The sequence below is a fragment of the Podarcis cretensis genome (assembly GCF_951804945.1).
Source record: "Podarcis cretensis genome assembly, chromosome: 11".
NCBI classification, from domain to species: domain Eukaryota; kingdom Metazoa; phylum Chordata; class Lepidosauria; order Squamata; family Lacertidae; genus Podarcis; species Podarcis cretensis.
In genome coordinates this window covers 7295663-7803257 of record NC_137180.1, presented here as the reverse complement: position 1 = coordinate 7803257, position 507595 = coordinate 7295663, and the positions used below count along the sequence as shown (strand labels likewise).

Here is a 507595-nt window from a genome sequence, read left to right as displayed (position 1 = left end):
AGCTTCGAGAACACTATCCAACCATCTCGTCCTCTGTCGTCCCCTTCTCCTTGTGCCCTCCATCTTTCCCAACATCAGGGTCTTTTCCAGGGAGTCTTCTCTTCTCATGAGGTGGCCAAATATTGGAGCCTTAGCTTCAGGATCTGTCCTTCCAGTGAGCACTCAGGGCTGATTTCCTTCAGAATGGATAGGTTTGATCTTCTTGCAGTCCATGGGACTCTCAAGAGTCTCCTCCAGACCATAATTCAAAAGCATCAATTCTTCGGCGATCAGCCTTCTTTATGGTCCAGCTTTCACTTCCATACATCACTACTGGGAAAACCATAGCTTTAACTATATGGACCTTTTGGCAAGGTGATGTCTCTACTTTTTTAAAAAAAACTTTTTACTAAAAAGTAAAAAAAAAGTAGTGTATATATGGCATCGTGTATATGAGGAGGGCACTGAAAGGGCAAAGTGAAGAGACCCTGTGATGTATCAGCATACTGCATATTTAGTTGCTGATATATCGCGATGCTGAAAACCAGATGTCGCCCAGCCCTACTCCCTACATATAGGTGTTTGTTTTAAGAACCTAACACTGCCATATGGCAGCCACATCACTTACAAACATGTTGACTAGTTTGTTACTGGGAGAAGTTTCAATGCTAGCTTGTTCATGGGAGTTGCAACTGCTGCAGAGCAATAGTTCTACCTCCTAGGCAAGTTTCCTTTGCAATGAGTAGGGGGTTGGGCTCAATGACCTCTATGGGACCTCCTAAATATATTATTTAAAGTTGTTGAGTAATGAACATGACAGAAGCTGTACATAGCCTGGAAGTGAGAGGCGTCAAACTTTGTCATGTTACTGATGGTCTGGAAAATGGGAAACAAAGCAATTAATACACTATTGCAACTTAACCATCAAGTTCCAGAGTTATCATTAATAATCTGTTAATGATCAAAAGTTATTTTATAGATGTTTCATTATGTATTTTTTTACACTTGAAGAACCAGGGAGAATCTTCCTTTAAGGTATTACTGCCCAATCTAACAATCTGCTTTGTGATGCAGATATGTAAAGGAGCCGGTGCAAAGAGCAAAGACAATAAAAAGGGTAAATAAATCAACACCTGAATCCCAGACTAGCACAGAATAGTTAAATAAAGCCATCTGTCATGCTGCAATGGCTAATGGGTCAAATCTCAGAACGAATGGTGTCTTGAATTGGCCACGACATGGCAGCAGCCTCATGTAGCAGCCTATGCAGAACCACCTTCGCTCTCTTAAGTCAATGTTGCAATGTTGCGCTTTGTGATTGCACCCATGCTCAGCCAAATCCTATGTGGTTTGGTGTATTTATGGCCTTTGAGACACCCCAAACCGCATAAGAATGGTCTGATATCAAAACATCTGGAATGTCGTTGCAGTGGCTGATACAGCAACGACTTGGATGATGGACTCAAGGGCATCCTGATCAAATTTGCAGATGACACCAAACTGGGAGGGGTGGCTAACACCCCAGAGGACAGGATCACACTTCAAAACGACCTTGACAGATTAGAGAACTGGGCCTAAACAAACAAGATGAATTTTAACAGGGAGAAATGTAAAGTATTGCACTTGGGCAAAAAAAATGAGAGGCACAAATACAAGGTAGGTGACACCTGGCTTGAGAGCAGTACATGTGAAAAGGATCTAGGAGTCTTGGTTGACCACAAACTTGACATGAGCCAACAGTGTGACGTGGCAGCTTAAAAAGCCAATGCAATTCTGGGCTGCATCAATAGGAGTATAGCATCTAGATCAAGGGAAGTAATAGTGCCCCTGTATTCTGCTCTGGTCAGACCTCACCTGGAGTACTGTGTCCAGTTCTGGGAACCACAGTTCAAGAAGGACACTGACAAACTGGAACGTGTCCAGAGGAGGGCAACCAAAATGGTCAAAGGCCTGGAAACGATGCCTTATGAGGAACGGCTAAGGGAGCTGGGCATGTTTAGCCTGGAGAAGAGGAGGTTAAGGGGTGATATGATAGCCATGTTCAAAGATATAAAAGGATGTCACATAGAGGAGGGAGAAAGGTTGTTTTCTGCTGCTCCAGAGAAGCGGACACGGAGCAATGGTTCCAAACTACAAGAAAGAAGATTCCACCTAAACATTAGGAAGAACTTCCTGACAGTAAGAGCTGTTTGACAGTGGAATTTGCTGCCAAGGAGTGTGGTGGAGTCTCCTTCTTTGGAGGTCTTTAAGCAGAGGCTTGACAACCAAATGTCAGGAGTGCTCTGATGGTGTTTCCTGCTTGGTAGGGGGTTGGACTCGATGGCCCTTGTGGTCTCTTCCAACTCTATGATTCTATGATTCTAGGTTACAACAGCAGCACCCTGTAGAGGCTTCTTCCACTCAGATGGGAGAAATGGGGGGGGGGGTCATGGCCAAGCTAGAAGAGAAGGGGTCAGTAATGGATCAATTGCACTGGGTGCACCAGCGCCACCATAAAACATTGACTTGAAACTGTGAGCTCCAAATCTTTAAAAGTGCATCTGATTAAGCTGTGTCTAGTCTTGTTTGCTTTAAGTCAGGGGTCAGCAACCTAAGGCCCATGGGCCAAAAGCGGCCCATGGGGGTCATTTAAGTGGCCCATGGACCCCCGCCACCTGCTCGGTCAGCTCCCATGCGCCGCGCTAAACCGGCACAGAGCAGAGCAGGGACCGAGCAGAGCAGGGTTAGCAAGCAGGAAAGGGGGGTAGAATGAGAAAAAGTGTGGCTCTCTGGGTCATGATTGTGACTCACCCTATCATGGGATGAGAAATCTCCAACCCCGCAGGTTGCAGACCAAACCTGGCCCACCAGGGGTTCAAATTTGGCCTGTGGGACTGGTTTTGTGAAACCACACCCACCTGCCCCACACATGACAACACAGGTGATGTCAAGTGGTGGGGCAGGTAGAGATGTAACTGCTGCATGGATAGGAAGCTGATGCTTGCAGACATTATACGTTGGACCTCCAGGTCAGATTCCCCTTAGTGCTCACAATCCTGTTCAAAATTAGACACACAAAGAATAATGGTGGCAACTACAGTCATTCCATTTAGCATCAGCACACACAATGTAAAAACAGAGCACACAGAAACCATATTTGAATGCATATTTTAATACGTTGAGCATGTAATTTTTGGAAATAATGTTGCAGTGGTGTTTTTAAAAATGTTGGTTAAAAGTCTGTTTTAGCCTTTACTGTATCCAAATAATACAAATTTCTATCTTCCACTGAAAAATAACATCTATTAGGATACTTAATTTTCATTTCCGACAATGAAAGGAAACAATCCACTGAGATGCCTTTAAAGGATGCTCCTTTTGCATCCATCTCTTTAAGGGCAACCCTTAAAAAAAATAACTGGGAGGTAATACATCAGTTGAAAGAAAATGTTTAAAATGGGGGCAACGTCATGTAGAATTCAGTCATGTGTATAATATTCTGCTAAAACCTGGAAAGTGTAATTCCACAGGGAACGGCTGACATACAAGTGCTATTTCCGTGCTCCTCTATTTAAATATTTTAGGATGCAATTCTGATCTAAGCTCTGGGATGTGCTCACAAAATCCTTCCTCTTTATATTCCGGCTTGCATTGTTTTTGCATGTAATCAGTGTCCGCATTAATAAAGCATTGAAAGGGGAGGGAGAGTTTCTAAGAGCTGCTACCCGAAGCACATTTTGCCCATCCTAGTCTGGGTATTAATCCTTATATTGCCCAAACGGCACCATCTGGGCACAAGAGGGAGGTATCAGAAGGCTTGGGGAAACTCCAAAGGTTGCAGAAATACAAAAGGAAAAAATAAATGAGGGGAGGAGGAACAGCCCAATGATGGCTTGGCATACCCAATGTGCACAGGATGCTGACTGGCTGTCAGGCGGGAGGGTGGGGTAGAATCTGGAAGTGTGGGAATGGAATGAAGTTTCTAGGAAAGAGCAATTTGGACTGTGCCCTCCTCTTTTGAGATGTGTATTGCTGTTTTGTTTTTAATATTCGGTTGGAAGCCGCCCAGAGTGGCTAGGGAAACCCAGCCAGATGGGTGGGGTATAAATATATTATTATTATTATTATTATTATTATTATTATTATTATTATTATGATGTGGCTGGCGCCAACACTACAACACAACTGGTATTTTGGAGTCAGCTTAAAACCTTTCTTTTCCATCAAGCTTTCAGTGACATGGGAGTTTTGTGTGTCTATAGAAAAAAAGAGGGAGATGTAATATTTACGAAATTTTTATATTGTCAGTGTTTCATTGATGATGCATTGCTCTCTTGTTTTAGTTATTTTGGTAGCTTGCCCTCTGATAACTTGTTTGATGAAGGGTAGATAAGAATGGAAAGAACACGCCTGACACGTTTCCTTCTCATCTGGTTCCCAATACCAGTCCTCCCCCCACCCCACCCCTACTTTGAAAGGAGCACCGCTCCTTAGGCATCTATTACCAGGATAAGGAACCCATGGTCCTTCTGATTATGTTGTCTCCAACTCCCATCAGCCCCAGCCAGCATGCCTACTGGTCAGGGATGATGGGAACTGCCCATACATACATAAACAATGTTATTTTTATGCTGCCTCCAGCAATCACCTGCAGTGCGGTTGCCCCTTGCCAGAGGGAGTTTTGCTATCGTAAATCTACCCCTCCCAAGGGAACAGTGGAGCAATACCCTTTAGGTCATGGGTAGGCAACCTAAGGCCCGGGGGCCACATGCGGCCCAATCGCCTTCTAAATCCGGCCTGCGGACAGTCTGGGAATCAGTGTGTTTTGACATGAGTAGAATGTGTGCTTTTATTTAAAATGCACCTCTGGGTTATTTGTGGGGCATAGGAATTTGTTCATTTTTTCCCCTTCCAAATTTTGTCTGGCCCCCAACAAGGTCTGAGGGACAGTGGACCGGCCCCCTGCTGAAAAAGTTTGCTGATCCCTGCTTTAGGTCATGGGTAGGCAACCTAAGGCCTGGGGGCCGAATCCGGCCCAATCACCTTCTAAATCTGGCCCGCAGACAATCTGGGAATCAGTGTGTTTTTACATGAGTAGAATGTGTCCTTTTATTTAAAATGCATCTCTAGGTGATTTGTGGGGCCTGCCTGGTGTTTTTACGTGAGTAGAATGTGTCCTTTTATTTAAAATGCATCTCTGGGTTATTTGTGGGGCATAGGAATTTGTTCATTCCCCCCCCCCCCAAAAAAATAGTCTGGTCCACTGTCCCTCAGTCCGGCCCCCCCAAGGTCAGAGGGACAGTGGACCAGCCCCCTGCTGAAAAAGTTTGCTGGCCCCTGCTTTAGGCGCACCCTTGAAATAACTATTCTAAAGGTGCCATGTTTAATGTTACTAAAGTTAAGTGAGCATCTGGGGGACGGAATCATGATTTTGGGGAGAAATCACCACTGGAAGGATACTTTCTGGCAACCACTCTAGCAGTTGGTGTTGTGCATTTCCAAGGGACAGTGCAGTTTTGCCAAGTTGGTTAAGAAGCTTCAGTGCCTCTGGGGCAAAGGCAACCAGCGAAGTTTTGTATGTGCATGCTTGCTAGGTGCGGATGTTTAAAGTTCACCTCCCAACCTTCTGTTTGTTCTGGCTGCCTACTGTTCCTTCGCCCGCTGCAGCTCGTGGAATGAAAATGGTTTGGTTTTTTTTTATTTCTGAGGGTGCTTCCAGGTTGTCACAATATTGTGGGAAGGATTCAAGTTAATACCAGATATTTACCTTTGTGCAGTTCAAATGGATTGAAGTGCTCTGTCACCCTAGCACACCAAATCTATTAAAAATGCAATGGAGGCAGTGAGAGATTTTACTTTCTTGGGCTCCATGATCACTGCAGATGGTGACAGCAGTCACGAAATTAAAAGACACCTGCTTCTTGGGAGGAAAGCAATGACAAACCTAGACAGCATCTTAAATAGCAGAGACATCACCTTGCCGACAAAGGCCCATATAGTTAAAGCCTTGGTTTTCCCAGTAGTGATGCATGGAAGTGAGAGCTGGACCATAAAGAAGGCTGATCGCAGAAGAATGAAGAATTGATGCTTTTGAATTATGGTGCTGGAGGAGACTCTTGAGAGTCCCATGGACTGCAAGAAGATCAAACCTCTCCATTCTTAAGGAAATCAGCCCTGAGTGCTCACTGGAAGGACAGATCCTGAAGCTGGGGCTCCAATATTTGGCCACCTCATGAGAAGAGAAGACTCCCTGGAAAAGACCCTGATGCTGGGAAAGGTGGAGGGCACAAGGAGAAGGGGACAACAGAGGACGAGATGGTGGGACAGTGTTCTTGAAGCTACAAACATGAGTCTGACCAAACTGCGGGAGGCAGTGGAAGACAGGAGTGCCTGGCGTGCTCTGGTCCATGGGGTCACAAAGAGTCGGACACGACTAAACGACAACAACAACAACAAGCTTTGCAAACCAGGATGAATGAACAGGCTGTGGAGGAGCCCTAAAAATTCAGGTGCAAGGCCTGCTATACATCTGTTTGGTGTCCATCAGCTTGATGCAGCACATCTGTAAGCACTTAAGTTCCAGTCCTGTAATGGTTCCTTGCATTGTAATGGTTACATGTGTCCGTGTACAAGGCATTTGTATTATCACATTGGCAGATTTTTAACCCCATGGTCTGATCCTCTGTCATAGGCTTTTTGCACCTTAACCAGACCTGTCTTCTGTGGAAAGTTTTCATCTAAGCCTTTAGGTGAAAATGTTTAATGCAATCTTGCTAAAAGGCACCTGAGCATGTGAAGAACCAGATACTTTTTCTGTCAGCCTTGAGATGTCATTCCTGTTTTGGTACTGACGTACCAAAGGAGCAAGTATCATCCGAGTAATTGTAGAATATAATTTCAGACTCACTTGGGATACAGAGATCCAGGCTAGGTATCTCTAGAGATAAGAATCAAAATTGAAAAGTGCAATACCTCAGGGATCATCTAATCCCTGACATAGCGATGCCGCTGTCAAGACTTCTACTCTGCATCTAACAAGATGAAGGGAATATTAGATGTTTCTTCTCCCTTCAGAATAAAAACTATCAAATAAAATCAATTTATAAACTAAGATCAATGTATTCCTAGCCAATACAGTGGTACCTCTGGTTAAGTACTTGATTCGTTTGGAGGTCCGTTCTTAACCTGAAACTGTTCTTAACCTGAGGTACCACTTTAGCTAATGGGGCCTCCCGCTGCCGCCATGCGATTTCTGTTCTCATCCTGAAGCAAATTTCTTAAACCGAGGTACTATTTCTGGGTTAGTGGAGGCTGTAACCAGAGGTGTTTGTAACCCGAGGTACCACTGTATAGGCAAATAACAGAAAAAGAAAACAAAGGGCCTTTCACTGGCTGAACAAATCTGGTATGCTAAGGTTATGTTAAACAGGTCTGCAATCCTAATCATCTAGCTTAGATTTTATCAGACTTTGTTCTTGCATAAAAACAAAACAAAACATTAGGAGCCTTTCTGTCATTTTGGAACAATAGGCTTCCCATGGAAGGCATGGTTTGAAATTGTGCCAGCCATCCCATTTCATGTTTATTTTATATGCATCCCTGAGGGCTAATGTTCTCTGCTGTATCATGCAACTTTTAGTGGGCAGCAGTGTGTTAATAACGTTTGGGATCACTTATAAACCTATATATTTCGTGTTTTGCAAACCACTAACGGCCCTTCCTTCTTTCGTATGACTATTGCATTTGTGCATTTTCTCGAGAAGCCGTTTCTCTTTTTTTTCCATTTCCTTTAATAAAATGCTCCCTCTGTGCGCCCTAATGTGTACCTTGATTCCCCCCCCCCCGCTATTGAGCGCTGCAGGGCCCCCCAGAAAGGCTCGCGTTGTTTGGCTCCACCGGCTGCCGTCTGGCCCTTCTCCGGAGGAGCCTTTGTTCGCGGGCCCGTCTTCCCCAGACAGGAAGCGGGCGGCGGGCGGCGGGCGCAGGTGCTGCAGGACGGAGCCGGTTCTTCCTCCTCCTCCTCCTCCCGGCGCGCAACCTGCCCGGCCACCCTCGGCCGCTCTCCCCGCCGCTTCCTTGCCGCCTGCTGCACTTCCTGCTCTGCCCGCAGTGCCGCCTTGCAGCAGCTGCAGCAGCGCCAGCTCCTCCGGCTCGCTCGCTCGCTCGCCTCTGCGCTTCCCCACCGCCGCCTCCTCTCCCTCCGCGGCGGCGGCTGAAGGAAGGCGGGCAGGCTTGCCAAGGCGCCGGCAAGGAGAAGCCTTCCCCGGGGCAGCTTCCTCGCCTTCTCCCCGGGGCCAGGGAGCGGCGCTCGCCCTGCTGCTGCTGCTCCTCGGAAGGTGAGCCCCCCAACGCGGCGCTGGCATCCGTGCCGCGCCTCCTCCAGCGGCCCTCTCCGCCTTGCCTCTCCCCTCAGACCCGGCCTTCCAGGAAGGGGCAGCGCCGGGGAAAAGGCCCTCTTCTTCCCCTGAGGAATGAAAGCGGGCAGTGGCGTAGCGTGGGTTGTCAGCACCCGGGGCAAGGCAAGTAATTGGCGCCCCCTAACCCGTGGATTGGCGCCCCTAACCCGTGGATTTGCGCCCCCTAACCCCAGTGGCGTAGCGTGGGGGGTGCAGGGGGGGCCGGCCACACTGGGCGCAACATCTGGGGGCAGTGGCGTAGCGTGGGTTGTCAGCACCCGGGGCAAGGCAAGTAATTGGCGCCCCCTAACCCGTGGATTGGCGCCCCCTAACCCTAACCCCCAGATGTTGCGCCCGGTGCGGCCGGCCCCCCCTGCACCCCTCACGCTACGCCACTGTGTCATGGCACCCTGGGGTGCCTTGAATGATGGTGAGGGGTGCCACGGGCAACACTGGCCTCTGTCCCTCCTTCCTTCCCTCCCTCCTCCTCAGATGCCCTCTTCTGTCTCTGCCTCCCAATGGCGCCTCTGGGAAGCACCTCTCTTTGGGGCAGGGTTGGGGGGCAGTTCAGAGACCAGGGGTGGCAGCAGTGACTGCCCAGAGGACTCCCAAGGAGAGGGGAGAGGAGAGGGAGCCGAGGGAACAAGCCCCACGGAAGGTGGTTTGAAAAAGGGTGAGAGGTTGCAGGCAAAGTGTGACCTAACTGGGCTCCTGAGCACCACAAGCAGTGCTTTTTTTTCCTGTGGGGACGCAGGGGTACGCATACCCCTAAACATTTTGTGAATCTTTGTACTTTTGTCCATTTACAGTGGTACCTCGCAGTGGCGTAGCATGGGTTGTCAGCACCCGGGGCAAGGCAAGTAATTTGCGCCCCCTAACCCGTGGATTGGCGCCCCCTAACCCGTGGATTGGCGCCCCCTAACCCGTGGATTGGCGCCCCCTAACCCTAACCCCCAGATGTTGCGCCCGGTGCGGCCGGCCCCCCCTGCACCCCCCACGCTACGCCACTGAAAGCGGGGCAGGAGGCGTCTCCGTGCAGGCCGGCGCTTCGAGGCGCATGGCGCACGCCCAGCTCTTTCTCTCTCTCTCTCTTGCGCGCGCGGTTCCGCCAGCCAAGGGGCGCGGAGGAGCGCCGCGGGTCTTCCTCGGGGCGCACCGAAGTCCCCGCGCGAAGAGGGCGCGCGCGCTTGCCCTGCCGGCGGGGTCCCCTGGGCGCGCGGCCGCCTCTCCCTGCGCCCCCCCCCAGACCTTTCCATTTGGAGCGAGGGGATGTGGTTGCGCGCCGAAGTCTCCCCGCCTTCTTCTGGTCTGAAGGGGGCTCTGTCTTTATCGGGGGCTCCGATGGCGCTTTAAAGCGAGGTCAACCCCCCTCCTCCCAAATCGAGGCGTCCCAAGCAGACCCCCCCTCTCCCACCAGACGAGAGAACGGTGGGGATGGGCGCAGTCGGAATGCGCGCCCTTCCTTTCCTCGTGGAGCCTCACCTGCGCTTTGGCAATGTCTCCCGAAGGCTTTCCTGCCCATCTAAAAGTCGAAAAGAAGCGCAGTCCAGCAGGATTCTTGGCTCCTCACCCCTTAAAAAAACTTTTGGCTTGAGAAGGTTGCAATCTGATATTTCTAGGGAGTGAAGTAGCTCATGGTGGTTGGAAAATTAAACCTGCTCAGTCGTGGTTGCTCTTAAGAAGAGACCACTGTTGATGTTGGCACCTCTGAAAGGGGCATGGAAAGAAGGAGGATGTAGGTTGTGGGATCTCATTATTTGCACTGGTTGAAAAAGTCATCCCATAAATACAGAATGATTCCCAGTTCTGGTTTATGTTTGAGATACTTCAAATTGCCACAAATCAAGTTACGCTGAAGTCATTAGCTGATTTTTAAGAGGACCTATGGAATGTCTTGAGATTAAGACCCTACGGTTAAATAATTTACTCTGTGATTCAGATAGTATATACTGAGTGTTTCAGGTTGTGACATTTATTAATATGTCTTTGTGCTTTTGTGGAGGAGTCGAAAATGTTGAATTGCTGCATGGTATCTTTGAATCCCTGCGGGGGGGTGCGCTCCCGCTGCTCGGTCCCAGCGCCTGCCAACCTAGCAGTTCGAAAGCACCTCCGGGTGCAAGTAGATAAATAGGGACCGCTTACCAGCGGGAAGGTAAACGGCGTTTCCGTGTGCGGCTCTGGCTTGCCAGAGCAGCGATGTCACGCTGGCCACGTGACCCGGAAGTGTCTCCGGACAGCGCTGGCCCCTGGCCTCTTAAGTGAGATGGGCGCACAACCCCAGAGTCTGTCAAGACTGGCCCGTACGGGCAGGGGTACCTTTACCTTTACCTTTATCTTTGAAGTACTTCCTCTTTGATGTTCAGATTTTCATATCTACTGTAGTATCTAATTTCTGTTAAAGCACAGAGCCTAGGGCTTGCCGGTGGTTCAAATCTCCTGATGGGATGAGCTCCCATTGCTCGATCCCAGCTTCTGCCAACCTAGCAGTTTGAAAGCATGAAGTGCAAGTAGATAAATAGGTACCACTCTGGCGGGAAGGTAAATGGCGTTTCCGTGCACTGCTCTGGTTCACCAGAAGCGGCTCAGTCATGCTGGCCACATGACCCGGAATCTGTACGCCAATTCCCTCGGCCAGTAAAGCGAGATGAGCCCCACAACCCCAGAGTCATCCGCGACTGGACCTAACAGTCAGGTGTTCCTTTACCTAATCTTTAACAAAAACACAAACTTCTGATTGCTCAGTTGGGCTATATGTACAGCAGTTATGCAGACAGAAAAAAATCTAAACTAGTTTACTCAAAATTACCCCCCCCCTTTAGCTTCTAAAAGTTTAACATCACTTTGTCAATACAAGTAGGCTAGTTTTAACTTGAATTGCTGCTGTTAGTTATTCTTTTGGGAATAAAATACTTGTGTTGCAAACACAAAGTGTTGGTGGTTATTTTGTATGCATTGCTTAATCCCTCTCTTTTTGTCCCCATAATACATAGATTAGTCTTAGTACTTTTAAGGAATTGAAATGCAGTACACTAAAGAGGATGCTAATGTTAGCTTTAAAACATACCACTTGAGAAGACATGCAATTTCTTAAGAATTCAGCATTATTTTGTACATGGAAAATATAAGAATTCAGAAACAAACATTTCTCATGATGAAGACCAGTTACCCTCATCATGTGGGCTGCAGTCAACCAACTTTATACGGCCCTTTAGGTGTATTCAAAAAACAATGCCAAATAAATACATTTTCTAAGCAAGTATCAGTAGTGACACCCGAGGGGGAGTTATTTATTGGGGAGTTGCATTATTCTATAGGTGGATTACACTGCGCGTGATTATGATAATGAGTGATGCTTTATTTTATTTCTGCTGTTAGACGGTGTGCAAATTATGACACAACAATCCAAAAATCACGTCACTGTGGATCAGGTTTAAATTATTTACAGAGTAATTTCATTGCATATTTATGGAGGGAGGGGAAACCTAGAAGGCAGGGCAATAGCCACTTCTATTGCCCTGCCATATTGCTGCAGGCAGTATGGGAAGGGTGTATGAGAAGCTTTTACTTCTTCCCTTCTGTTGACGATGCACGCAAGGGAATAAGATTGCCCAACCAATGAAGCTCTTTCTCTGACAGTGGAAAAGCACTAACGTGGCATCCTGAAATCATTCAGCCGACTTTATACTGAGCATAGGATTGTCCCCTTAGAATTAAACCTCATGCAGACTCTGACTTCAGTTCTTTACACGTTGACTGTGAAAAAATAGAATTACTGTAGTGTAATTTTTTATGCTTTGATGGGAAAATATAGTTCATTACAGTGAGCATTTTTAAATCAGTTGGAATACATATGAAGGCTTGGATATTAACTTCTTCTTTGGCGATCACTCGCAGCCGAGTAAGATTTTCTTCCATGAACACTGTTTTAACAGAGCCGTAAGTGACTGTGGAGGCCAGTTCTGGATCCACACGTCCTTCCACAGTGGGGACATAGGTTTCCCAAGCGTGCCTTCCTCTTAGCACGTTTCTCCCTTTCGTCCTGAGTTCAAGCGTCTTCAAAGCCCACGACACCTTCGGTAAAGGCTGTTCTCCAATTGAAGCGCTCGCAGGCCAGTGTTTCCCAGTTGTCCGTGTTTATGCTACACATTTTTAGATATTAACATAATGTTGGATATTTACATGTTACAGGCCACCCCAATCTCTGCTGAACAAGAGTTTCCGGGGGTCTTGGCATTTAACTAGGGTTTGTGTTCCTTTGGAAAGAGGCACAGAAGAGACTAGCGTCTTTTTCAGATATATGGTTTATTTTACACAAATTTACATCTAAAGCCTTCCGTGGAGAATATGCATGCAGAACATTATGCCCTTAGAGTGTCTCTTGTTGCTCCCCTAATAGCTTCAGCAAGCTTGGATCCAAAGCAGCAGTCATCCACCCCCCTGCCCCCCCCCCCCCCGGTCTCTAAGTGGAGCCTCCAGCCGGTGCCTTTCAGTATCCCCCATCTCTCTTAACCTCAGTTTCAAAAGCCTACTGCAAAAAACCCACTTTTACCCATGATGACATCACACCCACTGTTACCATGGCAACTTTTCCCTGTGGGCCTTCTGCCTATGGGGCTAATGGCAGGCCATCATCAGCACCATGGTTTCTTCAAGGACCCACCATCACCAGGTGGCCTCATGAGGAAGTTATTCCCAGCCCTTGAAAACAAACATACCGGTACTTTTTTTGAGTTTGCTCAATTTCTGACCCTTCCCTGAATGTAGAATTTATGGGACTCTGAAAAGACTTCAGGGGATATTGGTGGCTTCAAACTTATCTCTCTCTCTGTGTGTGTGTGCTTGTTTTGCGTTGTGCATAGATTGGCACTGGATATGTAAAATACATGCCTCTAAAATGTACTGTACTCCGTGTTATGAAAACATAACTTTGCCTGGGTTTGCCTGTGGTCTGTGGGAAAAGTGGGGGGAACATTGTGGGAGAGTTTGTAGAACAGCATGCATGCTCTCTCTCTCTCTCTCACAGACACACTCATGCACACACATGCTCAACCATATGGAGAGTTTGGTGAGGGTGTTTAAACTTCTCAACTACTTTTCTAAGTTGTCAAGATTAGACTCTTTTCTGATGTTTTGCTTATAAAAGCAACAAGTGAACATAATGGAATGTTATTGATAAAGCAACCATCCATACCAGGCAGGATCTTTGATAATACAGCAAAAGACAAATGCTTTTTTAAAAAAAGTTATTTGGTAAAGAATAACCAATTTCAGTATGAATTACCACCAGATTCTTGTTTTGGACAGAGAACTATGTAATTGCGGTTGTAAAGCAGTACTGTAGTACTAGAAGGGTTACTCATTAACATTCCATTTACATTTCAAAAAGGAAGCTTGACTGTTAAAGCAAATAGTGTGAAAATGCTCCTTTTAGCAACCCTTGACACACACCTGGTTTAAAGTTTTGTATCTTTGGATCACAAATAGAAGGCTTTTGGGTTAAACAAGCAAGCAAAAAGCAGCAAAGCTTCAAAGTAGTTACTGAAAATTTGAAATGTACCATTAAATGGTACAGTGGCCAACACATTTTGGTAAAGACCTTCAGGTTGCACTGAAGAACAACTATATACCTGTAAATAAACAAACCATAATACAGATTATATATATAGATATTATATACATCATTCACTAATTATAATTTATAATTTAACAAGTTATGTTAAAAAGTATACTCCCTTCTTACGCATCACTTTGTGGAGGCATGTCCCCAGAAGGTTGCTTATAAATACCTTGAAGAAATTATTAACTGTTTTTATATTGTTTTGTTAGGTCCTTTTAGTGTTTTAGTTTTTGTAAGCTGCTCTGAGCCAGTCAGTGTCAACACTGAACTACATGGACTTGATATAAGGAGCTTCCCATGTTTCTAATCTTAAAATTCCAGTGAGTACACTGTTACTTGTTTTAGCGGCTAAAATTTAACATATCTGACCTGGACAAATCCTGCCGCCTCCTATTTGAATACAATAAGTACTGCACAGTGTTTTGGATGAGTCCCAAACCAGAAAACATGTGTGCAAACCTTAAATTTCCCAGTGCAGCAAGGTTTTTCTTTACTGTTCCTCCAGTTGTCCTCTCCTGTCATTTGAACCCCTTTCCCTGCCTGTTGATTTGAGCAGGACTCAAGGCTAGAAATAGTAGCTTTCAAAATAGTTGGAAGACTATGCAGCAGACAGAAGTGAGCCAGACCAGTGTGACCAGGGCAGAAATAGGGAGTAGAAGCCATCATTTTTGCCTCTTGCCTTGAGGAATATACTTCTGTTTTCAGAGTTGTGAACTGGCAACAACATTGCATCCTGCTCCATACAAACATATTTTGTTTTGGTTTGTTTTGGTTTATATACCTCCCTTCGTCATAAGGTCTTGGGGCAGTTCACAGAATTGTTGGACACCATTGTCTGGGCCAGGGGTCCACAAACTTTTTAAAGCAGGGGGCCGGTCCATTGTCCCTCAGACCTTGTGCGGGGCCAGACTATATGGGGGGGGGGTGAACGAATTCCTATGCCCCACAAATAACCCAGGAGGTGCCTTTAAAATAAAAGGGCACATTCTACTCATGTAAAAACACACTGATTCCTGGACTGTCCATGGGCCAGATTGAGAAGGCGATTGGGCCGGATCCGGCCCCCAGACCTTAGTTTGCCTACCCATGGTCTGGGCTGTACATTTTTGTAATGCTCTTTCTTTTGTTAAGGAAGTTTCCTCTGTTTTTATTTGTTTTTATTTGTGTATATTTTAGAAATGTTTTGGTGTAAGGCTGTACAGAGAATATTTAATGATAGGTGGCTATATACATTCAATCAATCAATCAATCAATCAATCAATCAATAAAACAGTAGCCTGCTGTGTTTGGGTTAAAACAGAAATTTCTGCCATGTGTTCCACAGATCCCACAGAGATTTATCCACTCTTGACTTGAGTCTCTGTTTAGTGATTCAGCATGTACGTACCGGTCCTGCCTCTTTTCCTCCCATATGGAAACTGTGCCTCTAAGGAAAGACTTTCTGGTTTTCCTGATAACTGAAGCAAGTCATCTGCAAGCAATGTCTACCAGCCGTATGCTGTCAGAATTATACTTTCAGATAATTCATCTGATAAATAGCATTTATTTGTGGCATCACTGCTTTCAAGTATGATTTGCAGCATGCAGTAGACAAGAGTAGAATTGATTTGCAGCATTTTTATTGTTGTTGGGCTTAACTTCAAGTCAGACAGGGTGATGTGGAATATTTGCCTTCTGCCCTGCGCTGTTGGTTCAGTACAAATCATAAGGGGAGAAAAGGATGTGTTCCTTATTAAAAAACACTTTGTTTGGAAGACTTCCAGAACTGGCTTTGATGAAGCTCAGAAGCATTCAGTATCTCTTCATTCTTTTACTTTTTATATTTGACATAGTATTACCAAGATCCTAAAGGTAAAGGTACCCCTGACTGTTAGGTCCAGTTGTGACCCACTCTGGGGTTGCGCACTCATCTCGCTCTATAGGCCGAGGGAGCCGGTGTTTGTCCGCAGACAGCTTCCGGGTCATGTGGCCAGCATGACTAAGCCGCTTCTGGCAAACCAGAGCAGCACACGGAAACTCTGTTTACCTTCCCGCCAGAGTGGTACCTATTTATCTACTTGCACTTTGACGTGCTTTCGAACTGCTAGGTTGGCAGGAGCTGGGACCGAGCAATGGGAGCTCACCCTGTGGCGGGGATTCGAACCGCCGACCTTCTGATCGGCAAGCCCTAGGCTCTGTGGTTTAGACCACAGCGCCACCCGCATCCCTAGTTGAACATAAAGATTGCCTTGGAACATTGGAGAGGATAGTGATGATTAGCATCTACCTTGGCATGTTGCTCAAGGACCAGCCTATCCTCAGTCACACAATATCATCACCAGGGAAGGGGAGGAACACGTCATGGTGAAATTGTCTCTTCATTGTATTCCATGGCATCCCTTATCTGGCTTTGCATTGATTGATGTCCTTGCTGAAATGAGCTGTATGAGAAAGCAAAAGCATTCAATCCTATTAGGTCTTTCCTGTATGTCTTAAGTGGAACCAGTAATAGGATATGATGCTAAGCAAATATAATGCTGTGAGCGAGCCTGCCATTTCCTCTGGGCAGCTACTTGTTCATTATTGCTACGTTGCTCTGCTATTAAAGTTATGTAGGGCCTGTGGTGCTGGAGGAGACTCTTGAGGGTCCCATGGACTGCAAGAAGATCAAACCTCTCCATTCCGAAGGAAATCAGCCCTGAGTGCTCACTGGAAGGACAGATTCTGAAGCTGAGGCTCCAATACTTTGGCCACCTCATGAGAAGAGAAGACTCCCTGGAAAAGACCCTGATGTTGGGAAAGATGGAGGGCACAAGGAGAAGGGGACGACAGAGGACGGGATGGTTGGACAGTGTTCTTGAAGCTACCAGCATGGGTCTGACCAAACTGCGGGAGGCAGCAGAAGACAGGAGTGCCTGGCGTGCTCTGGTCCATGGGGTCATGAAGAGTTGGACACGACTAAACAACTAAACAACAACAACAACAAGTACCTTGGGCAATTTAGGGCTGGCTGACCTGTGGCCCTCCAGATGTTGTGGGACTCCCAACTCCCATCAGCCCCAGTCAGCATGGCCAGCGGTCAGTGATGATGGGAGCTGCCACAAATTAGCCGTCCTTGGCTTTAGAGATTACATTTATCATCCTGGGTCTGTGCTTGGAAGGCTGACTTTGGAACCCTGGTGTAATTTGCATTCTCTAATCTTCCTGCCTTCCAGAAGCTGATCAGCTGCATTCTGTACCACTGAACAGTTTTCAAGGGCAGCCTTAATAATTGCTGATGCAAGATTTAGACCAATTTAAAAACCAAGAGATATGTGATCTGAACCAGGGGGGAAATCTTTGCCACAGCAGCGATAGAAGGGGCACTATGCTGTTGCCTCACAGGCACCTCTCTGTGAAGACCCACCCAATGTGGAATGGATAAAAAAGGGTCTGGCTGACTGGTAAAGATAGCATATTGAATATTAATACTGCTTATTTAGTTGAACATTACAGGTTGCCAGATTCCTGATTTCAGTTCTTTCATATAAAAGACTTCATGGAATGCTGCATGACTACTAAAAATCTAGTAAACTCTATGCACCATCTTTATCTTCAAGGCCATAATACGGTACATCTGAATAGTGTGATGGAGATTATGCGTTGAAATATTTTAGTTGATATTTTAGATTGTAAAATGCTATTTTTATCTATTGATCTGTTTTACCTTGTGGGCTTATAGCTGAATAAAGTATTATCTATCTATCTATCTATCTATCTATCTATCATCTATCTATCTATCTATCTATCTATCTATCTATCATCTATCTATCTATCTATCTATCTATCATCTATCTATCATCTATCTTATTTAGTTCAAGCTTAGTTAATTTCATTGAGGCTTGTACTAATTCAGCTCTCTATATTTGCTATCTCCCATTATATATCATGTTTTAATAGTGTGTTTAACACAAAGCAATCAACTGAACACATTATTAAATTGTTATTCTTTAGTATAATCTATTGGTTGTGTTGTGTTTTGAGATATCTTATTTTAGAGAGAAGCCAGGCAATAAATGAACACAATTGTTCCTACATTTTCTATAATGTTTGTGCTGAGGATTATAGTAATGGGTGACAGTAAGAACTTTTGTTAAACCTAAACTTTCATTCGCCACCGCTGCTCCCAGGGCATAGCAGGTTTTGTTGAAATGGAGGTTTGCTCATGTTGCCAGGTGGTTGTTGAGAATGAGGCCTAATTGGCAAGGAAATATTTCTCTGAAGTGGATGCAAACGCAAGCATAGCACATGCAGAAAGAGACAATTGCTTTTTTTAATGAATGTTGTAACAACGTGTTGTGTGAATGAAGGAGCAGAATAGTTAGTTTCTCCTTCCCTCGCCTCCAGATAATAAGTGTACAAACTTTGGTTTTTGAACATCTCGGCTGACAAACGTTTTGGAAGCTGAATGCTGAAAACCCAGAAGTGAATGCTTCCGTTTTCGAACGCGCCTTGGAAGTCGAATGGCTTCCAAGGCACATTTCTCTTTTTTTAAAAATAAAATATTATTTTTTTAAATTAAATTTTCCATTTTAACAATCCAATCAAATCACATTAAACAATCTTCCTGTTGTTAACCTTCCTTCTTTCATGGCCTCTGAGTTGTTTCCACAGGCGAGTTGAAGTAAGCAATGGTGTGTTTCTGTGTGAATTTTGTGTGCTTGACTCTCCTATTGTTGCAGTATCTCCTCACACGCTAGTGTTTATGCCGAATCAATCCAAAAGTCATTTCGCTGCTGGCAGATGCCATCTTCTCCCAGTTCTGATGAAATCAAATCTAGGCATTTGCTCATTAATTTTCCCACACCGGTTGCATCAAACATTAGCCTTTCCAGGGGAGATTTGCCAAATCGGACTTAAAGTGCAGATATAATAATAAATTAAGAGCTCACCTTCCAAGGCACGTTTCTCAATTTCCCCACTGAACTTGCTGACAGCCCTTTGATCCTCGGTTTCCGAATGTTTCGGAAGTCGAAAGGACTTCTGTAACGGATTACAGTAGAACCTCGGGTTGCGAACGTGATCCGTGCGGGAGGCACGTTCGTGACCCACAGCGTTTGCAACCCACAGCACCACATCTGCGCACGTGCATGACACAATTTGGTGCTTCTGCGCATGCGCAAAGCGCGTTTTAGCGCTTCTGCGCATGCGCGATTGCCGAAACCCGAAGTAAGCTGTTCCGGTACTTCCAGGTTTGGCGTGTCTGAACCCAAAAACGCACAACCCGCAGCAATCGCAAGCCGAGGTGTGACTGTACGCTCAAAAACTGAAGTTCCACTGTACAAGTTAGATAATTCTGTGTAAAATTCAGAACGGATATGACATGACCTACCCAACTTTGCTCTCTGAGTGTTCCAGCTGAGGCGGCTCTCCCCTTCCCTAACAGCTGCCATAGGGCTACTCAGGGAGATACAACTGAAGATGATCAAATATAAGTATATCAGTTTCAGTAACTAAGACCTTTTCTGCCTCATTCATTCATTCTACCAACTTTATCTTGAAATGATCTCAAGGTTTCATGAACAGTTAAAAAAATAATTATTGACTGATGTTAATAGGAGATACTACGTAAAACAAATGGTAGAAACTTTTTAAAGACTATTTCGTTTGTTTACAGATTATATTTGAGCTTTGTTCATCCATCTTTGTAGAACAAGAGAACTGGAATTTATAAGATTTAAGTGTTGAAATCAACAGGATTTACTTCTGAGCTTGTAACTGGGCTGTCAGTGTCTCTGGAGTGACTTGGATGCAACTGCAAGTTCAGCAAAGGGAAATGTAAATATGCCTTTCCCCCCTTTCAATCAACAGATATTAGTATCTTCACTTTGAGATGGTGGGACTAGGAAATAGCCGTCGCGGGATGAAGTCTCCACCCCTCCTAGTGGCGGCGCTTGTGGCTTGTATAATAGTTCTGGGATTCAATTACTGGATTGCAAGTTCCCGCAGTATTGATTTGCAGGTATTACTCTTCTATTGGTTTTCCACATTGATGGAATCAGCAAAGATGTTTTCCTTTGTTCAGAATTGCAGTGAATTATTGAAGTTTAAAAAGCACTTCAGGGTTTCCAAATCATCATACCTGACAGGAATTTGGATGCTGGCCAGGAGAGCAAATACTGAGAGAAAAGCGAAGTGCCTGGGAAAAGATTGTGATGATAGTAGTTAAATACTGAATCCTGCTCAACCAGGAAATTGTGGAGCTTTATGCTACCCTAGCTGCCTGCTATATCAATGTAAAAAACTCCTTCTGTTTCTCTCATGCCTATGGATACACATATATGAACACAGACCCAGAGACAAAGTTGGGACTGGCTGTTTTGAATTAGTGTGTGGAACAATCACCCAGCTCCCCAATGCCTCTGCCCCTCAGTCCATTTTCTGCCTTACTCCCTACTTAAGAGAAAATAGCTTCTTCTGTGTTCCTTCTCTCTGTTCTCAGTGTTTTTGCCACATTTCCTGTTAACTACACACAACCCTGTCTGTCCCCAACCCAAGGAACAAGAATCTTTCCTCACATCAGCACTGATTATCAATATTCCTAGTGATTTTTTCCCCTTACCATCCATCCTATCCCATGTTCTAGAAGCATTTAGCATGGGCTCACAGGTGACTGGTAGTTGTGCGGTGTCCAATTTTGTTTTCTGCAAGCATAGATCGGGAAGTTAAAATTTTGATTACACACATTTACAGCAAAGATTGCCAACATTCTCTTCTGAATTTTTGTATTTGCTGCCTCTTAGAACCGCATAATGGAGCTAGAAGGAAGAGTCCGCCGGGTGGCTGTAGAACGAGGTGCTGTAGAAATAAAAAAAAATGAATTTCAAGGAGAGCTGCAGAAGCAGAGGGAACAGATTGACAGAATTCAGAGCCTGCATAACTTCCAGATGGAAAACACTAACAAAATACACATGGATGAGAAGGTAAGAGGTTTTTATTTATCATTGTCACTCTGCTCTGGGCCTCTCTATGCAGCTCCTCCTTTGTCCTAATGCTGCTAAGTCTGTCTTTGCAAAATAGACTGTAGATTTATCCAGTATTATTTTAGGGTCAAAAAAATCCCAGTACTGCCTCTTTACTACTATAATGGAAAGGGCCTCGCAATTGTAGCTGTCCGTGAAAGGGAAGGTGCCTTAAAACTGTATAAATACTATTTAATATAAAATTATTATTTATTGAATAAAGAATACTCTTCCAAATGAGTCCAGGGTGGCAAACACAACATTCAAAACAATGAGGTTAAAAATAAAAAGGCATTTTAAAGAGAGTTTATTATTACTTACACACCTTGTGCTGGAAGCAGCTTCTTGAGGGGGAAAAAAACGTAAGAGGAAAACTGAAGTGGGGTGTTGTGAAGATGGTATGACAACCTGTGAGACTAACAAACAGCTCCTTCCACATTGCGAGGGATGTGAAATGTCATGCTTGGTGGGATCATTTCCATCTACTGGCAGATTGGATTAACAGTCTGAACGTTAATTACTAGCCATTTCTCCACGGTGGAAGAATTGTAGCACACTGTCCTTTCAGTGGTTGAGTCATAGCTGTGACTTCATCCTAGAAAAACCTCAGCATCTAGAAAGATCCTAAAAAGGTACATGCAAATGTACATATTTTAGCAGAGAGTCTGCTGTGGAAGTGCCCTTGTGAGGTTTTTGGTAGGTTTCTTGGGCTGCATACCAATGTACCTGCAAACACAACCTGGTGTGCTTTTTCTCCACTGCAGAGGGATGGGGTATTTGCCCAAAATTGGATGGAAGGATTGGCCAATTCCTTTGTACTGTACCATAAATTCAGGAGGTCCTCCAGCGCTCTAGAGCAGTGGCTACCAATTAGCTAAGTACTGCAGACCTCCCCTTTTTCAAAAGCCAAGCTTTTGTTATGTGAAAGCTGCCACTGTGCCACGGACCTCCTGGGTGGGTTACGTGGGAGCCCTGGGGTCCACAGACCACCACCTGGGAGCCAAGGGTCCTTGGCGTCTACATCAGGGAGAAGAGGAAGAGAAAGACTGGACTGCAAGTTGCCTTCTGCCCTTGCAACCAATGGATACAACTCAATGGCCTTGATTCACAGGCAGCACTAAGCCAAACCATGCCAGTGTGTGAAGCCACAGGCGCTCATAGTAAAAACAGCAGCCATTTTGTTCCTTGCTTGGTGATCCTGCTACTGCTGCACTGCCTGGAGCTGAGCCAATCTGTATTGCTGCAGGCAAAACATGAGCTGTAGGCCAAGGTTTGTACTGCTTGTAGTTTGGGGGAGTCTAAACATGAGCCAGGCTTGGGCAAACCATGGCTTATCCATCTGATACCTATAATTCTGTATTTGCACAGTTGCCCAGCACAGCCTTCATCATAATAAACTGACACATGTATACTACAGATACACAATGAAGTAGTTTGTATGCTCTGAATTGATTATTTTTATGTAGCTGTTCTTTCTCCAGGAAATTACTACCAGCAGTGTTATACCATCTGCCTCCCAGCTGGAGCAAGACATTTTTGCAAAACTAGCTCCAGTTCAACTTTGTGATCAGATATCTAAGCTCTAGCTGTAATAAATGAATCGGCTCTCTTTTTTACACAAACAAGGGCTTGCTGTATTATTTTAAGAATGAGATTTAAAGGAGAGCAAAAACAAAAGACCTTCTGTGTTTGCTGATCTCTCCCTCTCCTGTTGCCTGCATTAACTTTGTGCAGGGTTAGCTCCAAGGCATTTGCCAGATCTTATGCCCACATAATTAAGCGGAGTTTCCTAGCTAGTTTGAATTTGAGCTCCATGCGGCTCCACAGGATTTTGTTAAAGCAGCAGCAAATGGTACCAGCCACCTCAGTGGTCTCTCTCTTTGTGAGGAGAGTTTACACACACAGTTTTAACTTGTAGGCTAAATTGAGGTAGCTTGATAAGGAAAGAGCTTCATGCTTGGGGATGAATTAAAAGTGCAGTATACCGATTTGCGTATTGTTGCTGGATGCTTTGATCCTGAGAATCACAGCTGAAACTGTTATAATTATTCATGTATATCATGGGTAGGCAAACTAAGGTCCACGGGCCGGATCAGGCCCAGTTGCCTTCTGGATCGCCAGCGCACACGTTCTTTCCCTCTCCCTCCCTCTCCCTCACACGGCAGTGGCTGTGCTTCCTCCCTCCCTCCTCCTGGCTTCTCCCTGCCCTGCCTAGAGGAGGAGGAAGGGGGCTGGGCTTTGTTGGTGCCAGCAACAGCAGTGCTTGAGCGGCCGCCATTTTAAGCAGCCCCTCTCTGGAGCCCTTTTGCGCGCCGCTCATCGTCCCTCCACCACCGCCAGCCCCTGTTGCTCACAAGACACAGGAAAGCAGCCACCGGGGCTCCTGGTGCTATTGCATCATTTCCTCCCCCCCAAAAAATATAGTCCAGCCCCCACAAGGTCTGAGGGACAGTGGACCGGCCCCCTGCTGAAAATGTTTGCTGACCCCTGATGTATATTCTACCTGTCCTTGTGCTAATCCCGCCCCCCCCAAGATGATTCTTTATGCCACTTGGGGATAATTTTTTTGTTTAGGTAGCATCCCAGTGGAGTCTTCTTGTTGGCCCCATGGCCAATCTGAGATCTTTGCTCTTTTGATTTTCCTGCCTGGTGAACATAGGCAACGAATATATAGGGCTGGGATAATGTAGAAATGGAAACCATTGTTTTTCAAGCACTCAAACAATTCCTTCTTTCTTTCTTTCTTTCTTTCTTTCTTTCTTTCTTTATTTCAGGCAATGCTGATGAATAACATTACAACAAATGAAAGACTGATCCAGAATTTGAAAGGTAAATCTCAGCAAAGCACTATCTGCACAGCAATTAAGTTGGCTTATTTTTATACCTTCGCCCATTGTATGTCTACTGATACATTTCCCCCAAAGCTGGAATAGTAGGAAAGTATGGGGGCGGCTGTAGCTGTTTCAGAATATAACCCCCCACCCACTTTAAACAGAGACAGTATAAAACTGTGGGACCTAGAAACTTACTACTTGAAGACAGAGCCTTGGGTCAACCTAGGAAATCCTTTTTTTATTTTCTTAAAAGCAGCCACAAAGGGACTCTTTTATTAGATCAAGATTGTCATTCTGGGGGAGGGTTTTGGTTTTTTAAAACCTTTCTCAATGCTGTTTTTCTTACTAATATTGCCATGGTGCCCCTGCCAGCTGCAGTTTGATCAACTGGGGATAGTTTTGGGAAAATGGAATAATCATCAATTAAATGCAATGGTAGAAATGTTAGCTCCCTCTTTCCTCCCCCTATCCCCAGTGCGATAGTCTCATTTCATTTTTTAAAAAATAAATTTTTATTAAATTTTACACAAATATCTCCAATTAACAACTCCCAATTAACATATTTTTCTCTTTTGAACTTGCCTCAGCTTCTCTGACAATCATCCGTATTTAAGTTTATTATCTACGCATTCCCAAAATTAATAGCGCCTTTTAAAATACCTTTACAGACATATTTGCATTCTTGCAATATTCCTTATTCTTTCACAAAGCTTCTTTAAAACCCACTAGTGTTGTTTGTTCATCACATACACTCTTCAAATACTCAGAAAATTTTCCCCAGTCCTCAATGAACTTGTGATCTCGTTGGTATCTTATTTTTCCAGTTAGTTTGTCCAGTTCTGCATAGTCCATTAACTTCATTCTCCATTCCTCAAGAGTCGGTAGTTCTTCCTGCTTCCATTTTTGGGCCATTAATATTCTCGCTGCAGTTGTTGCATACTGAAAGAGTTTATGATCCTTTCTATTTATTTCGTTTCTTGTTATTCCTAAAAGAAAGGCTTCTGGTTTCTTTACAAAATTATATTTCAACATCTTCTTTAATTCGTTATATATCATCTCCCAGAACCCCCTCACTTTCTTGCATTCCCACCACATGTGAAAAAATGTTCCTTCTTTCTCTTTACATTTCCAACACTTATTACAAGTTTTAAACATTTTTGCTAATTTAACTGGTGTAATATACCATCTGTATACCATTTTCATAACATTTTCCTTTATGGTGGTGCATGCTGTAAACTTCAAATTATCATTCCATACTTTAGCCCAATCTTCAAAACATATATTATAACCAAAATCTCTGGCCCAGTGAATCATTACCGACTTAACTTCCTCGTCCATCGTATACCATTCCAATAACATTTGGTACATTTTAGAAATTATCTTACAATCATTATTCACTATTTCTGTTTGAAATTTGGAATCTTTTTCTATATAACCCTTCTCTTTCAACTCTTTTTTAAACATATCATTTATCTGATAGTAGTGCAACCAATCAAATACATACTCTTTTACTTGTTCATATGGCTTCATTTTCCATTTCTCTCCTTCTTTGACTACCAATTCTCCATAAGTAATCCAATTCCCTCTCATATTAGTTTTCTTAACACTCATAACCTCTAGTGGGGACAACCAGTGTGGAATTCCTGATTCCAATAAATGTTTATATCTATCCCATACTTCAATTAACGATCTTCGGAAGATATGGTTTTCAAAAGCTTTATGACTCTTCTTCTTCTCCAACCATAGATACGTGTGCCACCCAAATCTGTTATCAAATCCTTCCAAATCCAGCAATTTTGTATTCTTTAATTTTATCCATTCTTTTAACCAACAGAGACATGATGCTTCATAGTAAAGTTTCAAGTCTGGCAGGGCAAAGCCTCCTCTTTCTTTTGCATCTGTTAGTAACTTATATTGAATTCTGGGCTTTTTGCCCTGCCAGCTATATCTTGAAATCACTCTTTGCCACTCTTTAAAAATCATTGTCCCCTTAAGTATCGGAATCATCTGAAATAAAAATAACATCTTTGGGAGTACACACATCTTAATTGTTGAGATTCTGCCCCAAAAGGATAATTTCAACCTTCCCCACACCTCCAAATCTTTCTTAATTCCATTCCATACCGATATATAATTGTTCTGAAACAAATCAGTATTTTTGGGGGTTGGCCATATTCCCAAATATTTTACTTTTTTCGCTACTTCAATACCTATTTGTTGTTGCATTACTTCTACCATAGTTTGATCCATATTTTTAACTATAACTTTTGTTTTTTTCCTATTTAATATAAATCCTGCCACATTACCAAATTGTTCAATTTCTTCTAACACTTCGTTTGCACTTTTCATTGGATCCTCCATCATTATTACCAAGTCATCTGCAAAGGCTTTCACTTTATATTCATTCTGACCAACTCTCACCCCTTTTATTTTCTCATTTTTCCTAATTGAATTCAGAAAGACTTCCAGGACCAATATAAACAACAGTGGTGAGAGTGGACAACCCTGTCTTGTACCTTTCGATATTTTCAACTCTTCCGTAATTACATTGTTCACAATCAATTTTGCTCTTTGTTCCGTATAAATTGCCTTTATTCCATTAAAGAAATCATTCCCTATCTCCATATATTCTAAGTTTTTAAACATAAAGTCCCATGATATATTATCGAATGCCTTTTTGGCATCCACAAACATCAAAATTGCTTGTTTCTCATTCCTGGCTGTCAGATATTCGAAAATATTGATTACATTCCTAACATTGTCTTTCATCTGCCTGCCTGGAAGGAAACCTGCTTGATCTTCGTGAATGATTTCTTGTAATACTTTTTTCATTCTTTTCGCCATTATTCCTGCAAAAAATTTATAGTCTGTATTCAACAATGAAATTGGCCTATAATTCTTTACTTGTGTTAAATCCGCAACTTGCTTCTTGCTAGTCTCATTTCAAATTTGGCTACTTATGGCTGTGTTTTCAAAAATTTAAAGAGAGCTAGAGATGGCTGTCCAACATCTCATCTAATTATGCACTTAATATAGTTCTAATGTAGTTAATGATATGAACTGTGATGAGAGCTAAATAAATAAACCTTATTTAACCAGACATCAAGGGATAAATAACTGTATCCAGGGAGGAGAACCTTCATCTTAAAAAAAACACCAATTTGTGAGGGACTTAAAGGTTGTTGTAGGAGATAAGGTCCACAAATCTCAAGGGAAAAGAGCCAGGTGGAATAGGAATGGAAGGCATAGGCTACTGGATTTCAGGCTAGAATCATACAAGACTATAAAGATTAACTCAGAGTTATATGGAGGAAAATACGGTTAATACTCTTCTTTTAAAAACGTGCATTTTCAATATTCTCCCAGTATTTTTTTGGTGCAAAAGCAAACAAAATAACCCAGTCCTTTTTTCTTTTTTTGGAGGGAGGGGGAGCTTTGAAAAAAGTATGGGAGGGAAAAGTGGATCTGCACTCAGGTGAACAGAAAATTCTTTCTGCAGATGGAAGTTGGGATGATAGCTTCATGGTCCCTTGCAATAATGCTTCTAAGGCTGCAATCCTTATCGATTCATGTATAGGGTGATGATCAGTTGTGCCCGTTCACCAGCAGAATAGGCTTCTGCTAGCACACCAGAACTTCTGTTACCCCCCCCCCTGCTACTGTCCCCAAACCTGCTCCAGATTTTGGGGGCCGGAAAGGAAGGAGAGGTCGCTGGAAGCAAATGGAAGTCTGCTTGTGCAGTATGGATTTCACAGACACTAGGCGGTAAACTCCGTTGAATGTAGTGGAATTTGCTAAACATGCATATGTTTGAGCTACACAGGTCACATAGACCGAAAAGACTGAAGCAGCGTTTTAATCTAACTACTATGAATAATTGGTGAAATAAATAAGAATGTTCTTTCCTACTCATCGTTCATTATTTTCTCCTTCTGTTTGTTTTTAATAAAATTTAATTTTTACTCAGAAAACTTGAGAGGTCTGCAGAAGGAATGTGGAAGGCTCCAACTCGACATTTACAGGTTTAAGAAAAACCAGACAAACCTTCAGAAAAAAATTACGTACGACATGTAAGTATGTGATGATTGGCCAGCTTCTGTATAAGCAAAATGGCCACAAGCCAAGTTATTCAAGCACTAGCTTTTGATACATATTTAGATTTTAAACAATATGTTTCCTCCATTGAAGTCAATGGAATTAAATAATATAAAAATCAGGCTTGCTGTTTTAATAATTTTGCTTCACTGGCTCACAAATCCAATAATTTAATTATAATACTGTACCTGTGAACAAACCAAAACGGCAAAAGTTGGGTACGATTTCGCATTTAAATAGAGGATGTTTCTAACTTGCCTTACCTACATCCCTCCTCAGTTCTACTGGCTCCTGGGTCTACCAGAAAAGTATACAGTGGTGCCCCGCAAGACGAACGCCTCGGAAGACGAAAAACTCGCTAGACGAAGGAGTTTTTCGTTTTCTTAGCCGCTTCGCAAGACGCATCTCCCTATGGGCTTGCTTCGCAAAACGAAGCTTGCCCCGCAAGCTCTGGGGATAGCAGGGAAGCGCAGCGCGTCTTCCCCGCTGTCCCCGGACCTCTTTTGAAGCAAGGGGCGGCGGGGAGAAGATCGCTTCTCCCCGTTGCCAGCCCTGCAATCTCCGGGGACAGAGCTCTCTCCCCGGACCCCTTTTGAACCAAGGGGCGGCAACGGGGAGAAGCGATTCTCCCCGCTGCCCCTTCCCTTGCTTTAAAACAGGTCCGGGGACAGAGGGGAAGGTGCGCGCCTTCCCCTCTGTCCCCGGAGATTGCGGGGCAGGCAACGGGGAGAAGCAATCTTCTCCCCACCGCCCCTTGCTTTAAACAGGTCTGGGGACAGAGGGGAAGGTGCTCGGCGCTTCCCCTCTGTCCCCGGACGGTCTCCATAGGAACACATTGATTGATTTTCAATGCATTCCTATGGGAAACCGTGCTTCGCAAGACGAAAAACTCGCAAGAAGAAAAAACTTGCGGAATGAATTAATTTCGTCTTGCGAGGCACCACTGTATCTGCTAATGTAGCTGGATTGTCATCATGGCAACAACAATTGGCCTGCAGTTGGCTGAGTGGTGCAGAGAGCTGGTTGTCTCAGGAGATTGGCAGAAATGTCTGCCAGGGTCGGACAGGAACAAGTGCGACTTTGAGATTTTTGTGACCTTTTTTAATTGCTTGAACACCTTTTAATTGCTTGAACTAAGCCCTAGTTGCTAATGGACCAGCTTGTTGTAACTTTAATCAGGGAGTAGGAGAAGTGAAAAGCAGAAACGATGCAACCAACTAAAACACTCAAATTCAGCAATTGGCAATACATTGCTGGTAGTCCTGTTTCAAAGATAGCCTCTCGGTTAACAATATACACTAGTAGATGGGAGGTTTCTCAGGACCACGAGGCCCTAATTCTGCACTTACTGTGCAAAGCTATAAATCTGCCACTGGGCCTGCACAATTTGTGACTGTACAAGCCCCACGAGGGACTCATTAAACCTCTAATTCATGATCTCTTTAGGACTACAAAAACAAGGAGGTTGTCAATCAGGCAGAAGGCAAGAGTATGTGTCTGACAGGCTGTGTTTGACTTTGTGGGTTTCAAGTTGTGCAGATTTTTCGTGTTTTAAAGAACACATTTTACAAACAACATTCTGTTGCTTGGTTCTAGGTCTCAGTGTATCAGTCAGATGAAGGAACTGAAAGAACAATGTGAAGAAAGGATAGAAGCAACCTGCAAGAAAGGCAGTCAGATACCAGAAGACATGAAGAATAGTTCGAAAATATTAGAGAGAAATGATCAAGTAAGTTTTTAAAATTTGTTTTAGAGGGGTATTTATACACAAATTGTAGGTGAACCAGGCTGGCTGAACTGATTCAGGCCATTATCCAGACCTCTATGTGGGGCTGAACAACTACAATTGTTGATGGCCCAAAGTAGGAAGAAGGTAAACTACAATGATGCTTCCCTTCCCATCTCCATTTTTTGAATGCATGTTCCTTCCTGTCAGAGCTGCCTCCAGGTCCCAGCTCACAGAGGACCAACGCTAGGCTGTAGTTATGTACAAAAGTCTTTATTGAGATTCAGTTTCCATTTTAAAGCCGCAGCGTGCAGCTCTATGTCTCGACCTTAGACCGGCGAAGTCCCGTCTGAGTTTCCTCCCCTTCCACACCAGTTTAAGACTCTCGCCTTGCTCCACCTCTTCCTAAGTTCCTTTCTCCTCTGGGCCCTCCTGCCCGCTAGGGTCTCATCTTTCCTGGACTCCTCTGACGCTGACCCTGACGATTCTTGCCCCTCCTTCCGGCGGGCTTTAGGACCTGGTTCCCTATCCGGGCTACCTTCTGTGCCGCTCGCCTGTACCTTTGAACTTGGCGCGCGCGGCCAGCCTGCAACTTTCCTCTTGACCGTTAACTCGCTCTCCGATGGAGGCGTGGTCAACCCTGACTCATCTTCTCTCGCTGGTGGTGCATATGTGGGCTCTGACACCTGGAACTCCTCCCCCCCACTGCGCTCTGGTGGGGAAGCTGGTCCTGATTTCCAACTGCTGCTCTGGCAGTCCCCGCTGGCCCCTTGCTTCTGGGGTGTCCCCCTTGGCTCGCCCCTTGCCCTGCCCATCGGCGCCCCCTTCTGTGAATCTTCCGATTCGCTGGAGAGGCTCATGGAATCTCTCGGGCTGCTGTCATCTTCTCCTACGCTGCCCTCGGATTGCTCCCCCTCGCTCTCCATCTCTTCTCCTCCCTGCGCTCCCGCTGAGTCCCTGACACTTCCATTTGTTGCTGCCTTGACCTTTTGGAATCCCAGTGTGCTCATTCAACTTTAGAAGTGCCAAACTTTGGCATGCTTATCTAACTCCCCAGTCCGGTGACTGGAATTATGTTACAGCAGCAACTTAAAAGAATCAACATTGTTTCAGTTAAATTATTTATGTTCTTGAACTTAAACAAGGAACTTTCAGTTCAACACCTGTTGTTTGAAGATTTCTGATACCTTCTTCCTTCAAAACCTTTGACCCTCTTTTTTTTTTTTTGTAAATAGTATAGCTCCATTCTATGCCAACAGGTAAACTTCCTCTTCCTTAACTGCGATTTATTTGTGGACATGAAATCATTTGTCACCATAGTTGACAGGGAGTGGCACATAAAAGTTGTACTTAGTACATTTTCATAAAGTTGTGAAGGTTTGAGGAAATGATTAACCGTAAAAAGTGAGTTTTTATAATGAATTTAAAAATAAAGTTGCTCAGAAGTATCCAAACAGCTTTCAAAGTTTGTTCCTGTGAGTCGTCACATTGTGTGAAAGCCAAAATTACCTTCCCTCCATCTCTCTACGCCAACTATATGAGAGAACTCTTGACTGGATCACCTGAAATAATAATCTTTTGAAAGCTGGCATGGGAAGCTAGCTCTATGGGTCCCCCCCACTAAGGTTATGGGGAGACTGACTCTCCTCATACAGTAGCCTTGATTAAAATTGTCACCCCCCTGCATGAACCTTTCTTAAGAGCAGACAATTATGTGGAGAGATCCAGTCACAAATCCGGCTAGATCCTGTCACAATGTGGTAAAGCTGAAAACTACCTAAGTCTCTTCTGATTTCAGTAGGAGAGAAAAGTGTTTAACTTGCCCCTAGAAATTAATGGGACCTGCTCCCCAGGTCATAAGCATGCGGTGAAATATATGCATGTAGCTATTGTCAAATGTAACTTCTTCCAAACATAGCAGGCTGCATTATCTTGTGGCTTGTGAAGCAGCCACAAGAAGGGAAAACAGCCGTCTGTTTTACTGTCATTCAGTTTCTAGCAAGGACTTTAATTTTGCTGTGAAACCACTTAAAGTAAAAATTCTAATAGTAGATTATTCATTTGCGTTGAAGAATTGTATGAATCAAGTAGGGCTGTTTTTTTGTTTTTGTTTTTGTTTTAGATAAATATTCAAGAGCCAACAGAGTTCGGGCAGCGTGACCTGACAAAACAGGGAAATGAACTTCAAGGAAAACATTACATCTCTGATGATTCTTTGAAACTAGAAATCTTAAAGCCAGCGCCACCCAGCATAAAAAATGTGGCAGAACTGGATTATCAAAGAGAAAAAGGTAAGAGTGTTGTAGCAAAGATTACTATTAATTTTCAATCTCTTCATTAGGTGTTAGCATCTAAAACAAATAGTCCAAAACACAGAACGACTTTGCATGAATAAGATTTGTTTCCCAGTACCATGTTGTGACTTTGGCCAGAGTTGAAACAGTGATTCTGTCACTTTCAGGCTCTCAGGCTTACTATCTTCACTGTAGTCATGTTGTGAGCTTAGCAATGCTAGAAATACAGGTATGTGAGTGTTCAGTTCTTGAAGCAATGCTTTCATTGCCTGTGCAAGGGAATGTGCTTTCGGTTTTCGTTGGGCTCCCGCTCACCCCACCAATGAATGAAATATGGTCACAGCTAATGATAGGGATCTTGGACAGTGCATTCTGGTGCTGGGTTAAAACCATTTTCCAGGCGTTTGATTAGTGGCCTCATTTTACTTCTGCTCTTTGCTGCTAGGTTTTAAAAGGGATTTTCCCATCTGCAATCCAAACCAAAGACCCTATTGTTTGCAAGGCATTGCTGCGCTGGTATTTTTTCACACACTCAGTCGCTGCTCACATGACATTTGGAAACACAACAGTGTTTCTCCCTTATTTATAATGCCATTCCATGCTACGTGGCATTGCAAAAGTCAGCTAGAAGCAGGAAAGGTCTAAAGTCACATTTGCTGTACTGTATCTTTATCATGTAGGGACACTGGTGGCACTGTGGGTTAAACCACAGAGCCTTGGGCTTGCCGACCAGAAGGTTGGCGGTTCGAATCCCTGCAATGGGGTGAGCTCCCGTTGTTTGGTCCCAGCTCCTGCCAACCTAGCAGTTCGAAAGCACATCAAAGTGCAAGTAGATAAATAGGTACCGCTCCGGTGGGAAGATAAACAGCGCTTCTGTGCGCTATTCTGGTTCGCCAAAAGTGGCTTAGTCATGCTGGCCACAAGACCCGGAAGCTGTCTGCAGACAAACGCTAGCTCGCTCGGCCAGTAAAGCGAGATGAGTGCCGCAACCCCAGAGACGTTCACGACTGGACTTAACTGTCAGGGGTCCCTTTACCTTTACCATGTAGTGTGGAAGTGGCTATTGCTTGATAGGTCACTGTGGAACAAGGGTCTCCCAACATTTTTGGACCCCTGTGCACATTTTGAATTCGGAGAGACTGCTGTGAGCACCAGCCACAAAATGGCTGAGGAATGTGGCATAACACAAACCACCCCGACAACATGATTATATATCCACACACACACACACACACACACACACAGTGAGTTGCTGGCTAATCAACAAGGATCATTCCTCAATATTAGGAAAAATATACAACACTAACTCACTGTACAGAAATAGTTTCAGAAGGCACCTGCACATCTTTCCTCCTAACTTTATTTCTTGGAGGACTAGAGATGATTATTTAAATGAAAGCTCAGACTTTAGGACACCTGCCCTGCTGCACCAATGAAAGCCTTTGCAGTGCTGCCTTGGTCCCCGCTGGTTCAGATGGTTAATGGAGAATAATTGTCTTTCTGGTAGCTTGCAGAGAGGGAAAGGTGACTGTACCCCCAAAACGGCTGTATAGGAGCCACTACCACAATCACAAACATTCTCTCCCTCATACAAAGTTAAGGCCTGGGGGAAAGGGCTTTCAAGTTAAGTGCAGTGGCACATTGAGAAGTAGCATCCAGTTAATAAAACTTCTTCATTCCTAAATGTACATAGTTGCATGTGTGTGTGCAGGTGTATATACAATACCATTGACCAAACCTACCGCTGGTATGTGGCCATCAGTTCGAAAAAGGTTAACCACCTCTGTTGTAAACCAACTGGCCTAAGCAAGACTATGCTTGTTGACGGTTGTTATGGTGAAAAATGTGCCAGATCCTAAGCTACAGGGCACTGCTGCTTTCCTGACACTGCATGGAACATTCCACTCCTCTCTCGTTGATCAATCTGTTGCTCATGTATCTCTGCATACCGTTTGGACATTGACACATCCTGTCCCAAGTTGTCCTCTGAAGATGGAACTTTGTTCCAAACCCAAATGAGATTCTGGATCCTGGGGATTCCCCCCCCCCCCCGCTTTTGATGCATCTCCTTGATTAATACCCCCCACCCAACTTTCTCTTGCCTTGAGGATGGTAGTAAAATCTGGTTACAGCAGGTAAATAGACTCAAGTGAGTCATACCTGTACTGCGTCATTGTGTAAAGTTAAAGGTAAAGGTACCCCTGCCCGTACGGGCCAGTCTTGACAGACTCTGGGGTTGTGCGCCCATCTCACTTAAGAGGCCAGGGGCCAGCGCTGTCCGGAGACACTTCCGGGTCACGTGGCCAGTGTGACATCGCTGCTCTGGCGAGCCAGAGCCGCACACGGAAACGCCGTTTACCTTCCCGCTGGTAAGCGGTCCCTATTTATCTACTTGCACCCGGAGGTGCTTTCGAACTGCTAGGTTGGCAGGCGCTGGGACCGAGCAGCGGGAGCGCACCCCGCCGCAGGGATTCGAACCGCCGACCTTTCGATCGGCAAGCCCTAGGCGCTGAGGCTTTAACCCACAGCGCCACCTGCGTCCCTTGCGTCATTGTGTATTTTGTGCTATTTGTGAGATGAATGTTGAACATCTAGCTTGTGAGAGAAGCTTATAAAAATTTGCACCCATTTTGCTGATCTTAAGAGAAATATCCAGCTTGCCCAGAAAACTCTGCTATCTGTTCACTTGCTTTGTATTTACTGATTTTCCATCTTTATTCAGAGTCCTTTTTAAGGGATTGTAGGTGTGGACAATGGGAGATTGTACTGAGTGAAAAAGTCGCATCTCATTCGCCATCATGCTGATTCGTAGACCCCTGCCCAGTAAACCTGAAGTAATACAAAATACACCTGGTGAAAGTTTCTCTTTGTCAACTATTACTATCTAAACTCTGAAAGTGGAACAGCCCATTGGAAGTACCTTGGGACGCAGGTGTCGCTGTGGGTTAAACGACAGAGCCTAGTACTTGCCGATCAGGTCGGCGGTTCGAATCCCCGCGACAGAGTGAGCTCCCGTTTCTCAGTCCCTGCTCCTGCCAACCTAGCAGTTCGAAAGTACATCAAAGTGCAAGTAGAGAAATAGGTACTGCTCCGACGGGAAGGTAAACGGCGTTTCCGTGCGCTGCTCTGGTTCGCCAGAAGCGGCTTAGTCATGCTGGCCACATGCTGGCTGTACGCTGGCTCCCTCGGCCAATAAAGCAAGATGAGCGCCGCAACCCCAGTCGGCCACGACTGGACCTAATGGTCAGGGGTCCCTTTACCTTTATCATGTACCTTGCCAACACCTCTTCCTCCATTTTATACTTGATTTGACTGTGCTGGATACCAGGGCCTAATGAATGAAGAATGTTTTGGCATGGAGGATCTCAAGTCAGTGTAAAGGTTAGGTCAGGTTGCATGCCTTGCAGATCTTTCCTAGCCATATACTTTCTCAGTCCATGAATATGCATTAAAAGAGAAGCTCAGTATAGTCTCCAGAACTGGAACAATGTGTTCAGTAAGTGTCTTGTATGACAAGCTCCTTTAACCAACCAAAAGACTGCATGGACTTCTGGTTTCAATAGGTGGTGTGCCCATTCTATGAAACAAGTTAGGCAAGGAAAAGCAGCTTAAGTTTTAAATACTTACATTTTCATACCAATCCCATTCTTGCACTGTGTTCTTATTGTGCTTTTACAATTGTTTACAAAAGGAACTGCTTTTGCTGTCAACGAAAAGGAACCCAAAGAAGAGGAACACTCTGTTGAACAGGACAACCTACAAATAGTTGCTAAGCTTAACGCAGATAATAATGGTCTGCCCCCAGAACCGGGAATGGAACAGAAGTCGTATGAAGAAGTTAAAAATGTACTTGAAGTAGCAGCAGAAAAGCAGGCAGGCAAATTGGCAGAAGCTATGCGCCAGCAAAATGCCAATCAAGCAAAAGCGGACGATGAAGAAGTTGAACGAGAGCACCTTTTAAATGATGAGCTGCAGCAGGATGAACAGGGGACCAGAAAGACTGGTTAGTATAAAGGCTTGGCTGCTGTCCAGGAAAAACATATTTGAGGGTATAAATAAACAAACAGCAAAGGAAAAATATAACCAGCTGTAGTTTGACATCTATCACTCCTGAAAAACTCTGTTTTGGGTGTAGCACTTGGTGTCAAACTTCCATTCCTGTTTATAATTAATAGTTATGTTTACTTGTTTTTCTCCCCACAATATTCGAAGTATATTATTTGTCTATCTACCACTGGAAGCAAAATGGTGGAGTGTCTTTAGTTCCAAAACCATGTTTAGAAGTGAGCTTGTTTTACTTTGAACATACTACTTTCCCTCTTTGTGTTAGAGGTTATCACAGGGCAGGAGTGACTAACCTCATTTGGGCTGCCGGGCCAGGGGTTAGAGGCCAAAAGTGTGGGTGTGTGGCCAGTTTATTAAAGACAGATTTGGGGTGGGGTGGGGAGGTCTCAAACATATTGGACCTGTAGGAATGGTATTTTTTCCCCAGTGGAGGAAGCCTTGAGGGCCTCACAACATAGGAAGTCAAAATTATTTTTTAAATATATCATTTTGTGAGGAGGATGTCAATTTTCTTGGGTGTGCTGGATGCTGACCATTCCTGCAGTAGGGCAGTATGCTGCACATCCAAAACTCATTCTACTGCATTGACAAGGCATAGCAGGTTTCTAAAATAAATTATCCTAATTCCAAACCCTAAGGGAGGACATGCCACCCAGCCTCTTGCTAATTGTTAAAAGATCCTTACCTATTGGTAAGAAGAGATCATACAGCAGACCACTTGAAGGAATAAAGAGGTGACTATAAGAATGTTTGATCTAGCATGCCACCAATGCAAATATTGCCTGTATCTCAAAGAAATGATCAGGTTGCAAGAGTTTACCAGGGTATAAAAGTGTTGAGACGAATGAGCATTATCAGGTATTACAATATTTAAATAAAACCATTAGTAATCTCGCCTACCTACTGAAAATGTAACGTGCCTATGCTGGTTGGTTGATTGATTGATTGACTGATTGATTGTTATGAGCCAAGAAAGCCCAGTGTTAATATTTGAAATACTGAATGCTCTACAGTAAAAGACAACTTTTATATTCAATAAGATTCATAAAAAGAATTATTCTGACTTGTCTTTGCAGGTGAATTTGGAATCAAAACAGTAAACCAGGATAACGTAGTGGACTACAATTTAGAAATGAACGAAGCGGAATCTGAAACAGATAAGCAAGCTGCTCTTGTTGACAACCAAAGTAACTTTAATGGTAAGTGGCACATTTTCTGTTCTGAAGGTCATAGTTCTCAAAGATATTCTAGAATACCTTAAAACTATTTTGCATAGTGATCAGTCAGATTTGTCATTAGTTCAGTGACATTTAAAACATTTTCAAACTGGGTATTTAGCGAACTTTGTCCTAATTTAGCAACATGGGACGTCACCCTGACAGCTGCCACTATGTTGTGAAAAACTGTCAGTTGAAAATATGTAAATTTTGCACGATGACCAACATACAGGCATAATGCTTATGTTTAAGTATTCTGTGATTAAATATCTAAGTAACCGAACTCTATGTATTTAGAATTTCATAAAATTTCTTCTTTTCAGTCCAGAAACTTGAAGATCCCAACATGCAAAACCATTTATTTAAGCTTGGCGAAGAACATCAACAGAAGCTGTGAATAATGAGTCGTTGCAGGAAACAACTACAGACACTGAGACAAGGCTTGAAACCTTCAAGGCTTGAAATGTTAGACTGAAGCAGATCAATTAGGGTTTATTTAAATAATTTCTGACCTTATTAACTTGTCTCCTGGTGTAATGTTCTTACTATTCCTATGAAGTGTGCCATGAAAACATTTCAGGAGGAAGCCTTTTTTTAAAAAAAATTGAATCTATACCTGTTCTTCTGGTTCTCCTTGAACTGTGACAGAAAAAGCCCCCAAATACAAGTTGTCTAGCTACCAAAACTGGAATTTCTTAAACTTTGGCTTTAGAAATGCCATCGTTTTCTCTAGCTATCAAAGAAAGACAGTTCTTCCCAATTATTACTGGATTTTGTACTTGTTTTCCGTAGCAATTTCCTCCAGAGAGAAGATATCCTAGGGTTATACTCTATAAACCAGTTTTAAACACTGAAATATTTGCCCATAGTAGTAGCCAAGAGCATGATTTATGATCATATTGCAACTTGAAAACATGGAGAAGATGAATCTACAAGCCTCAGATAATATCAACTATTTCTTATGAAGTATCTTAATGTAAAACAAAGCTCAGTACTCTAATCTTATCACATGAATAGGAAAGAGCATGGTACTGAAGTGGACTCAGTATAGGGTCATAGAACTTTATACCTGTTGAAATTCATCCTTGACCGTAGTGGTGACCCTTAAAAATAACAGGCACATAGTAAATGTGGTACAAGTTTGTTGCTCCATAATCTTTTTTCATGTTTATCAACTAATGGTTATATCCAGTTGGTGCCCTTGCACAAGCACTTTTGAGGCAGGGGGTGGATACCCCCACCCAAATCCTATCCCCTCCTCCAGCTATTGAAAATCTCTGGAGAATCCCGTAACCTTCCATAACTGTCTGGGGGATGCTTGGTGGTAATAACAAAAATGGCCTTCTTTTGCAATTACCTTCCACTTGTGGCATAAGCGCAAGGCTAACCAATTAGATATTCCATTACATATCTGATTTTGATTACTTCAATAAAACAGCCTAGTCTTTGTGAAATGAAAACCTATTTCGATCAATGGTGAATCAAATTAAAGAGTAAAAAAACCCAAATAGCCTGGTTGATGGTGTCTTATTCAAGGGGAATACAAAATGTACTATACAGCGTGTCTAGATTTTAGGTCTCCTATTTAAGCTATGAAGAAGGAAACACGTATTCTACAGAACATTCCATGAAACTAGCTGGCTCTTTATTTGCATAGACATATCCTTACCTTTAATGCTGCTGTTTAGCTGATACTTCAAACTTTTAAACAAAAAAAATCCCAAACCCTCAACTGTATTATGCTTCAAAAACTAAAATATGAAAACAGTGCACAGAACATTTAGCTAACCAAATAAAAGTGGTCCAAATCATTTTAAGTCTTTCAATTTACGGAAATAACTTGGTATAGGGCAGCCTTTAAAACAAGTGGAGAGGAAGGTGCAACCATGTATGTCTAAAGGCTTGCCAAATAATGTCAAGTCCTGAATGCAAACTCTCAGCAATTAAATCCAAAGACATCTGTCTAGAATACTCAACCAGTGGCCAGAAATTTCACCCCCTTCTTTTGAAGATTTTGCACTCTAAAAGGATATGCCTTCCAAATTATTTCTTAGCAAAACTCCCAATACATTTTTGTGTGTGTGTGTAAGTTGAGAACATTTCATATGTGGTCTAATGAAAACATGCAGCACATCCGCAGAGCCTACCAGTGTTCCTTCAGAGGAGAGTTCTGCTTTTTAGTCATCAAAATATAACCGCTCCCTTACTGCAGTGTACTTTTGAAGTGGGCAAGTGTGTTCTGAAATGCTTACAAATATTCAAAAGCCATTCATAAAAATGATTTATGGGTAAAACCGAAGTAAAACCAAAACATACAATGCTTTAACAATGAAGTTGTTAAAATCAGGTCCAATGGTAAAACATTACACAAACCACTTTAAAACAGCAGTTGTCACTCAGGCTGTGTGGAAGCCAAAATCAAGCTACTCCCAAAAAAACAGTACTTTTGTCCAAGTGAATCATGTCCCTTTTGAGCACAGTATAAAAGAGCCTACCAAAGCAGCTCTGTTGTACATATTATAGGTTGTTTGTTCTCCTAATCCTTTGCCTCAAATAAGCTTCACTACTGGGAAGTATCTGTGAGGGGAGAAGTCAAATTCTGGCGGAACCTAGAAGAAAAAGCATTGAGAGATACTTTAAAGCATGTCCAAATGACTCCTTAATTAAGCAATTCGTATTCCAAGAGTGAGAAAACCCTGAAGATGGAACAGCAAAAAGGTGAGACAAAGCACTCTTTACCATCTCTTCCAGACACAAACCATACAGAACTTACGCAAAAATTAGATACACTGCCAAGTGCACTATATCGGACTAGGGATGGATGGGCCAGTCTTTATCCATTTCATGTGCCTTTGGAATACATCCTGTTTGTGTGCAGATTTTTTCTGATTTTTTGGGGGGGTTAGGGTTTGCTTTGGGGGTCTTCAAAGTACTTGCTATACAAGGGATGACTTTATTTCCCCCCATTTCATAGGCACAAACTGCCTGGAGTGACTAAAGCGCAGCTCCTGCCACACATTTTGAAAATGGGGTTGAAACTGGCTCTGGGAATAGCAGCTTATGATAAACCCACTGAGCTGTCCATAGCTGTCAACTTTTCCCTTTTCTTGTGAAGAATCCTATTCAGAATAAGGGAATTTCCCTTTTTTAAAAAAAGGAAACGTTGACAGCTATGGAGCTGTCATTTTCACACATACAATGATCCTGGGAGGCTTTCAAGGACAATGCTTTTAAAAAGCCATTCTTTCCTCTATACAAGTCTCTGAGAGGAATGACACTTGCCACTCCAATGACAGCTTTATTTTCACCCTGAGTGGTGGGAGCTATGTTTTTTAGCTGTGTCAGGCAGCTAATAACTTTTAAAAGAACAAAAAGCACTGACATCAGCCCTCAAACACTTCATACAAATACGGTGTGAGGATTCCTACAGAGAACTACATTCCAATCTGCACACTCGTCTGGGAAGTGGAGATCGGGTGTGTTAACTTAGGAAACCCAAAAAACTGGTGGGTTGAAGTTATGTACTAATCAGGACATGGAGTTCAATGGGGCTTATTCTCAAGTTAAGTTGGTAAAGGGCTGCAGCCCAACCAAGACTTTTAAGGTATTACAACATAGCACAACGTCCTTTAGAATAAATGTATTAAATATTACACTATTAAGTTGTTATAGCAACATGCCCCATCAACATAGTTTGTTATCTGCCATTTTAACTCAAACTATGCACCAATTCTCGAGTATGCCATTAAAAATATACTATTTAATCATGGCCCGTTAGCATGTGACATATTTAAAATACATCTACCCCTTCTGATAGTCCAATGCTACGTTTCAAAAGCAGTGATATTAATTTAGCAACAATTTGCTTACTTTAGAATCCTTTTTGTGACCTCCTGCCAGCAGCTTCATGACCACAATATTGGGCTTAGCAACTTTAAGAATTCTGTTGACCTAAACAGAAATATTAACTTTGATATAGTTCACAGGCAGAAAAAAAACACCTGAATTCACAATAAAATGGTAATTGCAGTGTTTACTCTATTCGTTTTTTGTATTATTTTAAAAGGAGCAAAATTTTACGCAAACACCAACACTCTGCTTTCAAGTTACCGTACTTTTCGCTCTATAAGAAGCACCAGACCATAAGACGCACCCAGTTTTTGGAAGAGGAAAACAAGAAAAAAAAAAATTCTGAATCCCAGAAGCCAGGACAGCCAGTGGGATCGCAGCGCAGCGATCCCGCTGGCTGTCCTGGCTTCTTGTTTAGCTGTGCGCAGCCTCCCCGGCCGGGAGAGGCTGCGCGCGGCTAAGCCAGGACTGTAACTGAAGTAATGTTAAATGCTCACTGTTTAAAAAACGCCTGAATCAAGTGCCAACAATTTAAACAGCCAATTCTTAGTAATATGTTAGAAAGGATCTCACCTCATGGTCTGGGTTAGGGATATTTTCCAGGATCATTTTAGCTTGCTGAAAGTGTTTGCTAGCAGCCATGTAGAGATCAGAGGACTGAGGTGGAGGACTGTATTTGTTTAGGTCAGACATTTCCTAAATATCAGAAAAATAAGTATCCTTTAAGAACAGCCAAAATCCCCCAGATAGATCCTTCTTTTCAATGGGGCTACACTTTAGAGGCACAGAGGTGACAGCACAATGAAGCAAAATAGTTTCTACACATTTACTCCCTAGTTCTTCCTTGCATAATTTTGTAATTGGATAAAAGGTGATCTATTAAATAATTTTAAAAGATTTAATGCTTTGCAACTAATGAACACTTGGGAAATGGCTTTTTATTTCGTGTGCTTTGGTTTTAAATATGGCATGCTCTCCAAGGTAGGCAGGCAAATAAAGAAGGAACCTTGGGATGTGCCTTGCTTAGTGAACAGAGTGTTGCCTGCCTCCATTACAATGGAGGGAAACCCATCAAACTGGTACAGATCCAAAAGGAAGGGGAAAGAAACCATATAATATACACAGGTCCTGTAATGTTCTTGTGGCTCACCTTGAACTGCAAATAGTGTACGGGTGGTGGCGTGATGACACTGTTGAAAGGGGCAAACCTGTGCTCATACCGAACTTGCTCACTATCGAGCTCAAACTTCGGCTTTCTCACTTTGCCATCCATATCAAAAGCAATCATAGTCTTCAGGAGAAATAGGGAGACAAGGAAGAGAAACGCACAGAATGAGAAATCTGCTTATTGGGTTAATAACTTAATTCGTTCTGGAGGTCTGTTCTTGACCTGAAACTGTTCTTAACCTGAAGCACCACTTTAGCTAATGGGGCCTCCTGCTGCTGCCGCGCCGCCGCAGCACAATTTCTGTTCTTAACCTGAAGCAAAGTTCTTAACCCGAGGTAATATTTCTGGATTAGCAGAGTCTGTAACCTGAAGCGTACGTAACCTGAAGCATATGTAACCTGAGGTACCACTGTATCAGCAACAGAAGCACTGGCGCACATACAGACACAAGTGACTCCAGAAAGATGCCAGAGGAAAATGAAATGTAGCTGCAACACAATGAAACGTGACACATATGGTTTCCACTCACTGGACTCTTGAAAGGGGTGTTACAACTGAAAAGTATTTACTAATCTGCCAAACTGATTCCAGTAGCCTCACACCTTAGAGACAAATTATGCCAGTATAAAGGAGAGGAACTTGCGATACAAGTTGTACGGAACAAATCTGCGGGTGCTAGTTCTGCTTCGTCACCACAAAACAAAACAAAAAGAATGCCAACATTTCCTTAGGTACTATCTGGCATATAAAATGCATCCCACCTTAATTGAGGGCAAGCACAGATTCTTTGGATCATAATCTTTGTTTTTAACACCACAACACGCTGACTATAGTTTTATCCACACACTAACTCATTTGGAAAAGTGTCACGGAATGCAGACATAACACTGCTCATTCTTAAACTATAGGATCACATGCTCTCTTCCTCCCAGCACCAGAAATTCCCCTGCCAAGCCCAACCCATAGCTAGCTTTTGAGCTGGAAGAATGATACTAACTAGTCTGGGATCCAATTTAGCCAACAACTGAAATTGTTTCATAGTTAAATTATGTTTGCATTGTTCCTACACAAAGCATTACTTAGGAAAACATGCAGTCATTTAGGAGTGTTCGAGTACAGTTTTCTTGCCTTAATTCTGAAAAGTATCCAAATTTCATTTTTTTTTAAAAAAGTTATCTTTACAATCACAATTCACAATACATCACTCACCTTATACATTCCAGCACACATGTTTTGATAGGCTTGGCTCATGGTGATCTCTCTGCTCAGAGGACGAGCTGCAAATTCCGTATACAGAAATATTTACCATGTAATGTTGATTTCACCAGAATTAAAAAATGCAGAATGTAAACAACTATGGCAGTTTTTGCAAGTGACAGACCTACTACCCTGCAAAACCCAAAATTAACTACAAGATTCATGTAGCCATAACAAAAATCATGCTTCAACTTCTCAGGGGCAGAAGAACTTGGGGAGGGGGAAATCACTGTTGCTGTAAAAAAGGTAAAGGTAAAGGTACCCCTGCCCGTACAGGCCAGTCTTGACAGACTCTGGGGTTGTGCGCCCATCTCACTTAAGAGGCCAGGGGCCAGCGCTGTCCGGAGACACTTCCGGGTCACGTGGCCAGCGTGACAAAGCTGCATCTGGCGAGCCAGAGCTGCACACGGAAACGCTGTTTACCTTCCCGCTGGTAAGCGGTCCCTATTTATCTACTTGCACCCGGAGGTGCTTTCGAACTGCTAGGTTGGCAGGCGCTGGGACCGAGCAGCAGGAGCGCACCCCGCCGCAGGGATTCGAACCTGCCGACCTTTCGATCGGCAAGCCCTAGGCGCTGAGGCTTTAACCCACAGCGCCACCTGCATCCCTATACTGTTGCTGTATAAAGAACTAAAATAGGATGATAAATAGCTGAATTAGGAGTTTTATTACTCAACAATAAAAGTGAAGTGCCAATGTCCAGCCAATTAGTAAGGTTTCAATCACCGGGGATGTCAGATGATTAACAGATGGACTCCCCCACACACTTTCCAAATCTGACCTGGGGGTGGGGTAGTAGGGGAAATAGGATCTGGCCTACTGGCGAGATCTAGTTCCGTAATCCCTAGACTACAGAGGATGAAACACTTTATTCAGTGGTTACCAATTTTGGAAAGTAAATAGTTATATTCAATTTCATCATTCAGTCACACGTAACAGTCTTATGAATCTACATTTTAAAATGGTCAACAACAAACATTAGATTCATACTATATGAAGATAAGGGAAATACCTATTGAAAAACAACCACCTTATTTAGATGGCTGAACACAGGAAAAACATCAATTTCAAATGTTCTAACAGAAACATAAGATGTGATAAAAACCAGCTTGCAAGGTATTTGAAAAGCAGCTATACCTTTTTTCTTTTTCTTGGTTTTTTTATTACTCCGGCCTTTCTGCTGCTCTTCCATTATTCTTTCTTCTGCCATTTGAGAGCTATCAGCACGACTGAGTGTTGACATTAGCCACGCATAGAGAAATTCAGAGAGATACCTACAGCAGAAAACAGTACTAAATTTAGGCGAATCTTGGTTACGTTTCTGGGATGAGCAAGACCTCATTCTTGAGTAGCTGAAGAGCACCCACTATAAATGCTTTAAATACAAAAACAGGTTTTCAGTATAAGCAGCACACCAGGCCTTGGCAATATGGTGACAGATTGTTGAAAACTAGTTTTGAATCCACATTGTGATAAAGCAGTTCAAAATATTTGCCCTGACAATAAACTGCTTGAAGCCAGAAAATGCTCTTGACTGTTAACTGGTCCAGCTCTCCTCTGCCTCCTGCAGGGGGCAGCAAACCACAAAGGAGGCAGAGAGCAGGATCTTTCCTCTAGCTACTACACTACTAGCTCACCTGAGGCACAGAAAGGCTTCCATGCCTCAGCTGAGCAGTTTAAAAATGTCCCTCTGGCTTGCACACAAGTCGGAGAGGTATTGGGGCTTGGCTGGGCGATGTATCTTGGCTACTTCTTCCTACCGTAAGGTGGGGAGGAAGAAGCTGATGAGATACATTTCAAACATCGTGATACATCAGCGTATTGTTGTAGTTACCTGACGATATATCACAATGTTGAAAACCAGATATTGCCCAGCCCTACAACAAACATCCTTGCAATCTATAGTAAATTCTCGCAAATCCTGTGCAGTATAAATAGCAGTTCAAAGAATGCACTTACGCTGCACTGCCTATTCTGCTACAGAATGCATTGTATTTTCAAAGAAAAAAGAAAAACAAAGAAGAAGAAAAAAGGTCTTTGACCTTTTTTTGTTTCTCTTTTTTTCTTATTTGTATGGTATTTTTTTTTAATGTGATACATTGTTTTGTTTTTTGTTTAATTTGGTGTTTTCTGTTTTATTTGTAACCTTCAAAACCTAAATATTATTTAAAAAAAACAAAACAGAATGCATTGTATTTTATTGACAACAGTATCTCCTTCCTGCTCCCAAGTACCATATTTTTCGCTCGGATAACGTAAACTTCGGGTAGCGAAAGCAGCAAACCTGGAAGTGTTTTGCCGCGCATGCATGCACAGAAGCGGTCCCTCCGGTTGCGGAAACCTCGGGATCTGACCGGAGCTCCAGAATGGATCCCATCCACAATCGGATGTACCACTGTACTTCTTTACACAGCGCATAGGCTATGGGATTCCCTATGACAAGATGTAGCAATGGCTACCAACTTGGAAAGTTTAAAAAGGGGACTAGGACAATGCATAGCACTTAAGACCATCAAATGTGTGTGCGTCCTATGGAATGAATGCAGGCTCCTTGGCTTCAGCGATAGCAACACAAAGCCTCCGAAGCACAGAGGGAGCGCTCCGTCCGCGCTCCAGAGGCTTCACGTTGCTTTTGCTGAAGCCTGGAGAGTGAGAGGCGTCAGTGTGCACTGACCCCTCTCGCTCTCCAGGCTTCACGGATAGCCGCCTGAAGCCTTCGGAGCACAGCGCTGTGTTCTGGAGGCTTCAGGTTCCTTTCGCTGAAGCCAGGTGTGTCTTGCTCTCCCGCCTTCAGCAAAAGAAACCTGAAGCCTGAGGAGCGCAGCGGGAACTTGTGCTGCGCTTGGAAGGCTTCAGGGATAGCCGTGCGCAGCCCCTCTGGCAGGGAGAGGTTGCGCGCGGATAAAGAGGAAACCAAAATAGTGAGCGGGATCCATCCCGCTCGCTGTCTTGGCTTGTGCCATAGCCACACGCAACCCCTCCGGCAGGGAGAGGTTGCGCGCAGCCTGTATGCTGATCTTTGGGGCTGGGGGGGGGGGGAAATATATTTTTTTCTTGATTTCCCCCTCTAAAAACTAGGTGCGCCCTATGGTCCGGTGCAGAGTGAAAAATACGGTAATTTGTTCCTCTTACCAATATATGTAGTAGTATTCATGCATACTGTAGAGTTCCAGTTCAAACCCACTCAGAAGATACTGTATCATGATGCGAAGGTTATGGTAAAGGACCCAGGTGCCCAAGCAGGCCAAGTGTTGCCTTTGGGGTTCTTGTTTCAGCAGCATACTGTGAAGCGCTGCGTCCACTTTTTCTGCCTAACAAGTTGAAAGAAGTGGCGTTATGCTCAAGTATCACGTCTGTAAATTGCCAAACAATATTGACAAGAGTCATGATTATGCCTGCAGTCACATTCCAGATAAGCTAGATGACAAGAATGTCATATACTTGAAACAGCAAAATTGAAGAAGTGTTCAAAGGAGTAGTAGGTCATGCTCAAAATATTCTAATTTGTATTAAATTAAGCACTCTGTTTCCCAGAGGATGTCAAACCCCAGAAATTTGCTTCTTGGGCACATTAATTTTTGTGTGTAACGTAGACATTTCTTAACCACTATAATCAACATTTCCCCACTGTGGAATGCTTTTCCTTTCACTAATCCCAGTGCATATTCTCTACTTTAATACACCTGTGTACTGTGTTATGCCACATCATTTTAAGGAGATAAAGCACTTGTCAATAAAACATACAGTAGTATGGCCATGTGTAAAGAAAAAAATATTTCCCCCCCAAAGTTAAAGGTAAATATTCCTGGACAATGAAATTTGGATTAAATTTAAATGCTTTTTGAAACAGCAAGGAGAGTGCAGCAAAGCAAGCCTGCAGATCGGGTCTTGGAGGCACGAGGAAGGAATAGCAGCAGCAATTAGCTTGGCCATTAGAAACTCTGTCCAAGGTTCTAATGCTGACTGCACAGCTTACACATTTGACAGTTACAAGAGCTGTTGTGGGGGAAGGATAGAAAACACAAAGCACTGTTCATGATCTTATGCTCTGTACAGTATTGTGTCTCCCTTTGAATTACCTCATCTTGCAAAGTAGCAAATTCCTCAAGAATATGGCCAAGTTTATCTCTCTGACGAGCCCTATTGTGCCCATGAATCTGAATCAAACTACAGAATGGCTGGGGAAAAAAGAAAGTCTGGTGAATTTTTAGACTTGTACTTCATTTTCACACCCTAGACTTTATTTGCATTACACATCATAAGGCTGTTCCTTAAGTTATCTAGAGGTAGCCTGACACTTTGTTGAGCCCATCTTGGCCCTTTTGAAACACCACCAAAGGAAACCTGGCGGAGTTCTTGGCTCAATTGCAGTGCTGACTTAAGGCAGTCAGGGCGCTATTTATCTGAGTCTATGTGCTGGTTGGACAACACAGAGCCAAACACATCCTGCATATTGTTAAAACAAACAGGTATAGAAAGATGCCACTCATTTCAAAGACGATGCTTTAGATGCCACTGGATACACTTGGTACAACTTCTGCATGTGTCTAGCAAAGAAACCACAGGGATAAAAAGTAGGATTTGGCGGAAACTTTTTCTTTTTCTCTGATAGGTCCATGATTAGCTGTTGGGAGGTTCAGCAAAGACAGTATGAGATGAGGGGATCAGTGATTCAGAGTCTGAACATGGCTTGGGCAGAGAGGTCTGCCAGGCTGGAGAGAGGTACCTGCAACAGATATTGCTACTAGTGACATCTTGATTAAGGTGGGTGCCAGTTTCTTATCTCCCGCTGCCTGATATTTAACTTCACTGTTTCAGCAGAATGATGCAGTAACAAAATAAAAGCTTGCTACCAGTGCCTTATTATGGTAAAAGCTGGAGGCTCAACATTTGGGTTAGGATTGCTCTTCAGCATGCAGACTATGGAAACCTCTGCTTAGATCTCTCCAAGCCTTTTAAAACGTTAACATTCTATCCATCATCGAACACGGACAAAGCTTGCTTCTAAAGGTTGATCTCACCCCAATAGCTCTTTCTTCTAATCCTCGGTGGGGCAGGAATAGCAAGGGTCCCAGTGCCCTTAGCAGGCATTAAGGGACGGTCTGTAAAGAGGGAGAAGGAGCCTTCAGAAGGATGAGGAGTCAGACCTCTTTCTTTTCTATTTATTGGGGGTGGAGGAAGAGTAGGCGATAATGTTCTGAACATTTCCTAAGTATTTTAAGGTCTCCATCACAGAGATCTCTGCACCCTTAAGAGTTCTGCTTCATAGACACTATATTTTCCCATAGAACCTTGCATTTTTTGGGGGTGTGTGTGTGCTAAAGCCTGATCAGGTGCCTGAGGACCCAATGAGATGCTGCTTGTAGGGGAAGCACCCGACTGAGGTAGGTCTGTTTTACACAAAAACAAGCTGAGGTGACTTAGAATGCCCATCCAAACTATCTCTGTACTTTATCTTCTGCTGCCTCAACTGCTTCATCCAAGCTTGCAAAGTGTAAGTAACTTCAATCCCTACAGGCAGATAAACTGAAGGAACTCGAGGAAGAGGAGAGTAATCTGTGCTGGGGGCAGGCGACACTTGCTACTCAATAACAGCTACAGTAAAATCCAGAATTTCTCCATTTACTTCTGCCATGGGGACAAAAACCAAAACTTACTGAAACCATAACTTCAGGCTGGGCTTCCTCCTTTCCCAAGGAGTTATATTATAGATCATGGTCCTCACGCAGACGTTTTTCTCCCTCTGCCATAATATCAACCCCCAGTGTCACAGAAGGGATTCAGGAATGACCAGGGAAGTACAGTAGTATCTTGGCTTACGTTACCCTCGGATAACGTAAACTTCGGGTTGCGAAAGCGGCAAACCTGGAAGTGTGCGTGCATGCGCAGAAGTGGTTCCTCCGATTGCAGAAACCTCAGGATCTGACCGGAGCTCCAGAATGGATCCCACCCGCAATCGGAGGTACCACTGTACTTCTTTACACAGCGCATAGGCTATGGCAGTGTTTCCCAACCTTGGGCCTCCAGCTGTTTTTGGACTACAATTCCCATCATCCCTTGCCACTGGTCTTGCTAGTCAGGGATGATGGGAGTTGTAGTTCAAAAACAGCTGGAGGCCCAAGGTTGGGAAACACTGGGCTATGGGATTCCCTATGACAAGATGTAGCAACGGCTACCAACTTGGAAAGTTTAAAAAGGGGACTAGGACAATGCATGGCACTTAAGGCCATCAGAAGCTACTGGTCATGGTAGTCGTGTACTACCTCTCGGAGCAGAAGCAGGCTGCACCCAAATGCCAATGGCTGGGGAATGCAAGCAAAAGAGGAGTACTGCCCTCCTGTTTGTGGGCTCTTCATAAGAATCTGGTTGGCCACTGTAGGAACAGAATGATGGACTAGAATATCAGTGTTTCCCAACACTGTGCCTCCAGCTGTTTTTGAACTACAACTCCCATCATCCCTGACTAGCAAGACCAGTGGCAAGGGATGATGGGAATTGTACTCCAAAAACAGCTGGAGGCACAAGGTTGGGAAACATTGGACTAGATGAACATTTGGTCCAACAGTCCTCTTTTTACATGAAAATATACCATCTTTTATACTTAATGTGCATAAGTGTTTAAATATTCTGTAATGCCATCAATACTCACTCGAACACAGTGCGTGACAAAGGAGTCAATGTAGTCCTTAGCCTGGTGGTTATTATATAGACAACATCTAAGAGAGAAGGGACAAAATTGTTCTAAGTGAAAATCCTGCAGTGTTGTAAAATCAAGGGGTTGGCTAACCATCCTGAATATGGCTGTGCCATATTGATCTCAGAACTGTTTCTAAGGGGATGTGTAAACCAAAAGCATTGAAAACTAGTGAGAGATTGTGTTCATTAGGGACTCCGTTCTTATGAAGTAGCTGATAGTATAAAAGGCTGCATGATCCTGAATGGGAAAATAATCAAACTTATTTTAGGTTCTAAGTGTCCCTTGCAGATTTACATCTAACATTTTTGTGTTCCTCTTTAAAAGTTTGGCATCACATGGGAACAACTGCAGTCATGCTGGACTGTCTGATGAGGAAGATAAATATCACCTCCTTTTGGCCTACTTACAGACATTCAAGGAGAGGCAAATGATTTGCCATTATTCACATACAAAGTTACAATGCAGTAGAAGGTAGCATCTAAGTCCCATTCTGGTATCACAGCCTGCAAATAATTGCCTTTTATAGATCCCAAAGCATGAACAATTTTCATTTAACTGAATCTAGTCAGATGCTGTAAGATTTTGTTAAATAATGAGACATGAGGTAAACATGCATATAATAATATCAAAACTAGATTTTGTTACTCACTTAGGTGAAAGTACTGGAGGACTGACAAAAGATCGCAGGGCATCTTTCACCATATCTTGCATGAGATGAGTACCAAATACCTTTTTGTTATCCACAAGAAAAGTAGTCTGCAACAAACAGTAAGTTTGTTACTTTACACAGTGACTTCACATACCTAAAACGTATTTTCTGTATACGTCATTTTCTACTTGCCTGTAACAATGATCTTGAAAGAACGCAAGGTGACTGTTCACTAAATTCACAGAAAAAATCCTAATTTAAAAACAGAATTTGAGAAAAATTATGATTAGCATAACACAAAGATTTACACCTTGAAGAAATAAAATTCAGCTTTGCAGTGAACATATGAATCCATTAGAAAGGACTCTCTATAATAACCTCCTAAATGACTATAATTTGATTTGTTTGTCTACTCCTTGACCACTTTGCTGATGTAGATACCATTAAAATGTTGAAAGGGAGAGGGCATTGGTTCTCTAAGACAGTGTTTCCCAACCTTGTGCCTCCAGCTGTTTTTGAACTACAACTCCCATCATCCCTGACTAGCAAGACCAGTGGCAAGGGATGTTGGGAATTGTAGTCTAAAAACAGCTGGAGGCACAAGGTTGGGAAACACTGCTCTAAGACATAGTGAGAGAGTTGGGTGAGTTTTACTATCTCCATTCGGTATGGAGAAATTTTTGGCAGATAGAATGAAAAGAAAAAGAAAAACTTCCCTGAGTTCTGCATTAACTATAGGGTTGTAGCCAGCAGTGGCATGAAGTGGAAGCACTTCTGCCTGTGCAAGACTGGACACCCAGTTTGTTGGAGGAACTGGACATAGAGAAGGGGCTTAATTTCCTTCATGAGCACAAATCACCCCATGTAATGAGATAAGCCAACAGGTGCAAGGTCAGCCAAGCCAGTTGCTATGACAATGGCCCAGTGCCAGAGTCAGCTCATTGTGTCTGGGCTCTTGTGCTGTCCTACTGTGTCAGGGTCAACCATGAGAAGTGAGGTGGAGTCTGTGTTAAATCTTTAATTGCTGGAGCAACATAAATACTTTGAACTTGTATATATTTGTATCTGCAAATACCTGAAGGAGCATCTTCACCCCCATCGTTCAGCCCAGACACTGAGGTCCAGCTCTGAGGGCCTTCTGGTGGTTCCCTCATTGTGAGAAGTGAGGTTACAGGGAACCAGACAGAGGGCCTTCTCGGTAGTGGCACCCGCCCTGTGGAACGCCCTCCCATCAGATGTCAAGGAAATAAGCAGCTAGCCTAGTCTCCCAGGCCCTAGTCCAGCGCTAGCTACCCCACCACAGACGATGTTGGATTCCAGCTCACATCAGCCTTCGCCAGCATGGCCAATGGCCAGAGATGATGGGAACTGAGGGCCCAACAGCAGCTAGAGAATAAAGGAAATAAGCAGCTAGCCTATTTTTAAAAGACATCTGAAGGCAGCCCTGTTTAGGGAAGTTTTTAATATTTAATGCTGTATTGTTTTAACACTCGATTGGGAGCTGCCCAGAGTGGCTGGGGAGACTCAGCCAGATGGATGGGGTATAAATATTATTATTAATTATTATTATTATCATCATTATCATTATCATTATCATTATCATTATCATTATCATCATCATCATCATCATCATCACCACCACCACTACTCCTACTAGCTGTGTGAATATACAGTGGACGCTCAGGTTGCGAACGTGATCCATGCGGGATGCATGAATGGATTGCGCTTCGGCGCAATTTAGCACTTCTGCACATGCGCGACCACCAAAACCTGAAAGTAACCCATTCCGGTACTTCCGGGTTTCGGTGGTCTGTAACCTGAAAAAACACAACCTGAAGCGTCTTTAATCCGAGGTATGACTGTATTAGTGTTCAAAACTATATTACTGAAGCCTTATCTTCTGCAGCTGTAAACTATTTTGGACCTTAAGCTACTTCTGTATGATGACTGGCACTGAGGGCAACTTCCATTGCATGGACATCTCACCTCAGATTCCCAACATCGTTGTCACAGATCCTCCCTACATACTGCAGCCGCACTCCCTGAACCCCTTGAAAAGCTGCTGCTGAGGTTTGTGGGGGGATTTGTATAACAAATATAACGAGGTGGACTGCCGTGGGTGGTGGGGATATCAGCAAAAACTTGCCTTTTGTGAGAAGAAATGTTTATGTCTGCCTCCACCGAATACACCCCAGTTTTCACACCAAGATTCTTTCCCTAGTTTTCACCTAAATTTTATATTCTAAGTTTCCTCTATGTTTATTCCATATGTGAAACAACAAAAAGTAAAATCAAAGAAAAATTATGCAGTCCCAGCAGCTATTCAAGTAACATTCTCTTATGTCCCTATGAACAAAAAGCTAACAGTTGATACTTACCAGTATGCAGTGCAAATTAGTTAAATTGACAACTTCACAAACAGTTTTTATTCGGTCTATAAGTTTTGAAAAATAGTTGACCATTTCTTCCCTTTTAATAATTTTGGCATATCGAGGAAAAGTTGGAGGAAGCAATCTCTGATTAACAAGGGGTTCAAAACCCATCATAATAGGATGATCTATTAAAAAAAAGAAAGACAAATGTTCAATTACTATTCTTAATCCCAACTAAGTGCTGTATCATGCACTAGTTACTTCATCTGGGGGGGAAATTAGGGTGGGGGGAAAACAAGGCATTCAAAATATTAAGCAATTTCATCTTGTCAATTAAGCAATTTAAAATGAATATTAGAAAAATAATATGCTCAAGGTAATTTAGACTTGTTAGTGGCATTGTAATTGCTATTATGCATTATGATTATTTGTACTGTTGTATTTAGACAGATTCTTTTTTTGCAAACTGCTTTGAGCAGTAGTGTACCTGCAAAAAACCCAGTATATAAATAAGTGACTATGATTTATGACTCTGCATTTTTCTTCTCAGAAGGGAAACCATTTTATGTGTATTAATGTATACTTTACTTTGTGCGGATGACGCTCAGAGCTACATGCAATGTGACTGGATTTTGGCCATGAGGTTTTAAGAGGGCCATAGCCCACTATGACTCACCAGTCGGGTGTTCTGAGAAACAACCTTGTACCGATTCATACATATCAAATCACAGCTAGTGAACTGTTATCAATGAGAGCCAGATGATTGCTTTTTCACAGCACCTATGCAAATCTCTAAATCACCTATGCCATCAAGCATGGTATAGCATCATTCAATAACATCCAGAGGGCAAATGAGGTAAAAGATTGTTGCCAAGTTGGCCTACACCCACGAAAGCTCTGCCACACCCCACCTGTGTGCAGAGGGCAAGCATCTGGTGTGGGGCAGTTTAAAACCTGGTTCAGCAGATGGGGTGTTTGTACCGCAAATCAGTGGTGCCTGAAAAGCCCCTTTCAAACTGCTTTCAAAATAGTGCTTTGAAAGGAGTTTCTGAAGAAAAGCAATATAGATCACCTGACATCCTTGCGCCAACAGGTGATTGATTGAGGGACAGCTCTGGCACACTTGGCCCACAAGAGGTGGGAGAGATAACAATCTGACCCACTGGGCTAAAAAGCTTCCACAACCTTGCACTAGAATAACCTCCCTAATGACATGTGAACTAGCTCCTTCTTCTTCTTGAAATAGCTCCAATGCCCATTTATTTAGAGTGGCTTTTGGAGATTTACAAGATGGGAAGCTGCCTGAATGATTCCTAATCCACAGAATTTTGCAACCTTTTACATTCTGTGGACAAGAGTTCTGCATCTGTGAACAAGACTGCATTAGCTGAACAACCACATATTATGAAGAATGTTCAATAAAAATATCTTATGTCTAGAATAACTAGGAGGTAAAGTAATAGATCAAGACAAAAGATCAACCTAGATGTGCGTAGCAACAGGTCACTGAGTGGTTTTATACCTTAAGAGAGAACAAAGGCAGAGAACACATCTGAAGATAACTGCTTACCTCCTTTGGTTGTGTCATTCTGAGCCTGAATGCCATGGTGTAATGAATTGTGAATAGCAGAAAGCAAGTCAGCTGCCTGAGTCATCAACTTCTGAGCTTCTGCAACTGCACTAGTCTTTAAAAGGAAATTTAAAAATCTCTGTGAATGACACTAATAATAATAATAATTTTTTATTTATACCCCGCCCTCCCCAGCCAAGGCCGGGCTCAGAGCAGCTTACAAACAATAATAAAAACAAGAAGAATGATTACAACTTAAAAACAAAAATAAAATACAACATTAAAATAATGGAACATTAAAATATTAAAATGTAGCCTCATCTCAGGAGGAGAAGGAAAAGAAAAGAAAAAAAAGAGAGAGAGAGAGAGGGAGGGAATCAAATTGGCTCCAAGCCAAAGGCCAGGCGGAACAACTCTGTCTTACAGGCCCTGCGGAAAGAAATCAGATCCTGCAGGGCCCTGGTCTGATGAGGCAGAGCGTTCCACCAGGCCGGAGCCAGAGTTGAAAAGGCCCTGGCTCTGGTTGAAGCCAATCTAACTTCCTTAGGGCCCGGGATCACTAGGGTGTTGCTATTTATGGACCTTGAGGCTCTCCGTGGGGCATACCGGGAGAGGCGGTCCCGTAGGTACGAGGGTCCTAGGCCGTGAAGGGCTTTGAAGGTCAAAAGCAGCACCTTAAATCTGACCCTGTACTCCACCGGGAGCCAGTGCAGCTTGAAAAGCACTGGGTAAATATGCTCCCATGGCAGAGACCCCGTGAGGAGCCTCGCTGCAGCATTCTGTACCCGCTGGAGTTTCTGGGACAGCTTCAAGGGCAGCCCCGCGTAGAGCGAATTACAGTAGTCAAGCCTGGAGATGACCGTCGCATGGATCACTGTGGCCAATAAATCACTAGGCAATAAAATAACACCAGTATTTCAAGAGCAACGGATAAATGTCTACCATATGGTCCAGTAACAAAGCAATAAAATTATGCAACAAAAATGTTATATATAAGTGTAAACGTTTATCTCTAAAGCTATGCTTCTGTTTTATACATGCTGTAATTGATAGCTATGAGCCATGCAATCAGTAGAAAGCAATCCTACAGGCTTCATTAGAGTGGCATAAAACGGCTACTGGGACAGATGTAGGCCAGATCCTGTCCATTATCCTGCCCCTCAGATGCTCATAAGCAGGACATGAAGACAGCAGCCTCCTGCCCAGCACAACCATTCTTTGGCCCCAGCATCTTTATTCAACCATAGGGGGCCACTGAAAAGCGAGGTTTCACATACCCAACTGCCTTTAACACTTGAAGCAGCAATACTCTGTAGCAATCATACCTCCTTTTTGGTAAAAGCTATTAATACAGTCAGTAATACTCGGGTGAACTTCACTCTGCTGAATACTGCAAAGCACTGTTGATGCTATAGGGAGGAAAAAAAATCAATCCCAAAATTAATGATTTCCAAATTTCCAGAAAAATAACGTTTAGACGAAATGCTACAAGCACATTTACTACTCATATATACAAAAGTTGTTTTCCAATAACTATAGTTTTGCTGGGACTTTATTACTGATAAGATTAAATTATTGCATTTTATGTGATTAATGTATATTTAGATACTAGATAATCTGGTGCATACTTCAAGCCCATTAAAAAAATAATAATAAACAACCACGTGATTTGTCTTTTTGCATAATTCCTTGTAGTTTCTTGAGAAATATTTTATTTTAGAGCATATTCTAGGTCACTAGAAGTTGCTCAAGTAACCTTTTTACAATCTGTAATAGCATGCAACCATCCTTACTTCAAGTTCTACTTCTGGATCTCTCTCTTCCCCTTGCCGACTTCGAGTGCTCTACAATAACACACATTAGAAACAATTTAATTAGATATTAAGTGAAGTACAAATTTCACTTTTCAGATTCTGCTGATTCTATCTATACACACTGCTTAGAAATTTTGGATTAAGTAGTTTATAAAGAAATGGGAGTGCCTGATCACCTCATCTGTCTCCTGAGAAATCTCTATGTGGGACAAGAAGCTACAGTTAGAACTGGATATGGAACAACTGACTGGTTCAAAATTGGGAAAGGAGTACGACAAGGCTGTATATTGTCTCCCTGCTTATTTAACTTATATGCAGAATTCATCATGCGAAAGACTGGGCTGGGTGAATCCCAAGACGGAATTAAGATCGCCGGAAGAAATATCAACAACCTCAGATATGCAGATGACACAACCTTGATGGCAGAAAGTGAGGAGGAATTAAAGAACCTTTTAATGAGGGTGAAAGAGGAGAGCGCAAAATATGGTCTGAAGCTCAACATCAAAAAAACGAAGATCATGGCCACTGGGCCCATCACCTCCTGGCAAATAGAAGGGGAAGAAATGGAGGCAGTGAGAGATTTTACTTTCTTGGGCTCCATGATCACTGCAGATGGTGACAGCAGTCACGAAATTAAAAGAGGCCTGCTCCTTGGGAGAAAGGCGATGGCAAACCTAGACAGCATCTTAAAAAGCAGAGACATCACCTTGTCAACAAAGGTCCATATAGTTAAAGCCATGGTTTTCCCGGTAGTGATGTATGGAAGTGAGAGCTGGACCATCAAGAAGGCTGATTGCCAAAGAATTGATGCTTTTGAATTATGGTGCTGGAGGAGACTCTTGAGAGTCCCATGGACTGCAAGAAGATCAAACGCATCCAATCTTAAGGAAATTAGCCCTGAGTGCTCACTGGAAGGACAGATCGTGAAGCTGAGGCTCCAATACTTTGGCCACCTCATGAGAAGAGAAGACTCCCTGGAAAAGACCCTGATGTTGGGAAAGATTGAGGGCACAAGGAGAAGGGGACGACAGAGGACGAGATGGTGGGACAGTGTTCTTGAAGCTACAAACATGAGTCTGACCAAACTGCGGGAGGCAGTGGAAGACAGGAGTGTCTGGCGTGCTCTGGTCCATGGGGTCACGAAGAGTCGGACACGACTAAACAACTAAACAACAACAACAGTTTATAAAGTCTTCCATAATAATAATAATAACAATAACAATAACAATAACAATAACAATAATAATAATAAATTTTTATTTATATCCCGCCCTCCACAGCCGAAACCGGGCTCAGGGCGGCTAACAACACTGAAGTAGTGCAACATTATAAAAACATTATAAAAATTAATTAAAATCAAAATTGATGGCAACCATAAACTAAAGTTTTGTAAAGATTGCCAAAGGAGGGAGTCAGGCTGCGCCCTGACCAAAGGCCTGGCGGAACAGCTCTGTCTTGCAGGCCCTGCGGAAAGATGTCAAGTCCTGCAGGGCCATAGTCTCTTGTGACAGAGCATTCCACCAGGTTGGAGCCGCAGCCGAAAAAGCCCTGGCTCTAGTTGAGGCCAGCCTAACCTCTCTGTGGCCTGGGACCTTCAAGATGTTTTTATTTGAAGACCATAAGTTCCTCTGTGGGGCATACCAGGAGAGGCGGTCCCGTAGGTACGAGGGTCCTAGGCCGTATAGGGCTTTGAAGGTTAAAACCAGCACCTTAAACCTGATCCTATACTCCACCAGGAGCCAGTGCAGCTGGTATAGCACCGGATGAATGTGATCTCGCAGCGAAGACCCCGTAAGGAGTCTCGCTGCAGCATTCTGCACCCGCTGGAGTTTTTGGGTCAGTCTCAAGGGCAGCCCCACGTAGAGCGAGTTACAATAATCCAGTCTGGAGGTGACCGTCGCATGGATCACAGTGGCTAGGTCAGGGCGAGAGAGGTAAGGAGCCAACTGCTTAGCTTGGCGGAGATGAAAAAATGCCGCCTTTGTAATAGCTGCAATCTGCGCCTCCATGGAGAGGGAGGTATCGAAGATTACACCCAAACTCTTAACGGACGGTGCTGGCACTAATTGCACCCCCGCAAGAGATGGGAGTTGCCCCCTCAATCCCATATCGTCCCGTCCCAGCCAGAGGACCTCTGTCTTCGAAGGATTTAACTTCAACCGGCTCCCACGTAACCATCCAGCCACAGCTTCCAAGCATCTGATCAGTGTGTCTGGGGCCGAGTCAGGATGGCCACCCATCAACAGATAGAGTTGGGTGTCATCAGCATACTGATGGCAGACCAGCCCAAAGCTCCGGACAAGCTGGGCGAGGGGGCGCATAAAGATGTTAAAAAGCATCGGGGAGAGAATCGCACCCTGAGGCACTCCACACACCAAGGAGTGACGCGATGACAATTCCTCCCCAAGCGCCACCCTCTGTCCCCGACCAGAGAGAAACGAGCGCAGCCATTGAAGGACTGTGCTCTGGATCCCCACGTCGGCAAGGCGGTGGTCCAGGAGTTCGTGATCGACCATGTCGAAGGCTGCTGACAGATCTAGAAGAATCAGCAGCCCCGACCCGCCTCAATCCAGCTGTCTACGAAGATCATCTGTTAGGGCAACCAGAGCCGTCTCGGTCCCATGACCAGCACGGAAGCCGGACTGGAATGGATCCAGAGCCGATGTTTCATCCAGAAACCTACCAAGCTGTTCAGCAACTGCTCTCTCAATCACCTTACCCAGGAATGGAAGATTGGAAACCGGGCGGTAATTGGATAGATCTAAGGGATCTAATGATGTTTTCTTTAAGAGCGGGCGCACCACTGCCTCCTTCAGTCCCCCTGGGAATGTCCCGTGCCAAGGGACAAATTGATGATATCCCAGGAGATCCATAAAGATCAGGCAGGCTTTCTCCCGGGTAGACATATATCTACCAATGTAAGGAATATAATTGACATTATAGAAATGTTGACAGTGAACATTAATACAAAGGCAGTTTTAATTTTTGTGGACGCGGAGAAAGCCTTTGACAATATATCTTGGAAATTTATGAAAAAGAATCTCCATGGGATGGGAGTAGGCCAAAGGTTTGAAAATGGTATAAGTGCAATTTATTCTGAGCAAAAGCCAAAGTTAATTGTAAATAATGTGGTCATGAATGAATTACCTATAGAAAAAGGGACACATCAGGGGTGCCCAATATCCCCATTACTTTTTATATCGGTCCTGGAGGTTCTGTTAAATATGATTAGGGGGGACCAGCTGGTAAAAGGGATTCAGGTCGGAGCCAGACATTACAAATTGAAGGCCTTTGCAGATGACTTAGTATTGACCTTGCAAGAGCCAGACACTAGTACCAAAAGAGCTCTAGAATTAATTCAAGTATTCGGCCAGGTCGCAGGATTTAAGTTGAACAAACAAAAAACCAAGGTACTGGAAAAAAACTTAACAAATGTTGAAAGAGAGAGATTCCAAGAGGAAACTGGGTTAGTGGTGGCAAAGAGTGTAAAATACCTGGGGATTAACATGACATCTAAGAATGTAAACTTATTTAAGGATAACTATGATAAGTGCTGGACTGAGATAAAGAAAGATTTAGAAATATGGTCAAACCTGAAGCTTTCCTTGTTAGGTCGAATCGCAGTAATTAAAATGAATGTATTGCCTAGAATGTTATTTTTGTTTCAGACATTACAAATTGTTGATAAACTGGACTGTTTCAAGAAGTGGCAGAAAGATATATCTAAATTTGTCTGGCAGGGCAAAAAGCCCAGAATTAAGTTTAAGATACTTACCGATTCTAAAGAAAGAGGGGGGTTTGCCCTGCCGGACTTAAGACTCTACTATGAATCGGCAGCTTTCTGCTGGTTAAAAGATTGGCTACTTCTTGAAAATGCAGACATTCTAGATTTGGAAGGATTTGATAACAACTTCGGTTGGCATGCATATATTTGGTATGACAAGGTTAAAATGTATAAAGGTTTTAAAAATCACATTGTCAGGAAAGCACTATACAATGTTTGGATACGGTACAAAGATTTATTGGAAAATAAAACTCCCAGGTGGCTTTCACCTATGGAGGCCAAGGAGGTAAAGAAACTCAATATGAGAACTAATTGGCCGAAATATTCTGAAATTTTAGAACAAGAAGGTGGTGAACTTAAATTATAAAGTTATGAGAAAATAAAGTCCAAGGTACGAGATTGGCTCCATTATTTTCAAATAATGGAGGCCTACAAACAAGACAGGAAAATTGGTTTCCAGGTGGAGAAATCGAAACTAGAAACAGAACTGTTAGAACCCAATACTAAGAATTTATCAAGAATGTATAACTTGCTGTTGAAGTGGAATACAATAGATGAGACAGTGAAGTCAGCTATGGTTAAATGGGCACAGGACATAGGTCATGACATTATGTTTGCTGACTGGGAGCAGTTATGGACCACAGGTATTAAATTCACGGCATGTAATGCCTTACAAGAAAACATTATGAAAATGATTTACAGGTGGTACATGACCCCAGTCAAGCTTGCGAAGATTTATCATCTGCCCAATAACAAATGTTGGAAATGTAAAGAGACTGAAGGTACCTTTTTCCACCTTTGGTGGACCTGCCCAAAGATTAAGGCCTTCTGGGAAATGATTTATAATGAGATTAAGAAAGTGCTTAAGTGCACCTTTAACAAGAAACCAGAGGCATTTCTCTTGGGTATGGTCGGCCAGTTGGTGCCGAAGAAGGATAAGAATTTCTTTTTGTACGCTACTACGGCAGCAAGGATTCTTCTAGCAAAGTATTGGAAGACACAAGAGTTACCCACGCTGGAGGAATGGCAGGCGAAAGTGATCGACTTTATGGGACTGGCAGAAATGACCGGCAGAATCCGCGACCAAGAGAAAGAGACTGTGGAAGAAGACTGGAAGAAGTTTAAGATGTATCTTAAGAACTATTATAAAATTGAGGAGTGCTAAAATGCTGAGGGAAAGGAAGACGTAGAATTGCAGCGGCAAACTGTGTTTAATTTTAGGGTGGAATTGAAAAGGAGAATGAATTTATATTTAACTGGCTAAGAAGGGTTGCTGAATAATGGTTTAAAATTAAGGATGCAAAAAGGGGAAGGTATGGGGAAGTCCGGGAAAAGAGGGTTATGGAAATAAGGTAAAGAAAATATGATTTTTTGTGTTTGTTTTTTTGTTGTTTTTGTGTATGTTAAAAATTTGGAAATTAATAAAAATTTTATTTAAAAAAAACAAAAAAAACAAAAACAAATTGATGATATCCCCAGGAGGGCCTGCACCTCGTCTGGACATGCTCTAATCAGCCAAGACGGGCACGGGTCGAGAGGACAGGTGGTGGGCTTTCCAGCTCGGAGGAGTCTGTCCACATTGGCTGGGGATATCCGGTCGAAGTGGTCCAATACTGGACCCGAGGACAGTCGAGGGGCCTCCAGTTCCTTTATTGTATCCAAATTGGCAGGGAGGTCATGGCGGAGCAACAGGACCTTCTCCGCAAAAAAGCTCGCAAATGCCTCACAGCTATGTGTCAAATTATTATTTAAATTTGGCTGTCCTTCGAGGGACGTTAAAGACCAAATTATACTAAATAATTGCGCCGGGCGAGAGCTAGCGGATGCAATGGAGGCTGAAAAGTAGGACTTCTTAGCGGCCTTCACTGCCATCTCGTAGGTTTTCATAAAAACCCTATAAGATGTTCTTGAAGCTCCGTCACGGGCACCCCGCCATACTCGCTCTAGCCGTCTGAGGTCCCGCTTCATTTTCCGAAGCTCCTCGGTAAACCAGGGAGCCAGGTTTCTGCGGGGTCGCAGAGGGCACTTAGGTGCGATCTCATTGATGGTTGCCAGGAGATGGGTATTCCAGCCCTCAACAAGCTCAGTCAATGAGTCGCCAGGGGGAGAAAGGTCCCGCAAGGCTTGATGGAATCTATCAGGGTCCATCAGCCTCTGTGGGCGAGTCCAAATCGGCTCGCCACCTAAGCAGGGTAGGGGTGGAGCGTCAATCCTGGCTTTCAGAGCGTAGTGATCAGACCATGGCACCTTCATCGAAGGAAACATGATCACATCTATACCGACGCCAAAGATCAGATCCAGCGTGTGGCCTGCTCGATGTGTGGGGCCTGAAACAAACTGGGAGAGCCCTAGTGTCGCCATGGAAGACACCAGGTCCAGAGCCTGTGAGGAGGGAGTGGCATCAGCATGGATGTTGAAGTCCCCCAATACCAATAGGTTAGGGAACTCCAAGGCCCAGCCGGCCACTGCCTCCAATAGGCCTGACAGGGTGGCTGCTGGTGCGCTAGGTGGCCGGTACACCAGCCAGACAGCCAAGCTCACCTCGGAGCCCCACACTAGGCCAACACATTCAAGGCCGGGGATCAATGGCGATGGTAGAGCCCTGAAGGAACAATCTTCCCGGATTAATAATGCCACCCCTCCCCCCCTGGCCCACAGTCCGCGACTGGTGGAGGACGGAGAAACCCAGGGGCGCCATCTCTCGTAAAGTAACAGTATCCCCTTCGCGCACCCAGGTCTCCGTCACACAAGCCAGGTCGACCCCCTGCGAGATGAAAAAAATCTCGCAGGGTGGCCGTTTTGTTGCCTATAGACCTGGCATTGCACAACACCAGTGATGGAGGTGAGTAATCCTTGCTTACCCTACCCTCGTCTCTCGGGATGGGGCACAGATTGGAAGGGGTACGAGCATGTCCGTATCTCGATCCCCTTCGCCTATGACATCTGCCCCCACCGCCATACCTCCCTCGCCCCTCCACGGTAGGAATCCCAAGCCTCATACTCGCCTCCATTTACAGAATATAAAAGCAAACAAGCAAACAGAAAACAATTACACCAAAACAAAACCAATCCCCACCCCGCTCAAACAACCATCCCACCCCAACCCAAAATAAAACAAAACAAAATAAAAATACATGGATAAAAACCACCGTTTATGGTGGTACAACAAAGTAAAAAGTAAAAACACTTTTAAAACACTTTAAAATATATAAGAACCTGTCCCTCCCTAGTAATCTGTTTAGATGAGAGAACTCTATGTCCTCATTCACTAAGACAAGTCATAAGATAAAGATTGGTTTAGACAACACAATAAGCAAAACAATGGCTTAGATCAGCAAAACAGCCATGAAGGAGCGAAGCCACCATGATCTCCTTCCCAGGTGCTCGTACATGTGAACTTGGCCTATATTTATAAATACTGCCTAGTGTCAGAACCTAAGACACGTTTTGTTATGACAGAATTTATGAAGAGCCACCAGATTGTTACATCATATTGCAGATCTACTAAGAGTCAGCAACCAAAGCTTGAAGTTTGTGATTCTGTGTTTTATATTAGCTGCATTGGTTGTACTCTTTACCACTTTGGGGCTATATTTAGCTTACATTAAATGTGCTACAAATTTCTATATAAAATTAAAAATTGAGGGGGGGGAATGAAAGAAATATACCTTAACTCGCCGTTGCATGTCATCCTCAACATCCTTCAACATACCTGGAAAAATGTAATTCAGTTTAGAAGCATAAATGCCACTTGGCAGACTCCTTTGTGTATCTAAGTAAATATTTCCATGCTACATGTAAGTCATTCTAACAAAATCAGGGAGGGGGTACCTGTGTCCCTCCAGATGTTGAAGCACAACTTTGATCACCCCCCACTATTAAGAATGATGGCTAGAGTTGCAACCTAACAACATCTGGAAGGTCATAGGTTCCTTAGCCCTTAAAATCTTTTCAGAACCCTAAAATCTATTATTTTGATTTGCCTTCACTAATTTAATGACAGCATTCTTATTCTGAAGGTATTGTATTTCAAATAATCCAAACCAAGATCGGACATAATGGCAAGCTTGGCTTTGATAAGACATTTGGAGGACCATTTCAATACAGCTAATTTCTTGACTGTACAGTCTGTGCATAATGACTGAGCATTAGTACTTGTGTCAAAGTTCAATGGAGCTCAATGGAACTGGATCCTAGGTAACTGTTCATAGGACTAGAATTTTATCCTTTAAAACCTATGAAGCACAACTTTCTTCCCAGAAAAAGGACCGAATTGTTTCAGCTCTTACCTGTAACGCGAAGATCTGTCACACTATTCGCCATTTTAAATCCATACGTCATAGACTGAAAATCTTCCTAAACACAAATAAGATAAATTAAGTGCTATAATCAAGGTGTATCTTCCAACAACAACAGCTTCCTTCACAACCTTATGCACAAAGCACTGAAAATCCGGCTCTAGTTTTAGGTGGAAGCTATGCCTACAGATAATTTCAGTAGATTGCTTTAAAAAATGCAAGATGTGTAAAATGAAATATAAAATGTTAAAATCATCATTCCATCAAAGTACTAGGGAACAAAAATAGCTATTCTAGGCTGTATATAATTTCCTGGAATAATAATATAAAAGATGTATAGGCAGTCTAGTGTCATTCCAGATGTTCTGGACTACAGACTCCAGCATGGCTAATGGTCAGGGATGCTGGAGCTTGGAGTCCATAACATCTGGAAGGCATCATGTTGCCTATCATTGACATAGTGTTACAAAACACTGCTGCCCAGGAAGCTGTTTCCCACACAATTTTTAATGATAATTTCATTGTTTATTCTTTTTGTAAACCACAATGAGATTTAAAAAACCAATTGAAAGGTATATATTTTTTTATGAAATAAAGAATTATTAAATAAAGAACTAGTTATGATTTTAAAACCAGAAGCTACAATTGGAAGACAGCAGCAAACTAAAAAAAGTTGTACAAGGCAAGTTGTATTTACTAATAATGGGTAGGAGAAATCATCAGCTGAACAATGACTTACCTCTTCAAATACTGCAGCTTTGTTTACTTTTTCTCTAGCAATATCACAGATTTTGAGGATCCCCAGAGCAAATGCCTTCATGGCAGGATCTTCTATAAAGTCTGGATTATGAATATAAAGGCAAGTGAATACTGTCTGTGCCAAAGAATGGCCTTCCAACCATGTAATCTGAAAAAGAAATCAAGCTTACAGAATGAAAAGGGCAGGAGACCAATTTTGTTACTCAATTCATATTTTTTTCACTAAAGAGTAACTGAATATTTAACTTCAATTCCACGATCCAAGAGAGGTGGGAAAATGTTCATTTGAATATTGCCTACTCCATTCTACAGACCGCATGAAAAAACAAAGATGCTCTGATTTATGTCATTAATGTGTTTTACATCCATTATACTTTAGTGAACAAATATTGGGCACCAAATAGGTTCTATAAAGTAGTAAGGCTCATGGACACAATCTGGAAACCTAGGCAAAGTCATAGAAGGTAGGGAGTAGAAACTTCATGCACAAATGTACTTTGAGTGGCAACATAAGAGATGCTACCAGCAAATGGCATTAATTCTTAAGGACTTCAGGCCCAATGACCTTCCAACTTGCTCTACCACATTTTCACCAGGTATAAAACTTCACAATAAGCTGGGACTTAAAGCAGAAGCCCCGTCAGAGCTGCTATCAGAAAACTGCAATCCAAAGGAAGTCAGATACAGTGGTGCCTCGCAAGACGAAATTAATTCGTTCCGCGAGTCTCTTCGTCTTGCGGTTTTTTCGTCTTGCGAAGCACCCCTATTAGCGGCTTAGCGGCTTAGCGCTATTAGCGGCTTAGAAAAAGGGGGGAAAGGGAAAAAATCGCAAGAACTCGCAAGACGTTTTCATCTTGCGAAGCAAGCCCATAGGGAAATTTGTCTTGCGAAGCACCTCAAAAGACGGAAAACCCTTTCGTCTAGCGAGTTTTTCGTCTTGCGGGGCACCACTGTACAATGACCTTCCACTTGCTCTTTCACATATGAAACATATAAAACAGCACACTAAGCTTGGCCCAACAATGGAAGCACTACCATGTCCTACAGGAAAGCATCTAGACCAGTGTTTCCCAACCTTTGGCCTCTAGCTGTTTTTGGACTACAACTCCCATCAACCCTAGCTAGCAAGACCCAGTGGTCAGGGATGATGGGAATTGTAGTCCATAAACAGCTGGAGACCAAAGGTTGGGAAACACTGATCTAGATATCAGTCAGGATCTGTGCAGGGGATGTTTATTCAGGACTAGTGCAGCTGCAAGATTGTCACTACTCTTATCAGGGCACTTGTATGTAGGAGGCTGTGGCATGGCAGACAGACCAGGGCCAAATAGGTCAGATCTCCAAACACAGCCTTATTCACTCCAAGAGCATCAGTAAGGGCTGCAATCTACCTAGCCTTGGAATTCACCTTCCCTCCAAAGGATGCACTAGCATAGTGGGTGATGCATGGCTGGTTTTCCTGGATTTTACCCAATGTTAGTTTACATTCATAAATTTATTTCTGCAAAGGAAACAAAATCTGGGAGGATGAAATGTAATACTGTACATTTTTCATTTTGTCAGAAGTTTGATTATGCAAACTGAGCCATGTTTTTAAAATTATTTGTTCAGAGGAAATATACCATAGCTCTAATCTGGACCCTAAGTGCGCTCCTATACATGTTTACTCAGAAGTAATCCCACCCACATTAATAGAAATCTAGTAGTTGTGTTTAGAACTGCATCTCCAGAAACTCCATAGAGTTAAAATTGATAAGCTGTTCTTAACTAGTAACTTGACTGGGAACTTCTATCAAAACACTCCTGGAGTACTGTTACTCATACTAATCAAACATAAAAACATAATATTCTTACCAAGCAGCAAAAACAAGTGTCCATGATCCCTATCAACTCAGGTAATGATAAATCTTTAATTTTAATTGTACCATCCTAAAAAAGAGAGAGTGCGCACATGAATTTCCATCATTGGCAAATTAAATTCATCAGCCTACTGAATAAAAGCACCTGTATGGGGGCAGGGAGGCAAAAGTGATGTGCACAAATGGAAGTGAGACTCTAGAAGCAGTGTGCAGCTTTCTGCTGAGTTTGTAGTGCTGTATGATAGAACAAGAGTCATGTATGGAACTCCATACAGTCCTCTCTGCCTTCTCCCTTTGAACCTCTCCTCCATGCATAGTTTTATTGTAACGGTTGTATGTTTTAATACATCATCAACACACACACACACACACAGAGAGTTGATGTTTAATTGTTTTTAAATTATTGCTTCCCATCCCCTATGTTTTACACTGTATCTATTTTAGTACTAAGCTGACTTTAGACCCTGTTGAAGAAAAAGGCGGGATATAATAGTGGAACAGAGCTGTTCTACACTCACGTAGATCTGAAATTACACACTGCTTTAAATTTGAAGTTTAGCATATTAGAGTTCATTAAATGATGATAATCATTTTCATGAATCACCAAGCAGCTGACAAAAACTCAAAGTGTGCCAACCTTGATAGCTTGTTCAAAGTTAAGAACTTTTCGATTAACTTGGTTTCCAATCATACCAGCATCCATCTTGGGATCCATCATTTCAATAGCAGACATTGCTTCAAAAAGACCAAAACTAAGGAGAGCAACACAAACAGAAAAGAAAACCTAAGCTGGAACTAATCAATTCATATATAAAGCAAAAGTTGTTTCAAAGCATAACTGCCAAATACTGTGAAATAAAATCAAAGAGTTTATGCAATGTATTCATATCATGCAACTCGTGAGGAGTTACCTTAAATTAAGTGAATAGTAAGATGCCCTAGTAAGATGCAGAACGTATATATTAAGTCTTTAAAAACATTTTAAAGGAAGGAATTGGGAGATTCAACACACTGAAAAGCAAAATACCAGCTAAATGCAGAATTAATGAAGCAGTAAGATTATTCATTACTATGGATATACCTTAGCAGTTCAATCTTATTCATGACTACACAGAAGTAAGTCTCACTGTGACACTGGCAAGTGTGCTTCCCTGATACAGGGATTAGGAATTTGTTGCTCAACAGATGTTGTCAGACTCCAGCTCCCAACAACCCCAAGAGTACAGCAAATGGTCAGAGATGATGGAAACCGTAGTCTAGCAATATCTGGAGGGCCACAGAGGTTTCTTATCACTGATGTAAAGGAATTAGCATTCTCAGGGAGGAGACTGCATCTGTGTCTACAGATGTCAGAGTTTACATTGAAATCAAATCTGCTAATGGATTTAGGCATTCCATGCATGCGTAAAATACATATATGATGGACTGAGATTACTGTGAATGTCATATCCACAGTGGAAAAAAATAGAGTGAACAAATTTAACAAATATAGAGCATGAGTTTAATTGTTTTCCATAATCTGAATGATTATAATCTTCATCTACTTTTACAAGGCTTTTACAAATGTATGTTACGTGCCCAAGCTTTCTAAGGTTTCAAAGCTTTAAGAAATTGAAGACTTAACTAAGCAGCAGAATTAACAATTATGAAAGAGGCCAGTTAAAACAGTTCCAGAGATTAATATTCTACCTATAGTTATTTCTGACTAAGCATGTTTGTGGCTGAGGCATAAGAATCTGGTTTATCTAGGAACCGTATACCCCAGTCCTAAACAGCTTTTTTTCCTGAGCAGGTTATTAGCTGCAAGTATGACTATACCATATTTATGGTAAAACCTCAGCGCCTAGAACTTGCCGATCGCGTGGTCGGCGGTTCGAATCCCCGCGGCAGAGTGAGCTCCCGTCGTTCGGTCCCAGCTCCTGCCCACCTAGCAGTTCGAAAGCACCCTTAAGTGCAAGTAGATAAATAGGTACCGCTTTATAGCGGGAAGGTAAACGGTGTTTCCATGTGCTGGTTTGCCACAGCAGCTTCGTCACGCTGGCCACGTGACCCAGAAGTGTCTGCGGACAGCGCTGGCTCCCGGCCTCTAGAGTGAGATGAGCGCACAACCCTAGAGTCTGGCAAGACTGGCCCGTACGGGCAGGGGTACCTTTACCTTTACCTTTAAGTCCTCCCAAGCTCAACAAGTAAGTGTGCATAATGCTGAAGCTGTAGGTTGCTTTAAACAGTTTTCAGATTGATAGCATAAAACAATGTTAATTAATGTTCTTTAACTAGCTAACAGATTTGTCAAGAGCACATGATTAAGAGTAAGCACCACAAAAATCAGTAGATGACACTTCTATGTGTTTGTTTCAGACTAAGATGTGAGAAAAACATGAGAACTTGTTTTTAATGGTTCACTCACAGTTTGTCATGAAGCAACTCGCCCAACTTCAATTCTACAAGGAAATTAAAAAAGAACAACTCAAAATCTTTACATAACTACTCACAAAAACTATTATATATAATAAAGAAAAATAAACTGGATTGGTTTTGACATAATGCTCAGCTGCAGTTTAGTATTAAAACATCAAGCTTAACTTTCCCCAACCTTGGCTCAAACATTCTCCATACTTTGTGAGCAACATGAGGCTTACATTTATATACTGCCCTTTACCAAAGCTTGTTGCATAATCTGAATTTACATGGTTGATCTTCATATGGTTAGTGGAAAACCAAGTTCAAAGCATGAGTTTCAATCCTGGCTTATTTTCACTAAGCATAGTTTAGGATTTGGAAGATATACTATCCTGCAGTTAATCTAAAAGAGAAGTAGAATCTTCTGATTGTTTCCTTAAACAATTGTTTAAGGAATTTCCTTAAACAATCAGAAGCTGGCAAAAACCAGCTGTTGCCACTAATTAAAGTGGATTGTTGGCACATAAGGTGGGAGAGTGATGGAGGGAATGGGAAGGGAAGGGTCCAAGGATTAAGAATTTCTGGGAGATGATCTATAACGAAATGAAAAAGGTACTTAAATATACCTTTCAGAAGAAACCAGAGGCCTTTCTCCTGGGCATGGTCAGCCAACTGGTGTTAAAGAAGGATAGAACTTTCTTTATGTATGCCACAACAGCAGCAAGAATACTTACTGCAAAGTATTGGAAGCCACAAGATTTACCCACCCGGGAAGAATGGCAGATGAAGGTGATGGACTATATGGAACTGGCGGAAATGACTGGCAGAATCCGAGACCAAGGAGAAGAGTTGGTGGAAGAAGATTGGAAGAAATTTAAAGTTTACTTACAGAAACATTGTAAAATTAAGGAATGTTAGAAGGATGTTGAATGAAGTTTTGTGGTCTTAGCAGAAATGATATAAAGGATTAAGTAAAAATGGATAGTTAATTGATGAAAGAAGAGAGTGTAAAATTATAGTATGTTAAGATAAATTATTAGGATAAAAACAAAGATGGAAAGGATTTGCTGAAATATCTAATTGAACTAGAATACAAAAAAGGGAGGTGTGAGGAGGTCAGGGAAACAAGCAAACGAAAAATGAGTTGTGGGAAGGTTTGATCTGTCTTTTTTCTTTTTTTTTCTTCTTGGTTGTTTGTCTTTTTTGTAATCTTTAAAATTGGAATAAATATTATTTTTTTAAAAAAATGGGAAGGGAAGGGTCCAAGTCAAGTCCACAACTCTCCATAACTCTCTTCTAAGTTTCCGCCTGGCATGCCTCCCCATCAAAGCAGCGTCAGGCAGCAGAGTTCATGTGACACAGACTCCACCTTTTTTTTAATATTACAACGACAATATCTTTCAGTTACAGAGACTGTATCATATCTGCCCTCTAGACGTTTTCAGGGCATAGCATCGACTTGTGCAAAGAGAAAAACTTTTTTTTGGGGGGGGGGGGCGTTATTTACCTCTACAGCAGTCCTCAAAGTCTTGGGTGATATCTATCCAGCTCGTGTTACTCTTTTCCATCTTCTCAGGTATATTGAGCTCCCATCCCGAATCATCATCTTCTACTGAAGCCTTCATAACCATGATCTTAACCTGCAAGGATTTTTTTTTGGGGGGGGGGCGCGGACACAGAAAAAAAAGAAAAGGGAGTATTCAAACCTGGTCCTGCGGAACCGGGGAGAGGAGTGGAAGGGCTTTACTTGAAAAGGGGCCTAACTGGTGACTGGGGGCGGCCGCCGAGACCACATAACACCGGTCTTGAAAGACCTACATTGGCTCCCAGTACGTTTCCGAGCACAATTCAAAGTGTTGGTGCTGACCTTTAAAGCCCTAAACGGCCTCGGTCCAGTATACCTGAAGGAGCGTCTCCACCCCCATCGTTCTGCCCGGACACTGAGGTCCAGCGCCAAGGGCCTTCTGGCAGTTCCCTCATTGCAAGAAGTGAGGTTACAGGGAACCAGGCAGAGGGCCTTCTCGGTAGTGGCGCCCGCCCTGTGGAACGCCCTCCCAGCAGATGTCAAAGCGATAAATAACTACCTGACATTCAGAAGACATCTTAAGGCAGCTCTGTTCAGGGAAGTTTTTAATATGTGACATTTTAGAGTATTTTTGGTTTTTATGGAAGCCGCCCAGAGTGGCTGGGGAAACCCAGCCAGATGGGCGGGGTACAAATAATAAATAATAATAATAATAATAATTATTATTATTATTATTTGTCCTGTCACTGCGGTTTTCTAGGAGGTTTTAAGACTATCATGGGGGGGGGGGGGGCGAGAGCCAGTTTTAAAACCTGGCCGTCTGTCTCAGTCCTGAGGCGGGGCCTCTTCCCACCTGCTCCGCCGGGCGGCGGAATGAGGCTCCCCGGCCCCGAAACGGCCACTTCCCTGTCCCGCCTCGGACCGTAACGGCTGAAAAGGGAAAGCGGGGGGGGGGGTGGGCGGCCGACCTTCTCCCCTCCCTCCCCCTCCCCCCCCCCGCGGCTGCCTCACCTGAGTCGCTCGCCTCGCGCAGCGCAGCCGAAGGAACCCGCTCTCCCCTCCCACTCTCAGGCGCGGACCAGAAAGAGAACGCCAAAGCGCCGGCCGCGCCTGCTGCGCACGCGCAGGACCAGAACCTTACCCTCCTCATCATGCGCGCGCACCTGCCCCCCCCCCCGCCCATTCCCCGCAACGGATGCAGATGTCGCGCCCGTACTTCCTTTTCGCCATAGAGATAAGAAAGCAGAAACTCTTCCCAGAGACTGGGAGCGGACTTCCGGGTCGCTTCCTTCGCGGGGGGTGGGGGGCGGGGGGCAGCCGCTCCTGGAAAAGCGGTTGGAGGAAAAGCTGGGCTGCGCGTGTTCGTGCGAAGGGGCTCGGGGGGGGGGGTGTCCCGCGCACCCCAACCGAAGGGCAATGCAGGGCGGGCTCCCCTCAGGGCTCGCCCCGGGCTTGTTCCTGGCGCTCTGGCAGGTGAGTGTCGTGCGCGAGAATGGCGTCTGACTCCTGAGGCGGGGAGTCTCGAGGGCCGCGTTTGCTCGGGGGCGACCTTCATGGAGGGCGGACCAGGGCGATGGATTAAGTGCGGTCCTATGGCCGGGGGGGCAGGAAGCTGAGGAAGGTTGGGTGTGAGGTAAAACCTGATGGCAGAGATACCCCGCTCCTCCTAACGGTGCAGCCGAGGCTCCAGCTCTCTCGGTTTTTTTTTTAAAAAAACAATATATTTATTAAGTTTTCCATTTTATAATATTAAATACATCCTTATGAAACTTTTTCGTTATTTGCTCATACGAGCTAAGACTTCCCTCTGCCTCATAATTCTGCCTCATAATTCCAGATTCTGCCTCATAATTCCAGATTCAGGTAGGTAGCCGTGTTGGTCTGACGCAGTAGAATATGAATATGAATATATATATATGTGTGTGTGTATATATATATGTATATTCATATTCATATTCTACTGCGTCAGACCAACACGGCATGAATATATATATATATATATATATGTGTGTGTATATATATATGTGACGCAGGTGGCGCTGTGGGTTAAAGCCTTAACCCCCAGGGCTTGCCGATCGAAAGGTCGGCGGTTCGAATCCCTGCGGCGGGGTGCGCTCCTGCTGCTCGGTCCCAGCGCCTGCCAACCTAGCAGTTCGAAAGCACCTCCGGGTGCAAGTAGATAAATAGGGACCGCTTACCAGCGGGAAGGTAAACGGCGTTTCCGTGTGCGGCTCTGGCTCGCCAGAGCAGCGATGTCACGCTGGCCACGTGACCCGGAAGTGTCTCCGGACAGCGCTGGCCCCTGGCCTCTTAAGTGAGATGGGCGCACAACCCCAGAGTCTGTCAAGACTGGCCCGTATGGGCAGGGGTACCTTTACCTTTATATATATATGTATGTGTGTGTGTGTGTGTGTGTGTGTCCCCGTGTCCAGTAGCACCTTAGAGACCAGCTAAGTTTGTTCTTGGTATGAGCTTTCGTGTGCATGCACACTTCTACAGTCAAAACAAAATAAAAAAAATTCCTTCCAGTAGCACCTTAAAGACCAGCTAAGTTAGTTCTTGGTATGAGCTTTCGTGTGCATGCACACTTCTTCAGATACACTGAAACAGAAGTCACCAGACCCTTCTATATAGTGAGAAGGTGGGGAGGGGTATTACTCAGAAGGGTGGTGGGATTGGGTGATTGGCAGATAGCTGTGATGAGCCTGTTGACCTATTGCAGTCGTTAAGAGTCGTCAACAGGATTTGTACCTTTTCCAGTTTGTTTCCCTGCTTCATTTTATCACATATTTTAAATAAATGTTAAACGGTAATAAACCCCAGCTAAAAACCTTGCAACCTTTGCTGTCACCTGCTTATCTTTGTCTGCCAAGAGAAAAGACACTGTGGCAGTGGTTGGGCGACCCGGAATGGACAATAAAAGAGGGGTGATAATAACCTCATTCCTCAAGTCTTTATAAAGAGTGCAAGTCAGAAGGGCACGCGCCACCGATTCGGTACTGCCATCTCCACAGGGACATAAGCGTTTTTCGTGTGGAATCTGTTGGAATCGCCCCTCAAGAACAGCCGAGGGCAATACATTCAATCTTGCGAGAGTAAAAGTGCGTCTATATTTTAGAATTCCTAGGTTATGCAGATAGGGTGATCCTCTCTGACCAGTGGCTAAGCTGGCTGGGGAAGATGAGAGTTGTAGTCCAACATCTGTGCACCAGAGGTTCCATGAGCTCTCTAGGGTTTGGGGCAGGGGACATTTCCAGCCCTATTTGGAGGTGCTGGGAATTGAACCTGGAAGCTTCTGCATGCAAAACTAATGCTCTAGCGTCGTGGTATGCTGGTTCCCAGATGTGTTAGTTTATTGTTGTTCTTTTCAACCGTTGTGGCCATATCAACTACTGGTTTAAAAAAATACACGCTAATACGATTTTAAAAACCACCCATCAACCAAAATATATGTTTACATTGACATATACCCATAATAATAATAATAATAATATACAAAAGGTTAAAAAAGAAAATACCGTATTTTTCGCCGGCCCATAGGACGCACCAAGTTTTTTTTTGGGGGGGGGGGAATAAAGAAAAAAAAAATTATTTCCCCCCCAGGTGCTTGTGGGGCCGGCAGCAGGGAGAAGCGCTCTTCTCCCCGCCGCCCACCTGCAGACCAGGTCCGGGGACAGCGGGAAGACGTGCTGCGCCTCCCAGCTGTCCCCGGAGCTTGCGGGGCTGGCGGCGGGGAGAAGCACGTGTCTCCCCGCCGTCAGCCTCCAAACCACATTGGGAGACAGTGGGATGGCGGCGTTCCGCCTCCCCGCTGTCCCCCGACCTTGTGGGGCTGGCGCTGCGGCTCTCATGAAGCCTGGAGAGCGAGAGGGGTTGGTGCACACCGACCCCTCTCGCTCTCCAGGCTTCAGCGAAAGCCTGCATTCGCCCCATAGGAAGCACACACATTTCCCCTTCATTTTTGGAGGGGAAAAATGCGTCCTATAGGGCGAAAAATACGGTAATTGAAATATTAAAAAATAAAGGAACTTAGACAGTATGGTTGTTCTCATCCTTAGTTAAATCTACCTCTGCATTTTCAAAGGCTTGGTAGTCTTCATTGGCGTCTCTAACTAAGGCATAGGCAAACTCTGCCCTCTGCATGTTTTGGGACTACAACTCCCATCATCTTTGAGCACTGGTCCCTGACCACTGGGCTTTAAAAAGTATATTTATCTGGTATTGTTCCCTCTAATTCAGATGTCCAGGTATGAGTTCCATTGCCTGGTACTACACATATCCAAGAGGGAAGTATTGGCAGTCTTGGGGGAACCCCAAGGTATGTGGTGCATCCCAAATACATAAAATATTAAATACCCTCAAGGGGAAAATTGCCAAATCATCCCACTAATAACTGAGCATGCTCAGTGACTACATCCGGAGCAATACCTGGAACACTGCATTGGAGAGGAAATCGAACAAAATAGCCTGGATGATGAAGAAGAAACACTTCACACTGCAACATATTTATTTTCATAATTTATACCCCACGCCTGAGACATAAATTTATGTTTCCAGGGCAGCTAACGGCATAGTAAGAAATAAAAATGTAAGAATCATAAATAATAATAAGAACACACAAACTAATACAGTAGATTTAAACAAAGCAACTACAGCCCATTCAAAGAGACAGTAAAATCAAATGTTTGAGTTAAAATGCTTACAGTAGCAGTTCTGTTTATTTTTGCTGCATATCTCATTTGATCATGTAAAAAGGCAAAGTTAAACTTGATACAGAGCTACAAATACATACGGTAACCTCATTTAGAACACACAAAGCATAAGGAGTTGCAAGCACACACTTCTGTTGCACTTTGCACAGGCTTCTTGTTTGTCAAGAAATATTCTAGGCTGCTGCTCATCCAAAGGGTCATACATATAGACCCAAGTCCCAAACAGGGTGAAGTGGCCACCTCAGACGGCATCCTCAAGGGGTGCCACCCTCGTTCCACCACCCAGATGGACTGGCAGCAAAGCTCTGCAGAACGCCTCCCCTCCTGCCAAGTAGACGAAAAGGGAGGTGTTCAGCCACCGAGCAGTGCCATGGAGTTTTGCAATGGTAGAATATCACAAGGTGGTTAGGTAGTGCTGCTGAATGCGAGCATATGGCAATCACTTCTGAAAGATCTGCGCTGGTTGTATTTAAGGTTTTGCTGATGCTGTTTAAAGTCCTAAACAACTTGGGGCCAGGCTACCTGCTACCTGAGAGAGCACCTTCTCCTGTATGAACCTGCCTGACCACTGAGGTCTGTAAATGAAGCCCTCCTGGTTATACCGCAGTCTGTACATGTTCATCTTCTGGTAAATAGCAGGAGGGCTTTCTCTGCCATGCCAGCCACTCCATGGAATCACTTCTCCTGAAATTAGGCAAGCTCTGATGGTAATGTGCTTCTGACACTTGTTGAAGACCTACTCATTTACTCAGCCTTTCGGCCCCATTAAGTGGTTTACTGCAATTTAGTTACTTGTGAATTCTGATGTACATTTTATCGTATTGGTTTTCGATGTACATTTTATCGTATTGGTTTTCATGTACTTTTATTTTAGTCGGCCATGTCTCTATTTTTTTGATCGTGGGCGGCATATAAATGGTATTAATAAATTGCAATGTGGAATGTCATTTTTAACGTACCATGATAACAAGAAATATGTTTCCAAAAATCGAGTGATGAATAACAATACAGTTAATTATGTGTAGAACTCTTAACTGTAGAAAGTATGAAGAACAACTATGCATACTCTGTGGATTAGGAAATTATGAGGAATGTGTATAAAGGCTCCAAGAAAAATGTACAAGCGTGGGAAAGACGATAACCTGCTACAGTCTATAATTAGTATGTTCATTTTAATTCCCAAAGGCTAGATTATTTCTATTTGTTATTTAAAGATTGCCATTTTTCCTATTCAGGAAGCATTCAGAATCAAAGTCAAACCATTCCAGAGTAACCTTTTGGTTGGGATACTCTCTGGAATTCTTCTTAACCTAAAATAAATCTAGAGCCTGTTTTGCTGCTATACAGACATTCAAGTCAAATTTGTAAGCCACCATAACACAATATGAGAAGCCCCTAACAGAAATCAGCAGTTTGTAAATGCACATCATATAGTAAAGATGACACGAATAGCAATTAAAACCAGTAATCACATTAATATCACTGGGCATAGATGGCAGGGGATTGTGTCTGGGCAGGGAATCCCACAATTGGGGTCAGGGCCAGACAGACCATGCAAGCAGGGGGAAGCCTGCTTCAGGTAGCCAGGCCCTCAGATAGATTCAGAGAGGCCTGAGCTACTTCCAGCTTTTGAGGTTCTTAGCCATAATAAAAAAAAAAAAATGATGGTGCATTTAAACATAGTAAGGTACCGCCTTTCAAAAAGAAAAAAAGAGGAGTTGTTTGTTTATAGGAACAGCTGGTCTAAGTGAGTTCATTGCTCACTTCCTGATTATGTGCCAACAGATCAGATAGTGCTTTTTTGTTATTTGTTATCAATTTAACTAATAGTTTAATATGTTCAAATCTAACTCTTACCAAATCCTATCTCTCTCTTGAATCTGCAGCTCTAAGCTGAGAGTGTGTGTCACCTTTTGGTTCAATGCACATAAAAACAAGCTGTGAAGCTTATCAAATGTCAAAAACTAATAAGCATCTAAATTTAAAGCCTTCTTTGAGCTTGAAGCCCACCCTGGTCCTGCCTCTGATTGACTCTTCCGGCAGCACCATGAGGCAGGGAGAATAAATGAAGGCAGAAATCGGTATATGGATGGTGCAACAAAACTAAATCTTAGCCCTAGCAGGAGGGATGATAGATAGCTTGGGGACCAAGACGACGATGCAGAACCATGCAGCATAAATGCCACAGTTGAGCATCTGTCCCTGAGCAACTTCCGAAATATACCAGTTAGATATGAAAAGAACCACCAGGCCTGGTGCACCCAACTCCCGTTCCAGACAGAAAAGCATAAGAAAGGATGCACTCAGTCTCGGAACGTGCCATCCACTGAAGTTGCCAAAGTCATTTCAAAACCAGTTTGGAAGCCAGATGGAAATGAGACCAGATACGGTAATCTGTATCCTCCAGACAGAAGTTGCACCAAAAGGGTTTACTGAAGGCAAGGATCAAAGAACTAGCCCCAATAAGGAAGACAATTAAAACTCAGTATGTGAATGTACAAATCACTTCATCTTTGCCTTACTTGAATAGCCATTACCTTACTTGCTAATGCTATGTGCCAGTAAATAACACCTGACAGTGTGATCCTGTACAAGACTACTTAAGAGTTCAAGGGGGCTTACATTCTGGCAAGCAGGTATGGAATTGTACAGGACTTCCAACAAAGGAAACGGAGTCACCTAGTGACAAGCAATTGTTGAGATGGATGGAGAAAGGATTGGACTTTAGAAAACAAAAATTGTTTTGTTAAGCTATCAACTGAAATCTAGAGCCACTGTAGACCCCAATACTAAATACATTTATTTGGAAGAAAAGCCTATAGATAGAGTATGAGTTTAGGAATGGGTGGTATGATTCTGTACATATAGAGGATAAATAAAGCCAACTGCAGGATTGTGGTTCACAAACATTTCTTCTGTTACATGCTGTGCTATGTGTTTTGATCCGCTTTCATTATTGGAATACTAGATTTGGAATGTGTACTGCCACAATTATCACTATATAGGCGGTTCAACATTTCCAGTTGTCATCATCAAAATAAAGGCCACAATCCAATAGAGTCAAGTACACTTAAAACCATTAATTTCAACAGGCTTAAGTGCTCTTAATGCTCTCTTGGATAGTCACCAAACTTTTGCTCATTCTGTTTATGTATGCACAGAAAGAGACCAATTTAGTTTGACGTATGTGAATAGTGATTCATTTTATTAATGTCTCCTGAAACAATATAAAACAGATGACCTCTTGAATTATGACATTTATCCAAGAGTACATCTACAAGTGAAACTACACTGATACTTTTCATATTTGCCTGCAATCATTTATAAAGAAATAGCAGAAAGTTGCCCTTAAATGATGTTATTTCTTTTGCAGTAAAATTCTCAGTCATGTTACATACCCAATGAACATTTTGATATGAGTATGATTATGATGCGTTATACATTTTAATGGTGTTTGGTTTGACTAGGAATGGACAACCTTGACAGCATATGCACTCATATAGTTGTGCCTTTCCATTTTTTTTCAATGTTCTGAAAGGAGATAAGTCATATATGAATATTATTCCTTTCCCATATTGCCTTGTACCTTTTGCTGTGGGCTGCTACCAGCTTGAATATACAGTAGACAATACCACATTTAGAGGGTTTTTATTGACCTTGAAGAAATGCAAGAGTGTAGAGAGTAATTTGTAGCATTGCATATTTAGCATTATTGGACAGTTGGAGCAGACCCACTCTCCAAGTGGTATACATTTTAAATTACATTTTTCTGCAGCCCTGATAACCTGAACACCGTATTTTTTAAAAATACTGTATATAATCTTGAACTAACGTTTTTGGGTACCTTGCTACAAAGACAGTAGACTGTGATTCTAAATACAATTATTAGTGAGTTGGTATTTAAGTATAGGATTGTACAAGTTCTAACTGAAAAATGTTCTAACCTCCCATCTCCCCTTAAAGTTATGTTATTAAAATGCACTTTGCAACCTGTGCACTGAGATCTAATCTCCATCTTTATGAACATTTTCATTCTCAACAGCTAAATTATTGCATTAGTAATTTTCCTTGGAGTACTGTTGTTTCTAAGGGGCTATTATATATAACTGATTCTCTAGCAGAAGTCCCTTGAAAAAGGGAAATCTTGCATATTTTCTTCTTCTAATGGACTATATTAGCTGCTAAACCAAGGATATATGCCTATCAAAGATGTTCCATTCCTTGAAAACCAACTTAAGCTGGGAAACTGAAAAACATTGTCTTAAATGCCCTAGAAATGGAGTAGCGAAACTTTTCTTAAAGTGTTTAATGAGTTGATGGCATTACATATGTTACATCAGGATGGCTGATATTGGGTTCTCTAGCTGCTGTTGGACCCTCAGTTCCCATCATCTCTGGCCATTGGCCATGCTGGCGAAGGCTGATGTGAGCTGGAATCCAGCATCATCTGTGGTGGGGTAGCTAGCGCTGGACTAGGGCCTGGGAGACCAGGATTCAAGTCCTCATTATGCAGTGTAGTTCATTGGTGACCTTGGGCCGTTTGTGAGAATAAAATGGGGGAGCAAAGAGAACCATGTAACCATTGAGCTCCTTGGAGGAAAGGTGGGGTATAAATGTAACAGAAGTAAATAACAATATTAGAAGGGCCACTCCTGCTTTGCATAAAGGAGACTACCGAGGGCTCTGTTAGCAGTGCACTTAACGCCCCTTAAAATGTCCCTGTCAACACACTGCTTATTAATGGTGCGACATGTTTTGTCTGCAGAACAGAAGCAAAACAGGTCGGGGCACCGGCCATTTCCCTGGGTAACTTTATAGAGCCCCAAAACACCTTCAGGCAGGCAGGCAGCCTCTTTCTGAAGCTTGGGCTTCTCTCTGCTGTTGTGCTGGAGGCTTCAAGTCACACGCAATTCTGTTCCAGGGCTCCTTGCCCTGATGAAAATTCTGGGTGGCAAACATATAATAATAATAATAATAATAATAATAATAATAATAATAATAATAATTTATTATTTATACCCCGCCCATCTGGCTGAGTTTCCCCAGCCACTCTGGGCGGCTCCCAATCAAGTATTAAAAACAATACAGCGTTAAATGTTAAAAACTTCCCTGAACAGGGCTGCCTTCAGATGTCTTTTAAAGATAGGATAGCTACTTATTTCCTTCACATCTGAGGGGTGTTCCACAGAGTGGGCGCCACTACCGAGAAGGCCCTCTGTCTGGTTCCCTGTAACCTTACTTCTTGCAGTGTGGGAACTGCCAGAAGGCCCTCGGCGCTGGATCTCAGTGTCCGGGCTGAACGATGGGGGTGGAGACGCTCCTTCAGGTATACAGGACCGAGGCCATTTAGGGCTTTAAAGGTCAGCACCAACACTTTGAATTGTGCTCGGAAACGTACTGGGAGCCAATGCAGATCTCTCAGAACAGGTGTTATGTGGTCCCGGCGGCCACTCCCAGTCACCAAGTCTAGCTGCCGCATTCTGGATTAATTGCAGTTTCCGGGTCACCTTCAAAGGTAGCCCCACGTAGAGCGTGTTGCAGTAGTCCAAGCGGGCGATAACTAGAGCATGCACCACTCTGGTGAGACAGTCCACGGGCAGGTAGGGTCTTAGCCTGCGTACCAGATGGAGCTGGTAGACAGCTGCCCTGGACACAGAATTAACCTGTGCCTCCATGGACAGCTGTGAATCCAAAATGACTCCCAGGCTGCGCATGAAAACTGCCTTCCAAAGAGAAGCGGGTTTGTCAAAGTAATAATAATAAATAAATAAGAATAAAAATGTGCACCCTACCATTGAGACCATTCCATTGTAACTATCCAAGCTCCCAAAATTTCAACACCTCTTGCAATGGTTTGACCCCTTTCCGTATTTAACAGTACAAATTCTACAAACACCTTCTATATCTCCTCAAAATAATTTCTCTTGCATATTCCCTGTCTTCCCTTAACGGCACATGTTAATTTATCGTTAATAGCTATATCCCACACCGCTTTATACCATTCTTCCATTTTATATTCCCCTTGCCCCTTCCACTTCCTAGCTATAATATTTCGTGCAGCTGTCAATAAATTGGTGAGGAAGTCCTTCATAGCCTGTGACTCTTCCATAAATTGATAATAATTCAACCTCTGGATTTTGGGTCAGCTTTAACCCAGTGATTTCTGTTATCTCCTTAAACACCCTTTGCCATTTTTAAAAAATAAAATCTTCTGCATATCCAAATTAACTTAACTTGCTCATTTATTCATCTACTTTAAATATATACGCTTCTAAAACTGCAGATTATTACAATAATCCTACCAATGTTCTTATCTGTTTACAATTTATCTGTAAATATTCAATAAATCATTTTCATTCTTTTATAAAAAGTTTGTTATCTTGATTTCACCATTTCTGCACATTCCATTAGTTTTTGTATCCGTTCTTCCTTTGCTGGGACTTCTGCTTCTTTCCATTTTGGGGTTAGTAACATTCTTGCCGCTGTAGTAGCATACATGAATACGTTTCTATACAATTTAGGTACTGTAGTTCTGTCCTTATAATTCCCAAAAGAAAAGCTTCTGGGTTTTTTCACAAACATTATTTTAAACATCCTTTTCAATTCATGATATATCTTTTCCAAGTAAGCTTTAACCTTACTACAAGACCACCACATATGATAAAAAGAACTTTTTCTTTACGTTTCCCACACTTATTTGATTTAGATTTATACATTTTTGCCAATTTACTCGGTGTTAGAGACCACTGATATATCATTTTCATATAATTTTCTCTTAGACTACAGCATGCTGTAAATTTTATATCCATATTCAGGGTGGGTTTTGTTTAAATCAAATTGATTTAAATCACTAGTCAGTAATACTTGATTTAAATCATTTTTTTACAGAAAAACTCATTCTTGCTGGTATAATCTTAATATTAACCAGATGAATAATAAATTTTCAGAGTAGTTTCTACACTTATATCAAAAATTACTGATTTGGTTATATTAGAAATACATAGATAATTATGAAATTACTGTGAGGTTTATAAGTTAACTTTATATTTGGACAACTTTTCTGCTGTACTTTATTGGAAGGAGAAAAATAACCATTTCCTTAATAACAATTTATTTAACTAAAACATTAACATTCTAGCATATGCATCCATGTTTGTTAACTGATGTGGTTAAGCGATTAGCATACATGACAAACTTAAAACAAATCCTTTTTTCCTGATGAGTAGCCTTTGGGCTATAATGTAACTTAAATAGAAAACTATCTTTAGAAAGATTTTTCCTCCAAAAGCATTTTATTTTAAAAATCCAATTTAATTCAAAAAAATCATTTTTTTAATCATTGATTTTTATCCACCCTGTCTATATTCTACAATCATTCCCATGCTTCCTTGTCTATATTTGCCCAAAACACTGTAGGTATTTACACCCTCACCACATGTGAATCCAAGTCCTAATTATTATTATTATTATTATTATTATTATTATTATTTATACCCCGCCCATCTGGCTGGGCCTCCCCGGCCATTATTTTCTATTTACATTATTTCTTCACAAATAACGCCCTCCCACCAGATGTCAAAGAGAAAAACAACTACAGTACCAGACATCTGAAGGCAGCCCTGTTTAGGGAAGCTTTTAACGTTTAACAGATTTTAATTTTAATTATTTTAATATTTTGATGGAAGCTGCCCAGAGTGGCTGGGGAATAAGCAATAATAAATATTATTATGGTTATTCTTATTTATAACTGAAGGGCAACCTGGGTGCCCCCTCAGCTTTTGGCTCCCGGGGAGTGGCGGCCACAGCTGCCCGCCCTGAGGGCGACGCGGTCGCGAGCGCGCCAGAGAACTCAAGGGCGCAGAGAGCGCGCGGCGGCGGCGGCGGTCGTGCACGCGCGCGCGGGCGAGGTGGGGACGGAGAGCGCGGTGACGTCTCCAGGTTCCTTCGCCGGCGCCTGAGCTGTGGGCGGGGCCCGAGGTCCCCCCCCTCACCCCCTCCTCCTCCTCCTGCGAGCGGCGTTCTGCGGCTGCGCTGTCCGGAGCCGGCCCGCCGCGGCTCACCTGCCGCGCTCCGTGGCCCGCCGGAGAAGAGCCCGGGCGCCGAAGAGGAGCGCCGCCCTTGGCGAACAGGAGGTGAGGGAAAGAGCGAGAGCCTGCCTGGCGGGCGGAGGTCGCGGCCACCCCTCTGAGGAGATGCGGGGCGGCTGCCTTGTTGGTCCCCGCAGCTGCTTCTCCTTAAAACCTCCTTTTGACGAAAGGCTTCGCGGTCATCCAAGTTGGTCCTTCCTCCTTTTCCCAAAGCTGCTGCCTCCCCCCCCCCGGTAGCTTTGAAATCGCCCCCCGTTTCAATGCGGCACTCCTGTTTAGTAAACAAACTTTGATTTATTGTTAGCGGCCTCATCAGCTGTTGTTTTTAATGGTTTTTTTTTTTTAAATATTTTAAATATTTAATGCTGTATTGTTTTTAACACTGTGGCTGGGGAAACTCAGCCAGATGGGCGGGGTATAAATAATAAATTATTATGATGCTCGGCCCCTATGCTTTTCCATTCCACGAGAAGCTCTGGGGGTGGTTTGTGCTGGCAATAAGAAGATCATAATGCACTGGCATTTAAAAAAGGGATCAGATCAGTAAGGCACAGGTGGGTCGAGCCACTTGCAGTGTGTAGTGCAAATTTTTTTTAATCTTAATCTTAATCTTAAACTTTTCTTATGAATTGGCTAATATTTGTCCTTGTGAGTTGTGAACTGTGTTATACTTGTTGTTGTTTAGTCGTTTAGTCATGTCCGACTCTTCGTGACCCCATGGACCAGAGCACGCCAGACACTCCTGTCTTCCACTGCCCCCCGCAGCTTGGTCAGACTCATGCTGGTAACCTCGAAAACACTATCCAACCATCTCGTCCTCTGTCGCCCCCTTCTCCTTGTGCCCTCCATCTTTCCCAACATCAGGGTCTTCTCCAGGGAGTCTTCTCTTCTCATGAGGTGGCCAAAGTACTGGAGCCTCAGCTTCACAATCTGTCCTTCCAGTGAGCACTCAGGGCTGATTTCCTTCAGAATGGAGAGGTTTGATCTTCTTGCAGTCCATGGGACTCTCAAGAGTCTCCTCCAGCACCATAATTCAAAAGCATCAATTCTTCGGCGATCAGCCTGCTTGATGGTCCAGCTCTCACTTCCATACATCACTACTGGGAAAACCATAGCTTTAACTATACGGACCTTTGTTGGCAAGGTGATGTCTCTACTTCTCAAGATGCTGTCTAGGCCTGTCATTGCCCTTCTCCCAAGAAGCAGGCGTCTTTTAATTTCGTGGCTGCTGTCACCATCTTGTGGCTTGTACGAGTCCGCTGTTTTATTTGATTTGTTTTGTTGTGTTGTGTTTCATGATGGGCGTAAAGCCGAATAAACATTTGATTGATTGTGGGCACCTGTGTAGTGGGAATTCCCATAGAACAAAATGGAACCCTCTTCTTGCCCTTACTTCTTGTATACCCCTGTTAACCAGGCCTGTGTGGTTCTCCCATTCTCCCCAGCCACTTCTCCCGCTCCACCTGATGCAGGTTGTGTGTATTCTGGAGAATGAGAAGCTTGGGCCGAGGATGTGGGAAGTGTGTACAAGCTTTTCATTCCCCTAGTGTAAATAGGTAAAGGGACCCCTGACCATTAGGTCCAGTCGTGACCGACTCTGGGGTTGCAGTGCTCATCTCGCTTTATTGGCCAAGGGAGCCGGCGTACAGCTTCCGGGTCATGTGCCCAGCATGACTAAGCCGCTTCTGGCAAACCAGAGGAGCGCACGGAAACGCCATTTACCTTCCCGCCCGAGCGGTACCTATTTATCTACTTGCACTTTGACGTGCTTTCAAACTGCTAGGTTGGCAGGAGTCCCCTAGTGTAGCTGGCCATTACAGTGGTGCCCCGCAAGACGAACGCCTCGCAAGACGGAAAACCCACTAGACAAAAGGGTTTTCCGTTTTGGAGGTGCTTCGCAAAACGAATTTCCCTATGGGCTTGCTTCGCAAGACATTCCTGCGGGTTTCCCCCCCCTTTTCCTAAGCCGCTAAGCCACTTATCAGCTGATCTGCTAAAAGCCGCTAAACCGCTAATAGCGCTAATCCGCTAAGCTGTCAATGGGCTTGCTTCGCAAGACGAGAAAACCGCTATACGAAGAGCCTCACGGAACGGATTAATTTCGTCTTGCGAGGCACCACTGTATCTCTGTGTTCCTAGGCAAGGGAGGAAACAAAAGTGGCTCTAGTGAACCATAGGAGAAACCTCTGATTGCAGATTGTGCCTTCACTATGAATCAATCAAGCCCCTGATATACAGCGAGAGCAAAAGCCAGGTCTCATCATGCTATTTTCCAAAGGTCCTGAAACAGGATGGTTCATAAGGTCTTCGTGATCTAGCCCAGTAGGTTTCGCAGTTGAGAATTTATACAAATGAGGTGTCACTGTTGGAAAAGCTTCACTTTGAATCAGTGCTTGCCCTTCTGGGCTTCAGCTGGAGAACTTAGGCACCCCCAAACTCAGCCCTCCAGATATTTTGGGACTACAACTCCCATCATCCCTAGATAACAGGACCAGTGGTCAGGGATGGTGGGAGTTGTAGTCCCAAAACATCTGGAGGGCCGAGTTTGGGGATGCTTGATCTTAGTGCTTGTATGGGAGAAGGCACTTCTGAGGTATTCTGGAGACAAAATAATTTAAAGCAGAATAATAAGATTGGTTGTCGTAATCATTTTACCCGTAATGGTGTTGAGTTCAAGATTTGAGATTCTTGGTAAAATGACTAATCAAATGATATGGGGTGGAGTGACTCAAAGATCCAGGAAGCCCATGGTTTGCACAGAGATTCAGTGTGGCTGAAGGTCTGCATTTTGAGCAGTTACAAACCTGAGTGACTTTGGAAGATTGATTTGGAAGACTGATGCTGTCTTTGAGCAACTATAAGCCATATTTGTGTGACCTTCAAAACTTTCTCATAACAAGTTTGGATTTTAGCACACACATTCGAAATGAATTTATGTAGCAAAACTGCAATGTAAAATGTTTAAAGTGGAATTGATTAATGTTCTCTAAAGTATTTATAAACAATAACTCACTGCTTGCTTGTATTTTATTTTGCCAGTCTTGAAATTACATTGCAAGTGCAACTAAAATTAGGTCAGATACTATTAAAATGGTTAAACTCATAAAGTTGCTGTTCACAGAAGCCACTTATATCCATTGGAGATTTCCCTGAACTGAAGGGAGAGGAACGAGATTTCTAATAATTTCCCCTTTCTACTACAGTCTGATGTAGCACCATCTATACTTTTCCCAAAGGGCCCGTCAACAACTATCTGGAACAGAGTTTGGTGTTCATGGAGGCCTCTGCTGGACCCAAGAGCCTTCTATGAATGGAAGAACATTGTTAGATACAGCTCATAGTAAAGTCAAAGCAGTGCAGTCTATCTGTCAAATCACATGGGCTTCCTGTGCAGCTCATTGCTTGTGTAGGAGACAAAACTAGGTCCAAGGTACACCAAAAAATGTAGTTTCTTGGGCCCACTGTGTTTTGAATGGGGGAAACATGGGAAAATGGCGTTCCACGTTTTTTACCACAAAGTAATTTTGAGGAGCAGGAAGGAAAAAAAATGAAGCTTCCTCTTATCTCCTTCATTATTTCTTACTGCGAGCGTTTGGGATTTGGAAGCACTGCAAAAGGACACCAACAAACTAGGCCGATGCCCTTTAGCATCACTTGTTGGCAACCACCCAAGACGGTTTGCATTGCTAACAAAGCTCTTAAGCTCTTGGCTAAGCCCATCCCCTTGTCCCAACAGAGGGAAAGCGTCAAGTCTGCAGTTTGCAATAGGCAGTTTTGTTTATCTGTAGTTACGGGTTTAATTTTACAAGCATTGAAATGAACTGATTATGGAATTCTGATTATTTTAGTTTCCATCAACTCGCCGTAGCCAAAATGTATTTGTTCAGCATTTTAAAAATTATTCTGTCAAAATCAACTAGAGAGATAGTGGGACTGTGTTCTCTGAGATATTACGCCACCTTGTTTTTCTTCATTATTCTGAATTTCCCTTATAGTGTTTTTTACATGTCAGCTGCAGATCTTTCAAAAAGTTACAGGGAAAACACAAGTCAGAGTCTTACTGTGCTTCATTTGGTTATCACTAAGACAGCTTGCTCACTCCACCCTAGTATATGGATGTGTCTGTCTGAGATAACGGTTCTTGATCTATGTAAAGGTCTCCAGGAAGGTATCTACTGTTTTCATAGATATCCTTGCCTCACTTGGTTTGCAGAAAGAAGCAAGCTGTCATTTTGCATCTGTGAGCACACTAGAAGTCAAAAGCTGCTTTTTTATTTCTCCATGTTGCTGTGAGACTGATGCACTGAGTGGCTGTAAGAAGATAATTCATGTTATATTTGGCCAGAGATTTAGCTGATTTATCCCTTTATATTATCATATGAGCGATGATTTCTTACAGCAGCTATGTAGAAATGATTTTTTGTGGCTCCATCTCATTCTGCTGAAATGTTTGATCCTTACTGTATGGTTAAAGCCCTTTAATTTCATGGGTGCTTCTCATGCAGTGGTTACCCAGTGAGAATTAATGCTTGATTCTCTGTTTGCTGTTGAACAGCAGCAGCTTGGAATATAATGTCATAGAAAAATGACTCCCATGCTACAGATACAACATACAAAAGGTCTCTGAGAATTGGTGAGTGTTGATATTTGTATATAACAAATGTTGTAGGACCTGTTTAGGCAGAAAACAGACATTCTGGACTATGCAAAATTGAGAAAGAAGGAAGGAACTGTAAGCAGTGTCACAAGACACCATATAACAGTATAACATCAATCTTCATGAAAGACACTGGCTATCTATTGCTGCTAGGCCCAATTCATAGTGTTAACTTTAACAACGAAAGCCCTAAATGACTTAAGGCCCAAATACTTGATGGCACTCCTCAAATCAGGCAGGTAAGGCCCTATGATTGTGGGCCCTTTGATTGATTATTTAATTTCTATACTGCTTAATATATTAAAAATTGTAGAAGAAATTGACACAACAACAGAAACTTAAAATATTGCAGAAGCACACAGTTGCATAGACTTTAATTCAGGCTTTCTCAACCTCAGCCCTCCAGATGTTTAGAGCCTACAGTTCCCATCATCCCTGACCACTGGTCCCGCTAGCTAGGGATCATGGGAGTTGTAGGCCAAAAACATTAATTCTATTTATCTATCTAAATCAATAGCAATTCATTTTCCTTCTGACACACCCTCACAGCCTCCAGGTTCTCACCCAGAGTCCAAACAAACTCTCAGCTCACCCACAAAAGTCTCACCCCAGTGCCTCACTTAAGACTTGCTTTTTCTGGGCAGGCCCAAGGTGGATGGTACTTTCTCAGACTGCCCACAGCTGTGTCCCATTTAGCTGCACTGTGCACATCCACTTCCAGGTACAGCAGTTTGTTGAGTTTTCTAAGGCAAAACTATGGGGGCATAGGAAGTTGGTTTATATCTAATCAAACTATTGGTTCATATAGCTAAGTATTGTCTACACTGACTGATAGTGACTGTCCAGGATTTCAGACAAGGTAATTTCCCAGCCCTACTCGGAGATGCTGGGGATTGAATGTGGGAACTGCTTAATTGTTTTGTAGTATTTTTCCGTATATTAGCTATACTGCAGAATTTTGATTATATCTGTTGAGTGGGTGTTTTTGTATTTTAAAGTTTTACTTTGTAGTAAATTCAGGTGAGTGTTGTATCTCCAGTTTTCACCTTCGGTTTTAAATTTTATTCGTCCTATGTGGAAGTGTCAATACTATACATTCACAAAACAGTTGGTCTATTTGGGGAAAGGTTTATGATTTAGAAAAGTGAAACGCTCATGAAAACAAAGTCCACCACAGCCAACCACAAATGAACAACCACACCCTAGGCCAACCCCACCTCTCTCACCACCAAAGGAACACAAGTGAACAGCAGAGAACCTGCACAAGCAACATTGACACCAAACCCTACATATATTAAGTAAAATAGAAACATCGCCACCTGACCCCTACCACCCATCTTCCCCCCTCCACCTCTTTCCCCCTTTTCTTCCTAATGTTTCAACAAATGAAACTGATTTGTAAAAATGTTACATTGGGGGGGGGGGGGGAATGCGTGAGAGAGACAATGCACACACTTGTAAATCAAGAAAATCTTTAAGAAAAGAAAAGTGAAATGCACTTTAAGGTATTTGATACTATGAAAAGCAAAGCAGTAGTTTATATGGAGCATGAATTGGTTTTATAATACAACAGCCAAAATCAAAATATAGCTGGAAAGGGTGGCTAGCCAAAGATGTTACCAAACAGTGCCATGTAGGGATCTAGCATTTCTTAGCGAGCAACCTTTGTTTTTTTCCAATTTTTTTTTATTGATTTCCCACATTTATCTCAAAATGACACAACAAAACACACACACACAAAAAGAAAAACACATCACAATACAACCTTTAGAGCTTAAGCACTTCTTCCTCCCCCTGCACATCTGACTGCAAAGGAGCTTCCTGGTTGATTAAACCACATTTTCTGTTTTTGGTTGGTCATGGCAAACATGTGGTTTCATAAACCAGGAAGTTTCCTCTGAAGCCAAGTGTGAGGAAAGAGGAAACATTTGAGTTCACAGCTCATTTATTTTTCAAGAAACCATACATCTGAGTCAGGCAATGTCTGATATCAACTGACTTCCCTGTCATGAATCTTTCGTATGGGGCAGTGGAACACAGTGGAACACAGGGCATAGGAACACACAGACTGTTTGTTTTTGGCCAGGATATGATCCTCAGAGGGCACTGAGTTGCTTTCAGAGTGATTTATCTGACTGTGAGGATCAAGAATCAGAGTAAATAAGGGACATTCTGCTCTGGTCAGACCTCACCTGGAGTACTGTGTCCAGTTCTGGGCACCACAGTTCAAGAAGGACACTGACAAACTGGAACGTGTCCAGAGGAGGGCAACCAAAATGGTCAAAGGCCTGGAAACGATGCCTTATGAGGAACGGCTAAGGGAGCTGGGCATGTTTAGCCTGGAGAAGAGGAGGTTAAGGGGTGATATGATAGCCATGTTCAAATATATAAAAGGATGTCACATAGAGGAGGGAGAAAGGTTGTTTTCTGCTGCTCCAGAGAAGCGGACACGGAGCAATGGTTCCAAACTACAAGAAAGAAGATTCCACCTAAACATTAGGAAGAACTTCCTGACAGTAAGAGCTGTTTGACAGTGGAATTTGCTGCCAAGGAGTGTGGTGGAGTCTCCTTCTTTGGAGGTCTTTAAGCAGAGGCTTGACAACCATATGTCAGGAGTGCTCTGATGGTGCTTCCTGCTTGGCAGGGGGTTGGACTCAATGGCCCTTGTGGTCTCTTCCAATTCTATGATTCTATGACATTCTCTGCAGGACCTGGGAGAGTTCCTCCTGCAAAAGAACGGGCTTTTTAGCCAGTAGATACAGAGCATGCAAATTGCACAATATTTGGTTCCCATGCATTTCTGAAACTCACCAGGCCTTGGTTGCCTTGAGGAAGAATTGTGTTATGTCAGTACGACATAATATTTTTGTGGATTTTGTCTTTAGTTTATAAACTCCAGTTTTGCTGATTTAAGTAAGCTAAGAACTTTTTGGAGTAGAACTGAGGACTAAATGAGATGAGTAACTGATAACAACTCCCTGATACACAACTGTTGAAATAATGTTTCTCCAGTAAAAAGGGGGGCTTATCCATTAAAAAGGTTAGCTGGAACACATGGATGGCACCTTCTTAGTTCCAATTTGTTATGAAAATCTTGATTTTCCAGTAATGGTAAATGCAAGCAAATGACAACTTGGTGTCTGTTATGAAATCATTTAAAGAATAATGACAGTTTAGAGACCCCATTATAAGTAAATCTTTGGTGAATAGAAATTACAGAGGTGATTATGAAGCAAAGCATATTATTCCAGCAAAGTAAATTATTATATTACTTAGTAATATAGTTGAGACCATACTAGCATCTATTAACAAAAAAACAAACAAAAAGCTGCTCACAAAGATGGAAAATTCAGTATTCTGCTAAACATTTTCCTTTTAAAGCAGGTATGCATTCAGTAATAAAAAATGGATTTGTTTAGCTGAAAACAACGACTAGAATTTGAAAAAGCTTTTGGTACTAATAGCTTCTTATATATAATTGCTGATACCTTGTTTTGATTGGGTAATGTTAATATCAAGTGGCTTCTATGAAGGCTGGTCAGAAAATATTACATGTGGCATTTCCCAAATGGAAAGTACTAATTTTCTTTAGGATTTTGTACGGAGCTGCAGTTTTTTTAATTTACCATTTTGGGCCAGAAATGAGTGAAAAACGTCAGCATGGCAAAACCTCCCTATTGCCAAGAGGTACAATAGTCTCCTATTACTCTCCCCAGCAATATTTTCCACTGATTGCTTATCCATGTCTTTTTCCAAAGTCTCTGCCATCTTTGTCACTGCTACACCCTCTTTAGCAGACACCTTTGCTTTTTGCTTAACCAATGGCTACAGCTACATTTTTCCCCTGACATTTTTGTTCTCAGGCCCTTATAAGGCTGTATTTGCTGGCTATCTTGGTTTCTGCAGATGGTGTTATTTCTGCTGTGTTTTCTCAAACATTATCCTGTTTCTCACACTAGAATTTGAGTGTACTTACACACTCTTCTTTTTTTTTTCATTTTTGCCGATCATTAGAGATGTTGCTGTGGAAGAACTAAGCTTTCCAGATTGATATGAAGAACTTTACATGATGAATAAAATAAAAATGGCATCAGAAAAAAGGTAAGGGGATTGGGGGGAGATGCAGATGTTGTTTAATCTTACTTGCAGGATATTTTTTTTCAACAGCTGGGTTTGTATTCCTTGAAGATAGCTTATAAATGAACACAAAGCCATCAGATGATTAAGAAAAAGATTTTCCGTAATAGTTGGCGGCCTGTAATTATAAATTTTATTTAGTTTTTATTGTGTACAATAAAATTGTACATATAATTGTCACTTTGATATTTTAATGAACTATACAAGTACTTATATGCTATCCATGTAATTTTACGATAACCCATTGTTTTTTGTTTGAGCAAAACAAACCATGATCCCTGGTTTGGAGTAGGTACTAAGAGATTACGATGCAATCCATCAGTGGCTACAGATTCAAAGGGATCACAGTGGAAACTACGTCAGCGTTTGCGATAAACCTGTAACTAGCGTTCACCATGTTATGTGAACTGGGAGATTGGATTGGATCCAAGGGTTGCACGAGCAGATGGTTGCTCTTTTCATGTCCTTCCTTTCTCTACTGCTTTACATACTTCACTTCTGGTTAGAAATTAGTGATGGCATCCTGTAAACTGACACTTACTGTGATCTTGCATGTGGGCTTATCACTGTTGAGCTTATCAGTGGTTTGTGTTAGTAGTGAACATATGCTTAGAAGTTGCAGTTAGTCATGATTTCACTTGTATATAATAAACGCAATGGAAATTGATGCACCTCTGTTGGCATAGACTTCTGGGTGTGCAATGGAACTTGCTCTTCTGTCTGCTCAAGCTCCCTGCACACCCTCAAAATCAGCTCCAGATGGTTCAGATGTGCAGTGGGAGGAGAGGAAATGAAAGCTACTAGCCAGCTGCTAGAAAGGAGAGTCCTCTGGTTCTCAGGTCCTACTTGTGTCTGATTGGCCACTATGAGAATAGGGTGCTGGACCAAATGTTGGCCTGATCCAACAAGTTTTTCTTTTCTTATGTAAGAATGTAAGTGGGGCTTACATTATGCCAGTGGGACCAAGCACATGGAGCATTGGATACATGTGCTTAAAATAATCTGAACTGCTCTACATATAAGTTATATAATACGTCATTCATTGAAGTGCCAGTTATTTTGGAATTGGTTCCTTTTGGGGCCATTCTTCACCCCATATATTTTTTAAGGAAACTTGTGTGCAAATAAATGTAAACATTTCTTATGCTTATTCCAGAATCATGTGATTGAATCCAATAAAACTCTCTGAGCGTGTGTAAACTTAGAGGAATTGTAGCCTTATGACACAACATGGTTTCCATGGTAACTTCCTACGATGCAATTGTGTCTGGGTTGGACTCTAGAATAAGGTCACTATGTAAGAAATGGTTAAGCTGTAGGTTGCACTTAGTTTGTAGCTTGGTCAAAGGCATTATTAGAGGAAATAATGCAAACATGAGGCGCAGCGCTCGGATCCATATCAGAGTCAGGATGTTTAGACCACTTGGGAAGTGGGTAGGATCTGACAACTCCTCTCATCCTTGGCCTGTAGGAACTAATCCCCGGTGAGTGGAAAAGCCTGTGGAATGATGATAATACCAAGGGAAACATTCTTACTATTTATTTAACGTTTATTTATACTTACTATTTACTTAACATCTATTTTTGCTTCCAGCTGCTCAGTTTATTTTCATATCAGCCTTGAGAGTAGTTGGGATCTCCATAACAATTTATTTTAAGACTAGTCCTAACAGGGTATCTGTTTCCAGTTACTTAAGTTTTGCTGGTGCTCTAAGTATCCTAAAAGTAATTCTCTAGAAAATTCCTATTTCTTATACTATTAGCTGTTGGTCCTAAAACAAACTTCCATACATCACACAGAAGAGATTAATCTTTCTGAAAGATGTAATAAGAGAGAATGTTACTTCCTCTAAACTTTTAAAATATTTTGTCTTTAAATGTACAAAGCTGCACCCCGTTTTCAGAATAGGTTGCCTGTTTAAAACACCTCAACTCCACTCTCAGATTAATAACAACAACAACAACAATAATAATAATAAGAAGAAGTATTTATATATAGTTTGGAGGGGTTTTTTGTTTTTGTTTTTTTTCTCCAAAACACATCTACTTTTATATGGATGTCATCCTTCCAGATTGGTGGGCGGCTTTAATTGTGCAAGTGGCACATACAATTTTGTAATCAGGATTATGCCAGTTGTGCGAAGTTGCCAATTTTGACGTGATGTAATAGAGCTTGGAGGGACGCAGGTGGCGCTGTGGGTTAAAGCCTCAGCGCCTAGGACTTGCCGATCGAAAGGTCGGCGGTTCGAATCCCTGCGGCGGGGTGCGCTCCCGCTGCTCGGTCCCAGCGCCTGCCAACCTAGCAGTTCGAAAGCACCTCCGGGTGCGAGTAGATAAATAGGGACCGCTTACCAGCGGGAAGGTAAACGGCGTTTCCGTGTGCGGCTCTGGCTCTGGCTCTGGCCAGAGCAGCGATGTCACGCTGGCCACGTGACCCGGAAGTGTCTCCGGACAGCGCTGGCCCCTGGCCTCTTAAGTGAGATGGGCGCACAACCCCAGAGTCTGTCAAGACTGGCCCGTACGGGCAGGGGTACCTTTACCTTTAATAGAGCTTGGAACCTTGAGATAGCTTTTACCTGCTACACTGACCCTTGGTTATTTGAATGTGTGCCAGTGTATCAGTTTCTGTGTTGCTGCATGTTTTACTGCAGTATCTATGCAGGAGCAGTGGTACCTCATGTTGCGTAACCTCCAGGTTATGCAGGAAACCCGGAAGTGGGTTTGCCACTTGTGTGTGCGCAGAAGCAGTCCTTCGGTTACGAAATTTTCGGGATACAGCTGGGCCTCCAAAACAGATCCCATTTGTAACCGCAGGTACCTCTGTTTGTGGCTGCCTCTTACTAGAATAGTTTTGTGAATTTTAGATGAAGCTTGTTTATACCCCAACCTCCACCAAGTTCCTGGGGCATCTTACAAGTATTTGATTGAAATACAGCCATATGTCAGCAGGGATAGCTAGCACAGTACCCTCCAGATGTTGGTGGGCTCTGACTCCCTCTATCCCTGGCCATTGGCAACTCTTGCTGGGTTTGGCGAGAGTTGGAGTCCAACATCATCTGGAAGGCACCACATTGACAATGTCTGTCTTAGAGCAACTTGGTGGTAAATACAGAATCATTTTCTAACTGCAGTTGAACTGTTTTCAAGCTGCTGAGCGAAGAATAGTAATTTATCATATCTTTGGTAAACCAGCAGTGGCAGTATTTATTAAACTAGTGCCATATACTTCTGGTTTTATTGCAGCTAACCATATTTCATTGTAACGTGTATAACAAATTGTCACTTGCTGTGTAAGCTAGCTGCATGGTAAGCTGACAAGCAGAATGGCTTATGGTGCCAGTTAAATGCCACAGGAGCATTTTGTCATTCTAGAAAGGCAATGGCAAAGGAAAGTTACATAACGATATCACTCCAAAAATAATGTGTGTACTTTTACCAGTGGAGTCACATTTTGTACGTCATTAATGGCTTAAAGATTGTGTTACACTGTAGATGCTTAGAAGTAAGTTGAGGTGTGTGTGTAAAAGTGTGTAAGAGATCCATGGCTGTTCTGAGCCCTGATGATGACTCAGTGGACCAGGAGTATTGCCATTTGAGCATTCCAGTAAATAAAATAATCTGTTTTCAGATAATAGGTCTAGAATTCATGACAACCTCATACTAACTCAATTGCTTAAAAATACCATTCTGGGCTGAAACTGATCTGTGAACATTGCAATGATTATCTCAGTCTATGCAAAATCAACACTTCTTTCAAACCAACCAACCTAAAGTGCTATTTGTAACTAGTCCAGTGCAGCCCTGTCTCCATGGATGATTTTGTGTATCTTCTTGCTCTAAAGCAAGGATGGGAAGCCTGTGGTCCTCTATATTCACTCATTCCCAAGGAGTGAATATTGGCTAGGGCTGGTGAGAGTTGGGAGTCAGCAACAACTGGAGGGGGCAGCATGTGAGCCACCCCTGCCTTAAAGGCTACTGGTAAAAACACAGAGACATACGCCTAGCCTGACAAGGCAAAATGAATTTTGTCCTGAACTGGGGTGAGAGGAAGAGGTGAACACAGAGGTATTCTCACCTCCTGGATTTCAGATCGGGTAAAGCAAGATGTTAAGTGATATTGTTAGCATCAGATACTTGAGTCTGCCCCTGATGTGAAATCCAGTTGGCCTATTTTAGTTTGAGAGTTTCAAAAGACAGCTGCCTCTGGATCCATGACAGAGAGTAGAATTACTTTCCTTTAAAATGAAAACATTTTACGTTATAAATATCCTTAATTAAATGTATTATAGAATGAAAAACATTGCTTAATCACATTCCCGCAGCTCAGTGTGGAAGCCAATGTAAATCACTAGGCTGCCTGATAAAGCTAAAATTTATTTGAATAAACTTCCACTTTTTTGCAGTTTATATTTCTTCTCTTGGGCTATGTTAAGGCTACATAATGGATTAATTAATGGACCTTTTGATACTAATCAGATCTGAAATTCTGCCAAGATGGGAAATTCTTGTTGTCTCAACTAGAGATGGTGTGAAAGTCTATCTGAGGCTGGCTTGGAATAGAAACCAAGGTGTTAATAGGACCTGAATCCAAACTGGAAACAAGTGTTCAAATGTCTACCCTTCCTCTACAGAGCTTTCAGGAATTCTTAGAAGATGAAGTTTCATGCCATCACCACCACTCCCTCCCCTGCTTTTCGAAAGCAGCAGCAATGTCAAAAGGCAAAAGGGAGGATTTTTCTCTCCTGTTTTCCCATCAGAAATTCTGGGTGTAAAGGATTCTAGGATGGTAGCCCTGGCTAAGAGTGTGATGTCACAATGGATAACTGGGACTTGTGGTTTCTTTTCAGTTGCTGGAACCTTTAAAGCATGGGTCACCCAACTTTTTTGGACCAATGGATGCATCACAAATTTTGAGAGGGTGTTGTGGGTGCCAGTCAAAAATTGGCTGCCAGGTGGGTGTAGCATAACACCAAATGGCTGTGATAGGGTGGCATGGCATAACAGAAAATTAGAGAGAACAGTAATTGCTACTCTCCTGTCCCAACAACATCATGGTTATCAGTAGAAGTCGGCTTTGGCCCCGATTGTGAACGGGCTTAACTTGTTCAATTTCTGAGAAACCAGAGGCCTTTCTCCTGGGCATAGTCAGCCAATTGGTGCCAAAGAAGGATAGAACTTTCTTTATGTATGCCACAGCAGCAGCAAGAATACTTATTGCAAAGCATTGGAAGACACAAGATCTACCCACCTTGGAAGAATGGCAGATGCAAGTAATGGACTATATGGAAATGGCGGAAATGACTAGCAGAATCCGAGACCAGGGAGAAGAGTCGGTGGAAGAAGATTGGAGGAAATTTAAAATCTACTTACAGAAACATTGTAAAATTTTTGAATGTTGATGACATTGAAATGAAATGAAGGGGTTCTAGTAATAAAGTAAAGATTATGTAAGAATTGGACTGATGTTAGAAGAAGGTTCGAAATTAATGAATTTGCTGAATAAATTTTTAAGTGGAATACAAAAAAGGGAGGCGCGAGGAAGTCAGGAAAATAAGTTAACCAAAGAGGAGAAGATAAAAAAGAGGGATTTTTGTTTTTCTGTTTTCTTTTGTTCTTATGTTAATTGTTTCTAATTTTTGTATTTTTGTGTTTTTGTATTTTTTCTTGTGCTTTCTCTACTGTTTGTTTTACAACTTTTCTATTGTTAAAATTTAATAAAATATCATTAAAAAAAAAAAAAACTTGTTCAATTTCTGCTTCTCATACAGCCCTTAAAGGCACAAGGACCCTGTTTTTCCACAGTGTCAACCTTAAACGAAGACCAAGGCTACATTCTTACCTGAGAGTAATTAACTAATTATTAATTTTTGGATCATCACCCTAATGTTAAGCGTTCCTAAAATGCCACTCTGAAAAATGCCTGTCATATTAAAAGTGACAGTATCAAATAATAATAATAATGATGATGATGATGATAATAATAATAATTTTATTTGCTCCAGTCTAACAAACAATTCTCGGATTCTGAGTTTGCTGTCGCAACTGGAAAAGATCAACACAGAATGTTTGGTGGAAGCTGACACTACCAGATATGTTACATCAAAAATTCTCCACCTGGCTCAGAGTCAAGGTAAATATTTGTACATTGAAATCAGCTTTTAAATTTATATGCACTTTACTCTTGAAAATATTCTGTATATAATATATGTATGTCATCCCATATGTCATGGTACATTGTTATGTTCTGATTGTAAATTGTAGTCAGTATGCTTGCACACATAGAACAAAACACTTTTTTTCTTGCTTAGAAGATGTAGTCACTTAGCTCAGGCTGGATGTAGACACATCAAAGAAGCGTTTCAGTTTAAAACGTAAATTTAAACTGGGAAAACAAGTAGAGAAAAATGGGACTCCACATCACCATCTGGTGGCACAATGTTATATCACATATATAACGCTTGCCTTTTCTTTACCAGTCTAGCTGAGTTCTCAGTATTTAAAAAGTTCCCTTTTTATAATGAGGTTCATTCCTAATAAGGGGACGCGGGTGGCGCTGTGGGTAAAACCTCAGCGCCTAGGACTTGCCAATCGTCAGGTCGGTGGTTCGAATCCCCGCGGCGGGCGGTGCGCTCCTGTTGCTCGGTCCCAGCGCCTGCCAACCTAGCAGTTCGAAAGCACCTCCGGGTGCAAGTAGATAAATAGGGACCGCTTACTAGCGGGAAGGTAAACGGTGTTTCCGTGTGCTGTGCTGGCTCGCCAGATGCAGCTTTGTCACGCTGGCCACGTGACCCGGAAGTGTCTGCGGACAGCGCTGGCCCCCAGCCTCTTAAGTGAGATGGGCGCACAACCCTAGAGTCGGACACGACTGGCCCGTACGGGCAGGGGTACCTTTACCTTTAACTCATTCCTAATATTAGTCTTTTTTTACTTTAATTTCTGTTGATGCAGATAGGTAGGAATTATTACATTGTTAAAAGGAATAATTTCAAGTATCTGGTATTTTTGCAATGTAGATTGTTATTTATTAATTAAAGTAATCACCATTGGGGATTAAAAACATTTTTTTACTATTGAACTTTATGCTTTTCAGCAGCTACTATCTGGTTGCCCACATTTGAAATTAATTTCCTGGTTTATCAAGTGCTCACATGTATTTAACTTTCAGAAAAAATCAGGAAGGAAATGACTGCAAAAGGTTCAACTGGAATAGAAGTTATTCTATCAACTTTAGAGGTACTATTTTTATTTTAAAAACTAATTTATGGTAAAATAGTGGGTCGGTATGACTTAAGTTTCTTGCACAGTTTGAATTTCTAAAGTTTGCTTCTCAGTCAGAGTAGTCACTCTGTTCACTGGATTTTCATGTTTGGGATAGAGTAAGAAGTTTGTTACTTTCCTTTAAAGTAGATGTTAGAGATTTTAGCTATAGCAAATTATTTTTAAATTAAGGATTCAAAACTTAACACAAAGTTGATGGTGTCCCAAAGTAGTGACATTTAAAAGAATTGATACTTTTGGTTAATTGGCCAGTGCCACTGTTAAGATATGATTTGAAAACCTAGTGTAGGGCATTGATGTCAGAGATAGAGTTGTCATTTTTTATATCTAAAACAGGCATAGGCAAACTCTGGCCCTCCAGATGTTTGGGACTACAATTCCCATCATCCATAACTAACAGGACCAGTGGTAAAGGATGATGGGAATTGTAGTTCCAAACATCTGGAAGCCTGGAGTTTGCCTATGCCTGATCTAAAATATTACTGAATGTTCATGGTCCTGATTCTGGAATTTTTGTACTTTTTTAAGCTTTAAGTCAAAGCAAGGGAATGTGTGACCCTCCAGATGTTGTTAGACTTTAGCTGCCATAATGCCTGACCATTGACCACAATGGTGGAGCAGATAGGAGTTGTGAGGGCACTAGGATCCGCATCCCAGTGCTTTAAGAATGAATGTTTGTATATATGTATCATGAAAGGTATAATATGATAAGTAAGAAATACTCTGTTCATTTCAGAATACCCGAGATCTTCAGACTACACTAAATATCTTGAACATCCTAAATGAGCTGGTGTCAGCAGGTGTGTTTTTATATTGAATTGCAAATTTGTAACATCTGTCTAGGCTTGTAGTGTGTTTTATCTAATAAATGTGAATTGTTATAGTCTTAGATAGTTTAGAAACACTTACATAGCTAAGGTTTTCTGCCATAAAGAGAATAAATACTTCATGTGGCCTTTTATATTTGACCGGCCTTATACATGTGACCTTATACTTGTGACTATATTATTAAAAAGTAAGAGTTGGTAGTAAAATCTGAATACCTTAGCATTGCTGCTAATGGCTCATGTTCTATTTCTAGGCAGTAGCAGAAGGACAAGTGTTCTTGTTTCTAGAGGAGGGACACAGATTTTACTGCAATTGCTTGTGAATGTCAGCAAAGAATCCCCTCCAAATGAAGAATTAATGGTGCTGCTTCATTCTCTTCTTGCAAAAATTGGCCCAAAAGGTAAGTCAAACCTAACTAAAATCCTCTTGCATATGTTGTCTTTGTGGAACTGCAGTTGCATGGCTTTCCCAGGCTCAGAACCCCTGCAAAAACAGAACTCATTCTGCTACTGGCACTGTTCAGTAAAAGCCGTGACTGCTTCTTCTGCAGGTCTGTTCTAAGGATTAGCAGATAGTGACATTCCCATAAGCCACTTGTTTTTCACTTTGATTGTGTTCAGGACTGGACACACAATGCAAACTGGGCTTATTTCCCTCCCCACAAAACTGCACCCTGCCATTGGAAGAACAGTGGTAGATCTGAGTGGGGAGGCGCCAACATCTCGCTCTCCTTCCAGTGGCTACTGCAGGTGTGATACCGTTTGTATGCAGCGAGATTGTGTAATGGAAGGGGGGAAATGGATAGCAAGGTGGGAAAATAAACTGAAGGTACTCTAATTTAACAACATGGCTATGAAGGAGGCTTTCAAATTCATATGGGGAACAGTTTTGGCAAGCTAAAGCTAAACTGGGGGCCACTTGAGGCACCTGAATTAGTAAATTGGTTCTTGTATCATTTGCACAGATTAGCTGTAGGTTGTGCAGGTCTCTTTTCCCAAAAAGTCCATGGCCAGGAATTGAATCTTGGGCCTCTGCTTAGCTTGGACTGTTCTACTGAGCAATAGCCCTATGTAGGGCCTTCTTGGTACCAAACTATGTTACTGAGATCAACCCATGCACGGGGCTGGAAGGGAAACAAATCAAGTGAATATTGTTCAGAGACTAACATGAACTTCTCTTCCACCTTCTGTGGTTAATTCATTGTCCTGTGCTGTGTGATTTGTGGGTTTTGTCACGGCAGTCTCCCTGTTTTGGTTGCCAGTTTGTTTCTTGGTTCAGTTCAGTCATTCACATCAATGTTTAAAGCCCTGTATAACGTAGACACCCAAATATCTGAAAGATGAGCCCCTAATGGGGCTCGTGTAGTAGTTCCACCCCCCAAAAAATTGCAGGGAATGGTGGCCGGGGAGAAGTATATATCTGTGGTAGACCCTAAATTGTGGACCCTCCCTCTCCACTGAGGTGTGTCTACCACCTTCATTATTCAACTTCTGCTATGTGCTGAAGATGCATTTACTAAGGTCATTGTAACCTACCCTGGATCTTATGGTGGAAAGGCAGGAAATTTTATAAATAAGAAAATAAGTACTGCCGTTTTTTAATCTAAAAAGCTGTGGCCAGCTAACCCCCACCCCAAATTATAGTTTTCATGGGTTCTAATATTGCTGCTGTTCCTTTTGAATTTCCAGATAAAAAATTTGGAGTAAAAGCCAGAGTTAATGGTGCTTTAAATATAACTCTTAACCTAGTGAAACAGAACTTGCAGAATCAAAGGTTAATATTACCTTGTCTCCAAGTTTTACGAGTCTACTCAACTAATTGTAAGTACCGCGACATTCTTCTCTCAGTGTATCTCAGTTTACAAAGATGTTTAATATGAAAGATCAAAGGACCTTCATCTCCCATTTACATTTGTGCTGAAAGCTAGTAGGCATTCTATTTTCTTATAAAAATCTGTATGTTGGCTTTCTAACTCCTGAGCATGGAATGTTGCTGAGTGGGTATGTAGATCTAGCAGTTTTAGTGGTAGAGAAAGAAAGATTTTGCCAGCCTTAAAGTTCAGTTCTGCACATGTGTACTTTTGCCCCATTGAATTCAGTTTTATATACAGCCTCCATCTTAGTTAAATGTTGAATTGCTAACATTAACCATACTTAATGATAACCTGGATTCCCTTGAAGATTTGCCAGCAAACTTGCACTAGTGTTAGCCATTATTAATTTACTGCCAACGTACCACTCAAGAGTGGTTAAGGACAAGGGGAATTCAGTAACAGGAGGAGAGGGGCTTAGAATTAAGATTCTTTTGGCCCAGTGCCTTAATCACAATTAAGCAAGAATTGTGTCTTAGCATAGTAAAATTTCCAGAAATGCTGAAGCTGTGAAAAAAAGTTTTTCTCTAAAGGAAAAAAAAAACAATTTTGGGGGGAAATGGAAGTATATTCAATGCTTATTTTCATATAGGCCTAAATGGGGTGATACTACATTTAACAACGTAAGATGCCTCTGTGAGGAGGCATTAGTGAAAGTGTGCTTCTGTGAGTGTTTGCAAGAGGTCCCGCCATCAAGAAACAGGGTGAGGCTGGAGGTGCACTGCCTCTCTCATCATACAACGATGAAGCAGAAGTGCTGAGAAGGAAGTGTGGGCCTGGGGGCAAAAGACAGGGTGAGGATGTAGGAGGAGGTGGGGCTGCAGGAAAAGCCTTATAGGCTCTGACGCTTGCTATAGGAGCATATTTGGGCATGGGCTAAGTAGGATCGTGTTAACCTCAATTCCTAAAAGCCAGGTGGAAGGCTGCTGGGGTGAATACAGGAGGATCGTAATGAGGGAAGGCGGTGTAGTGATTTCTATGCTAACTGCAGCGATAAGCCTCAAGGAAGTGGGGAACCTAAGCACAGGAAGATAGGAGATGCCTATAGGAGGGTCCCATGTTGAAGTGGAGGGACGCGAGTGGCGCTATGGTCTAAACCACAGAGCCTAGGGCTTGCAGATTGGAAGGTCAGCGGTTCAAATCCCCGCAACGGGGTGAGCTCCTGTTGCTCAGTCCCTGCTCCTGCCAACCTAGCAGTTCGAAAGCATGTCCAAGTGCAAGTAGATAAATAGGTACTGCTCTGGTGGGAAGGTAAACGGCGTTTCCATGCACTGCTCTGGTTCGCCAGAAGCGGGTTAGTGATGCTTGCCACATGACCCTGAAGCTGTCTGCGGACAAATGCCAGCTCCCTTGGCTTATAGAGTGAGATGCGCATGCAACCCCAGAATCATCCGCGACTGGACCTAAGAATCAGGGGTCCTTTTACCTTTACCTATGTTGAAGTGGGCTGAAGAGTTCTGAAAACAAATGACTTAACCATGTCTTCTCTGAAGCAAGAGTGGCTTGGTGTTCTGAAGAACTTCAAGGGGACAGAGCAGCCCTAAGTTACTTATAACTTAGCATAGAGCATTGCTCTGTAACATAAATATGCCAAATGCAGTCTTGTGCATGCTTACTCAAAAGCAAGTCCTACTCTGGAGCATGCTCCTAAGTAAGCAGACATAGAATTGCATCCTCAAAAATGTAAATGCCTTAGTTTTATGCAAGTTGCAGATACCTGATGCTGGAGAGCCAATCTTGTACGTCAAAATTAGCTTGTGATGTCATTTTAAAAAAACCGTGCCTACCTACCAACCAGCTGACATCACTCCTATGGGTGATGGATGGGGGGGGGCAGACCTATTAATTTAAATAGGTCTACTCTGAGCATGAATAACATGGGACGCAGCAGCTTACCTTTTTAATGCACTCATTCCAAAAGGGGGAAAAAATTCATAGGAAGTTACTTTCAGTTCCCCAAAATTGCCAATTTTTATGTTGGGAAAATGTCCTTAGAAATAATGGAAGAAACCTGTCCCCACTCCCTCTGCCCAAAAAATCCAGTTTTTTCCCTGGGGTTAAAATCTCCAGAGTCCAGTTATATTTGTAACAGCCCTAAAAGTAAATGTTGCTTACCAGTTCTGAACACATTCTTAGGCTGTGCAGGTCTTTTAAGGATGCATGGGAAAACCTCTCCGATCATAGAAATGTTGAGAGTAGGTAGTGAACAAATGCACTGAAGTAGTGTAGTTTGCCAACTCTTGTGCCGTACAGTGGTACCTTGATTCTCAAACTTAATCCGTTCCAGAAGTCTGTTCCAAAACCAATGCATTCTAAAACCAAGGCGCGCTTTCCCATAGAAAGTAATGCAAAATGGATTAATCCATTCCAGACTTTTAAAAACAACCATTGGTCCATAAAATGAAAGCAATAATCAATGTACTGTACTATAGAATAAATAAGACAGTATTGTAGTAGATAAAAATTAAAATTATTGTTTTTTCTTACCTGCACTGATGATAGTCATTGTTTGGATGGGGGGCTTTTATCCATTTCCACAGTCACAGAATCAGTCAATCAGTCAGTAGCTGAACTGGGTTCCACACAGTCACAAAAACAAATTAATCAAAAAAGCCTCAAAAAACAAAACAAAAACACACACAAAATAAATAGCAAAAACAAAAGCGCCAAACTTAAACCATTCTGGAGGTCCATTTGACTTCCGAAATGTTCAAAAACCAGGCACAGATTCTGATAGGTGCAGGTGCTCTGGAAACAATAGCCAACAGGCGCATATCTGCAAAACGTAGTTAACATTCCAGTGTAATAGCAGGTGTTCCTCATTAGAGTTTATACATATAATTAGCATTTAGGTATCCTGAAACTTCACTAGGCATGCGCATACAGAATTTCAAGTTGAATGCTTAGTTTTGGGATTTTTATGCTAAGTTGGTGAAATATAAATAGGTAAGATGGTGTTTTGGTTATATTTGCATTGGTTATATTTGCCTTGCTTCAAGTGTAAGCATTTATATCTATAACTTTGCACTTTGGTTTAACTTTTTTAATAAAATTTCAGCTGTAAATGCTGTATCCTTGGGCAGGAATGGACTCGTGGAATTGATATTTAAGATAATTGGTCCTTTTAGCAAAAAGAACACCAGTCTTATGAAGTGAGTAGAAAATCTGAATTTTTTTTTTTAATATTGTGGACCGTATTTATTTTAATACTTCTGCTGTTTTGTGCTGCTGTTTTGTTAACTTTGACATTTGTTCGTTTTCTAGTTTTGTTTTGCAACTTTAATGTAAATTGCACCCGATTTAATTGTGATACTTTTTGTAACCCACCCTGGGGTCATTTGGTGAAGAGTGGGATGTAAGTACAACCAGTAGATAAATAAAACCCAGCAGATGTGGTGGGGAGCAGATGGTGATTTGTGTGAGTAAGTTGAAGTCATTTTGCTAAACAAGTCTTTGAAAACAATTGAATTGATTCATCTCTGTTTTCAAGTATTTGTCCTTGAGACTTAATATACTGAAATAGCCTATCTACTGCTTTCATAGGCCACAATCCAGAGAACCATGTGACTTGTTCTGTGTGCCCTACAGGGGTTTGGGTTTTCTCCCCCCACAAGCTCCTTCTAGCAAGAACCAGCACCTGATACATTCACAGAACTAAGGAAGAATGAATTGACGATAACATAAATGCACCAGACAATCTATTTTTAACATCTGAATTCTTAATTACGTACCCAAAAGACATGCAGCCTGATCATTTGCACATATATTTTGAATTAAGGCCCACAGATTTCCATGAGATTACCTAAGTTCTTTCAAAACGGGTAGAGAACTTTTAACCCACAGGTGGCCCTCCCCATCCTGTCTGTGGCCTCCTCTCCTCTGCCCTGTCATCCCATGTGCTAACTAAGCTTTAAAAAACTTCCGCTGTGCTGAATTTTTTTTGGGGGGGGGCAAGGAGGGGAGGCGTGGCAGCTGGGAAAACATGGTGAGTATAAATGCGCTCTGTGCCCTATTTTTGTGCATATTAGCCAATCAACTCACACTACCCCAAAGATACTTGCTGTTGCAGGTAGACCAAACTTGTGGAATATAAAACAAATTAAAATGGCTTTGAATTAATATTCATTTTCAACACATTATCATGTTTAGGATTGCAGTCACATGCAGAGTTAGGATGCTTATCAATGATCAGGAATGTTACCTAAATCTAATAGTGTGTCTGTTTTTTGTTTGTTTGTTTATATTTAAATTCACAGAGTTGCTTTAGACACCCTTGCTGCATTGCTAAAATCAAGTAAGTGTGTGCCTTAATATTTCAGAAGATATGGAATGTGAGCAGATTAAAATAAGTTTTGCTGGCAATCACCCTGTGTTTACACAGGTAAAACTGAAAATAAACATTTTAAAGATTGCAGCTTAGTAGCCAGTATTGTGCATTGAAAGACTCAGCAATTCCGTGATTATTATATCAGTGAGCTGTTCTGATGAGGGAATAGAACAAAATATGCAGAAAATGCATACATCTGTTGGGCACACTTTGGATTAATCTCTGTTTTGCAGTACTCATCATGCTATTTGGAATTGCTTCCAATATCTATTTTTTATTATTATTGAGGGTTATTAAAAATTGCAGTTTGTTTCCTAAACTTTCTCCAGTTTGTTCAGAAATGTATACATTCACCCTGGCTTTCCATTTTAATTTTCCAACACTGTGAGTTAGGTTGGGATGAAAGAACGTTAGATGGTGCTAAGGCACCCAGCGAGTTTAATAGCCTAAATGGGAATTTGATTCAAGTGTCCCCAGTCTAGTACTCTGATAGCTACCCCACACTGACTTCTGTATGTAATAACTGTTCATGGCTATAGCTTGGTATGGGCGGATAAGTCTATTTCTTGTCTGTGCCAATTTTGCATATGTTCATATGTCCATTCCATCCTGTTCTCACATCAATCAGCAAAGATTTTTTTAAAAGCATATGTAGGGGAGGAAATATTTAAGTGCATATTTTATTACAAGATAATCTCAGTGTATGCATTTCTAAATGTATTTTATCCTAAAAGACATTTTTTTTAAAAAAAGATTTACATTTTTTGGTACATTTTGGCATGTTGTTACTGCTTATAGTTTCTTGAGGTCTCTTGATTTTTTTCCCCTTCCAAGAAACAAATGCAAGGAAAGCCGTAGACAGAGGTTATGTCCAAATGCTTTTGACAATTTACGTCGACTGGCATCGGCATGATAGTCGGCATAGACACATGTTGATCCGCAAGGGCATATTGCAGTCTATAAAGAGCATTACGAACATCAAGTTGGGAAGGAAAGCATTCATTGATGTCAATGGGATGAAAATTCTGTACAACACTTCACAAGTAAGTGTTTAAAAAGCTTATATTACTATGAATGCGCAGCGAAGCATATTTATATGTACCATTAAGATGGTAATACAAAGTTGCCTGTGTGCATGTCCCAATACATGGGTAAAATCGTAAAAGTTGTATTATTGCTATTCTTCACCAACTGAAAAATCATCATACTTCACAGGAAATGCATTCAATCTCATCCACTACTTTTGACATTATAAATTTAAATTAATCTGTACTTGACAGTTCATTACCCAATCACCTCATCTCTTAACAATTGAGATCCCTGTCCTGTATTAATCTGTTTAGTCCTCTATGAATCTTTATTATCACTATCAAGGAATCATGCTCAAAAAAAGAGGGGTGGTGGATTTTAAGAAAGGGAAGAAGTACACATAGAGAAGGTACACTAAAAAAATCTTTAAAAGCTATTTTTAAAGAATTGTATCTTAGAAAGAGTTAGTGCGGAACTTCAGATAGTTTTTGAGGGAGACTCAGATTGAGATTTAAACCAATTGGAGACAAAAAACCGATTTCAATGTATTGTACCTTAAAAGTCGAACGGAATCTGTTCTGGAAGTCCATTTGACTTCCAAAGCGTGGCTTCTGATTGGCTGCAGAAAGGTCCTGTGGCCAATTGGAAGCCACAGAAGCCCCATTGGATGTTTGGCTTCCAAAAGAATGTTCGAAAACTGGAACACTCACTTCCAGGTTTTGATCTTTTGGGAGTCAATTTGTTCAGGAGCCAAGGCATTTGAGATCCAAGGTACGACTACTTAAAAGCAGTATGATAGCATCAATGTCTGCAGTGTTCTTGGTGCTAAGGCTGAACCAGCCCACCTCCATCTACTGCAAATGCAGCAGCAAAATGAAATGCAAAAATCTGCTGAATGTTATGCCAGTTCTTCCCTCAATCTTCTTGGGAGCAGATTCTACACCTGTGCTGCTATTGATTTGTTCCAAACTGAATTATGACGTTCTAGTTTTTACAGTTATGCAAGGCCATTTGTCTTGAAATTGGATTGTGTACATTATTGGGTACTTGACCTACTTGAAGTTGGTTAATGTACGTAATCAGGAATTTGATCATAGACTTTTTGCAGAAGCATTTGAACCAAGACTGAACATATGTCCTTTGCAACATTTTGCAGTATGTTGGTAAACTGCAGTCATTCTTGAACATCCCACTTGGGATGTTATGCTCTAGTGGAAAAACTTCCTTGCTGCTTGAACTTTGATTTTAATTCCATTAACAGTTGTGCTTCAGTGATTCCAGCATCTCTACCTTGCATCAGGAGGAAATGAGATTTACCTTGTTCTTTCCCAACTTCCTTGGGCTATGGCGCCCTTTGAACTTGAGCAGTAGTTCATGAATGTTGTTGATTTCACTACAGTTATGCTACAATTTTTACTGATAACTCCAAGCCCCACAGTTATGTGGCAGTTAGCAGTTTCCAGTTAGCAGTTATGTGTCACTGAAATTTGGGTTGGTAGTTCCTATTCTTTGGAGCTCTATCCCTGTATGTGTTGCATAGGCACCAAATTTATATATTTTTCCAACACTTACTGAAAACTTTTTTTTCCCTCAGGCTTTGATTAGACTGCATTTTATCTCCATTCTAAGTTTACTCTATTATATACTTAAGTTTGTGATTTGTATCTGTAACTGTCTTTTATTACAATTGTCTATGTGAACTGCTTAGATCAGGCATGGCTAAACCTGGTCCTCCAGATGTTTTGTGACTACAACTCCCATCATCCCTAGCTAACAGGACCAGTGGTCAGGGATGATGGGAACTGTAGTCCCAAAACATCTGGAGGGCCAAGCTTGGCCATGCCTGGCTTAGATCATTTGAAGGTATGTGTATATTAATAATGACAATACATAATCAAGACAAATATTCCATCATAAAATGAAGAGATTTCTTCTTTTTTTAAAAAAAATGATATTTATTAAAGTTTCCATTAAAACACATAAACACACAAACATACACAAACAAAATACAAGTATAATTTCAATCCCTTTTTTTTAAACCTTATTTCCCCGACCTCCTCACACCTCCCCCTTCTGTATTATAATTTCAGTATTATCCGCTCAACAAGTTCTTATCTTATTTCTACACCTTAACTTAATAATTTGTTTTGATCGTGCTATTATTTTCCTTTTCTTCTTTCTTCCGTTCCTCAATTTATTTTTAAAAACCTTATAACTATTTGATTTTAAAAGCCCAATTTTAACTTAATCTTAAACCTTTTTCCTAAAGTCGACCCAAGTTTCCCTTCCACGATTTTCCCACATTCCATAAAATTGCAAAAAAAATATATAAAAAAGAACTTAACAAATTATATTTTAACACCCTTTGGATTCTCAAATCCCACCCTCCCTTTCCCGGTTTTGATCCCCAAACCAATGTCCATCAGTCCATCTATTCTCAACCTGGATCCCAAACTTCCGAGGCTTTTAGACCTCTCTCAGCTTCTCTCTGCCGGTTTTTTTGACAGTCCTTTATATTCAACACCAGCTCTCAGGGAAGCTCTATCCCCATAATGTCCATTTTTCTTCCAAGTAGGCCTCTGAAAATGAAGAGATTTCTTCAAGAGTTCCTATTCCTAGCATTTTACCACAGTAGAACTATAGTGCACAAACAGTGAAATTAGTTGACATGCAGTGCTTTGTTTTATAATGCTTGTTTATTGTACTAGGAATGCCTTGCGGTAAGGACGCTTGATCCACTGGTCAACACATCCAGTCTAATCATGAGAAAATGTTATCCTAAAAACCGTCTTCCACTGCCAACCATTAAAAGTGCTTTCCATTTCCAACTACCTGTCATCCCTGTTAATGGTCCAGTGTATCAGCTGTATAGTTTGCCTCCTGAAGGTATGCTTAATTTTGAAACATCATGGTCTTGTGTATATCTGCTTTCCTATGAGAATTAGGGAAAAACATAGACACAGAAGCTTACAATTATCTGGTTGTTCTAGCAGCCTACTATTGAAGTCATAACACTACACAGTTCAATGCAGAATGTCGTTATTTTTTTTTAAAAAAACCAACAACCTTATATCCCCCTTTTAAAGAAAAGATTATATATTTAGATGATTGAAATTTATGCCTCATAAATAGGAGACCAAAATGTGACGCCTCAGTTTTCATTTTGATTAAGTAAAATCAAAAACACAAAGATAAATTCTGCAACCAAGTTTGTTGCCTTTTGAAATCTTTAGAATGTATAACAAGCCTGACAGATCCAAAAGAATGAGTCTGAAAATGTGTGCTGTATATCCTGAATTCATTTTATTAATCCAGCATTCAAAACATTAAAATTATAATTTGCTTGTGTATCTCAGAAGTGAAAGTACTTTCACACTTCATCCACTTAAGGTTTGAAGTTGACAATGAATGGGTGCACTAGGGAGTATGGTCTAGTGTACAGCCATGTGTACGGTCTTCTTGAAGTGTATCTAAAATAAAAAGTTGTGCTGCCATTCATGAATTGAAGACATACACTTTGGTAGAAATGGTGGGCATGGAATGGGTTAAGCCCACAGGCTATTTTTCTCACAAATACAACTTTTTCTGAATCTGCATTGCATGCATGCATGCACACATACATAATTTTCTTTGCATGCCACCTTTCCCTAGTTCAAACTATGTTCAAGGTGGCTTATAACCTGAAAAACATTTACATAATTACAAATATAACAAATGCAGTCCTAAACAATAAATAAAACATATCAAAATGTACACAACCAAATTGAACAATTTTCACTAAACATAAAGATACCAAAAAAATAAATAAGTAACAACAACCACCACCGCCTGCAACACACTCCCTGAAGCATTACGCCAGCCCAAGAGTCTGGTTAGCAGCCTCAGCTTTTGTAGCTGGAGTCAGTCCGGGCCCCTCCCTCCCAGGCCAGGTGGGAAAAGGCCTGCAAGGCAGGGAGCAGGTCTTCCAGGACTCACAACCAGTGCAGGTTTTGGAGCATGCTTTTGTCAAGATAAATGTAATTCCACCCTTAAAAGGCCTTGCTCTAAAACTGCCGAATTTGTTCATATTTAAATAATCCTGTATAGGAACAGTTACATAAGCCATCATTCTATTCTGTACTCCCCTGGGCTTCTACTTGAGGTGCCTTATTCAAGGATGCTGGAGTGCCTCAGAAGGACAAAAACTACCAGATTTCTTTCTACTCTCTGGATGATACAGAGAACAACTTTTGATAGCTTGCATAGCCTTAGCTGTTCTGTTCTACCTTACATTGTTCATGTCCTCTTATGTGTAACAGATTTGTTTCTGTAACATTGAGAATCTGTGTAATTACATATGCAGCATGTGGTCTCATTTAATTTCATAAGTAGTATTAGGTTTCAGTTGGAGAGTGAAAAGTTTCACATGCATCATTTCTTTTCTGGGATGTACATGTTGTAGAAAACGTACATCTGCCCTACTTATAGAGCATTTTATATCACAGTGGATGACGTAGTAGATGAAAGTGATGACAATGATGACGCCGAAACAGAGTCTGAGATTGAAAATGATAATGAAGATGACATAGATTTTAAGGTTAGTGGAACTGAGGGCATACTACTCAGATATTGTGCAATTATTTTCATCAGCTTTCAGAAAAATTGCTTGTGTGTGCATCAAATCATAAATATGCTTGTTTTTCAAATCATAAATATGCTTGTGAATTAATTGTAAAAACAGTTGGGGAAGGGACAGGTGTTGCATTGTCTTGTTTCAAGCAAAGCATTTTGAAAATGCGCGTCGAGCCATTTGTCTGAACTCTCAATGTGTAGATAGGGGGTAGTGATATATACATGGAAGCCACAACCCAACATCATTGTGCATATTAGCCCCCCGTCTCCAACCATCCCCATACTGTGTGACAAAGGAAGCTTCTCTTCTCTTCATTTGATCATTATCTGTGTATATTTTTCCTCACAATACATCACGACACTTCCAACAAATCAGGGCATTAACCAGTATGTTAGCATCTTGTTGTAAAATCATTTCAATGGGTTGAACGGAGGACGATTCCTTCTTTTGGGATCCATTCCAGTATCAGCTTGCCAGTCAATAAGAGCTTTTGTGTATTTTCTCTTGAGGTGCAAAAGAACCTTATTTGCAGCATGAAGAAAATACTAGACATTCTCAGTAACCTTAAACTGGAAATTGTATCATGTATCCCTTATTACGTTGTCGTCTTTATGAGGATATACGTTTGACTTTTATTACACCTGTTTTGCAAAAGTCTAGGAAAGAATCGGAATACCATAGTTTAAAACTACTGCTAGAGGACAAGAATCCCAAGACTACATTAAATGTAGCTAAATTCTGTGCGTCTGCAATCAATCGCAGGAAGCAAGTGGTAGCCCATAATGACCAAACCCCTAAATGTTAATTACAGGGGGCACGCTAACAATTAATTTTTAATTTTTATATTTAAATCCTTGTTATATTCATATTGTCTCTTGTATTTTTGATATTTTTTATGATCTGTGATATTGTGTGTGTTGACGCTGGTCTGTGACCGTATTAATAAATTCATTCATTCATGTATCCCACAAATCTTTTAGTCATGCAAGTTCACTTCCTCCCCTACAGAATGATGACATAGAGACTGATATCAACAAACTGAAACCAAAACAGGAACTGGGGCGATCAGTGGAAGATCTGAAAATGTATGAACAGTTCTTCCCAGAACTTATAGAGGACTTTCAGGTATAGACATTGATATCTTTAAAGAATAATAATAATAAAAGCATAGTTTAGGAGTCTTGCTAAGATGCGTTTTATTTGGCTGCTACTTCTATTGAAATACAAATCAGCATTCAAAGCTTGCAGAGTTGCTATTCAAACAACTGAACTGAAGAAAGAAAATGAATTGCCACAGTAAGTACAAGCAGAAACCATTTTAGGCGTGTCCAGTTGACGCAAGATTGCTGACATGCAGGTCCTTTGGTACCCAGAAGAAGGCAGAATGGGGTGTGCTTATTCACGCTCCACCGATGCTTGCAGGGGCCAAGAACAGAACCCCCACATGAATTGGTTGCCACCTGTAAATAAACCTGCACATTTCTGTAAGTTAAAGTGGAGATCTTAAGGCAGGGATAGTCCGTGTGATGCCCTCCAGATCTTGATTGACTCCAACTCCCCATCAGCCCCACGTAGCAGGGCCAGTGGTCAGGGATGGTGGGAGCTGGAGTCAGAAACATCTGGAGGGAACAGCATCTGCCTTTGCCCGTAAGCTGTTAGAATGCCTCTTTTGACACTTCCTTAGCATACCCCTCCTTTTTCTTCATAACATTGCTCACTTTCTACTCATCTGATTTCAGATGAGAAAAACACCTAATTAGACCTCCCTTTTTCTTTTGCTGCTACCCTTTCATCTTCCCTACGTGACTCCTTGAATGAATGGCCTTCACTTAATGGAATGCACTGTAACCAAGATTTCTAATAACCCTTTTCCAGCTAATTGTTTCTTCTCAGCACTCCTCCTTCAGCTATCTGCTGCTTTTGTTAATTTGTTAATTATGTCTTTGGTTTCTGTGACACTTTTTCTTCCTGCTTCTCTCGATGTCTTTCTGAGTGCTGTCCCTTTCTGATGATTTCCCCTACTTTAACGATCTTTTGACCTTATTTTTCCATTTTGTTCCTATGGCTTCACCAAGCACCTATATATTGCTGACTCTTTCTTTTTCTCTCCACTTCTTTTTCATCCCCTGTCCTATTTCACATCTTACTGGAAGCGGCTCCTGAGTGAATTTTTAAATCTAAAGATAACAAACTGATCTTGCCAATGGTGGGGCTCTTCATGTCCTGCCAAAGTCCAGCATACCCTTTGCTGTCAGACTCAGAGATATTCTCTTTCCCTGAGTGTAGCCTGTTGTCAGGATCTACTCTTTTACTTCTCAGAAATGAGCCCGGCCTTGGCTGGGGAGGGCGGGGTATAAATTATTATTATTATTATGATTAGTAGTTGTAGTAGTAGTAGTATATGTAAGATAAGATATTTGCTATTTGTACCTATTGCTAAATTGTTCCTTATGCTTGTAAAGTGATTCCTTTTCCATTTCTGCATTAGTGTGTAAGCTCTTTAGAAATACATCTCTAGTCTCATTTTTTTCACATTCTGGTTGTTCTTGCAAACAAGTTCACCTGCGTTTGGCTCCTCTTTTTTTATTCTGCTTCTAGGTTTTCTGCTGCTGTTACCTGGAAGTTTCTCCCTTCTGATTCATTCTTCCACTTTTGAAAACTTAAGACTGTAAGGTCTCTGGGCAGGAGTTTTGGTGTTATTTATGCATTGTTAAATTAAGTGTCTAAATAATGATTTTCCCTTCTCTTTTTCCTTTCTCTCCTTAATGTTAAGGAGTGTGACTTAGTTTCCAAGGAACCAAAGCCTTTTTCACCCAATGTAACCCTAGAAGGGCCTATTGTTGTCCCTACCGCTGGAGAGGAGCCATCTCCAGCAAACCCTGCAACAGAAATTCCTGTGAAGGAGGGCCCTCCTCTACAAACAGAGGACTGTAACAAAAGACCCATCTTTTTGGGTCTGGTAAACCGTGATAGCAACACGGACAATAGCTTACAGAATCAAAGCGATCGCAAGAAATTGTTTTCATCATGCCAGTGCCTAAACCATGAAATAGTTAGAGACTTTGACAGAATTTCGTTGCAAAATGCTTCCAAAAATGAGCACTCTTATAGTACAAGGGCCATGACCAAAAAAGAGTGTAAAACTAGCCTCAGTGAAGTTGCCTGTAATAAACCTTTTCAACACGCTTCATCCTGCGGAAGTGTGTTGTTTGAAGGACGGTCTGTCCAGCTGGGGAAGCTGTGCTGTTCTGGAGCGGAGCCTGAAGAGGAGGAAATTTCCTGTTCCATTTCTCTGGGAGAGCAAGTGATGCTCGAGGTGCCTGATAAGCTACAACTCCACGACCCAGAACTTTATATTGAGGTAGTGAAAAATACGAAGTCTGTTCCTGAATATTCAGAAGTGGCTTATCCTGATTATTTCGGACACTTTCCACCTCCGTTTAAAGAGCCTATTCTTGAAAGGCCTTACGGTGTGCAGAGGTGAGTTTCCAATTTCTCTTAACATGTTTCAAGGATCATCTAAAGCTACGATTTACAGTGGTACCTCTGGATGCAAACGGGATCCGTTCCGGAGCCCCGTTCACATCCTGAGCAGAACGCAACCCGCGTCTGCATGTGTCGTGATTCGCTGCTTCTGCACATGCGCGTGACGTCGTCTTGAGCGTCTGCGCATGTGCGAGCGGCGAAACCCGGAAGTAACCCATTCCGTTACTTCTGGGTCGCTGTGGAACACAACCTGAAAACGTTCAACCTGAAGCATATTTAACACGAGGAATGACTGTACTGTGAACAGTAAAATTAAATAAAATATTGTTGGGTTTAATGCAGAGGATTTTTTTGTGGATGGAAGAGACTTTGAGCCAGTGCAGAGGAGGCCATTTCCCCCTATATCCCCCCCACAATTCGAACTATATCCCCCACAATGCGAACCTCCCTGAAACTGTCTTTGGGGATTTAGAAGGGCTACAGAGGAAGCAAAGAACTGATAACACCCTGTTCCATGAATGGGAACTCCCTTTGTGACTATTGCTCTTAGCTAATGCGGGAGAATGTTTGGACACAGAATTTTGTTTTCTCTTAAGCTCCCTCCCCCCTTAACAATAATGAAGCCCACTGAGAACTTGAAATAAATATTCTGAAGTATATATATAAAGGAGGAGATAGATGTATACAGTAGCAAACTGAGCTGAGCTGGGAAGCCCCCTGTCTAGCTCTCATTCTGCCATGAACCTCAGTAATCTGTCAGTTTCCTTATTTGCAGTGTTTGATTATAACAACAACCTGTTTCACAGGGAGGTGGTATAACTTACTGGGTTATATAAATTGCCCTGAACATGCTAAAGTATGATGTTAATGCTAAGATCTGTTGTTGTAAAAAAGAAAAAAAAGGAGTTGGACTTCACAGGTGTTTCATAATCTCAAACTTTATTCCCTTTCTTCCACAAGGAAGAAGAGAATGGCTGGCAGTCACATGCGAACTCTGATGTATGTGAAAGAAATATTGGATATTTCTCCTTCATAACATCGGGGTCTCTTGAACTCCTTTTTGGCAATAGTTGGCAGTGAATGGGTGTGTGCAGTTTCCTTGAACCTTATTCCAAATTGATAGGGCAGAAAAATCAATTTTTTAAAAAAAAAAATGATCTTGTTTTCTCTCTCCTCTTTCAAAATCTTCCTTTCTTTTCCATTACATCAAAAACACATGGGATTGCTCTAATCCACAGTGTGAATTGCTACTAAAGCTTGTGGTGTGGTGCTACGTAGAATCTACAGTCATTCCAGAGTCCCAGCATGGTGTGCAGATAAGTAGAGCAACTGATGCTGGTCATTTGTTGACAAAACACTCAGAAAGACTTTGGGGAACCAAAAGACCCTGCTTTCATTTGTTCATAGGGCACCAGATGTAAATGTTCTGATGTCCTCATCTTTAAACATTTTTGTGCTGTCATTCTTGGTCCTGTGTTTAAGGTTAGAATTTGACTACAACAAGGATTACAAGTGTTTGCCTTACAAATTAGATCAGGTTTCATTTGCTACCGGAAGGGCCAGAGCTAGAAAATGCGATGGAGATGCCCTCTGCACCTCAGTTTTGGTTCAACATTACTCTTTCTTGTTGCATATGTCTTGTGCAGTTACAAATGCAGTGACAACACTTTCGTAACGGTGCCAGAGGATTTCATGTTAACATTGTGCGAGTTACAGATAAATGTAGCAACGTTCATAGTTAAAGATTTGGTTTGCCTTGCACTGTACATTCAGTGAGTGAAAGATTCAAAGGTGTAATAGAAGTGTTAACGCTTCTGTTTGTTAGTTAGTCATGGCTCCAAAGAATCAAAGTTCCAAAATAATAAATAAGTGTAATTACAACTTGACCACTGAGAGATATTCAGTGTCTAGCTTAATACTATTTTTCAGGTCTTGGCAATACCCCCAAATCAGATAATGTTGGTCTCTGGTATTGAGAAAAAATAGGTAAGATAATTTCAAAAAAATTGAATTGACTAGCGTCACAAGTAGACTTTGAAAGCATGTTCAAAACTATTCCATTAAAAGACGTGTTTTTCCTACTTTCCTTCTGAAACGATTTTAATATAATGACTGTGTTTACAGAATGCTGAACTATGGTTTGTTCAACAAGCCAAGGGCCATCTTGCAGAGAAGCAAACAAATTAAGCTTTTTTAAAAAAACAAAAAACCACACACACACACACACACACAAAAAGTTGCCATTACCATCTACCTTTGTAACCTGGAATGTACCTGAGGTGGAGTTGCCAAACAGACCATAGCTGTTGTGTTCAGACATAGTGCCAAGCCATAGTTAAAGCAAACTGTACTTCATAAGCCAGTCACCACCCATGGTTTCACATTGTGGTTTGTTGCCGGAAAATAAACCATGGTTAGTCTGCTAAGCTGGGTTCAGACATTCATAAATTACACTTTGGCTAAACAAACCTTGACTTAGTGTTAGGTGCGAGCTGGGCCACTTAACAATATGCAGGAAATATTAAGGCATAATAAAATAAACAGGACAGAAAACTTAGAATATGTATGTCAATGATTTTGTTTAGTTGTAAAGGAACAAATATTCAAAGATAATTTTAATATATAAGAACTGAATCAAACAAAACATTATTTCCAGAGTAATTCCAAACATCATATTATATTATTCATTACATTACATTATATTATACATTATTATTATTATTATTACATTACATTATTCCTGTAATCCTAAATATCAATTTTGTCTTAAGAAACAAGTTTGTATGAGCCTAGTTAGGCTTGATGGAGAAAATAAGACTAATTTCCGTAGCAATGGATCTTTAAAAAATGTCAGTAGTCAGGTGGGTCCTTAACGGTGACATTAAAAAAACTAAATTGTGGCAGGTGTGTCTAGGTTTTACTTGCTAACGATTCTAAACTTACCTTCTTGACATTGTATAAACATTACTTTTGACAAGAGTAGAAGAGTGAAGCTGTGAATTAGATGTTAGTTATTAGTTTAGCTACTCATTTCTATATTTTGGTGCCTGTGCTTAATATGTCTTCTGAATGATAGTTTACAGTAGGTTTTCATTTTGTTCACACTGTCAGCTTACTACACAATAACTCCATTCTGTTTTGGCACAATTTCTACATCCCATATCAAGGCCAGTCGCGATATATTTTCAGACACAGAATGGCAATTGAGAAATATTTTTCAATGTCAAAATCTACCTTTGTTTTTATTATTGTATGTGCTTTTCACTCTTTACTATTCAGCTATTGAATAAAGCTAATTTCCAGGGTGTTCAGCTTTTCTGAGCAGGTATTTCCAACTGCATAGGCTTTCTGTGCCATGAGGCATAAGAAGATTTCTTTCTGACATAGACAACACATTTGTGTAGGGAATTTTGTGTCTCCTGTGCACATGGTTACAGACATGCTTGTACATCTGGTTCAAGAGTTCTTACAGCATCTATACATGGCAGAATAAAAGCACCAGATATAAAGCTCCACAGAGTGGGAGCATAGAATTATTTTCGCAGAAATGATAGTTGTGTCACATGGGTAATCTTGCATTAAATGTACGTTTTATTTATAACCTCATGTTTAAGCAGAGGTTTTTGTAGGTGAGAAGCTCGCACACTAACCCAATCACTGCACAGGACTCTTTGAAACTTTATTTACTGCAGCTGTAATTGCATGAATTGCTAATATAACTTAATTGTTCTCAAAGCTTAATTAGTTTTAAACTAATAATACTAATTGATATAATAATTGATATCTGATATTATGCACTTTGGAAGGAAAAGGAATCCAACATTTGATCTTGAATCTTTGATGTCTTCTGTATAGGTTGATTCTCTCCATAAGGAAAATAATTGGGATGTGTCCCCCAGATAGATAATCACATTCTATGCAAAATTAGATACCTCATCTCATGGTCTTTCCTTACCGTATGATGTATTTTTAATAACTGGCGTTGTACCTTTTTCATTATGAAACATGAGCTAAGGGCTCTCTCTATTTTATAGGACCAAAATTGCCCAAGATATTGAAAGGCTGATTCATCCTAATGATATCATAGACAGAGTTGTGTATGACCTTGATAATCCCAGGTAGGTTTCACAGGTAAAGTTCCTGTTTTAACTTTCTCTTTGGTCTGGTTTTCCTTTCGTTTTAAATTAATTTATACATACAGAAAATAAGTAAGAAAATGCAGCTGATCAGAAAGTGAGGTTATGGTAGCCAGTTGCTTTCCTAGACTATTCATATAGTTGTAAAAGTTCTGGGAGTTGATTCCTGCTCCAATGAGATGCAGTTATAGCTTAAAATATCAGTTGTAATTGTTTGTATTTAAACAACAATTAAAATAACATATAAAGCTCACTTTATTAATTGGTAAAATAGGTTGATTTGATTCACTATTATATTTACTTCAAGTGGTTTCAAATTTTGCAGCTTCATGTTAACCATTACAGTGGTACCTCAGGATGTGAATGGGATCCGTTCCGGAGCCCCGTTCGCATCCCGAACAGAACGTAAGACGCGATGGCGTGTGCACGGGTCGCATTTCGCCGCTTCCACTCATGTGCATGATTTCATTTTGACCATCAGCGCATGAGGCGAAACCAGGAAGTAACGCGCTCTGTTACTTCCGGGTCGTCGCGGACTGCAACCCGAAAGCGCTCAACCTGAAGCGTATTTATCCCGAGGTATGACTGCATGTGACTCCTTATCTTCTGAGGAACCTCTCTGTGCCTGCAGTGAAACACTTGTGTGTTGCAGAGTATTCTGGGAAAGTAACTCACCATTGGTCCATGAAATATGAATTGAAAATACTTCCCTAACACCTGCCTATGAATGCACACTGCAGGTGAAGATTGGCATTAGTGAGCAAACTTCTAAAAGTGTGCTTTCTCTACCTCTTACTAGTCTTCTCTTCGACAAACTCCATAAAAGCTTCCAAGTTATTCTACCTTGGAAACTTGAAAAACACCACTTTTAGCCAGTAGAGCAGCAAACGGAATCAATTAAATAACTTAACGTGTGCCGATTTAACTGCACGCTTAGATATTCATTATGCCAAATATTCCCATATTCTTGTTTATATGGAATGTGGTATTCCATTATTTTTTGTCAAGTTAAGAAACGTCTTTAAAGAAATATGGGTGATTCCAATGTCACATGAATGGATGTGACAGGATTTCCCTTTGCGTCCCCCCCCCATAGCTATGCATGTCCCCTCCTGCAGTCTGCTGCAGAGGTCCCCAACATCTGTGTGAGCAGAGGTCATTGCATCAGCAGGTTGACTCCACTGAATGTCACTCCAAGAGAAACAAAGATTACTCTGATATTTAAACATCTTCTTAAACATTTTCGTTGGGTTTAAGTAAATCCCCGAGTTAATTGGATATTTTATTTCTGCAAATAGCAGGTACCGTATTTTTTGCTCTATAGGACACACTTTTTCCCCTCCAAAAATGAAGGGGAAATGTGTGTGCGTCCTATGGAGCGAATGCAGGCTTTTGCTGAAGCCTGGAGAGCGAGATGGGTCAGTGCAAGCCTTCGGAGTGCGGCGGGATAACAGCCTGAAGCCTGAAGCCTGGGGAGCACAGCGCTGCGCACCCCGGGCTTTGGGCAGCTATCCGCAAGCCTTGGGAGCCCGGCAGGGCTTGCAGATAGCAGCAAACTCCGGGAGCAAAGGCGAGGTTGCGCGCAACCTCGCCCCCACTCCCGGACCCGTTCTGGGGGCTGGGGTCGGGGGAACCTCGGGCTTCCCCTGCCCAAGGCCCGCGGCTAAAAAGGAAGCCAAGACAGTGAACGGGATCCATCCCGCTTGCTGTCTTGCCTTCTGGCAAAGCCGCGTGCAGCCTCTCGTGGCTGGAGAGGTTGTGCGTGGCTAAAGAGGAAGCCAAGACAGCCAGCGGGATTTTTTTTTCTTTATTCCCCCCCCCCCAAAAAAAAAACCCTAGGTGCGCCCTATGGTCCAGTGCGCCCTATAGAGCGTAAAATACGGTATCTGTTTGAGGTTTTTGCAAAACTCTTTGTAAATTCAGTGGGAATAAGATTGGAGAAATGTTCTTCTCTGGTGAACACACATCATGGTGGGTTGTGCTACCTTATTGTGTAAGAAGACCAGAAATGTTGGGGAAAGTAAAATGTATGGCAGCCATTCCCAGCCTCAGATGTTTTGGACTACAAGTTCCATGTGGCCGTGTCAGCACAGACATATACTGCCTGGGACTGATAGGAGTTGTAGTCCAAAACATCTGGAAGGCACAAGGCTGGGAAAGACTGCTCTATGACAACTGAGCATTACATAGATACTTCAGTTGATGTTCTTTACCCTAGAATAATCCTCCTGATGAGTAACATCAAAACTCCTGTAGGCTGTGCCTTATTGGTTGAATCAGATTCAAAAGAAACCAGGAATACGAAGCCCTGAATAATTAAAGTCATATAACTAAAAGTGATATTTGTAGCCATCGTAAGGAGGAACTGTTATTATTTATTTTCCATCGCCCACTTCATTATATGCATCCAGCTATATTTATAGTATAGTATAAAATTGGAATGATAAATATATATGTAACTTTCATTTCCCTGTGATTTTATTTCTTTAAGCTGTCCAGTGCCAGATGAAGGAGACGTCCTGAAATTTAACTCCAAATTTGAATCGGGAAATTTACGCAAAGTTATTCAGATCAGAAAGTAAGATGTTGTCATTTGTTTTGCTTTGTTTTTGATTTTGAAGCTGTTCTTCATTTTAAGACTTGTTTCTGTTCATCTTTAGAAATGAGTATGATCTCATTCTGAACTCTGACATAAACAGCAATCATTATCATCAGTGGTTTTACTTCGAAGCCAGCGGAATGCGAGCAGGTGTTGCCTACCGATTTAATATAATCAACTGTGAAAAGACAAATAGTCAGTTTAATTATGGTAAGACCTGTTTTTCTTCTCTTATTCAAAAGAAGTGCCTAGGAAGAATGTGGATTTATTCAGATGTACGAAACCTTCACAGTGCTTTCCCCCCAGTGATAAAGAAATATATATATTGAAGGGTTAGATTGTTACGCAGTTTTATGAACTCTCAGCAATCAAAATGACACTCAAACTTAGTTGATTATTTATCTTGGCATATTCAGAATGCAGAATGATAACTTTTTAATATATTAGATGGTATTTTCCTTGATTAAAAAATTAAGTTTTCTTTTAACTCTATGCTCTCTAGACCATGGGTAGGGAAACTTAAGGCCCAGGGGCCGGATCCAGCCCAATCACCTAAATCCGACCCGCGGATGGTCTGGGAATCGATGTGTTTTACATGAGTTGAATGTGTCCTTTTATTTAAAATGCATCTCTGGGTTATTTGTGGGGCATAGGAATTCATTCATCCCCCGCCCAAAAAAATATAGTCCGGCCCCCCACAAGGTCTGAGGGACAGTGGACCGGCCCCCTGCTGAAAAAGTTTGCTGAGCCCTGCTCTAGACGGGTATATTTCTTCACTGAATACATGCAACCATGTTGAATCACGTAATATATTTTGCTTGAAGGTATGCAGCCCCTTATGTACTCTGTTCAAGATGCACTAAATGGCAGACCCTGGTGGACTCGTGTAGGAACTGATATTTGTTACTACAAGTAAGTATAACTGTAAATGGAGGAAATAAAACATTGAATTAAATGGGCTGAAAAACTAACTTAGCTATATTCGTAATTAACACTGTTTTAAAAACTAATAATGTTAGGGTATAGTGAACTGGCTAGATTAACAGAGGCAATTAGAGATCACACTAGACAAGAGTTTGAAAAAGCATGGGGAAAATGCAGAGAATACTTCACAAAACAGTGCCCTAAAATACATACCTGGACTTGTTTCGATTATTGTCTGCAGGAGACTTTGTGGATATTTAAGTTATAATTAGAAAAATCTTAATAATTATTCATAAAGGAAGCAGTTTGTAAGAAGTAAATAAGGAGGCCAGATACAGGATAAAGGAAGTCTTTTATTTGGTTGCTTGTATTGTTGTATGTTATGCTCACTGTATGTTAGGTTCATGTTTAATGTCGGTGGATTTGTGTATTGGGGATGGGAGGTTTGTGTTATGTTGTAAATAAAATTCTAATAAAAAATTAAAAATAAAAACTAATAAAAGGAGAATTCAAATTTCAGCCTTTGTTAATTTGTACTAAAGGTACTGTAATAGTTGAGTGAGTGATGCATCTCTGCTCTGCAGATTATTTACCATAAATTGTAGCATGCACTGCATCTTTAAGCTAATTCTAACGTGTTGTTTCTAGGAATCACTTTTCAAGAAGTTCCATTGCAGCTGGTGGCCAGAAGGGAAAATCCTACTACACAATTACCTTCACTGTCAGTTTCCAGCATAAGGATGATGTTTGTTACTTTGCTTACCATTACCCATATACTTACTCAGCTTTAATGGTGAGTTAATTTGAGCTTAGGTAGAGGCATAATTTGTTTATGCACATTTTTACTTTAACGATTTCAAGTATTTTAGCTACAGTGGTGCCTCGCAAGACGAAATTAATCCATTCCGTGAGGCTCTTCTAGCGGTTTTTTCGTCTTGCAAAGCAAGCCCATTGAGAGTTTAGCAGATTAGCGCTATTAGCGGTTTAGCGGCTTTTAGCGGATCAGCTGATAAGCGGCTTAGCGGCTTAGGAAAAGGGGGGGGGAGGGGAAAAAACCCGCAGGAACTCGCAAGACATTTTGTCTTGCGAAGCAAGCCCATAGGGAAATTCGTTTTGCGAAGCGCCTCCAAAACGGAAAACCCTTTCGTCTAGCGGTTTTTCCGTCTTGCGAGGCGTTCGTCTTGCGGGGCACCACTGTACATGGTTTGATAGTGATCACAAAAATAGCTAGATGCAAAAGCTCTTTCTGTTTGAAAACACCTGAAATGTTCATACGTAAAGTTTAGGAAAGTAAAAAAATTTTTTTTACTAGTAAAGCTCCTGTAAACTAATGCGGTAAAAAGTTTACCATTAATTCTGAATAACCAGGACTTTGCAGATGTAGAGCACAACGTTGGCTCTAGTTGATTTGTTTCAGCTGTAGGCCATAGCAATGCAGATTAGAGACTGGGTTTGACAAAATGATGTTGGTACAAAAATAAGAAATGTAAACTTTAATGCGTTCAGTTTGCAAGAGGTTACGGTCCATAAATGTAGGAATACATATAACACTTTACAGATGTCAAGTGCCCCCCCCCCCAAAAAAAATGTATGGTGGCCTCTGATAACAGAGGAAGCAGTTTTCTGTCGGGCGGGGGGTGGTCTTCAGAAAAACTCTGTTTTGAAATAAAACTGCATTGTTTTACAAATATACTGGTGGAGAACAGTTCTAGAACTGCTGGTGGTGTTTGCTGTCTTTTAAGCACAGGAAAAGCTAAACCTGTAGTTATGGTAAAATATGAAACAAACCCTGGCTGTAGGCTTACAGTCTACTTCTTTTTGTCATGAAGATGCATCTCAAAAAACTGGACTCCACACACAATCCTCAGCAGATATATTTTCGACAAGACGTTTTGTGTGAGACTCTCTCTGGAAACAGCTGTCCCATAGTAACTATAACAGCCATGCCGGAGTCAGATTACTATGAACATATCTGTCAGTTCAGTAAGTACAACGTTTTTCTCTTTCTCACTGAGAATTTATATATATATTTGTTTTCCTGAATGCAGGCTGCTTTGTAAAAGATACGTGAATTGCATATAGATGTTCTGGAAAGCGTAATTTGTGGGCCTAATTAAACATGCCAGGTGGCCACACCTACCTGTTCAACTCTTTATGCCATATGTATATTCTACTTTAATGAATTCAAGTGCTTTAATTACATGCATTTCATGTTCTAGTTCATATGTGTCAATTCGTAATAAGCAAGCTGCTGTGACTTGTGATTGTATCATGCTATTTTGCTTGTGCGGTTTTTTTTGTGTTTTTTTAGGAAACCGTCCTTATATTTTCTTATGTGCTCGTGTTCATCCTGGAGAGACTAACGCAAGCTGGGTTATGAAGGGAACTTTGGAATATCTCATGAGTAATACTCCTGCTGCCCAAAGTTTACGAGAATCCTATATTTTTAAAATTGTACCAATGCTTAATCCTGATGGGGTCATTAATGGAAAGTAAGTTTTTAAGTGTATTCAGCAGCAAAGATAATGCTTCTTAGGCACTTCCAAACCATGTTTAGGCCATGGCCTTCTGTCCTTTTGCCTCAATATTCAATGAACAGCGCAATGAAAACGTCAGCCCAGTATACAGCAGCTGTGAACTCCATGTTAGGGATCAGTAAAAAGCGATAAAAAATAATATCAGAATAACTTTATACAAATCCATGGTGTGCCCACACTTGGAATATAGTGTACAGTTCTGGCTGTCGCACCTCAAAAAGGATATTGTAGAGCTAGAAAAAGTCAGAAAAGGGCAACCAAAATTATCAGGGGCTGGAGCAACTGGCTTATAAGGAAAGATTACAGCATTTGGGGTTACTTGCCTTTTTTCTAAACTAAATGAGAACATGATTGATGTGTGTAAAATTATCCATGGTGTGGAAAAAGTATACAGTGGTACCTCTGGATGCGAACGGGATCCATTCCGGAGCCCTGTTCACACCCTGAAGACAACACAATGTGCGCGGGTCACGATTCGCCGCTTCTGCGCATTCGTGTGATGTCATTTTGAGTGTCTGTGCATGCGCGAGCGGCGAAACCTGGAAGTAACGCGTTATTGGAACGCGTTACTTCCGGGTCACCCAAAAACGCTCAACTTTAACCCGAGGTATGACTGTATAGGCTTTTTCCTGTCGTAACACTAGAACCCAGCGTCTTCCAGTGAAGCTGAAATGTGGGTGACGGGGTGCCCACTTGAATAAAGTATTGGGGGACCCAAGGTAAGCCCTGCCCCACATAATTATTCACATGATGTGGCACACAAACACCGTTTGAATGGTCATGCCCATCAGCTTGGGGGGCAGTGCCCTCAAAAAAAAACTTTTGGGGGAGGAAAGGCACCTCGGCCTCTAAGGGTTTGCTCTTATGGTGGGAGATTTAGGACAGACAAAAGTAAGCACTTTTTCATGCAGCACATAGCTAAACTGTGGAATTTACTGTCACAAAATGTAATAGTTCCCACCAGTTTAGACAAATGCTGGATACAAGCAGGCTAGCTTTCTAATATCATGATTCATTTTCACTGAACTGGTTTTTAAAAAATCAAACAGTTAAAGCAAGACTTTAAAGACTTTTTTGTCTTAATAAAATAACACAAAATATCCACAAAAGTTGTCTCACAAACTTACTTGGAGGGGGAAACATTTTTGCTTGGGACAGTAAGAACTTACTGAGATTGTCTTTCTCCTGTAGTCATCGCTGTTCTTTAAGCGGGGAGGACTTGAACAGACAATGGCAAAACCCCAACCTAGATCTGCACCCCACCATTTATCATGCCAAAGGCCTGCTGCAGTATTTGGCTACTATAAAACGTTTGCCCCTGGTAAGTGTTCGTATCCGTGTGCTCACCCAGTTCGTTCCACTGAAGTAAAAGCATTGTAAGTAAAAGTCATTCTGGCACTGCATGAAAATGCCCCTTCCTCTCCCAAAATATATGAAATCTGTGAGGGAACTCTTTTGACAGATGTTTGTCCTCAGAAACTTCTACAGTTCTACCTCCGCAGATCCCATGCTCTGCTTTTAAATGTGGTCAGTATTATTAGCAGCCACAGACAGATGAGACTCTTCATGTGGTTTTCTGTAGGTGTGGTTTTCAGGAGTGACTAATTGTTTTGTTGGTCCAACGGCCATATTGACGCTTTGCCACCACCCCCACAGGCCTTATGTCAGTAGTGTGTGCGGCCAATGTGTGTGCATGCACACATGCACATACGTAGACATGCAGGTGCACAGTACTGTTTGCTACGCATAGGTCGTTCATAAAGGTAAGGGACCGCTGACAGTTAAGTGTAGTCATGAACAACTCTGGGGTTACGGCGCTCATCTCGCTTTACTGGCCGAGGGAGCCGACATTTTTCCGCCAACAGTTTTTCCAGGTCATGTGGCCTATTTATCTGCTTGCACTTTGACGTGCTTTCGAACTGCTAGGTTGGCAGGAGCAGGGACCGAGGAACGGGAGCTCACCCCGTCATGGGGATTCGAACCAATGACCTTCCGATCGACAAGCCCTAGGCTCAGTGGTTTAGACCACAGCGCCACCCGCATCCCAACATAGGTCATTCTAGGCAACATAAAAAGCAGTACTTATCCCTACTCCAGCATTGGATATGTGTGGAAATGTTGCATTTCCCTCTGAAAAAGCTAGCAGGTTTTATCCCAAATCTTAGTTCTGTGGTGTTTCATGCTAAGATCAAAGGTCTCTCTTTAGAGAAAATCTTTGAAGAGCAGGCAGAGGAAATTAGACTTCAGGATCCCAGGATGTTTGTATGTGAATGGAGGCAGAATGTTGGTGAAAAGGGAAAGACATGAATGCTTCTGTTACATTTAGTTGGGCCTAATTTTCGTTCTTCCTTTTTTACATAGTTGAACCATCTGAGAGAAGAGGTTTTGGACTATTTCTCAGGATTTGTTACTTGATTTCATTGTTATGTAAAGTGACTTTTAACAATACTTAATTCCATTTCATTCATTTCTTTTTTATGTTATGTTTCCTTCTCTCTTTCTAAAATCAAAGTTCTAAGCCCAAACTTCACGCTTTTGTCCTCGTTCATATGCAACAGTCCTGATTTGATAAAACATTGTGTGCTCCTTCTTGGCCCCTTCTTTGCACAACCAAACTGGGAATCTGTGACTAAGAGTTCCCGATCAAAAGCAGGATCTGATTCTGGTTTCATATCCTCATTTGGAGGGAACATTTTAATAACGATTTCCCAGTTCAAGCATCATAAGAAACTGGTTAAAGAAACAGATAGATTCACTGAAGCTGCTTATGTGAGGGAAGGCAGGAGCATACAGTTAGCTCCTGAGCCAATAAACCATAGTTTATTAGCCTGGGATCATTACTTCAGAACGTGGCCTTTGACTCCGTGAAGAAATGGGATTCATTACAGAGTAATAAAAGACAGCACAGAAATTGAACAAACAGTATATAATTGATGAGCTGGAATATTTGTGAAAATATCTCTGTCCCCAGTTAATTGATATTGTTATAATTTGGCTATTATTGGGGGAATATTTGAAAACTAATAAAATATCATTACAAAAAAAGACAATATCTCTGCCCCACTACAGATACAAGAAAGTTTCATCTTTTATAACTTTTGAAAACTTTATTTCTCATAGGTTTTTTGTGATTATCATGGTCATTCTCGCAAGAAAAACGTATTTATGTATGGCTGCAGCATCAAGGAAACCATGTGGCACACTAATCTTAGTGCTGCTTCTTGTGATGTGGTTGAAGACCTTGGCTATAGGGTGAGTTGTTGCTTTAAAAATCCAAACAAGGCCACAATGACCGCTCCCCACTTAAAACGGGGGGCGCCCTTTGCGTGGATGCGTGCAGCCCTGGATCTGGAGTGGCCCCATCAGCATAGGCTTTGCCTTCCCTCAGGTGGGATACCTGGAGGTCCCCGCCTACCCCAGTGAGTTGTCCAATCCCACCTGGGGTAAGCGTTGCCAGGGAAACCAGGCCAGGTAGGGGAGGGATTACCTGTCCACACAATAGAGGGTGGATCTTAACTGGTAATCCTCACTTGGCTCCAGAGCTTCTCCCACCCTACCCACCCTCAGTTAATGTCCTCTTTTGCAGGTTAACTTTTCTTCATAGGTTTTGCAGGTTAACCTGTCTCCACAGGTATGCGGGCGCTGCTACGATAAGGTCGCTGTTAAAGGGCCGGAAAGGAATTTCCCTGCATTGGCAGGTTTCGCCTTTCCCGTAGCAAAACGTCACAACTTTGGCGGTATCAGGCCTTGGGCGGAATCCTTTAGTCCATCTTCCTCTTTGCGGCGGCGATACCAGGGTTCCCCGTTAAAGGGGTTTTTGAAGGGAGGCTTTGGCCATACGCCGAAAGGTCGTCATTGCTCTCCCCTGCGGCGGCATAACGGGGGCGGCTATCTCTGCTTGAACATATGTTCTCCAGAGCCGGCCCATCCCCCCCACACACACTGGATAACCCTGATGCTCCCTAGGTCCCCGGCTGGGGACTGGGGAGGGAGAACGCCCAATGCCTGAGCCAAGGTCTACCCACATTTGAAATTTAATAAAGTTGTGGCCAATTTAATCCCATAGCACGTTGTCTAGAGTCGTTATTCCACGTGACGGGGGGGGGGACCACTCGGGATCTGGGGACTCCGCCTGTCCACGCAATAGATTCATAAATTCTATTTCTATTTATTTTGTCTAATCCTCAAGTGATAACACTGTCAGTGGTATGCCAGTAGTATTTTGCCCAGAGGAGATCCATTGAAATTGAAAGACCTAAGTTAATCATATCCACAAATTCCAGTGGGTCCACTCAATGAGCTTTGAACATGAATACAACCCACTGTTTTGGAAAATTTAACTATCTGGTTTTTAATTAATGAAGTGAACATAAAACAGCTTCCTTAAAAAAACAGTAAAATTTCATGTAAGAAACTATTAAAACATTGGGGATAGATAGATAAATCTTCTATATATTGTTGATATGCATCATATGTAAATATATTTTAATTAATTTTCACTGTCTGTTCATTCTACGGCTATAGCCTGAAACCCCAATAATATATTATTAATGTACTAAGGAGAATGCTGTATTGTGATGACAGCAGAATTATAAAGGATAAATAATAGAAGTATATTTATTTTATTTATTTTTAAATAATTTTTATTGCTTTTCCAATAAAACTGCCAATCAACATTTCTGAATCATAATCAAATTAAAAATAATAAACTAAAATAAAAAAACAACCAAATTGTAATCCAAAATGTAATTATTAATTTTTCCGGGCTCCCCATAGTCTGGACCTCGGAAGCATATCTCCAAATCTTCATTCCTACCTCTTCTCGTTGTTTTCATATTTTCCGCCTTAAGAATAGAAGTATATTTATAATACAATTGGAGAAGAATTGGCAAACCAGATCCTCAACAGTTTGGGCAAGTTTCATGAGGCTAGAAGCTCCTTCCCCTCCGTTCTACATCTGGTATCACTGCAGTGGGATATAAAATCACAGCCTCCACATGCTGGGTTGTATCTCATACTGCTGTTTCTCTTACATAGTGGACTTCCATTTGGTTGTAGAAACTGTGTAAATAAGGAATGCCCTGCTTTTTTAAAAAATAGCTGGGTGGTAGTCTCATGAGTGGCCACTACATCACAAAAGTTCCTCTCATTTTTTGTGTAGTTTTCCCTGACTCTGGCTACTTTTAGGCACACAGTGAGAACTTTTTTTATTCTGCCAAGTCTTCGTGGTGTAATAATTTTTCTGCTAACTATCTTGCTGTTTTATTATGGTCATTTTCTGTGTATTGGTATTTTAAGTGGAGCTTTTTGCTGCTATTGTATTTTGTGTTGTTATAATTATATATTTGTTAACTGCCCTGGCTTCACTTTTGGGGGAATAAATCAGTTGAAATAAATTATTGGAATGCATCCTTCTTCTATCCTTAATTTTTTATTTATTTGCATCTAAATAATATGTAGCCTGAAATCCACAGGAATTCAGTTCCGGTTATATACTTTTTCACATATTGAAAGTGGACCAAGTAATGCGCCTTTTAATATTCGGTGGTTTCTTGACATTGTACCTGCTAAACTTTTTAACAGTTTCAGACTGCTGTTAAATACTTCCTTCCTCTAGACCCTTCCAAAGATTCTGAGTCAGACAGCACCAGCATTCTGTATGAGCAGCTGCAGTTTTGTGGTAGAAAAGTCCAAGGAATCTACAGCACGTGTTGTTGTTTGGAGAGAAATAGGCGTTCAGAGGAGTTACACCATGGAAAGCACATTATGTGGATGTGACCAGGGGAAGTACAAGGTAAAAAATAAATCTGAATTGTAAAAATGGCATCTGAATATTTAATGAGTCTGAAAAAGTAATCTTGTGCATTGCCTGGATTCTCTTTAGAGGAACACTTTGAAATATGTATTATCTAAGGGCCAAACCACACATTAGGGTAAACAAACATTTTTTTTTTTAATGGTTCAGCCTGGCCACTTTCTTTAAAAAGGGAGGTGAAAGGGAAAAATCTGTCAGGTCTCAATCTGGGACATGCCACTGATCTGGATTGTGTCCCTGCAAAGGTTTCCTGCCAAAAACTGCCCCTAACCATGCCTGTAATTTGTCCCTGAATGTGCTTTGCAGTAAGCAATACCTTTGGGGGTTAATAGCAGAGGAGATTTTAAAGCAAATAATAGGCCAGAAGCATGTTCAGAATAAAAGGGACATGGGTGGCGCTGCAGGTTAAACCACAGAGCCTAGGACTTGCCGATCAGAAGGTCGGCGGTTCACCCCGCGACGGGGTGAGCTCCCGTTCCTCGGTCCCTGCTCCTGCCAACCTAGCAGTTCGAAAGCACGTCAAAGTGCAAGTAGATAAATAGGTACCGCTCTGGCGGGAAGGTAAATGGCATTTCCGTGTGCTGCTCTGGTTCGCCAGAAGCGGCTTAGTCATGCCGGCTCCCTTGGCCAATAAAGCGAGATGAGCACTGCAACCCCAGAGTCGGCCATGACTGGACCTAATGGTCAGGGGTCCCTTTACCTTTATGTTCAGAATGGTGTCCCGCAAATGCTTTTCCTTCAAAATAAAGTGGCCAGTTTAGCCTACTTTTTGAATAGCATGTTTATCATAGCTTGTATTCTGGACTCCAAACACATCTTATAAAGATATAAACTTTGGGGATCATCCGGTTTTGCATTTGTTGCTTTAATACTTTAATTAGCTGGTCTTGCATCTCTTCATAAGACAAACTGTGCCAGGAGTTATTTTTAGCAATAGCATCAGACATAATTAAACTAACCACTCAGTGAATATGTTGTTCTCTAATTAGGGCTTACAGATTGGGACACGTGAACTCGAAGAGATGGGAGCCAAGTTCTGTTCTGGTTTATTGCGTTTGAAAAGGTTGACATCACCACTAGAATACAACCTGCCATCTACACTCTTTGACATTGAAAATGAATTGATTGAATCCAATTGTAAAGTGACAAGGTAGTACGAGCTTAAAATGTTGTTGTGCTAAATGTTTATTTGTTTCAGAATACTTAAATTCCACTTACGAAGTTGTTTTCAAGAGATTCTTACAATAAAACAATACATTCAAATCTGGTAACAGGAAGAGGAATAGCATGGTGACCCTGTGGTGCCAGGTTTACGCAGCTAACATTTCCTTCTTTCATCCTTGCCCTTCCTGGTGTTGCCCCTCTGCCTCCGCCTATGAGACTGCAGACATCACTGATGATGTTAGAGACAAGGGATAGTGGATGGAGCAGCTGGGTCTCATTCAGTCCATGATGGAGGCAAGTCTTCTCTTGCCAGGCAACAGTTCTCAGTGATGTCCTATGAAATAGTTGAAGGCGGGGAATTTAAAATGAAATAACTATAGCAGAAGGCAGATTTTAGTGCAAATTTGGGGGGGGGGGGTGTCTGTAACATAGATGGAGAAAGAAAAGCATTGCTCCCAAGACTAGTTTTTCTATGTGTGCATGTGAAGAACACTCTGCATCCGCAACCTGGGTTGCTGAATCTGAATCAGGACCTCTGTGTAAAGAACACAATTTCAGACAGACATTTTGTAGTATGTACCTTACTATGGCTTTCTCAGCTCTTTAATCATTTTAACACCTAAAATGAAAGGACCAGCTTCCTTTCAGAGGTAAGTTTCAAATTATCTTTGTTGGATAGGTTTTGAGGTTGATTTTTGGTAGAGTCTAGTGGCACATTTCACTGCTAGAATTGATAGCGGGCACAGATTCTCATGGCCCGGGAAATGGTGAGATTTCCCTTTTGTCTTCAGACATGTGATGACGCTTGCCTTTTCCCACTGTCTGTGGTTTCACTCACCTACTTCAATTGCTTTAAAGCTTTTTGCTGTGCTGTCAAAGTGAAGTGATGCACTGTTTTCATTTCTGTTGTCTTTGTGTGATGCACTTTAATAGGTTTTATATGAAAGTTGAGGGACGCGGGTGGCGCTGTGGGTAAAACCTCAGCACCTAGGACTTGCCGATCGCATGGTCGGCAGTTTGAATCCCCGCGGCGGGGTGAGCTCCCGTCATTCGGTCCCAGCTCCTGCCCACCTAGCAGTTCGAAAGCACCCTTAAGTGCAAGTAGATAAATAGGGACCGCTTTATAGCGGGAAGGTAAACGGTGTTCCGTGTGCTGCGCTGGCTCGCCAGATGCAGCTTGTCACGCTGGCCACGTGACCCGGAAGTGTCTGCGGACAGCGCTGGCTCCCGGCCTCTAGAGTGAGATGAGCGCACAACCCTAGAGTCTGTCAAGACTGGCCCGTACGGGCAGGGGTACCTTTACCTTATATGAAAGCTGACCTGACTTGCTCTGCAAAAATGTTTTGTAAAGGGGGGGGGGACCCTTCTGTCACATGGGAAGGGTAAAGCTTTAGTGAAGACACTTGTCTTGTAGAAAACGTCCTCCTGATTGAATCTCCAAAACCTGTTTCCTTAGGAAACCACATTGATACCCATTGCTTATTTTTCTTTCTTTTTTTATAATATTTATTAAATTTTAGTTTAACAATACAATACATAGATATTAACACAGTCTTTTCCAGTATCCACATTTCACATTCATCTTTGGACTTCCTCACGACCCTTGTTCCTGCTTTCTAAACTCATAGATTTTACCAGCAAATTATTAACTTAGTTTGATTCATATAATATAAATTTCCAATATTTAATATCTCAAATTTTGGGATTTAACATACTCTTATTGAAGCTTAATCATAAAATATTACTTATCCACAATTTATCTTTTCATCTTCCAATTAAATTTAAATTTATGTTCTTTATAACTAGTTTGTTGGAGCCATGTTTTTGCTAATCTTGCATCTTTCTTAACATTCATACAATTTGCAATATTTTTGTAGATAGTCCTTGAATTTCTTCCAGTCCTCCTCCACCAGTTCTTCTCCCAGGTCTCGGATTCTGCCAGTCATCTCGGCCAGTTCCATATAGTCTATCAGTTGCATCTGCCATTCTTCCAGTGTGGGTAATTCTTGAGTTTTCCAGCTTTTAGCGATGAGTATCCTTGCTGCTGTTGTAGCATACATAAAAAAGGTTCGATCCTTCTTTTGCACACTCTGACCAACAATGCCCAAGAGAAAGGCCTCTGGTTTCTTAAGGAAGGTATACTTAAATACCTTTTTCAGTTCATTATAAATCATTTCCCAGAAAACCTTCACTCTAGGGCAAGTCCACCAGAGGTGAAAGAATGTTCCTTCAGCTTCTTTACACTTCCAACATTTATTATCAGACACATGGTATATCTTTGCAAGCTTGACTGGAGTCATGTACCACCTGTATATCATTTTCATAATGTTTTCTTTCAAGGCATTACATGCCGTAAATCTCAGACCTGTGGTCCATAACTTTTCCCAGTCAGCAAACATGATGTTATACCCTATGTCCTGTGCCCATTTATCATGGCTGATTTGACCGTTTAATCCTGTGTATTCCATTTTAACAGCAAGTTATACATTCTTGAAAGTATCTTAGAGCTGGGTTCTAGCAGTTCTGTTTCTAACTTTGATTTTTCCACCTGGAATCCTATCTTTTTATCCAACTTAAAAACTTCTTTAATCTGAGCATAATGTAGCCAATCTCGCACTTTATCTTTAATTTTCTCCATACTCTGCAACCTCCAGTTATCTCCATCTTTTTCTATTATTTCCCAATATTTCGGCCATTTGGCCTCCATATTGAGTTTTTTCAGGGCCTTAGCCTCCATTGGTCCATTGCTTATTTTTCTTTACTTGACTGCATTTTAATAAAAACACATTGAAATCTCAGTAATCTTGGAATAACTTTTGTTATAAACACTAGCCTCAGTTATGTTGCTGTAGAAATTACTTTTCTATTTTTAGTTTGTTTTTTCGTTCTGTGGCTCTGACAAACTAGTTGGTGCAGTTCGGCATGCTGTGAAAGGGACAGTTATCCAATGTATAAAAATGCCCTATTCTGATGTCTGCCTAAAAATGTGTTGATGGAGGAGCGGGGAGGCATGACTTGCCCCCACATCCCCATCACTGCTGGCTGCAGCCTTGGGTTCTTCGCATCTCCAGCTGGATGTGCTTGGGATCCTTCCTGCAATTGGGAGCCCTGATCACACAGATCTCTCAGTTCCCAGGAGGCTTCAAGAGAATGTGCAAGAATCCTCCTTCAGACCTTTCAGTGCGCAATGTCAGAGGCTTTGTAAGACGTTGTTGTTGCTGCTGCCAGTTTTGGGGGAGAATGATAATGCATCTCCTATATAACATTTGGCACTCAGTGATAGAATGAATGGCTATAGTTATCATGTTATTGGTCCAGAGCGTCTTGGTCACATTTTAGAAAAACTAATTAGTTAAATATGTTTATCCTGGGAAGCTGCTTCACTTGAGCAAAATAGACGATAAGCCTCCTCTCCTGGTGTTCTTGCTGCAGCCCCACTACGTATGTCCTGGAAGAAGATGAACCTCGCTTTCTTGAAGAAGTGGATTATAGTGCAGAGAGCAATGATGAGCCAGATGTTGAGTTGGCCAATAATGCTGGTGACTATGAGCCCAGTCTCCAAGAAGAAGGACATTCTGACTCTGAAATTACAAGGACGCATTTGCCTTGAGACATCCTTGGAGCACAAAGAAGAAATTAAATACTCTGGATTGATTATGGAAAATGGACACGGAGGGGTATTTAATCCTGAGATTTTGCTCGAGCAAATTAACTGCAGTCAGTCCAGTTCAAAAACAATAAATGTCTCTGGCTTTTAAATGAGTTGACACTTGTTTTATTTAAAGAATTTAGTTCTTATCCTGAGCACTGAGCTTTATCACTTGATTGCCTGTTAAATATTGTTGCATGGCTATTTGTGTTCATCCCTATAATTACCAAAAAAATTAAGTAAGAGGTTATTGGTGTTTCAGAAGGCAGCAGCTACACTTTATTCCTTATGATGCTGACTTCTGAGGTGGTTTCTGAAACTCACATAAACAGAGCTTTGTTGGTTTTGTGTGTGTTTGTGCGGACATTTCCCCCTCCATATTTTGCTGTTTGTGTTTAACACAGTGCAGAGCTCACTCTGCAGTAGTTTGTTTTGCACTTAACTGAGAAAGAAAACGGATGTACTGAGTGATGTATATCTTGAGCCTTAAATAAAATGTGATTACATGATTTTACTATCTGAATATCTAATTCAGAAAATATTTGTGTTTTGCACAGTAATTCCTTTTGCCAGGCAAAGGCTTTGATAGTCTTTGTAAAAACACATCCATCTATGTTTGTACTATACCACGTCATACAACAAGTAGGAGCTCATACGGTTGCAAGCTTCTCCATATAAAAACAGTTACTGAGCATAGGAAATCACCATGGAAAGCAGGCAGGAGTCTGTTCTTCATGGCATAGCATTCTATGTGCAGCAATTTGGTGTGTGTTTTTTAATGGAGGAGCTTTCTGTCGTGTGCCTCTCCCCCACTTGTAGATTGAAGTGGTATAGTCCAGACATACAGTTGCCATCTCACCTGCTTTTTATGAGAACTAAGCCTTCCAGGAGTTATATATTTTATATATGCATTCATAACCTTCCTCCTGAAGTAAGTATGAAACTTTGGGGAAACCTGTTTCATTAGTAAGTATAAACTTTAATTGTATGTATGACAGATACCAATAACATGGTTGTATTCAATTAAATCATCCCACTCATGAAAAGACTTCCCCTCCCTCTCTTCTCCCTGTGCCCCCCCCCCCAAATATGTGGGTTTGGAAGAACCCACAGAACAGATTTAGAGGGCACACGGGGAAGGGGGGATGGTATGCTGTGAAAGAGGAGGTCCTTGTACAAATGGGGCAATGTTGCTGGATACATGCCTTAGTCCTGCCCCCCATTTAACATGCCCATAGCTAAAATAAATTGTGTGCGCCCTGGATGCATCACTTGTACCTCTCAGTTCTGCACATGTACTCCTAGAGGGATAGTCGTGTCCATTTGGAATGGAGTTTCCAGATGCATATTTGTTGTACCACTAGAATTCAGCGTGATTCAGAGAAAATTAAAATGAGAATTGAGAATGTTTAAATGTGGTACCTAAATATTCAGATGCCCTAGATCAGGGGTCAGCAACCTTTTTCAGCTGTGGGCCGGTCCACCATCCCTCAGACCATGTGGTGGGCCGGACTGTATGGGGGAGGGATAAACGAATTCCTATGCCCCACAAATAACTCAGAGATGCATTTTAAATAAAAGGACACATTCTACTCATGTAAAAACACGCTGATTCCCTGCAGGCTGGATTGAGAAGGCGACTGGGGTTGCTTATTCCTGCCCTAGATGCTCAAATTTTCATTTTGTCTTGGGTATACCCAAGTATAGCTGCTGTTTCTCTCCCACCCTACCCCGCATCTTACTTTCTTGAGATTGTAGATCAAATCAGATGCAAAATTGGCACCAAGACATGAATACTGAGACGGCAGAACTCCATGTGTTACTTCCCTGTTGCATCTTCCTAGATAAAACACACCTGTTCACCCTCACAAACACCTATCTCTGGTTTGGGGGGCATTAGAAATGGAGCTGGTTTGCAGTTTTGTTTTGTTTTGTTTTTTTAAACCAGCTGCTTGTTGGTCAAGAGGAACTGGTTTAATTTTGCAAATGGTCCTTCACTTACTAAGGAAATGTCTGGAAAGAAATAACATAATCAAAGCATTCTTTCGCGCGTGTTTGTCAAATGATCTTTTTTAAAAAAACGCTTGGAAATGTTTCACATTGTAAGGTAAAATGAATAAATTTATGAAATGCTTTGAACCGAAATATCAAGAACCAAGAATTAGTATTGTAGTTCCAAACCAGTTTAAAAATTATTAAGGGCCCAACCTGCCACTTTTGCTACACTTTGCAGCATTGCAGGATTCTGTGCCAATACTGTTTCCTGGGACCCAGGTATACAGAAATACTCTCCTAGTGGTGATATTACAATTCAGGCTGGGAGGATGGGGCATGCAATGACTCCTCCTGGCAGCAGTAACATCCTGGCAACCAGGCTCCAGGATTCCCTTCTCCTCAACAGATGTTTGAGGAGCTAACACTCAACCAGTATCTGTTGCTCTGTGGTTCAGTAAAACTGTGGATCAGAACCTTGATCCATCCCTTTTGTGACTTACAGAAGTGGTGGGGAATATATTGCCATAAACATAAATGAGAATTAATTGATTCTGTACCTATTTGCTGTTTGCATTGGCCAGTGTGATGTAGTGGTTAAGAGCAGTAGTCTCGTAATCTGGTGAACCGGGTTCGATTCCCTGCTCCTCCACATGCAGCTGCTGGGTGACCTTGGGCCAGTCACACTTCTCTGAAGTCTCTCAGCCCCACTCATCTCACAGAGTGTTTGTTGTGGGGGAGGAAGGGAAAGGAGAATGTTGGCCGCTTTGAGACTCCTTCGGGTAGTGATAAAGCGGGGTATCAAATCCAAACTACTACTACTACTCTTCTTCTTCTTCTTCTTCTTCTTCTTCTTCTTCTTCTTCTTCTTCTTCTTCTTCTTCTTCTTCCAAACAAACGTCTTGTGAACATGGGGTTTTATAAATTACGTTGGCATAACAAGCAGTACTTCATTTCTTTTCCCCATCTCCTTAATCTATGAGGATTTAACAATCTTGCAGGCAATCTGTGAATGTTCTGGAATAAATCCCTGTGTTTTTAAAAGCCTTTTAACCTAATTTTGATTTTACAAAGTGATTTTTGATGCAAGCTTGAAATGGTGCAAGTATATAGACTTGGGTTGTACTTCCCTATTAACTTTTGAGGACTTCCTGAATTTAAGAGAGAAAATTGTGTATCTTTCCAGTAATACATTTTAATGAATGCTGGAATCTTCCTTTTAAAGTATTGTACCTCTCAGGCAAAGGTTGCCATTTGTGCCAATTTTCAGGTGTTAGTATCATGTGAAATACTACACTTCTCTTAGCTGACGAAAGGCAGCAAATACTCAAATTAGGCTGTCAAAACAAAAACATTTGTAGAAAAGTCAGGAAGCCCAGGTTTTAAAATAATTATTCAATGTAATGCTGTAATAATAAATTGTGGCAATATTATTGTGCATGCCCCTGCAGATATATTATTTATCAAGTAAGTGTATAATAATAAAAAAAAATACTATCACCTGGTTTCAGTACTTTTTTTTTTTTGGTGGAGAGTGTAAAGAATCTTTAAAGTGCGAAAGTCTTGGCATGTTTTAAAAGACATTGTACAGATTACTAGTGTTGCTACTAAGACATTTTTGTGATTCTGTTAAACTCGAAGAGCAATGAATCTGATACGTTTCAAATTCTGCTTCATGTCAACATGAATATACAGTAGATTTCTTGTCAATGCATGTGTTTAAAATGCATATCCTATAAGCAGGCACAACTCTACATAAGTGGTCTACTGCTATATAGATGTGGTAACTGTTCCCTCTTCTATGGATCTCTGCATATACCATGCAGAGAGAAAATAAGCCCAAATACCCATGCATTTCCAAAATTTAAAGGCAGCTTCATTTCCATTGCCTGTTGGGGTTTTTTTTTTCATTGCTTGTAGCATTTTAGACATTATTCCATTAATATATGAAATACTGATCTCTTCAGCTTGATAAATCTATTTCAAAATTAATACATGGGTAAAACCTTTGGACTATACTCACTGAATTGGATACAAATATATAAATAACCAGTGAAAATGAACAAATAATCAAAAATGCCTTTGGTGGGCAACGGAAAAGAAACAAAAGCTTTTTTGTACAAATACATGAAATAGATGTGCTCCATTGTACTTTGTGTTGAAACATTACAGACATTTCTTCTCCTTAATGAGTTAGTTATGCTCATCTTTAATGCAAAAAAAAAAAAATTAAAATCTCCTTTCCTCTCTATTTTCATTTGTCCTGCATTTTGTGTATTGGTTTCACTTGAAAATGGGCCTTTGCTTGATACTTTAAACAGATATATATTTGAAGTTAACCACCAGTACTTAAAGTTTTACTTTACTGACTATTCAATAACAGTAAAAATTTGGGGAAGGACATTGTGAATTAAACACCCAAAGATGAATTTTCTTTGTTTTCACAATCCTTTTGTCATTAGAGCTCTGAAACTGATGCAAAAGAATTGCAGAAGCCAAAGGTTAGATAGAGATAGTGAGGAAATCTATTAATGTAAGAAATAAAAGCTGTCCCTCTGGCCTCCCACAAAGCACTTTCCCCCCTCTAGAGTCTAGTGGAATAGCCATTCACTGCTGGCTCCACAATGTGCATTTTTGGTTTTAGATCAGATTTTTCTCAGGCTCTCACTCGTCTCATTATGGTATTTGCCTGCCTAAGGCTACAATCCTATATGCATTTACGTGGGAATATGTCTCATGGGATATACTGCACTGTAAGCTAGTATTTTCTTCATTCCAATATATCATGTAAGGTCATGGCCACTCTTGGCCTATCCATGACCACTTTTGCACAGAACATGCGAGGGAGCGGGGAGAAAGAAAACTCTCCACAAAATCATCTTTAATAGCTCTGTGGTCAATCACGAGACCAAGTCTCTAAAGAGTCAGAACATTGTTTTTCGTAGAATGAAGACGATCATTTTGGGATCAGTTGGGATAATTTCTCACATGCTGCTATAGTTCTGGTGGTAGTTGTAGTCCCAGGCATTCAGCAGCAGTGTATGTGTTTCGTACACTCCCTGTGTGTTGCCTCAAAGAACCTTTCCTGAACCCAGATCTGCTTGTGAGAGAATCTTGTTTTATATTCTAAATTTATAATTATTAAAGGATATGCGAAGTCTGGTGCTGGGCAAGAGGGATCAAAAAAGGAAATGTTCTTATTAGTTGTTGTTAATATTTTATTTTATTTTATTTATCAGTAGTTATCAGTAGTTTCCCTTGAGGCATCCTGAAACCTTACGCCAAAGGATAAACGGACATAAATCCGACATCAGGAATCACAAGACAGAGAAACCAGTAGGAGAACACTTCAATCTCCCAGGACATTCTATACAAGATCTCAAAGTAGCTGTTCTATTACAAAGGAATTTCAGAAATAGACTGGAAAGAGAAGCTGCTGAATTACAACTTATCACCAAACTTAAAACCATGGAGAGACCTGGTCTTAACAAAGACATTGGATTCTTATCTCATTATACATGACAAAGCCATTTTTCACCTTCTCACCCCTTGCTTTTTCCTGTAAGACCTATTGCAGTCGTTAAGAGTCGTCAACAGGCTCATCACAGCTATCTGCCAATCACCCATTCCCACCACCCTTCTGAGTAATACCCCTCCCCACCTTCTCACTATATAGAAGGGTCTGGTGACTTCTGTTTCAGTGTATCTGAAGAAGTGTGCATGCACACGAAAGCTCATACCTAGAACTAACTTAGTTGGTCTTTAAGGTGCTACTGGAAGGAATTTTTTTTCTTTTATTTTGTTTTGACTATGGCAGACCAACACGGCTACCTACCTGTAGTTAAAGTGATGATTGCATATATAAAAACAATTTTAAAAAGCAATTATAAATATAAAAACAGTTCTTGAATGTGATGATTGCATATGTTTGTGTGTGTGTGTGTATCAGCCCATGCCTGAAAACTATGGCCAGAAAAGCCACCTCGATTGGACTGTCATCATCCCTTTTGTAACAACTGGGCTACGATACCGTCCTTGTATCCCTGAGGCAAAGGCTTTGGGATATCTCACATAGCAACCTGCGATCCAGATCCGTTGTAATCTGTGGCCCGACTGCAGCTGGAATCCAATACGGGCACGACTTTCAGTTAGCCTCATATTTTAGGATTTTGCCCATACCCAGCTACTGGTGTTTATTTACCAAAGGTAGATTAAATGTACGGTACTTCCACCGGAAGTTCTAAATGGTAAACTGAGAGGCATCCCCTATCAGAATATAGGCTCTGTCTATGTTCTTGGGACGTCGATTGCATGAAGCATAACCTACTGCATTGTGGGCAGTATGAGCAAGCAAGGGATCAACTGATCAAACCCTTACTGGCAAATTTGCCGGGAAAATCTGAAGCCTCCCGTATTAAATACCTTCTGGAGGATAGGTCAAATGATATTACACTGACGGTGTCAAAGTTTCTTTCGGCGGTCGCAAGAAACAAAAGACCATCATGCTCTAGACATAACAAAATGACTACCTCAGTCTCTTCCGCCTGTTGTTTGGTTGTCTTAACTGTATCTTGTTTTGAAACTGTTTTGTGGGTCTATGGACCGCAATAAAGATATTTGATTTGATATTTATTTTTATATATATATAACAATTTTAAAAAGCAATTGTAAATATAAAAACCAGTTCTTGAATGACAGAGCACTGTTCAAAGAAAACAGTAACCTTTCACTGTTTTTTGTGTGGTTCTTTTTCTCAGGCTACAGGGCTGCTTGTGTGGTAAGACAGGATGACACACATGTTTTACGCTCATCTGAAAAAGAAAAAGCCTTTTAAAACGGCTTCAAATCTAGGGCTCGTGGAGAGGGATGTTCTTTTGCTATCAGAGATACCACAGGCCCTGTCAAATAGCTTCCAATAATAGTAGCATTGCTTGAGTCGCTGAGTGAGACAAGGTTTGGGTTATGACAGGATATAGCCGACGAGTTTGCATGTGACAGAATTGTCCCTCACTCCTAATGCACATGGTTGCGAGACAAAATTGGTTCTAAATCTCTAGAAAATGTAACCTGAAAAAAGAGACATTGAACCTACTTTTGCAAATCGTTAATAAAAATATGTTTTAAAAAATAAAATCTCTGAAGTGTACTATGACTTTAACCTGACGACTTTTCTGCAGTTATGTACTGATGTGTCTCCTGCTCTAGGTGGCACTATCCTCCCGTCTGTTGCTTCACATCAGGAAGATTCTGCTTTTATGAGGAAAACAGTGTAGCAGACAGTTCTAATGAAATGGAGATCCACGTTATTCAGGTTGCCAAATCCCTATGCCTAATTATGAGAGAAGTCATAACTCCCAAATACTCTCTGCCCGGCAGCAGTTTAGATGCATCCTTAAAGGTAGCTGAGCTGACTGCACGATCCTGTACATGCCTACTCAGAAGCAAGTCCCACTGACTTCAGTGGGGCTTACTCCCAGGTAAGGTGGTACAGGACTTCAGGCTCGTTTGGGGCATTCATGTCATCCTTTCATTTAGAAAATTATAATGTGATTCAGTTCAAAGATTAACAATACGTAGACTACGAACTGGAATATTTTCTCAGTAGGCATTCCTCTATCATGATAGCAACCTTGCTCATCTGTATCATACAACCCAAAAACCAAACTGTAAGGTTTTGATTACTTGTAACTCTGATACCATGGGACGCAGGTGGCGCTGTGGATTAAACCACAGAGCCTAGGACTTGCCGATCAGAAGGTTAGCGGTTCGAATCCCCGCGACGGGGTGAGCTCCCGTTGCTCGGTCCCTGCTCCTGCCAACCTAGCAGTTTGAAAGCACGTCAAAGTGCAAGTAGATAAATAGGTAAGGTAAACGGCGGGAAGGTAAACAGCATTTCCGTGTGCTGCTCTGGTTCGCCAGAAGTGGCTTAGTCATGCTGGCCATATGACCCAGAAGCTGTACGCTGGCTGCCTCGGCCAATAAAGGGAGATGACGCCGCAACCCCAGAGTCGGTCACGACTGGACCTAATGGTCAGGGGTCCCTTTACCTTTACCTTTAACTGATACCTGGAATGAAAACTGACACCGCAGGACATGTTCTGCTCAGTAAGTGAGTTCAGTAAGTCTATATAACCGATACAACAACAAATCTAGGATTCAGCTGAAGTGTTGCAGCGGTATATCGTCATACAGCACAAATTTCCTTCAGCAATGAGAATTCCACAGGATTTAGCTAGAAAGCATTGGAGACTTTCTGTTTGCATCTGTTTGCTTCCAAATATGCAAGCAGAACAGGCTCCTAACGCAAGCAGTGCTACCCTTACTTGCAAAATGGAACCCCACGTCCCTCCCCAATTTCCAGAGCTGCTCCCGATCCAGCAAGACCCACAGCTGTCCACTGTTTGGCTGCTACATGTGGACAAAGTTGGACTGGGATCGCTGTCTTTTTCTGGGGTGGGGGGCACTTTCTGAGCTGCCGTGTTTTCCATGTGTTGGATGCACTAAACAGGTATGCTTCCTTTACACTTTTTTGGGGGACACCAATGTAAGACATGTCTCTATTCCGAGACATTTTAATTCATGTAATGCCTACTGAATGCTTTTAACCTGCCACGTCGTATGATGATCAACGCTCTGGTTTTATTGTACATTTTAGTGTTTTCTATGACATATATTTATTTATATGCTCATTGTTCACCGCCCTGGAATCTGCTGGATGAAGAGAGGCGTGCAACTGTTTTCAATAGAACGCCAAAACAAATGTTCTGTGCCTTACGAACAGCTTTGAACATGTGTCTGCTGACTGCTGATGGTTCAGAAAAGGAAGATCCCAGTGGGACATTGTCTGGGGCAGAGGAGACATTTTGGATCCTAAAGAATTCCTTGTTCTTCTTTCTGTGGTTCTTTCCCTTTTTGCTGCTGCCAGCTCAGCTTCCTACTTTTGTGGTTATGTTGCCACAGTCCTTCCTAAAATTAGATTGGACTGCCTGAGCCTTAGACTAATGCTGTACACACTTTCTGAAAAATACGTCTCCTTGAATACATCTCAGAGGGCTTACCTCTGAGCAAACATGCTTACGAGTGAGTTGTAAATGACCTGGAGACATGATCCAAATAGGCATGAGAAAATGGACACACCTCTGTTGACCTCACAAATGATGAAGGAGCTCATCAAATGCTACCTAATTAAGCCCCACTGGAAGCCAAGCTATTCAGTAACAGCATTCCTTCTTCTTTGGCGATCACCCGTAGCCGAGTAAGATTGTCTTCCGTAAACACGGTTTTAACAATGAGTCCTTAAGTGACTGTGGAGGCCAGTTCTGGATCCACACGTCCTTCCACAGTGGGGACATTGGTTTCCGGTTGGGAGTTGATCACAGTGTGGATTTGCCAAGCGTGCCTTCCTCCTAGCGCGTTTCTTCCTTGCGTTCTGAGGTCGAGTGTCTTCAAAGCCCATGACACCTTTGGTAAAGGCTGTTCTCCAACTAGAGAGCCAGTGTGGTGTAGTGGTTAAGAGTGGTGGACTCATAATCTGGTGAACTGGGTTTGATTCCCTGCTCTTCCACATGCAGCTGCTGGGTGACCTTGGGCCAGTCACACTTCTTTGGAGTCTCTCAGCCTCACTCACCTCACAGAGTGTTTGTTATGGGGGAGGAAGGGAAAGGAGAATGTCAGCCGCTTTGAGACTCCTTCGGGTAGTGATAAAGTGGGATATCAAATCCAAACTCCTCATATCCAGACTCCTCCAGTGTTTCCCAGTTGTCAGTGTTTATACTACATTTTTTAAGCTTTGCCTTGAGACAGTCTTTAAACCTCTTTCGTTGACCACCAGCATCACGCTTTCCATTTTTAAGTTCGGAATAGAGTAGTTGCTTTGGAAGACGATCATCAGGCATCCGCAAAACATGACCAGTCCAACAAAGTTGATGTTGAAGAATCATTGCTTCAACACTGGTGATCTTTGCTTCTTCCACTACACTGATATTAGTTCGCCTGTCTTCCCAAGTGATGTGTAAAATTTTTCGGAGACACCGTATAGCCCAACCCACACTATCATGGCTATCTTGCTGTGGAAGGGGAGAGAGAGGTTCAATACTGATAAAAGATGAGTTGATTTGGGAGCATGCTTTAAAGCCTAATCCTTAATTCCATGTACCTTTATCTGCGGTAAAATATTTCACACAGGGCCCAGTTTAGGCTGGATGTGGCGGCAACTTTTTGGGAACCTTTAAAGGGCAGCAAATTGTCAATTATTTACAGTATTCCATTAATTGTTACTAGGAAAAATTCAAGTTTTATCACGTATAATCAGTTGACTCAGGAAAAATTAGTAGGACAATTATGAGTGGAATCTTATACAGGAAAATAAGCCCCACCCAGGGCTGCCCAAAATATATTTTTTATTTGAAAAAGGGGCAGAGGAAAAAAAGAGAGAGAAGGATATTTAGGAAGGCAGAAAGAAGTTATAGAAAATTTAGAAGGTAGGAGAAGTGACAGAAGCAGCAGCGTCCTTCTCACCCCTTTAAAACTATAGCTTGGACACTGCCAGGGGGCCACCATATTCCCCTCCACCCCCATAATGCCTCACTTGGAACAGCACATGGAGTGGAAGCATGATAGCCTTCTGGGTTGCTGATAGCAGGGCTGACACCTGTCCCTGATGACAGAGAAATAATGTCTGACACGAGAACAAGCAGGGGCAGGTCTCCCCCACATGTCTGAGTAAGCACTCGAGCACCGAAAATGTCTCTTCCCCCTCTTCCACAAGGCCTATGATAGCTGTGTCTCGCACTGAATGCAACTGCCATATAGAAAGGATTCTATGAATTGAAAAAAAATAGACGTTACAATATATACAGTGGTACCTCCCATTGCGGACTGGATCCATTTCAGTGCTCAGGTTGGATCCTGAGGTTTCCGCAACCAGAGATGCCTGTTCTGTGCATGCGTGCGGCGCAATAGAGCACTTCTGCACATGCACAAGCGGTGAAACCCAGAAAAATACTTCCAGGTTTGCCACTTTCGCAACCCAAAGTTTATGTTACCCGAGGGTAATGTAAGCCGAGGTTCTACTGTACAGTGGTACCTCGGGTTACATACGCTTCAGGTTACATATGCTTCAGGTTACAGACTCCGCTAACCCAGAAATAGTACCTTGGGTTAAGAACTTTGCTTCAGGATGAGAACAGAAACTGCTCTGGCGGTGCAGCAGCAGGAGGAGGCCCCATTAGCTAAAGTGGTGCTTCAGGTTAAGAACAGTTTCAGGTTAAGAACGGACCTCCAGAATGCATTAAGTACTTAACTCGAGGTACCACTGTATATGAGAATGTTTTATTCCCTTGAAGAAAGCACTGGAGACTGCTGTTCAACCTCACTTTCATGACCTATGAATGGGGTTGTGGGATCAGGTGGTAATTTCAGCTCAACAATAGACTCCCATCACATCCCAGAAAAACCAGGAGAACATAACATCTTATATTTCAAAAAGTGAAGGCCTTTTTAAGGCGAGCTTGCGCTCATGTTTATAACATGTGACATTCTCCTTCAAGTTTGACAATGTCTTGTAATCTGGGAGAGAGACATCCAGTTCTTGTATGTGGTTGGGAGAGGAACACTCATCATTCAATGAAGCAAATGTGAATGCGTATGAGACCGCCAGATGCAAGTCATTATCATCCCCACAATTTTGCTGCTTGGACAACACAAGAGGCAGCCTGCAAACACAGGGCTTTTTTCTTTTGGTGGTTTTACGTAGGGTGTCGTGCATTATTTTTAAAAACCCAGCTGAAATTATATGGCAAGTGAAAAAAGACTTTGGATGAGGAACATTTTTTAAAGGGGGTAGAACAAAACATGGCAACCTTCAGCTGTGTCCTAGTTGCTGTGGTTTCTATGGTTACTTCAGATGCATTGCTTTCTGCCGCTAGTTAAAAATCAGCTTCAGAATTTGATGGGTTTAGATGACTCCACCAGGGATCCACTGGCTGAGTCGAGAAAACTGATAAAGGAGGGAATAGCATGGAAGGAGGTTATCAGTCTACACTGGCTGTCCTATAGCAAATTCCTCCCTCGCTCAATGGACTGTCAGGTAGCAGATTTACCAGTGAGGTGAAGCAATTGGCTCCCTATTCTGAGATTTGCCAAAACGTAATGGTGGATTTCTTCAGAGGTGAAGCAATGTTAGCAATTGATTTCTTTAATGCTAAAACTTTGCAAATTAATATCCCTCTTGATCCAGAAATGCATTTGTTAACCTACTTGAAAGGTACAGTCCCTAGGGATAATGAAGATGGAAAAAAATATTCTTTTAATATGGTCTGCAACACAAAAGTAGCATAGCTTTTGAATGCTAAATACGAGAAGCAAAAATAAATCCCTTGCATTAGGGCAGCGGTGGTGTACCTCAAGGCTGTGGGGCCAAATGCAGCCCGCTAGTCCTTTTTATCTGGCCCTCAGGAACCTCCCCAGACTATTGGATGTGTGGCTGGAGGGAGTTGTGGTCCAAACATCTGGAGGGCAACATGTTGGCCACCCCAAAAAACTTCAATGTACCCCCTGAAAACATTCTTGTGGGGTAATGTGGCTTTTGGCCTAGAAAAAAAGACTCCACGCTGGATTAAAGTGTCAAGTTAGGACTGTGGAAACTGATTTAAATTCCCACTCCAACATGAAGTTCACTGAGTGACTCAAGGTTGTTGTGATGAGGATAAGAAGGGAGGGAGAACAATGCATGTCTCCTCAAGTCCGTGGAGGAAGGGCAAAATATAACTGTAACATATAAATATGGAAGTGAGAGCTGGACCATATGGAAGTGAGAGCTGGACCATAAAGAAGGCTGATCGCCGAAGAATTGATGCTTTTGAATTATGGTGCTGGAGGAGACTCTTGAGAGTCCCATGGACTGCAAGAAGATCAAACCTCTCCATTCTGAAGGAAATCAGTCCTGAGTGCTCACTGGAAGGACAGATCGTGAAGCTGAGGCTCCAATACTTTGGCCACCTCATGAGAAGAGAAGACTCCCTGGAAAAGACCCTGATGTTGGGAAAGATGGAGGGCACAAGGAGAAGGGGACGACAGAGGATGAGATGCTTGGACAGTGTTCTCGAAGCCACTAACATGAGTTTGACCAAACTGCGGGAGGCAGTGGAAGACAGGAGTGCCTGGCGTGCTCTGGTCCATGGGGTCACGAAGAGTCGGACATGACTAAACAACTAACAAACAACAACAACAACATACAAATACCCCCCACTGTACAAAATATGTCAAAATACATGGGAATGGGATACAGGGGAGATGGGAAAATGGGAATGAAATGCAAAAGTACAGTCTGCGACAGTCCTTTGTGAACTTTAAGATAAACAAAGAGACCGGTCACAACAGCAGTAATTGCTGATCACACAACCCATCCTAATTCTGCTATGTTAATTAACACCCCTTGCGGGGCATGAAACAATTGACTCCATTCAAGCCTAATCAAATAGAATCAGCCCTCTTGAGTAATTCAGCAATTTCAAGCTAGAGAATGGCAACTTCGATGTCAGCAACAGAGTGTCTTGTGAGATTGCAATGTTCTCCCGCCGGTATCTGAATGCTGCTATTTCTAATGTCATGTTGACGCCTGGTTATTCCTCTTTTTGCAGAGCAACAAGCAGGGCTGCACAAAGATCTGATCAAGGGCAGCCAATCAATACTCAGATTTTACAGGCAAGGAGCGTTGAGGCAAGCAATTAACACTAGGCCAGCCATGGCAGAAAGATGTTGTTGTTGTTTTTGAAACTTGCTACTATTGAGTAGGGACACAGGTGGCGCTGTGGGTTAAAGCCTCAGCGCCTAGGACTTGCCGATCGAAAGGTCGGCGGTTCGAATCCCTGCGGCGGGGTGCGCTCCCGCTGCTCGGTCCCAGCGCCTGCCAACCTAGCAGTTCGAAAGCACCTCTGGGTGCAAGTAGATAAATAGGGACCGCTTACCAGCGGGAAGATAAACGGCGTTTCCGTGTGCGGCTCTGGCTCGCCAGAGCAGCGATGTCACGCTGGCCACGTGACCCGGAAGTGTCTCCGGACAGCGCTGGCCCCTGGCCTCTTAAGTGAGATGGGCGCACAACCCCAGAGTCTGTCAAGACTGGCCCGTACGGGCAGGGGTACCTTTACCTTTACCTTTTACTATTGAGTAATTTGGAATCAGAAGGACTTTGATCAAATTCAACATTGTTCTCCCCCTGTATGCTGACCCCAGATCCAATTTTGGTGGTGTTGGATAGAAGAAACGAGGGGAAAGCCCTGCTGCACAAGTCCTTGCACAAGGTTTGCACTTGGACACAGGAGTGAAATTGGGTCCTGTTCTCATTTTAATTCAAACCTACCTAATTTGCACTTTCCAAAACAATACATAAGCAAGGGCACAACTTTTATTCAAACTATTATTCAAAATTCACACACTTCTGAATTTTGTGATACATTTCTCCAACAAATGGACACGAAAATTCATATAGTGGGGGAAAGTGTGTGCAAAAGTACATATAGTGAGAAAATAACATACAAAATTGCATTGTATTAAGAAATGTTACTTGCAACATGTGGATATTAGACAAAATTGTGTCTGAACTTTTTGGATTTGAGAAAATGAGCACCAAAACTTTGATGTATTTTCATGAAGTGTGTGGGTTCTTTTTATTATTATTATTATTATTATTATTATTATTATTATTAATAATAATATCACAAACTGATGTAGAAATGTGGCATATTTGAGATTGAAAGAAACCAAAACAGAAAGATTAATCCCTCCCCATTAAGGGAGCATAGAATAATAGCTCCATGTCCCATTGCTAGTTGTTTCTTATCTCCTTATCTCTCCTAGCTGCCTGACAATAATATGTAACCAGGGATCACCAATATGTTTGATCCAGTGGGCGCATATATTTTGAGTGCTGTGAATGCCAATCACAATATGGCTGCCGCTGTGGCATGACAGAGCAAAAGATTACTGCTGTGGGGCCATGGCATAACACAAAATGGCTGACACATCTAAAAAAAGTAGAAAATGGTGGGCATGCCTTCCATAAGCCTGCTCCCACACGTATGAAGAGGGGAAGCCATCAGTATTTGCCCCTGAAGTTCTTCCTCACAAAGAGAAGCTCTTTTCACCTCTCCTCTGTTCAGAAGAGATAGGAAGGTCTCCAATGCTGGTATCCAGTGAAATTTGGCATGTTTAACAGTTCGTGTGTTCAGTGCAAGAAGAGCAAACAGTCTCTCATGCTTTGTGGCTTTTTGAAGAGATTTTTAGTGAAACCATTAACAGGTGTCATCGGACAGGCAACCGTGGTGACATGCTGTCTACCCTATTGTACCAGTTACAGATAGGTAGCCGTGTTGGTCTGCCATAGTCAAAACAAAAAATTCCTTCCAGTAGCACCTTAAAGACCAACTAAGTTAGTTCTAGGTATGAGCTTTCGTGTGCATGTATATCTGAAGAAGTGTATCTGAAGAAGTGTGCATGCACACTTGTATATCTGAAGAAGTGTATCTGAAGAAGTTTGCATGCACACGAAAGCTCATACCTAGAACTAACTTAGTTGGTCTTTAAGGTGCTACTGGAAGGAATTTTTTGTTTTACCCTATTGTACATCACTATCTTGCAGTCAGTCAGGAGCTGCAGAATTTTACCTCACATTTGAACTTTGGCCCGCTTCATGTATGGTGTAGAAGGCCTTATAAACACAGACACAGAAATGGGTTAAGGCTTCCTCTGTCCTAGGCAGCCCTCTAATACAAGGGAGGGAGGAACTGCCTTGGAACTCCTTAATTTTGCCCTATTGTGAGAGTATAAGCTTTTAAGGCTGGCATGTTCCGTAATGTTTTTCTTGACATTATTCATCCAGGGAAAAAGATGACCTGGACAAGAGCAGTTCCCATTACCATTCATTACTTAATCCTGGACATCTGGGAGCATTAGAAGCCAATTTCAATAAGAAAATAAACATTGCTGGCATTATTTCCCCTGGTTTTAGGAAAGTATGTGTAGCAAATTCCTGTCTTCCCAAGGTCATTCTCATTGTTTAGTTGCTGCTGCTCCCCACCACAAACTAGTCTAGGGCCTTCCCGGAGTTCAAAGATGTGAGTGTGACTCCTTTACAAGATGGCTGTATCCTGCCAGATACATATTATAACTAAGGGAATATTTGCATGGAGGTTTCTGGATGAGTTCATGCGTCTGTCTAATGGACTTTTCATGGCTGCGTAACACACAGATGCCATTACAGCGCTTCCTCTCCTCCCAATGTCTGCCAACTTTTCAACCTGCTACTGTATATGTATTTGAGTCTTCAGTATTTTTCCTTTTACAGACTCCCATGCATCTTGGACTACCTTCTCTGAGGATTTCTGACCATGGTCTCTCACCCAGTAGCTCCTTAAGCTTTTTGAAATTGGCCTTCTTGCATGAAGGGGTTAAGACCACAGAATTGTATTCCTAGACTCAGTTGGGTAACACCCCTTGCCTGGAAGGAAGGAGTTTAAGATTGCTCCCTACTAGCTCAGACTGCGTGCATAGAGCTATTTCACTATATTTTGCACCCCTAGATTTCTGCCTGAGTTTAGTTGCTGCTGCATGGAATAATGTGTGAGTCTGACCTTTGGAATTTGTAAGTACAGCATTTGGATTTACTAAATGGTGTGGTCTGTTCATCGTGAGAGAGGTTGAAACAGGGGAAGCACTGTAAGCAGACTAAACAGAATATTTAAAAGGTCTAACAGCCTATTATTCCTCACGCTTCACTGTGGACATGATTCTGTGATTTTAATACTTTGCTGAGGACTCTCTCTTGCCCCATGCTTGGATCCTAGGGATCTTCCTAGCTTCCAAATGCCTACTGTATATCACTATATTATGCAGTACGACTCAGTCAGGAAACAGGAGCAAGCAAAGTGCATTGCACCACACTGTCTGAAACTCATGTTGTGCAAGAGTTGCTTCCTGTCAAATGTGGTATTGTGATTTTATAGTTTGGCAAATTGCTGGCAAGTTAGTCCAAAGTCAAAGAATGTTATTGGAAAAGCAACATTTGTCTGACCAAATGCATATGTCAGGGCCACTGGAATTCAATGCCATTAATATCCCTGCTTGCATCACTTTTTCCAAAACCAAGACATATGCATTCTTTTAATCTGTTACCCATCTTCTCTCATACTTGGCCGCTACCAACTTTGTTTTCTGTTTGGTGTGCGGCTGAGGTTTGCTGCTGTCATCTGTAACACAGAACTCAGGCTTTCTGATGGCAGAATATGAAGATCTTCTTGTACTTGCTAAATTCCAGTTTGATTTGCTAGCTGATGTTGACAGCAGACCTTTATCCTTTATTCCATAACTTCTAAATGTACCAGGGAAAGCCACACAGAACCACTTTTAGACTGATCCACACATTCTACTCACAAAGACAGTCCCAAAGGGAAATATTTTGGATTGATTGGCCCTGTCTGACCCTCTCAGCTTCAACTCTGAGTACTTCCAAGCTTGAAGTAGCACTTTTGTTGTTGTTGTTTAGTCGTTTAGTCGTGTCCGACTCTTCGTGACCCCATGGACCAGAGAACGCCAGGCACTCCTGTCCTCCACTGCCCCCCGCAGCTTGGTCAGACTCATGCTGGTAACCTCGAAAACACTATCCAACCATCTCGTCCTCTGTCGTCCCCTTCTCCTTGTGCCCTCCATCTTTCCCAACATCAGGGTCTTCTCCAGGGAGTCTTCTCTTCTCATGAGGTGGCCAAAGTACTGGAGCCTCAGCTTCACAATCTGTCCTTCCAGTGAGCACTCAGGGCTGATTTCCTTCAGAATGGAGAGGTTTGATCTTCTTGCAGTCCATGGGACTCTCAAGAGTCTCCTCCAGCACCATAATTCAAAAGCATCAATTCTTCGGCGATCAGCCTTCTTTATGGTCCAGCTCTCACTTCCATACATCACTACTGGGAAAACCATAGCTTTAACTATACGGACCTTTGTTGGCAAGGTGATGTCTCTACTTCTCAAGATGCTGTCTAGGCCTGTCATTGCCCTTCTCCCAAGAAGCAGGCGTCTTTTAATTTCGTGGCTGCTGTCACCATCTGCAGTGATCATGGAGCCCAAGAAAGTAAAATCTCTCACTGCCTCCATTTCTTCCCCTTCTATTTGCCAGGAGGTGATGGGACCAGTAGCCATGATCTTCGTTTTTTTGATGTTGAGCTTCAGACCATATTTTGCACTCTCCTCTTTCACCCTCAATAAAAGGTTCTTTAATTCCTCCTCACTTTCTGCCATCAAGGTTGTGTCATCTGCATATCTGAGGTTGTTGATATTTCTTCCGGCAATCTTAATTCCGGCTAGGGATTCATCCAGCCCAGCCTTTCGCATGATGAATTCTGCATATAAGTTAAATAAGCAGGGAGACAAAATGCAGCCTTGTCGTACTCCTTTCCCAATTTTGAACCAGTCAGTTGTTCCATATCCAGTTCTAACTGTAGCTTCTTGTCCCACATAGAGATTTCTCAGGAGACAGATGAGGTGATCAGGCACTCCCATTTCTTTAAGAACTTGCCATGGTTTGCCATGGTTGGCACAGTCAAAGGCTTTTGCATAGTCAATGAAGCAGAAGTAAATGTCTTTCTGGAACTCTCTAGCTTTCTCCATAATCCAGCGCATGTTTGCAATTTGGTCTCTGGTTCCTCTGCCTCTTCTAAATCCAGCTTGCACTTCTGGGAGTTCTCGGTCCACATACTGCTTGAGCCTTCCTTGTAGAATTTTAAGCATAACCTTGCTAGCGTGAGAAATTAGTGCAATTGTGCGATAGTTGGAGCATTCTTTGGCACTGCCCTTCTTTGGGATTGGGATGTAGACTGATCTTCTCCAATCTTCTGGCCACTGCTGAGTTTTCCAAACTTGCTGGCATATTGAGTGTAGCACCTTAACAGCATCATCTTTTAAAATTTTAAATAGTTCAGCTGGAATACCATCACTTCCACTGGCCTTGTTATTTGCAGTGCTTTCTAAGGCCCATTTGACTTCACTCTCCAGGATGTAGCACTACATGTGCACAAAACTACATTTTAGCCTTTTGAGGTTTTCTTGCGGGGAGTATCCCAATGCAGAAGCAGCAAAGATGTGAATGAGAAGTTTAAAGGGAGGGGGGAAGATGAAAAGGTGCCACAATATGCAGGGGGGAAAGTAGGTTCCTTGGTTGAAGCAGGCAATTCAGAGTGGGTTTTCGGGGGGTTTTTAGTGGAAAGGAGTTAAAGTGAACACATGTCCCAATTTACATAGTTGTTGGTGTGAAGGCATCCTCTGTTTGAAGTGCTATTGGGCTAAGACCATAAAGAACCATAGGAAGAGAGAGCAGGGACCTTGTAAGCTGCCCATTAGCAGCAGATTAATCAGGCACATGGTCACCCGCTCTAAGTTTGTGATGAGATGTGCTGCATTTCTATTTAAATTCTCACAATCATTTCAAAACGTGTGTGCATGTGCTGTATAATATATGCAAATTTTATATGAAATGCTGGCATCGTTTGGCTATGTGTTTGTCAAACATGCAGGCAATGCAGAGCTGGCGGCAAGGAAGGAAGGCAAGATGGCTTCAGAAGGAGGCGCAGCTGGAGGAGGATGCGCTCAGGTTTGAAGGAAAATAGTGGCAGCAGCAGCAGCTTCTGCTGCAGCGTCTGAGGCTGCAGAGAAAGGCTATCCTCTCTCAGCTTGCTGATCTCCAGGATCAGGGCCTTGCAGAGCCAGGCAGAGGTCCAGGCCAGGTAGATAATGTGCCCCCCCTTTCTACCCTGGGGATAACCAAAGTCTTATAAATAAGTATATAAACGCTGGGGAAGCTGCCAGCCATGGCCCTCACCGCTGCCTTTGCACCTCCACGTTCGCCCCAGTGCATCCCCTGTGATTGTGATTGTTATGTACTGAAGTTCTCACCCTGGGCCAGCAGGGGGATACTGTAGATAGTTCAGGTCCACATATGCAAATAAGGGATCGAAAGTGACGTTCAGTGATTGGATAGTTACAGAAAATGGTTACCGTTGCGTTCTAGTGGAGCTCTATATAAGCAGGCTGGCTGTACCCTTCAGCTCAACGCAGTTCTGCTCTGGCCTGTGAATAAACAAGAGCTGTTTGAAAAATCGCTGTGTTGTCTGATATGTTCACCCACAACTTAACAGTGAATATGCTGACCAAGGCCCCCTTTGGAATTGGAGGCCCGGACCAAGTGGCCCATATGCCCCCCCCCCACGCCGTCTGGGCCTGTCCAGGATATCTCATGAAGCTCCATGCACCAGGCTCACTCACGGCTGAGGGGGAAAGAGTGCCTCTGAGCATGAGCAAAGCGCTTCTCTCTCTCTCCCCCCCCCCCGTGTCGCCTGACACAACAGCCAGGCTTTCCGGCTCTTTCAATTCTCCTTTTAGAAACTAGCACGAACCCACTGTATCGTCAAGGCTGAGGGGATATATTCCCCCTCCGAAAAATATTTCTAGCTATTTGAGATAGGGTTCAGCCCTGAAAGCTGAGGAATTATAATTATTAGATAATTAATTTTTTGTACAGGTATTTCTTTTCCTCCAAATAATAAACTTCCAGCTTTTTACTGGATCCTGTCAAGGGCTTTGATTTTTGGCCAGGAGCACAGCAGTGTACAGCCTGGATCCCCATGAAAACCATGTCTCCTTCGAAGACAGAGGTCCTTTGGCTAAGACGGGACGATATGGGATTGGGGGGGCAACTCCCATCTCTTGCGGTGGTGCAATTAGTGCCAGCACCGTCCGTTAAGAGTTTGGGTGTAATCTTCGATACCTCCCTCTCTATGGAGGCGCAGATTACAGCTATAACAAAGGCGGCATTTTTTCATCTCCGCCAAGCTAAGCAGTTGGCCCCTTATCTCTCTCGCCCTGACCTAGCCACTGTGATCCATGCGACGGTCACCTCCAGACTGGATTATTGTAACTCGCTCTACGTGGGGCTGCCCTTGAGACTGACCCAGAAACTCCAGCAGGTGCAGAATGCTGTGGCGAGACTCTTTACAGGGTCCTCGCCGTGGGATCACATTCACCCGGTCCTAGACCAGCTGCACTGGCTCCTGGTGGAGTACAGGATCAGGTTTAGGGTGCTAGTTTTAACCTTTAAAGCCCTATGCAGCCTAGGACCCTCGTACCTACAGGATCGCCTCTCCTGGTATGTCCCACAGAGGAACTTACACTCTTCAAATAAAAACATCCTGAAGGTCCCAGGCCACAGAGAGGTTAGGCTGGCCTCAACCAGAGCCAGGGCTTTTTCGGCCATGGCCCCGAACTGGTGGAACTCTCTGCCACAAGAGACTAGGGCCCTGCAGGACCTGACATCTTTCTGCAGGGCCTGCAAGACGGAGCTGTTCCACCAGGCCTTTGGCCAAGGCACAGTCTGACCCCCTCCTTTGGTAATCCTCACAGAACTTTAGCCTAATGGTTGCCATCAATTTGATTTGAATTAATTTTATAGTGAAATGATTTTAGAATGTTGTACTATTTTATTGTTGTTAGCCGCCCTGAGCCCGGCTTCGGCTGGGGAGGGTGGGATATAAATAAAATTTATTATTTTTATTATTATTATTATGGATAATAAAACATGATTATTATTTTTTAAAAAATGTCCCCGGATTCATTGGAAAAAATCTGGTAACCATAGATTAGAAGGATCTTGCATGTAACTTCCTTCCTTCCCCACAAATTCATAACAATACAATTTAGGCCATTCCTCCTATAGCTTTCAACAAATTCCTTTTTATTTAAGGAAACCCTGACCTTTCCATAAAATTAGGATTTATAAGAGAAATAAATCTCTCAATTGTTCTCAAGGGGCACAGCTGCTTTAAAGTGTAATCATGGGAACTGAAACAGGTTTCCTCCTGCAATAACATTTATATTGGTTTTCCTGACATCTTACACATTATATAAAACGAGCTTTTTAGAAGCAATTTCCATTAAAAGCAAAACAGAATAGCCAAGTACTCCGGTTGCTAAAACAGGGCTTTGGAACAAGTTTCCCCAAGTTCTTTAAAGCTTGAATCACCGCTATGCACCCAAGTGCAGATTTTTAGCTTGTTTTTTTTAAGATCTACGGTAATTTATCTGTCTGTCACCTTCATCATGGTCTTACTGAGGAAATTTGACTAATAAATTATATAAATAAATCATGTGAGCCATATTTTCTCATTTGCTAAGCCTGGCCACAGCCAAAAATATGCACAGCATTTCACATTTTCATCTTGTGACCTGTGGATGAAATCTCTTCTTCGTGAAGTTGACTAGGCAGGAAAACACAGTGCAACTGCCTGCTGCACAATTGGCCTATCAGATGAGCCATTGACCAATAGATCAGTGTGCCAGAAAGAACAAATGAAACTGCGGGATCATTCCTTCAGACAATCTAATAGTTGACATTCATCTTAATTTGCTTTACACAAACTTCACAAGGATGTTAGAGTATATCCAGTTTTATAGTGCATTCATCCCAGTTTGTTTGCAGAGTGGTTATACAGCAACAACCATTCATTCTGATATGCTCTTGGGATGTTTATATGTCTTTCCACTCATCATCTGTTCATCTCACATATTTCCCTGTCAGTTTTCTAGCTGCAGATAAATAGGGTTGGGGTTTTTTTTTTTTTTTAGTTTTTAAAATTTCCAGTATGCATTTGACTTCCTCCCACAAAATACTGACAGCCAGAAGGTAATGGTTCAATGTTAGTCTTTTAAATGGGAGCTGCCCAAAGTCATGGCCCATTACATAAGTGGGAATCCTTGCTGACAGGTTGCTTGTGCCTGCATTGGAAACAAGTCTCTGTGTTTTCCCCATCCACTCACCTGCCGCTTTGTTGTTCATCTCACTTAAGGTTCTGAAATATACTCGGAGTCAAGTGTGAATATCATGCTCTTTATTCAGCTCATAGTAGCAATAAATGAAACTTTCCCCAAAACGTCTAGCTATATATACATTATTTACACAATGGGCCCCATGTGATTGGCTAATTCCGGGCTGCTCCTGTAGGCCAATCAGGTTGCGGATACACCTCCTCCAGAAGCCTGATTAGCTGCTCCTGCAGGCCAATCAGGTCGCTGATTCACTTTCACCTGGAGCTGGATTGGGTGGCTCCCCCAGACCAATCAGACTGCTGCATTCTGGATCCTATTGTTCTAGGATTCAGCTCAGTACATAACAGGTTCTCTCCAGGATGGGGTGAGAATGAAAATGAATGTAGTGTGCCTCCCTGTCTCCCTGCTGAATTGATCTTGAAAGTGAGAAGGGGAGGTTGAGATGGCTGCTATGCAGCCTCTGCCTGAAGAAGTCACTGAAAACTCAAAAGGTGCTTGGGACTTGCCGATCAGAAGGTCAGTGGTTCGAATCCCTGCGACGGGGTGAGCTCCCGTTGCTTGGTCCCTGCTCCTGCCAACCTAGCAGTTCGAAAGCACATCAAAGTGCAAGTAGATAAATAGGTACCACTCTGGCAGGGAGGTAAACGGCGTTTCCGTGCCAATAAAGCGAGATGAGCGCCGCATCCCCAGAGTCGGTCATGACTGGACCTAATGGTCAGGGGTCCCTTTACCTTGTAACACTGGTAATAAATTGGGCCCTTCGGTTAATATACTGACTTGCCATCACAGTTCTTCAGCAATTGTAGTATTGTAGCGGCTGCATTGTAGCTGCAACCCTACCTAAATACTGATCATCATTTTCTCTTAGTGTCCATTCTTCAGAGCGTGTTTTCTCATTTCTGGTCAATGGGTTAAAAGCTGTCTTGGCTCCTTCCTAGAGAACTTGATTTTCTGAATAAGACGAACGCACAACCATGTACGGTACTTGCAGCTACATGGAACTACTACACAGGAAGAAAAGACACAGCAAGAATCTTTACAGCACAACAGGTTTGCTTAGAGGGCCTCAGGTAGGGAAGAAAGATACGATGAGCAACATAAAAGAACAAGTGGCCAGTAATGGGAACATCTGTAAAAAAAATCTCTGTTCTGTGCCAGACAAATCACAATATAGTTATTGTACACCTAAGAGTATTTCTGGCAGAGTCTTGTAACAGACCTTAACACAATGGGCTCCTTGGGAGGAGAACAGCCCATCTAATTGGATATCTGATCCAACAGATGAATATTCACAGAGGTGACTCATACCTGCTATTCTCATGCATATCCTTCTTTATAGCTCCTTTATGGCTTGATTTTGTGGCCTGTTGCATTGGCAACAAAGCCTGTATACCCAGGAATTATAGTCATTTGCTAATCCAAGACCTAGGGCAGTTCTCCAGTTCCCACTCAGTGCATATAATTCATGCGGGGGACTTTGCCTCCTGCTCCCATTCCAGTGTTCACATGCCAAAGACATCCATGTCAAATAGAATGTGGGAAGGGGGTACCCATGGGTGTACAAGTGTATATATTCAAGCTGTGCGCACCATCCAGAACCCTGCATGATCAGGATTCCTGAGGGCACAGGTGGTCGGTGTGTGCAGATACTTCTTTCTGATATTCTGCCCATCACATGGATGTCAGGGCTGAGACTTCTCCCGTACCAAGGGTGAAGTTGACAGGCATGGTTCTCCTTTTCCCTCACCATGTTGGGTATATCTCTGGGGTGAGCGACACAAGCAAGCCCAGTGTGTGGCTTTGAACCAGTGGCAGAAGCAGAGATAACCCTCTCCAGTATGTGGCATAAATGCTAATGTGAATAATGTACTCCAACCAGTTGAGTGGTGTCATAAGGTCGCTTGTGTAGGCCACGTCCACACCATGCATGGTTGGTTAAAAGTGCTGGAAACCGTAGCTCTCCAAGAGGTTTCCTAACAACTCTCAGCACCCTTAACAAATTACAGTTCCCAGTATTCTTGGTGGGGAAGCCAGGACTGTTGAAGTGGAGTAAGAATGCTTTTAAAGGTATCATAGAATTGTGGAGTGGGAAAAGACCCCAAGGACCATCTAGTTCAACCCCCTGCAATGCAGGAATCTCAATGAAAGCATCCAAGACAGATGGCCACCCAACTTCTGCCTAAAAACCTCCAAGGAAGGAGAGCCCACCATCTCTGGAGGGAGTCTGTTCCACTGTTGAACAGCTCTCACCATCAGAAAGTTCTTCCTCATATTTACAGTATTTTTCGCCCCATAGGACGCACTGCCCCATAAGACGAACCTAGGTTTTTTTGGGTGGAAATAAAGAAAAAAATTATTCCCCCTCCCCCCAGGCACGGGGCTGGCGCAGGGGAAGCCCGAGCTTCCCCTGACCACAGCCTCCAGAACATGCCTGCAAGCCTTGCGAGCCGGCAGGATTCCCGCCAGGCGCGCGAGGCTTGCGGACACCTGCCCGAAGCACGGGGCGTCCTCCGGAGGGCGCCCCAGGCTTCGAGCTGCAGGCTGCCACCCCAAGCCTTGCGCGCCTGGCGGGACCTCCTGCTGGGCGCGTGAGGCTTGCGGACACGTGCCCGAAGCACCAGGCGTCCTCCGGAGGGCGCCCCGTGCTCCGGGCTGCAGGCTGCTGCCCGCAAGCCTTGCGAGCCCGTGGGAACTCCCCCAGGATCGCAAGGCTTGCGGATAGCTTCCTGAAGCCTGGAGAGCGAGAGTGGTCGGTGCGCACCAATGCTTCTCACTCTCCAGGCTTCAGCGAAAGCCTGCACTCGCCCCATAGGACGCACACACATTTCCCCTTCATTTTTGGAGGGGGGAAAGTGCGTCCTATAGAGCGAAAAATACGGTAGTTGGAATCTCCTTTCTTGGGCAAGACCCATACACACAATCCCACTAGGAAAACCCTTAATGCCTTCTGGTTTGAAATGTGTTGGTGGTATGGGCACAAGACGTTGGACATAATATTATGATGGCTGACTGGGAACAGTTATGGACCACAGGTATGAAATTCACGGCATGTAATGCCTTAAGAGAAAATATAATGAAAATGATATACAGGTGGTACATGACACCAGTCAAGCTTGCAAAAATCTATCATTTGCCCGATAATAAATGTTGGAAATTTAAAGAGACCAAAGGTACATTCTTTCACCTTTGGTGGACGTGCCCAAGGATTAAGACCTTCTGGGAGATGATCTATAATGAAATGAAAAAGGTATTTAAATATACCTTTCTGAAGAAACCAGAGGCCTTTCTCCTGGGCATGGTCGGCCAATTGGTGCCAAAGAAGGACAGAACTTTTTTATGTATGCTACAACAGCAGCAAGAATACTTATTGCAAAGTATTGGAAGACACAAGATTTACCCACCCAGGAAGAATGGCAGATGAAGGTGATGGACTATATGGAACTGGCGGAAATGACTGGCAGAATCCGAGACCAGGGAGAAGAGTCGGTGGAGGAAGATTGGAGGAAATTTAAAGACTATTTACAAAAACATTGTAAAATTAATATTTGTTAGAAGGATGTTGGAATAATATTATATGATTTTAGCAGGAATGATATAAAGGATTTGGGAATAACTGACTGTTAATTGGTGAAAGGAGGAAAAGTAAAGCTACATTATATTAAGACAATTTACAGGACAAAAATTTTAAAAGAGGCAAAGGATTTGCTGAAATAGATAATCGACTTAGAATACAAAAAAGGGAGGTGTGAGGAAGTCAAGGAAATAAGTTAATGAAATAATAGTAATGAGGAGATCTGATGTATTTTTCTTTGTGTTTTTGTTTTTGTTTAATGGGTTTTATTCTTCTGTTGTTGTTTTTTCCATTTTTTTATATTGCGATGTGTTGTTTTGTTTTTGTTTAATGTGGTATGTGGTATGTTTACTTTTTCTTTCTGTAATGGTTGAAACTTTAATAAATATTATTTGGGAAAAAAAATGAAATGTGTTGGTGGCAGCGGGCAGAGCCAGAGTGTGGTGAAATTTGGGTTCCAGTAGCTCTGATATCAGACCTTCCAAGGTCACTTCACAGCCCAGTAATACTTCTTTGGTGTCCTTAGGGATATTCCTAATTAAAGTTATTTCCAGCATAGAAACAGTACAGTGATCACCGGAGGATCTGTCTACAGTCAGCTTCTAGTTTTAGTGCTTAAGAATTAATACAAGCAACACCCCATTTATCCGTGTATACACGCATCACGCCAAACCCGGAAGTGACCCGTCATAAAAGATGTCACTAAAAGGGCAGAACAGGGGCAGGGCATTTGCAGGTTTTTTCAATTACATGCATAAAATATGCCACTAAATGTGATATAACACTGTGACACCAGGTGGCGCTGTGGAGTCCTGTATTTCCCAGCTGGATTTCCCTGTATGAGTTTACAACACGTTTAACTGAAACGCTTTTTTGATGTGTCTAGATCCAGCCACAGTGCGGTTTAAAAGATACAATAAAGATAAAGCCAGTTAAAGCTAACCATAAAATCAGATAAATTACTTAAAATGCCTTCTGAAATAAAAAGGTCTTCAATTGGCATAGGAAGTTCAAGGTGGGGAGAATCTAATCTGGAAGGGAGTTCATTATTGGGCCCCCAATATTGAACAACTCCTGCTATGGCCATGGCAGACCACTAATAGTGACTCCCCTGGAGACCACAGTGACTGATTCCTTATATATTTTCCATTTTCCCTTTAATTGGATGGAGAAATGAAATTTGTATACAGATATTTCTGCTTTAGATTCCTTTTAATTAATTAGGTACCAAAAAAACTACTGGTTATATTTTCTTTTCCTATAACTTCATGTATAAACATTTCAATAGTTTAACAATAGTTCTAACATTGCAAACCTTGACTTCCTCCTCTTTCTGCAGTTCCTTAAATTCTTTTATTCATCTATTTTGATTATATATTCTTTTGAAACTGCAGGTTATTACAATAATCCTGCCAATGTCTTTATCTGCTTACAATTTGTTTGTAGATAGTCAATAAACCATTTCCATTGTTTTATAAAAAGCTTGTCGTTACTGGTTATATTTTCACCCTGAATATTCTTCCCACAAGTTTATTGGCCCAGCCAGTCCTTCCCCCATATTAGTACTGCCCTCTTGGCTCATGGGCTCACTTCACAGTTCTGCCACTTTTATCAGCTATGGCTTTACAAAGACGTGCTGAACTCTCTCTACCCCCTCCCTGCCCCATGGCTTATCTACATGCTATATTTAGAGTGTACCTCACAACAATGAAGAAGAGCATGGTGTTCTCCATCCATGATACTCATATTAATTCTGACTTTTAAAGACATTATTGCTATCCGATTTATCAACATAGGAATATTTAGATTCCTCTAAAATGCTGAAGGCTATTGAGCAGTTGTTTGTTCTTTTAATGGCTGGGCATCATTTAAGCAGCTCCAGTGTCAACAAAAAGATAAAAGTTTTAGTGTGCTTCGTTTGGGCATCTCCGTCACTTTGGCTGTGCCCATATTTGTGCATACATTGTGCACATATTGGTCACTGTCATGCACCCATGTGTGCTTTCAATTTCATGCTTCCAAAATCTGCCAGTGCACCTTATTCTTCTTTTAAAAATACAAGTTTTCTTATATACCTGATTTGCACAAAAGAGCACTAAAAATAAAAGAAAATGTGTATCGCTCCATGACAGGCAAGGATTTGGAGTCATTCCTGTAAAAGGCTGCAATTCTCCTTTTCCTTTTCAATACTTACTTTTGTGCAAGAGCACTTCTGTGTCAAGGAGTTTTTCAAAATAAAAAATAAAAATGCCTGCAGCAGACATGCCTTCAGCAACAACTTGTGGGAAAGGGCAGGCCGCATGCTTTCCTTTGGACTGATGGAAGCAGGGTGTGTGGTGATAGACGACACTCAGTAAAACAGGTTTTTAAAATCCTGCCCACACAACGTGCTTCAGAGCATCCACAGTTAGTTTAGACATGATTTTATATTGCATTTTCTTCCTTGTCAGATTATCCATGGATCAGAAAAATCTGAATTTATTGGAGGAGAAATTCATGCTGCCACTTGGATGAGGAGACTGTTGTGTGGAACCTACAAAAATAAAAATAGAGACACAAGGAATCTCAAATCCACATTAAACTCCAGTATGGATGAGCCCTTTGTCTCTCTTCATGACCACTGCCTCACACTTCATCCCTCATTATTTAATTTTCCTGTTAGTATTTGCACCATGATTTATATCCTTTTTCATTTCTTTCCCACCTTTTCTCCATCATGTAAACATGTAGTAGATCTTTGGTAGTCACCCATTCAGGCACTGTCCAAACCTAGACTTGCTTGGCTTCAGCTAGGTGCTGCTCACATGTGATCCCAGGGCAATCAATGATCACCCTGAGATCTCTGCACCAAGAATTGCTATTTCCCAGCCCAATCCCAATTTCTTTTAGTGGTAGCTACATAGGATTGTTTCCTATAAATATTTCTCAGTATTCTTTTAAAAATAAATCCACACACTGGGACAGCTATATAATGAGATAAGGTAAAGGTGAAGGACCCATGACAGTTAAGTCCAGTTGCAAACAACTCTGGAGTTGTGGCACTCATCTCGCTTTACTGGCTGAGGGAGCCGGCATTTGTCGGCAGGCAGTTTTTCCGGGTCATGTGGCCAGCATGACTAAGCCGCTTCTGGCGAACCAGAGCAGTACACGGAAACACCATTTACCTTCCTGCCGGAGCGGTACCTATTTATCTACTTGCACTTTGACATGCTTTCGAACTGCTAGGTTGGCAGGAGCTGGGACTGAGCAATGGGAGCTCACCCCGTCACAGGGATTTGAACTGTCGACCTTCTGATTGGCAAGCCCAAGAGGCTCAGTGGTTTAGACCACAGCGCCACCAGCGTCCCAACATATAATGAGATATAGCATGCAATTAAACAAATTAAGCATTAGAAACCCTGAATCTGGCATTTCTGCAGAAGGAACCATCATATATATTCCAGAGCCATCATTAGTGAAAGGCACAAAGAGTGATGGAATGACCATACTCCTTGTATGCAATATTATAATGAATGGGTTAATGAATCCAAATTGCACAGAACTGAATCCAAATTTATAACTCCATCTGAAGGGTGTGGGGGGGTCATGGAAAGAGGGGAGGGAGTCAGACCTCACCTGGAGTACTGTGTCCTGTTCTGGGCATCACAGTTCAAGAAGGACACTGACAAACTGGAACGTGTCCAGAGGAGGGCAACCAAAATGGTCAAAGGCCTGGAAACGATGCCTTATGAGGAACGGCTAAGGGAGCTGGGCATGTTTAGCCTGGAGAAGAGGAGGTTAAGGGGTGATATGATAGCCATGTTCAAATATATAAAAGGATGTCACATAGAGGAGGGAGAAAGGTTGTTTTCTGCTGCTCCAGAGAAGCGGACACGGAGCAATGGATCCAAACTACAAGAAAGAAGATTCCACCTAAACATTAGGAAGAACTTCCTGACAGTAAGAGCTGTTTGACAGTGGAATTTGCTGCTAAGGAATGTGGTGGAGTCTCCTTCTTTGGAGGTCTTTAAGCAGAGGCTTGACAACCATATGTCAGGAGTGCTCTGATGGTGTTTCCTGCTTGGCCGGGGGTTGGACTCGATGGCCCTTGTGGTCTCTTCCAACTCTATGATTCTATGATTCTATGAGTGTGTTAGATGTTCACACCTTGTTTGCTTGGAAACATCCTGCTCTTCCACAAAGCACATTTCAGTTGGTAAACAAGCATTAGAATTCTCAGCAGATCTTCATAGCTTGCAGGAACAAAACCTCTCCCTGCAGCACCAGCAGCCGTCTTCCAGCAGATGGGAGTTAATAATCACATTTCTCCTGTGGGTTTTGTCCTGTTCAACTGAAAAGCAGGACAGCCCTTACTTTCACCAAACCTCCCCTGAGCCAAAGCCCAAAGTGCAAGCCTTGGATGGGGGCACTAAAATGCAAAGCACCTATCGTGGCACTAAGGCTGTGATAGATGCGATAGATAGATATCTGCCAAATGCTTAAAAGCTAATCAATGAAAGACCCTCTCCCCAAATGCCTCCCTGTGGTTATTTATTTACTCACGCGACCCTTTTTTTGGCAGGATTTTAAAAACAATCCTGTTGTTTGATCCCACAGCCTCTGTAATTACAGATGACTTTAACTCTGAGGTCTCTCCTGCCTCTGTCTCCTCTGCTGTGCCTGCTGGTATTCACTGTGTGTGGCTTCACTACAGAGCCTCCTTTGATGTCTGAAAAGGATGTCCTAAGAAAGACACATGGGAATTCAGCTTGAAAAGACCAGTGATGCGCAATGGATGTGGCGTATCTTTAAGGTTCAGTAAACTCCTGCGAGCACACTTTGTCCCTTCTCCAAAATTGAAGGGACTGTTCTTTGTCATTCTCTGGCATTTGCTGAAGATAAGGAATTTGGTAACTTCACTTGCATGGAGAGCTCATTGGAGACTGTGATACAGTGCACAGCATCCACTGCCCTCTAGTGTTTTTCTAAGCCACATTTTCTGTCACTAACAGTTGTTGCTGTTTTTTAAGCCTCATCTGTACTGTCTCAAATTTTACCGTGTAGGTAAAATGAAATTTTCCTACATTTTGGGAGTAGAAATTACCCGCCTTTTCTACTGGTTGGGTGACATATCAGTTTTTCTGAAGCTAAAATCTGCCTTTCAGCTAATCAGTAGCAATTTGAAAAGGTTTTTTTAAACCGATTACATTCTGCTGTGCTATGTAATGTGTGTTTGCCATATCACAGTATTGGGGTTATCCCATTTCCCCCTTAACTTCTCCTCTGTGCCATTGCTGAATCCTGCCACTGGGTGCCTGCAAACATGAAGCAAGGTAGCAGACAGGGAGAAACATAATGCTATGAGTTTGTGGGTGCTAGACCACTATAATCTCTGGATCAAGCAAAGGTTAGAAATTAATCAATGCTTGGAGTGTTAAGACTGGGTGTAAGACACCTGTGCATTAAGCCAGACCTGTGCATATTAAACTTTGTGCTAGACAATCTCTTAGAATCAACAAAATATTAATAGCTAATTAAGCAAGGCTAACTTCCTCATGGGACATGGGTGGCGCTGTGGTCTAAACCACTGAGCCTAGGGATTGCTGATCAGAATATTGGCAGTTTGAATCCCCGTGACGGGGTGAGCTCCCATTGCTCGGTCCCACTCCTGCCAACCTAGCAGTTCAAAAGCACGTCCAAGTGCAAGTAGATAAATAGGTACCACTCTGGCGGGAAGGTAAATGACATTTCCATGCGCTGCTCTGGTTATGCCAGAAGCAGCTTAGTCATGCTGGCCACATGACCCAGAAGCTGTCTGTGGACAAATACCAGCTCCCTTGGCCAATAAAGTGAGATGAGCGCCGCAACCCCAGAGTCGTCCACGACTGGACTTAACGGTCAGGGGTCCCTTTACCTTTTAACTTCATCATGGTGTGATAGCCTGGGAGATGAGCCATTAAACTTTGCATGTGATGGCAAATGGAGGGGGGCTGGCTTTCACTCTACAGAAAAAGGCAAGGCTTAGGGGTGAGAATTTAGAAGCAATGAGAGCTAGAAGCTTAGAGAGTTAGCAAGTTGGATAGTGATCATAGGGTACAATGGCTGGTGTCTGTTTGAATCTAAGGCTGTGGCATGGAACCTCTCCATCATAGGCTCAGGTTGTATATATATGCAAATAAACCATAAATCATAAAGATACCACAGTCTCTGCTGTGCCTCATTATCAAAAGGAAACCCAGACCCCAGGTAAACGAGCCTGGAACCCCTGAAATCTCACTCCGCTCACAGACTGGGTGTATGTGTAACAATATTGACCTAGGATGATGTCCCTTTGCACTCAGTGAGCCTTACTTCTGAGTAGGAGTGCCTGAGACTGAGTTGTCAGTAATGCTGCAGGCCAGAAAAAAAGGGATAGAAGAGAATGTCAGTGGGTTTTATGGTTTGCTTGTGAAGGGTGGGGCTTTTTAAATAAGCAACATGACTAGATCTGAAATACAAATAGGCAGCATGTGCGGTCCAGATACAATGGAATGCAAGAACAGCGAACAACTCGAATAGGTACAGAACCACAGAGGGCTACAATACACAAAACGGATTTGAAAAATGTGGATTTTTGAGAGCAGTGCAGAAGAGCCCTTACTGAGATGGATGGGAAAAGGTCCCACATTCACAGAGTTATTTATGAGGAAAAATTCCCCAGTATTCAGAAGTACCTCACATGGGAATCTGCCTCAGACTAAGTCAGATTATTTGTCCATCAAACTTGGTGTTGTCAAGTCAGGCTTGCAGCAGCCGTCTCAAGCAAAGACTTTTCCACTTCTCTGTTGCCAGATCCTTTTAAAATATGGTGCAAGGGACTCAACCTGGAACCTTCTATATGCAAAGCAGATGATCCAACACTCTGCTCAATTGCCTATGTTCATTCATCTTACTAAACTGAAGTACTGCTACTACTAATAAATTTCTACTGCTTCTAGGCAATAATCATAACAATAATTCAGCACAATTGGTTGCAGAAGCTCTTACAGTGATCTAGTCAAACGTGTACATACATCTCTGTCCTCAACACAACCCATGTACATTGAGCCTTACGGTCCCTAGGCAAAGATAGGTCGCTGTCCTCAAATAACTTACACTCTAAAAATAGACAGTGGGGACACAATATAGGAAATGAAGATACTAAGACTGTGGGCAAATGGAGCTGAATAGAGAAACTTAAAAACTGCAGCAAACAATTACAAATACAAAAAAAAAAAAATCATGAAGCATTCAGCAAGATGTCGAGCTCTCCACCTGCAGGATTTCCATGTGATCTGGGTTCAATATTGTGTGGGGAAACTATATACATAGTGCTGTATGATTGAAGGCTTCCTGCTCAGATGCCCTTGCTCAATGAGTGGAAACCAAGGCAGGCTGCCACATGATGTTGGGGATGGACCTGCAGCACTGTCCCCTGGCCTCTTCTGGGTATAAAACAGATTATGCAATAAGGGAACTTTTGTCTGTTCCCATTCTAAAGACATCTAAACTTGTGGACATCACCACTTCTTTCGTTAGCAAATTCCATAAATTTGTATTATGCAAAGAAGTCCTTCCTCTATCTTTTCTGAACCTAATCAATGTCATGGAGTATCTCCGTGACTTAGTATTGTGAGAGAGGAATAAGGGAGATATGGTTGCTGCAATGCTTGGGTCTTTCTTTGAAGGTAAGATGTGCCAACACTTAATCATTTGGGTTTCCCTCTCTCCATGTTTTCTAGCTTCTTATGTCCTTTTTGAGATGGGGCAATCAGAACTGCACACAATATTCCCATGGAATGTCACCAATATCAAAAAGAAAACGGAACTAACTGGTTAGCTTGGGGGATCTCTGCACCTTCACCTCTACCCTCTTCAATTTGGCATTGTATCTCTTGTTCCACGGGACTACAATGGAATAAATGATTTATGGTCATTTATCTCTCTAAAATATGTGAAGGTACAATCATCCTCTTCCCAAAGTAGCATGCATGCTCCCAGGTTGTTAATGAAAATTAAAAATGAGTGAAGGTTGATGGATTAGTAGTGAAGCACCTACTTTGCAGGCTCAATTCCTTGCTTCCCCAGTTTTAAGACTAGGGTCAGGTACCAGGTGATGGAAAATACTTTTCTCCGTCTAAGTCCCTGGAGAATATCATTTGGGGATAGATGGACCTGGTAGAAGGCTGCTTTCTATGTTCCTATGAGGCTCAGCTTGACCAATTAGAGTGCCCCTCCTACAGTTTCAAACTGCATTCAGTGAACATCAGGAATCCACCTTGACAGATTTAAAGAAATATACTGGAACTCCAATTTGTTTGCTATGGAAATAAAAAGGTAGTTTAGGTTCCAGAAACTGATTTCAGGAGGGGAAATGTTGCCTCCTAAATTTTCATTTTCTAGATGCCAAACTTCAGATTTTACTCACAAAATTTCATGCTTGTAAAACCACAACTGCATAACTGCAGAATTTTCACCTCTGAATGCAGATTTTAGCATCAAGCTGGCTGACAATCTGGGCGCTTTTGCTCTGCAATTATACATCTGCTAACAAGACAAATGACACAGAGGTCCTCTTTTGCAAATAAGTGTTATTTCTTTCCAAGGATCCTGCTGTGTAATTATTTCACATTCATTATATATCTCAATAAAGAATCATTATCAGTAAACGTCAAGCCTTCTAGATTCTATATATTGTCTGTCTGTCCTTTGTTCATTAATGTGACAAAGTCCCCTTCCTATCGCCACTCTTCATGCCAAATCTTGTGAGTAGTTGCGTATGCCATAATAGTATTTGGGAGTATAAAGACAGTGGGTCAGAGGCAAATAAGCTAGATGCTCTTGGGTCCCATTTAAATCAGTTTGAAAAGTTAGTCATGATTTCAGTCTCACTGATTTTAAGGGGAGCTAACTAGCACACTTCAATTTCTGCTCCATTTCTACTCAGAAGCTGAATTCAATGGGGTTTACTATGAGGCAAATTGGGTTAGATTTGCAGCCTTAGTCAGGATCCAACCCAGTATTTAAGTGTCTTCTAACACTTAATACTAGGATGTTCAAATCAAATCAAAGTTTATTAAACGGTCACAGACCAGATTAACTCGTACAGCTAGTCAGCAAAAGATAACACCAGAAGAACAAAGGACAATTTCAATACAGATTAGGTCATAACAACAATTTAAAATTAGACAGCATAAATAAAATTAAATATTTGCCTTCACCTGCATATTGACATTGGAAAGCTCTTGTTTCCTGCGCCTAATAGCAGCTACACAGAATTTGGCAACATTGATCGTAATTTCAGGGACCTTATCTTCCACCAAGGCTCTCATACATAGGAGTTCTGGTTTATTTTTAAGCTTTTGTAGAACTGGGGCAATAAAGGTCAGACGTAAGTCCTCGTAATAACTACAGTGCAGCAATACATGCAGACTTGTTTCCACTTCCGATGAGCCACATGGGCAAACACGTGACTCATATGGTTTGCCCTCATATCTGCCTAACAACAGGGCAGAGGGCAGAACGTTGAATCTGGCCAGGGTAAAGGAGTGTCTGTACTTAGGTATTTGTAAATCAGCCAGATAATTTGCGGGTGAGAACCCTCTCCCAAAGTCTCTAATTGTGGCATGTTTATCCATTTTGCCCATATGACATTGCAGCTCTATGTCCCTAATGCGTTGGAGCACTTGACTTCTGGCACTCTCATATCCTGCCGCTATTAAGATCTGCGGGGAGAATCCCAAGCTTCTTATCTTTTCAAACAGGGAAGCTTTCCAGGTAGAATGAAAGGTGTCTAAGAGTGTTAAGGGAGCCAAACCGGCCGGGGAAAAAATAAGTTTTAACCAGTAGTGTATCTTTAGAATCCACAGCCGTGCGTTAACGGGTGGTTGTCCAACTTCTAAGCGGACAGCTATATTAGATACACAAGGGGGGATCCCCAATAAACACCGATAGAATTTTGTTTGAAATGCCTCCATAGGCGCAAAATTTTTAAAACTGCAGACCTGGGATCCATAAGTGAGTTGTGGGAGTATTTTTGCAGCAAAAACCTGGGAGGCCGCCGGAACGTATTTTCCCCCTTTCCCATGAAAGAATCTTGTAAGGGCTTTACTGGCCCTTCCTGCGTTGGCAATGGCGTTTTTCATCTGTTGGTGCCACGAGACCCTTTCCTGAAAAGTTATTCCCAGGTATTTGAAAGTTGCTACCTGGTCAATAGGTTGACCATTAATTCTCCATTTGTGTTTCCTTCTTTTTTTTGAGAACACCATAATTTTAGATTTGCTGTAATTTATTGATAGTTGTTCCGCTTGACAATAGTCAGCAAGTGATCTCAAAAGCTTCCTCAAGCCAACACAGGAAAAGGAGAGTAGGACTGCGTCGTCCGCATACAGAAGCACCGGGAGGGGCACGCCTGCCAATTTGGGAGGGTGGGCATTTTCTTTCGCCATATTTACTGCTAGAGAGTTGATATAAAAATTAAATAGCGTTGGCGCGAGGACACATCCTTGTTTAACCCCATAGTGCGTTTGAATTTCTTTAGTTAGATGGCCTGACCGATCGCATCTTACCCTCACCCTGGTGTTTTCGTATAGACCACGGATAAGGCGTAATAAGCGTTTATCTATGTTTGTAGCGCCAAGCTTTTCCCAGAGTCTGTCCCTTGGTATTAGATCAAAAGCCGATTTAAAATCGACAAAAGCTGCATATAAAGACCCCCCTTTTCTAGAGTATTTGTCTGCCAGGTGTTGAAGGACAAGGGCCTGGTCTATAGTTGAACGCTTTGCTCTAAAACCAGCTTGAGCTTCTGATAGAATATGCTCTCTTTCCATCCACTCCACCAATTTATCACATAAATGAGCAGCGTACAGTTTGCTAATAACGCTTAATAGACTGATTGGTCTATAGTTAGCTGGCTCAGTTCTGTTTCCTTTCTTAAATATTGGAATGATGATGGCTAAACCCCAGTCCTCGGGGATAATAGCCGCTTGATTTATACTAGTGAACAAGGCGGCTAGCACAGGGGCCCACCATTCAACATTTGCCTTAAGAATTTCTGGTGGGATATTGTCAGCACCCGGGGCTTTCCCTGATTTAAGAGATTGAATAAGGCCAGTAATTTCTTCTGTGGTTACAGGGGGCCATTCCTTGCCAAATTCACTTGAAGCAGGAAGCAGAACTGGGGCCAGTTGATTTGATGAATATAATGAGTGGAAATAGGCCTCCCATGCTCCAGCGGGTATAGAGTATTCGATTTCAATCGGGGAGTCTCTCCAGCTTTTTGCAATTGTTTTCCAAAACGTGGCAGAATCTTTCTTTTGGGAGGCCTCCACTAGGCACTGCCATTCCTTCCTTTGTGCCTGGAGCTTTTTCTTGTTAATCAAAGCTTTATAACTGCGTTTTAACTCAAACCAGTCTAATGGTAGCGAAGGTAGGTTGGCTGATCTATAGTTCCTGTACTTATCCAGCAGGAGGCGTTTCATAGCCATGCATTCTTGGTCAAACCAAGGTTTGGATTTATTAGAGTGTAGAGATTGCCGTGGCGGTTTTTTGTTGCTCAGATAAGGTTGTAGGGACGAAATCAGTTCCTGGAACATGTCTAATCTAGCCTCAGGAGTTGGGGAATTAACGAGGTTCTCCTTTCTAGCAAGAAAAGTATCTGAGTGAAGTCTTTCCGATATTTCATCACTCAATTTGCTGGACCATTTAATACGTGAGTATCTTAGCTCCATGTTTTCGAAACATGGGGCTACAAGTTTATCAGAGCAAAATAAATCTTTTCTTATATCCAGTATTAAACAGAGCGGTAGATGGTCGCTGTCAACCCTCTCCACCACTTTGTATTCCCGTGCTCTGCTCAAGAGGTTAGATGACACCAGGACGTAATCGATAGTGGAGGCTCCCATGTTGGATATAAATGTAAATTCCCCACTGGGTTCTCTGTCGACACGACCATTTAATACAGTCAGATCCAGATTGTTGGAGAAACGTAGAAGACATAGGCCTGCATAGTTGCAGCCCTTGTCTTTTGAGAGCCTAGGGGGAATAAAATGGGCTTCTTCAGAAATGGGAGGTACGTCATGGAAATGGGCATATAACGCCTCGTCTGATTGGCCAATTCTGGCATTTAAATCCCCAGCCAACAGCACTGCCGCTGCAGGAGTTTGATTCATTAGCTCATCGACATATGATTCTAGCCTATGCCAGATGTTTTTGATAAGCTGCTTGCCTCTTTGGGGAGGGGCATATATATTGATCAATAGAAGTGTGCAATATCTGCATTTCATTAATAATGCCATGGCCACACTACTCAGAGGCTCCAGCTCGATGAAAGATGCTCTCAGCCTTGTGGATATTAGAATGCCTAGCCCACCCTTAACTCGTCCCCCTTTGTTGCTTGGTGAACCTGCGAGCGAAAATGAGGCAAAACCATTTACATCTAAATCCCCTGTTAGCCATGTCTCTTGCAGGAAAACTATATCATGATCTTGAATAAAATTGACAAATGATTGGTCAGTTGCCTTGTTGAGCCAACCAGCAATGTTCCATGATAAAAATTTAAGATTAGCTTTATCACAGTCGAGTCTTTGTCAATTATTAGCTAACGTACTTTTAGGGTTTGTCGCTTTGTGTATCGGTCGCCTATCGTCTTTGTATGGCGGGCTATCCAGCCGCTCTATGATTTCAATAGGTGGATGCAAAGTGCTCACGTTTGTGAACACCAGATCTTTATTATGCATAAATTCCTTCTGTGGATATTCTGTTGCGGCCTGATTTTGGCCCAATTCTGTATCATCTAGGTATCTCATTTTGTCCCATACGTCTGGTGGGGTCACCTTAGGGATATTTCTCCTTCGGGGGGGTGATGGAGTGCTCTCCTTGGAGGGTGGCACATTCTCTCTTGGTGGAAAGTTAATCTCCGCTTTAATCTGAAGGTTACATGTTGTGGTCTTTTTTTGGTCCCCCTTAATAACCTCGTTGCCTGAGGCTCTCTCGGCCAGCTTATCTCTTAGCTTGTCTAGTCTTCCCAAGATGTCAGTTTGAATTAATGGTGGGAACATCCAGAATTGGTCAATTAGGATATTTTCTTCCATAGTAAAGGAATCCTCACCTTTGCTCACAAGGCATTGCGGATTCTGTTTGTCAGGCCAGAATTTTGAGAGTTGTTTCCCCTTTCTAGGATTTGCCTGCTTAGTTTTCAAAAGGGGGCCCAAAGGAGCCTTATTTTCAAAGAGCCTAAGTATAGTTATCCGGGCTTTTAAAAAGGCAGGTCTTGACCTAAAAATAAACTTGGCCAGATTCTGGTCCCTAAAAGTGGTCAGTGCTCTCACTGAGTGACCATCATAATGTAGATATTCCACTGAGGTGATATCATTAGACTTAACCATTCCTGGCAGTATGTCATTTAGGCTAGATACAAAGTTCATTATTCGCTGTTTCCCTGTAAGGAAGCCCTTAGGCTTCGGAAAGTTCGTGAGTACCAATTTTGAGGGGTTTAGGATCAAATTCCAATCTCTTTCCTGACTAGAGGCTTGCCAGGTCTGAAGGGGGGTATCATCTCTACTAAACGCTTCCTCTTCCCCGCTGTTCGATTTGCTAAATGTTTTATTGCCTTCATAGGTAGAGGCCTCTACTTCCGCAGCATCAGGTTTGTTAAATAGTTGGTTATCCAGGGACTGAATTATTACTTCTGCCTTCTCACTTGCTACTGGAGTCAGCCTTGGCAAGTCCTCCGTAGCTGGTTGCTGTGTAACTATCTTTGTTTCTCTCTTTTTACCCTTCTTTTTACTGCCTCGTGTGGTCGATTTATTTGGGGCCGAGGGAAGAAGTTTAAACAGTTTCTGCCAATGTATATTTCGATTACTGCGGGTATACTTGGCTTTCCTTGTTGTTTTGATATTTTTACTTTTCTTCACTTTTACCCCTGGGTTATGTCTTTGCAGATTCTTATTTATTACTGGTTTGTTCGTCCCCACTAGCTCAACTGTTTTATGTTCTTGGGGCATATCACTTAATTTTGTCTCTTTTAATTGAGGTGTCAAGTTTTCTACTAACGTCAGCAGTAGCCCATTTGTTATTGTTAGATAGTTTTTTATGTTGGCTAGATCAGTACTTATTGCTAAGGAATAATCCAAAGGGTGGCCGTCACTCAATTCTGTTTGAGAGTATTTTGAAATAGGTATCTGGTTTTGATGGGTTGATGTAATTTCTTCCGTGGGCAACTGTTCCTTAGTAATAGAGGTATTTCCTTCCTGGAGTTCCTCGGCTAAAGCTAGTTCTTTCGCTAGGCTGTATGGGGAGTTAATATTTCCAGTATCTTGATATATCTCTTTAAAATAGGACGTCCAGTCAAGAACAGTTAGAGAGGGGGGTATTACTTCATCAAGAATTGACTCTTTTTGTGGACTCTTGCCCTCCTCCATCTTAGGAAAGTAATTTGTGATTTTGCTTTGTCTTCGTCTTTTACCAGGGCCCGGGGGGCTAATTGCCGAGTCAGGCAGTATACCCAACTCCTTATATGTTCTTCTAGTGAAAACCATGGTAAAAGTTGTCTTGATATAGAGAGAGGGCAGTTTACCCCAGGTGCGAGTGTCTTAAATTGGGGGGCAAGTGGGGATATCAATCTATATTCCCACCTGCTCTCTGCAGGAGCTTCCTGATGTGCTCATCAACAGCTGCAGTCTATTTCTCTGTTTTGAGTTCTCTGCTTTTAGATCTTGGTGATTGTCCTAAGCCTATAGTTTCACCTCAATCATGCGACCAGCGCTGTTTCGCAAATGCTGCAACCTAGTCGGAATATGATAATAAAACAATGCTGCGAAAGGGGCAGCAATAATAAAACAGCTAAGAACTACATTAGAATTAAAATTGCCTTATTTAGGCAATTTATGTGCCGCTGGAAAAGGATAATAGCGGAGTTTGGCTATAGCTCATGTACAGCTATGATAACCTTGTATTTCGGGCCCTAGCTTAGTCTTTAGAGGCCATCTCCCACCGCCCTATACTGAACGAAGGATATCCAAGAGCCCCAGAAGGGAAACTTTCTGTGGGCTGGTTCACTGATTCCTTCTAAGCAGTCTTTCAGAGTCTTTCTAAGCAGTCTTTCAGAGGCCTACCACATAAGGCAGGGAACAGAACGATATCTTGCTGAAGCCGGTTTTCCAAACCTCCAGAGGATCCTGTCCGATACACTGTTGTAGAGGTATTTTGTAAATTAAAAACTTCCTATAAAAAAAACCTCAGGATGCCTTCACCAGGGGTCTCTGAGAGTATAAATGCTGGTCTCCTCAGAACAGTTTGTTAAAATGAAGAGTCTTTCCAGCTAATGCACTTCCTCTTCAGCTGCGAAGCAGGAATGCTGTCCCCAGCTAGTTCGCACAGCCCCCCAGCTGGGCGGGGGTCAATCAATCAGTTCAGTTAACCCCCGAATCTCCAAGCTTTATCTTTCTCTGTGTTCAGCAAAGCTGGGAGACTATGGGCCAGTCTCAAAGCAGGGCTCACAGTCGTGTCTCTCCTTACCCTCTCCTCCAGGCACCGTTGGTCAGGTAAGCAATTCAGTTTTGTCTTTAGACCTCTTCTCTCTCTGCTCTCAGTTCAGGCAGCAGCGTTCTCTCCTCTCTGACAACCTTGACCGGGCAGCTGATAAGGAGGGAGGGAGCAGGCTAGGACAAGCTGAAGACAAGCTGGGGCAGGCTGAAACTTGCAGAGCCAGCAGGAATTATAAAAGTACTCAGAGTCTTTAAAATGTTTTCCTTTTGTTAGAAATTGGCATCCGGAGGACAATTAAGATAAGGTTTTAAAAGAATAAAAGTGAGCGCCGGAGAGCGTGACTTGCCTCGGCGCCATCTTGGCTCCCTTCCCTCATACTAGGATGTTGGTAGAGCATGAGACTCCTAATTTCAGGGTCGTGGGTTTGAGCCCCATGGTGGGCAAAAGATTCCTCTACAGTTCTATGATTCTATGTTTATGTTTATAAAATTCTAACTTTATGGCTGAACAAAACACAAGATGGATCATATTATTTAGCAGTAAAGTATTTCTTTGTGTGTGGCCTTGGACTGCTGGATTTTGTCAGTACAGAAGCTTGAAGAGATGTGAAAAACCAATTTCCTAAGCCTTTCAGATTTCAGGAAATCGCTTGGCTTTATGCAGCAAGTATGATCATACTTCATTACAGCTGAATACATTTAAAAAACTCAAAACACTGAACCGTGTAAATCTAGGACATACTAATTGAACCAGCATTAAATCCAGTGGTATGAGGAGACAGACCTCTTCCTAGCATGAACTAAGGAGCAATTCTTGGATTGCTTTTATTGGCGTTGAGATGACTTCACATTACTCTTAAGCACAGCCTGAGAGCTGTAATTTGAATATGGAGTTTCTGAATGTGTGGATATTTCCATTCATTTAAATGTGTGACACAGCTTTGTGGTGTGTATGCCCCATTGTGTACACCAGAGGTAGGCAACCTAAGGCCCGGGGGCCAGATGAGGCCCAATCGCCTTCTCAATCCAACTTGTGGACGGTCCAGGAATCAGCGTGTTTTTACATGAGCAGAATGTGTCCTTTTATTTAAAATGCATCTCTGGGTTATTTGTGGGGCATAGGGATTCGTTCATATTTTTTTCCAAAATATAGTCCAGCCCACCACGTGGTCTGGGGGACGGTGGACCGGGCCACACCTGAAAAAGGTTGCTGACCCCTGGTGTAAACAGATGCACCTTCACCATTGAAATATATGGAAAAATGCTTTGGGGGAAGTGGAAAAGGACATATGGCATTGCTATCCTCAAGTCTGCATGGGATCAGTTCAGGGCAGTTGTGTGAATGAATGCTGAATGTACACACAGAGAGAGAGAGAGAGAGAGAGAGAGAGAGAGAGAACAGAACAGAACAGAACAGAACTGGTGCCTAGTCTAGCTTCTTTGGAGGCTTCTATGCACTCAGCTAGATATCAGCAGTGCTTTTTTCTGGGGGGACACTGGGGTACGCATACCCCTAAACACTTTGTGAATCTAATGGGAGATGAAACTAAATTTCTTTAAAAATATTAGTTTCTTCTCTAGCACAGTGAATCGCCAGTTCCGTTGCTACCCTCGATGGTGGCCTCATTTCCTGTCATGGTGTTTCCTGAGTCTCAGACAGAAGCGGGCGTTTAATGTGTGAAATAGGAGTTGGAATCTAGCACTGTGATAGGTCAGTTTTGTTGTTACGACCTCTGATGGCGGCTTCATTTCCTTTCCCGGTGTATTGCATGTTCTTTGTACTTTTGTCCATTTACTGTATTTATTTTCCCTGATTTGAACTATAAACTGGTGATTTTCTTGAGTCAAAATGAGATTACCCCTAAACTTTTTTTTTAAAAAAGAAAAAAAGCACTGGACATCAGAGTCTTCTTTAGGCACAGAAGGGAATAGGTGAGCACAGCACTGGCCATTATGATAAGTAGATACTCTGAATCTTCAAAATCCATGATGGGGATCCTATGGCCCTCCATATGTTCTTGGATTACAAGCTCCAATCATCCCTGCTCATTAGTCATTGTGGCTGGAGCTGAAAGGAATCAGAGTACAGCAACATCAAATGAGCCACAGGTTCCGCATCCCTTAGATTGGCCAAGCCTGGCTTCAATACAAGGGCCCAGCCTTCTGGTCTTGCTTGGTCCTTTCGCCTGCCAGGGTGATCAATTACACGTCACAAAAAAGAGGACAACAGATGTCGCAGATTTGCATAAGCACTGCATATGTTAATATGTGTAGATGTCAAGTTGGAAATAATAGCTGTAAATCTAAATGGAAATACAATGCATCTCACCATAGTAGCTAGAGTAGGACCCTCGTAGAGACACATGCCTAACTGGCATGTTCTCTCCCTCCTTCAAAAGCTTTCTTCAGCCCAAACATCAGCAACTGATGCCAACAGACACTGGAACGCTTAGCAATCCGCAGAGTCTTCGCAGTTTGCGTAACAGACCTCAGCAACTCAGCATTTTGGCTAATCTACTTTATTTACATATAAACACACACAGAGCACTGCACCATGGCTCCCTCTCTCTCTAGCATCAGACAGCAAAGAGAAAAAAACGAAACAAAGGACAATAGTCCCACTTCACGTAACACAGTAACACAAACATCCTGTCTCCGTCACTTCCCACTCTGTAGAGTCAAAACATACACCGTCATGTGAAAGACAACAATCCCATGACTGCAATCACAGAGCAGGAATTCTAACAGGAAGACTGCGCCCTGGTGACCTCAGTGTCTTATTCAGTCAGCTGTCCTGGAGCTAACTCTTGCTGGACAACTTCAAGGGCCCTGCTCTCTCTATTAATGCATTTTTTAATCTTTAAACCAGACTTGGACTGGACAGCTTTTCAGTAGATGATTGTCTGCTGGTTAGTTGCAGCTAACCGCAATGGAGCTGGGGTAGTACAGGACAGCAGTGAGGTTGGGTTGCATGTGGGTACCCATGGGAGCAACTGATTGGCCAATCCCTGTTTTGTGGAAGCATGAGAGCCAATGAACATTTAACAGAGATAAAAACCACATAACAGTTCAATGCCCTGACTGTTAAACCCGTATGACAGAACAAGATTGTGGGAAGAAGGTGTAACTTAGTGGTGGAGCCAGGGGTGCCATCTTGAATAAAATATTGGGGGGAGGCAGATAAGTTCCATCCCACATAATTGATCACAAGATTTGGCGCGTGTGTTCGTGCACACACCCACACACACCGTTTGAATGGCTGGCCCCCTCAAATGTTTTATTGGGGGACCCAAAGGGACCTTGGCCCCTAAGAGTTGGCACAATTTTAACATGCAGAAGATCTCAGTTTCAGCCCTGGGCATTTACAGGTAGGGCTAAGAAAGATCCTTGTCTGAACCCTGGAGAGCTATTAACAGTTGCCAATCATAGCAGACAATCGTAGTAGATTGCCCATTGGTCTGTGCCATTAAAAGGTCGCTTTGTACATTCATAATAATTGGTCAAAATGCATATTGTTGTGGAAATTCCTAGAGTGAAAATTCTGCAGCCTAAAAAGGATGACAAAGGAAAAAATGCTTGCAACTATAAAGTAGAGAAAAGTAAATTTGGTGTGTGTGTGTGTTATCCCTATATACGAGGCATGGTGCCAAGACAGCGGTAAAAAAAATATGCTTCATCTCTTTTACATGGTACAAAACGCTGTAGAAGGAAGAAAACATGGGATTCATTTACTATTTTTAATATCCATGAAATGTATTCTGTTTCTAAAGAGCACCAGTGGGTGTAGAGATGGATCTGAAGTTGATGCGCATACACTAAAAATTCCAGATGATAAACAGCAGAACAAAGAATGCAATCTGCAGGAATTATATAGAGCAAAACAGGGTATTATTAATTGTGGTAATTTTGCCTTTCAAAGGAGAGCTGGAAGCTAGTGGAAACAAAAATATACTCTCTGCAGCTTTATTAAAGGATTTCATAAACAAAATCTCATTAGACGGGAACCCTGCTGCAGTTCATCATTCTGTTAATATCCAGCAGAAACAGGCGGTTTGGCCTAGTATCCAAGAAGATTGTGACTAGGGAAATCTTCCCTGTTTGGAATGGGGTGGCCACTTATATTTCCTCACCAAAGTAGGACAAAATAGGACATCGTTTTGTATCAGCTTTGCACAGCGTGATTTTTCTAGAAAAAGAGGTGCCGGAACTCTTAGGATTCTTCCTCTTTAAACTGGACTTGGAGCAGACAGCACTCCAAATAGAGGACTTCCCTTTCTAAAGGAGCCAGCTTACTTTGGAAGGACATTCCCCTGCTTAGCTGAAGGGTCATAGCTGAGGAGCAGAGGATCTGCTTCGCATCCAGAAGGTCCCACTTCCAATCCCTGCCTAAACCCCCAGAGAGCTGATGCTAGTTAGTGTGGACCGTACTGAGCTACCGTATTTTTCGCTCTATAAGACGCACCAGACCACAAGATGCACCTAGTTTTTGGAGGAGGAAAACAATAAAAAAAAATATTCTGAATCTCAGAAGTCAGAACAGCAAGAGGGATCACTGCACAGTGAAAGCAACAATCCCTCTTGCTGTTCTGGCTTCTGGGATAGCTGTGCAGCCTGCATTCGCTCCATAAGACGCACACACATTTCCCCTTACTTTTTAGGAGGGAAAAAGTGAGTCTTATAGAGCAAAAAATACGGTAGATCAGAGGTCAGCACCCTAAGGCCCATGGGCCAGAAGCAGCCCATGAGGGTCGCTTAACTGGCCCATGAACCACCCCTGAACAGAGCTGCCCGCTTGGCAAGTTCCCGAGTGCTGCATGAAAACCGACGCAGAGCAGTGTGGTGACTCTCTTCCGTGGCTCCAGAAATCACTTCTGCGCATGCCCAGACACCAGAAATCGCGTCTGCGCATGTCCGTGGCACCGGAAATTGCTTCTGCGCATGCCCAGATGCCGAAAATTGCTTCTGCGCAGGCGGTTTTCAGTGTCTGGACATGCGCAGAAGCTATTTTCGGTGCCGTGGACATGCACAGATGCAATTTTCGGCATCACATTGCACTGGTCCAGCCCATAGAGGATCTCCACAGGAGTGATCCGGCCCATGCCCAGTAAGCCTTGCTGACCCCTGAGCTAGATGGACCAATGGTCGGACTCAGCATAAAGCGATTTCCTGTTACCTTTAAGCAACGTGTAGGGCCTGAGCCAGTGTGGTGTAGTGGTTAAGAGCGGTGGACTCGTAATCTGGTGAACCGGGTTCACTTCTCCGCTCTTCCACCTGCAGCTGCTGGGTGACCTTGGGCTAGTCACACTTCTCTGAAGTCTCTCAGCCCCACTCACCTCACAGAGTGTTTGTTGTGGGGGAGGAAGGGGAAGGAGAATGTTAGCCGCTTTGAGACTCCTTAGGTTAGTGATAAAGCGGGATATCAAATCCAAACTCTCTCTCTCTCTGCTTTTTAAAGACACTCACACTGACAGTTCACTTGAGGACTTGGTTGGTTTGATTCATAAGGGATAACTAGGGTCATTTCTAGTAGACTGTAGGGAAAATAACTGCCTGGCAGCTAAAAAACACAGCTTTAAAAAAATGTTCTGTTCATTTTTAATTAAAAAGGCATGGGAGGAGTGTGTTTTGGGAACCATGTGGGATGGTGGGGATGGGTGTGAGATGATCGCCCCCCACCCTGCCCAGACTATATTAGATCAAAAACTGAAATACAGCTCCAGTCCTGCCAAGAGCACCTCACAGGGATTTTCCATGGCAGAGTCTTTTTCCTGTGTGTGAGGCAATCTCTTTGAGCAAGTGAAATGCCTTTATTGGGCCTGGGAAATTGTCTTAAAGTAATCTATACTGTTAAGATGTGCTAATGTTCCACATCCTTCCTTGCTGAACATGTCGTATTTTATATAAAAAGGCACTGGGTCATATTTACATGGGACCTTAATCTTATTACCCTTAAAACAGAAAAGTGGCTTTATACTTGTGTACAATTTGATAAGTGAGAGAAAACAGTCTTCCTGATTTCATATAATGATGCCTTGTTTATAATCTTTCGGCCTTTTATTTCTCATTTATCTTTCTCCCTTTCTTTTCTGGCAATTTGTTTTGCATGTTTTTCTGGTTTCCCTCTCCGTCTTCCACAGCTCACATTTAATTACTGGAGTCGAATCCAGTTTATGTCTTTGCCAGCACAGTTTGCTTTTGTTTTCATTTCCCACATCATTACATCACAACTTGCTTGCGCTTTCTTGTGGCTGTTTTAACTTTACGCAGATGTAAAAGGAAAAGCTGTTTCAGAATTATCACGTTAAAAGATTTTGAAATCAAATCCATTCTCATCAATTGGATCGGTGACAGAAGAAAATAGAAGTTAATTACACCCAGAGCAATTTGTAATAAATCATAATGACTTGTATGGAAAGCATGAGTGGATTTCTGAATGGAGTCACGAACCCAGGTTCTGCTCCCAGCTTTTGCAGTTGTTTTGAGAGCTAACTACCAACACCTTGCACTCCAAAACAGAGCCATGGCACATCTTTAAATCAACCAGTTAGGATAATATGTTGTTCTTTAGAGGGTGGTAGATGCCCCCTGAATTAAATCAGATGTCTATCTGCCTAAGCTGTAATATTTTATTGACAAGATGCAAATCCCAATTTTAAACAAATATTCAACCTTTCCTTTTTAGGGAGGGTGATTGTGCAACTTCATTCATTTCTGGATGACACAACTTCCCCAAAACTCTTTTCAGTCTAGGTCCTGATGTAGTTATGGGACTGAGATAGATGGCCCTGATGAATAATCTGACTCTCCTCAGGGCTGATGGGGAAACGTTTCCCTGTTGATATGGTTAAACCTCTCCGTAGCTTTTGACATTGTAGAACTGTGGTGGTTAACCTCTGACCCGCAGGCCTGAGTGAGCCCAAGTAGCAAATTTCCCTTCAAGATCTCACTGATTTTTGGCAGCAACAGCAAAAAGAAGGTGTGTGTGTGTGTGTGTGTGTGTGTGTGTGTGTAAAGCAGACAAAGCACCGGGGTACACTGAGAAGTTTAAATCTTCCCACCTAGCCCTGCACTCTGATGGAGATGCAAATCACCCCTTCCCTGGTTGTCAGATTACTTATTTGATGAATGGGGTTACAAGCTGGCTTCTGCATGGATCAGATTGGGGGTGGGTGGGTTTGCATGCAAGAATGTAGGGTGGCCGTACCCACTGGTGGCCACTCTTACAACTCCCATGTGGACCCTGGAGGCCAACAAAAAGATCAGCCAATCTCTATTGTAGAAAATAACCTTCATTTAGACTGACTTCAACACCTGATTACCCCAATTGGGCCTGATGCCCCATATGCTTCTATCATTTCTATATATTTTTTTTAAAGGTAAAGCGTTAGTTCTGCAAAAAGTTAGTTCTGCAAAAGAAGGATTGACACATAATGGCTTCTCACCAGTGTTGTTTAAGATCTATATGACATTATTGTGAGAGAGCATCTGGATCTTGGGACTTGGGTCTCATCAATAATACAGTGGTACTTCAGGTTACGGGACGTGGGTGGCGCTGTGAGTTAAACCACAGAGTCTAGGACTTGCCGATCAGAAGGTCAGCAGTTTGAATCCCCGCGACAGGGTGAGCTCCCATTGCTTGGTCCCTGCTCTTGTCAACCTAGCAGTTCGAAAGCACGTCAAAGTGCAAGTAGATAAATAGGTACCACTCTGGCAGGAAGGTAAACGGCATTTCCATGTGCTGCTCTGGTTCACCAGAAGCGGCTTAGTCATGCTGGCCACATGACCCGGAAGTTGTACGCCGGCTCCCTCGGCCGATAAAGCGAGATGAGCGCGGCAACCCCAGAGCCGTCCGTGACTGGACCTAATGGTCAGGGGTCCCTTTACCCTTTACCTCGGCTTACAGATGCTTCAGGTTACAGACGCTTCAGGTTACAGACTCCGCTAACCCAGAAATAGTACCTCAGGTTAAGAACTTTGCTTCAGGATGAGAACAGAAATCACACGGTGGCAGCAGCAGCGGGAGGCCCCATTAGCTAAAGGTGTACAGTGGTGCCTCGCAAGACGAAATTAATCCGTTCCATGAGGCTCTTCGTCTAGCGGTTTTTTCGTCTTGCGAAGCAAGCCCATTGACAGCTTAGCAGATTAGCGGTTTAGCGGCTTTTAGCGGATCAGCGGCTTATCAGTGGATCAGCTGATAAGCGGCTTAGCGCTTAGGAAAAGGTGAAGCAAGCCCATAGGGAAATTCGTTTTGCGAAGCGCCTCCAAAACGGAAAACCCTTTCGTCTAGCGGGTTTTCCGTCTTGCGAGGCGTTTGTCTTGCGGGGCACCACTGTACCTCAGGTTAAGAACAGTTTCAGGTTAAGAATGGACCTCCAGAACAAATTAAGTTCTTAACCTGAGGTACCACTGTATAGGCGAATTTGCCCTAAATCAGAGTTTGGAAGTCCTGACAAGTGAATGAAGCTGAACAAATTGGAGTTGAACGAAGGCATAATGACTACAATTCTAGTAAGCAACCTCAATGTTACCTAGGGAGTTCTAATGCTTGCTTTTGAAGTTGGAAAGGCACTCAGACTAAACTAATGTTGGCGCATTGATGTTTTCTTAAAATTTTAAATTTCCTAAAATTAAAATGTTTTCCTAAAATTCCTTTCCTTCTGGAGAAACAGGTTATGACAGCATCCAAAAGTTTATCACCAGTGTCTGCTACAGAGGTTCTGGTTCTTTTGAGGGTCCTTATCCAAGTGTTTGTAACCTTGAGGATTGATTTTATAAAACCGTATGTGGGGCTGAAACTGAAATTGACAGAATCGCACATCCCTAGTGGTCAGGCATTCTGGGTGGGCAGAGCAGGAGGTGAGGATGTTCCCCCATATCTCCCCAAGGCTACTGAATTGCACGTTTCCTAAACAGAGGAAAACTGTTTCTCACTACAGAATTGCTAAATCACCTTCAAGCAAGCAAATGGCTCTACATATATAAGCTCACCTCTTGCCTAGCTTTGACAGAGAACTAAAAAACACCCAGCCCACATGGCCAAAAATATATATTTGAAATGTTTATACTGGCACTTCTACCATAGCTAGATCTTCCCCACCTTTTGCTGTGATTCTCTCCTTTAATAACCTCCCTCCCTCCCTCCCTTCCTTCCTTCCTTCCTTCCTTCCTTCCTTCCTTCCTCTCACACCCCTATTCTCTGGCCACCTTCTTTCCCCTGGAAGTGCCTTTTCTTGCACCCCCGCAACTCAACTGGAAGCGTCACCCACTTTACCTTATTTTTGTCTCTTGAGGTGTGGGCAGGTCTACCTGCCCCTAGCTTTAGATAGCTCAGCACAGCATCACTAAGTAATCACTTTTGTTATCCAATCTTTTTAAAGCTGTTTTAAAAGAGAGAGAGAGAAGGGGGGGGGGGGAAGAGAGGGAGGACGGAGGGGAAGAAAAACATACACACTCTGAATCCTGAATAGCTGTGTTTCTATCATCTGTTGTCATGACACAGATGACGTGGGAGCATTCCTCAGCAACAAGGCTCGATTGTGAGATGGGTTTAATTTTGGTTCAGAATTCTAATAGGAAAGGATGTCAAAAATATATCTGGGTGGGAGAGAAGAAGGTGGGCCCCTGGCTCAGTGAACAAAGGAAACAGAAGTAGCTGGTTAATTGCCAGATTTTGCCAGTGAATAATTACATATTCATTAGTCCGTTGGTTCCTTCTATGCTTAGTGAGCGAGTGGAGAGATTTATGATACTCTCCCGGTTTTCCTCCTTCTAGTTTCTTAGCTGGAGAAGCTTCTTATGGATCACACTGTGCAATGAAAGGAGGGGGACAGAGACATTTTGTCTGTATTCCCATTCAGGTGTCTGGCCGCATGAAGAAATAACATTTGTGTGGACACAGTGAATGCAGATGTTCCCATCCTAGAAAGGGAAAGCAATATATTCTCACCCAGCGCACCAAAGGGGGCTGATCACTTTCCCACCCCCAGGATTAATACCTCTTTTGTAGAGAATGGCCCGTTTCCTTTTAGAAGGCATGAAGCTTTTTGAACAATCAGCACTTTGGCTCATTTCCAGCAACGCTTTTTCCAGAATGGGTTGCGTGGACCCCTGTATTGATTTATATTTTATAATTTAGATTTGTATCCCGCCCGTGTATATGTATGGTGCTAAGAGAGCTAACAACAATAAAAATAAATATGGAATTTAAAAAACAGTAAGCCCTGTTGTTACATCTCCCTCTCTTTGCAGCCAGTGAGTGCTGTTGTTTTTTAAATTCCGGTAAGTTGTAGCATTCCAAAAGGGTAGGATGAGGTTGGAAAGATGATGATGTAATGTTGCTATGGCTGGCCACAGATAAACATAAGAAGAGGCCCTCCTTGACCAGACCAAAGGCCCAACTAGCGCAGTATTCTGACCACACAGTGACCAACCAGAAGCCTCTGGAAAGGCTGCAAGCAGGACATGAACGCAAACCAATAGCACCCTGAAGTGCTCAGGCACCTCAGCAATTAGCTCTGGTCTGTCAAGTAAGGTATGAAAGACATGCACACAGCAGCCCAATTGCAGAGGGATAGCATAGGCTGTAAGGTCCGTATAGTAAAAGCTATGGTTTTCCCAGTAGTGATGTATGGAAGCGAGAGCTGGACCATAAAGAAGGCTGATCGCCGAAGAATTGATGCTTTTGAACTATGGTGCTGGAGGAGACTCTTGAGAGTCCCACGGACTGCAAAAAGATCAAACCTCTCCATTCTTAAGGAAATTAGCCCTGAGTGCTCACTGGAAGGACAGATCCTGAAGCTGAGGCTCCAATACTTTGGCCGCCTCATGAGAAGAGAAGACTCCCTGGAAAAGACCCTGATGTTGGGAAAGATGGAGGGCACAAGGAGAAGGGGACGACAGAGGATGAGATGGTTGGACAGTGTTCTCGAAGCTACCAGCATGAGTTTGACCAAACTGCGGGAGGCAGTGGAAGACAGGAGTGCCTGGCGTGCTCTGGTCCAGGGGGTCACGAAGAGTCGGACACAACTAAACGACTAAACAACAACAACAACAAGCATAGGCTGTAGATGATGGACTTGGGTAGGTTTTAGATTCAGTCCTAAAGCTCAGTTAGAGCTCAAGATCTGCATGGAAAAGGTACTGGGTTGAATTCCTGGCATGCCCAGTTAAAGAATCTCAGGGGGTTGGGAAAGTTCTGCTGCAGACATGCACTAAGAGCCAGGTGGATGTGAAAGTAACATTTCTTCTAGAGGCTTTCAACATGGCTGATGAGCTGCATTGTCTTCAGAATGTAAATACTTAAGTACGTTCATAAACCACTTTCTAGCACATGTTTGAACACAGTTCATTGAGGGAAAGTTTCTAGTTTACTGGGCAGTGTTGTTTCGTAACAGGACTCCGCAAAACATGTTCTTTTGTTTAAAACATACTATTGCTTGAGTAAATAATGTACCACAAGCCATTTTCATAGAGCGTGCAAAAAACCTGTGCACTTAATTGCACAAATAAAAAGCTTTTGAAATGAGTGCTTTGAAGCTTGCTTCTACTAGCCATGGTTTAATAACCTGTCATAGATATATTCTCTCAGTAAGAATGAGAATGGTGGGCAGACAAAAATAAGAGATTTCAACGTCAACAAAATGCTCTTAAGTAATAATAATAAATCAATTCTCCTTCTCCTCTGTATTATACCCAACCCAATTCATTAAAATACAGAGCATAAAACTGATAAACATCATAAAACAGCAACCCAGAAGCAGAAGAAGCTATTTCTTAAATCAGGCATCTCCTTAGGCCTAAAGGGAGAAATTCATCTCAACCTGATATATAAAAACATTATGTGCAAACAGGTGTATCTAGCAGAGACTGGTAACCTATTGACTTGGGAGGGCTGCAGTTTTCAACTTTGCTGTTTTCTTCACAATAGGACTTGTGCAGCACTCATTTAGGAAAGTATGCCATTAGCACAGGGGTCAGCAACCTTTTTCAGCCGTGGGCCGGTCCACCGTCCTTCAGAACATGTGGTGGGCCGGACTATATTTTGAAGGGGGGAAAAGAACAAATTCCTATGCCCCACAAATAACCGAGAGATGCTTTTTAAATAAAAGGACACATTCTACTCCTGTAAAAACACGCTGATTCCCGGACCATCTGCGGGCCGCATTTAGAAGGCGTTTGGGCCGGATCCAGCCCATGGGTCTTAGGTTGCCTACCCCTGCATTAGCACATGCACAGAGTCCCACTGTATCCTCCTCTCTAAAACCTTTCCAGCAACTATGGGATTTGGTGGTACTGTGCTTTCTTGAGTGCCTTTTCAGAAAAGCCTCTGGGGCTCCATATGTTCAATGAATGTCCATAGGGCAGATAGCGACATTGTGGCAGCAGGCTTCTCCTCATTGCTGTGTGTGTTCTCATACATGTCTGGAACATGCTTATGCACGCACAAGCATAAACACAGAAGCGCCTCTTGTGGCGTTTGCCCTCCTATGTGTGTGGCATCATACTGGGCTCATAGGGAAAGGGTTCACTAATTGTAAAATGACTAACCAATGGGAACCCAAGGGGGCAGAGTTAACTGTGTATAAGATTTAAGCACAGATAGAATTTGTTAAGAAAGGTTAGAGTTAGAGTGGTTGAGGAGACAGTCTGGAGTTAGACGAGAGAGGGAAGATAAGTCTGTGGGTTGGGCTAGTCTGGTGTGAGAGAATTTGTTAAGAGGAATCAGTCAAACAGTTGAGATAATCAGTCAGAAGGTATTAGGAAGGTATAGGCTGGTAAAGAAACTACAGCGGTGCCCCGCAGGACGAACGCCTCGCAAGACGGAAAACCCGCTAGACGAAAGGGTTTTCCGTTTTGGAGGCGCTTTGCAAAATGAATTTCCCTATGGGCTTGCTTCGCAAGACGAAAATGTCTTGCGAGTTCCTGCGGGGTTTCCCCCCTTCCCCCCCCCCTTTTCCTAAGCCCTAAGCCGCTTATCAGCTGATCCGCTAAAAGCCGCTAAACCACTAATAGCACTAATCCGCTAAGCTGTCAATGGGCTTGCTTCGCAAGACGAAAAAACCGCTATACGAAGAGCCTCACGGAATGGATTAATTTCGTCTTGCGAGGCACCACTGTAAAGTTAAGATACTGCCAGGAATATTATCGGAGAAACCATAAACGTGTTAATGTTTGTAAAATAAACTTGTTTTTTGTGGTTCACTTTTAACAACTGACTGGATTCAGTATTTTACCAGAGAGTAACTGGTTGGTGGCAGCGGGGAAGCGATCACAGTGGTGGCACAGGGATCAATAGACCGTTAAACACCCAGGGACCCTGTGTGATTGCCACACCTCTCTTTTGTCAGACATATATATTTATAATTGTGTGTGTGATCCCACTGCATCCACACAACCATATGTGAGGTAAGAGTTAGCCCCCAAAATGGGAATTTCTTCCACAAGCTGACCTAATGAGCTCCCACAGCTAAATAAGAATTTAGAATCACAGTTTCAATGTGAAGCTGCATAAAAGCGGGATATAAACGGAAACAAACAAGACAATCACCACTGAGGCAGATGGTGTTGCTTTGCATGCTGACGGCCCCTTAATCAAAGGAGTGAAGGCACAGATGCTTCAGGAAGGAGGGGGCTGGAATGCCAGCTCAGGGTAAGTTGCCATTGGTAACAACGTCGTAAGTATGCAATCCTAAGCAGAGTTAAATGACAAGGAGTCCAATGAAATAAACAGCACTTGCTTGCGTACACACATGCATTTAAAGCACATTCGACCCTAAAGGTAAAGGTACCCCTGCCCGTACGGGCCAGTCTTGACAGACTCTGGGGTTGGTGCGCCCATCTCACTCAAGAGGCCGGGGGCCAGCGCTGTCCGGAGACACTTCCGGGTCACGTGGCCAGCGTGACAAAGCTGCATCTGGCGAGCCAGCGCAGCACACGGAAACGCCGTTTACCTTCCCGCTGGTAAGCGGTCCCTATTTATCTACTTGCACCCGGGGGTGCTTTCGAACTGCTAGGTTGGCAGGCGCTGGGACCGAGCAGCGGGAGCGCACCCCGCCGCGGGGATTCGAACCGCCGACCTTCCGATCGGCAAGCCCTAGGCACTGAGGCTTTTACCCACAGCGCCACCCGCGTCCCTACATTCGACCCTAGCCCCCAGGAATCATGGGAACTGTAGTGTGTTAAGGGTGCTATGTGTGGGGTAAACAGCAGTTCCCAGGATTCTTCTGGGCATGTGTGCTTTAAACGTATGCTGTGTATTCAAGTATGCATAGAATTGAAGTGTCCGTCTTTTAAAAAGCTGTCTTCTTGTTGCTTTCTGCAAATTCAGGAATGTAGTATTTACTGTCGGAAGGGTATGGGAAGTGTTCCATTGCAGCTTTCACGTGACATGACTCTCAAATCCATTGTTTAAATATTTTTTAAAAGGACACACGTGGTCAAACAAATTCTTCTAATGGTATCACATTTGGTAAAAGGCATTGACAGCTTACCGGTCATTTCTGCATAAACATACACGAAGCTCCTGGTTAAAACTGGCCATTCACTGGAGAATGAAGCAACTGGACTTGGAAAGTTCATCATTAACAAGCATGGATTTCTTCCTTTTGGGTCATTCCTGAAAACTAAAACCATCCAGTGAGCCAGAGGGCAGGATCACCTGTTACTTTTGCTTCTGGAAACAGCCTCCACTTAGTAAGTTATCACACCATGTAATACCTCTTCATTTTTTCTGCTTGTATATTTGGCTGTGGGGGGACTTGAACATAGCAACCCAAAAACTCATAGCATGCTGATTGTTACCCACATGGAATTTTCTTCTTAAGAAACACCTGCCTGTTGCTTCACGGTTCTGGCTAAAAGTGTGAGATGTACAGTGGTACCTTGGGTTAAGTACTTAATTCATTCCGGAGGTCTGTTCTTAACCTGAAACTGTTCTTAACCTGAAGCACCACTTTAGCTAATGGGGCCTCCTGCTGCTGCCACGCTGCCAGAGCACGATTTCTGTTCTCATCCTGAAGCAAAGTTCTTAACCCGAAGTACTATTTCTGGGTTGGCGGAGTCTGTAACCTGAAGCGTATGTAACCTGAAGCGTCTGTAACCCGAGGTACCACTGTACATAACTGAAGTGACAAATGCTGAAATCATAGGGCAGTTTATTCCGTTCTCCTGATGTTTCCCTAACTGTTAATTTCCGCATTATATTTGAGCTTTCACATGACTTAAAGGCTTAGCTCTCATTTCCCTGTTATTTGCTTCCAGAAAAAAGCAAATAATGCAGACATGAGAGCTAAACTTGAGCTATATTCTGCTTTAGTTCTGGAACTGACTTTTAGGTTAACTTGAGGGAAAGTAGTGAGCTTCTCTCTGCCTGTGCTTCAGATCAGATGCAGACTGTTTCAAGTATTGGTGTTTTGTTTTGTTTTTTTAAAAAGGCCACAGAGGAAATAATCATACCATGTAAATTTGAGCATAAGTGTATTTAGGAAAGAATTGTTAGTAAGATAATGTCATTCAGTAAGGTTAATGATAATGTCATTATATGACAGCGTATTTCCAATAGGGCCCATTATAACTAAGTCTGAAAGTTATCCTAAGTACATTTAACTGCAATAATTGCCCATTCATCTCCTGTCTACTCCTGCCTCCTCTGTCCTCTGTTGTTTCCCCTGTATTGAATTTTACATTGTAAGCACTTCAGGGCAGGGACCTACTCTCTTGTTTTCTGTGACTTGTCATGCACAATGATGATATTATAATGATATATTATAATATATTATTATTATTATAATAATAATAGCAGCAGCACATCAAAAATAATGATAGAAAGAAAGATGAAAGAAAATGGAGTTGGCAAGAAGAAGAAGAAGAAGAAGAAGAGGAGGAGGAGGAGGAGGAAGAGTTTGGATTTGATATCCTGCTTTATGACTACCCGAAGGAGTCTCAAAGCGGCTAACATTCTCCTTTCCCTTCCTCCCCCACAACAAACACTCTGTGAGGTGAGTGGGGCTGAGAGACTTCAGAGAAGTGTGACTGGCCCAAGGTTACCCAGCAGCTGCATGTGGAGGAGCAGGGAATCGAGCCCGGTTCCCCAGATTACGAGTCCACTGTTCTTAACCACTACACCACACTGCACAGAAAGTGAAGCATTAGGAGAGAAGGGGTGTGTGCAATCTGGTTCTGTATTTATACTAGGAAAAGAGTCAATATCATGACCCAGCTGGAGTCTGCAGGATGGAACAGGCAACACAGGAAGGAAAGCATGGCCAAAAAACAATGACAGCCATCCCTTGTATTACCCATTAAAATATCATAGAATCAAAAAACTGTAGAGTTGGAAGGGACCCCAGGGGTCATCTAGTCCAAACCCCTGCAATGCAGGAATCTCAGCTAAAGCATCCATGACAGATGGCCATCCAACCTCTGCTCAAAAACCTCCAAGGAAGGAGAACCCACCATCTCTGGAGGGAGTCTGTTCCACTGTTGAACAGCTCTTACCATCAGAAAGTTCTTCTTGATGTTGAATAAGAACCTCCTTTCTTGCAACTGGAAGCCACTGGTTTGAGTCCTACCCTCCAGAGCAGGAGAAAAGCATCCTCCCTCATCCATGTGACAGCCCTTAAGATATTTGAAGATGGCTATCATATCTCCTCTCTGTCTCCTCTTTTCCAGGCTAAACATACCCAGCTCCTTCAACCGTTCCTCATCAGGCTTAGTTTCCAGACCCTTGATCATCTTGGTTGCCCTCCTCTGCACACATTCCAGCTTGTCAACATCCTTCTTAAATTGTGGTGCCCAAAATTCGACACAGTATTCCAAGTGTGGTTTGACTAAGGCAGAATAGAGTGGTATTATTATTTCCTTTGATCTGGACACTATACTTCTGTTGATGTAGCCTAGAATAACATTAGCCTTTTTTTGCTGCTGCATCGCACTGTTGACTCACATTAAGCTTGTGGTCATGCAATATTCCATTCTGGCTACTTAGATCAGTTAATCACTTGGTGGCACTGCTCTATAGCTATACTGGCATCTCAGCTTGCTCACGTACAAGCAGACACAGAGTTTTGCTTTGTTGTGCAGAAATGTAGGGCCAGCACAGTGAAGCTGTGCTACATTTGCTGTAATCCAGGTGGAGGCATACGTAAGTGGAAGCTGTCTTCTGCAGATGTGTCCCCAGTTGTACAGGGCAAAGTATGAAGTACATTTAGGTAGAGATGGGTCGCTCACAGATTAAGGGTTATAACTTATCTGCCAGAGACTATCAAATAAGCTTGCAGCGTGATTATTTTCTGATCTCCACTCCCATTATTGGCTGTGTTACTTATAGGGCCTAATATAATATCAGATTGTACCATAGTGACCATCACAATTCATTTTCAGAATATGGGAAGTGAAAGATCTCCACACTAGAAACCAAATACATCACTGCTACATGAGCTACACTTTCAACAAACAATCAAAACAGAAATCAAGGATCTCCTGCCATTTGATGACTTGTCTACTGTCACCAGAGCACCTCTGTGGGACAGAATGAAGGCATTTCTGGGAGGCCAAATCATATATTATGATGCCCATTGGAAAAATAGTACAGGCTAAGCAGGCGCTAGCTTAGAGCAGCAGCAGCAGCAGCAGCAGCAGCAGTAGTAGTAATAATAATAATAATAATAATTTATTTATACCCCACCTATCTGGCTGGGTTTCCTCAGCCACTCTGGGTGGCTTCCAACTGAATATTAAAAACCATACAGCATCAGACATTAAAAACTACCCTAAACAGGGCCGCCTTCAGTTGACTTTTTATAGTAAAATAGTTGTTTATTGCCTTGACATTGCTGGGAGGGCGTTCCACAGGGCAGGTGCCACTACTAAGAAGGCCCTCTGCCTGGTTCCCTGTAACCTCACTTCTCGCAGCGAGGGAACCACCAGAAGGCCCTTGGCCCTGGATGAATGGGGTGGAGAGAACTGGATTGTGTACTATTGTCTTGGAGATCAGAATGTCTGTTCAAATATATAAATGCATCGACCTGCTTAATACTTAGATAATACACATTAGGTATATGATATGGTTGAACCCCTGGTTCAAACAGGGGGGGAAACTGCATAGATTTCTCATCAGATCTAGGCACTTCTTTTCTGGGGAGGGATAGCAAGATAGCTTTACTGACCTAGAAAAAGGCAAAGCAGTGGCAGCTATTCTGTGTGGCATAGCTACATGAAAGCTGGAAAGTCTACTGAAGTTCATGCATGTTAACCCTAGCCCACAGAGGGTCTACATCTTAAGGTGTGAAATAACTTCAGATGTCTTCTAAATGTCAGGTAGTTGTTTATCTCTTTGACATCTGATGGGAGAGTGTTCCACAGGGTGGGTGCCACTACCGAGAAGGCCCTCTGCCTGGTTCCCTGTAACTTGGCTTCTTGCAGTGAGGGAACCACCAGAAGGCCCTCAGCGCTGGACCTCAGTGTCCAGGCAGAACAACAGGGGTGGAGACTCTCCTTCAGGAATACTGGACCGAGGCCGTTTAGGGCTTTAAAGGTCAACACCAACACTTTGAATTGTGCTCGGAAACGTACAATGACAATGCTTTGAGGTTTTTTAGGATTAAACAGGACAGTATAAAAAGCTTGTTAGATAGATAGATAGATAGATAGATATAGATAGATAGATAGATAGATAGATAGATAGATAGATAGATGGATAGATAGATAGTCCTGGAAGCAATTGTGTAGTGATAAATGCCCAGTCTTGTCATATGCTATGTGTGTTGAAGAAAACTGTGAGAGAAATCACAGTATTTACAGTAAGTATGCTTTGAAGAGCCATTTGATTCCACCAGTTCATTATGTAAATGGAACCAAGTCTCCCCCATTCACATTTTGTCCTCAAACAAGAACACATCCTGGAGATGTAACTGAGGGTGAACAGGTTTCACATCGCGCTGCCTTTGTCAATCAGCCTGTGGTTCGCTGTGCCTGTTTATTATAATTGAATTGGTGGTTCGAACTCCTTGAACTTTGTATTCCATTAAAAACTGCACTGGGGCCGTGCAGGCAAAGAGGACACCTTCTGAAAAGGAGCCCTGCTGGAAGGGTTGCGAGAGGGGGAGGAAGGGAGATCACGAAACAAAAGGCTTTTAACTTGTGCTGTACATGATAAGGATAGACTTCCTTCAAAGAGCACTGGGGCTTTCAAAAATCACAGGAGTGCAGAGAGGTCACCCATAGATATTTGAATTATTAACACGTGTTTAAACATTAAAGAAAGATGTATTGATAGAATATCAATGTGATTAATTATTTACATACTGAAAGTGAAGCATGGAAAGGAAATTAACTGTTCATTGCTCCTTGGTAGGGGAAGGCCTTCCAAAATGCCTCATAAAAGGATTTGTTAGTGCTAATAAGCTTGTTAATAGCTTCTTCAGGGCATGGCCACAAAGGCATGGAAGATGGGGCGCTCTCGGTAAAGGGGTGGCAACCTTTTCGTATTGGACCAATGGCTCTCATCAGTGCAGGGCTTATGAAGGTTTTTCAATGTCACAGAACCTTTATTGGGCCGAAAGAGGACACAGCCAAACATCAGCGGCAAGTAGGAGGAGGATTCTGAAGCCGCCATTTTAACTCCCCACAGTGCTCTTCTGTAGTGTTGCTGTGGGCTGCTGAGGGAAATGCAAATGGTGTCCCCAACATTGACTCGTTTAAAAAAACATATATCCAACCTACTTTGTTAAAACACAAGGTGGCTAACATGTCAAAAAACCAAAAACAATATTTCAAATATAAAGCAATCCCCAAGTTAAACAAAACCAATGGGAACCTCAGCCCTGCTTCACACATACCTTGAGTTTGTTTTGCCTGGTATAGAATGTGTCATTGAACTCTCAATGGAGAACAAAGAGGGGTGTGTAAGTGTATGTGGAAACTAGCCTAGTTTAAAATTTATATTTATTGCTCAGCCTGCTTTTGCCTCTAGCCTCCCTAGTCACTAGTGGGAGATAGTCCCCCACCACTGTGCTAATCCTATTTCTACCCTGACATGTCTACCTGCAGCATAACAGTAGCATGATGTCAACAGCTCTGAAAGATCATTGTTAGGAATGATGTATTGGTATAGCAATTACCCTGCTTTACCCTGAACACAAGGCTCTTTCTGTGTTTTGGACGAAGCAACAAAGCAGGAGATGCCTTCTACGTTGCATTATAAACTAGGTCGACCTGTTCCCTATGCCTTCATGGTAAGGACATATGAGGCTGAATGGAAGGTACTAGTGGCTCCAGGCACTTTTATCCCTCTCATCAGGGCTCTTCTGAAGGTTACTAATTCTTAGTACTTAGATTGCACTTTGCATCTTCAAAGCACTTTACAAGCATTATCCTTGGAGCACCCATGGGAGACAGGCCTAAGTATGTTATTATTAAGTAGACTCTTGGCCTTCTAGCAGAATAGGTCTCTGAGGAGGCTGGCCTCTTGCTTCTCTTACATGCTGCAATCTGACCTTAACATGCATTAAATAAAAAAGCTTTTGCCCCTCTGTTTGCAATTCAAGCGCATTAGGATTTGTAAACCACCATCACTAAGTACATAGACAACAGTTTTGCTTTGGTTAGGGGCTAGAGCTAAAACAACGAACATTCATTCATTTGAAAGTGCCACCCTTATTATTCCCAATATGCTATTTGACTCTTTCTTCCTCCTTTGATCGCTCATTTCTTTGGAGGGCTAAAGTGACAATACTGTTTTAAGGCCTAAAAATACACACATGCACCAGCGTCAAGGGATGGTATCACAGCTTCTTCTTCTTTTTCTCTGGCGATCACTCATAGCTGAGTAAGATTGTCTTCCGTGAACACAGTCTTATCAGTGAGTCCATAAGTGACTGTGGAGGTCAGTTCTGGATCCACACACCCTTCCATAGTCAGGATATAGGTTTTTGGGTGGGAGTTGATCACGGTGAAGGTTTGCCAAACATGCCTTCCTCTTAGCATGTTTCTCCCTTTCGTGCTGAATTCGAACAGCTTCAAAATCCATGACACTTTTGGTAAAGGTGCACTTGTAGGTCACTGTCTCCCAATTGTCGGTTATACTAGATTTTTAAAATTTGTTTAGAGCAAGGGTCAGCAAACATTTTCAGCAGGGGGCCGGTTCACTGTCCTTCAGACCTGGGGGGGGGGGCGGACTATATTTTGAAGAAGAAAAAAAAGAACGAATTCCTATGCCCCACAAATAACCCAGAGATGCATTTTAAATAAAAGCACACATTCTACCCATGTCAAAACATGCTGATTCCCAGACTGTCCGCGGGGCAGATTTAGAAGGCGATTGAGCCAGATCCGGCCCCTGGGCCTTAGTTTGCCTACCCATGGCCTAGAGAGAGTCTTTAAACCTCTTTTGTTGGCCGCACATGGAGAAAGACTGGTCACTGAAGGAATGAGGATACAGAACTCCTAGTTTTTATTTTAAAGTCTGATCCTATGTCACTGTGGATCTTTGGATTAGACATGGGATCCTGTCCCAACCCAAACATCTCTCTCTTAGATTCCTGCCTTTATAGAAACAGATGCCAAGTAATATGGTTGGCACACTATGGGCTCTGGAGCACACCGGACAGGAATACAACAAGGTATACTCACTCACCACACCTGTTGCTCTTTGTTCCCTTCCCATGTAGCTCAGAAGTATTTTCACTTCCGTCTTGTCTTTCCACCACCACCTGACATAGTCCTAAATGTGTGAAGCAGCTCCAAGTCTGGTAGTGGCAGCTTTCCTCATTTATCTAATAAGCTGGCTATGAATGTGTGATGGAGATAAAGGAGCACAAAGTATGTGTCTCTAAAACTGAGCTTCCTTCTGAGACCATGAGCAGGCCCGAGAATTAGGTTCAATGTACAAAGACAAATTTAATTAACCGGTTCCCTTCATACAAGAATTGGGAACTTTTGCTTTAGCAGAGCCTCCCTCGCCCTAAAAGATGTTAACAGGGATGATGCATGTGCCCAGCTCTGAGCAATGACTGAAAAATATGGTAGCATTTTATTATAGGCTAATTGAAATAGACGGGGGACTGTGAAATCCCACAATGCAATGGCAGGCCATCTAAAGAGCTATGCCAAGAATTATCATACCACATGAGGACTGGGTACAAAGGTTACTGCTCATAGTAATTTGTCAGCTCATGTGGAAGTGCTTGCGAAGTGTTTCCATAAGAGAAGCATCAAAGGTTGTCATAGCACAGGCTGATCCGAAGCTGGAGGTTAGGCTAGTTCATGTCAAAGGGTGGACCACCAAACCCTCTATTCCTGAAAAGGGAATATTGTATAACACCACTAATGGCAGCTCCCTCTGAAATTTGCATCCTCAGATTTTAAAAGCTGCTCAAGGGAGACTCCCACGAGGGTCTGCCTTTAATTTTTTACAGCCATTATAAGGCTGTTAGTATAGCCATGTGAAACAGACACTTTGCATCTTAGAGTGAGGGAAAACAGAATGACAGCTGTTCTGCCCATGACTTTCAATTCTATTCTGTGCAATATGGCTGGTTATGATTATCGCTTATTATTTACCATTTAATCTCATCATTTCAGCAACAAACCAAAGAAGTATAACATGGCTTCAGTGGGGGGTAAGTGAACGAGAAATGGTCTTTCGGGACTTTGGAAACTTTCTGTGGTCACAACAACCATATTTAAGCTTATGTTTTCCAATAAATCTTATTACTTTCTCCTCCTGCCACTTCTGCTACCATATGAAAGCCATCTAGCTGACCACTGATTTACTAAATGGAAATATGAACTCACTTAGCCTTCACACCACATAAACACCAAAATGAGATTTCTACAATTCCAGCATTTATCACAAAAGACTCCTTAGGCGGCTGCAAGTCATTTAGACTTCAATCTGTGTTTTCATCTCATGTTAAAGTATTCAAAGGCCAGGAAGGAAGATGGTTATGCTTGTATTTCTTGGTGAGAAAATGCCTAGAAGCAAAGGGGATTTCTGTTTGGTTAAATGTGAAATGACCGGGAACCTGGCCCAGGCCCTCTGACACATGTAACCATTTAAAGACTGAGTGAGCAACTTGTTCAATACTAGAAAAATAGATCAGTTTGGTCACCATTTTTATATTCTATCTCCACAGCACTTCTAGGTGAGTTTAGGGGTCATTGTAAATTTATTTGGCTCTTAATTTATTGTTCATTGCGTAAAGACACTTTTGCAGTGAGAGACTAACAAGTCTACTGCTACTGCTACTGCTACTACTACTAATAATAATAATGTGGGAGGCAGCAGTTACTATAATAACCATTATGCATGGTGAATATGTGTGTCCTGGGCTATTGATGGTGATAATATTAGATTTATTTCAGTCTTTTTTAAAAATGAACATTGCAAAATAAGCCGATATTTCAGTCTATTGAACTAAATAGGATTTCTTTATAAACAACTATGCCACTGGGATCTTAGAAATAATATGTAGAAGGCATTGCAACTATACAGGGAGGGAAGCAAATTTCATTTGGTCTGTGTATTTAAGTGAACAGGCAAAACTCTTGCTTCCCTGGAGTTATTCTTCAGATTTCACACTTCTGTGAAGGGGAGAAGGGGACAACAGAGGATGAGATGGTTGGACAATGTTCTTGAAGCTACCAACATGAGTTTGACCAAACTGCAGGAGGCAGTGGAAGACAGGAGTGCCTGGTGTGCTCTGGTCCATGGGGTCATGAAGAGTCGGACACGACTAAATGACTAAACAAGAGCAACTGAAGTTTCCAGTACTGGCTTTGGAAATCTGTAAAGGTAAAGGTATAGGTAAAGGTACCCCTGACCGTTAGGTCCAGTCACAGACGACTCTGGGGTTGCGCGCTCATCTCACTCTATAGGCCGAGGGAGCCTGCAGACAGCTTTCGGGTCTTGTGGCCAGCATGACTAAACCGCTTCTGGCAAACCAGAGCAGCGCACGGAAATGCTGTTTACCTTCCCGCCAGAGCGGTACCTGTTTATCTACTTGCACTTGAGGTGCTTTTGAACTGCTAGGTTGGCAGGAGCTGGGACCGAACAACGGGAGCTCACCCCGTCACATGGATTCGAACTGCCGACCTTCTGATTGGCAAGCCCTAGGCTCTGTGGTTTAACCCACAGCGCCACCCACGTCCCTTTTGGAAATCTGTACTTTGGTATAAAATCAATATTTTGTGATAATTTTCATACAGATTTTTTTAAAAAATAAACAACAGTTCATAGTTTAATGTGGAAACAGGATGGAATAGACATTGAACCAATGCATGCAAAAGTGACGGGGACGCAGGTGGCGCTGTGGGTTAAAGCCTCAGCGCCTAGGACTTGCCGATCGAAAGGTCGGCGGTTCGAATCCCCGCGGCGGGGTGCGCTCCCGCTGCTCGGTCCCAGCGCCTGCCAACCTAGCAGTTCGAAAGCACCTCCGGGTGCAAGTAGATAAATAGGGACCGCTTACCAGCGGGAAGGTAAACGGCGTTTCCGTGTGCGGCTCTGGCTCGCCAGAGCAGCGATGTCACGCTGGCCACGTGACCCGGAAGTGTCTCCGGACAGCGCTGGCCCCTGGCCTCTTAAGTGAGATGGGTGCACAACCCCAGAGTCTGTCAAGACTGGCCCGTACGGGCAGGGGTACCTTTACCTTTACCTTTATGCAAAAGTGACATGAAGTGGAATCAGATTCGTCTGTCCATCCTTACAACTACCATAATGACACTAAACAGGGAGCACCAAAGCTGTCTCAACCTGTGGACCAAATGCCCACGGTGCAATATTCTCGGCCTATGCCAATCAACTATGGCATTCTTCTGTCACCATGTGCTTATTTACGTGTGTACAGGCTGAGCAGCATTATGGGAAGAGATGCAAAAACAAGTACAGTGGTACCTTGGGTTAAGAACTTAATTCGTTCTGGAGGTCTATTCTTAACCTGAAACTGTTCTTAACCTGAAGCACCACTTTAGCTAATGGGGCCTTCTGCTGCCTGCTGCGCCACCACTGCATGATTTCTGTTCTCATCTTGAAGCAAAGTTCTTAACCTGAGGTACTATTTCTGGGTTAGCGGAGTCTGTAACCTGAAGCGTATGTAACCCGAGGTACCACTGTATACAGGTAGCAGCAAATTCAAACTTGTCACAAGCCTTACTGGTTGGGGTGGGGAGCGATGCTCATCAGGAATACAACTTGCAAAAAGCAAGGTTTAACTGAGGGGTCGGCAACGTAAGGCCCATCGGCTGAAAGTGGCCCACAGAGGCCGTTTAATTGGCCCGTGAGCTGCGCTAAACCAGCACAGCGCAGTGCAGGGACTCTCTTCCACAGCTCCGGAAATCACCTCTGCACATGCCCAGATGCCAGAAATCGCTTCTGTGCAGGCATGGTTTTCGGTGTCTGGGCATGTGCATAAGCGATTTCTGGCACCGTGGACATGCGCAGATGTGATTTCCAGTGTTGCGCTGTGCCGGCCCGGCCCACAGAGGATCTCCACAGGAGTGATCCGGCCCATGCCTGGTAAGCCTTGCCGACCCCTGGTTTAACTTCTCCCCCACCATGAAAACAATGAAACCCCTCCCCTGGCACACATGTACTGCATTTAGGCTTTGGGAAAAGATCTCATTGGCACCAAGCCTAACTGCAGCACAACAGGAATTTTCACTCATTTGGGCAGCCTCTTCCGCTGTGCTGTGTTCCCAACATTACCTGTCTTTTCTTTTTTTAAAAAAAAGTAAAAACATAGTTGGCATTATGTGTAGCTAAGCCTTTAGTCTATTTTTTTCTAAGTACAAATCAGCATCTGCTACCATAACTTCTCTTACCCCAAACTTGCTGCAGGTAGAACCCAAGCTGGAATTATTTCCAGAAGGCTAGCCACTCCCTAGTTATTCTGTTGCAGCAAAAACAACACCCAGCTTTGCTGCACATTAAAGACTAGGGTTGCTGTTTATTTCCATTCCTTCTGGTTCAGAAAAGCTCTGCCAGATGGCACAATGAGGATGCAATGGAGGCAGCAAAGTATGCTCAATGATGTTAGTGCTCACCAGTGTTTGACTGGAGTTTACCTCCACTCATGTTCAAGCTGTTTCCCAGCTTGTTTCTTCACCCTAAGGTCTCACTCTACCAGGGACGGAAGTGGGCTCCACAAAGTGGCGATTGTGTCAATGGCTTGAGCCATCCAGATGTTCCACAAGTTGGCCAGGGCTTCGACAGGAGTACGTCATAAATAATAATAATAATAATAATAATATAATAATTTATTATTTATACCCCGCCCATCTGGCTGGGTTTCCCCAGCCACTCTGGGCGGCTTCCAACAAAACACTAAAATACAATAACTTATTAAACATTAAAAGCTTTCCTAAACAGGGTTGCCTTCAGATGTCTTCTAAAAGTCTGGTAGTTGTTTTTCTCTTTGACATCTGATTGGAGGGCGTTCCACAAGGTGGGCGCCACTACCGAGAAGGCCCTCTGTCTGGTTCCCTGTAACTTGGCTTCTCGCAGCGAGGGAACCGCCAGAAGGCCCTCGGCACTGGACCTCAGTGTCCGGGCAGATTGGATCCATCAGCCTCCGAGTGTGGAGCAGAAACTTCGAATGCAGGGAGTGCAGTAGACATGGGCATGGAAGAAGGGAAATGTGAAAACTGGAATACAAAAGTAGTGTCTTCTGCAGTACAACTGTCTCATATGCAAGGTATTTTAAAAAGCAGCAATGCTCTGCTAGTTGCCATCAATAATAACTACAGGAAGGATTTGCATAAAAGCCTAACCCAATTCACATTGTGCTTTTTTACAGCATATTGTGGCATGAACTTAAACAGAGCCCTCACAAGAGTAATTGTTCTCAATTAACACGGACTGGGAAAGTATCACACATCTTTTTCAAGGGTGCCATCATCTATTACTATATTCCGTGAGAGTGCGACAGTAATTTGCTCACCTTCTTTTCTCTGCAAACATCTCTTTTTAGGTGAGAAGTTAAATATTTATAAGGTTTCACTAGAGATTAGTCCCTTTCTTTTGGAGATTCCTCCCCCCCCACCGCCTGTAGGAAACACACATCTGTCTACTGCCTGTAAAAGGCATTTGCCCAATTAGTGCACAACAATTAAAAAAGGTCTATTCTAAACTCTTAATTGATATTTGGGGGATTCTCTAATATGGATTGCTCAGTCTGTGAGTTGCCATATGAAGCCTCGCCTATTTGCAGGATGTCATTCCTAAGGACACTGGGTTATTTCCTCACTGCTACAGGCCAGAAACTGGTATAAAAATGGCTGCCAAAGATTCATGTGGTTAGTAGGCTGCCTCCACAATGGGCATTTATTGTGGAATAGCCGTGCTTCATTCACTCACTTTTAAACAGGGCATCTGCACGACATCATAATCAAAACCAGTGGCAATGTTGGGGCAGGACTTTGAGGCGGGAGCTCAGGATCCCACCCAGCAGAAGGAGAAGATAGTCCCTCAAACAAAGGAGGAATAAATGACCACATCTTGAAGTGAGGCAGCAGACATTACCAGCTCAGGAGGAGGTTCCCCGTAAGACCACTAAGTCCAGATTCCAAAATTACTTAAATACAATGCTGGTCAAAACACCCTCCTCCCATGTTTTATTCCCTCCACTCAGAAAATTTGACTTTATGGACAATTTGACAGAAGTGAACTACTGCACAACCCCCCCCCCCAGCTGTTTTATGAGGATTTGACTAGTTATAACCTGCATTTCCTTCCTCTGTGGAAATTGGCTCTTCACTTTAACTGAAATATACTCAGAATTGAGTGTGAATTTCATGCTCTTTATTCAGCTCATAGTAGCAATGAATGAAACTTTCCTCAAAATGTCTAGCTATATATACATTATTTACACAATGGACCCTGCGTGATTGGCTAATTCTGGGCCGCTCCTGTAGGCCAATCAGATTGCTGATTCACCTCCTCCAGAAGCCTGATTGGCTGCTCCTGCAGGCCAATCAGATTGCTGATTCACTTCATCCATGATTCATGATTAGGAGTGCATTCCCTTACATCATGGTCCCCACCTCATATAATTGAAATGGCATTACAGTGGTACCTTGGGTTAAGTACTTAATTCGTTCTGGAGGTCTGTTCTTAACCTGAAACTGTTCTTAACCTGAAGCACCACTTTAGCTAATGGGGCCTCCTGCTGCCGCCGCGCCGCAGTAGCACGATTTCTGTTCTCATCCTGAAGCAAAGTTCTTAACCCGAGGTATTATTTCTGGGTTAGCGGAGTCTGTAACCTGAAGCGTATGTAACCTGAAGCGTATGTAACCCGAGGTACCACTGTATTTCAACATTTGAGGCTTGGGAATGAAGAACAGCCCACCTGGCTACAGAACAGATTCTAAAAGCAGAGGCTGGGATTCTTCTTCTAGATTAAAGCAGAACAGCATTGCTTGGTGCTGCTAAACCACCCACATCTGGAAGCAGCTCTACTCTTTGCAGAGAAAGCGGTAAAGAAAGGAAAAGGGTGAAGATGTGGGGAGTTCATTCCAAAGCTACGGAAGCAAGATAACAGCATCCTCTGGAGCTATTTTAAGAAAGCAGACATGCATTAAGAGTTAAATATCTGCACAGTTTGACAGTCATTCTGTAGCCTAGCAATATGTGTCCCCTTTAATGGTGCCAAGAATCTAGATTTCCTTCCTGTTCTATTGATTCTGTATAAAGCCACCGGGCAGTTGGAAAGCTACACTGAAGCGGAAAGTGAGAGTACTCTGTGCCCGGGAGGCTGGGGGGGGGGGGCTCTGAACACCCTGTAATTCCCCACTTAATGGTTCCCATATCTGGCCATTACATAGGGAATGTGAGAGGCTTGAAAGGCATGCAGATTGGGGTTGTGCAATAGGCTGCCCTGTCACAATTGCTTGCTTTTTTAATTCATTCATTAATTCGTCAAATTGCTGCTACAGTTTTGCATCCTGTTCCCAGAGAATGTAGTTCCCTGTTTCATAAAAACCTGTTAAGAAGTTTCTCTAATGCTCTCAAGAGAAAGCAAAGTTCTCAAAAATGTTGCCGTGTTTCACCGTTCAGATGGGGGCTGCCCTAGTGAGCTATTAGGGCTAGATCAATCATTATCCTAAGTAGGCCAGAGAGCCCAGCCCCAGCTAAAAATAGGGTCCCTTCATTATCCCTCTGGCTGGCTATCACATATGAGATTATAACCCACAATTTCCAGGAAAAAGCCTACTGACACATGTATTTTTCTGTTATAAGTGCATCTAATTCCTTTGTGTCACAGTCTCTTTGTGACTGTTTTGGCAGAGTAACTTCTGGGCTGTTACAGACTCTTTGCCAACCCGCTCAACTATGAAAACGACCCTGTTCCAAAAACCCTCTTCTTAAGACATCTTTATACATTGATTTGGTGTTAATTAAAATTGTTAATCTCTACCCCACTCCGGGAACAAATAACCTCACAAATGCTCAGTGCAGCTGTTTGTTCTCAATTATCCCCTTTCTTACAAATCAGATTTTTGGAGATCTGGCTGTTCTACAGAACATGCCATAAATGATATGCACGATGCTGAATGCACAAAGTGATCAATCTCGGCTGCAAATAACTCTGCTGAATTTAGCTGTGCCCTCAGTTTTCATCGATATACTCCCCATTTATTAGTGATGTCTCATAATATCATGTTAAGTAGTCATAACATGTACCCCATGGAGTGGCCAAGATGGTGGACGTATTAGACCTCCATGAGGCAGGCGGTGAGGACTTGGCCATGGATGAGGATGGTGATGAAAGCATCCACAAACTGAAGGAAAAAGCGAAGAAGAGGAACGGTTTGGGTCAGAGAAGGGTTCCAGAGCCCAAGTCTGTGAGGATTACCACAGCGTGGAGCAAGATGGGGATGAGCCGGGTCCCCAGAGATCGGTGGAAGGCCGGATTCTCTTCTTCACGGGTGTCCATGAGGAGGCCACCAAAGAGGACATTCATGACAAGTTTGCAGAGTTCAGGGAAATCAAGAACCTCCACCTGAATCTTGACTGGCGGACAGGTTACCGAAGGGCTACACCCTGGTAGAATATGAAACGTACAAAGAAGCCCAGGAAGCCCTGGAGGGACTGAATGGACAAGACCTTATGGGGCAGCCAATCAGCATGGATTGGTGTTTTGTCAAGGGACCTCCAAGAGGGAAGTGGAGGGGTGGCCGTAGAAGGAGGAGCAGGAGTCCTGACAGAAGGAGGCGCTAAAGGTGGGGAGGGAGGTTCTCCTTTTTGCGATGCCTGTGGTGTTAAATCCTGGCAAACCAGAAGGAAATGCCCATCTGCACTAAGACCATATGCTTATATCTTTTTCTCCCCCCCCCGGATGATTTTGTATTTACACAGTTTGATTATTTCTTAATTACTCTCAATCTGATGTCTCAGTTTACATGAGGTTTCTTGTTATTGGTGTCCTTGGACATACGTCCTCCTGTGTCTTGGTACAAATCATTGTGCTTTTTAGTCTTTGAGAAGGGACTGTCTGAAAGCAATGTTCAGAATAAAAAAGATTATGGACTTTTTAATATATATAAAAATAAAAAAAATAACATGCACCCCATTGGCAGAAGTGGGGGGTTGGCACGCTTGAACCTAACTGTGGCATAAAGCTAGGCTCCACATGGCTCCACAGTTCATGCACCCGCTGCATTATCATACCAGAATGGGGGCTCTCCTGATTTTGGACTTGCAACTCCCTTCAGCTCCAGCCAGCATGGCTAGTGATCAGGTATTGTAGGGCTTGTAGCAGGGGCAGACTTTGGTAATCTTTCATTACATAGCACCCTATTCATGGGCAAAATTTGGCACCCCAAATGTATCTTCTCAGTTATTGGTCTCTATTTTGCGCCCCCCCTGGTCTTGATGTCCTGTGTGGGGAAACCACTCGCAACACCCCCATTGTTCTGCTTGGACGCTGATGTCCAGCTCCGAGGGCCTTCTGGCGGTTCCCTCACTGCGAGAAGCAAAGCTACAGGGAACCAGGCAGAGGGCCTTCTTGGTAGTGGCACCCCACCCTGTGGAATGCCCTCCCATCGGATGTCAAAGAGATAAACAACTATGTGACTTTCAGAAGACATCTGAAGGCAGCCCTGTTCAGGGAAGTTTTTAATGTGTGACATTTTAATGTATTTTTTATCTTTGTTGGAAGCCACCCAGAGTGGCTGGGGAAACCCAGCCAGATGGGCAGGATACAAATAAATTATTATTATTATTATTATTATTATTATTATTATTATTATTATATCAGGCCACTGGTTCCCTGTCCCTGTACTAGCGGCACAAGCAATTCCAAGATGGAGAACTCCATGTGGACTTGAGGTAGCAAGTGATGCCAATACTTTGGATCAAATCTATTTTTGTTTGTTTGTATTCTATATTTTCTCTTGCACAAGGCTCACAAAGTGGCTTGCAGAACACGCAAACCTTCATACAAAGGCAAAAAAAATCCAACCTTTGAAATGATTAAGAAATCAAATATACATTTCACACTAAATCTGCAATAGAATGTTATAATGAATAAACTAGCAGTGAGGAAAAATCAGCCTAAATCTTCACATCAGCTAAAGGCCTATTTTTGTCACCCTTGAAGAAAAGGTTTGACATCAATGTATCAAGGAATTTAAAAGTCACAGAACATTTCCAATCTCTCTCTCTCTCTCTCTCTCTCTCTCTCTCTCTCTCTCTCTCTGAGAAGGGTCTGAAATGTATAATTCCCCTTGTGGTCTAGAACTCCCTAAGACCTTTCTAAAACTTGAGAAGGAACGCCTGTTTTCTTGTGATAAATGAGAGGGCATATGTGTACCACAAATGTAGTCCTATTTAAAGTGACGGCGTGTTTCTCATCACAACCTCCAAGGAACACAGGGAGCCGGAGATTTCACGAGGGTCCTCAGAATTCTCTCATAGAGGTCCATAACCCTGTCTCAGAATGACATCTCCTAGTTTTCCTCAGAGGATAGAGCCACAAAGTGATGTGTTTCAGTTTGCAGGGAAGTCATGCCCTACATGGGCAAACTTTACTTCCAGACAGAAATACATACTCCAGGGAGCCAATACAGATCAAATGTGAATCCTTGGAGCACATCTACACTAGGAAACAAAAAGAGGTTTGTACACAGGTTTGTTCCCATGGCTGCAGTACAGTACTCTGGGAGCAGCTCTGTCAACCAAGCAGAGTGACAGGCTTTCCCTCTCAAATGGTGGTGGATCACTAGATTCGGTTTTGCTTTAAGCGTCTGCTGTAACTTTGAAAAGTGTCAACTTGCATTCTAAAGTTTTGGAGGAGGTATGGTGGGAGTTCAGGCCTCATTACAATACCTATGAACTTAAAAGAGTTTCCCAGTCTGCTTTAATTCCTTTTGTTTGGGAGCATTCACGGTGCAGACATTTGAAAGCCTTATGACCATGCAATAAGTTCTGTTTAAATATTTGCTGTCCATTGTGTGCTGCAAAACCCTCCAAGTATCCCTACTTTCCAGGGACAGTCCCAGATTTACAGAAGCCATCTTGATTTCTGATTTAATCCCGCAACATTCCAGTTTTCCTTGGGACATTCCTATTTTCACCATAGAAATATTGGAGGATATGGTAGGAGGTCTGTATTTTCATCAGAGAAATGTTGGAGAGTATGCAGTTATGTGACCCCCTAAGCCATGGAAATAACTAACTATACAACCTTTAGAAGACATCTGAAGGCAGCCCTGTATAGTTTTATTATGTTTTAATGTACGTTGGAAGCCACCCAGAGTGGCTGGGGCAATCCAGTCAGATGGGTGGGGTATAAATAATAAATCTATGGAATAGGACATCCCTATTTTCATCAGAGAAATGTTGGAGGGTATGATGCTGTCAAGTGTAACCACCCAAACTGCAATAACTTGTTATAATTTGTACAGTTGCATTTATGTTGAGATGGAGCATGACTCCATCTAGACCCAGCGTGGCGAACTGGATCCAGACAGTAGGATGTCCTCCATCCCCTGTGGGCCAAATGTAAAAGCTGGATGAGGCCACCCATTTGTCCTCGCCTGACATCACAATGATATCAGGTGACTATTTTTTGCCAATGAAAATGATCATCAGGGCTTGTAGGGCATGAAGATGATCATCAGATGATCATCAGGGCTTGCAGAGAAGATGGAGCTATGCAGTCCCTGACAATCAGCTGATACAGTGGTGCCCCGCAAGACGAATGCCTCGCAAGACGGAAAACCCGCTAGAGGAAAGGGCTTTCCGTTTTGGAGGTGCTTCGCAAAACGAATTTCCTATGGGCTTGCTTTGCAAGACGAAAATGTCTTGCGAGTTCCTGCGGGTTTTTCCCCCTTCCCCCCCTTTTTCTAAGCCGCTAAGCCGCTTATCAGCTGATCCGCTAAGCCGCTAAGCCGCTAAGCCGCTTAACAGCTGATCCACTAAGCCGCTTATCAGCTGATCCGCTAAGCCGCTTAACAGCTGATCCGCTAAGCCGTTTATCAGCTGATCCGCTAAGCCGCTAAGCCGCTTATCAGCTGATCCGCTAAGCCGCTAAGCCGCTTATCAGCTGATCCGCTAAGCCGCTAATAGCGCTAATCCGCTAAGCCGCTAATGGGCTTGCTTCGCAAGATGAAAAATCCGCAAGACGAAGAGACTCGCGGAACGGATTCTTTTCGTCTTGTGAGGCACCACTGTAACTGGAATTTGCATAGCTCCATGTGTAGGGCTTTGCAAGCTCTCATCATTCTTGTCCACTGTTGCAAAGGGCTTTGCAGGTGCTGTTGATCAGCCGATCAGCCGGAAACCCCCTTTGGCCTGATGTCAGGTGTAGGGCAGGTGGGTGTGGCTTGGCCCCAAAGGTCTCACAGGTTTATTGAGGAGGCCTAGCAGGCCCAATTAACTGAGCTTTTGCAAAAAGAAACTAGGCAAAATTAACAAGACATTTAAGTGAATGGATTCGTGAATGCAGTGGGGGGAAATTGCAAAGAGAAGTAGAATAAAGAAGGTGGAAAATGTATGTAAAATATCATCCAAGCAACCGCTCTCCAACTTTCAGAGAACATATTCAAGTCGAGAAGTGTGGGGAGAACACTTAAATTTTACACGGCGCCTCTTTACATAATTAAATGACTTACATCATTGTTCCATTAACTTTCTCAGCATCTTGAGCAGGAAAGGAGGCCAGTATATTATCCCCCAACCCTATTTCTAGCATTGAGACATGAAGAGAAAATGACTTGCACATGACCACCCAAGAAGCATATGAATAATCTACTACATAGATCTCAGTCCTTTCTTGTCTCCCTCTCCCCCCAGCCCAACAATCACCCATGCAGTTCAGCTTCGGAAGAATTCTTTTCTTCATTTTACAGCCGGCGTTTCTAGAGTGAGAGCCAATGTATGAGAAGGAAAACCCTCAAATGGTTTTCCAGCAAACTGAATCCAGAAGAACAAAGCAGATCCGCATGAAGGACATAAAACTGTGTTTTTGGTTTCATCCAGAAAAAAAGTGGGCGTAGTCAATTTGTAAAAGGGTAAAGGATGCCTAAGCCATGATGGCAAGACCCATAATAAATCAGTTTCAGAAAAGAATCCACTTGTATGTTCTCTTGCCCAAGCCAAGTGAGATAATTGGAAGCAATGCAGGAATACAATCTTGAACCTGCTCTTTTCCTTTCCTTTTCCATACGACTTCTACACAGGGAGCTTATAGGAATACTGTATTTTTCACTCCATAAAATGCACCTAGTTTTTAGAGGAGGAAAACAAGAAAAAAAAATATTCTGAATGAAACAGTGGATGTATGATTTTTGTGGTTCATGCTGTGGCCACAGACGTGTGATTTGACAGTGAGTTTGGGGTAGCCCAATGCAAAAATCCTGAGAATCCATGTGGATCCGTGCTTTGTAACCAAATTTTTGTGCCATTGCGGCCCCACGCAACTGTGGGTGCATGATTTTTTTGGTGCAGGCTGTAGCCATGGACATGCTATGTGATCTGATGGTGAATTTGGGGTGACCCAATGCAAAAATCCTGAGGATCCAAGGCCTTTTACCTCCCCCCTCCAGGCAGCCTACTTTATCTCTAGCTCCTTTATCTCCCTCCTCGATCGCTTGCCGTTCAGCTGTTTCCTTTCAACACTCCCTTCCCTCTTGTTTGCCTTAGTGTCTTTTCCTTAGCTGGAGCAGTTTTTTGCTCCTCCTTTTCTTCTAATTTCTGTCCTCATTGCTTTAGTCTTCCTGTCTCCTCTCCTTGCAAGTTTGTTGTCTTTACCCCCCCTCCAGGCAGCCTCCTTTACTACTAGCGTCCCTTATCTCCCTCCCTGATCGCTTGCTGATCAGCGGCTTTGTTTCAACACCCACTTCCCTCTTTCCAAAAAAAGAACATGATCTGCTTTTTGCCCCTGGGCTATTTGGCTCCAGGGACCACACATTTGCTCCATAAGACGCACAGACATTTCCCCTTACTTTTTAGGAAGAAAAAAGTGTGTCTTATGGAGCGAAAAATACGGTACCTTTCAAAGGATCTTTGAGTTCTTCCTGGAAAGCAAAGTGTGAGAGGTCAAATCTCTCTTTGCTGCTCCACCTGTGAATGCTGTATTATAAAACCCATAAGAAAGAAACTGTAGGAGGCTGTACATTCCCGAGCCTGAAATTCAGTTCCTGAAATTCTAGGCAAGCTATTGATTTGCTGCAAATGGACGTGTTTTGTTAGGAAGCAAACGTGAAGGAGGAAGGCACGTGAAAGGAGAGTGGTATTCCGAGGCGCAGCAGTGGTGCAGAACACGCCCCAGCTTTGCCTGTCCATTTCCTCCCTCTGAAGCCATGCTCGGTCTTCTGTTTCAAAAGCAGTTACTGCATTATTGATTTCCTAAATACATTTTTTAAAAGCATTTAAAATTGGGCAATTAGTTACTGATTAATGCAGAATGTCAAAACAAGAACAATTGATTCGGCCAATTGATCAATTGATTCATAATTTCCTTGATAGCGCTGGGTGCCTTTCGTTGTTGTTGCTGCTGCCATTACCCTGGTCCTCACCTAGGGGCTGGGGAGGAGGGATGGGAGAAAGACTGCAGAGAAAGATTTACAGGCCTCCAAGGATTATGTTGGGTATGAAAGCCATTTCCAGTAATTGCTTGTTTATTAAAAGTAACCCGCTCTAAGAAAAAGCTTGTAATAGAGGAAACAGCAATAAGGAATAAAACATAATGGAGACCAAGTGTTGGGTTTAGTAGTTTTGCTATTAACCAGGCTAATAATGGAACCACAAACCACAAACCTAGAAAAGTCAATGTGAATAAGGGGAAAAGATTTTGAGGAATCGAGAATAAAGGGACTCTTCAACCTTTCCATGCTACTGCTCTCCATATTCTTCCGGCTATAGCTGTCACCAGTCCCAGCCAGTATGACCAGTGGTCAGGGATGATGGGAGTTGCATTCCAAAACATTGGGAGGACACCGGACTGAGGAAGCCTATTGTAGTTCTTGTTTATTTAAATAATTTTATGCAACTGTCTTTTAACAACAGGGATGAAGATTAGCATTATGAGGGAGACATTCCTGATATGCAAGAGGTCTGGAAATGCCAAAAGAGGTCAAAGGTCATCTTAAAGATAAGTTCAGCTCTGCCAAGGTAACGTATTAGCAGGCAATCAAGAAGAGGTGCTGGTTGCTATGGTTCAGTTCATACAGGTTGCAATATAAAATAAAGCCCAATGTTCCTTAGAAGAATAAGCACAGGTACCACAGTCATACCTCGGGTTACAAACGCTTCGAGTTGTGCCATTTCGGGTTGCGCACTGTGCCAAACCTGGAAGTATCGGAACGCATTACTTCCGGGTTTTGGTGCTTGCGCATGCGCAGAAGTGCCGAATCGTGACTCGCAGCGCTGCGGGTTGCGAACGTGCTTCCCGCACGGATCACGTTTGCAACCCAAGCATCCACTGTACTACTACTAATTTACTATTTATACAGCGCCCATGTGGCTGGGTTTCCCAACAGAGTAGTAAAAACACGACAAAATATCAAACATTAAAAACTTCCCTATACAGGACTGCCTTCACATGTCTTCTAAAAGTCAGATAGTTGTTTATTTATTTGACATCTGATGGGAGGACGTTCCACAGGGCGGGCGCCACCACCGAGAAGGCCCCCTGCCTGGTTGCTAAAAGGCTGACCACTTATGCAACACCGAAAAAGAGAACCTGAGGACACGAGCACACAGATTTTCATAATATATCCTAATTTATACGTATTGATGCACAGTTAAGAGATCTTCCCCCTTTTTTTTTAAATTAATAAACTTTAACATTACCCTGCACAAAAGCCCTTGCATGGATCTGCCTGCAATTTGGCAAACTTAATCCACTCTAGAGGGGCTTCTTGGACTGCAAATTTCATTTGTGAAAAGGGGGAGAAGTTATAGGTGTTTTAGATTTTCCATTATAATAAATTGTGGGTGGGTGTGGGGAGGGAACAGTGTTCCAGATTTAATAGATCTGATTGGGACCCAATAATAAGTCAAATCAGGTCAGATCTAAGAAAGACCAGGTTGCTTCCCAATGTTATAGATCTGAAGGCAAATCTTGTGACCTGTGGATATTCCCAGTTTATACCTAAAGTCTCATTCCAAAATTATTGTAAAAATGCTTAGCCTTTGTGAAAAAAAAACACTGAAAAAGAAGGCTAGATAACTAGTACATTGTATTCTTGCTCAAAACATTCCACAATACAGAAAAGCAAGCCAGGATGTTAGCATCACAGGAGGTATTTCAAATCATGTTAAATATATTGCTGTGGTTTTCACAGCTGGTAAAAGCAGGAAGCCCATCAAAAGCCATCCTGTTAACTTTCTATTTTCTTTCAGTTCAGACAGAAATCTGATACATTATTCAATTTTAATACGCCAATTCCGACACAGATGATAGAGTACATTCCCAGCACCTTTGCAAGATATTCTTGCTAGGCCTGACATCAGAAGGAGAAGATGCTCTCCTTTGTGTGGTTACTTGGGTGTAAGGACTATTGAACGGGGTGCACTGGGGACTTACTTCTGAGTAACACTGCAGAAGTTAGAGAATCCTTCTAGCTTAATTTCAGTGGAGCTTTTATTGTAATGAATGTTAGTATTTATATTTATATGCTGCATTTATATACTTCCATTCTGTTAAAGTTTAAATTTACAATTTAAAATGTTACAAGAAAAATTAAGTTACAGTCAACCAAAGCAGCAGCATTCATTGCTGGCCTCTTCAAGTAGCTCTGTCAAGTTAGCTTTTGCCCATTGGTGCTGCTACTGTAATTCTGTTTTATTGTCGTTCTATTTTCTTTTTTATGGGAGCTAATTCTATTGTTAATTGGTGGGTAAAGGGACCCCTGATCATTAGGTCCAGTCGTGACTGACTCTGGGGTTGTGGCGCTCATCTCGCTTTATTGGCCGAGGGAGCCGGCGTACAGCTTCCGGGTCATGTGGCCAGCATGACTAAGCCGCTTCTGGCGAACCAGAGCAGCACACGGAAACACCGTTTACCTTCCCGCCAAAGCAGTACCTATTTATCTACTTGCACTTCGTGTTTTCAAACAGCTAGGTTGGCAGGAGCAGGGACCAAGCAACGGGAGCTCACCCCGTTGCGGGGATTCGAACCACCGACCTTCTGATTGGCAAGTCCTAGGCTCTGTGGTTTAACCCAGTGTTTCCCAACCTTGGGCCTCCAGCTGTTTTTGAACTACAACTCCCATCATCCCTAACAAGCAAGACTAGTGGCCAGGGATGATGGGAATTGTAGTCCAAAAACAGCTGGAGAACCAAGGTTGGGAAACACTGGTTTAACCCACAACACCACTCGCGTCCAGTTGGTGGGTAGGGGGCCCTATATTTTAAACAAACAAATTATTTAATAAGTGATTTACTGATTGAATTATAAAAGTGATGAGGGAACCTTTTTGGCCTGGTGGGCTAAGACTCTCTCTGCCCCACCTTGTCAGGCCAACTTTGACAAGTACTCAAAACGACCCATTTGTTAGTCACCTGATGTCTTTAATCCCGCTCTCCTGTTAAAGTCCCTTCTGCAATGTTCCCCTGAGGCATCTAATCATAAGCTTGCATTTTTATTAAAGCTTATATGTTTAATCAGGGCTTGTATTTTAAAAATGAGCTTAAAATGTTTTATGCCAGGCAGAAGACCAGCTGCCTAAAAAACCTTGGCAAAATGTTTTTACTCCTAGACAAGGGCCCCCCCCGATTTATAGCAGAAAACAATTCTCAAAGTCGTAAAAAGGGAATTACAGGCTGACAGCCAAGGTTACACTGACCCTACAAATTAAGAGTGGATAAATAGTAAAATGAGCCATATCTTCTTCCTAAGGTTAAAAAAGGTCAAGAGCAGTGAAAAAGCAACTGGTCTGGCTGGCAGAAACAGAACATTTTTGGGAAGTCTTTTCTAAAGCTGTTTCTTTCTTAAACTAAGATCCTTTTAAGATTTCTTTTCCTTTTAAAAGGTTATTTATGTATTAAATATATTAGTTTAAATATAATTATGCAAAGGATTTAAGAAATGCTAGATTCTTATTTCATATAGTTGGAAGAGATCACAGGGGCCATCAGGCACCAGCCCCCCCTTGTCAGACAGGAGACGCCATCGAGCACTCCTGATATATGGTTGTCAGGCCTTTTGTTTAGAAACCTTCAAATGAAGGAGATCTCTCAATGTTGATGTGAACTCAAAATCCTTGACATATGCTTAAGATAAAAATTCAAGATTAATCATCTGTTTTGGAAGGCAATAGGGCAAGGAGGGCAAGAGGTGAGCTGGTAATTAAGATTCCTTGTTGAGACACATGTAAGATATATTACTACTTATTTGTCATTTATAGATAGAAGAATATATAGCTTTTTATTTCCCATAAAAGGGCGAGAGGAAATGGGTGTATCTTTTGTGATTGGTTCTAGCAAATAGCCAATAGGAATTTCAACCAGGCTGATTGGACAGAGGCAGCCACAGGAGGAGCAAGGGGGCTGGATTAAGGAAATATAAGTGCTGGCCAGAATGGCAGGAGGCCAGGCCAGAGCTTGGTAACCATATACCACTGTGCCTCATATTTATTTGTCTGACAAATAAATTACTATTTTAATTTCTCTATTGCTGCGTTGAATATTTCATTCCAGCTAAGCGTTAACCACAAGCAGGGTGCTACACCCCAAGTGCCTGACCGCCAGCCTGGATGCTGTTGGATGCTAAAGAACTGCAGTTTTCCCAGCTCTGTGCTCAGCGAAGCTACTTTCTGCAAGGGATCAGCTGTGTGATCAAGTTCTTCCTGGACAGCTCAGACACACAGCTGCCCCACACAATGTCACATTTGGGTGGGGACAGATGTGTGGGGTTTGGAAATATATCCTTGTGCGTCAAATTGGCACCCATGCCACCTGGCCAAATTTGGCCCATGGTTAGAGCTTCCCTACCTCCGATTTGTCAGAATATTTCTAAGCCACCAACACATAAGAAGATCAAGGCGGTGTACAATAAAATCATTAAAACATCACCAAACTATTCTATAATATCATAAATTACAGAACAAATGATCAATACTGAATCAATTAATTCTCCAAGAATTGTTGCTGAAACAAATAGATTTCCAGCAGGTCCCTGTTAATTAGATAATTGTGCTCATTGCATATCAAGATCAGGAATGAGTTAATTTCTGCAGTGTGGCACTTTGATTAAATCTGCAGGTGTTTTGAATCTTAAAGCTGATAACTGGCTACTCTCTACTTTTCATTCATTCATTCATTCGAAGTACTTCAGTGGTCTGGTTACTCATTCAGTGCAGTAAGCAGCTTGTTGATTGATGCCATTGTTGGCCTCTGAAGTTAAGGACAAATACATTGAGGATCATTTAAGTCTTTTGGGTTGTGTATGTATTTTGTCACCTGGTTATCATTGCAACTGAATGATAAATCAGAGGCAACCATCATCATTTCAATGAGATAACAGGACATGGTAATTTTCAGTACTGAAAACTTGCATCTTCCTGAGTAATTTAGATACAGCTGCAGATTTTTTAAGCTGAATTGCTCTAGCAGATGGAAGGAGCCTGAATATTCAAGGAGGACAGTGGCATTTCAATACAAGGTGATTGCTCAGGAAGTTTCCCATGCTGCTTGCAGCATACAGATCTCCCTGCGCTTGTTTACAACACAATGATCACAAACAAAAGTCAACTATGCACCTGCTCATGCGGCTCATGAGAGTAAGAACATAAAAGATATTGAAGAGCAATTTAAAAATTGAGTGGAAAAGGGAAGAGCAGAATGTTTTCTTTCATGTGTTCTGAGAGCTTTCAGATCACTGTGAGAAGTAGATATTTGTCTGTTATGGATGTGGAAATACTACATTTCTGTAGCTCCAAGTATATCAAATGCAATTTTAGCACTGAAAAGATGGAATTAGAGATTCAGAGCAAAAGATTATCATTCTTGCTGTCTTGTTACATTTCAGTTTAATCCAAATAATGCAACCATAATCTTAATGGAAAAAGTCAGCCTCTGAGATTTACAGATTGGCATGGTGAAAATGTTTGGAACCATATTCCTTTCCTTTCCTTTTTTTTTACAGATTCCATGTGGTAGAAAAAGTATTTGATAACTGTAAAACTGTGACTGTGTTCCTCAAACCCACTTTATGGCATATCAGATGCTGTTCTCTCTCTCTCTCTCTCTCTCTCTCCCTCTCTCTTTTGTAGTTTTGCCCAGAATACACTTTTAATGCACATTAAAAAATGCTCATCTTGCAAATTGTTTTGCAATCCAAATATACAATAGCTTGGAAAACAAATAGTTTAGAAAAGGAATGCCAATGTAAAAAGACTACTTAAACCTATAACAGCAGAGTTTCTGCCTGGCTCATCTTTACTGTTTTTTTGTTACTGCTTCATCAATATCTGTAATCTGTTCCTTCAACTGGCTCCACTCTTCTGGATTTAGAGAGATACCTTTTCTGCCAGGGGTCATTCCACCTTCTTGATCCATCCAGTATTCTCTAACATCAATTAGGACTTCACTTTTAAAATCGCAAACACTGACGTATCTCATTTTACCAATCTGAAACATATTCTCCTCTCTGTTACTACTTTGTTTGCGGGCACACGCGCTAAACCCTTTGTGTGGTGCCTACCTCTTTTCCCAAATGATAACACAAGAGACCAGAGTATGGGTTCAAATTGGCCACAACTTTATTGAGCTTCAGAAGTGGGGAACTTGGCACAGGCCTTGGCAGGTAACCCTCTCAGCCCGCCTGGCTGAGGATATGCAGGCAGATGAGGTCCAGTGAGAGGGGACTGCAAAGCGCAAACTTACACAGCATGCCCTTCCACTGACCTCCTCCGGGGAGTTTGACCTACATGCCGCCGCTCTAGGGCCAGGGACTCCCGATTTTGCCCTTTAACGGGCCCTGCAAGCGCCACCGCATGGGGAGGGAGCATGAATGCATCCCCCCCAACTTGATGTTAGACTAAAGGATACCTTGCTAAGACCTAAAACCTCCTGGGCTGGCAGGCAGCGGCGGGGGGCAATGCCGCCCCCCCGCCACTGAGAAAAGGGACTAGTCAGGCTCGCACGGCCCTCCTGGTGCCCCCCCGCCGTGAAAGCAAGCAGGCCCAGCCTTGCTGGAGCCCCGCGCTGCCCGCCTGGGTAGGAAGGGCCACCGGGCAGGCGGCAGTGGGGAGAAATGCCCCCCCGCCGCCGCCCAAATGCAAGCAGCCCACGGCTGCGGCCCAGCTGGGGCCCACACCACCGCTGGCCATCGCAAAAGGCTGGACAGGGGCTGTGCTGCCAGGGAAAAACTCCCAAAACGCCACAACGTGCCTAACCAAGCACGCTAAAATATACAGTGGTGCCTCGCAAGACGAAAAGAATCCGTTCCGCAAGTCTCTTCGTCTAGCGGTTTTTCCGCCTTGCGAAGCAAGCCCATTGATGGCTTAGCGGATTAGCGCTATTAGCGGTTTAGCGGCTTTTAGCGGCTTAGTGGCTTAGAAAAAGGGGGGGGAGGGGAAAAAAACCCGCAGGAACTCGCAAGACATTTTCATCTTGCGAAGCAAGCCTATAGGAAATTGGTTTTGCGAAGCGCCTCCAAAACGGAAAACTCTTTCGTCTAGGGAGTTTTCCGTCTTGCGAGGCATTTGTCTTGTGGGGCACCGCTGTAGTCTAGCCTGGCAGAGGGGCAAATCCCCCCCCCCAGGCAAAAGTAAAGAAGGCCGGTTACTTACCTCAGTCCAGCCGCCTGGATACACTCCTGATCCTGATCTTGATCCTAGAATGAAGAATGGCAAAAGAGGCTTGAGCCCAGGAGTCAGCCTCTTTTCTTTTTGGCCTTGGGCCCACCCCCAGCCGGCCGTCCATTGTCCTCCCTGGCCGAGGGCAGGTCAAAGGCCAGCTCAAGCAGGTGGGAGGCACCCGGCCAGGTGAGCCTCGCTCGGTGCCGCAAACCCTGCCCACCTGTGGGGAAGGGAGGGCGGATATTGTAGGAGGCAGCACCTTTTAGCAGTCTTCTGTTTCTTTACAGGATTTTTGGGCACTGCTTGTGTTTTCCTTTTTGCCTTTTCGTCAGTTTCACTGTCTGAATCACTGGCAGGTGAGCTTGAAGACACATGTTCTTTTGATGTCAGCATTGTTCCACTCAGCACCCACTGCTCTCCAGATGCTGGTCTCTTAGAGGGCCAAAATAGGGATCGCCTAACCGAGGGCTTGCCGATCGAAAGGTCGGCGGTTCGAATCCCTGCGGCGGGGTGCGCTCCCGCTGCTCGGTCCCAGCGCCTGCCAACCTAGCAGTTCGAAAGCACCTCCGGGTGCAAGTAGATAAATAGGGACCGCTTACCAGCGGGAAGGTAAACGGCGTTTCCGTGTGCGGCTCTGGCTCTGGCTCTGGCCAGAGCAGCGATGTCACGCTGGCCACGTGACCCGGAAGTGTCTCCGGACAGCGCTGGCCCCTGGCCTCTTAAGTGAGATGGGTGCACAACCCTAGAGTCTGTCAAGACTGGCCCGTACGGGCAGGGGTACCTTTACCTTTACCTTTAACCTCCTGTAGCCCAGAGACTCTTTGGCACTGATCCAGAGGACTTCTGTTTTTTTGTTTTTTTAATAATATTTATTAAAGTTTCAAAAACGTTACAGAAATGAAAGAGAAAAAGAAAAGAAGAAAAAAATACAAAATACAGAAAAATAAAGACAATTAAAAACATTTCAATCTTTCCATGTCTTGTCTTTCATTTACTTGTTTCTCTGACCTCCTCACACCTCCCTTTTTTGTATTCTAATTCAATTAGCAGTTTCAGCAAATCCTTACCTATTAATTAACCCAGCAAATCCTTTCCATCTTTCAACATATTCTGTTATTCAATTTGCGTTACTTTATTTAACCTTATCTTACCATAAAATACCTTAAAGCTTAAAACTTAATGCTTATTTATACATAACTCCTTATATCATTTCTACTAAAGCCAGACAGTTTCATTCCAACATTTTCCCTAATATTCATTAATTTTACACTAGTTCCCAAAATAAAAAAATTTCTTTATAGACTCTTCCAATTTTCTTTTTTTTTTTTAAGTACTTTTTATTCAAGTTTTGAAAGTACACATGTCTATACAAATATACGCTATACAGATCATCATATCACCCAACTTACAAGCATACATGTAGATATACAAAAAAGAAAGAAAAAAAAAAAAAGGAAAAAAAAAACGGAAAAAAAAAACCTTTGGACTTTAGTTAGTCCTGAACTTCCCTCCACCCTATTGGTAAGTATCAAATAGTCCTACATTCACATCTTTTCTCTTAAATTTAAATATTAGTTATTCTCTGTTAGAGTTAATCGAAGCCCACCAGTGTCTTCTACAATTTATTTTCAGTATATTTCCAGTATTTACTCCAATTTTTATGAAATATTTGCTCATCTTGGTCTCGTATTCTAGCCGTTAGTCTAGCAAGTTCGGCGTATTCCACCATTTTAACTTGCCAGTCACTTATATTAGGTATAATTTCCGTTTTCCAGTTTTGTGCCAGCATGATTCTTGCGGCTGTGGTGGCGTAGAGGAATATATTCTTATCTTCTTTTTTAATCTCTTTACCCAGCATTCCTAGCAGAAAGGCTTCAGGTTTTTTGGGAAAGGTATATTTAAGAATTTTTTTAAGTTCATTATATATTAGTTCCCAAAATTTTTTCACTTTGTTACATAGCCACCACATGTGGTAGAAATCGCCTTCTGCTTCCCCACATTTCCAACATCGTTTGTTCTTTAACCTATAAATCTTAGCTAATTTCACCGGTGTATGATACCACCTATATATCATCTTCCACATATTTTCCCTCAATGCCATACACGCCGTAAACTTTATATTATTATTCCATAATTCTAACCACCTTTCAAAATCGATGTTATAGCCCACGTCTATCGCCCACTTTGTCATTGCCTCCTTCACCTCCTCATCTTTAGTGTACCACTACAGTAGTATGTCATATATCCTGGACAGTGCTTTACTCTTTCCCTGTATTACCTCCACATTAAACCTAGATTTTTTATCTTCAAATCCTAATTTCTTTTTATCTTCAGTTAGCAGACCATTCACCTGGTAATATTGTAACCAACTTGTAAAAAGAGATTTTATCTCCTCATAAGGTCTAAGTTTCAAACCGTGTTCCGATTTAGTTATAAGTTCTTCATAAGTGGCATTCTTCTCTTCCATATTAGTTTTCTTAATAGTCAACACCTCTATTGGAGAGATCCACCAAGGGGTTTTCCTTTCCAAGAGATTTTTGTTCCTCTCCCATACCTGGAATATTGGACCCCTAAAAATATGGTTTAGGAAGCCCCTATGTGCCTTCACCTTTCCGTACCACAGGTACGAGTGCCACCCGAACCTATTATCGAAGCCCTCCAGATCTAATAATTCTCTATTTTCCAATCTTATCCAATCTTTTAGCCACAATAAACATGCCGCTTCATAGTATAAACTCAAATCTGGTAGGGAAAAGCCCCCTCTTTCCTTTTTATCTACTAATATTTTCATTTTAATTCGTGGTCTTTTTCCCTGCCAGATGTATTTCGCCAAGGTTCTCTGCCATTCTTGGCATTGCTTTAGACCTTTGAGCACCGGGATAGTTTGAAATAGAAACAACATTCTGGGTAGAACATTCATTTTTACAACTGCTATCCTTCCTAAGAAGGATAGTCTCATTCTGTCCCAAATTTCCAAATCTCTCTTAATATTTTTCCAGGTGACCTCGTAATTATCTTTAAATAGGTTAATATTTTTAGCCGTAATCCATACCCCAAGGTATTTTACCTTTTTTACCGTCATTATTCCCACCCTTTGCTCTAGTTCTACCGTTTCTTCCTTGGTTAGATTTTTGACCAACATCTTAGTTTTATTCTTATTAACCTTAAGTCCTGATACGGTGCCAAATTCTTCAAATTTTTGTAGAGCTTCTTTTACACTATGCTTTGGGTCTTGAAGAGTTAGTACAATATCATCGGCGAAGGCTTTGATTTTATATTCATTCAATCCTACCTTAATTCCTTTAACTTCTGTTGTTTCCCTCAGTCTTTTATTAAATATTTCCAGTACTGTTATAAATAGTAGGGGAGATAAAGGACAGCCTTGTCTAGTTCCTTTGTGTATCTCAAAAAATTCTGATGTTGTATTATTTATTACAAGTTTTGCCTTTTGTTCGTAGTAAATAGCTTCTATACCTTTTCTAAATCTTTCTCCCATCCCCATCGCTGTCAGACTTTTCTTCAGGAAGTCCCATGAAACATTATCAAATGCCTTTTCGGCATCTATGAATACCAGGGCGCCCTGAACATCTATTCTGGTATCTAGGTATTCAATAATGTCTATTACGTTTCTTACGTTATCCCTCAGTTGTCTCCCTGGAAGGAAGCCCGTTTGATCTTTGTGAATTCTGTTGTTCAAGACCTTTTTTAATCTTTCTGCCATCACATCTGCGAACAGCTTATAATCGTTATTTAATAACGAAATCGGTCTGTAGTTCTTTACTTCTAAAGCATCTACATCTTTTTTAGGGATTAATGTAATATATGCTTCCTTCCAGGAGTTGGGGATTTTCCCCTCTTTTAGAATATTGTTCATCACTTCACACAATATTGGGGATATTTGTTCATTTAATGTTTTGTAATATTTGGCTGGTAGGCCATCCGGCCCCGGTGCTTTCCCGATTTTCATCTTTTTTATGGCCTTTTTAATCTCTTCTTGTGTAATCATCTGGTCTAAGAGCTCTTTTTCTTCCTTTGCAATTTGTGGTAGATGTTGTTTTTGGAGAAAGTTATTTATTTCGTCGTCCGTTTCCTTTCCTCTTTTATATAAATTCTTGTAGTAGTTCTGGAATATCTTTTTTATTTCTTTTGGTTGCTCTACGATTCTATCTCCATCCTTTATCTTACAGATCGTATTTTGTTTCCTCCTCTCTCTTATTTGCCACGCCAAGTATTTCCCTATCTTATTAGCTGATTCAAAGTTTCTCTGTTTCATCATTTTTATTTTCCACTCAATCTCTTGATTAATTATCATAGAGAATTTAGTTTGCAATATCTTTATGTTATGCTTTATGTTCTCTTCATCAGGATTAATAGTTAATTTTCTTTCGTTTTCCATAATCTGTATTAGAATTTGCTCTTTATTTTTCTCTCTTTCTTTTCTTAAATGGCAGTTTTTCTGAATCAGGAAGCCCCTCATGACTGCCTTTCCCGCATCCCATACTGTCTCTACCGCTGTTTCCCCATTCAAGTTCCACTTAAAATATTCCTCAATGGTTTCCTTAGCCTTAGTTACTACCCTCTGATCATTGAATAAAGATTCGTTCATTCTCCATCTGCCTGGTCTATTATCTTTACCTTTTATTTCCATAAAGACTGAATTATGATCGGATATAGTTTGGGCGGAAATTTCCGCCTTACTTAGATTCTGAGTTAGTTCTTTAGATACCCAAATACTATCTATTCTCCCCCAACTCTGCTTTGGGTTTGAAAAAAAGGTATATTGCTTTGTCGTGGGGTTTTTAAATCTCCAAGCATCTATCAAACCTAGATTGTTAATCAGGTCAAAAAATGACCTGGGTAGTTTACCTTCTTTCGAATCTTGTTTTTTTGTTGATTTATCCAAGTTTGGTGAAACCACCCCGTTGAAATCTCCCATTAGTATTATTTTTTGGTCCATCCATTCCGTTAACTTATTGCCTAATTCAAGGAAGAAATCTGATTTTTTATCATTTGGAGCATATATTCCTACCACAATTATTTTTTCTCCTTGAAACACCATCTGTACTACTATCACCCTCCCTTGATCATCTTTATACAGTAATTGTGGATCAAATTTTTCCTTTATATATAGAACCACGCCTCTCTTCTTAACCTTGTCAGAAGTCACAAAATCAAGTCCTAGTTTCTTATTACTTAAAATTCTCTTATGCTTATTGGTTACATGAGTCTCCTGTAGACAGATTAAGTCAAGATTCCTTTTCCCTAATATATGTACAATCTGATTCCTTTTATTTTTATTGTTCATGCCATTCACATTCCAAGTCAACGCTTTTAATGCCATTATTATACGTTATAAATAGGTTATCAAATCTGAATAAGAGTTACTATTTATCTTCTTTCTCTACTTCTTCCCTTTCTTCTGTTACTTCTCTTAATTTTATCTCTCTTTCTTCTTCTTCACTTTGTTCATCCTCTCCCCCCTCCCCCATTTTCCCCAGGTCCTTCTCGTATCTCCTTGCAAATTTTTGAAGTTCTGAGATAGTGGACAGTTTAAACTTTTTTTCTTTGAAATAGAATGAAATACCTTCCGGAAACTCCCATCTATACAAGATCCCATTTTTCTTCAGTTGATTTGTTAATTTTTTATATGGGTCCCTCCTTCGAAGAAATCTTGAAGGAATCTCTTTGTAAATAATAATTGGGTTTTCTTCAATATATAACCTTTTGACATAGTTCTGTTTCAAAATTTCGTTTCTTATCTCCAATGAGTTAAACATGGCTATTACATCTCCTGGCAATTTTTTCCCTCTGGCCTTGGCCGATTTTGTTCTTATTCGAAATATGTTTACCAAGCAATGGTTTATCTCTTCTTCTTTTCTATCTAGCCATATTGCCAGCTCTTTCACCACTTTAACTCTAATATTCTCATTTAAATCCTCTGGTATTCCTCTAAGTTTTAGGTTAGATTGATTTTGACGCATCTGCGTCATAGCCATGTTGTCCAACAACTCTTCCTGTGTTGCTCCTATTTCTTTAACTTCTAATCTAATCCTGTCCATCTCTTTCCTACTGTCTTTCGTGTCCTTTTGAACCCTTTTCACTGAATCCTCCAAAACCTTAGCTTTTACCGAGAGATCCTTAACTTTCCCTTTCAGTTCCCCTACCACTTCCTCCAATTTTTTGTCTAGAGTATCTTGTACCTCCATCAATTTTCTCTCAATATACTGTTCATTATTTTTAAATTCTTTTCTTATTTCGGCCATCAAGCTGTCATAATCTCTAATATCTCTTGCCTCCTTCCCCTCTTCTTGTTTTGAAGGCCTCCTTTCCGCTGGTGTTGCCACCCCCTTCTTAGAACCGTTCGGCATTTGTATATTTAAGTTTAGTTCTTCCTAGTATACTGTATAATGTAATATACTATGTGGGTAAGATATAGAGGTAACAAGGTTAACAAGGTTAACGTCTCTCAGATATTGCAACAAGAGTCCAAAATTGACTAAATTGGTACAGCACAAAAATTAACCCTTAATTAAGATCAGATATTAAAAATACAGTTTTAACTGTACCTAAATTCAGACACGTATTTAAATCCTCAGAGTCTTATAATTAAATGTAGTAAACACCTGAACCTCCAGAAACACTTCCAGATTCAGGGGGTTCTCAAACTCATGAGCAAGGTCCTGCGAAAACGTATTCTTTAACTTTGCATCCCGGGGTGTATGTCTCTTTAAATCCCGAAGAATCAAGAGAATCACAGCTGTCTCTAAAACTCAAGAACGTATCCGGTTGGGGATGAAGAAGGCGGGTCCCCTTTAACTCACTCAATATGGCAGTCCTTTCACAGTCTCACCATCTTTAAGCAAACTTTAAACAAACTTTAAACACAGTCTCACAGTCCCTGTCTTTAAACACAGAGCGCTGCTAAGGCACCTATATTCCACACTCCGTTTAAGTCCCAATTCTCCCCAATCCTGAGGTTTAAAAGCAAAAGTCCTCCACCGAAACCCGTGCTGGTTAAAGCGCTCTCCGTCCCGATGAAACAGAAAAGTCTTTTTCCCCTCTCCCTAGTCGATATAGTAGTTCAACTGTTACCTTGCCTCTGACACTTTATACTTTGTGTCTGAGGTCTTTCCACCACACACTCACTGGCAGCTTGTTTCCTCTTTTCCTCTTTTGTTTCCTCTCTGCCAGCGTCTCGCTATACTTTCTTTTCACCTTACCGCCAGGAATGGACTCCTCCTCCTTTTCACCAATTATTTCTTCTCCGCTGGGTTCTTATCAAAACGTTCCTTTAATCTTATCTAAGTAATTTCCAGTATTTCTTTATCCCCACTGCTTTTTCCACAGTGATTTATAGCTACTTCCCAGCTTCTCCGCTGTTGTTGGAGGTCCGCCGCTTTCCCTCGGAGTTTGAGGCTTCACAGCATGGAGTCTGTTGCCTCCCCTTTACACTGCAGCTCCAGCCTTGTTAAACGCCGGCAACACAGGCGAGCACAGGCAGCGTCGCAGGGTACCTTGTCCCGCAGGATTCCCTCCTGTGGTTTCAGGGTTCACGTAGCCTTCGCGACCCCTCTAAATCTCCATGCTGTTCGAGACTCCCCCAGAGGAGTTATCTCACACTCCTTTTCAGCGGCCGCGGCGTCCCGGAAGTCTTCAGACTCTTCCAATTTTCATCCAACGTCCCTTCTTCCTGGTCTCGGGTTATGTCAGTCCTTACTGTCCATTCCATCTAGTCCATCAACCTGGTAGTCTTATGTCCGAGGCTCTTAAATCTCTTCCATGCCCCTTCTGCAGATCTTCTTCTTCTTGTTTATACTCATTGAGGAGTAGGTCTCTGGGGGATTTCAACCCATAATTATCTCCATCTCCCCTCATCAGACCGGCCCATTCCCCACAGTCCCACTCCCCACAGTCATCCATACAATCCAAAAAATATTTAACAGCATATGTCAAAGTCCCTCCAAAGTTAAGAGCCTCCTCAGCTCCAGACTCCCTCTGGCCCATTCCAAATTCAATCTTCCAAAACAGCGGCTTATACTCCTGCAGGGCCTCGGATCTCTCCATTTGTATTGCTTGAGGTACAATCACAACCTCCTCCATTATCATCTGCCCTTGCATTTGCCCAGTCGAACCAGTTTCCTGAGTTGATCTCTGTATGATTTCTGTGTCAGTATTCCATGTTTGTCCACATACCCTGACTACAACAGTCATCAAATCCAACTTCTCATTCATCAAATCCATCTTCTCATGCAACTGCTCCAACAAGGCGCTCGTCTTGCAAAAAGCAGTACCAAGACTTCTTCCAAACACATTTTTATTCAAGGTCGCAGTCTGTTTCCACGATCTTAATCTCGCAGCTGTGAAGTTCCCAAATAAACTGCAGCAACAATTTGACAAGCTCCGTCTAGAGGAGACAATTTCTATTTGTGTCCGTCTTTTTAAAACATATCCAACAAAAGAAAGTTACTTTCAATTTTCAAATATTTTGTTTCTTTAGAATGCAAAAGGCAACATTGGAATCAGTTTGTTTCTCTTTTTTGGCTATCTGTCAAAATGCTCCATTCACAGTCAATGGACGTCTCCAACGATTTCTGTCTCTGACCCCCGTTCCCAGGTTTGAGACGGTGGAAACTTATTTTTCTTTACTCCCTCTCCTGCAGGCTTAAACAGTCAGATTTCCCCCCCTTTTCTCCTGCTTCTAAGGGGGTTTTAGTAGTTATAAATGAAGGAAATTTCGACCTTTACAAAACAATTTTCCAGGTTATTAGCTTACAAGATTTTTGCTTCAGTCTGTTTACAAAAAGCGGAAGGCGGACTTCCTGTTTTGAACCTTCCCGCTTCAATGCCAAATTAGGATGCTTCTTGATCCAATTTTCTGTTTCTACTCACGGGTACTTGTTTAGAGTCCAATTATCGACAGGAAAAAGTCAGCGCTCTCCGGCAATGGCTATGCGGCTTCCCTCCGTGAAAGTAGCAATCAGTTCGCAGCACCGCACCGCTCACCCTACTTCGCTCCAGAGCCCCAAAATGGGGTTCCCCATGAGTAGGGGAGGCGCTCCTGGTGCTCTGCCGAACCCCACGTTCCCAGGCTTCCTCCACCTGGGATTTCTAGTGGGTCCCCACGTTCGCCGCGGCGGGAAGACCCAGTTTCCACAGAGCCAGTTCCTCCGGTTGGAGGAACTCCGCCATTCGCCAATGGCGCTAACCCGGAAGTCTTGATCCAGAGGACTTCTATATCCAGAGAGAGACCTCACCAGGCTTGTCTCCAGAGATTGCCCTGGAATAATGCACAGGGTCTGTCCCCGACTAATTCATAGCACACAAAAAACCCTTCCAAGTTAGAGGGGGAGGCTGAACCTTCACTCAGCCTGAGAGAACAGATTTCAGAAAGCCCAGGCTGAGGTGGCCATTTGACAAGGAAGCCGATACCTGGGATCAAAAAGGAACAGAGGGGTTTGTTAGTAAATGGCTCCTTGAGAGAAGACTTCTGAGGCAGGAATGATCACTTCCTTCTGATGAAAACAAGCAAGCAAGCAAGCATGCAGTAATACTCCTTGAGAAAATATATCTTCTCTGTTCCAAACAGAATTCTGCGAGAGTGCTAGAAGAATTGGTCTTAACCAAGACTTTTAGAGCATACAATTATCTTTTCCACCTCTGACTCTTCTTTCTGCAAGTCCCTGTGCATTCAGTCCAAAAGAAATACGAGTACAACAAAAACTGTACATCGAGTGTACATGACCGAATATGTTGGCGGCTGTTATTGCTAAGATTACAAGTTGTATACAGTAGAAATGGAAAGAATACCAAAGCAGAAACAAAAGGACAGGGGAACGATTACTAATTATCCAAGCAAAGAAATGAGAGTAAAAACCCATGTCAGATTGATTCTTTTCTCCTTGGCCAAGGTCTGATACCTTTATAGCTGCTTCCTGCTTTCAGAGTAACTGTATATGCAAGCCTTTGACAAAGATCACCTTCCTGGCCCAAGCAAAATCCAATCGCCTTTTCTTTTGAAGAAGGCATATTTAAAGATAATGCTCAGTGAGCGTGCTGTAAAAAAGTGTGCCAACTTCCTGACCAAATGCAGATATTTCCCATGATATATATAGACTGTGGATAGTAAAGTCACAGGGCAGACCCACAGACAAGGAAGAAAATAAACAGCTGGTGAAAGTGTAAGGCTGAATTGCATTGTGGGTTTAATGTGACTTGGCTTAAGGCAAGGCATACAAATTGTAATAATAATAATAATAATAATAATAATAATTTATTATTTATACCCCACCCATCTGGCTGGGCTTCCCCAGCCACTCTGGGCAGCTTCCAACAAAATATTAAAATACAGTAATCCATCAAACATTAAAAGCTTCCCTAAACAGGGCTGCCTTCAGATGTCTTCTAAAAGTCTGGTGGGACGCAGGTGGCGCTGTGGGTTAAAGCCTCAGCGCCTAGGACTTGCCGATCGAAAGGTCGGCGGTTCGAATCCCTGCGGCGGGGTGCGCTCCCGCTGCTCGGTCCCAGCGCCTGCCAACCTAGCAGTTCGAAAGCACCTCCGGGTGCAAGTAGATAAATAGGGACCGCTTACCAGCGGGAAGGTAAACGGCGTTTCCGTGTGCGGCTCTGGCTCGCCAGAGCAGCAATGTCATGCTGGCCACGTGACCCGGAAGTGTCTCCGGACAGCGCTGGCCCCTGGCCTCTTAAGTGAGATGGGCGCACAACCCCAGAGTCTGTCAAGACTGGCCCGTACGGGCAGGGGTACCTTTACCTTTACCTTTAAAAGTCTGGTAGTTGTTGTTCTCTTTGACATCTGGTGGGAGGGCGTATAAATGAACGAATGAATAAAAAGCCTTCATTAAGGCCATCTCTATGTTTCCTTAAGCTAGCGCTGAAATGGATCCTCAGCGATGGTCATCAAACTGTATCATTACCTGCTTTTGTTGTCTCTTCCCAGAAATGGGCAGCAGAAAGGGCAAGGAGTAGGGAGTCCTTGGTAGTCTCTGTAGAATTACTTTTGTGATTTTCTGGTTACTTTATTCTGTTCTTCTTGATTTTATATGGAATTGATTTTAAATGGAAATATTTTTAATAAACAAACTTAACAAGCAGGTAGCTAGAATTGAAATCCTGTGCATGCTACCCAAAAGAGCTCCATGGGACTTAGTCCCAGGGAGGCATGTATAGAATTGTAGCATGTAGAATGAGTGAAGAGCTCTGAGCTTTAGTGATGTCAGTTTTCGAGTAATACAGATCTTGGAACGTTGAGTCCGCTTTCATGACCTCTGGGACCACACATTGTAATTCTCCCTTCTGTGCACATGTGTTTGACATTCTGCCCCAACATGATGTCTGAACTGAACCTTTGAGCAACTGTTTATCTAATAAATAAACATTTCCATGAGTGAAGCAGAGATAATGGCACCCTGGCCATCTCTGGCTTCACAACTGGGCAAGGAAATCGGAACTATTATACTGATTTTGGATTTTTCTCCATTATTCCCTTTCAGTACTTCTCTTTCAACAAAATCCAGGTTACCCATATGTTTTCAGACTGCGTATGTTTCCCCCCCTTGCACGTCAGCTTTTCTCTATTTTATTTGAGCCTGTAACAGCGGACCTTCAAGTCCATCCAACTAGTCTGTCACATTTCACTCGCGCTGTTCATCACATGAGCATGTGGACAAAATGTATCTCTGGCAATGCATAGAAAGAATGGCAATAAAGTTGCCAGATTGTTATGTTGTGTTGGGTTTGCCTGTTTCTTACTTTGGGATCCGATTACCGTCTTTGATCTCCTTTTATTAATATTTTCTTGGATATAAAAATGGAATCTGCAAATAACCTCACAGCTGGGAAGATGATGATACTCTCTCAAGAGGAGACATTTGGAGACTTTTCAGTAATTATTGTTATATCAAAATATCAAGGTACAAATTCTTCCTTTGTAGGATGGATGAATCTGTCAATTTTCATTTCTCCCTATTTCTTTTCCCCCAGTCTTTGGTTCAGTTCACCTCATTTTGCATTAGTTGGCCTTTTTTTTAAAGTCCACATTAAAATTTATACATCTTTTCATGTACATGTCTCCTAGTATACATTTTTTTTGCAAGCATTTCCCCCTAATATAATGCATTTTTATATTTTTGCCATCTTTTGTTGGCATCCGTCTGTCTCAAGAGACAGTGGAAGAGTGTGCCTTTCCTTTAGTGCACGCATTTTCATATGTGTTTTTTTGCACTTGGAAAACTGCGTCACCAAATTCAAAGAAGTGTGGATTTCAAATTATAGATGTGCTTCAGTTCATATATTGGCTTGTGGAAGTGCAAATTATGTGAGCTTGCTTGCAAAAGTGAACCAAACAAATATCCCCATCTCTACTCCCTTATTACTTCTCCTCCTTTCATTTGCCCTTCACTGCCACATTTTTCATTGTAAGATTCTTGGGGCAGGAGCATTTCTGTCAGTGGTCACACCTGAAAATTCAACTGAGGTTTTAATGTTGACCTACTTAACCAATACATATTAGCCCTGGGAGGGCCAATGTTTTCAGCTCAGATCTTCCCATACATAATTGTTTGGGGGTTGCACCATGATGTCATCATGGAGAAGTCCTGTATTCCCTGGATGACATTGTTTGTTGTCAATATTGGGATGGGGGGGGGAATACCTGCTGAAATTGAAATGACATCTCATGCTGTGCCTAGCGATGAGCAGAAGCATCTGAACTCAGCAGGCCCTGCTTGAAATGACAGGACACTCCAAAAGGCTCTGAGATAACTGAGAGACCTCTGGATTATCCTCTTTCACAGAAACTGTGCTGAGGGGATGAGCACTAACTTTCAAACACAATGTCAGGGCAGGGCTGGGAAACTCTAGGCTTCGGGCCAAATGAAGCCCTCTGGGCCTCTCTATCTAGACTTCAGGTGTCTCCTTTGATGATAATAATAATAATAATAATAATAATAATAATAATAATAATAATAATTTATTATTTGTACCCCGCCCATCTGGCTGGGTTTCCCCAGCCACTCTGGGCGGCTTCCAACAAAGATGAAAAATACACTAAAATGTCACATATTAAAAACTTCCCTGAACAGCGCTGCCTTCAGATGTCTTCTGAATGTCAGGTAGTTGTTTATCGCTTTGACATCTGATGGGAGGGCGTTCCACAGGGCGGGCGCCACTACCGAGAAGGCCCTCTGCCTGGTTCCCTGTAACTTGGCCTCTCGCAGTGAGGGAACCACCAGAAGGCCCTCGGAGCTGGACCTCAGTGTCCGGGCAGAACGATGGAGGAGGAGATGCTCCTTCAGATATACTGGACCGAGGCCATTTAGGGCTTTAAAGGTCAGCATCAACACTTTGAATTGTGCTTGGAAACGTACTGGGAGCCAATGTAGGTCTTTCAAGACTGGTGTTATATGGTCTCGGCGGCCGCTCCCAGTCACCAGTCTAGCTGCCGCATTCTGGATTAGTTGTAGATCACGCCTCCTTCCCACGTGCCTCTTGCTTGCCTGCCTGGATAGAGTCCTGACCTTTGTGTAACTGGGCTGCAGCCTACAGGACTCACATATGTTGCTGCACCCACCCCAGAAGGCTCTTCATGAGGAACGGTGGATCTTGGGGAGAAAATGGTCCCCCCCCCACTGTTTTAAGGGGAAAGAAGAACTAGGAATAAGATGGTAGGACAATGCCATAGGCAGAGAGGCATTCTTGCTGGTGCTCTTGACGTTGTTGGTTTGTTTAAAGGACCACTTAAAAGGTCCATGAATGGCACAAAGGGAGAACAGTCAGCCTCTAACGTATTTTGAAAAGGGAAATAGTACACAGGAGTGGGAAGGCAAGGCCAAAAATGGTCTGGGCAGGAAAAGGAACTTGCCTTGCTTGCCCCAGTGATGCCACAAGCAGAAGCTAATAGGGGTTAAAAAGGTAAAGCGTAAAGGGACCCCTGACCATTAGGTCCAACTCTGGGGTTGCAGTGCTCATCTCACTTTATTGGCTGAGGGAGCCGGCGTACAGCTTCCAGGTCATGTGGCCAGCATGACTAAGCCGCTTCTGGTGAACCAGAGCAGCGCATGGAAACACCATTTACCTTCCCGCCAGAGTGGTACCTATTTATCTACTTGCACTTTGATGTGCTTTCGAACTGCTAGGTGGGCAGGAGCAGGGACCGAGCAACGGAAGCTCACCCCGTCGCCGGGATTTGAACTGCTGACCTTCTGATCGGCAAGTCCTAGGCTCCGTGCTTTAACCCACAGCACCACCCGCGTCCCATAATAGGGGTTAGTGGTACTCAAAATGCACTCAGCACTTACACCTGCAGAGGGGCTGAGGAGCTAATTCTGTCCTATTTCTGTACTGCTGGTGCTCAGCCATAGGTCTGTTCAGTCCCATTTTGTGTGGAATCTTTGAAAGAACGTGTGGGAAATTTGCACTTAAATTGTATGCATTCTTTCAATCATAGAATTGTAGGTTTGGAAGAGTTGGAAAGGACCATGAAGGTCATCGACTCCACCTCCTGCATTGCAGGAATCTGTTGCCCAGCGTGGGGGTTGAAAGAGATTAAGAGTCTCATGCTTTACCAACTGAGCTATCCCAGCTATATTCTGTCCACATTCTTAACGTAAAATATGCACTTTTCAATGCATGTCCATAAAAGGCACACATTGCACACATCTTTTGTGTAAAAAGCATATTCCTGTGAACGCTTTCCCTCTACTGAAACTGAATTTCAAAACCTAGAAAAGCACGTCTTTCGAATGTGTCTTTCTTTCCACTCTGCAAGAAGGCTCAAGAAAGTTGGATTGGATCAGTGTGCTGCAAAATGCAGACCAAGCTAATTTCTCCTCCATCCTGAAAGTTGTTTCAGTTGGTGGGATGTGTGTGTTGACGTGGGATCACATTTATTAGCAAGCGGATGCTAATAAGGAAAAGGATAAATAAATTCCAAGTGCTAATGCTGTCCATTGGAGGAAAGTCACCTAGATTCCCTCTTCCTAGGGAATTGTGCACCTATGCAAACACTACAGAGAGAGAGAAAGAGAGAGAGACCCACAAGTAGTTCTTTTTAGTTATATTCCAATTTTAAATATACCATATTGCATACAACAGCAATTTCCTTATAAGGTAAATGTCATCGTATCGGAATTCTGATGGCAAAAAGTAATTTTTCAGCATATTGCATTCTCTTAAGCAAATGTTTAAGAAAATGTCCATTATAGATTTTTCTTTTGAGACGGGGACTCAGCCACTCATTCTATACAGTGTTTCCGAGGAGATCAGATTACCCCTCTTGATAGCACTAAAGCAACTTACAGAATGTGATACCCTTGCTAGATGCATCCCATCTTACACTCTTAAAACCTTAACAGCTATCATCCTGTGATGCTTTCTTCAGTAAAAGATGAAGTATTGCTACGAAGGGTACAGAGGCAAAATGTTTCCCAAGATAGATATACCTTTGATTTGTGACAGTCTTCTACGGCTTATTTTTTTATGAAGCTGCTTCTAGATGTTTAGTATTTAGTACCTTCTTCCTATCAACCTTTCCTGTCAAAGAGCCTCTTTCAGGGCTGATGATGATTAAAGACCCCTCAAGTGTGACCTGATTTAATCGGGATATCCCAAATTTACAGAAGCTACCCTGGCTTCTGATCACGATCTGGAATGCCCCAGTTTTCTTGGAGGCCATTCTAGGCATCATGGCATCTCCCAGAGTCTAATGGCCTACCAGGGGTCAGCAACCTTTTTGAGCCATGGGCTGGTCTACCGTCCCTCAGAGGATGTGGTGGGCCGGACTATATTTTGGGCAAAAAAATATGAACGAATTCCTATGCCCCACAAATAACCCAGAGATGCATTTTAAATCAAAAGACACATTCTACTCATGTAAAAACACACTGATTCCTGGACCATCTGCGGGCCGGATTTAGAAGGCGATTGGGCCAGATCCGGCCGCCGGGCCTACCCCTGGGCCTAGGACTACTTTCCTGAGGCTGCTTTAGTTAATAAATATTATTACTGATACCCTGCCCAACTGACTGGGTTGCCACAGCCACTCTGAGGGGCTTCCAACATAATAAAAACACAGCAACATCAACCATTAAAAACTATTAAGTTGTGGGTGAACATATCAGACGACACAGCGATTCTTCAAACAGCTCTTGTTTATTCACAGGCCAGGACAGAACTGAACTGAAGGGTTCAGCCAGCCTGCTTATATAGAGCTCCACTAGAATGCAACAGTAACCATTTTCTGTAACTATCCAATCACTGAACGTCACTTTCGATCCCTTATTTGCATATGTGGACCTGAACTATCTACAGTATCCCCCTGCTGGCCCAGGGTGAGAACTTCAGTACATAACAAAGACTACAAGCTAGACATAGGCCTATGGATTACCAGCCTTCGTTCCTTGATTTTATGCATGGCAGAGAGTGTTAACTGCTTGCTGGGAAGTGGGGAAGATTGACACTGGGATCCACTGCCCCTGTGGATCCTGCTACCTGAGCTGGTTGCCTCACCGTGCCTCTTGAGCGGGCTGGCTCTGGGCACCAGATTGCCTCATCGGGTGTTTGCACCGCACTGACCTTGTTGCTGCCTCAACCCTTCCCCCTCTCCATGCCTTTTTGCAGCAGCAAATCAGCCAGTGTGAGCTCAGGTGAGCAGCAAAGCCCCATCTGCTACTGCATGGGAAGCGGCCTTAACCTGCATAGCTCACTATTGCAAACACTGACTGGCAGTGGCTCTCAGACCCTGGAGACAGTGGGAACTGAATCCAATGCCTTCGCCATACAAAATGGATGCTGGACCTCTGAGCGATGTGAGAAGTCAGCCTTCTTTTGAGGCTGGTGTTAAAGGGTCGAAGTGGCTTTCCATCAAGCCAGGAGTGCGGCGAGTTGCTTACAGAGGAACCTAGGGAAAACATGTCTTATGTCTTAAGTCAGCTCACAAAGAGGATAAACAGGAGCTATATATCCATGGCCTCTTAAATTGGATGCTTTAGACTGAAAGAGCATAGTCCAGATAACCAGGGTGGAACAGCAGAGCAGGATTATCATTATTCCCACTTGGGGACTTTCCTAGTCAAAGAGAATAAGCAGAAATTCAAGAGGTTGCAGTCTTCAAAACATTTAACTCCAGAACTGTCCACAGGGAGTTCCATGGATCCAGGAGTCTCCCTGCTTCAATCATTTGCTCACCACAAATGAGGGCAACCAAAACAGCGCCAGAGAGTGGGGAACCAGCATCCCCATCCCCACTGCTCCACTTCTGGTGTGTTTTCAGAAACTTGGTGGTAGGCCTCCAATGAGCTACAGGTATCCAAAAATCTGGTAACACAATACATTTATAAAGTGGATTAAATTTCTTGTTTTGATACAACTAGAATATCTCTCTCCCTCCAGCTCCCAATTTGTGTCTATTTTTGTCTACCAAATGTTGTCGTGCTTTGAAACTATTGTTTAATTTAAACCTGCTAAATCATTTCCAAACTGGTGTACAATCTGTTTTAATTGAGTGCTTCATGAAAGGAACGCTGTTTGGGTAAACAAAAAGCCCACTTTTGAACAAACAAGACTAATCCATAAATCATTTTTGTGTGTGCATCAGATTCAATTTGAAATAATTTAAACACAACTTTCTGATTTGTATTCCCTCTTAAACGAGACTGAAATTCAAATTGATGACGTTTTCCATTTATAAAATATTATAGTAACTTGCTGTATTGGATGAAGTGATACTCTTCAAACATTAGTGTTGACATGATGCTATTGCGCCCATTCTCCGCACTCAGTATCATTGGGCCATTGCTAAGGCTACAACAGGGTTCACTGATTTTTATTTTAAGTTTTATACTGCTTACATGCCAGAATAGATTATATGTGGTTTACAAGTATGGCATCAATTATTAAAAAATAAAACCACACATAATTAAAATATACAACAATTCCGTACAACGTTAAAATAAACACCCATAATTAAAAAGGTCCGTATAGTTAAAGCTATGGTTTTCCCAGTAGTGATGAAAGGAAGTGAGAGCTGGACCATAAAGAAGTTTGATCACCGAAGAATTGGTGCTTTTGAATTATGGTGCTGGAGGAGACTCTTGAGAGTCCCATGGACTGCAAGAAGATCAAATCTCTTCATTCTTAAGGAAATCAGCCCTGAGTGCTCACTGGAAGGACAGATCGTGAAGCTGAGGCTCCAATACTTTGGCCACCTCATGAGAAGAGAAGACTCCCTGGAAAAGACCCTGATGTTGGGAAAGATTGAGGGCATGAGGAGAAGGGGATGACGGAGGACGAGATGGTTGGACAGTGTTCTCGAAGCTACCAGCATGACTCTTTGAGGACTTGGAACAGATTTAGACCCGCCTTCCCCAGGTCTAAAGAGTGACAACTAAAGACTTCTATGGATGTTTGTCTCCAGCTTAGCATTCGGCAGGTCATTAAAACCAACTGCCTCACACCCTTTGACAAGGGAAAAGTTGTTATAGCAATGATACACAAAGCCTGTCATTCTGGGCTTGACTAATTTCCTCCTGTGACCCTAGGTGGCTCTTTTCTGCCTGCAGGTCTGACCTTATGATATGGCTGCAGGACTTTTGATACAGCGGTTTGCCAGGCAGCTGCCCCTTGAGGTTTGGCCGAATGAGTAATGAGACCCACTTCCTTTTTGAAAAGATGCAGATCCTTTTCTAAACAGAACAGCCCCTTGGGAAATTCTAAAAATGTGGAAAGAAGGAAAGATATTACCTCTAAGGCCCCGAAAGCTTAGTACCAGTATTTTTATGGGACTGTCAATGCATGGAAGAAAAGGAAGATTTAAGACAAAGGTACCCTGCCATGAGGCACTTACAGTCTGAATTTAGGCAGTGAGAGAGACAACCAAAAAATGGGAGAAAAAAAGTGAGGTGATAGCAGGAGAAGTGAATATGGGCAGATGTAGTTGCACTTAAACTCTTCCTCGCTGGGATAAGGAAGGAGTGGGGAACCTGTGGCCTTCTAGATGTTTTGGGCTACAAGTCCCTCCAGTCTCAGCCAAGCTGGCCAGTGGACAGGGGCAGAGGGAGTTGTGTGTCGAGGTCCCCAAGCCACCCCAAATAAAACATAATTTTTGTTTAAGGTTTTTGGCATAATTTTGGTCACAACTTTATTAAAATACAGAAAATGTGAGTGGTTGCTTAGGCATTGGTGGACAGACTGACATTTGCACGCCCACGAAGTCGGAAAGGGAAAACATTTTGGGGAGAGAGACGGGACTGGGTATCATGCCCTCACCTCTCCCAAATGCTCCCAGGGGCTCTTGCATGGTCCTAGCCCCTTGGACAAATGCATGGCGAGCCCCTGGACTCCTTTAACGGAATACCCTTGCAGCAGCAGCATTGGAGGGGCAGGCACAGCCAATCCATACCCCTCCACCAACCAATTCATTAAACCAATGCCTAACCGCAACCTTACAAGTTGGGACGATTTGCTATGCAGTAGGCAAAAACCAAATGGCACCAACCAATCAGCCAAATGGACAAAATTCTTACTGGGCCCCTGCCCCAAAAGCAGATAACCCCATGACAGGCATAGCAAGGTCAAGCAAACAACTCTCAAAATAGGGAGGGTGAGCGGGTGATCCAATGTGCGCAGCGAAAAGAGGAAGCTCAGCGCTGTGCGCATGGCTTTTATCAGCTTTGGCTGTCAATCACGAAATGGCAACATATAAATCTCCCCAGCAACAAGAAGAACCAATTGCAAATGGTGACCAACTCTCTTATTTTCCGCCCAGCAACAGTGGGGTGTCTTGCTAGCCCCCACTGCAACACGTGCTCTCCATGAAGGAGAACACGCTTTGTAGCTGGAGGGTCACAGTTTCCCTCTGGATAATGACTGGAGGTCAAGCTACAGGTTGAGGCAAACAACATACTCCAATTTCAGAACTAATATTAGAATTTCTCACTGTTAAACTGGATGTGAGGAGTGGAATACAGAAAAGCGAAAGAACAAGAAAGTATTCTCTCAGCCCTGAAGTACTGGGAAGGTGTAAGATGTCTCTGTGTGAGGGAGGGTGGGAGCAAATGATACACAACTCTAAAAGTATCCTTCTGTACAAGAGCTGCTTGGGAACATATGTGGAAAAAGCCTATTGCGCTCATGTCCAGCTTGTGGCCTTCCCATGGGCGCTGTACAAATACACTTTCAGGCTGATGTAGCAGGGCTTCCATTCTGCTTTATTAAAAGCACCACCACTCCGTGCAACCTCTTGGCGCAGTGGCATCAAAAACATGCTGAAGAGATGACAGGATCCAATGATCAGAGGGCATGTGAGACCAAGCTCAAAGTTTTCATAGGGCCTCGTAGGTGAAAGAAGACATTTTGTAAGGTGACATTCGGAAAATGTCAGGAGAGAAACAGTGGCTTATTTATACTGGACCAATCTCCTTTGAAATAGACTTTTATGCTTCACAGAGCGATCCCTTTAAATGTACCATCTGGAGTAAGAACTTCCGAATACTTTCCTGCTTTTTCGTAATATTCATTAAGTAAGAACAAAGTGGCACTGTAAGATGTTCTTGACAGGGCTTTAGAAAAAGGCTTCGTGGCAAACAGGGAAAAAAGCCACACATTCTAAAATATAATGTGCTTTCCCCCTTTTTTTCTGTCTGATGCAATGGACTCATCATTTGCATTAATATTCAATATCACTCTCTTAGTTTTAGTCTCTTAGCAATGGAATGTTGCTAGGACCATAATCTGTGCACTCAGAACACTTGAAGAATTAATTAGGAAATGTGTATCTTATTTTGTGTGTGTGTGTTAACAGCTGGGTGTTCTGTATCAATGTACTTATTTGCTGAAGTTCCAGCAGAAGGCAAAGCCACAATGAAAATCAGAGGAATGAAAGCCAGCTAGAACATTCTGTGCCAGGGCAAGAATATGCACATCAGTTGATGTGCCTGGTTCTCTTCTAAAAAAATATTATTATGTCATCAAAATTGCTACTTAAGAGACTCAGCAAACAAACACTCCTAAGTGAGCTAATATGATTTATGGTAGTAAGAAATAAAAACTCCATTTGCTAAGCTAACACATGACTGAAGGAAATATACTGAAGAGTCCTCCAGGTTCTGACGCTGATGTTTTCTGAATGTAAGTGGAACAATAGGAGAGTAAAAGGAGATTGCCAAGAATTAAAAGCTTCTTTTACAACTCTTCACACTTGTTTGTTTGCTTTTTTGCCTAAAAGATAGTAAGACGGAAGGGGAAGGGGAAGGAGGATGAAAGACAGATGAAAGGCAACAGCTCAGTGATGGAGTGGCTAAATCTGTAACAGAAGACTGCATCTTCCATTTGCCTACAGACACAGCCTCTGTGTCTGCCTCCAGTTTGCACAGTGATGCAGTGGAGCTTGAAAATGGGAGGGATGTACAGTGGTACCTCGGGTTACAGACGCTTCAGGTTATAGACTCCGCTAACCCAGAAATAGTACCTTGGGTTAAGAACTTTGCTTCAGGATGAGAACAGAAATCATGCGGCGTGGTGGCAGTGGGAGGCCCCATTGGCTAAAGTGGTACCTCAGGTTAAGAACAGTTTCAGGTTAAGAACAGACCTCCAGAACGAATTAAGTACTTAACCCGAGGTACCACTGTACACATTAGATTTCATGGGTCCACTACCAGATCCATTTGGAAACTGGTTGGAGCCTGGACTGAACTGATCCGTTTTGGTCCACTGCAACCACTGGACCATTCCAGGATGCTCTGCTCAAAGCTCCAGAGGTGAGGTGGTGGTGTTAAGCTCCAGGCATTGTTAATAGCAATGCACCCACAGTCCAAGGCTGGCTAACTTGTGGCTCTTTATATGCCATTGTACTCCATCTCCCATCAGTGTCAGACAGTGTGGTCAGGGGTGAGGGGAGTTGCAGCCCCATGGATCCTAACAACCCTAGATATTGCCCTACATGTTCACAATAGCACCTAGGATTGATGGCTCTGTTTACTGTTTACGGACTACTCAAAGCAGGCAGCGTTTCAGAAGCAAAAAAGGGATAAAAGACTCCGTCTCCTGCCTCAACTGAGGCCTTTCCCTCAAGTGCTATCAAAGGCTCAGTTTGGGGCTGGCTGAGCATTTTGTTGCTATATAATGGGAGGGTGGGAAGGTTGGGAAATCTGTTTTCTCCTGAAACGTCCTGATATAGTGCACGAAAAAGAATGTTTTCACCTCATGGTATGTATCCCCACCCAACCAAAAGTTTGATAATGTTACAAAAGTTGGGTGTCTCCCCCTCTCTCTGCTGAGCGGTGGCTAGAGGTTCCAGCGGGTTCCAGGCACTCAACCAGGGTCTGTGGTCCTTTGGAGAACCAAGATACGGGGGAGACTGTTGTAGCTTTAGGAAATATGGTTTATTGACCTATTTACACTCAGTCTGCATGGAGGGAGTCCAGATCTTACAGCATGGTCATTTCGAGAGGGGCTTATGTCCCCCACAGGAGTACAGCCCTGGAGCCTAACAAGGCATCTCTCCCAGCTTGCCCAAGATGGATCCCAGTGTTGTTGTTGTTGTTTCTTCTTCTTCTTCTTCTTCTTCTTCTTCTTCTTCTTCTTCTTCTTCTTCGCCGCCCAGAATGGCTGGGGAAACCCAGCCAGATGGTCAGGGTATAAATAAATTATTATTATTATTATTATTATTATTATTATTATTATTATTATTATTATTATTTCTCCTCCTCCTCTTCCTCCTCCTCCTCCATCCCAGCAACCTTTGCTGGAGACTCTCTTTTCCTGTCACCTCACACCCACTTCCCTTGGCAACCTTCCAAACCCCCAGTCCCTGTTCACACCTCAGGGAAGCAGGGAGGACAGTTCTCTTGCATTGCCAATGGCTCTCAGTGGCCCTGTATTGTTTCCTAATGGCCATAGCTTGGCCAGGTCATTTTGCATAGGCTAGCCCAGGAATTCCTCTGCAGCTTGTATTTCTCCCTTCACATCCCAAATAATCAACACCCCACCATTTATTAATTTCTATCCCCCGCCCAAATTTATAACAAATGCAACTTATAACTCATATTTTGATAGAAAATATATTTAGAACTTTCTGTTTTAATTGGAAGTATTTAAAAATGCATGTTTAAATAGGGATTTTTCTGTGAATAACAATTTTTTTAAAAAAATAAATAATTGCAGATTACTGAGGAAACGGCACACAGTGGAAATATGAGAGAACCCATGTCAAAGTGACGTGGAGCAGAAAAATAGGTTGATTTTTCATCCTTAATCAAATTACCAAGAGAACCTATTGAGCTGGGTTTGACTCTCTCAGGATCTGGACAAAGTTCTGAGTGCAAACCTAGATTCTAGGAAAAATAAGAGTTCCCCAAAGAAGAATTTAGCCATGCAACAAAAACCCCTGCTTGTTTGTGAAGGGGAGCTGAGGTATATGAGGGTAGCCCAGAGATCATAAAGCTTCTTTGTGTTGTAACCAAAATCTGCCCTTCTTCCCTTATGGGGTATTCAAGAGCCCGTACAGAGTCCTTAAGTGGGTTTCCTATCGGTAGGAGAAAATAACAGAGGCCAACCAGAGAATATTGAGAAGCAAAGCAGCTAGTAACTCTGATCTTTATTAACTCTTGCAACAGGGTGCTCCCCTACATGCAGGAGAGAGGAGGACCCAGAACAAAGGTGTGCCTGCCCTTATATAGATATTTTAAATTCCCTGCCCTGGAGCTCAAGACCACCCCTCCATACATCATACATACATCACAGAAGGGGTGTAACCCAAGACCACCCCCTACAAACATCATACTTACATCACAGAAAAGGTGGTCTACAACAGAAATTTGAATGATGTTGTTTTTCCTGTCTGCTAGATTATCTGATAATGCCTTATCTGATTGCCTTTCCTGGTAGTCTGGCCATTCCTTTGAGATGGTGATTACCCAATTCCTGAGACAATGGGAAGGTTCCCTCACAGCCTTCCTCCTTGCAGAGAAAACATTTGGTCAGTCTAGGAGTCAAAATGGTTTCAGGACGGTCTTCCTGTGCTGCTTAAGACATGTGGTCCACATATCTATGTACGTTCTTGGTTGGTACATTTATGAGCATTTATTATATATATATATATATAAGACCTTAATTTTTTTATTACATATGTGCTTATCATTTTAAATGATGTTGTGGATCAGATATAGCCTTGGGAATGTTTTCTACTTATGCCTGGCCTGAATAAATCCTTTTATTCATCAACATATGCAGAACTACCCTTGACATCTTGCGTTCTGCCAAGCTGGCGCAATTAGCTCTGAGCAAGTAACATTCCTTTCTCCAGTCTCTAAGAGTTACGAAGGGAGGGTGCCAACACTCTTGAATGCACTTAAACCATGGGGTTTGTCTTAACTCACACATGCTTTCGTAATAATGGATCTCGAGTGGGACAGGCGCCATGTGGGGATAATTAGATAATATTTGATGGAATAAGATTTCAGCATTGTTCCTCTGAATCAGCAGGATTGGCATTTCAATGTCTGCGCTCCAGTTTGGGACAAAAGTGGGGAGGAAATCAGAACATGAGCGAGCTGTGTTTTTAAAAATGCATTTTAAATATATTCTGTTCTACCTCTAAGGAGCTTAGGGTGGTGTACTTACTTTACTCCTGCAACAATCCTGTGTGCTAGATTGGCCTGTGTGTGTGTGTGTGTGTGTGTGAGAGAGAGAGAGAGAGAGAGAGAGAGAGGGAGAGAGAGAGGGAGAGAGAGGTGTCAAAGAAACCTGCCAAGCTTCATAAACAAGTGGGGTTTGAGCCACAGTCATCCTAGGCTAAAAAGGTAAAGGTCCATTAGGTCCAGTCGTGACCGACTCTGGGGTTGCGGCGCTCATCTCACTTTATTGGCCAAGGGAGCCGGCGTACAGCTTCCGGGTCATGTGGCCGGCATGACTAAGCTGCTTCTGGCGAACCAGAGCAGCGCACAGAAATGCTGTTTACCTTCCCGCTGGAGCGGTACCTATTTATCTACTTGCACTTTGACGTGCTTTCGAACTGCTAAGTTGGCAGGAGCAGGGACCGAGCAACAGGAGCTCACCCCGTCATGGGGATTCGAACCGCCGACCTTCTGATCAGCAAGTCCTAGGCTCTGTGGTTTAACCCACAGTGCCACCAGTGTCCCGTCATCCTAGGCTAAGGCCAGCACTAACCACAATCCCACATTACTTTATATGGAGTTTGAAGGGCACTAACCTTGGGCAGAGAACCTCTGCACCAGCCCCTCTAGAACGAATAGATATAAATTACTCAAGATCACAGTAAGTTGCTCAGCAAATTATACCCATAATCAAGCATGTCTAAAAAGCAACAAACTGTGCCTTTCTGGCTGTTAATAATCCCTTTCTAAACTCTCCTTTTGAAAATAAAAACCAAAGCAAAGTTCCACCAGCTTTGCATTTTTTGTAGGGCTTCCAACTTCAAGCACTTCCACTAACCCAGAAAATGGTCCATATGTGGCAGAGATGTGCCTTACAGTGAATGGGAGGGAATGTTGAAAGGAATGTGCCAAGGGCTGCTGCTTGTGAGAGCAATTGGTCCTGGACTAGACAGTCAAGTGACTTAGTCCACTATATCATACCCCTTCATGCATATACAGTGGTACCTCTGGTTAAGAACTTAATTCATTCCGGAGGTCCATTCTTAACGTGAAACTGTTCTTAACCTGAGGTACCACTTTAGCTAATGGGGCCTCCCGCTGCAGCCACATGATTTCTGTTCTCATCCTGAGGCAAAGTTCTTAACCCAAGGTACTATTTCTGGCTTAGCGGAGTCTGTAACCTGAAGCATCTCTAACCCGAGGTACCACTGTAGGTCAAACAGAGCTCAATTTTATAGGCTGTGGGCACTCTATTCCTTTAAAGCACATTCAAAACACAATCTTTCACTCAAAGAATTCTAGGCACTGTTGTTTTCACCTCACAAAGTTGTAATTCTCAGCACCCTTAACAAACTGCAGTACCCAGAATTCTTTGAGGGAATGAATGTGCTTCAAATGTGCTTTAAAGGCATAGTGTGTACACAGCCACACTGTCCTGAAAACTGCTATGGGGATACTTACCTGGCAGGGGAGACACCTTGATCATGAAGGAGGTTTTCCCAGAGTGAGGCTCATCCACTGCACTGCGGGTGTGCTGACCCCTGTGATTTCCCCAAATGCGGGGGGAGGGGGGACTGCTATGGGGAAAAAAGGAAATGTTCTGCCCCACTTTGAGACATTCAAAGGTGGAAGACTCTAAATATGCACAGGCACATTTCAATGCATATGGGTCATGTGCAAGTCCCACCATCTTGCCCCCTGGCTATGCTGGTTGGGGCTAATGGGAGTTGGAGTCCAACAACTGCTAGAGGGCACCACGTTGGATACCCCTGGTGCAGACACTGTGTGGACACGCAGGTAATATGATCCTGCCACTATGCTGTCACCCTCTGTGCTGTGCATGTCAACTGAATGTGTGGAGTCCTTCCTGAACATCTGAAAATGGCTCCTGACTTATGGTGATGATTTATAAATATTCATTCTCCTTTTGAGTCCCATAAACAGTTGCCCTTATGCAAAATCGCACATGCGCCGTACTGTTGACATGGTCCCACTCAAGATGGCCACATTCATTTTCCATAGATGGAGATGCACCACTGAACATGCACAAACACCTGTGCCAATTGTCAGCTAAAGATAAATATGCTTCAGTCAATACTGAATTCTGATCCTTCTTTTCCTGGCTCATAGAGGAATTTTTTTCTAGTCGACATGATGCCATTATTTATGTTCAATTGTAACCTGTTAATCATATAATGTTTTTGACTGATAATCGCTTCTTAGAAGACTTCTAATTATGTTCATATTAGCCTTTCTGATCATGAAGGTATATTGGGGATAAATTGCAGACCTCCTCATTATTCTTCATGAAAGCTAGGCCAATAACTGCCCTAGTATCATTGATAACGGATTCCTCTCTGTTCTATTATCATCAAAGGAGCAGTCTGAATACTATTTATCTGTCAAAATTGGAGTTGTTAACCTTGATGTTTCAGCTTGTAAAGAGGGGAGATAAATGTCTCCTTCAACAGCCACTTGAAACCTCCTGCTGTAATTTATTACAAAATTGCCACCCCAATAAAAATGTTAAATACTAAAGGAACATTCTGTAAAACAAAAACAAAACAAAACAAAAAACCTGGATCCAATCCAGAAAAGGTAAGTGCCAGAGTCAATGAGACTGGAGCACACTAGCACCTTGCATTCTTGGTATCAATGGGGCAAATTTTCCTCTGCATTGTTCCATTTCTATCTATCTCTATCTATCTATATCTATCTATCTATCTATCTATCTATCTATCTATCTATCCATCTATCTATCATCTATCATCTATCTATCTATCTATCTATCTATCTATCTATCTATCTATCATCTATCTATCTATCTATCATCTATCTATCTATCATCTATCTATATCATCTATCTATCATCTATCTATCTATCATCTATCTATCTATCATCTATCTATCATCTATCTATCTATCTATCTATCTATCTATCTATCATCTATCTATCTATCTATCTATCTATCTATCTATCTATCTATCATCTATCTATCTATCATCTATCTATCTATCTATCATCATCATCTATCTATCATCTATCTATCATCTATCTATCTATCATCTATCTATCTATCTATCTATCATCTATCTATCTATCTATATCTATCCTCTATCTATCTATCTATCTATCTATCTATCTATCTATCTATCATCTATCATCTATCTATCTATCTATCTATCTATCTATCTATCTATCTATCATCTATCTATCTATCGATCTATCATCTATCTATCTATCATCTATCTATCTATCTATCTATCTATCTATCTATCTATCTATCTATATCTATCTATCTATCTATCTATCATCTATCTATCTATCTATCTATCTATCTATCTATCTATCTATCATCTATCATCTATCTATCTATCTATCTATCTATCTATCTATCTATCATCTATCTATCTATCATCTATCTATCTATCTATCTATCATCTATCTATCTATCATCTATCTATCTATCTAATCTATCATCTATCTATCATCTGTCTATCTATATCTATCTATCATCTATCTATCATCTATCTATCTATCTATCTATCTATCTATCTATCTATCTATCATCTATCTATCTATCTATCTATCTATCTATCTATCTATCATCTATCTATCTTTCTATCATCTATCTATCTCTTTTGCTCCCTCTCCAAGCTAACAAGATCCCCATCAAATAATAGCATGACCCTACAATCTGATTCTCATTGGGAGAAAAGCAATGACAAACCTAGACAGCATCTTAAAAAGTAGAGACCTTGCCAACAAAGGTCCATATAGTAAAAGCTATGGTTTTCCCAGTAGTGATGTATGGAAGTGAGAGCTGGACCATAAAGAAGGCTGATCACCGAAGAATTGATGCTTTTGAATTATGGTGCTGGAGGAGACTCTTGAGAGTCCCATGGACTGCAAGAAGATCAAACCTATCCATTCTGAAGGAAATCAGCCCTGAGTGCTCACTGGAAGGACAGATCCTGAAGCTGAGGCTCCAGTACTTTGGCCACCTCATGAGAAGAGAAGACTCCCTGGAAAAGACCCTGATGTTGGGAAAGATGGAGGGCACAAGGAGAAGGGGACGACAGAGGACAAGATGGTTGGACAGTGTTCTCGAAGCTACCAGCATGAGTTTGACCAAACTGCGGGAGGCAGAGGAAGACAGAAGTGCCTGGCATGCTCTGGTCCATGGGGTCACAAAGTGTCGGACACGACTAAACGACTAAACAACAACAACAACCTGATTTAGAAGACAAGAAAATGGGTTGTCCCACCATGACTCAGATCAATTGCACGGATGTAGAAACACAGGACAGTGCTACTACACCAGTTGGACTGCACTGTGCAAAACAGTTTCATGGGACAGAGCGGGAGTGGCAGCACAATGCTATGGCACCCCTCACACTGCTGCAAGGCTGCAACTGCAGTGAAGAGCAGCGTACTGCCTCGTGATCCACACTTTGGCGCAGGCATAGTGGCCTTCAAGGGTAAAAACAAAGCTATCCAGCTTGGCAGTCGGATAGCTCTAAGACCAGATGAAGGGAGGGGACAGTCACCTCCATTCAAGCCAGCCCCACCACAAATGGAAATGCACAAATGGAAGTGCAGGCCCCTTTCTGCCCAGAGCTTTTTGCTGGAGCCAAGAAGGAGAGAAACTGTCTCTTTCTACCTGCGGCAACTCTGAGGCTCTGCAGAGAAGACCAGCTGGTTGGTCTTTCAGGATCTTTTCCAGGTCCTTTCCAGGATCATTTAAGACTCTGAAAGGACCAGGAGCTGAATCTTAATTTGTGGCCATCCTTCTTTTCATTTTGAGTGTATTGTCTGATATTACCCCTCCATGCATGAGGCCTTGGGCATAATTCATGAACTGTTATGGAAGAGTGTTTCTTCTCTCCCCCCCCCCCCGTGTGTGTAATAAGCATTTGGCATTGTATATTAAAGGAGGGAGGCATGAGCTATTAATCCATGAGGAACCACTTATATGAAACGTAGTTACTGGCTAAATTCCAGGAGTGCAGGGACATTGGGTTGAGAATGAAACTATTTACCACTTAGGTCCAATTCTTCCCTTCCCTTCAAAGGAAATTAGTCTGACTCAATTAACACTTAACAAATGTTGATTCCAAAGGATTAGAGAAGTGTCTAATACACAGTTTAGGAAGTTGCCTGGCTGAATTAGCTTTTTACACATGCTAATTCCAGAGGATTAAAAGCATTTTACACATACGGTATCTTAATACACATGGGTCTTGAGTGCATTCTAATACTTGGAAGTCTAACACACAGTTCTTAACACACAATTTGTAACATCTATTGGACCCAGAAATCTACCACCTACCAGCTCATAACAATACAAATTAGCAAAAACAAATTCCATACAGATCCCTGACCTGTTTAGTCCTCTTTTACAGTGATGACATCTCCCCTTTTTGCTTATGCGTAAATGGCCATCGAATGAGATCACATCCATATAACTACTGGTTGGCACATAGAGACCATTTGATGGGTTGCCCATGTAACGACGTTTTGTAAAGCACTTCAGATACCAAAAGGCTTTATAGAAATTGGCAAAGGTAAAGGTAAAGGTACCCCTGACCATAAGGTCCAGTCGCGGACGACTCTGGATTGCGCGCTCATCTCGCTCTATAGGCCGAGTGAGCTAGCACTAATTAAATACACATAGGTTTTGGTGACCCTGTCATCCAGACAGCTGCCTGAGAGAAGAACTCTGTGGCAGCAGCTGCCATGGACATTGGCACCACCTCTGCTCCTGGATCTGATCTGGATGGAAGAATGAGGGAGAGACAACCAGAAATACTGCTGACATCAGCTGTGATTTCAAGAACTATAACTTTAAGAACTCGTGCTTGATCTTGATCTTCCTTGCTCTCTTCAATTCCCTTTTCCTTGTGTGTCATGCCCTTTTAGATTGTGAGTCCGAAAGAACGGTTGTGTTAAAACTGATTTTTGTAAGCTGCTCTAGGAGCATTTTTGACTAAGAAGTGAGGTATAAATGCATCACTGTTGTTGTTGTTGTTGTTCATTGTGTGTTATGTTGAGGCAACACTGACAGTGTTCCTGTGGCCATGAAATAAAACCAAGGGAAATACCATTTTTATTATATTTAATATTAGACAAGAACCATAACAGTTTGATTTTTTTAACATAAAAAATATTTCTTTCTTTCTTTCTGCTCTCACAAAGTATTGATCCAATTGCACATGTTGGAAAATTAAGGCCAAATTAATAAAACTATCATATCTAGTAAATAGCTACTTTATCAATATTTTAGAATACCATGGAGTTATTCACTGGTGATCTCAGTTGGAGGAGGAAAATAGCACTTTTTGTAGTTTAACAACCTTCTGTATAAGGATGACTTCAAAGAGTTTGCAGAGCAGCAGGGCCGACTCCTTTGCTCCTCAGATTTAGGCTCTGGAAATGACATGTGCCTTAACTCTGTTACTGTATTTACTTTTGCAAGACGCTTCGAATGGGTACGGTGGAGTTCCACATTTTTTACAACCTATTGGCTCCTTCAAGGTGATTCACTAGCAAATTGTTCAAATGACTGGAAAGGGCACAGCTACTCTCAGCTGAAGAGCATTGCCATTTTGAAAGGTTGGGTTTTCCTGCTAATCCACATTTTGTATTTAGACAGGAAGGAAGTAGCTCTGGCAGCGTTGATAAAATATGGGACATATTTTGGGATCATATTATTGCCACGGGCATGACGCAGTTCTAGGGTTCTGTTTCTATTAAACTAGAGCAACACAGGGTTTTTAAAGGACACAAACAAGACTTTTAACATAAAATGAAACCCCTGTGCTTTAACTAAAAGCAATCCAGAGCACTTTAGGGCTCTGCAGGAAACATTTTGGACAGCCTCAATTTTTGCATAGCCCATGGACATAGGAAAAGAGGGAGAAACAAAGGAAATGTAGTGCAGAGAAGCTCAGAATGAGGGGGTTTAGATACTTTGTAGTGGCAGGTGGCGCTGTGGGTTAAAGCCTCAGCGCCTAGGACTTGCCGATCGAAAGATCGGCGGTTCGAATCCCTGCGGCGGGGTGCGCTCCCGCTGCTCAGTCCCAGCGCCTGCCAACCTAGCAGTTCGAAAGCACCTCCGGGTGCAAGTAGATAAATAGGGACCGCTTACCAGCGGGAAGGTAAACGGCGTTTCCGTGTGCGGCTCTGGCTCGCCAGAGCAGCGATGTCACACTGGCCACGTGACCCGGAAGTGTCTCCGGACAGCGCTGGCCCCTGGCCTCTTAAGTGAGATGGGCGCACAACCCCAGAGTCTGTCAAGACTGGCCCCTACGGGCAGGGGTACCTTTACCTTTACCTTTAGTGGCCTCAATCTGATTCTGGGTTTCACCTCGATTCACCTTGCTTTTCAGCCCTCCACTCGGCCCATGCATGCAACTATTACTTGTTGCATTTGTTGTACCCTACATTTTCCCCAAGGTGGTTCACGTGGTACGTAAAGGTAAAGGGACCCCCTGACCATTAGGTCCAGTTGTGGCCGACTCTGGGGTTGTAGCACTCATCTCGCTTTATTGGCTGAGGGAGCCGGTGTACAGCTTCCGTGTCATGCGGCCAGCATGACTAAGCCGCTTCTGGCGAACCAGAGCAGCGCACGGAAACGCCGTTTACCTTCCCGTCGGAGTGGTACCTATTTATCTACTTGCACTTTGATGTGCTTTTGAACTGCTAGGTGGGCAGCAGCAGGGACCGAGCAACGGGAGCTCACCCCGTTGCAGGGATTCGAACCGCCGACCTTCTGATTGGCAAGTCCTAGTCTCTGTGGTTTAACCCACAGCACCACCCGCGTCCTGGTTCACATGGTAGTTGTGAGAATAAACTGCCATTACTACATAACTAGCCTTTGAATTCGGGTTAAACTGAGAGATTCTTCTGTAAGCTTCATGCGGATGAGGAGGGCTGGACCAACATGTAGACTTAGTTATACTTTGGCAACAGCAGTCTGTTTGAAGACCGCTAGCTGAGGCAGACAGACATGCAGCAATTCCAGCCCAAACACGGACAGTGGTTCACTCAATTGTACATCTGTGACAAGGATGGCTTCTTCTTTTTAATTCCATACCCCTAATTGCCACTGAACTGTTAGCCGCTAATGCTGCTAATTGCTATTTGTAGTTGTTTTGTTCTTTTTAAGTGGAAATATCAATCGAAAGTTAAATAATAGCAAAGAAAGAGGAGTTCTGTTCAGCAAGGGCGTCAGTCGCCATGTGGCGATGGATGTTCATGACAATGGCTATATATCTCCGTCCAGAATTAAAGTGGCATATAAATGGTTTAAACAAACAAATAAATAAAATTTGCCAGGTAAAATTATTTAATAAACTTTCTGAGAATTTGGAGAGCGTGTGGCAATTCGGAATGGTTGCTGCTGAAGATTTGGGGTGGGACCGTCCTACCTCATCAAAAGAGAATAGAACTTAATCAAGTTAAGAGATTTCCCAACTTTCCCCTGAATAAACTCCAAAGACCAGCCCCAATGGGGAGTTTTCCTATTACTTGTGAAAGGGGCTAGAAAGGATGTTGGCTTGTGAGCAAATAGGTTAGTGATTTTTAATGACAGCTGAGAGAGGTATGGAGTCCTATGGTATACCTACACCTTTATTTTGTGGGCTCTGTTCAAATAGGTTTTTGAAACAATACTTTTAAAAAAAAACCTGTTTACCAGAGGGAAAAGTAGAAGAAGTGAGCGCACTACAAGCAGTGATTTCTATTTCAAGCTGCCATTGACTCTGGGGGGGGGGGGAGGAGGAGGAAAGCGATTGTCTGTCTCCATTCTTAATAGGCCCTCCCATCACGAAAGCTTGATCTATATTTATTACAAGTGGCCCTGTTCTGTCTTTTGAGAACATGGCCATGTTTATTATAATGCTATAAAAATGGCACTTTTAATAGCGGCTTCAAAGAAACTATTTCCTCTTCTGTGCTTTTCCTCCTCCTTTTTGTCCCAGACAAATGCTAGCCAAAATCTCCCTTCAAAAATGATGTCTTTTTCTCCCCCACGCTGTACCATATGGTTGATTGAGACCAGTTTTCTCTGGCCTACTTGCCTCTCGTTCTGGAGCCGATTTATCCAAGAGACTAAAATAGGGCTAACTTTGCTGGCAAGAAAAGAAAGCTCCAGCTAAAATGAAAATTGTGGTGTCTAGAAACCAAGGGCTTCTCACAAATGTTCAGATCAGATTGAAGTGCATTATTCATTTCTGTATTTGATATAATTCTCCTCACCACATAAAAAGATATATTGCCTCTTAGACAAAGGTGGATATACCTTTTTGTTTTGTTCTGTTCTGTAACGGAGCAACCTTGGAACAACAGCCAAAACTAGGTTAATCCAGAAAGCTTCAAGATTGTGGCATGTGCAATAACCCAAATGTAATCTGAAAATGACAAGTATCTGGTCAGTGATTTTAAAAAGTCTAGCTTTGCCAATACCTAACGTTTAACATATGAAAGCTAGAAGCTTTGGTCTGTGCAATAACACACTAAAGACCCAGAGATGTGGGAACCACAGTAGTTTTAAAACATTTACTTCATAAGGCAGGGTAGGGCATATTCCATATGTAGCAGGAAGGTGAGATATAAATCTCTTAAATAAGTAAATACTCCTTTCATCTTTTGCTTTTCAAGCAAAGTAATGTTTGATCCTGGCCCAAGACGTTTTGCTATCTGCAGCTAGGAATGGATGGATATGTCTGTTTCAGTTCCTCTTAGTTTCCCATTTTCCAAGTCAGTCATTTATATTCCTGCAGTGTCTAAATGGTAACGAAGTCTGCCAGCCTCACCTCGGGAACCCTTATACCAAGTTTGGCAATGATATCTCAAGAGACGGCTGAACCTATGCCAAAAAATAGGTGAAATCATGCAAGTCATGTTTTGTTCTGCCATCTTGATTCAAAATGGCGATCGGCATTCAAAAGTTAATCAAGAACCCTGCCCCCACCTCAGAAACCCTTGTGCCAAGTTTTGTGAAAGAAGAGGATGAAAATCTATGCCACAGAAATGGGTGAAATCATGCCAAAGTCACATTTTGGTCCCCCATCAAGAATAAAAATGGCAAAATGTGTTCTCCCTCATGGAGAGCACAGGTTGCGGGCGGGGCTGACGAGACACCTCACTGTTGCTAGGCAAATGGTTGGCCAGCCTTTAAGCAGGGGTGGGCTGTTACTGGGGAAATCTAGATGTTGCCATTGTTGATTGACAGCCCTATTTGTTAAATACAATGCTTGCAGCGAGGAACTTCCTCTTTTGCTGCTTACTTCGGATCACCTGCCCTCCCTTCCCTAATTTTAGGCTGTTTGCTTGACCTTGCTATGCCCGTCATGGGGTCGTCTGCTTTGGGGCAGGGGCTCGGTAGGAATTTTGTCCATTTGGCTGATTAGTGTGTGCCACTTGGTTTTTGCCTACTGCATAGCAAGTCGTCACAACTTGTAAGGTTTGCGGTTAGGCATTGGTCTTGGAATTGGTTGGTGGAGGGGTATGGATTCGGCTGTGCCTGCCCCTCCAAAATGCTGCTGCTGCTTCAAGGGTTTTCCGTTAAAGGAACCCAGGGGCTCCCCATGCTTTTGTCCGAAACCCCCTGGCAAGGGGCTAGGGCCATGCAAGCCCCTGGGAGCATGCTGGGGAGAGGTGAGGCATGGTTCCCAGTCCCGTCTCTCTCCCCAGGTGACTTACCCTTGCTGACTTCGCAGGGGGTGCGAATGTCAGAGATGTCCCCGTGCGGGGTCAGTTAGTGCTACCAATGCCTAAGCAACCACCCACATTGCTGTAATTTGAATAAAGTTGTGGCCAAAATTATGCCAAAAACCTTAAACAAAAATTAAGTGTCAAGTGTGTTTTTCTTTGGGGGTGGTGTCTTGGGGACCTCGACGCGCAACCAGCATCCAAATATTGACAACAACCTCCACCCTCACCTCAGGAACTGCCATTCCAAATTTGGCAAGGATATCTCTGAATGCATAGAGAGCAAACAGACAAACCACTTTCCAAAACATTATATTGTCTTATAATATAATCATATTATATAGTATCAAAAGCCTTTCTATGTCTTACACAAAACATAAACATTGATTCTCCGTCCCTTTAAGGGATTTTCTTGGCACCCTTTCAAAGCAACAGAGGGATGTGAAGTCTATCAACCATTGTTCCATCAAGAAGCAAAAGTTATAAAGGACTCTGTATTCTTCTAGCCAGTTTCTTCTTGCAATAACATCATCCCATAATGAGAATGGTAGAAAATAAGTAGAAATAAAACCCTTAGGATCTGCTCTTTTGGTTACCTTATTCATCTGTAAGAAGGAAAGACAAACTCTCTCAGACTGGATACTCAGAAAAGCACACATGCATGCAAAGAAAATAAACCCCAAAAGCACATTTGGTTGTCATCTGCTGTACAAATATTTTGATAAACGTTACAGGAAAACACTACTGCTGAATTATGTCAGAAAGTCCCTTGAAAAGAAGCTCATGCCCTGTCGGGCATTTTGAGATGTATTTATTTCTATTATAAAGCTGGCAAAGCTGTTCAAATAATGTCAGAGTTGTAATAGCACCAGATTATGAGGAGGTTTGACAATGGAATGTCAATGGAAAAGGCCCTGGGCAGAATGAAGCAGCAGTCACTTGGCAGTTATGCAGAATGGACAGCAATGGGCTGTGAATGAAACTCTCACTCACTCAAGAGGTGCTCCTTCCATCCCAGCCTTGTGTTTTGGGGGCAATCAGACCCCTCCAGTGAGAAGTATCCCTCTCTCCCCGCCCCACAATGGCCCACTCATTTTCTCTTGAGTAAAGGAGGAAATGAAAAGCTTTTGTGTGAAATTTCATCTGGCAGCCTTGGTTAGCTTATACAAATAGTCCCCTTCTCTAAATACAAGCAGATACTGGGAAAATCTGAAACAATGCCCTTTTCCCCATGTAACATTTAAACAGAAAAAAAGGCATACATATACAGTGAGATCCAGCGGTTTGGCCATATATTTTCTAGTCTTCACATGCCATTATAAATTCAGAAAGAAGAATATGAACAGGGCCATCCTTAGCATATGCCCCACTGGGGTGCAAAGATCCCCCCAGCGCCCCCAAATTATATTAATTTCGCATGGATGGTGCCATTGTGAATGACAAGCGCCGCCTCGGCACGGCTCGTCTTTAGTAAATGAGCACACAAAGTCGAAAGTCCTTTAGTGAAACAGTAGGTATACATTTTGGTAATACCTAGGTATATATGTATTTTGTTTTTCTAGCTTGATCAAAATTATTTATTATTTCATAACAGGTAGATAGTTAAGAGCATGGGTAGGCAAACTAAGGCCCAGAGGGATGGATCCAGCCCAATTGCCTTCTAAATCCGGCCTGCAGATGGTCTGGTAATCAGCATGTTTTTACATGAGTAGAATGTGCCCTTTTATTTAAAATGCATCTCTGGGTTATTTGTGGGGGCTGCCTGGTGTTTTTACATGAGTAGAATGTGTGCTTTTATTTAACATGCATCTCCGGGTTATTTGTGGGGCACAGGAATTCGTTCATTTCTCCAAAAAAACATAGTCTGGCCCCACACAAGGTCTGAGGGACAGTGGACCGGCCCCCTGCTGAAAAAGTTTGCTGACCCCTGGTTAAGAGCCTAGGCGACTTCAGCAGTGAGTGCCTGGTGCGCCCCCGAATTCAGCGCCCGGGTGCCCCACACCCCTTGCATCCCCGGGTAAAGACGGCCCTGAATATGAATGCCTTGGGGATCCTACCTCCATTCCTTCCTTGGACTGAGCATAGACATTAGAGTACCCTTCCCCAGCCACAGTGGACTATTAATTCCCAACATCCCTGACCACTGAGCTGGCTGGCTGGGACCCATAGGAAAGGGTGTGCAATGCTACAAAGTAAAAAATAGTAATGTTCTTCTAATATTAAAATACTCTCGTAACAGTGATGGATTTTAGCTTTCAGACTCTCTAATGTAAGAGGAGATAAGTGTATGCTCCTAAATCTATCTCTTGGGGAATTAGATGCAATTCAGCTTTTTCTCCACGGTTGCTGGAGTAGAACACCATTGCTATGCCCTGTTGGCTTCCTTCAGACACAACATGTTTGCTGTTGCTAATGTCCTACAGGAAAAATGGCATTCTCTTTCACAGCTAATATCATTTGAGAGTGGAAAAGTATACTTGTTGATGTTCTTCCAGATGTATACTTTCTTTTTTCTATGAATCATGGATTCCACTTTGCTTCACAGACAGCGGAGGAAATTCTCATGTTTCCTTACTTCTTGGAAGACAATATTTACATCATGTCAACATCTCCTTGAACATCATGTTTTGTGAAATCCACTTTTCATTCCTGAAAGTACTGTTGGTGGTGGGTAGATTCTGTGTGCATTTTTTTAAAAGCATCAGGCAAAATAATTCCAGATAACAGAGCAAAGAAACTAAATCTGAATTTAAACCAAACAATGGCCTATTATGATACAAAAATCCAATACAGCTGAGAACACAGGTGTTTGGAACACGGATCTCAAAGGTGGTTTCATGTGAAGCACGCTTACTGGCGCTATTACTACCACATGAAGCAAAAAATTTCATTTCACTGCACAGATTCAGCCTCTTTTTAGAACATAAATTTGGAGCATCTGGGCAGCTGAAACACACACACACACACACACACACACACACACACACACACACAGAGCCAACATGGAACTGTCAGCCTTTAAAACTTACTAAAAATGTATAATAAATAACGACTTTTTCTCTCAGCGCCAAATGACACTGCATCCCTTGATGCTGAAAACTGTTTATTGTTAAATACGTATGGAAATGGGAAGAGAAGAGAAGCAAAATTTATCACAAGAATAAGACGACTTTAAATCTGTGTTTCCCAATGTACTCCGGGGGGGGGGGGGGGGGTTGCAAAAGGGATTCCAAGGGTCCAGACCAGAATTTTTCATTTTTCCTTCATCATAGGTTTTATTTTACCTGGGGGAAAAAATTCAAAAATAAAAAGTTCGGAAGCTATGCCCTTACAACTTGAGTCAGAAGTCACACAGTGCTGTTCCCTATGCAGCCCTTATAGCTGGTCTTACCAATGGTTCCAATCTTTTATCCTGTATAAACGGTCTGGATTCCCACTTTATATTTATCTTGAAAGGAAAGCTTTGGGTGGTCCAATACTGGGATGAGAGGAGACTTAATTGAGCCTATGGTGGAACTCCAGCACAGTCGTACCTTGGAAGTCAAACGCCTTGCAAGTCGAATGTTTTCACTCCCGAATGCCACAAACCTGGAAGTGATTGTTCTGGTTTGCGAACATTTTTTGGAACCCGAACGTCTGTCACAACTTCCACAGCTTCTGATTGGTTGCAGGAGCTTCCTGCAGCCAATCAGAAGCTGTGCCTTGGTTTCCAAACCGTTTTGGAAGTCGAATGGACTTCCGGAACAGATTCCGTTCGACTTCCAAGGTACAACTGCACTTCCAAACCCATAAGGTCGCACATAGAAAGAGACTACTAAACTTATGCTCCTCTTCCCTTTTGTTGTACAGCTATTTAAAAGCTGCTACCACTTTAGATCCACTGATCTAGAATAGTGACATGGAGGGTCTGAAAAAAGTGCAGGAACTTTGGCAGGTTCAACAGCTGCCATTCTGCCAAGCCATGGTGCTGATAAGCTTTTTCTCTAGCTTCGGACCAAACTGGCATACTTTTCCAATTTTTATTTTTTTATTATCAGAAAGCAGACTGCACATGAGACTTCAGCTGCATTTTTACAGAGACCACATTTTAAACCAGAGATCTAATGATGTTATAGGATTGGAACATAGACTGGCTTTTTGCATGGAAAAGACGAGAAGACACTGAGCTGGATTAAGGCTGGTGGCGAAGATTCAAGGCAGTTACATCATTTTCAAAGCCTCCTAACTTGCTTAACTCCCCCCCTCCCCCCGCAGCTGTACTCTGGAGAAAGAGGGGTTTCTCGACACAAATGTGTTGCTAACCTTTCTTGTCTGGAAAAGCACCCCCTGCTATGCCCTCATCCACACAGGGGTTGGCAGCGCATCCCATTTGACCGCTTGAGGTGAAACAAGAAGTGCCCCCTCTGCCGCTGGCAGAGAAGATTGCACCGATTTCCGGTGAGATTTGGCTGAAATTGTGCAGTATCTCATGCACTCCGCAAGAACTCACATGATTTCAGTGAGATCCTGTGAGAAACTGGCATGATCTCACCTAAAATTGGCATTGATACCAGCAGCAGGGCAGGCAGGGTGCCCATGGGGGCTTCTGCCACCTGAGGCGGCAGCCTCACCCGACCTAATGCCTGTGCCAACTCTGCATTCCCAACACAAATTTGAAGCACATTTAAATCATTTGGTTTCCTCCTGGGAACTGTAGCTTGCTGGGAATTGAAGCTCTGTTGGGGTAAACAATAGTTCCCATGATTTTCGGAGGGAAGTCACATGCTTTGACCATTGCCTCAGAAGAGTGAGGAACATTCTCAGGGATGACTCACACCCTGGCCAGCACCTTTTTAATCTCCTGCCCTTAGGCAGTAGAAATACAGTGGTGCCCCGCAAGACGAATGCCTCGCAAGACGGAAAACCCGCTAGACGAAAGGGTTTTCCGTTTTGGAGGTGCTTCGCAAAACGAATTTCCTATGGGCTTGCTTCGCAAGACGAAAATGTCTTGCGAGTTCCTGCGGGGTTTTTTTCCTTCCCCCCCTTTTTCTAAGCCGCTAAGCTGCTTATCTGCTTATCCGCTAAGCTGATAAGCCGCTAAAAGCCGCTAAAAGCCGCTAATAGCGCTAAACCGCTAAGCCGTCAATGGGCTTGCTTCGCAAGACGAAAAAACCGCTAGACGAAGAGACTCGTGGAACGGATTAATTTCGTCTTGCGAGACACCACTGTAGAAGCATGATAAACCACACCAAGTTAAAAACAGTTTCTACCATGGGCCGTGAGGCTGCTGAATGGAAGACAGCAACATTGCAGCTGATGTTCGGCATTGGTGGTCATACAACAGCACACAGAGTGTAACAAGGACTGAGAGACTGGGGGAGGGGGCTCGTTTAATCTCATTGTAAACAAATGGTACACTGACAATAAGGTATTTTCTATTTTCTATTTAAATGCAAAGTGTGGATGTGACCATTATATATCTTCCTGCTAAACCAGACAATAGTTTTGCTACAGAAACTGTGTCTTTAAATGCCAATTGCTGGCCCACCTTGGAAGAATGGCAGATGAAAGTGATGGACTATATGGAGTTGGCGGAGATGACTGGCAGAATCCGAGACCTGGGAGAGGAGCTGGTGGAAGAGGACTGGAAGAAATTTAAAGAATATCTACAGAAACAGTGTAAAATTTATGAATGCTAAAATGATGTTGGATTAAAAATTAAGTGGCATTAGTGATAAAGTTAGAAAGAGTATGCAAAAATGAATTGATGGATGAAGATATTTGAGTTGTGATATGTTAAGATACAAAGTTAAAGATGATAAATTGAAAGAGGGCAAGGATTTGCTGATTTGATTATGTAAATGGGAATACAAAAAGGGGAGGTGCGAAGAGGTCAAGGAAACAAGGTAATGAGCTTTAGAGTTAAAAAAGGAAAGATGGATTTTTCCTTTTTTCCTTTCTTTTTTTATCTACTTTTTGTTTTTTGTATCTTGTATTTTTCTGTTTCTTTTTTCTCTTTTTTTGCTGTATTTTGTTATGATTTTGTAAAATCTCAATAAATATTATTAAAAAAAATAAAAATAAATGCCAGTTGCTGGGTGTGGGTGGGTTACACAAATTTCCACAATGGTGTGTCTAGAATATGGATAACACTGAAAAGGAATACTAGAGTTGGAAGGGACCCCAGGGGTCATCTAGTCTAACCTCCTGCAATACAGGAACCTCAACTAAAACATCCATGACAGATGACCATCCATCCTCTGCTTAAAAACCTCCAAGGAAGGAGAGTCCACAACTTCCCAAAGGAGTCCATTCCACTGTTGAACAGCTCTTACCGTCAGAAAGTTCTTCCTGCTCCTTTCTTGCTACTTGAACCCATTGGTATGAGTCCTACCCTCCAGAACAGGAAAAAACAAGCTTGCTCCATCTTCCATGTGGCAGCCCTTAAGATACAGTGGTGCCTTGCAAGACGAAAAGAATCCGTTCCGCGAGTCTCTTCGTCTAGTGGTTTTTCCGTCTTGCGAAGCAAGCCCATTGACGGCTTAGCGGATTAGCACTATTAGTGGTTTAGCGGCTTTTAGCGGCTTAGCGGCTTAGCGGATAAGCAGATAAGCGGCTTAGAAAAAGGGGGGGGGGAAACCCCGCAGGAACTCGCAAGACATTTTCGTCTTGCGAAGCAAGCCCATAGGAAATTCGTTTTGCGAAGCACCTCCAAAACGGAAAACTCTTTCGTCTAGCGAGTTTTCCGTCTTGCGAGGCATTCGTCTTGCGGGGCACCACTGTATTTGAAGATGGCTGTCATATCACCTCTCAGTTTCGTCTTTTTCAGGCTAAATATACCCAGCTCCTTCAACCATTTCTCATTAGGCTTGGTTTCCAGACCCTTGATAATCTTGGTTGTCCTCCTCTGTACACACTCCAGCTTATCAACAGCCTTCTTGGACTGTGTTGCCCAGAATTGGACACAGTATTCCAGGTGTGGTCTGACCAAGGCAGAATCAAGTGGCACCATTACTTCCCTTGATCTGGACACTATACTTCTGTTGATGCAGCACGGAATACCACTAGGTCCCTCGTCCCCCCCGCTGCATCACACTGTTGACTCATGTTAAGCTTGTGTTCCAGTAAGACCCTTAGATCCTTTTAACATGTACTACTAGTAAGCCAGGTGTCCACCATATTATATTTGTGCATCTGCTTCTTTCTGCCTAAGTGCAGAACCTTACATTTGCCCCCATTGAAATTCATTTTGTTAGTTTGGGCCCATGTCTCCAATTCGTTCAGGTCATATTGAATCCCGATTCTGTCTTCTGTGTCATTAGCTACCCTTCCCAGTTTGGTGCCATCTGCAAATGAGATGAACATCTCCTCAATTCCTTCATCCGAGTTGTATATAAAGACATGGAACAGCTATGGGCCTAGGACAGAACCCTACGGCACCCCACTTGTCACTTTTCCCCAGGATGACGAGGAACCATTAATGAGTACTCTTTGGGTTCAGTCAGTCAACCAGCCACTAATCCACCTAACAGTTACCTCATTCAATCCACATTTTACCAGCTTCCTCAAAATAATATCATGAGGGACTTTGTCAACATACTGAAATCAAGATACACTATGTCCACAGCATCCCCCTGATCCACTAAGCTTGTAACTTCATCAAAAAAGGAGACGAGATTCGTCTGGCATCTTGTTTTTGAGAAACCCATGCTGGGTCTTGGTAGTCACAGCGTCCTTTTCTAAGTGCTCACAGACTGACTCTTGAATTATTTGTTCTGGGACGTTTCCAGTTCTAGGAATACATGTTACATGCCTCTTTTTCTAAATGTTACAGGAAGATTCATTGGGGGAGAGGGAGCTTGCCTTTCAAAAGGAGTTCCTTCTAATTAGAGGGAATTCTGCCATTAGACACCCGCCAAAAAGCTTTTGCCTAAGACTAGTCTTGCAGAAATCCCCAATCCAATTTTGAGCATCTTTTCCTACATAAAACTAGGAGCCATCCACTGAAGCTGAATGTTGAAAGATTTGGGACAGGCAAAAGACACAGTGCATAATTAAATTATGGAACTTGCTGCCACAAGAAGTAAATGGCTACCAACTTGGGTGGCTTTAAATTAGACCAATTCATGGTGGATGAAGCTATCAGTGGCAATGAGGCATGATGGTGATGTCCTGTCTCTTCTGCCAGAGAAAATAAGACTGTGAACTCCAGTAACTGAGAAGCAATTACAGCAGATTCTTACATCCTTTAAGCACATACAAAATTGTTTTTTTTCCCTAGTCACATTTCACAGATTCAGTCTTTCACATTTTGGAGGATTAGATTTGCATCAGTAAATCAGGAAGCAAATTTAAGACTGCAATCTGAAAATTCAAATGTACACCCAATAATTCATTAAGCTGGTAGTAGTTGATTCTGTTTTACAGAATTACAGAAGCATCTATTTCAATCAAACCAGTTAGGATGCACCACTGATTTAGCAATAATTAGACTCTCTTAACTAAAACATGGAGGGAAAGGTGAAATCCTGCTTCAGCCATACATAGTAATCGACCTTAAAGATACATGGAAGGATTCCCCACCAAAAAGAAATTATATCTAATCCAGATTTTACAGACCTCAGTAATTCTTCCACATCATCCTAATTATTCCTTAGCAAGTAAAGGAATTTTTAAAAGAGCTTCAGATGACTTTCACTTCTTCCTAGATGCCATGTAGAAAAGGAAAATGAAGAATGCCAATTTTAGTGGGTTGTCAGTGCTGTTAAAATACACATAACATCTCAAGGGAAGCCTGTTCTGTTATTCTATCTGTACCAGATAACGGTACAGTTTTATTGGTGCAGTTTGAATATGCTGCATGTTTTTTTATTTAATAGTAGAGCCTTCTGGTGCATGAATTTCCTGAAAAACAACAGTAATATACACTTGGCAATATTTTACCTGTTTTATCCGCGCACGAAACTTAATAAAGTCTGAAATTCAGAGTGAATTTTAGATGGGAAAAATGATGCATTGTGGAACACTTTCAAGCTGAAGTTATGAGCTCTGTGGAACTGAACTGAATTCACAAAAAGCCCATAAGAGAAGAAGGTGCATGCAATGGTTTAAACAAAGGGCAAAAGGAAAATGGCAACCAAAATTCTGCTGCTGATGGAAACAACAGCCGTGGCAAACACCCCGGTGTCACAGATTACAATTCTGCTGGAAACTGGCTATTGTAAAGTATTGGGCTATTGTTCATCTCAGCTTTGTTTTCTGCTTCCCCCAAAACTCATGATGTCCTGCGTAGTGGTTACAGCAGGGTTAGCCAACATGGGTCCCCGCCAGGTGTGACAACTCCCATCACCATGACTATTGTCCATGTTGACTGGAGTTGACTGGAGTTTGGGTCAAACAACATTTGGAGGGGACCACATTGGCTGCCAAGTAGAGAGTTAGCATCCTAAAGTTCAAACCCTCACTCAAACATGAAGCACAGTGGGTGGCCTTGGCGCAGTCTCCCTGTCTCTCACACAGCCTGAGTCACGTGAGGAGAAAATGGGGAGCTGCTCTGAACTCCTTGGAGTAATAAAACCATTTTGCCATTCCAGTTTTATCAAGCCATTCATGTTCTTCCTTTCAAGTAGTTTTGAGAACTTCACCTTCATACATTGACCAAGGACAAAAGTTTCAAGAAAACTGAAGGTGGATTTACTAGGTGGACTTGACCCTTCCACAAGATCACGACTGGATCAACCTAGTAAGCAAATAGAATGCAATAATATACATTTCACCCAAACTGGTGCAAAACATATCTTGAGATGAAGCCTGGGTGGGTATTTCTTCTAAAAAGAAGACCCCACAAAGACAAACCAATTAAAATTAAGCATGTTTCAATCTCTTCCAAGGAAAGATGGGCTCCCATGTGTCTGTGCATTCCATACTGTCTTCCTTGATGAAATCATATTTACAATATAATCTTACAAGGAAAACAACTTTAAGGAAATTCATTATGAACTGTGAGAACTATTCATTTTAATGATAATAACTTGCCTACACAGTCTTTAGATGTGATAAAAGCCATGGGATTAGGCTAAATATTGTCATGGTAACAGTAAGAAAAAGAAATACTTTTAAAAGGGTTTCCCATAAGCGAGAACAGCTCACATTCAGTAAGTAGCCTTCAATAGAAGTTGACATCTGTTACTCATTTGTTGTTTCTTGGTTTCAAGAAAGGCAGGGATAATTGGAAATAGTCAAGTGTTCTGGGAACGCATTGAGTGAAAGGGCTCTTAGAGCTTCTTAAATACTGGTCTGTTTATCCCTAAAAACATTACGTATGTACCTTCTTTGCCCATTTACACAATGGACAGTCTAGTTGCTTACTGTTCTTGCATTGCTGCTTTTCTATTTGATCAAAGCGGACCTGTCCCTTAAATAAAACAAAGAGCAGATCTACTGATCTAGCTGAGGAAATACCACCCGTTTTGAAAACCCAAAGACGAGAGGAAGAGAGAATGGAGGATATGATAGAGGGAAATGCTTGCTTCCATCTGACTTTTTACATAACATGTGGTTTACCTCATACTTCCCTTGCTTAGATGGCAAAAAAACACCAATGGTTGTTTGACAAAAGGGCCATAGCTCACTGGTAGAGCATCCGTTTTGCATGCAGAAGGTCCCAGGTTCTATCCCTGCCGTCCCCAATGAGGGCTGAGACAGTTTCCTGCCTCAGATCCCAGAGAGCACCAGTGCAGATGATGCTGAACTAGAAGGACCAATGATCTGACTCAGTATAAGGCAGTTTCCTATGTTCCTCCTAAGTCCAGCCAGAAGAAGCTTTCCCCCCAAATCTATAGCTTGCTGTTGTTTAGTTGTTTAGTCGTGTTCGACTCTTCGTGACCCCATGGACCAGAGCACACCAGGCACTCCTGTCTTCCACTGCCTCCCGCAGTTTGGTCAGACTCATGTTTGTAGCTTCGAGAACACTGTCCAACCATCTCGTCCTCTGTCGTCCCCTTCTCCTTGTGCCCTCCATCTTTCCCAACACCAGAGTCTTTTCCAGGGAGTCTTCTCTTCTCATGAGGTGGCCAAAGTATTGGAGCCTCAGCTCTGGGATCTGTTCTTCCAGTGAGCACTCAGGGCTGATTTCCTTAAGAATGGATAGGTTTGATCTTCTTGCAGTCCATGGGACTCTCAAGAGTCTCCTCCAACGCCATAATTCAAAAGCATCAATTCTTCGGTGATCAGCCTTCTTTATGGTCCAGCTCTCACTTCCATACATCACCACTGGGAAAACCATAGCTTTCACTATACGGACCTTTGTTGGCAATGTGATGTCTATACTTTTTAAGATGCTGTCTAGCACATCACCATAAATTGGTAAGACATCTCAAAATGGTGGTGTGGTCAACTCTGCAGCGCAGGCACACTGCCAGATTGGCTCCACCAGTGCACCTGTCCAGCTCTGACCTCCTGCCGCCATGCTTTCCCACTTTCCCTTCCAGGTAGTGATAGTGATAGTGATTCCACTGCCATCAGGCCAGGTGTGCAGCGGATCCTTCCATGTCCAGATGAGAACAGCTGAAGGTGAGAGAGCTGTTTGTGATGTGGCTACCTTCCCCAACCCCAGCTAAACACACACAAAAACAGCTTGCGAAGGGAATTTATGTGTGGTTTATGTGTCAGAGAGATTCAAGGATTGATATGATGACGACTTTCTTAGGGCCACCATATAACCTCCAACACTTTGTAGCCAAAATCCAGGACACCATCTTCCCAGACAACATCTTTCCCTTTTTTAAAAACCATGAGAGCATAGCAGTCATTTTGGCAATTTCGCACCGCAGTCCCGTCCCCCCAAGTGCTTTTTTCAGGGGGGAATCACACAGTGAAATCATGCCAGATCACAGCAACCCAAATAGCCACTGTTCTCTTGAGATAAAAAACAGGATGTCTTGGTTTTTCTGGGACACCACCAGTCTGGTAATTTACCTTTGGCATGATGACTTTTGGATGCCCCTTTAGGTTGCACTAGAAGAACTCAGGGGTGAATCGACGGTGTCAGGTTAATACTTATATTAAGGTTAGAAATGAAGCAGTTGAAAAAAGAGGAAAGAAAGATGGTATGATAAACAAGATTCCTCATTTTGATTATGCAAGATGCATATAAGCCTGCATAAAAAGTAGACAATTATATTCAGACTCTGTAATACATTATTTATATTGCAGCAGAAGAGTTGGCCAGCATCTGTCTGCCTAGTCCTAAAAGGCACTGGACAAAAAACAAGAACAACAACTTGTTGAGCGGCAAATGTGTGGTGCCAAAGAGCTGTCCGTAGAGGAGGATTTTCCAGGCTTGTAAAATTAGCCACAACTTTGGTAGCAAACTTTTGGAAAACAAACAAAAGTCTTTTAAAAACAAGAAACACAAGAAAGGCCCCCTCTCCTGAGCCAATCACACTCAATTAGCTAAACAATCAACCAGCAAAAGGCGTCAATCATGCTACAAAACTCTGCAGCTGTCCATTCATTATTCATCATTGTGTATGCTTTCTGCATACCATATGGGAGACTCAGATATCAGAGATCAATAAATATAATGCATGCCAGGATAAGCAGTATAGCTAAGAAGGTCTTTTGGATGCTGCTGGAACCAACAAGCACATGTGACTGATAAAAAATATTCCCTCCCCCCTTCTAAAAATGACCAGGCCAAATAAATAAAAACTCTAGCAGATCATGGGGGACTCTCCATTCCAATCCAATATATTTACTTATTAGAATGCTTAAAAACCACGCTACCTGAGAAGCAACACTCTACACCCATAGTAGGATTTAACAGGGACTGCAAAATGTTGGGTTGCTCTGCGTCTCATTTCTAATTTTTGCTGTGTTCACCTTTTTTTAAACAACAACAACGTCACTTTGGTTTTAGAATGGTTTCAATTTGCAGAGGACCCCCTGTTTGGAGGGTTGATGGGTCCAAGTCCATTTAAAGATGAAGAACCAGAAGACGACGGAGCAGGGGCCTCAAAGTTACCAACTGAGTAGGTTCACATCTCATGAGGTCAGTCTTCTATATTATAGTGTGTTGTAAGGTACGGTATTTCTGTTTACGTGATAATACTTCTTTCTAAATTTGTGCCTAAATATATAAAGCAGCGCACACACATTTCATGCAAATATCTATCCTCTTTTGCCCACCCCCTTTGTTTCAGGTCATTTAGGGTTTGTCCACCACTTTGAGCTTGAGAAAAGTGTTTTATACACATTTTAAGTAAATAATCATAAACAGCCTATCAGTGAGATTAAAACTATTTTCAGGTCCTCGGCATGGGGGTTGTGGTGGGGGAGAGGGACACTGCCATGCCTGGAGATATAGAAACAGAGGCAAGTCCATTACCATGACGCAGGGGAAAATAGAGGGTAAATGGTAAATTGGATTTGAGGGTGTTTATGCAATCTCATTCCCTTGTATCTTAAATTGTCATTTATGTTGATTTCTGTGTATTCTAAGCTACTTCTGTATATCCTAATAGAACAGTTCTTTGTGGGACTCTATTTGGAATGTGCATATTTTGTGAGATTTTTTGAAGCAAAATATGTCTGAAGCTCATGATTACAAAATCTAAGATCATGGCCACTGGTCCCATCACCTCCTGGCAAATAGAAGGGGAAGAAATGGAGGCAGTGAGAGATTTTACTTTCTTGGGCTCCATGATCACTGCAGATGGTGACAGCAGTCATGAAATTAAAAGACACCTGCTTCTTGGGAGAAAAGTGATGACAAACCTAGACAGCATCTTAAAAAGCAGAGACATTACCTTGCCAACAAAGGCCCGTATAGTTAAAGCTATGCTTTTCCCAGTAGTGATGTATGGAATTGAGAGCTGGACCGCAAAGAAGGCTGATAGTTGAGGAATTGATGCTTTTGAATTCTGGTGCTGGAGGAGACTCTTGAGAGTCCCATGGACTGCAAGAAGATCAAACCTATCCATTCTTAAGGAAATCAGCCCTGAGTGCTCACTGGAAGGACAGATCCTGAAGCTGAGGCTCCAATACTTTGGCCACCTCATGAGAAGAGAAGACTCACTGGAAAAGACCCTGATGTTGGGAAAGATGGAGGGCACAAGGAGAAGGGGATGACAGAGGACGAGGTGGTTGGACAGTGTTCTCGAAGCTACGAACATGAGTTTGACCAAACTGCAGGAGGCAGTGGAAGACAGGAGTGCCTGGCATGCTCTGGTCCATGGGGTCACAAAGAGTTGACACGACTAAATGACTAAACAACAACAATGTGGAATTTGTGTATTTTTTGAGATTTTTTGGAGCTTATCAGTTCCCTTGGTAGTACAGACTAAGCAGTGCTTTGAATAGTAAGCTGTCAGCTGAGGCCATCTAGGTGAGAGTCCATACACTGGAGAGAGGGAGAGAGAGAGCGCGCGCACAGAGTGTGCTCCTGCTCTAAGAACTACAAGTCCCAGAATTCTTACTATTACCTGTGCAGAGAGGCAGGAGGAGCCAGCAGGGCCTGGTAGCAGGAGTGTGGGAAATTGGGAATAATAATTAGGGAAATTGAAAAGGCTGAGGGTAATGCCTCTGGTCTCCAGGAATACATAAAACTGACACTAGATCCCAATGACAGAAAATGGTGCCAAAATACATGCATGTCATACCACCATGTCTGGCTATAATCACAAAGCAGTCCGCAGAATCAAGGACCATAAGCAAAGGTAACACAAAGAAGGTAAAGGGCACCAATCAGGGTTTTTTTTAAAAAAAAATATCAAGGATTTTCTTCTCACTTTTGCTAACTTGACAAAACTTGTGTGTGCATATATTGAGTGTTACAAGTTTGTACTGGGTCTCAGAAAAACAGTGCTTGAGCTCTTCCCTTTCCCCTGCAGTCTGGTTTTTAGCTCTTTCCTCAACATGGCTTCAGCTGTTCTGAAAGTGCTCCATGCACACTTCATTGAGTTTGGACAGACATGCAAATCTTCAAAGGTGGCGGCAGTAGCAGGGGAATTTACTGCTAAGGTATCCCCCCCCCCAAACAACAACAACAACATATATTAACTAGAGGTTGCTACATACTGTTTCTCCTGCCACAGAGTTAGCTTCTGCACAATCTGTTACTATCTTTTCCCTTTATTTAGTGCACTGAAGTTTTAGGATGTTTTTGCTAGAAGCAGATATCCAAAGAAAAGTAGACATAGAAACTTGCATTTGGTAAACATTTTGTTTTCTAGCCCTGAAATGCTGAAGAAGAAGAAAACCCCATACACAGTGCCTCGTTTTATTTATATGTGCCAGTGATTGCAATTTGGCACCCATCTCAAAGCCTAATCAACGGCCTCACTCGTTTCCCCCCTTCCAAACTGTTAAAAATCTCAGTTTAAAAATGGTTGTTGGCATTGCCTTTAAGGCACGTCTGTACTCTGTTAAAGTGCAATACATTATCATTTAACAATTTTTCGTTCCTTTAGCTGCAGCGGGAGGCAGGAGGGCAGCAGCAGCAGAGCCGTATTTGCCAGGACAAGGTTGAGGTGGGACAAAGTGGTGGTGAGGTCAGGGGAGCTCAGGAGTGGTGATGTTCTTTCGGTGCTGTTGTTACCAACTCTAGACCTTGCCATCACTGCACACACCCCATGACTGCTAATGTGCCGCTGCCTCTCCACATTGCCCCCCTCCGCAATGCCACTGCTAGATTCCATGCTATTGAAATAAGCATTTCAAAGTGACTGAAGGGGTCAGAGCAGGGGTCAGCAAACTTTTTCAGCAGTGTCCCTCAGACCTTGGGGGGGGGGGGGGCCCAGACTATATTTTTTTTGGGGGGGGGATGAACAAATTCCTTTGCCCCACAAATAACCCACAGATGCATTTTAAATAAAAGGACACATTCTACTCATGTAAAAACACGCTGATTCCCGGACCGTCCGCGGGCCGGATTTAGAAGGTGATTGGGCCGGATCTGGCCCCCAGGCCTTAGTTTGCCTACCCATGGGTCTGACAGTTGAACTGACCAATTTGCAGCTTTTTTACCCACCTTGAACTGAAGTGTTTTGATTTGTCAATATTTTGGGAGAGGCAAATCTTGGGGCGGGGGGGGGGGGTTGAATCAGAGCCAGTTTGTTTCTGGAATGGTCTGCTCTGAAGGACATTTTATTTTTTATTTTTTTTAAAATAATATTTATTCAAAATTTTAAAGGTTACAAAAAGAAAAAAGAGAAAAGAGAAAAATAAAAAAGACAGAAAAAATACAATCATTTAAAAAAGAAAAAGAACAAATCGAACCTTTACATAGCTTTCTTCCTTTACTTATTTCCTTGACCTCCTCACACCTCCCATTTTTGTATTCTAATTCAAATTGTTATTTCAGCAAATCCTTCCAACCTTGTTTTTATCTTTGTTTTAATATACTGTAATTTTACGCTCTCTCTTTCATCAATTCATTTTTACTTAATCCTTTATATCTTTTCTGCCCAAACCACATAATTTTCTTTTTCCAACATCTTTCTAACAATCCTTAATTTTACAATATTTTTGAAGATAAACTTTAATTTTTTTCCAATCTTCTTCCACCAACTCTTCTCCTTGGTCCCGGATTCTGCCAGTCATCTCAACCAGTTCCATATATTCCATCACCTTCATCTGCCATTCTTCCCGGGTGGGTAGATCTTGTAATTTCCAATACTTTGCAATAAGTATTCTTGCTGCTGTAGTGGTGTACATAAAAAAAGTTCCATCCTCCCTTCGCACCAATTGGCCGACCATGCCCAAGAGAAAGGCCTCTGGTTTCTTCTGGAAGGTATATTTAAATACCTTTTGCATTTCATTATAGATCATCTCCCAGAAGGTCTTAATCTTTGGGCACGTCCACCAAAGGTGAAAGAATGTGCCCTCAATCTCTTTACATTTCCAACATTTATTATCGGGCAAATGATAAATTTTTGCAAGCTTGACTGGTGTTAAGTACCACCTGTAAATCATTTTCATTATATTCTCTCTTAAGGCATTACATGCCGTAAACTTCACACCTGTGGTCCATAACTTTTCCCAGTCAGCCATCATAATGTTATGTCCAACATCTTGTGCCCATTTAATCATAACAGATTTAACCATTTCATCTTGTGTGTTCCATTTCAACAGCAAGTTATACATTCTTGATAAATTCTTAGTTTTAGGATCTAACAATTCTGTTTCCAATTTTGATTTTTCCACCTGAAAGCCAATTTTCTTGTCCAAGTTATAAACCTCCCTTATTTGATAATAATGAAGCCAATCTCGTACTTTATTTTTTAATCTGTCAAAGCTCTGCAGTTTTAATCTATCTCCTTCTTGTTCCAAAATTTCCCAATATTTCGGCCAATTTGCCTCCATATTGAGTTTTTTCAGAGCCTTAGCCTCCATTGGTGACAGCCACCTTGGCGTCTGCTCTGAAGGACATTTTAAAGAACCCTTTCTCCTTGAATTATTAGGTCAATTTCAGAGGGTTGTTAGAATTTTTTTTTGTCAGTTTGGTCAAACTGATTTTTGCACATTCTTCATGAAATAATAAAAGTTTTGCACACCTTTCAGATGTCACATACGGTCATACCTCGGGTTGAAGTAGCTTCAGGTTAAGCATTTTCTTGTTGCACTCCGTGGCGACCCGGAAGTAACGGACCGCGTTACTTCTGGGTTTCGCTGCTCGCGCATGCGCAGATGCTCAAAATGACGTCACTCGCACGTGCGGAAGTGGCGAATCGCGACCAGCGCACACGCAGACACGGGGACTCGGGTTGCATTCGCTTCAGGATGCGAACGGGGCTCCGGAACAGATCCCATTCGCATCCAGAGGTACCACTGTATAACATTTGCAGGAGAAGTACTGAAAGGTAGGGGGCTCACTTAAACACCAGCAGAAAGTCACTCACTGATTTCCCTCCACATCATCCCCCCCCCAGCTATTTTTCCCAACCCTGCCCCAGCAGAAGATTGCAATAATAGTGACTGGAGGACAGGGGTTACAGAGAAAAATGGGGTTGCAGTGGGTATCAGGATGAGTTGAGCACCACCCCTCCTGGCTGTCATTTCTCCTTTGCAAACTCTCCTCTGGGGGAATTGAGAATCCTTTATTTGCCACCGAATGGCCAGTTCTGCTCACAGTGGCAGCTAGATAGACAGTACTATAGAAAGGTCAAACACTGGAGTTTCCCTTCACATTGTCCCTGTGCTTCATGCAGCCTCGCATTTCATGCAACTCCCTTCCGACAGCTTGACACCTCGCCATAGGAAGCCTTGCTGTATAGCAAAAAGCTGATCTCGGCACTGTGCCACGTTTGGAAACCTTAGCTCTTGGGCTTCTATCCATCTTCTATAGTCTGAAGAAAACGGAGATGAGGATTGGTTCCGATAAAACTGAGCGGCTGAATGGAAAATAAGAGGGGTTTTTTAAAACTCAATTGTTCTTTGGCAAAACTCTCATTATATAACCAAAGGGCAGATGTTGTTGTGAGGTCTAAAGCCAAAACAGGCCTTGCCAAGGATGGAGGGAGCCCAATTGTTCAGTTGAGAAAAGGCATGGAACATTTAGTGGCCAAGTGGGATGTAGAGGCAGAAGAGAATAAGCCACAGGCATTATTTCTTCTCCCCTGCAGTTTGCCTGCTTCACTGCAGGCAGCAGAAAGGCAGCTGCTATCTGGCTCTGCAGGTCCTTAAAATAACCCCTGAAGGTTTCACCTTACCTGATAGCACTTGAAGAAAGACAGGAGCATGTGGATTTATTTGCAGTGCCCGTTATTGCAATTCAGTGTCATTTATTTTGAACGGCTGCCTTTCAGTTGGAGAAGATTTGAATGTGCAAGCACATTCATCTTTGTTGGCGGAGTCTTGAACACCAGTCATCATTTCTTGCTAGGTCTGTACACGACATTCATGTGCAGCTAGAGAAAGCTGAATTCCTACAGAAGCGCATGGATGCCTGGGCCCTAGGATCAAGAATATGATGAATAAGTGGAAATTTCCTGAAGATTTTGGAGGAAGCACTCTGGCTCTATGGCAGGCAAGCTTTCCAAAAATTACCTGAGCTCTTTTGGGAGAATGAAAATTTTCAGGGGAACTTCAGCAGTTTCCATCAAGATAGTTCAAGGGCTTTTTCTACTCATCCCTTGTAAAAGAAGATCTAGAGAAGGAATGGAGAACCATTTTTGGTTTGTGGGCTACATTTCTTCCTGGGCAATCTTCTGCGGACAGCATACCACTGGGAGGCGCAGGGTCAGAGAAAAAAGTAGTGTTGGGATGCGTCCGGGGAGACGGGGGCATTTGACAGGCCCCTAGCTGGCTCCTGCCACCGGCCAGCAGCTGGGCGAACTCCGGTTCTCAGAACAGCATCAATCCGCGACTCTAAAGAACTTTTAACTGAGTTAAGATTTAAAAAGGATGCGTACAAAAAATGGAAAAGGGGGGAAACCACCAAAGAGGAATTCAAACAAATAGCCAGCACGTGTAGATACAAAGTCAGAAAAGCTAAAGCACAGAATGAACTCAGGCTTGCTAGAGAGGTTAAAAGCAACAAAAAAGGCTTTTATGGGTATGTTCGTAGCAAAAGGAAGAACAAAGAAACAGTGGGGTCACTCAGAGGAGAAGATGGTGAAATGCAAACAGGGGACACAGAAAGGGCTGAACTCCTCAATGCCTTCTTTGCCTCAGTCTTCTCCGATAAAGAAAACAATGCCCGACCTGAAGAATTTGGAGCAAATGATTCAGCAGAGGAAACACAGCCCAGAATAACTAAGGAGACAGTACAAGAATACTTGGCTAGTTTAGATGTATTCAAGTCTCCAGGGCCAGATGAACTGCATCCAAGAGTATTAAAAGAACTGGCAGATGTGATCTCAGAACCACTGGCAGTCATCTTTGAGAATTCCTGGAGAACAGGCGAAGTCCCGGCAGACTGGAGGAAGGCAAATGTTGTCCCTATTTTCAAAAAGGGGAAAAGAGAGGACCCAAATAATTACCGCCCAGTCAGTCTGACATCAATACCAGGGAAGATTCTGGAGCAGATCATTAAGCAAGCAGTCTGTGAGCACCTAGAAAGGAATACTGTGATCACCAATATTCAGCATGGATTTCTGAAAAATAAGTCATGTCAGACTAACCTGATCTCGAGCCTCAGAGACCTTTAGAGACTGAGCATGCTCCAAACAGCAGAGTGAACTCTTCACAACGGAAGTGGCAGGCGGAGGCATATGTACAATTCAGCATCAGGACAAAAGGAAAACATGCCTGCTTCCCTTCATGTCCAAGCAAAACAGCAGCATAGGCAAAATCTATATACAACGGAAGTTCCCAGCAGACTGTGCTGGAAGTAAACAGACATGTGACACACAACAACTCCACATGCATGTTCTAAAGGTGGGATGGAACTATATCCTAACAAATAGGTGGAGTGATGAATGTAACTTTTCTCTTTGTACAGTAGGCTAATTTTTACACATGCTCACCCAGCCCTCCATAACTTTTACTCAGGCAAACAAGAGGCAGTACTCAAGAGCACAAAACAAGGTCAGTGAAGGGCATGACTTTGGCAAAGAGGATGTGACTGGGGGAGAAGTTTCCTTGCGTTCTCCAAGCTAATTCATGAAGAGGAAAGCAGCTATCCTTCAACATTCACACCCCTGAGTTTTATGATGCAGTTTTACAGTGAAAATGTATACAAAAAAAGTGTATATTTGAGGAAAGCACACACACACACGTCTGTATAACTGAGAATAACATACAAAATTTCATTTTGTTAGGGAACATTGCTTACAAAAATGTATATATCAAGTATAATTGGATGTAAAACTGCATGGGCAAAATGAGTAAGAATTTTTGTGCTGACTTTCCCCCCTTAAATTGATGTAGAAATGAGGCGAAATGAATTTAAGATTGGGCAAATGAGAAACCAAGGCTGCATTCAGATGGTGTGTGTGTGTGTGTTTTTAACGCAAAGCTTTACTGGGTATAATGCTAGGACTTCTGCCCTGATTTCTAGCCTTCCTTTTACACTGCCATACCTTGTTATGCTACGGAACTGTAGCTTTTTGATCAATATACCACAATGTCACACTGAATTTTAAATGATGATAAAGAACTGTATACATCACCCCAAATTTTGTCAGTGCAAATCTTCTGTGATTTTCCAAGTTATCATGGTTGCAAATTGATTATTTCTATAAACATTTAACATGGAAATGTGTGCTTAACTTTCACCAGATTCCACTAGATTTTCAGAAGTGGCTTTTACGTCATGTGAGAGTTCACATAAAATGTGAAAATGGACAGATAAAGAAACGTGAAGATGGAGTAGAGTGCCCTCTGAATGCAACCTGAGAGAAATTGAAATTGACAGATCTATCCATCCCTGCTATAAATTAAACTCAATTTCTCAGCAGGAGCTGTGATAGCTGTGTAGTCACTGACCTTAGATAAATACTTGCCTCTGGTGTTCCTTCCTCATAAGGATATTTATCTCATGCTGCTAGGGTTGCAGAAGAGGGTGTGATGCTTTACAATGTTTCTTGAGTCACAAGCTTTACGGTGACATACAAAAGAATAAAAGGAGAATTTCCTTTTCTTAGTGATGATCATTTCTAAAACTGGCAGGAACAAATTAAAAGGATGTGGTGGCTAAGCAGTACTTCAAAATCCAGGAACATGGTTTCTCTGTGTTACCTTGGTGATGGTGCCATATGCAGGCACTACCAGCCAGGTACAATCATACCTCGGGTTGACATAGCTTCAAGTTAATTATTTTCGGGTTTCGCTCCGTGGTGACCCAGAAGTAACAGAGCATGTTACTTCTGGGTTTCGCCGCTCGCGCATGTGCAGACGCTCAAAATGACGTCACACGCATGCGTGGAAGTGGCTAAATGTGACCCGCGCACGCACAGAGGCACAGTCGCATCTTACGTTTACTTCAGGATGTGAACGGGGTTCCGGAATGGATCCCGTTCGTATCCAGAGGTACCACTGTAATACTTAGAAGCCATGGGCTCCTCCAGACATCCTTTTTATTGTGCATTCATGCTGATTTGTACTCATGAAAGGATTAGGACAATTATGCATTATCTTGCTTTCAATTCTATTTCGTGCCTGCAAAATTTTCATAGCAGACATACCACTTTGTTTCTAGTCTATTCATGTCCTGTAGCTTTGTGCTGAAATCCTGTATCTTTTCATACCACAAATGTTCCAGCGGCTTGTGAAACATAGACCACTTATAAACGCCATCTCCAACTCCTCGAAAGATTCCATCAATGGTGTCTCCAAAAATTTTTACACATCACTTAGGAAGACAGATGAACTAATATCAGTATACTGAAAGAAGCAAAGATCACCAGTGGCAAAGCAATGATTCTTCAACATCAACTTCGTTGGACTGGTCATGTTGTGCGGATGCCTGATGATTGTCTTCCAAAGCAACTGCTCTATTCCAAACTTAAAAATGGAAAGCGTAATGCTGGTGGTCAACAAAAGAGGTTTAAAGACTTTCTCAAGGCAAATCTAAAAAAAATGTAGTATAAACACTGACAACTGGGAAATACTGGCCTGCGAGTGCTCCAGTTGGAGAACAGCCTTTACCAAAGGTGTCATGGACTTTGAAGACACTCGAACTCAGGATGCAAGGGAGAAATGTGCTAAGAGGAAGGCATGCATGGCAAATCCACACCGTGATCAACTCCCGACTGGAAACCAACGTCCCCACTGTGGAAGGACGTGTGGATCCAGAATTGGCCTCCACAGTCACTTACGGACTCACTGTTAAACCGTGTTTATGGAAGACAATCTTACTCGGCTACGAGTGATTGCCAAAGAAGAAGAAGACAGGCAATAATGCAGTAGCACTGTGGAACACCCAATAAAATGGAACGGTGTCTGTACAGCCCAGTATAAATCCACCAGAATCCGCCTGCAAAAAACAACAACAAACAACAATTTGACATTTTATCTTAGCCAACAGGCTGAGAAGCAATCTAAATAGACTATGATTTGTGGTGTGGCATCCAATTTGCACATACTTATTTTTGATTCAGATTTGTCATGGCCAATGGCAAGTACAATAAAGTTATTTGGATTGGATTGCGAAAAAAACCCCCACCAGTATGAAGGGTCCCTATGTCGATCTGAAGGCTCAACTTTGCAAAGCTGAGCAGTTGTGAATCTGGTCAGTCTGTGGGTGGAAGACTGCCTAGGAATGCTACAGATAGTACATTGGAAGGAAGGTGGGATATAGAAGTCATAAAATAAATACATGCGTGTCAATCATGATTGTGATGAAAATCCAGCATCCTCAGTTGCGGTAAACACTTCTCCTGGCTTCCAGCCCTTTACCCTCAGAAGCGTAAAGAATGTAAAAGCTTTTGTTTCCTTGAAGTTAAGCCCTGCTATTGTGGTTATACACCAGACTTATAAGCTGAACCCTTTTAACATTTCATCACTCCCAATTGGCTGGGTTTTTTTGCTCTCTGTGGTTTGCTATCTGAAAGTCTTCAAGAAGATTAATTGTCTTATTGCTAATGATTACAGTACAAGATCAGGAAAGGCTCAAAGCCAAAGGCTTTAACGTTTTCTCTCTTTCTTTGAATGGTAAAGAAAGGGACGAGAGACAGACAGACAGACAGACAGACACAGAGAAAGGTGGGGTAGGTTTCTTAATACACTTTATGTTGCTCTTGATACAGCTTTATTACAGCTTCTGCTTCTGCTATCTGTTGACTTGCTATAATCTCCTGAATCCTTCTCAGTCTGTAGAAACCAAGAAAACAGCTGGTCTAACAGTTGAATTCACACATTACTTTTTCTACAGGTCTTGCAGAAGCCACGTGTCCATGAACATTTCTAGAAAAAAAGACAAAAATTCAAGTGCACACAATTCTAACAGTCATATCCCTGTTCAGATATGTACTTTGGAGTACATAGATTTGTCCGTGGGTGAGATCCATTACGTCACTGATCTTTTGCTATATATGTTGCAGTGTTGCTCCCCCCTCCTTTTTTTCTTGGGTCTTATAAACAAGAATAATGTTATACAGACAAGTATACTAAGTTTTCTCATGTCATTTGTATATCACAAAAATAGCATAATAAATGTGGGAAAATATCTACAACAGATGTTTCATTATTAGTGGTCAGTGTATAAGTTCTTGGTTCATGAATTGGTTTAAACAATTAGGAAGAAGGAAAAAAGGGGGAGGGGGAATGACGAGTGGGGTGTGGGTGTGGGTTATGCTTCTATTATTCTACTTAGTGTGTGTGTGAGGGGGGTTGTGTCAGCATTATTTGTGTGTGTTCTCTTGCTATTCACTTGTATTTCCTTGGTGGTGAGAGAGGTTGGGTGTGGCTTAAGATGTGGTTGGTTGACTGTAGTGAGAATTGTTTTTGTATGTGAGTGGGGTGTGAGTGTTTATTTTTGAATCAGGTTAGCTAGACTGATTAACACGCTGATCCTTGTTGTTGTCTTGTCAGGCTACGTATGTGATAAAGGGGAGCCAAACCGGGTTGAAGGTGTCTTCTTCTATTTGTCCCCGTATCAGTTTCAGTTTATTGGTTAGTTTTTCTAATGCAGCACCTAGCCAGTGTGGTGTAGAGGTTAAGAGCGGTGGACTCGTAATCTGGTGAACCGGGTTCGCTTCCCCGCTCCTCCACCTGCAGCTGCTGGGTGACCTTGGGCCAGTCACACTTCTCTGAAGTCTCTCAGCCTCACCTCACTGAGGGTTTGTTGTGGGGAGAAAGGGAAAGGAGAATGTTAGCCACTTTGAGACTCCTTCGGGTAGTGATAAAGCGGGATATCAAATCCAAACTCCTCCTCCTCCTCCTCCTCCTCCTCCTCCTTCTTCTCCATCCTGTACCTGCTATGATGCAACGAGGAAGGATTCTGTTTTACACAAGCCTGAGAGTGCTGTATAACTTTCTAATGCAAGTCAAAAGGAAACCCTTGTTAGGGCATCCAGTTGGTGCAATGCTGGGCCAGTCATAAGAACTGTGAACCTTTCCCTCAGGCTTTAGGATGTGGCATGAGCTGGTGATAGCCTCATCAATGATTTGCCCCTTTCTAGCCTCTCCAAAGCCCCTAATACAGTATCAGAAACTTCTCAAACTTCTCTGAAGCGTCAACGTGGAAATCTTCTTGGCTGTGAATCCTAGGGGATCTGCTCCCTGCCTTTTTCCACCTGGCCTGGGATGGTGGGTCTCTGACTGACTCCAGCTACAAAAGCTGAGGCTCCTAAAGAGGCCAGAGACCGCTTTGTCTGTCTCTTAGTGCAGATCCAGGTCATTGAGCCTGTGCTTCCACAGCTGCCCCCTTGCCACGAACCACCCTTGGCAGGATTGGCAGCAACAGCAGCAGATATGTTCTCTGCTTATGATAATATATTATTCTCTTGTTAATTATGCTGTTTAAATGTGCATTTTATATTTGACTTCCTTTAGTGGTGGTTTCTTTTGAAGTGTTTAATTTTATTTTATTTTGCTAAATTTGTTGTGTTAAATATGCATTCTGTAGTTGATCTCCTTTGCAATTGTGGCACGCCACCCCAATCTCCAAGCTCTGTGAGATTCCAGGGATCCCAGGCACTTACACAAAATCTGTGTTTCTTTTGGGAATGAGACACAGCAGAGACTGTGGTGTCTTTATCATTTATGGTATACACAAACACACACACACACACAGACAACCTGAGCCTATGATGGAGGGACTCACAGCATTAACACCCCAAAAGGGTCTTGTTTCTCCCATCTCTTTAGAATCTCCTTGGATTCAAATAGAAATCAAACATTGCTCTCTCTCCCTGCCTTTTTACTGATTTGCATCTAGATTAAAGGTAAAGGGACCCCTGACCATTAGGTCCAGTCATGACCAACTCTGGGGTTGCGACACTCATTTCACTGTATTGGCCAAGGGAGTTGGCATACAGCTTCCGGGTCATGTGGCCAGCATGACTAAGCCGCTTCTGGCGAACCAGAGCAGTGCACGTTTACCTTCCCGCCGGAGCAGTACGTATTTATCTACTTGCACTTTGACGTGCTTTCAAACTGCTAGGTTGGCAGGAGGTGGGACCGAGCAACCGGAGCTCATCCCATTGTGGGGATTCGAACCACCGACCTTCTGACCAGCAAGTCCTAGGCTCTGTGGTTTCACCCACAGTGCCACCCGCATCTCTGCTTCTAGCTTACATCACAGAATTCTCAGCTCTCACCTTTGTCTAACTATCAGTCAGTTAGTGGGGAGCACCCATTTGCCCCATTTGTGGCCTCACACAGATCCATTTCCTTTGTTCCCCTTAATGGCCCACCACCCAGGTGATTATCAGGAAGCTAGCCTTTCTTAGATTTTAACCTTTGCTGGATCCAGGGGTTATAAGGGCCTCGGCATACAGCCTATTCCCCCCAAACTCATAGCATAATGTTTTATTTTGAAATCTTTAAGATAATATTTTAGTTTCCTGTTAATTATGTTGCTTTGAATGTATACTTTAAATCTGACTTTTTTCAGTAATGATTTATTCTGGATTGTTTTATTTTATGGTTTAACCGCTTTTAGATTTTCTTTTCTTAAAAATATAAAGCGGTATAGAAAATGAAATGAATACTAATAATATGAATGCTGACTCCTTTTGTGAAGTGGGCTTTAAGTATGAAATGCTTAAATGTTAAAAATCATGTTAAACAACAACAGCAATTGTAATGACAGCTGCTTTATCCTGAGGGAAGCAATTCTAGGGGAAGCTGTAAGAACAAAAGCAACCTTGGAGCAATCATTGTTGGTATGTCAACGCTGCTCAGAGCTCAGAGCAGGGGTGGCTAACCTGGGGTCCTCCAGATGTTGCTGTTGGACTTCAGGTCCATGCTGGCCGGGACTGATGGGAATTGGAGTCCAACAACATTTGAAAGGTCACAGGTTAGACTCCTCTGGTTTAGCACAACATTAATTTATTTCATACTTCATTCTACGTCCACTTGTTTCCAGCATAAAATGAGCAAGGATATACCCAAGGGATACCCACATACATAATACGAAAGAAATAGTAAGCAGATCTTTGGAGAAAGGAGGTTTTGTAGAAAGCTGAACTAGAGATGCAGAAAGTACAACAACCAACAGGAAACAAGAAGGACTAGTATGTCCAATATCTTTTTCTGAGAATATGTAACCCCAGTGTGATGCTCCCTTGCAATAGTACAGAGGTACCTCTGGTTGCGAACGGGATCCGTTCCGGAGGCCCGTTTGCAACATGAAAAGCCCGCAACCTGAAGCGCCGTAGCTGCGCAGGTGTGCGGTGTGATTTGGTGCTTGTGCGCATGCGCGAAGCACAGTTTAGCACTTCTGCATATGCGCGAGTGGCGAAACCCAGAAGTAACCCTTTCTGATACTTCCAGGTCGCCACGGGACGCAACCTGAAAAAACGTAACATGAAGCAAACGTAACATGAGGTATGACTGTATATGGTTATTCACTCTTATTTTAAAAATACTGTTTAAGATATAACCATACAAAATTCTGCCCTTAGAAATTATCATCTTTATTGTGTGTGTGTGTGTGTGTGTGTGTGTGTGTGGCCCATAGCAGGAGTGTGTTTATAAAAGTTTCCACAGAAGAATGTCGGGAAAGTGTGGTCACTAAACCATTTAAGCCCACTGACTGGTTTTCCCTTAATAGGGATAAACAGTACAGGAAATTTTACTACTAAGTATCTTGGATACATATGAAGGATTTATGCATGGCCACTTTGATAGCACTTCATTAATTCGGAAGGTGGGAATGACTAATGCCAAGTCACTATTGGAAAACTGGTCGTATTCTGTAAGTGTTAGAAACTAATATGGAGGAGAGTATGTGCTGTTTGCTCTGAAGATTGCAATGTCTCTGCCTTTACGGTGGTGACACATTTTTACTTGGGTGACAGCCCAGTTTATTACCTGATTTCAGTGGAATTTACTTCCATGCATTGTGCTCATTATTGGGGTGTTGCTGTGCCATTTTCACCACCACTCCTAGGCTGGCTCTAGACACATCAAAGAAGCGTTTCAATTTAAAGCGTTGTAAATTTAAACAGGGAAAACAGGTAGAGAAACACGGGACTCCATGTCGCCATCTGGTGGCAGAATGTTACACTGCACATACAATGCGTATAAATCACTTTTTCTTTATCAGTCTAGCCGAGTCCCTAGGCAACGTTACTTGAATTTAGCCTAACAGCTGCATCAAAGCACTCACTCCTCTACTGTGTCATTGACTGTCATTCACCTGACCATTGGCTATAGTTGCATCTTGGCCAAAAATATATGTCAAAGGTTTTACATGGCAAGTCATTTTTAAATCTCTGTACTATTTTATTTTATTTTTAAAGAAACCTTTTGGCACAAAAAGTAGTGCAGGACGTTCCATATAATCTTTACATTTGTTAATCAAATGTATAGAAAACTATTTTAAGTATATATTTGAAGTGGCATACAGAAAGGCTTCAATCCAACACATTGGATTCAATGAGCTTAAGTATTCCTACCTTTGTGCTGGATTTATATTTATTAAGTTGTTATATAAATCCTGGTTTAAAGTAAGCCGTAAGAACGAGCAGCAGGAATTCATAAATGAAAATAACTCTTTGTAACTATAAATGGGGTTGTGTTTTTTTCAAACTCAGCAGGGTTTGTTTACTATGGCCTATTGTTACTGAGGACGAGCTGTCCATACATTTATGCTCATGCAGTAGTGTGTGTGTGTGTTGTCACACACTTTTCTGTGCGAGAAGCCCCTGTGTAAACATAGGGTGGTCCCCAAAGCGAATTGGATGTTAGTCTTTAAGATACTGCAACACTTACTTTGTGATCCCTTATTTCACATGTTGCTTCTTGGGTAGGGTTACCAGACGTCCCCGGTTCCTGGGAACAGTCCCTGGATTTGCAAATCTGTCCCCGGACTAATTCCGTCTCCAGAATATGCCCAGATTTGCAAATCTGTCCCCGGGAAACGTGACAGCGGTAACCTCAGCAGCCCAGAGCCAGCCTGGTAGCGCAGTTGGCTCTGGCTGGCTTCAGGAGCTGCTCACTGTCATGGCACCCACCATTTTTCCTCGTTGAAAGTTCCCATATGATGTGTTTTGTGCGCAACACATCATATGGGGACTTCTGGCGAGTAAAAATGGTGGGCGCCACGGCAGTGAGCAGTGAGCAGCTCCTGAAGCCAGCCAGAGCCAACTGCGCTACCAGACTGGCCCCGGGCTGCTGATTGCCACTGCCGCTGCCACTGCTGAAGGGGAACCGGAGACGTCCGGCGGTACAGATCTCCTGCCCCCTTCCCCTTTGTTTTGACTGATTGGGGGAGTCTCGGGAGTTGCGGCTGGCCAGCCGTTGCCCAGTTTTTTAAAAACTCTGTGCATTTATGTTTCACAGTGTGAGAAAGAAGGGCTTTGCACCTTGCCTGGCAGAGAAACCAAACACCTTGCGCCCCTCCTGGGCAACGCCCGCCCGCAACTCCCGAGTCTCCCCTGATCTGTCAAAACAAAGGGGGAAGGGGGCAGATCATTGGGGAAGGCTCAGGATATGCATGTGTGCTTGGGCCCAGGGTCTTTTGCCTCTCCATCCCCACTACTGACACCCTGTTGCTACTCAGCTTAAAAAAAAAAAAAAAGGTGTCCCCGGATTCATTGAAAAAAATCTGGTAACCATATTCTTGGGGGAAGGGGTAAAGGTAAAGGTAAAGGTAAAGGGACCCCTGACCATTAGGTCCAGTCACGGACGACTCTGGGGTTGCGGCGCTCATCTTGCTTTATTGGCCGAGGGAGCTGGTGCACAGCTTCCGGGTCATGTGACCAGCATGACTAAACCACTTCTGGCGAACCAGAGCAGCGCACGGAAACGCTGTTTACCTTCCCATCAGAGAGGTACCTATTGATCTACTTGCACTTTGACGTGTTTTTAAACTGCTAGGTTGGCAGGAGCAGGGACCGAGAAACGGGAGCTCACCCTGTCACAGGGATTCGAACCGCCGACCTTCTGATCGGCAAGTCCTAGGCTCTGTAGTTTAACCCACAGTGCCACCCGCATCCCAGGGGAAGGGGTATGTGTGTCCTATTTTGGGAACTGCACCAGGGTTCCTAACCACTTTCATCCAGACTTGAGTTCGGGGCACATGCAGGTGGTCAGGACTGAACAAGTTGCCAGAGGCTGAGAATTTCACTAAGCAAAGCTTCCCTGGCCATAGATCTTTAGCAAGCCAAAGCTGGTGGCATCCCCCCTTCTCTGCTTTCTATGCATCATTTCAAAGGTACAGCAGCCTTCTCTGTGCTGATTCCTCCAAGGAACCTTTCCCCCTTCCCTTCTTGCCCAAGTTCACGCAATCCTGCACAGACCTGGTGTGCTAGTTTAAAAGATGCCATCTCTACTACAGGCAGGCCAACAAAGGCAGACATTCATCAAGCTTGTTAGGAATTAGCAGTCTCTTTTCATTCAAATTTAATCGGCCGGCAAGTTCAACTTGCATTTGTGAGGGGTGAGGCATTGGAAGATGGTTTTATGGTTGCAAATAATAATAATAATAATAATAATGATTTGAGAGCTGGAGCCAAGAGGACCTCATCAGACAGGAAGAGAATGGTCTCCTTGGTAATATTTAGAATACTTTCAAATCCAAGTGCTTTGAATTAGAGCTTTCCCAGCACTTGAATGGCACTGTTAGCTCTCTAATGTATTGGGAATTACAGCTAAACATAATCATCAGAGTAGCTAGGAGAAGGAAATTACCAGATGAGGCCTTGTAATTCTATACCTCTGGTTAAGATTGCTTAATTTCATTTTTATCTTTTTCTCCTTCTTTTAAAAAAAAACCCACACACATTAATTTCATTCAGTGGTGAATGCTGTTGCATTCCCATGTAGAAATATGTGACAGACACCACTCAGAAAGACAGAACAGTCATATTCAAAATTCTAAATGGATTTTAATATTTGGTGCCCAAACGAATCACTGTTTATTTCTCAGTATATTTAGGATCTGTCCTACTGTCCTGAAGGCATCTAAGGAAACATGCACCTCTTGCAACTCAAGACATTTCGACCATAAGCAATAAAAAATGAGGGAGAAGGTCTTTTCTGTGGTGGTCGTACCATAGCTCTAGAATTTCCTTCTACCAAACCTGCGCCAAGTCACTTTGCTGAAAGTTTCCAAAAGACCTTGAACTTCTTGTTTACAATTGGACTTTCATGAATGACATTTTATTAGCTGGATAGTAGCTCTGTTTGTTTGTATTATTTGTTTATTGGAGTTTTTCACATTTTTACAATAGCATAATTCAGTCTCTTCCTCTCCTTGATTTCTCTCTCTCCATGGACCACTTACTCTCACTGTTGAATTATATCTTTCTCTGGCTCATCATCATTATTATTTTAAAAGGATTAGTTGTTTGATTTTAATTTTAACATTTTGTGCTACTGTCTTTTTTTCTATTGCTCTATGTTCGTAACCCATTCAAGTGATGGGTGTTGTCCCCCCCCCCAAAAAAAAACACACTCCATATGGAAGTGAGAGCTGGACCATAAAGAAGGCTGATCGCCGAAGAATTGATGCTTTTGAATTATGGTGCTGGAGGAGACTCTTGAGAGTCCCATGGACTGCAAGAAGATCAAACCTCTCCATTCTGAAGGAAATCAGCCCTGAGTGCTCACTGGAAGGACAGATTGTGAAGCTGAGGCTCCAGTACTTTGGCCACCTCATGAGAAGAGAAGACTCCCTGGAGAAGACCCTGATGTTGGGAAAGATGGAGGACACAAGGAGAAGGAGGCGACAGAGGACGAGATGGTTGGATAGTGTTTTCGAGGTTACCAGCATGAGTCTGACCAAGCTGCGGGGGGCAGTGGAGGACAGGAGTGCCTGGCGTTCTCTGGTCCATGGGGTCACGAAGAGTCGGACACGACTAAACGACTAAACAACAACAACAACTCCATAAATTCCACTCACCTGGACCATGGGCAGCAGTTGCAGCACATGACTTGCCTCCATCTCCAGCCTCCTTTTTTCCACTTCCAATGGTCGGCATGAAGTGGCGTGGCCTCTCCTGCTGGCCAGGGAGAGGGGGAATTAGAATTTAGCCCACCTGTGAAATTGACCAATCATGGGTGGGCTCCGGAGGCTGACATAGTGGCGGTGAAGATAGACGGAGACTCTTGAAGGGTCTGTTCTGGTCTGCTTCCCAGGCATAAATTAGGCCCACTTCCTTGCCCTTCACTGCAGTCAGATTTCAAATCTCCCTCCCTCCCATTATTTCAGAGGATTTTCACCATACAGAGTTGGTTCCATGTGAAGACCTTGCTATGGAAGTTTTCAGTTGCCACATTCAGGGCCAGGAAGAAATTTTGTCTCCAGACAAATTGGCTGGTCTGGGAGTTTTTGCCTGCCTTACAGCAACTGTCCCAACTTTGGCGGATAAGGCATTGGGCAAAATCCTTAAGTCATGAACTGTGTGTGTGTGTGTGTGTTGTATGGGGGACTCACCTGCTGCTGAAGGCCTGAAGGACCTTGCCTGCCTCTTTCCATCTGGGCAGAGAGGGCTCCATTTTTGTTTATCAAATTGCTTTTATTTTTTATCTATGTCATTTTAAATTGTAATTGCTATTAATGCTGTATTCTTAGTTTTAGATTTTATGATTTATGTGGAAATTGTTTTCTATTTGGTTGTGTACTTTTTGATGTGTTTTATTTATTGCTTATGACTTTTCTTACGTTGGTAATTATGTAAATCTTGTCATGTTGTAAGCCGCCTTGAGCATTGTTTTAACTATGGAAAGGCAGCATACAAATAAAATGATGATGATGATGATGATGATGATGATGTATTCCCCCCCTTAAAAAAAGGGATCCTAGGGGAGGTGCTTCTGTCCATATGCTCAGTCGGTGGCAAGGGGCCATAGCACTCCCCAAAGCGGTGATTCTGATGGGCTGCTCCTATTTGATGTACGCCATAGGTAAAGGTAAAGGGACCCCTGACCATTAGGTCCAGTTGTGACCGGCTCTGGGGTTGCGGCACTCATCTCGCTTTATTGGCTGAGGGAGCCAGCGTACAGCTTCCAGGTCATGTGGCCAGCATGACTAAGCCGCTTCTGGCGAACCAGAGCAGCGCATGGAAACACCGTTTACCTTCCCGCTGCAGCGGTACCTATTTATCTACTTGCACTTTGACGTGCTTTCGAACTGCTAGGTTGGCAGGAGCAGGGACTGAGCAATGGGAGCTCACCCAGTCGCAGGGTTTCGAACCACTGATCTTCTGATCGGCAAGTCCTAGGCTCTGTGGTTTAAAACCCACAGCGCCACCCGTGTCCCTTGATGCACGCCATAGGGCAGTCCTATCCCAGGATCAAACCCCTGGTTAGCAGTCAGCAGGCAGACTGTCTGATTCTGGAAAACACCCGGTGCCTGAGTCAAAACTCACTTGCATCTGTATTCAATAAGGTTGTGGCCTATTTCAATCCAAGAAGTTGTCCTGAGATTCCATTCCTTCATCTCTCACCCCTGGTTGCTGACTTCCTGCGCCTGGGCATGCAAATTTACAGCACTGTGTGCAAGAAGGGGAGGGGGAGACACGGAAAACAATACACTTATTAAATTCATCTGAAGATAACATTTAGTCTGTTTAGCTCATTCATCTGTTTAGCTCTTGGGGCGTGGGTGCTGTATAGTCAGTGTAAGAACTTGAGGTTCAGTTTTCACCACTTTTGTGGATAGATGCTTAGAACCCTTAATAGCTATCTGCAGGCAGAAACAAATTTAAATGGATAGGGCTAAATCTCACGGAAAGGTTCAATATCTTCATTTGGATATACAGTGTTAAAGATGAAATGAGACAAAAGTGGTCTTTATTACATTTTTTGTGGTGACTTTTTTTTTTTAACTCAAATAACCTGCTATAGGTTCTTCTGAGGAACATCCCCTTGTGGTCTAAAAAAACTGTCCCAGGAAGTTCTCAGTACTAGGTTCTGTGGTAAGGCAATCCGGCATGTTTGAGACAAAGCTTCTACCAATGATTTTTGTAAGATTTAAACAATTATGTGAGGAGAATTATGATTAGGAGAAAAGCGCTTAATTTCAAAACAGTTTGAACACTTAACCATAAAATAATGTAGGAAAACACACCCACCTACACCTAATCTGAACTGTTTCCCTACCCTGGAGTCTGGATCCACTGCAATCCTCTAGCTATTTTCTTCTGATTTTAGCTCTGTTTTCTTTGCGTGTTGAGGTCCCCAGGTCCACCCCAATAACTCACACATCACACGGAAATTTTTGTTTAAGATTTTTGGCATAATTTTGGCCACAACTTTATTAAAATACAAATTTGTGAGTGGTTGCGTAGGCATTGGTTGCGACTATCTGCCCCCACCATGGGGGACAAACTGACATTCCGCACGATGCGAAAGTCAAAATGGGGGAATACACTTGGGGGTTACGCGGAGCAGGGAACCTGCCCTCACCCCAAACGCAACCAGGAGCTCATTGCTATGGCCCGAGCCCCCTTGTCAGAGTGGACAAGCAATAGTTAGCCCCCAATTCCTTTAACGGAATCCCTTGTAGCAGCAGCATTAGAGGGGAGGCACAGCCAATCCAACCAAACCATAAACCAATGCCTAACCGCGAACCTTACAAGTTGTGACGATTTGCTACGCAGTAGGCAAAAACCAAATGGCCCCAGCCAATCAGCCAGATGGACAAAATTCCTACCAGGCCCCCGCTCCAAAGCAGACGACCCCATGACAGGCATAGCAAGGTCAAAGCGAACAACCCTATTCTAGGGAGGCAGGGACGGGCAATCCAATTTGCGGGGGCGAAAAGAGGAAGCCCTAGCCTCGTGCAAGGAGTTTTACTATTTCTGGCTGTCAATCAATAAATGGCAACATTAACTTCTTCCCAACAACAAGGGAAGCCCCAATCACATCAGTGGCCAACGATCAATTAGCCCGCCCCCCAACTTTGGAGTGTCCTGGCGGCCCCCACCGCAACACGTGCTCTCCATGAAGGAGAACACGCTTTGCAGCGAGCTAACTCACTCCCTTTGTCCATTTTACATCTATACATGTTTTCTTCTCCAGCCAACCTTTGGCCAATCAGAAGGACAGGAGAGCCCTATTTAGGTTTCTTTTCCCTATTATTGATTCCTCCCCCCACCAACTTAAGTCTTCGGTTTTTATTTCCTCCTTAAGGTTTAGATAATAATAATAATATTTATACCCCTCCCATCTGGCTGGGTTTCCCCAGCCACTCTGGGCTGCTTACAGCATATCTAAAAACATAATAAAAACATCAAGCGTTAAAAACCTCATTTGACTCTCCAGGGATAACTAAAGAAAAAGAAAAAAGCAACAGTTGTTCAGCCCCAAAACAAAACACAAAATGAAATATTTTCGTTCTTTCACAGGGTTCCAGAATGTAGCTTTAAAACAATTATCCTCTCCATCCAGTAGAATGCAGTATGAGCACCCTGCTTTTCCTTGGTCTAGTTAGCGAGTTAGAGGGAGAGGGTTGTGTTTTGCAGAAGTATAGTATACTGAGCCCCCACCCAGCCCAGTTTATCATATCACAAGCCTGCCCCTCCTGAGACATGTTTTGCCTTTTCTGCATTCTGTGATTCATTGCAATTGATAGGACCATGCATGCAAATTTGCTCTCTCTCTCTGAGTGTGTATGCAATATAATTAGTTGGGTTATGTCTCACATTATACTTTTAAAATTAGTATCAATATAATCATTAGTGACTTAGCTTACTAAATTATATGATTTCCTCATTGTCACTGGATTCCAACTTAGATATGGATAATGGGCACTACTGTGTAATGAAGAAATAAATCACGCAGAATTAAATTAAAAGACATGCCTCCCCCCCCCCCAATAACAGCCTCTCATTCTGCTTAAACATCACATGGACAACAACCCTGGCCAATCAGTGATCACATTGTGAGCAGGCTGCACGGTGCTATACAGCCAATCAAATATGACTACTTGATGACCTCAAAAAGGGCAGGTGAAGTCAGTTGAGAGTGAGAGCAAGTCAATGTGATGCAAATAGGTGGATATTTCTTAAGGTGTGTCAAGGAAAGGGATGACCATCTTTCTACACTGTTTAAAATATTTACAAAAAAAAAAAACTTGTGAGAACCAGCTTAATATTTGTGTTTACAATTCAATGCATCACTGTCACATCAAAGTAAGCATAGCAGATCTACTGGCTGTAAAGAAGCTAAATTGCACAATCTCCTAGCATACACTGATTTATTTTTTTAGGGCTTGCTGTTTGTTCATTTATTTGTTCTGTTTTTCCTAATGTACTGACTGTGGAAAAGACATCTGGAATTCTAGATCCCCCTCTCAACAACTAACTTACGAAAATCCAACCTTTGCCTTAAAAACAACTGTTTGAAAAGGTGAAAAATGCTGAGGTTACCATGTTCTTTATACTTCCTCAAGACAGCTTCAGTCCTATTTCTGACCTGGAGATATTCTTTACTACAAAATGGAGGAGAAAGAGTTTCAGTCTTCTCTCTGCACAAATGAGCACCTAGCAGAGTGCAAAATGATGTGTTTTAAGCAAGGCATTAGTCTATTTATTGCACAGATATTGATGTGTATTGGATTTGGTCTATTTTTGAGACAGTGCCATGGTAACTAGTCTCGCTTGACAAAGGCCTTATGTCAGAGCCAAATTAAAGTACGTAGAGGCTGAACTTCAGGTAGCCCGTGAGATCAAGGCTTCTAGCACAATAGAGCACTCAGCAGCAACAGAAAAACAAGCTGCTGTGCCTTTTTATTTTCTGAAAATAACGCTCATTGGAGACTGCAGAATTAATTGTCAAAGTACCCAGGGCAGTCATGCCTTCTCATTCTAATGATGCCATCATTTCTGCCTGCATTTACAACAAATCAGAATGGGTAATGTCAGGGAAGGAGGCACAGTTTCAGGCCACAAGCAAGGGGGCAGTTGAAAGTTTTAGGCTGTAATGCTGGACACACTTACATAGATGAAAATAAATCCCATTGAGCATAATGGGACTTAATTCTGAGTATACAAGCGTATAATTAGGCATTTAGATATAAAGGAACGTTTTACAGAACAGACCATAGATTTGAAAATTAAAAACTCTAACCATTGCTGTGAATGGCACCTCCAGTAATCAAAGTTGGGAGACTCCTATATATATTTTAGCCTTGTACTGTTCATTTGCTGTTGTTTGTACATTAGACACTATTGGGGCTGTTTTACACCATACAATCATAGCTGGAAAGCAATTGGTTAGAGCGTGGTGCTGATAATGCCAAAGTCACTGGCTGGGCCCCCTGCATATTCCTGCATTGCAGGCAGTGGCGTAGCGTGGGTTATCAGCACCCGGGGCAAGGCAAGTAATTTGCACCCCCTAACCCATGGATTTGTGCCCCCTAACCCGTGGATTTCCCTAACCCCCAGATGTTGCGCCCGGTGCGGCCGGCCCCCCCCTGCACCCCCCATGCTACGCCACTGATTGCAGGGGTTGGTCTAGATTACTCTCGGGGTCCCTTCCTCTACAGTTCTAGAGTTTAATTTCCATTCCCCTGCATGCACACCAGCAGGCTTTCAAACAATTGAAGGTAAAGCCAATCGAAGCCAAAGTCAGCCAAGACACATGGAACTACCCAGTGGCGTAGCGTGGGTTATCAGCACCCGGGGCAAGGCAAGTAATTTGCGCCCCCTAACGGATGGATTTGCGCCCCCTAACCCGTGGATTTGCGCCCCCTAACCCGTGGATTTCCCTAACCCCCAGATGTTGCGCCCGGTGCGGCCGGCCCCCCCTGCACCCCCCACGCTACGCCACTGGAACTACCTAGACTTCTGTAGCAACATGTTTGCTTTCTTGGTTGATAAGTGAAAATGTAGGCGCAAGGCCCAGGTATGGGACTCAGGACAGCAACTTTCATTGGTTGGTTGCCAACCAGAGATCAAGACCGCCTTGAAGCCCAATGCCTGGTGTGTGATGCTGGGCTGTGGTTGCTTAATTGTGAGAAATGTAACCTCTGCATACACTTGGAGCTTCATGGTTACTTCACCTACTCAAGGATCTAATTTCTGAGAACATGTTTGGGGCTAGTCAACTTGGTCTTTTCCAGATGTTCTTGGGCTCTAACTCCCGTCAGTCCCAGCCTACATGGCCAGTGGTGATGGGAGCTGTAGTCAGGATGTCTGAAGGCTACCCACGCTTTAGTGAGTCCCATTTTCTGCTGACTCCCACAGGAATTTGGATAAAGGATTAAACCCACCTTCAACTCAAAATTGCCCCAAGTACATCTTAGGACTCACCTGCTTCTTCAAATATATATTCATTTACTGTGTTTATATCCCACTTTCTTCTCCAAAGAGCCCAAGGTGGCATACATGGCATACATGGTTCTCCACTTCCTCCTTTAATTCCCACAAGAACCCTGTGAGGTAGGTTAGGCTGAGAAGCAGTGACAGGCCCAAGGTCACCCAGTGAGCTTCAAGGCTGAGTGGGCATTTAAACCCTGGTCTCCCAGGTCCTAGTCTGACACTCTGACACGACACCACACTGGCTCTCTTGCCCAAGAAAAATTATGTTGACCTCAGTGGGACTTAATCTGAAGGCATGTGAAAGACTATAGCCATAATCTCCCTATGCATCACCTAAAGCAGATATTACAAGTCCTTCTGTAATTCAAGGTTATCATTATCATCATACAATTTTTAGTACATATACAGAAACATGCCATCATATTTAGGACTGTCATTAGGCACCATCATCTCTTGTTTCATGATTTACATCTGTGTGAGGAATAATTCTTTGAATGTGGTGTGTTGATTACAAGCTATAATTTTGTCAGCCTCAGATTAGCTTTGGGGGGAGAATATGGACCTACCAGCACATTTCCAAAATATATCTTCCTCATATTTGAGAGAAAAGAAAATACAGCGGCCACACCAAAGACTATGAATACAATCTTACCAGTGTTTTGAATCAACGTGACTGCATTTAAACAAATCTCATTGTGGAGCTATAAAGAAATTATTAGGGCTCTTAGAATGAGGGAACATTCTGTTCGGTTGTCAGTCTTGATTCACTTTCTCTGCAACCTTTACTGAGAAGACAAATCAATAAAGATTTGAAGTTGCTCAGCCATTAAGTCATGTAAATGCATCATGCATTTAATAGTTAATCGTGCAGGGTCTGGGTGGGTGGTTTAGCATCTGCAGAAGCTGGTTCAGACTAGACATGATACCCTATCCATGTCCACTCAAAGTATCTACTAATAGAAGCCATTGGCACTTGCTCCCAGGAAACGGAGTATAGGACTGCAGCCTAAGAAACACGGCACATGCGACTGCATCTTTCCCTCAAACAATTAAAAGCAAGTTTGACACAGACACCCCTGGATTTTCATTAGGACTGCAGCAGGAGAAGCAGACAACCTTTTTCTCCTTAGCTCCTTTTTCTCCTTAGTCTCCTGACAAAAATTCCTTCCCCCAATCTGGTGTCTACTGTTAGCTCTGAGGCAAGGTTTCTATGGGCATGAATGGCAGCCAGTAGGAGGGTAATTTTAACTGGGACCACACAGTGGGGAGGCAAGAATTAAACTCTCCCTCCCCATATTCTGCAGGTCCACACCGTGAAAATCACCTCCATGCTTTCAAGAACAAGTGAAGTGCTTAATGTCCTATTTAGTTTGCTTCAAAGCTTTACATGTATGGAACCACAGTTAAATGGGTGTGAGGTGATCATCGCTTAAGCATATGTATCACTAGGCCTATAAAAGTTTTGAAGAAACGAAGTAGACTTCTGTCCGTTACTTGAAGACAAAATATATGGGCCAGATGCTTTCTAAGAGTTTGCCCTGACCCATTGCATGGTGTGGCAGTTTTTGGGGGGCTCACAGTTGGGGGAAGATGGGTTAAACTACCTTCTCATGTGTTGTGGTGGTCCCAATTACCCCCCTCCCCCGCTGGCCTAGGTGCTTAGTATTACATTTTAAAATCCCCTGATATGGTTGCTAACCACAGGATGGATGTAACATGTACTTTGTCCTTCTGCTCTCATGGTTAGGGGAGCAATTTTGCCTTCCACAGGTTGCTTAGAGGGGCTTGTTCTCCTGACTGAAAGGCTGACTGGAAAGAGAAAATCTGTGTCATGTGGATATCCTAATTTGTTGTTCATCAGCCTCTACTTCCAGGTTATGAGTGCCTGAAATGTTGATTATAGGATTTGTGGGTATCAGTGGAGATCTGTTAAATAGGGTAACGTCAGTGACGAACATTGCATTCGATGAATAAAGAGCTCTATTTTAGAAATGGCAATCAAATACAACAAAGGCGAAGTGCGCAAATGCCTTACATACAGAGCACTGCTCAGCAACCAGGTCTCTGGGTTTAATTTTTTTACCTACTCTGTTGCTAGGAGACGGGACCGCTGTGTTCCTACCAGTTCCACACTTGCTTGAGGATCTAGTAATTGGCGTGTGTGTGTGTGTGTGTGTGTGCATGCGCACCAGTTCCCAAAATATCACAGAAATATATTTAATGAAAGGACTGCAGCAGGGTAAGGCGGATGCTGGTAAAACCTGAAAAGGCCAAAGATTACTTGGAAGGAATGAGCAAAGTTCAATAGCATTCAGGAATGAAGCAGGGACACAGTGGGGTTCGACCGGCAACCTAGATAAACAGACATAAAGTGGATCTTAAGTCAAGCTGCCTGCTCCAGCCGGGATTGGGCAAGTGTGTAGGTCCGGGAGGCACTGATGTGATCTATCTGTCAGTGGAAGACTCCTGCAAGTCTGTTGCAGAATAGAGGATGACATGCTCAGTCTGTATGTAAACAGCGAGAGAAGCTCACCAAATAGCCCTGTCCATTGGCACAGACATCTTCAGGGAGGAAACTTTAGTGTCCAGCCGCACGGCTGACATTTCCCTCCTTAGGGATATTTGCACTGCATAAGCAGACATCATAGGACATAGGTGGCACTGTGGGTTAAACCACAGAGCCTAGGACTTGCCGATCAGAAGGTCGGCGGTTCGAATCCCCATGACAGGGTGAGCTCCCGTTGTTCAGTCCCTGCTCCTGCCAACCCAGCAGTTCAAAAGCACGTCAAAGTGCAAATAGATAAATAGGTAAGGTAAACGGCGTTTCCGTGCCCTGCTCTGGTTCGCCAGAAGCAGCTTAGTCATGTCGGCCACATGACCCAGAAGCTGTACGCCGGCTCCCTTGGCCAATAAAGTGAGATGAGTGCCGCAACCCCAGAGTCGGCCACGACTGGACCTAATGGTCAGGGGTCCCTATACCCTTTTAAGCAGACACCAGGGTTGGGGCTACTTGGATTGTATGACATTGGGGTAGGGCTGGGGGTGGGGGCAAGGTTACTACTCCCCTACTCACATGTTGAGAGAGACTGCATGTGCTAGTCTTCTGAAAAGGACTGCACTGCTCACATTCATGCAGGGGCAAAACTAGGTTTCATTTCACCAGGGTCAAAGATCTAGTTTGCACACCCCCTATGTGCTTTTGCGTGTACACACACACACACACACACACAGAGGTTGGGAGCTTCAGTGACACCCCTCTGGAGGCTTCACCTGGGGCAAGATACCTGGCTAGCCTCGCTGTAGCTACAACCCTGCATTTATGTAATTTAGTTTCAAAATCATAACTATTATAAAACATGAAGGCAGAGGCTGTATAAAGTGATGGAGTGTGCACTCATGCTGGTGTGTGCACATGCAGAGCAGAGATTGGGAACAGTGATGTAGAAACATTTCCCTGTTCGCTGCTTCTTCCTTCTCCCCACTCAGCCATGGATGAGCTAGACTTCATCCGCTATTGTATTCCCACAACCTAAGACTGGCTGAAATATTAGCAGGCAGCTGGTGGCAGAGAAATGAGCGATAGTTCCAGCTATTTCTGCAAAGCAGGCCTCTTTGCCAGAGTTACAAAAATACTGAGCCGGCTAAATGTTCCAGGCATTGCACTTGTTTTTCATTAATCTTGTGAATATTTACCTATCTATTTATTTGCAAAACTGACCCTATTGCGAATGTAATATGTTTTCAATATTTTTAATTCTGGATTTTAAATTGTGTAACCCACCCTGAGACCTGCTGGTGAAGGTTGAGTAATAACGATGCTGCTGATAGTAATAAGATTAAAAAAACATATTTCTGAAAGAAGATGCATACTGCCACAGGTATGAAGTTTACAGCATGCAGTGCCTTAAGAGAGAATATAATGAAAATGATCTACAGGTGGAACATGACACCAGTCAAGCTTGCAAAAATCTATCATCTCCCCGATAATAAATGTTGGAAATGTAAAGAGACCGAAGGTACATTCTTTCACCTTTGGTGGATGTGCCCAAGGATTAAGACTTTCTGGGAGATGATTTATAATGAAATGAAAAAGGTATTTAAATATACCTTTCAGAAGAAACCAGAGGCCTTTCTCCTGGGCATGGTCAGCCAATTGGTGCCAAAGAGGGATAGAACTTTATGTATGCAACAACAGCAGCAAGAATACTCATCACGAAGTATTGGAAGACACAAGATTTACCTACCTGGGAAGAATGGCAGATGAAAGTGATGGACTATATGGAATTGGCGGAAATGACTGGCAGAATCCGAGACCAAGGTGAAGAGTCGGTGGAAGAAGATTGGAAAAAATTTAAAGTCTATTTACAGAAACATTGTAAAATTAAGGAATGTTAAAAGGTTGTTGGAATGAAGTAATGTGGTCTTAGCAGAAATGATATAAGGATTAGGTTAAAATTGACTTTTTAATTTGTGAAAGACGTGAATATCAGTATATCAAGATAAATTATTAGGATAAAAACAAAGTTGGAAGGATTTGCTGAAACATCTAATTGAACTAGAATACAAAAAAGGGAGGTGTGAGGAGGTCAAGGAAATAAGCAGATGAAAAATAAGTTATGGGAAGGTTTGTTTTGTTTTTTGTTTGTATTTTTCTGTGCTGTTTTTCTTTCTTTTTTTCTATTTTTTTGTCTGTTTGTATTTAGTGTGAATTTGGTGTTTTCTTTTGTAACCTTTAAAATTGGAATAAATATTATTTAAAAAAAAAAAGAAAGAAAGAAGAAGCATACTGTTTTATAGATCCTGTGCTGGCATCATATTAGGAGAAGCATTCCCTTGTGTGCAAGAGAAAAGGGAGACAAGCTTTTTTTTTTTTTTTGCAGGAATGTGTTTTAAAATGTTCAGTGCCACTTGCTTGACAGTTCTGAGCAAACAGAACTTTGTGCCTCGTTTGTTGTCTCAGACTGGGTGGAAGGGCAGCAGGTGGAAAGGGAGGCAGGGTTTTGTTATTGCTGTCAAAACGAAAACTCAATAAATAACAAAGATGGCGCTTGCCATCTGCAGCTCTACAAATTATGCAAAATCATTGGTGAGCAGCGTATTTCCTATCGATTATTTGTTTAATGGGTTAATCTAACCAGCTAACCCATTACATATTCTTACGTACACATCCTTCTCTTTCCAAAGTCTTTGCAATACAGTGGTACCTCAGGTTACATATGCTTCAGGTTACAGACTCCGCTAACGCAGAAATAGTGCTTCAGGTTAAGAACTTTGCTTCAGGATGAGAAAAGAAATTGTGTGGCGGCGGCAGCAGCGGGAGGCCCCATTAGCTAAAGTGGTGCTTCAGGTTAAGAATAGTTTCAGGTTAAGTATGGACCTCCGGAACAAATTAAGTACTAAACCTGAGGTACCACTGTATACATATCCCTTCAACACATATAGTACATGTAAACTATGCTTCATAATGATAGACATTTTGCTAGTATATAGATAATTATAAGTTTAGAGGTCTTACTGAAATATTGCCTTCTCCCACATATATCTACCTGAACCTTGAGATCCTTTTCAGACACAGCTGCCCCAAGGCATTTTGCCGCCTGAGGCAAAGGACAAGATGGCATCCCCATCCCCATTCCACATACAGGGTTGGCTGTTGGATCCCACTTCAGCACTGGCAATGAGATAGCACCACACCTAGTTATTTTCCAGGGTGCAGGGCAGGCCATCTGCCACAGACAGCTCTGTTCACCAATCCTCATAGTTACTAGGCTGCCTCACTTAGCCTAACGGAAGGGCCGGCCCTGTTTTCAGAGTCCTGCTCCAGGCACCTCTGCCAAGGGAAGTGAAATTCTCCCATACCTTTTGCGATCTGTGATTCTAAAGTGATACAGTATAAACCCTCTGTTTACATGGCATGTATTTTTAGCCATGCTGTGAAACTGGTTTCGAAGTGTGTGTGTGTGTGTGCTGTGGGATGGGTGGCAGCGGTTGAGCTTTTGGGCGGCTTCCATAACATCAGTTCCGCCATGGCTGATGACCTAGACTTCAAGACCAGCAATGCCAGAGGCCTCTGCTACCTTCTCCATGCAGTGTTTCTTAGATGATTTATTGCTCAGATAAGCCCTGCTGTCCAGCCCACTTCGGCTGCGCAGCTCTGCTGGACTTCAAAGGCCACATTCCAAAGGCTCTGAGCAAAAATAACGCAGAGTTTTTACGCAGCAGCAAGAGAAAACTGCAAAAAACTTCTTCAGAGCTTTCCTCAGTGTGCTAAAATAAAGTCCACTCAGGATATTAGCAGCTAGAAGCAGTTTATTTACAGCAGACTATCCATTATCTATCACAGCGAACAGCATCGTGAAAACACGTCCTCTCTCCTCAAAAGCGAAAGTAGAGGAAAAAAACAAAGACTGGAGACTCTCGGACATGACGTAGAATCTCCCCCCTCCCAACAGTGGGCAGTGCGTACACTCTGAGCTGTTTTAACCCTGTAAGCTCAGGTTATCCTCACACCTCCTCTCGCGCTGCACCACTGTGGGGGGAGTAAGTACAGAACTTACCCCCAACTCCAAACCACCACAAAACTCCCCATGACGCTGGAAGCTTAAAGGTTTGGTGAATCCATCGGCCAGGTTACTGTGACTGGCACAATACTTCAGCCGAATCAAACCTGACTGAACACTCTGACACACATTTTGGAAACGTATGTCCAGATGCTTGGTTCTGGCCTTAAATTGCGCAGATTCAGCCAATTTCAAACAAGGTTGATTGTCTTCCCAAACCGTGATGGGCAAGCTACAATCCCCATAGATCTCTTGCACCAAGCATCTATAGAACTCTAGTTCCCGGCACAAATCTGACAATGCACTGAATTCAGCCTCAGTAGAAGACAGCGCAATGAGACTTTGCTTCCGGGACTTCCACCCAACTAGTGACTTCCCAAACTTTACCACCAACCCAGACACAGACTTGCGGTCCTGCGAATTTGCCCAGTCACTGTCCGCATAGCATGTGAGCTTCGCCTCACCTTCAGCTGGCAGCTTAAGACAGAAGTCTTTGGTATGCTGCAGGTAGCGCAGTACCCGCTTGATACCGTGCCAAGCACTCACACTGGGCTTTGACGCTTCCCTACTTAGCAGATTGGTAGCAAAGGCAATGTCTGGTCTGCTCCATTGGGACAGATACAACAGACTACCTAGAGCTGACTGAAAGAGCTCAGCATTCTCAAACTCGGCACTTTCTGCTTGCTGGCTATCTTTCACGAAGTTCGTCTCCATGGGTGTCCGAACTCCTGCACAATTGGACATTCTGAACTTCTCAAGCAACTGTTCAATCTTGCCTTTCTGACTGAGCAAGAAGCTACCATCCTCAGTTCTCGCTATCTGCACGCCTAGGTAGATCTTTACTGCACCCAGGTTCTTGAGCTGAAACCGCTTCCCAAGCTCTTTGGCAAACTTCTGCACCTGCTTGTCTGTCTTTCCAATATGGATGATGTCATCAACAAAAAATAACACCAGTTCCTATGAGTCTCCTGATCCTCTAAGGAACAAGCAACTGTCAGCAAGACTCTTCCTGAAACCTAGCTTCTCCAAAGCTTCATTCAGGCACAAGTTCCAATTCCTGGCCGACTGTTTCAGGCCGTAAATTGACTTGTGAAGTTTCCACACAGTACCTCGCTCATTTCCCTCAAACCCTGGAGGAGGAAGCATGTACAAATCCTCCTGGAGGTCTGAGTTCAAGTAAGCAACGTCCACATCAAAATGATGCACCAGCAACCCTCTTTGTGCAGCTATGGCCAAAAGCAAACGTAGAGATTCACTCCTACAGGTGGGAGCATACGTTTCCGTGTAATGCAACCCCCTGCGCTGCGTGAATCCTCTCGCCACTAATCTGGCCTTATACTGCGGTTCTCCTGTCGCTGTAGGCTTAAGACGGTAAACCCAGCGGCTACCCACGGCTTTTTCGCCCATCGGCAACTTCGTGAGGGAGAACACACCTAAAGACTCCATTGAGTTCATCTCCTTCTGCATCGCCTCATGCCATTTCCTGGCTTCTTCCTGAGGCAGTTTCTGAACATCTTCAAAACTCTCGGGTTCACACTGTGCCATTCCAACCCACACGCTAGTGACAGCAAACCTTTCGGGAGGCTTCCCCTTGGTCGTCCGAGCAGAACGGCGCAGCACCACTTCAGGAACCTCCTCTGACCCACTGGGGCCAGCCAGAACGTCCCTGGCATCAGAGAGCTCCCCCTCTGACTTACTGCGCCTTCTGGATTTCTCAGCCGAACCTGTGGGGGAAGATGGAGCACTGCGTTGCTCAATCTTCACAGCCTTGGGAGAAGTTCTCCCCTCTGCCTGCACTGGGTCTGAACTCTGAGCCTCGGCTGCAGGTTCAACCTCTTCCTCACCTTCATCGGCAGAGTCAAACAGACTCTCTGACAGGATGTCAGGGTTCCCATGTATCCTAGCCCAACCACTCTGCTCACAGAATTCAGCACTGTTGCTGAGCAGAATCCTGGACTGATCCCCTGACGGATAAGCAAACCTCCACCCCTTGGTCCCTGGCTCATACCCACAGAAAATCATCTTTTGGGACCTGGGTTCACCTTTCTTGCGTTTGGCCTTTGGTATGAGGACCCAAGACTCACAACCAAAAACACGAAAGTAATGCAGTTTCGGTTGCTTTCCGTGCAACAAGAAGTACGGGGTGTCACCTACCACTGAATTGAACGACCTGTTCAGAACAAAGTTGGCCGTTCGCCAAGCCTCCCCCCAAAAACGCTGTGGGAGCCCGGCATCAAACAAAAGAGCTGCGGACATCTCCCCTAGAGTCCTGTTCCGTCTTTCCGCAATCCCATTCTGTTGGGGAGAGTGCGGAGAGGTCAATCTGTGTTGAATCCCCTTTTTGCGGAAGAAACTTTGCAGTGCAGACCCGGTGAACTCCCCACCGCGATCGCTCTGAAAGCTTTGCACCCGTGTGGAAAACTGCAGTTCCACAGCCGCAATCCAATCTTTGATTAGTGGTGCAGCCTCACTTTTGTGTTGGATCGTGAAGGTCCAAGAGTTCCGAGTATGGTCATCAATCAGAACCAGCGCATATTTGGCTCCGCCCAAACTGGTCACAGACATGGGACCTGACAAATCTGCATGAATTAATTGAAAAGCCCTAGTGGTCACCCTTTCAGACCTTGGGTATGTGCACGTTTTTACCTTTGCAGACTTGCACGCTCTGCAATCTAGAAACTTAGCACAAGGTTTCATTTTGCACCCTTGCGTACACTCTGGGATCTTCTTCACTGACCCCCAGGACACGTGAGCCATGCGTCGGTGCCATAAGTGAGCACACGCATCATGAACTGGAACGTTGGCACACTGTGCTTGAGCCACCTCCGTGTCACCTGTACCTGCAAAAAAAGCATTTATCACAAACAACCTGTCTTTACATTCAACACTGACTAGGTGCTGTCCATTCTTAGAAATAGAACACTTATTGTTCTCAAAACACACTTTGTAGTTTTCAGCAAGAAGGGCGCTGACAGACAGCAACGCGCAAGACAGTCCTGGAACAACAAAAGCCTGGATTGAATCCTGTAAGAAAGAACAAAACAGTGAGCCAGTCTGCGTGAGTGCGTGTTTAGTCCCATCTGCTAAACACACAGTCTTCCCAGAAGTCACAGAGGTGCAGTTCTCCAGGAATCCTGCAGATGGCACTAAGTGATGCGAAGCTCCACTGTCTATAACAAAAGTCAGCACAGCATCCTGTTGACAACTCTTGACAGCAGCCATAGAGGCTGCCAAATGTTTACATTCAGTGTCTCTGCCAGCTGCCTTCGGCTTGCCTTTCCCACGCTTTGAAGAAGAGCTCTTTATCTGGTTGCTACGGGAGACGGCCTTCGGCTGTTCCTGTGCCTCGACTGGACAGTCTCTCACCAGATGGGAGGGGGAGCCACAGCGATAACAGCGGCGACGCGTAGCAACAGCTCTCACAGCTCCCTCTTCAGCCATTCCTTTGTTCCCAGCACCCCCACCTTTGGGTGCACAGCCTGGGCCTGCACGCTCCCCAGCACTCTGGTTGTAGGCCTCAACATCACATGGCCCCTCGGAGACAAAGCAGCTACTCCCAGCTGTAACTTCAGGAACATGGCCAGCAGTCCCCTCTGGGCTCTCCGCTTCCTCCCTGTTCTCGGCTTTCTTAAGGCCCTGGTCTCTTGCTGAGCTTGCACACAGACTCCTCAGCAACTGCCAAGCGGCCTGAGCCGACTCAACGCCCTCCAAGTGGGGCAACAGCGAAGCATCTACGCTGGCTTTCAACATGCAGAGCTCCCTTTGCATTCTCTGCTGTCTATCCTCCAGCAAAGCAGCCTCAAAGCCTGCTGCATCATCTTCAGAAGCAAGTGGCATGGGTGGGGCCGGCTCCTTCTGGGCTATACTCCAGAGCCCTGTGGCCAGAAACCACCCCCTTACTCTTCTTGACCAGACCTCCCAATTTTGCTGATTTAATCTCTCATCAAAGGGGACGTTGAAACTCTCCTGGAGTTCTGCCATCTCCTCCCCCGGTCCCCCCTTGGGGCTGTGGAGTACTCACGCGTACTAAACCGGCTCCGAGGATAGGCGTCCCTTTGCAGCACACAGCTTGCAGCCAGCCTCCCTGCTTTCTCCCAGGCAGAGCTGGTCTTTTTCTTCCGGCAGCAAAAACAGCAGCGTCTCACTTTTTTACAGCCTTTGTAAGCACACAGCATTCCAAACAGGCTCTCCACCGGACATCAAAGCAGCTTCCTCTAATTGCAATTACCGTCCATAACCTCTTAGATGATTTATTGCTCAGATAAGCCCTGCTGTCCAGCCCACTTCGGCTGCGCAGCTCTGCTGGACTTCAAAGGCCACATTCCAAAGGCTCTGAGCAAAAATAACGCAGAGTTTTTACGCAGCAGCAAGAGAAAACTGCAAAAAACTTCTTCAGAGCTTTCCTCAGTGTGCTAAAATAAAGTCCACTCAGGATATTAGCAGCTAGAAGCAGTTTATTTACAGCAGACTATCCATTATCTATCACAGCGAACAGCATCGTGAAAACACGTCCTCTCTCCTCAAAAGCGAAAGTAGAGGAAAAAAACAAAGACTGGAGACTCTCGGACATGACGTAGAATCTCCCCCCTCCCAACAGTGGGCAGTGCGTACACTCTGAGCTGTTTTAACCCTGTAAGCTCAGGTTATCCTCACAGTGTTTTGCTCAAATTTTGCAAGATTGTGGAGGTGTCCACTTCCAAGACCAGCAAGCACGGTCATGTCAAAATGCTCCTCATTGGCATAGGCATATTCATTGGGGGAAATATGAAGATATCTGCCTTTCTAACCACAACATGGACATGCCCAACATTAAGATTTAGAATGGGTACCTCTCCTTGTTCCAGGATAGCGGGAGTCTGAGAGAATCTACACCTTCCTGAGGAAGACCTGGGCAAGGAGATTGAACAAAATGACCGCTCCCCGCCTAAAACGGGGGGGGGGGCGCCCTTTGCGTGGACGCGCACAGCCCCTAGATCTGGAGCGACTCCAACAGCATAGGCTTGGCTTTGCCTTCCCTCAGGTGGGATACCTGGAGGTCTACCTCAGTCAGTTGTCCAATCCCACCTGGGGGAAGCGTTGCCAAGGAGACCAGGCCAGGTAGGGGAGGGATTACCTGCCCACACAATAGAGGGAGGATCTTACCTGGGAATCCTCACTTGGCTCCAGAGCTTCTCCCACCCTACCCACCCTCAGTTAATGTCTTATTTTGCAGGTTAACTTTTCTTCACAGGTATGCGGGCGCTGCTACGTTAAGGTCGCTGTTAAAGGGCCGGAAAGGAATTTCCCTGCATTGGCAGGTTTCGCCTTTCCTGTAGCAGAACGTCACAACTTTGGCGGTATCAGGCTTTGGGCGGAATCCTTTAGTCCATCTTCCTCTTTGTGGCGGCGATACCAGGGTTGCCCGTTAAAGGGGTTTCTGAAGGGAGGCTTTGACCGTTCGCCGAAAGGTCATCATTGCTCTCCCCTGCGGCCGCGGCGTAATGGGGGCGGCTATCTCTGCTTGAACATATGTTCTCCAGAGCTGGCCCATCCCCCCCCCCCAGGGGATAACCCTGATGCTCCCTAGGTCCCCGGCTGGGGACTGGAGAGGGAGAACGCCCAATGCCTGAGCCAAGGTCTACCCACATTTGAAATTTAATAAAGTTGTGGCCAATTTAATCCCATAGCACGTTGTCTTGAGTCGTTATTCCACATGACGGGGGGGGGGGGGACCGTGCGGGATCTGGGGACTCTGCCTGTCCACGCAAATATGATGGGTGAAGAAATCCTGATCGCCGTCCTTTCTGCAATTGCTGTCAAGCTATGTAAAGGAACTGCAGGGCAGCAGTTTCAACTGATTATGAACCAGAGAGGATTACAACCCGCAGATTGTCAGATTTGGCTTCAAACCCCAAATCTCTCTCCCTCTCTCTTTTCTTTTCCCTTCCTTTAAAAAACAAAACAAAAAAAAAACCCCCTCTCTTCCTTTTGAAGTAAACAAAAGAAAAGAAACTTTTTGTGGTCATTGTAAAACAGGACAGCTGGACGCTTAATTGTATTCCTTTTGATATTATTTCACTTGTTTTGGTGCCCCTCTCACCTTCGTCCTCCTAATCCCCCTCCCCTTTCTTGGTTGCTCGTAACACTACAGCTGTTTTCTCCTCGCAAGAGAAGTTGAGAATTTGCACTTAAAAAGGAAAAAAAAGGAATAATATTAAAAGTGCTAGAAGGAGGGGAAATTGTAGGAGACTCATGTTGATTCTTTCTCTCTTAAGTTTTAATGCTTTCTGTGTAGAGGTGAAGGTGTTGAGGAGGGAGGTGCGTCTTTTCCCAGAACAACAAACTGAGCAAAAAAATACATTTAAAATTCCCGTTGCGAATTGTGAAGAGTTGCACTCTTAACCCTGCCAAATGTGTTTGTCTTGTGTTTTCTGTTGAGGCAACCTGGGAAGGGGAGGCCTGGCTCTGTCTGCCATCGGATGCTCCCCACCCCCTCCACATAATTAATAATAATAATAATAATAATAATATTTTATTTATATCCCGCCCTCCCCAGCCAAAGCCGGGCTCAGAGCGGCTAACAACAATAAAAGTAACACAGCATTCTAAAATCAATTCAAAATCAAATTAATGAGAGCCAGTGTGGTGTAGTGGTTAAGAGCACTGGACTCGTAATCTGGTGAACCGGGTTCGATTCCCTGCTCCTCCACATGCAGCTGCTGGGTGACCTTGGGCCAGTCACACTTCTCTGAAGTCTCTCAGCCACACTCACCTCACAGTTGATGAGCTTGCTTAAAATTCCCTTCTTTAATCCCTTCCTCCCCAGATTTGGAAGTGGGGGGCAGGGGGTGTTCCTCCCACAGGCACAGAGCACTCCCCCTCAAAGTGGGAGGAGACACCTGCTTGCAGCTGCTTAGTAAATGAGACACTTATTTTGCCCCTTGCCTTCATTCCACCAGGACTCTGGTCCCTGTCAATCATGTTCAATTACCTTCCTTGCCCCCCACTCCCTGGCAACCAGTGCTGTAGCTGCCTCCTAAGCCCCTTCTGTCCTTGGAGCAAGCTAGAAATTCTCTTGCATGTTGCTCTCCACCTCCAGCCCTTTCCCCCAGGCTGTGTAACTGCACATCCCCCTGTCAGAGCTGTTCGAGGTAGGGGTATTCTGGGGTAGGTAACAAACTACCCCCCACCGCCCGTTTCCTTGGTTCATATTTATTCCCCTCTGCTGTGGCCTCCTCCCCCTCCCCCCTGTTAATCCAACACATTTGTTAATCAACATTAATAAACAAGCTTAATATGAATACAGTGGTACTTTGGGTTACATACGCTTCAGGTTACAGACTCCACTAACCCAGAAATATTACCTCGGGTTAAGAACTTTGCTTCAGGATGAGAACAGAAATTGTGCGGCGGCAGTGGGAGGCCCCATTAGCTAAAGGTTACCTCAGGTTAAGAACAGTTTCAGGTTAAGAATGGACATCCAGAATGAATTAAGTTCTTAACCCGAGGCACCACTGTATATAAAATTAAAGAAACTGGTTTCCTCTTCATTTCTATTGGCATTTTTTAAATGCTGCAGTTGTGTTACGCTATTGTATTTCACTGGTTTTTGTTTGCAAGCTGCCTTGAGGACAATACATTTGTTTAAAGGCTGTAAATATAAATAAAACTCGGAAGCCTATGAATAAAAGTCTGAAAGCATAAATCTACGTGTATGTGCATATGCTGTGGGCTGACGCACACCTTCCCACATAGTTTACGCAGAAACCATATCAGACAAAATATAATGAAAGCTCTGGTCATCTGTTTAGTAGGAGGTAGACTGAATACATGAGGCAATAGGGGCACGGCTCCACCAACCTTAGTCTTGATTCCTCCAAACCAACCTACTTTCTTACAACCAATCCAGAGGGTGCTTACAACCAAGGCCTGTCTGCTTCCTCTTCCTTCATTTTGCCCTTGTAGGACTCAGCAGAAAAGAGGATGGACATAAAAGCAGAAAAGTTGTCCCGTGTCATTGGCTCTTGCTCTACTGGCTCTCCTGCTCTCCTGTTGGCCTCCTTGCCTTCTGCCCTTCCACTCCCAATAGACATCAGCCATCACTGGTGGGATGCTGGTGCAGAGAGCTAGACTGAGTCGCCCATGCTTCCTTTACAAGTATTTTTCGCTCCATAAGACGCACCTGACCGTAAGATGCACCTAGTTTTTAGACAGTGGCATAGCGTGGGGGGTGCAGGGGGGCCGGCCACACCGGGCGCAACACCTGGGGGTTAGGGTTAGGGGGTGCAAATCCACGGGTTAGGGGGTGCAAATTACTTGCCTTGCCCCGGGTGCTGACAACCCACGCTACGCCACTGTTTTTAGAGGAGGAAAACAAGAAAAGAAATATTCTGAACAAAACAGTGGATGTATGATTTTTGTGGTTCATGCTGTGGCCACAGACATGTGATCTGATGGTGAATTTGGGGTGATGCAAGAATCCTGAGGATCCATGTGGATCCGTGCTTTGTAACCATGTTTTTGCACCATTGCAGCCCCATGCAACAGTGGGTGCGTGATTTTTTTTGGTGCAGACTGTAGCCATGGACATGCTACATGATCTGATGGTGAATTTGGGGTGACCCAATGTAAAAATCCTGAGGATCCATGGGCTTTTACCTCCCCCCTCCCAGGCAGCCTTTGCTAGCATCCCTTATCTCTCTTCCGATCCCACCAATCAGCTGTTTCCTTTCAACACTCCCTTCCCTCTTGTTTGCCTTAGTGTCTTTTCCTTAGCTGGAGCAGTTTTTTGCTCCTCCTTTTCATCTAATTTCTCTCCTTATTGCTTTACTCTTCCTGTTTCCCCCCTTTGCAAGTTTGCTGTCTTTACCTCCCCCTTCCTAGGCAGCCTCCTTTATCTCTAGCGTCCCTTATCTCTCTCCCCGATGGACAAATGATCAGCGGCTTTGTTTCAACACCCACTTCCCTCTTTCTAAAATAAAAATAAAAATGCATGATCTGCTTTTCGCCTCTGGGCAATTTGGCTCCAGGGACCACGCATTCACTCCATAAGACGCACAGACATTTCCCCTAACATTTTAGGAAGAATATGTGAGAAAGCCTGGTGTGGTTTGTTTTTAAAGGAAGATGCAGGACATGAAATTAAAAAGAAAGATACTAGCGCAGTAACATGTGGCGACATGAGAGAAATTTGGCCTGCCATTTCTGTCAAAATTTGGATTGCACAAAGATCCACCTTGCTGATCCGCACTGTAAGAATTCTACAGAACAGTATGTGGAATTTCTTGTATACAAGGCATGGCAACATTTAAGCAGGAGCCATTTCAGATGATTGGTGAGTAATTGCCTCCTTCAGCCGCATATTATTAGCATTTGCACATAGAATTCAACATTCTGCCTCATGTGCTACAGTCTCCCTCAGCTTCAGCTTGTAACTCTTCAATATGGGGTACATCCACACCGCAGCTGAAAATTCACATTTTCCGTTTTGTCTGCTGAAGCACTCCCCTGGTTCCACAACTCTCCATTTTATTCACTGTTTCCATATGTCATAGTACAAGAAGGCCAGGTTCTGCCTATTTGTGTTTCAGATCTAGAGTCAAGTTGCTCATTTAAAAATACCCACCCATGGACCCTTTGTAAGGAGCCCAAACGCATGAGCTCTGCGGGTGTCTCTCCCCGCCATGTTAGATTGCTACTGCGCACCAACTAAACTTCATTTCCACATCTAGCTAACTGCATTTCACCAATCAACATCACACTAAACTAGGTGCCCTTAGAACTACCACTGATCTTAGCATCCCGCCAGCGTTCCTTAGTCTCAGGCACTGCAGCTCAGAAGTAGTCCCCATTATGTGCAAAGTGGCCCGCAGCACAGAAGAGTTAAGATATAAGGTGGAAATGGGATAACCCAAGAAACATGATATGGCAAACACGCACTGCCAGGCAGTGTAATCAGTTCTGTAACCTTAAAAGGTAAAGGTAAAGGACCCCTGACAGTTAAATCCAGTTGCAGACGACTCTGGGGTTGCGGTGCTCATCTCACTTTACTGGCCGAGGGAGCCGGCGTTTGTCCGCAGACAGTTTTTCCAGATCATGTGACCAGCATGACTAATCCGCTTCTGGAGAAACCAGAGCAGGGCACAGAAATGTTGTTTACCTTCCCGCCAGAGCGGTACCTATTTATCTACTTGCATTTTGATGTGCTTTTGAACTGCTAGGTTGGCAGGAGCTGGGACCGAGCAACGGGAGCTCACCCCGTCGCGGGGATTCAAACCGCTGACCTTCTGATCGGCAAGTCCAAGAGGCTTAGTGGTTTAGACCACAGCGCCACCCGCGTCCTCTGTAACCTTACCACCACGTAATCAGTTCTGAAACCTCACCACCTTACTGCCAGTTAGTAGAGAGTCAGATTTTAGCCCTGCAAAAATCAAGCATATTCACTAACCAGCAGAAACGTCATATGGTTTATCAAAAAAAGCTTATGAGAAAACAAGGTGGTTTCTGAGATGGTATGGACGTGCTCTTGGTATGCTTAGAACATGCATAAGCTATTTGAAGTCACACACCTAACAGGGACATTCACAGGAATTCTTTTTTAGAGGGGTAGGGAAGTAAAACAGTGAAAAGGGAGAGAATAGTTTCTCACACAAAAAGAGAATAATAGTGTTTCCTATCTCAGGTTCTACAAATGCTAGATACTCTGTTTTTCAAATGAATCTGGGGTTGTGGTCATTGGTGGGAGGCAAATGCCCCACCTATAGATGCTCATGACACTTACCTAGCCAGGGATTGTTGTATTTGCACTGAAAGAGTGAGTAACCATATGGTCCCACAGCATTTGCGCTACCCAGAGGCATCTAATGCAGGTTTGTGAATCTCTTACTCCTCAGAAAAGGAGGAATTGCTGAAATCAGACCTTATTAGGTAAAACGGTACATGTGCTGGGCCACTTCTTCACTTCAGTTGTTAATCTTCATTACAAGCCCCTACATCTCAAGGTTGCTTCTGCAGACAAGACAATCCAGCAATGTGGTTTTTGTATATATATATATATATATATATAGACAGTCAATGGAAGGAAACAGGACACAACAGCTCGTTGCAATTCTATGCCTTCTTAAGTAATAGTCACTGTGTTATTAATTGTTTTTCTTTAGGATGACATTGTTTATTGTTGGACATCATTTTCATTAAATACACTTTAGTACAAGAGACTTTCCATGTCAGGCTGAGAGAAGCTGGTCACATGATTCACAAACAAAACTTTGAACATTGCTACTCGGGCATCACTTCAAATTCAGCCAAGATGCAATAGGTCTTTATTTTAAAAGCAATGAGTTTTGATAACAAACTGCAAAACAAGAACCACTAAGTATCGGCACGGAGACATCACAATCAAAGAAAAAAAATATGAAAAGGGATAAAGAGGGCTCCAAACACCAGGTCACAGTTTGAGTGAAAATATAGATATTTATATCAACATCTAGATCTTGCTCTTCCTCTTCCTCCCACCAGAAAAGGAAAAAGGCAGAAAAAGGTCTAGAAAATATATCTATACACATATATGTACATATACTATAAGTGGCCTGTAGCACTGGGATGAATAATTTCTAAATTAAATTGATCTGTGATGCAATTAAACCCAGTGTGGGTTTAATTTACAAAACATTCTCAGCTGTTTTATTCAACATTTGGTATTTTTTTAGTTACACAAAGACACCTAAAAGCTGTATGTAGGTCTCTGAAAATGTTTGATTTCTGCTTTCTTCCATCTTCCTGTCAAACAGCCTTGTTACGAAGAGCTCCAGCTCAGAGTTTTACTCCACTTGACACTCATAAATCTTCTCCCAGAAAATGAACAAGCCCCCCCGCCCCCCACCCCGACCTGGCTTTGAATGCATAGACAGTAAAAAATGACATATAACCATCAATTTCCAATTCTTCTCCTGAGACATATGTTAAAAAGATGGCAAAATAGTCACTTGGTTGCTTGCGTGAAATTCACAGTGTTTTCCCTGCAACATATATAGATTATTAATTTTTTTTTGCTTCATATTTGCAACGAATGTATAAAAATGAAATCAAAACAAGCGTTAACCTAAGGCTCTATGAGGATCGCTCGAATCAGAGCAGCAGTATCTCAGCCCTGATAAGAAAAATACATCTTTGTGTGCTATTAAACCTTCACATTTAGTGACAAGCCACAATGCGCTGCCCCCCCCGGCGCACTCTCTGTTCCCATGGCAACGCTTTCAATGTGCTCCCAGGGACAACGGCCACCTCAAGAAGACAGTCTTCTTAGTCAACCGCTGGCTTCCTTGGGAAGTTGCTTCTCCTGTAAAAGCCCACGCCACTCTCCAAAGAGTAAAGAGAGAAATCAGGAGACAGCAGGGTTCTTGTTGTTGTTGTTTAGGATTGTGAGGCTTGGCACCTTGTAATTTTTTAGGATTATGAGGGAACGTGTGGTTGGGTGTTTCTGCCTGAGGCAACAAATGGCTACATGGCCTGGGTGGGGTTGGAGTGAAGAGGCGATGCTGCAGACCTTGTGATTCCCACTGACTGCTGTTTTTGAGTGGCTATAGACATATAAATGATGATTTACGTGTCAGAGTAAACAAACCCCATTCAGGACCCTGTCCCTTTCAAAGCCCACTTGCCCCCAAAGCTAGCTGAAGAAACGGAGGGTGGAAAAGAGACTACAAAAAAAAAAATCCTTCTGTGGTTCTGCTCAGGCAAAACAGCCTTCGTTGTTTCAGTTGTGCCCTTGCAATTATATCAAAAAGTGAAGCCTAGACATGAGAGATGTCTACAAAGCCCCTTGGCTAAATTTGTTAAAGGCCGCAGGTACGCTTGCCATTTTTGCATTGCCGATATAATAAAATACAACAAAGATTTGCATAAAATTTGTGCCCGGCCTGCCTATCGTCCCATGGGCTCAGGAAAGGCTTTAATCAAGATAAATGGTCTCTTGCAGAGTTTTATATCAGTGAGCTTGGGAACTCAGGGATTAACTCCACAGCTCCTAAGTCCTTGGAGCTTCCCTGAACTGTCTTCTGTGGGCTATCTCAGAGATTACAGATGCACATCATCTGTGATAACTGTCCAGGAGAAATGTTTGAGAATTGCCCATTCAGAACTTCTCCCACATTGAACTTGCACATTTAACCACAAAACTCACAAAAATTCAGCTCTGTTGCACAGTGGCGGACCTCCATTTTTGGGTCCCTCAAGCTTGACCCTTCACAACCATTAAAGAGGTCTGGGTAACCACTGTTATTGTTTTCAGTTGGGTTGCTCTATGACAGATCACAATTAAAAAAATAAAATAACTGCATCATCTCAGATTTTGGTTAAAATTGCTGCACATGTCAAAGTCACGGGTGTGAATAAAACTTTCCTATGCCTTATAGTTTTCAGGTTACCATGACATTTGGCATCTGTGCTACTGACACTCAGACTTGGGGGTTGTTGAACTATATACAACAACAACAAATATCCATTTGAGATAGGCAACTCAAATTAGGTCTACTGAACCCAAAAATGTTAAGCCATGTGGACTAAAGTTGCTTCTGGGGTCCCTCTGGGATGAAGCTTAACCTTCATTAGTTTCATAATAATGATTTAATAATAATTTATTATTTATACCCCACCCATTTGGCTGGGTTTCCCTTGCTGCTGCAGCACTTACTGGAAAGTCTGTTGCTTTCCCAGTGATTCCATCCTACCCTCTCTGTGGGACCTTTGTTTTTCCAGCTTAGCCTTAGAAATTCTACTGTGCATAAATGACATGTGAAAACTCACACAATGGAAGTTCATGAAAAATAATAATAGCAAAAGAAAATGAGGCAGGCTAAGTCAAACTCTTAGAACCAAAGGATACTCTTAAAACCAGTCAGGAAGGAATTAATAGGGCTATTTTTATGCATTTAGTAAATCTGCTTTTTAGAATTTATGTGGTTAGGCAGAACTGCATGCAGGTTAGATACCGATCACCAATATGGGGAAAAAAATACAATATTATTATTATTGTTTTTTTAAAAAAACCCTAAGGGAAAATGGATGATAAATGGATTTTGGTTACTTAGCATACTTTGTCAGCCTTCTGATCTAACTTGTCTTTTATACATCACCAGTAAGAAGATATGTGCAGTGTACACAAATGTATACATATACACAAAATCACATATGTCTGCATATGTATAAATCAAATATTTATAAAACACATATACAGGTATGTATCTACTGTGGATATATACACAATGTATGCAGTCACAGACACATATCTAATATATATTATATCTATATGATTGTAGCATAGTCAAGAAAGGTTTCCTCTTTATTTATAAGCCTGATTGTCATATTTGCTCAGTGTATAAAGTTAGCCAAAGTTGAAAAACATGACAGGTATGTACACAGTAGATGATTAACCTTTCTTTTCCCATTTTAGATTATATTTCTTACTCTTATTTTCCTGTCAGTTACCTATAGTTATATCAACTTGAATGAATAAATGCCACTGTTGCCTTAGCGTTTAGTTAGTTAACACCTTTCCTACAAGGCCAGAAGATTTTATTCACTTAAGGTCCACATTTGCAGTACAGGCCAAGATTTAGGCACAGAACAATGGCTGTATAGAACATTTGGTCCTTTAACATGGGCATATGGGCAAGCTACTGCACCTTATACTATAACACAGTATTTTTAATTACTCTCTTATGCTTTTCCAGAAAGGGGGGTGGGGAGAGGATACCATCTGGTCAAATTTTACATTTGTTTTGGTATACAGCAATCATACAATATACATGGTTCTTTTCAAGCTGAGAATCTAAAAAATGTGTATTGAGAGGTGAAATAAGGGTACTTTTGTTAATGAGGTCTGTTTCCGTATTAGTCCCTTTGCTCTAGGAATGGCAGCTATAGATCGGTCACACTTTATCAAAATTCCAGGCGCTCTCCAGTCATTGCGGTGCAGTAATTTCTGTATTCCTCTCTCATATTCTCAGACCTGATTTGTAGCAACCCACCCCACCTATAAGACCCAACTGCAACACCAGCTTGTCCAGCGAGGAAAGGCAAAGTGGAATTGCGGCTTTTTCGTGCTCCTGTGCCTTTAATTAAAGTTTCTTCTTTGTAGAGCCCGCCTATTTAATGCTTTGGGATGAACTGCCTGTTCTTTGTGCCTGGAATAGCCTATTTTAATTGCCACAGTGTTAGTTCCATTCATGCTGGGTAGAGGGAGGCTCTCATTTTTTTTCTTTCCTTTTTTGAATAGTGAAATACCACTATTTCACTATTAAACTGCAAAAGAAAAATAAATAAAAGGAAATGCATAATTAAAGCCAAGTTTCCTCTACTGGAATCAAAACTGACAGGTCCTAGAAGCAAGAAACTGTTAATTAACACTGGAAAGGACCTTTATAATACAGTGCTTGGAGTCTCCCCTTTAATTCCACTTTCAACTAATCATACTAACCAATGCCTCAGCAGTGCTAAAGCAACCAAAGATTTTGAAAAATGACTTTGGAATGCAATACACGGATGGGTGTGCCTTTTAGTGATCTCTGACATCTCAAGATTTATTTCCCACATTTTTCACATATTGGAAATGAACTAGAATGACACTTTTAAAAAGTGGTTCTTGAAAAGAATGGATAAGACTGAGTGTTCAACATTTCTTCTTTCCGTGTAATAAATTCTCAGCAATCACTAAAATAATCTTCAAAGTCCATTTCATATTAAATATCCTCAGTCATTAAAAAATCCTGTTCAAATCTTATTTAGGAACATATATATATATATGTATATAGCCATATATATATATATATGGCTTTAGAGTTACATTGTTAAATGTATTCTTCACCAACCTTTGTCAATGACATAAGAGAGCCCAACTTCACCACTATTTAACATTTGCTATTTTAATTTAGATGTAAAAGAACAGTTTCTTTCCAAACTACTGAGGGACAAAAAGAAAGTGCCTTAATAAATAAGAAATGCAAGCAAAACATATATTAAACTATTATGGAAACACTTAGAAAAATAAGTGCTTAATTTAAAAAATAAAACGACAATAAAACATTGACAAGCTGTGCGTTTATGACCCCATTTTTTAAAGTAAAAAATAACCCCTATTTTTTGCAGCACTTTTCTCCACAAAGGTAGGAATTGACTTTGATTTTACCTCAACTTAAGGGTTTATAATAGAAATTACCTGACATGCACATCCTAGACCTTTCACATTTGTGTGTCACGAGCTTGCCTTCTTCAGCCCAGCAGCCATGATGAAAAGTGTAAACGCACCATGCCTGTCAATCTTAAATAAAAAAAGACCGGACTACCACCACTTCATCAAGCAGACACTAGTGCGAACTCTGAATCTTAATCATTCACCAAGTTAATAACCATACTGTCGTTTCTCTAGAGACTTCTTGGACCTGTTTTCTCACAAATGCCATATAATCTTCGGTACCAGCCTCTTGCGCCTGCGACAATGGATAGATGCTTGAATGTAGCTAATGACCTTCCTACAACTAAATATATGTTTTCCGTCATGAATTTGCTACGCCTATTTGGGTGCACAATGAGATGAGCAACTGTTTTCAGCACAAATTGCTGGGTATTAATCAACAGGGACCATGCTGGGTTGGGGTTTGCACAGGGAGAAGGAGAAGAGGAAGGGGGGGCCAACAGCAGGGGCTCGCTGTCTGAACAGCATCATATAAGAGAAGCTTCCCTCCTATCTTACTGAAGCATTCATAGTTTAGGAATTGGCCTTGGTAATTATACTACACTTTAATATACCTCAGCCCTCGCCTGCATTATCAAAGACTCACGGGAGAACAATTGTACCAGTGGCATCAGAACAGAACGAAATAACAGCCTATCTGAATCAGGCCCAATACCTATTTTTGTACAGCGTCCTGTTTTCACAGTGGCCAACCAGATGCCTGGAGAAGCCCACAAACAGGAACTAAGAACAGCAACACTCTCCGCATGTGCGATTCTCATCAGCTAGTATTCTGAGACATCAGAAATCCCTATGGTTAAACAAGGCTGGAGCATATTGCTATGCAATTCTGGGATGTCTTGGCAACGCCTTTTACACAGACCACATGGATGCATCTATCAGTGTAAAAATGGCGGCACACTTAGTTGTGCCTTCACTCCTCTAAACATTTCCCAGGGGAAAGCACTGAATTCCTTCCCATTCACCAAATAATTACATCAATGTTTTAAAGTGGTATATCGGATGCCATCTGATCCTATAGTTTCTCCTTAGAGTGGACTACACAATCTGCTGATTTCTTTCCCTCTGGCTTGATCTCAGCTAAAACAAGATTCCCACAGAGAATACCAGTCTTCAGTTTTTCTGCCCAGATGCCAAAGCACGTGAAGAAGAGGTGAATCCATAGAAGCTCCAGATATCCATACAGCAGAAGTCACAAAGTTCAAGTCATTATTTCCCTTTTTTTATCCAGGTCAAAGGCATGAATACAACAAGGCATTGTTAGTTGTGATGGGCAAAACTGAGTGTCTGTTGATATAACAGGTCAGGTTTTTTAAGGCCTTTGTCTATGCAGAGTTATAATAATGCAGAAGCCTGATTGAATAGAAATCGAGGGGCAGGGACAGAGACACAGAAAGAACGAAGGGGAGAAGAGATACATGTCAGTAATGTCACAAAGTCAATACTGTGTCTACAGAGGGAGAAATGCACACAGCTTGCCCTTTGAAAGCTTCTCCATATCTTTGTATTTAATACTGTCAGACTTGAGAACACATTTTAATGGAGTTTAGTGGCAATTGAACACATTCATTCAAACACTCCGTAAGAGGAAGTGCCAGGAGTTTCTATCCTAGAATATCCAGGTACACTGGAGATGCCTTGGCCAAGTTCTGAAGCAGGCAGTGGATTTCTTTGATGTTGAGCCTCATATGAGGCTCCCGCTGCCAGCATCCCAACATCAGATCATAGACTTCCTTTGGGCAGGTGCGAGGTCGCTGCAGGACACGGCCCTGAGTAATACACTCAATTACCTGGAGTAAGAGAGAGAGAGAGAGAAGAGAAAGGACAAGGAGCAAGCCAATTTATTCTTTCTTTTATTGCTGCTTTGGGAAATTAGTCAATACATCCTGAGAGAGTCACCCACCTCCCAATTTACATGTGCCAAACCCTTCTGCACTCTTATCTTTCTATAAATGTTCCACTTCCAGCAAATGGATCCAGCCAAATACACTGTCTTTGAGACCATTCACCACCACAGCCCGACTGCATTTTTAAAAGCATATAGAATCACAGAATCATAGAATCATAGAGTTGGAAGAGACCACAAGGGCCATCGAGTCCAACCTCCTGCCAAGCAGGAAACACCATCAGAGCTCTCCTGACATATGGTTGTCAAGCCTCTGCTTAAAGACCTCCAAAGAAGGAGACTCCACCACACTCCTTGGCAGCAAATTCCACTGTCAAACAGCTCTTACTGTCAGGAAGTTCTTCCTAATGTTTAGGTGGAATCTTCTTTCTTGTAGTTTGGATCCATTGCTCCGTGTCCACTTCTCTGGAGCAGCAGAAAACAACCTTTCTCCCTCCTCTATGTGACATCCTTTTATATATTTGAACATGGCTATCATATCACCCCTTAACCTCCTCTTCTCCAGGCTAAACATGCCCAGCTCCCTTAGCCGTTCCTCATAAGGCATCGTATCATTTGTACAACAGCACACACCTCATTGTTTGAGAGCTGATACCATGGCTGTTTGCCGTAGGTAAAGATTTCCCATAGAACGACTCCAAGGCTCCAGACATCACTTTCCGTGGTGAATTTTCTGTACATTATGCTTTCAGGAGGCATCCAACGAATGGGTAACATGGTATGTCCACCAACCTGGATAGAAGAGTTTGAAAGAATTTAAATGGTTTTTGTGGGAAGAAGTATATGGAGAAAGGGACAATGCATGTTTTAAAGGTTTTGCAGTGCAATATATTATTTCCTGTTACTGTATTGTGAATTTGTGTCTCATTAGGACATCCTTCTGCTTCTTGTTATCCCCTACAATCTTCATCAAGGATGGATTCTTCACTTCCAAGGTAACATTCTTTGAAACTTTCAGGGACTTTACACTATAGTCCTTTACTTCTTTTGCAAAGTATCAGGAGAGCCAAAAGTCTGACCAAGATTTATGGAGCATTTTCTTCCAGCTGTATGCCAGAGTTTAGCAGTAGCATATGTATGTTTGGAGCATTCAAGGCTACTGATTTACTTTTAGAAAGCACCTCTGTATGCACTTAAAGACATGAAGAAGTGTTTTATTATTATTTGATTTTGAACTGATTTTAGAATGAATTGATTTTAGGATGCTGTATTACTTTACTGTTGTTAGCTGCTCTGAGCCTGGCTTCGGCTGGGGAGGGCAGGATTTAAATAAAGTTTTCTTATTTTTATTATTATTCTTAAAAAATAGTCATTGTTGACTTCCCTAAAATGAAGGCATATATGCCGGTTGCATTTGTTCTTAAATGCTTTCCTGGTTAAATAAGGTGGACAGAAAATGTATCAACACTTTGTGGATTACTCATTTTGTTTCACTGCACAGAATATTTGACCATGGCAATCAGTGAAGATCACCTTAAACCAGGTTTTACGCCACTTCCAATAAGGAGCTTTGCATCTTACACACAAATAGGCACACAGTGGGTGGTATTCAACTAAACTGTGGTCAGAGTAGACCCATTGGAATGAATGGTCATGACTGCATTAGAGCCATTAATTTCAATAGGTTTACTCTGAGTAAAACTTACCATAATTGCTTACCACCAATTTTCATTCATTGGCTGTTTGCTCCAGATTGGTTGTGCCAGAACCCAACAATGACAAAAAGTCTACAAGCAAAGGATTGGCTAGAGGTCTCCAGGCATCCCCTAGTGCAGTGTTTCCCAACCTTGTGCCTCCAGCTGTTTTTGGACTACAATTCCCATCATCCCTTGCCACTGGTCTTCCTAGTCAGGGATGATGGGAGTTGTAGTTCAAAAACAGCTGGAGGCACAAGGTTGGGAAACACTGCCCTAGTGAACATACACATGCCTCAGCTCTCAAGTCACCGTGTTTCAGAGCAGAAGCCACAGCTGGTAGAATTACTCTGCACTGCAACTTGAAAAGGTGCAGCAGTCCAGTTAGCACCTAGGCCAGCGGTTCTCAACCTGTGGGTCCCCAGATGTTGTTGGACTACAACTCCCATCATCCCTGAGCTCTGGCCTTGCTAGCTAGGGGTGATGGGAGTTGTAGTTCAACAACATCTGGGGAGCCACAGGTTGAGAAAGGCTGATCTAGGCTCTAGGAACAGCCAGCTACACTCTTTCCTTGGACACATCTGGGATATAACATGAATGAAGCAGACCGGCCGCTGCTCTCTGATGTTCCTGAGACATCTGGGGGCTTCCAGAGCACATGAAGGATTGGTATCAAGGGTGTCAGAACCAGGATGTGTAAAAATACCCATAACTGAACTAATATGATCTGTGGCCGAGATCTGTGTGGAGAGTATAGTGTTACTAATGCATTGCCAATATGCACACCAGACACAAATACAACATTCAGTTTCTGACCCTTGCTCTAAGATGCACTGCGAAAGCAAACTGCTATCCTTGGCTGCATTTCCTCAGTGGGTGGGTGAGCATTCATTAGGAGGTTGAAAAAATAGAGAGAGACCCTTCGAAATCTGTGGCTACACACCAGAGCAAAGGGCAAGCACCATTACAACATTATTAGTTGCTAGAGGCTTTTGGTTCATTAAATATTAAGTGGCTCTTAAGCCTGTTCATCACGTGGCATCTATGACTGCTTTGGCTCCATGGGTTTTATGGGACAGTCTTAAAAAATTAATGAAAGCTGGTTGTAAAACACGGTTCAATCTTTTATTGAGGTTTTGTTGTGATTTAAGCTTCTCGCTATCGTAAGAAATGTAAATGCCTATTAGAAAAAGAAGGGCACCCTTCCTCTTATTAGCTTCTCTATAGTTAGATATTCCAGAATAACATACACTAAATGTAGGAGCCTCATTTGATACATAGCCAAACACATACAATTGCTACATAAAGATCTTGGGCTGCCTCAAGTTAACAACATAAATGTTTTTCTTCATAACTATAGATATAAATGGGACGCGGGTGGCACTGTGCGTTAAACCACTGAGCCTAGGACTTGGTGATCAGAAGGTCGGCGGTTCAAATCCCCGCGACGGGATGAGCTCCCGTTGCTCGGTCCCAGCTCCTGCCAACCTAGCAGTTCGAAAGCACGTCAAAGTGCAAGTAGATAAATAGGCTCCGACGGGAAGGTAAACAGTGTGTTCCGTGCGCTGCTCTGGTTCGCCAGAAACGGCTTAGTCATGCTGGCCACATGACCCGGAAGCTCCCTCGGCCAATAAAGCAAGATGAGCGCCGCAACCCCAGAGTCGGCCACGACTGGACCTACTGGTCAGGGGTCCCTTTACCTTTACTATAGATATAAACACACACATACATACAATTAAGGCACTTAAGCTACTTAACTCCCAGCCCCCTCTACTGCATCATCCTAATCAGTTTTGTTGCACTGAACCTCTGCACTGTGGAGTCTTCCAGAGTGCTTGTTGTGGGGGAGGAAGGGAAAGGAGAATGTTAGCCGCTTTGAGACTCCTTAGGGTAGTGATAAAGCGGGATATCAAATCCAAACTCCTTCTTCTTCCCTTCCAAGTCTACAATTCTATGATACCTCATGCTAAGCTTATGAACAGCTGTTGTCTAATAAACAAGATATAAGTTGTATAGCCTTTTATACACTAAACAGTGATTCATATTGGTAAACAAGAACCCTCATGGTTCTGATCCCCTCTCTCTTCAGAGTTAGTTCATTGGCTTTTTAATGATCACAGTTTGGCTATCGCTCTAAATAGACAGATATAATTCAGCATCTCATATTGATGCTGTTCCAGCGTTCACTACTTCCTTGTAAGCCAATGTGGGCAATGTTCTATGCACAGGAATATTACTCATTTCGGGGAAATAGTCATCTTTTCAGTCTTGAGATTTTTAATTTGTGGTATTGTCAAATATACAAATACCATAGATTCTGCCCTCCCCACAATCCCTGCTTACGAAGGCTAAAAGAAAGGCATATTTTCTCCAAAACGATGAACTGTTTTTTCCAATCGGTGCAATATTTTCTGGTTGAGAGGGCAGAAAAGGTAAGAAGGGGATATTTGGTCTGGAGATACTCATCTGGTGTTCCTTATCAGCTCTTCCCTCTCTGTTACAAAGACGCATTAATGTTGGTATAATGGTGATCTGTCATTCAGCTCGGCATGCCATTAGTTTTAAACGAGAAAACTCATTCTCTTCCCATTCATGCCCACTCTGCTTCTGCAAGGGCAGAAAACACTGCCTGCTTTTGAAGGAGTGTGCTGTAAAGACAGCTATGGCACTGCATACTAATTGACACACTTTAATGATTTCTTTCCCTATTGCTCTCTCCTCCCTCTCTGCTCGCTGCTCCCCTGACTTGCCGGTTTCTAGCACATAAGGCTTGCTACCATGGAAACTAAGTCTCCGAATGTGCAAACCTCACCACATCAACATCTCGAGCATACTGCTGGTGAATTTCAAAAAGGTACATCAGGCTAGAAGACAGGCAAAAAGAGGGGGATTTCCTTCATGGGCAGGCTGTTTAGGATCCTGACAGATTTATTATGGCCAAGAGATCAACTCTCACACATATATCCCACCAACACATTCTGCTGAAATGGTACATTATTATATTGCATGCGCACCCTGCTTACTACGCAAGAAATTAGCAGAACCAAAATAGACCAGCAAATCTACTTCTCTTTCCTTTACCAAGGTGGCAACCCCTTAAAGGCAGAGATTCCTTCCTGCGTCTGGGGAAGTTTAATGACTCAGAATAAATGTGTTCCTGCCACTGGTACAAGATGTAAGCAGTACAGATGCCAATCTGTGAAAACATTTTATTGAGTCAATTCATTTTTTAAAAGTTTTTTATTTATACAACAAGGAAAAAAAGAAAAAGCACAAATACCAAATTACACACAAATTACAAAAAAATAACCATAGACACATAATTTTCTTAGCAAACAATAAAACATCTATTGGTCTTGACACTAAAGACCCAACCTCCCGTCTATTCCATATTTCAAATTCTTATTACTTTTTGCCAATACACACTTTTAACATAATTTAACTTATTCTCAATAAATCTAATTTCTTATATCTACCTTGCAATTATTACTGAAGTTCCTCAAATGCTGCAACAGAATTTAAACTACTATATTTATTTTTCAGATAATCTTTGAAAACCTCCCATTTTGAAACAAATTCCTGTTTTGATTTGTTCTTTATTTTTTCTGATAAACCATCTAATTCGGCATATTCTGTCAGCTTTCGGATCCAATCTTGTATAGAGGGGATTTCATTACTCTTCCATTTTGCTGCGATCAAAACTCTTGCTGCCGCCGTCGCATATAAAAAGATACCCTTCCTCTTTTGTGGAATATCCAAATCTGTTATTCCCAGGAGGTAGGCCTCTGGTTTTTTGTTGAAAGAGATCTTTAGCATTTTTTTGCAGTTCTGCATGGATACTCTTCCAGAATACCTGTATTTTCCTACATATCCACCACATATTGTAGAATGTTCCTGATTCACCGCATCTCCAACAATTACTTGACACATTTTTATACATTTTTGAAAGTTTCCATGGTGTTAGATACCATCGATGTTGCATTTTTTGAAAGTTCTCTCTAATCGTGTAACAATTTGTGAATTTCCAATTGATCTTCCATAAATTTTCCCATTGGGCCATGGTTATTGAATGGCCAAAATCCTGGGACCACCTCACCATTGCCACTGTTACCTCCTCCTCCTTGACTGTCCAGTCAAGGAGGAGTCGGTAAGTTTTGGAAAGAGTTTTTCTTTTAGAATTTACAAGATCAGATTCGAATCGGGAAATTTCTACTGAGAACCCCTTTTGTTTGTCAGATTTAAATTTTTCAAATAACTGATGGTATTGGAACCAGTCTGAAATGTGTTCTCTTATTTCCTCAATTTTTTAAAAATTTTATTTGGTTATCTTCATTTTTTAGAAGTATTTTATATGTTGGCCAGCTTTCCTGAGTATTTTTCCATTTTACTGCTACAGCTTCTATTGGAGAAGTCCACCACGGGACTTTAGGCTCCATCAGGTCTTTATATTTTTCCCATACAGCAAAGAATGATTTTCTTATTATATGGTTGGTAAAAAATTTATGAATTTTCGCCTTTCCATATATCAGGTAGGCGTGCCATCCCTAGCAGTTGTCAAAACCTTCCAGGTCCAGGAGGTCCGGATCCTGCAACGTGCACCAATCTTTTAGCCAGCTGAAACAGGCTGCCTCATAGTAAAGTTTTAAGTCGGGTAGGGAAAAGCCTCCTCTCTCTTTTATGTCTATTAAGATCAGGTGTTTAATCCTAGGGTTCTTCCCTTCCCACAGGAATTTGGAAATTTCTCTTTGCCATATCTTGAGACAACCTGCTTCACCCAGTATTGGAATCATTTGAAATAAAAAGATTAATTTTGGAAGCACATTCATCTTTATAATGGAAATCCTACCCAGAGATGTTAATTTTAGTTTACTCCAGGTTACAAATTTTTTTCTAATCTCTAACCAAGTTTTGGTGTAATTATCCTGAAATAGGTTTATGTTCTTGGGGGTGATCCAAATACCCAAGTATTTCGCTTTTGAGGAGATTTTCATGCCCAATATTTTTTCTAAGTCGTCCTTTTCTTCTGTGGTTACATTTTTAACAAGAATTTTTGTTTTTGTTATATTCAGCTTAAAGCCTGCCACTTCTCCAAATTCTTTAATCAATTCCAGCACTCTTTTCAGACTTTCTTTAGGGTTTTCAGTCATAACAAGTAAATTGTCCGCAAAAGCTTTAATTTTATATGTTTTGTTTCCCAGAGTGATGCCTTTAACAAGCTGATCCTTTCTTATCTGATTGTTCAAGACTTCCATCACCAAGATAAATATCAGTGGTGACAGTGGGCAGCCCTGTCTAGTTCCCTTGTTTATTTTGCACTCCTCAGTAATTCTTCTGTTGATGATCAATTTTGCATATTGTTCCGAATAGATGGCATTTATTCCTTTACAAATATTTTCTCCCAGTCCAATTTCTTCCATTAATTTTTTCATAAACTTCCAGGACACGTTGTCAAAAGCTTTTTCAGCGTCCACCAACATAATAGCTGCTGGTTTATCAATTTTAATATCCAAATATTTTAATACATTAATCACACATCTAATATTGGATTGCATAAATCATCTGGGAAGAAATCTGGTTTGATCTTTATGAATTATCTCTTTCAGCACCATTTTTAATCTATTTGCAAGAATGTCTGCGAATATCTTGTAATCATTATTTAGCAGTGCAATGGATCTGTAATTGGCCATGTTTGAGGCATCTGTTCCCTGTTTGTGGATAAGAGTAATAAAGCTGTCCTTCCAGGTTTTCAGTAGCTTTCCATTTGCCAGAATATTATTCATTAGGTCTTTCATGGGAAGAAATAATGCTTGTTCTAACTTTTTATAGTAATTAGCTGGGAGACCATCTGGGCCCAGTGTCTTTCCTAATTTTGATCTATGTATAGCTTGTTGCACCTCCATAGCTGTTATTGGTGAGTTCAAGATTTCAGCTTTTTCCTTAGGTATTATTGGTAGTTTATTTTTGCCCAAATAATCAATTATTTTTTCTAGAGTCTCTGGACCTTCTTTGTATAGTTTTCCGAAAAAACTAGCAAAGTTTTTACTAATTTCCTTTGGTTCTTGAATCCATTTGTCTTCAATTTTAATTTTATTGATAATTCTATCTTCCTTTTTCTTCTTTAATTGCCAGGCCAGAAGTTTACCAGGTTTATTTGCAAACTCAAAATTTCTATGTCTCAACCATTTTATCTTCCATTCTCTTCATTTATTATCATGGAGAATTGCGTCTGTAAAATTTTTATATTTTGCTTAATTAGTTCATCATCTGGTTTTTGAAAAAGGATCCTTTCCTTTTTTCTAATTTCCTCCCAGATCGCCATTTTCTTCTTCTCCTTTATTTTCCTTTGGAATGCGTTTTGTTGGATAAAGAAGCCTCTTATGACGGCTTTACCCGCATCCCAAACCATCTCTAGACCTACTCCTTTATTTAAATTAAACTTAAAATATTCTTCTAAGATTTGCTTGGCCTTCTGTACAGTTTTTTTCATCGTTTAACGTACTCTCATTAAGTTGCCACCTTTTAACCTTTTTTTTTTTTCCTTTAAAGTTAACCCAGACCGCGCTGTGATCTGAAATTGTCCTTGGATGGATTTCTGCCTTTGTAATATTATTTAATAAATCCTTTGTTGTCCGGATCGCGTCGATTCGTCCCGCCGATTTATGTGGCTCTGAATAATGTGTAAATTCTTTCTCTGTTGGATTCTTAAACCTCCAAGCGTCAAACAAATTCAGGAGTTCTATTAATTGGAAAAATGTAGTTGGGAGTTTGTTCTGCCTCTTTTCTTTCTTCTTTATTGTTCTGTCCATGTTTGGATTGACTACTCCATTAAAATCTCCTAATAATATAATCCCCCCCCCCAAAATATTCTATGACTTTTTCTTCCAAGAATTGATAGAATTCAGATTTTCTTTCATTTGGTGCATAAATTCCAATAACTATCACTTTTTCATTATTGATCTTAACTTCTATAATCACTGTTCAACCTTTTTCATCATTGTAAAGCAGTTTTGGCTCCAGCTGAGGTTTTACATAGATTACCACCCCTCTCTTTTTTTCTTTACTTGATGCAATAAACTCAAGCCCCAATCTTTTATTTATTAATACTCTTTTATGTTTTTCCGCTACATGGGTTTCTTGCAAACAGATTAGATCATATTTTTGCATAACCAGAATATGTTCCATCTTGTTCCTTTTTGATTTTTCATTTAAACCATTTACGTTCCAAGTAATAAATTTATAATCCATACTTTATTTCTTATGATACGTCAACAGATTAAAAAAATAAATAAATAAATTTACACATTCAAGGTCTCAGTATATGTAAATTCCCTTCTTAGATCTGTCTCCTAACTCTCAACTGTTTGTTCAGTTTCCTCTGATTCTCCCAACAATTGCCTTTTCCCTCCGAGCTCTTTCCAGTACTTTCTCCAGAACTTGTCTGCATCTAATGTCGACAAGCACTTTCTACGTTTCCCTTTAAAGAAAAAGGAGATGCCTTCAGGGTACTCCCACCTATAGTCCACTGCCTTTGCCTTTAGTGCCTCTGTTAGAGATTTGTAAGCTTCTCTCTTTTTTATCAATCGATTTGGGATAATCTTGTGGACGATAATATCATTTCCTTCCGACTTGAATTTCTTCTTGTTACTAGCTTGTAAAATTCTATTTCTGAAATCCATAGAGTTAAAAGAGACTAAACAGTCAGCCGGCCAGTTATTTGCTTTTGCTACATTAGATTTGACTCTAAATGCTTTTTCTATTTTTTGTGCTACTTCTGCTTCTTCTAGGTCTAACGAAGCTGCTAACTCTTTTGTGATTTTTTTCTCAATTATTTCCTCTGTGTCCTCTGTTAGTCCTCTGAATCTTAGGGTATTCTCCCTTCTCTGCATTTGCAACATCGCAATAGAGTCCAAAGTTGAATCCTGCTGCGCTTTCAGATCTGCTATTACTATTGAGTCAATTCAAATGATGCCTGAGAGATCTACAGGTGCTACCCAATCATAAAAATCAGAACCAGAGAGAAGCTGACTCGACAGGTGGGCAAGACCCTCTGCCAGCGGGGTGATTAAGGGGCAATGGATAAGGCTGAGCTGGAGGTATTTGCCAGAGCTCACATGCAGTCCCCTGCAGGGGCAGGATCTAAATTTTAAAAATAAATTGGACTTGGAGAGCAACACACAGTTGGCATAAATGCACTGTACAATCATCATTTTATCCTTCTCATTCATTTGTAGGCAGGATGGCTAGGGCAGAGGAGCTACAGATGCTGCCATTCTGAACAATGGGACTGTCTCAAATTCCTGCTGCTAGTGGTCTAAGTCTAATTGAGAGTGTTTCTTCTCAGGAAGCTAAATATTATTATTTATTGAAAATAAGCTTTAATAACAAAGTTCTTCAAAACAGGACTGCCCACCGCACCCTCACTGTTCACAGTAAAGACACTTGAAGTACCTTAGTGAAATACCTAAGCATACTTTTGGGGTTAACAATAAACTTGGGCTAACTTCAGATGTGGGACACGGGTGGCGCTGTGGGTTAAACCACTGAGCCTAGGACTTGCCGATCAGAAGGTTGGCAGTTCGAATCCCCACGACGGAGTGAGCTCCCGTTGCTTGGTCCCTGCTCCTGCCCACCTAGCAGTTCAAAAGCACATCAAAGTGCAAGTAGATAAATAGGTACCACTCTGGTGGGAAGGTAAACGGCTTTTCCGTGTGCTGCTCTGGTTCGCCAGAAGCGGCTTATTCATGCCGGCCACATGACCCAGAAGCTGTACGCCGGCTCCCTCGGCCAATAAAGCGAGATGAGTGCCGCAATCCCAGAGTCGGCCACGACTGGACCTAATGGTCAGGGGTCCCTTTACCTTTACCTAACTTCAGGTGTAACTACAGTTTAGCAATGTGTGAACAAGCCTTGCACTTCCTCTTTCCTCCCACCTTCATGAACTGTTGAGTTACTGCCTTTCTCAGCCACATCATAGTTTGCAGTTACACCTGAATCATCAAATTTGTATTTGCCCTCCAAACAAGGATAGGAAGTGACAGTGTCAATGTGGTTTGTCATCTTGGTTTTTGAGTGTATGTGCACAGTTTGTTGGCACACTATGGACTGCATGGAAGAGAAAGTAATTCGTTGGCCCACTTTGCACATAATATTAAGCAATTTATTTTTAAAAAAATATGTAATGGTTTGTTTTACAAACCATGAGTTATCAACAAGTTGTTCCACGGACAATGAAACAAATCAAGATTTGTTGCTCCAAAATATGGTTTGTTTTCTAGCTGCTCTTGCTTCACATCTTTGTAGTTTGGAGAGCTCTTGGGTGGGGTTAATGTGTTATGTTCACATGGAATGCCAAGCCATAGTAAAAGCTGATCAAGGTTCATAAGCAAACAAACCACAAACTATGGCTTCATATCACAGTTGGCTTGCAGCAAATAAATCCTATTTAAGCTGTTGGGCAGGGCTCACATATAATGCTAAACCATGCTTTAATAAACTATAGCTCAATATACTGTGATTTATTGTTATTTGTAAATCAGAAAATGCAAGGGGGGAGGGGAAGGGTCCATGGTGTGATGTTATGTGTGAACCAGCCCTTACTGAACTCTATTTAACAGTTCCTGTTTTCCAGGAATCTGAGGACCATATTCAATAAATAAATGGTTCATTCTAAGTTTGGGCTCTGGTTCAGTTTCATTCCCACAACTCACACCAGCACGACTCCTTATTGACCTTGTTACCTGCCTTCAGCCATCTGGATAGGGTGGGAAACAAATGGCGGGGGGGGGGGCTCACAAGAAAAGTATATTTCTTTGGCAGATAAGAGGGTAATAGTACAATGCATTGGAGTTTGCAGGCAAGCAGCAATAAACAAGAGGAAGTCTGGGATGATAAGCAAACATTTTGTTTGGTTTGCACTTCGGGGGGAAGTGGAGGCTTCGCTCCTCAGAAGACAGTCAACTTTGATCTTTAAATAACTTCCTCCTAATAACTGTAATTTAACCTGCCGGTGCCCAGCAGTTCTCCGGATTCCTCTAAGACTCTGGGTGGTTGCTTCGCAGAAGGCAGCAGAGAGTTTCTATGTAATTAAAATTACAGCTGCAGAGAACTATTCGTTGAGCTTTCAAATCTTGGTGCCAAAAACAACATTTCTACTTGTGAGGGCAGACTCCTGAGATGCCTGAGACTCTAAATTAAAACTCACAATGCACAGCGATAATAAAGCCACTGTTCCAAGATTGGCACAGGAATTAAGAAGGGTGACATCTGCTTTCCCCCTGAACCAGAGCTTTCAAATTCACCTTCATTCACCATGCTCTTCCATTCATTGCAGTGCCATCTAAACAAATACTTTTCCTTCAATAATTCTACAGGTGCCTAGTATAAGAGGGCAAGGATTTTATTGGATTCAGAGTTTCAGGGCTCCTTCTTGCCTCCTACCTGTGCAAAACTTAAAATTACCATCACCTAGAATGGAACATTTTTGCCCTCAAGGGATTGGCTTGGAATTTCTATATGCTTCTGTACGGATCACCCAATAAATTCCCAATTGCTCACAAAAGATAGTGTCCATAGCATATTGGTTTCTTCTTTATAGAAGATTTGCTATGTTCTCATTGCAGATCTACCGTATTTTTCGTCCTATAGGGCACACCGGCCCATAGGACGCACCTCATTTTTTTGGGGGGGGGGGAAATGAATAAAAAAAATTTATTTCTCCCCCCAGCCACGGCTGCCACCCCAAGCCTTGCGCACACCTGCCCGAAGCACGGGGCACCCTCTGGAGGGCTCCAAGTGCTTCAGGCTGCAGGCTGCCGCCCCAAGCCTCGCACGCCCGGCGGGACCTCCCGCCGGGCGCGCAAGGCTTGCGGACACTCGCCGGGGCTGCAGGCTGCTGCCCGCAAGCCTTGTGAGCCCGCAGGAACTCTCACGGGCTTGCAAGGCTTGCGGATAGCTTCCTGAAGCCTGGAGAGCGAGAGGGGTCGGTGCGCACCGATGCCTCTCGCTCTCCGGGCTTTAGCGAAAGCCTGCATTCGCCCCATAGGACGCACACACATTTCCCCTTCATTTTTGGAGGGGGAAAAGTGCGTCCTATGGGGCGAAAAATACAGTATTTTCCATTTTTCATGGCCAAGTTAGGATCAGTTAGCAGAAGTGGGGAAGGGGAGGGATGGACAACAACAACAACAAAAAGACTTTCCCCCACAACAGTCAACATACACAGGCAATGAAAGCAAATTTATGTGGAGGGATGCTACCAGAAACTATTTTCCAGCGTGGTTCAATGGCCACTTGTAGTAAGCTCTTTGGCTTCTAGGCCAGGGCATAGCTGTCAACTTTTCTTGCGAGGAATCCTATTCGGAATAAGGGAATTTCCCTTAAAAAAGGGAAACGTTGACAGCTATGGGCCAAGGTCTACCCTACTCTCCTTCATAGGCTTTGGGCAGCTTTGTGCTAAAACTGGCTGCCCTGCTATGCTGGGGCTTCTGCACCTTTAATTAAATATTAAAAGTGTAGGAGCCCTGCACACTTTTACATCTGGCCATGCCGGCTGAGCCCAGTCCAGCTTGGAAGATCAATCTCACTCCACTCCCACCTTATACCATTCTTTGCTACCAGAGGCAACAGCATAATCCGTCTGCAAGCCCTTGCTTTACACAATCCTTGCTTCATGTCATTTTTATGTCCGACAACTCTGGGGTAAATGAACTAAGAATACTGCGGGGATGGGGAGTCATCGAAGGTGGGCTAAAAATAAAGGCAACCAATGTGCTGTGTAGCAAAATTAACGTTTGAGGCTGAAGGAAATCTCCACGCGGTGGTGAGAAAGGGTGTTTATCGCTAGCAATAATGGCTCAGTGCGATCATTCTCCGAAAGCTGAGCAAAGCCCAAAAAGCTGGGGCCTGCTAATATACATACTGTAGCTGTTATCTGTTAAAGCAATACATATGCATAAACGTCCTCCAATCTAAAGTAACAACACACTACTAATTATACCATGTATGGTCTTTCCTTCATTACCTATTCATTAGGCAAGGAAACAAAGGACTCGCTCTTGTCAAACATAGACACTTGAAAATGTTGTTTACAACCTTGGGAGTAAAGCTTCTCCTAGGACAAGATAAGGCACAAGGCCTCTAGCCCCTGGAAAAAAAATAAAATCCCTCTGTCATCCTCTAGAATAGATCCTGACATGACGCAATGGCCGAACCAGGCTGTGACGTTGGAGCAGAGCTGAAAAGCACATGTGGGGGAAAGAGCTAATTTCATTTGAGTACCAGTTGCCAAAATAGCATCTAATAAAAAGCCTTCAAACTGTGACAGTTCAATATAAACACCCACAAGGATGCCTTGGCAAGCTGCTTGACTCGTCACCAGCCTGCTCCTGCTTTTCCTGTGTGAGACCTCAACACAAAACTCGCCCACACAGGTATGCAGCTGCGTAGTGACAGCGGAGACCTGCAGGTGCCTGTGAGTACTGCCATTTCTGAGGGGAGAAATAAAGGCAACTTATCCCTGGCTTGAAGTGTTCCATCGGCAGCTAAACCTGCTGCCATTATTTATAAAAAGAAGGGGGAATAAGAACCCTGTTGCCATACATCGACTCTTTTTAATGTATAGACATTTTATACTAGAAATAGGCAGTGAAGTCACCCTTTGGGCTTATTACACTGCCATTATCTTTCACAAACAGCGGAGTCACAAGGAAATCTACAATGCACCAAAGCCAGGGACAGATTATTGAAAGGTTGTAAGATGGAAGGCAGAACACAACATGCTAAGGAATGATTTCTTTTCTTTCTTTTGCAGTGCACAGATGGCCTCTCAAAATTCTCTACCCTATTTGTCAGCAGAGAAACTGATGGAGTGGGGCATTTCACTAAATTTCTCCACGGGGAGGGGAACCCCTCCAAATTTATTGGGGTATGGCTCCAAATTTGCAGTGCCAGTATCACAGACAGTCTCTCTCTCTCTCTCTCTCTCTCTCTCTCTCTCTCTCTCTCTCACACACACACACACACACACACACACACACAGAGAGAGAGAGAGAGAGAGAGAGACTGTTGCACTTGGGCACTCTGTGTTTGTGTAAAAGGCAGCTACTACAAAAATGGTAGGGAGAAAATTCTGTAAAGTGGCCCTTTAAACAAACTGAGGGTGGGGTCCATGGGCAAAAAAATAAATTCCCCAGAAAATGTCTACTGAATAATTTTGCTTCTACAGGGAGTAGCTAGCTCTGAGCCTTTCATACTGTGCCGGAATCTGCCATTCTACTAAGAAGTACAATTTGTGCTGGAGAATCTAAGGTTAAAACCTAGCAAAAACATATAACATTTATGGAAAAAGTTAGCTTACTCCAGGAAGTATTAGCTTGCTACCAAAGCACAAAACAACCCCAGTGTACAGCACCCTTTAAGCCTCCAAGCAGGTAGAGGAGCGTGCAGAAGCTCAGTAGGTTACACCTTCTTGGTAAACACTGGGAAGGTTTGCTTATTTTGAGTCAACCTGGTGACAGACAAAATCAGATTCCTATGGTGCAATAAACAACCTGATACAGGTCAGTGCGGAGTACAAGTATCCGAGTTTTATTTTCCATTCATTTGTGTGTGCCTGCCCTATTGTTATATTTTGTTGTGGCTTAATTTGTGACAGGCTTTGACTTTCTGGCATTCAAAAGGGGTTGGACTTCTTCCCATCGCGGAAGAAAGTGTACCTCTTACAAAGAAGCTGTGATTGCTTTTATTATCTAATATATACACACCTTAATATTTACTTAGTTACACTTACTCTTAAGTGGGGGGGGGGGTTACATGTTGATAAGAAGACTTTACTGGTTTTGGGAGGAACTCAAAGTGTTTCCCCTCAGGGCTTTTCTTTTATCCTGCAAGGCAGCTGTAGGTGACTTTGAATGAAGTAGAGGGGAAAGGGGAAGATTAACCATTGCCTTTCCGGTCACTTGTCCTCCCTAAATCTCCCCACCCCCAGCTGCATTCCCATCTGTGCTAGAAAAGATACCGGGTTCTCATATCTTTGGCCCTGCAAGCACAAAAGGAACTTAGGGCAACTCTGAGTAGACAAATGGCTACCAAGAAAAAGGGGACCCGTCCTTTGCAGGCAGGTGTCTGATGAAACCCAGAACTGCTTTAACAAACGATAGCAAATGACACGTTGAAATTCCATCCCCACAACACGAGGTATTTCTCAGTGACCATGAAACGTATGTAAATGAAAGTAAGGTGTTTTATGCAGTGATGTTAACGCAGGCAAGCCCTGTGAGATAGCTCAGTCAGTAGAGCACAAGACTTTGAATCTCAGGGCTGTGGGTTCAATCCCCATGTTGGGCAAAAGACTGAAGGGGGTTGGATTTGATTATCCTTGTGATCCCCTCCAACTTTGCAATTCTATGATTGTAAGCCAGATCATTCCTTTCCCCTTCTCCTGCAGGCCAAATTTGTCAGATGGATGGGGCCAGCCACCTGTCAATCATGTGATGTCATGTGACAACTCAGAAAGGGCTCCGCTGAACCCCTTTGAAGGCTGGCTGTCAGTGCAAATCAGCTGATAACTGCTTAGAGCCCTATGAATACAAACCACTTGCAAACTGACTTCAGAGTGAGTTTTAACAGATTTTACCAGTTTTGATTGGATCAGTGTACTAAATTTGTGATATGTACTGAGGGGAAAACAAGAATTACAAGATGTCTTGCAGTCTATATATGGTAGCACTTACTTTGGATGTGTGCAGACAATTTAGGCTTGATTTATATAGGACCATAGTGGGATTTTGTGCCTCTTAAGCCTACAGAAATGATAAGGGCTGTGGAATTATACAGAGGTATTATATCAAAGGAAAACACCATCCCAGTTAGTTAGTAATGTGTGATTGAGGGAAGCTTGCTTTCAAATAGGAACCAAACTGAGTTTCTCCTAGTGAATTCAAGAATACCTACAAAGTTGCTGTTTGTAAATCCCCTTGAGATAAATGCTAATGAGTCAGGTGCCAAACAGAAAGAATGGGAAACTTCCTGTCTTAAGGGAATAACACTGTGAGCAGCCAAAAAACACCCCAGACCTCAGCAAAAGAAGGATATGACCCCCGTCAGTATGAACACCAAACTCAGTTGAAACTGAAGAAGTTCAGTTGTATAAGGCTGCAATTTTGCAAAATGTTGAAAGAACTCTTGGGGGGGGGGATAAATACTTATTGCCAAGATCTGGGGTTTGCATGCCAACCAAATCTGATGCTCATAATTTATCATTCTGTTTTCTCTTTCACAGAATAAGAAAGGGAAAAAACGCTGTATGTCATTCGTGTCTTAAGACATAGTGGGCTTGCTTTTAAAAAGAACTATCATGTTTTTACATGTTTCCTTCACTGGACAATAGAAGTACTTTGCCAGCCTGTCTGTTGTACAATTTCGGAGAGGCTCTAAACAAACAAACAAACAAACAAACAAAGCCTTTGTAGCTAGCACCATGCAACAGCACAACATGCCAATTATCCAAAGGCTATCTCTCTCCACAGTTGTCCCTGCAGCATCTCTTAATAGCTGAGCCGACAGAGTGCAGAATATCATTAACAATCTGACAGAGCAGAAGGGGCTGGGCCTATTTGCCATGTAAACAGGCAAGCGGCAGACAATAATTTTGGATGAAAACTAATATCTCAGCAAATCAGTGCAGGCGTCATGGAGTGCCGGTTACTAACACATTAATAAAGATGGTTATGTAGACACTGGTAACCAACACTTGCTTTTCCACTATGCACCGCAGAGCTAAGAGATCAGGCAAATGAACAGCTGATACAACAGTCAGTGGCAAATATGCAGTTTCAATAAAGACACAAGCTTACTACACGTTCCAGTGTCTTTTGCAGCTGAGCTGATCAATGTCTTGCTTTGATCATACTTTTACCCAACCTTCCTCCCAAACAAGAACACAAAGAGCAAAAACAATACAAAGATTTTTACAAAGCAAAACCTTCAAATATCTTCCCAGCTAATTAATTCCAAGGATGGAAGAGACTTCAGATACCTGGGTAAGCAGGCCTGCTTTAAAATTCTGCCTAAATACAGGCAACAACCGATTTATGCACATCCCAATGATAATCATGCACGGACGCATGGCGCTGAATCTGGAAGTGACCCTAAAATGTCACTAAAAGGCAGGAACAGGGGTGGAGATGAACCACTGCTGGAAAGTCAGCACCAGTTAGGCAGCCTGCTGTGGCCACCCCTGCTGTTTATATGGCCTTTGGTGGTTGATATTGCAGGAGGTGATGTTTTCGCTCCCACACTGTTTAGGGCCTTGTACTGGGAATTGGGCCTGGTAGTTCACTGGCAGCCAGTATAGTGTTTTCAGGACCAGTGACACATTGTCCAGTTGGTCTGCCACACTAGCTGCAGCTTCCAGGCTGTCACTGAGGGCAGCCCCACATAGAGCATATGTGTGGAGCCCAAATGCAAGGTCACTAGAGCATGGCCTACTGCAGTCAGGCTATTCTGGCTCAGAAACAGCTATGGCTGTCAAACGAAAAACAAATCAACTCTAGCTACTGAGGCCACTTGGGATTCCAGTGACAGATCTGAATCAAGGTGCACTCCCAGACCTTGAGTGTGTCTTCACAGGGAGTGCAACTCACCCTGCAGATCACTCACCTAATTCCAGGACTCAAGAACCACCCACCCACAGCACTTGGATTTTATCAGGATTCAGCTTCAGTTTACTGGCCCCCATCCAGCCCATCACTGCTTCTAGGCACTGATCCAAATTTTTCACAGCCTCTTCTGGTATAAATGGACGGAGAGATAAAGCTGCATATTATCGGCATGCTGAAGACACCATGCTCCAAATCCCTGGATGACAACTCCCAATGGTTTCATATAGATGTTGAAAAGCATAAGAGACAGAATAGACCCCTTGAGGACCCCATGGCCTAAATGCTCTGCAGGCAAGAACAGAACCATTATAATACAATGGCTCCAACTCCCACCCTCCTGAGTTGTTCCAGAAACCTTGATCAACGGTGTCAAAAACCACTAAGAGATTAAAGAGATAAAGGAGAATCAACAGGATCACACTCTGTCCCTCTCGCATAGCTTGGTCAAGGTGACAGAGACTGTCTTGGTGCTAAAACTAGACCTAAAACCAGAGGTCTGGATAATTTGCTTCCTCCAGACACACCTGCCACTGGCTGGCCACCACCCTCTCAATCATCTTGCCCATGAAGGGAATACTAGAAACTGGGTGAACGTTTCCTAAAACCTCTTGGTCCTAGGAGGACCTCTTCAGGAGAGGTTGTACTACCACCTCTTTCAAGGTGGTGGGCATAACTCCCTCAAGTGGTGTGGCATTTACCACTCCTAGTCAATCCCCTCCTACTTGATTTCATCAATCATAATAGATGGGGATCAAGAGGACATGTCGTTAGCCTCAGTACCACAAGTGTCCTGTCCGTGTCCGGATAGGATCATTATCACTATTTGTCTTTATCAAGACAATCATTTGGTTCAGGGAAATGTTGGGATATCACTGTCCCACTTCTGCTTTAGAAGGGAACTAGGGCCTTAGGGTGGAGCAACTTTGGACACACTACAATAAAGGAAGGTTAACTAAGAGGTCCTGGGGGCTTTGGGCACACCGGACCAATCTAGCAACTGAAAGAAGGCTTAACCACACCCCAGAAGAATGGCTGAGGGCACGGAGACTTGCCTGAGTTGGACTTCTGTCTGCTACTGTTCTTTCAAAGTTTACCTAGCAGCCAGGCTAGGCTGGTGCAGAAGCCACCTCTTAGCAATTGGGCAGATGAAGGCCAAGGCCTTTACTTTTTAGGCCAAATTAATTTGAATTATGACAAATAAAGTAGTAGTATTTTACCCATCTAGTTCTGTGTTGCTTCTCTCTTTTCTCTCCTACTTCCACAGTGGGCACTATAAACTACAAACAACCTAAGATTCTGATTTTAAGGCTTTCTGACATCAAGGAACCCTTCCTATATTGCTTTGCCCACTGAGGATGTTTAAATAAAATAAAAATATCTATGGCCTTTTAAACTGCACGCATGTGGGGGTGTTGTCTTTGTTTATCACTATGTTATGTATTTTTGTGTTTTTTGTATTGTAAACTGCCTTGTGATCCTCAGATGAAAGGCGGTATATAAATTTAAGAAATGTTTATAGTGGAGTTATAAACTCCATTATATGTTTATAATGGAGCCCCTTCTGTGTTGCAAAGGATTCTGGGGCATGTCCTAGGGCTCTCTAATGAGCATCACCATTGTCCCATGTGGGTTGAAAATGTACCTTAGAATGTGTCCTAAAACAGTCTTGTGCATTCATTTGTCCACAGGTGGGGAAGACAAGAAGTGACTGGCAAGCTGGCTTTGGGGGAAGCTGGTCTGCCACGACTGATTTGTTTTTTCCATTGAGGAGTTCCAGGATTTCCCAGAAGAGAGTTTGAAAACCCTGTTATGGGAGGATATTTTTCCATGATAGAAAACAAGAGATCTGTGCAGGCCCGTCATACCCATAGAGGCTGGTGGCACGGGGTGCCAGGGCACCAAGTTCTGGAGGGCGCCAGGTGAGCGTCCTGGGAACACCGAACGAGTGCGATGAGTGAGAAAGGGTGTGTGTGCTGCTCCCGCTGAGTGTCGGCTCGGTGTTTTCCCTTTTAGCCTGCAGGTGCCAAATTCTGTGGGGCGCCAGAAGGCTAAAAGGGAAAAAACCGAGCCGACGCTCGGCGCAGGCCCGCTCACTTGGTGTGCTGTCTGCCGTGGCCAGCTGCTGCCTGCCTCCTCCAGCCCTAAAAAAGGTCGACAACTCTGGGCTGGGAAAGGGGGGGCACCAGAGGGATCTTTGCAGCATGGCGCTGGATATGCTTAAGACAACCCTGGCTCTGTGATCTCTCTTGCTCTAAGCTGACACCCACACCATACATTTAAAGCACTCCTGTGCCACTTGAACAGGCATAGGTAAAGGTAAAGGGACCCCTGACCATTAGGTCCAGTTGTGGCCGACTCTGGGGTTGCAGCGCTCATCTCGCTTTGCAGGCCGAGGGAGCCGGCGTACAGCTTCCAGGTCATGTGGCCAGCATGACTAAGCCGCTTCTGGCGAACCAGAGCAGCGCGCAGAAACGCCGTTTACCTTCCCGCCGGAGCGGTACCTATTTATCTACTTGCACTTTGACATGCTTTCGAACTGCTAGGTGGGCAGGAGCAGGGACCGAGCAACGGGAGCTCACCCCGTCGTGGGGATTCAAACCGCAACCTTCTGATCAGCAAGTCCTAGGCTCTGTGGTTTAACCCACAGCGCCACCCGCATCCCTTTAGCAGTCATAGCTTCTCCCAAAGAATCCTGGGAACTGTAGTTTGTTAAAAGCATAGGTACAATTCCCAGCACCCTTAACAAACCACCTTCCCCAGGATTCTCTGGGAGAAGCTATGACTGTTAAAGTAGAATAAGGGGGGGGGGGCGGTTAATGTATGGTGCAGATGTAACCTAACTTGCCAGATAGACTTATTTTGAAGCTACTGCCCTTGAGGCATTCTTGTCTCGTAAAGTGTAAAAAGTGCTGAAACTTTGCGGATGCAAATTAGCCAGTGGCAAGCCTTTCCTGCCCCAAGGTCTTAAAACTGCACGTGAAAGTCATGTTCGCTCGTGTGATGTGATGTCATTTTCGTAGTGTAACAATGTACTAGCTTGGAAGGCTAAAGCTTGGGAAGACAACATGTGACAGAAATCTAGTTCAGATGTTCACTAATTGCAAAGTATGGATCACTGGAGGAAGCAACAGACAATGCAAACCAAAATAAGAGTGTTCTTTTTCGGCTCTTAATTAAAACAGTTGTATGAAAATAAATACTGTCCTTGTGTGGTGGTGCAGTTTCCTCTGCCTTGCCACTAAGCCATATGTAACAATTCACTTTTGAAGCAGGATGTCTGCAGACAATGGAACTGCTCAAAATCGGTTCTGTCCTCTCGCAGAACCAGGCCACTAACCGAAGAATGAGGTGGCTAAAGAGCACGACTCTTTATTTACACGTGATCAAAACCAAATGCTCTTAGCCCATGACTTGTTGCTTTACAATAACCACAGCCACTTGCCTCATTAAAAGAAGTTAGCAACAAAGACAGCAATAAATAATCAGTTTAGCACTGAAGCTTTTATCTTTTGTGAAGTCCTTTGTATGTTGATCAACAAATTGATCCATAAGCAATGACTGAACGCTTGTTGCTCTGCAGGGAGTTCACAAATCAAACGCAAATGCATGGGAACATGATTATGTCACCATCAGAAGGTAGGCATTGTGAAATGGCAGCAACATGCAACCCATTAATGTTGTGATGCATGATTTTTAACTGATACAGTCCTACCTCGGGTTACAGACATTTTGGGCTGCGCGATTTCAGGATGCGAACAGTGCCGAACCTGGAAGTACCAGAATGGGTTACTTCTGGGTTTCGCCGCTTGCGCATGCGCAGAAGTGCTAAATCACATTTTGCACATGCGCAGAAGCACCCAATCACGACCCGCACTTGCACAGAGTGGCGCTGCGGGTTGTGAACATGCTTCCCGCACGGATCACGTTCGCAACCCGAGCGCCCACTGTATTTTCTTTCCAGTAAGATCTGGTCTCTCTCAGGCTTAAGAACAGATATGGTGGTTGTGTTATCATTGATATGATGTGGCAGATCAAACTGACCAGTCAGCATTCATTGAGAAATGCTTTTTCCTTATTCATGTCAAGCGAGCTCTCAGGTCTCAGAAGAAACTTGTAAGCTACTCGTGAGCAGGAATAAAAGAAAAGATTAGCCAAACAGTTATTTCATTTTTAATTATTTATCAACTCACAGCTAGCATGTTGGATCAGAATAAGAGTTCAGTAGGTCAGTATCTTCACTGAGAAAATAATGTGCCAAAAGCTGTTTCTCAAAAGTTTTCTTCTGAAAAAGAGGCTTCCCATTACCTGCCTCATTCCTCAGGGAGCTTTAGAATTTCTTAATAATTTCAGTGAGTGTGGTGTTTACTGAATTTAAGTCTCAGGGGAGGAATGTCTCCCCCTGGGCTTTAATTGAAGGGTGGGACACTGGGGAGGCTGACCACTGAGAGCCTGGCCGCACTCACTGATTTTGTTTTTTTAAGAAGGTGCTCCCTTTTACCTAAAAAATAAGATAAAAATCCACACTGGTTTCTTTATTAGTAAAAAGATTACTCTTTCCACAAATGAACATCGGCCAGGAGCAGGGTAGGCAGCCTCCCTGGGTTACCCTGCTTAGAAAGAGTCCAGCAATGACATCCTGGGGTTTTCAGGGCAGGCGCTTGGGAAGACTGAAGAAGGCAGATCACGGGAGAGATGACTTGTAGAATGAAAGAAAGGACACCCACAAGAACCTCAGCTCATCTCAGAAGTAAGTGCAACAAAAATCTTGCATCTCACCCATGAGAATTTTACTTAATTTTTCTTTCCGCTTTGAAAATTTTGGAATGCAATTTCTTTTCTCATTAATGGATGCAGAATATTCATGAAAAGATGCAGAAGGCATTTTCCAGCAGAACGCTAGTCTGAGACTTTGGCCAGCCAAACAGCTCAAGGATATTCATAAAGCAAGACACGATTTCTTCCCAACATCTGGTGGTCAGCATGTTATATTCTCTGTGACTATAGAATTGCATTTTGGATATCATACATAGCTAGAAATCACCACTGAAAATTGTCTTGGTTTATTTATTTTAAAAGCCAAAGGATGAATTTAACATTGCACTATTATGGAACAAAGAAACCAACTCGCATCTCCCCCCCCCCCCCGGTGTGCCAATCTGGAATTCTCCTGACCCCCCAGGCCAAGCTTTGTGGGGCCTGAGCAAAGGAGCGGGGAAAGCCCTGTTGTGCTTCTGCTGGTGCAACTGGCCCCAAGTATGAAAGTGGCAGCCATAAAGTGTATATTATACAAGATGTATAATATTTCAGTTTTACAGAGTGAAAGATCAGTCTAACAGTTAATGAATTGCCCTCTGGCCCTCAATTGATTTATGACCGGGTAGGGATTTTAATCCAGGTCTCCCAGATAAAAGTCAAATACTATACCCACTGGAGCACTCAGCAGGATATATTTCCTAAAGTGTCCATCCTTGACACTTTAAACTCAACTCTACTAACATTTTCTGCTTTGTAGATTAATAATGGTTTCGGTATCACTCTTTGCACAAGCCACATGGCAGTTTAGAACAAAATTAAGTAAGATAAAAATAATCAGTAAGGTCCATAAAATGACACAGCCTCTAAAAATAACAGCACAACTACTGGCTTCAGTAGCAGCAACAAGATGGCAGACTGAAGCCAAAGTTATTAAAACAACAAATCACTTACCCTGTAGTAATCTGTGCTATACACGTCTCTTGACATTCCAAAATCTCCTATCTTCACCAGTAAGTTTTCACCAACCAGGCAATTCCGAGTGGCAAGGTCACGATGCACAAAATGCTGTGATGCCAAGTAAACCATGCCAGCTGCAATCTGCTGGGCAATATGTAACATCTGTGACTGGGTTAGCTCAGTTAGATGACTCCCTTCAGCCATCAGAGCTGCATCAGGTCCATGTGCCCTGTATGGAACACAGGAGAGTGTAAGCAGATCCATTTATTCATTTCCTTTAGGTTTAAAACATGCACATACACAATGGAAGAACCATATGGGAGGTGACGATCCATGAGCCCCAATCTCTTTAATGACCATCTGTTTTGAAGAGCAGGCAAAGTGCTTATTGAGTTTATATCTCCTATAACAACAGTCCTTTTCCAGGTTAAGAATCTCAGCTGTATGATGCATGAAAACATCAAGGCCTGGATTAACAGATCTCAGGATCATCCACACTTACATGTCTAGGCACAGGTCCTGGCATTACAAGTTCCTGTCCAAGCCCCGCTGCAAAAACCCACTCTTTACCGCTAAACTGGAGCAAACAGCAATCTGTGGAAAGCCTGAATTGCTGTTTGCTCCGATTCAGCAGTAAAGAGCAGGTTTTCCTGGGGAAAGAGGCAGGGCAAGAAAACACCAAAGCACTTGGACATGGCTGGGAAAGTGTGAACACATGCCTAGAAAGTGAGGGGCAAAGGGTGAGTGTGGATGAGCCCTTGTCTCTACAAATGAAAAGGGACTTGCTGGTCTCTGCCAAGACTTAGAAGAACACATAGAAACCCTACATATTCTGCCTTGGGCTCCATGGAGGAAAGCCAAATATAATATGAAACTATTGTACTCAATGCTCAGTAGTACCCTCCGAAGCTCTATAGCAGGTGATGCCATTTAAGCTCTGGAAATGGACTCTTAATAACCAAATAAAAATAAAGAAGAAGGGTGTTGCTCAAGTTATTAACAGACAAAACATTAATATATGTGAACTGTCTTGTTTTGCTCATTACACATCCCTCTGCCAGCTATAGCACAGCGGGCATAGATTACAGCATACATTCCAATACAAAGAAAACAAATTGGTGGGGTGCATTGTTTCATTAGTCCCAGAGAGAGACTTTGAAACACAAGCATCCTTTCTGGTAAAATAGTCTGCTGCTCATAATCAGGGCATAATCCTCACAACAAACTGTGGAATGATCTCTGTGAGAACATCAGTAGCAGAATGGTTTTACACCAGTGACAACGCAAATGGCACTAGGCGAGTGTTCCTGCTGGCTCTGAGCTATCGTGTTGCAGAATAGTTATTGCACTGGTAACTGGGAGAGATGGGCTGGATAACTTTGCTCCTCTTCTGTCCCACTGATTCCTAAGACCCAAGACAAAAGTTACAAAGAAAGATTGGGATGGAATGTGTCAGGAACTCGTCCTACACTCGAGTAGGACCCTGGCAGAGACACATGTCCGACTGGCATGTTCTCTCCCTTAGGGATCCGCAGAGTCTTTGCAGCTTGCATAACAGACCTCAGCAACTCAGCATTTTGGCTAATCTACTTTATTTACCTATAAACACACACGGAGCACTGCAACATGGCTCCCTCTCTCTCTAGCACCAGACAGCAAAGAGAAAAAGAACAAAGGACAATAGTCCCACTTCACGAAACACAGTAACACAAACATCCTGTCTCCATCACTTCCCACTCTGTAGAGTCAAAACATACACCGTCATGTGATAGACGAAAAAATCCCATGACTGCAATCATGGAGCAGGAATTCTAACAGAATGTACCCATCCTAGTCCCTTCTCACTTCGGACTTGTGCAATCTGACATGAAGGCAAATGTCAGCCTTCAGCCCTTAGAACACAGAATACATATGTGAGGATACATATCTGAGGGGAGAGTTTAACGATATGTCATAAATGCTCAAAACAGAGAGCAAAAAATACAGATGTAGTGACTGGAATGAAGTCTTCCAATTATGCGAAGTTGCATACATCCACGTCTGTTTTTTGTGTCTGTAGAACGACATGGGTTTTTAAACAAACACATGAATAAACAAATAAGGAACTGGAGTAGAAGAGGATGAAAAAGAGTGGAAAATAAAAAGAAGGATGATAAAGGCCAAAGCAGAAACCCAAATGGTGGGACACGATGACTTGTACTGTCAAAATCCTGCCTTTTTTTTACTGTATCATTTTGTTTGCTGAGCTGTAGAGCAGATTGCTTTTTTCATGTTTAAAAGCTTTCTTCCACAATCATTGGAGACATTTTGAAAATAAAATAAAAGCTGAGTTTGAAAATGAGCAAGGAGATTTTGAGGGAAGCAACAGCAAAATCCTTGTTGCAGGTGGTAGAAGCACAAGGCTGGCTTGCCATGGGCTTGGCGAGACCAGCGCATGCTTTCAAGTGGCCCTCACATGAGAATATGAAGGTTGTGTCACTGGGCACTCAGATCCTAAAGAGATGAACAGCTGCACTGTTTTTCACAGACTGGAATGTCGCAAATTAACCACAGCAGCATTTCATGTGAGAAAACTCACACAGGCCTTACGATTGCACCGCAGATCTGATATAGGTCTCTTTTTAATTCCTAACTCCCATATTAAGTGCATACAGTTGTATGTGCATGGTGGCTGAAATGTAGGGCTGCCACCCATCCCTAGAAAAACGTGATTGTCCTTTTTTTCAAGTGTCCCCTGTCCTTTGTTGTTTAGTCATTTAGTCGTGTCTGCCTCTTCATGAACCCATGGACTAGAGCATGCCAGGCACTCCTGTCTTCCACTGCCTCCCACAGTTGGTCAGACTCATGTTTGTAGCTTCAAGAACACTGTCCAACCATTTCGTCCTCTGCCGTCCCCTTCTCCTTGTGCCCTCCATCTTTCCCAGCATCAGGGTCTTTTCCAGGGAGTCTTCTCTTCTCATGAGGTGGCCAAAGTATTGGAGCCTCAGCTTCAGGACCTGTCCTTCCAGTGAGCACCCAGGGCTGACTACTTTAAACAGGACACCTTTTTTCATGTATTCAACTCCTCCTCCTCCTCCTCAAAACTGTGTGGGCAGCTTTTAATATTGGCAGAAAAACAAACTGTGAAGCAGCACTCCTGCAGTCACGGCACATATCGTACATAGTCTTTGTTAATAATATTTGACTATCATCCATTAGAATTAGGTAAAGGTAAAGGTACCCCTGCCCGTACGGGCCAGTCTTGACAGACTCTGGGGTTGTGCGCCCATCTCACTTAAGAGGCCAGGGGCCAGCGCTGTCCGGAGACACTTCCGGGTCACGTGGCCAGCGTGACATCGCTGCTCTGGCCAGAGCCAGAGCCAGAGCCGCACACGGAAACGCCGTTTACCTTCCCGCTGGTAAGCGGTCCCTATTTATCTACTTGCACCCGGAGGTGCTTTCGAACTGCTAGGTTGGCAGGCGCTGGGACCGAGCAGCGGGAGCGCACCCCGCCGCAGGGATTCGAACCGCCGACCTTTCGATCGGCAAGCCCTAGGCGCTGAGGCTTTAACCCACAGCGCCACCTGCGTCCATTAGAATTATTTCCATCTAAATTTGATTTTTAAAAATAAAAATAAAAATGACTGGCTCTTCTTTTTCATTTTTGTCCAATTTGTATCTATAACAGACACACAGCTGTGTGTGGCTGCCACATTTCATTTTGTTGTTTAGGCTTCCTCAGCCTAAATGGTACCCACAGGAAGGCTTCCTGACCTTCAGATCCTGGCCTGCAATTTGGCCCTGTACTGCAGGAAGCCAGCACTGTGAAGGACGCAGAGAGTTTACTTTTTCCTGGTGACCATGGGGGGCGCTGCAGGGTAAGAAATAAATGTTCCTTTGCCTCATGATCAGCAAGCAGCCTTTATTAAGCTGCGTCAAATGGAAGAAAGCCAGACTTAAGCGCAAGTTCAAGAGCAATTCAGCATTCTAAACTTGAGAAATAACTAAGAACTGAAGGCAGAGAGAAAGAGTGCAAAAAAAGACCATGTGTTGCTGTGGTATAATCCCAAATCAAAACTCAAGAGACAAATGTAAATGAGTAAGTGCTTCAAATGCTATTAAACGGGTGCCATTATTATGAATTTTTAATGTTTGCATTCAATTGTGGGAAGCTGCCTTGTGCGGCTCATCCAGGCCACATCAGCTGGCACTATTGGTCTATTAATAGCATGGATCTCTCTTCCCACCCTCTCCGACTGCACTGCACATTTGTTTGGGAGTAAAGCCTACAGTGGGATTTACTTCCAAGTAAACATGTGTCAGGCCAGGCTGCCAGCAAGGTATTCTCCCTGTGGAAATGGCACATGCCTTTTTGGGATGAAATGGCTGCGCTGTTAAACACAGGCTGCCTGTATCCCAGTGACCGCAATTTAGGCAGCCTTCCTCTCTCCAATGCAAAGCAGTATGGGAATGCTAATGGTATCTCACATCAAGAACTCTGTTAGCTAAAGAAGGATCTGCTGTGAAACACATCATTCCTTTAAGGCACATTCAAAGCACCTTCTTGCCCTCTAAGCAGTCTGGGCACTGCAGTTTGTTGAGGGCTGCTGGGAATTGTAGCTCTGTGAGTGGTAAACTACAGGGATCCCAAATGCTTTGAGGGAAACTATGTGCTTCAAAGCAGGGATGCGGGTGGCGCTGTGGGTAAAAGCCTCAGTGCCTAGGGCTTGCCGATCGAAAGGTCAGCAGTTCGAATCCCCGCGGCGGGGTGCGCTCCCGCTGCTTGGTCCCAGCGCCTGCCAACCTAGCAGTTCGAAAGCACCCCCGGGTGCAAGTAGATAAATAGGGACCGCTTACTATCGGGAAGGTAAACGGCGTGTCTGTGTGCTGCGCTGGCTCGTCAGATGCAGCTTGTCACACTGGCCACGTGACCCGGAAGTGTCTTCGGACAGCGCTGGCCCCCGGCCTATTGAGTGAGATGGGCGCACAACCCCAGAGTCTGTCAAGACTGGCCCGTACGGGCAGGGGTACCTTTACCTTTACCTTTATGTGCTTCAAATATGCTTTAAAGGTATAAGCATCCATTAGATGCCAGTTGTGTATACAATAGACTTACGAAGGGGAAGAAACAGGATCACAGCAGCAAGTTCTGCTACTCAACCTATGTACATTCACTAAACTATGCAGTCCTTTCATGTGGTACAAACAGTACACGCACAGACTTAGATGTCATCTGGGAATCTGATTTGTGTTGACGTAATCGCAGGTCACATGAACACAAGGCCTGCTCTAGCTTTCTGGGGACGCTTGGATACAAGATATCAACAAGGCCTTATCTCTTCTCTTTCCTCCTTAAACATCGCTTCTTCCTCTATCATACTAATAAAGTGTCAAGCTAGGAGGATGGGTTAGAGCCACTGGATGCCTTTAAGAAATGTTACTTGTGTGCAGAAACATGCACTAAAGTTTCAGCCTCCAAAATTTTTCTGTGGTGGTTGACTGCATCTTGACGCTAATGCATTTATATATGTAAGTACAAGAACAAAAAGCAGACAACCACCTTCACAGATAATGAAGGTTGACAGGGAAGCTGAAATTAAATGGACAAAACTAAGGGCTCGTCCACATTGCCACTTGCCCCACAACTTGCCCCCAGGAAAACCTGCTGTTTATCGCTGAATCAGAGCAAATGTCAATCATGTTTTCTCCGGATTGACATTTTCTCTGTTTTAATGCTAAAGAGAGTGATTTCTGGGGGAAGGTTGTGTGGCAAAGGCAAAACTGCTTGGACTCACACTTTCTAGGAACAAGTCAAGTGGAAGTGGGGACAATCCCTAATTTAGGCTGCAATTTTAACTCCACTTACCCAGGAAATAAGCCTGATGAAATTCAACAGGGCTTACTTCTGAGTAGGCATGGGTAAGACTGCACCATTAGAATATTAGCTAGTGAAAATGATTTCTCTGTTCAAAATGGTATCTTGAGGAATGTTTACTGTTGATGTGTGGTCTTTAGGTAATATGACTGCCAAAATACCCTTCCTAACACAGAAGACCTAATTCCAAAATAAAGTTTGACATCCAAAAGGCATCTCCAGGAGCCCAATAACTGCCAGATCATGTGGTCCATGCAATACACTCATAGATGATCCCATAAGCTCAGGCTGGATAGTTTTGGAACACAGGATTGGAGGACACTAGCCAGATTTTGAGAATGTGCCCTGTTTTTAAATGTTTTCATATGGCTCAATTCCTATGATCTCTCACAGCACTTGACATCTACTTTCCTAAAGTTGACTGGATAGTTTCAGCACCAGTTTTTTGGTTGTTGTTTTTTTTTGTATACTTCTCTTTCCCATGGTTTGCAGAATTTTCATGAGTCATATGTTCCCCATTCCTGCGTCTAAATCCTACCTTTTGTGCACTGGAAGCTTCTCCCAGCCCTAGCCTGAGATGTGTGCCATTTTATAATGTGTGTGAGTAAGCCCCATGGTGTTAAATGGGAATTACTCCCAGGTAAGAATGTACAGTGGTGCCCCGCAAGACGAATGCCTCGCAAGACGGAAAACCCGCTAGACGAAAGGGTTTTCCGTTTTGGAGGTGCTTCGCAAAATGAATTTCCTATAGGCTTGCTTCGCAAGACGAAAGTGTCTTGCGAGTTCCTGCGGGGGTTTTTTCCTCCCCCCCTTTTTCTAAGCCGCTTATCCGCTTATCAGCTGATCCGCTAAGCCACTAAGCCGCTTATCAGCTGATCCGCTAAGCCGCTTATCAGCTGATCCGCTAAGCCGCTTATCAGCTGATCCGCTAAGCCGCTAATAGCGCTAAGCTGCTAAGCCGCTAATAGGGTTGCTTCGCAAGACAAAAAAAACCGCAAGACGAAGAGACTCGCGGAACGGATTCTTTTCGTCTTGCGAGGCACCACTGTATAGGATTGGAAGCTAAGGGTTGTATGTGACTAAGTCTTACTCAGCAGAGACCCACTGAAATAGTAACTTAAGCCATGAATTTTGGTGACACATAATAAACAAAACCGAAACCCATCAACATGCAAGTTATGAAATATCTGGGCTATATTCTCATTATTGGCCAACACTGTTGGATACCCGATGGACTCTAGTCTACAAAAACTTGTGTTGTGATGCATGTATTAGTCTTTAAGGTGCTATAATGTTGTTGTTGTTGTTTGCTGCAACAGACTAGCCCAACATTATTTCTCTAAAAGCTATTTCCACTATTGTACATAATTAGCAGATGTTTCTTTATGAATTTACCTGAGAAACTTGTTAAGATCTCCATGCTTCATGTATTCAAAGACCATGATGAGAGGATCGCCTTCCACACATACGCCGTAAAACTTCACAATGTGTTCATGCTGTAAGTTAGTTAATAGTTCTGCCTCCCGGTGGAAGTCTTTGCGGGCATTATCGCTAGCGTCTTTTAGCGCCTGTGAGGAAAGAGTCAAGCAAAGTTAAGAGAAATACATCACACACTTTTCAGAAACTTGGCAACTACAGTGGTGCCCCGCAAGACGAATGCCTCACAAGACGGAAAACTCGCTAGACGAAAGAGTTTTCCGTTTTGGAGGTGCTTCGCAAAACGAATTTCCTATGGGCTTGCTTCGCAAGACGAAAATGTCTTGCGAGTTCCTGTGGGTTTTTTCCCTTTCCCCCCCTTTTTCTAAGCCGCTAAGCTGCTTATCCGATATGCCGATAAGCCGCTAAAAGCTGCTAAAAGCCGCTAAACCGCTAATAGCGCCAATCCGCTAAGCCGTCAATGGGCTTGCTTCGCAAGACGAAAAAACCGCTAGACGAAGAGAATCGCAGAACGGATTCTTTTCGTCTTGCGAGGCACCACTGTACTTTTTTTGTTTTGGGAGGAATCACACCATCAAGAGTGTTGTGTGTTGCACTATTTCCTTCTGCAATTTCTTATGCCATAGGTCACCTGGGAGCCTAAGTCACCAAGTACTTACATGGTGGCAAGTTGCCTTTCAAGTTCTCTTCTTGGGCGATACATATTTTTTCCATTTTTACTTACTGTTACATTCAACAACATGGTGACCTTTCCTCCTCAGAAACATTGCACCCAAGTATCAAGCCTCTTGGCGCAGTCTGTGTTGCCAAATGGAACTATTTTGTAAGGAACAGCTATGTCAAAGCTATGTACCAGATATAGCTGTATTCACACTGTAAAAAATCCCCAATGGTCTGAAAATCTCTCACAGAACTGAAAATGAAATTACCAACTTGGGAGGAAAAAATGAAGAGTGTATGTGTGCGTGTGTGCGCGCGTGCATGTGTGTAAGCGAGAGAGAACGAGGGAACATGCTATAAACCCTCAAATTCAAACACATTTAGATTGCATTCAAACATGGGGTTTATTGCATGAGTTTTATAGATACTAGCACTTCTGTCCCAATTTTCAATGTTCCCTAACTATGGCTTTTTGCTTGATATACCACCACGTCATGTTAAATTTCGTTTGCACTAGTGGGTGTGGTGTGACACAACAACAATTGTCTTTTTTTTTAATATAATTTTTATTAATTTTCCAACATAGATTTAAAACAAAATAACATACACACATAGACATACAAAAACATATAAACAAGTATAATTTCAGATCCTCTCTTCATAAACCTTCTTTCTCGGACTTCCCCTTACCTCCCCCTCTCTGCATCCTTATTTTAAATTTTTTCAACAACCCTTCGCTCCAATTAAATAATAACTTATTTTCTTTTTCAATTTTTCCTCCTAATTCATCAACCAAATACAGCTATAATTCTATCTTTTCCTTTCCCTTGACATTTTAGCACTCATCAATTTTGCAACAGTTCTTAAGATATACTTTAAATTTCTTCCAATCTTCTTCCACCATCTCTTTCTCTTGGTCACGGATTCTGCCAGTCATTTCCGCCAGTCCCATAAAGTCAATCACTTTCGTTTGCCATTCTTCCAATGTGGGTAATTCTTGTGTCTTCCAATACTTTGCTAAAAGAATCCTTGCTGCCCGACACAACAACAATAATTGTCACTGGATATGCCACTACTCCCCCTCCTTTTCCAGGCTTGGGTGCTTCCATTCCCCCATGATTCACTGCGCTGTATGCCAAACTGCCATGCAGAATTTCATTATGTGAATAAAACCCTTCTGATATTATGGGTTTCCAGGGTTGCAAAAGGATTTTTTCTGGAAACAACAGAGAAATGAGCATAAAACTCTGACTAGATTTGGCTAGTCATCCAAGATGGGGATTTTACTTTGTGTGAAAGTTCACATGAAAGGCAAAAATCATCAGGTGAGGAAACACCAGGAAGATGGAATGAAGTGCTGTCTGAATGCAGCCTTAGTTGGGGAAGGTGGAATGGTGAACTCATGTTTTTCATCTCTGAGGAGTAGCAGCTGTTTTCCGTGATGGAGCTGTTGCCGTGGTAACTGTACACTGTCCGTCAAAACAGCCAAATGCACACTGTCTCTAAGCCCAGATAGATTGTTGATGCTTGAGAATTATTGCTGCTAGAACATCTTTGTGTCCCCAATCTAGTCCTTTCAGAACAAGCAGAAACTCCCTTAATCAAAATTCTGCTTGTCTCTCTCTCTCCCCCACCCCAACTGCAGTCCTTTTCGGTAATTCAGTTCAGGGAAAATGAATGCGCAGGGTGGGAGCATCTCAGCGGCAGGGCCTACCTCTCATCTATATGTGCTCATTAGAAAACCCAAAGAGGGCATCACTGACTACTATTCATGATGGCTCTGGTGAGAGGCACTAATACTTCTGAATACCAGTTGCTGGAAACCACAAGAGGGGAGATGGTGCTTGGCTCAGGTCCTGCTTCCAGATTACCCACAAGTCTCTGGTTGGCCACTGTGAGAACAGGATGCTAGACTAGATGGGCCGCTGGCATGGTCCAGCAGGCTCTTCCTATGTTCTTATGTCCACACATGCATGTGCAGGATCTCTTCCGATGTTCTCATGAAGGTTAGGGGTAGAACCATCAACAAGCACACACCCCTGCCATGCATGTTTTTTATCCGTGTGCTAAACTATAGAAAAGGCCCTAAGCAATCTACCATATTGCTCTCTGTGGCTTTAACAGCCTTCACTTTTCCATTAAGCTAAAGGTAAAGGGACCCCTGACCATTAGGTCCAGTTGTGACCGACTCTGGGGTTGTGGTGCTCATCTCGCTTTATTGGCCGAGGGAGCCGGCGTACAGCTTCTGGGTCATGTGGCCAGCATGACTAAGCCACTTCTGGCAAACCAGAGCAGCGCACAGAAACGCTGTTTACCTTCCTGCCTATTTATCTACTTGCACTTTGACGTGCTTCCGAACTGCTAGGTGGGCAGGAGCTGGGACCGAGCAATGGGAGCTCATCCCGTCGCAGGGCTTCGAACCGCCAACCTTCTGATCTGCAAGTCCTAGGCTCGGTGGTTTAGACCACAGTGCTACCTGCATCCCCTTCCATTAAGCTACAGTGGTACCTCGGGTTACATACGCTTCAGGTTACATACGCTTCAGGTTACAGACTCCACTAACCCAGAAATAGTACCTCGGGTTAAGAACTTTGCTTCAGGATGAGAACAGAAATCGTGCTCCGGCGGTGCGGCAGCAGCAGGAGGCCCCATTAGCTAAAGTGGTGCTTCAGGTTAAGAACGGACCTCCAGAACGAATTAAGTACTTAACCCGAGGTACCACTGTACTTTCTTTTAATTCCTCCTCTAGTGCTTTTTCTTTTCTTGAAGTCTTTTCTACACCACCCCAGCGGCGTAGCGTGGGTTGTCAGCACCCGGGGCAAGGCAAGTAATTTGCTCCCCCTAACCCGGGGCAAGGCAAGTAATTTGCGCCCCTAACCCCTAACCTGCTGCCGCTGCCAGCTTCTTCTTGCTGCTGCCTGGGCTGGTCGGGTGTGGTTCTCTCCAGCGCTCAGCGCTGCGCTGGGCGGCCGCTGCACTGTCCCTCCCCCAGATAGTCCCTCCCTCGCTCTCTCTCCGCTCCGCACCGCAACGCACGCCTGGCACCCTCCCCCTCCACAGTGGGCGGCGACCCGGCAGCTCGGATCGGATTTGCACAGCCAGCACTGCAGTGAGAGAAAGTGAGTGAGCCAGGTAGGGGCAGAGAGCTGCGAGTGCGAGCGCGCCCCCCCAAATGTTGCGGCCGATGTGGCTGGCCACCCCTGCACCCCCCACGCTACGCCACTGCACCACCCTAATGGAACAATCCCAAAAAAGTGTAACAGGAATATCCTGCAGCAAAGACAAAAGCCACACTTTTGCAATCAGAATTCTATTCTGTGGAGAACAACAAATTCTGTCTTATCTTGTCTGCTGCTTTCACATTGTTATGCGTTTGTTCATGGCCTCTCCATCTGCTTGCTTTTAGAGGGCTTATAGCAGCACTGTGTGTTACTCAAATCTCAGCTAAATCTTTCTGCACAGAAGCTGGCTCCAGAATGGCCACACACAAATCAAACTCTGTCCAAACAAACTGAAAGTAAAAATAAACCTGAGTCAAGTTGTTTTTTTTTTAAAGGGCAAAGCAGAGCTTCCCTCTGTATGTGTTTTCCTCTTTTCATATCAAATCATTTTTTATGAATACCCCTTCTTCTAAAGCTATTAATTCATACAAGATTAGAATATTTGCCATGCTCTCTTCCACACACCCTGAAAATGCTACCTTTTGAGATTTTGTCTTCTCACAGGAAACAGCGGCTGCCATTCCCTAACATGTATACACAATGCTGTTCTGGGTTGCCCAGCAACCAGCAAGGAGGCATGTCAAAGATCCAATGAATGAATAGCAAATGTGACAATACTTGAACATTAAGTGAGATTATTTGACCTTCTGCGGCAACTTGCTCAGATTCTCCTCTGTCTAAAATCTTTCTGAAATGGACATATTAGTCACAAAGTGTATATTCCACAAGGAGAATTGAAGGATGTGTGCATATAACATCCCCTAAAATTCTAGCACAATCCTATATGTATTTATACAGAAATAAGTTTCACTATTTTCAGTGGGGCTCACTCCCAGGTGAATATACATATTGGTGTGTGGGTGTGTAAGAGAGAGAGAGTAAATCTTTTTGCATTATCTGTGCTCTTATGTTTTATCTCTGCATCAAGGTGACAACAATATTGTCAACTACAAAGCTACTTTGAGTAAGAGCTAAGCATTAACTACAAAGTCAGAGTTCCAGATCTGTCAACTTGCAACTGTAGTCCTGCTCACACTTGCAAATTGCATTCACTCAATATGTGAAAAGTGATGGTGGAGAGTAAGACTGCATCTTCTGTGTGTTCATCAGTGTGGACAAAGTCCTATGTGGTATGTGTACAACTGGAAGCAAAATAGATGCTTCCATGCAATTGAGAACCCTGCAAAAATGCTGGGCCAATGATCTTGCAGAGCCTTCGTGCATTGAGTTGTAACCACAATGGTCACACCTTCTGCATCTGAACACACAGAAGGGAGGGGCAGGCCAACAGATGTAATCCTTTACTGCTCCTGAAAAGTAAACAGGCTTATCACATAGTTTATCAAGATTCTATTGTCTTAAAGAGACAGGAAGTGATATCACATTGTTTACAATTCAGAAAAGAAGGAATAATAAGCATTCTTAAAAAACAATTGTGTGTCCCCCTTGGTTGACCAATTCATATATTTAAAAAAACACATAATGAAGACTTGAAGAAAAAGCATAATTCTTGGAATGCTAGTACTTTACTCCAGGCACATAGTACAGTGGTACCTCGGGTTACATACGCTTCAGGTTACAGACTCTGCTAACCCAGAAATATTACCTCGGGTTAAGAACTTTGCTTCAGGATGAGAACAGAAATCGTGCTTCGGCGGCACGGTGGCAGCAGGAGGCCCCATTAGCTAAAGTGGTGCTTAACGGACCTCCGGAACGAATTAAGTACTTAACCCGAAGTGCCACTGTACTGGTTGACACACAAACTAAGTGCATAGGTGGCCTCACATGCACGAAGTTTGCTTAAAAATGTAGATCTAATTAAATTATCCCCCATGCTTTAAGAAACCATTTAGGGATGAGAGCCACAGCAAGGAGCATTTTATCACTAATGTTCTGCCATGGAACACGTTTGCAGTACTGCACTAGGGCTCAACTCTCGAGCATGTGAAGCAAGAGAGAGTGCATCTTCAAACATCTGCAGAGTGCTTTTTCTTCCCTGCTGAATAAACACAACTGGAATGTGAGATCGAGATTATGACAAGGTTCTCCTTCAAAAGGGCCACAACCTACTTCTAGGCATTTTCACAGGAATCTCCTGACTTCCTATTAACATTTGCAAGATGTTAATAGCAGCCTACTTTGAACAATGCAGGGCAGGTAGAACCCCATGACTCTATGGATGTTGATAAAATGCAACTCCCATTATCCTTGACCGTTGGGCATGCTGGCTTTGGCCAATGAGAGCTGGAGTCCAATAACATCTGGAGGGCCACAGGTTCCTCACCCATGTTTCACAGGAACCATTTATAGCTGGAGACAATTCAATGGCAACAAACATCAACTGCTACATCCACAACAAAGATGGTCCATTTTACCTTCACTGCAACCAAGATCTTTTCTTGCTCATGACACAGATTATAACATTCGGCCAAGAAGACTTTCCCAAAGGCTCCTTCTCCCAGTTCCCTTTTGAGAACAATATTGTGTCGCTTGATGTGCTGGACAACTGCAAAATGAAGGTAAAGCAAGGATTAGAAATGAATTTCCTGGCCAAGGAAAGAGGCATTTTGGGAAGTGGGCCCAGGTAAAATCCCAGCATGTAGAGCAACAGGGCTTGCTTGCTCTGTTGACTTGGCAAGTCCTTCCCCAAAGCAGGACTCCTCTCTTTTTACCTGGCCATGTTAAGTCAAAGCAGCTAATGCAGAGGTCAGGACCATTCAGGCTCACATGGCCATTTCTAGCAAACTCCGCCCACCCACCAATCATGTGACCTGACAATCGTTTCAATCTGCCCCAACACCTTCCTCAGCTTTCTTCTTGTTAAATTGTGGGCGAACATATCAGACGACACAGCGATTCTTCCAAAGCAGCTCTTTATTTGTAAGCTGAACAGAACTGAACTGAGGAGCTCAGTCAGCCTGCTTATATAGAGCTCCAGAACAATGTAACTGTTGCCATTTTCTAAAACTATCCAATCACTGAACGTCACTTTCGATCCTTCATTTGCATAGAAACTATCCAATCACTGAACGTCACTTTCAATCCTTCATTTGCATAACTATCTACAGTATCCCCCTGCTGGCCCAGGATGAGAACTTCAGTACATAACACCTCTGGTTAGACGTAACCATTTACTTATATTATGTATGAGGTATACATTTCCCCTGCCCCCAAACAAAGGGAGAATTGAACATAAAATACATAAAATGGAATTTAAATATATCAGAGCTGGTTAGCCTTCCAGGGGCCACATTCTGATGTGGGGAGGCAAAGCCAACAGAGGGTGGGGCAGAAGAATGAAATACTTTGATACTGCTGTTAAAATGGTGTACAGGTAAGGTTGAAAAGGCTTAGAGAGGGGAAAAGTGTGTTTCTTTTTGACAAGATCAAGGTCGTCCGTCATCCTGGGATGTCTTTGATCACCACAGCAGAGTGAGCTCTGAAAAAAAACAATTCTGAATGCTGCTGCTTCAAGAAACAAATTAAGAGGAGGAAAACACTGAAAGACAGGCTGTGTTTATTTCCTGTCACTTCCATTTTTTAACATTTCTTTAACAGCTGCTCCCCTTTATTGCACAGCAAAGAAAATTTCTGAGGGGGGGGGGAATTCATATAACCTCGGAAGATAAAGTAGGTCTTCCTTTAATTAAATCCAGCCTACTCTGTGGCTCTCCTCGCTTGCTCCTCTTAAATTAAGCTGCCACTTACTCTGTCTGTTTCATTCAACAACTAGGATAAATAAAATGTTTCATTCTAGCAAATATGATTTACACTCTTGCTCTGAGGTTAAACAGAGAAATAAGACAATTGGCAGCAATATGGCCATCAGAGCCTGGGCAACTGTCTGCTACAGGATAAAACTGTCTTGCTGTATTAAAACTTGGACCCTTCACCATTTTCTTTGATGCCTGTTCTTCTTTCTTCCCTGCTTACAAAAATATTTACAGGGCATGTCTACTCAAATGTAAGCCTCATTGAATTCTATGAGACTTATCGCCATGTAAGTATGTACAGGATTGCAGTCTTAGTACTTAAAATACCAGACCATACACACGTATGAATGTCACAAACTATACTGAACAACTGTTCCTGTTTTTGAGATGTTACTTGAGATGATACGAAAAGGATAAAGTTATGACAATGCTGCTGTTGCTGGTTTATTTTTGTCTGCTTCCCTTAATAATAATAATAATAATAATAATAATAATAATAATAATAATAATTTTATTATTTTTACCCCGCCCATCTGGCTGGGTTTCCCCAGCCACTCTAGGCAGCTTCCACAAAGACCAAAAATACACTAAGATGTCACACATTAAAAACTTCCCTTAAGATGTCTTCTGAATGTCAGGTAGTTGTTTATCTCTTTGACATCTGATAGGAGGGCATTCCACAGGGCGGGCACCACTACCAAGAAGGCCCTCTGCCTGGTTCCCTGTAGCTTTGCTTCTCGCAATGAGAGAAGGCCCTCAGTGCTGGATCTCAGCATCTGGGCAGAACGATGGGGGTGGAGACACTCCTTCAGGTATACTGGGCCGAGGCCGTTTAGGGCTTTAAAGGTCAACACCAACACTTTGAATTGTGCTCGGAAACGTACTGGGAGCCAATGTAGGTCTTTCAAGACCGGTGTTATGTGGTCTCTGCGGCCGCTCCCAGTCACCAGTCTAGCTGCCGCATTCTGGATTAGTTGTAGTTTCCGGGTCACCTTCAAAGGTAGCCCCACATAGAGCGCATTGCAGACCCTATATCAGATGCTCCTGTATAGCAAGAGTGAAAGCTTCTGTTTTAGCAGGAGTTTCACTGCAAACCACTCCTGGAGCAAGGCTCTTTGAAAGGTCCCGCCCACCTGTCACATTTGACCCATGAGATATAGAACAGGTACAGAGGGGAATAAAGGTTCTCTAACCCTGCTTTATAGTGTAAATCAAACACTGGCCCAGACAAAATAAGCAGCGGTTGCAGGCGCCACTGATCAACCCCATCCTCTTGTCAAAATGGCCAGTGGAGGATGGATGCAACAGCTGCATAAGTTTCCCCACTGTTGCTTTTCACATTGAAGTGATGGCTCCAAAATGCCAACAGATATGACTCATAATAAGAGGGCCCTGAAAATGTAGAACCAGGCTAACAGACTTGCTGAACTCAGAACCTGCCTCTACGAACACAGAATTATAGAACTCTCATGAAGAAAGGCATCCTAAGTGTCATCTACTCCAGTGTTCCCCAACCTTGGGCCTCCAGCTGTTTTTGGACTACAATTCACATCATCCTTGACCACTGGTCTTGCTAGCGAGGGATGATGGGAGTTGTAGTCCAAAAAAGCTGGAGGCCCAAGGTTGGGGAACACTGATCTAGTCCAAAGCCCTGCAATGCAGGAATCACAGCTAAATCCCTGCCAGATGGTGATCCAAACTCTGTTTAAAAGCTTCCAGTGAAGAAGAGTCCACAACCTTCAGAAGTAGTATGTTCCACTGTTGAGAAGCTCTTTCCATCAGAAAGTTCTTCCTAAAGTTTAGTTGGAATCTCCTTTCCTGTTATTTGGAACAGCAGAAAGCAAGCTTGCTCCGTCTTCCATGTGACAGCCCTTCAGATATTTGAAGATGATTACCATATCACCTCTTTTCCAGGCTACTCCCTCAACCATTCCTCATAAGACTTGTTTTTCAGACCCTTTATCATCTTGGTCACCCTCCTCGGCACATGTTTCCAATATATGAATCCTCCTTATACAATGTCCCATCAGGCCCAGTATTGTCAAGCTCCCAAGTGCTCATGCTAGGATCTTAAACTATCCCTGCTACTGGAGAAGCTAAGGAGTGACCCTGGGACCTTCTATACATGGTCTACCACTGAGCTGCGGCCTTTCTGAGGAATATATACAGCAGGCTACTAGTGCAGTAAATGTCCGAAACTTACTTTGCCACTGGTGGCAGACCATATGGGGGGGGGGGAATGCATGCTGGGTTTAAGGTTGATATTTGGCCATTTGACTTGGTGACGGGGAGCTACCTTAATCTCAATGTACAACAGTTCAGCCAGCACCAGTATCACAGCTTATCATTTCTAAACCGCTTCACATTTCCAAAGGAATTTTAAAGTAGGATTCAAGCTGCCTTAAATGATCAAATAGAACACTGTGAAAAATAAAAAACAACACATTACAAATGAGAATCAGATCCAAATATATCAATGATTCACATTTGTTGTTGTTTAGTCGTTTAGTTGTGTCCGACTCTTCGTGACCCCACGCCAGGCACTTCTGTTTTCCACTGCCTCCCACAATTTGGTCAAACTCATGCTGGTAGCTTCGAGAAGACTGTCCAACCATCTCGTCCTCTGTCGTCCCCTTCTCCTCAATCCTTCCCAACATCAGGATCTTTTCCAGGGAGTCTTCTCTTCTCATGAGGTGGCCAAAGTATTGGAGCCTCAGCTTCAGGATCTGTCCTTCCAGTGAGCTGATTACCTTAAGAATGGAGAGATTTGGTCTTCTTGCAGTCCATGGGACTCTCAAGAGTCTCCTCCAGAACCATAATTCAAAAGCATCAATTCTTCGGCGATCAGCCTTCTTTATGGTCCAGCTCTCACTTCCATGCATCACTACTGGGAAAACCAGAGCTTTTACTATACGGACCTTTGTTGGCAAGGTGATGTCTCTGCTTTTTAAGATGCTGTCTAGGTTTGTCATTGCTTTTCTCCCAAGAAGCAGGTGTCTTCTAATTTCGTGGCTGCTGTCACCATCTGCAGTGATCATGGAGCCCAAGAACGTAAAATCTCTCACTGCCTCCATTTCTTCCCCTTCTATACTTCACATTTAAAGTAATGCAATTAACAATGAAACAAAATATTCTCTTAAAAGTTAAAAGGAAAATAAAAAGCAAACACCAACATGCAGTAAAAAAAAACCCCCACATATAAACAACTAAACAAAATGAATGGAACAGAAGTTGCACCCACAGGCTCCCCCCCCCCACTGAGTTTCTGGTAGGATTAATAATAATTTACATACTATTATTTTTGCCCCACAGCAAAACAACACACTTCCTACAATGCTTCTGTGCTGTCTACACCTAGGCATGCCCTTTCCCTCCAAATTGCGTCTCTCTCCCAGCCTCCCTCTCTCAAAATCTATCCATCTATCTTCCTCTTCTTCCTCTTCTCTCTCAAAATCTCTCCCTGTTGATAATTACAGCATCCTGTGCCAAGCAGCTGTCACTAAGGAACACGAGCTGCCCCAACACTTCCGCAGTGACAATGCCTGCAAGTTTATTGGCTGATTTATCGCACCATAATGAACTCGCTCACAACTTTCCATCCGTAGCCTGAGAAGCAGAGGGAGATGGGCCATGGCCTGAACATTTTGTTCCGATACATCTGAAAGGAGGGAGAAACAATCACAAGTATTTGTAACCACGGTTGCCCCCTCCTCACAGCCCACTGTTCCTGAAAAAAGTGGGCACGAGGCAAGCATCCAAGGCTGTTTGGTATTCACAGAAGGGCATGAGTCCAATCTTCCGGCAGATGCAGCACTTTGCTGAATAAGGGCATGCGCAGATAAAGGACAATCACTTTTATTCAGCTCTGATTTATTCAGCTACCCTAATGAGCTTGACCATAAGATAATATTCTCCAACATTTTGAAGCCTCCCCACAACTGTTCTAAATCTATTCTGCCTTCTCTTGCTCCTCAACCTGCCTCTTGGCTTCAGTTCTATAGCTTAGTATGCAAATATTTGTGCATGCAGTTATTTATTTCATGACATATTATTATTTTGCTCTTCCTACGAGGTGTTCAGGACAGAATCCCATCCCTCCCCTGCCATCTTTAATCTTCACAATGCTAAGATAGTGATTATTGCAAGGTCACCCAGTAACCTTTGTGGGCATGCGGGGATTTGAACCTGCTCCACCTTCATGTTGTTTAGTCGTTTAGTCGTGTTCCGACTCTTTGTGACCCCCTGGACCAGAGCATGCCAGGCACTCCTGTCTTCCACTGCCTCCCGCAGTTTGGTCAAACTCATGCTGGTAGCTTCTAGAACACTGTCCCACCATCTTGTCCTCTGTCGTCCCCTTCTCCTTGTGCCCTCCATCTTTCCCAGCATCAGGGTCTTTTCCAGGGAGTCTTCTCTTCTCATGAAGTGGCCAAAGTCTTGGAGCCTCAGCTTCAGGATCTGTCCTTCCAGTGAGCACTCAGGGCTGATTTCCTTCAGAATGGAAAGGTTCTTGCAGTCCATGGGGCTCTCAAGAGTCACCTCCAGCACCAGAATTCAAAAGCATCAATTCTTTGGCGACCAGCCTTCTTTATGGTCCAGCTCTCACTTCCATACATCACTACTGGGAAAATCATAGCTCCACCTTAGTCTATGTCTAACATCCTAGTCACTGGTCCCATGCTGTGAATGGCGCATGCAGGAATCGATAGATTACAAAACGATATCAAAAGTACTTTTTTTTTTAAACTAGACATCTTCAGGCCCTTCTTAAACCACCCATAGTGGTCAGCTGGAAAAGCACCGTGCAAACCAATCTAATGTGGGTAAGTGGGAAATGGTTGTACATGTGCTTCACTCAGGTTTTGGCAAATGGTGGGGAGGAAGTCCCATGTGGTTTATAATCCTATCCCTTTCCAAAAGACTGTGTGCCCCTCTAGGTGTCCCACAGCCACAGGTTCGGAAGCTAGACCTGAAAACTGAGTTGGCACCTCTGATTAATCAAGAACCCTTAAGCCTACTGGTTGATTATGGGGTGTTCGTGGTTGATCCTGGTCAATCTTTGGACTCTCAGCTATTTACCCCCCTCTCCCCCCCAAAAGCTCCGCAACTCTGGCTCCCTCAAAGAAGCTCAACAACTTTGGTCAATCCAATGGGTAGATCACTGCCAGTTTTTTATAGTGGGAATAGATCACAGTCTCCTGGGAGTTGGACATGCCTGTCATAGAGCATTAGATGGCATCACAAATAAGCCTTTTCAGGTAGCTCCTACATTGTATCTTCCATTAACAGTCATGTTGGAATGCCCTGCATGAATCCTGGTCTTTTAGGTAAGCAATAAGTAAGCTTTCCTCCACCGACATATTGCTGATAATCTATATCCTTGTTTACTTTCAATAGCCCTGCTGTCTTTACAAAGCACGTCCCTTCTGCTACAAACAATTGTTGTCAATTACAACCTTTTTAAGGGTTGGTTTACCACATGCATTGCCTTATTGATTTCCTATCCACTGATTATGTAATTTAAATTTATTGCTTTACTATATACTATATTTTTCCTTCTCTAAGACGCCCCCATGTATAAGACGCCCACTGTTTTGGGGGCAACAACCAATCACCAGTCCACCCTTGGTACTATCTGTGTATAAGATGACCACTGATTTTTGACAATTTTTTTGGGGGGGGGGGAACCTAGTTTTATGCACAGAAAAATACAGTATATATTTGCCATTTAAAGCTCAATGCTTGGAACTATTGAGGATTTAAACAGCCAGTATCTGAATGGATGAACTGACAACACCAAAAAGCATCAGGCTTATCTCAATGTTGGGTGATATGAAAGTTTTACATGGACTGGATTATTGACACAGCAGATCACCACTTCATCTTGCTGTGTGAAACAGTGCAAAGTTTTCTACAAAGTGATGAGGGACCTTCCCCCCCCTCCATATTGTTTAACTACAACTCCCATCAGCTCCAGCAAGCGTGACCAATGGTCATGGAAGATGGGAGTTGTTAAACTACAACACCTAGAGGGACACAGGTTCCCCAATCCTGATCTAAAAGCACATGAAGTCCCAAATTTGCTAATCAGGTCTGAGTCTGGTCAATGCCTGGATAGGATATCTGGGGATAGCTTCTGTACACACAGCTTTGAGCAGCAGATGGAATATTAATGTAACAAATAATAAAAATGCAGTCACTGTGTACCATATTTTTTGCTCTATAAGACGCACCTGACCATAAGACGCACCTAGTTATAGAGGAGGAGAACAAGAAAAAAAATATTCTCTCCCTCTCTGTGCAGTGCCCCTTCACTGAGGCAGCAGCAGAAGCGGAGCCCCTTCCATGTGTCCTCCCGCTTTGCTGAAGGGGCGCTGCGTAGAGGGGGAAAGTTGTGCAACGCCTCTCCAGCGAAGCCAGGAGAGCAAGAGGGATTGGTACACACCGACCCCTCTTGCTCTCCTGGCTTCAGTGAAAGCAACACGAAGCCCAAGGAGCGCAGCGGGAGGTCCCCTGCTGCGCTCCAGAGGCTTCACGTTGCTTTTGCTGAAGCCATGGAGCCTGCATTCGCTCCATAAGATGCACACACATTTCCCCTTACTTTTTTATAAATGTGTTAAATGGTATGAAATGTTGACAATTAATTTGAGATGGATATTCGCCATCAGCATTTGAAACATGGCAATATTTTCTATTTGATTTTAATATTTGATATTTGAAAAGAGTTGATAGAAGAAACCATATCTGGCACCTAGCATACAACAGAATTAAATTTTTGTGGAATGTGCTAAAAACATAAGGCAAGTTTTGAGGCTGGCAGGTGTTGAGATAGTTAAATGAAGAGCATGGAAAGTATCGTACACTCTCCTCTAGGTAAAAGAGGCAACAGTATGACTTGGCTGCTCCAGTTCCTAAGAAAAGAAAGTCTCCAGATCACAGTTAATTTGTAATATTAATCAGATTTCTTCCCACTTTCCCACTTAAGCATTTTAGGTACTGTTAAATTAATTTATATTCATTCATCTTGAGTAGCCTAGGGGAGCTGCTCACTAAGAAACCACACATGTGCTTCGAAAAAGAGTTGTTTAGCGGCTCTGCCAGCCACCTCAAATTCAGCAAGGGACTGTCCATTACTCTGCATCTGCGGAAGGGATGTTAATATAGCCTTGACCCTATGTTATTGGGTGCCATAAACCCCTGTGTGCTTTGTGTTTGTTTATTTAGGGCCAGACTAAAAGTGATGTTTGAGATGCCTCCAAAATCAGCCGCCAGTGGATGGGACAATTTGATTTGGGCCGTGACATGGGGAGGCTTAAAGAAACACGCCTTCTTGAGCTGTGGCCCTGTTTGAAAGTCACCATCACCAAAGCGGCTATTACCTTTAGAATGAAAACCGTACAGGGCGCAAAATCTCTTTCAAATGTCTTGTGCACATGTACAGAGACTGGAATATGGCATTCTAAGCATGGTAGGCTTTGCATTTGCCTTATACAGTGGTACCTCAGGTTACATACGCTTCAGGTTACAGGCGCTTCAGGTTATAGACTCCACTAACCCAGAAATAGTACCTCGGGTTAAGAACTTTGCTTATGGATGAGAACAGAAATCGTGCTCCGGCGGCACGGCAGCATCAGCAGTAGCAGCAGCAGCAGGAGGCCCCATCAGCTAAAGTGGTGCTTCAGGTTAAGAATAGTTTCAGGTTAAGAACGGACCTCCAAAACAAATTAAGTACTTACCGAGGTACCACTGTAGACCTGGAAAATGCAACCCCCATTTGTTCACCTTCTCTGGGTTGTCATCAAGTTCTACCCTGTCCATGTTTACTGAGGCTGTTAAGCATTACTTAGAGCTAAGCCTTCCTTATTTTAATGGGAGTTACACTCAAGGAAGTGCACAGGATTCCAGCCTTAGGGTCCTCTGTGTGTGTGTGTGTGTGTGTGTGTGTGTGTGAGAGAGAGAGAGAGAGAGAGAGAGAGAGAGAGAGATGTGCATTCTGGCATATTTATTTCAGCCATTTTCTCAGGGGCTGATACTAGAAATAGGTGAATATATCAGTTTTGGTTTATTTCATTTTCTCCTTTTTCCAGTCAAGTTCAGTTCTCAATATTTCCGCATCACCTCCGCATCACTTTGTGATTTATTTTTTTAAAAAAATCTCATGAAAATTCATTAGTGTTCTTGTGCAAATTTCTCCTACTATAGACATTTTTATATGAAATGTTCCCCAATATACAGTCTTGCAATGCAATTTCACCTAACATAATGCATTTTTTTATGTTATTCTAACTAATATATATGCATCTAATATATATGTATCTAACTAATGTAATGTATCCTTTAGTATATGCACTTTTGCACATGTTATGTAGCTGAAGAACTGCACTGCAAAATTAAAGTGTGAATTTTGAAAGATGGCTGAATTTTAGGTCATACACTATTTCAGTGAGTGTGAATTAGGTACATTCACCTTTAAATGCAAACTGAATCAAATCTCCCCCTTGCTACAGGGAACCAGGCAGAGGGCCTTCTCGGTAGTGGCGCCTGCCCTGTGGAACGCCCTCCCATCAGATGTCAAAGCGATAAATAACTACCTGACATTCAGAAGACATCTTAAGGCAGCCCTGTTCAGGGAAGTTTTTAATCTGAGATATTTTAGTGTATTTTTGGTTTTTATGGAAGCCGCCCAGAGTGGCTGGGGAAACCCAGCCAGATGGGCGGGGTACAAATAATAAATTATTATTATTATTATTATTATTATTATTATTATTATTATTATTGCTTAGCTGGCACTGAAAGCATGTCTCTAAAGGGCTCCGTAATCTCTGAAAGCTCTGAATGGCAACTCTGGACATGTTAAAAAGCATTATTATTCGATTTTCACCCAAACCTTTCCCCCAGTTCAACTCTTATCATCATTCACCCATCTTCCATGGCTTTTTGTTGTTGTTGCAAAATTGGAGGCAGATTCACTTCCTAACCTGCCTGGAGTGCCAGGAAGAAGAAAACTTATAATGTGAGTACATTACCTCCTGTTGAAAGCCAGCTAAAAAGATCTGTCATCATTAAGCATGGATGTTGTTAACACCAGCCAGGAAATATATCAACAGAGATGGTAACACTCCCAAATGCCTTCGGTGCTTTAACCCATATTCTGCAGATATTCTGTCAAAGGGTGTAAGGATGGAATCTATTTAATAGCTTTAATTGCCTAAGATGTGGCATGGCACAGCTGCAAAATATTGTTTTAATTTATGACATCAGCGTATTAAACAGCCAAAGACAGGCAGGCACGGGCTGCCTCTCTCATCTTTTTCGCCACTCTTTACTAGGTTCCCTTCCCTGTTTTGTATCTAAAAGGGGAATGTGGCATATCTGGGCTTTCTTGGTCAGCACCTAAGCAAATGAGAAGCAAGTGACATTTTAAGCATAATACTTCATCTGTCTAAGAAAACACTCCAAAAATCCAGTTTCCCTGTACTTCTAAGATAGGCTGGCATCAGAGAGGTTCTATATCAGTAACGTTGGCGCTCTTATGGCTTTAAAGAGCCCTCGGAGCCCGAGGAACTGGGGTGGAGTGTTCAGAATCAAAACCTGCATAGGCCTTGCTTTACACTGTCTGCACCTTGCCATTCACACACACACACACCTTGTGGCATGCTGGCTTTTGTCAAGGCTGGAGCTAGTTCAGACATGGCGTGAGGGTTAACGGCCCTGTCTTTGGGGAGAATCGGAAGTGAGTGCCTTAGGCAGGGATGAGGAACCTGTGGCCCTCCAGATCTTGTTGGAGTACACATCCCAAGATTTGGAGCTCAGGTATGTCTGTATGACATACCTGTCAGGTATGTCAGGTATGTCTTCATGGACAGAGCTGCAGCTTCCTGGCAGAAATTTCACTGATGTCATGGAAGGGTTTTTTAGCTACTAAATGTGTGTTGTGAATGCATGCATTGGACCTCAGTTGATAAAATGTGTGTGTGTGTGTGTTTTCTCCCCAAAGACAATGTTTCTGTCTCTTTAAAAGCTCCAAAGGGAAACATCAAAGTTGGATGCAGCAGTCATGTACTGCTGTTGTGCTGTATTGTCCGTAGATAAATGGTAAAGTAACTGTTTGTGTGAATATGACCTCAGCGTGTGAATTATTCCGATGTATTAACTGGTGCAAAGACACGGGTGGCACTGTGGTCTAAACCACAAAGTCTAGGGCTTGCCGATCAGAAGGTTTGCGGTTCGAATCCCCGCGACGGGGTGAGCTCCCATTGCTTGGTCCCTGCTCCTGCCAACCTAGCAGGCCAAAAGCACACCAGTGCAAGCAGATAAATAGGTACCGCTGCGGTGGGAAGGTAAGCGGCGTTTCCGTGCGCTGCTCTGGTTCGCCAGAAGCGGCTTAGTCATGCTGGCCACATGACCCAGAACCTGTCTGCAGACAAATGCTGGCTCACTCGGCCTATAGGTACTAATTGTCAAATAATTCTGTGTACATTGCAGCAGCCTTTGGCTATGTGCAATAAAACTGACTGAGACTGAGACACTCGGCCTATAGAGTGAGATGAGCGTGCAACCCGAGTCGTCCACGACTGGACCTAATGGTCAGGGGTACCTTTACCTTTACCTATTAACTGGCGCAGTGATTTACCTTGGAGTTGCAATCCAGTGACTTCTCCTGGAGATAAAACTTTACTTCTGAGGGCTTTATGCCCTCCAACTACTAGGCAATGCTATCTAAAAAATATCCTACTGACTTACCACCTAAAAAGTAACTTCCAGCTTTAAAGACTTCCATATCATTCTTTGTTTTTGTTCTATGCCTTCCAAGGGAACAGCATATTCTAATTATAGCTTGAGAAAGAACAACTAAGCAGTCATTGCTAGATTTTATATTCTCAAATGCAGGGAAATAGACTTGGATGCAAGTTATAATCAGGCTTTGCACTGTGAGAGGCTCAATCCAGTTATGTCCAATAGATTGGTGCATTCCAGCTGGACTGCTCTAACTGCAGACTTGGGAAGTAAAGAACTTCACCAATCCCCTCTACTTCCTCTCACCCAATCTTGCTTATCCTCCTGCCTGGTTAAGACATCTGCAGAACTCAAAAGCTTGCTTACTATTTTATGACTGTATATTGCCCTAAAGTGGATTTTATATTTTAATAGGCTATGCATTGTTCTGTATCTGACTAACATTGCAGAAACGATTCATTAGGAGCAATGGTATTCTTATTTTTACTGCATGCTAGCTTGTCAGCAGCAAGGTCGTTGAATCAACAATTGCTTTTCCCTCAAGCTAATTTCTGACAAACTTGCCGGAGGCAAGGAACGTAATGCAAGTAAAAACATTTGATTAATGACATGATCACTTGATAATGAATTGAAGCAAAGAGATGTTTGATTGATTTATGAATAATTATAACTATGTGCTCGTCTTCTTACCAAAAGATTTATGAGAGATTTGAAAGGCAAAACTAAAAATTATACAAATGAATACATTAAGTTGAAGATTAAATGGATTCCCCCCTCCCCCACTACAGCCTGCTGTTACCCTTTGGGCTAACTCTGGTTGTTCAGATAAAATTACAAATGGCCGAAGCACTCAAGTTGTATTAACTGATGGTAGAATAGTTTGATCTTTTAACATTTATGCACTGCACTGAACGCATTCCAAAGATGCTCTTTTGCACAAGAAAACTGGTTAGTGTGGACCCAAAGCACAATGTGCAGCCAGACACAGGAATCTTCACATCTGCCCAATACATTAAAAACAGAGTCATACCACTTTAAACAGTCATAGCTTCCCCTCAAAAATCTCGGGAAGTGCAATTTGTTAAAGGTGCTGAGAACTGTTAGGAGACCCCAATTCCTACCAGAGACATATGATTCTTAGAGTTCCCTGCAGAGAGGAACTGATTGTCAATCAATTCCGTGAACAGTAGATCTGGGAAAGGAATACCTCTCTTGGCATGTAGTGAAGATGGGGCTAAATTGGACCCCCCAGTCCTTATTTTCCAGGGATGCCCCCGAATTTGCAGAAGCCATCCCAGCTTCAGACTTGATCCCTGAATGTCCCACTTTTCCTTAAAAAGGAAAAGGTAAAGGACCCCTGACAGTTAAGTCCAGTCGCTGGTGACTCTGAGGTTGCGGTGCTCATCTCGCTTTACAGGCCAAGGGAGCCGGTGTACAGCTTCCGGGTCATGTGGCCAGCATGACTAAGCCGCTTCTGGTGAAACCAGAGCAGCACACGGAAACGCCGTTTACCTTCCCACCGGAGCGGTACCTATTTATCTACTTGCACTTTGACGTGCTTTTGAACTGCTAGGTTGGCAGGAGCAGGGACCGAGCAACGGGAGCTCACCCCGTCACGGGGATTCGAACCACCGACCTTCCAATCGGCAAGCCCTAGGCTCAGTGGTTTAGACCACAGCGCCACCCATGTTTCCTTAGGATGTCCTTATTTTCATTGGAGAAATGGGAGGGTATGGAGTTATGCGACCCCCAAAGCCAAGGAGAAAAGTAAGTATTCATTTTTTAGAAGACATCTGAAGGTAGCCCTCTGTAGGGAAGTTTTTAAAAAAATGTTTAATGTTTTATTATGTTTTTATATATGTTGGAAGCTGTGGCAACCCAGTTAGATGGGTGGCCAATAAAAAATAAAATTACTACTAGTACGACTGCCATGGGATGGGATGTTCCTCTTTTCAACAGAGAAATGTTGGAGGGTATGCTAAATTGGCTGTGCTCTAATGTGGAAATGTGGCCTTTGGCTGAAAAAGGTTCCTTGCTGCTGGTTCCAGACAATTATATCTTGACAGCTGCAATGGCTAGCATAATAGCCGTGTTCCCTCATTCCTCCACAGCGTCACTGAGTACATAAGGGGAATATGACTGAACTTGCTGCTCTGCTGGTAATGCCTTTGTGCGCCTCAAGGCATACAAACAACACCCACATGTTCAGCAGTTGTTGGCACCTGTCTGACTCAAGAGGCAATGGAGTGTGCCTCCAAGGGTGAAGTCAAGCCACTGGAGAATCACAGTGCCTGCTGTGGCTGCAGAGACTGGCAACTTATAACTGTTGCCTCCTGCGTTGCTTTTGCTGCATTAGCAGCACTGAAGTGACTTCTCCAATGTGCAAGCCTGGGCAGTGTGTCTGGCAGTCCTGATGTGGTCCAAAAGCAGAGTAATACTAGCTTGGATGCAGGAGTTTCTGAAAGGAGAGTGCAAGGCGCCATTCAACTATCTTAGGGACTCCACTCTGGATTTGTGTAGGGTCACGGGCGGAGGAAGGTGGGTGCAGGGAATGCGGTGCGCACCGGGTGTCAGCCATAAGGGTGGGTGACATCACCGCGCCACCCCCCACCCCACGCTCACTGTGTGGGCAGTGCCCCCGGACGCTCACTGCGTGGGCAGTGGGCTGCTAGGGACGATGCTGCCGTGGGCAGCTAGCAGTGCCCCCCCCCATGCTCGCCGCACAGGTGACTAGCGGCAACACTCCTGATGCTCGCCAGGCAAGTGGCTAGGGACGCTCGTTGCGTGGGCTGCTAGCAGCACCCTCCCCCACTCTCTGCGCGGGCGGCAGGTGGCTAGGGATGCTCACCATGCAGGCAGCTAGCGGCGTCCCCCCATGTTCAATGTGTGGGTGGCTAGCCGCACCCCCATGCCGCTCCAGGTGCCAGGGCAGGTAGCTCTGCCCCAGTAGGGTTTACTCCTTAGACATTTCTTCTCCTAAAGATATCCTGCAAGGCAGCAATTATGTATGCAGTATGTGCTGGGAATTCCATGCAACCCAGAACCTCACAGGGCTCTTAGCTGCATGGAAACCCGTATGTACACACAACTGAATGCATGCAAGGTCCCATTTCATGAATTTGGCTGAATGCATACATCTTAGGGTATGTTCAGAGGCTCATGCGGACATCAGGGCTGGGATCCGCCGGTGCAATCCTGCTCCCTCTCTGTGCATTAATTGAAATGTGGAAACAATCATCGGAATAGGACAATTTCCAGAATAAAATAAATGGTAAATAATAAATGTAGTAGTAGCAACAGCAATAATGGCAATGGAAATTCTGGATTTCAGCCAGAGGGTAATTAATATATCTGACTCAGTGCATTCATCAAGGGGGACTGGAGATTTCATTTATTTGATAATATTGACTGCTTACTTTGTGGAGATGCACTTTTAGCACTTGGTTCTACTCAAAGAACAGGCCTTCTTGTGACACTGGAGCTAATAGCACTTGGATGAGCTGGCACCAGTGATCATCAGTACTTTGAAATTTTCTTGGGAATAGATAAGAAGTCAATGAAAATTAACAATAACTCAGCTCTTGATTTAAAATGGTAGAAGCCAGCCAAAGGAAAAACTTGGAACCAAGTGATTTGAAATGAAACCTATTTCATAGCCAGCTGTGCTTAGGGTGGGGTGAAGGTAGGTTCTGAAAAAACTTTTTGACCACAAACTATTTTATATGTGTTTGTTTGTTTGTGCATGTACTAAACTAAGCCTCACATTTCTGGCAGATAGTTCAAACACTTGCAAATAATTTCTTCCTTTTCTGCATTAAGTATTGAGCTATACTGCTTGGTTTGTCCCAACAGTAATGGCAGTAAGAAGTTATATTTCACCTTTCTCTTGAGCACAGATCAAGAAAGGCAAATTGTCAGAACAGGCTTCAAAGAGTGGGAGAGTTCACTCCATTTGGAAGCAAACTAAAGCAACAAGGAGTTTGCAGAGAAATAGCAGGTGTTTGGTGATATCCGCTGCCTGTTGGACAAAGGAATTATGCAGCGGGATCAGTTAAATTAATCGTGTTGGGCTCAAAACTTGTACAGGCAATATATCACACAAATAGTTGGGAAGCCAGTCTGGCTGGAAACTGGATGCTCAATGAGATAGTCCTTTGGCCAACCCAGCACAACAATTTCTAATGGCCGTGTAGTCCAGGGGTCAGCAAACTTTTTCAGCAGGGGGCCAGTCCACTGTCCCTCAGACCTTGTGGGGGGCCAGACTATATTTTTTTTGGGGGGATGAACAAATTCCTGTGCCCCACAAATAACCCAGAGATGCATTTTAAATAAAAGGACACATTCTACTCATGTAAAAACACACTGATTCCTGGACCGTTTGCAGGCCGGATTTAGAAGGCGATTGGGCCGGATCCAGCCCTTAGTTTGCCTACCCATGGTGTATTCTTTGAGGATCAGAATCCCTTTGCAATTCTTCTCACTTAATGATATAATTTGCCCTTTTAATACCCCCCCCCCCAATTCCCAATTTTTGGCTTGCTTTGGTTTAGGTGACAGGAAAATGAAGTGCATTCTTTCCCCCAAAGAATTCTGGGCACTGTAGTTTGTTAAGGGTTGCTGGGAATTATAACTCTGTGAGGAGTAAACTACAGTGCCCAGAGTTCTTTGAGGGGAGAAATGTGCTTTGAACATGCTTTATAGTTATTGTGTGTATGCAACCTTAGTTCCTTTAGTTCATGTTAGCTGCTGGTAACCTTTCCCTGGACAAAGGTTCTTCTTCCACAATACACAATGCAGTTCTACTGCTTGAGCCATTTATATTTACCATATTAAGAGTCCTTACTTCAGTGTGGTGAGCTCAATTAAATTACCTTCAGGTATATTTTATCGCTGTTTTTGTGTGATATTAATGGCCATTCCCTGGTGAGTCTATTTGTGAAACATTTCCACCACTTTCTCCCCCACGCCCCATTTCAGTTTTGAAATATTACAGCCAAGGCATCAGTCAGCAGTAACAGTATCAACGAAAGGGCAAAAGGGGATATTGCATCTCTCGCCAGAATTTGTAAAACAAACACAGGGCCCTCCAAATAGCTGTATGAGCTGCTTTCAATCGTATGGGGTCTTCAAGAGTGAGAGTGTAATCTTTAAAAAATTAAAACACTGCCACTCATCCTAACACCTGCAGATTACTTTACTGCAATGCCATTCTAACAGTTACAATTGGAAATTATAGGTCATTCCAAGGTGAAATGCTGCTCCTCACACAGCAAAGTTTTTGCACACAATGACCTCATATCAAAAATTGCCTTTTCATATTCAGAGCCTCCTTGTGAGTCTGTGACTTCAATTGCTACTCTTATCCATCTACAAGCAAGTAATGCAGGGAAACCAGGTAGACATTCTTGATCTTGTTCACCAGCCCACAGAAAAATCTAAAGGAGATGGTTTAATCTGAAGGATGAACCAAAATGGACAGAGCCCAGCAATGTGTGCAGACTGGAAATGAAAAATCCACCATACATGAGATGGAGATTTACAGCGATATTTAAAAGAGAGATGAGTTAAAACACTCCAGGTATAGAATGAATGGGGGTAGAAGTGCTCTGCAGACTTGAAAAGGAGAAGAGCTATTCTGAATCATGTAATGTTTAAGGTTTCAAGTACTGGGACCAAATCTCAAATTCTCTGCTGGTTCAACAATCATTCAACAATCAGTACGTTTCCGAGCACAATTCAAAGTGTTGGTGCTGACCTTTAAAGCCCTAAACGGCCTCGGCCCAGTGTACCTGAAGGAGCGTCTCCACCCCCATCGTTCTGCCCGGACGCTGAGGTCCAGCGCTGAGGGCCTTCTGGTGGTTCCCTCATTGCGAGAAGCAAAGCTACAGGGAACCAGGCAGAGGGCCTTCTCGGTAGTGGCGCCCGCCCTGTGGAACGCCCTCCCATCAGATGTCAAAGAGATAAACAACTACTTGACATTCAGAAGACATCTTAAGGCAGCCCTGTTCAGGGAAGTTTTTAATCTGTGACATTTTAGTGCATGTTTGGTCTCTGTGGAAGCTGTCCAGAGTGGCTGGGGAGGCCCAGCCAGATGGGCGGGGTATAAATAATAAATAATAATAATAATAATAATTATTATTATTATTATTATTATTATTATTATTATTATTCATTCATTCAAATTTTTGAAGCTAGAGGGTTGGGATGTACAGTGGTGCCTTGGTTCTCGAACGTAATCCATTCCGGAAGTCCATTCAACTTCCGAAACATTCAAAAACCAAGGCGCGGTTTCCAGTTGGCTGCAGGAGCTTCCTGCACTCAAAACGAAAAAACGTTTGAAAACTGGAACACTAACTTCTGGGTTTTCAGCATTCGCGAGCCGATTTTTTCATCAACTAAGCCGTTCGAGAACCAAGGTTCCACTGTATAGAACAAGATTACCACAGCAGCCAAGAGGTCAACTTTGAGCTCTTCCTTACCAACACAGCCTGCTAGCTATTTAAATTTTAAATTTTAAAAGTTTTTTGTTTTTTTTAAGCGAATAGGCTGGCATCCTGAGTTTGTTGCCACTGTTGGGAGCACTGATAATAGGGGGGAGCAACTAATAATAGGGGGGAATTAAAATGATTCTCATAACAGTAATCTACTGTTATGTAGAAGGAGCGTCTCCACCCCCATCGTTCTGCCCAGACACTGAGGTCCAGCGCCGAGGGCCTTCTGGTGGTTCCCTCACTGCGAGAGGCCAAGTTACAGGGAACCAGGCAGAGGGCCTTCTCGGTAGTGGCACCCGCGCTGTGGAACACCCTCCCACCAGATGTCAAAGAGAAAAACAACTACCAGACTTTTAGGAGACATCTGAAGGCAGCCCTGTTTAGGGAAGCTTTTAATGTTTAATAAAAAAGGTAAAGGTACCCCTGCCCGTACGGGCCAGTCGTGTCCGACTCTGGGGTTGCGCGCCCATCTCGCTTAAGAGGCCGGGGGCCAGCGCTGTCCGGAGACACTTCCGGGTCACGTGGCCAGCGTGACGAAGCTGCTCTGGCGAGCCTGCACCAGCGCAGCACACGGAAATGCTGTTTACCTTCCCGCTATACAGCGGCACCTATTTACCTACTTGCACTTAAGGGTGCTTTTGAACTGCTAGGTGGGCAGGAGCTGGGACCGAACGACGGGAGCTCACCCCGCTGCGGGGATTCGAACCGCCAACCATACGATTGGCAAGTCCTAGGCGCTGAGGTTTTACCCACAGCGCCACCCGCGTCCCATGTGTTTAATAGGCCATTGTATCTTGATATTTTGTTGGAAGCTGCCCAGAGTGGCTGGGGAAACCCAGCCAGATGGGCGGGGTATAAATAATAAGTTGTTGTTGTTGTTGTTGTTGTTGTTGTTGTGATACAATCTACGGCCTCATTCTGCTTTTTATATATTGCTCCAATAATCAACAGAAAGGGTTTTAGTGTATTTGCCTTGGCCACTGTGGCACAATGGTTAGAGTGTTGGACTATGGACTGGGAGACCAGGATTCAAATCTCCACTCAGCCATAAAGCTCACTATGTCACCATCTCTTAGCCTAATCTACCTCATAGGGTTCTTGTGGGGAAGAACTGGGAAGGAAGAGAACCAGGTATACCACCTTAGATTCCTTGGAAGATAAAGGTGGTATATACATGTAATAAATAAAATAATAAAAACATACAGGAGAAACCATTAATTTAATCCAAACATCTCTAAACTTACCTGAAAACGAAACAAAACATTTGCATTACAACTTGACCTTTGGCATTTTGCAGGTTTAGCTTATGCCTCCTTGACATGTATTTAAAATTGTACCAGATTTTGATCTTCAGAGCCTGACGCATTCAAATGCTTGTGGAAATCCACCTGTCCCCATTTCTCCTACCTCAAAAGCTCATTTAGGCTGCAGTCCTACTTGCACCATGAGAGAAAGCCCAACTGAACACACAATCTAAATGAAATTAGATTATACACCATAATCAAAATGAAAAAGTTTAGGACTGCATTGTTAATTTGCTGTTTGGTTCTCGTACACAGTTCAGGAGAGGAAAAACCAGCGACTGAAAGACATATAAACAAACACCTGTACTTACACGTGTCGGGCTTGAGTTGACTATTTGTGATCCCAAAATACTGAGGGTTTTCAATTACGGGAATCTTTGTCATTCCAATAATTACTGCATCTGGTCCGCCCTCGGAAGAAGATGGAGTGTTACTTCCATTAGAGATGTGATGAAGAGGACTCGCTGAATCGTCGTCATTGCTGATAACTGAAGAAGGACCTAAAGTTAGAAACAAAGATGCCCCTGTAACTTGACATAGTTTTCCCCTCCCTCTATCATTGCTCTGCCTTCACTATCTTGCTTAGAACCAAGCATACTGTAAGGTTTTGCGCAGAGGATGGGGAAGAGAGCTTTAGACCAGGACACCCAGAGGCCTAGTCCCTTAACTTCTGCACCTCCGAGGCAGCAGACCTACCAAAGGTTGAGTTGTGGGGCCTGTTTGCCTAGCATTGACCAGGCTGCTTGCCTCCGACCTCAACAGCTGCCGCTTCTGGAAGTTGACCTTTTGCCCATCACTTTGGCTCTGATCCTGTTACCACTTTGGAAGCTGATCCACAGCAAACCGTGGCAATTACGTATAGACAGTGCTGACTTTTAGAAGGTTCCGAAGACGGTTTCTCCTGCTGTTTTGCTCCAATTAAAACTCTCATTCTTTTCCATTTGGATGGCATTTCAATAAATAAAGTGCCCACTCATACAGCACATTAAACTTAGCTATATATGAGGAGCATATAAACGCAACAAATAAATGAATAATAAAACACAGCAAATGTAGAGATGACGACTCATGTCCTAAGTGGGTCTCCTTGTAAGATACTGGTGACTATGTAAGCCATGGAATGTGGAGGCAATGGAATGGATGGAGAAAAGCAGCTCATCAGCAGCTCAAATGCACCTTCTCCCAGAATGGCTTGCATGGTGAGGGAGGCGACAGCGCTAATTTGAGCTGCCTTATACCAAGTCTGGCTATCTCGGTTTCTGAGCACAATTCAAAGTGTTGGTGCTGACCTTTAAAGCCCTAAACGGCCTCGGTCCAGTATACCTGAAGGAGCGTCTCCACCCCCATCGTTCTGCCCGGACGCTGAGATCCAGCACCGAGGGCCTTCTGGCGGTTCCCTCATTGCGAGAAGTGAGGCTACAGGGAACCAGGCAGAGGGCCTTCTTGGTGGTGGCACCCGCCTTGTGGAACGCCCTCCCATCAGAGGTCAGAGAGATAAACAACTACCTGACATTCAGAAGACATCTTAAGGCAGCCCTGTTCAGGGAAGTTTTTAATATGTGACACTGTACTGTTTTTAACACTTGATTGGGAGCTGCCCAGAGTGGCTGGGGAAACTCAACCAGATGGGCAAGGTATAAATAATAAATTGTTGTTGTTGTTGTCTCACTCAGCACCATGTACTCTGGGAATGGGGAGCCTCAGGCCCTGAGGACAAATGCAACCACTGAGGTCACCCTCTCACTGGTCATCCCTTCTTCCTAGGCACATGACCACACATCCCTTTACTAGTTCCCCCTTTTGCTCATGTTGTATTGTAAAATCACCGTCCAATGCAAAGTACAGTGGTGCCTCGCAAGACGAAATTAATTCGTTCCGTGAGTTTTTTCGTCTTGCGATGTTTTCGTCTTGCGAAGCACGGACTTTGGAAAAGTTTCGAAAATCACCAAAGTCTTCAAAAACCTCAAAAAAGGCTACCACACCGCGTGCTATGAATGCACGGTTTTAAGAAAAAGGAAACAAACTTGCAAGACAAAGGAAACAAACTTGCAAGACGTTTTCGTCTTGCAAAGCAAGCCCATAGGGAAATCCGTCTTGCGAAGCAACTCAAAAAACGAAAAACTCTTTCGTTTTGCAAGTTTTTCGTCTTACGAGGCATTCGTCTTGCGGGGTACCACTGTACTCTAGAGGCTTTTCATAAATCAGAATTCATAAATCAGAAAGTTAATTCAATCCACTGACCATCTTGAATTCAGTTATATATGACATGGTGGTTCCTACCCCCTTAACTTCAGTTTACCTGAAAAGCAATGACTTGCACCACAGTTACTATGGCTGCTTGCCACTACACCAGGGGTGTAGTGGGAAATCTTGAAGCTGGAGCGTAGTGTAGTGAGAGTAAACGCCACTGAACTCCTCCTCTTACTTTGGACCCCAGCTTAGAAAATACTTCAGGCTTCAACAAAAGTTCTTCATCCAGCTAAAACGCAACCTTTAGCACTTAATTAGAAATGCAAACAAGCTTGCAAACAAGTGTTAACATATCACCTGCTGTTGTGAACCAGGAAACCCATCAAATAACAGGAAAGAAGTCTCCAGCCTCTGCTTGATGGTGTTCCTCATCTTCTGACTTCCTCTATGCTACTCTGTTACAAACAAACTTGTAAATTTCATGATAGTCACTTCAGCAGATGACTTGGAACTGAAATTTGATTCTACTTATGGCCAAATATGTCTCCTTTCTGCTTCAGTAGCATTTTGTTTTCTTTGCAATTGCTTGTTTCTATGGGTACCTTGTACGAAATGCTGAGTTCCTTTTACTTGTTACTTTCCATCATATTAAAAGCTGAGGGGCTCCTCTGCAGAGCAACTCCCTGGCCCCACCTGGCTCTTCCGGAATGGGATTAGCTCTTAAAGGACTAGGGCATACAATAACAACAGCTCTAGAACAGGCATAGGCAAACTCGGCCCTCCAGATATTTTGAGACTACAATTCCCATCATCCCTGACCACTGGTCCTGTAAGCTAGGGATGATGGGAGTTGTAGTCCCAAAACATCTGAAGGGCTGAGTTTGCCTATGCCTGCTCTAGAAGAACCCCCAAGCTCTCAGGGGAGTGCTGCACTACTGAGAACAGGCCATCTACCTAACTCCAGGACCTGGAACCCACCCATCAACAATGCCTCCATCTCGCCAGGATTCATTCCCAGCCTCTTGACCCTCATCCAATTCCAGTTATTACTGATTCCAGGCCTCTTCCGAATCAGATGAAAGGAGAGACAGAGCTGGGTGCCATCTGCATATTGATGACTCTCCAAACCCCTGGATGATAGTTCTGACCATCTTCATATAGATGTTAAAAAGCATGTGTCCTGCACAAATGCCAAGGAACTGAGCAGAAGACGCCCAATGCTACTGTCCAGGATCAGTTCTGCAGCTACAAGAGGAGGTCCTGTAATATGGTGTCAGTACAGGAGGATACAATAGTTAATGGTATCTGGAGGCTCAGGGAACTTCAGTGGCTAGAAGTGTCTCTTACCAACTGCAGCTTGTTTGACAGGGAAGGCCATTCCTGGCCCAGGAAAGCCTTACCACAGCAGTCCATGTGTTGCTTGCTTCAAGACTGTATTACTGCAATGCACTCTGTGTGGGGCTTTCCTCACACTTGAACCAGAAACTATACTTAGTGCAGAATGCTGGAGCACGATTGCCGACAGGTGAGGCCCCGTGCTCAAGAGATCTGAAATGTTGCCGATTTGCTGCTGGGCCAAGTTACTATTAGCATATAAAGCCCTTAACAACTTGGACCAATTCACTGTACTCTTTTAAGCACTTGCTAATAACATTCTGGTTTAGACAAGCCCACCCAGATGCTAAGAAAGCTGAGGTAATCTTGATCTGTTTTTAACTTGTTTTCTGTTCTTTCCTTTTTCTTCTTATTTACTTTAATTGACTATAATAATCTCAAAATCAGGAAAAAAGAAAGTTGAGGTAATCTTGATCTGTTTTAAAGTAGAGTTATCATTATTCTTTAATTATTCTTTATTAAATTTATATACCGCCCTACACCCGCAGGGTTGTGATTTTTTCTTGATTTTACTGTCTTATCTTTTGTAAACTGCCTTGAGGTTTGTTTTTACAATCAAATGATGTATACATTTTATTAAATGATATCAAAAGCACAACGGGATCAAGAACCAACAGAGTTGCACTCCCTCTTGTCGCTTACCTGATAAAGGTTATCAGTCAGGGTGACCAAGGTAATTTCAGTGCCATCCATGAAGCCAGAGTGAAATGGGTAGCTTCATCCAAGCAAGCCTGAAACTGTTCAGCTGCCATCTCTCAATCCTCTTGCCCTGGACATTTGGAAGTGGATCATAGCTATCTAGAATTTCAGAGTCCAGGGAGGGACTCTTGAGAAAGGGATCACTGCTGCACCATTTTTTTGGAAAAGAAGTATCAACCCACCCCCATCTCAACCGCTTCATATGGTCAAACCTTCCTGGCTAATATTTATTAGCCATGATAAGCAAGGGTCAACAGAACACACAGCACATGAGGCAGTATCCAGTGTTAGTTATATTTTATATTCTGAGTAGAACCAGTAGAATTACAGTGGTGCCCCACAAGACGAATGCCTCGCAAGACGAAAAACCCGCTAGACGAAAGGGTTTTCCGTTTTGGAGGCGCTTCGCAAAACGAATTTCCCTATGGGCTTGCTTCGCAAGACGAAATGTCTTGCAAGTTTTTCTGACTTCTTTTTCCTTCCCCCCTTTTTCTAAGCTGCTAAGCCGCTTATCTGCTTATCCGCTAAGCTGATAAGCCGCTAAAAGCCGCTAAGCCGCTAATAGCGCTAATCCGCTAATCCGTCAATGGGCTTGCTTCACAAGACGAAAAAACCGCTAGACGAAGAGAATCGCGGAACGGATTCTTTTCGTCTTGCAAGGCACCACTGTAATGGACATGATTCACTTAGACCCAGAGTTCAACCAATGACATGGCTGGAACTAACTTAGTTGAATGTAACCTGTGATAATCCAGACCCCTGCCAGTATCCTGTCCATATCCTCAGGCCACAACAAGTGAAACTGATCCCACAAACCAATATTAGATGGTGCTCTGAAAACCTTCACCTGACCTACATTAATGCCACACAAACAGCCACAACGGAAAACAATGAAACAAAAACCAGCATTATATTTTAATATCCTAAAAGAAGATAATAAAATACTCCAGACAAAACTGTGGCAATGAATGAGCTTAGTGCAAGTGTTCTGATTTCGCAATGCCTACTTCCCCCCCCTTTTGTCCTCTATTTGTTATGTAATTAACAGATGGCAAATCTCTGTGTGTCAGGAGACAGCTAAATTTACACCTCTTTAAATACCTTGTTTGTCAGCTCCCTTGATAAATGTGAGTAAACTGGCGTACAAACTGTTTTAATGCTTGCTTATCTGACAGACTAGCTATTAGATGAAAAGCTGCATCCCATTTCCTTAATGCACTGCCAAATTTACACCACAGTCAAAGGCTATGCTATAGAGCCAACACTTAATTGAACAACCAAATGTATGCGTGAGGTTTCAAGAATGCAAAACAATTTTCAGAAGGGAATTTAAAAACACTCACTTCGAATTGGAAGTAGCTTTCACTGTTCCATCAACTCTCCCATACGCACAGTGTGTGAACTTTGAGGCAAAGGGTAATTTTCCACCCAAATGCCGAAATTCTGCTGCATCTGGTTCAAATGGGGTCAGCTAATTACTTGTCAGAAGCAGAAGGAACCTTTTGAAAACACCTATTATTGATGTTATTTTCACAAATCCAGCTTTGGCTTACAACCAAAAGTTGGAAAAGTACATTTAAAAAAAATATGGCTAGAAATGCAGGTCACCGATTGCTAATAGTAACCACATATGGAGTTCCACTTGATGTTGCCAGCTGAATTCATGTTAAGATTATTATTTTTCTAATTTTTTAAAGTTGGAAACTAAAAACAGATAAGAAACAGCAATCTGCCTAGGAGAGAGAGAGAACACAGGAGAAATACTTCCTCTCTAGCTTTCCATCCTTCCTCCTTATATCTGATGTACATTCTGAGTTGCATGAAGTTGTACGTGAATCATTTCCAATACAGAGTCTAGCCTGGAGATTTGGAAAAGCACCGTATTTCTCCATGTATAAGACTAGGTTCCTCTAAATAATGTCAAAAATTAGGGGGCGTCTTATACACTGATACATCTCCCCCCATTTTCTTAAATCTGAGTCCCCCAAAATGTCTTATACGTGTGGGCATCTTATAGACATAAAAATATGGTAGTTATCCATGTTTCTTATGTAGGTTTCTCCCCCCCCCCTCAAAAAATGCATAGATTGCGACTGGCCCTTCTGGGGTGTGTCAACGTTCTGGTGAAGGAACCTTTTCCTGCTGCACACACCATGGAAGTGCCAGAAGCCACCATACCATCCTCTGCCCCCACCCAAGAGCCTCACTCCCCCACAAAATGTCCACTGGCTTACATTTCCACAGAGAACTCTCACTCCAGGAAGCCATCTGTAGTGTCATGCAATAATAGCAGAGTACTTTACTTGCCCACTCAAAAAACCTGAAAGTCCATGCTTCCCAGTTGCTATTGCACCCAATAAATCTGATATCAGAGACCCAGCCTGACTGAATTCCATTGCTGTTACCACTCCCACCTCTTGCCCAACAAATGCTGGGGCAACTTAAGAAGCTAGACTGTGAAGGCTGCATCAATGTCTCTGAAATATTAAAGCAATAAAAGACTTCATTCTTTGCCAAAGTGAGTAATATGTTGGGCAGTGGTTGTTTTTATATTTATAACTTTACTTATTGTTTGGAGTAAGTAGGTCTTATAGAAGCTGGGTCTACTTCAGAGTTAGCCAACATGCCGCCTTCCAGATTTTGTAGATTCCAGTGCTGGAGACAGCAGGCCTGTGTGCGCCAATTGGGGGGGGGGATCGCAAGTAGCAAGAGTGCTCTGGCACTCAGGTCCTGTTCACTGGCTTCCCACTGGCACCTGGGTGGCCACTATGAGAACAGGAGAATGGGCCTTTGGTCTGATCCAGCAGGGCTCTTATGTAATCCTCATTGGTCCCAGCCAATGGGGCCATTGGTCAGGGATGATAGAAGTTGCAGTCTGCCATCTGGAGAAAATCCTATTGCTTACACCTGTTCTACTTCTGATTCTGGAAATGGCACGCAACACATCCTAAGTACTTATCGTCTTCTCTAGTTCTTTCTACCCTATCTCATGAATTCCTGTGTGCCTCCCATATTCACTTTTCTCTCAACACCCTTGCAACAGGATCCTTCTCATTCTCCCCTTAGGAGGTTGGATTCTCTGGCTTCCTACAAGTCTTCCAGAGGCTACAAGAGCCTTGCGCTCTCTCTCTCTCGTAGTCCTCTCTCTCTCTTGCATTCCTATATGTTTAAGCCAGGCATGGCCAAATTTGGCCCGCCAGCTGTTTGGGGACTATAGTTCCCATCATCCCTGACCACTGGTCCTGTTAGCTAGGGATGATGGGAGTTGTAGTCCCAAAACAGCTGGAGGGCCAGGTTTGGCCATGCCTGGTTTAAGCCATTAACAGGATACAGCAGAAACACTTGCACACAGCCGCAGCTGGAGGACTTCCCAACTTTCAAATGGCGAGACCTGTGTTTGAAAGGTTATCCTTAGGCTACATATTGTAGCCAGATTTTCTCTAGAATGCTGAACATTAAAGGTAGATTCTCATGTTTGCTTTCTGTTTCCATTGCACATATGGTTTTTCCAGTTAGTTTTTTTTCTTTATGGTATTGCAGGGTGTCCATCATTCCTTAGCGTTGGCCTGCAGCTCTTTTCCTACTGTGTATCATTGTGCTACTGGCTTTGGCAGCACCCCAGAGTTTTGAGTGTCACTGTAAGCACATGACCTCCTCAGCTTATGGGAAGAAGCTCCAGCTCCTGGAAGTTACACAGGAAATTTGCAGCACGCTCAAGCAAGAACACTGGTGTGCCATGCGCCCAACCCTATGGCCTCATCTACCAGGGGAGAAAATTGTAAGGTCATGCTGGAGCTCACAACGTATTCCCCCCAGGAACAACTTGAATAAAACATTCCCAGTCTATTTGTACCTATATTTAATAATAATAATAATAATAATAATAATAATAATAATAATAATAATTTTTATTTATATCCCGCCCTCCCCAGCTGAAGCTGGGCTCAGGGCGGCTAACAACAATCAAAATCATCCAGCGATTCTAAAAACATTTCATTATAAAAATTAATTAAAATCAAATTGATGGCAACCAATAAGCAAAATTCTGTGCAGATTGCCAGAGGAGGGGGGTCAGGCTGCGCCCTGACCAAAGGCCTGGTGGAACAGCTCTGTCTTGCAGGCCCTGCGGAAAGATGTCAAGTCCCGCAGGGCCCTGGTCTCTTGTGACAGAGTGTTCCACCAGGTCGGAGCCACAGCCAAAAAAGCCCTGGCTCTAGTTGAGGCCAGCCTAACCTCTCTGTGGCCTGGGATCTTCAAGATGTTTTTATTTGCAGACCATAAGTTCCTCTGTGGGACATACCAGGAGAGGCGGTCCCGTAGGTACGAGGGTCCTAGGCCGTATAGGGCTTTAACTTAATAAATCTTGTTTGACTTCTTCAGAGGGCTGATCTCTCTTGAAGTATCCCTCCATTCAAGCATTCTGGGTAGCCTGCCTATTTCAGCGACATCTGCAATGTAGTACGTGGAGGATTTCCTCCTGATCTTTGACAGGAATGGGCTGGCTGCCTATGCAATAAAGTTCAAGTTCAAGAACCAACTTGCAGGTTTCACTCCCCCTTGGCTGAATGGGATCCAAGCTCAAGGTCACAGTTCATGAATCCTGGTGGAATGAAACACTTCTCTATACAGCTTTCATTCCACCTATCAGGCCATTGTCATGTTACACCTTTTTTGGTTGACAGGGAAATATATTTCTCTAAGGCCTGAAGAGAACGGCAATGGGTTACCTTGTAGTTCGACTTTGATGAAGAGGAAATGCATTGAAGTGACATTTTTAGGGTTCGGACAACGTTGGCAATAAGTCATAACAAGGGCAGTGAAACAGTCACATTCTGGTTCATCCTAAATAATCAACAACAGTGTCAAAGGGTTACTCTCGCTAATTTAAATAGAACTTTAAACCTTTCAGAAACAGATCCTGCATAATAAATGTTGATGTCAAACACGCCAGTTCCCTAGAGAATGATGAAATAAGCAATTTCCCGATTGAAATGAATATATACTCCTTTCAGCTATTTGTATTTTATTATAGCTGTGCTATCAAAAGTGCTCACGGCTGCAAGTTTGATCCAGAAACCATTTTATAATGGCAACCAATGTTAGTGGCCTGTTTGCTTGCAATGAACTCTCCACGTGAGATCAGACTGTTGTGACTCTATGCTCACTTCAGACCATTGGAAGCGCTCTTAGACCACCAGCTCAGTATTGTCTACAATGAGGCTCTCTAGGATTTGAGGATTTGAGACACAGAAAGACAATCCCAGACCTATAGGGAGAGGCCAAGAATCGAACCTTATTAGTCCTAAATGGAAGGTAGCAGAAACACTGGTTGCTGATAGAATCAGACGTCCCTGATTGCCCTTCTATTCATACAAGGGTTTTTTTTTGTAATCAGGTGGAAATAAAGGTAAAGGTAAAGGTACCCCTGACTGTTAGGTCCAGTCGCGGACGACTCTGGGGTTGCATGCTCATCTTCCTCTATAGGCCGAGGGAGCTGGTGTTTGTCTGCAGACAGCTTCCAGGTCATGTGACCAGCAGGACTAAGCCACTTCTGGCGAACCAGAGAAGAGCACGGAAATGCCGTTTACCTTCCCGCCAGAGCTGTACCTATTTATCTACTTGCACTGGCGTGCTTTCGAACTGCTAGGTGGGCAGGAGCTGGGACCGAGCAACAGGAGCTCACCCCATCGCGTGGATTCGAACTGCCGACCTTCTGATCGGCAAGCCTTAGGCTCTGTGGTTTAGACTACAGCGCCACCCACGTCCCTAAATCAAGTGGAAATACACAAATTAGAGGAGTGGCATTTCAAATGTGAAATGTGCCTGTCTGCATCATTCTTCCTTATCCTCCTTAAAACACATACATCCTCTTTTGAGAGTGGAGAGTATAAATCAGTGAATGATAAAGAATTATAGAGGGACACACAGACAGCACTCGGGTGTGTCTCTTGCTTGTGTTTGGTAGTTGGGCCATCTTGGCTGTGGGTCCTGGAAGACCTGCTCCCTGCCCTGCAGGCCTTTCCCACTTGGGCTGGGACGGTGGGACCCTGACTGATTCCAGCTACAGAAGCCGAGGCTGCTGAACAGACCCTTTAGCTGAGGCATTCTTTAGGGGGGTTGTTGGGTGGGTGGGGATTATTGTTGATGTTGTTAATTTTTTGCATTTTTATTTTGGAAATTATGATTTATGTGGAAATTGTTCAACTTGGTTGTATATGCTTTGATGTTTTGTTTATTGTTTATGACTACTTTTGTTTGTAGTTATGTATTTTTTTATTGTTGCAAACGGCCTTGAGCATTGTTTTAACTTTGGAAAGATGGCATACAAATAAAATGATGGATTGATTGGCACAGTGGTGCAACTAGGTAATTTTAGAGAGGGGACTTTATGGTCTTATGCTCCACACCCTTCAACACCTTGAGTTCAGAGCTTTCCAAACTGTGTCTCCTGGTATGTCCCACAGAGGACCCTAAGGTCCATGCATAGGTAAAGGTAAAGGTACCCCTGCCCGTACGGGCCAGTCTTGACAGACTCTGGGGTTGTGCGCCCATCTCACTTAAGAGGCCAGGGGCCAGCGCTGTCCGGAGACACTTCCGGGTCACGTGGCCAGCGTGACATCGCTGCTCTGGCGAGCCAGAGCCGCACACGGAAACGCCGTTTACCTTCCCGCTGGTAAGCGGTCCCTATTTATCTACTTGCACCCGGAGGTGCTTTCGAACTGCTAGGTTGGCAGGCGCTGGGACCGAGCAGCGGGAGCGCACCCCACCGCAGGGATTCGAACCACCGACCTTTCAATCGGCAAGTCCTAGGCGCTGAGGCTTTAACCCACAGCGCCACCTGTGTCCCTGGTATGTGTCCAAACTGTGTCTCCTGGTATGTCCCACAGAGGACCCTAAGGTCCATGCATAATAATAGCTTAAAGGTCCTGGGCCCTAAGGAAGCCAGACTATCCTCCACCAGGGCCAGGGCTTTTTCAGTGATGGCTCCGACCTGGTGGAATGCTGTCCCACGAGACTAGGGCCCTGCAGGACTTGATCTCCTTCTGCAGGGCCTGTAAGACAGAACTATTCCACCTAATTCAATCAGAATTAGGCTGATCCTCTATTCCCTTTTCCCTTTCCTCTTCTATGAAGAAACCCTTTCTGGGTCCCCAAATTTAAATTCTTATTCACACACCTCCTTGCTGACCCTGGAAGGACCAACTTGGCCAGTTAGCACTGGTGATCATTCGATGTCTACTGTCAGGGTCCCCCTCCCCCCAAAAAATGCCCCTGCATTTTAGAATTTTAATGATATTTATGCTGCATTTTATGTTGTATTCTATGCTGTTTTATGCTGTTTTTAAGTCGCATTTTAATCAATGTTTTATACTTGCTGTTAGCCTCACTGAGCCCGATTTTTAAACTGGGAAGGCTGAGGTATAAATAAAAAATTATTATTATTATTAAATTATTAACACATTAGTGTGTTGGCTGCAGTGTGCAGCTGTGTCGTGCGAATGCTAGCCACACTCCTGGAAAGGGGTTAGTTTAACCTCCGGTTTCCTAGCAAAACCGAAGTACCGCGGCACGAAATGATGCTTGTCTAAAAAGTGTGTCAACAATGTGAAAAGTTTGGATATGGTAAGATGACCCTGCAGCATTGAGGGCTCTTCTACTCATTCAGCTAAGTGGATCTGTAACAGTGAACCATCCAGACTTTCCTAACAGACTGATCCTGTGCATGTTTACTCAGAAGCAACTCCCACTTAGTTCAGTTGGACTTCCTCTAAAATAAATGTGAATGAGATTAGATTATTAACTCGTAGCCTCATTATACATAACAAGTCCCATGTGAATGAGGATCAGAGAAGCCCTCTCTACGTGTTACACACATAGAGGACCCTGGAGGGCAGTAGCTACTCATGTGTAGAGGTTCCTCTTCAGAGATCTCTCTGCAAATAGAGGGGGCAGGCCAAGCTGTGCTAAGCAACCTCCCCTCGACTATGCATGAGTGCTCTCCAGACCAGTAAAGCATGAAGTCTTGAAATAATCAGCGCATGATTTTTAGCAAATGACGTTTTCTGTCCTGGAGAGACAATAGTTCATTTATACAACTGCAGATTAATGTTCTGCTGTTAAGAATGAGTTAAAGTAATACATCTTCCTTATAGTCCAATGCCGTGCAAAGAGGGAAATGATGGATCTTTGGTCTCTTATATTACAAAGAGCGACAGTTTCATGTCTACATAATGTTTAATTGAAAATCTATGAAAATCCATTCCTCATTTTTAACCCCTGAGAAATTAATGCAAGATCAAATCTTGAAAACTCCTTGGTTCATGCTGAGACAAAACTATCAGTGGGAGTTTTGCCAGAGTAGGTATTAAGGACTTGCATGACTTGGCCCACAGTACCAGAGAAATATGAGCTATTAGCTCAATTCATCTATGTCTAAAGTACATTGCTCAAGCCCTAACATTCTGCTAGAGCCTGGCTTTGCCAGACTGTTTGGCACAACCACCAGGGCTTAGCAGCTGTTACAGATTTGTGAGGACAGCAGGACTGAGTTCTTTCTAACAGTTCTAAGGAACAAATGAAATGCCTTCTGGTCAACGTGCCCACAGTATTTGCCTCCTCACAAACCCAAAAGACAAATCGTAACGTAAACCAAAGTAAAGATTTATAGTACACAACTTAAAAGATGGATCACCCCTCCAAATGAATTTTATGAAGACAGTACAACACCTGACATTTCACAGGATCTACCTTTCTACTTCTCCCCACCCCCTTCAAGAAGAACATAAAAAGAGACCGAATGGATCTTGCCAAAGGCCCATTTAGTCCATCCTCCTGTTCACAGTGGCAGACCTACGGCCTGTGGGAAGCCCAAAAACAGCACTGAATGCAACAGCACTCTCCCCATCCTTTCAGCTCAGCAGGTTAGGAATTGAGGAGACCTGCAGCATTTGTTAAAGCACAATTCTATGCATGTCTACCCAGCAGAAAGTTCCATTAACCATATTATGTAATATTTGTCAACATAAACTACTTCCTAGATGGGGTGTGGGGGAAGAAGAGTCATGGAGGCTGCACTGAATTTTGGAGAGGGGTAGGATACAAACAAATAAAATGGATGAAGTTCCTGAAACAGAAAAGTCCCTTTGGCTTAGGAGTGAAATAAAATTAGCTGAGGTTTCAGCCTCATACTCATTTGCATAGGTAAGCCCCACTGAACCCAATGGGGGTATGTAGCTATAGGATTGTGCTGTTTAGGCTTTTAGATCCTAGCTAGGTATTAAAAGCCAAAGTCTATAAAATGTCTCAAATTCAGAAAGTTTTTTAATTTTGCATTCTGTAGTACTTAAAAAAACCACACTGGAGCATGAAACTTCTTCAGAGGTCAGGACAGGGAAAACTTTCTATTATCATGGTGAATGTGTAGCTTTATCTCTCCACTTATAAATAATGAAAAGCTGGCATCCACTTTGACATAAAAAACCCTCTAAGTGACCTTTTCTACAGAAAGTTGCTGTTGTAGTAATAGAATTATTATTATAGGAGTATTGTTAATCACTTTTTTTTTGCAAACAGACGGTAGACTCAGGTTGCATTAACACAAGCAACAAATGCCTTCAGTAATGCACATAAACAGCAAAGTGTATTTCGTTTGAATAAAATACCGTACATAAGAGGGCTTGTTGAGCAGGTACATTTGAGAAATGCTCTAGGAATCCACAAAAGAATGGCTGTGGATTTATATATATTGTATTTATATTTGTGTTAGGTTAGAGCAACAGAAGATTAAACATCTGCATTTTCTTCTGGGGCTTTAAATATATGATATATATTGTGAAAACAAGGTAATGGAAAAAGTATTTTGCACATGGCTGATCATGGATAACTACATTTTCTTTGAAATATTACGTGAATATCGTGTTTAGGCTAGAGAAGAAACAGAAACCACTGCTCAGTCATCAGTCCATTACTTTTGCAATCCAGGCCAATGCCTTCCACACTATTTGCTCCTATATATGTGTGTGTGTCCATCATATCATAAAATCTCAGGGCGGTGAACGCTATTAAAACCAATAATTAAAGCGATTGGCTATTTAAACAGCTGCAAAGACAAAAATCTTCAAGAGATACCTTGAAGTGACTGGCACATGGAGGAACCCCTACCAAGGCCCATACCCTGGCCCTAAGTGCTCTGTTGATAAAATCCTGGCTCTATCTTTTCCTCACTGCTGCCTCTTCATTGGCCCAGAGGAGGGTGAGGAATGACAGCAGCCACTGCTTGCTTCCTCACAAGCAGCTAGAACAATAGTAATGACAAAGATGAAGGCAGATGGCCCAGCATATGGCCCAAAGCTCCTAAACTCCGTAGCTAATCCTGGGATGTACGAGACCCAGCTCTCTGTTCCCGTCAAACTCTTGACACTTGTGAACATTTCTTCTGGCATTTAAAGATATACAGTGGTGCCTCGCAAGACGAAATTAATTCGTTCCGCGAGTCTCTTCGTCTTGCGGTTTTTTCGTCTTGCGAAGCACGGCTATTAGTGGCTTAGCGGATTAGTGCTATTAGCGGTTTAGCGGCTTAGCGGCTATTAGCGGCTTAGCAGCTTAGCGGCTATTAGTGGCTTAGAAAAAGGGGGGGAAAGGGGAAAAAACTCGCAAGAACTCGCCCGACGTTTCGTCTTGCGAAGCAAGCCCATAGGGAAATTCGTCTTGCGAAGCACCTCAAAAGACGGAAAACCCTTTCGTCTAGTGAGTTTTTCGTCTTGCGAGGCATTCGTCTTGCGGGGCACCACCGTAAAGTGGAACTGACTTCATTAAGCAGAAGTTAGAAAGATTTGGCCATTTAAAAGGAATGAAAGAATGTTTAACACAGAATGGGGGAGATACATGGGTTATCTAAAAAAAAAAATTGTAAACAATTAAACACACTAGCTAGCTAGCAGGATTAATTTAAAACCGAGCAGTTAAAAGGTGACTTTGGAAGAAATATAGAGAGTAACAAATAAAAGGAGTTAAGGGGGAGATGCGGCTTTGAAAATGTTTTTACAAAAAACCAAGGAAGGGGAGGAGGGAAGTCAAAACAAGTATGTATGTAATTGATGATGATTACTGTTAAATTGAACACTGAAAAATAATATGTATAAAAATATAATAAAAGGAATGGAAGTGGGTGATCTAGAATATCAGGACATTATGAGAAGTTGTCATAATCCAAAACTCTGTATGTGCAAATGGAATAAAAGCTCCTATCCCCATTCACTTACATGAAGACTATAGTTTCAGATTCCCATCCCTTTGTGTATTGAAATAAAATTGGGAATACATTATGGAAAAATGAACTCATATGTGCATCAGAGCCAGTGTACTCTCACAAGGGATCGTTGGATCTGGATTAGAGCAGGCATAGGCCAACTCAGCCCTCCAGATGTTTTGGGACTACAACCCCCATCATCCCTAGCTAACAGGACCAGTGGTCAGGGGTGATGGGAATTGTAGTCCCAAAACATCTGAAGGGCCGAGTTTGCCTATGCCTGGATTAGAGTATATAAAAGTGCTCTTACTAGAAGGAGTCCTTTGCCCAGAAGGGCAAGGAAGAGCCAGTCTGGAAAATTGTAGAAACCAAACATTTTGCTGAAAGTATTAATCAAATACATTGCTGCTATACCCAAGGTTGCAGGTTGAGCCCAGGAATATTCTGCCACTATAGAATTATCATAAATGAACATAGGAGCATGGACATGGGCCTAACCATGGTGAAGAAACCCCGACATGGAAGCTTGTGATTCTTAAATTGGCCTAATTTTTTTTGGATGGTGAGACAGTCTAGCAATGTGTTTCCAATAACAGCACATTCCACACAAGAAAATTCCACACACAAGAGTGATCTGCATATTAAATATACAGTCATACCTCAAGTTGAATGTGCGTCAGGTTAAGCGCGTTCGAGTTGCGCTCCGCGGCAACCCGGAAGTAACGGAGCGTGTTACTTCCGAGTTTCGCTGCTCGCGCATGCGCAGATGCTCAAAATGACGTCACGCGCATGCGCAGAAGCAGCAAAATGTGACCCGCGCACGTGCAGACGCGCCGTCGCGTCTTGCGTTCCGTTCGGGATGCGAACAGGGCTCCGGAATGGATCCCATTCGCACCCTGAGGTACCACTGTACCATGCAACAGCATCAGCTATCATGTCTGTTTCAAGAAAAAAATAGTTGTCCCCTATGGCCAAATTATGCTGATTGTTAAGATGCTGAGGAGACTTCTGTCTTGCCAGAATGAAAAAAAAAAAAAAGACTGCACATTTTGCAAACACAAACAGCTTAGATTTTAAAAATCTGCATCTGCCAAGTTAGCAGAACTAGAATATTCAAAACCATGGGAAAAACATGACATGACTGTACAAATAGCAAGAAAGGGCAATGTTGAGGCATAATTGCTTTAACACTCATAAGATTGTTTTCTCTTCCCTTCAGAAAAAAAGCAGATACGACTGCCCATAATAACCCACTTGCATTCACATCAACCAGAAATGTTTCAGAGTTTTTCCATTCCATTTCCCTGCTATGTTATAAAAAGAAAACAGCTTGTTTCCACAGTGTGCCTATGCAGAATCTATTCTAGTTCTGTGAGAATATATATATTTTTAATGTGCAAAAATCTGAAAAACTGACTCAGTTATCTCAGTGTGGTTCTCCTAGTGACCTTCTCATGACAGAATGAGCATGAAAGGACGGAGTTGGGGCTGTAAACTGACAAAGCGTACCATGGGCATAGCCGGGGGGGGGGGGGCAGCTGCCCCCCATCAATCAAAATCAATACAAATCTGAGGTTCTGCCTCCCCCTAACAAAAGCCTGCGCTCCTAACAAAAATACTGTCTACGCCCATGAAACGTACAGGCCTCATCTAAAGCAATACCTTGAGGCATATTTAAATAAGGTGACTTGCCAGATATGGTGGGAAGTTCTAGGCCAGCGATTCTCAACCTGTGGGTCCCCAGATGTTGTTGGACTACAACTCCCATCATCCCTGAGCTCTGGCCTTGCTAGCGAGGGGTGATGGGAGTTGAAGTTCAACAACATCTGGGGATCCACAGGTTGAGAAAGGCTGTTCTAGAGAGCCCAGCTGTTCCATTGTCTTGGCAAGGGCACTCAGGCAAAATTGGGGTTGATCAATTCCTTAGGCATGTCAGGGCCAAACAACATTGTGCTATGGCTATGCAGCTGTGTAGGTGCTGTTGTTTTGCACAAACTGCCAGTGTAGGACCTGCAATGTAGTGTTGTGTGTTGTGTGTTGGGGTTAACCCTTTGCTCCCTGCTAGGATCCTCCACTTAGATTGGAGGCACACAGATTAGCCACCCGTGGGCTGGAGCAAGCAGAAGAAGAAGAATGCCTTCCACTATCTCAGGCACCATTAAAGTGGAAACACCACCAGATTGATGAGTCCTGTACACATCTCTGGTCCCTGTCATTTCCCCAGTTGAAATGACCTCTTTTGTCAGAACTGGGACACGTTCCACACATATCCTGATTAAGAGAAGGGTCCTAAAAGGCAATAAACCTCAAAAAGTGAAACTGAATAGCATAGCATAACAAACAAACAAACAAACTTACCTATGAAGCCAGTTCTATGACACGAAACACCAATGGGCACCCATATGCCAACAGAAGATTTTCCTGGCACCAGCAGGGGCTTCCCCTTCCCCTGGTGAAATTAGGCTTGAAAGCAGCCTTCTATTGTAGCAATAGGCAGCTTTTTTTTCAAGCCTAACTGCGGTGCAAGGGGTGACTTTTGGGGGAGAATTAACTGTTGCATGGTGATGTATGAGTGGTTGCAGCATTTATGTGGGGTTCCAGCTTCTGCCCACAAGCCCCCAAAGACTGGTGACCCCTGATCTACAGTATTAAAAGGTAAAAAAGATAAAGGACCGCTGGACGGTTAAGTCCAGTCAAAGGCGACTATGGGGTTGAGGTGCTCATCTCGCTTTCAGGCCAAGGGAACCAGCCTTTGTCCACAGACAGCTTTCCGGGTCATGTGGCCAACAAGGCTAAACCGCTTCTGGTGCAACAGGACACCGTGACGGAAACCAGAGTGCATGGAAATACCGTTTTCCTTCCTGTCATAGCAGTGCCTATTTATCTACTTGCACAGGTGTGCTTTCGAACTGCTAGGTTGGCAGAAGCTGGAACAGAGCAACAGGAGCTCACCCCGTCGCAGGGATTCAAAAGGCTGAACTTCCAATCGGCAAGCCGAGGAGGCTCAGTGGTTTAGACCACAGCGCCACAGCAGTGCAAGTAGATAAATAGGTACTGCTGTGGCAAGAAGGTAAACAACGTTTCTGTGTGCTCTGGTTTCTGTCATGGTGTTCCATTGTGCCAGAAGCGGTTTAGTCATGCTGGCCACATGACCCAGAAAGCTGTCTGTGGACAAATGCTGGCTCCCTCAGCCTTACAGTGAGATGAGCGCCGCAACCCCATAGTCACCTTTGACTGGACTTAACCGTCCAGGGGTCCTTTACTTTTTATCTTTACAGTATTACCTAACTGGGAAATCGTATTTGTTCCCCTTCTATTAAAGTTGTTTTAAGAAACTGGCATAGTTCCAACCATCATGGTTTCTTACCTGTAAGATGTTTCTTATCAGTTCATTTTGACAGTGCAGTGTTTAAAACAAAAGTGAAAGAGACATTGCTAAGATGCTTGATCCAGGAATGCAAGTAACTATGACAATTTACTCCTTCCTCAGTCGTTCTGCCTATTCATGTAGCGACCTCATCCTTTTTCTTATCCCCTCTCTATCTGCACATTCCCTTCGTCCATTCCCCCCCCCAGTTCTAAACCTAAAGAGTATCCCACCCCGCATTCTACCATAATGCAAATCAGAAAATGCTTTGGAGACTCAGTTTAGTAGTCTAAGGGATTCCCAATTATCATCAAAATGCTAAATAATTGTGGGATGCTGAATTAACCACATATATTTGCCTCAGCAAAATATTACATTTCTCTTACTTTCAATTTGGAAATGGAGTGATTTTTACTTGTCTGAACACACCCCATAATCTAAATTTCAAATAAATTTATGAGAAAAACTTTACCAGCTACATATTTTAGAAAAGCACCAGGCTATAAACATACACAAATATCTACAAATTTCAGAGAAACAAAATAAAAAAATAGAAATCAAAACGTAAGAATGATACATCAATGGATTCCATTTCTGGTTAGACTTTCACTGATGAAGGACTAGGTGGATGCTACATACATTTACAAAAAATGCAAGACACAGTGGTAATGAATTATAAAACTTTATTGGCCTGTTTAAAAGAAGTTTAGAAATTTCAGCAAGTACAGTCTGTCCATATTGTCAAGATCGTGCTTTGAAATAAAATCAGTGATTGTCAATTATTTACAAGAAATATATATATATATATATATATATATATATATATATATATATTCCTTTTAAGACGAATTGCAGGCAGAGTATCTAAAGTTTCACATTGTTTATGGATTACAGCAAATGATGGGAATTTTCCTCTTACTCAAATGGAACTACAATCTGTATCTAGTACTGTTCCAGTGAGGTTCCACTGCTACAATAGGACTTCTGCTTCCTTCCTCCAACCCCCCCCCCAAAAAAAAACACCCCACCCTGCTCCAGAGGGTCTTCCAATCCTCTAGACCTAATTTTGAGGGTCCGTGGGGGAATGACTGGAGAGAAAAAGGAAGTTCTGTTGTGCACACAGAAGTCCCTTGCAACAGCCGGGCTGCAGCACCAGACACAATCCTATGGTCCAAAAAAAATGGTGCCCTCTAATAGCAGCTATATTAAAGCTTTGATATGATTTAATTAAATTTTAAACAGCCTGATTACACATATGTCAGGAATTATGGGTTTTTGGATTTGATTTAAACTCAAATCAATTAAATGCTGAATATGTCAGCATCAGCTTGTTCCGGCTAGGAGAATAAATCCTGCTATTTTTCCTCTGTAAGGCACAGTACTGTATGAATGGGCTAGCAGAATATTGTACACATTAAACCATAGCTAAAAATCAACAATGGTTTAGTGTGAATGTGCAGTTGGTAGACACAGCTGAAAATTTCTCACTGTGCTCCTCCCTGCCTCTTGCGATGTCCAAACCTGGGCTTGTGCAGGAAGCCAAGAATAAAAAATTATGTTCCCACTTGTTTCTTTGGAGAGAAACAAACTAGGCTTTGGACATTATGACAAGCCAGACTTTGGCTTGTTTCCTGGTAGTGGGAAGCCATGAGGAAAAAGTGCAGTGAAATTTTTTCATTCATATTCAACTATACCTTGTTCGATGAGACATATGAACCAGGCGACTGGCATCCCATGACTGGGTAGCTTCACTGGTCAAAATCTTCAAACCACTTACTTAAGAGTAGTGACCCTAAAGTCAGTGTGACTTTTCTAAGGTAAGTGCTTGAAGGATTTCAACTAATGATACACAGGAGAGCAGGACTTTCAGGAGAACATTAATCCACTTCTACGATAGGAATCTAAATGGGTGGTATTGTGGGAGACTTCAAGCTTACACCCCCCAAACTCACATGGAAGCAATAATTTAATTAGAGGTCAGAACAATCCAAATTCTGCCTGGATTGACCCCTGCATTGTGGGCATGGTCGTCAGGGGGGAAGACTGTGGGGAGAAGAAACCAGTCCCTGCTCAAGAAGATGGGGAATAGCTTAGGTTCCAGTGGGCCTGTGGTCAGTTCTGTGGTGCCTCAATTCTAGGCCCTATGTTGGTTACCACCAGTGGAAACATTGCGGGTGGTAGCGGCCCTGCCATGCTGCTTTCTTTAGATGCAGTGGAGCCCCCACGGCAGCAGAGCTTCCCCACCTCCCAGGCCACAAATGACTTTGTGACCCTTATGTGAAGGCCGCTTTAACATCACTCCACATGGAAATGCTTATGGAAGTGGTCAGGCAATTTCTTTCACACCAGCAGATGGGTTCTTCTGGAGCATCCTAACTCTCCCCAGTAGAACCAACTTAGTAGCCTACAATCTAAAACCAGGAACCCAAGAAGAACTAGTTTGGGAGTGTTTTTCACTCCACTTGATGAAGGCAAGATTCATTTTCTGACTCTCCCCCACCCCTTTTCCAGAACAGTCCTGTTTAATCCAAACAATTTACGTAATTACACAAGTTCATTTTTTCTCTTTATTTTTTAAAATGCTAAATGAAAATAGTCACAATTCATCTTAATGTGTCAGCTTTACTGTGTCATTTGCTAAGAATGGTTCTAGTAACTAAAGAATGAAAATGAGTCAAAGCCTGAGCTATATAGTTGGACAGAAGTTAGCTATATTGCATGAGGAAACCCAAATTATAACATGATAAAATGTAAGCAACGCGTACAAATTAATTTCTAGAAAATTTAAAGGCGGGCAGCTACCCCTTTTAAATGGTGACATTCCTTGTGAATTTTATGTTATGGAACACTAATGTGTCTGTGATTAAGTGGGCATTCAGGGCTTGATCAAATATATACACTCTACACAAGGTACCATGTCAATAGCAGAACTCTCAATAGAATTCAGCAAGAAAGGATACAGTTTTATTACAGACCTGAAGCTGCTCAACCTAAGTAAGTGAATAGTTTCTGAACATGATAGTAGTTTCAGATTCTGGTTCTTAACACCCCCCCCCAAGCAAGAGCCAAGGACTGATTTTTAAGGTATGCTGCAATTAGCCAGCATGACAGTTAGCTAGGCACAACTGCTGGCAATAAAAATACACTATTCTACCCGTTCAGGTTTTATCAATGTGTAAAACAGACTTTCAGCATTCTACAAACCCTTTTTACCGCCTAGCAAGATACTATTAACACCACTTTAGCAATGAAAGCTACGCCTTTAGCTATTTTAATGGCCCTGGCAGATTTCTTGGGATGATTTTCACTGTGGTTTAAGGGGTCAGTAATTGTATAATTAACCATGATCTTTGTAAACTCAACACTATTTGGACAGATTAAAATATCCAGAGTGACAGGCAGGGTCATTAGTAATCCAAATGAAATAAGCATACTGCAAGTTCCAACTTCAAAATTTGGCTTCAGTAAGCTTTATCTGCTCCCATATTGGAAAGGAAATCGGGAAGCAAAGCATGCCCTATTTCATTATTTAAGCATGGCTACTGCCAAAACACAAACAGCAAATAGCCATGGGCTGTAATCCATAACACATTGTGAGTAACTATAGCATGAACAGTGCATTGGGTGGCTAATGTGGAATACAAAAATACCCAGATTATCCTATATTGCCTGTGTGCATATATAAATTGGTGGTGCACAAATCAATTCTGTTTTATCAAAATAAATGCCTTGATTACATAGAATCCAAAATAATCTGTCAGTACACGTAGAGCTATTCCAAAATTGTACCTGTGTACCTTAAAGTTGAACTGCAAAATACTACAAGAATGTTTTATAGAAATACTGATAAAGATCCTAAACCTATTATGGGACAAGAAGTGCATCTGGAAGCTTCTTTAAAGAATGGAAAATTGAGACTATTTTGAAGTCTGGCAATTCTCAGTTTGGTATTTAAGATATCCATCTATTAATGTTTTTTACACACATGAAAGTTTGCAGCTTGGATGAGACTGGAATAAGCTAAATAGAGCATTTGTTTTGTTGCCCACCTTTTGTTTAATGGTTTTCAGTCCATTAACACCAAATATAAGTTCATACCAATCAGGAGAAAGAATCAGTCTCATTCCCAGAGGTGAATTATATTGGAGATGACAAAGGACTGGCAGGGACAGGCAACAAGATGTTAGACACTTATTCTGTGCTCCTTTGCTCCACAGAACACTTTTCCTTTGAGATTGAAACCTTTTGGGCAACTGCACCAGAACCCACCATGCTTTTTATACAGTGGTGCCTCACAAGACGAAATTAATCCGTTCCGCGAGTCTCTTTGTCTAGCGGTTTTTTCGTCTTGCCAAGCAAGCCCATTGACGGCTTAGCGGATTAGCGCTATTAGCGCTATTAGTGGTTTAGCGGCTTTTAGCGGCTTAGCGGCTTAGCGGATAAGCAGATAAGCGGCTTAGAAAAAGGGGGGGAAAGGAAAAAAAACCCGCAGGAACTCGCAAGACATTTTCGTCTTGCGAAGCAAGCCCATAGGAAATTCGTTTTGCGAAGCACCTCCAAAACGGAAAACCCTTTCGTCTAGCGGGTTTTCCGTCTTGTGAGGCATTCGTCTTGCGGGGCACCACTGTATTTAACAGAGCAGGCTGTGATATCGTGAGAGATGTGCCACTTTTCAGAGAGGTCTGAAAAGGGTTCCTTCTGCTTCAGATGCCACCACAGCACCTAGGCGTATGTCTGGCATCTACCTTTGTTCAAAAAAGAGAAATAGGATATATATATATATATATATATATATATATATATATGGGGCAACCTAAGTGCTTAGGGGTGGTAATGCTGTATGAGAGTAATCGCAATAGTACTGCTGTTGGGTTCAAGACCTAGAAGACCATACAGGTACTTGAACTGCACATACAGCAATTTAGTATATTTTATTTAATGGTAGCAGTGGTGGAGAGTCATATAACGTTTTCCGACTAATTGATTTCTTGAGAATAGCAAAGAGTGATCTTTGAACATGAGATGGCACACTGCTAAACAATGCCTTAACTGCAGCATGTTAAGAGGCAATTTTTACAGCTTATTTTCTCTCCAGAGACACCAGCCCATGCTAAAGACTACTTACATTGAGAGAGCTTTGCGGAACTACTTTTTATTGGTTTTAGAATGTTTGATCAAAGTCCTGCAAACATGCAAGTACTCAGGTTTTAAGTGAGCAATTGCGCCATTGGTATGTTATAATTCAAAGGCTGGAATATAAGAATCTGTAAAATGAGGACATAAAACATTTAAACTTTTTTTAGTACACAAAGTATTTGCAGTTCACCTTTAATAAATATTATCTATAAAATTAATTCTCTTTCCAGCTAAGTTCAAGCAAACAATCAAATTGAAATAATACTGTGGAACTTTGCTAAAATGCCACTTTGTGAGCAGGATCGTTGCTACGGAATACAACAGTTTATTTTTGTGCTTTCTTTATAGCTGCCTGGGGCTGATTTTGAAATGAAGTTGCCAAAACAGTGCAGAGTCCTCCAAACATAACTCATCTCTACAAGAGAGGTCCAAGGAGTGTAGCAATTGACAGCACAACAACATGTCCACTGCCTAGTGAGAAGCACATAGATTCAACACGCCCCCTCTCTTTTTTTCCTTATTTCATTTACCCATCCAGTGGGATCTTATGAAACAAAACAGAACCTAAAAGAAACAAAATAAACATATGAGAAATCATGCTTATAACAGTCAAACAAAATTAACAAAATGAATCAACATAAATATTTTTTAAAGAATCAAATAAATATGGAATGCATTTAACAAAACACATAACATGACCATAAGGGGGGGGGGGGGAATGTGCTTGACGCTTAAGAAAAAATATATTTCAACATGACTTGCATGCATGGATTTCTCTTCTTTTTCCCTTTAAAAGGCATTTACTATTTAGTGTATGGTTATATATGCATTGTGTGAACAAATAAAATATTCAAAATAGAAAGCAATGTAATATGAGCAGCACAAGAATGAACCTTGGTTGCGGACATGGATGCCACGATTCAGAACCACATACAACTGTGTCTGGCTCAAATGTTCAGATCTAGGCACCACCACAATAACCAAGGCTTTGTTTCAGGGGGAACTCAGTTCTGGCACCTCTCAGGTGGGCGCCATTGCCATCATAAGAGAACCAGGGAAGCAGTCATGGTGAGTTCCAGCACCTCTTTTTCTAGAAAAATAGCACTGACAACAACATAGCAGAAGACCAGTGCAAGTCCCTTCCCAATCACACTGCTGCATAACTTGGGCATTCCACATTAGCATCCAATCTTGAGGAGATCTGGTTTGTGTGAGTTCCACCCCACAACCCCAAAGTGGGGGAAGATCACATGGATCAGAGAGCCACCCAGAAAAGAAGACAGGCCACAATAAAATAAAATAAAAATGGATGAGTGCTCATCCTGTGAAACATTCTCCAATGTGCTTCAATCGTAAAGGAGACTTTTGGAACTTCTACCTGCTCCAAAGTTTATCAATACAGGCTGTAGGGCTTTGAAGGGTGTAAACAGCAATTACTTCATTTGCATTCCACTTGATTGCTAATTTAACACCTGAGGCAACAGTACTATTTGCTGCTTCACTGTAGGTAATGACACATGTGCAAAAACAAACTAGCTTATTAGGAGCTATTTCATGTTTCCAAGAAGGTTTGCCTAAATTCCTTTTTGCTGAAACAATCACTACAACGTGGAATGAAAAGCCAACAAAAATAGAGAGTGTAAAAGGGATTTGGCTAAACCACACACAAAATTATAATCTCAGAGCAAGTGTAATCAATTTAGAACTGCCAGGATTCTGTAACGGGGCGTTCTCATAAGCTGTTTTGAAGGAAAGGCTTTAGGACATTAAGAAGATTAATTTCATAAGGTAATATTTGCTGTAATGACAACTACTTCTGAGGAATACCACATTCACTGATGTGATTAACACTTCACTGTGATTTATTTTTAAGTGGCCCTCTTACCTCCCCAGTAAGCTACTCACATCTTGCCAGGGACAACACACAGACATGCTGCAACTTCCAGCACACCATGGCTCATTCCAATATCTAATAGAGGAGGTGTGCACACAGCATTTTGAAATAGAGTTGAAGTAGTGGGGCAATCATGAACTGTGATTTTTTTTTAGCAGAAGAATTTGTACTTCAGGATCACAGCTAAGCACCACTTGGAAAATCCAAGACACTGCTTAAAGCAGGACACAAGAAAGCACAAACGGTGTGGGCTTGGGAGCACTACTGACACAAACCACCATACTGATCTTATATTTGTCCCATCAAAGTGGCTGTTATACACAAGCAGGGTGAAGCTGAGAGCTCTCATCTTTCCCAGGGTGTCAATTTTACTTTCTAGCACTGCATGATTACCAGTTTAGCAGATTTTGGGGATGTTGCGGCCGTAATTATTATTGTTTTATTGTTTATTAAATTTGTACACCGCCCTCCATTCAAAGATCACATGGTGGTTCACAACTTAAAAATACCAAACGAGAACACAAAATACATAATAAGACAAAAGCAAATCAGTAACAAACACATTTAAAAGGCCAAAGAATGTTTAATCAGCCAAGGCCTGGTCATAGAGAAACATTATCCCCTGGCTCCTCAAGATATTTAATGATGGCACCAGGCAAGCCTCCCTAGGGAAAACATTCCACAAGCAGGGGACCACTAAGAGAAAAGGCCTGTTCTCATTTTGCTGCCCTCCAGACCTTTTGTTGAGAGGCTACATTAAGAAGGGCCTGAATCGCAGGGCCTGGGTTGGTTCATATCAGGAGAGGTGGTCTTTGAGGTATTATGGCTGTGACTTTTTAGCTTTATAGGTCAAAACCAGCACTTAAAATTGGGCCTGGAGATGAAACTGGCAGCAAGTGCAGTTGGGATAGGATTGGTGTAATATGCTCAAACCATTTTGCCCCAGTGAGCAACCTGGCCACCAAATTCTGCTCCAGCTGATGTTTCCAAATTGTCTTCAGAGATAGCCCCATGCATTGAAGTAACCTTGCTTATGTTGATTTCAAAAAAGCATCTCTCTCTCTCTCTCTCTCTCTCACTCACTCACACACACACACACACACACACACACAACATTTTGATTAGCAAACTGGTTAAATGCAGGTTATATGAGAATACAGCCATGTGGATTCACAGGTGATTATAAAGAGTTCTCATCAATAGTTCCTCATCAAAATGGAGGGAGGGTTGCTGCAGAGCTCTGAACTTGGCTTGGTACCTCATGTTTTCCCCATCATGTGAGGGGCAGGCGAAGAATGAGTGTGTCCTTAATTGGAATGGGATCGGAGGAGAGTGACAAAAATGGTCGGCGGTATAAAAACACGTGCTATTAGGAAAGGGTGATGGGACTAAATATGTTTAGCCTGGAGAAGAGAAGACTGAGCGCGGCATGGTAGAACTCTTCAAATATCTAAAGAGCTGTCACACAGAAGAGAGCAAAGACTTGTTCTTTGCTACTCCAGAGGGCAAAGTTAGTGCCATGCCTGCTCCTAAGGGGATGTACAAAGGGGAGAACCACAAAATGGTGAGAATTGTCAAATGGGAAGTGAGGCCTCAAGTAAATAAAGACAGGAATAAGATGAGATCTGAGAGAAGCTGAAGAACACAACCAGAGGAAGAAATGGAAGAAATCAAAGTGAAGAGAAAGAAACTGAATTCTGACAGACTGAAAGACTTGTGCCAGATGGACTTGTGCCAGACTTAAATAGAAACAGTTAGCTGACATTATTTGTTAATAAATCCACTATTGCCAAGGAAGCCACAGTGGTTTGAGTTGTGTCCTTCTGGAACGCTTTGTTTTGTGCATTGTGCATTTGTTTTTATAATGGGTCATTGACTGGTTATGTGAATAGTTTGTTGCTGTTGTTGTTTACTTTTAAGAGATAAAGGATTATTTTCATAGACTTTGGAGATATTGCCAATCCGCCCCTCCTCTTCGCAATTACAGAACCCTAAGGCTTTACACTAGGGCTACATCCACACCATTTAAAACACATGGCATTCAAAGTATAGCTTTCCCTAAAGAATTCTGGGAACTGTAGTTTGCTTAGGGTCCTGGAAAACATAGTTCTGCAAGGGTTAAACTTAAAAATCTCAGGATTTTTTAGAGGACGCAACATGCTTTAAATGTATGATGTGCATATCACATAGATCTAATGGACTTAAGTCATTACAGGAAGGGTAGATTTTGGTTTTACATTAGGAGAAGCAGAATGGTAAGATCAGTTTGACAATGGAAACAATTATCTAGAAAGGTGGTGGGCTCTTGCTATCCAGAGGTCTTCAAGCTGAACCTGGACAGCTTTGGATTTCATGCACTGAGTTGGGCTAAATGGCCTAAAATGATCACCACGACTCTGTGATTCAACTTGGAGACGCAGAGTCTGAAAATTCTTCTGGCTTTAAAATCTGACTAAAATTGAACTCTGTTTCTGTCTCCCACTATATTTCCTCATATATCTCAAGCATATTGCTGTTATTTCATACCCTATGCAATCTCAGCTATTTTAAACAAGATGCAGACATAATCCATAACAAGACTTGTATCTGTGACCCATTTAAATGAAGAATGATTTATTAGGAGAGAAATGAAGAATAGCGGAGTGTTAAAGGGAAGCAATATAAAAAAAAGAAGGAAGGGTGCTGCTGCAATGTTACCTAAAAAGGAAATCTTATCAAATTTGTTCAGTTCTGATTCCAAGAAGAAAGTGAAATGAAATAATTTATCCTGTTCAGTTGCTACTTCGCAATGCTTGCTAATGTTGCCGCCTTGTTTTTATTTATTTATTTATTTTATCAGAAAGCCAGGGAATTTTCCCGCCTGGATTTCTGGAAACTGTTTCCTATGCAAAAAGAATAATGCCATGTATCATCATCATAATGCCAAGCAGTAGATAAAATATTCAGAAAAAGCCTCTTAATCTGAAATTTCATGTGAAATTATAGCTACAGCTAATACATGTCTCAGAATTCTATGAAGTCTGCCTTTTAAGCTTCCTTTAGCTATCTCTCTCTCTCTCTTTGTGTGTGTGTGTGTGTGTGTGAGTGAGTGAGTGAGAAAGAGAGGGGGGGAGCTCAAATCTCTCTCTCAGATGACTGCCTTTTAGGAAGGGTAACCTCTCTACATTTGCAAAAAAGGTTACCGTATTTTTTGCTCTATAACACTCACTTTTTCCCTCCTAAAAAGTAAGGGGAAATGTGTGTGCGTCTTATGGAATGAATGTAGGATGTGCAGCTATCCCAGAAGCCAGAACAGCAAGAGGGATTGCTGCTTTCACTGCGTAGCGATCCCTGTTGCTGTTCTGGCTTCTGAGATTCAGAATATTTTTTTTCTTGTTTTCCTCCTCCAAAAACTAGGTGCATCTTGTGGTCTGGTGCGTCTTACAGAGCGAAAAATACGGTATTTTAAACTTATGATAGTGTTTCTCAAATTGTGGGACACGTTGTTTTCTTAATCGTACCCACAACCTGTATGGTTTTTGTAATCACAGCTACCAGCAGCTGTGTTGAACATTGAAGACAACTGTTATATTATTGCCATTTTATTTTTTTAACTAGTTGGTGGGGTGAAGTGGAAAGGGCCAGATTTTGGCTGGAAGGGGAGAAAGAGGGGAGAACCCTGAGTATGAGAGCAGCACACACATCCACATAGCTATGTGTGATGGATTATGCCTCCATGTATCGACAACAGAGATGAGGACAGAAAGGTGAATAACATTGGAAGTGAGACCTGTTCAAAATGTTAAAGAAACATCATTGTATGGTGTATGCTGTATGAGAGGCATGATTAGCAGAACAAATACTTCTGCTTATCTTCTATGATGTGGGCTCTCCACGTAAGTTACTATTCCCCACTTCCTATACAGAATGTTCAGCTGTGAGCATGACAATCAGTAATATGCTTGAGAGCTTCTGGTTTATAGGTAAAATTTGTAGAATACTGGCAGTCCACTCCACTTTCTCTAATGGCAAAAGAAACCATAGATTTAGTTATGAATCCTTTTACCTGCAATATAACCATCCACCGGTACATTTGTACAGGATCTCACCACATTGATTGAATTTCCCAGTTTTGACTACACATATAAGAAACAAAATAAATCTTGCCCTAAGATAAATGCAACATCCAACAAGAAACATTTAACCTATCTGCATGCGATTCTGGCTGGTTTTCTTACATGGTAGCTGAAACAAATGCTCAGGCCCAAATAACAGGTAGTAATCTAGTGTGGAGCCCTTACTGTGTAACTTTAGACAATTTCTAATGATTACACTCCATTCGCACATTAATTAATCAATGCACAGGAAGGTTAAGTTAATCATCAAACAAGGTCACATATCCTGTCAATGGGTGAGATGAGCAGAACACAAGAGTCTTGAGTCCCATTATTAGTCTTTCTTGAACTGCCTCAGACACATAACCATTGTAGAGCTATAGACACAACCTACCAAAACACCACAATATCAGACTAATGCATCATTATTGTTAACATTTTTGTCCACAGTCCTCAACACAGAAATAAGTATGTATGAAACACATGTGGTGGTGGTGGTGTTTTTTAAAATGCAGTTTCTTGTACAACTAATAAAAGTCACATTCCTTATTAACTGCCAAGCCATATATTCTCAACATCTACAGAAACAAGGTTTATAATTTAAGGAGACAAATTGGAATAATTAATGTGATTGCTATTGATAGTGTTAATTCATATGTTTAAAAGCTTACATAATCTTATCTACAAGTTCATAAAATAAAAGTGTATCTGTGTGTGAGAGAGAAATGGAATTGTACACGCTTTAATTTTTGAAAAAAGTGTTAACACTGATCTCAGTATAAAATGAATTAGTGGGGTAGGATGTTAAGATATGACCCACAGACTCAGCATTTCTGACAGCAAAAATATGGGCAGGGTTAATAGCCTCATGCCCTGCCAGCAATGATTGCTGATTTCCTTAAACTCTTTTGCAGTGGCCTTGCCTGTAATGGGCTATTTTAGGCTACTTGACGGTGTTCTCTCCCACTGAAACCTTGAACAGCATATACATCTTCCTGGCATGAGACAGAAAGAGAAATATAAATTGTATTCAGCATTTTAATCTAGGATTTACGATGCATTTCTCAAACGCAGGGTCATTACTCTCACATTGTGCAATGCAATTGCACTCTCACATGTGCAATGTCTAATAAGCACTTCCTTCTACGATTCTGCTTGTGTTGAAGATTTAGTTCCTTGCTTTTTTTATTGATTAGTGAGAATGAAGGGCATTAAAAAGACTACAGCTTTCAAATAAACTTCCTTTCAAAATGATACGCTGGCAGGTTTTGTGCTATGAATTTACATCTAGCTCACATTGCAAATAATTGCAATGGGCTGCATCATAAAACCATGCTCTACCAATACTGAAAAAGATGGGGAGTACAGATCTATATGAGATCTGGTTACAGTGGCAGCTCTTGCTAAGAATAGCAAGACTGAATTAAATTCAATTAAAATTATATTGTATTGAAGTTGTCGGAAAACTTTAGTGTGTTTAAAAAAATGGTATTTTTGCTATTACTAGTGTACCTAGAAGTTTATTCTCATTATGTGTAAACCCCTGCACCTACTACATCGATTCTACAAGAACCTGTTTTGTAGGACAACATACCTGTCGAGATACAACAGGAACCCACCCTCTGCACTTTCTGGAAACATTTGGAGATGTTTTTGTTCCAACAGACTTTCCCAGCTGGATGGAAAGGTCTCGGCTCTGCCTGAGTGCCTACTCTGCACTGTTTTTAAATTCATGAACTGTTATTTTCTGTGCTGTTTTTAACACTTTTTAAAGCTGTTTTATTGGTATTTTGTACATTGAAATTGTGTTTGGAAGGTGGTAGTTAAATAAATAAATATGAACCTGCACGATGCATTTTGTAAAGAAATGGACACAGTGTCATTTTAGACAATTTCCATGGAAACGTACAGGGGAATGAATTCAGCTAAAGCCACCACTGATGTGATAAGAGATGGAAAATGAACAGGATATAATGCTACTACTAGTGTGGATGCTGTCTCCAACAGACACCTAAATCCTACACAGAATTAGCCATGGTTTCAATGGAATTAAGCATGCTTAACTCTGCTGGATCTGGGGCTATATATGCTTAAGGAATTGAAAAACAAAAGAAACCCTTGGTATATTTCCAAGTTTAACTAGCTCCAAGTTAAACTTAAGAAGACTTTTCTGGAAATTCAGCCCACGTGTTCGACAAGAATGGAATGGTAATTAAATATTACCAAATTAATTAACATAAAGTTAATTAGAGAGTTGAGCTACGTTGGACAGTAGGCTATGGGTGACTTACTTTGAGGTCTACCAGGAATACCACTAGAAAGCTAAATATTAGAGACTAGGGCCCTGTGGAACTTGACATCTTTCCACAAGGTCTGCAAGATGGAGCTGTTCCGCCAGGCCTTTGGCCAAGGCACAGTCTGACTCCCTCTCTCCTTCTATAATCTTCATAGAACTCTAACCCAACGGTTGCCATAAATTTGATTCTGAATTGATTTTAGAATGTATTTTAATTAACTGACTGCGATTTTATGTACACTGTGCTATTTTTACCTATTGTTAGCTGCTCTGAGCCCGGCTTTGGCCAGGGAGGGCAGGATACAAATAAATTATTATTATTATTATTATTATTATTATTATTATTATTAAACCAGGGCAATCTTATTTAGTGACATTTGGATTTCTGTCACCAGCACGAATAAATTTCAGCTCAGAACTCCTCATATAACTAAGTTTGCTGGCTTTTTTATAAAAACAATAACAAACCAGTCCAGTCTGCCAGTAGTCTGCCATTAGAAACATAGAAAACTGACTTATAATACCAGGAAACACTATTTGAATTGTCTTTTATGCATGATGGAAGCTGCTTTCTGAGAGTATGGCCCTAAAAGGCAGTCTAAAAATATGTTAAATAAGTATTTGCCCATCCAGCCCAGCATTGTTTACTCTATGAGGCAAAAGTTCTCCAGGGTCTCACGCCAATGTCTTTCCCATCATTTGGAACCCACAAACTTCCTAACTGGAGACATTAGAGATTAAAGTTGAGGTTTTTGAATGCAAAGTATATATACTCTGCCACCCCTCATCTATGACCCTTTCCCTCTTTTTAATCACATTAAAAGGATTCCAAGAAAATTCCCATACCCAGAAAGGAAAGGAGCAGAGCTGCTTTCCCCCACAGCTTTCACATACTGAAATGGTATCATGAGTCAGTCCTCATGTAGGAACATAGGAAGCCTCCTTATACTGAATCAGACCAGTGGTCCATGTAGATCAGTAATGTCTATGCTGACTGACAGTGGCTCTACGGTGGCTGTAGATGCTGAGACCTTATGACCATAGAATCTGGGACCTTTGGCATGCACATCAGATTATCTACTACTGAACTATAGCCCTGACGTAAGGGGCTTATAAGCTATGTGCTTATTGTACATCTATGCATTTTGATTATGTATTAGGATTTATCATATTGTAAACTGTGCATAGCAAGTGACCTATAATTAGAATGGAAATATAAATACGGTAAATGTTGATGTCACCAGTCCATCTGCAAAGTACTGAAGCAGTTTTGTGAATGGTTCGATGGGTCTTTGGAATGAGACTCAAAGAGTCCTAAGAAATCTTCAAACTTTAGGGCAAACGAAGGTATGATTAGAGAATATTTCTTCAGAGTCTTAAAGGGCAACTTAATCCCTGGAGCTTTGTTATTTAATTTTAAGTGCTGTGGGAAATCTGTGCCAGTGCTGTGGCACATATCAGAGCGTCCATAATACTCTGGGCTGGAGTCACCAGATATAACAATATGTTCTACTGAACTTCTTCATTTCACAAATTGGAGACAGGTAATATTCATCCTTATCCTCCAATTGCTATGTCTCTTAGGATGGATGGATGTGAAACTAAAATGACCAATGAAATATATGGGACCACACAACACAATAATGGTAAGAATGTTTTGCGCTAAGACTACTACTATGATGGAATCATTTCATAGTATATCCATTTTTAATAAGAAAAATGGATTTTAGTCTTTATCTCTGGTCCATGAGCTATGAGTCTATACAACTAATGGTCTCACCTTCATTATCGCAGTCTTGCAATGACAGCCACATGTGGTCTACCAGACCAACTTGTTTAAATTCAACTGCAACGAGATGCACTGGCATTAATGCAACAGAAAAGGATGTTGATCAAGCTCAACATAACTTAAGGTCATTTAACACAGTCCATTGCTCACACCAGCACCACTCACTCCAGTTTAACAGTTTGCACCTAAACTATTTATTCATAAGAACCTCCCTCCAGAGGGTGTTTATTTACTACAAAGAAACTGAAGGAGATCTCTGCATATTCTTCCATGTCATGAACAGCCACCTCTCTGGCAGGAAAGAGGTGGGAAATATACATAAAGCTAGACAAGATGCAATTAACCTACATGCTTTTTGTTATGTAAAAAAGCAACTGAGGGTAAGACTGAGCAAACTCAGGGTCATTTGAGATGAGGCAAAGAGTTTTAGCAGGTGGCTTTTTGTAGAGACTTGTGACAGGGAAATAAATAGCTAGATTTCCCTTCCCCACTCAATCGGCTTCCCCTTGGCCGATATTTACATAACAAGAAACTTGCTGTTTAATTGCATTGATGCAGTTAATGTCACATCTAGTTTAGACCTGACAGAAGCGCAGGAAAAGACAGGGCTGAGATTACTAAATTTTAGCAGATAGTTGTAATTCTGAATTAACTATTTTTTAAAAAAAAATGTAAGTGTTTGTATGTGCATGCCATAAAAATGCAAATAACCTGTCTGGTTTTTTCCCCCAACCACCCTGATTGCCTTGTTGCTAATTGTGGCCTGGATCCAAAAAGCCATTTCAGATGCACAAAAGGGCTTAGGGCATACCCACAATGACTTTTTTAGTCCCACACCAAATCAGAAACCACTTTTTAAACTGCTCTCTGCTTTAAAAGAGAGCTGCTCTTTGAGAAACACAAATTCAAAGATCCCTCTGGCACAAAGAAATGATCATGCAGATCTTTGGATCCAGGCCTAAGTTTGCACACATCAATTTCAGTCCTGTTTCAGTCCTGTTTAGATGGGAAGTGAGTTTGTGTGTTTTATTCTAAATGAATGTTTTAGAATTCCTATTTAGATCCAGCATTTGTCAGCTTCTACTCCAGAGGACTCAGAAGTAGGTCAGTAAGTCAGGGCAAAAATTCATGGCTGGAACATCCCTCTTGTCTTAACTGCTTTCTGCAAGGGGGGCGGGGTTTGCAGCTGGGTAAATGGAATAACTTCCAGCTACTCATCGAGAGGAAGATAGTAGAGGAAACCAGTACCAGTTCCTTCTGAAATTAAAGGCAGTGTGCTAAAGTTAAGCTAGTTTGTGCAGAAGTAGTAAAAGACTGTGTAGTTTTTTCTTTTGTTATGGAGGGAGGAGTAGGAACTGATTGGGTGGGTATGCATGGACAGGAAAAGAACTCTGTGAGCACGTATTCTTATCTATAAACAGCTGAGGAGACTGGGTGGGATGAATAATTGTGACTAAACTTGGAATCAGATCAGGGGAAACCAAGACTTTGCTCAGAACAGATTGAAACCTGCCCTACTTTATACAACAGTTTTGAGTACAGTGATTCCATTTCTCTTAACCTTAAATGACATGGTATCTTTCATGGCATTCAGGCAGCAAGTAAGGGCATGTTTTTGTACATGTGGGCACAGTCTGTATATATGCATTATTAGGGTCAATGTAACATGTGAGCTGATAGCTCATAGATGTCTGCCACAGTTGGGGAACAGTTCGCAGGCAGAAGGTTCCAGATTCAGTTCCTGGCATCTCCAGGTAGGCTGGGAAAACTTGTAACCCAGGTGTGATGATGTCAGTTGAGCGTAAACATTACTGAGGTAGATGGTCTGACTTGGGATATGGCAGCTTCTTAATGGCCAAATCTTAATTTCAATTTAGTGCAACAAAATGTGTTTCTGTGTATGTAAACTCTGTATTAATCATGTCACTATCACAGAGCTGAAGTGTGTACCATCCTACATAAACAAAGAATGAAACTAGAGACAGGCTGGCCACATAATATTTTGCAATGGGAACTTCAGCAGCAACTGTTAACTCCCGATGCAAACTAGTGGTTAGTTAATGCACACTGTGGGGAGAGATGGGGAGAAATTCAATTCAGTTCTCATGTGAAGGTCAATCGACCTAATTTAAACAACATGTAAACCGAAATACAAAATTCACTCAAAACCACACTTCTCTGAATTTCACAGCGCAGTTCTACAACAAGTAATGCGTACAAAAATGCATAAACTAAGGTAAAGTGTCCATAAAAATGTAAATAATGAAGAAAATAACATTCAAAATGCATTATATTAACAGAATTTGTTTTTGAAATGTGTGTGTATTAGACAAAATTGCATGCAAATACGTGTATGTTAGGAGAAATTCACACAAACGTGCTGATGGATTTTTTATGAGGATTTTTAAAACAAAAGTTGCAAACTGCTGTAGAAATGTGGAGAACTGAACTTAAAATTGGAAAAATGGGAAACTGAAATTGATAGATTCACCTATTCCTAACCACGAGCAATGCATTTATATAGCACTGATCAAGCATTACCTTCTCCAGCCAACCCTCTGCATTTTAATAGCCATTCAGGTTGACAAGACTTTTGTATAGCATTATTTGGAGGCCGACAAGGCAAGGAGTGGAATCCCAGCCCATTGCAATGCATTTCTGTGGCCATCTGGAAACTCTGTTGATTTTTATGCAAATGAGGATGGCTGTGAAAGTTTGGGTCAGAGGAAGCAATTGAGGAGAATCCAAAATGCTGGATGGAATGGCCATTCAAAATTGGGCTGATTGACATGGCAGACATTAAAGCCTACAAGAAATGTCTCAGGATTGACAACATATGCCAGGGCATTCCCATGGTCGTTTATGAAAAGCAGGCTTTATTATGAGACTATTTACCTAAATTACCACCTTCTCCCTTACCAGCCTGTTTGCTGCCGAAGATCTACCAGAGAGGCCCTTTTCTGTATGCTGCTGTAGTGGAAGTATGGCTGGTGGGGAGTAGAGAGGGGCCTGTCAAGAAAACTGGTTTTTATGTTTAGGCCTTTTCTAAAAAGATGGCTCCTTTTGCTCAGCTTTCTGGGTAAATCAGCTCATGAGAATGTAGTTTTCTCTCTCACTAATAGCAGATGCACCTGTGTTATCTCACTACAGTGGTACCTCGCAAGACGAATGCCTCATAAGACGAAAAACTCGCAAGACGAAAGAGTTTTTCATTTTTTGAGTTGCTTCGCAAGACGAATTTCCCTATGGGCTTGCTTCGCAAGACGAAAACGTCTTGCAAGTTTGTTTCCTTTGTCTTGCAAGTTTGTTTCCTTTTTCTTAAAACCGTGCATTCAGGGGGTGCAGTTGCGACTTCGAGGAGCAACTCATAGCATGCGGTGTGGTAGCCTTTTTTGAGGTTTTTGAAGACTTTGGTGATTTTTGAAGCTTTTCCAAAATCCATGCTTCGCAAGACAAAAAAATCGCAAGACGAAAAAACTCGCAGAACGAATTAATTTTGTCTTGCGAGGTACCACTGTATTCCAGGTTTTCAAGGCTATCCCACTGCCTTGCTAATTAGAGTTATATTAATTTTTCAGCTGTGCAGTCGCACACATACTCTTAGACTCTAGGTTCTGGAAAGCTACAACCTATGCACTTTCTGATTGGCTAAGAAGACACTGGAATATTGTTAGGCAAAATCCTAGAAGTACTGTATATAGTGGTATCTCATGTTACATACGCTTCAGGTTACATACACTTCAGGTTACAGACTCCGCTAACCCAGAAATAGTACATCGGGCTAAGAACTTTACTTCAGGATGAGAACAGAAATTGTGCTTCGGCGGCACAGTGGCAGCAGGAGGCCCCATTAGCTAAAGTGGTGCTTCAGGTTAAGAACAGTTTCATGTTAAGAATGGACCTCTGGAACGAATTAAGTACTTAACCCGAGGTACCACTGTATTCCTCTGCAGGGCACAGGGTGGGATAACCTAAATGTATTTCTGACAGATAGTTGGGCTCCTGGTGATTCATACAGGTCATAGTTCAGTTCCCCATCTCCTACGGCCATTTGGTAACACACTTCATTGACATAGAAGGCAGCAATGCCTGTAGCTGATTCAACAGAGCTAAGCTGTCCTAATGCATTCTTATGACCATTTGACAACTCAATTTTTATGCATATGAGGGTAGATGTTGGGTACAGCAGGGCAGGCCTTAAAGACCTCTGGATGAGCAAGCAACCACCTTTGATTTAATGCTTTCCAATGGCTATTCAGAAATACATTGTGTTCCCATGGCCATTCATTTAGTGTATCCCGAGAAACACAGGGAGAGAAGGCAATAGAAATGGATTTTTCTATTAGTGGCTTTTTATGAACAACATTAAATCAGTATTACATACATGAAACCTGCTTGAACTGTAAGTATAATGTCACAGGGATTAATAAAATTGAACAGCATATGGTCCCTGACTGATGTAGTCTTATGAGCCACTACAAATTTGGATCTGCTATATTTAACAGCTATTGATTACTTGTGCCCTTGATATATGATAAAGCCAAATGCTAGCAGTCAATTCTAAAATATTTCTAATGCCAGTATTATGTAACATATTTAATCACCATAGATAGGTTCCTTTCCCTTTCCATTGCTTATGTTTTTATCTTGTCTAAATATCTGATACATCTTCAAATGCCTCCTATATTCTTCTCAGATTTGGAAGCCTGTCATGAAAAATTCACCCTATCTAGTGCCCTAGTTTCTAAAACAAATGTTAAATTAAGATACCTAGTTACACAGACATGTCTATTCCTCTTTTGTTTTTGGACATCTCACATACTGTATACTTTCTTACTTCCATATAAACAATCCACACTTATTTGTCTGTTTTTATTGGAAGGCATCTGAATTATTCACCTGGTTTACACCTGCAAAATAAATGTAATCTGCAAGCTCGTAGCATGAAGGCAATATCTACACGATTTAAATAGCCAAGGTATTGATCATCCTTAAAGTCAAACTCCAAGTTCTTTCTATTTCCCCTTCCTGTGCAACTTCTCAGTGGAGCCTGAAAGCAGGATCTGAGCAACTGGTGTTCAGAGGCTTACTGTCTCTGACAATGAAAGGAGAACACAGCCTTATTCTCCTTCAATTTATAACCTCATGGAGTGAGACAATTTATGGGAATCTGCAAAGAGAAAGTGGAAGGTGGAAGAAGGGACAAGGATTCCCCTCTCTCTCCGCTAGTTCCATTCCCAATCACACACACACCCCCCCTAAAACAAGTGCTAATCAAAATTCAGTTACATGCATTCATTTTGTGACAATCATTCTAACAGGAGCCAGTACATTAAAAAGAGGTGGACTAGAAAGATGCAACTGTACTAGTATTTAATAAGAATCATGTATGGGCAACTGATATCAGAGGTGGAAATATCCTATTCTCCCACTAAAGCAATGCCCCACCAATAGGTCAAGGGAATGCGAGTCAGGGTTTAGGTTAGCAAGTCAGGGTTTAACTGGCTAAAGGGTCATCACTTTCAGATTTTTCAATCTTTTGCAGCCCACAGCTTTGAGTGTGGTTAAGCTTCCTCCACCTATCTTGCATTCCCAACTTTAGCACTCTTGTTTTCTAAACCTCTGGTCTCTCTCTTTCTAGTTCATCTTTTTTTATCTTTGTGACATTGTAGATGACTCCAAGCTAAGTGGACCAGTGGTCTGACTTGGTATAAGACAACTTTCTATGTTCCATCAGATCAGAACACCACACTGTTCACTTGAGAATAACACTAATTCACAGACAAATCCTAGTTTTATCTCTTTTCCCTGAAGGGAAGGATGCAGCTAGTGCTAGGACATTAAAAAGTAGTATGTCCCCGGTGGACAGTCCCTTGATCCTGCTGCATATCATGGCAAAGGATAATACCCGGTGAAGATCTCAAAAGTGGCCCAAGAAGCCAAGGCTGCAGCACTCCCTATGGAATAAGCAAGCATGCCTTCAAACAGCTGCAAATTGCAAGACGTAGAGGGCAGACCCATACTTTCCTGAAGCTAGTGCACCAGGAAGCTCATAGACACTGTCCTGCCAAAGATAACTTCTTCCAAAGTAAGAATAGGGTCTGTGTTGTCAAATGAGCTTCATCCTGTTTACATAACACATGAGAGCTCTGTATACATCAAGAATTTCCCCCAAGGAGTGGCAGGCAGTTGGCAGAAGAAAAGAAGAACAAGATCTTCCACCCTGCAGAAAAGGCCAGGTCAGTCTTAAGAATGAAATATTTAATGGGCCTAAAGATTACATTTCCCAGCAGGTAACAAAACAGTTCTTTCCCTAAAGGCAGAATCCCAAACTCTGATACTCAGCTTGCTGAGGTGACCACTACCAGTCAGTCTTCAAAATCAGGATCTTGAATGTAGTGGGTCCAAAGGCTTTAAGAGGTTGGGTACCCTGTGAACTGGAGGGGGGCTCACAAAATAAGCTGGTCCAGGTATGCAGTTGACAAACTATGCAAGTTGACAGTAAGTTTTCCAGGGTACTGGCAAGGGCGGATATCTGCTTCTGCAGAGCTCTTTGTTTCAACCCTGACTAAAGGCTATTTTGGAGGAAACCAAATCCACCACAACCAGTGCTTTCCACCCCTAGAAAAATGGGTGCCGGTACTCACCATGAAGTTGTTACAAGCAAGTGCCACACTTTTTAACAACAACAAAAAGAGGTGCAGGTACTGTGTACCCTTGAGTACCCCCTGGGGGGAGCACTGGCCACAACCTAAGCCTAGTTTGACTTCTTTTTACCATACCACTGGCATCAAGCTACAAAAACATCCAGGTGGTGCCACATACTTTTTAGTCAAAAGGACATAGATGCAAAGAGGATGTAGATCACTTCTGTGGAATAACTATGAGCTTAGAGGAGCCCACTTATTCTCCAAGTCAGTACAGTGGTACCTCGGGTTACATACGCTTCAGGTTACATACGCTACAGGTTACACACTCCACTAACCCAGAAATAGTGCTTCAGGTTAAGAACTTTGCTTCAAGATGAGAACAGAAATCGTGCTCCGGTGGCGCGGCAGCAGCAGGAGGCCACATTAGCTAAAGTGGTGCTTCAGGTTAAGAACAGTTTCAGGTTAAGAACGGACCTCCTGAACAAATTAAGTACTTAACCTGAGGTACCACTGTACAGCCCAGATGGTGTCAAAGCAGAGAAATGTGAAGGAAGAGATTTGAGGTGCATGAATTTGGTTCACAAGCTCCAAAAACCACATGCATTTTGGCCACCACTGTACATTTGCAGCCATGTTGACTAGGACACAGTGGCCCCTGATGAGGTGTGCAAAGTATACTAGTGCCAGACGTATCACCATTAAGTCATGGAACTTATGCTCTTTTCCTTCTTTTTTGTTTGTTACCTACATACCATGGTAACAAACAAAAACAATCCCCCCAAAAAAAGTTTCAAAGGCCAAAGGCCTGGGAAAAGAGGAATGTTTTTGCCTGATGCCTAGATATATATAACAAAGGTGCCAGGCAAGCCTCCCTAGAGAGAGTATTCATCACCAGAGAGGCACTACCCTTATTTTGGAAGCAGGCATATTCAGTCTCAATAATCTGAATTTGAAGTAGAATCTTGCCCAAGTTGAAGTATGAAATATTCAATTCCAGAAGCTTGGACAAAGACTGAAGATGTGTCACAACATCATGTTAGAGGAGCATCACAAGTACACTCACCAAGTTCATGCTGCTGGGAAACAGAAAGACTTATTCTATGGACACACTGAGAACCAATTACAAAAGGAGTGACTGATTTTGTCATCCTTGCAGATGACAAAACTATGCATCTACAGGGCAGAGCTTGTTATTTCCAAATGTTTAAGAAACAGGACCTAGGAACAAAGAAAGAAACAAGCATGCAGGTGGTTGAGGAGTGGATATTTGTAGATCCCCTTCTCCATCAGAAAAGCTGCTGGACTTTCCAAGATCTTGGTGAAGAGCCTCAAAGTTCAAGAGTGACGGAAGGGCAAAGCATAGAATTGCTGCTACTGATCCTTATACCTGAAACAACAGAATCTGCAGTGTCTGTTCTGGATTGGGATGTGAGGACAGGCTTTGCTAAGAATGACTGTGGCTAGGGAACAAAAGTATCAAGAGTCTCTGTATGAAACCTGCACTTGATCAGAAACTGATTGGCTCATTTAAAAATCTGAAACAACTCACGCTTCCCTGCTTTTTCTTAAGAACAGTGAAAGACCTGGGAAAGGGCCCACACCCACCAGAAGGCCATACTGGCAGCGACTTTTTCTGGCAGTTACAGAGCCTTGATGGGGGAGAGATGCAAGCTGCTGGGGGTGAAAATATATGTGCATGGTCTGTTACAGGTAAAGGTTGGTCTGAAGTAACATTATTTCTTTCATACGCAATTTCATCTGGTCAAGGCTAAACCAGGGATGAAGAATTCCCTCCATGGAAGTCTGGCAGGAGAGAAGGCAGGTGAGGATTGTCCCTGTTTAGGGAAGTTTTTAATGTTTGGTGTATTTATCGTGTTTTTAATATTCTATTGGGAGCCACCCAGAGTGGCTGGGGAAACCCAGCCAGATGGGCGGGGTATAAATAATAAATTATTATTATATTATTCTACTCTCTCTTCCTCACTTGTTTTCTTTTTTATAGACATAAGAACAAAATGCCAGGTCCTTCTGGAGCCTATCATCTGCAAAATAAGACAGGATGAGAAGAGGTCATGTCTCATCCAGTTCAGGACTGCTTTCCTGGCCTCAAATGACAGCGTTTCCCAACGCTGCCTTTCTCCTCATGAAGGAAGAATGGCTAGATAAGGCTTCCTAAATGTCTGGCAGGATACAGCGGGGGCGGGAGGTCTTTTGGGAAAGAAAAGAAAAGGTGACAATGTGCATATGAATTGGGGAGGGGGGCACAATAGTGGTGACCTTGACAGAGAAATATCGACCATGATTTGCCTTGTGACTAAAGGGATGGAATTGGAAACCAACCATTCTGAATCATTAATGAATTCCAATTCTCTACTTTGAACTTCACCTCTTTGTGGAATGAAGTGAAAGTCTCTCTCTCCCCCCCCCCCAATTTCTTCCTAAAAAATGCATGCTATTCCTAACCAAACACCTTTTTGTTCAGCTTTGGGAAACTGCTATCTAAATGTAACTGTTTAGTGCAACTGGTCTGTATTGGATATCATTTTTACATCTGCACAAACCAACGGCGAAATAAGGCTACTTGGATGGGAAAGGGGCTTGTCCCACCAGTAACATTCATCAAAGATACTCTGCAATGAACACTCTGCAGCCCCGTTAAGCCAAAGTATTTGAGTAATTCGAGCTTAGCAAGTTGCCTAAGTTGCCTGATATTTTAAGTTACTGGCAGAAGTGCTAATATTACAAGAGGCAGCTGTAGGAGCTTGAGCCTGAGCTTCTGGATAGGAAAGAACTCCTCCTGGATGTTCTTGTCTAAGAGGCAATCTGTAGCTGCCTATAGAACAAGTGAGAGCTGGACCATAAAGAAGGCTGATCGCCGAAGAATCGATGCTTTTGAATTATGGTGCTGGAGAAGACTCTTGAGAGTCCCATGGACTGCAAGAAGATCAAACGTATCCATTCTTAAGGAAATCAGCCCTGAGTGCTCACTGGAAGGACAGATCATGAAGCTGAGGCTCCAATACTTTGGCCACCTCATGAGAAGAGAAGACTCCCTGGAAAAGACCCTGATGTTGGGAAAGATGGGGGGCACAAGGAGAAGGGGACGACAGAGGATGAGATGGTTGGATAGTGTTCTCGAAGCTACCAGAATGAGTTTGACCAAACTGCGGGAGGCAGTGGAAGACAGGAGTGCCTGGTGTGCTCTGGTCCATGGGGTCACGAAGAGTCGGACACGACTAAACGACTAAACAACAACAACAAATAGAGCAAAGTGGTCCATTGTGATGATGGCAACACCTAGTGATGTATGATGTTTTTACTATTTTTTGTTGGGAGCCACTCAGAGTAACTGGGGCAACCCAGGCAGATGGGTGGCATATAAATAAAATAAGAACAACAACAACAATTAGTGGCTGGGGTCTTCATCTGGGGCAGGGGTGGCCCACAAGATGCTTCTTGGATTCCCAACTCCCTTCAACTCCAGCTAACCATAGTCAGATGATGGCAGCTGTAGTCCAGCAACATCTGGCAGACCACAAATCCTCCATCCTTGTTGTAAAATATAATAACACTTTATACAATGTTATAGGTTTGCTTTGGAACTTAAGACAGGGTTTGTCACAGAAACGGACTGGGAAAAATCTTTGAAATAAATATTCTCGCTGATTAGTTAATGCAACAACAAACTTCCAACAGCCAGAAACTGTCCATTAAAAAAACGTATTTGAGAGGAACAGGGACATTTCATTTAACTCTGGCCCCAAGGACAATGTAATGCTATTGACAGCAGTGAAAATTAGTACACGGTGTCAAATTCATGCCTTCCTACAGTAACACGATTCTATTAGCTTACACAGCGATATCACCACTTCCACTCTTAAATGTGTCAGGTCCTTGCAGCAATTAGGAGGTGAATGATGTTTCCAACTCTATCACGCTAGGTAGCTAGAAATGAATACCTATGATTTCAATCTATACAGCAGAAAACAGCGAGAAAGGTTAAAAAAAACAACACCCCACCATTTTTAGTTTGGTTGAAATACAAAAACAACAGCTATGCTTTTTCTATGGTGGAGGGAATGTAAATTACGCAAGAACATAAACAGGCTTTCAAGGATAAGGAGAGACAGTCGTGATAGTACCACTAGGAAAAGAAAAAGTGCCATAGGAGCCACTGGTGTGTGTGTGTGTGTGTGTTTGTGTGTGTGTGTGTATGAGTGTAGAGGTGCTGCACTTGTGTGTGTGCGTGTGCTATGCAAAAATCATGATACAGTCGTACCTCAGAAGTTGAACACCTTACAAGTCAAATGTTTTGGCTCCTGAACGCCGCAAACCTGGAAGTGAGTGTTCCAGTTTGCGAACATTCTTTGGACTCCAAATGTCTGATGTGGGTTCCATAGGTTCCAATTGGCTGAAGGAACTTTCTGCAGCCAATCAGAAGCTGCGCCTTGGTTTCCGAACGTTTTGGAAGTCGAAGGGACTTCTGGAATGGATTCCATTCAACTTCTGAGGTATGACCATATTGGAAAAACAGGGAAGTCAGCCGGTGCTTCTGTGTCTCCCTGAATTGAGTGAGCAAGCGCTCTTTCCTCCCTTCCTCGTGTGCAAGCCACTGACAGAAAGCATTGTTTTGTGAAGCTAGCTGATGCTGAAGCTTAAGGAAACCCACCCTTCCGGCTCACATGGGCCAGAACAGCATGAGGGCATGCTCAGCTGGGGGGCAAGGAGGCTTCTGCGACTCAGCTGAGAAGTTCAAGGAAGCCCCACCCCCACCCCTCCGGCATGAGTCAGAGTGGCATGGGGGTCAGCTGTAGGGCTGGGCCATGTATCTCAGCTGCTTCTCCCTCCCCACCTTATTTCTTTCTTCCTCCTTATTGCAGACATTGTAATATATCATTATATCATGATATTTAGCTGGTGATATATCACAATGTTGAAAACCAGGTATCGCCCAGCCCTAACAGTGCCAAAATATTTGAAAGACTCTACTAAAGCACCAGTTGATATAGTTTCAAATGTTTTTATTAGTAGTAAAATATTCATAATTATGATTAATAGGGTGTATTCGGGAGGAGAGCTTGTAGAAACTGCTGGGAAATGCAATTCATCTCTGCATACTCTCCGCCCTACTTATTGGTAAAAACATACACAGGATAGGCTTATAGGCTTAAGAACAAAATGCCAGGTCCTGCTGGAGCCTACCATCTGCAAAATAAGCCTATAATTGACTTTTTATTTCTATTCTTTGTATATTGTATTGTTGTTTTATTGCTATGGCTGATGGCTGACGCAAATAAAGATTCATTCATTCATCCATTCATCAAGGTGTTCAAAACTAAATAACAGGCACTATATTGGTGCTTGGCTGGAAAGGGGAGAATACAAAAAAAAGTAGTACAGTAATTCCATCTAGAAATGGAGTGTATCCAATTTTATAAACTGCCATTGAAATGTGTCAGGATACAATTGAACAATTTATCCTTGCTACAATATACCATATTTATCCGTGTATAAGATGGGATTTTTAACAACAATATTGTTAAAAATTGGGGGTCAACTTATACACGGATAGTGCAGAGGGGGGACATGCAATTGGTGGCAGCCGTGAGCAAGAGATTCTAATCAGCGATTGGGTGGGTGATTAGTGGCTGCGGCAAGGCCTTGGCAGCAAGTGGGTGGGCGATTGGCATCAGCGGTCAGGCGGGTGAGAGATTGTCGGCAAGCCCCCCCCCCCCATAAAAGCCCAACAACTCTGGGCAATCCTCCCCCAAAATAACTCAACAACTCTGGGCAACCCCCCCAAAAAAGGCTTAACAACTCTGGGCAATCTCCCCCCATTTCCTAAATTTGGAGTCCCAAAAAATAGCGGTTGTCTTATACACGGGGGCATGTTATACACGGAAAAATATGGTAGGTGCTGTATTGAAGTCAAAGTAAAACAAAGGATATTGCTTCAGCTCCCATTTGACCAGAGCATCTTTAATGCTCATTCAATGTTCTTTTGGTTCCTTTTTTGGTAAGCTGCCTAGCTCCCCTTCTCTCATGAGGCTCCTTTGAAGCACTAGTTGCTTGCAGAGATATATGTTAGCTGACTCTAACGCAGGATTTGGAATTTATAGGCTAGATAAAGGGAACTGCTAATGCATTCACTGGCACAACATCACCCCAAGAGAATATAGTCTCTAGATCAGAGTCCCGAAGGAACCCTAGCTACTGTGCATGCATGCTACAGTCTGGCACACACTGCTTTCTTTGTTTCGTTCTTTCTAGGATGAAACTCTGCTGTTCCTGAGATCAGGTAAGATATATCACAGCAACAGGACATCAGCCACCACCCCTAACTGTGTCACAGAATCAGACAGAACCCAACAGCATAGTGCTAAGGTAACTCTTTTTTTGTGTTGCAAAATGAAGTGCCCAAATATCTGTCCAGCTCTTTCAGAGACTTCCCTGGTTCAAGTGAAAGGCCAAGAGTAAAGGGGTTTCAATGGGTACAGTAACAGAAGAAAACACCCAAAGAACTCTAAAGCAAGAGTTCTAATGTCCACATGGAGATACTCAGTGCTTTTTTTCTGGGGTACGCAGGGGTATGCATACCCTTAAACATTTTTTGAATCTAAGTTTGGCCACATTGAGGGGCAGTATTTCAATATGAGTGGGAAAATGAGTAGCCCTAAACATTTTTTTAAAGAAAAAAAGCACTGGAGATACTGCATGCAAAATCTTCCCCATGCACTCTCATGTCAACAAATGCTCCACTGAACAAGAACATGTATGCATATGTCCCCCATGAGCTCTGGCACATATGTATAGCTAGTTTGCACCTGTCTGAACTCCTGCACACATAAGAATATGTTCATGCTGGGGTTGTGACACAGGATTTAGGGCTGACGTTAAGACTAAGAAAGACGCTGAATTCGTAATGCTATCTGAGTGGGTGTTGAAAACCATGGTGGCCAGCCAAAAGTTGTGGCCTATGAAGAATCCAGGATGACACCCCCCCCAATACCATGGAACAAGTGGGTAGGTATAATTTTGTACGTAAAAGAAGTTGAGTAATTTGGTGGAGAATATGGAATTAGGAATGCCCTACTCATAACTAATCATCATTGTAGAGGAAAATGAAATTTTACTAAATACAGTGGTGCCCCGCAAGACGAATGCCTCGCAAGACGGAAAACTCGCTAGACGAAAGAGTTTTCCGTTTTGGAGGTGCTTCGCAAAACGAATTTCCTATGGGCTTGCTTCGCAAGACAAAAATGTCTTGCGAGTTCCTGTGGTTTTTTTTCCTTCCCCCCCCCTTTTTCTAAGCCGCTAAGCCGCTTATCCGCTTATCCGCTAAGCCGCTAAAAGCCGCTAATAGCGCTAATCCGCTAAGCCGTCAATGGGCTTGCTTCGCAAGATGAAAAAAACGCTAGACGAAGAGACTCGCGGAATGGATTCTTTTCGTCTTGCGAGGCACCACTGTACTATAATGAGACCGAAAGGGAATACTCACATCACCCATGGCAAAGCAAAAAATGAAACTAAACACACTTTCCTGCTTTGAGGTCATGTTGAAATAAGCACCTGCTAGTCCATCTACTGTAGGTCAACTAACAGACTCCATAGAGATAATCAAAGCAGAAGGACTGTGAAAGTTGATGGAGCTGGATCCCTATCCCAGTGGCGGCTTTGAAACCTTATGGGTGTGTGTCTCCACAATTCTGGAGGCTAATGTGTAATACTATTAGTACAGAAAGAGATCCCTAACCTATAGCAGGAATCCATATGTGATATATGCACAGGAACCTCTGCCCCAATCTGATGCATAGTTGCCTCATCATCACAATAAATTGGTGAAAGGCTCCAGGAACTGGACCATAGAGAAGATGGGTGCTCTTCTTTCCAGAGATCACAGTCCCAGTCTTCAGCATGAGCAAAGTAGTGATGGGTGTCATGGCTATAGATCCAGAAACAAGGGAATAACAGAGGTGTAAGGTAAAAGTGAGGTGAAGGAACTCAGGAAGAAGCAGGAGAGTCAAGATGGAGTAGCAGGAAGTGTCATCAATCACAAGGATGTCAAGGGAGACTTTGAGAATAAGGAGCTCCTTCACTGGGAAGAGGCATGGTAGATTGTCAAAAACCTTTTAAAAATGGAAACCTACACTCTGCTGCTGTGATAGCAGTCACCATAATAACTTAGAATAGAAGCAGAGGCTGATGGAGGGGAGGTCATCACTCCAGATGTTGGTGGGGTAGTCATGGGAATGGCAGAGAAGTCATTAAAGCATGCACAGTATGGGAGACCTTCACACACAAAAACTGCTAGAAATTTCTGAAAGGTACTCCGCACAGGCACAAAATCCATTTGTGTGTATGCGCATAGTCTATGAAGAAGAAATGCCCAAGTAGGATATGAACTAGAGAACAATTTAGCAGGGTACAAATGATTGCTACATAATACAGGAGCACTGTATTATTGTGTGCTTTAGTTTGGCCCTTATGTAGGTATATTTAAAGAACTGTGAGAGAGATTATCAGCGAAAGATGAGCTGGATTTGAGCCAGGTGAAAAATTTAGCAATGTAGTGCTATTTTTGGCATGTTTCCCTAAGGGTTGTAGTAAGAGACTGCAGTGGGGACCAACATTTGGGGAATGGGATGGAAATATAATTGCATTGCATCTGTAAGGATGGATCAAACATAAAGCTCTTGACTGGTTTGCATCAAATAAGTCAGATAACAGGGGTAGGATTATGTGTTGATAAACTGCAATCAGGAATGCTCTAAGATAATTCTTTTTCTAAACACGTCGAGCAAACTGGATTGATAGACCTAGGCTCTTTAAAGACTTTGGTTTTAACACTCTATTCTATCGTGAATGAGAAGACAAGACCCTGTCCCTCCCCCCAGCTCTTCACCTCAATCCCCCTTGAGCTCTGGGTGCTTATGCAGTCAATTTGGTTTTGGTTTTCAGGGGGGGAAAAGCAAAAGGAAGTTGGGCATGCTTTGGACAGCTGAAGCCACATAGCGGCTTGGAAGATTAGGAAGTCCCTGATCTGACTCAAGATGCCTTGTCAATAAAACAATCCAACTCAGGAACATGGAAACCTTCCTAAAACCACACTGTTTGGATAACTATCACAAACTTTTAAAAATCTAAATCCAGTGTCAGATTTTTAAAAATTAAACCCCACAAATCTAAATCCAGTGTCAGATTTTTAAAAATTAAACCCCACACTTCATTCATTTAAATCATTTTGAGTCTAATATAGGAAGGGTTACTAATGGAGTTGATTTGAATTGGTCTAAATTAAGTATGAGAACACTTGTGTGCTGTTTTGGTGCACAGGCCATCAGTGTTCAATACAAGCATTCTGTTGGCACTGAAGTTCAACACACTGCTTTTTACATCACCACAGTTTAAGCTTTTTAATATAATACGATATTAATAAGCAGAAGTCGCATAATCTCATCCACGAACTAATCTGTTTTTCAAAACTCCACACTGAGCACAGGGATTCTAAGACTCAGAAGTTCTGAATGAACTTAACTGGCATACAAACCAACAGAGAAATTAGGGCAACCCAGTCAATCACCGTAAAAGAATACTAGAACTTTTCTGCTGCTCTAATGGAAAATTCAAAAGAAGAAGAAACAAAGGGCAAAACCAGAGCTGGAAAGTGGCCATATTTTTGGCAAGTACCGTTTGTAGTCCCTAGTGAAGTTATTGCTTAACCCATCTCCGTAACAGATGCACAGATTTTCAGATGAGATATATGAGTTGCAGTGAGGACCTTTATACAGATCAACTAGTGTAGTGATATATCCGTCTCTTGGGTGAGGAACTAATTAAAGGTGGAATGAATTACACCAATAGCTCCCCCAAATGAACTGAAAAAACTTTGAATACGTCTTAGGGCTTGAAACAGTTTGCAGCCAAATTCACTGCATTTGAAATTTAGAGTAGACAACAACACTCAATGATCTTTCTGAGCAAGGATGTGCTTTCAGACAGAAAGATCTCATTAGCTTACATTTGATTTTTCTTTAAACATATGTTGGCAGCAACCCTGAGGGAGGATACATCACTATGGTAAGCACTTTCCTAATTTTACACTAGTGATGGTAATGATTTTTAGAATAGTGCTAATATGGAATTCTGAGGTAGTGAGCTGAACTTAAGCCCCTTCCAGAGTTCAAAGCTAGTTCAATTTCTTCCATTGTTAAAGGAACAAATACTGTTACTACTTCACATTTACACAGTAGCTTTTCTGTGTGATCAAAGTAACTCACTTTCTGAGCAGAAAAATCATGTTCAGTAGAAATATGGCCTCAATAACATAATATCTCTCTGGTTTTGTGGGTGTATACAAATACAGATATATGAGAGAAGGGAGAGATGGATGAGAGAAGGCTGAGAAGATGTTAGGCTCCTTCAAAAAATCTTATATATGCCTTAATAAAAAATGTTTAGCGGTATATGTTCTGCTCTTTATAAAATGGTCTATAATTTGGTTAGACTTATGAAATATACAATGACATTGTGTGTGCCGTGTTCTATTGAAATCGAATCCAAAAGTATACAATGCAGCTGTATACCATCTAAAGTTTATATGACCCACTGAGATCAATGTGGCTTATTCCCTGTTGCTTACACAGATTTCCTATTGAGTAAATCCGACTGAACTCGATAGGACTTGCTTCTGAATAAACAAGAACAGCATCCCATTGTTTATTGTCCACATATTTTAAACGAAGCAGGCTTGAAGAAGGCCTTTTAAAAGGTAAGCAGTTGGGGAAATGGCATTTAAGGGACACGGTTCACCTTTGAATGATAGGTAAAGGTAAAGGTAAAGGTACCCCTGCCCGTACGGGCCAGTCTTGACAGACTCTGGGGTTGTGCGCCCATCTCACTTAAGAGGCCAGGGGCCAGCGCTGTCCGGAGACACTTCCAGGTCACGTGGCCAGCGTGACATCGCTGCTCTGGCGAGCCAGAGCCGCACACGGAATGATAGCTGGGCCCAAACCAGGATCCTGACTCTTTTTTTATCATAACTGTGCCGACCCTATTTATGCAGCTTCCCTTGGTCTTACAAAGATTGAGCCAAGACAGGGCTCTTTGTAAACAAAACAAGACCCCTTTTTGCGTGACTTTTCAAAAGTTATGACATAAACATAACATTTTCATAAGTCAAAGCTATTTGAGAAAGAACCCAAAAATACGGGTTGTCTGTAGCCATCCCAACAGCAGCTTTAATAAATTATAATGATTTAAACTTCCAAAGAGACCTGTGAAGTTGTAAGTTAAGGTAAATATAAATTATAAATATAAATAAAAATTACTGCACCTTCTTTGAAAACCATTCCTTATCATTTTTAATCTTATTTCTCAAGGTATTTCCTTGCCATTAGAGGGACTGTAGTGACCTCTGATGAACGAAATAAAATGTCTCACCGAATGGATATATAGACCTTGGTCATGAAACTGGATTTCTTAAAATCAAACTGTATATGGGAAATAAAACTTTTCTGTGGTTTGCATATTTGCAAATAAAATTTTATGTTGACAAACTGAGAAGTCAGCACCTTCAGGGGAATTTACAGAACTTGAAAAATTATTTGCAAGTCGTATGACCCTGTTTGATGGCCTCATGAAGGGGCTACATGCATAATCAAAACACTCAGCATAATTAGCCAAGATAAGAACCAATACTGATCTGTGCTGGGAAGCCCGGGTGCAGCCTGAACTTATAAAAATTGGATGGACCTGAGTGATGCCCTGGCCTACCACTTCAGCCATGCCTCCAGCTGGTCTCATGTTGGCCTGTTCAAATGGGCACTTCCTGCTGAGAGGTGCCACTGCAGGAGAGGCTCTGATGTCCCCAATTGGTCATACCATGGTAAAGATGACCTGACCAGGCTGTGGCTCTAACCGCTACTTGCCAGGATTCCCAAATAAGTGGCCGTTGTTTGAACTTCTCCCGCCACTAGCCAGATGCTTTTTGAAAAGCCCACAATCAGGGCATGAAGGTCGTAGCTCTCCCACAAAACTGACTCCCCATAACTGGTATTCAGGCATATACCACCGCTGAACCTGAAGGCTCTATTTATTTACCACAGCTTCTAGTAATTGACAGTCCAATTTGTCCAATCCACTTTAAAAACCATCCGAGCCAAGGGCTAGCCCCACATCTTGTGGCAGTGAATACCATAAATGGATTATTCATTGTGTGAAGTAATGATTTTTGTATGTTCGGAATCCATGCCCATTAACTTTATTGGATGGTCCTGAGTTCATGTCACCCAACAGCTGCCTTAAAACACAAGACAAAACCCACCTAAAATATTCCAAACATTTTAGTCTTTCCTTGTAGACGTCCCAAATGAACATCTAAAGCCTTTTGGTTGCCCCTTTCTAAACCCCTTTCAGGTCTGTGCTTTTTTGTGATGGGACAGTTGGACTTGTACACATAAGTTGTATTCAGCTAGGTCTAAAATTGATTCAAGTGAAATTAATTATCTCAAATTAGTCATGTCAATTAACTTCACTGGATCTACTCTGTGTAGGACAGCATCTCTACAAAGCAGCTGAATTATAGTATTATATAGGACTTTTTTTCAGCCAGAACTCAATTGCGGCACTTCTCAGGTGGGCACCATTGCCATTATAAGAGAATGAACGAGGTGTTAATGGTGAGTTCTAGCACCTCTTTTTCTGGTTTTATATAAATGAATTACAAGACTTGCTGTATTTTAAAAAAATATTTTCCCTAATAATCATAGTATGAAATATGACTGTGCATCCAAACAGGAGGGAGATGATATGGATATAAATTGATTGTATTTATGTTCACATCTGAGAAAAAGTGACATCATATAACCTGTTATCACTTGTTATCACTTGTTCCTGGAAATATGAAGATGAAACGGTTGCATATTACCACACATGGTAGACATGCCCACATATGGTAGACTGACTGGACAAATATGAGAAAAGATAAAGCAACCACTGACTTACAACTGCATCTTGACCCCTTTCTATTCCTTTACAGAGAATTAATCACATCAGTGACCACTGCTGCCAAATCACTTCCTATATGAAAAATATTTTTTTTGGGGGGGGGGGAGCAATCGGAACTCTCACTACTACTGAATAAGCACACAAACTATTTGATCATGGTGTAATGATTCAAATGGTTACTGAAGAGTGAAAGAAGCGGCAATGAAAATGAACAGTTCAGTTTTTCAGTAGCAATTTGTATTAATCATCGGAATAGTAGGAAACTGAAGACAAAACACCTTTTGCAGAAGGGCACAGGAGGAGGAGCCCCCACAACTCTGTTGGCTGAGAAACACCTTCATTGTCTGGTGGTTCCACTCTCCCCCTCCTGTGACATGCACTCAAAGTATTACAGCACTTGCCACATCCATGGAGACTATGGATAATGAGATATAGAAAGTAATGGCCTCACTCTGAAATGGTGCTGAGGGAGAAGCAGAGAAAGAAAGCACCCATGGCCATAAAGGGACCAAAGTGCACTTAGGGGAATTTCAGGAAGTGGGCATTTTGGGCTGCCTTAAAATGCTTTTGTACCAGAACATACAAACACATACAAACATTTAGCCCAGCCCCAGTATACATTTGTTAGTAGAAGAAAGGGTATAGGGGCCCAGCACTTTGTACTGCTAATATGCACTGCAGACTTCAAGAATCATGGAGAAAAAAATTGCTGTATCTTTCAGGAGGAACATTAAACTACACCTTCCATTTTCTGAGTTAGCATGCATACTGTATGTATTTTGTACAAAGTTTACACATCTAAATGTATATAAAGGTAAAGGTAAAGGGACCCCTGACCGTTAGGTCCAGTCACGGACGACTCTGGGGTTGCGGCACTCATCTCGCTTTACTGGCTTCTGAGTCATGTGGCCAGGATGAATAAGCAGCTTCTGGCAAACCAGAGCAGCACATGGAAACGCCGTTTAGCTTCCTGCCGGAGCGGTACCTATTTATCTACTTGCACTTTGACGTGCTTTCAAACTGCCAGGTTGGCAGGAGCTGGGACCGTACAACGGGAGCTCACCCCGTCACAGGGATTCGAACCGCCGACCTTCCGATTGGCAAGACCTAGGCTCAGTGGTTTAGACCACAGTGGCACCCGTGTCCCTATGTAAATGTATATAGTGTGTACAAAAAAACAAAAAGCAACAATCTAACCCATTGAAGTAAAGAAATAAAAGCAGCCCCTCTTACCTTTCATTCCAAACTTGGAGTGCCTTCCAAACTTGAGAATAATGAGCAAAATAACTAAGCCAGTGCACACTAATGCGGCAATCCCCACTACAACATAGACCTAAAAGAAAAGAAAAGTGCATTAAACCCAGTATTGAAGTATTGGCAGTATTTGAACATGATATCAGAATTGTCAAACTGGAAAAGCTTTTGAAGTTTGCAGTCCACTCTCCTGCCACTCAGAGCCTATGGGTGTTACCAGTGGCGTAGCGTGGTGGGTGCAGGGGGGGGCCAGCCACACCGGGCGCAACATCTGGGGGTTAGGGTTAGGGGGCGCAAATCCACGGGTTAGGGGGCGCAAATTACTTACCTTGCCCCGGGTGCTGACAACCCACGCTACGCCACTGGGTGTTACACACCTAGGCTGCTCTTACTAGGGATAGTCACAACGCCCTAGTAAAAGCTGAGAATTTAGAATTTTAATCCTTTAAAAAAAAAAATTAAGGTTGCCTCTTCAATAAAAGAGACTTCAAAATATGGCTTCTATGGCTTTTTGCTAAGGAAACCAGAACCAGGAAAATATCTCAAGATCATCTGCTCCTGTGGATACAACATCCAGTTTATCTTGGCTTTAAAAGGTAAAGGACCCCTGACAGTTAAGTCCACTTGCAGACGACTCTGGGGTTGCGGTGCTCATCTTGCTTTACAGGCCAAGGGAACTGGCGTTTTGTCTGCAGTTTTTCCGGGTCATGTTGCCAGCATGACTAAGCCGCTTCTGGAAACCAGAGCAGCGCCCGGAAACGCCATTTACCTTCCCGCCAGAATGGTACCTATTTATCTACTTGCACTTTGACGTGCTTACAAACTGCTAGGTTGGCAGGAGCTGGGACCGAGCAACGGGAGCTCACTCTGTCGCAGGGATTCGAACCGCCAACCTTTTGATCAGTGGCTCAGTGGTTTAGACCACAGCGCCACCCGCGTTGACCTTATAGTTACTTAAATTATGTGGGTGTTCACTAGAACATTCAGCTAAAGTTACACCATATTTTTCATGCCAAAAGAGGGAAACCCAAAATATTTCAGGCTGTAAATGGGAGTTGTTTCCATGCAGCTTGGAAGCTGCAGCTAGGTAATATCACTTAATGGTAACATATGAAACAAACTTTGCACACTGTTTTCTATCTATAATTTACCAACTCTTTGAAAAAGCAATTGTTTCACATTATATAAATGCCTGTGAAAAGCTCTGGGGTATAGTCAAGGTGGTGTCTTGTTACAAACTAAAACACCACAAATGTATCAGATCCCTTGTCAGAAAGTCTGCTGAGATTACAAACCAGGAAACTATGTATATACTTACAGTGATGCTATCTTCATTGTTTTTGTCGGAAACATCCGTAGAAGTAACTGGATTACTATTATTTGTAGTATCTTCAAAATTATCCGTTGGCGTTCCATAATCCTCTAAGAGAAAGAATGTATTTTTATTTACTTCCCCGACTGTAACTTTTTTTTGTCTCTATGAAAAGTACTAAACACAGGAAATGAAAATTTACTATAATTCTATAATGTATTGTTCAGTGTTCTAAGTTTTGTTTGCCAAAAATGCAGAAAGCCAAGAACTTTATTTGCTCCTGACTTTCTCAGTGAATGCCCTGTGGTATGAAAACTTGTACTGTATCTACTCTTCAAATTCAATATGTACTCTGTTATTTCTTAAGTGATATTCTAAACAAAATAGTAATACTGTAATAGTAAAATGCACTAAATAGAAACCTCTTCTGTTATTTGTATAGTACTTCAAAGAGTTAACATAAGTTAAGCAAAAATACTGTCCCCTGCCCTAAGAATCTTATAATAATCTACCATTTAAGGGGAACAAACAAGAAAAGGGAGAGAGCAGGCTAACAGCAGAGGAACAGGAGGAAATAGAGTTCCATATACTTGCTGCACAATCCTAAGCATCTATATTCAAAAGTAAATTCCACTGAGCTCAATGAGACTTAGTGTTTAGTAGGCATAGGATTACACACGTAATTGGTGGTAAAAATTAACAGTGCAATCCTATACTTGCCTACTCAGAAGTAAATCCCACTGAGTTTAATAGGGCTTATTCCCAGGAAACTGGGTATAATAAGGTTCCAGACAATGAGACAAATCAAGGGATTTGTGGAAGAGATGGAGTTCAATTGGAATTTAAAGGAAGAAGGAGAGGTATCATCTCCTAAGAATTCTGTGAGGGAGTTCTAACCACATGGACCAGCCAAGAATAATGCATAGGGTAGTTTAAGGCCTGTTTTGGGCAACTGAAAGTACATCATTGTTTCCCTGATTCATCTAACTTTCATTTTGAGTATGAAAAATGTATCCTTTTGCTTGAGTTACAGTTCTCCTTTCCCAGTGAAATACATTTTGCAAAATCTCAAAGGCGGGAAGTATTTTCACTGACAAGAGATAGGTTAAGTTGAAATGCAACAAAATGTGCATTAAAACATTAAAAATATTTTTCAGAAAGTTTTGCAATTTGAAGTATCTTAAAATGCCAAAAAAGTTATTCTCCATTTAGTGGAAGGGGAAAAGGTTAGATTTATTAAAGCAGGCATTTGGAAATACAAAGGAATGAACAAGTAATTAATGAAAATCTGTTTACTGAGCATAGAACAAAAGATCTTCACTTAATATTAACGAATCAAATATTAAACCTAAGTTATGCATAACTTTCCTTATCCTTGAACTGAAGGAAATTATTTTAAAACTATTCCAGAACAAATATATTCTCTTCCCATGAGATAGTAATGCTTCTTGTGTGTAGAACTTTTCAAAAGGTTTAATCTGCTCATTATCTCAAATCGCAGCAAATGCTGTGCTTATTTATGACTAGTTACACTTCCTTTCATGTTCTGCATAATACCTCATTCCAATGTCAAGACCCCACAAAGGGCAAATGAAGTCCACACCACCTGGTGCTCTGTTAATATCACAAGAAGGTGTGCATCCAAACAGGAAAGGTGTTCCAGATCCAGGTAAGGGCTAAAAGTTTCTTCCTTGAGCCCAGAATGGCTAAGCAGTAAGACGTGCCAAAAAAAACTGCACGTGAAACTTGTGCGATCAAGGGGGTGAGGTGGGGTGCTTTGCATTACATTCAAGACTCTTGTAACAGAGTATAAGCAAAAAGGTGTAAAGGAGGTTTCACTTGGCACATTAGTGATTGTGCTGCCATGATACAGATATACTGAGAAACATGAACATTGCCACTTGGACAAAAGCCAGGGGTTCTTCCACTTTCATTAGTATATATTATCACAAAATAAGAGAGGGCAAAAGAAAAATCAGATTATATGGCTTTTGAGCCAAATCTGAAAACTAGAAATAAATAATCATCCAGCAGAATGTACAATGTAAACATAAAAAACATATAATTTCACACAGTACTAGGTGGTTTTTCGTACAAAATGTTTTCTGTTTATGGCTTTTAGAGTTGCACAACTGGAGTTAATCTTTTTATATGCTTTGAATGCGGAGTTAATTTTTATGATTTGTTTTGGAAAAAAATGATGCAATCAGCTCCACACATAGGAACAGAGCATTTAATGGCAGAAATTCCATTTGTTATAATTGTATACAATCGACAGAATTGAGCCGCTTTGTGTGCTTCGGACTACCAAGGTGATTAACTATAAGCTAAACTTAATGGCAGTTTACTCCCTTTAAGTCATCTTACTCTTTCCCCAGAGTACATAAGGAATATAGGCAAATTTGATATTTGTTGTTGTTTAGTTGTTTAGTCGTGTCCGACTCTTCGTGACCCCATGGACCAAAGCACGCCAGGCACTCCTGTCTTCCACTGCCTCCCGCAGTTTGGTCAGACTCATGTTTGTAGCTTCGAGAACACCATCCAACCATCTTATCCTCTGCCGTCCCCTTCTCCTTGTGCCCTCCATCTTTCCCAGCATCAGGGTCTTTTCCAGGGAGTCTTCTCTTCTCATGAGATGGCCAAAGTATTGGAGCCTCAGCTTCAGGATCTGTCCTTCCAGTGAGCACTCAGGGCTGATTTCCTTAAGAATGGATACGTTTGATCTTCTTGCAGTCCATGGGACTCTCAAGAGTCTCCTCCAGCACCATAGCTCAAAAGCATAAATTATTCGGCGATCAGCCTTCTTGATGGTCCAGCTCTCACTTCCATACATCACTACTGGGAATCCCTACCAAATATATTTAGATGTGAGCTGGTATCATTTGAGCAGGTTGTTTCTTTAGCTGACATGAGGAGGGAGGAGCAGCTTGCCCAGTGCTGTGAAACCAAATCAACAGCCTCCAGCCACCATGGTCACTGCCACTTACCATGAGGAAAAGGGGTGAGGCATTGGAGAATTTGGGGCTACATGGGTGAACAAGTGGGAGCATCCTGCACAGCCCTAACCTCACCCCTCCCCCGCTGCTGTGAGACTATTGCTGCAGCTTCTCCCCACTGGGTTAGTTACTCCTGATAGGGCAGTTTTATTTTATCATTAATTTTGACAATCCAGAAAAATCAGAAATGACACAGAAAAAGGGAATGGAAGAGATTAACTCTATGGCAACATATATACATCATGCCAAACCATGGTTTAACACAGGCATAGGCAAACTCGGCCCTCCAGATGTTTTGGGACTACAATTCCCATCATTCCTGACCACTGGTCCTACTAGCTAGCGATGATGAGAGTTGTAGTCCCAAAACATCTGGAGGGCCAAGTTTGCCTATGCCTGGTTTAACACAACGTGCACAACTGAGTACAAAGCTCAGTAAAATTTGGGCTCTAATGTTGTTGTTGTTTAGTCGTTTAGTCGTGTCCGACTCTTCGTGACCCCATGGACCAGAGAACGCCAGGCACTCCTGTCCTCCACTGCCCCCCGCAGCTTGGTCAGACTCATGCTGGTAACCTCGAAAACACTATCCAACCATCTCGTCCTCTGTCGCCCCCTTCTCCTTGTGCCCTCCATCTTTCCCAACATCAGGGTCTTCTCCAGGGAGTCTTCTCTTCTCATGAGGTGGCCAAAGTACTGGAGCCTCAGCTTCACAATCTGTCCTTCCAGTGAGCACTCAGGGCTGATTTCCTTCAGAATGGAGAGGTTTGATCTTCTTGCAGTCCATGGGACTCTCAAGAGTCTCCTCCAGCACCATAATTCAAAAGCATCAATTCTTCGGCTATCAGCCTTCTTTATGGTCCAGCTCTCACTTCCATACATCACTACTGGGAAAACCATAGCTTTAACTATACGGACCTTTGTTGGCAAGGTGATGTCTCTACTTCTCAAGATGCTGTCTAGGCCTGTCATTGCCCTTCTCCCAAGAAGCAGGCGTCTTTTAATTTCGTGGCTGCTGTCACCATCTGCAGTGATCATGGAGCCCAAGAAAGTAAAATCTCTCACTGCCTCCATTTCTTCCCCTTCTATTTGCCAGGAGGTGATGGGACCAGTAGCCATGATCTTCGTTTTTTTGATGTTGAGCTTCAGACCATATTTTGCACTCTCCTCTTTCACCCTCAATAAAAGGTTCTTTAATTCCTCCTCACTTTCTGCCATCAAGGTTGTGTCATCTGCATATCTGAGGTTGTTGATATTTCTTCCGGCAATCTTAATTCCGGCTAGGGATTCATCCAGCCCAGCCTTTCGCATGATGAATTCTGCATATAAGTTAAATAAGCAGGGAGACAAAATGCAGCCTTGTCGTACTCCTTTCCCAATTTTGAACCAGTCAGTTGTTCCATATCCAGTTCTAACTGTAGCTTCTTGTCCCACATAGAGATTTCTCAGGAGACAGATGAGGTGATCAGGCACTCCCATTTCTTTAAGAACTTGCCATAGTTTGCCATGGTTGACACAGTCAAAGGCTTTTGCATAGTCAATGAAGCAGAAGTAAATGTCTTTCTGGAACTCTCTAGCTTTCTCCATAATCCAGCGCATGTTTGCAATTTGGTCTCTGGTTCCTCTGCCTCTTCTAAATCCAGCTTGCACTTCTGGGAGTTCTCGGTCCACATACTGCTTGAGCCTTCCTTGTAGAATTTTAAGCATAACCTTGCTAGCGTGAGAAATTAGTGCAATTGTGCGATAGTTGGAGCATTCTTTGGCACTGCCCTTCTTTGGGATTGGGATGTAGACTGATCTTCTCCAATCTTCTGGCCACTGCTGAGTTTTCCAAACTTGCTGGCATATTGAGTGTAGCACCTTAACAGCATCATCTTTTAAAATTTTAAATAGTTCAGCTGGAATACCATCACTTCCACTGGCCTTGTTATTTGCAGTGCTTTCTAAGGCCCATTTGACTTCACTCTCCAGGATGTCTGGCTCAAGGTCAGCAACCACACTACCTGGGGTATATGAGACATCCGTTTCTTTCTGGTATAATTCCTCTGTGTATTCTTGCCACCTCTTCTTGATGTCTTCTGCTTCTGTTAGGTCCTTTCCACTTTTGTCCTTTATTATGGAAATCTTTGTATGGAATGTTCCTTTCATATCTCCAATTTTCTTGAACAGATCTCTGGTTCTTCCCATTCTATTGCTTTCCTCTATTTCTTTGCATTGCTTGTTTAAGAAGGTCTTCTTGTCTCTCCTTGCTATTCTTTGGAAATCTGCATTCAATTTCCTGTATGTTTCACGATCTCCCTTGCATTTTGCTTGCCTTCTCTCCCCCGCTATTTGTAAGGCCTCATTGGACAGCCACTTTGCTTTCTTGCATTTCCTTTTCATTGGGATGGTTTTCGTTGCTGCCTCCTCTATAATGTTACGAGCCTCCATCCATAGTTCTTCAGGCACTCTGTCCACCAAATCTAAATCCTTAAACCTGTTCCTCACTTCCACTGTGTATTCATAAGGGATTTGACTTAGATTGTATTTTACCGGCCCAGTGGTTTTTCCTACTTTCTTCAGTTTAAGCTTGAATTTTGCTATAAGAAGCTGATGATCTGAGCCACAGTCAGCTCCAGGTCTTGTTTTTGCTGACTGTATAGAGCTTCTCCATCTTTGGCTGCAGAGAATATAATCAATCTGATTTCGATGCTGCCCATCTGGTGATGTCCATGTGTAGAGTCGTCTCTTGTGTTGTTGGAAAAGCGTGTTTGTGATGACCAGCTTGTTCTCTTGACAGAACTCTATTAGCCTTTGCCCTGTTTCGTTTTGATCTCCAAGGCCAAACTTGCCAGTTGTTCCTTTTATCTCTTGACTCCCTACTTTAGCATTCCAATCCCCTATAATGAGAAGAACATCCTTCTTTGGTGTCACTTCTATAAGGTGTTGTAAGTCTTCATAGAATTGGTCAATTTCAGTTTCTTCAGCACCAGTAGTTGGTGCATAAACTTGGATTACTGTGATGTTAAAAGGTCTGCCTTGGATTCGTATCGAGATCATTCTATCATTTTTGAGATTGCATCCCAGTACAGCTTTTGCCACTCTTTTGTTGACTATGAGGGCCACTCCATTTCTTTTACGGGTTTCTTGCCCACAGTAGTAGATATGATGGTCATCCGAACTGAATTCACCCATTCCCGTCCATTTTAGTTCACTGATGCCCAGGATGTCAATATTTATTCTTGCCATCTCATTTTTGACCACCTCCAACTTACCCATGTTTATGGTTCTTACATTCCAGGTTCCTATGCAATATTTTTCTTTACAGCATTGGACTTTCCTTTCGCTTCCAGGCATATCCGCAACTGAGCGTCCTTTCGGCTTTGGCCCAGCCGCTTCATCAGCTCTGGATCTACTTGTACTTGCCCTCCGCTCTTCCCCAGTAGCATGTTGGACGCCTTCCAACCTGAGGGGCTCATCTTCCAGCGTCATAACTTTTATATGCCTGTTGTCTTTGCCCATGGAGTTTTCTTGGCAGGGATACTGGAGTGGCTTGCCGGTTCCTCCTCCAGGTTCTAATACTTTCTAATACTTGGGCTCTAATACTTTCACCTAATTTTCCCATGCAATTCAGAGAAGTGGGGAAGCTCTCATTTCTGTTTTTGGTTAACCACAGTTTATTGTCTGAAACAAACCAACTTCAGCTGTGGAAACCTGTGATTAAATAAATACACAAACAAAAGCTTCTCAAGTCTCCTCTCAGTTTTGCAAGAAGTGGAGACTGCTGCAGCTCATTTTTTAGCAGGACACTACAATAATTTACCAACTACAATAATATAGTATCTCCAATCCTAAGGTCATATTAAACATTTTATTGAGAAAGAGGCATAACTACCACACTCTCCTTTTTATACACATTCATTCCAACCAATGAGTTTTAACTCTGGGGTCATTGTCTTTTACATTTCTCTAGCACTTTCCCCTATGGCAACTAGGCCAATGGAGACTTTTTTCCCTATGGCTCCTACAATCACCTAAGATTCCACCTAAACATTAGGAAGAACTTCCTGACAGTAAGAGCTGTTCGACAGTGGAATTTGCTGCCAAGGAGTGTGGTGGAGTCTCCTTCTTTGGAGGTCTTTAAGCAGAGGCTTGACAACCATATGTCAGGAGTGCTCTGATGGTGTTTCCTGCTTGGCAGGGGGTTGGACTCGATGGCCCTTGTGGTCTCTTCCAACTCTATGATTCTATGATTCTATGATCACAGTGTGCATGCCTCTGTGAAAGGTAAGCTTCCCTTTCTCGCATACTGCATTCTTGATCAGGGTTATTGTAATTAAGTATGAAAGAACTGAAGGCATTGCTGCAAGCTATCTATTCAGTGAACTTCTAATTAAGTGAGGGAGACTTCATCAGTGGGCTGTGGGATTCCCTCCTGCCCTGCTCCTCCACTATCACAGGCAAGCTGCCCAAATATTTATCCAAATAATGGGTTCTTGAATGGTCCAAAACTCCCCTTCAGAATTGATTTTAATTAGTATTAGGAACTACTCATTCCTCTTACAGGTAATGTGGTAATCCAATTGCATGCTAGAGTTTATGGTTAATGATGTGGAATAAAACCGAATTAATATATAAAATTATATATTACAATTAATATATAATTTATATTGGTTTTTTAGACAATTTTTGGCACAGGGCTATATATTCAGCAAGAATGAACAAAACTTTCCACTCCTGAAGGTATACAAGTATTATAGAAACAATGTTTAAAATGGACTTTCATAGATAAAAGGCAATGGTGCCTTTTATGATGGCATTATCTAAAAATTTAGTTCTTTTAAAAGGCACCAGTTTTCATCTAATAACAATAGGTTAGCCTTTTGAAGAACATTAATTGGCAAATAGCTTCAGCAGCAATCCTACACACAATTGGGCATCTTAAATGTAGGACTTAAGCAGATTAACTGTGTGCAGGATTGTAGCCTCCAACAAGCACAGTTTTAAGAAATTGTTTTAAAAAGAAAAATCGCTGATGGGAATTTTTATATGGTAAAAAGTTTGTTGTTGTTGTTTTTTTAAAAAAATAGTAATTAATAATTCTATGTAGATATACCAAAAAACAAAAAATATGAAAAACAAAAGTATGATATTTTCCATAAATATATAAAGGGATTGTAATATAAGAAGACTTGCTTCAGTACACACACAAAAAAGAAAAACTGGAAATTTCCCTTACTACGAATTTCTGTTTCTCTAAGTCTCACAGAGGGCAGCTCTTAACCTTGAGAAGGCACCTGGAACATGTGGGTAGGTCAATTCTCATCAGTTTGCCAGGAGGACTGGATACCATGCCCTGCCAGAGCAGACTGGAAGAGGGCACAAACCCTTTGGTCCCCACTCAAAACCAAATAAAAAAAAACATCCATATGAACAGGCACCAATTATATGATCATTTCAAAAACAACTGTTTCTCAAAACAATAAGAAATGGAAAGAAGGAGGTGAGCAGGGAGGTGAGTTCACCCCAGGCACATCTGTCTGCCTCCAACGTATGTACAATGCTGACAGAAGCTCTGGTTTGAAGGAAATCCATAACCGGCTGGCTAGTCACAAAGAGGTCGCAGGTGGACTATCTTCCAGGAAATTCAGAGAAGAGAAATTCCATTTTCTCCTGAGGCTCCAGGAAGCCATTCTTTCACCTTGGCACGTGACAGAGAAGCAGAGTTAAGGGTGGGCTTCCATTAGCCAGCACCCTATTAAAGCACAACCTTGTGCAAGACCTTCTTATTAAAGTCCATGTCTGTAGTATCTATTCTGTAATGCTTGCTGAATGCATGTGATATTTTATTATTGTAGATTGTAATGCTGTCGTGGTTTGAAATACAGCTGTAAGCCATTTTATGGAATAAGCTCTCTTGAAAAACAGACCGTATTTTTTTTTTAAGGTAGTAAAAACAAATATGGATGGAGACCCATTCAGCGACATATCAAATGACTAAGGACAATTAAGCCAAAAGACAACAGATGCTGCCATCTCCTTTAGGGAATAGTGAGTTTCCAAGTCTTTGATAAGTCAAAGCAGTATATTCCATTGAACAACTAGAAACTGTATCCTTCTATACTCTGCTACCCAATATTCATAAGCTAACTGTGGGGTTTTTTGGTAGTAAATAAACTGTAGATAAACTGCTGGACAGAGTTTGTAAGTTACATTTGATATTTGTGGATATCAAAAGTGTTTTCCTGCCAATTTGCCTGGGGAGACAGATGCTCTAGGAGCCTTGCCCTATGACAAGAGGAGAGAGTGGGCATAGTAATTATTATTATTATTATTATTATTATTATTATTATTATTATTTATTATTTGTACCCCACCCATCTGGCTGGGTTTCCCCAGCCATTCTGGGCGGCTTCCACAGAGACCAAAAATACACTAAAATGTCACACATTAAAAACTTTCCTGAACAGGGCTGCCTTAAGATGTCTTCTGAATGTCAGGTAGTTGTTTATCGCTTTGACATCTGATGGGAGGGCGTTCCACAGGGCGGGCGCCACTACCGAGAAGGCCCTCTGCCTGGTTCCCTGTGGCTTTGCTTCTCGCAATGAGGAAACCGCCAGAAGGCCCTCGGTGCTGGACCTCAGCATCCGGGCAGAACGATGGGGATGGAGACGCTCCTTCAGGTATACTGGGTTGCCTCACAGTTTTTGCTACCAGAACATTTATTCTAGTACAGTGGTACCTTGGTTGTTGAACGGTTTGGCTCTCAAACAAATCGGCTCCCGAACACCACAAACCCGGAAGTAAGTGTTCCGGTTTGTGAACATTTTTTGGAAGCCAGACATCCAAAGTGGCTTCCAATTGAGTGCAGGAAGCTCCTGCAGCCAACAAGAAGCCGTTCCTTGGTTTTTGAACGGTTCCAGGAGTCAAACGGACTCTCAGAACAGATTAAGTTCGACAACCAAGGTACCACTGTACTTTTATTTTAGATGGAAATTGCTACAGTGGTGCCTCGCAAGACGAAAATAATCTGTTCCGCGAGTCTCTTCGTCTAGCGGTTTTTTCGTCTTGCGAAGAATCCCTATTAGCGGCTTAGCGGATTAGAAAAAGGGGGGGAGGGAAAAAATTTGCAAGACTCGCAAGACGTTTTCGTCTTGCGAAGCAAGCCCATAGGGAAATTCGTCTTGCGAAGCGCCTCGAAAAATGGAAAACCCTTTCGTCTAGCGGGTTTTTCGTCTTGTGAGGCATTCGTCTTGCGGGGCACCACTGTACTTTACTTCAGTGGCAAGACATCTGGCTCCAGACTAGGTGAGAATGGAGTGCTCTTGAAGAGACTCTGCGCACATACACACACAAAGAAACATCCCCAGAGGCCCTTCTCAGGCATGTTGGGCAGGTGAAGGAGAAGCCTCAAAGAGCTCTTACAGCTCCGACTTGACCTGACTGTTCATCTCACTAGGCAGAGCTTGACAGGAACGGCCATTTTGTCCCTCTCCCTTGACAGCAATGAAGATTGACCCTGCTGACATTCTCCAGGAAAATGTGCCACCTCAGGATTAAGGATTGCCCTTCAGAAAATTCAGAAGAAATTCATATCTATATTAAATTCAAGGCAAATTTTGAGGTTCTAAATCTAGCCGAATAGTATTTACTGTATTAATGATTCCAAACTGTATAAAAGTCCATCTTTCACATGTTTTAGTCATTTACTTGATCATTTGGGGTTATATACATATTTGAAGTAGAAAATAAAAATATACCACTATAACCAAGATGGGTGTAGAACGAACTACCTAGATAACAAAAAGAAAAAGATATAATTAAGTTACAAATATAGCATAGAGGTACAGTTAACTGATTAGCTTTTAATCACATGATACCATATGACATTAAATGCAGACCTAAGTTATACACACTTTTATCTTCTAAACTGTTTCCAGAGAAAAACAAAATACACTTATTTGCGCATCATATTCTACACCACACATATCAACTGAATTCACCTATTTTACATTATGCATTGCACATTTATTTTGTGAACAGCCCTGAGATCTACAGATATAGGGTGGTATACAAATTTAATAACTAAATAAACAAATAAATAAATATACTGTGCCTTGGGAGAAGATTAATTCAATATTCAATATTCCTAAAAATCTAAGTCACTTATTATTTCTCTAGAACAATGAGAACTTGCTACTTGATAAGATTAGCGTAACTTGAGAATAGCGGGCCCTGTTCATATATTTTATTGACGGGAAAACCCATTTATTTAAGTGTATTTGAACCTCTCTCAATGATGCAAGGTGAAAATGTAGCATGTTTTAATGGTCAAGTAATCATTGTACCAGTTACTAGTAAGATGTCATCATTATGAAATGGTGGAAAAGCTCAGATATGATCAGCTGCCTATGAGAAAGACTCCTGGGAGCTTGCTTGTGAGACTCTGGGGTGCCTACCTGTAAGGTCTGTCTCATCTGGGAATGGGGACCAGCATTCCGGATCCTGCACTGTGAAGGAAGAGCTCTGTGAGAGCTGGCTTATGAGACACTAGGTGCCTAGCTGCAGATTCTGCTTTAGAAAGGGGGTAGGCCTGAAAGCTTTTCCAAAAACCAACAGCCCAAGATCCACTTTGTGCCTGTGAGGAAAACTTTTGTGAAACTGCTTGTGAGATTCTGTGGTGCTTACCTGTATAGTGTATGCCACCTTGCTTGGGGAAACAACGACATTTTGGCCAATGGCATAGACAAAGCTGACCTTTTAAATTCTGCTTCTGACTTGCTGTAGATTAAAGGTAAAAGGTAAAGGTACCCCTGCCCGTACGGGCCAGTCTTGCCAGACTCTGGGGTTGGTGCGCCCATCTCACTCAAGAGGCCGGGGGCCAGCGCTGTCCGGAGACACTTCCGGGTCACGTGGCCAGCGTGACATCGCTGCTCTGGCGAGCCAGAGCCGCACACGGAAACGCCGTTTACCTTCCCGCTGGTAAGCGGTCCCTATTTATCTACTTGCACCCAGGGGTGCTTTCGAACTGCTAGGTTGGCAGGCGCTGGGACCGAACGACGGGAGCGCACCCCGCCGCAGGGATTCGAACCGCCGACCTTTCGATCGGCAAGCCCTAGGCGCTGAGGCTTTTACCCACAGTGCCACCTGCGTAGATTATAAAACCTCAAATCACATCCAGAAGAGATAACAAGGAGTGGCTGACAAACTGCCCAGAGGCTGGGGTGGGAAACTATGGTGCTGCACAGATAAATGAAACCTGTTTACATGTCCTGCATTACCCCAAGCATGGAGTGAGTCCACCTACTCCTTTGCTATTTAGCTGGTTAACCTCAAAATCTTGGACTGAGAACTTCGGGACATTCTGTTACTTTAGACCTCTGAACGTGCTGTTACTTGGTGACCATTTTCTGAACCCTAGACCTTTTCCATTTCAGCCTCAGATGGAGACAGCAGCCAAGATGCATCTAGAGGTGAACTGGGAAGCTCAGAGACTATGCTTCCTTTTAGGGGTTCTTCTTTTTATTCATTTTTTTTTTAAAAAAAATGATTTCTTTAGTTTTTGAACAATCCCGCTTTTCTTAATGGCTGTTAATTTTTTTTGTGGTTTCATAGTTTTTTGTTAACCTCAAATTGACGAAGCATTGTCAAATAAATTTTTTTGAGAAGGTATCTCATCAGAACTTTAACTTTCATGTTGGACTTTTTCCATTAGCACTGCCACTCAAATCAGCCTCGCTGTGAGCCATTTTAATAATTAATATGACAAAAAAAATCTGTTGTCTGTCTGTCTCTTAGAAGAACTCAAGCCAAACTTTACTTCAAAATGCTTGTGCGCAGACTGAGAATCCCTCTTTACAACTTTTGGGCACACATTGTATACTAACCCACCATCTGGATGATAAGCTTTTCTCTGAGATCAATTGGATAAAGCAATTATTAATGAAAATTAACCTTCTTTTGTGACTATGTATGCATATATCACCATTGTCTCTAACAGTTAATGTGGTGGCTCCACGCCAGCAACAGAGGAGTGAAATGTACCCCCACACAGAAAACACACATCCTTCTTCTCCATATTCAGAACACCCTACGCATGGGATTCTCTCAAAAGGTTTGTACGTGCACAGTTTAAGGGTCATAGCTTAGTGGGGTCCCAAGTTCAATTCCTGGCACTTCTAGATAGAGGTGAGAGACCTTGATATGAAATACGGGATAGCCTTGCAAGTCAGGGCAGACAATACTTGGCTAGATGGACCAATGGTGTCTCTGTATGGCAATTTCCAGAACCAGGATCTGACTTTGTATAAGGCTATGTATGTTTCTAATGCCCCCATACAGGAACACAATGCTATATACAATTAAAAGTCCTGGTAATGGTAAAACCAGAGGAGAGCACTGGTCCCAACAGGTCAACTGCTGTCTCCCTTCAACTAGAATATAAAAGAAACTCTCCCTCTGTAGAACGGGGTAAAGCCTCCTCTCTCTTTGTACTGTTCCAGTTGGGGACTGCAGCACATCCAGGTTTTGCCAACAGTGTTAGCAACTGTAGCCTATTTACTTGGTCTCATAAACTGAGCGTGAGCCACTGACCTGTTCTTATATCTAGCCCTAACCAGCATTTTTTCTGGGTGGGAGTGGATGGGTGGAGCAATGGTTATCTAGCCCCAAACAGCTCCACCAACATCACTCCTCCAGCATGCAGCTCCCTGTTGCACTGATCCAAAAATGCAGAAAGGCAAGAGTACCACTGGTGGGATTCACAGCAACAGTAACTCGAGGAAAGCCTACTGAATCTCAAGTCAGCTCACTGCCATCACTTGATAGCACTGGGCTTGTGCAGTATGTAAAACTGACAGTGACAATAGCTATCAAAGCCATTTCAGGCTTGAAGACTGATCTGTATTTATTTTAAATAGCAATGTAAAGCATGAATGCAATTACAGTAGATTATATATGTTTTATTTGTCTTTATTCTCATTGTGGAAGAAGGCAAACATAAAATATAAGACAAATAGTTTGTAAGACACTGCAATATTCCAAGAGTGAAGCTATCTTGGAGTGGGGTCTACACATGGTTTAACCTAGCATTGATTTCTTAATACTTGTCAACAACTATAAGCCACATGAAAAACTGAACTTTAGGCAAAGAATTCCAGGCAGACCAAATACAACTGACACCCAATGTGCTGCAGACCTGCACAAGCAAGCTTCCAGGGTATCAAGCGTTTACTACAGTCACCCTAAGATGCCAACATCTTCATGGGCATTTACCAACCGTCCAGCCCCCAATCCAGAACCTTGTCAGGATGCTTGAAAAGGATATGAAAAGGAGCAGATGCGTCGTTACAAAATTTGCCTCATCTACTGAAGTTTCTTTCTGCTTAGGTAGCAATACTTTAATGCCACTGACATTCAAATAATGGAACTGCACAGTAAAGCAAGTGAACAAAATGTTTTGCTTAGATTTGTTTCCTAGGCTAGAGGTACAAAGTTACCTCTTGCCATGCTATCCTGTAGGAGACAATGGTCTTTTCTGTAGTCTATAGCAGGCATAGTATGCAAACTCAGCCCTTCAGATGTTTTGGGACTACAACTCCCATTATCTCTGACCACTGGTCCTGTTAGCTAGGGATGATGGGAATTGTAGTCCCAAAACATCTGGAGGGCTGAGTTTGCCTATGCCTGGTCTATAGCACGTCCCTGCTACTTGGCTCCAACACAAAGAAATCAAGGATTTTAGTAAGTCCTTAGGTGTATCCAGTACTTTTTTTTCTAAAAAAATGTTTAGGGGTACTCTCATTTTCCCACTCATATTGAAATACTGCCCCTCAAAGAGGCCAAACTTAGACTCACAAAATGCGTCCCGTCCCCCCCGAAAAAAAGCACTGGGTGTATCTTCATCTACCCTGCATTGGCCTCCCCTGGGAAGTTTTAACCTACTTTGCAGAGTTCTTTTCCTCAAGCAGGGAAAAAAAACCCAACCATTTAGATCTATTTAACAAGTATTGGAAGTTGATTGGTATTTTCCTTCTCTTAACAGGTGAAACTATTACATTATTAAGGAAGGTATGAGATATGAAGTTTAACCATGGAAAACAAGACAGTGGTGGTGATTACTGGCATATGAAGGTCTATAGAGTGCCCCAAGGGATTTCACAATGTATTATGCCATTCCACTACCACCGTGCTTGAGTTTATTCTTCCTTTTCACCACAAAAGCAGCAAAAAAACCTACGGTTTTTAAAATCTCTGAATATTTACAAGTTTGTTAAGACTTAAAAACAGTATAAAGTAATGATAAAAGAAGAGATTATATAACTGGCATCACAAGAATAAAGCAGCTTGGTTTAATTAACTTCACAGGGAGATACTGTATAACAGCATTCTATGAAACTGCAAATGTAGCTGAATATGGGAGCCCTAAATGTTTTTGTTTAAAGGTAAAAAAAAATCACTGTACGTTGAGGAACTTATGCTTAAATTATGAGGTTTAATTTCTGGAAGAGCAAGATATGACAACCTCCATGCACCTCCGTGCATAGGTAGAAGTAATGCATCTCTTCAGTAGTAGTGAATAATGAGGAAGGCAGAAGAATACAAAAGCATGCACACACAGGCACACACCCCCCCATGCAATGATCACTTATCCTTCTCATTTTGAGAGCCTTAAGCTATACATTAAGAAAATAATGTGTCAATTAACAAAGATGCTTCAGTGCAGACAAACTTCTCATTTAATAGCACCCATAACCTAGGAACACTGGATTGCAATTTGGATCTCTATAATTAGTATTTCAGTATCCAGCAGAAAAACAAACAAACCATGCTTGAAGTGAAAGTTAAGCAAATGAATGAAATAATTATCGTCTCCGATGGGCAATGCTGTATTTAATTCGCAGTGACATGAAGATTAAGAAAATAATACTTTGTATCAGAGGCTTTCAATCTTTTTGAGTCCACGGCTACCTTGACCAGCTACATTCTTTCTGTGGCACCCCTGTGGGGCTCAGGAGCCCAGTTATGTCACCCCTTGCCTGCAGAGCAGGCAGCCTCTCACCGTTTTTCAAACACCCTCCATTGCGGAGTGTTCCCTCAGTCTCCTCTCTTCTCCCTTCTCCTTGGGCGTCCTCTGGGCAGCCACAGCTGCAGCCCCGGGTCTCTGTGCTGTCCCCCCCCCACTGTCCCCAAAGAGAGGTGCCTCTTCGCACTGCCCCACAGGGGCCTGGGAAGCACCCCCTGGCCAGCCCAGAGGCACCATTCGCCTGGGGAGCTTGTAGTCAGGGCTGCTGCAACAAACAGCTGTGCAAGCCTTTGGGAGGCAGAGATGCAAGAGGGCAACAGAGGGAGGGAGGGAAGTAAAGAGGGACAGCGGCCAGTGTTGCCCGTGGCACCCCTGACTATCATTCAAGGCACCCCAGGGTGCCACAGCACACTGGTTGAAAACCACTGCTTTATATAATTTCAGTCGGTTGATAATGTTAAATTACTAATTTAATGAGGCTGACCAGAGACAGTTTAGTTCATCATGCAAAGTTTAGGTTACTGTGCTGTCTAGTGAGATTACTTTCTCAAATCTGCATTTATTTGCTTTTTAGCATTTAACTAGTCTAACCTTACGACTTAACTGCACACATACAATGCAAACCTATGCACGACTATTCGAAAGCAAGCTCTATTCCATTCAACGGGGCTTACTGCAAGGTAAGTGTGTTGTAGGATTGCAGCTTTAATAGAAATATGCCACCCAAGTGCTGCATGCAAAACTAAAATAAAAAATTGCTCATCTTAACTTTCAGTAGCATCATTAAGCAAACTAAGAAGAAACAACAGCCCTACTTAATTAATGCTTCAATGATAGTATAGTAATATTATTACTTACTACCTCCAGGATCTTCCATAAAGTACGCAGAAATGCTGGCTTCATCTTTTCCATATTGATTCTGTGCCACCAAGGTATAATCGCCGTTGTTCACATGAGTAGGGTTGTCCAGCTGCAGGCAGCCGTGGTATTCCGTTTGATTTACAACATGTATTTTAGTCCAGATATAGACGGACTCATTCAACTTAACCCCATCATGCAACCATGTCAGGATAGGTTGTGGGTTCCCCCTCACGCTGAATGGAATACACCAGTGGTGGTCCGGATATGGAATTTCAAGATACGTGATATTTGGTGCAACTATATTAAGAACAAATAAGAGTAATGTTAGTATACTGCATTTTCTCTTCCTTGAAAATTTATCAGTTTGTTTTAAATCATTAAAGCAAAGCAGCTGGCATCCATATAAATGCAATGAATAAATGAATCCCAAAAGCAAATTTGTTATGATATATATATATAGAGGAAGTTATAACAGAGGATCATTTAAGCTATGATTTATGATTTCCTTCTTCACTTTTTGGAGGGGCAGTGGCTTTTTCATATTGTTCAATCACTAGTCTTTCCTACCCACTTCACAACTGAGTTTATTCTACCTAAACCTTTAATATATTTCACATTTACATACAACTCTTTTTCTGACAGCGCAGTCATATCCGTTTCTATCTGAAATAAGCCACTACTTCAATGGGTCTTACTTCCTCATAATTAGGTATGTGATTGCTGCTTGAACCTACTCTGTTTTAACGTTATTCCAGCAAATTTTGTAATATTTACAGCAGAAGTTGACATAACTAGGCAAGGCAAAACTTAAAATGCAGCATAGTTCCCTTAAAACTTTGATATTTGCATGTTCTGAGAATTAGAACAGAGAGGAAAATGAATGATTTAATATTGTCTGTGGTCACGCTCTTCTCTTGCCTTAAGGCCGAAAGAAGAGCAATTCTGCACCATTAATCAATTTTCTTTTTTTTCTTTTTTTAATAATATTTATTAAAAATTTTCCAGAATAAAAAGGAAAGATAGCAAGAAAGGAAGAAAAAACAGATATGATTTACACTTGGTTTCAGTGGCATCTTTCCCGGACTCCCCCCCCTCCCCCTCTTGTATTCCATTTCCCTTAAATTGATTCCACAGATTCTTACCCCAAATTTTAAAACCTTATTTGTAATTTTAAATAACCCATTTATTCCAAATTAATTTGTCTTATTTATCTTAATGAACCATTTCTCCTTATATTTTATATAATTCCCTAAGATCGACCCCATTTCCCTTCCACGAATTCCCCTATTTTCAAACAACAGACATGAAAAAAGAAAAGAAAGAAATAATATATAATTTTACAGCCTTTGGATTCCAAATCTCCCCCCCCCCATTCCCCGGTTCCAATCCCCAAAGTTCATCCATTGTCTACTGCCAGCCTGGTGTATCCACGTCTATATCTCAACTCCACTTTGCCATCTTTTGATAGCTTTTAATTTCAGAAAGTCCAATCTCGAAAAAAACTCTCAGAAAAAGTCATTGTTCTTCCATCCAGACCTCTATGTTTAAGAGTCTAACTTAAATTCTATTTCTTGGTCCTTTTAAAGTCTGGATGTTCCAAATACTCCGGCTTCAAATTTGGTCCAGCTCTTATTCCTCAGGTTGCTTTTTCCTGTTCTGCTGCAGAAACCTTCTAATTCAGAAGCTTCTTGTTCTCCACAGAGGCTTTTGTTATTCAGGAACATAACTTGCGTCAAGTCCCTTCCTTTCTTCAATAGATAAATCCATTGTCTCCTTTAGTATAGAAACCTCTGTAGACAAAATAATGCTTCGTTTTTGCAGCTTTCCCAAGAGATAACAGATCCTGCTCAAATTCATAGTATTTTTCCACTTGCTGCTACTGTTGCAATGTCCCAGCCTCCCTCTAGAGGGAATATGGTAACTTAATTTCTTTCAAAATCAGACCCAAAAGTCAAATAACTTGTTGCCTTTGTTTCCAATAATTTATGTCCAAATTGTAACAAATCTAACCAGCAAAGCCATCGTAACAAAGTTCTCTTTTGTTTTCCTGCTTTGACAGCTACTTTGACAGCTGTCAAAGTTTCTGTGTCTCTTCACCAGTCTCTCATAGCGGATCGTTCCCGGTTCCTGGGGGGGTTGCACTTTAGTTCCCACAAATCAGTCTTCTCCTCCAGCACAATTATTGTAATTTCCCTTCGTGAAGTTAAAATTTTTTTTTTTCAGGTAAACAAGTTCATCTCTCGATCTTAGTTGTCAAATCCTTGCGTTGAGCCATCTACAACAGGGGGGGCGGACTTCCTTTTTGCACTCCCCCCGCTCGCTCCAAATTCAAAGATCAAATTTCCCTATTAAGTCCAATCAATTTACTCACGGGTTGTTCCTTTTAGTCCAAATCCGAAATTTTCAAAGAAGAAGTCGTTGCTCTCCACCGAATGGCATGCGGCTTCGCTGGGCAGGGGAAGCATTGGACTCACAGCACCACACCCCCCCCCCCCGGCACCCGCTCCGCAGCCTTTAAAAAGGCTCCTTCGCGGTTCGGGGGCGCAAACGGTGCCCGCCGAGTCACCAAGTCCATGGGCATCTCCGCCCATGGTTTTTGAGGGTCCCCGCGTCGCCGGCGCGGCAGGACCCGACCCCTACCCAGCCAACTCCCTCCGGAACTCGGAGGGAGTCCGCCATTCGGTGATGGCGCCGACCCGGAAGTCAATTTTCTGCCATAAATGATGGAATTGGGCCAGACCAAAAAGAAACAGATTGTCAATGTCCTCCGATTTACTGAAGCTCCAACTCCAAATCTCTTGCTCAGATTGCACATACACAATAATACAGGGAATACCTTTAGCAACCTCAAAGCAAGATGTTTGTTGGCGTGTTGAGGGTGACAATCATAAGCATCTAATGACTCTTCTCTTCAGTGCTAATCTTTACTAATATATACTTTATAAACTTTTATCTTTTTGGAGAAGGCTGAGCAGAAATTCTAAAATTGTTCTCTACTGATGCCACTTGACTACAATTATCTGCAGCTAAAATTTTACGTATGTTTATTTACATACAGAACACCACGAGGTCAACAGAAGCTTGGTCTTCGCCCACAATGTTTTCTGCTACACAAGAAATCTGCACACCGCTGTCATTGGATGATATATTCTTTATGGTTAGGGAAGCTGGGTTCTTATTTGTGTTGTTCTAGAAGAAAAGCAATGGAGAAATAAAGGGGTTAGGAGTGGTTTCCCTAACATGATCTGATACTAAGAAACTTATTTGAATTTAAACATATTTACAAAACAGTTTATTCAATTTAAATAAAGCGCCTATTAGTTTGAAGGCTATATTTTGGTTTGTAGCTATGTAATTGCTGTCTCATGAATTACTCACTGGGAGGCATTATAGAGGGTGGGTGCTATAACTGAGAATGTCTGCTTAAAGCAAGTGACTCCTCAGAAGACTTTATAATCAGCTTGGTCTATACTGAGGAAGTGGTCTCCTAGTTGTTTATACAGTATTTCATCCCCAAATAAATATATTATATAGGGAATAAGGAATAGCCCTGGGTGTCAAACAAAAAAAAAAGCCCTAGTAACCTCCTATCAAATTATACCTTCCAATGCTTAATTGTTACAAGAGAACTTCCACTGCGCTCACTATGGTTATGTAACTATAATTCTAGTCACAGAAACTAAACTGTGAACATACCCGTATACATATAAATGGATGCAAAGAAATGCCAGAGACTTTGTAGGAATTAGGCGGGATAATAAGTTACCACATGACTTGTTCCAATCAATATGCACACATGGTATACCAACCCACATACAAACAGGAGTGAGAGATGGATTAAGGGCATACTCTCACACAGACACACCTATATGTGTTGTTGCTTTACAGAGGCCCATCTATCATGTGAAGAACTGAAGCAGTATTTCATATCCTATCATCGCCTCAATTTGCTCATGTTCAGGTGAGCAAAAACTCTAATGCATTCTTAATGAATTGTAGGTACATTCTTATTAGCATTTGTCATGGTGAATAGTTTTACTAGCGCATGAAGAATTTGGCTAGAAATCAAATATTAAACTGGTTCACTGTATGTGGGTTCTGATAATTATCAGACAATTTTTCTGAGATGAGAAAATTAACCACATGTATTCAACACAAACCACAAATTCCATTCCATTTGCATTAATGGCCTCCTAATCTAGGACATTAAATGACAATAACCACCAGAAGTTTTCTTTCACTAAACAGGCATTATAAATATGTTTGTATTTTTGTATAAAAAGTAGATAGTGATAGGATTGTGAAGGAAAGAGTGTGCTATGTGAGGCAATTGGCAATTCCTCACAATAATCGGGGATATGATCCTGCCCAACATGGGTCAAGACAGTGGGAGCCTCTGAGGATGACCAGTGAAGAAGAAATTCCATTTTGCAGTGCCTGCCATTCATCTGCCCTTGGGCTTCATTCCTGGCTAGCATCATTATTGTGATGTCAGCCTAGAGGCAGCACATAGTGGAAAGGCCACAAAAGCTTATAAGGGGAAGGTGACAATACGCCCAGTCAAATGTGAGCAGCTTCTTCTGCTGATTCAGGCTGTAGGCCAGGCATGTCCAAAGTCAGTTTCGGGGGCCTAACCTGGCCCACCGGTCGGTTTAATCTGGCCCCTCTGGAAGTTTATTTCTTGGGGTAAAATCCTAAAATAAACCTTAACAACTTCAATCCTAAAAGAAGCTCAACAACTCCAACCCTAAACAAAGCAACAAAGCTCAACAACTTTGGTCGGACTTTTGGTCGGCCCCCACGGCCCTTCACTTCATCAAATCTGGCCCTCTTTGAAAAAAGTTTGGACATCACTGTGTAGGCTCTGCAAGTATTACTATAAAGGTAAAGGTAAAGGGACCCCTGACCATTAGGTCCAGTCGTGGTCGACTCTGGGGTTGCGGCGCTCATCTCACTTTATTGGCCGAGGGAGCTGGCGTACATGTGGCCAGCATGTCTAAGCTGCTTCTGGCAAACCAGAGCAGCGCACGGAAACGCCGTTTACCTTCCCGCCGGAGTGGTACCTATTTATCTACTTGCACTTTGACGTGCTGTCAAACTGCTAGGTTGGCAGGAGGAGGGACCGAGCAACGGGCGCTCATCCCGTCGCTGGAATTCGAACCGCCGACCTTCTGATCGGCAAGTCCTAGGCTCTGTGGTTTAACCCACTGCATCACCCGCTATGGATGTGGGCAATTCATTAACTCACAGGACTGATGAGGAATGTCTGCGGGGTTCCTGACAGGCACTTAAAGAGTTCCAAGCTGCATAATTCCATGTCATCTGCATTACTGCATCTGGCACTTTTACTTCAGGCAGAATGTTCCTTAAATTCCTTAAAAACCAGTACGTACACAGCTTTGGCAGATCCAGATACTTCAATATGAAATTCTTACCTCATGTTTTGAAACAATATTATTGAAAACCCAAGCTATACTTGGTGATGGACTTCCAGTAGCCTCACAGTACAATGTGACACTTCTTCCTTCAATAACAGTGAGGTTCTGTGTGTTCAGCCTAACTGAAGGCAAGCCTACGAAGCAAGAAAGAGAGAAATCTCTATGCCACGCTTTCAGCAAATATCACAGGTGAACCATATGCATCTTGGTTCTCATAAACTATTTGAACATAACACTTGTGAACAGACTTTTCAAATATTATTTTGGCATATCAAAACACAGTTATATGAAGAACTGGGTACCAACTGAGTTCTTAAGGTTCCTCAATAGAAGCCACCGAAAATGCTGCATAATAAGGAAAACTCCATGAAGTGACTATAATATGTCCATGACGCCAACAACATAGAACTTCCCCATCACAAAGTAATTTTTTTATATAACAATTAGTGTGTAATGTTTTTTGAATCACTGCTGCCAATTATTATATACCAGCTATGAAGAATTATCACCAGGACCGCAAGATTTAGTTCAGCAGAGCAATGAAAGGCTTAAATGCAGATTAAAATTTTCTCCATGATTAATCATTGGTACTCACACAATCAGTGCAGGCCACACAGATACTCTGAATCCCTCCTCCCTCTGGCAAAATCAATGAAAGTGAAACTTCTAATAAACTTTCTTTTTAGTTTGCAACCTTCAGCTTTATAGCCAGATTTTTTTCCATTTCAAAGTGAAACCACTAGGGTTTTCCTTCTGGCAAGAACCACAAACAACTGAACCAGGCCACGCTCAGTTAAAATCAATGTCAGTATGTTTTTTTTCAAATCTGGGTTTTCCGCAATACTTAAGGGATTTGAACTTCATTTTAAGTCATTTTGAAGTTGGTTTGCTTTGTATATAGGAATATCCTATATTCTGGGTTCCCAATCTGAGGAGAAATATTGTATTTCTAAACATAAAATGTAATACGCTTAGTAAAATCTCACTCAACAGAAACTTCCTTCCATATCTTGAAAAAGATGCCTATATTGAGGTTTTGCTTGGCATCACCAGGACTGAGCAAGCAGTCTCCCTTTGCTCACTGACTACTCTCCCCATCTTCTTGAGACTGCTCACTAGATTAGCAGCTTTCTCCCAAAACTTCTATGGGTCTGGCCTTGCCAGGGCTGCTCATGTGTGCCATTTCACCCACAAGAAGGAGACAGATCATGCTCACTGATTTCAATACATTCAGTATTGTTATTATGATATCACACCCTCCAAGTGTCCCTATTTTCCAGGCACAGTCCCAGATTTAAAGAAGCCATCCTGGTTTCTGATTTGATGCCAGAATGTCCTGCTTTTTCTTAGGATATCCCTATTTTCATCAGAGAAATGTTGGAGGGTATGGAGTTCTGCGACCCACGAGCCAAGGAAATAAGCAACTATACAACCTTTAGAAGACATCTGAAGGTAGCCCAGTATGGAGAAGTTTTTTAAAGTTTAAAGTTTTATTATGTTTTTATTTATGTTGGAAGCCGCCCAGAATAGCTGGGGTCCTTTACCTTTTTTTATGTTGGTTAAGCAATTCTAGGCATGTTTATTATATCAAATAACTGAGAGGGCATGACAGTACATCTCTGTACAGAGATTGTAGGCTCTGTATCGACATGAGTTTATTTCTGTAACCATGCCTCATTCTGTTTCTACTTTCCAGTTATGGTGTAGTTGTTTCATCATGTGCTAACAGGCATGCCAGTCTTGCAAGGTTGATTCTTTTGTATTGCCAAGGTTTAATGGCTCCATTAGCCATTAAATATGTGGTCTGTATTAACTATCAAGGCTCTTGTATTAATATAAAAAGCCCAGAATAACTTGGGTCCAGGATACCTTAATGACCGCCTGAGGCTTTCTATCACAGCATAACCTGAGTTAATCTGGAGGAGTGCTATTACTTGTCCCCCGTGTTTCAGATGCCCAACTGGCTTCAATTATAAGTTGAGCACAAGCGACTCCCCATTTACGCAGGGGTTACGTTCCCGGGTACCATGCATATATATGAAATAGCGTATAGTAGGGAACACCATCTAAAAAGCCAAACTCTGACAAAAAAACTCATAAAAATCTGCCAAACTCCACCACAATTGCTCCCTTCTAACCTCAGATTGGGATGCAGGTGGCGCTGTGGGTTAAAGCCTCAGCGCCTAGGGCTTGCCGATCGAAAGGTCGGCGGTTCAAATCCCTGCGGCGGGGTGCGCTCCCGCTGCTCGGTCCCAGCGCCTGCCAACCTAGCAGTTCGAAAGCACCTCCGGGTGCAAGTAGATAAATAGGGACCGCTTACCAGCGGGAAGGTAAACGGCGTTTCCGTGTGCGGCTCTGGCTCTGGCTCTGGCCAGAGCAGCGATGTCACGCTGGCCACGTGACCCGGAAGTGTCTCCGGACAGCGCTGGCCCCTGGCCTCTTAAGTGAGATGGGCGCACAACCCCAGAGTCTGTCAAGACTGGCCCGTACAGGCAGGGGTACCTTTACCTTTACCTTAACCTCAGATTCCAACTCTCCACAAGCCTTAAAGGTCAGTGCAAAGGCTCCTATGATTGCTAGCTATTTCCCCTCTCTTTTCAGGCCCTTTTTTCAGTTTATATCAATGGATTTGATTATTTCCTGGCACTGTGCATATATGTGGTTGTGTGTGAGTCAAATGAACATAAGTGGGAAGACATCTGAATCCAGCAGATATTTGACAAGCACCCTCAGTCCTAACTTTCAGATGTTTCTTGAAAACTTTTTCTAATGACTGGCCTGTTCAGTTGTTTATATTTTTTTCAAGGTTAACCAGACATTTTAATATTTATTTTGAATTGTTTTATGTATCTTATGATTTATTGTATTATGCATATACTGTTGTATACCACCTTGATATTTTATATGAGTGGGTGGTATGTAAATATTTCTATAAACAAATAAAAGTATTTCCATGTTCAGATGTGAGTGCTGTTGCTCTATCCAAGCAGAAGGGCAGGGTATTAACAGGCACAGGGGACTGCTAGGGTTTGCCGAAGTGCAGCAAGGGGAGAAAAACCTAAGGTGGGGAGCCTCAAAAATAGCCCAACAAGGACTGAGAATGATCAACAGCTATGGAATGTTAACTGACTATTTATTGCAAGGATGAGGAGGATGGAAAACTGGGTGGGACAGGGAATAGAATGAAGTATCCCAGAGAAGGGCATGGCTGGCTTACTGGATGAATGAGCAAGAAGCGCTCTACACTGTCACATTTTGTTGCAGGCAGGCCCCCTAGTGCTATATGAATAAGAGGGACAAAAAAAATTGAAGGAAAGTATAATGTACTTAAAGTTCAATAGAACTGAAATGACACATAGTAGAAAAGCAGGACAAATCATTTTCTTGCCTAGCAAGGTTTTACAATGAACACATTACAGTACTAAGGCAGCTTATTTTGCATCCAAAGATCAGTTTGTGGGAATTGTAGACAATTCATTGTCCATTCCGTTTGCAAAACTGTACATTAAACACTACTGAAAGCTCCATTACTCTTCCTCTGGATGTAGCAATCTGTCGACAAAAATGTCCATCAGCTTTTATTAACTGTCAGCGAAACCTATGGAACGGTTAGATATGAATTACACTAGCTAAGAAACAGGCAGGAGCAATAATATAATTGTTTCAGTTCTGAGCAGCTTGTGGCCATACTGGCTTGCAAGAGGAAATTTAGAAGCTAGGCTCCTTTTGGGAGGGACATTAATTTCAAGCACAATCTCCACAGCATCTGTCACGTGAAGTGAAAGCTAATACAAACTCCAAATCACAGGAAAGTCTTCATATCAATATGTAAAATTCAATTGCAGCCTGTTAAATACTTAATATCAATTCAGAAAGGCCCTTTTGATATCAAAGGCACGGTTGTCAGAAATACTTGAAGGGCTCTCTCAGTTGCTGTGCCCACTCTCTGGAACTCGCCGCCTCAGGACTCCCCCCCCCCCCGATGGCACTCTGCCAGCACAAGTTTTGCTTTGTTTCTGCAAGCTTTGAGCTATGACACTAGTTGAAATTTGCTTTCGCTGCAGCCCTTTGTTTTTACGATTGTATCTCCTGCTTGTTTGCTTCTGTTTTCATTTTATTTTTGTGTTTATGCTTTTTAGTATGCCTTCCTGCTTACGTTTTGCATTTTGATGTTAGTTACTTGGAAAGGGTCACATTTTGACTTAGAAAGGCAGGATGTGAGTACTCCTTTTAAGAACACGGTCAGTAATAAATGTCAAGACATCTCTTGTACAAATTTTTAACTCTGATCCTCTTTTTAACTAGCAAAGGGCATACAACTCTCCACTTGCAATCATGCTGTACTGCCCCTTGTGGGGCTACAAGGCCTTCTTAATGCAGCCCCATTAGATACCTGTTGGACTTTGCCACCTGGTGGTAAGCAAGAAGAACTGTAATGCCTGTATAGCTTGCACCTGCTTGCACCTCATCTAGGTAACATTTGGGGAGGGGGTGCAGTTTTGGGAGCTTCCTTTAATTTACTGACAATCCTATCATGGTGCTTAAAGCTGCAGAGTATTCTCAGACAATAACAAAGGGGTGGGAAAAATATGGGGGGGGGGCATTCTGGCTGAAGAATGTGGGACAGAAGAGGCTATGATCACTCCAGTATAAAGTAGAAAGCAAAATATATTTAAGGTTAGGTTGATAGCTTAGATTTTTCTTCATCAACTTTATTTCACATACTTGTGAATCCTATTGGTATTAGCATTATATAAGCATGGAAGTCTATGCCAGGAACCAGTTATGAATTCAGATAGCTGTTTTATTCTGAAGCAATATAATTTTTAAAAACACAAATTTTGTAGAATAATAATGCTCCAAATATTCCTGTCAACCACACCAATGAATCAAGTCTTGCTAGAATTCAGAATTTATTAGGAAATGACATTTGGGTAGACAAAATAACAACATTCTAGAAGAGATTTCTTGAGCCAGCTAAGGGACCTGGATATACAAGTTCAATAAAAACAAACATACATATAATCCTACTGGAGGCCACTTCATTATTGTAGCATTATTGCCAAATCTAAGGAACCTTACTCGTGGGTGTTCTATTTCTGACCCAGATGTCCTCAGAATACATCTCAACTAAGACACCTATGCAAATAAAACTTGGAGTTTATTAATTCCACAGTCATAAAAAAACTAAGATATTTTGATGGATGCAGGAGACAAAAAAAGAACTAAAATTTAATTAAATGACATTATGGGACCAATCGCTTCTGCGCCCATTATAAATGTTCACTAGTTCTTCTAAAGAATAGGCCTTTTACTGTGAAACATCCTCCCTCCCCTCACCAGCAGGAAATCGCCATCTGACCTTCATTAAGGTCTTTGAAATCCTTATCTAAAATCTACTTAAGCATCTTCTTGGAAGTGTTCTAAGACACAGACTAAATAATTTAGAATGGGGAACAGCAAACATCTATTACACTGAAGTTTCATATATATTTTTATTGCTTCATAAATCTGTGTTCATATTCAGGTACTCATTCACTGTGACAACATTTCAGGAGCAGACTGATACTTCTCAAATCATCGTGAACTCTCATGCATACCACAATTGCATACCTAGTCATGGCTGCATGTATTCTGTCTCCAGTTTAGAAGCTGTACTTTTCTGTATTTCGATAGAGGGTTAGCAGTGGCTACTAGCCATGATGGATGCCTATGCTCTATCACTAGCTCCATAGCTTGAGGCAACAATGCTTTCAAATACCAGTTGCTAGAAACTATGGGAAGCTCTTGTTGTGCTTGCTGGTTTCCCATAATGGGCGTCTGGTTGGCCACTGTGAGAACAGGATGCTGGACTAGATGGGCCACTGGCCTGACCCAGAAGGCTATTCTTATGTTCTTATGTATTCAAAGAAAATAATTAACAGGTGAGAGAAGAAGAATTTACAAGGTTCTCCAACACAATAGAATTTGACCAACCACTTGACTTTGTAACTTGTAAAGTAGCACTGTATGCGTTGGCAGCTAAGAAGATCAGGAGAAAAGAACTAGATAAAATAGCGGTCAATTGCAAAGGTGATTCGGACATTTAAGCTGGCACATTCTACCTGAGAACCCCTTGCTATTCTATTGTATGCAACAAATAATTTTTAGGAGACATGATCGTGGTTAATTGTATCTGCAGTGCCTGATGTTTTTATGGTTTTTATGGAGGACCAACCACTTTTAATTTGCTTTTTAGAGTGCACACATTGATTTAAGAGAAATGTTTTGTGTTCGTGTGCATGGGGCAGACACCACTGTGTCAGAATTACAGTTTAAGCCCTAATACTTCTGTTAAAACCTGGTCTTTCACCCCCTCCTACAAGACATGCATTTCATGTATAGCAGTCACTCAACTGTGTCAAGATAAACAACTGACTGGGAGAGAAGCAAATTCAGATACAGAGGTAAATGAAATGTTGCCAAGACAGATTGACAACATTCCAAATGACCCAAATAATTCTATTGGGTTATTATGATATTTTGGGGTTTGTTGCATTAGTGAGATTAGCCAACCACTTTGTTACACACTTTTCTCAGATATGTGGAATACTATTAACAAACCTAAAACTACCTCCAGTGTAACAATGCCTTTATCCTTTTCATCTTTACACACAACAATTTTAGATGTAGCCATACAAACTAGATCTAAGTTCACACTTTGGTACCTTAAAGCAGGGAGCAGCTATGTCCTTTGCAGGTAACACAGGACTGACTTTACACTCACATGGATACTGTTCAGTAGCAACAGGCAGCGTCCCTCAGTATCAGGAAAAATATACAAGGTGGCCTCATCCTGCTCAATCTCACTTCAAAGAAATCATTTAGGACTTTCAGAACTTATTCAATAACCAACAGAATGAAGCCTGCATTTGTTTTATGAACACCTCATTCAGTGTCAAATATAAGGTGCTAACAGACACCTACAACTACAAAACTCTCTACCAGTTCACACGTGGCCTGAACACATGCATATGCTATTCTTTAATATTTTTTTTCAAAATAAAAATCATGGGGTGGGTTATTTTAAGAAATTATTGCAAATCTGGCTTGCATGCCTTCCCCCACCACATACAGGTGACCTATAAAGAGCATTGTGCACAGGTATAAAGGTAAAGGTACCCCTGCCCGTACGGGCCAGTCTTGACAGACTCTGGGGTTGTGCGCCCATCTCACTTAAGAGGCCAGGGGCCAGCGCTGTCCGGAGACACTTCCGGGTCACGTGGCCAGCGTGACATTGCTGCTCTGGCGAGCCAGAGCCGCACACGGAAACGCCGTTTACCTTCCCGCTGGTAAGCGGTCCCTATTTATCTACTTGCACCCGGAGGTGCTTTCGAACTGCTAGGTTGGCAGGCGCTGGGACCGAGCAGCGGGAGTGCACCCCGCCGCAGGGATTCGAACCGCCGACCTTTCAATCGGCAAGCCCTAGGCACTGAGGCTTTAACCCACAGCACCACCTGCGTCCCCGTGTGCACAGGTATATCCACAGACAATTCCTGTTACAGGAACATGGCCCCATGTTGGGGAGTTTTCAATAGCCCAAGACTTTTCCCTACTCTCTACCCTACACACAAAGTCCAGATGTCAATCGGCTTCCGGAAACAACCAGTATATCTCCACTATTCAGAAAATAATTAACATGCACAAAAAGATCTTTCAAATGCAATATTACCACCTGCAAGAAAATCCCTGCAATTTACAACCATACAGCAAATGAACAGCACCAACCATGCAAAGATGATGGGACGAGGCCCTATAGGGATCTGTGAGACATATATTACCTACATTTGCATCAGCACATTACCTGGAAGACTAAATGGATTTTTATAGCGTAAGTAACACTTGGGTAGGAAAAGAAGCCGCTTTAAACCTTGCCAAGTATCATGACTTCACCACAATGATTGGAATCCTTTTGCTATTCTTTTAAACAAGAACATTCCTTACAATTGATTAGGTAAATGGAATTAACTTCACATTTGGTAACAGTTAAAAAAAGCAGTCACACCCTTACACTCCATGAACGAAACCATGGAGACTACCAGACAGCGTCTTCCAATGCAAGGAAAGGCATCTATGAAGTACAGCCCTTGATTCCTCGAGAATTCTGAATCCCTTCTTCCCTTTTCAAAGCAAATAAAGCATCAAGCATAGCGCAGAAATCTCTCTTGTGCTCACAGAATTTTAGCGATCTGCAAATACTCGCCACATGTTGTCCGACTCTTATCAGCACTAGAAAACTTTACAAAACCATAATCAGAAGCCTAATTCTGAATTAGGTAGCATTTCTGGGCAACTCAAACAAATGCAACATGATTCTGTTTCTGAAGCAAGCAGATTAGCCAAACCAGGGAGTCTTAAAAAGAACAAGCAAGTTTTGGCAAATAAAGGTATCACACTGAAAGCCAAGCCACACATAGATGTGATTATTAAACCTGTACTTGTCTGCTTGATTATAATGATAAGGTCACTGGGGGAAGCAGTGTTTCAGGCTAAACAGAGTGTAGCTCTACAGAACCTAATATTGCCACATTCTACTGCTTAAAGCCATTTTCCCCAACTGGGGAATGGAAGGGGGAAAGGGAGCACAGCAAGATTAGGTCAGCCAGCAGGAGGGGGGCTTTTCTCCCCCCACATATTCCATGTGGTATAAATTTTTGACACCCCACCCTCACTCTAACTTTATAGCCAAAAGGGCAAGCATGTGTTTAATAAATGCATGTAGGTCTGGTTTGGTCCCAAGATGCAGATATCGGGTTGTCTCCAACTAACTTGTACTCACAGAAAACCCACTGGGATTAATGGGGGAAATTCAACACAGCACTACAACAGTTGCTCTATCACTGCAAGCTTTTCAGCTCACCAGATGGAACAACCCCCTTCCCTTCCCTTTCCTGCTCTGACATGTTGTTTTGGGGTTCTCCTGCTTCCCCTAGCCAATTTCCAGGGGCACAGGGGAGAGGAGAATAGGGGAAACTACCACTGTGCTAGCGTGAGTCATAGATTCATAGAAATGGGGAGTTGGAAGGGAACCTGAGGCCCACTGCAATGTGGAATCTCAACTAAACCATCGATGACAGATGGGCATCCAGCGTCTGCTTAAAATCTCCAATGAAAGAGAGTCCACCCACCTCCTCAGGGAGTTTCACTGTAGAACAGCTCTTGCCATCAGAAAGTTCTTCCTGGTGTTTAGTCTTATACTGTAGTTTGAAGCCATTGGTTTGGGTCCTTCTATTAGTGGGAGTGATTAGCCAAATCCCGCCCAAGTTAGTCACACCCATAAATTTTAATGGGTTTACTCTGAGTAGGACTAACATTGGCCACAACCAACAGAATGTAACTGCTACACAAATACAATACTTCACAGCAAAAATTATTCAAGAGCTTGAACATTTACCGTGACACAGATTTTCTCCTTACTTTAATGACATAATCTTAAACTACACAAAAACACCCTGGTTTGCTAACTAAACACTTAATAATGCCCTCTAAATTACATCATTTTACAGTGGTGCCTCGCAAGACGAAATTAATCCATTCCGTGAGGCTCTTCGTATAGCGGTTTTTTCGTCTTGCGAAGCAAGCCCATTGACAGCTTAGCGGATTAGCGCTATTAGCGGTTTAGCGGCGTTTAGCGGATCAGCTGATAAGCGGCTTATCAGCGGGTCAGCTGATAAGCTGCTTAGCGGCTTAGGAAAAGGGGGAAAAGGGGGGGGGAACCCGCAGGAACTCACAAGACATTTTCATCTTGCGAAGCAAGCCCATAGGGAAATTCGTTTTGCGAAGCGCCTCCAAAACGGAAAACCCTTTCGTCTAGCGGGTTTTCCGTCTTGCGAGGCGTTCGTCTTGCGGGGCACCACTGTATACCACCTCCAAGTGAAGTCAACAAATGGCAAGCTAGCAGCAAACATAAACAAACAGTATTTTTAATGCAACTTAACAGCTGGAAAGAAGGAAAGTCCCCTACAGTTCATCAGCGAGCAGTCTAAGAACCAGCTGAAATATACTTAAGAAAAGAGAGAGAAGTATGCCAAATCTGACCCACTCTTCATACTTCTCTTTCTTAATATTTCACCAGGGTTAGAAATAAACTTCCATTGCACACTTAATGTTTATTTTCAGCTAAGCATTAAAAGCAAGTCTTTGACCATTTCAACCATAAAAAGAGAGCACAGGCAGTACCACAAACGAGTTATATTTCTTGTTACACTGGTCTGCTAATATGAATAACCTTACCAAGAAACCACAACAGTCTCACTTCATTTCCCAGCAAGTAATTTATTAGCAGCTGACTGCTGTAAGGCCTTGCATTACTAACACTTATACTGCCTTCTGTACAATACTAAATTTGCAATATATTGAGGAAATTATAACCATACAAAATGTAGAACATCTGTCAAAATAAATGAACAAACGACTTTGACTTCCTACATCCTTGATTCTTTTTTTAAAAAAAAAAATGTTTGTCCTCTTGCAAGTTCACAGGAATTCAGAATGAAGCAATGACAATTAATTTAATTATTACATCAAATAAATATGTACAACAATGTTGCTTTAAAAAAACTAAGTCAAAGAAGAAGTGGGTGTTCATCTCTTGGGATGAATTATCTGAGCAGAAAAACAAGTCAAAAGCAGTCTGTTTCCACAGAACAGGAAGAAAAATGAGTGACCATGCATTTGTTCCTAACCTTGAAAACAACACATTACATGCTTCCTGTTTCTCGGTTAAACCAATTATTTCTTTATTCCTACTTTTAATGCAAAGTGTGTATTTTTAAGCAGAAAAATTAGAAGCATAAACCTTTAAAATGTTGCTTGCCTCAGAGCTGGAGGACTCTGGAAAGGATGCTCAGGTCCCTAGTTAGTCAGCTGAAAGCACATGGATCAGTTCTGGCAGGACTGCTTGGCGAAAATTTGACAATGAAGCCTGTGCACTCAATCCTATGCTATTCTCTTAGGCAAAATTGCTTCCCCAGAGCTGCTAGACCAGGCATAGGCAAACTCAGGCCCTCCAGATGTTTGGGACTACAATTCCCATCATCCCTGACCATTGGTCCTGTTAGCTAAGGATGATGGGAATTGTAGTCCCAAACATCTGGAGGGCCTGAGTTTGCCTATGCCTGAGCTAGACAATGGGACCCTGAATGCAAGGGCACCTGGAGGGGCAGCATAACAAAAATAAAGGGGGAGGAAGGGAGATATCTGCCATGTACTCCTTAGAGGGAAGTATCTCACGAGTAAAGAACTAGCATGTGGAGGAAACAGAAGTTAACATATTTTTCTATAAGCTCAGCAGACCTAAAGCCTATATAATATCAGTGCCCTGAGAGGAACAGACATTTCTGCAACTGGTATAAGCCACTGGGTGGCATGGACAATGTAGAGTAGATGGTATTTTGGACCTTCCCATTTCTACAATATAAGCTTCAGAAAAGGCAAGACACCTAATAGTTCATATAAATACACAGGCTTGGATGTGAAGTGTTCATCAATGAATGTAAGGGCTTTTGATTCAACAGAAGTTCCTGCAGGGGGGAGGCAATTTTTTTTCCAATTCTCTCTCCCCACTTCTGTATCAATGAAATCCTCCCACAAAAAAGTTCTCTTTTTAGCACGTGCAACTTGCTGACTAAAGATTGAAAAGTGGACTGACACATTTTGAAATTTTAAAAAGATGTAGAATGGGAACAATTCTGTGGTTCATTCAACCTGAAATTATCTCTTTCAGCTTAACAAACAGTCACAGTGTAACAGAATATCAACAGTTGTCAAGGTACTCATAATGCAACACAGAAAAGATGGACTATCTTTGGAAGTTTTATCCACTCTTCACCAGGCAAAACAGGACTTTCACTTGAAAAATCATTCTAATAAGTGAATCCAAAAAGTGACAAAAGTCATATTTCCAGTAGAAATCCTGCACATAATTAAGACTGATTAAGCAACAGGTATGCACAACTTAACTTTAAACATTCTCCTGAAGTATGATTTTTATCTTTCACAAACCAGACTAGCACCCGGGTTATAAACAAGAATCTAATCCATGAAGAAATGATCTAATAAAATTTTGATTAAATGGGGTTTGGACAGGGAAGGTGCTTAATGGGTTGTGCTCCAAAACTTTCAGCAACATCAAACACACATGCCAATCATTCTACATTAAAAGTGCATTACCACAGTTTGTGACTGGCTTCTCCCTCAGAGATATGTTCTGGTTGAAGTCATTCATACAGTAAAAATCCTGAGCTTTTGGAAACTTGGTCTCTTGATATATCTTGATCCACATAATGTCACAGTTACACTTGAATGGATTGCCATCCAAAATCCTACAAAAATTTAAAAGACAGGAAATATGGTTTTCTTTTCCAAAACTAATTAATAATATACAAGACAGTAAGTACAAATGCATTAGAAAAAAAGTTGCTCCAAATTAAAGTTTAATATGAGACCAGGCAGGACTGTCACCTAATTAAGAAGTCGTTAAGGCTGGACTGAATGTTACCTGTCCTTGATTTGCTCCATGATGGAGAGCAATTAACATAGCTCTTTCCGACTCCCACCTGGCATGATTGCTCCATCTTTAACATACCTAAACGCAAGGGTGTGAAACAGGGCCTATGTACACTGTGCATAAGCCCATACATTTCAATCTATTAATCAATACAATCTGTATATGAATAAAACAATATTCATGCAAGTCTTGTAGCAGGCATTCACAGATGTATGTGGGAGAGGAAAGGAATACTTACTCTAACATGGAACTTGATACTGTCAATATCATACATATTTATTTATACATACATGTATCTTTAAAAAAAAACTTGGCAATTTTCTAAAACTCCCAATTAATTAGGGACACGTTTTTAAATAAAATGATTTCTAACCTATTAATCCAACTGATGAATAGACTAAATGTTTCAGCCCAAGAACCAGGTCTTGAACTGGAGGAAAGAGATGTGATTCCACTGACTTCAGTAGTGTTTTACCTTTAGTTTGAGCTGTGCTAAGCACAGAGTCAACCTGTTGAGCAATTCCATATATTTCAACAATAGCAGGAATATGAACCGTATGTGATTTCCAGTATTATTTGTGGAGAAAGTAAATTTTAAAATGTTTTTCATATTCTGGTGTAAAGTTAGCTCCCTTTATATTGAAGCACCAAAGAAATGTATTCAAAGTAAGTGATGCAATTATTCTAAAAAGAAATAATATGTAGATCTCTAGGCAATGACACAAAAAGTGTTTAACTAATATCAAAGGGTAATAACAAACAAAAGCTGAACTGCATACTCTAAGCATGTAAGCACATATTGAGGAATTCAAATGAAAGCTTTGCAGAACTATTATAATTAAAACACACATGAAAGCCACAAATCAGCGCTAAGTGCAAAGATGCTGGAGACAAACACAACACAGAACATCCAGATGTCTGGCTCAGGAACGGAACATTATCTCAACTTTGCTCATAAAAGCATACCTATGTTTCATGAGGATAATTTTTTATGTGCCGCTTGAACTGCCAAAGACATTTCATTAAAAGAAGAAACAAACCAGCACTAATTATAATAATCTACAGGAGTTATATTTGATTTGACCACGATCTTCAAAATCCTTTTTGCCAATGCAATCTCAGCAGAATGTTCATAACAGTTCAGATGTTTCCAAAGCTCTTGATTTGGACTGGACCCAAGCCAAAGTAGATAATTCCGATCAAAACAGACTGTTCTACAGATTTGACAAATTCTCGCTAACAGACTGGAAAAGTTAAGACCCCACTCCTACAAACCTTGTGGTTTGGGTCAGCACTGGATTTCTTCCAGGGGTGCGTGGGAGACAGTACAGAGGGAGAGGATGGGATTTGCAATAAAGAGAGACAACTGTACCAAACAGACTCACGTCCCACCTTAATTCTCCTTTAACACGGGGCAGTGGAGAAGGCTGGGAGTTGGTCTGGTCTTCCCAGTTGTCCCCTCTCTCATAAGATGGAATGCTGAATTTCTGGCATCTGAGGCATAAACTGAGTAAAATTTACATACATGGTTTGTTTTTATTTTTGTTATGTGAATAACAGTGAGAAGTGAAGCCCGAAGAGCCTCGGGACTGGAGATGGGGAGGACGAGGAAGTTTCACTCTCTTTCCCTCTGTCTCTCTGCCTGCCATGGTCCTAACAAAAAATGTCTCTCTGGAGCTTTTGATTTCATTGAAATTTTCCATTGGCAGAAAGTGAGGCTGCCCTTGAAATGTAAACAGTGGCTTCGGAACATAAATGTATCAATTTGTCACCAACTAACCACTAGACAAGAAGTTGTAGCCAATTCTGATTCCTTGGCAAGTGCAAGCTTGCTAAACTGTTGGTGGCAAATCTGGGTTTACAGCTACACAGAGTACATCTTAATTAACCATGCATATGGATGGTAGCCTTTAGCTAGCAAATACAAAAGGAAAAAGTATCCATCGGTCAGTCTTTCAGCAGCATAACTACAACCGTTATCTGCACTCAGGCAACTCAGTAGGTGCCAAATTCCCACAGCCTCGAGACAGCATTCACACTTTCCTGTCATGACACTGCCACGCTGCCAATCTAAAGCTTTGCCCAGGTCTAATCCAGGAGTACAGTGGAACCTCGGGTTGCAAACGTGATCCATGTGGGAGGCACATTCACAGCCCACAGCACCATGTCTGCGCACGCGCGGGTCGCAATTCAGCGCTTCTGCACATGCCCGAGAGCCAAAACCCGGAAGTAACCTGTTCTGGTACCTCTGGGTTTGGTGCAGCGCACAACCCGAAATCGCATAACCTGAAGCGTCTGTAACCCGAGGTACCACTGTATTGGAGGAGACACCAAAAGAAGGACTTGGCAACTGCTTAATAATAATCATCACACTTCCATAATACAGTACTTAATTTATACCCAGCAGGAAATCAGGTGGACACAGAGGAAAGTATATGCATAGTAGATTAGGGGTTTGTCGCCCCTCCCTATTCCAAGTATACTTATTTTATGCTGATTCGTGGCTTCATGTTTATTTTAACTTTTATCTGAATTTCTTATAACCTTAAAGTCTTTAAATCCCCACTGTGCATACTGGCCTAGCCTTTTAAACACTATTCCGCTGGTTCCATTTAGGTAAACACATGGAATTGCATGCAGGCGCATAAACAGGCCAGCAGAAGGGTGATGGAAGACTCCATCCTTCCTCTGTGCCCAGCAAAGAAACCAAGCCTGCTGCAAGAGGGGAGAAGCTACATCGTCCATGCAAAGAAATGTAAATGCTACTGCAGGAGGGACAGAGCTCTCTCAACCTCCTCTGACAGCCACAACAGGCTAGTAAAAGAAAAATTGCAGGCTAGTAACCTTTGTTTACAAGGCTGTGCTTGTCAGATTATAAACTAGCTCCCCTTGGAGATTTAGTGGGCCATTCAGAAACATTTCCTCTGCCTTCAATATAGCAGCACATTTTAGCAGCACAACCCAGACTTACCCAGCTCCTAAATCTTAATGATCAGCTCACAGCTGTCAACATTTCCCTTTTCTTGCAAGGAACCCTATTCAGAATAAGGAATTTCCCTTTAAAAAAAGGGAAACGTTGACAGCTATGGATCAGCTCCCTGCCCTTTGCTCAGTAAACAACAAATGCGGTACATTGTTCCTTCTCTTTTCACAGTAATATTTCTTTCAGATTATTGTTACCCATTTATTGTTACATTTTATAATAGGTTCTCTACCCTTGTTATACCAATAACTTCCCATCTCCCCTCAAATCTCTACTTTATTAGACTGACTTATTGTTATAGCATCCAAATACCTTATAATCAACAAATTCAATCTCTTAAAATGTACTTAAAGCTATGGCCTTTTAAAACCTCTCTCAACTCATGTCTACCATGACATCTAAAACAAAGTGTTTGTTTGATTACAGGGAAGTCAAAGGACAGTCAGAACAGGAGATTGGATTATTTTCCTCTGTAAGAGTAATTTCATATCTCACTTTCATTGCACAGAAGAATCAAGTTTTGTAACTGGATGCCCCACCTGGCACCTACAGATATATGAGGCAGATTCCACTATCAAGCCAACTTTTATAGTCTCAATTATATGCTCAATTTAGCCATGAGCAAAGTGGGTGCTCTTCATGTCTTATTTGAATCACAAATTGAAAACTGAACTCACTTAAATCCTGGCCAGTGCTAGCACAAGTTCTTTAAACTTTTGAGAGTCTATGTGCACCCAGATGAAAGATCAAAAGGAGCATTATAAAATGCCATCATTCGGCTGTTTATGCCAGCAACGTACATTAATATGAGCTGACAAAAAAGTATCACATTCAACTGAATAGTACAATCTTTACTATAGAGGTTGGATTAGCCAAAATACTCAGTGGAGCAAAGGAGTTGCTCACACATTCAAAAGACTTCTTCATATCTCAGCTTACTGAGATATAATCGACCAAACATGGTCACTCTATTTTCTCAAACAATAATCTTTCTCATCCAGCTGCTTGATGACTACTACATTACAAAAATATGCAAACTAAAGCTGCCTCTTGAACTGTAATCACATTGCTTTCCAAGGCCATAGTATATTTTCCCTTGTCTATCAAATTTCCATACCTGCACATACCATGGGACCTAACTAAGATTAGAATCTCCTTGGGAACTTCTAAAACCAGTAAATCCCTAAAAAGCAATATGTAACAAATATTTTAAAATATATATTTACTGGTATTACAGCTAATGAGTTGAATCCATCTAAATTTTACTCATAGCAGACCCTCTGAAATGAATGAACCTAAGTTACACATGTCCATTCAATTACAATAGGTTTCCTCTGAGTAGAATTAACACTGGTTTCAACACAATGAGTCCAGGTAAGATAATGTGCCTTCAGACAAGTTTAAGAAGCAGCAGGAAATAAAATCAAACACAAATCTAGTTTTTAAATCCTCCAGATAGTCATAGTTTACTTCTTCTCTATCAACTCATTAAAACAACAAAATTTTCTTTTACTGTACAACTTCACCAGAAAGACAAGTGCAATAAAGATGTGAAGAAAGTTCCAAAAGAGCAGGACAAAGACGAAATAACAAAAGGTCCAATCCACACAGAAACGTTTTAGAGCAACAGGATGTGAATTCCCATGACCATGGTATGTTACCTACTGACTGCTTCTTCATAAGCACAGCTCAAGCATCACTTGATCCACTTTTACAAGTTTTGTGATACTGCCCCAGTAACTCAAAAACTTTAATTAGGTGAAGCAATTAAGTCTGCTGCTTCACCAAGGGTTCAGTAATTCTCATCAGGTCAAAGGGTCACGTGATGCTAGGCCAGCTCAAGGGCTTCCCATAGTGCACAGTTTACTGCCACTGCAATTCTCTAGTGTTTCAAAAGTAAATTGATCTGCAGTGTGGATTCTGTGGTTTGAGGGGCAACAGAGAAGAGCCCCTGTTAAAGAGTTCTAGCCTAGGAGTCCTTTTCACAATACAGCGATTGCATGGAAGTCTCTTTAAATTGTCTCCATGGGATGAAGTGAGTTGTTTGTCTGTATTGTGCTCATCACATGTATCTGTCCCATATTCTTTACCACCACAGTCCCCAAACATTCCCAGTAATGGCTTGTGGAGTATGGAGACAAAACTTGTGGTAGTGACCAACCCATCTGATTCACCAGAGCACACAAATGTCTTTAGGCCTGTGCAAAGTAAAATTTACCTTTTCTTAAACCCATAAGTATTTCCTTGATATACTCCATGTCCATTAAATACTGGATAATGGTTATTTTTATTTATTTATTATTACATTTATATCTCACCTTCCCTTCAAGGAGTTCAAGGCAGCACACAAGCTTTCAACACTCTCCATTTTATCCTCACAAGAACCCTGTGAAGTAGGCTTGGGCTGGATGGGTGATGATAATGGCAACTACTACAACAACCAACCCTCAACATTTAAGAAACAAAACAAAACAATTACTTACAGATCAGTCAAATTGAGGTGGCGGAAAGACTTTCTGGACAAACTTGAAAACTTGTTTCCAGATAAGTTACTGTAAAGAAACAGAATGTCATTATTAAAAGTAAAAAATAAATAAATCTGAAACAAAAATATTGCAATATATTGTAAGTTGGTAAAGCTACCAACTTTCAGTTTTTTTTATTGGGTGATGGCCTATACAACGATACAGACTGTACTTTAACTTGAAGATGAGACACAACACAAAGGCAAACACTCATCATGATGTGCACCTTTAAACAGGTATATTCATGTAGAGGAAAAATGTGGATTAAGTTTTACTTCAAAGACATTCTCAGATGTTGACTACATGCTCAACTTATTCATAAGCAATATACATGTTTACCATGTATTCTTTGATCCTTCATTGAAAACTGTACTTACCTAAACCCTGACCACATGCCAAATAAGAAGTTTCATAAGCTTTTTATATATCCTTTTGAAACTGCATGAAAGATCACAGGGAAAATGGCAAAATACAGCCATTAGGCCTTTCACATCAATTAAGCATTCAGGGCGTCATACTATAATGAGCTTTAATGTCTTCTACTAGATTGAAGATCAGAGGCAATTTTGCTCTAGATTATGTTCACATGGTCATCTGTGCTGTGGGGGTGGGCACACCTTCACTGAAGAAGAGACAAAGGAGGAAAAATAGAATAAAATAAAATAAAATAAAATGTTCCCAGTGAGCAAGGGAGATGCTTAGTAGATGCTGTAGTGGTCCCTGTCATCTATGTTCCCATTCAGAATACAAATCTCTGCAGACCTGGACCTTTTTTTTTTAGGGCTGGGGACCATAGCTGTCAACTTACAGATTTGAAAATAAGGGACCAGCAGCCTCAAAAATAAGGGATCAGCTGCCAAAATAAGGGATTTTCCAGGCACAGGTATGTTCAACTTCTGAGCCCTTCCGAGCCAAAGCCAGAAAGCCCAGCCAGCAGCCAAACGAAGCCTCATCAATAAGGGACAACAGCGGGACATGGCGCTGGGATAAGAGACTGTCCCGCCAAATAAGCGACGATTGACAGCTATGCTGGGAACAAGTGTAGAAGCTGCCATGAATTGCCAGTTTTGCCTCCCCACAACCTCCATCCCAGTTGAGTGCACATCTGGCTGAAGTAAGGGATATGAAGATACACTGCACAGCACCTGAAGCTGAAGCACTCCAAAGAGAAGAAGTAAGGAAGGCACTGTCATCAAAAATTAAAACAAAAAATAGTCGTAGTAGCATAGTCAACTCCTGATCATTAAAGTGCTATTAATATGCTGCTTAGGACACAAGATGGGGGACTTAAATTCACCTAGGGCAGTGAAGAAAAAATATTGGAATAGTCCTAAGGAGATACAGTGGTACCTCGGGTTCAGAACTTAATTTGTTCCGGAGGTCCGTTCTTAAACTGAAACTGTTCTTAACCTGAGGTACCACTTTAGCCACTGCACAATTTCTGTTCTCATCCTGAAGCAAAGTTCTTAACTTGAGGAACTATTTCTGGGTTAGCGGAGTCTGTAACCTGAAGCATCTGTAACCCGAGGTACCACTGTATTGGTCTGGTTTACAATGCTGAACTATATTTTTGTATTATCTTCTTTTTCTTTTTCTTTTTCTTCTTCTTCTTTGGCGATCACTCGTAGCAGAGTAAGATTGTCTTCCATAAACACGGTTTTAACAATGAGTCCGTAAGTGACTGTGGAGACCAGTTCTGGACCCACACGTCCTTCCCCAGTGAGGACATTGGTTCCCAGACGGGAGTTGATCACAGTGTGGATTTGCCAAGTGTGCCTTCCTCTTAGCACGTTTCTCCCTTGCGTTCTGAGTTCGAATGTCTTCAAAGTCCACGACACCTTTGGTAAAGGCTGTTCTCCAAATGGAGCACTCACAGGCCAGTGTTTCCCAGTTGTTGGTGTTTATACTACATTTTAAAAATTTGCCTTGAGACAGTCTTTAAACCTCTTTTGTTGACCACCAGCATTACGCTTTCCATTTTTAAGTTCAGAATAGAGTAGCCACTTTGGAAGATGATAATCAGGAATCCGCACAACATGACCAGTCCAACGAAGTTGATGTTGAAGAATCATTGCTTCAACACTGGTGATCTTTGCTTCATCCAGTACACTGATATTAGTTCGCCTGTCTTCCCAAGTGATGTGTAAGATTTCTCGGAGACGCCGTTGATGGAATCTTTCGAGAAGTTGCAGATGGCGTTTGTAAGTGGTCCATGTTTCGCAAGCATACAGTAAGGTTGGTAGTACAATAGCTATGAGCCTCAGGATCATGTACTCTCGCTTCCTCTCTCTGCCTTCTGCTTGAGTGAAGATCAGATGCTTTCGATTCTACTTGTAATGAACTGCATTGAATTAGGAGCTGCACCCAGTGTTCCATGCTAAGCCATTTGTAGTATACATGGTTCTCCTCTTTCTTAATTAATCCCCACAACAACTCCATGAGGTAGATTAAGACTGAGAGGCAGTGCCTGGCCCAATGAACTTCATGGCTGAGTGGGGATTCGAACCCTGGTATCTCAGGTCCTAGTCCGACACTCTAACCACTACATCACACTAGTTTACAACTCTCGTCATTCTTGACTACTGGCCACATGCACTGGGGCTGAATGGAGTTGGGGGTCTATCAACAACCAGATGGTCACGGGTTCCTCACCCATAGTTGAGGGTGAATTAGGTGCTTGCCGACTTTATTATAATGTGCAGCTTTAATAAGTGTATTAGGCAAGCCCTGATTCTTTCAGCAAGGGAGTCAAGCAAGACTTCATTTTACACTGTTCCTACTTGTGCTACTTTTTACCATTTTATGTACCGGTAACTGAGAAATCTGCCAGGCTATAGCACGTCAGTTATTACACAGTTGGAGTAACATGAAACATGAATGAAAAGTTGATTGCATTCTTTTTAAAAGGACTTTAAGCATATGCATTTGAGGGCGATTTTTACAGTAGAACATGCATTTTTTTTTTTACACATTTGGCATGTTTGTGAGCTTAAAAATTTATTGCAAAATTTAGAAAAGAGCAAAACAACCCAAAGTGACCAATTTAGTATATTTACTCATATTTAGTAAACAAAGCTCAAAACTCTGAAACTTCCGAACTTGCCCAATATTTATGTGCAATGAGCAGCCATTCATTGTTACTAATGAACATACAAAACAGAAAATAAATCACTGGAAAATGTTCTCCCTCACAGAAGTGTTTGCAATTCATGATCTGGAAAATGTGAATTTGGTTGGTTCACTTTAAAATACAGAATGAACTGAATCCCTTCAATGTCCCTAGCATATACTTGCATGCACTGAGCATCAATGCCCAAAAGTTTTGAAGAGCACATACTGTACAATACTTATTCAGGCACTTAAATACACAGTGACTGTTCATACAGCACGATAACAAGTCATTAATGATTTTGACTGCTTAATTTACAAACAGGTGGCTTTGCTAAAACAGTGCTGTTCAATGGCTTGTTAAGTGTTATTGTTTTGAAATTTAAAGTCAGTGAGAATGCCAGAACTGAATCAATGATGCTGTAAGTTACATTTAAGCCATATCTACTGGAATGTTTATTTTCCTTTGTTTACATTATTACTGATTTCAAATAATCAAGCTAAAGGAAAGCATTTTGGCTATACAAATTTCATCTGGGGAAGGGACAAAATGTATTCTTTAGCATCAGATGTTAGTGCAGTTGCTTTAACTGCTCGCCACTATCATTAGTATTTTCACATGAAATACTGTTGGGAATCAGTTTATTTTAAAAAAGGGATTTTAAAAGGAGTTGAAAGGCTCCTCGTGTGACATAATTAAAGCCAAAATAGTTTTCTTAGTTGGAAAGTTCATGCAGTTATATCAATCTTCATTAAAATGTCTGCCAAAAAAACAAAAACAAAAATGGTTTCCAAATCCTAGATGTGCACCAATTGTTATAAGACAAGAAACAGTGAAATGCATAAATGTATGCTGTCACTCTGATGATTTAAACTTCAGTAGAAAAAGCAAACATTACTCCCTATGAAATCACTTGGATTTTTGCCACCAATGTTAATGAGACTCAAGGATATACAGCGGTGGTGGTGGGGGGGGTTGTTTTGGGTTGTTTTTAGCTTAATATGAAAATGAATAATGACTCTGTCTGAATGCCACACAAAACCAGTCTTGCTCAACCTGGGTTCCTCAGCCATTGGTGGTCCACAACTCCCATCATTCCCAGATCGAATGGTCTGAGATTATGGGAGCTGTAGTCCAACACCACCTGATGGACCTAGGCTGAGGAAGGCTGTGGTAAACGAATATTCCGATTGAGTAGAACAGGCCACAGCAAGCCTCCTCCCCACTCTTCCTCCAGTGTGGTCACAAGGACTTCAAAAGCTTTTGCTTTCCCCCCTTTTTTCTTTTTTGCTTAACGCAAGGATGGGAAGCCTCTTTCAGTCTGAGGGCCACACTACTTTGTGGTGGCCACATCCCGGTGAGGGACAGGGTCAAAAGCAAAAGTGGGCAGAGCATCCAGTGTAAATGCAACCTTTGTACAGTAGACTATGTTCTACACACCTTCCTCTATATCAGGGGTCGGCAAGGTTTACTTCGCCTGGGCTGGTTCACTCTAGCAGATGTGATTTCCAGCGCCGCGGAAGTGAGTCCCTGCACCAGGCTGGTTTAGCATATCATGGGGACTTGCCAAATGGACGGCTCAGTTTGGGGGAGCCTGGTGGGCCGGTTAAATGACCCTGTTGGCTAATAATAATAATAATAATAATAATAATAATAATTTATTATTTATACCCCGCCCATCTGGCTGGGCTTCCCCAGCCACTCTGGGCAGCCTCCAAAAAAATATTAAAATACAATAACCTATTAAACATTAAAAGCTTCCCTAAACAGGGCTGCCTTCAGATGTCTTCTAAAAGTCTGGTAGTTGTTGTTCTCTTTGACATCTGGTGGGAGGGCATTCCACAGGGAGGGTCCCACTACCGAGAAGGCCCTCTGCCTGGTTCCCTGTAACTTAGCTTCTCACAGTGAGGGAACCGCCAGAAGGCCCTCAGTGCTGGACCTCAGTGTCCGGGTAGAATGATGGGGGTGGAGACGCTCCTTCAGATATACTGGACCGAGGATGTTTAGGGCTTTAAAGGTCAGCACCAACACTTTGAATTGTGCTCGGAAACATACTGGGAGCCAATGTAGGTCTTTCAAGACCGGTGTTATGTGGTCTTGGTGGCCGCTCCCAGTCACCAGTCTAGCTGCCACGTTCTGGATTAGTTGTAGTTTGTGGCCCATGGGCCTTAGGTTGCCTACCCCTGCTCTATATACTCCATCCAAGGAACAAAGGGGCAATATTAGAGCTCAAGAACACATTTCAGCAAGGCAGAAACTCTCAAGGAAGTAAAGCAGGGTTGATGTGGACTGGGGGGAAGGGTGTGTGGCCTGACAGATGGGCGTGCAGAAGCCATATGTGGCCCCTAGGCCTGAACTTCGCCACTCCTGGCTTAACCAACAGCTCACCATGTCATCTGAAGCAACAAGCTGCCATTCATGTTAAATATGATTTGTTTGAAACAAGCCAATCGTGGTTTAGCATGACATCCCAATATGGCCTATGCAATAAGTTTCATGGACAAAACTCAAGAAGCCGCATCTTTCAACAGAACATGTAGCTGCATAACATATATTCAAATGCTTCTGGTATTTAGGGCTCTTACTTCATCACTCAAAGTCCTGGAACTGCCACAGGCAGGCCGCTTATCAAAAGGCGGAGATAAGCAAACTCGCTATACTCTGATTCTTTTTTACAAGGGGAGGCCATTATGTTCCATCATTAAGGGTTTTTAATGCAAAATCTGTTTCCCAAATTCTATATGCTTCAAACGTCTGGTACAACGGTTTATTTCCTAAGTTAGACTGGTTCTGGGCAAAGTTTCTTCGGTCCCTATTACAGGTCCCAGAACTGTGTCCCAAATTCAATTCTATTTCTGGAAACAGGTTAATGCCCACTCTCCACCAAAGCATGGTGGGCTGCCATGAGATACTGGCTCAAGATCTCAGTATTTGGTCTGGATAAGGGATTATTAGTACATTTAACCAATGAGAAGTTTGCCAGCCCATGGCTGAAAACTATGGCCAGGAAAGCCACCTCAATTGGACTGCCATCATCCCTCTTATATCATCTGGGTTACGACACTGCTCTTGAATCCCTGAGGCAAAGGCTTTGGGACATCTCACATAGCGACCTGCGATCCCGATCTTATGTAATTTGTAGCCTGGTCACAGCTGGAATCCAATACAGGTTACGACTTTCATATATCCTCATACCTTAGGAATTTGCCTGTACCTACCTATCGGTGTTTATTTACCAAAGCCAGACTAAATGTATTTCCCTCGGAAGTTCTAAATGGCAGACTGAGAGGCATCCTCTATCAGAATAGGCTTTGTTTATGTTCCAAGGACGTCGATTGTATGAAGCATATCCTACTGCATTGTGGGCAATATGAGGGATCAACTGATTGAAGGGAAAATCTGAAGCCTCCCATATTGAATATCTTTTGGAAGACAGGTCAAATGATATTACACTGGCCATGGCAAAGTTTCTTTCGGAGGTTATAAGAAACAAATATGATTACAGTGGTGCCTCGCAAGACGAAAAGAATCCGTTCCGCGATTCTCTTCGTCTAGCGGTTTTTTCGTCTTGCGAAGCAAGCCCATTGACGGCTTAGCGGATTAGCGCTATTAGCGGCTTAGCGGCTTTTAGCGGCTTATCGGATAAGCAGATAAGCGGCTTAGCGGCTTAGAAAAAGGGGGGGAGAAGGGAAAAAACCCCGCAGGAACTCGCAAGACATTTTCGTCTTGCGAAGCAAGCCCATAGGAAATTCGTTTTGCGAAGCACCTCCAAAAACGGAAAACTCTTTCGTCTAGCGAGTTTTCCGTCTTGTGAGGCATTCGTCTTGCGGGGCACCACTGTATGCCCTAAATAAAACAAAATGACGGCCTTGGTTTTTTCCATCTGTCTGTCTGGTCGTTTTAACTGTATCTAGTTTTGAAATTTTTTTTGTGGGTCTTTGGACGACAATAAAGTATTGTTGTTGTATAACATATAAAGGTAAAGGTAAAGGTACCCCTGCCCGTACGGGCCAGTCTTGACAGACTCTGGGGTTGTGTGCCCATCTCACTTAAGAGGCCAGGGGCCAGCGCTGTCCGGAGACACTTCCGGGTCACGTGGCCAGCGTGACATCGCTGCTCTGGCCAGAGCCAGAGCCAGAGCCAGAGCCGCACACGGAAACGCCGTTTACCTTCCCACTAGTAAGCGGTCCCTATTTATCTACTTGCGCCCAGGGGTGCTTTCGAACTGCTAGGTTGGCAGGCGCTGGGACCGAACGACGGGAGCGCACCCCGCCGCAGGGATTCGAACCGCCAACCTTCCGATCGGCAAGCCCTAGGCGCTGAGGCTTTTACCCACAGCGCCACCTGCGTCCCAGGTATAACATATATACAACAGTAAATATCCACAGGCATATCACTTGCTGTATCACTAACATTTCTCAGATACATTAGAATGTGCATCCAAGTGTATATCTGTAGTATACTGCTTTTGACAATATACAAATATGCACATGCATTTAAATGGCTATCTCCATCAGCATTCTGCTGCTAGCTCAGGTGCTGTGTGTCTCACAGGAATACATGATATTTTTATGTGTAAATATAAAACATGGAATTTGCAAAGTGGCAATTAGCAGGTCATTGGTATCTAATATTTTTCTTCCCTTAGATTCCAAGCTTGAAATCCATGGCTCTTTAGTCATCATACCGTATCACAAGCTGTTAACAATCCAGAATGAAAAGCAAAATCAGCAACCACTTTTTTACTTAAAACACACTTCCAACATATAACCAGATATATCTACATTACTGTAGATGATTTCCATTTATCATTCTTTCTAAACTGAACTTGAACAATCCACTGCCATCAGTATGGTAGCAAAACAGGGCCAACCACAAACAATAGAGTGCTTTCTGCACGCAGAAAAATGGAAGTAGTGCATTAATGAAAAAGGAAATTAAGGTAATGCTAAAATGGTTCAACAATGCTCAATGCTTTCGAAGGTGTTAGAGGATAAATAATAAGGTAAAGGGGAGAGCCATGGATTAGCCTGCTTGAACCCATAACAGGACAGATTAGGGTCAGGATCAGGATTAAGGTTAAAAAACTTTCCACTTCTCACAATGCAGAGAGGTTTCAAGAAGAAGGCAAATGAAAACAGCATATTTTCCCTTTCTTTTTTCAGACACACCCACTTTGCTACGTAGTGATAAAGGTGCAAGGCTGGCAATCAGCCCCAAACCTGTCATTTAGAACAGCCAGGAAAGGCTTTGAGGGGATGAGAAATATGTTGTTTTCTTTTCCCTCTCCTGAAATCTACACACACACACGTGAAGAGGAAGAGGAGTTTGGATTTGATATCCTGCTTTATCACTACCTGAAGGAGTCTCAGACACGTGAACAGACACGTGAACACCTTTGCAAGCCACAAAAAATGTTTGTTCCAGGTTGGTGTGAACCCTGATCAGGAGTCTTGAACCACCAATGATTCACTGCAATACTTTGGGGAAGGTCACAGCTTGCTATTTTTAAACAGCATCCCTCTAATTTTCTTCACATGGATTGCAAATAAGGTAATGATGTATGATAAAGTTTTGCGTATTCTGGAACCATTAAGTTTTTACTTACATGTAATGCAGGCTGGGATTTTTCAGGAAAGCTTTGGTTGAGACAAACTTCAAACCTGAATTCACCACAGTTCTGGCAAAAAACACAAATGCAAGTTAGAATTGTCAAGTGATCTTTAATCCTTTTTAATGCTGCATAATAATTCAAGCTTCTGCCAACCTAGCAATTCGAAAGCATACCAATGTAAGTAGATAAATAGGTACTGCTGCAGCGGGAAGGTAAATGGTGTTTCCATGCGCTCTGGTTTCCATCACGGTGTCCTGTTGCGCCAGAAGCGGTTTAGTCATGCTGGCCACATAACCCGGAAAGCTGTCTGTGTACAAATGCCAGGTCCATCGGCCTGAAGTGAAATGAGTGCCACACCCCATAGTCACCTTTGACTGGACTTAACCGCCCAGGGATCCTTTATCTTTTACCTTAATAGCTCAAGGTATTTCATGATTATTTATATTGGTTCAGTAACCACAGCACGTCTAAAGCAGCCATGGCCAACCTGGTCCCTTCCAGATGTTTTGGACTACAACTCTCATCAGGCTCAGATGGCCAATGCTCAGAAATAATGGACATTGTAGTTCAAAATATCTGGAGGGCACACATTTGGGGAAGGCACATAGTACTGTGATTCTAAAGATTATTAAGCACTACTGCCCTTATTAAACCGTCCACGGTGCATGTGAGAGCTTCAAAATGCAATGGAAAGGACATATATTCCTTTTCATTTGCAAAGTTGTTCTTTTCATTAAAATAAACAGGGATGCCCAAATATGCAGGAACTCTGCCTAACCCCTACAGAGCATATGCAACAATGGACAAAGACATGTGGTTTATAATAATAAACATGAAAAATGATATACTCACAAATTTCTTAATCCAACGTAGCTTCTGACATCACTTTCATTTATGCTTTCTAATTTCCGTTGGTTTGCAATGTAACTATTTAAGAGAGAGAGAGAGAGAGAGAGAGATGCCAGTTAAGAAGGCTGTTGATGCATTATTGTAGTGGGGAAGGTCTTGTTGGGAAGGTCTGGAGTTGGGGGCCTGCTACACATGCATAGGCTCCCTATATGATTTAGAACCCTGGCAGCTGGGGCAGAGGTGGCCTCAGGAGATACAGCAGCAGGGATAGGGCAGACTGGCACACCCCTGTTCTTTCCCTCACATACTGGTAATTTCATGAACTACTAACACCCAAATAGGGCTACAGGCTTGCAGGAGCATCATAAGAAAGAAGAATTCAAGCATAAGGTTTAAAGAGGTCCTGTTCTGGCACTCAATCCATTATACCACAATGGATTTCACTTACTCCTTTCTAGGTTGATTATTTTCTCTGAAAAAGCAGAAGAGATAACTAGCCAAGTCTAATGATCTTAGTCTTAATGAACTCTGTGTGTCTATCACATCACACCCTGAGTTAAACACAAACACAGAATGCTCGGCTACCAAGCATGGATTATAATTTGACACTGTGAGTTAAATGTGTGCAACAGAGATCTGATGAGAAATAATTGAGTTTAACCTTAATGGAGCACTGTAAGTAATTGAGGGATCTCAAGCCTTAAAGTGTAGAGACAAAACTACAACGAAAATTGTTTAGACTGGAATATTAAAATGTAAAATTACAAAAACTGATCTGTACAAATTTGATACAAGTTATTGACTGTCTGCTAGTTTGGATCTATTTTTAAATGACCAGACATTTAACGTTTTATCACGCCCTTGATTCAAGGGAAAACATCTGCCACCACTTCCAATGACTGTGCATCTTCCCTCCAAATTCATGCCTAATAATGACCTCAAACCCTGCTTAGACTGAAGGTTATTGAGAAGTCTAAACATCAGCCACTGTTGGTATACATTGGTCTTCATTGCACAGTACACCAGTATCATGTGCATCACATCAGAGTGACAGTACAGCAGGGGATGAACAGGAAAGCCACAGAAAAATAAATATAAAATAAAATAGAAATTACGGGAGAGGTTTATTCACAATCTCCCCCCTGCGAGCCATCACAGGCAAACTCATCTAAACCTTTAGTGCTCATTAAGAGACAGTGCAAAACTCATGAAACAACACTAGAGATAATAAGGATAAACCCCTTGTTGATCGTCAGTTCACATTAGAGCAATTCTCTCCTCAAGCTAGGCAAAGGATCTCACGCTGAATGTTCAAAACCTGTTTACAAAATCAGGTTGTTTTGTGAAAGGATAAATTAGGGGTGTTACTAAAGAAGCCTCTTTCTTCTATTTGTTTACATTAAAAAACAAAAACCAGGCTCCTTCTTATGTACACCCTCCCTACATTCTCCCCAAGACCAATCTACACATTTCTCCTCCCATTATTGTCTTTCAACTAAGTATGTAACCCCCTTATGCGTGCTTTTTTTAAAAAAAAGAAAAAAAGAAAAAAACATTAAAGCTGATAGTACTCCAGTTCAGCACAGGTTAACTACCACCCTTTCAGTTTTCTTAATCTACTTTCACAATGTTGTTAGTATATACAGAGCCATCTTTCCCATTGGTGTTAGTGGTTCGTTACGCCAGGGCGCCGGTCTCTCAGGGGCGCCCTAGCGAGTGGGGGAGCCCCGCGGCTTTGCCAGCAGCCTCCCCTTTCCCTGCACGCCCGCCAGCTGCACCCTGCCAACTATATGGATGGCGGGTGTGCAACTTCCCTCCCAAGCCTCTGCATCTGTGAAAAACAGCCCTGCTACCGGTCGTTGTCCTCCTCCTGCTTCCTGGCAAAAGGTGGCGTGCAGGCTTCCTGGGCTGCCTTCTCAGGCGCCATGTCCGCCAGCAAGTTTTCCTGCTTGATCGCTGCCACCACACCGGGGATTGGGGCGGTGTGGGAGGCAGAGGACATTTTCTACTGCCCCCTCCCTTGTTTTGGAGTTGCCGATGGGGGGACGGACCAGAGGGATCTTAGCACCACAGCGCCGGATATGCTTAAGATGACCCTGAGTATATAATCAAATGCCTGGTCTCTTGGGTCCTGCACTTGGGTCACTAAAATGTGACACAAGCTGTGGATCCTCTACTATGCAGTGCTAAAACCAAGAATTGCAGCTGGGGGGGCATTTGAAATCTCTCCCCCCCCCATGGGCTGCTTCTTGCAGCTCCAAGTTTAAGGGGAACCTTGGAAAAATGTGTCCTATGGTGCCCCCTTCTTGAGGTGGAAATGCTCCAAGCATTGTCAGGTACCATCCTCCATGCTGTTTCTTTGTCTCTTTTCCCAACAGGGAGCAGACTGGATAGATAAAATTCAGCATGGGACAAAGAACCATGGCTTGAAGGTTTACAGGCTTACACCAATCACTGCTTTGGGTGTTTGCCTGTGGCCCTCTGCTGGGTGGACCAGGAAATGCACCCCACTTGGTTTACCTTAAATGTAAATTCTCTACAAATAGATATTAACATAGGAACTGTAATTTAAACTTTCTACTCAGAACCAGAAGGTCATGCTTATGGATTGATCTTGGAATTATTATTTTAATTCTCTTTTCATTAGCAATCTTGGATAGAAAGGAGGAGCATGTTGGAAAACCCTGCGGATAACAGAGATATGGAGAATTGCTGTGTAGAACAAACAGGATGAGCTCAAAACCAATAAATTCAAAGCATAACAGTACATGTTATTAGTTAGGGAGCCATCATTTTGAAAAGGCAAAAAGCCACAAGACAATGTAGGCCATCTAAACAAATAGAGAATTCTACAATGAATACAGAATAAGGGAATTTGATCTAGTTAAATTTAAATGGTGACACGATGACAGTAATAAAATAACAACGGAGACAAGATACAATAGGAGGAAGCTATTTAAATTGAAAGACTACTAACTATAAAAAATTGTCCTTATTTTTTCAAGCTGAAAGCCTGAAGGCTTCACTCTTATTAGAGAAATAACATTTTAGAACAGAATAGAATGGGAGCAAAGAACTACACTGTGATAGGATTTGGGGATCTTGCTAGGTTGTTTACAGATGTTAATCTTTCACTTCACTGCTATGATCTTCTGAGATCAAGTACTGATTCCCACACCCTGCCTAACTGGATGTTGTTGGAAACATGTGCCCAGTAAAGTTAGGGGTGACTCTCAGTGGACAGACTTTGTCACATGCTCGTAAGAGCCAACTCCTAGGGGCCAAGGTCCCTTTGCATCCCCTAAAATATTTGAGTTGGCCGGTCCTCCACAAAGTTGATGGGCATTGCCATTCATATGGTGTGTGTGCAGTGTCATGTGATCACTTATGTGGGGCGTGGCTTAGCTGCCCCCCACCCACCAATATTTTATTCAAGCTGGCCCTCCTGCTCAGAGTACCATCACTGACAGGGAGCAGAGTGGTGTTCAAGAAGGAATTCTCCCAAAGGGCCAGAGGATAGTAACTATGCAAAGTTGAACTATGCAGAGTATATTACTTGCCTCTGCTTGGAGCAATGTTCACTTGCCTGAATAATTTAGAGCCGTCTGCTTTGCAAGCACTTTGGTATCAACGCACAGTACTGCTTTTGCTTCACTCCACCAGGTGTTGCAGACTACAATGTAGATCACCTGGGTTAATTGGGGGTGGGGATGACAGCAACTGATGTGTGCTCTCCATCCCAGCCACACATACAGATCTGTGCACTGACTCCTGAGTCAGACAGAGGTTTGAAGCAAAACCTCTGCTCTGGCTAAAGGCTATTTCTGCCTCTTTCACAACTACTGTACTCTACCTTGATGTTACTTATCAAACATTAATATTCCTAAAAGCTCTGACATTACCATGGCTTTTTGAGGGCAATCTTGAGAAATGTAGCGTGTTCTGCTCTTAGAAATAGCTTTCCTTTTATTTAATTGAATAGCCTTACAAGAAAATCACTCTAAGGCATGAGCAGATTATGGAAGCCCCAATGTTCCATTTGTATGCCATAGGAAAATGTCAACAACCCTGAGATCCAAAGCTTTTGTAACCGGCCCAATCCAGCCCCATTGCTAGAACTTAAGCAGAGTGTGGGGATCACAACTGACCTACAAGATAAGTACACTTTCTAATTATTTTAGTCTTTAGGCAAAGCCACAACAATCCTCAATGACGACCTACTTCTTATCAACATGCAGTACCTATCTCCATGCTTCCGCTCTTCTCTTCCAAATTCCTATTACTGTATTTAGCTGTAAAATTTGGCATCTGCACATGGATACTCTCAGAACCCAAACCGGGAATATCAGGGTAGGCTCTGTTATACATGGTAAAAGAAAAGGTCTAGAGCTAAACAAAAACAGTTTCCATTATCCACCGTTTCGCTGAATATTCTCCAGAGAGAAGGCAGTCTTCTCTCAACAGTTTTCAGGTCTGGAGTAGAAGAGAATTTTTTGTGGGATGGACAGGGAAATTATTGTTTTTAAACAGCTCAGTTAATACAGAAAGTGACTATTTTTACTTTATGATGGTGGATGAAGCAAACAATGGGGTGGCTGGAAAGTAGTACAGTTCAAGCCCATTGCTTCCTGTAACAATATTAAACAATAATCACAGGTAACAAAACTGGGGATGGGAGCATGGTGGGGCTGAAATTCTACAGCAATTAACGTATGAGTTTAAAAAATAATTCTTGGAGGGGAGAGCAAAAGAATTATTTTCTATGATATTTCAGCCCAGCTCAAAAAAACAGCTACCATCTTAACCTGGCTAAAATCCCCAAAACTAAAACCTGGCAAGTTCAAGGGATATGTATTTGGTATGTATTCTCTCAACCCAAAACAAACACACAGAGAATCCTTTCATCAGCTAAATTAGTTTAGGATGAAGTCTACGTTTGTATGCCATTTTTATTTTCAAAAGGCCCCCTAGGTAGCACAGAGAAGTTAAAAAGATATGGTTAATACAATAAAATAGAAAAGTACAAATGTTGAAGTTCAAAGAAGGGTATGTAATGGTTTACAAAGCGGCAAAATAATAAATATCAGGGGGCAGGAACACTATTCTCAATGGTCTTAAAATACCTTAAACTCCTATCCTTCTCTGCATAATACAGTGGTGCCTCGCAAGACAAAATTAATCCGTTCCGTGAGGCTCTTCGTCTAGCGGTTTTTTCGTCTTGCGAAGCAAGCCCATTGACAGCTTAGCGGATTAGCGCTATTAGCGGTTTAGCGGCTTTTAGCGATCAGCTGTTAAGCGGCTTATCAGCGGATCAGCTGATAAGCGGCTTAGCGGCTTAGGAAAAGGGGGGGGAAAGGGGGGAAACCCGCAGGAACTCGCAAGACATTTTCGTCTTGCGAAGCAAGCCCATAGGGAAATTCGTTTTGCGAAGCGCCTCCAAATCGGAAAACCCTTTCGTCTAGCGGGTTTTCCGTCTTGCGAGGCGTTCGTCTTGCGGGGCACCACTGTACATCTGAGGGAGACCAACAACACCCTTGAGACCACCTCTACCAACTCAGAGAGAGGTACTATTGGGTAGTCAGTTGGATGGCACACAAAGAGAATCCAAATTCTGTCTTGCAGGCCCACAAATAGGGACAAATACTTGAAACTCAATGATTGGGTACCTGGATAGGGCAGTGATCTTACAAAAGATTATGGGGGTCCCACCAGCTGCAACACATAATCCAACCTGTCAAACCAACCAACTTAGCTTGCCAATCATGCAGAACATAGCCTTTGATGACTGAGGTCCTGCATGCACCTTACTACAGCCTTAAAACCAACTTGCTTAGAGCCAATGAAATATATCATGGACACTGAATGTCCAGTATGTAAGAAACTTTAAAAGAGATGAGACTGCAACATACAGAAGGTCCAATTATATAACCAAGATAGACAACGAACTCGCATTTTTATATGCACATATATTTAAATACTCATATATTCCCACCAGAAATTACTTTCCTTGTGTGTCTTATTCTTTAAAAAAGATGTTACATTTCTGAATACTAGTACTGATAATTAATCTTTCCAAAACTAGCTTATGACACATACAGCCACAAGCAAAAGCAGTTTCATTCAGCCCAAAGATTTTGGAAAAGCTAAGGAATATCTCATAACATTAATACACTTCATGCTTTAGGACCCTTTAACATAGTTTGTTCCCAGTAAATAATCACTTTTAAAATTTTTAACATGGCATGTTTATAGTCTTTTCCAATGCTTCAAAACAGTTTGATAGCCAAAATATGTCTACCTAAGCCTTTTGATGTTCATGTCTTGTACAAGCAACATTGAAGTTGCCCCACACAATTCAGAGCAGCAACAGCACACTCAAAAACCCACCACACACTAGCATGAACTACTTAGGTAAAAAGAAATAATACTGCAATTTGGCTCAAGCTCTACTGCCATAAATCCCCTTTGTGGAAAACATATTTACAAACACACACTTTCCACCCCACCTCCCATTCTCGCCCTCCCCAACAAAACACTCCTCGGTTATCTGTTGAGCTTTATTTCATTGTGTTGGGGAAAGGCATTTTGAAGGTTAATGAACAAACATTCCTTAGTGAACAGCCATGTTTCTGGGATTCAGCTAACTTTCACTTCAACTGTATTTGTGCTGGCTGTTAGGGAAAAGGAGAAAATATACCAAACCCTCTTCTTGAAACAAGGCAGACTATATATCAAGGTTGGATCCAGATTTCCAATGTGCCAAGTGTCACTGATGGGATGCCCTCCGTGGAAAAGGGGGGCAATTTTTGAACTTTCCCCTTTCTATGTGTCTCCTGAAAAGCTGCCCTGGAGGGTCTGTGACCCTCTGAAACAGCATGGGAGGTAGTGCTGGGATTTGTAAGAGGAAATCTGGTTCCATGAGCAACTCTTCTAGGGCACTGTGAATGAGGGTCAGTAGACTGATGCTGAATCCTACAAAGACAGAGCCAGTGTGGTGTAGTGGTTAAGAGCGGTAGTCTCATAATCTGGTGAACCAGGTTCGCTTCCTTGCTCCTCCACATGCAGCTGCTGGGTGACCTTGGGCTAGTCACACTTCTCTGAAGTCTCTCAGCCCCACTCACCTCACAGAGTGTCCGTTGTGGGGGGGGGAGGGAAAGGAGAATGTTAGCCGCTTTAAAACTCCTTAGGGTAGTGATAAAGCGGGATATCAAATCCAAACTCTTCTTCTTCTTCTAAGTGATTCCCAGGGATGAGAACTGGGGTGTCTGCCTGTTTTAAATGAGGTTACACTCCCACTGAAGAAATAGGTATGCAGTTCAGGGTTACTCTTATAACTCTCTTTGTCCATAGGGGCCCAGGTGGCTTCTCTGATAAAAAGCATCTATCATCACTTCAGTTAGTGCATCAATTGGAGCAAGAAATCCTAATTTTGCATATACATTGGTGGGGTTTGCACTGGCCAGTGACTGACCAGAAAGGAGACCTTGAGGTCCTAGCGAAGATGTTGATGCAGCGTGCAGCTGTGTAGGTCTGTTAAAATGGTGAATGGCATGACAGGGATTGTTAAGAAAGGGAATGAAAATAAAGATGTCAATAAAACCATACAAATCTATGATGTGACTGCTCTTGGAATATTGTTTACTGTTATTAGTGAAGGTAAAGGGACCCCTGACAGTTAAGTCCAGTTGCAAACGACTCTGGGGTTGCGGCGCTCATCTCATTTTACTGGCCGAGGGAGCTGGCGTTTGTCCACAGACAGCTTCCAGGTCATGTGGCCAGCATGACTAAGCCACTTCTGGCGAACCAGAGCAGCGCACGGAAATGGCGTTTACCTTCCCACCAGAGCGGTACCTATTTATCTACTTGCACTTTGACGTGCTTTCGAACTGCTAGGTTGGAAGGAGCAGGGACTGAGCAATGGAAGCTCACCCTGTCACGGGGATTCGAACCGCCGACCTTCTGATCGGCAAGCCCTACCGCCCTTCACCCGAAGATCACAGAACAGTTATAAGAACACAAAATTCATAACATAGTAACAAACAAAATAACAACAAAGTTTAAAAGGCCATACATTGCTTAATTAGCCAAAGGCCTGGGAAAAGAGGAATGTTTTTGCCTGGCACCTAAAGATATATAATGAAGGTGCCAGGCTGACAACGTACTCCATAACTCCAGATGAGCCCATTCAATGGTTTCATGTAGATGTTAAATAGCATGGGAGATAAAATTGAACCCTGAGGAACCCCACAAGGAAGTCTTCATAAGGTTGAAGAGCAAATGGTGCTACCCACCCATAACTCAGACAGCTGCTCCTGAAGGATACCATGGTTGATGGTGTCCAAAGCCACTGAGAGGTTAATAATAGTAATAATAATATTCTGATCACCTTACTTCAAAAGATATTTTCGAGTTGGAAAAGGGCAACCAAAATGACCAAGAGGTTGGAACAACTCCCCTGCGAGGAAATATTACAGCATTTGGGGCTTTTAAGTTCAGAGAACAAGCAAGTAAGAGAACATGATAAAGGTGTTTAAAATTATATATGGTGTGGAAAAAATGAATAGAGAAAAGTTTTTCTTCCTTTTTCATAATACTAGAACACAGGGACAGCAAATGAAGCTAAAATGCTGAGAGATTCAGAAGGAACAAAAGGAGGTGCACCATACAATGCATAGTTAAACTGTGGCATTCCCTCCTTGGCATGGCCACCAACTTTGATGGCTTTATAAGAGGATTAGACAATTTCACAGAGGATAAAAGCTACCAATGGCTACTAGCCACAATGTTCTAGCTTCACTGTCAGAGGCAAATGAGCTCACATTTCTGCCCAGCCACAAAGCTTAGCCTTAGTTGGTGACTTTGAGCAACTCAACTGCCTCTCAATCTCAACCTACCTCATATTAGGGTTAGGAAGATAAAGCCAGTAGCTGGAGAAGCATTTGTGCTGCCCTGAGATAAGAATTAGTTTAATTGTTAAGCAATGGTCAAGGGCAGGGTCACTCTGAAGTCCATACTGACTACAAAAACCCTCAGCTGCTGCTTGGAATCTGTTGTACAATAATCCTATGGACCATCACCTAATCCTAGCTGTCTCTTTGGCTCCCCCTTGCTAATCAGCACTTGAAATTTGACCTTGCTGGCACTGCTGGACAGCTCCCTTGCCAGGTCTCTGGTTCTCATAGGACTTCAGTTCTTAGCTGACCACTCCCCTGCTTTGTCTGGGAAACTAGGAAACAGGACAGGGAGAGCGAGATACATGCACACATTAGCCTGAGAGTCTAGCTTGAGGAATTCAGTTATTGCAAATCGGCCTGATCTGCATCTCCTGGACTAATGTTCAAAACGGAAAATAGTTAACCTTCAGATTTCACACTTCTCCAAGTGTGCAATGCAATTCCCAGCTCCAAAAAATATACCCAAATGCACATAAAATGCATACTTTAACAAAAATATTTACATTTTAAAAACACATTTATAAACGCTTGTTTTGCGATGAAAGACATTCAAAATAGCATTTAAATATTTAAATGCAAAGTTGCTTACACATTCTTGTTTTTAAAAATTTGCAAGTTAATGCAGAAATGATCTGGAATAGACTTTTGAATGAACATATATAAAAGTGATACAGATTGGAAACAAACTGATCCATCCCTAAGTGTGACTGCCAATCACAAGGATCAATTACCTAGCTCATGTCCCATCCACCCTTGCTTCTCCCACATGTTCATTTGGTTGATTTCCAGTGCCTGCTGGCAATTTGCCCAGGATGCCTGATTTTACCCTATGGTATCCTCCACTTCACACAGCAACTGCTGACTTCACACCAACAGTTAGAGAGAGTGGAAGGAGGAATGAAGAGTTAAGAGGCCATAAAACTGCCATAAATCCTACTAATGCCCCAGTGGCAACACTTAGGGGCAAGATGCACATCCCAGTGGGATGTAATGGAGAACATGCTGCCCCATCACAGAGATATTCAAGGCGGGGTGGGTGGGTTGCTATTTGATAACAAGCACAAGAAGAGATTGATACAAGTGGAATCATCACTGCTGTGCAGCGAGTTCTGTTAGATCAGGCATAGGCAAACTCAGCCCTCCAGATGTTTTGGGACTACAACTCCCATCATCCCCAGCTAACAGGACCAGTGGTCAAGGATGATGAGAGTTGTAGTCCCAAAACATCTGGAGGGCTGAGTTTGCCTATGCCTGTGTTAGATTAATGGAGGAAACTTTGAAGACAGAGGGGGCAAAGATGCAGGGTCCTGCCTCTCCCCAAGTCCTTTGACAAATGCAGAGAACTTGGGAGAGCAGCCAGGAAACACCAGCACATAAGCCAAATTCCATCCTTCCTCACCCCGTCAATGCACATGCCACATAATTAGGGGAGGGGCAGGCGTTGGTGGTGAGCTGAGACAGAATCTGAATAGTAGACCGGGTCAATATTTATGAACCCATAAAAAAAACCTGGTCTCTTGTCATCATAATAAACAACTTTCTCCTACCATATCTGAGAATCACATAGTCTAGCACTATGCATGCAAATGCTATCTGCTTCAAGGCATGGAATGAAGGCTGGCTTACGCCACTGCTAAATGGATACAGCTATCACCACTCCAAATTAACTGGGAGCTCTCAGGTGGGCAATTCACCTTCAACAGGGGTTTCCATAGACCTGTTTCTTTTTTCACCGGGGGGGAGGGGGTAAGGGAGGGGCAAAGGGGAAAGGGAGCTCCCAGCAAGAAGCCCCTAGCCACCTCAGAACAGTATCTCTGTAAACCACATCTATCAGCCTGTCCCACTGGCTACTAGATTGCTGAGTCGGGGCTTGCGGCAAATTCGAAAGAAGTATATTATGAGGGCTGATAAGATTCTGCTGCTGGCTGACTGCTGCTTTCCCAGATACTTTCATAATCATCACCTGCTTTATGAAACCATTATCGTGAGGTGGACTTCATAACCGATTTGGAACGAAATATTGAAAAATTGCCCGGGTCTAGTGGTAGAGCATCTGCCTTGCCTGAGGAGGTCCCAGGTCCTATCTCCAGTTATCTCCAGGTAGGGCTGGAAGAGATTCCTGCCTGAAACCCTGGAGAGCTACTCTCAAGTCAGTGCCCAGCGAGATGGACCAATGAATTGACTCAGCTATATTCTTATCAATGGTTGGATGTGACAACCATGATAGCCTGGTCTCTTTCTTTCTTTCTTTCTTTCTTTCCTTACTTTCTATGTACCATGCAAAATAGTTCTGTGTACAACAGGGTTGGGGGCTGGGCTCAAGAATCCAATTCTGATAGAGCCTTCATGTTCCTCAGACTAGTCCTGAAAGAAAGCAAAGAATGTCAAATACTAAATGCCACGTAAAGTACCTTCAGTTGTGGCTTGATTCTAAGCTTGGGATATTAATATTGACTTCAACTGCAAAAGGAAAAGAAGAAGCCAGGACCCTCTGTCGGTATTGATAAGTGAGAAATATACAGAGCTATGCAGCTTGACCTCCTTGCCCTTCTGCAAATCCCTAGTGCTACAGCAGTCAGCGAGACCTCTTTTAAATGGGGATCAGGTTCCTCTTAACCTACAATAAGGAGTTTTGCATTAGTGAGCACAGGAGCTTGCTCTCCTTTTTGCCTTCTTCCCCTTAAAGCAGCCATTTGTTGTGTGATGTACCTTATGGCACCTACCCCACCCCACCCCGGTCCCATGCATAGAGCTCCATAAACTTTCCATTATCTGATACAGAGTACACCGAGTTTCTAGGAAAAACCCCCTCAAAAAACCACTTACTTTATTATAGGTAAAGGTAAAGGGACCCCTGACCATTAGGTCCAGTTGTGACCGACTCTGGGGTTGCAGCACTCATTTCGCTTTATTGTCCGAGGGAGGTGGCATTCAGCTTCCGGGTCATGTGACCAGCATGACTAAGCTACTTCTGGCGAACCAGAGCAGCGCACGGAAACGCCGTTTACCTTCCCGCCAGAGCGGTACTTATTTATCTACTTGCACTTTGATGTGCTTTCGAACTGCTAGGTTGGCAGGAGCAGGGACTGAGCAACGGGAACTCACCCCGTCGCGGGGATTCGAACCGCCGACCTTCTGATTGGCAAGTCTTAGGCTCTGTGGTTTAACCCACAGCGCCACCTGCGTCCCTTAGGTCCCATGCATAGAGCTCCATAAACTATCCATTATCTGATACAGAGTACACCGTTTCTAAAAAACAAAACAAAAAAACCCTCCAAAAAACACTTACTTTATTATAGTAAGAGTCTATTCTCACAATCAATGAGATCTATTTCTAAACATGTCATCAGTGTGAAAAGACCATTTTTTTCTGTCCTGAATGACTACTTCCTTCCTATTCCACGACCCATATCAAAACTATACACAACTAATTCATTTGCAAAAGTATATCCCATGCTTCTTTATTAATTCCAGGCAGGTTACAGGCATTACGAATTCTATGAACAATAACTAAACTGCAAGTTGTAAAACAGCTGTACAATCTGCAAGTAGAATTAAAATCAGCTTACACACTGTAGGACTTGTAACCAAAGACAATGTCACCATTTTTCATAAAATCCCTAAGAACACTACCCAGCTTACCATAAGGAGGTTATAACTGTGGCACTAGAACAACAACAACAACAACAACAACAACAAAAAGGTTGTAGCCCATCTCACCATCAGTCTAAACATCCTACACAGCAAGTAGATGAAGAAAGATTACCTCAAATAATTTAAGAAAGCAGGGAAACACTGGTGTAAGGTGGAAGTCTCTGTGCTATACAGATCCCAAGCCATTCAGGGGTTAAATTTTTCTAGTAGACACAGCGGATGCAGCAGCCCAGCCAAGGAAAAATAGGTTCCTGGACATAGCCCCACCCCATGGACTCAAGAGCAAACCAAAATCCAAACACACAGCACACTCACACATGGTCCTTCAAGGGGAATGTGACCTCCTCAATAACACACAGAGCTGCTCCTCCTAAAACTGAGCAATCGCCAGTATCTCTGTATCTTATCTTAATTCAGTTTAAGCTTCCCTCTGTTCTTGCCACTCCATGCTAAAAATTCTAAATTAAAAAAAAGAAAAATTCTGACTGAAACCAAACTTATCATTCCAATAAGATATCAGCAGTGTTTATCTGAACTCATACTGAGCACATCATTTGAGTTTTTCCAAGCCAGAATCTCTTGGAAGAATTTGGTAAAGAGAAGAATCATACTAAAAATTTGAAGTTGTTTTATAGATCATTTTCTTATGTGCTGAAAAGAAGTCATTCTTTGTTACAAGACACTATGCAAGGTTTCCTCGGCAACTCTGATAAATCAATCCATAAATTCCACACAGTCTGATACATCACCTTTTTTTTCAACCATTACAGACTGACTAAAATGGCAGCACCACAAGAAAATCCTCTTAAGCAAATAAGAAATCCCAGATAAAATAGTGAGGCAAAAAAATTTAGTCATGAAAAGATTCCTGGTTTGTTATCAAAATTGAACAAGTGGGATCCGCAACGTAATGTTGCACTGTATACCCACCTCCAAACAGGAGCGCTCCTGTTCAGAGTTCCAGTCAGCCAGTCCTCCGTGAGTGATGAGGAAGGAATCTTCCTCCCTCCTGCCCCTCCCATCTTTTATTTTTCTTTTCCAACTGACACTCAAAGCTCCATGGGTACCAAGTATGTATTCAGTTTTCACTGGTCTGGTGAAACAGGGGTGATGGGAGGAATTGAAATACTTTATTGTCACTTGTGCAACTTGTATACAGTGAGATTACACGAGCACCCCCCACTCAGCTCTCTCAGTCTTAATTCCCCTCGTTTACTGACGCACACCCACCAAACCTGAAAGTCAGTTGCCCTGTTGTTATCTTTTCATTCAGCAGTCTAACAGCCCACGGATAGAAGCTGTTCTTTACCCTGTTGGTGCGACTAATTATGCTTCTATATCTTCTATTTCTTCAAAGGAATTGCCACCTTAATGATATTTCATACTTTTGCAATGCTTGAGGTGCCCTGATGCATGCTAATACCCTCCCTTGCTGCTCTATGGACACTACCCAAGTCTACCATTACAGTGGTGCCCCGCAAGACGAATGCCTCGCAAGACGGAAAACTCCCTAGACGAAAGAGTTTTCTGTTTTGGAGGTGCTTCGCAAAACGAATTTCCTATGGGCTTGCTTCGCAAGACGAAAATGTCTTGCGAGTTCCGGCGGGGGTTTTTTTCCTCCCCCCCCCTTTTCTAAGCCGCTAAGCCGCTTATCCGCTAAGCCGATAAGCCGCTAAAAGCCACTAAAAGCCGCTAAACCGCTAATAACGCTAATCCGCTAAGCCGTCAATGGGCTTGCTTTGCAAGACGAAAAAACCACTAGACGAAGAGACTCGCGGAACGGATTCTTTTCGTCTTGCGAGGCACCACTGTAGATGATTTATGCATTTTATACAGTACCCCACAACAGTTATGTTTGCAGTGCTATCCATATCTAGTATCATAGGATCTTTCCCCCCCATAATGAGAGCCCATGTTACTCTTTTAGCAGTAACAACTGCACAGATTCTTCTCATTACTTCTCTGGGTGGGAAGCAGTGGCAGACCTTGGGATCTCAAATTCCACCAGTGCCATATGCAACTCCAAAATTTGGTGCCCCCAGCCTTTCACCCTCCATTCTACATTATAGTTGTGGCCTGTGCTTTTCCCCCCTTAAAGAATGTTTGGGGCTACTCTCATTTTCCTACTCATATTGAAATACTGCCCCTCAATGAGGCCAAACTTAGATTCACAAAATGTTTAGGGGTATGCGTACCCCTGCGTCCCCCCCAGAAAAAAGGGACTGGTTGTGGCGTCTCCTGCAACACCCTCAAGGCTCCACACCCAGTGCGACCAGTTCAGTCGCTCTTCCCCAGATCCACCTCTGTGAGAAGGACCCACACAATTAGCTCTGCACATGTGTTTCTGGTCCTCAGGTGTTTACCACAAGGCATGAGATCTCTCCACAGGGAAGTGGTTCCCATGGTGATTGTGATAAGCATGACAAGAGTCCAATTTTCAAAGTTTCACAGATTAATACAGTGACTTGTGGCTGAACCAATACAATGTGAAAACTGGTGCAATCAAAATCATTGGATTTCCCCCCCTGGTTGAATAAGGCTATTCTGGGTTAACAATTATCTGAACATTGATGGTGGGCTTCTTTAGCACTAAATCAAGGTTCACAGTGTCTTGACCAGGGGTCAGCAAACTTTTTCAGCAGGGGGCCGCTCCACTGTCCCTCAGACCTTGTGGGGGGCTGGACTATATTTGGGGGGGGGGGAGAGGAATGAACGAATTCCTATGCCACACTAATAACCCAGAGATGCATTTTAAATAAAAGGGCACATGCTACTCATGTAAAAACACGCTGATTCCCAGACCATCCGCAGGCTGGATTTAGAAGGCAATTGGGCCGGATCCGGGCCCCGGGCCTAAGTTTGCCTACCCACAGTTTTGACTCTGCTTTAGGCAGTACTAGTATAGATGTCTTTTGAAAAGATCTGACTCACACCTTTTTTTCTTGAGCAAAAAGGAAGAGAATCTGCTCAGAAGTACCATGTGAGTAGTCTAAGCTATCACAACAAACAATACAACAATATAACAAAATACAGTGGTACCTCGGGTTAAGTACTTAATTCGTTCTGGAGGTCCGTTCTTAACCTGAAACTGTTCTTAACCTGAAGCACCACTTTAGCTAATGGGGCCTCCAGCTGCTGCCGCTGCGCCGCCACTGCACAATGTCTGTTCTCATCCTGAAGCAAAGTTCTTAACCCGAGGTACTCTTTCTGGGTTAGCAGTCTGTAACCTGAAGCGTATGTAACCCGTGGTACCACCGTATTGAACCAATATAGGTTTATTTACAGTTTTCTATTATGAGGGCCGCAACCCCAGAGTCGTCTGCGACTGGACCTAATGGTCAGGGGTACCTTTACCCTTATGTTTCACACCTTACAAAATGAATCCTGCAAGATGCGCCATTAAAAGTGTTGTGCTCCCTGCCTTCTGAAGCTTAGCTTTTCCCAGTGCAATATTGGGCATCATCAATCCCATGTCAAAACAGGTTGAAAGGCCAACAGGAGGCCATGGCAACCACGATAGTGAAAATGCAAAAGCTAGAAGACCTCCTCAGGTGTTTCTATTAATCATGTGGTCTGCCCCTAGACAGCACAACATGCACCAGTAACTTGATTTGAGTCTGAAGAGGGGCCCCTTCATCATGTGAAATGTTTTCAATAAGGTAATGGGAAACATGGTCCATCAGGGTTTCTAAACCCATTGGGAACCCTTTTTGAGATTAAGGCGACCCCCTTGCCTGACTTTGCACTGAAAAGAGTTGCCGACATGCACAGCATCATCAAGGGGGCGGAGCTGGCCCTTCATATTCCTGCAGCCCCCCCCCCCCGTATGTTCAGTAGCTTGCCTAGATAACCTTGCCCCTGCAAATGTTTTCTACTTACCTTAAGACAGCTTGGCTATTTTAAAAAATGAATGAACTGTCCCTTTAAAAGTTACTACAAGGCAATCTACCACATAGTTTCCCAGGCACATAAAAGTACGAAGATAAAAATGCCTGCATGATTTCCTCCATTGCAAATTTCTCTGGCCTGAAGTATCAGTGTAGATATGACCACAACATGCAGCCTGGTGTCCGTTCTATCTCCATCAAGACATTTATCTGGGTCTGTTCAGATAACACTTACTGGGGACAAATTGCAACCTGCTAGAAGTCTCAGGCTCTTGCCTGTGTTTCTGCTGCCTCCTCACGAAGAGGAGAAAACAGAATCTGGTGCAAGTGGTACAAGGTGAGGAGGTGAAGTTGTGCACCTCCAAATCGTCAGAGAGGAAAACAGATTCAACCTCAGAAGAAGTTTCTGTAGAAGTTGGCAGTGGCCATTAAATAAAAGCAAATGGGCAAAAGAACGAGGGTGCTTTTATTGTATTACGCAAAGAGCATAATGAGCAAAACATGGAAGAGACCCAAGAAATTAACAGGACAAAGCTTCACAGGAATGCAAACAGCATCTCTCCCTCCCACCCCCCTTTCTGCACAAGCTTACAAACCTTGCTAAATAATTTATTATTTAAATTGCACAATGTGCCTCATTTATTAACAGGGCTGAAGTGGTTTACATTACAAGCACATTACAAATTCACACTGTGGCTTTTAGATATACATAATATACACATACACAACCTGCTTTTTCAATGCTATGGCGAGGAGTTGAAGAGCTGCCTGTTTTTCTGTTGGCACATTATATGCGTTCTTAAATAGAACAATTAATTTCAAACGTTGGTTGTCTGAAGTAATAGCTTGACAGAAGAACTGCTAATCTTAGCTACAACAATATACAGAAGTCTATAAGGAAATAGTTTGATAGGATAAGCTATTGACATTACCCCGATTTTTGCAACTGAATATTTTAGCACAAGAGAAAATATTAATCAAGAACTCTAAGAAGCCCATTAGCCATCTTGTTAATGTTTTAACTCTAGAAATTCCGCTGCGGGGGGGGGGGGGAATCTACCTTGAAATGCCTCCAGTGCAGATTTTGAATTCTCTGTCTTAACAAATACCTTACACTTGTTCCTCAGCTGTTAGTAACAACAGCAGCTAAGCAAGGCCTACATTAATTTCCCTACTACAGTGTCTCACTGCAAAGATCAGAATATTTGTGTAGCCAATAACCTGCAACAATCATGTCAGAAGTAGATTATGGCCCATTACGGAGCAATAACCATTGCAAGTGTGTATACGTAGCAGAAGCTTTTCAAGCCCACACCGGGACCCCAAGGAACAGAATCAAACACAATCTCATTATAAGCACAGGCTTATAAGACCATGTCTGTTGTATTCATTAAAAAGATAAGCAAGTTTGTGAATAATCTACTGAGAGAGATTTTTTAAAAAAAGATTCTGCAAAACACTTTAGGCAAAATTCCTTCTTCTCCCTAACTGGTTCAATCAGCCCAGTCCCAAACCACATACATAAAGCCAATGATATTCTCTATTTCTACCCTGTGAGTTCTATGTCAGCTTCTGTGAGGAAACAGTAATTTATCTTAATGTCTGGCAGCCAAAAGAATGTAGCATTTTCACCTAGGTAGGACATCAGAACCTCACATTTACAACTTATTCTGAGCTGATCTTATCCCTCCCACCCACCGAATTACTCCACCCTCCAGCCTTCCCTGTGTTGTAACATACCAAAGCATGGGAAAGTTGAAACCGTGCAAGCCCTCCATTTTACAGTGTATCCCCTATTCCACAGAAAAATTCCACTGACTCCAATAACAAGGCCTTAAAGTCCCCCACAAACCCACAAAAAAAGTTTGCCTCCTAAATTAGCTGAGATTTACCAATCATAGCGAAACACGTGCAATAAAATCGCTCCCAATATTTTTAAAGAAAAAGCAAATCACAAGTTAGGAACATCACATTTTTAACATGGGGAAAGCATGCAAAACTCCACCTATTATAATATGCAGCACATATAACAGAAAAAGCTATTATTTAATGCCTGATGAACTAGCACGAGACATACCAGGCTGGAAGCATTCAATTATGTATGTAGTTTGTGTGTAGTTTTGGAAGCCACATATAAAGCGTTGGTTTATTTATGGTGCAGTTGCCACATAAATATTACAAAGAAACCCTAAAATAATTCCCACGTTTAATAATGAGTACAACTTTGAGCTGCTCATCCTTTAGTGTCAAGGCCAATTTCAATGCTTTGTATCTTAAATTTGTACAATAAGATCTCCTGGGAAATTAGCCATTCCTCTATGACCAATTCATGATGTAGATGCTATCAAAATCAAATGGTGGTAACAGGGGTGGGGGGAGGACAAATACTGCCAACAAACTTCAGAAATACAAGGAGGAAATGAACCTAACTTGTATGTTTTCAGGGTAATTTCAAATTAAATAGAAATAGTTAAAGAGCATACAAGGAGATAATTTTTTCATGATTGATGGTGTCTGTGAAAGGATGGGGTACCAAATCAATGTCACCTTTCTTGAGTTGAAGATGAACAAAAAACCATTAAAACAAGCTGTCACTATCACTTTCTGAAATATGTGCTTTTATTATTGTCAAAGAAAGAGCTACAAAATAAAATAAGCCCTTTGAACAATGTCATAGAAAACAAATCCATCAGTTTCTACCAAACCCAGGCACTGGGAAATGCTGCAGAAGAACTACAATGAACTGTATATAGGCAGCCCAGAACAAGGATTTCTACGAAATTGATAATGAAGGTAATGGATTTTTCAGCTAAAAATAAACTGCAAAGGAAAAACTTTAAAAATACTTCTTGAACACAACCACGTATCTTGAAATTCTGCAAATAAACAATGTGCTCAATGTGGAAGAGTGAATAAAATGTCTTTAGCAATCTCGTGCATCTCTTGATTTACAGTTATCTCTTATTGTAGTATATAGCCTATACTCAGCTACCTATTTCAGAGGGAAAGGAGCCTGGGTTGAAAAATCAGCACTGTGTTCTAAAGGAGAAGCTAAATAAAGTACTTTTGCCTTTCCAATTAAAATAATCCAGCAGCTCTAATTTTTAAGAGGGACTCAATTTGCTATAGTAATAGTAAGGATAATACAATGGTGTAATCCAGAATTTCCCAAACTTTTTGAATTTGCCCTCCACCTTGACTGAAACTTACTTTACCTTCTTCACACCCCAAGTCACTAATGCAGCACCAACTCTTTTCTACAAATGAGCTTGTGTGCTAGAGGAGAACATCTCTGATCATATACAAGGAAATATTGTTGAAATAACACGGCAGCCTTTCAAGCTTCTTTCTCTCATTCAATTGGGCAAACAGGAGTTACCCCACAAACCCAGTATTTATCGCTGGTGATCCTCTGCTGCAGGGCATTCAACCCACCCAATTCTTGGTTGGTGGTAGGAGAGATGAGCCCACCGGTCCTGTCACTCATTGGTATTGGCATGGCTTCCATGCAAAGTCTCCTATGCCCCCAAAGGGGAGGCCCACACCACAATTTGGGAACCTAAGAAGTAGCCTATCCTAGAGGAAGGAAAAGTAAGGAATTCTTTATTTACAGTACTACTGTTACACAATTCTTCATATACTTTATATGGCAGAATATGAAACAGCAAGTGAGAACAAAACGCACAATCTACACTGTTAAGGAAACATGAAAACGGGTAAAGTCTAAGAAGAGAAAATAAATCTCATCTGCTTTTCTTTTCTCTGAACGAAAATGATACAAACAGTGTTTTGGTTTTTGCCTACTACACACAGCTAGCCTATATGCCCTTGTTCCCTCTTATTTTTAGAACACTAACAGCTTGTGAAAACCCAATAATAAGCAGGAATGTTCAAGTTCTCCTGCCTCTCTCCGCAGCAAAATCTGACAGCAGGTTTGTAACAGAATACTGGCCTTGTACTAAAATGAACACCAATCCATGTCCTTTATTGCTTTATCATCTAGTTTATTCCCAGCAAATTGGACTGTGGGCAATTAAGATTTATAAGCTAAATGCTTTCCAAATTATATCTCAGGGAAAGTCAAATCTAAATTAGATCAGCCGAGGCTTTTAGGCATCCAGTGAGTTGCCTTTTGAGCAAGTGCATTGCTATACAGAGACCATCTCGTCTTACACAGCCTTTACAAAAGGTCTCAGACAGTTTCCTTAATGCAGAATCTCTTTAGGAACAGCCCATTTGCCTACGGCTAGGGTGCCTTTTTCCAACACACAGGAATGGAGTGAAATGTTTTGGTAGTGCAGAAAGATTTTATGAAAGAGACGCCAAAAAGAGGTTTAAAAAACCCTCAGATGAGTGGCTCACAACGCAAGGGTGTCCATCCTTCTCATGCCTATTAGCTACAACAGACTGTCGCTGGCTCTGCACAGAGGCAAACATAGTGGTTGGTCTTTATGTGACTCCATCATTCTCTAAGGGTGGACAGAAGCGGTCTACTGGCATACGGTCACAGCACCAGAATGGTGACTATACATAACTTGTGGCAGATAAACATAGATATGCCTAGTCCAAATTGAACAATTTATAGGTTTGTTGCTATGAGATCTTGTGCGTGTTGTTAAAAGAGAGGGAAGAATCATGAGCCTTTAATGTGATGAATGCTTTTTAAAAAAAGACACACCAAAAGAATGGGTTTGAATGGCCATTTGGCATATAAAAGTGGGTGCTATTGGAAATGAAAATTAGGAAGCTACCTGTCTGCGTCATTCACAAGTATGAGAAATCTGAAAGGATTGCCTTAGTAAATTTCGTTGTCCCTGAGAGGGGGCAATGACAATAAAGATATTATGATGATGATGATGATGATGATGATGATGATTGCGCACACGCCAGATACACGCGTGTGTATGTAAGCATGTACCTATCTATGTGATATGGTGATATTGATAGGATATTGGGAAACGGTTTATCCATCGAGAGAGGCGTGGGAGCCTCCCCGCTCGCTCGCTCCCGCCCGCCCGCCCCGGACCACTCACATGTCGGTGACTTTCTCGGGCGCGCTCCTCTTGCCCAGCACCGGGAAGGACGTGAGGTTGCCGGCGGGCTCCAGGCACCAGATCTGCTCGGCGCTGCACGTGCACGACGCGGGGCAAGCCGAGGCGGCCAGCCCCCGCCAGGCGCCCAGCACCAGCCAGCACAAGCTCCAGAAGCGGGTGGCCGCCGGCCGAGGGGAGCCGTGCAGCTGCTGCTGCTGCCGCCGCCGCCGCCAGCACCACGTCCTGGGCCAGGCCCCCATGGCGACGCCGAGGAAGAAGAAGAAGCTGCTGCTGCGGGCGCTGCTGCGGGCCTCGTGCTCGCCCTCCCGCTTCCCGCCAAAGCCAATCAATCCAGCGCGGCTCCGGCGAGGGCCAGCCAGTCACTCGGGCATGGTCGAGGCTCCCGCGCGCAGACCAGTCGCCTCAGCGGCCGCCTTCTTGCCTCGCCCCTAGGCGGCGACGGCGGCGCCTCCTTCCTGCGCTCCGGCGGCCGGGGAGAGAAGTCCCGTGAGGCGGACAAGCGAGAGGAGAGCGGCTGTGAGGGAAAGAGGGAGAGAGAAGGAGAAGCGCCCCGTGAGGGTCAGCCGGGCAAAGGCGCGCGAGGGTTCGCCTCCCCTCCCGCTTCCCGCCCGGCGCGCGCGCGCGTCGCCCCGAGAAGAAGCAGCAGCAGCAGCAGGGCGCCGCAGCGCCAGCCCGCTCTTCTCCTCAGGTGCTCCTACCTAGGAGCCCCGCGGGGAGCTGCTGTCAGCCGCCCTCCTGCCCCGCTTCTGCGGGCCGACAGCGCAGGGAGGGAGCGGGCTGCGCGTGGGGGGTTGCGGTGGGGGGAGAAGGCGCTTCGCTGCCCCACGCGCCGCCACTGCCGCCGCCGCCGCCTCCCTCCTCCTCCTCCTTCCCTCGCCGCTGCGAAGAGCGGCTCCTGCCTCCTGCTCCGGCGCCCAAGCTCGGGGGCTGCCACCGGCCAAGTGACGTGAGGCTGACGCAAGGAGGGGTAGAAACTCCTTGACCAAAAAAGAAAAAAAAAAGGGAGGGGGGAGATGAGCCCAGCCTCAAATCCAAAAGAAAAACGGGGAGGGAGCGAGCGAGGCGGGGATCGGGCCGCGCGCGCGCGCGCATCCGGGGCGGCAGCGGGAGTGCGCGCCGCCCTCCGCAAAAACACCTTTCCCCGTGTCTGGCGTGCGATGGTTGGGGAGGGGGTTGTGGTTGTGGTTGTGGTTGTGGTTGTTGACAACAACCCTCCAGCCTCCCTCCGCGGTGCAAAGCGCAGCAGCCCTCGTCGCCCCCCTTTCCCTGCCCGCTCCCCCGCCCCCAAGTAAGAAAGACGCAAAGACGTGATCGGAATCGAAAGCCACGCAGGGGGGGACTGGCTCGAAAAGGATCTCGAAGATCGGCGGGAGAGAGGAAAGGAGGACCGGGAAGGGGGGGGGCGGCGGGCGTCTTTTCGCCCCTCTCGGCGCCCAGGTAGCCCACATGGCGGAGGCGGCGAGGGATTCTCCTGGGGGGGGGGGGGCTTCCACACCCGCGTAAACCCGCGCGCCCCCTCGCCCCCTCCTGCAGCAATTTTGGCCCCCGCAGGTCCCTGATCCAGGTTAAGGCTGTTCTTTTCGAGATCGCCTCGCCGGAGACGTCTGATTGGGACCCGCGAAGAGGCCCGATCCCCCCCCCCCCCGCGCACCCCGATCCCCGCAGGCCAGGCCGAGAGGCGCCTCCCGCTGTCACGTGTAGGCAGGGAGCAGACACGCGCGTAGGAACGGGGCAGGGAACGCAGGGAAACGGGATGCTCCTTGATCCTGGGATAACGGAACGTGGCCTTTTTTTAACACCCGGGCGCGCGCGAGAGAGAGAGCGCGGTGGATGACGGACGTGGAAAGCGCTTGGCCGTGGAATCTGC

The 507595-nt window shown here is 42.7% G+C and overlaps 4 protein-coding genes, 1 long non-coding RNA gene and 1 pseudogene across 11 annotated transcripts; 4 read left to right on the top strand and 2 right to left on the bottom strand.

Moving 5' to 3' along the window:
- The first annotated feature begins 19800 nt into the window (after window positions 1–19800).
- On the top strand, window positions 19801–38690 carry GOLM1 (golgi membrane protein 1). Its single transcript, XM_079996123.1, has 9 exons — window positions 19801–19951; window positions 20733–20912; window positions 23726–23780; window positions 27753–27855; window positions 29477–29609; window positions 31729–31897; window positions 35592–35903; window positions 37042–37164; window positions 37506–38690. Exons 1-9 carry the CDS (start codon window positions 19823–19825, stop codon window positions 37577–37579), a joined length of 1278 nt encoding a protein of 425 aa, XP_079852249.1. The 5' UTR covers window positions 19801–19822; the 3' UTR covers window positions 37580–38690.
- A 760-nt stretch (window positions 38691–39450) lies between these two features.
- On the bottom strand, window positions 39451–72308 carry NAA35 (N-alpha-acetyltransferase 35, NatC auxiliary subunit). 2 transcript variants are annotated; one of them, XM_079996079.1, is made up of 23 exons: window positions 72195–72308; window positions 71166–71298; window positions 69666–69699; window positions 67896–68010; window positions 67254–67328; window positions 65380–65547; window positions 64632–64698; window positions 64011–64054; window positions 56538–56588; window positions 56070–56153; window positions 54745–54859; window positions 53181–53359; window positions 50995–51054; window positions 50803–50909; window positions 50106–50172; window positions 47536–47634; window positions 46589–46767; window positions 44594–44730; window positions 43409–43476; window positions 42182–42322; window positions 41605–41727; window positions 41053–41133; window positions 39451–39791 (listed from the first exon to the last, which is right to left on the bottom strand). In XM_079996079.1, exons 2-23 carry the CDS (start codon window positions 71287–71289, stop codon window positions 39732–39734), a joined length of 2178 nt encoding a protein of 725 aa, XP_079852205.1. In that variant the 5' UTR covers window positions 71290–71298; window positions 72195–72308; the 3' UTR covers window positions 39451–39731. The 2 variants fall into 2 exon arrangements, with proteins under 2 accessions (XP_079852205.1, XP_079852206.1); XM_079996080.1 differs by lacking the exon at window positions 72195–72308 and adding an exon at window positions 72037–72060.
- A 251-nt stretch (window positions 72309–72559) lies between these two features.
- On the top strand, window positions 72560–137140 carry AGTPBP1 (ATP/GTP binding carboxypeptidase 1). 5 transcript variants are annotated; one of them, XM_079996010.1, is made up of 27 exons: window positions 72560–72656; window positions 92654–92740; window positions 98779–98906; window positions 99942–100009; window positions 100791–100854; window positions 101136–101282; window positions 102571–102702; window positions 105811–105904; window positions 107009–107046; window positions 107914–108122; window positions 110817–110994; window positions 112593–112684; window positions 113729–113845; window positions 115494–116200; window positions 117167–117205; window positions 120241–120324; window positions 122834–122920; window positions 123003–123151; window positions 123766–123853; window positions 124514–124658; window positions 125695–125848; window positions 126177–126357; window positions 127594–127723; window positions 129523–129654; window positions 132020–132196; window positions 133207–133367; window positions 136814–137140. In XM_079996010.1, the coding sequence occupies exons 2-27, from the start codon at window positions 92706–92708 to the stop codon at window positions 136989–136991; spliced, it is 3714 nt and encodes a 1237-aa protein (XP_079852136.1). In that variant the 5' UTR covers window positions 72560–72656; window positions 92654–92705; the 3' UTR covers window positions 136992–137140. The 5 variants fall into 5 exon arrangements, with proteins under 5 accessions (XP_079852136.1, XP_079852138.1, XP_079852137.1 ...); XM_079996011.1 differs by lacking the exon at window positions 72560–72656 and adding an exon at window positions 84010–84027; XM_079996012.1 differs by lacking the exon at window positions 117167–117205 and having other exon boundaries at window positions 72561–72656.
- Window positions 137141–187162: 50022 nt separating this feature from the next.
- LOC307227102 lies at window positions 187163–400046 on the top strand. Its single transcript, XR_013843811.1, has 2 exons — window positions 187163–187265; window positions 399912–400046. It is a non-coding gene; the product is annotated as an uncharacterized lncRNA (long non-coding RNA).
- LOC307227117 (RNA-binding protein 8A pseudogene) lies at window positions 208596–209437 on the top strand (annotated as a pseudogene). Its single transcript has one exon. The product of its transcript is annotated as an RNA-binding protein 8A pseudogene (transcript).
- Window positions 318471–505923, bottom strand: NTRK2 (neurotrophic receptor tyrosine kinase 2). The gene is made up of 19 exons (XM_079996083.1): window positions 505708–505923; window positions 484183–484257; window positions 483325–483396; window positions 474566–474634; window positions 468763–468914; window positions 456550–456686; window positions 454171–454303; window positions 451112–451411; window positions 445689–445739; window positions 444990–445022; window positions 434264–434367; window positions 432925–433024; window positions 412028–412093; window positions 378240–378428; window positions 358062–358192; window positions 351764–351936; window positions 344509–344743; window positions 321084–321242; window positions 318471–320394 (listed from the first exon to the last, which is right to left on the bottom strand). Exons 5-19 carry the CDS (start codon window positions 468872–468874, stop codon window positions 320209–320211), a joined length of 2109 nt encoding a protein of 702 aa, XP_079852209.1. The 5' UTR covers window positions 468875–468914; window positions 474566–474634; window positions 483325–483396; window positions 484183–484257; window positions 505708–505923; the 3' UTR covers window positions 318471–320208.
- Between the last annotated feature and the right edge of the window lie 1672 nt (window positions 505924–507595).

What these genes read in the sequence shown, in the direction of transcription:
- GOLM1 (XM_079996123.1), top strand. Translation starts at nt 19,823, where the DNA reads ATGGTGGGACTAGGAAATAGCCGTCGCGGGATGAAGTCTCCACCCCTC. An exon ending in AAATACACATGGATGAGAAG is followed by an intron (nt 20,913 to 23,725) that starts GTAAGAGGTTTT and finishes TCTTTATTTCAG; the next exon opens with GCAATGCTGATGAATAACAT. An exon ending in GGATTATCAAAGAGAAAAAG is followed by an intron (nt 31,898 to 35,591) that starts GTAAGAGTGTTG and finishes TGTTTACAAAAG; the next exon opens with GAACTGCTTTTGCTGTCAAC.
- NAA35 (XM_079996079.1), bottom strand. Translation starts at nt 71,289, where the DNA reads ATGGTTATGAAGGCTTCAGTAGAAGATGATGATTCGGGATGGGAGCTC. An exon ending in GACAGATCTTCGCGTTACAG is followed by an intron (nt 64,055 to 64,631) that starts GTAAGAGCTGAA and finishes ACATTTTTCCAG; the next exon opens with GTATGTTGAAGGATGTTGAG. An exon ending in AACCAAGAAAAAGAAAAAAG is followed by an intron (nt 43,477 to 44,593) that starts GTATAGCTGCTT and finishes CGGAATTTGCAG; the next exon opens with CTCGTCCTCTGAGCAGAGAG.
- AGTPBP1 (XM_079996008.1), top strand. Translation starts at nt 94,151, where the DNA reads ATGAGGCGCAGCGCTCGGATCCATATCAGAGTCAGGATGTTTAGACCA. An exon ending in ACGAGTCTACTCAACTAATT is followed by an intron (nt 102,703 to 105,810) that starts GTAAGTACCGCG and finishes ATAAAATTTCAG; the next exon opens with CTGTAAATGCTGTATCCTTG. An exon ending in ACTGATATTTGTTACTACAA is followed by an intron (nt 123,854 to 124,513) that starts GTAAGTATAACT and finishes TGTTGTTTCTAG; the next exon opens with GAATCACTTTTCAAGAAGTT.
- NTRK2 (XM_079996083.1), bottom strand. Translation starts at nt 468,874, where the DNA reads ATGTGGATCAAGATATATCAAGAGACCAAGTTTCCAAAAGCTCAGGAT. An exon ending in TGTTGACCTCGTGGTGTTCT is followed by an intron (nt 451,412 to 454,170) that starts GTATGTAAATAA and finishes TTCTTAATATAG; the next exon opens with TTGCACCAAATATCACGTAT. An exon ending in GATCTTAACAAGTTTCTCAG is followed by an intron (nt 344,744 to 351,763) that starts GTAAATTCATAA and finishes TGTTCCATACAG; the next exon opens with GGCACATGGACCTGATGCAG.